General features: G+C 40.5%; 4 protein-coding genes, 1 long non-coding RNA gene and 1 other non-coding gene across 30 annotated transcripts; 3 read left to right on the forward strand and 3 right to left on the reverse strand.

The window, feature by feature from the left end:
* Positions 1-17,806: 17,806 nt before the first annotated feature.
* EIF4G3 (eukaryotic translation initiation factor 4 gamma 3) lies at positions 17,807-399,850 on the forward strand. Of its 19 annotated transcripts, XM_033227962.1 has the most exons (38): positions 17,807-18,065; positions 18,158-18,266; positions 115,824-115,899; positions 156,905-157,033; positions 203,373-203,468; positions 204,868-204,981; positions 208,515-208,547; positions 223,513-223,533; positions 224,419-224,598; positions 225,206-225,320; positions 232,814-232,911; positions 236,271-236,393; positions 256,859-256,967; positions 264,794-265,633; positions 302,599-302,687; positions 308,875-309,121; positions 313,588-313,721; positions 315,464-315,583; positions 316,366-316,476; positions 323,122-323,292; positions 330,616-330,813; positions 344,687-344,833; positions 345,251-345,487; positions 347,894-347,998; positions 349,813-349,945; positions 352,498-352,592; positions 354,616-354,709; positions 356,002-356,119; positions 357,418-357,638; positions 359,382-359,497; positions 368,791-368,963; positions 377,911-378,036; positions 379,462-379,543; positions 382,078-382,176; positions 392,256-392,402; positions 393,985-394,066; positions 396,621-396,767; positions 398,835-399,589. In XM_033227962.1, exons 1-38 carry the CDS (start codon positions 17,948-17,950, stop codon positions 399,014-399,016), a joined length of 5,535 nt encoding a protein of 1,844 aa, XP_033083853.1. In that variant the 5' UTR covers positions 17,807-17,947; the 3' UTR covers positions 399,017-399,589. The 19 variants fall into 19 exon arrangements, 18 of the variants coding, with proteins under 18 accessions (XP_033083853.1, XP_033083860.1, XP_033083866.1 ...); XM_033227974.1 differs by lacking the exons at positions 17,807-18,065; positions 18,158-18,266; positions 115,824-115,899 and adding an exon at positions 137,859-137,962; XM_033227969.1 differs by lacking the exons at positions 204,868-204,981; positions 208,515-208,547; positions 223,513-223,533.
* On the reverse strand, positions 47,295-47,676 carry LOC117093179 (cytochrome c oxidase subunit 7C, mitochondrial-like). The gene has a single exon (XM_033227978.1). The coding sequence runs from the start codon at positions 47,612-47,614 to the stop codon at positions 47,438-47,440; it is 177 nt and encodes a 58-aa protein (XP_033083869.1). The 5' UTR covers positions 47,615-47,676; the 3' UTR covers positions 47,295-47,437.
* LOC117093178 (keratin, type I cytoskeletal 18-like) lies at positions 70,990-72,387 on the forward strand. Its single transcript, XM_033227976.1, has one exon. It carries the CDS (start codon positions 71,036-71,038, stop codon positions 72,326-72,328), a length of 1,293 nt encoding a protein of 430 aa, XP_033083867.1. The 5' UTR covers positions 70,990-71,035; the 3' UTR covers positions 72,329-72,387.
* LOC117093180 lies at positions 277,375-304,510 on the reverse strand. Its single transcript, XR_004441056.1, has 6 exons — positions 304,419-304,510; positions 301,406-301,466; positions 299,185-299,263; positions 295,715-295,785; positions 279,036-279,127; positions 277,375-277,442 (listed from the first exon to the last, which is right to left on the reverse strand). It is a non-coding gene; the product is annotated as an uncharacterized LOC117093180 (long non-coding RNA).
* LOC117094033 lies at positions 368,519-368,579 on the reverse strand. The gene has a single exon (XR_004441366.1). It is a non-coding gene; the product is annotated as a U7 small nuclear RNA (small nuclear RNA).
* A 19,521-nt stretch (positions 399,851-419,371) lies between the features above and the next one.
* Positions 419,372-467,841, forward strand: HP1BP3 (heterochromatin protein 1 binding protein 3). 7 transcript variants are annotated; one of them, XM_033227980.1, is made up of 13 exons: positions 419,391-419,523; positions 426,490-426,685; positions 427,115-427,214; positions 430,556-430,709; positions 433,689-433,848; positions 436,537-436,680; positions 439,926-440,006; positions 442,336-442,490; positions 452,836-452,926; positions 460,083-460,242; positions 462,646-462,757; positions 464,603-464,716; positions 465,430-467,813. In XM_033227980.1, exons 2-13 carry the CDS (start codon positions 426,590-426,592, stop codon positions 465,722-465,724), a joined length of 1,662 nt encoding a protein of 553 aa, XP_033083871.1. In that variant the 5' UTR covers positions 419,391-419,523; positions 426,490-426,589; the 3' UTR covers positions 465,725-467,813. The 7 variants fall into 7 exon arrangements, 6 of the variants coding, with proteins under 6 accessions (XP_033083870.1, XP_033083871.1, XP_033083875.1 ...); XM_033227981.1 differs by lacking the exon at positions 419,391-419,523 and adding an exon at positions 419,611-420,070; XM_033227982.1 differs by lacking the exon at positions 419,391-419,523 and adding an exon at positions 420,058-420,205.
* Positions 467,842-469,526: the final 1,685 nt, after the last annotated feature.

The following is a 469,526-nucleotide window of genomic DNA, read 5'->3' on the forward strand; positions in this document are numbered from 1 at the left end:
GTTCAGAATCTGGTGTTTGAGTGACCTGGGTTTAAACCCAGCCCCAACTATAAACTAGTTCTATAACCTTGGTCAAGTGGATTCACTTTTTTTTTTTTTTTTTTTTTAAAAAGACTCTCTTACTCTGTCGCCCAGGCTGGAGTACAGTGGCGTGATCTCAGCTCACTGCAACCTCTGCCTCCTGGGCTGAAGCGATCCTCCTACCGTAGCCTCCCAAGTAGTTGGGACTACAGGCACATGCTACCACGCCTAGCTAATTTTTGTAGTTTTGGTAGGGACAAGGTTTCACTATTTCGCCCAGGCTGATCTCGAACTACCACCCTCAAGTGATTCTTGCCCCCTCGGCCTCCCAAAGTGCTGGGATTACAGATATGAGCCACCACGCCCAGCCTGCAGAGCTGCATTTTCCCTTTCTGTTAAATGGGAATTCTAACACATCTTTTGTGTATTTGTAAGTTGTAAATGAGATAATGTCTATTAAGTACTTAGCACAGTTGCTGGCACATAATAATTGTTCAATATATGTTTATTATTCACATAGCAATTTAAGAAATTTGGCTCACTTATTGATCACTTTTCTTTCTCTCTTTCTCTCTTTCTCTCTTTCTTTCTTTCTTTCTTTTTTTTTTTCGAGATGCAGTCTTGCTCTGTTGCCCAGGCTGGAGTGCAGTGGTGTGATCTCGGCTCACTACAAGCTCCGCCTCCCAGGTTCACGCCATTCTCCTGCCTCAGCCTCCCGAGTAGCTGGGACTACAGGCACCTGCCATCATGCCTGGCTAATTTTTTGTATTTTTAGTAGAGATGGGGTTTCACGGTGTTAGCCAGGATGGCAAGTGCTTACTTAAAGTGCTTACTTAATGGATTTCTGGGACTGGGGTTCTGCTGGCAATTCCTTTTGTAGCTTTTAGCAAGATTCCTTCCCTTTTCTGAGCCCCAGTTTCTCCAATAGAAAAATAAGGGGTTATCATCAGTCAGTGAGTGGATAAACTTTTATATATATGTATATATATACACATATATATACATACATATATATATATAATGGAATACTACTCGGCCATAAAAAAGGGAATGAATTAATGGCATTCACAGCAACCTGGTTGGGATTGGAGACTATTAGTCTAAGCGAAGTAACTCAGCAGTGGAAAACCAAACATCATATGTTCTCACTCATAAGTGGGAGTTAAGCTATGAGGATGCAAAGGCATAAAAATGACACGATGGACTTTGAGGACTCAAGGGGAAAGGAAAGGAAGGGGGTGAGGGATAAAAGACTACAAATTGGGTTCAGTGTATACTTCTCGGGCAATGGGTGCACCAAAATCTCACAAGTCACCACTAAAGAACTTACTCATGTAACCAAATGCCACCTGTTCCCTAAAAACATATGGAAATACAAAAATTAAAAAAAAAAAGAAAGAAAGGAAAAGGGCCGGGTGCAGTGGCTCACGCCCGTAATCCCAGCATTTTGGGAGGCCAAGGTGGGTGGATCATGAGGTCAAGAGATTGAGACCATCCTGGGCGACATGGTGAAACCCCATCTCTACTAAAAGTACAAAAATTAGCTGTGCATGGTGGCGTGTGCCTGTAGTCCCAGCTACTCGGGAGGCTGAGGCAGGAGAATCACTTGAACCCGGGAAGCGGAGGTTGCAGTGAGCCGAGATTGCACCATTGCATTCCAGCCCGATGACAGACCCAGACTTGTTTCAAAAAAGAAAAAGAATGGGTTAGATTAGACTGGATACTCGTAGGAGCCCTTCCAGCTCTGACATTCCAGGATGCTTCTCCTTCCTTCTCCTTTCTCCCTCCCAGTCTTCTACTTACTCATCCATTATTCATTCCTTCAGCAATTATTAACTGAATATCTACTATAATCCAGATGCAGGAAACAAAACAGACCCACATCAAAACAGGTGTAATCAACCGAAGTCAGTCCTTTGGAAGCGTATTTGTTCAAAGCCTTTATCGTCTTCTCCAGCAATCAATCCTTGCAGGTTATTTTGTGTTTAGAACAGGAAAAAAATGTGCCAAGAGTTTATTTCCATGTATCTCTGTGTGACCATGTACACACAGGAGCACACACACAGGTTTATATATAACATTTGCAGCAGTGTTGCCATGGGAACCATTTTTTGGTGTCTCTGGGCATGAGGGATGCCTGCGAGTGGAGGAGCTTTTATGGAACACCCCCCTGCATGCACTTTTGTGTGGCATGAAATCCCGCTGGGAGAGTTGCTCCAAGAGCCTTGGTTGGCCCTTTTGATCATCGCTGCCTATTTTTCTCATTGATCTTGTCAAATATGAGTGAATTTGACTGAGGGAGCTGAATGTCAAACTTGGTGACTGGCAGAGCAAGATCCTCTGGGACATTTACCAACATGGTGGTGTGGATAAGTCAGCTTGGGCTTTTTGTCTGGTGAAATCCTTGATTTGGGGATGTTTAAAGGTTTGGAGAAGACTTGGATGGAAAGACAAAAGCAGTCAGGGGGTATATTTTCAGAAACAACAGCTGCAGCAGCCGCTTTTGAACTTGGTAGGCAGTGCCAGAGCGGGGAGGGGGCAGAATGGCAGCAGGAGAGTGAGGAAGGGAGTCACTGTCCCCCAAGCATCTCCTCTGGACCTGGCCCCATCCTGAGTGCTTTGCATATGTTATTTCCTCTAATCCTCAAATCAGCTCTGTAAGATAGACATTGTTGTTCTTAGCAGGAAACTGGAATATGGAGAGGAAAAGGAACCCAGCCAGGAAGCTGCAAAGCTCAGATTCCTGCCCAGGTTGGGCTAGACTCCAGAGCCTGGGCTTTGCCCACTATTCAGTGTCACTGGACAACTTTCTGCAGCTCGGTTTTCCTTTACTTCTAGGCCAGAAATAGGGTGAGGGGTCAGGGAATGGCAGTCCAGAGATTCAAGTCCTGACAAACCAAAGTCACTGTGGCAGATCCAGCCACGGGCGGCTATGAGGATGACCAAACTGAGTGTATGCCAGGTATTACATTCACCTTAATACAGGAGCTGGCTCAAGTCTTGGTTTTGTGAGGGCTTACTGCACACAAGGCACTTTCTCACTTACTCATTACAAAGTCTTATGAGATCGATGCTATCATTATTGTTACTATAATGCAGATAAAGAGACTGGAGGCCGGGCGTGGTGGCTCACGCCTGTAATCCCAGCACTTTGGGAGGCTGAGGCAGGCAGATCACGAGGTCAGGAGATTGAGACCATCCTGGCTAACATGGTGAAACCCTGTCTCTACTAAAAATACAAAACAAATTAGCCGGGCATGGTGGCGGGTGCCTGTAGTCCCAGCTACTCGGGAGGCTGAGCAGGAGAATGGCATGAACCCAGGAGGCAGAGTTTGCAGTGAGCCAAGATTGCACCACTTCACTCCAGCCTGGGCAACAGAGCAAGACTCCGTCTCAAAAAAAAAAAGAGAGACTGAAGAAGGCCAGGTATGGTGGCTCACACTTGTAATCCCAGCACTTTGGGAGGCTGAGGTGGGAGGATCGCTTGAGCCCAGAAATTCAAGATCAGTCTGGGCAACATGACGAAACTCCTGTCTCTACCAAAATACAAAAATTAGCCAGGCATGGTGGCACGTGCCTATAGTTCCAGCTATTCAGGAGGCTAAAGTGGCAGGATCACCTGAGCTCAGGAGGTCAGGGCTGCAGTGAGCTGTGATCATGCCATTGCATTCAAGTCTGGGCAACAGAATGAGACCCTGTCAAAAAAAGAAAAAAAAAAAGACTGAAGTAGAGAGAGATTAAATGTCTTGCTCAAGGTCACACAGCTAGTGAGCTGAGATGTGAACCCATGCAAACTGGCTCAAGAGCCTGAGCTCCTAACCACTGTGCCTTTCTGGCCATGAGTGAGAGCTGGGCGTAGTTCTACGACTGAGACACATTGAATTTCCTCTCCCTAACGATCGTCAGGAAAGATGAGGAAGACTTTGTGAACCCTGAAAATCTGATATAGGTCTCAGTTAATTTAGAAAGTTTATTTTGCCAAGGTTGAGGATGCACGCCCCTGACACAGCCTCAGGAGGTCCTGATGACATGTACACCCAAGGTGGTCAGGGCACCGCTGGGTTTCATACATTTTAGGGAGGCATGAGACATCAATCAATATGTGTAAGATGTACATTGGTGATGCAGGATAACTGGAAGTGGGGAGGGGGCTTCCAGGTCATAGGTAGATATGAGACAAATGGTTGTATTCTTTTGAGTTTCTGATTAGCCTCTCCAAAGGAGGCAACCAGATATGCATTTATCTCAGTGAGCAGAGGGGTGACTTTGAATAGAATGGGAGGTAGGTTTCCCCTAAGCAGTTCTCAGCTTGATTTTTCCCTTTAGCTTAGTGATTTTGGGGCCCCAGATTTATTCTCCTTTCACAACTGGAAGGGAAAATAAAGGAGATCCTTTCCTTCCCTTCCTTCCTTCCTTCCCTCCCTCCCTCCCTCCCTTCCTGTCTCTCTCTGTTTCTTTTTCGCTCTTTTTTTTTTTTGAGTCCTGCTCTGTTGCCCAGGCTGGAGTGCAATGGAACTATACTCATTTCTTGACCATCTCCTATGTGTCCAGTGTTGTGCTAGATCTTTCTACCTCACACCTTTGCTGGAACACTGGAACTACTATAATCCCCTTCATAGAAATGAGAGAAATCAAGGCTTCCAGGGTGACTTAACTAAAGTCCAGAACTGGGATTGGAGCCAAGCTCTATTGTTTTCTAAAACCTACGCCACAGATGTAGAATAGTCCTGGGCCCTTCTTCTCCCACATTTCTCAGTTATGATGCCAAAGAGAGGGGCTCAGGTGCTCTCCTAAGAGCAGGGAAGGCCACTCTAGAAACTCCTGTACAGGACAGAACTCCAGCCTCCCCAAATAGAAGGTGTTCCCCACACCTGCCAGAGTAGGGTTATACCCAATACATCAATCAGCATCCATCCCTCCACTGTTTATGGAGCACCTCTTGTGTGCCAGGAACTGTGTTGGACATACAGCAATGAAGGTGAAGGTCACAGTCCCTGTCATTGGAGCTTACTCTCTAGCAGGGAACAGTCATAATACAAGTAATTACAAGCCTGAGAAGTGAAGGGAGCTCCGGCCTGATACCAGATATGGGCATTTTCCATGTATTTAAGGGTATGAGGGCCCTTTCCAACCCTTTGGGTTGAGAAGTTCGAAAATGTAACTTAGTGTTCTTGGCCAAAGCTGAAAGCCAGCCATGCTATGGCATGAAATGAAAGAGGTTTCTATTTTCTTTATGTTCAAAGAGCAAGTTTTGATAGTCTCCCCAAGCCATTTCCGGCTTCATAGAGGATATAAATAAGCTAATGTTTATTGAATACTTCCTATGTGCCAGGTACTAAGTTACATAAACTTTTTATTAATATAGTGCGATAGAATCACAAGAACATAATGTCTCAGCACAGAAGTAGCAGGGGGAGGGGGGCGATTAAGTCTGTCTAGCTGGGAGAAGGGAACCTAGGAAAGTTTATCTCAGATGCCACCTGAATAGGTTTTGTTTTGTTTTGCTTTTTTGAGATGGAGTCTCTATCTCCCAGGCTGAGGTGAAGTGGTGCAATCTCGGCTCACTGCAACCTCTGCCTCCTGGGTTCAGGTGATTCTCCTGCCTCAGCCTCCTAAGTCACTGGGATTACAGGCTCCTGCCACCACACCCAGCTAATTTTTTTTTTTTTTTAGACGGAGTCTTGCTCTGTCGCCCAGGCTGGAGTGCAGTGGCCGGATCTCAGCTCACTGCAAGCTCCGCCTCCCGGGTTCACGCCATTCTCCTGCCTCAGCCTCCCGAGTGGCTGGGACTACGCCCGCCACCTCGCCCGGCTAGTTTTTTTTTGTATTTTTTAGTAGAGACGGGGTTTCACCGTGTTAGCCAGGATGGTCTCGATCTGCTGACCTCGTGATCCGCCTGTCTCGGCCTCCCAAAGTGCTGGGATTACAGGCTTGAGCCACCGCGCCCGGCTGCTAATTTTTTTGTATTTTTAGTGAGACGGGGTTTCACCATGTTGGCCAGGCTGGTTTAGAACTCCTGACCTCGGGTGATCCACCCATGTTGGTCTCCCAAAGTGCTGGGATTATAGGCGTAAGCCACTGCGCCTGGTCTTAAGCTGGGTTTTAAAGGATAAATTGGAGCTTTTAGGCAAGCCAGAAGCAGGAGATACGCTAGGTGGAGGGAACAGCAAATGGAAAGCCTCAGAGACATGAAAATCCATGGCTGTTCAGGGTGCATGTCAGTGAGAGAGGGCTGGGAACTGAGGCTGCAGAGATTGGCAAGAACCAGAAGTGATGGGGCAGTAGGTGCCCAGCTGAGGAACCCGGACTCTACCTAATACCCACATACCCTGCATGAAAGATGAGAACCAAGCATCTTCTTCATCTTCTCTATTCAAGTAGAAGAAAAGGCATGCAATGAAGGTGGAAAAAACAAGGAGAGAAAGATTGCCAAATTTGGGAAACCGAAACATGTTCATCTGCAGAATTAATTCTAAATCACTGCTATTTTCACTCTCCTGCTGGTGGGAAAAGGCATAGCATAGCAACGCTTCAGTCTCTTCTAGGTGTCGGGAGTATGGGCAGGCCAGGCCAGGCTGGCAGGCTGGCTCCCACGGAGATCACTGGAGCCAGCCTGGTGCTTGACACCAGCTGTGGGCATCTGGAAATCCACCTTCCTCTTCTAGTCATTAGATAGGAGGTAAATCAGTGTCCAAGGTTTTCCCAAGGCAGCAAGCTTGGCAGGATATTTAAATGGCATCAGGTTCAACCAGGGCCAGGGGAAGGCTGCGCCACCCAGGGTAGAAGGATGTGGTTTCCAGATTCAAGATGAGAAGTGCAGGTGAGTGGGTGAAGCCCCTTGGCTTAGAGACTGCTGGAGGCCTGTTAGGCATATATTAGAGACCTTCACTGAGCCAGGTCTGGTGGAGGTGCATGTCGATTCAGCAACGGGGTAGCTTAGTGGATTTGGCGTATGTGAGGGTTGTGCTAATAAGGCCTGTCATCAGCAAGGTCTAAGGCTACCTTGCCCCCAGGTCCAGCGGCTTCCTCCTGAACATATTGGGTGATTAGCCAGAGGAAAAAACGAAGCCCCTGCCATGGCTCACCTCCTACATGTAGGCATTATTCATACACAGAGCCTGATTAAATGAGTTAAGGCATGTCAAGAGCTTTGCCTAATACCTGGTATATAATGAGTGCTCAGTCAATGTTAGTTGTTGTTTTTATCGGACAGACACACTAGTGGTTGGTTTTAGCTTGCTAGCCTACAGCCCTCACAATAACCCTTGGAAGTAGAAATTAATAGAGTTTTTAACATTTTTTGTGTGTTTGTTGAGACAGGGTCTCACTCTGTCACCTAGGCTGGCTGGAGTGCAATGGGGTAACCAGAGCTCACTGCAGCCTTGATCTCTCAGGCTCAAGCAATCCTCCCACCTCAGTTTCCTGAGTAGCTGGGACTACAGGTGCACACCACAATGCCTGGCTAATTCTTTTTTTTTTTTTTTTTTGAGACGGAGTCTCGCTCTGTCGCCCAGGCTGGAGTGCAGTGGTCGGATCTCAGCTCACTGCAAGCTCCGCCTCCCGGGTTTACGCCATTCTCCTGCCTCAGCCTCCCAAGTAGCTGGGACTACAGGCGCCCGCCATCTCGCCCGGCTAGTTTTTTGTATTTTTTAATAGAGACGGGGTTTCACCATGTTAGCCAGGATGGTCTCAATCTCCTGACCTCGTGATCCGCCCGTCTCGGCCTCCCAAAGTGCTGGGATTACAGGCTTGAGCCACCGCGCCCGGCTGACCTGGCTAATTCTTAAAATTCTTAGTAAAGATGAGTCCAGGCTGGTCTCGAACTTCTGAGCTCAAGTGATCTTCCTACCTTGGCCTCCCAAAGTGCTGGGATTAGAGGTGTGAGCCACTGTGCCTGGCCAAAGTTTGTTTTTTTGCAATTTAGTGAACTGAGGCACAGTGCCTCAAGGACACACAGATAAAAGTGGCAGAGCTGGAAAGAACTTCTACAATTAACAATAACAAGAACAAAATAAACAACCTGATTAAAAAATGGGCAAAGAGGCCTGGTGCGGTGGCTCATGCCTGTAATCCCAGCACTTTGGGAGGCTGAGGCAGTCGGATCACTTGAGGCCAGTAGTTTGAGACCAGCCTGGACAACATGGTGAAACCCCATCTCTACTAAAAATACACAAATTAGCCAGGCATGGTGGCAAGTGCCCATAATCCCAGTTACTCGGGAGGCTGAGGCAGGAGAATTGCTTGAACCGGATAGGCGGAGGTTGCAGTGAGCTGAGATTGCAGCATTGTACTCCAGCCTGAGGGACAAGAGCAAAACTCCGTCTCAAAAGAACAAAAAAAGTAAAACAAAACACAAAACAAACAGAAAATAACAAGTGTTGGTGAGGATATGGAGAAATTCGAACCCTTGTGTGTTGCCGGTAGAGATGATGTAAGATGGTACAGCTGCTATGGAGAACAGTATGGTGGTTCCTCAGAAGGTTAAATATAGAATTACCATATGATCCAGCAATCCCATTTCTAGGTATATACCCCAAAGAATTGAAAGCAGGAATCCCAAACAGATACGTGTACACCCATATTCATAGCAGCATTATTCGCAATAGCCAAAAGGTGGAAACGACTCAAATCTCCCCAGTGTTTGGATGGATAAACAAAATGTGGTATATCCACGCCATGAAATATTATTCAGCCCTAAAAAGAAATATATATATATATAAAGATACAGGAATTAGCTGGGCATGGTGGTGGGTGCTTGTGATCCCAGCTGCTTGGGAGGCTGAGGCAGGAGAATCACTTGAACCTGGGAGGTAGATGTTGCAGTGAGCTAAGATCACGCCATTGCACTCCAGCCTGGGCAACAAGAGTGAAACTCTGTGTCAAAAAATAAATTAATAAATAAAATAAAAGAGACAGGGTCTTGCTCTGTTGCCCAGGCTGGAGTGTAGTTGTGCTGTCAGTTCACTACAGCCTTGAACTCCTGGGATCAAGCGATCCTCCTGCCTCAGTTCCCTAAGTAGCTGGGCTTACAGGTGGGAGCTACTGTGCCCAGTGACTTTGACTTTTTTTTTTTTTCTGGGTTGAGATACGGTCTTGCTCCATTGCCCAGGCTGAATTGCAGTGGCACAATCGCGGCTCACGGCTGGGCTCAAGTAGCTGGGACTACAGGAATGTGCCACACACACAGGTAATCTTTTTTTTTTTTTGTAGAAGTGGGGTCTTGCTATGTTGCCTAGGCTGGTCTTGAACTCCTGGGCTTAAGCCATCCTCACACCTTGGCCTCCCAAAGCATTAGGATTACAGGTGTGAGCTACAGGATACCGACCAGGCTGATCCTACTTTTTTTTTTTTTTTTTTTGAGACAGGGTCCCGTTCTGTCACCCAGGCTGGAGTGCACGGCCACAGTCATGGCTCACTGCAGCCTTGACTTTCTGGGCTCCAGTGATCCTCCTACCTCAGTCTCCCGAGTAGCTGGGACCACAGGGGCACACCACCACTGCCTGGCTAATTTTTGTATTTTTGGTAGAGACAGGGTTTTGCCATGTTGCCCATGCTGGTCTCAAACTCCTGAGCTCAAGTGATCCACCCACCTTGGCCTCCCAAAGTGTTAGGATTACAGATGTGAGCCACTGCGCTCAGTAGGATCCTACTTCCAGATGAGAGGATAGGATCACATCATGAGAGACACCTTAGAGAAGAGTTCAGTCCTGGCTCTGCTGTTCACTTGCTTGAGAAAATCCTTTTCCAGTTCTGTGCTCTATGCCTAAACCAGGAGCCCGGGAAAGGTAATCCTTAAGGGTGTTTCCAGCCCGACCAGACTCTGTAATACTTGTTAAAAATTGTGCTAAAACACACATAGCAACACTTACCATCTTAAACATTCTATGACAATACTTTTTGCTCTCTTTTGCATCCTAGTGAACCTGAACTATCTGAGGCCACACTGGCTGCAAGCGCTGTGGTCAACTCTAGGAATTGCTGACAGCTGTAAGAAATCACACATGCTGTGGGCAATAGGACAGCTTGGCCCCAGAAGTGAGAGTTGATGTTAAATCAAAGAGGCTGAAACTTCGCCCTGAGGGGAATAGGGAAGGAAGTAAGGGTTGCTGAGCTGCCTACTGTGCCCTAGGCCCTGTTGACAGTCTCTGCAGACAAGTTCCTTTACTTCTTGTTCTCATCTGTTAGAGGCTGACTTATCTTCATTGGGCAAATGGTCCAGAGAAGTTAGGAAACTTACTAAGGGTGGTACAGCTTAGTCTATCAGGTTAGAATCCAGATCTGTCTTAAAGTCGTAAAAGGAACCACGACCCTCACACACCACCACATATCCCTGGGCCCTAAGGCATTTGGAAGGGCCAGCTGGCTCAGCTCTGTGCAGATGAGCATTTGTGGCCCATCATGAGCATACTTGCAGTACGGGGAATGGAGGTAATCATTACTTTTCCCATTGGGGTTTCTTCCTCCATGTCTATTTCAAGTGGGAGCCCCACAGTCTCTTCTTCCTTTATATTTATTTTTTAGAGACAGGGTCTTGTCTTGTAGTCCAGGCTGGAATGTAGTGGCACAACCGTAGCTTACTACAGCCTTGAACTCCTGAGCTCAAGAGATTCTCCTGCCTCAGCCTCTCAAATAGGTGGGATTATGGGCATGTACCACCATGTTTGGCTAATTATTTATTTTATTATTTACTTATTTTTGAGACAGAGTCTCATTCTGTCGCTCAGGCTGGAGTGCAGTGATGTCATCATAGCTCACTGCAGCCTCAAACTCCTAGGCTCAAGTGATTCTCCTGCCTCAGCCTTCCGAATAGATGGGACTACAGACACGTGGCATCACACTCAGGTGGTTTGTAAACTTTTTTTGTAGAGATAGCAACTCACTGGGTTGCCCAGGCTGGTCTTGAACTCCTGGTTTCAAGCGATCCTACTCCCAGGCCTCCCAAAGCATTGAGATTACAGGTGTGGGCCACAGTGCCCAGCTTCCTCCCCGCCACCTCCTTTTTTTCTCCTCTTCCTCCTCCTTTTCCTTCTCCTCCTTCATCTTGTTTTCTCCGCCTCATCTTCTTCCTCCTCCTCCTCTTCCTCCTTTTCCTTCTCCTCCTTTTTTTTTTTTTTTTTTTTGAGACGGAGTCTCGCTGTCACCAGGCTGGAGTGCAGTGGCCGGATCTCAGCTCACTGCAAGCTCCGCCTCCCGGGTTTACACCATTCTCCTGCCTTAGCCTCCTGAGTAGCTGGGACTACAGGCGACCCCCACGTCGCCCGGCTAGTTTTTTGTATTTTTTAGTAGAGACGGTAGAGACGGGGTTTCACCGTGTTAGCCAGGATGGTCTCGATCTCCTGACCTCGTGATCCGCCCGTCTCGGCCTCCCAAAGTGCTGGGATTACAGGCTTGAGCCACCGCGCCCGGCCCCTTTTTTTTTTTGAGACGGAGTCTCGCTCTGTCACCAGGCTGGAGTGCAGTGGCACGATCTCAGCTCACTGCAAGCTCTGCCTCCCAGGTTCAAGCGATTCTCCTGCCTCAGCCTCCTGAGAAGCTGGGACTACAGGTAAGCGCCACCACACCCAGCTAATTTTTGTATTTTTAGTAGAGATGGGGTTTCACCTTGTTGGCCAGGATGGTCTCAATCTCTTGACCTCGTGATCCACCCACCTCAGCCTCCCAAAGTGCTGGGATTACAGGCGTGAGTCACCACACCTAGCTATCCTTCCTTTTTAACCCCTTTGGCCTCCCATCTCTATGCCTTAATTACCTTGGGTCTAGATCTATTCTCAGCACGCCTTGGTGGACGTTTGCATATTTCTATGCAAAGTATCTAATGATACTCAAGTCTCTCTGGGCTAATACAAATGCCTTCTCTTGGCATAACATGGCTTACTTTTAAAGGCCAGTCCATCCAGGAGGAAAATGAAAGGGTCAGAGAACTCCAGCTTGCCACAACATTTTGGAAAGTTTTTTTTTTTTTTTGGGGGGGGGGGCGGTGGGTGGGCGATGAACTTTACCCTTAGGGACTGGAAAATTTAGATTACCAAGCCACTTTCTTCAAAAAGACTTTGTCGCCAGGACACAGCAAACCAAGTCTCGTGGACTTAATTAAGAAACTAAGTAGTCCTCCTGGGGCCAATCCTCAGCTCACTGAGGGAAAGAGAGCCATGATCCCACATGGTAACAAGCAGTGCACCATCACCCAGCTTTGAGGAAATGTACAAGTTTACAAGCTGAGTCTTCATCTGTCATCTAGCTCTTTTGGAATTTAGGTCTTTGACAGAGGCTGCATTGGGCTCTGGGAACAGTGGATGGCTGGTCAAAGACACAATGTCCCTCTCATGGGCTAGCAGTGCCTGCTCTAGGATACTCTTGCTTTTCTCTCTCCCTGTGCAGTGAGACTCAGTCTGGACTCTTGTGTTACTCAGAACTTCTCCAGAGTAACACCAAATCTTTAGGCAATTCATGATTATTCAGTCATTCAGCAAATTTCACATCCTATTTATTGAGTGCTAGATGTCAGAGATATTTTAAATAACTAAGTAATCTCTGGCCGGGCATGGTGGCTCATGCCTGTAATCCTAGCACTTTGGGAGGCCGAGGCGGGCAGATCCCCTGAGGTTGGGAGTTCGAGACCAGCCTGACCTACATGGAGAAACCCTGTCTCTACTAAAAATACAAAATTAGCTGGGTGTGGTGGCATATGCCTGTAATCCCAGCTACTCGGGAGGCTGAGGCAGGAGGATCACTTGAACCTGGGAGCCAGAGGTTGTGGTGAGCCAGAGATCGTGTCATTGCACTCCACCCTGGGCAACAAGAGTGAAACTCTGTCTCAAAAAAAAAAAAAAAAAAAAAAGTCAAGTAATCTCCCTGCATAAATGAAAAAAAAAAATTGCTAAAACGTATCCAAGAATTACTATTAGCCAGGGACTGAGCTAAGTGTTTTGCATTTGTTTTATTAATTTATTAATTTCTTGAGATGGAGTCTAGCTCTGTTGCCCAGGCTGGAGTGCAGTGGGGCAATCTCGGTTCACTGCAACCTCCACCTCCCGGGTTCAAGTGATTCTCCTGCCTCAGCCTCCAAAGTAGCTGGGATTACTGGCACCGCCACCACGCCCAGCTAATTTTTTTAATTTTTAGTACAGATGGGGTTTCACTGAGTTGGCCAGGCTGGTCTCAAATTCCTGACCTCGTGATCTGCCTGCCTTGGCCTCCCAAAGTGCTAGGATTACAAGTGTGAGCCACTGCGCCTGGCCACATTTGTTTTATTATTTATTATTTTTTTGAGACAGAGTTTTGCTCTTGTTGCCTAGGCTGGAGTGCAATGGTGCAATCTCGGCTCACCGCAACCTCCACCTCCCAGGTTCAAGTGATTCTCCTGCCTTAGCCTTCCCAAGTAGCTGGGATTATAGGCATGCACCAACAAGCCCGGCTAATTTTGTATTTTTAGTAGAGATGGGGTTTCTCCCTGTGGGTCAGGCTGGTCTCGAACTCCTGACCTCAGGTGATCCACCCACCTCGGCCTCCCAAAGTGCTGGGATTACAGGCGTGAGCCACTGCGCCTGGCCTATTTTATTTTTTATGATAACTCTAGGAGGTAGAACCTCTTTATTATACAGATGAGAAAACCAAGGCTTGGAGAAATTAAGTACGTTCTCCAAGATCATACAGCTAATCAATGGTAGGGCAGAGAATCAAACTCAGGTCATTTGCTTCCAGTGGCTGCACTCGTGGAGAGTGCCCTGAGAGTTTTAAGCATCCACTGCCAAGAGGATCTAGAGGAAGGGTCCCTAGTTTAGCTTGGGGAGTGAAAAAAGGCTGCCTTGAGGAGGTGATGCTTGAGCCAAACCTTCAATCAGGAATTAGCCAATTGGCTAAGGGGAGTGAGGATGTTTTAGGGATACAGGGAGTAGCAGCAGGCTGCACATGGGCCCCAGTGCAAGGAGAATGGTTTTGTTTCCAATAGACCAAGGTGGCTGCAGCTCTGAATTTGAGGTAGTGCATGGCAGATTGGAAGCAGAGCCCAGACTCTGAAAGACCTTAGATTTAGATTGGATCCTGAAGGTGATGGTAACAGGAAAGTTAACAAAACTAGCTTTTCTTGTTGACAGTACCTCTGGCCATAGTGGGTAGGTTGCTATGTTGAAGGCAATGTGGCAAATCAGACCTAGAGTCAGATGCCTTGGGTTTGAATCCCTGTATATTTACTTAAAAGTTACGAGAATTTTCACATCTTTGAATCTCAGTTTTTAAATTTGTAGAAGCAGGCAGTGGTGATTCACACCTGTAATTCCAGCACTTTGGGAGGCTGAGGTGGGCAGATTACTTGAGCCCAGGAGTTTGAGACCAGCCTGGATTACACGGTGAGACCCCTGCCTCTATTAAAAAAAAAAAATAGAAAAATTAGCCGGGCATGGTGGTGAGAACCTGTAGTCCCAACTACTCAGGAGGCTGAGGTGGGAGAATAACCTGAGCCCGGGGAAGTCAAGGCTGCACTGAACTGTGATTGTGCCACTGCACTCCAGCCTGAGACCCTATCTCAAAAATAAATAAATAGGCCAGGCATGGTGGCTCATGCCTGTAATCCCAGCACTGTGGGAGGCTGAGGTGGGCGGATCACTTGAGGTCAGGAGTTTGAGACCAGCCTGGCCAACATGGTGACACCCTATTTCTACTAAAAATACAAAAAATTAGCTGGGCGTGGTGATGCACACCTGTAATCCCAGCTACTTGGGAGGCTGAGGCTGGAGAATTGCTGGAACCCAGGAGGTGGAGGTTGCAGTGAGCCGGGATTGTACTACTGCACTCCAGCCTAGGAAACAATGAGACTCCGTCTCAAAACGACTCTCTCTCTCTATATGCTGCTTGTTATATAGATATATTAGCTGCTGTATGCAAGTGAGGAGGTCTTGACTTGAGCAGGGCCACTCTTTTGGACGAAAGAACAGAGTTCTACCTTTTTGACTTTGTTCCCTAGAAACATTCTCGATCGCCTGCAGCCAGAATCTTATCAGGGACTTTTACATTATTTTGCCCAAGGTCTATCAGTTTTAAAACAGATAATGTTCATAAAGTGCTTACTAAGACTGGCACACAGTAATCGTCTGATGCTTGCAGCTATTATTAAGTTAGAAAATGAAACTAGCTCAGAAAAGAATAACGATTAGGCAATTATCAGCCTGTTATCACTCTAGTGTAAATGAGAAGTCAAATCCTTGCCTGGGAACAGCTTTTGATTGGGATAAGGATGCCTGAGATTTCAGAAAATGAAAGGAGAATCTAGGGAACTGAAGGACCACTAGGAAATTCTTCCTGGAGCCAATCATGCCTGGAGAGGAGCAAAAAATTCCATCCTAAATAATCAGGTGTTACAAATCCAGACAGTTTAAGATGCCACAGTATGAAGTAGCTGCTGTCTTCCAGTCTGGAGACGGGGGATGAAGCATCCTTTTCAATGTCAGAAACTATGGAGTCCTAGCTAGAAAGACGCCGTAGGGGGTTGTGGTCTCCCTCTCTTTCAGATGCTCTTTTATCCCAGCAAGAGCATTTGGGGCTCCCAGGGATTGTCACAAATTAAGCATCCACTATGGGTAGAACTTTATATGAATTAAAAACAACAACAGGCCGGGTGCAGTGGCTCACGCCTGTAATCCCAGCACTTTGGGAGGCTGAGGCAGGTGGATTACCTGAGGTTGGGAGTTTGGGACCAGCCTGGCCAACATGGAGAAACCCCGTCTCCACTAAAAATACAAAATTAGCCAGGTGTGGTGGCGCGTGCCTGTAATCTCAGCTACTCGGGAGGCTGAGGCAGAAGAATTGCTTGAACATGGGAGGTGGAGGTTTCGGTGAGCAGAGATTGTGCCATTGCACTCCAGCCTGGGCAACAAGAGCGAAACTCCGTCTCAAAAAACAACAACGAAAAAGGAAGGCAGTGTGTGAAGCAGGATAGCAGGAGTCAGAACTAGACTCTAATCTTAGCTCTGCAAACCACACTGTCCATGCAACCTTGGGAAAGTCTTTTGTGCGTTTTGAGCCTCAATTTTCTCAGCTTTTCTGTTGTTGGATGGTATTGAGCCTCCCCAGTCTCAGTTTATTCATTTGTAAAATGGATACTACCTATTTCACAGGACTGCTTGAGATAACGAAGGGTACAGTGTTTAGTGCCATGTCTGGTAACTATTATATTAAAACTTGATTGCTCCACGATGCCTGTCATTGTTTTTTCTTTCCTTTCCTTTTCTTTTTTTTTTTGAGACAGAGCCTCACTCTGTTGCCCAGGCTGGAGTGCAATGGCACTCTCTTGGCTCACTGCAACCTCCTCCGCCTTCTGGGTTCAAGTGATTCTCCTGCCTCAGCCTCTGGAGTAGCTGGTGCCTGCCACTACGCCTGGCTAATTTTTGTATTTTTAGTAGAGACAAGGTTTCACCATGTTGGCAAGGCTGGTCTTGAACTCCTGACCACAAGTGATCCACCGGTCTAGGCCTCCCAAAGTGCTGGGATTACAGGCGTGAGCCACGGCGCCCAGCCCATGCCTGCCATTCTTTCCCATTCAGTGCTACTGTGCTTAGGACAAGGCCCCTGCTAAGGAGTGGAGTGTGCGGGGTTGGGGGTGGGAGGGATCTTGGCAGGTCTAGCTGGGAAGAAAATCCGTATCAACAAATGTCACCCAGCATAGGACACTGGGGAGCTGATCACTGGCTGCTGGTCAAAAGGTGCTCCAGTCCTCGGGAAGGCCTAGGTTTGAATCTATCCACAGACCTCAGTTAAGGCTGCTGATTAGATATGGCGGCTCAGATCATGTACCCAGCCAACATGGGAGGCAGCAAGGTTCATCCAAATGAAGGTGGCATTTAGATTTAGGCTCTGTCCTTTCCCAATAAGATGACCTTGGGCCAGTCACATTTCCTCTGTGTCCTCTGGAAACGGTGCTCCTCATTCACCTCTCAGAGCGTCTGAAGAGGAAGTGTCGACACAATGGGTGTGAAATGCGTGAGTTACGGGCCGGCGGGTGGCATTGGTTATGCGAAGTCCCCGCGGGGGGTCCTTATCCAACGGGTTCCATTCCGGTTAAGCGGTTCCTTACCCAGGAACCGGGGTTTCTCGCCTCGCCGCTGCCTCTCCGCCTCTGCGGGCAGGGCTCAGCGAACAGCCGACTCCGGGGCCATTACCATTGTTCTTCCAGGCTGGGCCGCAGGGGAGGACTCCCGCAAGCCAGACCTCGCCTTTGGTCTCTCCCTCCGCCCCGCACCCGCGCCGCTGTAAGCCGGAGAAGCCCCCCTCGCCGATCTTTGCCGAGGAAGCGAGTTAGCCCCTGAGCGCTCCCGAACGGCGGCCGAGGACGCACCCGAGCGTCCCCGAAGAATCCCGACCCCTAGCAGTCTCCGGAAAGAGCCGAAGAGGCTTTCCACCCTCGGCCTCCCGAGTCATTCCGAAAAAGCCCGAAGTTTTCCGAGCGGCCGTCCTGCCGGACTGCTGGAGGCGGCCACAGCGCCATGTTGGATGCTCTGCTCGTTGAGTGAAGAAAATCCGCCGGCATCGCCTAAGCCCCGCTACCGAGAAGGGCGCCGCTTCCCCCGGGGAGGGGGATAAAGATCCCCCGCCGCCGGCCCATGAGGATATTGCCGTGAAAGGTCCGGTCTCTCCGCCTCCTGCCCCCGCCGGGTCCGGCCCCCCCCCTGGGGTCGCGTTGTCACGGAGACCGGCAGCCGGTGGTGCTGGCCCGCGGGGCGGCTGCTGCTGCCGACGGCGGCGGCGGCGGCGGCGGCGGCGTCGGGCGTGTGTGACCGGCCCCGGCCCCCTCCTCCTCCTCCTCCCAGGCTCCCCCCAGCCCCCCGCTCCCGCCGCCTCCCCGGGTCTGCCCCCATCCCGCTCCCCCGCTGCCCCCGGCCCCTGCACCCCGGCGCGCCCGGTCCCGCTCTGGGGGGGTTGGTGGCTTCGCTTTGCCATGAGTTTACCGCAGAAACCGGCTCTGAAATCAGGCACAGCGACTGCAGCAGGAACCGGACCCGGCACCGGAGCGGCGGCGGCGGCGGCGGCAGCAGCGGTACCGCCTCCTCACCCGGCGGCGGCAGCAGCGGCGGCAGCGGCGGCGGCGGCGGCGGCGGCAGCGGCGGCGGCGGCGGCGGCGGCGGCAGCAGCGGTACCGCCTCCTCACCGGCGGCGGCAGCAGCGGCGGCAGCGGCGGCGGCGGCGGCGGCGGCAGCGGCGGCGGCCCCCCCTCCTCACCCGAACATCAGGGCCCTCCAGACCCAGGCGCCCCAACAGTATCCTTTTCACCTTCCTGTCGGCCCTTCGGTTCTCGTCATCGCAGCCCAGGGGGACCCCGCAGCCCAGGGGACCCTGCTGTCGGCCGCTACAGCCCAACCTGGAACCGGGCAGCGGCTCAAGCCCCTGCATCGGGCTTGGCCGGAGCTTTTGGGATGCCCCGGCAGCCGCACTGCGGGGGGACCCCGAGACCCTCAGCAGTACTGTGAAAGCTAGCTCCATTTGGCCATGCCTCTGCAGCCTCTTCCTTTTAGACCTTGGGGACCCTTCTCCCCTAAGGTGCCTTCCCCCTTTTTATTGGCCAGAATTTGCTTGGTGCCTGGGACCAACCCTGCAGGGAAGGCTTTTCTCTGGTTGTTGTGAGGATTACACCCTTCTACTCCTCACCTCCCCTCGGCTCCCCCTACAGCGGGACACGATGGGCTTCCCTAATTATTATTAGTACGTAATAAACTTTATTGGTAAATTTCTTGTTTGAAACTAATCAGCTTGTTTCCGAGGTAAGTTGGATTTTCGGTCTAAGGTGAAAATGTACAGAAAGCAGTTCCTCTGGATAGTTTTTTTTGGTAATGGGAGAGTTGTGATGTGGTTTGTGGTAGATCCAGATCTAAGGAGGAAATGTGACGCCGAACGCTTCCCTGTCTTTGACCTTTTTAAAGGAAGAGGAAGTTCACTGACATTACCCATCACCCACAAAAGTCTCACTTCTTGGAAGATTTGTGTTAGGCTGAATATTTTTAATGGGCTTTGATTTACTCTTCGTAGGCCTGATGATGTCTAGCGAGTTACCAGGGCTTCTGGAGGAAAGTCTAGTATTGAATGTTTCGACTGTAGAATTTTGGACAGCTTTGATTGAAAAGACTTGGTGATGGGGTATTTTAGTCAAAAACTAACCAGTGAAGGTAAAACGTTGAATTCATGAATTCCACGGAGATTTAGAAAGGTGTTGCGTACCTGAGAATAACATTTCATCATGCATCACCTCCTCCCTGCACCCACTGTATTTGTGTAAATCAATAATGATTGGATGTTTGATGTGGTGTTGTATTTGTGTTATCGTGTGTTTGACTTTTAGAGATTGTAGGATGTTTGCGCAAGTAAGAAGCTAACTGCTGTGAGGTCCCCAGATTGTTTCACAGTCTGTAGTTTGATTCTTGTCTGTATAGATTACTTTGAGAAGGGAAAGCAGTCTCCTTCTAGAGTCATTTCAGGTCATTGTTTGTTTTCTGCCAAGTGTCATTTTCTCTGTTCTTTAAATCTAGTTTCATGTTTTTCAATCCAGGCACCGTGGTGCAGTGTAAAGATAAATTCCTTTCCAGTGTGACGTGTGTACTGATTTCATAATGTTTTTATCCTGCGTGGTTGTGTTCAATTAGGAATTGTTCGCCGATGAGAAGGTGTAGTGATAACTTAGCGTTGCTTATGGAAAACCTGGTTAGTTTTGGTCAGTGTCTCTGGGGTTGGGGAAGGTTGGCTGGTTTGCCGACTTCAAGGCAGAGTTCATTGTTGGATCTCTTAAACCTGTCTTTGCTTACTACTTTGTGAGTTTAAATTCCTTTCTAATTTCATGTTTTACCTTGATTGCCTGTACTCGGTTAGGACTTTTAAGTTTCTGAATTGTGCCACTAAGTAAATTACTCATTACCTGCATCTTTGAGTTGTTTTGGTAATTAAACAGAAATGAAAGGAAACCTGTAGTAGGTGTCCTTGATGTACAGAGTAGTAAGGACTGCAGTGCTAAATGTGACACTGCTTGGTGAATTTGGTGGCTTTTTGGGACACGAAGAGCTGTGTTTCAAGTATGCTTTTTCTCAGTGCATTTCATCAAAGGACTTATAAAAACTCTGAGTTGGTTGCAACATTCAAGTAGTTAAAAACTGAAACAATTTTCTTTTGAATAAAAAGCAGCTGTTAAAGAGATAAATTTAAGTGTAATTTCCAGTGTAGATAATTTTAAACCAATTTTAGTTGAATGGAATACTTACTTTGGTGTGCCTTTAAGTTTTTACTTTGCCTCATGCCATTGAAGCTAAAATTAATCTTCCTCTTGATGTGTTTCACAGCTCTTATTATTTTCTGTTTGCTTTTACACACTGAAAGGTTACAATTGCTAAAAATAGAACATTTTATTGTATAAACAGTAAATGAAGTATAGGTTGTAGATTTCATCAGAACACACCAGTGGTGAAGTGTTATCAACTGGTAATGGGGTATTGATTAAAAAAGGATTGCAATAGAGCAGTTCTGTTTTTCTATCCTAAGGGAGTATGGGCATTTGTATTTGACGCAAGTGGTCACTGTTCAATAAGTTGATAACATTTAAGCATCTTGGCAGGAGTGCATAGCTGGAGTTGCACTTTTCATGGCTTGAATGGATTTCCAGACCCTCAAAGTATGTGAGTATAGTTGTGTTTGCATTGAATTAATAAGTTCAGACAGTTTTATTTATTTATTTTTTGAGACAGAGTCTCGCTGTGTCGCCCAGGCTGGAGTGCAGTGGTGTGATCTCGGCTCACTGCAACCTATGCCTGCTGGATTCAAGGGATTCTCATGCCTCAGCCTCCTGAGTAGCTGGGATTACAGGCGTGTGCCACCACGTCCAGGAAATTTTTTGTAGGGTGTGATCAGCCTCCCAAAGTGCTGGAGTTACAGGCGTGAGCCACTGCACCTGGCCAGACGGTATTTTAAATTTGTAAAAATACTAGAAAGATTTGCGTGGCACTATGTCCTTCATTTATACTTAGTGTTCAAGTGACAAATCAGAAATGAGGAGAAGTGTTACTATTAACGGATTTGAATATAAACTGAAACCCGCTTAAAAGTAGGAATCAGTATTGCATGGCAGGGCCCATAAGGCCATTTCAAGTAGTGGCCTTTGGCTTAAAAGCAGCAGATGTTGGGGGTCTGGCAGAGGGCAGGCCAGGATGGTAGAGGCTGGAAAAAGAAAAACTCTGATAGGAAAAGTGCTAAAGGAATGGAGAAATAGGCTTAGGGTTTTCATAACATAATCCAGCATGAAGTTTATAGGTTATGAAATTAGCACTTTAAAATATTTGCCTTGAGATATGCTCACCCTGACTTTCCCGTATGAGGTTCCAAGAGGTTCTGTGGAGAATCTTAACAGTGATTCTTAACCTTTTCTGGGTAACAAACAACTATGACATTTTGATGAAAGCTATATGGACCCTTTCCACAGAAAACTGTGCATACGCAGAAACTGCTGCTTACATTTTTTTGGGGGGGCGGTTCTTGGCCCCCCCTTAAAAGCCTAGCCCTTTAGATCGAAATTGCTCACCCTTCAGATAATTCAAGATAAATGAGTTTGAATTTAGGTATCCAAGTAGTTCTGACTTAAAAAGTACAACTTTGCAGTCTGTTATGAATACACAATGTTCTCTCTATATGGAAAGACTTCAGGGTGTAATTTCTCTCAGGGTTGCTGACACTTCTGGGGAGTCTAGTTACTGTTTTGGGGCAGCCAATATAGTTAAGAAAATCAGGCGGTGGGTTCTTAGTAGGAGCTAAATTTGGGAAAGACCTGTATTAACCAGAAAATACCTCATGTTCTTAGCTAGTCTGTCATACATATATGACATATATATTAAAAACCACTATTCCTGTTACTTATTTTGGTATTAGAGTTTTCCTTTTTAATTTTTATATTGATACTCAGTTTTATCTTACAGGCTGAAGCCAATAACATTTTCTGTCTTCTTTTTTGCATGTCTACCAAAGCTAAATCTGAATAATTAATAATAGTATTTATTTATTGAGTTCCTACTATCCTGGGAACCAGACATGCATGATTTTATTTAATTCCCAGGAGAACTTTAATAAGGTAGTCGGTGTTGTCCATATTTTATAGATGAGGAAACTGAAGTGCAGAGAAGTAATGTTTCCAGGGTTCTCCTAGTAAGTGGTGGTCTGTGATTCAGACTGGTATGACTGACTCCAGAGCCCGTGAATGCCTTTTTTACTGTGCTTGGCTGTTTCTCACCAAGCCTGTGTGTGGGAATGGGAGGAAGAATACTCTCCTATATTTGAGAGCCAGGGGAAGGTCCATATACAGAAATGAGGAGCAATCTAGAACACAATGATACTGTACTTTGTTTTAATTAGTTAATAGTCACATACTGCTGGACAAGTAGGTTATCTTTACCTTATTGAGCCTTAAGACATAGGCCTTTGGTTCAGTGCATGTTCCTGCTTGTTCAGAAGTTAGCAAGGCCTCAAGCAGAATACCATTATAATTAGCAATTAGAATTCTGTAGCTCATTTAGTGGCCAGCAGTCTTTCTGCTCCTAAGCCCCACCATCAAGAAAATGTCAAATATTGAGTACAGATCCTTCTATAGGAGGACAGAGGGCAACAGATACAAGACGGAGATAAGGAAGAAAGTTACTCAGATGCCTGAGTTCCAGCTCAGCTGCTGCTTCTTCCTGTCCTAGGTTTATGGGTTTCAGAGGGAAGTATTTTCTATACCTGATCTTAGCTAGAAAGTCAAGAAGTGATCAAAGTGAAGTGTTTTCTATCAAACCATGAGAGTTTAAACCAACTTAGGACTGATGCGTTGATTTTCCATGTTGGGGTTTCTGATAACATTTTAAATTTATTATTATTATTTTTTTTGAGACAAGAGTCTTGCTCTGTCACCCAGGCTGGAGTGCAGTGGTGTGATCTCAGCTCACTGCAACCTCACCTCCCAGGTTCAAGTGATTGTCCTCCCTCGGCCTCCTGAGTAGCTGGGATTACGGGTGTGTACCACCATGCCTGGCTAATTTTTGTACTTTTAGTAGAGCCTGGATTTCACCATGTTGACCAGGCTGGTCTTGAACTCCTGGCTTCAGGTAATCGGCCTGCCTCAGCCTCCCAAAGTGCTGGGATTACAGGCATTAAGCCACTGCACCCGGCCCTGATCTGGTGAAACCCGGTCTCTACTAAAAATACAAAAATTAGCCGGGTGTGGTGGCGCCTGCCTATAATTTCAGCTACTTGGGAGGCCGAGGCAGGAGAATCGCTTGAACCCGGCAGGCAGAGGTTGCAGTGAGCTGAGATTGCACCACTGCACTGCAGCCTGGGTTACAGAGTGAGACTCTGCCTCAAAAAAACAAAACAAAACAAAACGAAATCAAAGGTCTTCTAGAAAATGTTTGAAAACCACACCTTTTTTTTTTTTCGTTTTTGAGACCGAGTCTCGCTTTGTTGCCAGGCTGGGGTGTAGTGGCATGATCTTGGCTCACTGCAACCTCTGCCTCCTGGGTTCAAACAATTCCCCTACCTCAGCCTCCTGAGTAGCTGGGACTACAGGTGCACACCACCATGCCTGGCTAATTTTTTGTGTTTTAGTAGAGACAGGGTTTCACCGTGTTAGCCAGGATGATCTCTCTCTATCTCCTGACCTCGTGATCCTCCTGCCTCGGCCTCCCAAAGTGCTGGATTACAGGTGTGAGCCTCTGCGCCCGGCCAAGAACCACATCTTAAATCAGTGGAGAGGATTCCTGTAATTCCGACACTTTGGGAGGCCAAGATGGGTAGATCACGAGGTTAGGAGATCGAGACCATCCTGGCTGACACGGTGAAACCCCGTCTCTACTAAAAATACAAAAAATTAGCAGGGCATGGTGGCAGGTGCCTGTAGTCCCACCTACTTGGGAGGCTGAGGCAGGAGAATGGCGGGAGCCTGGGAGGCGGAGATTGCAGTGAGCCGAGATTGCGCTACTGCACTCTGGGCCGTGGTGACGGTGAGACTCTGTCTCAAAAACTAAAACAAAAACAAAAAATAAATAAATGGAGAGCATTGCCACATTTTGCCATTTATATTGAGGCTTCAATAGATGTGGCAAGTTTACAAATTCATTAATTCAGCACCCACTGTGTGCTGCTACACTCAGTGCTAGATGTAGGATTGAAGAGCTAAGGTAGAAATATTTGCCCTCAAAGAACTTGGTCCTTTTGGGTAGAGGTGGGTAAACAAAACGTCATGAGGCAAGTACAGTGATAATTCTGCTGTGAGGGTAGTCTGGGGAAGGAGGAGTTAAGGCTTTCTGAAAGAAGTTGACATCTCAGCTAAATTAGAAGAATGAATAAGAACCCTGGTTTACATAGCTTTCTTTTCTGCCGCCCTACTTTTCCCAATTCCGTTGCTGTTGTGTAGAGTTTTAACAAATGGATTTCAGTCATGTTTCAGGCTTTTTTTTTTCTTTTTTTGAGATGGAGTCTTGCTCTGTCGCCCAGGCTGGAGTGCAGTGGCCGGATCTCAGCTCACTGCAAGCTCCACCTCCTGGGTTTACGCCATTCTCCTGCCTCAGCCTCCCTAGTAGCTGGGACTACAGGCGCCCGCCACCTCGTCCAGCTAGTTTTTTTGTATTTTTTTTTTTAGTAGAGACGGGGTTTCACCGAGTTAGCCGGGATGGTCTCAATCTCCTGACCTCGTAATCCGCCCGTCTTGGCCTCCTGGAGTGCTGTCATTACAGGCTTGAACCACCGCACCCGGCTGCTTTTTTTTTGCTAGAGGAGATACCAGAGAAAGTGACAAACACGAGCTAAAAATTCAAAGTATTTTCTGTATCATAATCTGAGGAATTAGTGTATGAAAAGGAGCTACATATCTGATCTGATCTGTGGTTGGTCTGTTCCTGGTCTCCTTCCCACTGCATCTTATAATATCCTTGCCCTTTTGATACTAGACTTTGGCTTAGAAACAGTACTTGCTAGCCTTAAAATAGATTTACCTTGGTGTATTGAGAAGTGCACCTGATTTGGAGGCAAAAAAACCTGGATTTGAGTTTGGCTCTTTCATTGTAATAGATATCTTATCTTGGACTAACCATGCAACTGCTCCAGGCATTGGTTATCCCTTCTCTGAAATGTAGGGGCTGGACTCATTTATTCAGTGACCTTCTTGAATTATGATTGCTTATGATTGTCCTTTGAGATTTGTGTTATTCTTGCAAGTAGAGGGGAGGGATTTACAGAAACCAATTAATGGTTTCTTTGTCTGATGGTAAGTGACATGTTTCTGTGGTGGCTTATTGATATTAGAAGATACTAACATGGGGCAGAGGCAAAGCGGTTTGCTCATATAAGCTGCTTCTGGTTTTAGGCTTGTTAATGTTAGATTCAGCCGAAGAGATTGAAGCTCTCTGTAACTTTAGTGGTGAAGACTGTATAGTTAGTTGTGAGATAGTGTGAGACCATAAAATAAGGTTGCCATGGTCATTTGTTGGTTTGTTCTGGGTGATGATACAGTTAGTTCATTATGAGATACGAGGGAAAGTAAGTTCTGGAATAAACTCTTGTAGTACTGTGGTAAGACACAATCTATTTTTGCCTAAGGAATAATACTTTGAGCTAATATAATAGGAAACTAACTAGTTCCTGATTATTAGCCACACATATGACTTTAAGCAATGGATAAACTGCAGCTGAGACTTACACAGATGAAATATTGCAGGCTCCCAAGCGACTTCTGAATTCTCAAATGGCTTCCAGTTCTCTGGCTTGCTGCCAACCAAAAGGAATTTTTCAATCTCCTGTAGCTCAGCTGAAATTTGAGATAGTTAAACTATTTTAAGTGCATTTGAAATTTGTTTTTATTACTGTCTTTTTTAATTTTTTTTTAATTTTTTTTTTTTTAGGATTTTGCTCTGTCACCCAGGCTGGAGTGTCATCTTGGCTCACTGCAACCTCTGCTTCCTGGGTTCAAGTGATTCTCATGCCTCAGCCTCCTGAATAGCTGGGATTACAGGTGTGTACCACCACACCTAGCTAATTTTTGTATTTTTAGTAGAGATGGATTTCGCCATGTTGGCCAGGCTGGTCTTGAACTCCTGACTTCAAGTGATCCATCCGCCTCGACCTCCCAAAGTTCTGGGATTACAGGTGTGAGCCACTGTGCCCAGCCATGATCTTCATTAACTAGTAATTGTTTTGTACTTCTTTTTTTGAGACAGTCTCTGTCGTCCAGGCTGGAGTGCAGTAGTGCAGTCTCCGCTCACTGCATCCTCCGCTCCTGGGCTCAAGTGATTCTCCTGCCTTAGCTTCCTGAGTAGCTGGGATCACAGGTGCGTGCCATCATACCCATCTAATTTTTGTATTTTGGATACAGGTGGGGTTTCACCACGTTGGCCAGGCTGTTCTCGAACTCCTGACCTCAAGTGATCTGCCCATGTCAGCCTCCCAAAGTGCTGGGATTACAGGTGTGAGCCACTGCACCTGGCTTGTTTTGTACTTTGTTGAACCCGCTATGTGCTGCCTGACTCTTAGAAGACACTGAATTTTGTTAATAGAATGTAAACTCTATGAAGGCAGAGATTTTTGTTAGTTTTGTTCACTGTGGAATTGCTAGCATCTAGAGAGTAGCTTGACAGAGAGTAGGCAGTCTGTAAATTTATTTATTTACTTGTTTTTGAGATGGAATTTCGCTCTTGTCGCCCAGACTGGAGTGCAGTGGCACAATCTCAGCTCCCTTCAACCTCCACCTTCCGGGTTCAAGTGATTCTCCTGCTTCAGCCTCTAGAGTAGCTGGGACTACACACCACCTCTGGCTGATTTTTGTATTTTGTTTCACCCTGTTGGTCAAGATGTTCTCAATCTCCTCACCTTGTGATCCGCTTGCCTTGGCCTCTCAAAGTGCTGGGATTACAGTCGTGAGCCACAGCGCCTGGCCTGTAAATATTTGTTAAGTGAAATGTTAAGTGTGTTGGACTTTGGGAATCATTTGAAGATTAGTTTTAGGATTAATATAGATGGCATCACAACTCACTTATAGCATTTAGAGCTGCCCTCAAATTATTTTGCATTGATGTATAATTGAATTGAAAATAATTCTATAATTTTCTTTCAGATGGAATAGCATTGACCCAGTTTACAAAGCCATCTGAAGTGCCTGAGTTGTATGTGAAGTACATTATAGATACTGAGGATTAGGGTTGGTATGAAGGCCAAAGAGGAACAACATCTGTAGTTAAATATTATTATTAAAAAGTTATGATTATAAGAACAACATATAATTAAATGAGAATTTTGGAAAAATATAGAAAAGAGAAGTAAAAAATCACTCATAATTTTATTAGTAGAGATAACCACTTTTTTTTTTTTTTTGAGACGAGTCTCACTCTTGTCGCCCAGGCTGGAGTGCAGTGGCGCAATCTTGGCTCACTGCAAGCTCTGCCTCCCGGGTTCACGCCATTCTCCTGCCTCAGCCTGTAGCTGGGACTACAGGCGCCCACCACCACGCCTGGCTAATTTTGTTTTGTATTTTTAGTAGAGATGGGGTTTCACTGTGTTAGCCAGGATGGTCTCGATCTCCTGACCTCGTGATCCACCTGCCTCAGCCTCGCAAAGTGCTGGGATTACAGGTGTGAGCCACCGCGCCTGGCCTTTTTTTTTTTTTTTGTGGGGGGACAGAGTCTTGCCCTGTTGCTCAGGCTGAAGTGCAGTGGCACAATCTTGGGTCACTGCAGCCTCTGCCTCCCAGCTTCAAGCAGTTCTGCCTCAGCCTCCAGAGTAGCTGGGATTACAGGTGCGTGCCATTATATGTGGCTAATTTTTGTATTTTGGGTAGAGGTGGGGTTTCACCACGTTGGCCAGGCCGGTCTCAAACTCCTGACTTCAGGTGATCTGCCCATCTTGGCCTCCCAAGGTGCTGGGATTACAGGTGTGAGCTACCGTGCCTTGCCACTTTTTTTAAGAGGCAGGGTGGTCATGGCTCACTACAGCCTTGACCTCCTGGGCTCAAGCAATCCTCCCACCTCAGCCTCCCAAGGAGTGGGGACCAGAGGTGTGTGCCACCACGCCCAGCTAATTTTTTTGTAGAGATGGGGTTTTGCCATGTTACCCAGGCTGGTCTCAAACTCCTGGGCTCAAGCCACTTGCTCACCTTGGCCTCCCAAAGTGCTGGGATTATAGGCATGTGTCTCTGTGTCTAGCTATGATAACCACTTTTAACATTTTGGTGTATTTCTTTCCTGATTTTTTTTTTCCTGTGGATTTTGATATTAGTGGACATACGTTTTTGTAAGGTAAAGTCTGATTATGTACATAGTTTTGTATCTTGCTTAATTTGCTACCTAAGTATCTGCCATGAAAAGTACTTTTTCTGGCCAGGTGTGGTGGCTCATGCTTGTAATTCCAGTACTTTGGGAGGCTGGAGCAGGATGATCACCTGAGTCTAGGAGTTTGAGACCAGCCTGGGCAACACAGTGATACCCCATCTCTACTAAAAGTTAAAAAATAGTTTGCCAGGAGTGGCAGTGCATGCCTGTAGTCCCCGCTACTCAGGAGGCTGAGGCCAGAGGATTGCTTGAGCCCGGGAGGTCAAGGCTGTAGTGAGACCTGATTTTGTGCCATTGCACACCAGCCTGGGTGAAAGAGCAAGACTCTAAAAAAAATAAAAAGAGGTACTTTTTTTTTTTTTAATTGAGACAGAGTCTCACTCTGTCACCCAGGCTGAAGTGCAGTGGCACAATCTCAGCTCACTGCAACCTCTGCCTCCCGGGTCAAGCAGTTCTGCCTCAGCCTCCCGAGTAGCTGGGATTACAGGTGCCTTCCACCACGACCAGCTAATTTTTTGTATTTTTAGTAGAGACAGGGTTTCACCATGTTGGCCAGGCTGGTCTCAAACTCCTGACTTCAAGTGATCTGCCCACCTTGGCCTCCCAAAGTGTTGGGATTACAGGCGTGAGCCACTGCGTCCAGCCAAGAGATACTTCTTGAATGGTTTTATTCTATATCTACTTGGAATATAAGTGAACTTTTTGTTTCTTTGGAATGTTTTTCTTGGGAATATTTTTTCACCTTTGGCTCTTAGCTTAGAAGTTATGACTGCACATTACAAAGGGGAGTGTTCAAACCTTTATCAATAAGTCAAACATCTTTTGAGTTATTGTTCCTGTAATGTTTTGCGTTATTTGCAAGAGTAAAACTCAATGTAACATCACAAGTTTTTTTCCCATACAATTATTTATATTTCTTTATTATCCCTTTACGTTTATCTTTATATGTTCAGGTATTCTAAATTTTTAAAAAAGGCTGGGAGCCACAGTCCTAATTTTTTTTTTTGTGATGGAGTCTCACTCTGTCGCCCAGGCTGGATTGCAGTGTTACTGTCTCGGCTCATTGTAGCCTCCACCTCCCGGGTTCAAGCAATTCCCCTGCCTTAGCCTCCTAAGTAGCTGGGATTATAGGCACCCGGCACCACCCCTGGTTAATTTTTGTATTTTTAGTAGAGGCAGGGTTTCGCCATATTGGCCTGGCTGGTCTTGAACTCCTGACCTTGGCCTTCCAAAGTACTGGGATTACAGGCATGAGCCACCGTACCTAGCCTGTTTATGTATTGACCAGGCTGGTCTCGAACTCCTGACCTCAGGTGATCCACCCGCCTCAGCTTCCCAAAGTGCTGGGATTATAGGCGTGAGCCATTGTGTCCGGCCTTTAGTTGATTTTCAGGAAGTGTTAGTATCATAAGGAGTGATTGAAGGAAGGAGGAAAAGACCACAGGGATTCATGTGGGATAAGGGAAAGAGGATTGAAGTGTAGGAACAAACAAAATTTTGGAATAAGGAGAGAGAATTAAGTGGAAATAGAAAATGAATACAACCAGTTTTAAACCAGAATACTATTTTTACATTGAGAATGGAAAGGACTGAACCTTGAAGGGACATAAGAAAGGGTAAATGAGATTCCTGACCTTTTTTCTGGGTCCTAGTAATTACTATATGAGAAATAGAACTTAGTCGGAGAACTTCGCCAGGTGCAGTGGCTCGTGGCCTGTAATCCCAGCACTTCAGGAGCCCAAGGTGGGTAGATTGCTTGAGTTCAGGAGTTTGAGACCATCCTGGATGATGTGATAAAACCCCATCTTTACAAAAAATACAAAAATTAGCCAGGCGGAGTTGCACGTGCCTTAGTCCCAGCTACTTGGGAGGCTAAGGTGGGAGGATTGCTTGAGCCTAGGAGGTTGAGGCTGCAGTGAGCCATGATTGCACTGCTGCCCTCCAGCCTGGGTGACAGAGTGAGACCCTATCTCCAAAACCCCCCCAAAACAAACAAGAAAAAACCTTAATTAATTAAGTAATTAATTAATGTTTTTTGAGACAGTCTCGCTCTGCTGCCCGAGCTGGAGTACAGTGGTGCGATCTCCATCTCAGCTCACTGCAACTTCTGTATCCCAGGTTCAAGCGATTCTCATGCCTCGGCCTCCCGAGTAGCTGGGATTACAGGTGCATGCCACCACATTGGGCCAATTTTTGTATTTTTAGTAGAGATAGGGTTTCACCATAATTGGCCAGGCTGGCTTCAGACTCCTTACCTTAAGTGACCTGCCTGTCTCAGCTTCCCAAAGTGCTGGGATTACAGGCATGAGCCACTGTGCCCAGCTTATTCATTTTTTTGAGATGGGATCTGGCTGTGTCTTTCAGACTGGAGTGCAGTGGCACAATTACGGCTCACTGTAGCCTTGACCTGCTGGGCTCAAGCAGTCCTCCTGCCTCAGCCTCTTGTGTAGCTGGGACCACAGACACACTCCGCTATGCCTGGCTAAATTTTAAATTTTTTTTTTTTTTTTTTTTTTTTTTTAGAGATCTCAGTTTGTTCCCCAGGCTGATCTCAAACTCCTGGGCTCAAGGGATCCTCTTGCTTTGGTCTACCAAAGTGCTGGGATTACAGGTATGAGCCATTGAGCCTGGCATGGAAATATGAATTTTTAAAAGGAAAAAAAAGAGTTTAAGACTATAGTTGGGGTTTGGACAGGCAGAGGAGGGTGGATTATGATGAGTGGGTGATCAATATGAACAAAGATTTGGGATTGAAGCAAGTGTAATGTATGCTGTGTTCTAAGGATTTGGATCTGTGTGCTTGGAATGGAGGATTCTCATGGTAGAATATTCAAGATAATGGATTCAGATTCTAGAGCATTTTGAATAAGGGGAAGTTAGACTTCAGCTGTATGAAACCATTACTTTCTTTAAAAACAGCTTTATTGAGATGTAATCCACATATCATACGAGTCACCCATTTAGATTGTATAATTCAGTGGTTTTGAGTATATTCAAAACCAGTTGAGAATTGTACAACTACCATCACAATTTTAGGATATTTTTGTCACTCCCCAGAGGAATCTGTTTGACTCCCCGTTTTCCCCCAATTCTCCCTGCCCTGGGCAAGTCCAAGTCTATTTTTTACCTCTATATATCTGCCTATTTTGAACTTTTTACGTAAGTGGACGAATGTATTTTTTTTTTGGGGGATTTGTTTCTCTCAGCATAATGTTTTCAGGGTTCATCTGTGTTGTAACCATGTATTAGTACTTCATTTTTAAAATTGTTGAATAGTATTCCGTGTACCATGGACATTTGGGTTTTTTCAACTTTTTGGCCTTTGGATAATTAATAGCCAAAAAGTTGGATAAAATTTCTGGCTCTGAATGATGTTGCTGTGAACATTCATGGACTTTTTATATAGATGTTATGTTGTAATTTCTGTTGAGTATATACCTTGGGGTATAGTTGCTGGGTTATATGAGGTAACTAACTCCATGTTTAACATCTGGAGGAACTGCCAAAATGTTTTCCAAAGTGGTTGCACCATTTTATGTTCCTGTCAACAGTGTATGAGGATTTCAGTTTTTCTATATCCTTGCCAACACCTGTCTTTATCTGTCTTTTTGATTATAGGCCATCCTATTGGGTGTAAAGTGGTATCTCATTGTGGTTTTGATCTGCATTTCCCTGATGGCTAATGGAGTTGAGCGTGTTTTTGTGTGCATTTGGCCATTTGTCAGTTATGGAGAATTATCTATACAGCTCCTTTGCCCAGTTGTTAATTGGGTCATATGCCTTTTTATTGTTGAGTTGTAAGAGTTCTTTATATATTCTGAATATAAGTTGTTTAACAGATACAGGATTTGCAAGTATTTTCTCTCATTTAGTGGATTCTCTTTTCATTTTCTTGAGGTCTCTCTCTGTCACCCAGGCTGGAGTGTAATGGCACAATCAGATCTCACTGCAGCCTCGAACTCCTGAGCTCAAGGAGCCCTCCCACCTAAGCTTCCCAAGTAGCTGGGACTAACTGTGTCCGCCACTACCCCCAGCTACTTTTTGTATTTTTTGTAGAGATGGGATTTCACCATGTTGCCCAGGCTGGTCTCCAACTCCTGGGCTCTAGTGATCTGCCCATCTTGGCCTTCCACAATGCTGGGATTATAGGTGCAAGCCACCACTCCTGGCTAATTTTTTATTTTTGGTAGAGACAGAGTCTCACTGTGTTGCCCAGTTGTGTCTCAAACTCCTGAGCTCAAGTGATTCTCCTGCCTTGGCTTCCCAAAGTGTTGGAATTACAGGCATGAGCCACCCCGCCTAGCCTTGCATGTTAAGGTTATATAATCCATTAAGTGCTTGAGATTTAAGTGAGGTGTGCTATTTATAAAATAAGGGCCTATTGGATAAGTGAACTTTGACCATTTCTGTCCTTTTTTATGCCCAGAAAACAAGTGTTGCCTGCTTTTGTCGTTAAGATAAATTACTATTAGGCAGCAATAGTTTCGTAAAACATAAAGTATAAGCATTTGACTATTTTGCTGTCCTGTGAATAATTGAAATTGTGAGTTACAAATTCTTAGGTTTTTGGATTTTGCGTAGTGTTAGTTCTGTCAGGTTAAAATTGGTTGTTGATTGATATGAGGTTATACTCTCAGGCTCTTCTAATGTATATATTATTATAAAGAAACAAAATTGGGGTGGGGCACGGTGGCTCACACCTGTAATCCCAGCACTTTGGGAGGCTGAGGTGGGCGGATCACCTGAAGTCCGGAGTTCAAGACCAGCCTGGCCAATATGGAGAAACCCTGACTCTACTAAAAAAATACAAAAATTAGCCAGTTGTGGTGGCACGTGCCTGTAATCCCAGCTACTTGGGAGGCTGAGGCAGGAGAATCGCTTGAGCCCGGGAGGCGGAGGTAGGCTACGGTGAGCTGAGATCACGCCACTGTTCTCCAGCCTGGGCTACAGAGCCAGACCCTGCCTCAAAAAAACAAAACAAACAAAAAACAAAATTGGGAAATACTGCTTAATCTCTTGTCTAGCGGGATTCTTTTTGCTATTTAGGAAAATAACACATAAAAGAAGAGGTTATTTTGTTACCTTTAGGTGTAATAAAAAGTTTGTTTTGGATAAAGACTTTCCACAAAAAAACTCTTCAATTACTTGAAATTGGGAAGTGGGAATGAGTGGAGTTGCTGATTTTGTAAGATTGTATCTGCTTTAGGTTTTAAATTATTACGCATGTCTCTAGCTTAGCTCTTACTCAATATTCAAAGGAAGTGGGTCTTAATTAGTCCATGTATAATTTTAATGGCATCAAGTACCTAATAAATATTGTTGAATCTTTGAGGCTAATGTAGTCAGCTGATACTCCCAGCATTACATTGTTGATCTTTTTCAGAAATATTAGAATTTGGAAGTGGTCCAACTTCCTGGAATAAATGCTGTTTCAAAAGCAGACTACAGAGCACTTGACCTTAGCTTTTTACCTTTTATATTGTGTGACTGAGTGAGTGTATTTAAATGTGGTACATTTTAGGTAAGGCAATGAAAGCTGGATGCGGCTCCAGAATGTCACTGATTTCATTCTTGATCTTCATTAGAAAAATCATAAAGGATCCAAATATAAGTATGCATTAGCTTATTTTTCCTTTACACATAGTAGACACTTAGTAAATTTAGAAAGAAATGTCTTTGAAGGGTGCCGCCATAAACCAATGATTTTTCTAAACTGGAAAGGAGTTTGGGGATTTTTCTGGTTCAATTTTCTGCCCCCTCTCCTGCCTTTGTTCCAGAGGCTGAGGGGAGGTAAGGGAAACTTGCCTAACCATAAAGTTCATGCCATCGCAAAGTTATTTGAGGTCTTTTAACAACACTGACTAGTGACCTACTAATAGATCCTGTTTCTCCTGTAATGGTTTTGGATTGGATAGTAATTTATATGGATACCCCACCTGATAACCATTACATGGCTTAGACAATTAGGAGTCAATTTATCTATCTGTCTGTCTGTCTGTCTGTCTGTCTATTTATTGGAGATGGAGTCTTGCTGAGATGGAGTCTCGCTCTGTCCCCCAGGCTGGAGTGCAATGGTACCATCTTGGCTCACTGCAACGTCTGCCTCCCAGGTTCAAGCGATTCTCCTGCCTCAGCCTACAGAGTAGCTGGCATTATAGGTGTGTGCCACTACACCCAGCTAAGTTTTGTATATTTAGTAAAGATGAGGTTTCTCCATGTTGGCCAGGCTGGTCTCGAACTCCTCAAGTGATCCACCTGCCTCAGCCTCCCGAAGTGCTAAGATTACAGGCGTAAGCCACTGTGTCCCACCTTTTTTTTTATTGTTTAGATGGTGACTTGCTCTATCGTCCAGACTGGAGTGCCGTGGTGTGATCTCAGTTCACTGCAACCTCCACCTCCTGGGTTCAAACGTTTCTCCTGCCTCAGCCTCCAGAGTAACTGGGATTATAGGTACCTGCCACCATACTCGGCTAATTTGTATTTTTAGTAGAGACAGGGTTTCTCCATGTTGGCCAGGCTGATCTCAAACTCCTGACCTCTGGTGATCCACCTGCTTTGGATTAGTTTAGATATCATTAATTTATTATAAAAGATAGACTTGAAAATTATTTACATGATGAATGATTTCAGAACTTTAGTGGAATGGGCAGCTTCACGATGATGCCATTTCAGTAGTGATTTATTTCAGTTTACATACTTTCCAAGAGTATCACCATCTCTAAATGAATAATCCTTGTCACCTAGAGCTGCTTTGGCACCTCTAAATTCTGGAAGAACTTTATCCCCAACCTTTTTTTTTTTTTTTTTGAGATGGAGTTTCGCTCTTGTTGCCCAGGCTGGAGTACAATGGTGTGATCTTGGCTCACCGCAACCTCTGCCTCCCGGGTTCGAGCAGTTCTCCTGCCTCAGCCTCCTGAGTAGCTGGGATTACAGGCACTCGCCACCATGGCTAATTTTTTTTTTTTTTTAAGATGGAGTCTCGCTCTGTCGCCCAGGCTGGAGTGCAGTGGCCAGATCTCAGCTCACTGCAAGCTCCGCCTCCCAGGTTCACGCCATTCTCCTGCCTCAGCCTCCCGAGTAGCTGGGACTACAGGCGCCCGCCACCTCGCCTGGCTAGTTTTTTGTATTTTTTTAGTAGAGATGGGGTTTCACCGTGTTAGCCAGGATGGTCTTGATCTCCTGACCTCGTGATCCGCCTGTCTCGGCCTCCCAAAGTGCTGGGATTACAGGCTTGAGCCACTGCGCCTGGTGCCATGGCTAATTTTTGTATTCTTAGTAGAGTCGGGGTTTCACCATGTTGATTAGGCAGGTCTTGAACTCCTGACCTCAGGTGATCCACCCACCTTGGCCTCCCAGAATGCTGGGATTACACTGGCACGTGAGCCACCATGCCCGGCCTATCTTCAACTTCTTACATTGACTGGTTGAATCTCTCTCTACCCTTTCGTTCAGAGCCTGATCCAGCAGCTACTGCTGTTGCTTGCCATACTTTTCTTTGAGATTTTTCTGAAAGAATTATGCTTCCTTTGGTTACGATTTCAGTGGCACTTGTTTTCCTTTTTTTTGAGATGAAATTTTGCTCTTGTTGCCCAGGCTGGAGTGCAATGGTGCGATCTTGGCTCACTGCAACTTCCGCCTCCCGGGTTCAAGCCATTCTCAAGCCTCAGCCTTCTAAGTAGCTGGGATTACAGGCATGCGCCACCATGCCCTGCTAATTTTGTATTTTTAGTAGAGATGGGGTTTTGTCATGTTGGCCAGGCTGGTCTTAAAAACTCCTAACCTCAGGTGATGCACCCTTCTCGGCCTCCCAAAGTGCTGGGATTACAGGCATGAGTCACCAGGCCTGGCCGGCACTTGTTTTTCAACCAACGCTCAAAGAGGAAGAAACTTTTTTTTTGAGACAGAGCCTCTCTCACTTGTCCAAGCTGGAGTGCAGTGGCGCGATCTGTGCTCACTGCAGCCTCTGCCTCCCGGGTTCAAGTGATTCTGCTGCCTCAGCCTCCTAAGTAGCTGGGATTACAGGTGTGTACTACTGCTTCCGGCTAATTTTTGTATTTTTAGTAGAGATGGGGTTTCACCATGTTGGTCAGGCTGGTCACGAACTCCCGACGTCAAGTGATCCGCCCACCTTTGCCTCCCAAAGTGTTGGGATTACAGGCCTAAGAAACTTTCTAAGTGCTTTTCCTGCCATGACTGCCAGCACTACAGGTCCTGCTCTGCTCTCATACTGTGCTGGAAGGAGAGACCCCTGATGTCCTTTTTCTGTTACAGGATTCTAATTGCATTTTGTTATTTTTCTTTATTCTCTTATGGTTTGTAACTATTCGTGTGACTTTCCTTATGTTTTGTGACTTTGACACTTTTGAAGATTACTGATCCATTGTTTATAGGATATCCCTCAGTTCGGATTTGTTTGATGTTTTCTCATGAATGGTGTGAGTTTATGCATTCCTTCTCATTGCTCCATATCAGGAGATTCGTGAAGTCAGTATGATCATGATTACCTTGACTACTTGGTTAAGTTGGCATCTTGAGGATCTTTCTATTGTGGAGTTACTCTCTTTCCTTTTGTAGTTGATAAGTATCTTGTGGGAGATACTTGATGAGTTTGTAAACAATGTTAGAGTCTTCTCAAATTGTGGTTCTCAATTTTAGCAACTGGTGGAGCTTGTCTGCAAAATTTATTGCTTTTGTGGTTGCCTAACTGTGACTTTTTATTTCACTCTCTCCTACATTTATTGATTGTAATTCTATGAGGAAGAGCTTTCTTTCCTCCATTTGTTTATTTATTATTCATATCACTATGGACTCATGGGTATATGTTTTATTTATGGGTTAAAATCCAGTAACTGTCATTGTTTTGTTACTCAGATTGTTCTAGCTTTGGCCATCAGGAATTCCTTTAGGTTGATTTCTGTGTTCTTTCAAGAAGCCATCATCTTTTTTTTTGTTTGAGATGGAGTTTTGCTCTTGTTGCCCAAGCTGGAGTGCAATAGCGCAATCTCGACTCACTGCAACCTCTGCCTCCCAGGTTCAAGTGATTCTCCTGCCTCAGCCTCCTGAGTAGCTGGGATTACAGGTGCGTGTCAGTACTCCCGGCTGCTTTTTTTTTTTAATTTTTATTTTTAGTGGAGACGGGGTTTCTCCATGTTGGCCAGGCTGGTCTCGAACTCCTGACCTCAGGTGACCTGCCCACCTCAGCCTCCCAAAGTGCTGGGATTGCAGGTGTTGAGCCACTGCACCTGGCCTTTTTTTTTTTTTTTTTTTTTAATGAGACAGGGTGTTGCTGTGTTCCCCAGGCTGGAGTGAAGTGGCTTGATCACTGCTCACTGTGACCTCAACCTCCCTGGCCCAAGAGATCTCCCACCTCAGCCTCCCGAGTACCTGGGACTATAGGCATGATGGACGTGCACCACCATACCTGGCTAAATTTTTTTTTTTTTTGAGAGGAGTCTTGCTCTGTTGCCCAGGCTGGAGTGCAATGGCATGATCTCGGCTCACTGCAACCTCCGCCTCGCGGGTTCAAGCAATTCTCCTGCCTCAGCTTCCAGAGTACCTAGGATTATAGGCACCTGCCATCATGCCTGGCTAACTTTTTTTTTTTTTTTTTTTTTTTTGTTGAGACGGAGTCTTGCTCTGTCGCCCAGGCTGGAGTGCAGTGGCCGGATCTCAGCTCACTGCAAGCTCCGCCTTCCGGGTTTACGCCATTCTCCTGCCTCAGCCTCTGGAGTAGCTGGGACTACAGGCGCCCGCCACCTCGCCTGGCTAGTTTTTTGTATTTTTAGTAGAGACGGGATTTCACCGTGTTAGCCAGGATGGTCTCGATCTCCTGACCTTGTGATCCGCCCGTCTCGGCCTCCCAAAGTGCTGGGATTACAGGCTTGAGCCACCGTGCCCGGCCTAACTTTTTGTATTTTTGTAGAGATGGGGTTTCACCATGTTGCTCAGGCTGATCTTGAACTCCTGACCTCAAGAGTTCAAGATGTGAGCCACCACGCCTGGCACCTGGATAATTTTTCAATTTTTTGTAGAGATGGTTTTACTATGTTGCCCAGGCTGGTCTCAAACTCCCAACTCAGTTGATCTTCCGGCCTTGGCCTCCCGAAGTGCTAGGATTACAGGCATGAGCCACCATACCTGGCTTTTTTTTTTTTTTTTAATAATGTATTTTTAATGTATCAGCTGCCATTGGAGCCATAGTACCAAAGTGTGATCATAAAATTAAGCTTTTTCTTGCATGCTATTTTTTTTTTTTTTTGAGACGGAATCTCAGTCTGTGTCAGACCGGAGTGCAGTGTCACGATCTTGGGTCACTGCAGCCTCCACCTCCTGGGTTCAAGTGATTCTCCTGCCTCAGCCTCCCAAGCAGCTGAGATTACAAGTGTGTACCACCATGCCTGACTGATTTTTTTTGTGTTTTTAGTAGAGATGGGATTTTGCCATGTTGGCCAGGCTTGTCTCAAACTCCTGACCTCAGGTGATCTGCCCGCCTCGGCCTCCCATAGAGCTGGGATTACAGGCATGAGCCACCATGCTGGCCTTTTTTTTTTTTTTAAACCCTTGCTCTGTCTTCCAGGCTGAAGTGAAGTGGTTTGATCATAGCTCACTGCAATCTCGAACTCCTGGACTCAAGGGATCTTCCCATTTTAGCCTCCTGAGTAGCGGGGACTACAGGCACACACCACTGTGCCCAGCTAATTGTTAAAATTTTTGGAGAGATAGGGATAGGGGTCTCACTTTGTTTTCTGGTCTGATCGGAAACTCCTGGGCTTAAGCAATCCTCCTGCTTCGGCCTCCCAAAGTGTTGCGATTATAGGCCTGAGCCACTGCACCCAGCCCTTGTTATTTTCTTTTTAAGCTTTGCCATCATCTGAGTTTCCCAACAATCGTGTTCTTAATTCATGTTAATACGTTATTAGAGTTCAAAAGGATTCCTTCTTATATTGCAGATAAAAGAAGGAAGTGTGTAGAAGATTTTTTTTCTTTCTTTTTTTTTTTTTTTGCGCCTCAAATTTGAAAGGCCTTCTATCTATAGATTGTACTAGGACCTGCAGATCCAATGTCTTTACTCCTCATAGGTAACAATTTGATTTAGTGAGAAAATATAGGTATTTCTGTTTTTGAGTTTCGTTAACAGCAAATTGTTTAGATGGGATTAAAGGCCCCAAATGTACTCTAGTTATCTTTGTGGAACCCATGGATGAACACCTAAAGAGAGAGAGAGAGAGAGTGAGTGTGTGTGTGTCTATGTGTGTATGTATGTACATGTGTATACTCAAACCATTGGACTCAAACTCAGGTTTTCTACTGCCTCAGCTTCTTGAGTAGGTGGAATTACAAGTGTGTGCCACTGTGCCTGGTTTATGTTGTGTTTTAGTGGTGTTAAATCTTGAGTATCAGGTCAGAGTGATTGTTTTAGTTGGAGGAGCTAAGTTGAAATAAATATTTGGTCATCATAAGTTACAGTTCATAAGCACTTTAAAAATAACCGCTTTTCTTCAATTAACTATATATTGGCTTGGCGTGGTGGCTCACGCCTGTAATTCTAACACTTTGGGAGGCCAAGGTGGGTGGATTGCTTGAGCTCAGGAATTTGAAACCCGCCTGGGCAACATGGCAAAACCTCATCTCTACCAAAAATACAAAAGTTAGCTGGGTGTGGTGGTATGCGCCTCTGGTCCCAGCCACTTGGGAGGCTGAGGTGGGTGGATCGCTCGAGTCCAAGAGGTAAAGAGGCTGCAGTGAGTGGAGATCGTACCACTGCACTCCAGCCTGGGTGACAGAGTGAGACCTTGCCTCAAAAAAAAAAAAAAAAAAAAAAAGCTATGTATTTATCAAATAGAGAGTCCAGGCACAGAAAGGAAGTTTTCTCATGCTTTCAGTGCTTTCAGTGACATTGAAGGCTTTGGTCAGTTCTTAAGGGCACCAGTGTGAAATTAGTTCACGATAAGGACAATTGTGAGAAACCTCCACTTGGTCAAATAGCCTTTGGAAACTTACTGCTCATTATTCTTTCTGATTTTCTTGGAATATTTTGAGAGAAAAGTCATTATTCCCTTTTATTCCAGAATCATGTTAATGAGGTTGCTTAACTGCTATTCAGCTGAAGGCTCAACTGAGTGTAAAAGGACAACTGGTAGTGGTAAACTGAAGGAAAGACTAGTAGAATCTTGAGAAAGAATAAGAAAAAAGAGAAGAGAAATGTTATTGTTTTGATATTACAGATTAAGCTAACCACAGTACCTGATTCTTAGCAGGTGCACAATACTTAATCAATAATTAATGGAGCAAATATTTATTAACTAACATTGTATGTCTGTGCTGTCTGTTGAAGAATATACAAAAGAAACCTGAGGCTGGGTGTGATGGCTCACACATGTAATCCCAGCACTTTGCAAGGGTAGACAGAAGGAGCACTTGAGCCTAGGAATAGGAAGACCAACCTGGGCAACATAGGGAGACGCTGTCTCTACCAAAAAAAAAAAAAAAAAAAAAAAATTAGCCACGTGTAGTGGTGAGTCCCAGCTGTGTGGGAAGGGCTAAAGCAGGAGGGTCGCTCTAACCCAGGAGGTTGAAGCTGCAGTGAGTCGTGATCATACCACTGCACTCCAGCCTGGGTAAGAAAGAGAGCAAAATCTTCTCTTTAAAAAAAAAAAAAAGAATTTACAGTACTCTCACATGGAGGTAGGAGATCAGAAAGTCAGTGAGGATTAGAGGAATAGGAAGTAGTATTTGGGCTGACTTGAAGTTGAGGGGAAGGACATTTACAGTTGAGGGAAATGGTATGGGCAGAGTCGTCCGTGGTTAGGAAATGGTGTGTGGTGTTATTTGGGGTAGTCTGAAGACCCACTGGGCTAAAATAGAAAGCAGTGAATGTGCATCTGGCAATTTTGGAGAACCTTTGGATATCTAACTGTATAATTTATCGTTTATTTATTTTTTCTGAGAGAGGGTCTTGCTTTGTTGCCTAGGCTGGAGTGCAGTGGTATGATCATGGCTCACTGCAGCCTCAACCTCCCAGACTCATGTAATACTTCCGCCTCAACCTCCCAAATAGTAGGTACGACAAGTGGTCCCAGGTTGATATTTTGTAGAGACGTGGTTTCACTATGTTGCCTAGCCTGGTCTTGAACTCCTGGGCTCAAGCGATCCTCTGGCTCCGGCCTCCAAAGTTCTGGGATTACAGATGTGAGCGCCTGCGCCCAGCCTAATTTTTCCAAGGTTTTCCAAGGTTTTGCTGAGGTACATCCTGTCTAGAGGGAAATGGAAAGGAAAGGGTGATCATATCATGAAAGCTATCATGAAGGAAGAAAAATAGGGATTTGAATATCTTTGATGAAAGAAGACTTAAAATTGACTCCAGGGTTTTGAGACTAGAAAATGATGCTGTCAATGATGGAGTAAGAAAGATGTAGGATTTAATTGTATACATTGTTTTAAGATAGTGGTCAGATAAATTCAGTTTAGGACATGTTGGATTTGAAATGAATGAAATGTCCAATTCATTTTACAAACAAATGGAGATAACTGAAGATGTTTGGAAGTGGGGAGATGGAAGTCAGATGAGCAGAAATGGTTGGAAAAACAAATCTGTGATAATATAAGCATAATGGAGAGAGGGAAGAGAAAAGCAAAGATTATTATTAGTCTATGCAGTGTCTGGTTACTTGAGGAGGATGAGGAAGCTTACAGAAAAGAGGAAGAAGCTGCTGAGAGAAAAGAGGAGGATCAAGGCAGCACAACCTTTAAACTATCCAGAATAGATTCCCACTGAGTTTTGTTTATGTAATTGGAGGAAGTGACATTTAATCCTTGACAGCTAGTTTTTGATTGAAGACTCTTGAGTTTTTTTGTTTTTTTTTTTGAGTCGGAGTCTCGCCCAGGATGGAGTGCACAGTCTCGGCTCGCTGCAACCTCTGCCTCCCAGACTCACGCCACTTTCCTGCCTCAGCCTCCCGAGTAGCTGTAGGCACCTGCCACCATGCCCGGCCAATTCTGTGCATTTTTTTTTTTTAAGTAGAGACGGGGTTTTACCATGTTAACCATTATGGTCTCGATCTCCTGACCTTGTGATCTGCCCACCTCAGCCTCCCAAAGTGCTGGGATTAGAGGCGTGAGCCACCGCGCCCGGTCTTTTTTTTTTTTTTGGAGACAGAGTTTCGCTCTTGTTGCCCAGGCTGGAGTGCAATGGCACGATCTCAGCTCACTGCAGCCTCTGCCCTCCGGATTCAAGCGATTCTCCCATCTCAGCCTCCTGAGTAGCTGGGACTACAGGCATGCGCCACCACGCCCAGCTGATTTTTGTATTTTTAGTAGAGATGGGGTTTCACCATGTTGGCCAGGCTAGTCTCGAATTCCTGACCTCAAGTGATCCGCCTGCCTCAGCCTCTCAAAGTGCTGGGTTTACAGGCGTGAGCACCTGGCTTTTTGCGTGTTTCTTTACAAGTCTAAAATTAGTTCTTTAGGGCTTTGGTTTGGAGAGTTACGTTTAAGTTGATACTTTTGCTTATTTCCTATAATCACATTTTAGAAATAAAAACTTTTCAAAATATTTATTTATTTTTTTGAGATGGAGTCTCATTCTTTCACCCAGAGTGGAAAGTGGCACTGTCATAGTTCACTGCAAACTCCTGGGCTCAAGCTATTCTTCAGCATTAGCCTTCCAAGTGACTGAGATTAGATGTGTGAGGCACCGCACCTGGCTAAAATGTCAAAAATATGGAAACCACTTGCTATCTCCCTAATAGGCTGCTATTGGGGTTCTGGGCAGTAGTTATTGTGAAATCATTAATTTGAACCTGGAGTTTTCAATAAAAGATTTTCATATGCTAATCAGGAATTAGGCAGAGCATGATAAACTCTGTTACTATCCTTAGTTGATAAATTTTAAGCAGAAGTAAAGGAACTGTTTGAGTTAGCTTGTCTTGGCCTCATTATTGTGGGTTTTCTTTTTTTTTTTTTTTGTGAAAGAGTCTCGCACTGTTGCCCAGGCTGGAGTGCAGTGGTGCAATCTTGGCTCGCTGCACTGTCTGCCTCCTGGGTTCAAGCGATTCTCCTGCCTCAGCCTCCTGAGTAGCTTGGACTATAGGCGCATGCCACTGCCAGCTAATTTTTGTGTTTTTAGTAGAGGCGGGGTTTCACAATGTTGGCCGGGATGGTCTTGATCTCTTGACCTCATGATCCTTCCTCCTCGGCCTCCCAAAGTGCTGGGATTATAGGTGTGAACCACTGGCGCCTGGCCGATGTATAATTTCTTAGACTTTTTGATATAGTGAAAATAGCTTATGGACGATGTGTTTGTGGGCCTAAGGCATCTTGCCCACATGTTGGGAACTCCTTTGTTAGCCCAGTATTTGAACCATTGGGAGCTGGTGATTTGGCAAGCTGTTTTGTATGGAGTGTTGAACAATGCAGAGTTGGGATACTTTCTGCCTAGATTCTAAAGAGAAGCCTGTGTTCTCGTTTGTGTATTCTGACTTGATCGTTCGGTAGATGTTTGGTAGATGTTAGAGCACTGAAAGTGTGTCCTGGGCTAAGCACTGGGGAATTAGAAATAAGACATAACCTTTGTGTTCAAGAAACTTACAGTCCTAGCCTGGGCAACATAGCCAGGCTCTGTCTCAAAAAAAAAAAAAAAATTAGGCTGACATAGTAACGCCTGTGCCACTGTAGTTACAGTTACGAGAGGCTAAAATGGGAGGATGGCTTGAGGCCAGGAGTTTGAGGCTGCTGTGAGCTATGATTGCGCCACTGTACTCCAGCTTTGGTGACCCGAGTGAGACCCTATCTCTTAAAAAAAAAAAAAAAAAAATTGAAGAAACTTAAAGTTCTTGTTCAGAAGACAGATATGTAAGAAGGTAAACAGAAATCAGTAAGCAGAGGGCCTGTGAGAGCTCTGAGGAGGACCACTTAGGGGGTGAATGGGAAAAGATTGAGAGACATGAGGGAATTCAAAGGCTTCTTGGAGAAGGATACTCCTCTAAACTGAAACTAGAAGGATGAACAAACCATATGAAGGAGAGCAGTGGGATAAAGAGAATTCCAGCCAGGAATCAGTGCATGCAGAGACTCAAGACAGTGAAAAATGACTTACTCCTTATTGGTAGAGCAAGGATTTGAAGGGTAGTGGACAGATAATCAGAGGCCACAGGAAGGGCCTTATAAACCATGCTAAAAAGCTTGAAGATCACTCAGATGACAGTGAGAAGCTGTACTGAGAAGCTGACAGTGAGAAGCCGTCAGAGCTGTAGGCTAGGGAATGACTGGCCAATTTGTGTTTTAGAAGGACCCTTCTGGAAGCTTGTTAGGAGGGAGGATTGGGTTATATGTTTGTAGTGAGTAATTCAAATCCAAGATTGATATGTGAATTAAATTTTTTACTTAGGACTTTTAAATAGATTTTATATACTTTTCATAAGGATGACTTTTCAGAATACCTTTTTTTCTTCAGTTTTTCAAATAGGTATAAAAAAGCTTGTATCTAGGTAAATTCCCATGATTGTTATCCAGTCTGCATTTAATATATACATATATGTATACATATATATATATAATTTTTTGGAAACAAGGTCTTGCTCTATTGTCTAAACTAGGGTGCAGTGGTATGGTCATGGCTCACTGCAGCCTTGACCTCCTGCGCTTGAGAGATCCTCTTACCTAAGCCTCCTGAGTAGCTGAGACCACAGGTGTGTACTGCCACACTTGGCTCATTTTTTTTTTTTTTTTTTTTTTTTTTGCCAGGCAGAGTGGCTCACGCCTGTAATCCCAGCACTTGGGGAGGCCAAGGCTGGTGGATCACCTGAGGTCAGGCGTTCGAGACCAGCCTGACCAATATGGTGAAACCTCATCTCTACTAAAAATACAAAAAGTTAGCCAGTCATGGTGGTGTACACCTGTAGTCCCAACCACTTGGGAGGCTGAGACAGAAAAATTGCGTGAACCCAGAAGGCGGAGGTTGCAGTGAGCCGAGATTGCGCCACTGCACTCCAGTCTGGGCAACAGAGCTAGACAGAGATGGGGGTCCCCTTATGTTGCCCAGGCTATTCTCAAACTCTTGGGCCCAAGTAATCCTCCCGCCAGGATTACTTAAAAGTGTTAGGATTATAGGTGTGTGCTACTGTGCCTGGCCTACATATTTTATTTTAGTTTTTGAGGTGGAGTTTCACTCTGTTGCCAAGGCTGGAGTGCAGTGGCGTGATCTTGGGTCACTGCAGCCTCCGCCTCCCAGGTTCAAGCGATTCTCCTGTCTCAGCCTCCCGAGTAGCTGGGATTACAGGCATCTGCCACCAAGCCTAGGTAAGTTTTGTATTTTTAGTAGAGATGGGGTGTCTCTGTGTTGGCCAGCCTGGTCTCGAACTCTTGACCTCAAGTAATCTGCCCGCCTCAGCCTCCCTAAGTTCTGGGATTACAGGTGTGAGCCACTGTGCCCCGCTGGCCTATATATTTAAAAAATATATTTCTGTTTTCAGTTTCAGCCTTTGTTTATGGTTAGTGAGTGGTTAGTAGCAGGTTTGTACTAGATAGTTTATAAGTGAGTAAAATTGAGGCATATTGTTTTAATACTCAAATAATGAGACAATAGTGAAAGTACCTGCTCATCAAAAGGTAGGACATCTTTTATCATAGTGCTAAAGAGATATATAGATGGAGAGATACATAGACGTATAGATACATAGCATATATCTGCATCTCCTTATTAATAGTTCAGCTAGAATTTGATGAAATGTTAGGTTAAATTGGCTGCCTTTGAATGAAAAAGGAACATCTATTTGTGTTCAGGGTATAATGCTCAGATGAACCATTGGATATGAAACCAGAAAGTAGTTAGGAGGCGTTTTTCAGTTTAGTCCTTCACTGGAAACCAAAACTTTGAAAAATATATTTGGAGGGGAGGCTACTTATGACAGAATTCTTAAAGATGAACTACTTTTGACTCAGAAGTGAAACTGAGTTGAAAATACTTAAAACCAGAACAATAGATAATTTCATAGAATGTTGCAGGTTGTTTTGCCTTTCTGGCTCTCACAAAAAAGGTTAGTGATTGATATTGTATCTGCATATTTTCTATTCCTTTCTCTGTACTTCAGTTAATAGCATTTTGTGATTAAAAAAAATAATGCCCTTGACTTACTTTTTTTTGTTGTTATTGAAAGCAGTTTTTCCTGTGTCTGAGCATGTATAACATTAGTGGTCTACCTAGTTTGTTTATTGCAACTGGAGGCACATTCCTAGGCAAGAATGGTTTTTTAATGTTCAGTTATCCTATTTCCAGTAGGACATCTTCAGAAATGAGCAAATTCCATTAAAACAATAACCCTGACTTTGGTGGATAAGCACTTATACTAATTCTGCTTTGAGAAAAGAGATTGTTCACTCTACTTTAGGAACTACTAGCTAAGTCTGGTGCTGCTTAACCCTTAACTAAGAAAAATGAGGCTTGCTGACAATAGGTTGTTTTTACTGGCCTGTGAAACCTAACAGCGTGTTCAGCAATGTAAACCATAGCAGCTGTCTTTTGCTGGCTTCACTGTTGTTTGAAGTATAATGAAACTGCTTCTTGGCCAGGCTCGGTGGCTTATGCCTATAATCCCAATACTTTGGGAGGCCAAGGCGGGAGGATCACCCGAAGTCAGGAGTTCGAGACCAGCCTGGCTAACGTGGTGAAATCCAGTCTCTACTAAAAATAGAAAAATTAGTGGGGTGTGGTGGTGCATGCCTGTAATCCCAGCTACTCAGGAGGCTGAGGCAGGAGAATCACTTGAACCTGGGAGGCGGAGGTTACCCTGAGCCGAAATTGTGCCATTCATTGCACTGCAGCCTGGGTTACTCCATCTCAAAAAAAAAAAAAGAAGCTGCTTCTCACAAATGGCTATACCTGCTGACTCATCTTCTAGCCCATAAACAACCGTAGTATCCAGCATTATTGAATGCTGGGACTTGAGAATAAAGAGAACCAGAATCTTCTTTTTTTTGTTTTTTCATGTCATAAGTTTATTGACAAACATATCTAATATGCCATGAGTTAGAGTTTGATCCATTTCCAGAGGCTGTATCTCTTAAAATACTCTTCATATCTGTTAAATGGACGAACTGAAACATCCTTAGGATTTAAGCAGTTAGTGTCTTACTATAAGGAAGGGTGCAGCAAATGCAGATCCAAAGTACAAACACATCTTAACTAGTAACACCCACTTGTTTTCCACTGAAAATGGCAAATACTTCCCAGGACCCTCCTCATAGTGGCTTCTACGGACCACAGAGGTTGTGAACCTCCGGATCCTGTGGCCCAACATAGCACTGCTGGAAGCTCTGCGAAAGGCGCAGAGACGGAGGACGGATGAAATGGCGGCACTTCATAAAGACCTTGTTTTCACGACCTTGTTCCCCCGTGCTGGAGAACCAGAATCTTAGAATGTGAGAGTTAGAATGGATTATGGAAATCTTTAACTCACCTCCTTCTTAAATGGCCTCAGCTATTAAAAAGAAATGTTACTGTGGTAGCTGTCATAGTAGATAGTTAAAAGAATGATAGTGCTATTCAGAATGCCATTAGAATCTTCTAGATGAGTGAAGATGTTTGTCTGTCTAGGAGTCTTTGAGATGTAGTAACTTTTAGCTGCCCTTCAAAAATAACACATTCTGAAAGTGTCTGAAAGCTACTAGGGGCAGCACACATCCGGGCCTGCTATACACTTCAGGAGGACTGGCCGGGCGCGGTGGCTCAAGCCTGTAATCCCAGCACTTTGGGAGGCCGAGACGGGCGGATCACGAGGTCAGGAGATCGAGACCATCCTGGCTAATACGGTGAAACCCCGTCTCTACTAAAAATACAAAAACTAGCCGGGCGAGGTGGCGGGCGCCTGTAGTCCCAGCTACTCGGGAGGCTGAGGCAGGAGAATGGCGTAAACCCGGGAGGCGGAGCTTGCAGTGAGCTGAGATCTGGCCACTGCACTCCAGTCCGGGCGACAGAGCGAGACTCCGCCTCAAAAAAAAAAAAAAAAAAAAAAAAAAACACTTCAGGAGGACTGTGGGAAGAAGTAAAAATGAGGAGTGACCATTGTCCCTGAACATTTTCTAATCTAATTAGAAAATAGATTTGAGAAAGGAGGGAACTTTGGAGCATTTAGGAATCAATTTGTGATTATTTAAAAATTATTTTGGAGACAGCATATTCCTTTGTTTCCCAGGCTGGAGTGCAGTGGCTATTCACAGGTACAGTCATAGCTCACTGCAGCCTCAAACTCCTGGCCTCAAGCCATCCTTCGCCTTGGCATCTTGAGTTGCTAGGATGACAGAGTGTGTACATCGTGCTTGGCTTGAATGGATCTTTTACCTATGTATGATTTTGTAACATCATGCATTAGTTATTTGGAAGATTATATGATTATGCATCAGTTATTTTGAAGATAATTGTTCATTAAGTTATGTAAATTTTCCAAATGTTGATATATTTTTTATATGGCATAAAATCATGTTATTAATAGCTAATATCACTGTGATCTTATAAGGAAAGTGTTTTGGGAAGCTCTCTGGGTCATGGTAGTAGATACCAGCTTACTGTGACTTGTAACGGCTGGAAAGGTAATTGAAGTTGCGTTAGGAAACAGTCTGGGAGTTGAAGGGAAATGGATTTTACTTTTATAAAAAAGTTTCATGTTAAAGGCCCTGTAGGGGGCATTTTATTTTTCTGGTTGCTTTTTTTTAGTGTTAGCAAGTTTGATTCCATCTAAGGAGTACGTAACCAAAAATAGTTGGCCTTTTCAAATCTGTGAACCCAAAGATTTAAAAAAAAATGTATTTGTTTTTATTTTATTTTTTATAGAGACAGGGTCTCGCTCTGTTTCCCAGGCCGGAGTACAGTGGCATCATCTTGGCTCATTGCAACACCGACTTTCCAGGCTCAAACTATCCTTCTGCCTCAGCCTCCAGAGTAGCTGGGACTATAGGCATGTGCCACCATGCTCAGCTAACTCTTGAATTTTTTTGTAGAGATGGGATTTCACCATGTAGCGCAGGCTGTTCTCAGACTCCTAAGTTCAAGCAATTCACCTGCCTTGGCCTCCCAAAGTCTTGGGATTATAGGCTTGAGCCACCGTGCCTGGCCCGAAGAAATTTCTGTGATAGAATGTATAGTGTACTTCTGAGCTTGCCTGCTTTTTTTAGGTGCTTGGTTCTCTGTCAGTTATAGATCTGGGAGTCTTTAGAATTTCTTCTGAGCCTTTTAATCCCTCCATTCTCCAATCTGAAGCTAGACCTCAGAATTGTGTGATTAGAGTCCTGGATCAGTCTTACCTCATGGAATTGGTTTCAGTTTTTCCCTAGGGTTAGTTACTGTCTTCTTTTGTTTGAATTTAAGTCTGTTTTACTAAACTAGTATCTAGAGTGAGACAGGGGCTAGGATGAATCTCTTTCCAAGTGGAGTGGGTGATACAGTTTGATCTAGGAGTTTGTTTCTTGTGGCCCTAGGTAATGTAACAGAAACTGGACTGTTGCATTATATATATATATATATATTTTTTGAGACGGAGTCTTGCTCTGTCGCCCGGGCTGGAGTGCATTGGCCGGATCTCAGCTCACTGCAAGCTCCGCCTCCCGGGTTTACGCCATTCTCCTGCCTCAGCCTCCGGAGTAGCTGGGACTACAGGCGCCCGCCACCTCGCCCGGCTAGTTTTTTGTATTTTTAGTAGAGACAGGGTTTCACCGTGTTAACCAGGATGGTCTCGATCTCCTGACCTCGTGATCCGCCCGTCTCGGCCTCCCAAAGTGCTGGGATTACAGGCTTGAGCCACCGCGCCCGGCTGTTGCATTATATTTTGTTAGTATTCTAAGATTTTTTTTAACATGCATTCAAGGGTTACCTTGAAATTAGCCCTGTTTTTTTTTAATTTAATACAATTTGCTTTTATAGAATTATACTTTGAAAGTTGGTATTCAAATAAAGTCCTGATCTCATGTCATCTTTCAGGATAGTAAACCTTTTGAAACATGCTAAAGGCCTAGTAATATGACGTTGGGCAAATTACAGGCTATATAGGCATTGAAATACTATATAACCATTAAAAATGTTGCAGAAACATTTACTGATATAAAAAAGTGCACATTTTCTCTGGAAGTTAGTTAAAAATAGCAGTATAGTCAAATTTTATTTAAATACATTAGGAAAAGGTGCTTGATTATATAGCAGTGTTCATGTGGTTACTGGTTGCTGGTGAGATTAGGTCATTTGATTTCTTTCTGCAATAAGTAATATTTTGTTTAACCATGTTATTGATTGATTGATTGATTGATTGACGGAGTCTCACTGTGTTGCCCAGGCTGGAGTGCAGTGGTATGATTCTGGCTTACTGCCACCTCCGCCTCCCGAGTTCAAACAATTCTCATGCCTCAGCCTCCCAAGTATCTGGGATTACAGGCACGTGCCACCATGCCCAGCTAATTGTATTTTTAGTAGAGATGGGGTTTCACCATGTTAGCCAGGCTGATCTCGAACTCCCGACCTCAGGTGATCCACCCGCCTCGACCTCCCAAAGTGCTGGGATTACAGGTCTGAGCCACTGCACCCGGCCAGTTATTTTTATAATTAGCAAATTAAAGCTACTTCTATTTTGGAAAATGAAAACAAGTTAAAATTTGACTCCCCGTGAACTCTTTATTCAGCAAAGATTAAATTACATTATTTTAAGACAGTGAAGAGGAATTTAAAATGCATTTAGATTTTCAACAGAAATCAAGGGAGTTTTTGTTGTTGTTAACTATTAGTTGAGTAGAAGCTAAACTCGTTAAGCATTGTGTTCTCCATTCTGATTAATGTTGGTTTTACTATAGAATCAGTATAGTGCCGATCTCACATTGTGTTGAATTAGGTTTCCTCAAATTTTTCATGATGCTATGAAAAACGGTTTAAAGTGCTTGAGTATAGGCATCTTTTTTTTTTTAAACCTTATTTTAAATGACATGGCATATTATTGCAACATTTTTTATGATGCCTGCTTCATTGTTATTTTTGTTAAAGAGTTTCCATTTTAAAAGTCCTTTGCCATCTTGTCCTTGCTGTCCTGGCTTTCATCTGGGACTGCAGCAGGGCTGAGCCAAAAATGGCTGCTGCTGCAGCAGGGGCGGGCATAGTATAGGACTTGGCTTCTGTGGTTCCTGTGAAGATGCAGGAAGAGAAGCTTGGGGAGAATGCCCTGACTCGGGATTCTCTTAATGGTTGTGGCCACAAGAATTGGGCTTTTCTTGTGGAAGAATTTCCATACTGTAGATTCTGCTGTTTGGAGGGAATGACACTGAGTATTGGGATTTACAGCATTAGTGGGGGACCCACCCATTCTCTGCAGTAGAAGAAATCTTAGCTGATGCTGTCATTCACTGAGCAGGATTGGCTGTTTTCAGAAAGCAGCAAGGCTTACCTGTCTGTGTCAGTTGATGACAGATACATGTCCAGAATGATGGTGATTTCTAGCTTAGTGGGTGAATATACTTAAATGCAAATTATCTCTCAGGGATGGAGTGGGTGGCATATAGTAGAGGATTAGAAAGGTCTTCCCTTTCGTGCAGCTCGTGTGAGGAATACTGTTCCATATAAAAAATCTGCTTGGTATGTTAAGGTGAGAGATGGGGAGTGGTTTGAGCAGAGAATTAAAGTTGCTGTATGTGCTCTTTGGGCCACTCTCCAAGAGGAAATACACTGCCATTTGGATGGGGTGAGTTTGTGCCTGAGTTCCTGTCCTTTCTGCCTGTTACTGGAGATAGGCATGATGTAAAAACACCAGGATCTGCTGCTTAGCAACCAGTAAAATGCCGTATATCTGTAACACAGTACTTCATTCATTTCTCTTTCAGTGTGATGAAGAGAAAAGGCTTTTTTGCTTAAGAAACAGAAAAACCCCCGTTCTCTAGGAAAGCCATATGTAATCATTGTGGAAAATACAATGATTAATGATTAATGTTGGTTTTACTATAGAATCAGTATAGTGCCGATCTCACATTGTGTTGAATTAGGTTTCCTCAAATTTTTCATGATGCTATGAAAAACGGTTTAAAGTGCTTGAGTATAGGCATCTTTTTTTTTAAACCTTATTTTAAATGACATGGCATATTATTGCAACATTTTTTATGATGTTTGGAAAAGAAAAAAAGAACAACCGTTTACTCATAACTCTAACTCATTGATGTATTTTGATAAATTTTGTTGAGGGAATTTTTTGTTTATATATTATACATATTTTTGTACGCATTTATGTACATATGGGTTGGCATATATGTGTTTATATGTATACACACATTTGCATAGCTGCAAATCATACTGTAAATGTAACTTTGTATTATTTTTCCTATTTTAACATATTGATATATTAACATTTGTTTCTTTGTTTTTTTTAGAGATAGAGTCTCTGTCGCTCAGGCTGGAATACAGTGGCATGATCATAGCTCACTGTAACCTCCAGCTCCTGGGCTCAAGCTATCCTCCTGCCTCAGCTTACCCAGTCGCTGGGATTGCAGGCATGAGCCACCCTAACTGGCCAGTATAGTCACATTTCAGTAAACATTTTGAAGGCATCTTTAATGGGTTTATAATATTAGATACATGACCGTGCCACAATTTACTGAAAACACATTCCTTATTGGTGGATTTTTATTTTTATTTTTTCTTTTTTTGACATGAGGATCTTGCTATGTTTCCTAGGCTGACTTTGAACTCCTGACTATCCTCCCACCTCAGCCTCTTGAGTTGCGGGGATTACAGACATGCACCATTTACTCGATTTTTAAGTTAACAGTTTGCTATTGAAAGGAGTGCTGAGACCAGGCAGGGTGGCTCATGCCTGTAATAACCAGCAGTTTGGGAGGCCAAGGTAGGCAGATTGCTTTAGGCCTGGGAGTTCAAGACCAACCTGGGCAACATAGCAAGACCTTGTATCTATGAAATTAGAAAAAAATTAGTGAGGCCTAATGGAGTGTGCCTGTAGCCGTGGCTACTTGGGATGTGAGCTGGGAGGATTGCTTGAGCTCAGGAGTTTGAGGCTGCAGTGAGTTATGATTGTGCTATTGCACACTCCAGCTTGGGTGACAGAGTGAGACTCTTCTCTTAAAAAGAAAAGAAAAAAAGCATTACTGGAAACCATCTTTGTGCATAATGCTTTTCAGTATTTTAGATATTTCCTTAGTAAAAGTAAAAATTACTGAGTCAACAGGTGTGAACACTAGGAAAATTGATGTATATTACCAGATACGAATTTTCACTTTACCTGCAGTGTACCCTAGTGCTTGTTACATTTTTAAAATTGTTTTTATTGATACATAATACATGTACATATTTTCAGGTTCTGCTCTTTTTATCAGCATTAAATATTGCAGTCTTTCAATTTTTATTAATTTGTTAGGTGAAAATGATAGACGATTTTAGTTTGCATTTCTTTCATTACTTGTAAGGTTTATTTTTTCTCCCTTGTTTACTAGGCTTATATATATTTTTTGAGACGGAGTCTCACTCTTTCGCCCAGGTTGGAGTGCAGTGGCTGGATGTCCGCTCACTGCAAGCTCTGCCTCCTGGATTCACGCCATTCTCCTGCCTCAGCCTCCTGAGTAGCTGGGACTACAGGCGCCTACACCACGCCAGACTAATTTTGTTTTTGTGTTTTTAGTAGAGACGGGGTTTCACTGTGTTAGCCAGGATGGTCTCGATCTCCTGACCTCGTGATCTGCCCGCCTCAGCGTCCCAAAGTGCCGGGATTACAGGCGTGAGCGACCACACCGGCCATTTATTTCCTGTTTTGGAAATTATTTGTTCATATCCTAGGCTCATGTATTTTTTGAGATTTTGGTTTAGGTTCGACACTTAGCAAAGGCTGGGCGCGGTGACTCACGTCTGTAATCCCAGCACTTTGGGAGGCCTAGGAGGGTGGATCACAAGGTCAGGAGTTCGAGACCAGCCTGGCCAACATTAGTGAAACCCCATCTCTACTAAAAATACAAAAAATTAGTCATGTGTGGTGGCAGGCACCTGTAATCCCAGCTACTCAGGAGGCTGAGGCAGGAGAATTGCTTGAACCCGGGAGGCAGAGGTTGCCGTGAGCTGAGATTGCGCCACTGCACTCCAGCCTGGGCGACAGTGTGAGACTCTGTCTCAGAAAAAAAAAAAAAAAAACTTAGCAAAATAATGCATGTGTTTTATAAATAATACAAATTATATAGATTTATTTACTTATTTATTTATTTATTTATTGAGACAGAGTCTTGCTCTGTTGCCAGACTGGAGTGTAGTGGCATGATCTCAGCTCACTACAGCCTCCGCCTCCCGGGTTCAAGAGATTCTCCTGCCTCAGCCTCCTGAATAACTGGGATTACAGGTGCCTGCCACCACGCCTGGCTAATTTTTTGTATTTTTAGTAGAGACGGTGTTTCACTATGTTGGCCAGGCTGGTCTCGAACTCCTGACTTCGTGATCCATCCGCCTTGGCCTCCCAAAGTGCTGGGGGATTACAGGTGTGAGCCACTGCACCTGGCCAATTATATAGATATATACCTTCATATGATGTATTTTAAAATGGGAAAAACTCTTTTCACTTATACTTTCATGATTAAAGGTTATCACAGTTGACAGTTTGGTGTCTGTTCTTACCTTTTTGTATGCATTTACATATAAGGAGAAGAAGAAGGAGAGAGAGAAAAGCAAAGGTTTTAGAGGATGGACTGGAGCTGGGCTTTGGTTTGTGTCCTGACTGCTGGAAATGTGAAGTATCGCCTTGGTGGACTTGGAGTCCCAGCTCTCTTGATTTAGTGCTGTATGTCTTAGGAAAGCGATTTAACCTGTTTGTGCCCCAGCGTCCTTATATTTATATTTATAGAGAGTGGTAGTTACAGACTCTGGTGTCTTGAGTTCTGTGGATTAAATGAGTTAATACATTTAGAATGCTTAAAATAGTACTTGACAACCAGTGTTATATAGTAAAATAGGTATAGTAGTTGCTGTTAATATTATTATTGTATTACATTACTGAGTAACAAGAATATAAGTAGGATTATACTGCCCATGCTTAGTGTCTCCTTATTTATGTATCATATAAATCTTTGCCGTGTCAGTACATACAGACCATTGTGTAGTCTAGTTGTACTATTATTTTTTTTCCTATTTGTGGATATTAATGTAGTTTTTAATGGATATTTTGGTATTAAAGTTGTAGTGCATATCCTTGTACATATATATCTTTGTGTATATGAATTTTAGTAGAATGGAGTCCTGTAAATAGAACTGCTGAATTGAAAAGTATGTAAATAAAAGAGCAACAACTTGACAGTCACTTTTTCAATACTAAGAACTTTTCTTTCTGCTGCTTTTTTTGGGGGGTAGCAGTTGTACCTTCTTTTATGACTTTAAACAATTTTTTTGAGATAGGGTCTTGCTCTGTTGCCCAGGCTGGAGTGCAGTGGCATGATCATGGCTCACTGCAGCCTTGACCTCCCCGGCCAAAGTGATCCTCCCACCTCAGCCCTCCAGATAATTAGGACCGTAGGTGTGCGCAGCCATGCTCAGCTAATTTTGTTTATCTTTTGTAGAAATGAGGTCTCACAATGTTGAACAGGCTGGTCTTGGACCCCTGGGTTCAAGCAGTCTTCCCTCCTTGGCCTCCCATGTTTTATGACTGTTAATCATGAGTCTTTTCAAATATACTAATTTGAAATCTAATAAACCTTTTCCTATACTGTGCACCATCTCTCTCCTCTGGGAGATCTCTTTGTTCTTTACTTTGTTAATGTATGGTAATTAGTAGTTTCTATTCATAGTTATGAATGAAGGATGAGGTCTTCCAATAATTTTTGTTTGGTTGTCTGTAGGGAATTCAAATAATTTTTTTAAATGAATATATTATTTAAAAAAGTGGAAATACCTATGTTAATTCATGGTACGTTTGTATTATGGCCAGTTTTTTGTGTCTGCATACTATTTATGTTTTGTGGAGTGGAGTTTCTTATACAGAATATTTTCCAAATGTATTTTAGTTGTGATTTTGGACCTATATAATCTCTTCAAAAAAATAGATACTGTGAAGTGGAAATACTGAAATTTCTTTCTTTCTTTCTTTTTTTTTTTGAGATGCATTCTCACTTTTGCCCAGGCTGGAGTGCAGTGGCATGATCTCTGCTCACTGCAACCTCTGCCTCCTGGGCTCAAGCGATTCTCCTGCCCCAGCCTCCAGAGTAGCTGGATTACAGGCACCCGCCACCACACCTAGCTAATTTTTGTATTTTTAATAGAAATGGGTTTTTGCCATGTTGGCCAGGCTGGTCTAGAACTCCTGACCTCAGGTGATCTGCCTGAGACTGATCTGCCTCAGCCTCCCAAAGCGCTGGGGTTATAAGCGGGAGCCACTGCACCCTACCCAAATCCTGAAATTTCTGAAATAACTGTATCTTTAGGTAACTTACTAGCTTTTGAAGAGTTTAGGTTTGCCTTTTATTACAATTATTGCATTGATAGTAGTAGTATTTTATAGACTTTCTTGTGTGAAATGAAAAGCTCCTTGTGACTATTAATTTTTCTTATTCCAGTTATTGAATTACTGTTGTCACCATCTAATATGTAATTTTATTTATTTATTTTTGAGATGGAGTTTTGCTCTTGTTGCTCAGGCTGGAGTGCAATGGCATGATCTTGGTTCGCTGCAACCTCCGCCTCCCAGGTTCAAGTGATCCTCCTGCCTCAGCTTCCCTAGTAGCTGGGATTGCAGGTGCCCACCACCATGCCTGGCTAATTTTTTTGGTAATTTTAGTAGAGACTGGCCATGTTGCCAGACTGGTCTCGAACTCCTGACCTCAGGTTATCCACCTGCTTTGGCCTCCCACAGTGCTGGGATTGCAGGTGTGAGCCACCGTGCCCGGCCAATTTTAATATTTTTTAAATATCAAATTGCCTTTCTGATTTGCATATTATTAGTTATTGAAATTAACTGCTAATAACCATACGTTTGCCCTTCATTTACTGTACTTTATAAAAGTTCTTGAGACAGGGTCTTGCTCTATTGCCCAGGCAGGAATTCAGTGGTGCAGCCATGGCTCACCTCAGCTTCAACCTCCTGGGTTCAAGAGATTTTCCTGCCTCAGCCTCCTGATTAGCTAGGACTACAGGTGCACACCATTGTGCCTGGCTCATTAAAAAAATTTTTTTGTAGAGACTGGGTCTCACTATGTTGTTCAGACTGGTCTGCGATTCCTAGGCTCAAGTAATCCCAACCTCTACTCCTGAATTTTTTTTAGTTTTGGAGACAGGGTCTTACTGTGTTGCCCAGGCTGGAGTGCAGTGGCACTATCTTGGCTCACTACAGCCTCGAACTCCTGGGCTCAGTTGATCCACCTGCCTCAGCTTTCTGTGCAGCTAGAACTGCAGTCCTGTGCCCACCACAATCAGCTAATTAAAAAAAAAATTAAAAATATTTTTTGTAGCAATGAGGTCTTGCTGTGTTGCCCAGACTGGTCTCAAACATTTGGCCTCAAGTGATCCTCCTGTGGTGGCCTCCCAAAGCACTGGGATTGCAGATATGAGCCACCACATGCAGCCCATTTACTGTAATTTTTAGCCTGTGAGAATTTTGTGATATTGGCTAGATTTTGTCGTAGAGATTTGTATGTTACCAAATTTTATTCCTAATATACTGGATAACTAAATGGTTTTGGTGAGACTTTACCATTCACACTTGAATATTTATGTTTTCCTTAAGGGAAATCACAATGTATATAAGTTTTTAATTTTGTTTCAAGTGAATTCCATTTGATAAAACACGTAGCATAGCTGGGTGTGGTGGCTCAAACCTGTAATCCCACTGAGTCGGGGGCAGTGTGGAAGTATCCTTCGAGGCTACGTGTTTGAGACCAGCCTGGGAAACACAGTGAGACCCTGACACTTAAAAAAAAAAAAAAAAAGGCATCAAATAAACTGGACACTTTAAGAGATATATTCATCAGGATCATTGGATTTAGAAGATAGAGCAAAACCTGAGAGTTACACCCTAGGGTTTTGTTTTTTTTTTTAAGCTCTGGTTCTACTTGAAGTAGTCATGTGATCTTTGGCACTTCTCTTAATGTAACATCTTGGAACTTGGTTTCCTTGTCTATATGAGAGAGTTGATGATACCTTACAAGTTGTTCTGAGGATTACGTGAGCCCTCTATGCAAAATACCAAATACATTGATAGAGATATGGTTGGTACTCAAGAAATAATGGCATAATTTTTTTTTCTTGCTATGTAGGCTGGTCTCTTAACTCCTGGGCTCAAGCAGTCCTCCCACCTTGGCTTCCCAAAGTGCTAGAATTACAGGCATGAGCCACCATGCCTGGCCAGGAAACAATGCTGCTATTATTCTAGCCAGCATAAAACAAAACTCATTTCCTGGAGAATTAGACTATTTAACAAGGCACATGCTTATCAGTACGTGCTTTATTTACCTCTTCTAGTGTTCTGCTGTGTTGATATTGGTGACCAAGATCTGCATAGTTTGAAAACCCTCTATTTCAACGATGAGAAGGTAGAAACCTTATGAGAAAGAAATCTGGCCTGGTAAAATGTGTCTTAATGGGCTTTTTGAAAGATGGGACTCATTCTTTTCTTTGTCTTTTAATGGTTTATTATAATTTATTAAAATTTACTTTATGACCTGAGACAAAGCCATTTTACTATTTAGGCGCAGTTTAACATTGTTAAACCTGTCTACTACTCAGAGTGTACCAAGGTGCTTTTATTTCTCAAGAGTTCTGTTGTATTTCATCCGTAAAAATGATTGAAGCAGGGTCAGGAACCAGTGGCTCATGCCTGTAAGTCTAGCACTTTGGGAGGCCAAGGTGGGAGGATTGCTTGAGACCAGCCTAGGCAACATAGCGAGACCCCATCTCTGCCAAAAAAAAAAAAAAAAAAAAAAAGATGGGTGTGGTAGTGTCCTCCTGTAGTGTTTATAGTCCTAGCTACTCTGGAAGCTGAGGTGGGAGGTTCCCTCAAGGGGATCCCTCAAGATTGAGGCTAGAGTGAGTTATGATTGTGCCAGCACACTTTAGCCTGCACAGCAGTGAGACTTTGTCTCCAAAATAAATAAATAAATAGATTGAAGCAGATAACTGTTATTGTTATGGGAGAGATGTTATCTCCCAAAGATTACCCATAGATACTTGGAATTAATTTTTGGAGCTCTATTTGGACTATCAGAGCTCTCTTAAAACATGAAATTACTTGCAGCAAAAAAATGGAAGCCAGGGGGGAAAAACATGAAATTGCTTCATTTTGTTATTTGCTTTCTTAAAAATATTTTGGATCTGGCATAGTGTCTCATGCATATGAACCTTGAGGCCAGGAGTTCGAAACGGGCCAGGGCAACTTAGGGAGACCTCATTTCTTTTGTAAATAAATTTTTCCTTTTTTTGGAGACAGTCATGCTCTGTCACCCAGGCTGGAGTGCGGTGGCATGATCTTGGCTCATGGCAGCCTCTGCCTTCTGGGTTCAAGTGATTCTGATGCCTCAACCTCCTGAGTGGCTGGGACTACAGGCACGTACCACCACACCCAGCTAATTTAAAAAATATTTTTAGTAGAGATGGGGTTTTGCCATGTTGGCCAGCCTGGTCCTGAACTCCTGGCCTCAAGTGATTTGCCCGCCTCGGCCTCCCAAAGTGTATAAATAAAAAATTTTCAAAAATATTTTGTATATTTAATAATTGTTATAATGAAATTTATTTTGTGCTAAAGAAGAAATACATGTATCTTACTGTACATTATAGACATACATTAGTAAATGGAATTCCCTGTAGTTTCACACCTCCTTGGTTAACTGTTTGAAGTCTTTCTCCAGACTTTCTATGCCTATTACATTATTTTAAATTTTAACTAAAAAATGTTGTATACCGTTTTATAGTATTCTTTCTTAGTTATACTGTTTTATAGTTTTCTTTTTCTCTTTTCTTTCTTTCTCTTTCTCTTTCTCTCTTTCTCCTTCTTCCTTTGCTTTTTTCTCTCTTTCTCTTTCTCCCCTCCCTGCCTCTCCCCTCCCCTCCCCTTTCCTCCCCTCCCCTTCCCTCCTTTATTTTTTTCATTTCTTTTTTGACGGATTCTTAATCTGTCGCCCAGGCTTGAGTGCAGTGGTGGGAAATTGACTCACTGCAATCTCCGCCTCCTGGGTTCAAATTATTCTCCTGCGTCAACCTGCCTCAACCTCCCTAGTAGCTGGGATTACAGGCGCCTGCTACCACACCTGTCTAATTTTTGTATTTTTAGCAGAGACAGGGTTTCATCATGTTGGTCAGGCTGGTCTCGAACTCCTAACCTCAAGTGATCTGCCTGTCTCGGTCTCCCATAGTACTGGGATTACAGGCATGAGCCACCACACCTAGCCTACTTTTTCTTTTTAATGTAATTTCTATAGTAACAGTTTTATGTTTCAGTAATAGATATCTATTTCCATTTTTTGGAAATGACTAGAATTACAGATGCTGCTTAATTTATTTTTATTCAATTCTTTCTAATCTACTTGGGTTATTTCTGTTTTTCTTATGAACCATGCTACACTCAACATTTTTGTACAACTTCTTTTACTTGAATGGATATTTTTGGGGATAAATTATAGAAGTAGATCAAAATGTGTGAAGGGAAGTATGTCAGAGTATGAAGTAGGTAAAAAGGTTGTGGAAATTAGGTGTTAGCTATTATGAGTTTTAGATGGTTTGGTTCCTGGTTCCATTTAGATCTTTATTGTTTTTCTTATTTTTTGTTTGTATTTACTTTGTATTATTTTGCTTTGTAGCATGTATTCTAGTTAGCCACTTAAAAAAATCTAATTTTGGGGGAGCTAGGGTCTCACTCTGTCACTTAGGCTGGAGTGCGGTTATACGATCTCAACTCACTGCAACTTCCACCTCCCAGGCTCAAGCAATTCGCCCACCTCAGCCTCCTGAATAGCTGGGACCACAGGCACATGCCACCACACTGGCTAATTTTTGTAGTTCTGTATTTTTTTTTTTTTTTTGTAGAGTGGGGGTTTCATCACGTGCCCAGACTGGTCTCAGACTCCTGGGCTCAAGCAATACACCCACCTCGACCTCCCAAAATACTGGGATTACAGGTGTGAGCCATTATGCCTGACCATTAGCCACTTTTAGAATCCGAATACATGTTTTTTTCCCTGAGACGATGTCTAACTGAGTTGCCTAGGCTGACTTTAAATGTCCGGACTCAGTGATCCTCCCACCTCAGACTCCTGAGTAGCTTTATGTTTCAGTAATACATATCTATCTCCATTTTTTGGAAATGACTGAGATTACAGGCACGTGGAACTGTGCCAGGCTAAATTCTCTTTGTAACAAAATTAGGGAACTATGATTATCTTGAGTCCTTGGGTGGCACTGATTAGCATTTTTTTTTTTTTTTGAGACAGGGTCTTGCTCTGTTGCCCAGGCTGGATGGAGCACAGTGGCACAGTCACAGCTCACTGCAGCCTTGATTTCCCAGACTCAAGCGATTCTTCTACCTCAGCCTCTCTGGTAGCTGGGACTACAGGCCCACACCACCACGACTAAGTTATAAAAATGTTTGGTAGAGTCAGGGTCTCACTATGTTGTCCAGGCTAGTCTTGAACTCCTAGGTTCAAACTATCTTCCTGCCTTGGCTTCCCAAAGTGTTGGGACTACAGGCATGAGCCACTGTGCCTGGCCTAATTAAAAAATTTTAAAAACCTTTTTCTGTTGCCTGTACCATTTCTCTCCTACAGGGTGGAATCTGCTTTTTGTCTTTGTTTCTTCACTTTCTTTTTTTTTTTTTTTGAGGCGGAGTCTCGCTCTGTCGCCCGGACTGGAGTGCAGTGGCCAGATCTCAGCTCACTGCAAGCTCCGCCTCCCGGGTTTACGCCATTCTCCTGCCTCAGCCTCCTGAGTAGCTGGGACTACAGGCGCCCGCCACCTCGCCTGGCTCGTTTTTGTATTTTTAGTAGAGATGGGGTTTCACCGTGTTAGCCAGGATGGTCTCGATCTCCTGACCTCGTGATCCGCCCATCTCGGCCTCCCAAAGTGCTGGGATTACAGGCTTGAGCCACCGCGCCCGTCCTTGTTTCTTCACTTTCTTAATGTAAAATAGAAAACATACTGTAGTATTGTAATCACTAAGTAAGCAGGATCTTGTTTTTTTTTTCTCTTGGTAGGAAGAAAAACACAAAGTTCTTTTGAAATAAAAATCTTTTTCCATACTTTTTTTCGTGCATAGAACTACACACACACACACACACACACACAGAAAGAAATATTTTTCGGAATTAGAAATGGTAATGTTCAATTCAAACACACATGCTGTCTCACAGCTTTTCTTCTTCATTCAGTGTGTTGTAGATTCTTCTGTAACATGACACAGAAAGAGAAACAGTTTGGTGAGTAGTTAAGAACCCCAGTTGGAGTTGGTTGACACCTCTTCATTTATGTAGTATGACCTTGGGCAGACTGCATTGCTGCTTGCACCGGGGTTTTCTGTTTTGAAATACAGGAATTATAATTGTTCCTAGGATTTTTTTGAGGGTTGACATTGACTTGTGAAGTTCTTAGAACAGTTAAATAAATATAAACTGTAATGTAATGATTATAACGTTCTCATTTAAAAAATATGTATGTTATGGATTTATCACATTAATTAAGTCATTCTCAAATTGATGTGCAGAAAACTTTATTTTAGAACACCTTATTTTTCCCTTAGATGCTTTCAAAGTGATAGTTGGTTTTTATTTTAGTAACTGGTAACAAATCTTATTTTGCTCTTAATTTCTTGAGTGAAGAACTTAATTGAAGCTTCAGAGCATTTATAAAATAGGGAAGTAATTAATTGCTTTTCATTCCTAACCCTGGATATGTCTGCTTTTCTCAGGTTCTATTTTGTATAGTTTTTACAATATAGTCTTGTTTTCAAATAGTAGTCTTCATATCAGCCATTGCTGAAAACTGCTTACTTTAATTTTATGTTTTTATAACCTGCATAAATAATTTTGCCAAGGCCAGGTGTGGTAGCTCACACCTGTAATCCCAGCACTTTGGGTGGCCAAGACAGGCGGATCAAATGAGGCCGGTTCAAGACCAGTCTGGGCATATGGTGAAACCCTGTCTCTAATAAAAATACAGAAATTAGCCATGCGTGGTGGTACATTCCTGTAGTCCCAGCTATTTAGGGGGCTGAGGCAGGAGGCTCACTTGAACCCAGGAGGTTGAGGTTGCTGTGAGCTGAGATCGTGCTACTGCACTCCAGCCTGGGCAATAGAGCAAGACTCTGTCTCAAAAAAAAAAAAAAATTGCCCATGCTACTGGGACCTTCAATTTCAGTGAAAGGAAGAACATTTTATTGTTCCTATGCTGTTGTTTCTGTAGGTTATTGCCTTCTTTGCAATTAAAAAATCAGTTTCATAATGATTTTGTTACTGTGTTGGTTATCCACAAATGTCTAGAGAAATACTGTATTTTCCTGAGAAAGACACATTATGACATACTCTTATAGAGAGAAGACAGACTGAGCTAAATCTGGAGAATGTTTTTAAGAATGTGAGAAATGTTTGCTAACTTTTTAAATCACTGAGCAAAGTTAGTTAATATTTTCATTAGACTTGGGTGACCCAAGTAAGGAATCCTTTACATTTTTTTCTAATGGAAGAAAATACTATCTTAATTAGGATGATTCTAGGGATGTGGTAAGGCTAGGATAGTTGTACTCAGTGCTGGCTGTTGGAGTCAGTTTTGTAGTTTTTAAATTATATAGACCAGAGTGGGTCTGTAGTCCTAGCTACTCGGGAGGCTGAAGCAGGAGTTTGGCTTGAGGCCAGATGTTCAGGGCTATCTTTTGCGATGATCGTGGCTGTGAAGAGCCACTGCATTCTATGTTGGCAACATAGTGAAACCCATCTTAAAAAAAAATTAAATAGACCTGAATCAGATTTTGCAGCTTGAGTTTTAGATATACCATATAGTTAAGACCCCTAGCTTAGAGAATTAGGATGCTCAGTAGTGAGTTCATTTAGGTCTTATATGTAATATAAAGGATATTAAATTGGTATTTGCCTTGTTATTTGCACAGTATCTTTTTCGAAAGCTTTGAGTTACCAGCATGATGCTGATTGTTGGATTTAGAGCCTATCGTTTCTTAAGTTTTTTTTTGTTTTTTTCTGAGACAGGGTCTCACTCTGTCACCTAGGCTGGAGTGCAGTGATGAGATTGTAGCTTACTGCTGCCTCAAACTCCTGGCCTCGAGCAATTCTCCTGCCTCAGCCTCCCGATGTTCTGGGATTACAGGTGTGAACCACCACACCCAGCCTTCTTGTTAAGATTTTTGGCTTGTCATGATCCAGAAATAAGTTGATTATTTCTCAGTGGATATATTCTTTTAGTTTCTTTTCTAGAGTAATAGTATAAAGAGGGTTTGGCGCATGAGTAGAGGAAGGTGTTTTTTCCCTTTGAAGTGGATTTGTTTTGGGACCTGATAAAGTGCAAACCAAGCATGTTGTACTTGACACCTTCTTAGAACTTGGAATATTTCATTACCAGTTATCTAATTGGTCAAAGTTAGAAACTAAGCTGGGCACAGTGGCTCATGTCTGTAATCCCAGCATTTTGGGAGGCCAAGGCAGGAGGATTGCTTGAGCTCAGGAGTTTGAGACCAGCTTGGGCAACATAGTGAGAGCAAGTCTCTACAACAAATTAAAAAAAAAACAAAAACAAAAACATTAGCCTGATGTGGTGGTGCACACCTATAGCCCCAGCTACTCAGGAGGCTGAGGTATGAGTATTGCTTGAGCCCAGGAGGTCAAGGCTGCAGTGAGCTGTGATCACACCACTGCACTCTAGCCTGGATGGCAGGGTGAGACCTTGTCTGAAAAAACAAAGCAAAAAAACCCCAAATTAATGGGCAATGATAGTATTTAGATCTTTTTTCACATTAGGAAGTGAATTTTTTTTCTTTATTTTTTTGAAACAGTCTTACTCTGTTGCCCAGGCTGGAGTACAGTAGTGCGATCTTGGCTCACTGCAACCTGTGCCTCCCAGGTTCAAGCGATTCTCCTGCCTCAGCCACCCGAGTAGCTGTGATTACAGGCGTGTTGCCATCATGCCTGGCTATATTTTTAGTAGAGATGGAGTTTGGCCATGTTGACCAGGCTGACCTTGAACTCCTGACCTGAAGTGATCTGCCTGCTCAGCCTCCCAGGGTGCTGGGATTACAGGTGTGAGCCACTGCGCCCCACCGGACATCTTGATATTAAGATCATTCATATTTCCTTTGGTTTGGTCTGTGCCGAACCTTCTCAGCCATGTACAACCTCCTTGGTTTGGGGAAGGAGGGCTTAGGAATTCTCTCCTTTTTGTTTGGAGTGAACTTGAGGATTTTTTACTCTTGCTCTGTTCCACGTTTTTTTCAGGTCACTCTTGAGGGACTTGGGTCATTGTGATTCATGTACCTATTGAGTTATTTTTCATGACTTCTCTCTAGACAGTGAAGAGCCAGAGCTCTGACTTTTAGCTTTAGGGGACTGATTATATAAATATGGATGGACAGGTAATTTAAATGGATTGCATTAATACAGTTAATGGTGTTTCCAGGATGTTTTGAAATTTTCCCCTCTGTGTTTCCTATGAAAAGAGCTTAGGTTTGATGTTGTGGTCTGACTTTGATGAACCGTGTTAACTGGCCTATTTCTAGTGTAATTAATGCAAAACGAGGAGGAACAGTTTTACTCCGTATTGGTTAATTCAGAAAAGTAGAGTTGTGGTTTTAATTTGTTGAGTTAATGAGTGTCATTGTCAAACCATAAACGTGCCCAAGGTAATTAGGATTCTGAGAGTGTAGGTCTTTTCTTTGTTTGCTTTTTAAAAATATAACATTTAGATTTAGTTATGGATTACTTTAGCTAGTTATTTTTGAAGTTTCAATCTGGGATTCACATTTAACTATCTTTTTTTTTTTTTTTTTTTGAGACAGGGTCTTCTGTTGCTTAGACTGGAGTGCAGTGGCACCGTTGTAGCTCACTGCAGCCTTGACCACCAGGCTCAAGTGATCCTCCCACTTCAGCTTTCTTTTTTTTTTTTTTTTTTTTTTTTGAGACGGAGTCTGGCTCTGCCGCCCAGGCTGGAGTGCAGTGGCCAGCTCTCAGCTCACTGCAAGCTCCGCCTCCCGGGTTCACGCCATTCTCCTGTCTCAGCCTCCCGAGTAGCTGGGACTACAGGCGCCCGCCTCGTCGCCCGGCTAGTTTTTTGTAATTTTTAGTAGAGACGGGGTTTCACTGTATTAGCCAGGATGGTCTCGATCTCCTGACCTCGTGATCCGCCCGTCTCGGCCTCCCAAAGTGCTGGGATTACAGGCTTGAGCCACCGCGCCCGGCCTCCCACTTCAGCTTTCTGAGTAGCTGGGAGTACAAGTGTGCACCACCATGTCTGGCTATTATTGTTATTATTATTTTTTAATTTTGTAGAGATAAGATCTTACTATGTTGCTCAGGCTGGTCTCAAACTCCAAGGCTCAAGTGATCCTTCTGCCTCTGATTCCCAAAGTGTTGGGATTACAGGCATGAGATGAGCCACCATGCCTAGTCAACTGTACTTTGTTGAATACTTCTGAGGTACATTATGTATACATTTTAATTTTTTTCATAGATGATGGTGTCCAGTACATGGTGTGAGACCAGGTGCAGTGTCTAATGCCTGTAATGCCAGCACTTTGAAGGCTGAGGCGGGATCTCTTGAAGCCAGAGTTTGAGACCAGCCTGAGCAATGTAGGGAGACCTTGTCGCTACAAAAATTAAAATAAGTTAGCCAAGTGTGGTGGTGCACACCTGTAGCCCCAGGTAGTCAGCAGGCTGAGGCAGGAAGATCACTTTAGCCCAGGAGTTCATAGTTAAAGTGAACTATGATTGTGCCACTGCAATCTATCCTGAGCAACAGAGTGAGACCTAGTCTCCAAAAAAAAAAAAAGGAAAAACAAAACAAACAAGAACAAAGTAATGTCACATGAACCACCCATGTAATTTTAGATTTTTTAGTAGCTACATTAAAAAGTAAAAAGAAACAGGAAAAATCAATTTTAATATTTAACTCAATATATAAAAATATTAAGATATGATTATATAAAAAATTGTTAGTGAGATACTGTATTTTACATTCTTTGTACTAACCCTTTGCACTTCAGTGTATGTTTTACACTTGCAGTAATAGCACACCTTGTCTTGAACCAGCCGGATTTCAAGAGTTCAATAGCCCAGCATTCCTGGAGGCTACCTATTGAACAGTGCAGTTCTGTAATATATTAAAGCGTAAATACTGTTTTCTGGCTGCTTTCAGAAAGGATCAGAACCAGCAGATTCGAGGTGCAAGGGAAAGGATGAAGAGGCAGAGGTATATGACAGGCAATACCTATCAGTATTGTGATGATTCCTGCCGTTCCCTTCCTGGGTTAGTTACTCTACTACCAGCTATGGGTAACTTTTTCCAGGCATTTGGGCACTGTATTGTGATGTTATTATTTATCAGTTTTTCCCATTAAACCATGTAGTTAAGGCAAGGGAGTATTTTTTTTTTTTGATATGGAATCTTGCTTTGTTACCCAGGCTGGAGTGCAATGGTGTGATCTTGACTCACTGCAACCTCTGCTTCCCAGTTCAAGCAATTCTCCTGCCTCAGCCTCCTGAGTAGCTGGGATTACAGGCATCCACCACCAGGCCTGGCTAATTTTCGTATTTTTAGTAGAGATGGGATTTCACCATGTTGGTCAGGTTGGTCTCGAACTACTGACCTCATGATCCACCTGCCTTGGCCTCCCAAAGTGCTGGGATTACAGGCATGAGCCACCATGCCCAACCTGTTGTTTTCTTTTTTTTTTTCTTTGGCAAGGGAGTATGTTCGTTGTTTCTGTTTTCATAAGGGTCTGTCTATGCTAGGAATAAAGTAGATGCTATATTTATTATTAGAAGTCTTTCTAGTAAGAACAGGGAGCTCTGGCATGATTGATTATATGCCTGGGACCTGGGTATGTTACGTCTTCCATATTAGTTATATATGAATTCATTCCCAGGCTTATTCTACAGGGAAAATATGTACACCATCAGAAGTAAGACCACATATGAGGACCGTAGTGTTGTTAAATACTGACACACGGTCTCATATGTTTGCATCTTTATAGGTTAGCTTTTGTCAGTAGTAATAACTAACTTTTGATGAAAATATTCTATGTGGACTATTCATTTTTTACCTTGTTGAATTTTCTTTCTTTTTATTTTAATTTTTGAGACAGAGTTTCGCTCTTGTTGCCCAGGCTGGAGTTCAATGCCGTGATCTCGGTTCACTGCAACCTTCACCTCCCAGGTTCAAGCGATTCTCCTGCCTCAGCCTCTCCCAAGTAGCTAGCATCACAGGCATGCACCATCACACCCAGCTAATTTTGTATTTTTAGTAAAGACGGGGTTTCACCATGTTGGCCAGGCCGTTCTTGAATTCCTGACCTCAGGTGATCCACCTGCCTTGGCTTACCAAAGTGCTGGGATTACAAGCGTGAGCCACCACGCCTGGCCTACCCTGTTTAATTTTCACAATCCTGCTGTGACTGTGCAGGTGGTGTTCACCTCATTGTATAGATGATGAAAATGGGTTTTACTATCTTCTGTTACAAAAGGCATTTGCATCTCATGAACGGAATTTGTAAATTTAGTGTATGTGGTGGGACATATATCTTAGAATCTATAATAGTAACATGATGATGATGTTTTATGTGAAATTTATGTTTGTATTTAGGCAGATGTAAAGTGGTACATCTGGTTTGAAAACCTAAAACAATTATATTTTAAAATATTGCATATGTGTCTGAGATTGGTAGCTGTAAGAGAATAAAACAAAACAAAACAAAACACTGCATAGGCCGGGCGCGGTGGCTCAAGCCTGTAATCCCAGCACTTTGGGAGGCCGAGACGGGCGGATCACGAGGTCAGGAGATCGAGACCATCCTGGCTAACACGGTGAAACCCCGTCTCTACTAAAAATACAAAAAACTAGCCGGGCGAGGTGGCGGGCGCCTGTAGTCCCAGCTACTTGGGAGGCTGAGGCAGGAGAATGGCGTAAAACCCGGGAGGCGGAGCTTGCAGTGAGCTGAGATCCGGCCACTGCACTCCAGCCCGGACGAAAGAGCAAGACTCCGTCTCAAAAAAAAAAAAAACACTGCATAGTACTATATAAAAATACACTATAATATAGCAAAGCAATGCATTCCTCAGCTGGCTTCACAAACAAATATAACTAAAATCCCTTGCATGTACCCTCCTCGATCACTTGGCTTCTCTCTTTCAGCAGAGATAACTGGTATCCTGAATTTGGGATTCATTAGCCCAATGTATTTCTGTTATTTTTATTTTTGTTTTTTTTTGAGATGGAGTCTCATTCTGTTGTCCAGGCTGGAGTGCAGTGATGCGGTCTCAGCTCACTGCGACCTCTGCCTCCCAGGCTCAAGTGATTCTCATGAATCAGCGTCCCGAGTAGCTGGGACTGCAGATGTGCACCACCATGCCTGGCTAATTTTTATATTTTTAGTAGAGATGGGAGTTTCACCATGTTGGCTAGGTTGGTCTCACACTCCTTACCTCATGTGATCCTCCCGCCTCAGCCCTCCGAAGTGTTGGGATTACAGGTGTGAGCCACCGCACCTGGCCAGCCCAATGTGTTTCTATATTTGCTATATATGTATATCTGAGTTTTCTAGGTGTCTATTTTTATTTCAGCTGAAGAAGAAATCAGAATTACTAAATCTCAATTGACATGTTTGTATTTTTTCAGCCTGTAAGGTATTTTCTGAACTTAGTTCCAACATTGTATTTCTGGAGAGTTATTAAGTCTCATTATGACTGAGATACAGGAATGTAAAGTTTGAAAGAGCTAATCTTAGTATTAATACCCAATATTTTGAGCTGTTAAGATTTTAATCTTATAAAGGGCAGGAATAAGACCGTTTAAAATTATTTTGCTCAGTGAAGTAAAATTCTAATGTGAGATTTATTAAATATGGTCCGTTTTACTGTATTTAGGCGTAAGCATAGAAGCAGCAAGTGACATTGAAATCCATGGTGTAAATCTTGTAGATCTTGGCAATAAGTACAGTTCAATGACTGAGAACAGTGTGATGATGGTGACCTTTAAGCATCTGAATTCTGATGATACTTATCTATAAATGAGAATGACAGTACTTAAATTATTAGGATAATGGGGAGGACTAGAGTATATAAAGTGCCCTGAATCATCCTGGGTGCTCTCTTAGTATACCAGATATTTTTCAAACCTTAGTATTTGTGGCCTTTGAATTTAAACAGTTGCTGTTATTAGCTTCATTTGTTAGAGATAGTGTCTATGAGTGGAATATGTCAGCTAGAAGCTACTCCTTTTACATTTTCAACACTCTGAAAGGTAGGACTATGTTTCCTTCTTGATTGTTGCCTCTTCACCCTCCTGTAGGGAGCCAGTGGTACTCCAAACCAATAGCCTAGACAGCAGTCATTAAGAAAGAAGGCTTAGGCTGGGCATGGTGGCTCACACCTGTAATCCCAGCACTTTGGGAGGCCGAGGTGGGCAGATCACGAGGTCAGGAGTTTGAGACCAGCCTGGCCAATACGGTGAAACCCCATCTCTACTAAAAAAATACAAAAATTGGTAGGCAAAGCCTGAGTCCTGTCGTCTCGCCTTCCTCCCATACAGCATGAGCTTCACCACTTGCTCCACCTTCTCTACCAACTACCGGTCCCTGGGCTCTGTCCAGGCGCCCAGCTACGGCGCCCGGCCGGTCAGCAGCGCGGCCAGTGTCTGTGCAGGCGCCGGGGGCTCTGGTTCCCGGATCTCCGTGTCCCGCTCCACCAGCTTCCGGGGCGGCATGGGGTCCGGGGGCCTGGCCTCAGGGATGGCTGGGGGTCTGGCAGGAATGGGAGGCATCCAGAACGAGAAGGAGACCATGCAAAGCCTGAACGACCGCCTGGCCTCTTACCTGGACAGAGTGAGGAGCCTGGAGACCGAGAACCGGAGGCTGGAGAGCAAAATCCGGGAGCACTTGGAGAAGAAGGGACCCCAGGTCAGAGACTGGAGCCATTACTTCAAGATCATCGAGGACCTGAGGGCTCAGATCTTCGCAAATACTGTGGACAATGCCCGCATCGTTCTGCAGATTGACAATGCCCGTCTTGCTGCTGATGACTTTAGAGTCAAGTATGAGACAGAGCTGGCCATGCGCCAGTCTGTGGAGAATGAAATCCATGGGCTCCGCAAGGTCATTGATGACACCAATGTCACTCGACTGCAGCTGGAGACAGAGATCGAGGCTCTCAAGGAGGAGCTGCTCTTCATGAAGAAGAACCACGAAGAGGAAGTAAAAGGCCTACAAGCCCAGATTGCCAGCTCTGGGTTGACCGTGGAGGTAGATGCCCCCAAATCTCAGGACCTCGCCAAGATCATGGCAGACATCCGGGCCCAATATGACGAGCTGGCTCGGAAGAACCGAGAGGAGTTAGACAAGTACTGGTCTCAGCAGATTGAGGAGAGCACCACAGTGGTCACCACACAGTCCGCCGAGGTTGGAGCTGCTGAGACGACGCTCACAGAGCTGAGACGTACAGTCCAGTCCTTGGAGATCGACCTGGACTGCATGAGAAATCTGAAGGCCAGCTTGGAGAACAGCCTGAGGGAGGTGGAGGCCCGCTACGCCCTACAGATGGAGCAGCTCAATGGGATCCTGTTGCACCTGGAGTCAGAGCTGGCACAGACCCGGGCAGAGGGACAGCGACAGGCCCAGGAGTATGAGGCCCTGCTGAACATCAAGATCAAGCTGGAAGCTGAGATTGCCACCTACCGCCGCCTGCTGGAAGATGGCGAGGAATTCAATCTTGGTGATGCCTTGGACAGCAGCAACTCCATGCAAACCATCCAAAAGACCACCACCCGCCGGATAGTGGATGGCAAAGTGGTGTCTGAGACCAACGACACCAAAGTTCTGAGGCATTAAGCCAGCAAAAGCAGGGTACCCTTTGGGGAGCAGGAGGCCAATAAAAAGTTCAGAGTTCATTGGAAAAAAAAAAACAAAAATTAGCTGGGCGTGGTGGTGGGCGCCTGTAGTCCCAGCTACGCGGGAGGCTGAGACAGTAGAATTGCTGGAACCTGTGAGGCAGAGGTTGGAGTGAGCCGAGATTGTGCCGTTGCGCTCCAGCCTGGGTGACACAGCGAGACTCTGTCTCAAGAAAAAAAAAAAGAAAGAAGGCTTTGGAAGGCTTTGTGCTTGACCCCAGCCCTGTCTGTAAAGTGTAATCTTATTTAATTAAATCTGGTACATTGTCATTTTTGTTTAATAGGATATTTTTCCATTTGATACAAATTTAGTAAATATTCACAATGAAAAATTTGGGGCTGGGCGTGATGGTTCACACCTATAATCCCAGCACTTGGGGAGGCTGGGGTGGGTGGATTGCTTGAGCCCAGGAGTTCAAGACCAGCCTGGGCAACACAGTGAAATCTCCATCTCTACTAAAAATACAAAAATTAGCTGGGCTTGGTGGTGTGCACCTGTAATTTTAGATACTCAGGAGACTGAGGCAGGAGAATCTCTTGAACCTGGGAGGTGGAGGTTGCAGTGAGCCGAGATCATGCCATTGTACTCCAGCCTGGGTGACAGAGCGAGACCCCATCTCCAAAAAATAAAAAAAAATAAAATAAAAATAAAGGAAAATTTGAAAGTTTTCCTGTGAAAGCTGGGCATGGTAGCTCATGCCTGTACTTCTAGCATTTTGGGAGGCTGAGATGAGAGGATTGCTTGAGCCCAGGAGTTTGACACCAGCCTACACAACATAATGAGACCCCATCTTTACAAAAAAATACAAATATGCTTGGTGTGGTGGCATATGCCTGTGGTCCTAGCTATAATACTTGGGAGGCTGAGGTGGGAGGATCAGTTGAGCCCAAAAAATCCAGGCTCTGGTAAGCACCACTGCACTTTAGCCTGGGTGACAGAGCAAGACTCTCTTTCAAAAACAAAAGCTATGAAGAGACAAACCCTAATTTCACTATTCAGAAAGAACCTTTTTTAAATTCAGCATTTTTTCCTAGGCTTATTTAATTTTCTTTTGGTTGCTTTAACTAAAGCAACAAAATGCTTCTCCAGAGCCTTCCAAGCTATAGATTGGACAAGCAATATCAGAATTAACAGGGAGGATTGTTTTAGATGGTGTTTAGAAAAGATAAACTTTCGTTGAATGTTAAGGAAAATGTTTGAGTCTCCCAGTTTTTAAACCTCATTTCAAGGACAAATATCACTTTGACTGTGTTTATTAAGTTTGAGTAAAAATATCTAACAATATATTTACTTTGGTATGGAGAACATTATTTATATTAATGATACTGATCTTTATATTGCCTTCATTTTTGAAAAATATTTTTCCTACATAAAATTCTGTGTTGACAAGTTTTTTTCTTTTTTTTGATTATTAAAAAAAAATGGTTTTTTTGAGACAGTGTCTCACTGTTTCCCAGGCTGGAGTGCAGTAGTACAATCATGGCTTACTACCACCTTGACCTCCCAGGCTCAGATGATCCTCCCACCTCAGCCTCCCAAGTAGCTTGGACGACAGGTGCACATGACCACGCCTGGCAACGTTTTCAATTTCTTGTAGAGATGAGTTTTTCCATGTTGCCCAGGCTAGTCTCAAACTCCTTGGCTCAAGCTGTCCTCCAGCCTCAGCTGCCAAAAGTGCTGGAATTACCATGCTCGGCCACACTCTTTTAAAGTAGTGCAAATGTCATTGTTTTCTGACTTGTATTGCTTCTCACAAGGTCTGCTGTAATTCTTACCTGTTTACTTAAGTATATGTGTAATTTTTTGTTTTCTTCTTCTTGCTGCCTTGATGCTGTTTGACTTTGATGTTTCCAGGCTTGTGTGTTTGTTGAAACCCTGCTTAGGATTTTTCTAAACTTCTTGGATGTGTGGTTTGGGATTTTAAATTTTTTTCTGGAAAATTCTAGCTCATTATCTCAAGTATTTCCTTTGTTTTAGTCTCTTTTTTCTTTGAATCCAGTTATATGTATATTATACCATTTGATACTTTCCCACATTAGTGGAACCTCTTTTTCTTTCTTTCTTTCTTTTTTTTTTTTTGAGACCGAGTCTGGCTGTGTCGCCCAGGCTGGAGTGCAGTGGCCAGATCTCAGCTCACTGCAAGCTCCGCCTCCCGCGTTCACGCCATTCTCCTCCCTCAGCCTCCCAAGTAGCTGGGACTACAGGCTCCCGCCACCACGCCTGGCTAGTTTTTTGTGTTTTTTTTAGTAGAGATGGGGTTTCACCGTGTTAGCCAGGATGGTCTCCATCTCCTGACCTCGTGATCCGCCCGTCTCGGCCTCCTGAAGTGCTGGGATTACAGGCTTGAGCCACCACGCCTGGCCTCTTTTTCTTTTTCTTTTCTTTTTTTTTTGAGACGGAGTCTCGCTCTGTCACCCAGGCTGGAGTGCTGTGGCCGGATCTCAGCTCACTGCAAGCTCCGCCTCCAGGGTTCACGCCATTCTCCTGCCTCAGCCTCCCGGGTAGCTGGGACTACACGCACCGCCACCTTGCCCGGCTAGTTTTTTGTAGTTTTTAGTAGAGACGGGGTTTCACCGTGTTAGCCAGGATGGTTTCGATCTCCTGACCTCGTGATCCGCCCATCTCGGCCTCCCAAAGTGCTGGGATTACAGGCTTGAGCCACTGCGCTCGGCTGGCCTCTTTTTCTTTTTGTTTTTCTTTTCCTCCCTGTGTTGTAGTTTGGGTAATTCCTATTGATGCATCTTAATGTATCTTTAAGTTCATTGACTGTTTTTTTTTTTTTTTTGAGACAGAATCTCACTCTGTCGCCCAGGTTGGAATGTGGTGGCATGATCTTAGCTCACTGCAGTCTCCATCTCCTGGGTTCAAGTGATTCTCGTGCCTCAGCCTCCTGAGTAGCTGGGATTACAGGCGTGTGCCGCCATGCCTGGCTAATTTTTGTATTTTTAGTAGAGATGGGGTTTTGCCATGTTGACCAGCCTGGTCTTGAACTCCTGATCTCAGGTGATCCACCCACCTTGACCTCCCAAAGTGCCGGGATTATAGGCGTGAGCCACCGTGCCCGGCCCAAGTTCATTGATTGTTTCATCAGTTGGGCCCAGTCTGCTGACATGGTATTTTTTATTTCTAGCATTTGCATTTAGCTTTTGAAATTAATTTCCATCTAAAAATATTTTTTCTTTCTGAAATTACCCATCTGTTCATGTATGTTTTCTCGTTTTTCGCTTTGTCCTTTAATATTCTAATCATAATTACAGAGAAATCCCTTTCTTCATTTTTCTAGCTTCTGTGTCATCTCTGAATCTTGTTGCATTAATTGCTTTTTCCTCTTCACTACAGGTGGTTTTTTTCTATATGTGGGTCTCCTAAGTTTTGATTAAGCGTTGAACATTGTATAGAACAGTAGAGACTGAGATAAGTAGCATTTATGTTTGGAAATGGGCATGCCTCTTCTTCCTTCAGGCCTTTAGCGTGAGGTATTGGGTGCTTAGTTGAGCTAGCTAGCTCATGCCTGTAATCCCAGCATTTTGGGAGGCCGAGGCGGGTGGATCACTTGAGGTTAGGTGTTCGAGACCACCCTGGCCAACAGGGTGTCTTTTCCTGCCACCCACTTCCCTTTTTATTTTAACCTTAATGCCAGTAAATTTTAAGACAAATTTTTGGCCCAAATGCTCTGATCTATTAATACTTTTTTTTTTTTTTTTGAGACAGTCTTGCTCTGTTGCCAGGCTGGAATGCAGTGTTGTGATCTTGGCTCACTGTAACCTTCCCCTCCTGGGTTCCAGCGATTCTCGTGTCTCAGCCTCCTGAGTAGCTGGGACTACAGGTGCATGTCACCACAGCCACCTAATTTTTTGTATTTTTAGTAGAGACAGGGTTTTGCCATGTTGGCCAGGCTGGTGTTGAACTCCTGGCCTCAAGTGATCTGCTCACCTCAGCCTCCCAAAGTACTTGGATTACAGGCATGAGCCACTGCAGCTGGCCTCTGATCTACTTTAGTTTAGGTATCGAAGGCATCACTTCTTTCTTTTTTGGATGAACCATTTTTTCCACAGTGTTATGTCTTGTATTATTTAAGCCTACCACTGTCTCAGAGTCATGTGGACTAGGGCCGATTAAGAAAATTGGAGATCCTTTTGCGACCAGATAGATGTCTTACAACTTTTAAATATTTTGATAATTTACCATTAAGAGAGGATGGCAATAATAATGAAGACACAAGACGAAAAGGTTGGCCATCAAGTTGTATAGCAGTTTTCCAGAGGCTTTTACTTTTTATTGGGTTTGGCTTATATTGCCCTTTCGTTCATGTTCCAACCATGTAATTTTGCCTCAGTACATGATTTTAACTTGTCTCTAGCTTCTGTAGACATCATGATTCCTGTCTTGTTTGAATCTGAATCTGTATAGCTTGAAACAGCATTATTACTAGTATAAGTGCAATTACACATCATCCATATGTGTAATACAAACTGGCAAGACTAAGACCCCAGCTGATATGTTAAATGCATTGGAAAGGAGTTTTTCACACATTTAAATTGTGTTATTTTCTTACATGAAAGTGCTCAATATTATTGGTTTGGGCTATAATAATTGAATCACAGTTGAACTTGAATTCACCCAAACTGAAAAACATCTCGTTTGACCTGTTCTGTATTAGTGTGCTAACTGCTGAAGGTATTAAAATATTAGGTATGTGAAAGCATATTAAATAAGGAGATGTTTATTTAAAAAGCATCAAGTTTGAGTTTGCAGCTAATTTTCCAGTTTATGACATGCAGAAAAAGTAATTCTCCTTTTCTCTCACCTTGTAATTTATAAAAATCAACAGAAAAATAAGTTACATGGTTTGAATTAGTCATTTAGTTTTTTGGTTTTCCAATATATAGGAGAATAGACATTATTTGACTTCTTGCTTCTGTTTACATGATTTTGCTGTTAGTAATTGCAATTTATTCTTTGGTATAAAGGAGTTTTCATGTCTTGAAAATTGTCCATCTGAGGGTAAGCATGGTATGAATGTAATATAGTAGAAATACTATATTGAGAGCTCATCTAAACTATTTCAAATTCAAATGTGTCATTGTTTAAGCAGAGTTCTCTCTAGTCCTAGCCCAGGAAGTCGAGGCTGTAGAGAGTCATGATCATGCCACTGCACTCCAGCCTGGGTGACAGAGCAAGACCTTGTCTCAAAAAACACCCCAAAAACCATTTTACAGGTTAGGAAACTAAACTTGTTGGTCTGACTTAAGTTTATGCTTCACACTTCTTAGGAAGCTAGTAAAAAATAAAAAGGAAGGTAAAGTTCATACTCGTGCTCTTATACTGAGATGCGTATTAAGTAATGTGAGTTGAGATTCATATTCAGTGCCATAGTCTTTTTTTTAACCCCGTCAATCAACTGGGATATGCATATTTAAAACTGGTATCTTTGATCTATTAGGACATATTTACTGAAGACTGTATGTATTTGTATAATAGTATGTTAGATTTTTTTTTTTTTTGGGATGGAGTCTCACTCTGTTGTCCAGGCTGTAATGATCTCAGCTCGCTGCAGCCTTTGCCTCCTGGGTTCAAGTTATTCTCCTGCGTCCTGCTTGAGTAGCTGGGATTATAGGCATGAACCACCATGCCCGACTAAGTTTTGTATTTTTAGTAGAGACGAGGTTTCACCACATTAGCCAGGCTGGTCAGGCTTCCAAAGTGCTGGGATTACTGGCGTGAGCCACCATGCCTGGACATAAATTTTTATTTCTTGATTTTTTTTCATCAGGACATGGAGTGCTATTGCTAGTTTATGATTTGACCTAATTTTGCTTACAAAGGAGTGATTACTCAATTGGAACAGACTTAATGATGTGTAATTGAGAGGAAATGGAGGAAAAGAAGATGGACTGGATTGATAAATTGTTGTAAATTTATAGATTATGTAACTTGTCAAAAGTGACAGTATCATTTATCAAGTATGTATATTTTAATTTTCTGCATAGTGTGAAAATAAATGCTAAAAACGATCTTTGCAGATGGAATATTAGGCCACATTCTTAAGAATTTGGTATATTTATTTTCTGTTTTATAACTTTACCAACAGTCTTCATCATGTTTTCATAATTGTGAATGAGACCCATATTTTAGAAATTTTATTCTTATACCTCTAGAGCTGACATTTTAGATAATTTTAGAACAATCACAATGATTAATTTTAGAAAATTTTTAAGAGTCGTTAAATTGATAAAAGTATATGTGTAGAAAATTTCTGAAAAGATGCATAAGAAACTCGATAGTGGTTACTTTTGGAAGAAAAAGATTGGATGATGGAAGATACTTTCTACCTTACATCCTTGTATCCTAGTCCTTTCTCTTTTATAGCCTCTGTACTATGTAAATGTTTTTCTTTAACAGTAATTCAGTGATACTTAAAGTTAGAATTAATAGCACAGGCCATTTGCAGATCTACAGGTTATGGTTATATCTATAGTTTCTTTGTCCTTTTTCAAATTACATAATATTTACTTTTTGTTTGCCAAATAAAATTAACTTATATTCTTTGCGTATCTTTTTCCTTTTATTCTCACTGAAGTACCATTTTCTTTCACTAGTCAGCATGATTTCCAGAAAATATAGTGGCCCTTTGGGACTACATTATTCATTTGCAAATCATGACCCAGGAAAATTAGGTTGCAAACTGTACATGAATTTGGCATTTTATTCTCTATAGTCATTTTATAAAGGAAATTTAGCTATGTTACCTTCAATAGATTACTTTATTTCTCAAGTCTTTTTTTTTCCTTTTTTTTTTTTTTTGAGACGGAGTCTCTCGCTCTGTCACCCAGGATGGAGTGCAGTGGCCGGATCTCGGCTCACTGCAAGCTCCGCCTCCCGGGTTTACGCCATTTTCCTGCCTCAGCCTCCCCAGTAGCTGGGACTACAGGCGCCCGCCACCTTGCCAGGCTAGTTTTTTTCTTTTTTTATTTTTTAGTAGAGACGGGGTTTCACCGTGTTAGCCAGGATGGTCTCGATCTTCTGACCTCGTGATCCGCCCGTCTCGGCCTCCCAAAGTGCTGGGATTACAGGCTTGAGTCACCGTGCCCGGCATTTTTTTTCCTTTTTATTTAGTCAGACTTTCATTTTATAAGATTATCTCCCAGGACTCTTTCAAATCTCATTCTGTAAGCATTTCATACCCATTTCAACTCAAAAGATGGCATTCGGTAGTTTTTTTTTTTTTTTTTTTTGAGACGGAGTCTCGCTGTGTCTCCCAGGCTGGAGTGCAGTGGCCGGATTTTCAATTTTTTTTGTTGTTTTTTTTTGAGATGGAGTCTTGCTCTGTTACCCAGGCTGGAGTGCGGTGGCGTGATCTCGATTCACTCCTGGGTTCACGCCATTCTGCCTCAGCCTCGCGAGTAGCTGGGACTACAGGCGCCCGCCACCACACCCGGCTAATTTTTTGTATTTTAGTAGAGATGGGGTTTCACCGTGTTAGCCAGGATGGTCTCGATTTCCTGACCTCGTGATCCACCCTCCTCAGCCTCCCAAAGTGCTGGGATTACAGGTGTGAGCCACCACGGCCGGCCTAGTACTTCTTAAAGTAGTGTTACAAACAAAATTTCTTAAACTAGATAGACTTCAGAATAATCTGTAATTACTAAAATGCATTTATTTGCAATCTAATTTGTCTTACAAGCGAATTGTAATGTAGCTCTTCATAAAGTCAGCCATATACTACTTAAAATCTCAGTCATGGAGTTGGATTTTTAAAAGAAAATTTCCAGAAATGAAGATATATCAACTTCATATATATGTATTTTTTAAAGAAAATAAACATTTATTCTCTTTTTCTTTTTTTTTAAATAGAGGTTGGTTCTCAGTATGTTGTCTCTGCTGGAGTGTGGTGGCTATTCATTGGTATGATTCTGGTGCACCTATAGCGGGGAGTATAGGCATGTGCCACTGTGCCCAGCTCTCAGCATTTCTATTTCTTTTTTTTTGTTTTGAGACGTAGTCTTGCTCTGTCATGCAGGCTGGAGTGCGGCGGCGCGATCTTGCCTCACTGCAACTGTTGCCTCCCAAGTACAAGTGATTCTCCTTCCTCAGCCTCCCAAGTAGCTGGGATTATAGGCACCTGCCACCACACCCAGATGATTTTTGTATTTTTAGTAGAGATGGGGTTTCACCGTGTTGGCCAGGCTGGTCTTGAACTCCTGACCTTAGTGATCTGCCCACCTCCGCCTCCCAAAGTGTTGGGATTACAGGTGTGAACCACTGCGCTGGGCCCAACATTTCTATATCTAATCTTAATACTAGAGAATGAGTCTTTTTTTCTTTGTTTAGGACCTGAAAGGAAGTGATGTCTTAGGCTACCTGTAGCTTCGCAGATAATTACACGGTGGGTTATCAACCAAAGCTAATTAAACCATGACAGTTTCTTTCATTAATTGCATTTTAGTTGGTTCAGTTATGGCAATGAGGAAAATAGTTATGATCCACACCCTGAGGGTTTATTGTGTTCAAAGTGTTGCATACTGAAATACGGAGATGTCTGGTTATGAATGTGTATTACTTGTTCATATGTGAAGTGCTTAATGAGACAGTGAACTGTTAACTTCATAGAGAACTGCATTTGGTTATGCAGCCTTTAAAAAATGAACAAAATCATGAAATTTCTTAATAACTTTGCTAATGTCTTCTCAGAAGGAGTGGGATTATCTTTGCTGGAGTCCAAATTGTAAGCCAAAAGACTGTGTCCTCTGTGGATTTCTCAGTAAACTAGTTTGCAGGGGCCAGTGTGAAATAAAAATGCAATTCCTGGAATTTGGTTTAAGAGTAAAGTGAAATGTGGTATAAGTAGGGTAGATGAGTCCTTTTTTTGGCTGGTCTGTGTTGAACAAAGACCTAGTAGCTGCATGCTTGGAAAACTTTCCTGTGTTCATGCAGTCTTCGTCCTTATTGTAGCCAGGCAGCTGAGGAGATATCCCCTAAAGAGGCAGAACTCCCCATCCTCCCTGTTCTCCTGCTTTTAATTTTTTTTTTTTTTAACACTATATACTGGGACAGTGAAAGGCCTTCCATTGACCAGAAAGACAAAGAGTGCTTTCATACTCAGGGTTTAGCCATACCCAGTGTACAGGGCTTTTGTTAGGGCTTGCACTAGTCGTTTCTCTCTTACCTCCTTCAATCTTATTATTCATACTTTGCAGCAGCAACTGTATCATTTTGAAAATTTTACTTCCTTATTTAAAAATAAATAGTTGCAAAAGAAAAATTCAGTTTCTTGTAATGAACGATGCAAAGCAAAGCTTTTCTTGTGTTTATTTGGATAAAGAAAGTACACTGTTATAGCTGCGTGCCACACTGCAGCATTTGGTTTTGTTGAAATTACTGTGTAATTTAAAAAGTACAGTCAAAATAAATATTTTTTGTGTCACTAACTCATTGTTGGTGCTTGATACTCATTAATGAAATACAAGAATCTTTCACCAGTGTCAGGTGATTTTGAAATTACTTAATGTTTTTATGTTTTATTAGATAAGATGAAGAGGACAGTTTAGACAATTATGTGGATAATTTAAAAATGCCTTTAGCCTCAGTTCAGATTGACATATCTCCTTAAGGTAAACCTTGTTAGTATAGTCTTTGTCTTTCACCTTTCTTGTATAGAAGTTAACCATTAAGATGAAATAAAAAAGTTATTATTCAATAGATGTTACATTTGGATATGTAGGCTTTATCAGATAGAGCTGGACTATATTTTACAATTTTATTTCCAATTTGCAATAACCAAGAGTTCTCTTTCATTTTTTTATGCGTGATTAATCTTTTAATGAAATGTTTAATGCATATGGAAAATTATAAAAATAATACAACAGATGCTTGTGTGCCTGCCACCCAGCTTTGTTGTACTTGCATTTTTTTTTTTTTTTTTCTTGAGAAGGAGTCTCGCTCTGTCGCCCAGGCTGTAGTGCAGTGGTGGGATCTTGGCTCACTGCAACCTCCGCCTCCTGGGTTCAAGCGATTCTCCTACCTCAGCTTCCTGAGTAGCTGGGATTATAGGCGTCTGCCACCACGCCCAGCTAATTTTTGTATTTTTGGTAGAGACAGAGTTTCACTCTGTCAGGCTGGTCTTGAACTCCTGACCTCGTGATCCGCCCCCACCCCCCCCAGCCTCCCAAAGTGCTGGAATTACAGGCGTGAGCCGCTTGTATTTGGATTTTTAAACGAGATTTTGGAGGATTTTGTTGATCCTAATATCTGAATCTGTGTCTTATTTATGATTATTTTTTCATTTGTCTCAAATTTCCCTCCTAGACAAGTCATTTGTTAAGATAAACCTAGTGAGTGCTCTTGATTACCCTTGATGTTACATGGTTTCTGGCTGGAAAGTATCAAATAGAACTTTCAAAATTATGTTTAACAATCTCAATATTAAACAAGCTGATATACTAAATTTTTAGATGCTAATGCTTGGTTGTCACATATTCGAAGAAGGGAATATAATGTATTACACATAGTGAAAATTTATGTGTATATAAATTTTACTGTTATATATTATATAGACTGTTGTACAAATACAGGGTTGAAGTCTGAGAGAAATTCTCTGTTATTCTGTCATTAATTCAGCTGCTATTGAAGTATTGTACCTCATTTTGACCTTTATTATTAGACGATTGCTCTTAGAGGTCATAATAGTAGCAGTTGTTTGTTGTATGCCTACAATATACAAGGCACTGGGTATCCTTTAAATTGTCTGAGCACAGTGACTCACACCTATAACTGTAGCACTTTGGGAGGCTGAGGCAAGAGGATTGGTTAAGGCCAGGAGTTCTAGACCAATCTGGGTAACATGATGAGACTCCTGTCTCTGCAAAAACAAAAACAAAAACAAAAACAAAAAAATGAATTAGCTGGGCATGGTGGTCCCTACCTGTATATTCCTAGATACCTGGGAGACTGAGGCAGGAGGACTGTTTGAGCCCAGGAGTTCACGGGTGCAGTAAGCTATGATTGTGCCATTGCATTCCGCCTGGGCAACAGAGTGGGACCCTGTTTCTTTAAAAACAACAACAACAACAAATTATTCTAATGACTCATCTTATTTAACTCTATATCAGCTCTCTGAAGTAGTACATTTTTTTTTCCCTTCATTTTGCAGGTGAAGAAACAATCTTACAGACACATCTCACTTTATTTCACCTCGGTCTGTTGCACTTCACGGATTCCTTTTTGTTTGTTGGTTTCCTAACAAATTTAAGGTTTGTGGCAGCTGAATGAAGCAAAGCTTTTGGCATCATTTTTAACAGCATGTGCCCACTTCGTGTCTCTTTATAATTCTTTTTAGTGATCTTTGATCTTACTATTACAATTGTTTTGAGGTGCCATGCTCATGTAATATGGCAAACGTAATAAAAAATACTGTGTGCTGATTGTTCCACTGAAAGGCCATTCCCCTCTCTCCCCATGGGCCTTGCTCTTTTCTGAGATATGACAATATTGAAATTAGGCCAGTAACCCTGCAGTGTCCTCTAAGGGTCATGTGAAAGGAAGAGTTACATGTCTCACTTTAAATCAATAGCTAGAAATGATTAAGCTTTGCAAGGAAGGTGTTAGCCAAGTTGTGAATGCAAAGGAAAAGTTCTTGAAGGAAATTAAAAGTGCTGCTCCAGTGAACACATAAGATTATAGTAAGATTTTTTGTTGCCCTTATTTTGAATACATTTTCACCAATTGTGAAAATGTAAACTGTAATTGTAAATAAAGAAACATGTTTTTTTCCCCATAGAGATGAGGTCTCACCATGTTGCCCAGGTTGGTCTAGAACTCCTGGCCTTAAGTGATCCTCTTGCCTCAGCCTCTCAAAATGCTAGGATTACAGGCGTAAGCAAAATGACTTGCACAATTGATTTGTTGCTGGTACCTTAGCACAAATCAAGGTAGTGGTACCAAACCATGCTAATAATAACGATTGGGTTTTTCCCCAACATGCACACTCAAACAAACAAACAAAACAGCAGTTTTACTTTTCACTTAGTTTCTTTGATGAAACAGCAAAAAAAATTTTTTTATTAAGTCTTGGCCTTTGAATATACATCTTCTTAATATTCTGTGTGATAAAATGGGAAGTACACATACAGCAGTTCTGTTGCATAATTGTCCAATAGTGGTCTTAATGAATAGCATTTGTGTGAGTGAGTGGCAAGCCCAAATAGCAGCTTTTTTCAGGCATCACCATTTTGAAATGATAAACTAGTTATTTATGCTTGGATATTTTCCAGATAAATTATCAAAAATAGATGATTGTGCTTGTGATTTCAAGGAAAACTGTTGCCAATGGTAAAATTACAGCTTTGAAGGGCCAGGCACGGTGGCTCATGCCTGTAATCCCAGTACTCTGGGAGGCCAGGGTGGGTGAATCACGACGTGAGGAGATCGAGACTATCCTGGCGAACATGGTGAAACCCCATCTCTACTAAAAATACAAAGAGTAGCTGGGCATGGTGGCACGCACCTGTAGTCCCAGCTACTCGTGAGACTGAGGCAGGAGAATGGCTTGAACCCGGGAGGTGTAGGTTTCAGTGAGCCAAGATCACACCACTGCACTCCAGCCTGGCGAGAAAGTGAGACTGTCTCAAGAAAAACAAAACAAAACAAAATTACAGCTTTCAAGTGAAAATTAGAATTTTAGACACTTGTATCCACCGCCATGAACTTGACAACTTTCCAATACTTAATAGACTTTTCTGATGATATCAGTAGAGATATGAACAGATAAAATTAAAAAAAAAAATTGAGGCAGGTGTCACTGTATCACTCTGGCTGGAGTGGTGCAATCACGGTTCACTGCAGCCTCGACCTCCTGGACTCAGGTATTCTTCCCACTTCAGCCTCCCAAGTAGCTGGGAATACAGGCATGTGCCACCACATCCAGCTAATTTTTTGTATTTTTTGAAGAGTCTGGGTTTTGCCATGTTGCCCAGGATAGTCTCAAACTCTTGGTTCAAGGGATCCTCCCGCCTCAGCCTCTCAAAGTACTGGGATTGCAAGTCATGAGCCACTTTGCCTGGCCCAGATAAGATTTTTGATACTGTACAATGAAATGTGTCAAGGAAGTCCTGTATAACAGTGCACCAGTATTTTCCGGGTGACCAATGCATGATGTTACAAAATCGTGGACAGGTGAAAGATACATTTAAAATTCAGTATTGACCAATTGATTTTAGTGTAACAGCATATGAAAAGTTCATTCATTTGGTTTTAGATTAGAACTTAATCTAATTTAGATTAACACCTAAGTCCTAAAAAACTGTCACTCATTGAATTTTGGTGTAATTAAAAAAAAAATGCCCAGTATTTAGGAAAGAGTATTAAAACACTCATCCTTTTTTTCTGGTGTGAGACCAGGTTTTTTCCACAGACTTCAAAATAACATGTAACAGATTAAATGCAGAAGCACATATAAGAATTCATTCTTCTGTCTGAATCCATTTGATAGAATTAAAAAGAAAATCATTCAGCCTAAGAAAGCTTATTAAAAAAAAGAAAATAATTCAGCTGGTCTACCATTAAACCAGACGTGAAAGTGATTTGCAAAAAATGTACAGTGCGGCTGGGTGCGTTAGCTCAAGCCTGTAATCCCTACACTTTGGGAGGCCGAGACGGGCGGATCACGAGGTCAGGAGATCGAGACCATCCTGGCTAACACGGTGAAACCCCGTCTCTACTAAAAAATACAAAAACCAGCCGGGCGAGATGGCGGGCGCCTGTAGTCCCAGCTACTTGGGAGGCTGAGGCGAGAGAATGGCGTAAACCCAGGAGGCGGAGCTTGCAGTGAGCTGAGATCCGGCCACTGCACTCCAGCCTGGGCGACAGAGCGAGACTCCGTCTCAAAAAAATATATATATATAGTGCTACTCTTCTCCCTTCATTAAAAAAAAATTACATGACTTTTTTTTTGTTTTGATACAGGGTCTCATTTTGTCAGCCGGGCTGGAGTACAGTGGCGCAATCATAGCTCACTGCAGCTTCGACTCCTGGGCTCAAGCCATTCTCCTACCTCAGCCTCCTGAGTAGCTGAGACTACAGGTGCACGCCCCCATGCCCAGCTTGTATGGCTTTCCTTAAAAATTAAAAAAAACATTACTTAGGCCAGCCAAGGAGGGAAGATTACTTGAGCCTGGGACGCGGAGATTGCAATGAGCCAAGATTGTACCATTGCACTCCCCTGGGTGACAGAGCGAGACTCTGTCTCAAAAGAAGCATTACTTACGATAACATATAGTTGGCTTATTATTTTCCTAGAATAAGTTAATATGTAATTTTTTCTTAGTTTTAACTTCTAATTTGGCAAATATAGGTGGAAGTAACCTGTTTAAGCAAAAGCTGTTTATGTTGCTTGATAATTTTTAGATGTAAAAGGATTCTAAGACCGTAAAGTTTAGATACACTGAATTAGGCCACTCCCAACAATTAAAGCTGTTGTTGCTTAGACTTGATTATTTTAATGAGGCAGTTAAATAAAGAGAGCAATAAACTTTTTCTGTTGTAACTTATTTAGTTACTGTAATTATTAGGGATTATATCAAGCGTATCACATACATTATTTAATTTTCACTGCGACTATATGAAGTGTAAGGACTATTAATATTCCTGTTTACATATAGGAAAATTGGGGCTCAGAAAATAATGTGTCTCCACCACAAGTAGTAAGGGGTGGAGTCGGAATGTGGATTAGGAACTTGACACCAGAGTTCACGTTTGTAATCACATAACGTGTTTGCCATAATGGTCTGCTTTTATTTTAGATTTAATGTCATTGTTAGCAAATGTATCTAAGATGACATCTACTTAAAATATTACCATAATTCTGTGAGACATCTGCTATCATTTGTGAGGAGACTGAGGTTTGGGGAGATGAAATGACTTTCCCATTGTAGAAAGTACAGGGATCAAGATTCAAAGTAAGATCATCTTTTTTCTTTTTTTTATTTTTGAGACTGAGATTCTTGCTGTCGCCCAGGCTGGAGAGCAGTGGCGCCATCTCAGCTCACTGCAACCTGCACCTCCAGGTTTCAAGCGATTCTCCTGCCTCAGCCTCCTAAGTAGCTGGGACTGAAGGCATGCACCACCACGCCCGACTAATTTTTATTTTTGGGACAGAGTTTCACTCTTGTTGCCCAGGCTGGAGTGCAATGGCGCGATCTTGGCTCACTGCAACCTCTTCCTCTTGGGTTCAAGCGATTCTCCTCCCTCAGCCTCCTGAGTAACTAGGATTATAGGCATGTGCCACCACGCCCGGCTAATTTTGTATTTTTAGTAGAGACGGGTTTCTCTTTGTTGGTCAGGCTGGTCTTGAACTCCCGACCTTAGGTGATCCACCTGCCTTGGCCTCCCAGAGTGCTGGGATTACAGGCGTGAGCCACCGTTCCCGGCCAGTAAGACCTTTTTTTTTCTGCAAGTGAGCACTTTTCATTTTATCTGCTGTCTCCCAAGTAACATGAGTGGGTGGGGGAAAATGGAGGAGTCAGCACTTACTTCTCTACCCATTTTTTCCCCTGCCCCTTTTTCTGCATGCATCGGGTATCTCCCCTGAACATGGGTCATTTGGGTTGTTGTTACCTCTCTTAGCTGACTGATCTGTGATGACTGTAGCTGGATAGGCTGGCTAGAAGAGAGGCAGGATTTCGATTTAGTACTTTGATTTGATATTTGAGGCAATGTCTATACTCTTTTGGGAGATGCTGGTTTGGCGCTGGTGGCATGTCATTTTTTTCCAGTCTTCTCATAAGAAAATGATCCTTTCGGTCATTCAGACCAAGACTTGTTAATAATCCCTGCCTTCAAATCTTTTACCAGTACAGAAAAAAGGCAGGCAGCTTTGGGTTCAAATCAGCTTTGGAACTAATTTGCTTCTGTGTATTCTTCAACCATTCATCCTTCAAAAAGCGTATGTGTTCTAAAAATTAGCTAGGCGTGGTGGTGGGTGCCTGTAATCTTAACACTTTGGGAGGCTGAGGTGAATGGATCATCTGAGGTTAGGAGTTCGAGATCAGCCTGACCAAAATGGCAAAACCCTGTCTGTACTAAAAATACAAAAATTAGCCGGGCGTGGTGGTGCGTGCCTATAATCCCAGCTGCTTGGGAGGCTGAGGCAGGAGAATTCCTTGAAGCCGGGAGGCAGAGGTTGCAGTGAGTTTGAGATCGTGCCATTGTACTCCAGCCTGGGAGACAAGAGCAAGACTGTGTCCAAAAAAACCAAAAAAAAGTCTGTGTTCTAGCTGGAGAAAAGATGTTAACATAAGAAATAACAAGATCATTTACTGAACACCTGTTATATACTACATTTTTTATAAGGATTATATCATTTAATCCCTACAACATTCTTTGTACAACATTTCATTATTTCATACTTCCTTTTACAAATAAATAGATAACTGAGGCTAAGTGAAAGGAAGCCACATGTGATCTTTCTTTAAATTCTTTTAGAGGCCGGGCGCGGTGGCTCAAGCCTGTAATCCCAGCACTTTGGGAGGCCGAGACGGGCGGATCACGAGGTCAGGAGATCGAGACCATCCTGGCTAACACGGTGAAACCCTGTCTCTACTAAAAAATACAAAAAACTAGCCGGGCGAGGTGGCGGGCGCCTGTAGTCCCAGCCACTCGGGAGGCTGAGGCAGGAGAATGGCGTAAACCCGGGAGGCGGAGCTTGCAGTGAGCTGAGATCTGGCCACTGCACTCCAGCCTGGGCAACAAAGCGAAACTCCGTCTCAAAAATAAATAAATAAATAAATAAATTCTTTTAGAGACAGTCTTGGTCTGTCACCCAGGCTGGAATGCGGTGTCACCATCATAGGTCACTACAGCCTCAAACACCCAGGCTCAAGTGATTCTCTTGCCTCACCCTTCTGACTAGTTAGGACTACAAGTGCATACCACTACGCCCAGCTAAATTTTGTATTTTTGGTAGAGATGAGGTTTTGCCATGTTGGCCAGTCTCGTCTGGAACTCCTGACCTCAAGTGATCCACCTGCCTTGACCTCCCCAAGTGCTGGGATTATAGGCGTGAGCCACCCTGCCTGGCAGAGACTGGCATTTTGATTAATTAATTTATTTATTTTGAGATGGAGTCTTACTCTGTCGCCCAGACAGGAGTGTAGTGGCGCAATCTCGGCTCACTGCAACCTCCACCTCCTGGGTTCAAACAGTTCTCTTGCCTCAGCCTCCAGAGTAGCTGGGATTATAGGTGTGCACCACCATGCCCAGCTAATTTTCTTGTATTTTTAGTAGAGACAGGGTTTCGCCATATTGACCAGGGTGGTCTTGAACTCCTGACCTTGTGATCCACCCACCTCGGCCTCCCAAAGTGCTGGGATTACAGGGGTGAGCAACCGTACCCTGCAGAGACTGGTAGTTTTTATTTAGGGAAGGTTTCATGGTGTGGAGTATAAAAATAGGTTTAGTTGGAGGGATTCCATGTATGGTGATAATTGAATCATAGGGTCTGTACTTGGAGGTAAAAAATAACATTTGATGTTCATTGGTGACTATAATGTTGTTCATGAAGATTTGTCTGATAATATTGTGCTGTATGAATTTAAGTGGAAGAGATTCCAGTCAGGAAAGTCCAAGCAGCTACTGCAAATAGAGAGGCTATAAGAGAAGAAATAAATATCTGAGTTGGAGTGGTGGCCATGGGCTTGGGAAATGGAAGATGAGGGTGGCTTTTAGAACAATTTTACAAGAGGTATAGAGAGGAAATTGAATGAATTTGAGGGCTAAAATTGTATACTAGCAGTTAGCTTGCATATTAGTTAATAATTGGACTGTTAAGTATTAGGTAATTTTAAGAAGTATACAATTGATAAACCAACCGTATATTAATATTTTTTATTTTAGAAAATAGTCATATAATCTTTTTAATTTAGGGAAAAATGGTATTGTTTTACAGTGTTTGCAAACTTCATTAATATCTTGTGTAATAGAAGACTGGCTGAATTCTTACATGTAGCACAAAGACCAATTTTACCCAGTAGGATTTTTTTTCTTGAATTAAAAAAAAATGTAGTATAGCTCATTAATGTATTATATAACATTTTGGCTTTTGGATAGAATCATTATATTATATTATTGATCTCTGCAGAAATTGATAAGAATGTGACTGATTTGGCCCTGGAACAAAGTTGGACACTGAGTAATGGGAGAGTGGTTGGGATATTTTATACACAGTGGTGTGCTGGTGTGAGGGATGGTTGATTCTGAAGCTGCATAGGGTCAAAATTACTTTTGAAAACCTTTTTAAAGTGGTCATATCAGATATACTGTACTGTGTCTCAGTAAGTCCAGCACAGTCAGTTTTTCTTTCAGTTTATATTTCCTCCCTGTCTGAGCACAGGATAATTCACTGTTACTTAGAGGCCAGATTGTATAGCAAATTATGTACTTGACATTAGAATCACACTTAGGATCTTGAGAACTAAAGAAATTAGTTGGTTTAGATCTAAGTCTCATGCGGACTCTGGAGCTCCTTGAGTGGAATGACAGGAGTCAGCACTGTTCATATTTCTCTGCATCTCTCTTCTCCTCTACCTTTCCCATGGCATGGTTGAGTTTGTTCAAGTGTAGGAATTGTGCAGGATTGATGGGACTCTGTATCTATACAAATACATAATCCATACACATGCACGTTGTATTTTATGTATGTATATATATAATCAGAAACTAGACAACCCTATTAATTTCTGTGGCATCAATTCTAAAAGGAATGTTTCTTTAAATGTTATAGAAACAGGAGTTAAATTTGAATTAAAAGTAATATGTTACATTTGCATAGCCTCACTGTCTTGAACCTACTTCCTCCTTCCAAGTAAGTTGAGCAGTAACTATTACGGTATCAATGATATCATTTAACTATTATATCAGTGTACACACGTTATACTTTTTTTTTTTTTGAGACGGAGTCTTGCTCTGTTGCCCAGGTTGGAGTGCAGTGGCACGATTTCGGCTCGCTGCAAGTTCTGTCTCCTGGGTTTACACCTTTATCCTGCTTCAGCCTCCTGAGCAGCTGGGACTACAGGCGCCCGTCAACACGCTCGGCTAATTTTTTGTATTTTAAGTAGAGATAGGGTTTCACTGTGCTAGCCAGGATGGTCTCGATCTCCTGACCTTGTGATCCGCCCACCTCAGCCTCCCAAAGTGCTGGGATTACAGGCGTGAGCCACCGCGCCCGGCCAACTTAGTGATTTTTAAATCACATATTAAAAACACAGTATTTGTAGGTTTTTGGTAGACGATGAAAAAGTCAAACATGACAAAGGGGTGTATACATTGAAAAGTAAATCTCCTAATATTCAATTCCGTAACTCCCTTTCTTAGGGCAGCCACTGTTGTCATTTTATTTTCTTTTTTTTTGAGACAGGGTCTTGCTCTGTTGCCTAGGCTGGAGTGCAGTGGAGCGATCTTGGCTCACTATAACCTCTGCCTCCCGGGTTCAAGCGATTCTCGTTTCTCAGCCTCCTGAGTTGCTGGGATTATAGGCGTGTGCCACCACATCTTGCTAATTTTTGTATCTTTAGTAGAGATGAAGTTTTGCCTTGTTGGTCAGGCTGGTCTTAAACTCCTGGCCTCAAGTGATCCTCCTGCCTTGGCCTCCCAAAGTGCTGGGATTACAGGCATGAGCCACTGTACCAGGCTTGTTGTCAGTCTCTTATGTGCTCTTTCAGAGGTGTTTTGTGCATATACATGCATAGAGTAAAGCTTTTAAACATTTAACATTTGCAGAGCCATCAAATATATTAAATATTTCTAGGTACCAAGCAATTGTAGAAAATTTTCCCAGTCCTTAAAAAAAAGTAGTAAATTTGGCCGGGCACGGTGGCTCAAGCCTGTAATCCCAGCACTTTGGGAGGCCGAGACGGGCGGATCACAAGGTCAGGAGATAGAGACCATCCTGGCTAACACGCTGAAACCCCGTCTCTACTAAAAAATACAAAAAAAAAAACTAGCTGGGCGAGGTGGCAGGCGCCTGTAGTCCCAGCTACTCGGGAGGCTGAGGCAGGAGAATGGCGTAAACCTGGGAGGCGGCGCTTGCAGTGAGCTGAGATCTGGCCACTGCACTCCAGCCTGGGCGACAGAGCGAGACTCCGTCTCAAAAAAAAAAAAAAAAAAAAAGTAGTAAATTTTAATGGAGAACCAGGTTATAGATTTTAATCCTGATTTTATGGTTTCTATCCTGTGTAACCTAGGGCAAGCTGAATTTCAACTTTTGCCTTTATATAATTAACATTTATTAGGCTTATAATGTATTTAGAATTCTATGCAACTTTAGTGGTTTCTTTTTAATAGAGAAACCTATGTAATTTTGTTATAGGCAGTAGAGCTTGAGAATCTAGATTGCCTATTTAAGCATTTTCACAAGATATTTATGTTCAATTAGCAAAGCTAGAAAGTATCCAGCATCCTATTGGACTCAGTTATCAGCTTAGAGGGAAGCCTCTACCTTAGCCTGACTTGAACATGTAATGGTCTAAATGGGATATTTACAGTGAAAAATGACCAGAATGGGATACTGAGAGGGAGACGTGAATCAGTGGGGTAGAAGAGGAGCAGCTTTCTTGATTAAATGTTCACATTCTCGTGGCATTGTTTTATTTGAAGCATTATATAATTTTAGAATTCTTTTTTTTTTTTTTTTTTTTTTTGAGACGGAGTTTCGCTTTGTCACCCAGGCTGGAGTGCAGTGGCCGGATCTCAGCTCACTGCAGGCTCCGCCTCCCGGGTTTACGCCATTCTCTCGCCTCAGCCTCCCAAGTAGCTGGGACTACAGGCGCCCGCCATCTCGCCCGGCTAATTTTTTGTATTTTTTTAGTAGAGACGGGATTTCACCGTGTTAGCCATAGCCAGGATGGTCTCGATCTCCCTCGTGATCCGCCCGTCTCGACCTCCCAAAGTGCTGGGATTACAGGCTTGAGCCACCGCGCCAGGCCTAGAATTTTTATATACTTATCAATGCTTGGATATTTTATATACCCAAGTATATTAGAACTGATGATAAGCTTCTTCTTATTAAAGTATCACTTGATTGGCTGGGCACAGTTGGCTCATGCCTGTAATCCTAGCACTTTCGGATGCTGAGGTGGGTGGATCATCTGGGGTCAGGAGTTCGAGACCAGCCTCGGCAACATGGTGACACCTCGTCTCTACTAAAAATACAAAAATTAGCCAGGCGTGGAGGCAGACGCCTGCAATCCCAGCTACTCAGGAGGCTTAGGTAGAATTCTTGAACCCGGGAGGGGGAGGTTGCTGTGAGCCAAGATTGTGCCGTTTGCACTCCAGCCTGGGCAACGAGCAAAACTCCACCTCTAAATAAATAAATAATCACTTGATCTTTTTTGTTTTGTTTTAAGATGGAGTCTCGCTCTGTCACCGAGTCCGGAGTGCAGTGATGCAATATCGGCTCACTGCAACCTCTGCTTCCTGGGATCGAGCTATTCTCCTGCCTCAGCCTCCCGAGTAGCTGGGACAATAGGCGCGTGCCACCACGCCTGGCTAATTTTTTTGTATTTCTAGTAGAGACAGGGTTTTACCATGTTGGCCAGGCAGGTCTCGAACTCCTGACTTCAGGCAAACTGCTCGCCTCTGCCTCCCAAAGTGCTGGGATTACAGGCATGAGCCACTGCGCTCAGCCCTTTTTCTAAATATTTATGTTTCTGATTTTTACCACTCAGCATTTATTTTAAAGTCACTTTATAAGTTGGCTATCTTTGAGAAATGGCATTTGATTATTCAAAACTTTTTTTTTGGTAGACTCTTAAATTTGGACCTATGATACTGGATAAGTAGTGATTACATTGTGCTGAAATTTATGGAAAAAGGTACTTTGAGTATACCCCTTCTACATAAGAACATAGAATGTGCTGAAAAGCTTTCTATTTGAGAATATTTTTATTATAACATGCTTTCCTTTAGGTGTTTTATTTTAAATGAAATGCTGGCCGGGCGCGGTGGCTCAAGCCTGTAATCCCAGCACTTTGGGAGGCCAAGACGGGCGGATCACGAGGTCAGGAGTTCGAGATCATCCTGGCTAACACGGTGAAACCCCGTCTCTACTAAAAAATACAAAAAGCTAGCCAGGTGAGGTGGCGGGCGCCTGTAGTCCCAGCTCCTCGGGAGGCTGAGGCAGGAGAATGGCATAAACCCGGGAGGCGGAGCTTGCGATGAGCTGAGATCCGGCCACTGCACTCCAGCCTGGGCGACAGAGCGAGACTCCGTCTCCAAAAAAAAAAAATAAATAAATAAATAAATAAATAAATGAAATGCTGCTGAATGCTATAAGAAAGAAAACATCTTTGTGGGAATTCGGTATATCTAGAATGAGAAAGTAAAATATTGCCTGTGGAATTTTTATACCTCAGAAAAACCAAATAAAGTAACATTGACTCCACATGGGTATCCATCTTAAGAAATTATATTTAGAGTTTTGATAGTTTGTAGGATTTTTTTTTTCAGTAAGGGCATTTTAATTGAATTTAGGAAGTAAATTATAAATGATGTAAAAGTTTGTATTCTTCTTGTTCATATTATAACCAAAAGCTAAAGATAATGTAGTTCACTTTTGTGCTTAGTGGTCAGACATTTTATTTTGTTTATTCATTGCTGCTCACTAGGGGGCCTGCTGTCTTAGGCGGCTCTGAGTGGGATGAGACTGGCGTATAGAATGGTTTTCAACTCTTACTGGTTGTGAATTTACAAATACAGGTAGTGATGAAAAGTGTTTCCAGTGTACTTTGATATTATTAAGAATGATGACTACAGGATGAAGGAAGAGAATTATATTTTCTGAGTGGTGGTGGCTAATATTTTATCTTGCTGTTGATATTCATCAGATCATTCTTCTTTAAGGGGAAAAATAGACTTAATTAAAAAGTGTAAGTGGAGGCCTTTGAAGAAAAGTCTTGCTAATAAAAGGAGTAATGATTTTTTCCATAATTTTCCTTGATAGCTGGCATGGTGAGAACAAGTATATTCAATAAACTAGATCTTTGGAATGTGACAACTGGGTGAATTAATTTGGCTAATGACACTAGTCATTTAGATATAAGTCATTTACATGTAAGTAAGAAAAGCAGTTTTCTCTCTGACCCTTCTGTGAAAACTACTTTGAGCAGAGAACTGTTATTATTCTGTAGTATTCCCACCTTGGGAATAGCTGTTAAATCAGAATTAACAGCTTTCGTGGCAGAGAGACATTCTTTCAGGAAGTGAATAAATGCACGTAAAAGTTCACCATGCAAAGTAGCAAAAGTGGATCAATATCTTTCAGAATTTTGTCAAATGTGTAGCAGATTGCATTCTTTTTAGCTTCTGTTTTGTATGTCATGATATGTGTATATATCTGTCTATCTCACATGCTCCCAAGGACCTACTTTTCCTTGTAATATATTTTATTGTAGCTTTTCTAAGCTCTAAAGAATGAAGTTAGGAGATCCATTGGTGTTCTTAGATAATTAGGAATCTGGGAGAGATGTCTTAAAGGCGGTGTCACCTGGATAGTCCACGGAAAGGAAAACTCATGATCTTTATGGAAGAGCTATTTATAATAATGAAGTACTGCTTATGTGCTAAGCCCATCCTAAGCCTTATTTTGCTAATTCTTTCCAACAGTCTTACAGAGTATTGATGAGGAAACTGAAGTTTGGAGAGATCACATCATTTTCCCAAGATAATCTAGCTGGCAAACAAATCTAGGATTCAAATTTTCGTTTTGTCCAGCTTCAAAGTCCATGCTGTCATAGAGTGCTACTTGTTTGTTAGTACTCAGGAATGTGCAACACATTCTAAAAGCAACAGAAATTGTTCATTTTGTCCTGAAATGTATCTTGTGTTTACATTCAGTGACAGATTAAGTTTATAGCCCATGTAATTAAATTTTCATTATCTCATTTAACAAGAGCCTGAAAGTTCCTTTTCTGAACATATTTTCTTGAAAGATAAATTATCTAGGATTAGTTAAAAGTACAGTCTTAGGTGAACTACTTGTATGTGTGTTTTATGTTCTTCATAGTTTAATAGAGAAAGTCAAGTGTTTTAGCATAGATTGGATGCAGACATTAAGGAAGAAACAAAAGCATGTATTAGTTGCAATGGTTGAATAATACAGTATTTTGAAAAAATTACTCTGAGTCTGGGCACAGTGACTCACGCCTATAATTCTAGCACTTTGGGAGGCTGAGGTGGGTGGATGACTTGAGGTCAGGAGTTTGAAACCAGCCTGGCCAACATGGTGAAACCCTGTCTCTACTAAAAAATACAAAAAAAAGAGGCTGGGCGTGGTGACTCATGCCTGTTATCCCAGCACTTTGGGAGGCTGAGGTGGGTGGATCACCTGAGGTCAGGAGTTTGAGACCAGTCTGACCAATATGGTGAAACTTCATCTCTACTAAAAATACAAAAATTAGGCCAGGCGTGGTGGCTCATGCCTGTAATCGTTGCACTTTGGGAGGCCAAGGTGGGCGAATTGCCTGAGCTCAGGAGTTCAAGACCAGCCTGGGCAACATGGTGAAACCCCCTCTCTACTAAAATACAAAAAATTAGCTGCGCGTGGCGGTATGCTCCTGTAATCGCAGCTACTCAGGAGGCTGAGACAGGAGAATCACTTTAACCTGGGAGGTGGAGGTTGCAGTGAGCCGCGATTACGCCACTGTACTCCAGCCTGGGTGACAGAGCAAGACCCCGTCTCAAAAAAAAAAAAAAAAAGAAAAAGAAAAAGAAAAAGTTGCTCTGAAACCTGTGCTGAATTACAGCATTTAGGTGTTGAAATAAGGGCTCCCTGTAGAATATTGGTTAGATTTGAATATGAATTTACCTGCCTTGTCATCAAATTATCCTTCTGAGAAATTAAAAAAAATATAGAAATTATCCTTATGATTGTGCACCTTTATATTTCACTTTACTTTAAAGTTTCTACTTTAAAATTTGTTGGTCGGGCATGGTGGCTCATGCCTATAATCCTAGCACTTTGAGAGGCTGAGACAGGTGGATCACTTGAGGTCAGGAGTTTGAGACCAGCCTGGCCAACATGGCACAAAGTTTCCATCTCTACCCAAAATATAAAATTTAGCTGGGCGTGGTGGCATGCACCTGTAATCCCAGCTACTTGGGTGGCTGGAGGAGAATCGCTTGAACCTAAAAGGGGGATGTTGCAGTGAGCCAAGATCATGCCACTGCACTGCAGCCTGGATGTTGGAGTGAGATGCTATCTCAAAAAAATAAAAATAAAAAATTTATTTATTTATTTTTTAATGAAGTGTACTTTTTTTTTTCTGTTGAAATGGGCCATACACTTCATTTCAATGTTGTGTTAGTCCTCAAAAATTGGTATTAATTCCTAGAGGAACTGCAACATTCAAATGCTTCTTCTGTTCCTTGCATTAAAATTGGGAATTATGTAAATGATACTGTGGCCACCAGGAAACTCTGAACCAAATTAATGGCCCAAGTTTTGCAATATTGTGGAAATTTATAGACTGCTAGTCTTTGTCTTATTATTTACTTTCATTTAAATATTATTATTCTTGTTGTTTCTTTTATACTTATTTTAATCTTATAGAGACGAAGTCTTGCAATGTTGCCCGGGCTCGTCTGGAACGAATCCTCCTGCTTCAGCCTTCCAAAGTGTTAGGATTACAGCATGAGCCACCATGTCCAGTCCCATTTAAATATTCTATTATATATGTTTTTTGTAAGCTATCTCAGATCCATTGTGGAATAAAGCAAGACGTAAAATAGTGGAAAAATAAACATCATGACCAGGGCTGAAACAAAGTAAAGCTATAAAACCCTTGTAGTTTTTTCCTTGAGACAGTCTTGCTCAGTTGCCCAGGCTGGAGTGCGGTGCTATGATCTCAGCTCATTGCAACCTCTGTCTCCCAGGTTCAAGCGATTCTTGTGCGTCAGCCTACCGAGTAGCTGGGATTACAGACGGGCACCACCAGTTAATTTTTGTATTTTTAGTAGAGATAGCGTTTCTTCATGTTTGCCAAACTGGTCTCAGATTTCTTGCCTCATGTGATCCACCCGCCTTGGCCTCCCAAAATACTGGGATTACAGGCATTGAGCCACCACACCTGGCCCCTTGTAGATTTTTTCTTTTCTTTTCTTTTCTTTTTTTGAGACGGAGTCTTACTCTGTCGCCCAGTCTGGAGTGTACTGGCGCGATCTCAGCTCACTGCAACCTCCATCTCCCGGGTTGAAGCAATTCTCCTGTCTCAGCCTCACGAGTAGCTGGGATTACAGGCGTGTGCCACCACACTCAGCTAATTTTTGTATTTTAGTAGAGACGGGGTTTTGCCATGTTGGCCAGGCTGGTCTCGAACACCTGACCTCAGGTAATCTGCCCGCCTCGGCCTCCCAAAGTGCTGGGATTACAGGCGTCAGCCACCACACCAGGCCCCTTGTAGTTTTAAAAGATAAAACATTTATTTCTTTAACATCTTTTTGCATTTATATTAGTACTTTTATATTTAAGCCTTCATATTCAGAAATTAATAATGAAATGAAATACCTTACTAAACTTAATAGTGTCCTACACTGGAAGGATGTACTACAGTAAAATTGACAACCTGTTTTGTCAACATTCCCCTCCTTTCTCCATTGCCTAATAATCTAATGATGAGTGAAAAGACAATAGTAGAAGTAGTTATACATATTTATATGTATTACATATAAACATGTACAGTAGTTTATATGTAACATAGGGAATTGATTTCTGAATAATAGGGTTGATTGTACATCTGTTTTATATACCTAGCTTATTTTAGACCTCCCTCATGGATATTACTCAAGAGATGGTTTCTTAGCAAGTGGTCAGATTTTCTTTGTTTATTCTTTCAAAGATTGTATTTTTTCTTTGTTTGAGACAGGGCCTTGCTACGTGCAGTGGTTGGAGTGCCCAGGCTGGAGTGCAGTGGTGTGATCTCAACACTGCGTCCTCTGCCTCCCAGTCTTAAGCGATCCTCCCACTTCAATCTTCCGAGTAGCTGGGACTACAGGAGTGTGCCACTGTGCCTGGCTAATTTTTTTATTATTTTTGGAGATGGATTCTCCTTGTGTTGCCCAGGCTGGCCTTAAATTCTTGGGCTCAAGCAGTCCTCCTGCCTTGGCCTCCCAAAGTTCTGGGATTGCAAGCATGAGCCAATCTGGCCAAAAAAGAATTGTTGTAACTTGTGTGACCTGGGCATGGTGGCGTGTGTCTGTAGTCCCAGCTACTCAGGAGGCTGAAGCAGGAGAATTGCTTGAGTCGGGGCAGTTGAGGCTGCAGTGAGCCCTGATTGTACCACTTCACTCCAGCCTGGGTGACAGCATGAGATCCTGTTTCAAACAAGAAGAAAAACAGAAACCAAATAACTTGTATGAATAGCTGTAATGCTCACACTAATAGTATCACTTGTTTCATTAATAAAACTTTATACATTTGACAAACCTATTAAGATTGTAGCTATCTTGTGGAGACCCCTGCTCTGGAACCTCAGAACTCATCTGTTAGCCAGTAAAACCTGTGACTGTAAATGCTAAGCCATTTTTAAAAACTGGATAGTTTTCAGGTCGGGCGCCGGTGGCTCATTCCTGTAATCCCAGCACTTTGGGAATCTGAGGCAGGCAGATCACTTGAGGTCAGGAGTTTGAGACCAGCATGGCCAACATGTCCAGTCTGTACTAAAAATACAAAAAAATTAGCCGGACATGGTGGTACACACCTATAGTCCCACTTATTAAGGAGGCTGAGGCAGGAGAATTGCTTGAATTAAGAGGTAGAGGTTGCAGCGAGCCAAGATGGTGCCATTGCATTCCAGTCTGGGCAATAGAGTAAGACTCCATCTCAATAAGTAAATAATAATATAAAAAATTGGATAGTTTTCTAAATAACCACCATGATAGTAACATTTATTGAACTTTCCTATCTGCCAGACACTGTTAGATACTCTGAATGTATTATTTCAGTTCCAGGAGAGAGTTTGCATTTTCCCATACTTTTTTTTGTTTTGAATGCTGAAAGAAATTTTAGCAATATATTGTATAGAGTACAGTAGCCCATGTGGTGTGAAACTTGATTCTCTGGTTTCCTGTAGGGCTGGTAGGTAAGTTGCCTTTGTCCTGATGTGTCAACAATAGAGTGTAAAGTGTGAAGAGTATTTTGAATACAATAGTTCCTTCTGTGAATGGTGATGTCGTAACATCTGTTTGTTTTCCTCCAACCTCAGTTGCCACTTCTCTGCAAGTTGCTTTACTAACTCCTCCTTTGTCTTATTGTCAGGTCCTTTACTTCTTCTTTTTTTTTTTTTTCATTTTTTATTTTGGCATTAAATGCTATTTTTATGTTCATTACTTTCAAATTTGTATCTTTGGATCAGAGTTTTAGCCTGAATTGCATATTCATATATTCACTTTGTGTGTTTATATCTCCTCCTGGATTTTTCATAGGCATTTCAGAATTTATATGCTCAAAATAGAACTTTTGATTTCCTTTATACTTCTATTTCAACCTGTTCCTTTCCAGTTTTGGCAACTAGTACTGCTGTCTACTTAACTACTCAAGATAAACTATCTGTAAACAATTCTTGATTATTCCTTTCCTTCATGCCTCTTATGCAATAGCTAATCCCCTTGGTTTTACTATTTAAACTAGTCCTTTTCTCCTCATTCATTTCTGTTTTCCTACTGTCTTCTAGGCCACTACCTTTTATTTGGACAACTGCTATAATCTCTCAGCTTCTTTTCTTTCCTCTCCTACCCTTCTCCGGTTTATTTATTTATTTATTTTTTATAAACAATGAATGGTCTTTTAACAGTACTATTATGGATCTCCTCTGTTTAAATTCTCCCACTGTCACCTGTTAATCTTAAAGGAATTCATACTGCTTACCAGGCCCTACAAGCCTCTCAGTGATATAGCTCCGGCTTCAGTTTCCAAGCTCTAATTGCTACTCTCTGCATAGCTCCCTTGATCCTTAACAAAAAAAAAAAAGAGAGAGAGACAGGGTCTTGCTCTGTCACTCAGGCTGAAGTGCAGTGGCACATTCATAGCTCACTGTAACCTTGAACTCCTTGGCTCAAGCGACCCTCCTGCCTCAGCTTCCTGAGTAGCTAGGACTACAGGCACATGCCACCATGCCCACGTAATTTTTTATTTGTATTTTTGTAGAGATGAGTTCTTGCCAAGTTGCCCAGGCTGGCCTCGAACTCCTGGCTTCAACTGATCCTCCTACCATGACCTTCCAAAGTGCTGGGATTATAGGAGTGAGTCTCTGTGCCCGACCAGTCTTATCCTTGATCACAGCCCTTTCTCACCTAAAACCTGTACCCCAGATGCCTACCTTCCTGGAATGCTCTTTCCCTTTCTCTTCATAGGATGGGCTTATTTGTATTATTCAGATTTCAATTCAGAAATTACTTCTACTTTATCTGGAATACTATTGCCTTCCTCTCATGTCATTTAACAAAATTTTCTTCATACCATTTTCGCTATTTTATTTTTTATGTATTTTATTTAATCTTATAAAAACATATTTTAGGTTCAGGGGTATATATGCAGGTTTGTTTATATAGGTAAATTGCATGTCGCGGTGGGGGTTTGGTGTACAGATTTTTTTTTTTTTTAAAGACAGAGTTTCTCCCGTTGCCCAGGCTGGAGTGCAATGGTGCAATCTCCGCTCACTGCAACCTCTGCCTCCTGGGTTCAAGTGATTCTCCTGCCTCAGCCTCCTGAGTAACTGGGATGACAGGCTTGCGCCACCACCTTTGGCTAATTTTTGTAATTTTTTTTTTTTTTTTTTTTTAGTAGGGATGGGGTTTCACCATGTTGGCCAGGCTGGTCTCGAACTCCTGACCTCAGATGATCCACCTGCCTTGGCCTCCCAAAGTGCTGGGATTATAGGTGTGAGCCAACACGCCTGGCCTGTACACATTATTTTATCACCCAGGTAATAAGCATAGTACTTGGATAGGTAGTTTTTCGATCCTCACTCTCCATTCACACTTCACCCTCAGGTAGGCCCTGGTGTCTGCTGTTCCCTTCTTTGTGTTCATGTGTACTCAATTTTTAGCTCCCACTTGTGAGAACATGCAGTATTTGGTTTTCTGTTCCTTCATTAGTTGTCTTAGGATGACTTCCAGCTCCATCCATGTTCCTGCAAGGGACATCATCTCTTTTTTTTATGGGCATATAGTATTTCATGGTGTATATATACCACATTTTCTTTAGTCTACCATTGAAGGGCATTTAGGTTGGTTGTATGTCTTTGCTGTTGTGAGTAGTGCTATGACAAACATACCTGTGCATGTGTCTTTATAGTAGAACGATTTATATTCCTTTGGGTATATACCCAATAATGGGATTGCTGGGTCAGATGGTTTAAGTTCTTTGAGAAATTGCTAAACTGCTTTCCACAATGACTGAAGTAATTTACATTTCCACACTAGCAATATGTAAGTATTCCCTTTGCTCCGCAACCTAGTCAGCCTCTGTTAGTTTTTGACTTTTTAGAAATGGCCATTGTGACTGGTGTAAGGTAGTATCTCATTGTGGTTTTGATTAGCATTTCTCTAATGATAGTTACGTGGAGCATTTTTTCATATGCTTGTTGGCTATATGTATATGTCTTCTTTAGAAAAGTGTTCATGTTCTTTGCCCACTTTATAATTTTTACTATTTTAATTATCTCTTTTTTTACTGACTTATGGTCTGTTTGCTCCCAATAGAATGTAAGTGCCACAAGTTGTTTGGTTTACTACTTTGTAGCGACTAATAAAATATTTGTTGGGGATGGTTGAATGAAGAAGGATGTTACTAGTGCTTTCAAGGAAGACTTTTTTTTTTTTTTGAGACAGAGTCTCGCTCTGTCGCCCAGGCTGGAGTGCAGTGGCGCGATCTCGGCTCACTGCAAGCTCTGCCTCCTGGGTTCATGCCATTCTCTTGCCTCAACCTCCTGAGTAGCTGGGACTACAGGTGCCTGCTACCACGCCCGGCTCATGCTTTGTATTTTTTTTTTTTTAGTAGAGACGGAGTTTCACTGTGCTAACCAGGATGGTCTTGATCTCCTAACCTCATGATCCGCCCGCCTTGGCCTCCCAATAGTGCTGGGATTACAGATGTGGGCCACCAAGAAGGCTTAAACATTTGTCTTTCTAGTACCACTTTCCTGGTCATGATCATGTCATATTACTTCTAGTTTGAGGGCCAGAAAGGGGAATTAACAGATTGAATGTGATGTACCAGGCATAGTGCAGAGTATTTCATGTAGTGATTTAGTTAATACTCAGAGCAATTTATGGCTGTTTTTACTATCACCATTTTATAATTGAGGAGCTAATGCTTCGAGGTTAACTATGATTGCACAGTTTACTAAGGGATAAAGTTAGAAATGGAACCCAAGATTGTCTGACTCCAAGACACTTGCAGCATGAAATGATAAGAATTCTGTGGACAAAGTGCTATACGAACACAAAATTTTGATCACTTAAAAAGGGAGAGATGGATCTTTTTTTTTTTTTTTCTGAGACAGAGTCTCGCTGTGTCACCCAGGTTGGAGTGCAGTGGTGTGATTTTGGCTCACTGCAACCGCTGCCTCCCAGGTTCAAGCAATTCTCATGCCTCAGCCTCCCAAGTAGCTGGGACTACAGACGCACATCACCACACCCAGCTGATTTTTTTATTTTTTGTAGAGACGAGGTTTCACCATGTTAGCCAGACTGGTCTCGAACTCCTGGCCTCAGATGATCCACCCACCTTGGCCTCCCGAAGTTCTGAGATTACAGGCATGAGCCAGTGTGCCTGGCCTGGATCTTGTTTCTTCATTCATTTTTCCTCTTTCATTCTTCCACTGCTGTAAGTTTGTCCTCATAGTCACCATTTACCCATTCATCTCCAGATAAAATGAATCACACTTGATATTCTCTAGGGCATTATTTATAATTTTAATATATATATATATTTTACAGTTCTCTTAAAACAGGATTTCTAAAAGTTAAGTGATATGGAGTAGGGAGGATTTAGCATTCCTTTTTGGTTGCCTCCTTGCTGTGTAAATAGTGAACTTTTGGTGTAGGGGACTGGGTAGATGGTAATAGTCAAGAGTATGGAAGAGGGACAGGGAAAGTGAATAGAAAGCAATATAGGAGTAGAGTTGAGCTGACCATATGACCTGGGTTACTGGACTGCAATTTTCAATCTGTTACATTAAATCAAACAAATCACACCAATGCCTATCTTAAAAGCATTAAGGAGCTTTAGTTAAACATTGTGCTACGAGGAGATCCGTGTGCTTTTACAAATATTATCAATTAAAAAAAAATCCAAATATTTCCCCCTTATTATAGTAACTTTGTCAGAATTAAAGCATAATACAGTTGGTTTCAATATAAATTTTTAGTACTAGTGAAGGTGGTTGACTAGGAAAGAGAATTGAAATGGAATGTATTTGGGATCCTGTTCCTTTTACTATGGATGGATGCATCATTTTTTTTCTCTTGACATTTATCATTTTAATTTTTAAGTCATTACTTGAGGTTATAGAATAAAATGACTTAAGAATTTACTGCCATTATTACTGATTAACATTTCAGTGGACTGTTGGCATATCAGAAATTGCTTTAATTATTGATGACTATGAAGAATATCTGGAGAGGAGGAAAATTAGGAGGATGGGGTGGAAGAGATGCCAAGAGTCAAGATGGTGGGAGGGTGTCAAATCATAAAGAAATTGCTCTAATTATTAAGAACCTAGTCCTGAGTTTAAGTCATGTATACTCTGTTTCAAATAATACCATCAAGTTTTTATTAATGATGATTTTAAGAATGTCTCTTTAGCATTGTCCATTTATTAACATAGCACTATAAGTATATCAGGGATTAATTTAATTAATGTTTGGTAACTTACAGTTTTTGTTATCAAATGTATTATATAACCATAGCATTTATAATCTGAACTGTTTTATTAGGTAAAAATCAGGGTTTGCAATCTGTGGCCCACTGGCTGGCTACCTGTTTTTATAAATAATTTTTGTATTTTTAGTGGAGACAGGGTTTCACCATGATGGCCACGCTGGTCTCAAACTCCTAATCTCAGGTGATCAACCTGCCTTGGCCTCCCAAAATGGTGGGATTACAAGCATGAGCCACCATGCCCAGTCAGAAATACCTCCATTTTTAAAACTATTTCCTTTTTGGTGCTTATCTTTGTTCCTCAGATAGCTTACCATATAAAACTAGCAACATTCTTTAGTTGCATTCTAGGCCTGAGAATTCACAGCATCTTAATTGGGCTTTGGCGTGTATTTCATAAATCTTCTCAAGCTTATTCCATTTTTAATTTATAATTTATGATTTCATTTATAAGTTTTTTGTATATAACATAACTTTAGCAGATGGCCAGTCTCTCAAGTGTGATGAAAAGAAAGTTTTTTTTTTGTTACCGGTTATACTCTGAAGGTCTGGTTGTACTTTATTGTAGCCTGTGTGTGCAGAATACAAGTTATTTGATTCAAGAAAGTATTATGATACGTTCTTGGACAATATAATGATTTAATAAATACAATAATAACATAAAGGTGAAATTTGTAGCTGTTTCATCAGTTTCACTCACAGTGGTATTGATTACATTGATTTAAAGTTGGAGGAATGTCTGTTGGAATGAGTCCCTCCCTGCCTCCCTCCGTTTCTTCCTTCCTTGCTCTGTTTTTTTTTTTTGAGACCCTGTTGCCCAGGCTAGAGTGTAGTGGTGCGATCTTGGCTCACAGCAACCTCCACCTCCCGGGTTCGAGCGATTCTACCACCTCCGCCTCCTGAGTAGCTTGGAATTACTAGTGTCTGCCACCACGCCTGGCTAACTTTTGTATTTTTTGGCAGACACAGAGTTTTGCCATGTTGGCCAGGCTGATCTCGAACTCCTGACCTCAAGTGATCCGCCCGCCTCAGCCTCCCAAAGTGCTGAGTTTACTGATGTGAGCCACCGTGCCCGGCCCTATTGCATATTTTATCCTGCAGTGATTTAAATTAAGATGAAATTCTTGACCAGGCACGGTGGCTCATGCCTGTAATCCCAGCACTTTGGGAGGATGTTTTTCTTTGATAATTAACCATGATTTTTCACTTCATGAAGTTATTTTTACCGTTAAACTTTGATCTCTTTTATCTGAAAATAACGACTTATTTCTAGGCACCATAATTAAATCTCTCTTTAGGTATATTGACAGTCTTCATCCACTGATTTAGTACAAGTGTGCTTTGTCTTGGGTTTATTGGCTGTGGAGAAGGATCTTTTCTTGATATTAGTGAAGAGAGAAGTTTGTTAGGAGTAGTGTCCAAAAGCAGGCTGGGCGGGTTTCCATCTTGTGAGGTCATTAAGCAACATTTCAGGAGTGTGGATGATACTATATTGCTTTTTTCCTGTCCTTGAGAAAGGACGTAGTTTTTCGCACAAGCCCAGCTGTTTTCCTGTGTGGTGCCTGTTTAACTATTCCTGTTGCGTAACAATTCTCTTTGTGTAGGTTCGCAGGATGAGCCATACTACTTTTTTTTTTTTTTTTTTAATTTGTAAGAGATGGGGTCTCCCTGGAGAGCAGCTTGGGATAATCATAGCGCATTTCAGCCTTGAACTTCATGGACTCAAGGAATCCTTCTGCCTCAGACTCCTGAGTAGTTGGGACTATAGGCATGTGAAACTGTGCTTAGCAAGCTGTGTTTTTTTAAAGTCTATTGAACCAGATCATGAAGATGAAACATTTTGAGTTTATGACTTCTTTCTGCAATATTCTGGATTCTGGGGTGAGAGTGGTAGAACAGATAAGATGCTTGTCTCACCATGGAGTTCTAATATTTGTAAATTACATGCAATAATATTTACTTTTTTTGGTAACAGCATTATTGAGATATAATTCACACACCATAAAATTCACCCTATTAAAATGTACAAATGTACAGTTAACTGTATTAAATTATACTTAATATCCAGAGTTGTGCATCCATCACCACAGTTTGAGAATGTTGTTTATCTCAAAAGGAAACCCAGGATCCTTTAGCAGTCACCCTCCTTCCTCCCACCTCTCCCTTTAGCTTAGGCAACCACTAACCTACTTTCTGTCTCTATGGGTTTACCTATTCTGGACATTTCATAGAAGCAGAATCCCATGATACACAGTCTTTGGTGATTGGCTTCTTTCACTTACCATATGTTTTCAAGGTTTATCCGTAATGTACATGTATCAGCACTTTCTTTTTATTGCCAGATAAAATCCCATTGTATTGATATGCCACAATTTGTCCATTTAACAGTTGATGGACATTTATCTCCACTTTTTTGCTATTATATATAATGCTGATGTGAACATTCATGTACAAGTTTTACATGCACATGCTTTTTATTTTTCTGTTGAATACGTGCCTTGGAGTGAAATTACTGAACCCTATGGTGACTCTATTGCTTAATCTTTTGAGGAACTGACTATTCATTTATTTTAGATACATAGTTTATAAGTTCTGAAAAATGAATGGTTTTTGTAACCTACTACATAGAAGACACAGAAAACTTCCATTTACCCTGTTATATTCCTTTGACAATGTCCCTTTGTGGATAAACTCTGCCCCCAACCTCTAGCCCCTGGCAAGCACTGATCTGTTTTCCATTTCTACAGTTTTGTGTTAAGTAGAATATTATATAAATGGACTTACAGTCTTTTGGAGTCTAGCTTCTCCGCCACTTGCACTCCCTCAGGGACAGGGTCTCAGTCTGTTGCCCAGGCAGGAGTGCAGTGAGTCTAGCTTCTTTTACTTAAAATAATTAGCATTTGAGATTCATTCATGTCTTTGTGTCTATTAATAGTTAATTCCTTTTAAATGCCTACTAGTAATCAATTATATGGATGTGCCATAGTTTGTATATTGGCCAGTTGAAGATATTTGACTAATTTCCAGTATTTTGGGCATTACGAATGAAACTACTACAAGCATTTGTGTTCAGGGTTCTGTTTGAATTTAAGTTGTCATTTATCTTGGGTAAATACCTACGGGTGGGATTGCTGAGTCATATGGTTAGTGTATGTTTAACTTTTACAAGAAACTGCCAAACTGCTTTCCAAAGTGACTATACCATTTTGCACTCTACCAACAATATGTGAGATTTCCAAATTGCTCCTCATCCTTGTCAGCACTTAATGATGTTTCATTAAGGAAATAAAGATCCTTTTGTGCCTTTATTTGCGACGTGTATATTTTCTTTGATTAGGTGTCATCCATTTAAGACTTTTCCCCATTTGAGGCCAGGCACGGTGGGCCATGCCTATAATCCCAGCACTTTGGAAGGCTAAGGCCAGGAGCATTGCTTGAATTCAGGAGTCTGGGACCAGCTTGGGCAACATAGCGAGACTTCATCTTTACAAAAAATGAAAAAATTAGCTGGGCATGGTGGCACATACCAGTTACGGGTTGAGCTGGGAGGATTGCTTAAGCCTGGGAGATCAAGGCTGTAGTGAGCCATGATCCTGCAACTGCACTGCAGCGTGGGGCGACAGAGCAAGACCCTGTCTCTCAAAACAGCAACCACAGCAAACTTTTGCCCACTTGAAAAATATTAGGTTGGTTGTTGTCTTGTTATTGAGTGTTTAGTTTCTTTCTTCTTTCTTACTTTTTTTTTTTTTTTGGAGACAGTGCCTCACTCTGGTTGCCCAGGCTGGAGTACAGTAGCTCTATCCCGGCTCACTGCAATCTCCACCTCCTGGGGTCAGGTGATTCTCCCACCTCAGCTTCCCAAATTGTAGGGATTACAGGCTCCGACATGCCTGCCTAGTTTTTTGTGATTTTAGTAGAGATGCGGTTTTGCCATCTTGCCCAGGCTAGTCCTGAACTCCTGGATTCAAGCAATTCACCCACCACAGCCTCCCAAAGTGTTGGGATTACCAGCATGAGCCACTGTGCCCAGCCTAGTTTCTTCATGTATTCTAGATACAAATCCTTTATCTTATTTATGTAAGTTTTACAAGTATTTACCACAGTCTGTATCTTGTCTCTTTGTTCTTATAACAATGTCTTTCACAGTGGAAATGTTTTTAGTTTTGATGATGTTCAGTGTATCAGTTTTCTTCTTTTTAAAAAATATTTTGAGGCCAGGCGCGGTGGCTCAAGCCTGTAATCCCAGCACTTTGGGAGGCCGAGACGGATGTATCACGACGTCAGGAGATCGAGACCATCCTGGCTTAACACGGTGAACCCGTCTCTACTAAAAAAATACAAAAAAAACTAGCCGGGTGAGGTGGCGGGCGCCTGTAGTCCCAGCTACTCTGGAGGCTGAGGCAGGAGAATGGCGTAAACCCGGGAGGCGGAACTTGGAGTGAACCGAGATCCAGCCATTGCACTCCAGCCTAGGCGACAGAGCGAGACTCCGCCCCTCCCCCCCCAATACCCCCCCCAAAAATTAAAATAAATAAAAAATATTTTGTAGAGACAAGGCTGTGCTTGCTATGTTGCCCAAGCTGGTCTCAAACTCCTGGACTCAAGTGATCCTCCCATCTTGTCCTCCCAAAGTGCTTGGATTACAGGCATGAGCCACTGTGCCTGGTCCTATCAATTTTTAAAAAAAAATAGATCATGCTTTTGATGTATTATCTAGGAACTCTTGGCCTAATCCAAGATAACAGTTGTTTCCTCTTACTGTTTCTTCTAAAAGATTCATAGTTTTTTTTTTTTTTTTTTTTTTTGAGACGGAGTCTCGCTCTGTTGCCCAGGCTGGAGTGCAGTGGCCGGATCTCAGCTCACTGCAAGCTCTGCTTCCCGGGTTTACGCCATTCTCCTGCCTCAGCCTCCCGAGTAGCTGGGACTACAGGCGCCCACCACCTCGCCCGGCTAGTTTTTTGTATTTTTTAGTAGAGACGGGGTTTCACCATGTTAGCCAGGATGGTCTCGATCTCCTGACCTTGTGATCCGCCCGTCTCGGCCTCCCAAAGTGCTGGGATTACAGGCTTGAGCCACCGCGCCCGGCCAAAGATTCATAGTTTTATGTTTTACACTAGATGCACACATTTTGAATTAATTTTTGTACAAAGGGTGCGGTATTGGTAGAGCGTCATTGTTTTGCATATGGTTTTTCAGTTGTTCCAGCACCATTTGTTGAAAAGACTATTTCTCTACTTAATTGCCTTTGCACCTTTGTGAAAAATCGATTCACCACATTTGTGTGGGCCTTCTTAAGGGTTTTACATTCTGTTCATTGATTTGTTTGTATGTCCTTTTGCCAGTACCACACTATCTTGGTTTTCAAGTGTTAATTTTAAGGTTTGGATGTGTATCTAATGCCCCCTTCCTTTTGGTTTTTCAAAGTTAAAAACTTCAGTTTCATATAATAAAAAAACAGCCATTTTATTTTACCTGAGGTAACATATAGCAATACCTCAAATTCATGAGTTATTCCTTTCTTCCTATCTGAATTGAGAACCACGGTTTGGGATACTGAGATAGAGGATCTGTGAAGTTGAGGATGATGTGGATGACTGCTTGTCCTTTTTCCTAGGGATACATACTGAAAGTGGTTGCATTGTGTACAAGTCTGATCGTTAGCTGCATCATCTTAGCACACAGCACCTTTTTCGATGAAAAGAGTCTCACTTCTTTTACTCCAGAAAGGAAATACAAAATTGGAAAGATCGTGTATCCTTGATAGAATCTGCACACTATTTGTACAGAATAGTAAAGCCAAACTTAGAAGCATCTCCTCTGCCTATTCCATAGTCATGGTTCTTTTATCTATTTATTTTAAAAGTTTCTTTTTTATTGTGGTAAAATATACATAACACAATATTTACCATTTTAATCATTTTTCAGTGTACAGTTCTGTAGCATTAAGTAAATTCACATCGTGCAGCCATAACCACCATTTATGTTCAAGATTAATCATGATTATTTTTTAACGTAAGTTCCATCACTGAAACTTTTAGCACATTAAAGTTACATTCACTTTTTGAAATTACATATTAACAGTGCTCTAGCATTTCAGGTCAATGACAAGGCCTTAACATTTTTATAAATCTTATAGTTACACCTATAAAAGCTTTCAGCCAGTAGTATAACTTCCAGCAAACTTTGATTTTCATCATATGCGAGTAGCATTCAGTTATTCTTTAAAATATAGCTTTTAAAAGTCTGCCAAATGTATGTAGCTCACCTATTATTATCCACATCTATGTCCAGAGAAATTTGGTGAATCAGCATGTTTTATTTTGGTTATTATCAAGGCCATTTGAGTGGTTAAGATGTAGGACCCAACTGGAATTGTTAACTTCAACTTGTTTTTGTTACTGATACTTCTTCAAGGTGGGCAATTAAAAAATTGTATGAATTTGTGGGGGACAAGTGTAATTTTGTTCAATGGATATAATTGCTGTAGTGGTGAAGTCAGGGTTTTCAGTGTGTCCATCACCTGAAAAATGTATGTTGTACTCATTAAGTAATTTCTCATCATCCCCCTACTCCCTTGTGAGTCTTTGTTTTCTGACATTCCACACTCTACCTCCATGTGTATACATTATTTAAATCTCATTAGTAAGTGAGAACATGTGGTATTTGTCTTTCTGAGTTGTTTCACAAAACATAATGGCTTCCACTTCCATCTACGTTGCTGCAAAAGACATGACTTCATTTTTTTATGGTTGAATAGTATTCCATTGTGTATATATACCACATCTTCTTTATGCAGTCATCTTCTTATGGACACTTAGGTTGATTCCATATTTTTCCTATTGTGCAAGGTGGGCATTTTTGAGGAGAGAGGCTTACTTTGTTGCCTTCTGCCTGTGCTTTGTCACATGGATTGATTGTATTTGAATCTGAATTGGGCGCTAGAAAACACTGTTAAAGCATATTAGTCTGTTGTAGAACTAAAAATGTGAGGGCATTTGAAACTTGTGAGTGTATCATTCATTTTTGCATATGTATATCATTTTGTCTCACAGAAAATGTGTATTTTTATCTTGTGTAGAAATAACAGTGTAGTCAGCAGCCATTGTTGCATAGGCTCTGGCAATATTGTTTTGGTTTTTTGTTTGTATGTTTCTAAACTTATACACAGGATATGTTTCTGGGTAAACTTAAATATGAGTGGTAGGAAATCAATTAGCAATATGTGCTGACTTGTATCTGAGTTAATAGAAAATCAGAGCCAGAATAAGGGGTTTTCTGGCTAAGCTCTTTGAGACTAATGTTTCTGAATTTGTTAAAAATCTAATATAGGTCAGGTGTGGTGGCTCCCAGAAATTTGGGAGGCCGAGACGAGAGGATTGCTTGAACCCAGGAGTTTGAGACTAGCCTCGGCAACATAGGGAGACACCACCTCTACTAAAAAATTTAAAGATTAGCTGGGCGTGATGTTGCACACCTGTAGTCCCAGCTACTCTGGAGACTGAGGTGAGAAGATCACTTGATCTCAGGAGGTTGAGGCTGCAGTCAACTGTGATCAGACCACTATACTCCAAAACAAAACAAAATCTCATGTAATGGTTTCTAGTTGTGTACATTCCAGAGATACTAATTGCAAAGATTCGATGATAAAGATAGTATAGTCTTGCAATTCTAAAATCCCAAGAGCTTGGAAAACTATTCTTTTTCTTGCATTGGTAAATTTCTGGACAGAAGGGTAGAAGTTTGAATATTCATATATTTTGCTGTAGAGATATTAATGTGTTTGATTAAGGGTGCTGCCTAGATTCTGCTAGGGGTGTTAGGTGATATACATAAGCACCGTGTTTGCTTTCTAGTAGTGGAAAAATTCTTGATTTCCAATAGGGTTTTTGGACCTGAATTAACAGCCAGCATTAAATAGAGTTGAAACAGAGTTTAAAATTGGTTAGTTTTATTTCCTTAGATCTCAATGGTAAAAGGTAAGGAGAGTAAAGAAAGAATTGCCCACGTGAATGTTTGGGCTCAAGGGATCCTGCCATCACAGCTTTCTTAGTGGCTGGAACTACAGGTATGCACCACTGTGCCAGGCTCTTTTTAAAAACAGGTTATTTTTTCTTTTGTAGGGGCTATTTACAAAAGAAATCCTGGCCTTTTATATATATATATATATATATATTTATAGAGACAGGGTCTCTTGTGGTCTGGGCTGGAGCTGGTTTGTTTAAATTGGATTTTCTTAATTCTTGAAAAACATATTCGTGTAGTTCAGAAGTAATATTAAAAGACTGTAGCTATGGTCAGGTGTGGTGACTCGTGCCTGTAGTCCTAGCACTTTGGGAGGCTGAGGCGGGCGGATTGCCTGAGCTCAGGAGTTCGAGACCAGCCTGGGCAACATGGCAAAGCCCTGTCTCTACTAAAAATACAAAAAATTAGCCAGCTGTGGTAGTGCATGCCTGTAGTCCCAGCTACTTAGGAGACTGAGTCACAGGAGGCTGAGTCATGAGAATCGCTTGAACCTGGGAGGCAGAGGTTGCAATGAGCTGAGATTATGCCACTAAACTCCAGCCAGGGTGACAGAGCTAGACTCTGTCTCAAAAAATAAAAAACTAAAAAACGAAGACTATAGCTATTTCCAAAGTAACTGTATTTTAAAAAGTACATCTTTTGAGAAATTATGTTCGGCATCTTTGTGAAATAGTGTATAGTTTAGAAATTCTGCCATTATTTTAGGTATTATAGAAGTTAACTTCCTTTTTTATTGTCAGAACTATGTAGAAATAAAAAGTAAAGAAAGCATAAATTGACATTGACATATTGGCCTAAATAAGAAATAATATAGAAAAAGACCCTTTGCATTTTTTTAATCTCCTGATACTAGTTGCCTATTTTACCTATAAATCAATATTTATTTGATGACATTTGTATCCTTGATCTTCCTTTCAATGAGGAAATGATAACTTGAGTCTTTCACTTTAAGAATATTGCTTATGCTGAGCATTAGGGCAGTAGTTTTTCTTGGAGTGGAGTGGGGCAAGGTTTAGGAATGTTCAGCTGGGAATTATAAATGAACTTCAGTGTTTTGTTAGACTGAAAGACAATTTCTGTTTATTTTCACTTCTTGTTTTTACTTTGTGAAAATCCACCTTTTAAGGAGGTACTGACTATAAACAACCCCAGTGCCAGATATGATTGCCATCGATCAAGAAGGTTTATTTTGAAGAGAGTTCATCCTTCATGAAGTTTCATAAACATTTGTTCTTTAAAATGTATTGGAGCTCTCTTTTCTGCGTAAGTAGGAAACATATCATTAATACATATCATGTAACCTCCTCATCTGCAAGTGTATTTGCCTAGTTGGTATTTGTTGTAACATGTATGTAGTGAGTACTTGAATAATCAGAGTCTGTTGTGCTTCAGTAATCTTTAACCATCAAATTATATTTATTTCTGAAATTTGCCTTGTGGTATTATTCTACCAGAAAAAGAAAGTGGAGACTTTGAAATTTTTTACATTTATATTTCTACTTAGAGTCTTAATTCAGTATTGTATACCATCTATATAATCTTACTCATAGTTTTGCTTGTATTTCCTAATGATATAGATTACAGCAATTTGAAATACAGAAATATCAAGTGGATGTACTACTGTATTTCAGTCATGGATTTTAAAAAATCAGCACGTTCTGGATTATTGTATGTGCATGTTACACTGCTCAATTATTGAATTAGAATTTTAAGTAGCACCATGAAAAGCTGTTTTGCCTGTATCTTGAGCTCAGAAAGAAACATCCAGTGATTTATGCTTGGAGATACAGAGTTTGGTGAGAACTGGTAATAGCACGATGGTAGGCAGAATTAGGAAGGAAGTATGTGGTAGTGTACAAAGTTTTACATGGGTCATTTCTTTGAATTCAAATTCTGTAGAAAATATCTGGCAGTTCCTGTCTCATACTGATTTATTTAGGCTTTTTTTTTGGTAGAGAGGTGTGCTAATTGCAACTTGTTAAACTCCTGTGCTCAAGTGATCCTACCACCTTAGCCTCCCGAGTAGCTGAGACTACAGGTGCTGGCAGCCACACTCAGCTAATTTAGTAGAGACGAGGTCTTGCTGTGTTGCCCAGGCTTGTCTTGAACTCTTGGGGTTTAAGTGATTCTCTCAATTTGACCTCCAAAAGTGTTGGAATTATAGGCTTGAGCCACTGCACCCAGCCAGTTATTTTTAGTAGAAAATAAAGGTGACAATCTCATCATGGGCCTAAAGTTTGGACACTTACTATATAGTTGTGTTTGTTTTGAGATTCCATGGAATGTTTATCATGGGAAAGCTTTTGAAGAGATTGATATAGTCATTTTAGGACGTTTGAAGTATTTTATTTTTTAGTTTTAGTGGATAAGTATATAACTTACTAATTGGGTGAAAATGCTTAGGTCGTTGGTGGAAATTTGTGGTGGCAGTTGTCTCTAACTATTAAGCATCCATTTTTGAATTCTCTTATCCTTAACTCGCTCTTCTAGAATTCCTAGAGGACCTGTGCAACAGCCTCTTGAGGATCGAATCTTCACTCCCACTGTCTCAGCAGTCTACAGCACGGTGAGTGTCTGCAGCTTGTCAAATTGTGTGTGTGCTTTTGTGTGTGAATCCTTGGTATTAATTATAGTCAGTGTTTGATTGACACATGACACATTTTTGGCAAAAAGTTCAATAAAATTCTGAATAGAATGAGATGTATGTAATAGAATAAGGTGAATAGGCTCTTTCCCCATCATCTTAATCTAAGAAATGGAGTGAAACAAATACTATGTTAAGATAGAGAGACTTACCGGGCGCGGTGGCTCACGCCTGTAATCCCAGCACTTTGGGAGGCTGAGACGGGTGGATCACGAGGTCAGGAGATCGAGACCATCCTGGCTAACACGGTGAAACCCCGTCTCTACTAAAAATACAAAAAAATTAGCCAGGCACGGTGGCGGGCGCCTGTAGTCCCAGCTACTCGGGAGGCTGAGGCAGGAGAATGGCGTGAACCCGGGAGGCGGAGCTTGCAGTGAGCCCAGATCGCGCCACTGCGCTCCAGCCTGGGCGACAGAGCGAGACTCCGTCTCAAAAAAAACAAAACAAAACAACAACAACAACAAAAAGACTTATTTTTCCTTTCTGTAAATATTAACCTCTGGCCTTATTATTATTATTATTTTCATTATTTTTGAGATGGAGTTTCACTGTGTCACCCAGGCTGGAGTGCAGTGGTATGATCTTGGCTTATTGCAACCTCCGCCTCCTGGGTTCAAGCGATTCTCCCTCCTCAGCCTCCCAAGTAACTGGGACTACAGGCACGTGCCACCACACCTGGCTAATTCTTGTATTTTTAGTACAGGTGGGGTTTCACCATGGTGGCCAGGCTGGTCTCAAACTCCTGACCTCAGGTGATCCGCCCACCTTGGCCTCCCAGCTTGCTGGGATTACAGGCAGCTTTGTATTCTTTTTGCACTCTGAGTTTTATTTTCTTTTTGGATTTTTTTTCTTAAAAATTTCACCAGTTTTATGTTTTCTAAACTTTAAATTTTTAAAATTTTACTTTTTATTCTCCTTGATTACATATTTTCAAAATGCTGAAAGTTTAAAAGAGTGAACACTTTTTTTAAAAATTTGAGATGGAGTTTTGCTCTTGTTGCCCAGGCTGGAATGTAATGGTGCGATCTCGGCTCACTGCAACCTCCGCCTTCCCAGTTCAAGCGATTCTTCTGCCTCAGCCTCCAAAGTAGCTGGGATTATAGGCATGCGCCACCATGCCTTGCTAATTTTGTACTTTTAGTAGAGACAGAGTTTCACCATGTTGGTTAGGCTGGTCTTGAACTGCTGACCTCAAGTGATCCACTGCCTCAGCCCCTCAAAGTGCTGGGATTATAGGTGTGAGCCACTGTGCCCGGCTGTGAACACTGTTTTTAACAGAAGGAAATTTAATTTTTTTTTTCATTTTTAAGAGATCAGGTCTCACTCTGTCACACAGGCTGGAGTGCAGTGGCATGATTATGGATTACTGCAGCCTTGAACTCCTGGCCGCAAGTTATCCTCCTGCCTCAGCCTCCCAAGTAATTGGGACTACAGTCACATTGCTCTGTGCATGCTAATTAAAATAATTTTTTGGCTGGGCAAGATGGCTCACGCCTGTAATCCCACCACTTTAGGAGGCCAAGGTGGGTGGATCACGAGGTCAGGAGATTGAGACCATCCTGGCTAACACAGTGAAACCCCGTCTCTACTAAAAATACAAAAAATTAGCTGGGCGTGGTGGTGAGTGCCTGTAGTCCCAGCTACTTGGGAGGCTGAGGCAGGAGAATGACGTGAACCCAGCAGGCGGAGCTTGCAGTGAGCCGAGGTTGCGCCACTGCACTCCAGCCTGGGCAACAGAGCAAGAAAACATCTCAAAAAAAAAAAAATAATTATTTTTTGGCAGAGGCAGGGTCTTACGATGTTGCTCAGGCTGGTCAGACTCCCAAACTCAAGCAGTCTGCCTGCCTCCACCTCCCAAAGTGCTGGGATTATAGACATGAGCCATTATGCCCAGCCCATTTAATTTTTTATATTAGATGATTCAAATTCATAAATGAAGGGAAAATAATTATTTTGAGGATTCTTACTTGGTTGAGCAGGCTGGTTTCAGGTTCCTGGGCTCAAGTGATCCATCCACCTTGGCCTCCCAAAGTGCTGGGATTACAGGCGTGAGGCACCATGCCTAGCCATATGAAAGAAAATTTAAAAGTTAAAGGATGAAGGTAACAATATTAGAAGTAAGTTTTAGGTGTTTTACAGTGAGCCTAAGATAATTTAGGGGAATTAGGGAGTGAAACCTATCTTTTAAATATTTCGACTCAACATACCATTAGATAGAATGCCTTAAAAGGACTCACAGTCTACTGAGGGTGATAAGAAAATAAATAATTCTAATATAAAGTGATATGATAGAGAAGTGATTCATATTGTTTTGGGTTATGAATCACTTTTAGAATCTGAAAATAGTTTTAATGTTCTCTCTTTCAAGAGGAACATATATTCAGTGTTTACATGTAATTTCAGAATTTCCCAGATGTCCATCAGGCCCTTTCTTTTTTTTGAGGTGGAATCTTACTCTGTTGCCCAGGCTGGAGTGCAGTGGCTCGATCTCGGCTCACTACAACCTCCGCCTCCTGGTTCAAGTGATTCTCCTGCCTCAGCCTTCCGAGTAGCTGGGATTACAGGTGTGCATCACCGCACTTGGCTAATTTTTGTATTTTTAATAAAAATGGGGTTTCACCATATTGGCCAGGCTGGTCTCAAACTCCTGACCTCAAGTGATCCACCCACCTCCGCCTCCCAGTGTTCTGGGATTACAGGTGTGAGATACTGCGCTGTACCTCATCAGGCCATTTCTAAGCTCCAGATTAAGAACCTTTGATTAGTGACAGGAACATGTTAATTGCATGCGAAAGGAAGAGGTGACTGCATTTAGAAAGTGACACTTAAAGCAGAAGATGCAAGACTTCTGTAGGTAGAGAAGGGAAAGCAAAGCCTTCTAGGAGTGAAGATTCAGAGGCATGGTTAACGGAATGGCCAATAGTCAGTTCACTGTGACATAATATGAAGTGAAATAAAGAGTGTGTAGGTTGGTTGGGGGGCGGGGGTTTAAGCTGATCTTTGTATATTTGCAAATTAACTAAGCATGGTGGCATGTACCTGTAGTCCTAGGTACTTTAGAGGCTGAGGCAAGGGGATCACTTGAGGCCAGGAGTTCAAGGCTGCAGTGAGCTTTGATCAAACCTCTACGCTCCAGCCTGGGTGACAGAGCGAGACCCTCAAAAAAAAAAAAAAAAAAGAGTATCATGCAGGTAATGGATAGGATGATAGTTTTTCTTGGTTTGTCTGAAACAAGGCTCAGTAACACCTATTGTAGATGAATTAATTATTTCTGCAGCCCCATTCACTCTTAGAATTGACCCAGTTTCTATTATAAATTATCTGGTCACCCTAATCATTAGGAATCTTCAATTCATTGAAAAATAACATTTTGAATAACACATTGAAAAATAACCTTTGGGCCCAGGGCGGTGGCTTACTCCTGTAATCCTGGCGCTTTGGGAGGCCAAGGCGAGTGGATCACAAGGTCAGGAGATTGAGACCATTCTGGCCAACATAATGAAACCCCGTCTCTACTATTAATACAAAAATTAGCCGGGTGTGGTGGTGTGAACCTGTAGTCCCAGCTACTTGGGAGACTGAGACAGGAGAATAGCTTAAATCCGGGAGGCAGAGGTTGCAGTAAGCCGAGATCGTGCCACTGCACTCCAGCCTGGCGCCAGAGCGAGACTGTGTCTCAAAAGAAAAGAAAAGAAAGATAACCATTGGCTGATTGTGCTGTCTCCTACCTGTAATCCCAGCAGTAGGGGAGGCCGAGGCCGGAGGGTTGCTTGAACCCAGTAGTTTGATACCAGCCTGTGCAACATAATGAGACCCCATCGCAACAAAAAATAAAAAAAAACTAGCCAGGCATGGTCATGCGAGCCTGTAATTTTAGGTAGTTGGGAGACTGAGGCAGGAGAATCATTTGAGCCCAGGAGGTCGAGGCTGCAGTGCGATATCTGATTGTGCCTCTGCGTTCCAGCCTGGGCAGTAGAGCAAGACCCTGTGTCTTAAGAAAAAAAAGAAAACTTAAAATATTTTTTTCTGGCACAACCTTCCTCTAGGTCTTAGTTTTTTATGAGTTTTTAAAAAAGTACTATGCAAAAGAACAGCATCATTGTCAGAATCCCTCTTAAAATACGATGTTTTCTAATTACCTAAGTGTACTTTCACTGTTTAAATATTATTTTTGAACTAAGGTAAGTGAAAGAAAATGAAAACTTACAGTAATCCTGAGTGATTTATAGAGACAAATACTATATCCATTTTTGGGGTGTAGTTTAGTTTGTCTTTCTTGTCTGTTTTGTAGGCCCTATGCTTTATCTTGTCACTTTATCTTATATCAGCTTTTCGTATGCCATTCCTTAGATAACAGTGCTTAAATAATAAGTGGTTATATATTGTTTATTATAGACTTTAATCACTCAGCATTGAATACTTAAGCTTTTACTGTGTGTCATGCAGTGGTCTAGGTGTTCAGGATATGGTAATGGAGCAACACAGACCCTCAGCCCTCATGGATATTACATCTTTATGGGATAAGAAGACAGCAAACAAATATATATACAGTTTCCTATTGGGTTGTAATAAGTAGCTTGATGAGAATAAAGCAGGATAAAGGGGTAGAGAATGACTGGTCATTCTACCTTAACTAATTATCTCAAGCAAAGTCTCTCTGAAAAGGTGGCAGTTGAGCTGAAAGTGAAGATTTCTAGGTAAAAAAAGCATTTGTGGTAGAAGGAACAGCAGTGCAGAAGCCCAGAGATAGTAGTAAGCTCAATGTAGTCTTAGAAATGGAAGAAAGCCAGTGTGGCTGGAATGGAGAGAGGTTGGATTTGGGACATCAGATTATGTGGACTGGTTTGGTTTGGCTCTGTGTGCTTACTCAAATCTCATGTGGAATTGTAATCCCCAACATGTCAGGGGAGGGACCTGGTGGGAGGTGATTGGATCATGGGGGCGGATTTTCCCCGTGCTGTTCTTGTGATGGTGAATGAGTTCTGAGATCTGATGGTTTAAAGGTGTGGTGCTTCCCCGCTTGCTTTCTCTCTGTCTCCTGCCACCATGTAAGACATGCCTTGCTTCCTCTTCATTTTCCACCATTATTGTAAGTTTCTTGGGGACTCCCCAGCCATGTGGAACTGTGAGTCAGTTAAACCTCTTTTTTTTTTTTTTCTTTTTCTTTTTCTTTTTTTTAAATAAATTACACAGTCTCAGGTAGTTCTCTGTAGCAGTGTGAGAGTGGACTAATACATGGACATTACAGACCATAGTAAAGATTTTGGATTTTAATCTAGATATACTAGAAAGGCAGTGGAGGATTCAGAGTAGTAGATGTGAGTTTACTTTTAAAAGGTCAGTGTGGCTGCTGTGTGGGGAATAGACTGTGTGATGTGGACATGTGGTGGTGATGGAAGTGGGAGTAAGGAGAAGTAAAGTCAGTAGAATATGTTGATGTCTTGGATGTGGGATATGAGAGAAAAGAGTAAAGGAGGTGTCGTAGATCTTGGTTTGGACAACTTAGTAGTCCTGTTTGTGGAGATGAATACTTAATGAGGAACAAGTATTTTGTTGAAAAAACCTGAGTTATAAAACCTCATAAATGAGGACATATAATTCTGTACATTTATTACTTTGGAGAATAGATTATCAAAATCCTGTGAGCAACAACACACTCCCTGTCATGCAGTTTACGTGAAATATTTGAATCTAAGCTTTTGAATATATTTTTTGAGTTTGATCTAATTTGATTTTTACTATTTAAAACTATTATCATATTTGTAGTCCTTTGATCAGTTTTAAAAAATCGAGACCAGGCATGGTGGCTCACACCTGTAATCCCAGCACTTTGGGAGGCTGAGGTGGGTGGATCACTTGAGCTCAGGAGTTTGAGACCAGTCTGGGCAACATGGTGAAACCCCGTCTCTATTAGAAAAAAAAAAAAAAGTGTGTGTGTGGCTGGATGTGGTGGCTGACACCTGTAATCCTAGCACTTTGGCATGCCAGGGTAGGAGGACTGCTTGAGCCCAGGAACTTGAGTCCAGGAACTTGAGACCAGCCTGGGAGACAGAATGAAACCATCATCTGCAAAAAAAGAAAAAAAAAAAGTGTTTGTGTATATATTATATTTTATGCCTGTTCTGAAAGAAAGGATTTTAGGCAGCTAAAAGTTACCTCAAAGTATGATAGTCTCTACTTTTTATTTATTTATTTATTTGACAGAATCTCACTCTGTCGCCCAGGTCAGAGTGTACTGGCATAATTACAGCTCATCGAAGCCTTGAACTCCTGAGTTCAAATGAACCTCCTATCTCAGCTTCCTAAATAGCTGAGTAACTAGGATTGGAGGCACAAGCCACCGTACCCAGCTAATGTTTTATACTTTTTAACAGAGGCAGAGCCTTGCTGTGTTGCCCAGGCTGGTCTCAAACTCCTGGCTTCAATTGATCCTCTCTTCTCAGCCACTCAAGTGCTGGGATTATGGTGTGAGCTGCTTCATCCTGCTGGTTTCCCCTTTTTTGTTGTTTTTTGTTTGTTCTGAGGTGGAACCTTGCTCTGTCACCCAGGCTAGAGTGCAGTGATGCATTCTTGGTTCACTGAAACCTCCATCTCCGGGGTTCAAGTGATTCTCCTGCCTCATCATCCTGAGTAGCTGGTACTGCAGGCATGTGCCACCACACCTGACAGATTTTTTTTTTTTTTGAGGCGGAGTCTCGCTCTGTCGCCCGGACTGGAGTGCAGTGGCCGGATCTCAGCTCACTGCAAGCTCCGCCTCCCGGGTTTCCGCCATTCTCCTGCCTCAGCCTCCCGAGTAGCTGGGACTACAGGCGCCCGCCACCTCGCCCGGCTAGTTTTTGTATTTTTTAGTAGAGACGGGGTTTCACCGTATTAGCCAGGATGGTCTCGATCTCCTGACCTCGTGATCCGCCCGTCTCGGCCTCCCAAAGTGCTGGGATTACAGGCTTGAGCCACCGCGCCCGGCCCTGACAGATTTTTGTATTTTTTAGTAAAGAAGGAGTTTCGCCGTGTTGGCCGGTCTGGAACTCCTGACATCAAGTGATCCACCCGCCTTGGCCTCCCAATGTGCTGGGATTATGTCATGAAGTAAAAGTTAACCCTCAGTTCACCTCCTGCTGCGTTAGCATATGGTGTCCATATGTCACTTTCATTGAATTGGTTAAATTCCTTGAAAGACTTGAAAGACTCCTGACCGGTCTCAAAATTACACAAAGATTGTGCTTTTTTGTATCTGGTATGCAGGTTTTACACACTAATGTCTGCCATTTTACGTAATAGGGATTTGCTGATAATCAAAGAAGCATTAAAAGTTGGACTTGGCCGGGCATGGTGGCTCACTTCTGTCATCCCAGTACTTTGGGAGGCCAAGGTGGTGGGAGGATTGCTTGAGGTCAGGAGTTTGAGACCAGCCTGGGCAACATGGTGAGACCCTGTCTCTAGTTTTAAAAAATAAAGAAAAAAAATTGGGACTGTGCGTGGTTGGCTCACTCCTGTAATCCCAGCACTTTGAGAGGCTGAGGTGGGTAGATCACTTGAGGTCAGGAGTTTGAGACCAGCTTGGCCAACATGGTGAAACCCTGCCTCGACTAAAAATACAAAAAATGAGCTGGGCATGGTGGTGTGAGCCGGTAGTCCCAGCTACTTGGGAGGCTGAGGTGTGAGAATTGCTTGAACCCGGGAGTCAGAGGTTGTGGTGAACTGAGATTGCACCACTGCACTCCAGCTTGGGTGATAGAGCAAGACTCTGTTTAAAAAAAAAAAAAAAAAATTGGACTCATCTTCTGGAATGTGTTCATGTTACATTTAGTCTAGTTATTTTGTATTTGTTTATTTTAACCTGCTTTATGCAAATTTGCCCTGGGTACATTTATCAGGGATGAGAGGGAAGCTTATGTCATTATTCCTTATTAACCATAATTGAGTGATTGATCATATGAACAAAAAAGAATCAAGCACACACACACACACACACACATATATATATATATATATTTTTTTTTTTTTTTGAGACGGAGTCTTGCTCTGTCGCCCAGGCTGGAGTCCAGTGGCGCCATCTTGGCTTACTGCAACCTCTGCCTCCCAGGTTCAAGTGATTCTCCTGCCTCAGCCTCCCGAGTAGCCGGGACTACAGGTGCGCACCACCCATGCCCAGCTAATGTTTTGTATTTTTAGTAGAGACAGGGTTTCACTGATCAAGACCATGTTAGCCAGGATGGTCTTGATCTCCTGACTTCGTGATCCACCCACCTCAGCCTCCCAAAGTGCTGGGATTACAGGCGTGAGCCACCACGCCTGGCCCAAGCACATATTTTTAAAAGGTCTAGTAAGAGCTATGTATGTTAAATGGGGGAGGGAAAATGTCAAAACTACAGAAACATAGATTAATTTGAAATATTAATTGGTAACTTTCTTATATTGGCCTGCCTCTGCAATATAAACTGTGGACTTTTACTATGTTGTATAATTTTGTCATATATATTTTAGTTAGAGAAATTAGATTTTATGGCTGTCAGGCTAGTATTTTTAATATAATTGCAGAGATGAATTTAGTAATAGAATAATGACATTTGTAAAAGAAGGGGAAATTTATATTCTGTGCGATTGGAAGGGTTATCTTAATAACTGCTTATGAAAAATTCCTGACTGGGCACGGTGGCTCATGCCTGTAATCCCAGCATTTTGGGAGGCCAAGGCGGACAGATCGCGAAATCAGGAGCTTGAGATCAGCCTGATCAACATGGTGAAACCCTGTCTCTACTAAAAATACAAAAATTAGTCAGGCATGGTGGCTCACGCCTGTAATCCCAGCTACTCAGGAGGCTGAGGCAGGAGAATCGCTTGAACCTGGGAGGCGGAGGTTGCAGTGAGCTGAGATGGTGCCACTGCACTAGAGCCTGGGCAGCACAGCAAGACTCTGTCCCCCGCCAAAAATAACTAAATAAATAAATACGTTTGTATAAATTATTTAAAATACTTCTTAATAAATAAATTTTTTTAATTTTTTTGAGATGGGGTCCTCCCTCTTGCACAGGCTGGGGTACGGTGGCGTGATTTTAGCTGACTATGGATAATTCCTCTTCAATACCATAAAATTTGTTTTCTTCTTTCTCTCTCTCTCTCTTTTTTTTTTTGGTTGAGCCAGGGACTCTCTCTGTTGCCTAGGGTGGAGTGCAGTCACACGATCATGGCTCACTGCAGCCTTAAACTCCTGGGCTCAAGCGATCCCTCCTCCCTTAGCTTTCCAAGTAGTTAGGACTACAGGCATGCATCACCATGCCTAATTTTTTTTTTTCTTTTTCTTTTTCTTTTTCTTTTTTTTTTTTGAGATGGAGTCTTACTCTGTCACCGAGGCTGGAATCCAGTGGTACCGTGTTGGCTCACTGCAACCTTTGTCTCCTGGGTTCAACCACCACGCCTGGCTAGTTTTTATATTTTCAGCAGTGACGGGGTTTCACCATGTTGGCCAGGCTGGTCTCGAGCTCCTGATCTCAGGTGATCCACCTGCCTCGGCCTCCCAAAGTGCTGGGATTACAGGTGTGAGCCACCACACCCGGCCCATGCCTGGCTAATTTTTAAAATTTTTGTAGAGATGAGATCTTGCTGTGTTGCCCAGGCTGGTCTCTAATGTCGGGACTCAAGCAATTCTCCCGCCTCAGCCTTCTAAAGTGCTGGGATTACAGGCATGAGCCACCATGCCCAGCTATGCCATAAAATTTCATGATTTTTTTTTTTCTTTTGAGACAGGGTTTTACTGTGTCATCCAGGCTGGAGTGCAGTAGCTCAGTCATGGCTCGCTGTAGCCTCAACTTCTTAGGCTCAAGAGATCCTCTTGCCTCAGCCTCCCAAGTAATCAGGACTACAGATGCACATCATGGCTCCTGGCTAATTAAAAAACATTTTTTTCTTTTCTGTAGAGACAGGGTCTCACTATGTTGCCCAGGCTGGTCTTGAACTCCTGACTCAAGCAGTGTTTCTGCCTCAGCCTTCTAAAGTGTTGGGATTATAGATGTGAGCCACTGCTCCTGGCCTCATGATACATTTACCCATTTTATACTTTACAAAATCTTGATTCTTTTACCCTAAAGCTTTGTTTAATCTATTTAGAGAACCATGCTTTTATTTCTTTTGCCAGGTCACTGTTGAGTATTTGCCAGGTCACTGTTGAGTAGGCTAGGATTTCAGTGGAGATACCTCACCAGAGACAAAATTTAGCTTGGGTTGATCCATATTCTTTAGGCAGTGGTGTCCAGCCACATGTAAATCTGTTTGATTGTCCTATCATCTAGCACAGATGGCAAATACATCAATTAAACTAAAGATTTATTTATACTTTTTTTAGAAGAAGCATATATTTATCTTTATATCTCTGCTTTAAAAAATTGATACTTAATAATTATTTGTGGGATACATGTGCTATTTTATTTATTTATTTGATACGGAGTCTCACTGCGTTGGCCAGGTTGGAGTGTAATGGCATGATCTCAGCTTACTGCAGCCTCCACCTCCCGGGTTCAAGCTATTCTCCTGCCTCAGCCTCCATAGTTGCTGGGACTATAGGTACGCGCCACCACACCCAGCGAATTTTTGTATTTTTAGTAGAGACGGAGTTTCACCATATTGGCCAGGCTGGTCTCGAACTCCTGACCTCAAGTGATCCACCTGCTTTGGCCTCCCAAAGTGTTGGGATTACAGGCATGAACCACTGTGCCCAGCCACATGTGTCATTTTGATGCATGCAAGTAATGTGTGGTGGTCAAATCAGTGTAATTAGGATATTCATCACCTCAAATATTTTATCTTTTGTGTTAGAAACATTTGAAATCTTCTAGCTATTTTGAAATATACAATAAACGAGTGTTAACTATAGTTGCCCTAGTCTGCTAACACTAGAACTTATTCTAACTTTTATCTAACTGTATGTTTGTACTCATTAACCAACCAGTCTTCATATCTTTCACCACCCTTCCATGCTTCTCAGCCTCCAGTAACCATCATTCTACTCTGTACCTACATGAGATGAAGTTTTTGTAACTCCCACATAGGAGTGAAGGCATGGTATTTTTCTTTCTTGGCTTGGCTTATTTCACTTAACATCATTACCTCCTGTTCCATCTCTGTTGCTGCAAATGGATGTGGTTGACTGATGTTTCATTGTATATATGTGACACATTTTTATTATCCATTAATCTGTTGATGTATACTTACATTGATCCACATCTTGGCTATCGTGAATAGTGCTGCAGTAAACATGGGTGGCAGCTATCTCTTTGCACTGAATTCATTGATAAATAAATGAATGCTATAAATTCTAAATGCTATAGAATTCACTTATAATTTTAATGCACTGATTTCCTTTCTTTTGGATATATACCCAGCAGTGGGATTGGTTGGATCATATGGTAGCTCTATTTTAGTTTTTTCATGAACCTTTATACTGTTCTCCATAGTGGCCATACTAATTTATATTCCCAGCATGGTGCGAGCATTCTCCTTTCTCTGCTTTGTCAGCAGTGTCTTTTTTTTTTTTTTTTTTTGAGATGGAGTTTTCGCTGTTGTTGCCCTGGCTGGAGTGCAATGATGTGATCTCGGCTCACCACAACTTCTGCCTCCTGATTTTGAGTGATTCTCCTGCCTCAGCCTCCTGAGTAGCTGGGATTATAGGCATGTGCCACTACTGCCGGCTCATTTTGTATTTTTCGTAGAGATGGGGTTTCTCCATGTTGGTCAGGCTAGTCTCGAATTCCCGACCTCATGTGATCTGCCCACCTTGGCCTCCCAAAGTGCTGGGATTACAGGCGTGAGCCACCACGCCCTGCCCTTTTTTTTGGTATTTTTAATGATAGCCACTTTAATGGGAGGGAGATGATAGCTTATTGTGTTTCCCTGATGATCAGTGATGTTGAGCATTTTTCATATACTTGTCAGCCATTTGTATGTCTTCTTTTGAGAAATGTCTGTTTAGATCATTTGCCCCCTTTTTTTTTTCTAGGCAGGGTCTCGCTCTGTTGCCCAGGCTGGAGGACAGTGGTGCGATCCTCCTGCCTCAGCTTCCTGAGTAGTTGGGACTACAAGCATGCTGCCTCCACACCAGGCCAATTTATTTATTTATTTTTGTAGCTATGGGGTCACACTGTATTGCCCAGGATGGTCTTGAATGCCTGGGATCAAGCAGTCCTCCTATCTTGACCTCCCAGAGTGCTGGATTACAGATGTGAGCCACTGTGCCTGGCTCTGCCTGCCCATTTTTAAATTGGATTTTTTTTCCTTCTTTTCTTTTTGCTATTCAGTTTTGTTTCTTACATAGTTTAGCTATTAATCAGTTGTCAAATGGATAGTTTGCATGTATTTTCTCCCATTCTGTAGGTTGTCTCTTCACTCTGTTGACTGTTTCCTTAAATGTGTAGAAATTTTTTTTTTTTTTTTTTTTTTTTGAGACGGAGTCTTGCTCTGTCGCCCAGGCTGGAGTGCAGTGGCCGGATCTCAGCTCACTGCAAGCTCCGCCTCCCAGGTTCATGCCATTCTCCTGCCTCAGCCTCCCGAGTAGCTGGGACTACAGGCGCCTGCCACCGCGCCCGGCTAGTTTTTTGTATTTTTTTAGTAGAGACGGGGTTTCACCGTGTTAGCCAGGATGGTCTCGATCTCCTGACCTCGTGATCCGCCCGTCTCGGCCTACCAAAGTACTGGGATTACAGGCTTGAGCCACCGCGCCTGGCCCAGAAATTTTTTAGTTGGATGTAATCCCATTTCTCTATTTTTGCTTTTGTTTTCTCTTCCTAGATTTTACCCAAAAGAAATAACTTTTTTCAGACCAATGTTCTGAAGCATTTCCCTGGCGTTTTCTTTTATTCGTTTCATGGTTTCAGATCTTAACACTTAAAAATTTAATCCATTTTGGTTTGATTTTGGTATATGGTTAGAGATAGGAGCCTAGTTTCATTTCTCTGCATGTAGATATCCAGTTTTCCCAGCACTGTTGGTTGAGGAGACTGTCCTTTCTCCTGTGTATATTCTTGGCACCTTTAAAAAAATGAATTGGCTGTAAATAAATGGATTTATTTCTTTCTTCTCTGTTGTCTTCCATTGGTCTATGTTTTTAGTCCAGTACCATGCTGTTTTGGTTACTGTAGCTGTGCAGTATAGTTTGAAGTTAGGTAGTATGATGTCTCTAGTTTTTTTTTTATTTTTTATTTTTATTTTTTGAGATGGATTTTATTTTTTGCTCTCCCAGGCTGGAGAGCAGTGGCCAGATCTTGGCTTTTTTGCCTTTCTGCTCTTTTGCTTTTGCTTTTCTTTCTGCTTTTCTGATGTGTTTGTTTTTAGTCGAGTACCATACTGTTTTGGTTACTGTAGCTGTGCAGTATATTTTGAAGTTAATTAGTATGATGTCTCTAGTTTTTTTTTTATTTTTTATTTTTTATTTTTTGAGATGGATTTTATTTTTTGCTCTCCCAGGCTGGAGAGCAGTGGCCAGATCTTGGCTTTTTTGCCTTTCTGCTCTTTTGCTTTTGCTTTTCTTTCTGCTTTTCTGATGTGTTTGTTTTTAGTCGAGTACCATACTGTTTTGGTTACTGTAGCTGTGCAGTATATTTTGAAGTTAATTAGTATGATGTCTCTAGTTTATTTTTTTATTTTTTATTTTTGTTTTTTGAGATGGAGTCTTTCTCTGTCTCCCAGACTGGAGTGCAGTGGCCAGATTTTGGCTTTTTTGCTTTTCTGCTGCTTTGCTTTTGCTTTTCTTTCTGCTTTTTTGATGTAGGTGTTTATTGCAATAAACTTTCCTCTTACTGCTGCTTTTGCTGTGTCCCATAGATTTTAGTATTTTGTTTTTCTATTGTCATTTATTTCAGGAAATTTTAAAATTTTCTTCTTAATTTCTTCATTGATCCATTGTTCCTTCAGGAGGATGTTGCCTAATTTCCATGTATTTGTACAGATTTATTTCCAAAGATCTTTTTGTTACTGATTTCTAGTTTCATTGTATATTGGTTAGAAAAGATACTTGGTATGATTTTATTTCTTTTAAATTTGCTGAGACTTGTTTTGTGTCCTAAGTGGTCTATTTTGGAGAATCTGTGTGCTGATGAAGAGAATATGCATTCTGCAGCTGTTGGATGAAATGTTCTATAATGTCTGTTAGGTGTATTTCGTTTAAAATGCAGTTTAAATCCAACATTTGGTTATTGATTTTCTTTCTACATCATCTGTCCAATGCTGAGAGTGGGATATTTAAGTTGAATAATAGTTCAAGTCCCCAACTATTATTTTATTGTAGTCTATCTCACCCTTTAGATCAAATAGTACTCGCTATATATGTCTGGGTGCTCTTTTGTTGCGTGCATATGTATTTATAATTGTTATATTTTCTTGCTGAATTGATCCATTCAGCAGGTACATCATATGGTGTACCTTTTCTGTCTTTTTTACAGTTTTTGACTTAAAACCTGTTTTATCTGATATAAGTATAGCTACTCCCGCTTACTTTTGGTTTGTGTTTGTGATGAATAACTTTTTTTGTCTCTTCACTTTTAGTCTATGTGTGTCTTTTTTGTGTGTGTGTGACTTGGAGTCTCACTCTGTTGCCCAGGCTGAAGTGCAATGGCACAATCTCGGCTCACTGCAACCTCCGCCTCCTGGGTTCCAGTGATTCTCCTGCCTCAACCTCCCAAGTAGCTGGAATTACCGGCACCCACCACCATACCTGGCTAATTTTTGGATTTTTAGTAGAGATGGGGTTTCACCATGTTGGCCAGCCTGGTCTCAAACTCCTGGCCTCAGGTGATCTGCCCACCTTGGCCTTTGAAAGTGCTGGGATTACAGACATGAGCCACCATGCCCGCCCTGTGTGTATCTTTATGGGGAATTTCGTATAGGCAACATATAGTCATGTAATGTTTTTTAATCCAGCCAGTCTGTATTTTTTAACTAGGAAATTTAATTCATTTACATTCATGGTTATTATTGACAGATAAGTACTAATTCCTATCATTTTGTTAATTGTTTTCTTGTTGTTTTGTATATCCTTTGTTCCTTTTTTCCCTCTCCTTATTACTGTGGTTTGTTGGTTTTCTGTAGTGATAAGATTTTATTCTTTTTTCTTTCTTGTTTGTGTATCTGATCTGTCAGTGAGTTTTATACGTTTCCATGTCTTCATGATTGTGATTATCATCTTTTCACTTATGGTAACCACCCCTGGTGAATACTTTACTTTTTGTAGAGGCAGGGTCTTGTAGTGTTTCCCAGACTGGTCTCAAACTCCTGGGCTCAAGCGCTCCTCTCACCTTGGCCTCTCCAAGTCCTGGGGTTAAAGGCATGATTAGTTTTCTTTTTTAATACAACATTGTATAGGAAAATATTTTTCCAGGTTACTACACAGCAGTTATAATCTTCCTAATTCTGTAGGAACACAATAATTAGGAATTTTTAAAGAACTTTCTTCTTAGCTGTTTAATCTTTTTTTCCTGTTTAATGCATTTGAATTATTTGGTATGGAAAAGTGATGAAATTTTCTTGATTGTTAAGACAAAAAGGATTTGGTTGTAAGAAGATTTATATATATAAATTATTATTATTAGTTTTCTCCAGTAGCATTTATGAGTGATAACTGACCATAGTTAGAAATCTAGATTTTTGTATTTGATAAATTTAAATAAAAGATGAAAACCGTGTTTAGATATTTTCATAATGTTAGGCATTGTTATAATGTTTAGCTTAGAATTTGCCAATCATTTGGAAATACCTAGGTCAGTTGTTCTCAATTGGAGGTGAGTTTACCCCCAGGTATATTTAGTTATGTGTGGAAATGTTTTTGACTGCCACAGCTGGTGAGGGTTGAGGAGATGGACAGAGGATGCTGCTGTCATTTAGTGGGTAGAGGCCAGGTAAGTATCTAAACGTCGAAGTGCACATAACAATCTCATGATAAAGAAGTATTCTGGCCCTAATGTCAGTAGTGTCACTGTTGAGAAACTTGAACCTAGATTTTCTCAAATGTTAGGCAAAATTATTAAGATTAGTTAATATTATTAATATTTATTCATCTAGCCAGTATTTGTTCAATACTATACTATACTAGATGGTGGTAAAAAAAAAAAAAAACATGAAAGTAAAAAATAATGAAGATTGTAGTAAGTGTTTAGAAATAGAGAAACAGTATTTAAAACTGATAATTCCTGTTAAGATATGAGAGAAGGTAGAAGGATCATTTGAACCTCAGAGGTCGAGGCTGCAGTGAGCCATTATCACACCACTGCACTCCAGCCTGGACAACAAAGTGAAAACCTGTCTCCATTAAAAATTAAAAATATCGGCCGGGCGCGGTGGCTCAAGCCTGTAATCCCAGCACTTTGGGAGGCCGAGACGGGCGGATCACGAGGTCAGGAGATCGAGACCATCCTGGCTAACACGGTGAAACCCCGTCTCTACTAAAAATACAAAATCTAGCCGGGCGAGGTGGCAGGCGCCTGTAGTCCCAGCTACTCGGGAGGCTGAGGCAGGAGAATGGTGTGAACCCGGGAGGCGGAGCTTGCAGTGAGCTGAGATCCGGCCACTGCACTCCAGTCCGGGCGACAGAGCGAGACTCCGCCTCAAAAAAAAAAAAAAAAAAAAAATTAAAAATATCTCTTCCAGGAATGTTGTCTACAGGCACTCAGAATGATCCAGCATGTGACAGTACCATCGTAGGCTTCCCTGCAATATAACCTCTAACAAAACTAGGCTGTCGTGAGCCCTTGGTAATAGAATTGTTGACCTTTATACCAAGAAGTTTGGGAAAGAACTGAAATCTGCATGTGACGTTTGTCCAGGGAGACTTCGAGGGGTCCGTGCTGCGAGGCTTATAGTTCTTATGAGAAGATGGCATTTTAGGTGGCATCTGAACCATGAAATGTGTTCAGCTCTTCATGGATGAGGAGGAAGAGCGTGAACCTTCCAAATAGATACCGCAGAGCTCCAAGCCTCCTGATGATTGGAGGCTCAGAACCATGCTGTCTAGTAGAACATTTCCTTTTGAGCACTTGAAATGTGGGTAATGCAATTGAGGACCTGAATTTTAAATTTTATTTAATTTTCATTAATTTAAATGTGAATAGCTGCATGTGGTTCCTACTAAATTTGAAAATGCCCTTCTAGAGGCCGACAGAATCTAGGTCATGTAATTTTATAAGGTTTTGATTAGGTATTTGGGTTTTATCTGATGTATAGAAGGAGCTATTGAAGAGTTTCTACTAAGGGAATGACATAATATTTAAATCATGAAAATACTCATTTATTAGCAGATGAATTGGAGTTTATAGGTTACATGGGGAGCAGAATGTTAAGAGCAGCTAAGTGGCTCTGAAATCTGACCAAATGAATTCAGATCCTGGTGCTTCCACATAGCAGCTGTGTGTCTCATTGGGCAAGTTTCTCGCACCTCAGTTTCCTTCCTCGTTAGTAAAATGGAGATAATAGTAGTGCTGATCTACGAAGGTCCTTATGAAGATTAAGTGGGACAAATCCCTTTAAACCTCCTAGAGCTTGATACACAGTCATCACTCAGATATGTACTAGCAGCTGCTGCTACCATCAGTACTCTATCCTTACAACTAGGATGAAGAAACTAACTATTCATACCATTTATTTGATACGAAATCTGAACAAGCTTGATGTGGTGTTAGATAAAACGCTTATGATTTTCATTTCAATAGTGTTGCTTTTTTATTTTTTAAAAATATTAAAAGCCGGGCATGGTGGCTCACGCCTGCAATTCTAGCACTTTGGGAGGCTGAGGCAGGCGGATCATGAGGTCGGGAGATCGAGACCATCCTGGCTAACACGGTGAAATCCCGTCTCTACTAAAATACAAAAAATTAGCTGGGCGAGGTGGCAGGCACCTGTAGTCCCAGCTACAATGGAGGCTGAGGCAGGAGAATGGTGTGAACCGGGAGGTGGAGCTTGCAGTGAGCCTAGATAGCACCACTGCACTCCAGCCTGGGCGACAGTGAGACTCCATCTGAAAAAAAAAAAAAAATTAATTGTTTTTTTTTGTATAGACGTGGGGTCTATGTTGCCTATGCTGGCCTCAAACTCCTGGGCTCAAGCAATCCTTCTACCTCGGCCTCCCAAAGTGTTGGGATTACTGGCATGAGCCACTGCAACCAGCCAGTGGTGTTGCTTTTCAAACTTCAGTATTTATCATCAATACTTATTACATGTTTGTCATATTGGAATCTCCAACTTTATTACCTTAGAAAAGTAAACTCCTTTAATAAACTACTAGATATACATAATACAAAACTTAGGAAGTTAAGGGATAAAAGACTTGTAGTATAATTATCCATGTGTTAAATATATTTTCTCTTTTGACTTAACTGTTGCCATATTATTAGACCCATTGTTTTATTTTTAATAATTCCATACCAAATTGTTTGTAGAAATAATATAATTTTAATAGTGTTGCCCAGGTGTAGTTGTAGATTATTGTCACTTTATGTTTAAAAGCTATTTCTTTCTCTGTGTCTTTGACTTATTTGGGAAAATAGCATTTGGGAAATAGCTGTATGTGCTTTTCTTTTTCTTTTCCTCTTTTTTTTTTTTTTTGAGGCGGAGCCTCACTGTGTCACCTAGGCTGTAGTGTAGTGGCGTGATCTTGACTCCCCGTAACCTCTTCCTCCTGGGTTCAAGCGATTCTCCTGCCTCAGCTTCCTGAGTAGCTAGGATTACAGGCGTGCACCACCATGCCCGGCTAATTTTTGTATTTTCGGTAGAGACAGGGTGTCAACATGTTGGTCAGGCTGGTCTTGAACTCCTGACCTCATGATCCTCCTGCCTTGGCCTCCCAAAGTGTTGGGATTACAGGCTTGAGCCACCATGCCCGGCCTTGTAAGTGCTTTTCAAATGCCAGTTTTTACAGATGGTAGTAGTGGATACAGTTTTTATCTGTGATGCCTTCTGTGGAGTGCCAGGAGTGCACTAGAGGATTACATGGAGTAGATGTGTTTCTCTTTGTTTGTTTGGAGACAGGTTCTCACCCTGTTGTCCAGGCTGGAGCATGGTGGCATGATTATAGTTCACTGTAATTAACTTTGAACTCCTGGGCTCAAGCAATCTTCCTGCCTCAGCCTCTCAAGTAGCTGGGACTATAGGTGCATGCGGTCATGCCCGGCTAATTTTGTTTTGTTTCATTTTCTGTAGTGACAGGATCTCACTGTGTTGCCCAGGCTGGTCTAGAACTCCTGGCCTCAGACAATCCTCCTGCCTTAGCCTTCCAAGGTTCTGAAATTACAGGCATGAGCCATGCCACCTAGCTATCATGTTTCTTATATTAGATCAATCATTTATTTTGGCTAATAAATCAAGCTAATGTGAATTTTTAATTCATTCTTTACATCTGATATGAATTGCATTAACCAATAGTGAAAATCAGTCATTTGCAGTGAAGAACCTATTGTATGCAAGGTGTGGGGGTGGTAGTGATTGTACCTACTCTCAAGAAATGAAATGAAATAGAATAAAATGAAGTTACTAGACAGCAATAACTATCAATTAGTCCACTTTCAAGTTCTTTGGAAGTTTCTGTTTACACTTATAAAAATATTCAGTCTATTATCACTAGTTACTTAAGAATTATTATTGTGCTGTCAAGAATGTTTATGGAATGTCAGTTTACCTTTGATATTCTAAAACTGCCCTCAAGTTTTTGAGTGGTTCCAATTTATATTAATTGCCATTTCTGAAACTTAGCAAAAAGAAGGTAGTTTGTTTTTTATTTTATGTTTGCAAATACATGTTTGGCTCTTAAAATGTTAGTAGGTTCTATAGTTCTTTTCATTAAGGAGTTTTAAAAAAATTAATAGTTAAAAAGAAAGTAGTTACTACTTAATTTAGAATAAGAATGAAGCAGGTATGTTTATTGACTTGGAAAGATCTCTAATGTTTTGATAAGTGGAGAGGAAAACATGTCATTGGATATTTATTGTTGCAATTATTTTTATACATTTGTAAATGTATAGAAAGGTTTGTAATAATGTGCTTCAGAGTATTAATCATTTTGCCATGGGGAATGGAGTGGGATTTGAAGGGTGAAGTGGGCAGTACTTTTTCTATTTTTGAACAAAAATCATGTTTATACATTATTTTAGCAATTAGAGAAAGTGAGCATCAAGCTCTTTTTTTTCTCGCAATCTTAGTTGCCACTGCCTGATACGCAAATTGGTAATAATTCTATCCTGATTCAATTACTAGATGCAAATGGTTTTCCACAGTGGCCTTAAAAATTTCCCAGATTATTGAAAAATCAGATTGTATTAGCAGTAATAAGTTGTTACTTGCAGTTTTCCTTCGTGGTCTTAAATTTATTTTTCCAAAATTTTAATATAGGACAAGTTAGCTGAGTTCAAGTCTTGCATTACTTTGAAAGATCATCTTTGACTGAATTCTATTATGATTTATAAGATACCCACGATTGAGTATATTTCGTTTCCCTATTCTTCCTGTGCTCTTTTACTTTAAAAAAAAAAAAAAAAAATCTCATTCTTACCCATGATGAACTCATCCTCTTTTCTTTCGACAAACCTCACAGTCAGCGTCATCAAATATTTGTGAAATCCAGATGCTGCTGCTGCACCCCTACTACTCCCCGGTAAAAATTCCTACGAATTAGACTCAGTCTTTTTTCTGTTTTGCCTTTCTTTCTAAGTAGAGAACAGCTTTTCCTGTTGTGACAGTCTAAAAAGTGTTTGAAGTTACTTTTCTGTGTTGTCCTAAGTACAAAATAACTGAAAGATCCTCTGGCCTCTTGGACCTTGCTTTTCCAGGGGCCTAAACATTGGAGATATTGCAAAACTTTTAAGAATATTGAGATAAACTTAATTTAGAAAACATATATTGAATGAGAGCCATATGCAAGGTTTTGTGCCTGGTAATGTGAGAAAGCAGTGGTGGACACTGTGATCCTTGTCTTTAAGAGTGCTCATTTTACTGTGCAAGATAATGATACATTGTTTTAAGTACATGTGGGAATATGAGGAAGAGACATTAATGATTATGTAAATGAGAACAAAAATATGTAAATAAGTAGTAACACTTACTGGTGTAGTTTTCCTGGATTCTCATTAAGCAGAAGTACTTGGAGGAGTGAAGCAGAGTTTTAACAGAGAAAGATGGTATCTAGATGAACTCTAAGAAGCCATGAAATGTAGATGGGCAGCAAATTTGGACTGCATCTTACAAGATACTGGAATGAGTGTACACACATCAGTTAAAGCCTTTGAGGTGGAGGATTAAGGTTACAGTTACACAGTGTAATGAGCCATGAAATAGGTATAAAAATTGACCAAACCCAGGCAGAGGAGTTAACTGGTAAAAAACTCGATAGAATAGTTTATACATGTTTAGCATCCCTAATCAAAACATTCAAAATCTGGTATGTGCTAAAACCTGAGACTTTTTGTGTACCAGCATTATTAAAGGAAATGCTCAATGGAGCAGTTCAGATTTTGGATTTTCAGATTGGGGATGCTGAAGTGGTAAGTATGATGCAGGTGTTCCAAAATCTGAAATCTGAAACATTTCTGGTTCCAAATTTTTCAGATAGGGATACTCACCTGTAGAACATTTTCTTTATTACTGTAAGTAACACTTACTTGTAGCAATTACGTTTCTAAGCATTTTAAGTATTTTTTTTGGGGGGGACGGAGTCTCGCTCTGTCGCCCAGGCTGGAGTGCAGTGGCGCGATCTCCGCTCACTGCAAGCTCCGCCACCTCCCGGGTTCATGCCATTCTCCTGCCTCAGCCTCCCTAGAAGCTGGGACTACAGGCGCCCACCACCACGCCTGGCTAATTTTTTTTTGTTTTTAGTGGAGACGGGGTTTCACCGTGTTCGCCAGGATGGTCTTGATCTCCTGACCTCGTGATCCGCCCGCCTTGGCCTCCCAAAGTGCTGGGATTACAGGCGTGGGCCACCACGCCTGGCCGCATTTTAAGTATTAACTCAACCCTTATGTATGAGATAGGTATAATTACATTCCCTATTGTTAGTTGGCAAATAGACACAGAGGTGACGCATCCTGCCCAAAGTTATCCAGGTAGTGTGTGGTAGAGGTTGGATTTGAACTTTGGTGGATCTTTAACATTTATTGAGTGATTACAGTGTCCCAGACACTGTGCTAAATGTTTTACATTCATGATGTTGTTTAATACTTATGACAGCCTTTATTTACAAAAAAGGAAAATGGGACTTGGAAACATGTAATTTGAATACAGGTCTGTTTGAGTCTACAAGTTCATGTGAAGTATTCTGTTTTACTGTGTGGCAACCCCCCCCCCTTTTTTTTTTTAAAGACAAGAGTCTCACTCTGTTGCCCAGGCTAGAGTGCAGTGGTACAATCTTGGCTCACTGCAACCTCCGCCTCATAGGTTCAAGCAATACTTATGCCTCAGCCTCCTGAGTAGCTGGGATTACAGGTGCCTCATGCCCAGCTACTTTTTTGTATTTTTAGTAGAGACAAGTTTTCACCGTCTTGACCAGGCTGGTCTTGAACTCCTGACCTCAGGTGATACACCCACCTCGGCCTCCAAAAGTGCTGGGATTATAGGCATGAGCCACTGTGCCTGGCTCCTTCTTTTTGTTAAGATCACAAATAAGGTCAAAAGCAATACTCAATTTTGGGGGGATTAGGACCCTCTTGAAAATCTGATGAAAGGTATGGATCTACTTTACAGAACAATAAACATACAAACATAGGGGTTTTCTTTTTTTATTTTATTATTTATTTAGTTTTTTGAGAGACAGAGTCTCCCTCTGTCACCCAGGCTGGAGTGCAGTGATGTGAGCCACCATGTCTGGCCTCTTTTTTTATTTTTTAACTGCAGTTTTAAGAGAGTTCAATAACTCTCAGTGATAAGATTCCTTATTCTAGTTTAGACAGATTTTCTCCTTGCAGGGGTGCTGTGTTGCACTTTGACCCTGATTCCTAGGATTTGGAAATAGCTCAACTTTGACTTTATAGTGTATTAAATGGATCTTTATAAAAAGATCCATTTAATAAAATCTTATTAAGATTTTATTTACCCTTCTATTTTGAATTATTTTCTTAAAAAGCATTTTTACGGCCGGGTGCGGTGGCTCAAGCCTGTAATCCCAGCACTTTGGGAGGCCAAGACGGGTGGATCACGAGGTCAGGAGATCGAGACCATCCTGGCTAACATGGTGAAACCCCATATCTATCTACTAAAAAATACAAAAAACTAGCTGGGCGAGGTGGCGGGCACCTGTAGTCCCAGCTACTTGGGAGGCTGAGGCAGGAGAATGGTGTGAACCCAGGAGGCGGAGCTTGCAGTGAGCTGAGATCCGGCCACTGTACTCCAGCCTGGGCGACAGAGTGAGACTCCGTCTCAAAAAAAAAAAAAAAAAAAAATTTTTACATGTGGTACTTGTGTTCTGGTTATTAAAAATTTTATGTCGTTTTCTACCCATCATGGTATCTGCTTGCTGATTAATGACATTTATCAAAGTTAGGATTCCTTGTTGTTAATACGAATTTGCTCATTAAATGTTAAATCAGATACCTTGTTAAAATATTATTTAATAAAAGCTGGATGTGGTGTCTCATGCCTGTAATCCTAGCACTTTGGGAGGCTGTGGCAGGCACATCACCTGAGGTTGGGAGTTCGAGACCAGCCTGGTCTCTACTAAAAATACAAAAATTAGCCAGGCGTGGTGGTGGGCGCCTGTAATCCCAGCTGTTCGGGAGGCTAAGGCGGTGGAATCCCTTAAACCCCGGAAGCAGAGGTTGCAGTGAGCCAAGATCATGCCGTTGCAATCCAGTCTAGGTGACAAGAATGAAACTCCGTCTCGGAAAAAAAAAAAAAGAAAGAAAAATTATTTAATATATATTTATTTGATTACTTTTCTTCAAAAGAACGATTAACCTCAAAGATACAAAGGTGTGTTCTGTTGTTAAATGCCAGTTATAAATGTCTTTTGAATTTCTGGGATAAGAAAACAGTAGAAATAATAATAAAGTTCTTTAATGTTTGAAAACTATGAAAATGTGTTTCTTTGAACTGTGGGATGTTCCCTTCACAGCAATTTTCCAAAGTAATGTGTACTGTTTTTAAAAATAAATCAACTGATATGGAGCACATGTAACTAAAATGAGTCATAGGAAATTAGATTTTAATAACTAGTTGTGTGGTAAATGGAGTTTAATTATTTTAAGGAAAAAGAAACAAAGACCATTAGTATCTCCAGGCATGGATTTATTATTGCCATGAAGTTGTTGGCATGAATAGAAAGATCAGTTTTTACTGTAAACTTTGATAGGCACTGGCGCATTTAACTTCAACTTTATACAATTCCGTTTTTATCTTTTAAAAACACATCTGGCTGTCAGGGAAATTCTGTAGGCAAGAAATTGTGAAGGGTTAGAAACTGTTCTTTGTGCATTTAAACTGTCATTCTGTGGTTGCTTAAGTGCCATATAGAATGCAGAATGCTAGATTACAAAGTTGTTTAGTTTCTTTAGCTGTTACAAATCCCAAATAACTTTTGACTATGTTAATTTCTTATGGCTATAACATTTGTTTCTTTCTTTCTTTTTTTTTTTTTTTGAGACAGAGTCTTGCTCTGCCGCCCAGGCTGGAGTGCAGTGGTGCGATCTTGGTTCACTGCAACCTCTGCCTCCCGGGTTCATGACATACTCCTGCCTCAGCCTCCCGAGTAGCTGGGACTATAGACGCTCACCACCATGCCCGGCTAGTTTTTTGTATTCTTTAGTAGAGACGGGGTTTCACTGTGTTAGCCAGGATGGTCTCGATCTCCTAACCTTGTAATCTGCCTGCCTCGGCTTCCCAAAGTGCTGGGATTACAGGCATGAGCCACCGTGCCTGGCTGGCTATAACATTTCTATGTTAATTTTTTACATATCTAATGTAAAATCAGTGGTATATTGTTATTCTTTGTTCACTAATCATCTGTTTAGTAACTTTATTTTTTTTAAATGTTTTTATATTTTTTACCTTTTTTTCTTTTTTTCCCTCCAGGAGTGGACTGAGTCTGATGAGGCTGCATGGCCCCTCATCCTTCCCCCTCCCCCAATAACTTTTTTAAAAATTCAGAAAAATCAATTAGGACGAGGTGTCAAGTATGTAGTTATTTGTTATTATTAATTTTCTTTTGAGACAGAGTCTCGCTCTGTTGCCCGGTGGTATGATCATGGTTCACTGCAGCCTTGACCTCCTGGGCTCAGTTGGCACTCTCCCACTTCAGCCTCTTGAGTAGCCACAGCCTCTGGCTTTTTTTTTGTACTTTTATTAGAGACAGGGTTTTGCCATGTTTCCTAGGCTGGTCAAGTATTTGTTTTAAACTTGCTTAAAGGATTAGACTTTGAAAGACCAATTTAGAGCTTGTTCTCTTGAGAAAGACATTTATAGAAAAGAAAAGGAAAGAGGTACAGTCATGCATTCCATAATGACATTTAGGTCAGTGACAGAGTGTGACAGTGGTGCCACAAGATTTCTACCATATTTTTACTGTACCTTTTCTATATATATACAAATACCTACTGTTGTGTTACAATTACCTACAGTTTTCAGTACAGTAACATGTGCGGGTTTGTAGCCTAGGAGCAATAGGCTGTACCACATAACCTAGGTAGGTGGTAGGCTGTACCATCTAGGTTTATGTAAGTACCTTTTGTTTGCACAGCATCTAAATCACATAATAATGTGTTTCTCAGAGTGTAGGCCTGTTGTTTAACCACACATGACAGTATAATATTGAAATCTATGACTAAAGATTATTTGGCTGCATTGGGTGGGAAGCTTTCTGGAGGAAAACTCATTAACATCTGTGAAAATTGGTCAAGTATTAGGAGTCCCAATTATTTTTTAAAAGAAGCTAAGAAATGTTATAAAGTAAGTTTAACCCAGGTCATGTTTAGGGGCAGATTTTTTTTCTCGTTATTATTTGTTGGGTTAGGTTCTGTGGGAGAAAATACAATGGAAAAGAGGATTCTCTTTATATTCTTACATTTTGGCTGGAAAGACAAAATGTACTCAGAAGTTGGTGAGTAGCTGAAAGAATTAGAGGAAAGAAATTGTTCAACACTTTGTTGGAAGTGAAGAAAATAAAAATCAAACAGTAACACTGAACAAAAGCAAGGTCCTGTAATTTAGACAAAGCAGATACTGTATCATTGAGCCAATGCTCTTATGCTTCCCTGGCAGGGGTTTTTCCCCCCAGACCATAGCCTGTTCCTCTTTTTTAGAGTATCTGCTTACAAGCATTGTGCACAGTAGATACACTGCTCCCTGCCCTCAAGGTACTTACAAGCTAGTGGGAAAGCTGAAAGTGAAGTCTAGTTTAAGTGCAGTGAGATAAATGCTTATAGAAGGACAGGCAGAGAATGTCTTGCTATTCTTGTAAGTGTGGAGCAGCAGTGTGAAACCCACTTAGGGAGACAGGGTTTTAAGAAATTTATCTCATGGGAGGTGAGTTTTGGGCTGAATTTCTAAGGGTAAGTAGAAGGTATGCAGAAGAAAAAGGTTTATATGTTTAGGAGATTAGAGGAATACTAGGGAACTAAGAAAAGGTATCAGAATACTGGTTGAGTTTCGATGCCCACCTAAGATTATTAGAAAGATGGAATAACAAGTAAACTTATAGCCTCAAGTTGGAATGTTGGTAGCAGCTGAAAATCATAGCTAACTGCATGATAGCAAATGTAGATGCAGAAAAGTATACAGACTGGTTTAGAGTTTTATTGACACTTCATAAAGTATATTTGTGCATAAAACTTGGTGTTCATAATGATGAATTTATATGGCCAAGAAAAAAGTTTGGATTACATTCAATGTGGACAATGTTAAAAAGATTTCCATTTAAAACAGTTACATGAGGAAAATAAGTTTTGTAAAGAGATTAATTCCTAGTGTTCTGGAAAATCTAGTAGTGTAGTCAGTTCTTCCCTCAAGGATTTCAAGAAATTGAGGTTTTATCATAACCTAGTATAAGATGTTCCTTAGGTGCAATGTGAATGCAGGGTAAAGGAGAGAGCAGAATGAGTCTGTTAAGTCAAGAAAGTGGTTTTTACCTTTTTTGGGGGAAGAAAGCACATTTTAGGGATAAAAATGTTTATAAATGACAGTGTTCCATCATACCCAGCAATAATATAGTATAGCCATATATATGTCCAGTAATCTGTCTTCTGCTAATTTGTATTGTAATTCAGCAGATTAAAAAAAGAAAAGCAGGCATATCATGCAGGTGCTGTGAATGTTAGTACAAACCTGCCATTATTGTGTTTAGGTCAGTGGTTGTTAACTGGTGTGTTTGTTAACCATACATTTATAGGTCTCACCCCTGGAGTTACCGAATCAGCAGGTCTTGGTGAGACCTGTGAATTTGTTTTCGGAAAGTTTCTAGGTGATGCTTATGCCTCTGGTCTAGGGACCACACTTTGCAAACCACAGCTCTAGGTTTATTGTAACACCCTCACTCCCATTTGTATACATGAAAATCAAGCAGGAATCATTTCAACCCAAAACTGTTCTACACTTACTGGCTTAATATTAGGATTTTAAACCAACAGTTTAAATTTTGTAAATAATTAAACACAAAGAGCTACCACTTTAGAACACTTTTTATATACTAAGCATTATGATAAATATTATCTTAATGTGTTGAATAAATCAGCATGGTAAGACCTTACTTTTCACTTTTACAGAAGAAGAAACTAAATTTAAGTAATTTGCTTATATAGTTTCTGTGTAGTAGAGCCAGAATTCAAACTTAGGTCTCTGACACCAAAACCCATGCTCATTTTTTTCTTTTTTCTTCCCCCTGCTGCCACCACGGTTTGTTGGTTTGTTTGTTTTTTGTTTTTTTTAAGATAGGGTTTCAGTCTGTCTCCCAGGCTGGAGTACAGTAGTATGATCATAGCTTGCTGCAACTTCTGGGCTTAATCCTCCCATCCCAGCCTCCTTAGAGCTAGGACTACAAGTGCACACCACCATGCCTAATTTTTTTTTTTTTTTTTGTAGAAACAACTCTGTGCTCTTTTGTTGATGCTGTTTAGCCTACTTGGATACCTTGAATCTGTTTACCTTCTGCTTATGTTCCTTCTTTCAAGTTTGTGTTTGGAAAGTGGTAATTCATGACTCAGCTGCAGAATGGGGGTACATATGTCACACATCTTATATGATTTGGGATCTGCGTCAGAGGAACTTAATATTGTGGTTTTGGGCCGGGCACGGTGGCTCAAGCCTGTAATCCCAGCACTTTGGGAGGGCGAGACGGGCGGATCACGAGGTCAGGAGATCGAGACCATCCTGGCTAACACGGTGAAACCCCGTCTCCGCTAAAAACTACAAAAAAAAACTAGCCGGGCGAGGTGGCGGCGCCTGTAGTCCCAGCTACCCGGGAGGCTGAGGCAGGAGAATGGCGTGAACCCAGGAGGCGGAGCTTGCAGTGAGCTGAGATCTGGCCATAGCACTCCAGCCTGGGTGACAGAGGGAGACTCCGTCTCAAAAAAATTAAAAAAAAAAAAAAAAAATTGTGGTTTTGATAATACAATTGAATGTGTGCTTATTTATCGTTGAATACTAAAATCTGAGATTTGTGAATACCTTGGAATTAAAATAGAATTCACTTACCTTGGGTCAGTTAAATAACTAGTTGATTAGCAACTGACTAAAGATCAACAGGGAAATAGTAAAGCATTAGTTTTAAAAAATTAAGTTGTAAGTTGGTAAATGACTAATTCCATTGCAGTCACTGAATGTATATTAGTAATCTCCAGACTCACATACAACCTTGTCCTGGTGGAAAGCTCTGACTGTGGGTTTTGAACATAAGAAAGAGAATGTGAGTGTCTGTTAAAAGCCATCACTCCTCCTCCTCAGAAGATCAGTTGTCACGTGTTCCTGCTTCTGACCACAGGGACAGCAGTTGGTCTCTAATATAAGTATATTCCTTGAAAAAGTAAGGAGTTAATTTTTTGTGCTTATGTAGACTGTTAGTAATTTTATGTGTAGTTTTACTAAATGATTGGATTTAGTAGAATAGATAAACCTTACCACTCTTTTTTTTTTTTTTTTTAATTCAAGACAGTCATTCCTAACTGATCAAGGTTTAGCTGTTGAACTGGGAAAGGACCTTGGAATTGTAATACAGTTCTCCAGGATTCTATTAGCAGTGAAAGAAATAAAAATCTTTTTACTATCTTGGCTTCCTCCCTTTAGGCTGTAAACCAGCCCTGGCTACCTGATGTCTTCATGAGTTGATATTCTAAATAATTTTACCCTCAAATAGCCATATAATAGTAAGATTTGGTTGAGTTAGTAACAGAGAAAATATTTATACTTAAACATCTGAGTAGCCACTGGTCTGCAAGCACTGTCATAAGTATTCATTAAGTCTTATTCCTGTCCACAAGGATTGCAAGGATGCAAACAGATGTTAACAATCAGTGATCACTCACTGATTGTATCCTTGCAGTCTCTGGGTGACTGCAGGGCACAAAGGATAGCAAGAACCTCGCCATCCTCAACTACATCATTGGCTTAAGCAGGATTTTATAAGACACTCTGGATACCTCACTGCCAAGTTCCAAATAGCAGATTTTGCTCACTATAAAATTAATGTGTCTGCTAGAAAAATTGAAACACAGAGAAAAGTATGACAGGAGACTGGGCACGGTGGCTCATGCCTGTAATCCCAGCACTTTGGGAGGCTGAGGCAGGTGAATCACTTGAGGTCAGGAGTTGCAGACCAGCCTGGCCAAGGTGGCAAAACCCCATCTCTAATAAAAATACCAAAAAAAAAAAAAAAGAAAAAAAATTAGCTAGGTGTGATGGCATGCGCCTGTAATCCCGGCTACTTGGGAGGCTGAGGCAGGAGAATTGCTTGAACCCGGGAGGCAGAGGTTGCAGTGAGCCGAGGTTGCACCACTGCACTCTAGTCTGGGCAACAGAATGAGACTCCGTCACCCGCAACCGCCCGCCGCGCCCCCCCAAATGAAAAGTATGACAGGAAAAACATGATCCATGATGTTGTTAACAAAAGACTCATACCACCCATTTTAACAGGATCCTTCAAGTTGTTTTGCTGTGCACTTAAAAAGTTATCAGTGCACCACAAATTTCTGTCCTGCTTTCTTTACTTAATATTATACCATAAGCAACTTCTCATTTTTAAAACATTTTTCTAAGTATATATTGTAAGAATGTATTTACTTGTTTTCTAATGAGTTAGTATTTTTTACTCTTACAGTGTTCAAACAACCGTCACATAGTTTCTTAGCATCCATTAATTTTCTATTTTTTTTAATGCTCTCTCAACAGAATCAATATTTTTTTCAAAATACTGCCCCTGACTTTTGATCTGAACTGAACCCTTGTTGTTCTCAAGGTGTAAGTCAGATGCCACCAAACCCTTCCAGATTCTTCTCAGACCTGGTTACTTTTTTATTTTTCAGCAGTACTTTAAATACATCTCCTATTAGCTGGGTGTCGTAGCATGTGCCTGTAGTCCCAGCTACTCAGGAGGCTGAGGTGAGAGGATTGATTGAGCTTGGGAGGTGGAGGCTCCATTGAGTTGTGATTGTGCCACTGCATTCTAGCTTGGGTGACAAAGTGAGACCCTGCCTCAAAAAAATAAAACTAAAAAAATAAATATATATTCTATGATATTTATCACATAATTCATTTATGATGACAGAGTAGGTGAAATTAGGAATCATATCAAATTGGTTTGGATTACTGTATGGTATCCCTCCTATCCTTTATATTCTGTCCTAGCATCAGCAGACCCGTTATTTAAAAAAATATATATCAGCTGGGCGTGGTGGCTCATGCCTGTAATCCTAGCACTTTGGGAGGCCGAGGTGGGTGGATCATCTGAGGTCGGTAGTTCAAAGACCAGCTTGACTAACATGGTGAAACCCTGTTTCTGCTAAAAATACAAAAAATTAGCCAGGCGTGGTGGCGCGTGCCTGTAATCCCAGCTACTTGGGAGGCTGAGGCAGGAGAAATGCTTGAACCCGGGAGGCAGAGGTTGCAGTGAGCCAAGATCGCACCATTGCATTCCAGCTTGGGCAATAAGAGTAGAACTCCATCTCAAAATAATATCTATATCTATATCTATATCTACTGCTTGTGTCTTCTCTGTGGTGCTAGGTCCATGTCGATCCTGAGACTACTGACATTGGTTTGATTGTTCCTTAGTCACCTTTTGCCTGTATTTTGAAATTTTGAGATTCTGACTTTGATTTAATTTTAGTTTTGGATATTACTGATTTATTCTCTGATGATCTTGTTTTTTTTCTTTTAGAATTACAAGCAGAGGCTAGGAATAGTGGCTCATGCCTATAATCCCAGCACTTTGGGAGGCTGAGGTGGGAGGATCGCTTGAACCCAGGAGTTTGAAGCCAGCCTGGGCAACATAGTGAGGCCCTGTCTCTCCAAAAAATAAAACAAATTAGCCCAGTGTAGTGGCACACACATGTAGTTTTAACTACTTGGGAGGCTGAAACGGGAGGATTGCTTGAGCCTTGGAGTTTGAGGTTGCAGTGGGATGTGATTGCATCACTTCACTATGCTTCAGCCTGAGTGATAGAGCGAGACCCTTTGTCAGAAACAAACAAACAAAAAGCAAACAGAGAGACCGGGCGCAGTGGCTCACGCCTGTAATCTCAGCACTTTGAAAGTCTAAGGCAGATGGATCACTTGAGGTCAGGTGTTTGAGACCAGCCAAGGCAACATGATGAAACCAGACTATTAAAAATACAAAAATTAGCCAGGCATGGTGGCATGTGCCTGTAGTCTCGGCTACTTGGGAGACTGAGGCAGGAGAATTGCTTGAACCTGGGAGGTGAAGGTTGCAGTGAGCCGAGATCGCACCACTGTACTTCAGCCTGGGTGACAGAGTGATCTCTCTCTCCAAAAAAAAAAAAAAACCTAAAAAACCAAGCAGAGAAATAAACCATACTGATTACATAACGAGAGTAAGCACAACCTTGAGTATGTAACAATTGACATTGACAAAATTGATCCAAAAATAAATTTTAGCTTTGCCTTTTGCTGTCTTCCTCTCATACGTTTCCAGCTTTTTCATCTGAAATTTGCTGGTTTTGATAATTAGCTTAGATGCTATGTGGAATGTTGGTAATGAACCTACCTCTAGATTTACTTGCTTGGCCCTGACTGCTCTCCTGAGCTTAGATTCATATAGTCAACACACTATTTATTATTTCCATTTGAGTCTCTGATAGGCATCTAAAACTACTTGTGATTATCCCTTTCCCTTTTTCTATTCTGCCTCTAATCCTGTCTCACAGTAATACAAGTCGAACATCCCAATCCAAAAATATACAGTGCTTCACAGTCTGAATGTTTTGGAGTGCCAACATGATGGCTCAAGGAAAATGATCATTAGAGCATTTGGATTTTGGATTTTTGGATTAGGGCTGCTGAAGTGGTACAGTGCATACATTCAACAATTAAAGAAAACAACTGAAATACTTCTGGTACCAGGCATTTTGGATTAGGAATACTTTCCCTTCTTCCCACCTAATCTTTCAAGCCATAAACTTAAAATCCATCCCTGATATTCATAATCTATCACTTACAAGTACACTATATAACTTATTTAAGTATTATGGCTGTTAGTATTGCAGCTAGACTGTAAACTCCAGGAATGTAAGGATTTTAGTCTCTCTTACTCACTGATGTATTCCATGCACCCAGTACAATGCTTGGTATAAAGTTCTCAGTAAATATATGTTAAACGAATGAAGGAATCAATCAATCTACATTCCTTTCTGTCCCACCTGCTCAAACAAATTATCTTGTTATTACCATGTTCTAAGCCACCATCAGTTTTGGCCAAGATGATTGCAGTAGCTTTTTTTTTTTTTCCTTAAGAGACAGGATCTCGCTATGTTGACCAGGCTACAATGCAGTGGCTTTTTACAGGCATGATCATGGTGCCTTACAGCCCCGAACTGTTTGCCTTACATTCCTAAGTTGCTGTGACTACAGATGTGAGCCACTGCGGCCTGGCATGATAGCTTTTAACTAATCTCTCTGCTTCTATTCTTGTACCCTTCAGTTCTTATTCTTACAGAGCAACCAAAATGATCTTTGGAAAACATTTGATCTTTTCACACTCCTACTTAAAACTTCCTGTAGGTTCCCAATCGTGTTAGAATACAACCCTAAGTCCTTACCATGCTAACAAGGACTTAAATGTGTAGTGTTTTAAGCTGTTAAGTTTGTGACTTGTCTCTTGATTAATTCAGATAACTAATAAATTACCTAGCCACATCAGCCTATTATATTCACTGGCCCCCCTCTTTCTTCAGAGGAGGGAGTTATTCAGGGTGTGTACACCAAGTATAGGAATACTGAGAGCCGTCTTAGATTTGAGTCCACCCTGGCTGGATGCGGTGATGCATGCCTGTAATTTCAGCACTTTGGAGGGCCAAGGCGGGCGGACCCCTTGAGCCCAGAAGTTTAAGACCAGCCTGGGCAACATGGTGAAATCTTGTCTCTACAAAAAATAAAAAATTAGCCGGGAGTGGTAGTGCACGCCTGTAGTCCCAGCTACTCAGGAGGCTGAGTTGGGAGGATCACTTGATCCTGGGAGGTAGTTGGAACCTGCAGTGAGCCGAGATTGGGCCTCTATACACCTGCCTAGGCGATACAGACCGTCTCAATGAAAATACTTTGCCCTGTGATCCTCAAGGATTCACATATGGTCCACTTTCGCTAACCTTTGATACCTAGACATTTTTGGAAGTGTTTCTTTCTTATTTATTTTTTCATTTGTTCGCATTGTTATTGACCCTCCAACTTTGAAATGTTCTTTGAAGTAGAACATTTTCTTGTTTCTATTGGACAGTTAGTAAATAAGAAAAGCAACCCTCAGAATTAAACTCAGTGCTGACAAAGTCCATAGTAGAACATATATGGTGTGTGTTTGCTTGAGTTTTTAAGTATTACTTGAATCATATAAAATTACCTTTTCTTTTTTAAGGTTAAAATATACTTGAATATCTGTAAATCTGGAATTTCATGTAATTCAACTTATTACGTATAGGTAAGAGTAGAGCAAGGAGGAATACCATTTTCTTTTTCTTTCTCTTTTTTTGTTGGTGATTGGGGATTGGCAGTGATATTAACAGAATTCAAATAGTGTCAGGTATAAGTAAAACTTCCATCCTAGTATCCACTGTAGTGCTCCTTTTAGTTGAGCAGACCAGCTTTTATTTAGTTCTCAATATCTATAGATTTTGGAAAATAAATGATCTGAAGGAAGAACTAGGATGAGACAAAATATTAATGAAGGGAAAGACTTTACTTATCTATTCTGCTGCTTGAGGAGTCTAAACTATAGAAATTACCCAGGTAAGAAAAGCTTTGGGATCTTTCCAAACTACCCAGAATGGAACTTGGTTATTTCTGTGTATGAGTTGCAGCTGCTGAAATGTTTTTAGGTGACCTCGCTAAATAAACTTTATCTTGGGATTTATAAAATAAGGGATGTCACACACATAAACCATGTGCCTTTTACCTTTATATGAATCATTTGCTGCTGAAAATTTAATTTACTTGATAGGAATCCTGGAGTTTCCTGTTATTCTTTTAGTAACTCATTAATTACTATACTTTTAAAAGCAGTATGTTTTTATTCATATTATATAAAATATATACAATAAAAACATAGTACTTTCTGCATGTGTTATATTTAACAATATATCTGTATTCAGTCAATGCCTATTTGTGTAGAATCCAGTCACAAGTCTATATCTGAGTATTTATAGAAAGTTTGGCCAGGGATGGTGGCTCATACCTGTAATCCTGGCACTTTGGGAACCGGAGGTAGGAGGATCACTTGAGTTTCAGAGTTGAGACCAGCCTGGACAACACAATGAGAACTTGTCTCTACAAAAAAAGAACAAAAACAAAACACACACACACACACACAAATTACTGAGCATGGTGGCATGTGCCTGTAGTCCCAGATACTCTGTAGCCTGAAGTGGGTGGATCACTGGGAGATGGAGGCTTCAGTGAGCTGTGATCACACCCGTGCACCCCAGCCTGGGCAACACAATGAGACCCCGTCGCTTAAAAAAAAAATTAAAAAGCAAGTTTATATTTGATGATGATCATGACATACCCCTAGAGCCATGTCCACACTCTGGCTGCCTGTGTATTTAATATACCAATATATGGTTTATTTGGCATGTAGTGTGTATGGGAAATCAGGACAATTTCATGCAGAAAGCCTTATTTTTGGTTACTCTTGAAAATTTTGAAGAAGTAGCACTGCTTATCTGGAATTCCTGCATGCCAGTATCTCAGTATCTGCTGTCCCCTGGGTAGTGGCCATTCTCTGCCGTTTTTCATAGGCCCTAATCTCTGTTGTTTACATCTGGCCAGTTTTTTTTCCCATTTTGTTTCCTTCAGGGGGTATTTCCCTTGCTCTGGAGTCATGTAAGAATGATCATGTTAAGGAAACTTTGTTTTCCATATTTTATTTGTTATTTGAACATTGTGGTTTATGTATGATAGCTCTTAATTGGGCAGAATATAATCAAATCTGATAAGTTAGTGCTAGATAAATACATTTTATATCTAATGACTAATCTTAACTTGCACGATCTTTATGGTCTACCTTAAATTTTCTAAAAACTCTGTCAAGTTAATATCGGTCACCAACCACCAAATGTCGTTAATTTTATAGGAGATTATTTTTTGGTGGAAATCTTGAATGAAAATTCACTAGCTACCTGAAGTTTCCGCTGAGTCAAAATTTTAGAGCTTTTCTTTCCTGCAGCAGTATTTCTTTTTAAATTTTCTTTCTACTATGCAAAGTAACAGTGTAATACCAATGTAAGTGATATTTTATCACAGGTGTTAGTAGTTCACTTGTTTTTGTCTTTAATCTTGTTTTTGAGGTAGGTGGTATGGAAGAGGATTAAAATACACATTCATAAAAGTACATAAAACTTAAAGGTAGAGTTTAACAAATAATTTTAAAGCAAAAAAAAGTTTCAAACCAATTTAAAAAAAATTACATGGCATGTCATAATTTCCTCTCTCCCCAGAAATAATGCTATCTGCCTTTTAAAAGTCATTTTCCTGCTTCTCTTTATAGTGTTGCTAAACATGTATATACCTCTATTGACTAATATGGTCCAGTTTTGCTGGTTTTGGATATTTGGATAAATGGAGTCATACTTTATATATTGTTCTTAATCTTTTACTCAGTACCATTTATGAGGGTCATCTAAATTGTGTTATGCTGGTTTTTATTCTGTTTCTGTATAGGAAAATTTTCTGTGTATGAAAGTTTCATTGTTGATCAATTCTATTAATGAACAGTTGGGTTGTTTCCAGTTTTTGGTTATTAATACAACTATGAACGTTTTTGTTCATGTACCCTGGGGCACATTTTCATTATTTTTTCCCAGAAGTACATCTAGGAGTGGAATGGCTGGGTCATAGGTCATGACTGTTTCCAAGCTTACCAGCTAATGCCAAATTGCTTCCCAAAGTGGTTGTACCAGTTTACATTTCTACCAGAAAGAGAATGAGAATTTTGTAAGCCCCGCATTGTTACCAATGCAAAAATATATCTATAAGAAACAAAAACGTTTCTTGGGCATATTTTCTTTTAAACGCAATAAGCAGTACACACAAACATATATTGCACTACAAGAAATGGTTGATGTATTTTGCTTAGGATTAGTATTATAGAAAAGACAACCATCCGTTTAGCTTTGGAGGTAGTTAAGTAGTTCGTGTTATCAGCTGTTCTACACCTCTGCTCCCTTCCAGGCTTCATAGTTGAGACGGTAGCAATTTCTTTCAAATAATGGGAAAATGTAGTTGTTTTCTTTGCATGATAACTTCTTGCTACTACCTTTAAAGAAGATGGATTTCAACAGTATGACCTGAAATTGAACAGTTTAGCAAGAGAGAAGAAACTTTAGCTAGATAGTATAAGATTCGTTAATCATTAATTTAGGAATATTTTACAAGAGGTATTTAAATTTTAGTCTAAATTTGATTTTTATCTATGACAATTTTATTGGCCTTTGTGGCATTTCTTTGGGATAAGATTGTGCTAACTATTTCTGTTCTGTATAATTTCTAGTTAAAGATGGTATACCTTTTTTCCCTGGCAGAGACATTAAGCCCTGTAACAAATACACTAAAAGCAAATATGGAATGCCTAATGCAGTGTGACATATGTAATAGAGGATCTTATTTGAATTGAATAGAGCACAGTGAAGCTGAGAGATTTTTTATTATATGTAACAGCCTGTTTCTAGGAAGAATTTCTTAGAAATTCTAGTTCTTCTATTATTTTGATACAGACTTATTTTCTTTGACCTGCTTTTATTAGTAGACATCCCCCAATTTAGGAGGAAGTGCCCTTTTAGAATATCTGATACCAAAGGGTTACTAGTTTGGCAGAACTATATAGAGTTGCAAAGGATGCATACCATAGGCATATACCCATGAAAGTTGTTTTTCATTGGTGTTTCCTTTAAGGAAACTTTTTATGTAGCAAGAGCATACCACTTTTGGCTTTGGCACAATGATTTTTCTCTTTTTCTCAAACATTTGTGTTTTATGGGGGCAATATAATAGTTTTCTGACAAACCAGTGGATACTAATTTTATTTGTAATGATTTAATTTGTTCTTTCAGTATTCTTTAGTATATGTCAGTACCTCTTTACAGTTCTGTAGGAAACATAGCTTACAATCTTTACAACTCTGCAGATGTATTTTTCTTTACAACTCTGCAGTGTACAGGTTTATATTTTTTTATGTATTTAGTTCAGTTATGTTACTTCATTCTCCCATTAGTTGGTATTTCTACCTGTTTTTGCCATCATGTGAAATGCTGCTGGATATATCTTTAAGTTCCTAATTTTTGAGGTGAGATTTTCTTTAGGGTATGTACTCTAAAGTGAAATAATTTTGGAGTGATGGTTTTGAAGCATTTACTTGGTGACACATTGTTCTATAATCCTGGGAAGATAGTAACCGGTTTACAGTATCTTGTCTGTGTCCTGCTTCCTTAGATCCCTGCCAATAATGGGGCAAAGTTTTTTTTTTAACTTACTTTTGTTAGTTTAGTTGATAAACATATAATGTATTTTAATATTTTTTATCAATAGTATTTAAAAACTTTGCTATACTATGATTTATTGTCATGGGCAAATTTGATATTTAATTTTTATCCGAATAAATCAGAAAACTGGTCTAAGATTTTATAATAGTTAACTTCTTTGCTCTCTTTTTATTTTTACTTTATTTCACTGTACAGAATTTTTCCCATGTTAAAAATGTGTATTCATATTGAAGTTTTACTTTAGCAAAATATCAAAATAATTAATTCTAAAACATGGGAAATAATATAAATTCATAAGCTTTATTGGTAAGAAATTTACTTATAAGAACTCTTCATTTCTGATTATTAATTTTCTAAAGTAGATGTTTAAATAGCAATCCAACTTTTCTCCTTTGAAAAATTTCCTTGGTGAGGCCGGGCGTGGTGGCTCAAGCCTGTAATCCCAGCACTTTGGGAGGCCGAGACGGGCGGATCACGAGGTCAGGAGATCGAGACCATCCTGGCTAACATGGTGAAACCCCGTCTCTACTAAAAAATACAAAAAACTAGCCTGGCGAGGTGGCGGGCGCCTGTAATCCCAGCTACTCAGGGGGCTGAGGCAGAAGAATGGCGTAAACCAGGGAGGCGGAGCTTGCAGTGAGCTGAGATCAGGCCACTGCACTCCAGCCTGGGCGACAGAACAAGACTCCGTCTCAAAAAAAAAAAAAAAATTTCCTTGGTGAGATTTATATACGCTGTTACATTTCATGGTAAACTTTATGCCCTTATAAAGGTAATAGTCACTCAAAATTGGAAACAAAATTTTCCCAAGAAAAAAGATTCCCAAGAAAATCGTAATCAAAGTTATTTACAAAACAAGGATGAAACTAGTTACAATTATTTGTAGCATCATTTATGTGTCTTTTAACTCATAAGCTTTTGGTTATAGTTAGTTCTGTGTGAGTCCATTTGATTTCAGTATTGGGATCGGGTAGCTGATCCTGAAGATGTTTCTGTCTGTTTAGAGAGTTATAAGTGATTTGAAGGTTAGAGTACCAGAGACTAGATTTTCTTTAGACCTTTTGACTGAGTGAATTCCAGGCCATTTTCCTTTTTCCCTGGGCAGAGTTTTTAACTTTATGATAAAATTCAGAAGACCTATGAACTGAAAATAGAGAATATGTCTAATGATGAATTTTAGCATTTCTTTGTATTATGACTATAGGCAACAATTGCCGTTAGTTATTATATTTAATGCACCAATAAAGAACATATATTACTATGTCGGGAATTTGTTTTAATATTTTTATACCTGTATTTCAATATAGATCACTTGTTGTCATAATCCTATATATTTTATGCATTTAATAACATGATTCTGAGAAGTCTGTATTTTATGCTAGATTGGCAAAGGGTTCATGTTCCTCTCAAATTTAAGAACTATTGCTTAAGGAGAATGGCTTCTTTGATTTTAGCAGAGTACAGAACTGCCCATAATTCATGAAGGTTTGCAAAACCATCAGTGTTAGTCTGGATTAGACTATGAGAGGGAAGAGCTGGCTAGGATTGATTGGTAGACACTTCCACTAGGGGTCTGAGTAAAGTGGTTTCATATCTGTCATGGGCTGATGAGCAATTTACTGCCTGCAAAAATTGGAGAAAATAAAATTTTTGGTTACATAAAAACATGCTGATTTTTTTCAGTTGTATAAATTTATGATTATTGTATTATATTAGAAAATGTAAATAAAAAAATTAAGAAATACCTGTGATGCTTTCTGTTAAGATTTTGGTGTGTCTACTCACAGATCTTTAAAAATATTATATATACATGTTTTTAGATGTGTATGTGTATATTATATACATACATTAACAAATATGTGTATAGAAATATTCCTACACATGTGTATGTATACATATGTTTAGATGTCCTTTTTAAAAAATTTTTAATATTTAAAGAGATAGGGTCTTCCTCTGTCACCCAGGTTATAGGACAGTGGCGTCATAGCTCACTGTAATCCTTGAACTCCTGGGCCCAAGCAGTCCTTTTGCCTCAGCTTCCCAAGTAGCTATGTCTACAGGTGTATGCCACCATGCCTAGCTAATGAAAAAAATATTTTTTTAAAAATAGAGATGAAGTCTTGCTGTGTTGCACAGGCTGGTCTGAAACTTCTGTTCTTAAGCAGTCTTCTTGTGTTGGCCTCCCAAAGTGCTGGGATTACAGGAATCAGCCACAGCACCTGGCCAGATATACGTTTTTAAAGACAAAAATGAGATTATGTCGTATAAGTAACTTACCATTTTTGGAGTTTAGATTTATTGAGATGTAATTTTGTAAAATTCACCCTAGTGTATACATCCATAAGTCTTGACAAGCACGAAGACATTCAGTTCTCCCTATAAGCATGATACAGACAGTTCTGTCACCCTCAAAAATGTCCTTACTCCTCTTCTGTAGTCATCTCCTTCCTCTTTCAACCATTTATTTCTTTTCTGTTCCTTTTACAAAATGGTATCATACAGTTTGTAGTTTCAAGTATTGTTTCTTTCCTGTAGCATGTGTTTTCTTTTAAGATTTTTGCTTTTGAGATCATGCTTTAAGAATCTTTGATCAAACTGATGAGAATATTCATGTATATATTTTTAAAGAATTCTGTTTTTTTCAGTTTTGAAAAATTTAAGTGTTTGTTCAGTCAGGTGCTTATTTTAGTGTAAGTTGTGAGGCAGGAAATCCAATTAAATCAGATAGTTCAGCTGTATTTATTAAGATTGATTTACTAATATAATGTTCTTACTAAATATTGATTTCCTCACAGGTAACACAAGTAGCAAGACAGCCGGGAACCCCTACCCCATCCCCTTATTCAGCACATGAAATAAACAAGGGGCATCCAAATCTTGCGGCAACGCCCCCGGGACATGCATCGTCCCCTGGACTCTCTCAAGTAAGATAAACCTTTTTTTAAAAAATAAGAAATGTCCTTGTAAAAGCATCATTTTTGTTTTTCTAAAGAGACTCCTAAGCAGTAACATAAAACATTACCTGTATAGTAATTTCCAGTTTGTCTTTGGCATCTTTTCAGACTTAACCATTCATAAAGATGGCTACGGCCGGGCGCGGTGGCTCAAGCCTGTAATCCTAGCACTTTGGGAGGCCGAGACGGGTGGATCACGAGGTCAGGAGATCGAGATCATCCTGGCCTACACGGTGAAACCCCGTCTCTATTAAAAAATACAAAAAACTAGCCGGGCGAGGTGGTGGGCGCCTGTAGTCCCAGCTACTCGGGAGGCTGAGGCAGGAGAATGGCGTAAACCCGGGAGGCGGAGCTTGCAGTGAGCCAAGATTGCCCCACTGCACTTCAGCCTGGGCGACAGAGCGAGACTACGTCTCAAAAAAAAAAAAAAAAAAGATGGCTACTAACAAATTTCACACATTTCATTTTGGAGTCATTAAAAATTAACTGTCAGTGACATTTAGTTTTCATTTTCATTGTTTAAGAAATTAGAGTTTAATTCTAAAGTTTACTTAAACCACCCCCCCCACCCCCCACAAAGCACTGATTTGCTTTTTGATGCTTAATCTGCTACTGTCTCCACCCCATTTGGGTGAAGCATTGATGGTTATTTTCTACTTATGTGAAAACTTGGTGTCTTACCCTCTTGAGTAGCATCAGTGGGATTTTTTATTTGTTGGTTTGGTTGTTTTCTAAGTCGATTACTGTAATTTGATAGGCTTAAGTTTTTGTTGAACTGTTAAAAGAATTGTGAACCCCTTAGTGTATTTCTACTTAATGGGAACAACAGACATTCAGACACTGTTTGTTCCTATGTGTTCTTTGCACTTAAACTGTTTGTCAAGATATATTGTTTAGCTTGCACCGACCTACTGTTGCAAGCTTGTTTGGATTTCCTTGTGGTTAAGAGTTGGCTAGAGTTATACAGTCCCTTATGGAATGTGGAGTGAGTCAAGCCAATAACCTTGACCTAACTGTGTGAGATTGTCAGTATTTACATGTAAGGGCTACTCTTTTGATAATGAAAATCATTTTTATAACATTATTTGCGATTTTAGCCGCTATATTTCAGTCCTTTTAGAGCTTGAATAATAGGAGAGATCAGGAATTGCCAAACATAATGCTAAAGATGGTGATTATAAGTTAGGGGCTGATTTTACTTTTTATTCTTCATTTTTTTTAGAGACAATTTTTATTCCTTCTTTATTATTTTTTTAGAGACAGGTTCTTGCCCTGTGGCCCAGGCTGGAGTACAGTGGTGTGATCACAGCTCACTGTAACCTCTAACTCTTGGATTCAAGTGATCTTGCCTCAGTTTCCCAGTTAGCTGAGACTACAGGCTCATGCCACCATGCTCGGCTAATTTTTTTTGTTGTTGTTGTTTAAATTTTTTATAGAGATGGGGTCTTGCTATGTTGCTCAGATTGGCCTCGAACTCCTGGCCATGTGCTGATTAATTATAGTTTAGACTACAGAATGTTTGGAAAAGGAATGTACAGTTTGCCAAACCATGACTGAAATAGCCCTGTTAATGAATATATAAATAAGTTTGTCAAGAACTTAGTGCTATGCCTAAACTTGGTCTAAATTATTCCTATATAATTTTGAGTTTTAAACATTGAAAACAAAACAAAATGAGCTCCTGTTTGTTTAAATGAGGTTCTTGTATTGGGTTTCTTAGACTGAACACAGCCTCTCAACTTACTGTTAAGGTGTATTAATCTGAGTCTAATCAGGAGAGAAAAACTGTGCACTCTCAAGAACATAAGAATAGCAGATACAAAGAGCAAATGCTTACCTTAGGGCTGAGTAGAGGCTCAGATAGGGAGCCTTTCTCTTTAGGGCTGAGCCAAAGGCTGTGGTAGAAAAGCCACTGTGGTACTGTTCAGAACTTGCTGAAACTCTTTGTTCTGGAACTTGCTGGAAATTTGCCCTATGAAGTATTGGGGAAAGCTTGCTTCTCCAGCCCCCATCTCTTATAGCCAAGAGCTGATGCAGTGCACACTGGCTAAAAGGCTCCTTACAGCATGTCTATTTCCCACAGACAATTCAAAGCATTAGATCTACTGGATCAAAAGTCCCAAGTGGTAGAGCAGCTTGCACTGCCTATCCCTAATTTGCTGTAGAACCTTCATATATTGTGTTCCTTACTCAAAATTGGTAACTTCCTCGGTGACTCTGTAATCAGTTAAGGTGGCACATTCAGATGTAGTGTATATGTTGCCTCTAAAATCCAAAAAAGGCCTACCAAACCTACCTCTTATTTTTTGTGGTAGCTTTAGGTGAGAGACTGCTACCACTACCCTGGGCTAAGATCTTGACCTTGTTGGAGAGGGCATGGGGTGGCTTTCTGAATGGCAGTGGTGCCATTTCAGTGGAACTTACTGAAAATCCACCCTCAGAACTTGTCAGAATTCTGCCCTCTAGGATGCCAAGGGTAAAGCTGTTCTCAGGGAGGTTTCTTAGAAAAGCCCCTGTGCTGCGTATCTTCCTGAGGGAATACCAGGGGTAGCTCTTGGCTGCTGGGTACTGTTGTTTGCTGTGTACTGAAACAGAAATCTTGCTCTGATGAAGCTATGCCCGTGAGGGAAGCCAGTCACTAGAGAATCCATCTTTTGGAGAAGCTATCTGGGCTTCTCCAGGAACCAGGAACCAGGGAGCAAAACCCTTTCCTCCTACATATCTCTAGGACCTTCTACTGAGAAAATTTAATGTTGTGTCAGCCGAAATGTTAAAATATTTATAGAGCTCAGATCCATTTTCTCATTACAGGCAAACAAGCTGAATTTTGATATGAAAGACAAGCAGTTATAACTGGCATGTAAGGGAAATAGCTTAGTTTTCCATTTGAAATTCTTACTGTTTCAAGTTGTGGTTTGACCCAAGCAGTTGGCCCAAAGGACTTAAGTTTTCTGAAAGATAGGATGCTCACAAATGCATAGTTTGCGTTTAAGAAAAGATGGTCTCGGCCGGGCGCGGTGGCTCAAGCCTGTAATCCCAGCACTTTGGGAGGCCGAGGCGGGCGGATCACGAGGTCAGGAGATCGAGACCATCCTGGCTAACACGGTGAAACCCCGTCTCTACTAAAAAATACAAAAAACTAGCCGGGCGAGGTGGCGGGCGCCTGTAGTCCCAGCTACTCGGGAGGCTGAGGCAGGAGAATGGCGTAAACCCGGGAGGCGGAGCTTGCAGTGAGCTGAGATCCGGCCACTGCACTCCAGTCCGGGCGACAGAGCGAGACTCCGTCTCAAAAAAAAAAAAGAAAAGATGGTCTCCCAGCATCTCACTTGTTGAACCTCTCAAATGCTGTTCTATATGCCATTTTATCAGGTGCCTTTAGAAACCAGAGTACATGAATACCAGGGAGAATGGCCACTAAATATTGTGTTGCATTCTTTTGTGGTCTGTTTTGCCACCATTTTGCCTAATCTGATGAAGGAACCCAGTAAATCACACCTGGTTCACTGCTCTTTTTTCCCCTCCATCCTTTCAGACAGAGGGAAACTTCTATGGATTCATCTGTCTCCTAGCAATATGTTAACATTTGTTGATATGGTGAGGAAGTTTTTCTAAACTAGCATACCTAGAAAAATGAACAGTTCTGTGGGAAACTCAAGTTTTTTTTTAGGTTTCACAGTTGAAACAGTTTGCGGGGGCTAATGCAAAGCTTCCCTTCTGCCCTCTCTGAGGGTTGCTGAAATGACTGACGATAGACAGATTAATAGGAGAAAAAGGCATACAGATTTATCAATGTGCATGGATACATGAGTCCTGCACATATGAAACACAAAGAAGGGAGAGATGGTTGAGGCTTGAGTACCCTCTTCATAGGGAAGAGGGAAGGAAGCAGGGTGGGGAATGGGCTGTAGGGAATTTTAGAGGGGAAGTAAATGATTTTTAGGTGAAATGAATGAGTCCAAATTACAATAGTCTAAGACAAAGTTCCTCTGAGCTGCTGGGAGGTGGCAGGAAGGTGAGGAATGAGACTTCATTGTGAACAAAGGTTGTCTTACTATGAATGTTAAATCTCCTCGAGAATTTCTAAGGAGTTACCCTCAGAAGTAAAATGAAAAGTCTCTCTTGATGTGGTGATAGCTTTAGTTTCTTCTCTCTTCCATGATTAATCTTTTCTGATTATTTGATGAGCCTCCATGGGAGGGTGGTCTTAAGACAATTGTGTTTCTTTTGGAAAGACGTTTTCTTAGTCATATCTCTGTGCCCCACCAAGTTCATGGGTGGTAGTAGAAAGAAGAGCCTTCAAAATAGAGGGGAAAGGATTATAGGCTTGAAGTCAAACCATAGGTTCTAGGGCTGGCTTTGTTACTTTCTGGTTATATGATATTGGGTAAATTATATAATATCTCTGGAACTTCGTTTCTTCATCTGTTATATAGGGGGAAATTAGAATTCTACTGCCCTGTAAGAGTGTTGTTACGATTATGTAAATTCCTGCCTCAGAACAGGATTTCCTGAATTTAGTAAGTTGCATTTATTATTTGTATGCCTGCCAGACATGGTTCTCCTCAAGATTTATATATATATATGTGTGTGTGTGTATATATATGTGCATGTGTGTGTGTGTGCATGTATCCTTGCCTGCTAATTCTTTTATTTGGCCACCTGTCAAGATTTAGTGTGAAACTTAGAAGCTATCTCCAAGAGTTTGAAATGTCTTCCATGTCTTTGCCTGTTCTGATGTTCAGATAACAGTTGGATTGGTTATTTTCTGTTGGCGATGATTTGTTTTATTCTTCTATACAAAACAGGTTCGGTCAACTGAGGAGATACGATCAAAGAAACCATTCTTTAGCTACATGTCCTTTTTGATGTGACAGTCTCCCTTTCTTCTGTAAATTAAATATTTTTGTCCAAAGTAACTACCTATGTCTGTGACTCAACGTTTGACACTCAGTGAATCTGCTAAGGTCTAAGTGAAAGAAGCTAAGCCGAAGAAAAGTGAATTTCATAGCTTTGAAATATAAAAGAGGGAAAATGTAGAATATTGTTTCCAGCCTCCTCAGCAATCTCGTTACCTGCTTCTTTCTCTTTGTTAAGACAGGATTTTACACATACACAGGTGCTTCACCTCACCTGTCTATGTGCCAAGTTTTAAGGCTTAATGTGCATTTCCTTTTTTTACATGAGTTGTAGTTCTTTCTAACTTCGTCCTCTTTGGAGATTTTGTTTAATTAGTCAAAGACTTAGACTATGACATTTCAGACAGTGGTAAATTGGTGAGACGGAGTCTTTATAGGCATAGATTCTTATCAGTTTCCCAGAAATGGCAACACTTTTGAACAGTCTTGAAACCCAGCATGTCTGTACTCTGGAAAGAGTAAATAGTGTGGAATTTAAAACATGGGGAGGGGGGAGGGGGGAGGGATTGCATTGGGAGTTATACCTGATATAAATGATGAATTGATGGGTGCTGACGAGTTGATGGGTACAGCACACCAACATGGCACAAGTATACATATGTAACAAACCTGCACGTTATGCACATGTACCCTAGAACTTAAAGTATAATAAAAAAAAATTTTTTTAAAATAAAAATAAAAATAAAAGTATCCTTTGGTGGCAGATTGCAAAGTAAATCTCCCTGGAGAAGTACACGCTCTAGGGAGTCAGGAGAAAAGACTCTCTAATTTCGAGTTCCAACCCTCCTAACGCCGTTTTATAATTTAACCTGTGGAAGTTCCTATTAATGCCCAGTTTTCTTCTTTGTGCATAAGCAGCTTTTGTTAGATGAGATCAGAATTTTCTTTAAGACCTCCCTGGGTTTTGGACACTAACTTGAAAGTAGCCAGTTCTTGTTATGGAAAATTATAAAACTATTTTAGATTTAAAATTACCCAAACTTTGCCTTGTTTCATTCTTTTTTTTTTTTTTTTGAAGAGAAGTTTATTTGAATTATTTAAAATTACTTCTCAAGCAAAAACGAAAGAGACTCCTACTTATTGCTTAATTGGTGACGCATATTTGCTTTAACTTAGTTAATTTTCACAAAGTAGCCATTACAAAAAGACCAAACCGGCGCTGATTAACCAGGATCAAAATCTAGGTCTTTTCTTTTTTTCTCTTGGCATCATTGTCTAGATTTCCAGGCTTTTGGAGCTATAGTCACAGAAATTAAATGAGAAGACATGCTCAAAATGATGCCAAAGAAGTGAGGTAATAGGTGTTATCTGCCTGCTGTTTCTGGATTTCATTTGGCTCTCTGTTTTTTTCTGGGAGAGGAACTCCTTCTATAGCATATAATATATATTAATTGAGATGGTGATGGCATATGACCCACTGGCTAGATTCTTTATTGTCTCTGGAAATACTAAGCAGCGTTCTTCACTGAGGAGTATTGCTTGATCGTGATGCTTTTTGTTACACCACAGTTTTCATCATTAGTGAAGGATGAGTTTCAAATGATGAATGGTCCCAACAACCATTTTTGCTTTATCCAGCTTCTGGGAATCTTATTTTATTTACTAAGGAGAATTTCTCTGTGTTGTCTCATAATTGTTCATTGACTGACTGCTCCAGCCTTTGTAAGCTGTTTTTTTCTTTATTGTTTTTTTGTTTTTAGAGACAGGGCCTCACTCTGTCACCCAGGCTGGAGTGCAGTAGTGTGATCATAGCTCACTGCAGCCTTGACCCCCTGGACTCAAGCAGTTCTTCAGGTAGCTGGGACTATATGCACGCTTCATGGTGACTGACTAATTTTTTAATTTTTTGCAGAGATGGGACTTGCTTTGTTGCCAAGGCAGGTTTTGTTTCTAAATCTTGGCCTCATACAGTCCTCCAGCCTCAGCCTCACAAAGAAATGGGATTATAGGCTTGAGCCATGGTGCCCTTCTGAGACCCTGTCTCTACAAAAAATGTAAAAAATACTAGCCAGGTGTGATGGCACACAATCGTAGTCCCAGCTGCTTGGGAGGCTGAAGTGAGAGGATTGCTGGAGACTGGGAGGTTGAGGCTGCCGTGAGCTGGGATTACACCATTACACTCCAGCCTGGGTGGCAGAGTGAGACCCTGTCTCAAAGGAAACACAAACAAACAAAACGAATGAAGCCTGAATAGTGATTTTTCCTTACTGCATATGCTTTTTTTTTTCTTACCTTTTGTGAATAATATAAGTTCTGAGTGTGATGCATCTTTGTTAACCATGATAAAGTAGAGGAAGCTGTGAAAGTTTGCTTTAAGAAAACATCACATTTCATTGTTGAAATAGATGAGTATTGATTTAATTTAAAAAAAGCAAAATTTATAGTTTTTACACTCCTCAAGGCCCCCGCTTTGAAACACATCATATCCATTTAAGGCAGTATTTGAGGTGAGCTTACCAGGATTCTTTAGCGTATCACAAATATAAATATGAATATTTTATAGGCTTTTATAACTTACTTTTAAATTAATGACATTTGCAAAGGCATGTTATTTGTAAAGTGTTTAATGACAATATTTGTTGACACTTTTAACAAAAAGTAGGTTTTTAAGAACTTACACATATTATCAACTTAGAAAAACCAAATGGAGGATTTGTCACCAAGGGGACCAACTCAGTGCAGTCAGTACTGCAGGTGTCCAGACCCACACCAAGTCCCCATGTACCATGAATGCAACTTGTAAAGAATCATGGTAGGCCTTTCTAGTTGTTGAGATTTATTTTAATGTGATACTTGATTAGAAGAGTGTTCAGCTCTTTTGGTCATTTTTTGTTTTTATTTAAAAAATTAGTTGCAACCATATTTATAAAGTGACCTTGATCAAATTTTTTTCTAATAGGTGTTTCATCTCTCTCTCTCTCTTTCTTTCTTGCTTGTTTGCTTTCTTTCTTTCTTTCTTTCTCTCTCTCTCTCTTTCTTTTCTTTCTTCCTTCCTTCCTTTCCTTCCTTCCTTCCTTCCTTCCTTCCTTCCTTCCTTCCTTCCTTCCGTCTGTCCGTCTGTCTGTCTTTCTTTCTTTCTTTCCATCCTTCCTTCTTTTTTTTTTTTTTGCCAAGGTTTCACTCTGCCACCCAAATTGGAGTGCAGTGGTGTGTTTTCTGTTCACTGCAGTCTCCACCCAGGCTCAAGCAATCCTCTTGTCTTAGCCTCCTGAGTAGCTGGGACTAGCTGACTTTTTGTATTTTTTTGTAGAAACTGGGTTTCCCCAAGTTGTTCAGGCTGGTCTCGAAGTCCTGAGTTCAAGCAACCTGCCTGCCTTGGCCTCACAGAGTGCTAGGATTACAGGTGTGAGCCACCGTGCCTGGCCTAGGTGTTTAATCTTTTATGCAGTCCTGTAACTTACCTTGAAATGTGCCTAAAGCAGCTTTTATATGTTTGATTATACTTCTCTTTGTATTGCCTGTAGCCAAAAAAAATTTCATTTATTTTCTTTTGACATTTCTGTGGTTAGTTTTTAAATGTTGCTGCAAGAGTGATGGTTAAGTACAGTTATTTTTCAGACTTGTCACCCTAAGTTTTACATTCTGTTTGGCAAATTCGCATGGCTGGAACCCACATTTTAGAATATCTGAGTATTAATTCAGCACTATTACAGCAAGCTAAAGAATTTTGTAAGAACCAAACTGATTGTGATTTTGTAAGCATTTCTTTTCTTCTGTTTTATGTAGGCTCAGTCTTTTGTTGATGATGTTCATTTTCACTTAAATCCTGTCTGAGAAAAAAGGTTTAGGATTTTATCTTTTACATTTGAACAGCTGTTTCTTTTGGACTCATCCTGGGAGACTCTTGTTTATTTCTCTGGCTACCTCTCATTTGTTTTAAGAAGTCATGAAAAACTCTGTCAGCATTTTTCTTGCCAGTTTACCTCTTGGGAATATCAGACTTCATTTATTTCCCATAGATTTAGAGGAGAAACTCACTTTAGTGCCACTAATTTATTTTTTATCTGGCTGTGACATTCAGATTTTTAGATTTTTATGGTTCTGAAAATTGCTAATTCAGTTCAGCTACGGAGATTAGTATGTGTCAGTAAATTTAAGGATGAGAAATAGAACAGGTAAGTTTTTTTTTTTTAATTTTTTTCTTTATTATACTTTAAGTTCTAGGGTACATGTGCATAACATGTAGGTTTGTTACATATGTATGCTTGTGCCATATTGGTGTGCTGCACCCATCAACTCGTCAGCACCCATCAATTCATCATTTATATCATGTATAACTCCCAATGCAATCCCTCCCCACTCCCCCATCCCCATGATAGGCCCCGGTGTGTGATGTTCCCCTTCCCGAGTCCAAGTGATCTCATTGTTCAGTTCCCACCTATGAGTGAGAACATGCGGTGTTTGGTTTTCTGTTTTTGTGATAGTTTGCTAAGAATGATGGTTTCCAGCTGCATCCATGTCCCTACAAAGGACGCAAACTCATCCTTTTTTATGGCTGCATAGTATTCCATGGTGTATATGTGCCACATTTTCTTAATCCAGTCTGTCACAGATGGACATTTGGGTTGATTCTAAGTCTTTGCTATTGTGAATAGTGCCGCAATAAACATACGTGTGCATGTGTCTTTATAGCAGCATGATTTATAATCCTTTGGGTATATACCCAGTAGTGGGATGGCTGGGTCATATGGTACATCTAGTTCTAGATCCTTGAGGAATTGCCATACTGTTTTCCATAATGGTTGAACTAGTTTACAATCCCAGCAACAGTGTAAAAGTGTTCCTATTTCTCCACATCCTCTCCAACACCTGTTGTTTCCAGAACAGGTAAGTTTTAAGAATAATGAAGAAATTGTGCAGTTTGACTCTTCAATTTAAAGAGCTTGTGATAGTTCCGGCAAAAATGTATATGTGCTTCAGAGAGTGTTGTGGGGGAAGTGAGCAGACAGAACTCTGAGGGAAAGCTCAGCAGAGAGGTTAAGTACCATAGTAGACATAATATTGTCTTCAGTTTAGTTAGGCAAATGGATATGTATGTCTGTTCAGATTTATTGTAGCGGACGGGAGCATGCTGATTGCTGGGAGAGAAATGAGAGGACAAGCTTAATTCAGGACTGTTTTTATAAGGGATCAAATGAAAAAATTTACTTAAAAGTCACAAACTATGAAGTATAGTATACAAAGGCTAGCTATCTTTATAGAACTAAGAACTGTGAATTTCAGTGACTCAGCAATCAATGAAAAGCCAGCAACACACACAATCAACTTGTAGATGATGGTCATTTTAAATTTTCTCAATGAATAGTAAAGAGAGGTTAACTTAGTTATCTTTAAAGCAAATAGAATCAATTAAGTATAAAGAATGAATATTATAAATTGATGTTTAGAATGACTATTAGAAAATAAAAATGTTGGGCTGGATGAGGTGGCTCATGCTTGTAATCCCAGCACTTTGGGAGGCTGAGGTGGGCAGTTCGCTTGAGCTCAGGAGTTTGAGACCAGCCTGGGCACCACAGGGAAATCCCAACTCTACAAAAATTAGCCGGGTGTGGCGGCGTGGGCCTCTAGTCTCACCTGATGGGGAGGCTAAAGTGGGATCTTCACCTGAGCCCAGGAGGTCAAGGCTGCAGTGAGCCATGCTTGTGCCACTTGCACTGCAGCCTTGGCGGCAGAGTGAGACCCTGTCGCCAAAAAAAAAAAAAAAAAAAGTGTTACTTACTAAACCAACAAACTTTTTTCCTCAGCGCATGCATTTATTTACTGTTTCTTTTTTTTTTCTCTGATGTCTAGTCATGCTTATAATTAGGTAACACGAAAGACTAAGTCTGATTTCCAAATTTTTCATCAGTTGATGGACCCTTTTCTCTGTGAAGAATGATGAACTCTCAAGCTATCTGAATTCTGTCTCCCTTGTGTGTGTGGTGTGTGTGTGTGTGTGTGTGTGTATTCTCTGTGAAGTATTTTGTTTCATAGAAAACCCCTAAGTAGGTGACATATCGAAGAAACCATGTTGCCAACATTTTGTTATACTTTTCATGTAAAACGTATTTCCATTTCTCTTCACTGCCGGTGTTACTCCAGTTTCGAGTACTACACTATATTATTCAAAATTCTGTTTATTACTCCACAACTTATTACTCTTGATCACCTTGAAAATTGCCCGTCTTCTTTTATAGTTCAGTTTCAAATTTTCGCATGCCTGTTTAGTGCAGTTGTCAAAGTCTCATAGTAAGAAATAAATTACACTAAGCTATTTCAAATGGAGAGGATTTTTAATACATGAATTTGTTATACTGGTTGAGTGATTAATAAGGGGCATGCTGAGGCTGGGCATTGTGGCTCACACCTGTAATCCTAGCACTTTGGGAGCCTGAAGTGGAAGCGTAGCTTGAGCCCAGGAGTTCGAGATGAGCCTGGGCAACATAGTGAGACTTGGTCTCTGCAAAAAATAAAAATAGAAAGGAGGATGCGGAGGTAATCTAGAGATTAATAACTGCAGAAAGCAGCTGACATCCCTGAGAGAAAGTCAGGAAAGGGGAAATACAAAGTAAATGTGATAAGACATCTGGACTGTGAAACATATTCATAACTGTTAAAACTTAGTCGAATTAAATTTAAAGGAGTTTAATTGAGCAGTGAACGATTGGTGCAGGCAGCCCCCAGAATCACAGCAAATTCAGAGAGACTCCAGGGGTACCTTCTGGTCAGAACAAATTTATAGACCAAAAAAAGGGGAAAGTGTTGTAAAAAAAATATCAGAAGTGAGGTACAGAAACAGCTGAATTGGTTATGGGGTGACGTTTGCCTTGTTTGAACACTCAGCAGTCTATGATTGGTTGAAATATGGCTGCTGGGATTGGCCAAGACTCATCTGTTGTTACAGCTGCATACTCTTAAGTTAGGTTTTCAGGCTTGTCTGCCTTTTAAGCTGAGTTAGGGTTCATCCACCGGGACTCCTTCTCAGGCCATATTTAGTTCGCTTTAACATAACTGTAATAATAACACAGTTAAATTATCTCAATTCAGTGGTGACTCAAATTGGTCAAAAACCAAAATCTAGGAATTTTATGCATTTAAACTTGACACAGAAAGATTAAAAACATTCCTCAAGACTGCCTTCCCACACCTTCAGATACCTGCCATACGTCCGGGCCTCTGGAACTTTTGACTGACTGGCTTCAAGTTGGGGATCTCATGATCCCCTCTTTGGGTTTGATAAATTTGCTGGAGCAGCTCACAGATCTCAGGAAAACATGTTTACTTATTTATTATAAAGGATAACACAAAGGATACAGTTGAAGAGATGCCTAGGGTGAGGTATGGGGGAAGGGGCACAGAGCTTCTCTGCCCTTCCTTGGTGCACCACCCTCCAACAACTTCCATGTGTTTAGCTACCTAGAAGCTCACTTAACCATGTCCTAGGTTTTTTGGAGACCTCATTATATGCATGATTGGTTAAACTATTGACCATTGGTGATCAGCTTGACCTTTAGCCCGTCTTCTTCCCCTGAGGTTGGGAGTTGAACTGAAAGTCCTAACCCTCTAATCATGCCCTTGTGATGATCAACTCTAGCGATCAGTCAACATTAGCATACAAAAAGACAGACTTTGGAGATTCTGAGATTTTTAGAAGTTGTATGACAGGAATCAGGATGAAGACCAAATATATATTTCATAATATCACCGTGGTGGTGTCAGAAACTTTACATGGTGAGAGGCGAGGAGAGAGAGTGTATTTGTAAAATATTTGCATGTCGCTAACGATTATTGATATAGAACATCTTTTAAAGTGCTTACTGGCCATTTGTCTGTTTTTGGAGAAATGTCTATTCAAAGCCCTTTGCCCCTTTTTAAGTTGGGTTGCTTGTTTTGTTGTTGTTGAGTTGTAGGAGTTCTTTATATGTTCTGGATATCAATTCCTTATCAGATATGTGATTTACATATATTTTATCCTATCCTGTCAGGTGCCTTTTCACTTTGTTGATAGTGTTCTTTACAGAAAGTTTTTAATTTTTGGTTTTTTTTTGAGACAGGTCTCATTCTGTACACCAGTCTGGAGTTCAGGGGCATGGACACAACTCACTGTAGCTTCCGTCTCTGGGATACAAGGGATCCCCCCAACTTATCCTCCCAAGTATCTGGGACGACAGGCATGTGCCTGCATGCCTCGCTCACAACTTTTTAATTTTGGTGAAGTCTAGTTTATCTTCTGTTGTCTGTGCTTTTGGTGTCACATCTAAGAAAACATTGCCAAATTTGATGTTATGAAAGTTTCCCCCTGTGTTCCTTTGTTGGAATTATATACTTTTAGCTCTTACATTTAGATCTGTGATTCATTTTAAAAATTTTATTTTTCTTTGTTCTCTCAGAATGGAACTATGATTCATTTGATCTAATTTTTATGTATGGTTTAAGATAAAAGCCTGGCTTCATTTTTTTGGCATGTGGCTATCCAGTTTTTCTAGCACCATTAGTTGAAAAGACTATCCTTTACCCATTGAATAGTCTTGGCACCTTTGTCAAAAATCGTTTGACCATATATGTGAAGGTTTATTTCCGGGCTCTTTTCTTTTCATCGCTCTACATGTCTGTCTGTATGCCAGTACCATACTGACTTGATTGTTGTAGCTTTGTAGTAAGTTATAAGATCCAGGTGTGAGACCTCTAGGTTTGTCCTCTTTTTTTGAGATTGTTTTGGCTGTTTGGGGACCCTTGAGATTCCATATGAATTTTAGAATGGGCTTTTCTATTTTTCCAAAATTTGTTTTTGGTATTTTTATAGGATTCTGTGTATTTTTTTAAAAAAATGTGTGTATCATAATGGACACAACATTCTTTTTTAAGTAGGTGAAGAAAGCATCATTTCTTGAGAGTGGAATTAAGATGTAGCATTCACCCTAATAAAGAACTTAAACATAACTTTTATAGATACTCCCAAGAAGTGGGAATGTTCTAGTTAATGATTCACTTCATAGGTACTTAAAAATCTAATTTGCAGTCCTAGATTTAAGAGAAACAGAGAGAGAGAGAGAGAGAAGAAGAAAAGAAAGAAATTAGTGGAGTAGGAGGTGGTCTGAATTAGGGTTATATCAGGACCTAGAGTGAAGATTGTGTCTAGTGATCTAGTGTGACAAATGAATGAGAACTCTGGCTAGGGATGTTATAGCTGAGATGTAGAAGAAGAAACTGACAGGAAACCAAAGACTATGTAAAGGTGGGGAAATGAAGGGAAGAAATTAGTAGAGATAATCGTGGTGGCTATCAGTAGTAGGTCCAGAGAGGGTCCTAAATAAATAGCAGCCATTGAAGTGGGAATTGGAGAGCCAGCATTGCAGACATTATAGAATACCTTTGTTGGGCATTCAGTGAACCAACAGCATCTCTCTATCAGTACACTGGTGCGTTTAGCCCGCAGTCTTGGGGGAACTGGTCCTGGGATTGGAGAGAAAACTGAGTTGTCATGCTGTATAGGTAAAAGCTAAGCTCTGAATAGTATAGTTGCTTTTGAGAGAACACAAGTAGCCTGTGATCAAGCCATCCTATTGTGTGAGTCCATTATTGTCTTGTGAAGGGCAGAAAGCCATAGCATTTCAGTGTTGAACTAATTATAAAGAGTGCAGAAATGGTGATGATTTCAGCACAGTGTTTCCCTGCTCCATGTAATATCACTGCTCAGAAATGAGAAAGGGTTGGATCAGTGGTTTTCATTTCTGTCTTCCCACTTAGAATCACCTGATGCCTGGGTCCCCTTCTCCGGAGATTCTTATTTAATTGCTTGGGATGAGCCTAGGTAATGCTAATGTGCACCCAGCTTTGAGATAAAGCTGTGGAACAGTGCCTTTTCCTCCCTCTAATCCCACAGCCGATTAGGAACAGTGCCTTTTGATACATATTGCCCAAATGATACTTTATAGGCTTTGTTTGCTGAGGATGGTTTTCACTGAAAGGAGCAAGATGCCCTCATTTTCAGACCGTATACAAGCAAAGTGAATTGGGCTAGTCTTAATTTAGGGAAAAAGCTCTGGTGATTGAGAAGCCACTTCTGTTTAGTAGCTAAAACCGCCTGTTACAGCCTTTTACAGATAATATGCTTTGCATCATGGTCTGTACTCAGAAAGTTTTTACAGTATTGATTTTATATACCAATTTATTTTGGTGAGAGAACCAAATTATACCCTGACAGGTACTATGTAATTGACTCTTCTGATTCACCCAGAATGAGAGTGGGTGCTTTTTGCTTACATACAATCAGATACTCCTAGATTTATAGTATAGTGTTTTCAAACTTTTAAAAGCAGCAAAACTCTTTTCCACCATATGACTAGCAGTGCCTGATCCATAGTAAGCCCCTAAATAGTTGATGAATGAAAACTAGCTCTAAATGAAATTTTCCAGAAGTGTCACTTTTTGGCTGTTTGCAGTGTGGATGCTTTATTTGGCTCAAAAGTTTGTTTTTTTTTTTTTTCCCCAACCGGTACTGTTAATTTTGTACGATTCAGTAAAAGTTTACCAGTACAAGCTTAACTTTAAAAGAGCCAAATACTGTGTTTTACATCCTTAGAGACCTTATTCTGTGAGGGTCTGGGAATCTTATTATTCCAGCTGTTTTGTCATCGTGAATCAAATAATTAAGACTGAGTTCCTAAGCTGGAAAAGTCTTTTGTCAGGATGCCATGACAGATTTAGGTTTTTTAAACCAGTTCAGTACTATACTGAATAGAGAATTTCTTACTTTTTCTGAGTAGGTGATCTCATTGTTTAGTATGAATATTTCCAGAATGTAACTCATAAATAAGCTTTTATTTTATTATTTTTTTAGAGGTGGAGTCTCACTGTGTCTCCAGACTGGAGTACAGTGACATGATCTTAACTCACTGTAACCTCCACCTCCTGGGCTCAAGTCATCCTCCCACCTCAGCCTCTCAAGTAGCTGAGACTATAGGTGCATGCCACCACACCCAGCTACTTTTTGTATTTTTTTGTAGAGAAGGGGTTTTGCCATCTTGCCCAGGCTGGCCTTGAACTCCTGAGCTCAAGTGATCCACCTGCACAGGCTCCCAAAGTGTTGGGATTACAGGTGTGAGCCACTGCACCCAGCCCACAAATAAGCATTTATATAGAGACATGGTATGGTGGCTAGGTACAAAGAGATACCATCTCTGTGTAACTGATTTTAAATGTTAAGGTGTTTAAAGAAAGGTAATGAGAAACTGTGATTCATCCTCTTTTTTTTTGTACTAACATTATAAAGGGATCTTTGGGGTGTCAGTGTTCTGGCCAGAAACCTCTGTGGCCAGTGGCGCCTTTGCCTGAGTTCTTGTCCTGCATCCAGGAGGAATGAGGTATGTAGACAAGTGGAGGGTGTGCCAGACGAAGAAGAGCTTTACTGAGTGTTAGAACAGCTCAGAGGAGACCTGCAGTGGGCAGTTCTTCTCTGTAGGCAGGTTGTCCTGTTGAGTGTTCAGCTCTCGGCAGAGAGGAGGCCCTAGAGTGGGTGGCTCCTCTCTTCAGGCAGATTGTCCCATGATCTCTGCAGCTGTCAGTGGAGAGGAGGCCTGCAGTGGGTGGCTCCTCTGTGCCTCTGGTGGTCCTGATGTCTGTTGCTCTCAACCAGAGAGGAGGCGCTGGAGCAGGTGGCTTCTCCCTGTAGACAGGTCATTCCAGTGTCTGCAGCTCTCAGCAGAGAGGAGGCCCTACAGAGGGTAGCTCTTCTCTGCACTGGTCGTCCTGATGTCTCTACTTCCTCTGCCCTGCTCAGGTTGAGCCTGGGGCTTTTATGGGCCTTAGAGGGGAGGTATTACATGCCAGTTGGTCCATGGGCAGCCCAGAAAAGGCACTACAAGTCCCCACTCTGGTCCATGGGATGAGTAGCCCACCCCTAACCTTCACAACCTCCCTGGCAAAAGGTGGGGCCTCAGTGAGGACTCACCCCTTCTGGCCCAGGAGCCCATTTGCCTCCCACCACTGCCTATGGCCCCCAAGTCACTTGCGCCAAGGGTTGCCCACAGGCTATCGCTGAACTGCCCCCAGCCCTATCTTGGCCACCCTCCTGCAGTCTTGGACCAAGCTGGAAGGGGCCCAGCGGGTCAGTGCTGCCCTGAGCTTGTGCATACCCGACTGGGCTGCAACAGTGTCGGGTATGTCTTGGCCCCAATCCCACTTGGAGATAGGAGCAGATGCTGGGAGTGGGGAGAGGCCAGGCAGCAGAAGCAGACAGGGCTCTCACACCCTGAGCCTGTGGTGACAGGGGCTCTCCCGGACCCCTGAGAGCATCAAGAGGCCTGGGCCCACAGCCATAACCTGAGTGATGGAGCTGTGCCTGGGGAGCTCCTGCCCTGCCACCTCAGGAGGGGCGGGACTCCTGCCTGTCCCCGGCTGCAGAGTGCACAGCCCTAGCTGTGCTCCTCCTCTGTGTCTTCCCATAGCAGCGGCAGATGAGGCGCAGGTGGCATGGTGGCCCTGGCCAGTCCTGCACAAACAAACCTGATGCTCCTGGGGTGGTCCCGCAAGTCCTGGCTGCACCTTTGGCTCCCAGGACACGGCCAGAAGTGAGGTTGAGGCTGTAGCAGCCCCCAGGCCTGGAAGTGGGTCCTACCCAGCTGTGTGAGGGTGGGGGTGGCACAGTTGACTTCCTTGGGGACATGAGCACAGGGGACCTACTGCCATCACTGCTGCTCCTGCAGCCCTGTCCTCTTCCTTGCAGCCTGGGGTGCGGCTCCAGGCCCTCACCAGGCCCAGACTGGCATCCAGGGCAGGGGTGATGTGGGTGCAAGATCCTTCTGCAGCCCCAGGGCTCCCCCTTGCCTGGCTCAGCTTTGCCAGGGTGACACCTCTGGGAGCAGATCCTGGGCCCAGGCCCGGCCATCAGGAGTGCCAGGCTCAGTAGACACCCCAACATGGGGCAGATCCTGGGGACATAACCTCAGGTGGCCCCAATCTGAGCCTCTTGCTGAAGTGCAGAAACCTGGTGCCATCCCAGGGCCAGAGGCCCTATGTACCATTCACCTTGGTGTCCATACCTGAGGACCCACGACCTGCGCCTGCACCCCACCCCTACCAGGGCCATGTTAGCAGCCACTTTGGATGGCCCACCACTGCCATCACTAAGATAGTATTTCAGTTTACAGAGTATTATGTGAAATTGGTTTACTTGGCAAAATTGTCTCATACTATAGTTCTGTTTTATAGTGATAAATACTTTTAGAGTTTGGTTGATAGGATGGCATGACAAATACAGCTGTTGAATGGGTGATGAATAATATTAAAGTATACTTCAATTTGTGTAATGTTCATTAAATATAATTTTGATGTAACAGAGTAAGAATAATTGGATAGTCGTAATGAAGAATAAAACACATACTGTGACTTAAATGAATGTTTGAGTTGCTTAAAACATTCATTAAAAATTTTCCAAAAGCCACAATTAAGTAAGAGCAATGTTTGTGGTAGATAACATTTAAAATACAGCCTTTTTGATTTTCAAGTACCAATGTCCCTGGTGTTGAAAAGAGATCCCATTCAGAAATAAATAATCTCTCTACTGGAGCTCTTCTTGAAGAGGCCTCAAGTACAGCCCAACAGTTGAACTGTGATAAATTCCCAGAAAAAAATTTTCTTTTTATCTTTCAGACAGTCTCCCTCTGTCATCCAGGCTGGAGTGTGTTGTCATAATCACAGTTCTTGAATTCCTGGGCTCAAGGGGTTCTCCCATCTCAGCCTCCCTCACCTCAGCCTCCCAAGTAGTTAGTACTACAGGCACATACCAGCATACCCAGCTAATTTGTAAAAATTTTTTTATAGAGGCAGGGTCTCGGCCGGGCGCGGTGGCTCAAGCCTGTAATCCCAGTACTTTGGGAGGCCGAGACGGGCGGATCATGAGGTCAGGAGATCGAGACCATCCTGGCTAACACGGTGAAACCCCGTCTCTACTAAAAAATACAAAAAACTAGCCGGGCGTGGTGGCGGGTGCCTGTAGTCCCAGCTACTTGGGAGGCTGAGGCGAGAGAATGGTGTGAACCCGGGAGGCGGAACTTGCAGTGAGCTGAGATCCGGCCACTGCACTCCAGCCTGGGTGACAGAGCAAGACTCCGTCTCAAAAAAAAAAAAAAAAAAATAGAGGCAGGGACTCACATGTGTTGCCCAGGCTGGTCTTGAACTCACCTTAGGCTATCCTCCCTCCTTGGCCTCCTAAAGCGCTGTGATTGCAGGCATAAGCCATCATGCATGGCCTTTTTTTCTTACTGATCTAACTAAAAAGATTGATCATATAGCATTCCCCATGTTCTCTTCACCACCACCTTCAAACTAAACTGTGGAAAAGAATTTTCAGTTTGCTATAGTATAAAGGCTGCATTACAGAAAGTGAAGTATGATTTCAAAAACAGAGACATGGCTGTGAATCACAGTTCTATCACTTACTAATTGTGAGATCTTTCATAAATTGAACCTTATTCCAAGTGGAAGTCCTGCCATTTGTTCAATAGAAATAACAATGCCTGTATCATAGGATGCTAAGTAAGTGTTCCTTGCATGTCTTTTGTTGCAGTAGCATTGGTGTATTTACCTTTTTTAAATTTAATTTTTAAGTTCAGAATTCTAGAGAACGAATTCGTTATCTGCTCTGCTGTTAGGTTTTAATATCATGTTTCTGGAACTTTTTCTTAACTCTTTCATATCAGTTTATGATACTTTAATCATCATTACTGAAAATCAGATGTTACTAAATAGGGATTTATACCATGACATATTATTTCCTAATATTGTTAAAAGATTTTATTATTTTGTCTCTTACCATATTTATTATGTATGATTTATTTTTCCTGCATTGTTGTTTAAGAAATAAAAACAACAAAAACTTACATGTCAGGTAAAACTGATATGTAGAGTTGTTTAGAAATCTCAGGATAACCACTCAGAAAGTCATGGCAATTACTTTGATGTCATCTTGAAACATAGTGAGGTTACTGTGTAAAGTTTTCCAGAAATCATTCAGCAATGTTAATTGTTAAGCAAATATTAGAGCACATGAAAAGGAAAACTTCTGACTTAGTAGGCATATCTGTTACTAGTTTGAGAAGCCGTCCGTCATTGTATTATGATGGATTTGGGGGAAAGTTCAAGTGCTGAAATAGTTCATAAGGAAAACAATTCATTTCTGTTTTAATGTATCCCTGCCTTTATTTTGTGAGGTGGATTATGGCCTCTTGATCATTATTCTCTACCATATTTTTACTCCCTTTTTCCACTTCTTTTTTTTTTTTTAAAGCTATTCGTTTGTAAACTCTAGAATTGTAGGCAGAATAAATTACATGTGACGTCTGATCCATTGGTGTTGCTTTTTGTTAGTAATTCTTCATAAATAGAATTCAAGATGAAAACATTTGAAGAACATACCTGAAATAATGGTTTGGCCTCTCTGAAAAGTCTGGTTTTGCCCAGTCTTATTGTAAATCAGTATAAGACTTATTTTTTTTTAAAGGCTGAAACATTGTTTCCTAACTAAATCAAATAAAACAATAATTTTTCTTCTTCAAGGTAGGAATGAGGAAGAAGATGAAGAGAGAATGCACCATCTCTTGGCTAGATTAATTGTATTTGTTTACATTGAAGTTTGATCGCATTTATCCCAAGTCATCCATTAGAGCCATGCTGAGAATTAGATAGACTTTGATTTGTAATGTACATATTTTTAATTTATTAGATGAGCGGTGTCATGAGGAACAGTTCTGCCAAAGATTAACTAAAAATTACTGTTTTCCATCTTTCATGCCTGTCCTTTTGCTGGTTTTAATGAGAATAGAAAATTATAAGAGATCAGCTTGTCTGCAGGGAAACATCTGTGCTATAATTTCCTGTGTTAATGGATATAGTAGAAAAAGTTGGAAATGACTTAAAAAGATCAAGAAGTCTGTATAGGTTTGGTTAATAGGATTTATGTGTTTTGATTTCTCTTTAAACGTATTTTAAAGCTATTTTATTGAATACGTTTTCTTCCTCTCCATCTGAAGACAACAGATAGCAAGATTCTTTTAGAGGTCTATTCTTCATACAACTATTTGGATGCCTGATATTCGTAGAGTACATACTGTGCATTAGACGTAAATGGATTTATTTGGGAAAGGCCACCACACAAAGTTATTATTTTCCTTATGAACTGCCACTTTTATATTTAAGCCATTTGTTTCTCTTAGAAGAATATTCTAAAGTTTATGTGACTTTGTATTCTAAATTTCAGAAGAATTAGGAGCTTAGTCCTAGAATCAAGAAATTCTCCTTCTGCTATTTATTAGTTATCTGGATATACTTTTTATTTTATAGGGGTGAGATTGCTTGTAGAGTATCTCTCTGCTAACATCCTGTTACTGGACTTTTTGGCAAGTCCCTTTTGTTGTCATATTTTTTCCTTACACCCTTTCTTTGAACTCTTCCTTCATATCCTTACTCTGTGGAAATTTAGATAACACTACTTTCTGTAGAAATCCTTCCACTTCAACATTGTTAGTGTTCTTACATTCTTTATATCTTGGAAGGCTGGCTTAGCATTCTCCTGGCCCTTCACTGCTTTCTCTAGGTTGTTTGCCTGCAACCCTTGTGCCGAAAATGCATAAACAGCGTTTTTTTTTTTTTTAGCCATAATTCCTCATTTTCATGGATCCATTTTCTCTTTGTTTGAGAATTTTAGTATCTGGCTCATAATTTACTTTTCTGTTTTGCTTTCTGCCATCCACAAGGATGACTTGTAACATTTGTTGTTGTCCTGTCCAACCATTGCCTGTGGGCTCCTGGATTGTTTGTTTGTTTGTTTGTTTGTTTTGAGACAGTCTTACTCTGTTGTACAGGCTGGAGTGCAGTGGTGTGACCTTGGCTCACTGCAGCCTACGCCTCCTGGGTTCAAGTGATTCTCCTGCCTCAGCCACCCAAATAACTGGGATTACAGGCATGTGCCATCTTGCCGGCTACTTTTTGTATTTTTAGTAGAGATGGAGTTTCATCATGTTGGCCAGGCTGGTCTTGAACTCCTGACTCCAAGTGATCCGCCCACTTTGGCCTCCCAAATTGCTGGGATTACAGGCATGAGCCACCACACCTGGCTGATCCTCTTTTCCTTCCCTTCTTTACCTCCCCGTAGCAACTGTATATAGACACATATTCAGCAATCTATATGGACACAGTTTAGATCTGCCCTATGCAATGTGGTAGCTATTAGAGCCACTTGTGGCTTTTGAGCACTTGAAACACAGTTTCTGCTAACAGAGATGTTCTATAAAGTGTAAAACACAAAATTAATTTCCCCAGTTTTAAGTTTTTCTAATCTGGAGACCTAGAAAATTTTAAATTACTTGTGTGGTTTGTACTGTATTTTTTATATTTTTGTTAAGAACACAGGCCTGGACCTGGTCTCTCCTGATCTATTAGTCCATTTTCAGGCTGCTGGTAAAGATTTACTTGACACTGGGCAATTTACAAAAGAAAGAGGTTTATTGGACTTAGGTTCTGGAGGACTTAGGACTCCCACGTGTCTGGGGAGGCCTCACAATCATGGCAGAAGGCAAGGGAGAGCAAGTCACATCTTACGTGGATGGCAGCAGGCAAAAAGAGAGCTTGTGTAGGGCAAGTCCCATTTCTAAAACCATCAGATCACGTGACACCCGTTCACTATCACTAGAATAGCACGGGAAAAGACCTGCCTCCATAATTCAGTCATCTCTCACTGGGTCCTTCCCATAACACATGGGAATTATGGGAGCTACAAGATGAGATTTGGGTGGAGACACAGCCAAACCATATCAGCTGAGAATTGCTCTACCTTTGAATTCTTGAAGTCTAAAATTTCTCTGACCGGCCCAGTGGCTTACACCTGTAACTCCAGCACTTTGGGAGGTTAAGGCAAGATGATCACTTGAAGTGAGAAGTTTCAGGCCATCCTGGGCAGCAAAGCAAGACCCTGCCTCTACAAAAAAATTTTTTTAAATTAGTTGGGCATGTTGTTTTACCCCTGTAGTCTCAGCTACTTGGGAGGCTGAGGTGGGAGGATCTCCAGGAGTTCATGGCTCACTGCAGCCATGATCGTGCCACTGAGCTCCAGCCTGGCAACAAAGTGAGACCCTGTCTCAAAAATAAAAAATAAATAACATTTTTCTGACCATAGTGTTTGTTCATTTTTCCTATCCCATGCCAGTTTTGTTGTACCTATTTCACAGCCTACAAGCTTTTAATTCTTTAATCCATTTCTTTTCTCAAAATGGCAGCCCCTTTCTGCGTTCACTTTCTCTTATTTACCCTTGATCCTATCACTAACTACTATAACTTTATTTTTATAAAACCACTAGTTCTCTTTGTTTAAAATAAAAATCAAATTGTTTATTTTGTAGTGATGAGGTCTTGCTATGTTGTGCAGGCTTATCTCAAACTCCTGTCCTCAAGTGGTCCTTCTGCCTTGGCCTCCCAAAGTGCTAGGATTACAGGCGTGAGCCACTGCACCTGGCCCACTAGTTCCTTCCCCCCCCGCCCACTCAATTTCTCTCTCTTCCCAGTTCTCATCCCTGGATCTAACTCAGCAGATCTTTTCCTCTGTTCTGGCTCCCAGGATGGATGGCTCTGCTTTGGAAATTGAATTACCTGTGTTGGTGGAGTCTAATTAAAAGTTTATGATTGGGGCCAGGCAGGGTGGCTCATGCCTGTAATCCCAGCACTTTGGAAGGCTGAGGCAGTCGGATCACATGAGGCCAGGAGTTCAAGACCAGTCGAGCCAACATGGTGAAACCTTGTCTCTACTAAAAAATGCAAAACATTAGCTGAGTGTGCTTGTGTGCACCTGTAGTTTGAGCTACTCAAGAGGCTGAGGCATGAGAATTGCTTGGACATGGGAGGCGGAGGTTGCAGTGAGCCTTGATCACGACCCTGTACTCCAGAGTGAGACTCTGTTTGGACCAGGCGCGTTGGCTCAAGCCAGTAATTCAGCACGTTGGGAAGCTGAGGCTGGAGACTCACTTGATGCATCCGGGAGTGAGAGGTTATGGTGAGCTGTGATCATGAACTCCAGATTGGGCAACAGAGCAATACTTTATCTCAAACAAAAAGTTAATGATTTATTAATACAGCTGGTCTAAACTCTACTTAGGTATAACATAGCTACAACTTGGCTGCTTGATAATCTTTTTAGTAATCACGAATTGACTTTCAGTCATATCCTGCACTGTGCTTACTTCAGTATTAGGTTGGTCACCAACAACTAGACAGGCCATGCACTGTATAGCTTGTGAAGTTACATATCATGAGTAGCTCTGCTTCACCTTGTTTACTTTTGTTGCTTACTCTTTGTTGAAACACCTGTGTTTTATAATTTATTATGACGTGTTTAAGCTTATAAAAGTATATTATGATGTGTTTGGTTTGAAAAGATAATCATAACACAACCAACCACCACTCACCTTAAGTTGATTATCAATATCTTTGAAGCCACTCTGTATTCCTCCTTTATCCCAACCCCCTCTTTCTCCCTAGTGGTAACAATTTTCTTGAGTTTTGTGTAAATAGATATTTGTCTTATAATTTCACTGGTGTCTGCATTTTGAGGTTTACATTTTCAATTAGCCATCATGTGTGACCTTGGGCAACTTACTTTATTATCTCTGAACCTTTCTGAGTTTTCCCCAATTTAAAAAATTGTGTCAGAACTGTATGGTTATTCCTATTTTTTGTGAAAGTACCATACTGTTTTCCACAATGGCTGTACCTATTTTACATTCCTACCAACAGTGTATAAGAGTTCCACATTCTCCACATCCTTTACAACACTTATTATTATTTTTTTTTTTGAGATGGAGTCTTGCTCTGTTGCCCAAGTTGAAGTGCAGTGGTGCGGTCTCGGCTCACTGCAACCTCCACCTCCTGGGTGCAAGCGATTCTCCTGCCTCAGCCTCCCAAGTATCTGGGACTACAGGCCCATGCCACCATGCCCGGCTAAGTTTTTGTATTTTTAGTAGACACAGGCTTTTACTGGGTTAGCCAGGATGGTCTCAAACTCCTGACCTCGTGATCTGCCCACCTTGGCCTACCAAAGTCTGGGATTACAGGCATCAGGCACTGCGCCGGACATGGTGGCACGTGCCTGTAGTGCCAGCTACTTGGGAGGCTGAGGCAGGAGAATCACTTGAACCCGGGAGGTGGAGGTTGCAGTGAGCTGAGATCGTGCCATTGCACTCCAGCCTGGGATACAGAGCGAGACTCCATCTCAAAAAAAAAAAAAAATTTGTGTGTGTGTACACATATATATACTAGCCATCTTGGTGTGAGGAGGCGATATATCTCAATATAGTATTGATTTGTATTTCCTTAGGATTAGCATCTTTTCATGGGCTGGTTGGCCATTTGTGTATCTCTTTTTAATGGAAGCGTCTATTCATGTCCTTTGCCCATTTCTGAATCTGATTATTTCCTTATTTTTGTGATTGAGTTTTAGGAGTTCTATATATTCAGGATATTACCTTTTTTTTTTTTTTTTCCCGAGACAGTGTCTCCCTCTGTCACTATGTACCTGGGCTGATGGAATAGATCCCTGTCTGGTGTCTTGACACGTGTATCTTCACTAAGAGTTCATATTGTTGTAATGGCTCTCTTTATTAAATAAATTGGATGATATTGCTGCCCTGTTCAACATCTCCTAGGATTACCTTCATGGTAAAGTCCTTACTTGACCTGTCTTTTTAGTTTGGCCCTAATCTAATCCTCTGATGTCACCTCCTCTCACTCTACCTCATGCACTTCTATTCTCTGCCATTACTGACATGTTTATGGTTTAGCAGACATGCCGTAGTTTTTCAGGTCCTTGTGCTTCTGTTTAAAATATCCTTTGTTTTGACTACACATGATCTCCTCTGCTTTTTATGGCTGACTGCAAACTCACCATCTATTACTGTTGATCTGCCACCTTTGGAGGCTCCCTGGAAATCTTCTGCCAGGAAGAATTAATCACATTCTGCTTTGTACTTCTTGATATATTATTCACACGCCTTATGCCACTTTCTATGTCATTTTTACAGTTATTAGGTAAATTGTAAATCCTTGTGCATAGGAATCGTGTCTTCTTTCAACTTGATTTCCATGACTTAGAATTGCTAACTGCAAACAAAAAAGAAAAACTCACAAACTTGTTAGATTGCTACATCTGAAGTCAACTATGGTTTGCGAGTTTCTTTCATTCTAATGTGAGTAAAAGTTTTTGTGTGCCTAAATGTTTTTCACTGAGGGTACTACTAATTAGCATCCCCAAAGGAAAGAAAACTGAAAATGATTTTGCTTTAAAGCTTGTTATTCATAGTAAAAGAATATTTGCAATATAATTCGGGGAAGCTTTAAAGAGAAAACATAGGGGATCTGTTGGCTGTGTCAAAAAAGTACAAGCTACATGGACAGTGAGGTGATACTGTAATACTTTCACCTATAGGTCAACTGGAGAGGCTTGTTTTTTTCCAAATAGACCTGGCCTAATTGTGATGACACATGCCAACCTAATTAACCTCCTAATGTTATTTGTCTTTATTTTTGTATTGTCAGGAACTTGGTGTGTGGGTTGGGAATAATAGAACATAATAGAATGCTAGAAGATAATAAAACTATGTGATGTCTAAATTGAGCTTTAACACAAACTGGTTGGTGTTATTGAGGGAAAGTTTTCAGGAAAGTATAACTTACTAGTGGAAATAGGAAAAGCCTGATGTTGTGGTGAGGTAGAAATTTCCACCGAGTTACTGGAAACAGGAAGTAAAGGGCTAATGGTGGGTGACTCAGCTGTTTTCTGAACCTGTCTCATATGATTCAGTGTGCGTGATGTCTGTTTATTCTTGACAGAGTAAGTACTATGGGAGTCACATTACACAGCAGACATAATGTTTATTTAACCAACTCAGTGATGACCTAAAAATAACTTGTGGGGTGTTTGTACTACATTTAGCATAATAAGATAGAAAAATCATAATGGACACCCATCATTGAGAGCTTTCCCTTATAAATAACTGAATATATAGTCAGCCAGTATTTTTTCATTTCTTACATTGTTAAGGTGAAATCTTTAGTATTTAACTGAAAGGTAGCAAAAGAAGATAGCCTTTAAATTATCCATAAAATAATTCTGTACCATTTTATACTCTGGACAGATAAGCATTTTCGGTGCTTCAGCGCCATCGTTGAGGTATTTTTGTGCCAAAATTTTCATATAGGAACTTTTTTGTGAGGCTGTAGCAAATGTTGTTTTGAAATGGAAGTTTACTGTGTTTCCTGGATTTTATGTTAATATTAAATTATAGTAGCAGTAGTTTTACTTTGATTTTCTTGATTTACTCATCTTATATTGAAGGTTTGTGCCTACCATATACTGTAATTGAGTCTTAAATATGTCAGAGCCGGGTGCAGTGGTTCATGGCTGTAATCCCAGCACTTTGGGCAGCTGAGGTAAGTGGATCACCTGAGGTCAGGAGTTCCAGACCAGCCTGCCCAACGTGGTGAAACTCCGTCTCTACGAAAAATACAAAAATTAGCTAGGCATTGTGTCACATGCCTGTAGTCCCAGCTGCTTGGGAGGCTGAGGTAGGAGAATCGCTTGAACCCAGGAGGCAGAGGTTGCAGTGAGCCGAGATCGTGCCACTGCACTCCAGCCTGGGTGACAGAGTGAGACTCTGTCTCCAAATAAAGAAAAAAGAAAGAAAGAATCTTAAGTATGTCAAAGTGTGGTTATTATTATGCTGTATACCTATTATACACTTGGCTTTGAAGGAGAGAGCACTTGGAAGCCTGAGCTTACATAATAATCATAATCTGCTCATTTGTCTGAGAAATTGTGAGTTGTTATGGTTTATTCTTTTTGACATTTGAGTGTTCTTGCTCTCAGAGGTGCAGGATATGTAGCATATAAACTTTAGTCAGAGATTATTTCAAAAGGGAAAGGGAAACTAGAGTCACTAAGAAGAAATAGGCTGGGCGCAGTGGCTCATAACTATAATCCTAGCACTTTGAGAGGCTGAGGTGGGCAGATCACTTGAGGCCAGAAGTTCGAGACTAGCCTGGCCAACGTGGCAGAACACTGTGTCTACTAAAAATGCAAACATTAACTGAGGGTGGTGGTGCACACCCATAGTCCCTGGTACTCAAGAGGCTGAAGTATGAGGATGGCTTGAACCTGAGAGGAAGGTTGCAGTGAACCAAGATCTCACCACTGCACTCCAGCCTGGCTGATACAGGGAGACTGTCCAATAAAAATAAATAAATAAATAAGAAATACCAGCATTCTGTTTACAGTAATACTTAGTGTGGTGGGAATGTATGATCAATCCAATAGTCAATAGAACTACGCAGTGGTTGATGCTATATATAAAGTAGGAAATACATACCTTTTTCATAATTCATTTTAAAAGTTTCTGCATTAAGCTTGCACTGTTCTATTTCACTCCATGTTTCAATAAAAATCATAGGACTTGTTTTTTATTTACAATATTATACTGTTGTTTGAATATTTAATGGGATTTCTGTTTTAAAATGTTTTAGTTGGTATAGTTATTAGATATTTTGTATTAACCTAGAATGGAAAATTAAAGTACGTATCTTCTGATTCACTGCATGTAAATAGGACCTGACTTGGACACCATTTGAAATGTATTCCAGTAATCGCGCTGGCTATACATGGTCCCATACCTGCCCTTATCCCAACAGATGAATGGTATTCTTCTTTTATTCATTTATTCATTTATTTATTTATTTTTGAGACAGGATCTCACTCTGTTGCCCAGGCTGGAGCGCAGTCACATGATCTTGGCTCACTGCAACCTTCTCCTCCTAGGATGAAGCAGTCCTTCCACCTCACCTTGGCCAGTAGCTTGGGCCACAGGCATGCACCACCATGCCTGGGTAATTGTTAAATGTTTTTTGTAGGGACGGTGTCTCGCTGTGTTACCTAGGCTGGTCTTGAACTTCTAAGCTCAAGCAATCCTCTCACCTCGGCCTCCCAAAGTGCTAGGATTACAGATGTGATCACTGTGCCTGGCCCCACAAATTGGTCATTTCTGATGGTTGCCTGGGCCTCAAAGCCTGAGTTCAGCGTAGTGTTTTGGCACACTGCAAAGAATAAGTAAGAAAATGTTTTTAAGCGGACGCAACTATTCCACATGGGATGATGTTAGATTTGAAGAAGGAAAAAGTAGTTCCTCATTTCCTGTCAGATTGGCAGTTGCAATAGAAACAGAACCCTCATTGACATGAAGAGCCAATGTTTTCCTGTAGTAGGGGAATTATTTTCTTGTTTTATTTAATTATTTGTAGTATTTCTTGATAATGTTCATGGGGGCTTTTTTTTTTTTTTTGAGATGGAGTCTTACTTTGTCGCCAGGCTGGAGTGCAGTGGCGCAGTCTCGGCTCACTGCAAGCTCCGCCTCCTGGGTTCAAGCGATTCTTCTGCCTCAGTCTCCCGAGTTGCTGGGACTACGGGCACGTGCCACCATGCCCAGCTAATTTTTTGTATTTTCAGTAGAGACGGGGTTTCACCATGTTGGCCAGGATGGTCTCAATCTCTTGACCTTGGCCTCCCATGGCATTTTGTTTTTAAATAACTTCTCTTGCTCTATGAGATGAGAAAAAATAGGTATTCTGTTTGGGCCTTTCTTACTCTCCCTCGATAATAAAATATAAAAATTTTTGTTTTTCATTCACTGAAACATAAAAAAGGCATCATGTTTTGTGCAGACTGTTAAATGTTGATTTTAACATCTGTGTTGGATGGTTTTCTATAACTGTCTACCATTTATGAGTTTCATGTGGAATATACTGCCGTATCATGTTTTCATTGTTTAGACAGCTCTACTTTGTCAAGTATTCTTTACAATTCAACAAGAAACAAGCATTTACAAATACATGTGCAAATATGTATTCGTCTGACAACCAATTAGTGAAATTGAGTCAATGCTCGTGAAACAAACTTGTTTGATAGCAGGCTTTTGTGCTACAGTAATATTGTTTTGACTACTTTCAAAATGTTTTTATCTGGATGTGGTGACTCGTGCCTCGAGTCCCAGCTACTTGGGAGGCTGAGGCAGGGGAAAATCACTTAAACCCAGGAGTTCCAGGCTGCAGTGAGCTACAATTGTGCCACTGTACTCCACTCTGGGCAAAAGAGTGAGACCTGTTCTCTTAAAAAATTTTTTTTTCAATTGTGGTAAAATACACATAAAATTTACCATCCTTCTGAGATCATTTGTTGTAAAGGAATACCTAAATCTGGATTATTTGAAATAAAAAAGCTTTATTATGCTTATGGTTCTGTAGGCTATACAAGAAGCATGTTGCCAGACCAACACCTGCTAAAAATAAGGGCCTCAGGAAGCTTCTACTCATGGCAAAAGGTGAGGTGTGTTCAGAAATCACGTGATGAGAATGAGGTGACAGGCTCTTCTTTTTTTTTTTTTTGGAGACGGAGTCTTGCTCTGTCGCCCCGGGCTGGAGTGCAGTGGCCGGATCTCAGCTCACTGCAAGCTCCGCCTCCCGGGTTTACGCCATTCTCCTGCCTCAGCCTCCCAAGTAGCTGGGACTACAGGCGCCCACCACCTCGCCCGGCTAGTTTTTTTTTTTTTTGTATTTTTTTAGTAGAGACGGGGTTTCACTGTGTTAGCCAGGATGGTCTCCATCTCCTGACCTCGTGATCCGCCTGTCTCGGCCTCCCAAAGTGCTGGGATTACAGGCTTGAGCCACTGCGCCCGGCCTGACAGGCTCTTCTTAATAACCAGTTCTTAAGGGAACTAAGTGAGAACTCACTTCAGCAAGGATGGCAGCAACTCATTCATGAGAGATCAACTCCCTTGATCCAAACACTTCCCATTAGACTCCAGCTCCAACATTGGGGGTCACATTTCAATATGAGATTTGGAGGGGTCAGTATTCAACCATAGTACTACCTTAACCTTTTATCTATTTTATTTATTTATTATTTATTTTTTTGAGAAGGAGTCTAGCTCTCTTGCCCAGGCTGCAGTGCAGTGGCGTGATATCTGCTCACTGCAACCTTCTCCTGCCTCAACCTCCCGAGTAACTGGGATTACAGGTGCCCACCACCACGCCCAGCCAATTTTTGTATTTTTGGTGGAGACTGTGTTGGCCAGGCTGGTCTCAAACTCCTGACCTCATGATCCGCCTGCCTCGACCTCCCAAAGTGCTAGGATTACAAGCTTGAGCCACCCTGCCCAGCCCACCTTAATCATTTTTAAGTTTATAGTTTCGTGGTATTAAGACCATGTACATTTGGCTGGGCACTTTGGCCCATACCTGTAATCCCAGCACTTTGGGATGTCAATACAGGGGCATTGATTGAGCCCAGGAATTTGAGACCAGTCTGGGTGACATAGCAAGAACCTGTCTATAAAAGATTTTTTTTAAAAAATTGGGCGTGGTGGCACATACCTGTAGTCACAACTACTTGGGAGGCAGAGGTGGGAGGATCGCTTGAGCCTGGGAGATCGAGGCTGTGGTGGGCTATGATTATGCCACTGCACTCCAGCCTGGGAAACAGAGTGAGACCTTGTCTCAGTGAAAAAAAAATATGTAACGGTCAACACTGTATATCTTCATACCTCTTTTCATCTTGCAGAACTGAAACTTTTTGTCCATTAAAGATAGATCTAGTGTCCCTTATCCAGAATGCTTAGGACTAGAAGAGTTTTGGATTTCAGATTTTTCTGAATTTTGGAGTTACGTTATTTACAGGTTCAGCATTTCTAGTCTAAAAATCTCAAGTGCTTCAATGAGGTTTTAAAATTTTTTTGTTTCATGCCAGCTTTCACAAATTTACAGATTTTGGAGCATTTGGATTAAGGATACTAAACTTCTAACTCCCCATTGTCTCCTCTCCTCATCCCTTGCTAACGACAATTTTATTTTCTTTCTCTGTGATTTGCCGTAGTGTAGGTACCTCATAGAAGTGGAATCAAACAGTATTTGTTTTCTTGTGACTGGCTTATTTCACTTAGAATAATATCCTGAAAGCTCATCCATGTTGTAATGTGTGAGAATTCGCTTCTTTTTAAAGGATGAATAATACTTTTTTGTATGTGTGTGCCACATTTTGCTTGTCCATTCATCTGTCAGTGAGCACTTGGGTTACTCCCACCTTTTTAGCTATTGTGAATAATGCTGATATGAACATGGGTGTGGAAATATCTTCTTTATTTATTTATTTATTTTTAAATGAGACAAGAGTCTCGCTCTGTCACCCAGGCTGGAGTGCAGTGGCGTGATCTCGGCTCACTGCAACCTCCGCCTCCTGGGTTCAACTAATTCTCCTGTCTTAGGCCCCCGAGTAGCTAGGACTACAGGCGCACACCACCACGCCTGGCTAATTTCTATATTTTTTAGCAGAGATGGAGTTTTACCACATTGGTCACACTGGTCTTGAACTCCTGACCACCCATCTCGGTCTCCCAAAGTGCTGGGATTACAGGCATGAGCCACTGTGCCGGGCTTTTTATTGTTTTTTTTAAGACAGGGTCTCATACTGTCACCCAGGCTGGAGTGTAGTGATGCGATCATGGCCTTGACCTTCTGGGCTCAGGTGATTTTCCCACTTCAGCCTCTGGAGTAGCTGAGACTACAGGAGTACATCACCGCACCCAACTAATTATTTATTTTTGGTAGAGTTGAGTATCACAATGTTAACCAAGTTGGTCTCCAATTCCTGGGCTCAAGTAATCCTTCCACCTCCGCCTCCCAAAGTGTTGGCATTACGGGTATGAGCCACCACACCTGGCCACAAATATCTTTTTTAAGAGTCTGCCTAACTTCTTCCCTTACTGCCTTTTGTTGTGCTTAGTTGAGTTTTTGTAGTGACACATTTTGATTTTATTTTTGTTTCATTTTATGTGTAGTCTACAGAATTTGTTTGGGATGATTATCAGAGGGATTTCATGTAAAATCATGAAGTTATAAATATGTATTTTAAGGTGATAACAATTTAACATTAGTTCGCTACAAAAACTGTACTTCTTTGCACCTCAGGCCCCTCCAACTTTGTTGTTGATATCACAAATCACATCTTTATATATTGTGTATGCCCTTAGATTTTTATACTTTTGTCTAAAATCCTGTAAAAGAATAAAAACTAGACTTATGAACCAAAATTTTAATAATAGAGGCTTATATATTTGCCCGTGTATTTATCTTTGCTGGAGAACTTTATATTTTCATATAGTTTTCAGTTACTGTCTAGTTCCTTTCTTCTCAATTTGAAGAATCTTTTGTCATTTCTTATAGGGCATGTCTTATGGTAATGAACTTTCTCAGCTTATTAATTTCATTAATTTAAAATTTGGGAATGTCTTAATTCTTCCCTCATTTTTGAATGAAGGTTTTGATGGATATAGAATTCTCATGTGATAAGGTGGTTTTTTTCTTTTTTTCCTTCTTTTCACCATGTTGAATAATGTCATTCTACTACCTTCTGGTCTGCCAAGTTTCTGCTGATAATCTTATTGAGGATCCCTTGCTTGTCATGATTCAGTTTTATCTTGCTGCTCTCAGTAGTCTAAGGTTAATAGTTTTACCTTAAAAAAGAAAAATTTGTATAGACAGGGTCTTGCTATGTTCCCCAGGCTGTTCTTGATCTCCTGTCTTGATCCCTCCAAAGTGATGCAATTACATGAACCACTGTACCTAGTCTGTCTTTTACTTTTCACATTTTGAATATGTGTTTCCATGTGGGTCTCTTTGGATTTTTTCCTACATGGGGTTCATTGAGTATCTTGCTATCATATATCCATGTCTTCAAATGTGGAAAGTTTTCTCGCATTTTTTCTGAAATAATCCTTCTGTTCCTTTTCGTCTCTCTTCTTCTGTAATGTGAATATTGATTTGCTTGATGGTGTCCCATAAGTCCCTTAGGTTCAGTTATTTTTTCTTTATTCTTTCTAATTTTTGCTTCTCAGACTGGATAATTTCAAATAACTTTCCTTTAAGTTCACTAATTCTTTGTTCTGTTATTAGAGCCTGCTTTTGTACTCTTCTAGTGAATTTTTCAATTCAGTTATTTTTTCAGCTCCAGAATTTCTTTTCTTCTTCCCCTCTCTCCCCCACCCTTTTTTAAAACTATTTATATCTCTTTGTTGATATTCTCTATTTATATATCTTTTTTCTGATTTCATTTAGGTCTGTCCTCCCTCCCACCCTCTTTCTTTAGCTTATTGAGTGTATTTAGGACAGTTTAAAAGTCTTTGTCTAGAGCCTGGGCATGGTGGCTCACGCCTGTAATCCCAGCACTCTGGGAGACCGAGACAGGCAGATCACTTGAGGTCAGGAGTTCGAGACCAGCCTGGCCAACATGGCAAAACTCCGTCTCTACTAAAAGTACTAAAATTAGCCAGGTGTGGTAGTGCGCATCTGTTATCCCAGCTACTAGGGAGACTGAGGCAGGAGAATTGCTTGAACCCAGGGGACAGAGGTTGCAGTGAGCCAACATTGTGCCACTGCACTCCAGCCAGGGTGACAGTGTGAGACTCCATATCAAAAAAAAAGTGTTTGTCTGGAGCTGGAGGCCATTATAGTAAGAGAACTAGCACAGGAACTGAAAACCAAATACTGCATGTTGTCACTTACAAGTGGGAGCTAAACATTGGGTACACATGGATGCAAAGAAAGGAACAACAGACCTTGGGGCCTATTTGAGGACGGAAGGTGGGAGGAGGGTGAGAATCAAAAAATTGCCTACCAAGTACTGTGCTTATCACCTGAGTGACAAAATATCTACACACAACCCCCGTGACACACAATTTACCTATTTAACAAACCTGCGCCTGCACTCCTGAACCTATAAGAGTTAAAAAGAAATAAAAACAAATTACCTCAGGAACTTGTCTTTAACTTTTGAACTGGGCCAGACAACCACAATCACAACATCCTTGCAAACAACTGAATTTTGTCAGTGCTGCAGTTCCTGAATAGCAACAACCAATAAACCATGGACACACGTACTATGCCAGTGTCTCCACCAGTGATAATTCTTTCAGAACAACAACTTGTTTTTGTTCGTGGTTTTTTTTTTTGAGATGGAGTCTCGCTTTGTCACCCAGGCTGGAGTGCAGTGGCATGACCTTGACTCACTGCAACCTCCACCTCCCAGGTTCAAGCAATTCTCTTGCCTCAGCTCCCAAGTAGCTGGGATTACAGGCACCCACCACCATGCTCAGCTAATTTTTATATTTGTAGTAGAGACGGGGTTTCACCATGTTGGCCAGGCTGGTCTCGAACTCCGGATCTCAGATGATCCACCCACCTCAGCCTCCCAGAGTGCTGAGATTACAGGCATGAGCTACTGTGCCCACCCGATTTCTATACTTTATGATATTTGTTGAAAGTTGAGCACTTAAATAGCCAGCTCTTCTAATCTTTGTGGACTGATTCCATGTTGGGTAACATCAGGAGTATCAGCCTGGTGTGAAGGCTTAAGGTCCTGTAGACTTTTTCTGTGTTTGTATGTTCACTGGACCTATGTGGACATTTTTCCCCAGATCCCTGGGATGTATCACTGCTTTTAGATGCCTTGATGTAAGAGTGGCATCTTAGATGTACTGTCGTGTTCCTCTACCGTTTGTCTTTTGTCCCCCAGCACTGGCAGGTCGGCAGCATCTCTGTAGCTCTCAACTCAGCCGCTCTTCCCATCTGAACTTTGCATAAGGTGAAACAGAAATCAGTCCCATGAGCAGCCCCCAGACAAGCCAGAATGATGCAAACAAGTTCCACTCTTTTCCTTCTATCATGATGGAGCTTCTTAGAATTAGTTGGATTCCTCCCACCTTGACCTCAATGAGGAGGGATTGGAGCAAGGGCGACCTCTAAATACGCATACATATATACATTAAGAATTTTTTTTTCCTTGACTGCCTTAACAAATTATTGTTCTTTATTTTAATATTTAAAAAATTTTTCTATATTGTTTTGAGTGTGGCTTTTTCTTGATTGGGCATACTCAGTTGGCTGCTGCAGATTCTTAACTGCTTGAGAGAGTTTGTGTCTGGTTGAAATTATTACACAGATGAGTTGGCAGCTTCTTTCACCCTGTGACCCCTTCCCAAATTCTGCTGGCTTCCTTCCCTGAGGGCTGCTGTGAGGTGTAGTCAGGGATAGCTTTCCTGGACTCTAGCTGGAGAACGTGAGTGCCTGCAAAGCTCTTCCTGCTACTGCTTCTACTTTCATACCCCGCACTAAATCTGCTTCAGTTCTAGGTAAGGTGAAATCCTTCTGTAATCTGGATTTTCAGTTTTTTTCAGTGGGAATGTGTGGTCTGAGGCAGGATTTCCTACTGTTACACTTGGGGAACTCACGATTTCTCACCTGTCTTCTGGAATTTGCAGCGGTGTGCCACTTCTTTCAGAGGATCTGTGGATTCTTTCTGTTTTCCTGATATATTCCTGTGGGTGGTTCTTGGAGCAGAAGTCCATGGTGTGAATCTCCACGTTCTTCTGTCCGTCCAAGTGGGAGCTGCACGTTAATCCTGTCTCCCTGCTTTTTGTTGTTCTGGACGGGGAGCTTGGTCGTTCAGTCACAAAACTTTATTCTTTGTGAATCCTAGTGGCTTCTGTTCTCCAGTTCTCCAGATTCTTAACTGGTTTCTTGAGTTTTTACAAAGGTACTTTGGTCAGTATGTTGTTCACTTGGTGTTTTCATGGGGGTGATGTGGACCTGGATCGTCGTAGTCTGTTGTCTTTCTGATGTCCTGTGTTTTTGAAGCACATACACATGTTTTTGAAGCAAAAAGTGTCCTGCTTTATGAAACAGATATGCATCAATAGAATTTTTGCTGTTTCTCTTAATTCAAGCATTTTATTGCAGTGGGATTTGAAATGTGCGCTAATTATACAGATTTGGGGAGAAAAGTTCTCATGAGGTTGCAGGTGCCTCTAAGCAATGTGAATGGGGAATCATTTTAGGGTCACAATAAAATAATGTGCCATACCTGTGGAAATACGGGATGGTAAACGACTGTCCTGAAACCCTCAGGAATGAGAATGTTGGATTTTTTTTTTAAGACAAAAACTTAAGGATAGATAATGTAAATGTTTAATAATTAAATAGCAAGAGGTAAAGGAGGAAAACTTGTAGTTCTAATATCAATATAGGCCAGTGTTCTTAAACTTTTATACTTCAATATCCCTTTATACTCTTAAATAGAACTCTTTGGGGTTCTCAATACTATATGCATTATATCTAATAAAAATGTCTGCACGTACCCATGTGTATAAGCATAGTTTATCATTCTTTCAAGTAAAATGGCATTGCATGAAAAAGTGGCTAGTTTAGTTTGTAACTCTAATGGTGGTACAGGTGCTTTTTCTTAGTACTACTAATTTACCTCAGAACTGTTTTAGGTCTTCTCACTTGATCAACACGGTATACTAAAAAGGTGTGCTAAAGTTTATTAGTATATTGTTTTATTTATATAACATTCTTTAAATGACCAAATTATAGAGATGGAGGATAAATTTGTGGTTGTCAAGGGAGAGGAGTGAGGCAGGAAGGAAGATGTTTGTGGCTATTAATAGGGTAGGGTAATACCACAGATCCTTGTCAAGAAATTTTTTGTATTTTGACTGTAATGGTGGTTATATGAATTTATACATGTAACAAAATTGCATAGAACTAAATATACACACAGATGTGTGTGCATGCATCTGTAGTAAAACTCAGGAAATCTGAATAAGGTTGATGGATTGTATTGATGCGATTTTTCTGGCTGTTGTACTGTACTGTAGTTAGATAGTACCATTAGGGAAACTAGATGAAGAGAATATGGGATCTCTGTTTTATTTCTCAAATTCCATGTAAGTCTATAATTATTTCAACTTAAAAAGTGATACATTCTGTTAAAGAAGTGACATTCTTTTGTCAATTATCTGTAGAATAGAAAAATTTAAAAGTTAAAGAAGTGACATTCTTAAGAACTGGCGTTTTTTTTTCCTTTAATTTTTTTTTTTAAGTTTAATTTGTCATGAAGGCTTAGGGATGAAGAATACAGTGACTATCATTGCCTTGATTTTCACTAAGTATAAGATTTACTTAGTGAAATCTCAGAGTTCCTGAGTATATATGTAAGATTTACTAGTAGCTACATCCACCTTGCTTTTCTGTGTCATTGTTGAAAATATCAGCACAGGCCTGTAACATCTTAGTATTTATATTGTGAAAAGATTTCACCTCCCACACCTGCTTTAGTAGCATTACAGAGATGCCCAGGACACTGTGGACCACACTTTGATAATCAGTAGCTTACTGCTTTAGTCTTTATTAGCTGAGGAAAACAAGTGCTATGCTTAAGACTGCGTAGGAAATTCAGTGATAGGTCTCTGCCACTGTCTCCAGTGTTTTATATTGTGATCTTGTTCGTTGGATATTGTTGTACTTCTATAAAAGTAGAGTCGCAGGAGTTTAGAGTGATATAAAATATAGAACTCATAAAAGCAAAACATGAAAATTAAGTTTTCTATACCTGTGCTGTGCAGTATGTTAGCCATGGGCTATATGTATGGATATTTACATTCTAAGTGATTAAAATGTATATAAATACAATTTAAATGGAAATCAGTGGTTATAGAGTTAGTTTTTTGCAAGATGAAAAAGTTCTAGAGATCTGTTGTACTATGTGCATATAGTTAACAGTACTGTATATTTAGTGGTTAAGATAGTAAATTTTGTTACATGTTTTCTTTTCTTTTCTTTTCTTTTCTTTTCTTTTCTTTTCTTTTCTTTCTTTGTTTGGAGACAGTCTCCCTCTGTCACCCAGGCTAGAGTGCAGTGGCACCATCTTGGCTTACTGCAACCTTCGCCTCCTGGGTTCAAGTGGTTCTTCTGCCTCAGCCTCCTGAGTAGTTGGGACTAGAGGCGTGAACCACCATGCCCAGCTAATTTTTGTATATTAGCCAGGCTGGTCTCGAACTCCTAGACCTCATGGTCCGACTGCCGTGGCCTCCCAGAGTGCTGGGATTACAGGCATGAGCCACCACGCCTGGCCTTGTTACATGTTTTCTACCACAAAATTTAAATTGAGTAAAATTCATTTAAATAAAAATTTATTTTTTCAGTTTCGTCGGTCACATTTCAAGTGTTCAGTAGCCACATGTGGCTAATAACCATTTTAGAGAGAGTAAATATGGAACATTTATAATTATCACAGAAAGTTCTATTTGCATTGGTTGTGTTGTGTAGCGCTTAAGAAGACAATTTTTGGCTGGGTGAGGTGGCTCACGCCTGTAATCCCAGCACTTTGGGAAGCCAAGGCAGGCGGATCACAAGGTCAGGAGTTTGAGACCAGCCTGGCCAATATGGTAAAATCCCGTCTCTACTAAAAGTACAAAAATTAGCCAGGCGTGGTGGCACGCACCTATAGTCCCAGCTACTTAGGAGGCTGAGGCAGAAGAATCGCTTGAACCTGGGAGGCAGAGGTTGCAGTGAGCTGAGATCGCACCATTGCACTCCAGCCTGGCCGACAGAGCGAGACTCCATCTCAAAAAAAAAAAAAAGAAGAAGAGGAAGAGAACAGTTCTCAAGAGGTTGAAGGTACTTGGTCTAGACTTTAAGGTGCTATTTTTGTTTCTCTGGCCAGATTTAAGTGTCAAACATTTGTTAGGTGGAAGAGTTTCTCTTTCTTAATTTGTACCCTATAATATCTACTAACAAGAATCAATGGGGCTGGATGTGGTGGCTCACGCCTACAATCCCAACACTTTGGGAGGCTGAAGCAGGAGGATTGTTTGAAGCCAGGAATTCAAGACCAGACTGGGCAACATTGGCAAGACCCTATCTCCACGAAAAATTCAAAAATTAGGCATTGTGTTATGTGCCTGTAGTCTTAGCACTTGGAGGCTGAGGCAGGAAGATTGCTTGAGCCCAGGAGGCTGAGGCTGCAGTGAGCTGTGTTGGTAGCACTGTACTTTAGTCTAGGTGACAGAACGAGACCCTGTCTCCAAAGATAAAAGAAGAAAAATGAATAGACACACTTATATACGCGAAAAGAGAAAGAAGTTTATAAAGAGAAATTTTAAAGCAGAATTAAGAACTTGTATGAATTAATAGGAATAGCCTATTTTTAAAACTTGTTAGTATAGCTATGTAGTCTTATTCACATTTTAAGTCTTTACCAGCTCTAAGATGATATAGATTTCCGTCTAGCCCCTTTACAATTTCAAATTTTTCATTCCAGCATTGTAATCAATCTAGAATTTCTTTTGGTATAATGAGTTGAGGATGGTTAACCATCTTTATTCTAAATGATTATTTAGTTTTCTCAACACAATTTATTAATTTTGGTATTTTTCTACTAATTTGAAATGTTTCTAATACCTTCTGCATATATGTGGGTTTATTTCAACATTCTCTGTATTACTCATTCCATATCATTAAATGTTCTTCTGTATCTTTTTTAATGACTGCAAAGGATTATACACTGTGGCTGAGTAAGTGCTTCTTACATCTGTATTTCTTTATTGATTTAATAATAAACTTCTTAAAGATTAAAATAAGTATCCTGGGCACAGTGGCTCACGCCTATGATCCCAGCATTTTGGGAGGCTGAGCCAGGTGGATCACCTGAGGTCAGGAGTTTGGGACCAGCCTGACCAACATGGTGAAACCCCGTCTCTACTAAAAATACAAAAAAATAGCCAGGCGTGGTATGCGCCTGTAATCCCAGCTAATCGGGAGGCACAGGTAGGAGAATTGCTTGGACCCAGGAGGGGGAGGTTGCAGTGAGCTGAGATACGCCATTGCACTCCAGCCTGGGTGACAGAGTGAGACTCCATCTCAAAGAAAAAAAAAAAGATTAAAATAAGTGAAACAATCATCTATCTTAGGCCTTATTTACGCACATAGCCTACAGCACAGTGTTTTCTTTGTGCTAGATTTCTGCTAATGCTGTTGATTTAATTTTTATTATCAAAAATTATTTAGAACTCTATAAAACAGCAGACTTCCTACTGGATATTCTGGTTTGCTTTGTTTTTTGTTCGTTTGTTCGAGACAGGTTCTCACTCTGTCGCCCAGGGTGAAGTACAGTGGCACAATTACAGCTCACTGCAGCCTCAACCTCCTGTTGTCAAGCGATCCTCTGACCTTGGCCTCCCAAAGTGGGATTACAGGCATGAGCCACTGCACCCAGCTTGCGTGGCATGTTTGTATTTCATGCAGGAGAAGCTGGAGGACAGAGGTTTTCTTTATTAAATTTTTATTGTAAAATAATCCTACTGATCATTGGACAGTAAAAACATAATACAGAAGTATATAAAATAAAACCTATAAGTTGTATCCTGTATACTCTTTATAACTGTCTCTGAAGTAGTCAATTTAAAATTTGCTACATATTTCTCTAAGACGTTTATCTTCGTTGGTTGATATATGTACTATGTGCATATGTTTAGTTTTTAAAGTTAAGACAGAATCTTTTTATACTTAAAAATTCTACAATTTGCTTTTGTCACTTGATATTATTATGGACATCTTTCCATGGTGTATGTTGACTTGATTCATTTTAAAGATTATTCTATATTCTCTCAGTGACTAAGTACATAATCTCACCTTTTTTATGTATAGACATTTAGAATATTTCCGGTTTTTTTGTTTTTGAGTATTTTTTTTTTTTTTTGAGTATTTTTTTTTCTTTTAGGGAGGGCCCATTGTGAATATATTCACAGAGTGAGTTCCCTGAAGTGGAATCATAGAATCAAAAGGATAAGCATATTTAAAATGTGCTCGGTATTACCTTATAGATTTTTTTTTTTTTTTTTTTGAGATGAAGTTTTGCTTTTGTCATCTAGGTTGGATTGCAGTGGTATGATCTTGTTTCACTGCAACCTCTGCCTCCTGAGTTCAAGCGATTGTCCTGTCTCAGCCTCCCAAGTAGCTGGGATTACAGGTGCCCACCACCATACCCAGCTAATTTTTGTATTTTTAGTAGAGACAGTTTCACCATGTTGGCCAGGCTAGTCTTGAGCTCCTGACCTCAGGTGATCTGCCTGTCTCTACCTCCCAAAGTGCTGGGATTACAGGCGTGAGCCACTGCACCTGGCCCTTTATAGCTCTTTGAAAAGTTGGCAGCTTAGTTTTTTAGTCAGATTTATGTTTGTTCACATACAGCATGTACAATACTGAGTTTAATCTTTATGGCAGAATTTAGTTTAGGTGATGGCAGAATCTTAAAACGAGAAATGGCATGTCATCTCTGACTTTATATAAAGTACTTATAATAGTACCTGAAACCTAGTAAAAGCGAAATAAATGTTTTATGTTATAATTATTTTTGTTAGCTTAAGTCCATTGTACTATATTGTGAAAATAGGAAATGTAGATTTATTTTTTCGCATGTCTGTGGTTTGACAACCATCACGTCTGGAGTCTTGTTATACTTGATATGCAGTGTTAGTTTGTTTTGTCTTATAATGAATTCACCATTTCTACCTGTGGTTGACTGTCCAAATCACTGCTTTTAATATCATTAGGGATTTAAGGGTTATATAAGGACTGTTGTAATTGGCTTTTCTTCAGTAACATTATTAATTTACATCATTTGCTGGGTTTGCTGTCACTATTGCGTTCTTATCTCCCCCAATATAAAAAGTATTAAAAAAGGTTTATTGAAACATAAAATTAATAATGGAAATGAGAACAGATATCTCTAACTCATCAACTTGGACAGTATACTGGATTGCAGTGTAAATTCTGTGTGTTCACCCGTATGTCCTTGGAGAAGTAAATCTTTGTGATGACTTTGAAATTATTTGAAAAGGGAAAGTACAAACAGAAGCTCTGATTATTATTGAAATGATTATTCATTGATCTGTCTCTAGTTTTCTATGCATTTGATGTGAAACATGGTCAAAGTATGTTCCCACTGAAACTTTTGCATTATTTTTCAACAAAGCATGGTAGTAAATTAAGGAAATTATTCTAGAATAAATCATTAAATGAAGAGAAGAGATAAAAGAGTAGAGGCATCTTTTACAGTTGCACTGCTCACAGCAATGATAGGTAACAAGTCATACCATTCCTAAGAAATTTCTAAAGGCATCCACAGAGAATGGAAAAATGCTCTGAATGATCATTGAATGATCTATTGGCAAAATTTCTTTGTCATGTGCCACTGTTAAGCATTCCGTATTGCTGGTGGTATAATGGCATACATTGTGACAGAACAATAACTTCTGTATGTGGCTGCATTAGAGATTGTGCTTTCCATTTGATGAAGCTACTTGTGTACAGAGTCTGAATTAGCTCTTGGCATATGTACAAAGTAAATATGAAAAGAAGTACTTGATTATTATTTTTTAAATCTTTTTAGAGTAGAAAGCCTAAGACATAAGAAAATAATTTTTTGTTTTTTTAGTAATCATTTTCAGAGCAAGGATATAATCTGGAAAAAGGGGTATTGGGAACATTGTTGACAGAGCCCCAGCCATATGTGTGATCAGGAAGGGTGTTCTTTCTGAACAAAAGAACTTTATCTTTGACTGCCAATTCACATATTGCATTTTCATTTGGCTCTATGTTGCCTTATTTGGCTTGAGTGTTGAAAATATTGTTAAAATTTTGACTGAAGTCAAATAAGGTTGTCATGTATATTTTTAGCATGTTCAATGAAATACTATGGATTCCCTTTCTATTTCAATAGTACAGCAACTATGAGAGAACAAAGTGTTCCTCTAATTGTTTGAAGTATAGAAAGAGGTAACATTTCTTTATGTTTTTGTAAGTGATATTTTTCAATGTTATATTTAATATCTTGACATTTAGAAACTCCTGCTTCAGAATACCACCAAATTAAATTAGTGTCAAAATATATCCTAAGATCAAAGAGCCTCATTACTGAGAAATGACCTTATGAATACTTAATTTTTTTAATTTAATGAAGAATGAAATTGGTGCTCTCTTTTAAAACGATATCCAAATTCTCTAATAGAAGTTGAAGAAATAGTTTCCCTATCTCAGTGGAGCCAGAGTTAATAAGAAATTCATTCCTCATGTTTTTTTAAGTTAAAATAGTCAAACTTTCAGCCTTTCAGATTTTGAATGTGATACATACACATAAACGTTGTGTCTGAAACAGTGCTGTAAATAATCGTTGATAAGAAAACTTTGAATAAGTTTTAGGTAGTGTTTGACCCATTTATTAATTATTTGATAGACATGAGATACTTCACTGCCATATTTTTAGGTTAGTGGCTAGATTTAGTAGAACTAGAGTAGGAAAGGAAATCAATCTGATGTTGAACCTTAGTGTCAGCTACAGAGATGGCTATATTAAGGTTACCATGTTGAAAGATTGCCATATAGCCTATGTGTCTAATATGAAGCCATTAATTTTGTTTTGTATGACTCATAAAGAAAAAGAAAAAGAAATTTTGTTTTGTTTTGTTATTTGGAAGGTATGATGAATCCTGTCAAATATTTCCTTTAAAATTGATGATCCGGCTAAACATTAAATGGTCAACAGATGCTAATACTTTCCAGATATATTATTTACTTTGTTTTCTTAGATAAGATACTTCAATTTTTCAGTCCTTGGTTTCCTCATTCATAGATGTGGGATAGTGGTAAATAAAGGTGCTTTGGGAATATTTTACTTTATCTCATTTAATCTTCACAAACTACCTTGAGAGGTACGTGTGTTGTTCCTGTTTACATTCATGGGAAAGATAAATGAGTTGCCCAAACTAACAATGGTATTCAGTAGCAATTGTTAGGATTTCAGTCCAAGTCTTGTGGGTATATGTCCATTGTTCTTGGTGGCATTTCATTTTAAATACGTTACAAGCATTTTTTAAAAAACATATTGAATAGCACACAGTTTAATAGTAACAATTGGCATGGATTTGCAATGAAAAGCTTATGTTTTTATTTTCAGAAAATATATGATAAATTAGCTGTGTATATTACATTATCACTTATTCTAAGGTTTTGTATAAGGTTCTTATTGGTTATTGATTTTTATGGGATCATTTAAAAGGATTAAGGTATGTAAGTCTTGGCAAGATTACAGCAATATGTAACAGTTAACTGTGTGGACTGCTAATTGTGGCTCTGAGATGTCTTCTTCAAGGAAAGCACACCATAGCAAAAGCAAGTTTGATCATCCGTGTTTGATTTTGTTTGTGGTTTGGGCTATCCATTTCAGAACTAGATGAATTCACAGTAGGTCCTCTTTGCATTGATAATTTCAAATAATTGTACCTAGTGTTTCCTTCATCTTTTTGTGCTGCCACAATTGTGTATATGAATGTTCTGGTTGATGCTCTCAGGAGCGTCAGCAATGCTGAATAGAGAGGTAACCACCAGATTCTTACTAGGCCATGCTTTCCTTCTAACCATGATGATGAGGCATGATAAGGCAATTTACATTGGCAAATTTGAAATCATTGATGATCAGAGAGCAGGGAAAAATTGTTGTGAACCTCACAGGCAGGTTAAACAAGTGTGGAGTGGTCAGCCTGAGATATGATGTGCAACTCAAAGATCTAGAAAAAAATGGCAGAATAATCCGCTCTTATCCTGTCTGTTTTGTTTCATTGCACTGACAACCTTACCTGGCATCAGGAACCTTGAAGAGGCAAGGTGAAACACACAGGAGGGAAAGTTTTGGGATGCTTTTTCTAGCAACATAATACATACTTGTAAATAAAATGCCTTAATGCACAAAAAAAGAAAAATAATTACACCTAGATTTTGGGTTGGTGATGTCCTTTTATCAGGAGATTTATGGTAACTTAAACACTGTTGCACTAGCTGGTAAGGAAGCTCTTGCCTGTAGTTCCAGCTACTGAAGTCCAGGATGAGGCGAGAGGATCTCTTGAGCCCTGGAGTTTGAGACCAGCCTGGGCAAATACCAAGACTCCATCTCTTAAAAAAAATTAAAAAGTTGTTCGGGCACTTTGGGAAGCCAAGGCAGGAGTATTGCTTGAGGCCTGGAGTTTGAGCCCAGCTTTGGCAACAAAGTGAGACCCTGTCTCTGCAGGAAAAAAAAAAAAAAGAAAGAAAGAAAGAAAAAAATTAGTCCAGCACAGTGCTGTGTGCCTGTAGTCCCAGCTACTCCAGAGGCTGAGGTGGGAGGATCCACCTAAAACCATGAGTTTGAGGCAGCACCAAGCCATGATTGCGCCATTGCACTGTAGCCCAGGTGACAGAGCGTCACTCCAGTTCATTAATTTAAAAAAAAAAAGGAACTGCACTTGATTTTGAGTTACTGGATATTGTGATAAAGTTAAGTTGTTAAAAAGTAGAACTGTAAACCACATTAATAACCACTTCTATAAACTTTTATAAAACACCTTGGACTTGAATTGCCATGCCATCTTTTTAAAAAATATTATGTTGTTCTTGCCATTCTTTGACAGACGCCTTATCCCTCTGGACAGAATGCAGGTCCAACCACGCTGGTATACCCTCAAGCCCCTCAGACAATGAATTCACAACCTCAAACCCGTTCTCCGGTAAGTAAGCAGAAGCTTACAGCAAATTACATGCTCTACCTATGTTTGTGTGTGTAGTGGCTTGGGTTTCTTTGCCAAATATTTTTACTGGATTTTGGAAGTTTCTTCCAAAGATGATTTATTATTACGACTACTACTATTATTTGTTAGCTTTGCATTTTCAGACCTTACCTATAGCAATAATTAAATTTATTGAGAAAAAGAAGAGGTGGAGCTTTTAGCCCCCTACCCCCTTTTAATACTTTTCTATAGCATGATATTTAAGTCTGGTTGCATTCAAGTTTACTTTATTTCAGCTTATAATTTTTGTTAGTTGTACTGTTCAAAATTCAGGTAAGAGTAAAGTACAATGATTTTAGGAGTAAATTGAATTTCACTAATTAAATTCTCAAATCCCAGTGGTTTGGGGAAGCAGGACTTTTCAATCAGTGTTATTAGATCTGTTCTCACCATTTGACGGTGTGGGTATGTGCATGACATATACCAGTGAGTGTATTCATTTATTCAAATGGTAAATAAATTGTGATACAAATGTAAATGTTATCATCCTCTTTTTTCATCCTTTACGTGAATTGCAGTAAGTACTGCCAAGACTGAGAATTTACACAAGGTTCATCCTTTGTTTCACAAAAGTATACAGTGGCCTCAGCTCTCCATTCCTTAGAACATCGTTTCCTGCCCTGCATGATTAACTTTGGCTAGAAGGTGCTTCTGTAACATCTCACATTGTGTATCTCACATCCCTCTTTGTACCTCAGCTCTGTGTATTCTTCAGAATACAGGGATTTCTTTTTGTTCTCTGCCCCTGCTTTTTTGCCTGAAGTGCAGGAATACCTCATTGTATTAGCTCCTGTTCATTTCGTTTTATGCATGAATTTATAATTGTTTACATGTACCAAAGACTTACCCAAAGAACTAGGAGAGCATAGTCTGCACCAAAATGTAATCTCTTTCTTATCCTTTTTCTATTTTCCTTTTCCCTGTTGCCCTGTTCTCCAGCAGCTGTTCTTAGATCCTGGTTCTCCCCAGTGGGTGGAGGAACCATTCTAAAGAGGTGGGACTTTGGTCCTAGTTGCCTGTTTGCTTGTCTCTTTTTTTGCCGAAATGGTCAATAAGATGTCTGATACAGGTTTTGTTATGAGAGTGGTTCAGGGATGTGTACACTTTACTACTTGGGTCTGAGATCTCACCAGATGAATTTAGATAGGCCCTGGTTCTAATAATTAAACATGGAACATTATGGTAAGCTCCTATTGCAAAGAATTCTTTGGCCCTCTTTCTCTATGCCCCCACCCCTCTTTTCTGATTATCAAAAAAGAAAATGAATTAAATTTACATGGTTAGAACTGGCGCAGAACCTGACTGAAGAGCTGCATCTCTAAACCAGTTTTTTTGACAGCCCAGCAGAACAGTGCCAATACATTGCACAGACAACTGGAAGAGGAGGAAGGTTTTGGAACAGACTCCCGTTTACAGGTCCTTGGCTGGAAGAGGCTGGATAAAATACTGCATTGTAAGCAATATAACAAACTGTACTTCTTGCAGGCAGTGGTGCCTCTGGCACTTAATATTTTTGACCACATCCATTTATTGGCTGATGAACAGAAATGCATTGATTGCTTCCTCTCTGAAAGTTCAACCTAGCATGGCAGTTTCTGCCAGGCATAGTGGGGAAAAGAATAACAAATTGGGTGGGTGTTCTCTATTGGGAATTAGTCAGGAAGAATTTGGGGGTTTAGATTTTTCTTTATTTTAAACTTGAAGTGAGATATCCCTTTCAGATAAATTTGAATTTAAAAGATAAATATCAAGGCTTCTTTTTACTCCCTTTCAATTTTATAATTGAATATTAAGGAGGAAATTGTCTGTAGTTGTCAGCCATTTTTCTGTGGTCATAAACTCTTCAGATACTATTCTCTATACAGTTTTTGCCATCTGCTCTGCTAGTGACCATTACCCACCCCATTACTAAAAACCACACACATAACATTCCATTACATACCCTAAAACAAGTGCAAGACTAGCAGACTCCAGACTACTCTTGCTTCTTGTTTTAGGTTTGATTTTCTTTATTTTGTTATGGGTTTTTCGTTGTTGTTGCCGTTGTGGTTTTTTTTTTTTTTTTTTTTTTTTTTTGCTCTGGGAGGGTGAAGTTGGGGTCTGAAATTTGGCACGATTGCATTTTCTGTTTACATCCCAAGTTGTCATAGTCTAGTCTCATCCATCTCATAGCTGTCCCAACTAGTGAGGAGAGGTAAGCTGTTACATTAAGGAAGGGCCTCTTCCTGTGGCTTTGTAGAGCAGCTAAAGCTTACTCCATTCTATTTCTGCATTAATAGGCCATTGGCAATTGCACAGTTTTAGGCTTTTCTGTTCTTCCCTGGACAGCTGCCTTTGCAATCCAACTGGCTTCAAATGGCCTCCCTCCCTCCTTCAGGTTATCTTTGTGCCTGTCTTTCTACTTGATGCTTAGAATCTTAGTTAAATTCATAATATGGAAAGAAAATCTTTTTCAAAAGCAATAAAAACACTGATAAGCTATCTGTTCCATTTTCTCGTTTTATTGGAACTTTTAAACAGTGTTAGTTGTTGTTGTTGTTGTTGTTGTTGTTTTTAATAGCCTGTCTAAAGTAGTGAAGCTATTAAATACTTAATTTGGAGAGGGAGACAGTTTGGCTTTTGTAGTAACTCTAACCATTGGTTATTTTTATAATTTGTGGTATTGTGTCAAAATTATATCAGTGTTATGTTGGCCATGCTCAGTTACCAACTGTGCATAGAAGGGGTGAGTAAGTGGGTGGGTGGCATTAACATTGGATGCAAGTTCACAGAAGGCTGCTTTCCTTTATATCTACAGTCCTCACCGTCTTAAAGACCCTTCTTTAACAAAAAGGAAAGAAAAAAGAAAGAAAAATTTCTATTTTTAACATGAGCCAGCAGCGACTACAGTTTGTTCTGTTGCTTACAGCTACCCATAGGATTACGACTATTGTCATTTCAAATGAAAAACTCAATAGCCAATGGTGACTAGTGCAAAATAGACTAGGGTACTTTCCTAGGGCACTTTCTACTAACTTAAGTTGGGATTTTCTTTCTTGCTTTTGTTTTTATATATGTGTAATTTTATAAGATACTCTTCTTGTTCATAGGAAGTTCTCTTTTGACTGGAACATTCAAACTGTACAAAGTTTTAGCTTTTATTTTAGAGCCTTGAAAATGGGACATTTTCTGTGGAACAGTGATAAGACAGGTACTGCCATACTCAGGTTAATTTTGTAACATGGCCCCTCTCTTCCATTTTCTTCAAAAGTGTCAGGAAGAAATATTTCATACTCCACTCCTGACTTTCATACCACATGCCTGGTATTGCTTATTCTTGTCCATAGCAGAAGTATGATGTTTTCTTCTACTAATTGGAAAACTGAAAATATAAGACCTCAGTTTCTTTGAGGAGAAAATTTCCTGCAAGAACTGTAGCTGCCAGTTATCATCATTCTGAAAAGCTGTATTATATTGATTAGCCAAATATGATGGCTGACCTAACATAACCCAACCTTATAGGTCATTAATGTACTTTTCATTACTTGAACAACAGGTGACGTTTTAGCTTCTGAGGTGAATTCTTGACAGAGCTGTTTTCAGCTGTCTCCTACATTGTGGCCATGTGTTCTACTGTAATTTGTTGAAATGTTAAAATAGGAACTAATGGTAGTTGAAGAACTAATTCCAAATGTTTTGCAAGTCAGTATTGCACATAAGTTCAATGCTGAGCATGAGAGATTGTTTCTTAATCGTCAGTCTAATTCATCTGTAGTGTTAAGCTGACAGAAGGAAGTCTCTAGAGAGAAAATAAGACCGCTAAAGACATATATTTTAGCTCCTTAAATATATTAGATAAAAACCCTGTATATGGTTTACATTAAGCACTGCTTTCTAAATATTTTCTTTTACTATTGAAGAGGATGGTTAACATTACAATAGCTAATGTATTAGTATCCAGAATATGGCTCTACATAACCCAATATTTTTGTCTCTTCCTTTCAGTTAAAATGTATTCAAACCCAAATTTGGCCTAGTGAATTATTTGATCCTAGAGGTTTAGCAGTTAAAATTCACATAGGTGAAAAAACTTTTTCTTTTATTCTAAGTTAGTGGAAGGGTTGGAATATATATTAGCCACTTTCAAGTACTCAGTGATTTAGCTGAGGAATTACATTTCTTTGTGCTTTATTCTTAGATAACAATAGGTACATATACACAGTGCTTTGCTGTTGTCTATAGTAATTAAGAGATTTGACTTATTTACTCTTTTTCCTTCTCAAGTCTGTAAGAATACCACTTGGATTAATTGTGTTAGAGACTGATGTTCTTTACTAGCTGTTTGCCTTGACATGCCTGGTATTAAACTATACTAGTTAACTGCATTTAAACTTAAGTGTGTGTGTGTGTGTGTGTGTGTGTGTGTGTAAAGTCATAAAAAAATTTTTCTTCAACTCTAAGAAATTAAGATATTGAAACTTCCATTTCATGGATAAGATATCCCATTTAACTTAAGAAAATTTGCAATTAATCCTTTTACATTTTTTGCTTCCTGCTGGACTTTGTAATTATCTCCTGGTTAGGTCTTGTAATGTAAAAACTTTCTCATTTCCTCCAGCTGTATCAGTTACATACAGCATACTTGGTTTTCACGTTTGTCTTAATGTAACCACTTAATTTTTCAGACTTTCTTTTGCCTTATTTTAGGGTTGTTGTTTTTAAAAAAATAGTCCTATCAGAGAGTACCTTACATGCCTAACAGCATAGCCTGTTTCTCTCCCAGCTGATAAATGACAAACTATTCTGATAGTGGTGTTAACCTGTTGAATCTTAGTACCTGTCTGTCACTGTCCTGCAGCAAAGCTTTGACTGTTTTGTGTGTTGTTTTTTATTTCCCCGCTGTGGGTTTTTTTCTTTTGGCATATTGTGTGAAATTTTGGTTTTTGTTGTGGTGTTTCTGACTCTTTGTGCCTTTCCTTTTGTGTTTGTTTTCCCTCCTTTTCTCAGTTTGCAGCGGGGCCTCGACCTCCCCATCATCAGGTACTGTACCCTTGCCCCTTCACTATCACCCTTAACTAATAGGTGGGGGCTTTAGTAGCTGCTGACTCTTAGAATGCTGCCATCCCATAGAACTACTCAAATTACTCATTTCAAGAGTAGCTTTTATCTGATCTAATTCAACTTTCTTTGTCCTTCATTAATCTCACTGCATTTTGTTATTAACAAATCCGTTTGCCTCTGTTTATGCCACATTTAAAAAATGCTACAGTTTTTTTTTCTTGCCAAACAAAGATTGTTTTTAAATTTTACAATTTTGAAAAATTGAGATATTAAGTGTTTATAGATTTTGTGGATATTTGTAGTAAGTTAAATTTAACTGAATGAAGCAGGCAGCATTCTATGGGTTTTCTGTTAACATTCTGATATAACCTGTATTGATGTGTATAAAATAGCATTAGTATTTCTAAAACTACTTAAACTCAGTTACTAACTTAGATCTAGTAATAAATTGATTAAAAATAGTGTACATCCATTTGCTGGATAGAACTATTTTTATACTTAGGACACAGAGAAAATAGATACCTTAATTAATTTAAATAACTTTATCCTATTGGTTTTCTAAATGAAATAATTGTATAAATTAAAATTTCAAAAGTATGTATGTGAACACTGTCATTTAGTAGGAATCTATTTAGAGGTGGCAAGACAGAAGGACTTGCAGAGTTCTCCCTCCAACCCCCAATAGCTTTTTATGGGGTATTCTGAAACATTTTCTTCTGCTGAAAGAGCTTCGGTTTAGAGTCTGTTCATATTACAAGCTTTACTATTTAACCAGCTGGTTAGGCAAGTCTTTTTCTGCATCTTTTTTTCCTCATATGTAAAATGGAGATAAATAACTTCTGCCATAGAAATAGTGTAAGCATTTGACACAAAACAAGCAGTCAGTAAGTGGTAGCTGTCTTTAATATGATTGTTATGGAACAAAGTATGGTTGGATAAAATAAATATTACCAGTATTTGCCTGTGTTATCATATTTAGAATTCTTATTACTGAGTTAGTGGATATTGTTTAGTTGAAGGCTTCCATTGTCTTGAGTGATTTAATACCTGACTCTATTTCTCAAAATGTAGTCCATCCAATCTGGAGACTGTAAAGGCAAAGCAAATCTGAGTTATTAAAGGTACTTTGCAGGAGGATGGCTATATGAGGTGGATGGCTATTGTTTGGGTTTCATAATGAAATAAAACCTTGGGGTATTTTTTTTTTTTTAATTCAGAGATAGTATTGTAAAGTATTAATACTTTAAGATGGACTTTACCATCAGCTAGACGTAGGTTTGATTCTTCCATGTTATAACCGAGGGTTCTTGGATAAATCATTTAGTGCTCTCCACCTTAGTTTTCTCACCTATAAAATGGAGACAGTAATACCATGTTGAAACTATTATGGGCTGGGCACAGTGGCTCACACCTGTAATCCCAGCACTTTGGGAGGCCGAGGTGGGTGGCTCACGAGGTCAGGAGATCGAGACCATCGTCGCTAACACGTTGAAACCCCATCTCCACTAAAAATACGAAAAATTAGCCGGTCATGGTGGTGAGCGCCTGTAGTCCCAGCTACTCAGGAGGCTGAGGCGGGAGAATGGCATGAACCCAGGAGGTGGAGCTTGCAGTGAGCTGAGACCTCACCACTGCACTCTAGCCTGGGTGACACTGTGAGCCTCCGTCTCAAAAAAAAGAAACTATTATGAAAAGTAAATGAGATAATGAAAATAAAATGATTAGCAGGGTGTTTGGCACATAGTAACTAGGACATATGATTACTATTATGACTACTAATAATTAAAATACTAGTTTCTTGTGTAAAACAGTGTTTATAATTTTATTTAAAAATTTAGTCCAGGGCCATAGAGTCGTGGCTTAAATTTTAATCCAGGGACAAGGCAAATACTCCTAAAAGAGAGAGACGTTGGGGATCTTTGCTCAAGAAGCAGAGTGAAAAGAAACTATTTATTTGTGAAATAACTGCAAAGGAATTAGGGTGAAAATGTTTTCTGAGCTGCTTTATGTAAGGCACTTGTTAATTTCTTTGTTCACATGCTTGTGTTTTTCAAACCTTGGTTTATTTTCATAAGTCATTTCAGATAGCTTAAGGTAAACTATAAGTAGAAGGAATTAACATTACCATTGGCCACAGTTATTTTGTTGGATTTTCTACTCTGTAGATTGATGGAATGATAAGTGAATTTTGAAACAAAAACAATGTTGCTTAATAGGCCAGGTGTGGTTGCTCACGCCTGTAATCCCAACACCTTTGGGGGCCGAGGTGGGTGAATCACTTGAGGTCAGGAGTTCAAGACCAGCCTGGCCAACATGGTGAAACCCTGTCTGTACTAAAAATGCAAAAATTAGCCGGGCATGGTGGCAGGCACCTGTAATCCCAGCTATTTGGGAGGCTGATACAGGAGATCACTTGAACCTGGGAGGCAGAGGTTGCAGTGAGCCAAGATCATACCTGCACTCCAGCCTGGGTGACAGAGCGAGACTCCATCTCAAAACAAAAAAACAAACAAAAAAGATCCAGATTACTAAATAGCCTGGGCATTTCTTATTTAAGACTAGTAACTTTTTTAAAGAATGTTGATAAAAAAATTTAGGTTCTTAATGAAAATAGCACAAATTTTAAGGTTGTGTTTCTGCCACTTGTGTTCGATAATAGTGGTTCTAAAATTAGGATACTGTATTTAAGCGTTTGTAATGAGCTTTGGGAAATTCTGTTTTTTAAGAAAACTTTTTTATGAGCTTTAAGGTTATGTGGTACATTTTGTCTTTCTTTAATTCCAGCAGTTGGGGAAAATGTTCAGAAATCTCTGTGAGAAAAGATTGATTTCAGCCCACATTTTCATGTGCAGTATGACTCAGTAAAGAGTTAGCAGATTAGTCGTTTAGCTGTATGATAATGCTCATGAATTTATGGCTAGTTTTGATTATTTTAAAAATAGAAATATAGGCTGGATGCAGTATTTGATGCCTGCAAATCCCAGCACTTTGGGAGGCTGAGGCAGGTGGATCACTTGAGCCCGGGAGTTAGAGATCAGCCTCAGCAACATGGTGAAACCTCATCTCTACAAAACAAATATATAAATACAGAAATTAGTTGGGCGTGGTGGTGCATGCCTGTAGTCCCAGCTACTCTGGGAGGCTGAGGTAGGAGAATCATCTGAGCCCACGTGGTCAAGGTTGCAGTGAGGTGTGATTGTGCCACTGTACTCTAGCCTGGGTGAAAGAGTGAGACCTTGTCTCAAAAGAAAAAAAAATAGTATAAATGTTTATTATATTATTTATTTATTTATTACCAAGAAAAATAATTATTGTTTAACCATAGTTCTTGGAGGTGAGTTCCTAAGATGCAGCATAAACCCAGAGGAATGATTTTTAATTCAGAAAATTCAGGTAGCTGGCACTTTTTTCTTTGTTATCCTTTTTTTCTTGAACACCAGTTAAATTCTTTTCATCATATCACAGAGAATTGAATAAGGATGTCTGTACCCTTGCCTCAGGCAGCAACCGTAATTACCTTGAATAGAGGAGGAGAAAGACATGGGGTTGAAGTGGCATAGCTGAGCAGAGCTAACTGAACCGGCATTATGTAGGGTGTAGCATCCACAGGAGATGTGGGGTCAGTTTGGTTTGTTTCACTACGGAATAGGTATTGGCATTTGGGTGGGATAACCAGTTATCAAAACTGCCCTATATAATACAATTAATTTAGTATCCTTTGGGCTCTAAATGCCGGTAGAATTTCCCTAGTGACAATTAGAAAACAAAGCAAAACAAAACAAAAACACCACTGTACATTTCCATGGAAGTGACAGCATTTCCCATTTGAGAATTGCTTACTGAATCTGTATTTCACAGTATCTTTTCTTCAGATCTAAAGTCAGGTAGCACCTAAACCCTGAAAGATTTACAGAGGAGTTGCTCATAATGCAAAACAAGACATAGAGACTTGCATAATGAAATGCAAGCTATTGGAGGAAACAAATATTGAGTGGTATACAGAGAATATGCTTTTAAAGGGAAAGCCCTCATGTCCTGGGATATTTTGGATTTGACATGCTTAAGACTTAAAGTGGAATTGAAGGCACAAATGGTTTTTTCATCTGTGGTAGTTTGCTTTGGCCATTGAATAGATTTCTTTTTTGTCCTTTATTGCATTATTCATCAGTGGCTACCTTTCTGATCATTTTACATGCTTTCATGCTTTGATCTCAATTTATTTTTTGAAGGAATTTGTTGTTGGATGATGTTTTTAATGATTGTTGTTTCTAAACTCCAGTAGCAAATATAATAACTTTTTGTTGATGCTTAGTAAAAATTGCAAAGTATGTTCTATAGCTGTTGCAAAAAACTATATAATTATTTAGGTAGGCTTTTTGGAATTAATTGCTTGTGAAAAGAAAACGTCACCCAGTTTAGTAATCTAGAATTTAAATATTTTTTCTGTGTAAGATAGAGTTAACCTGAATTCAAGTAAACAAAAAATAACAAGATTTTAAATGGTAAACATTTTCTTTGTTCTTAATGGAATCAAGAAACTGCTTTGAGTGTATTTCTTGGAACTTCTTTTATTTAGAAGGTCCTGTAACTCCATTTGGAGGGCTAGAGCTCTTTTTGAGTCCACACAAATCAAATGCGCCATGCTGCAGTTAGGATTATTTCAGCCCTATCACCTTCCTGATATTACTATTAGTTTTTGTCTTTTGTGGAGATTCTTCAGATTATTGAGGATGTGCTATTCTTTTGGCATTTTATAACCTGAAGAGCTTTTAGAATTACAGTTTTCTTCAAAGATAAAATGAGAAATGCTAAGTCATTTTATATGCAAAACACTCTTGGCTTTAGAAATATGTCAACTATTTTTGTACTGATGCTTGAAAATCCCAAGGTAATTAGAAACTGAAAGAACAGAAAGTACACACAGAATTATAGCAAGTCACTTGGTATAATTTGGATTCTGGCTTGTGGTGTTTACTTTATGTATTTGGTCATTAAAATCTGTGTAGTTCTGGTTTAAAGTTACTTATGTTCCTGTCCTTATTTTACTTTTGGGTTTCACAATAGAGATTAAGTGTTGGTTATATACTATGACTAAGTAGTCTTTCCATTATGGGAAAGATCAGGGAAATGGTATTTTAAAGTGTTCATAGGACAAAACACTGTAGTTTTTGATATATGATTTTAGTTCACATACTTTTCACAAACGCTGAAAAATATGCTGTATTCAAAGCAGTAGGATTTAGCATAAACAAATAATGAGCTTCATAAAACCAGCATATGCTAGCAGCAGCAGCAAGAGGAGGAGTATGTGCCATCAAGAAATGTCTTACTTGGTGGCAAGCATTGAAATTGTGCATGTTTTCCTGTTGTGGTTTGGTTCTTTTTGTGAAAAAATAAACTTTTGAAAAGAACAGCTGATTTATGTAGATTTCTTTTTTGTTATGATCCCTAAAGGTTTCTTTACTGAAAGTTTGTGGTGTTATATTCCTAGACCAGATATATTTGTTTTACTATAGGCCATTTATGAGGTTTGGAAAGTAAAATAAATGAAGGCTTGGGCTTGCCTCTGGGACCAGACCTGACGCAACAGAATTAAATTAATATGAATAACAAACCATCTCAAACATCTATACAACCGTAAACCTCTTAAATTATGATCTTATGAACTATTTGTTTTTTGGAGCTTGATACAAGTGAGTGATGGGTGGCTTTATATGGTATCTCATTCACAAGGAGTTGTATAGTAGCAGCATAAATAGTGAAGAAAATATATGTTGGGAGTCAGTAAAACTGGGATTCAGTTTCAGCTTCACTGCAAATTATCTTTGGGCGTCAGGTTTCTCATCTGCAAAATGGGTAAAATATGCTCATAAAGGATATAAGATTGAGATGATTTATAATAACTGCAGGTATTTCCTATGGGGGTTGTGAGGATAAAGTACCTGCCTATCACAGTGTCTGAAATGTAGTAAGTCCTTGGTAAGTGTCAGTTTCCTTTAGCAGTGAGACTGCCTGTCTTTCCCCCTTTTCCCCAGCTATTTTTTAGCATGAATGAAGTATTTTATTATGATGCTCGTTTCCAAGACTCTCCCTTATGATCTGATAGAACACCTCCTGTTCCTGACATAAACCTCTAGGGTAGCACTGTGTAATAGAGTTTCTATGATGATGAAAATGTTCTGTACTTGTGCTTTTCACTGCTATAGCTGTACTAGCTATACATGGCTATTGAGCACTTTAAATGTGGCTAATGCAGCTAAATAACTGAATTTTTTTTTTTTTTTTTTTTGGAGACAGAGTCTCACTCTGTCACCTAGGCTGGAGTGCAGTGACACGATCTCAGCTCTCTGCAACCTCCACCTCCCAGGTTCAAGTGATTTTTGTGCCTTGGCAACCTGAGTAGCTGGAACTACAGGTGTGAGCTACCATGCCCTACTAATTTTTGTATTTTTTGTAGAGTCAGGATTTTGCCATGTTGGCCAGGCTGGTCTTGAGCTCCTGACCTCAAGCGATCCACCCACCTTAGCCTCCCAAAGTGCTGGGATTAAAGGCGTGAGCCACCGTGCTTGACCCGGAACTGAATTTTTAATATAAGTAGTCAAGTATGACTTGTGGCTACTGTATTGAACAACTCAGCTCTAGGGCTTACATATCCCGATTCTTAGTGAAACCTAAATTATATAATATTGAACACATGCAGAGAAATATAGAAAAAATTTGGAATGGAATAATCTCTGTTATAAATTATCATGGATCAACAGATTATCAAATTGACACCTGAGTCATATTCCATTATGTGGACTCTTTAAAGCTTGTCCCTTTATAACTTGCCAGCAAATCATAGCACTGTTCTTCAAGAGTACTTTAGACTTTTAAAAGATACTCACCAAGGAAATTCCTAATTGCAGATGTTAGTTTTTAATCTTCTAGTAGGCTGAACTGTATACTGCATAACACTAGAGATTTCAGAAGCATATTTTGTATTGCTTTGCAAGTTAGTAAATATAGGCATGCCTCGGAGATATTGCAGACTTGTTTTCAGACCACAACAATTAAGCAAATAACTGCAATAAAGTAAGTCACGTAAATTTTTTGGTTTCCCAGCGTATGTATGTTATGTTTCCACTATGCTGTAGTCTGCTAACTGAACAGTAGAATTATGTATAAGAAAATAATGTACATATAGTAATTAAATACTTTCTCTTTTTTTGAGACGGAATCTTGCTCAGTCGCCCAGGCTGGTGTACAATGGTGCGATCTCAGCTCATTGCAGCCTCTGCCTCCTGGGTTTAAGCAATTCTGCCTCAGCCTCTCAAGTAGCTGGGATTACAGGCCCGTGCCGCTACGCTGGCTAATTTTTGTATTTCTGGTAGAGACGGGGTTTCACCATGTTGGCCAGGCTGATCTTGAACTCCTGACCTCATGATCCGCCCACCTTGGCCTCCTAAAGTGCTAGGATTACAGATGTGTGCCACCGCACCCGGCCGGTAATTAAATACTTTCTGGCTAAAAAATGCTAATGATTATCTGAGTCTTCAGTGAGTTGTAATCTTTTTGCTGGTGAAGCATCTTCAGTGTAGGTGGGTGCTTACTGATCAGGGTAGTGGTTGCTGAGGATTCAGGTGGCTGTGGCAATTTCTTGATATAAGACAAAGTTTGCCACATTGATGGACTCTTTTTTTTTTTTTTTTTTTTAATTTATTTGTTTTTGAGATGGAGTTTTGCTGTGTCACCCAGGCTGGAGTGCAGTGGCATAATCTCTGCTCACTGCAACCTCCACCTCCTGGGTTCAAGTGATTGTCCTGCATCAGCCCCCTGAGTAGCTGGGACTATAGGCACATGCCACCATATCCGGCTAATTTTTTGTGTTTTTAGTAGAGCTGAGGTTTCACCCTATTGGCCAGACTGCTCTCAAACTCCTGACCTCAAGTAATCCGCCCATGTTGGCCTCCCAAAGTGCTGGGATTACAGGCGTAAGCTACTGCACCCAGCCAATGGACTCTTATTTTCATGAAAGATTTCTCTGCAGCATGTGATGCTGTTTAACAGCATTTTACGCAGAGTAGAACTTATTTTATCATTGGAGTCAATCTCAAACTCTGCTGCTGCTTTATCAACTAGATTTATGTAATATTCTAAATCTTTTATTGTCCTTTCAACAATGTTCACAGCTCCTTACCAGGAGTAGATTCCATCTCAGGAAATCACTTTTTTTTTGCTCCTCCATATGAAACCAGTCCTCATTTGTTCAAGTTTTATCATGAGATTGTCATGATGAAGTCAGTCACGTCTTCAAGCTCTGCTTTTTTTTTTCTTTCTTTTTTTTTTTTTGAGGTGGAGTTTCACTCTCATTGTCCAGGCTGCGGTGCAGTGGCACCTTCTCGGCTCACTGCAACCTCCACCTCCCAGGTTCAAGTGATTCTCCTGGCTCATCCTCCCAAGTAGCTGGGATTACAGGCATTCGCCACCATGCCCAGCTAATTTTTTGCATTTTTAGTAGAGATGGGGTTTCACCATATTGGGCAGGCTGGTCTCGAACTCCTGACCTCAGGTGATCCACCTGCCTCGACTTCCCAAAGTGTTGGGATTACAGGCGTGAGCCACTGCTCCCGGCCCAGGTGCTACTTCTAATTCTAGTTCTCTTGCTGTTTCCACTATATCAGCACTTACTTCTACTGAAGTCTTGAATACCTCATAGTCATCCATGAGTATTGGAATCAGCTTCTTCCAAATGCTTGTTAATGTTGATATTTTGGCCTTCTCCCATGAATCACAAATGTTTCTTCCGTTCCCTTCCCTTCCCTTCTCTTCCCTTCCCTTCCCTGCCTTGCCCTGCCCTGCCCTGCCCTGCCCTACGTCAGCCTCCTAAGTAGCTGGGACTCCAGTCGGACACCACTGCATCCAGGAATGTTATTAATGGCATCAGCAATGGTGAATCCTTTCCAGGAAGTTTTTAATGTAGTTTGCCCAGAACCATCAGAGAAATCAGTATGTATGGCAGCTGTAGCCTTACAAAATATACTTCTTAAATAATAAGACTTGAAAATCAAAACAAATCCTTGATCCATAGGCTGCAGAGTAGATGTGTTAGCAGGCATGAAAGCAACATTAATCTCTGTATACATCTCCCTCAGAGCTCTTGGGTGACTAGGTGTTTTCCCAGCAAGCAGTAATATTTTGAAAGAAATCTAAGCTCTCTACAATGGCCTTAAAATAACCAGTAACCCATGCTGCCAACAGATGTGCTATCATTCTGGCTTTGTTGTTTTATTTATAGGGCATAGTCTGAGTAGATTTAGCATATTTCTTAAGGGCCCTAGGATTTTCCGGATAGTAAATAAGTACTGGCTTCAAATTAAAGTCACCAACTATATTAGCACCTAAAAGTCGAGTCAGCCTGTTGAATCTTTGAAGCTTTGATGCTAGGCATTGACTTCTCACTAGCTATGAAAGTCCTAGTTAGAGAGAAGTCAATGCATGACATCTTGTTTCAATAGATGGCTGTTTCATCTACACTTAAAATCTTGTGTTTAGTGTAGGCACTTTCATCAGTTATCTTGGCTGGATCTTCTGGATAACTTGAAGCAGTTTCTCCATAAGCACTTGCTGCTTCACCTTGCACTTTTATGTTATGGAGACAGCTGCTTTCATTAAACCTCATGAGCTAACCTCTGCTAGCTTCAAACTTTTCTTCTGTGGCTTTCTTACCTCTCAGCCTTCATAGAATTGAAATGAGAATTAGGAGTTTGCTTTGGATTACATTTTGGCTTAAGGGAATGTTGTAGCTGGTTTGATCTTCTATCCAAACTGCTCTCACTTTCTCCATACCAGCAATAAGGCTGTTTTGCTTTCTTATCATTTGTGTGTTCACTGGAGAGTAGCACTTTAAATTTCCTCCAAGAACTTATTCTTTGCATTTACAACTTGGCTTTTGAAGTAGCTCTCTGTCTATTTCAGCTTTTAACATGCCTTCCTCACTAAGTTTAGTCATTTATAGTTTTTATTTAAAGTGAGAGATGTAGCACAAGACCACATAGAGGCCACTGTTCAGTTATTAATTTAGATATAATGGCCTAACTTCAATATTATTGTGTCTGCTGAATAGGAAGGTCTAAGGAGAGGAGAAAGATGGGAGTGGCAGGGGACAACAGACAGTAGGTGGAGCAGTTAGAACACACACAACTGTCTTAAGTTTACTATCTTCTATGGGTGCAGTTCATGGTGCTCCCAGTTACAGTGATAACATAAAAGGTCAGGGATCACACATCACCATAACAGATATAATAATAATTTAAAAATTGAAATATTGCAGAGAATTTCTGTTATATAATTTATTGGGTGTTTTTGTCTTTTTGTGCTTTTACTGAGCAAAGTCATGAAAAATGGTATTTCATAATTACCAGCACGTTCAAACACCATTTGTTAGACATTTTTGATGAGGAAGCTTTGGGTAATGATATGAATTATTGCATCTTTAGAAGGATTTTTCGAGAGGAAACATTTTTTCTTCTGGCTTCTAGAGTGTTTCTGGGAAAGTAAGCAATTGTAAGTATGCTAAATTCAGCCTCTGTTTTAAAAGTATTCTATCTTGTTGGATCTGCCCAAAATACTGCCTCAAATGAGAGTTTTCACCTTCCTCTGTCATCCTCCTGGCGTATTAATAATAAATCCTTGAAAGGTGGAAGAATTAAAACAGATTGAAATGAAGTTTAGGAGGTGAATTTTATGTGCATGCATGGCTCTCTTTTCTCTGCCTAGCTCTTTGCAGGATTTTTATCAGTTACTTGGATAAGTGACATTTATGTCAGGTTTTCTAATGATTATGTAGTTTGACATTGTCATGCAATTGGTACAATCTGAAACGATGGGTTGTTTAGCCAGATAAATTTTCAAAGTTACCAACTACAAAATCCTCTATATGAGCTTCAAAACACAGTTGTAAGAGTACACACTGAAGTGAAGAACATGGCTTATTTAGCCAGGTTATGTATAAAGAGGATTTAAATGCTTTAAATGAGTGTCAGTACCAATCAGTAGTAAAATATGGTTGACAGAAGTGCTCCTGTGGTTCTTGGTTTCATTAATGGAATTGGAGCTGGCAGGAATCAGAGAGATATATTGCCCTTTCACTCAGGAACAAATTTTTTTTAGTGAGTGCCAAGTACATTCTGGGCAGACCCCACCTCGTTACCTTTGTGTTGGAACAAGATTGAAAGAAAAGATCAAGCTGGTTTGGGAATTAGAAATCTTGGTTGGAGGAACAGGATGCTAGGAGAGGGTTATGATTGGCTTGAAACAAAAAATAGTGGTGTGAAAATTGGCAGTAATGGCCCAGGCACGGTGGCTCATGCCTTTATAATCCCAGCACTTTGGGAGGCCAAGGTGGGTGAAAATTGTCAGTAATGACAATGTTCACATGACTTAGTGGTCTGTCACTTACAGAGAAGGATTAGACTTCTTTGTGGTTTTAGGGAAGGACATGAGACAAGTGGATAGGTGATATAGGGAGAAAAATTGGGGGTCAGTAGAAGGAAGAGTTTTACAGTGTTAGAACTCCATTTAATTTTGAAAAGAAATTGTATCTTAAGTTGCTAAAGTTTCATATTCCCAGTTGTATATTGTAAAAGATATTCAGACTTTTAAGTGGATGGTGAGACTAAATGGCTCCTTCCATTCAGGAGAGTTTGACTCTTAATGGTTGTTCATCACTCAGCTGAGAAGGAAAGAAATTTGAAGGATTGCAAGCAGTTTGGGAAAGCCCATTTATGCATTACTATTAAATTTAATTATGCATTTGTAATTGAATGGTTTGGGAGGAGTACAAAAAGGAGATTTTTTTTTTTTTTTCATTTCTAGTTACTACGGCTTTTCTAGAATCCTAGTGCGCGTGTGTGTGTGTGTGTGTAAGTGATCCTGTACTTTTAAGTGGAAAACACAAGCTCCAGATGGACTGTTGTTGTAAAAAGTATTAATGCAGTGAAGTTGAGCAAAAGTAAGTCTGTAAAATGGTATGCCAAGGATATGCTTTTAGCATATGAACAAGTTGCAGTCACTTTTTGGGAGACAGAGAATTAGAGTTGTGTAGGTAGAAGAAATTTGTTTTCTTGCATGATAAGCATGTATTTTGTGAAGTAACTTGATGGAAAATTTTTCTTACCAGGAATCAGTTATGGTTGAGGGACATGCCACCCATTAGTATAGTTGGATAAAGGTCCTGCCACATCCCTTCAGCATTTGTAAGGAAAAGATTTCTGCTGGTTTATTTAAAAATATGGGGGTATTCCATTTCATGAGAGGTAGTATGTGTAACAGTTAAAAGTACATGTCTATAACCTGACTGTGTTTTAGTTACAGATGGCAGGGGGCTTTCAGTGAGTTATATAATCTCCCTGTTCCTCAGTTTTTACATGTATCTTACGACTGTTAATAATAGTACTTGCCTTCAAGGTCATTTGTGAGCATGAGTTTATATATATATGTTGACCGGGCACGGTAGCTCACACCTGCAATCCCAGCACTTTGGGAGGTCAAGGTGGGCGGATCACGAGGTCAGGAGATCGAGACCATCTTGGCTAACACGGTGAAACCCTGTCTGTACTAAAAATAAAAAAATTTAGCTGGGCGTGGTGGCGGGCGCCTATAGTCCCAGCTACTCAAGAGGTTGAGGCAGGAGATTGAACCCGGGAGGTGGCGGTTGCAGTGAGCCGAGATCACGCCACTGCACTTCAGCCTGGTGACAGAGCAAGATTCTGTCTCAAAAAAAAAAAGTATGTGTATATATATATGTGTGTGTGTGTGTGTGTGTGTGTGTGTATGTAAAATGCTTAGGTTGGTGCTTTATAAATACATTTCTCTTTAGCTTCAAATCTGAATTCTTAGTGTATAAAAATTAGTATATTGGCCGGGCGCAGTGGCTCATGCTTGTAATCCCAGCACTTTGGTGGAGGCCAGGGTGGGTGGATCAGAAGGTCAGGTATTCCAGACCAGCCTAGCCAATATGGTGAAACACCGTCTGTACTAAAAATACAAAAATTAGCCAGGCATGGTGGCGGGCACCTATAGTCCCAGCTAGTCAGGAGGCTGAGGCAGGAGAATCGTTGAACCCAGGATGTGGAGGTTGCAGTGAGCCAAGATCATGCCACTGCACTCCAGCCTAGGCGGCAGAGTAAGACTCCATCTCCAAAAAAAAAAAAAAAAAAATTATTATATCAGTATAATCACATATTTAGTGGCTTTTTGGTTCAGCTATGTATTAGTATTAGGAATATCATTAGAAACACTTTTTACTTGAAAGTCACTGAGGAAAATAGTTTCATACTGTTCAGAAACCTTGAATAAGATGTAACCTCAGTTATTCTGGACAGGCTGATTAAAAGTTTCATCAGAACAGCTGGAAAATAGGGTAAGAAAAGATTTCATATACAGACTGTTAAAATTTTTGGAAAACATTGCCCGTATCTATTTTTCTTACTCTGCATAAGTTAATGGATTAGTTTTCTTTCTCCTCTCCTTACCAACCCCGTAACACCCTATTTATTCAGGCAACATAGGAATATTTTAACATTATTTGATGATAATGTTACCATAATGATCACCTGTGTTCATTTGATATGCCCTTTATCTTGGCTGGGCTGCCCTCTACAGTTGATTTCAAAGGATCTTTCAGTATGAAGATTTTACCCTCTGCCTGTGTTATTTAGTAATGCCCAATAAGTTGAACAGATAATGAGTCTTCTCTGCTTGAGGCTTGTATCATTTTTGTGGGTCCTGATATTAGCTACATTATAAAAATACTTAAGTTTGTTCCTGAAATGGTGTTTGCAGATCACATGCATTGATGCATAATAGATTCTCTCTGCTTGGTAATTAGGAGAAATGCAGTCAAGTGTTGGGAAGTTTACTGCTTTATTGTTCCTGTTAACAGCCAACAAAAAAAATGTTGTCACCAAAACTGTGTCAGTGGAGATAACTAGAAGATAGTTCCTGTAGTTGTAGTGCAGCCCAGGTTCCTACGTTACCAACTTTGCCTCCTGTGCTTTCTTTTCATCTCCATCACCTACTCTCTGTGGCCTGTCCCTTTGGTTTCCCCCATTTATTCCATTCTCCTGCTATACTTTTCTGGCTGTTGTTTTTCTGTGACTTAATTTCTTTAGGGCCTTCTTTGCCCTGGGGTATGAAGGCTGAATGGGGATGAGCCTTGGACACTAGATCCCAGTTCTTCCTTTGGAGCACAAAATGAAGTTACTTATACCGTCTCTGGGTAGCTTGATGCCTAAGAGTAGGACAGAATAGACCAGAGTGGGCCCAAAGGTCGAAGCTTGGCTTTATTTGGACTGATAGCAACAAATATTTTGCTGCTTAATTTATTTTGGTGCAAGACCATATTTTAAGATTGTTATTATAGTCCTCCATTTTAGAGCTGTAAATGCCCTCTTATGTACCTGATTAGTTAAAAAGAGCAAGCAAGTCTTTGTCATGAAGAGTCTAATATATATTGAAAAGTTTATTTCTTAGGACTTTTACAAAAATAACAAATGACACAGATGGCGAGTAGATCATAGAGATGCTAGACAATGCCAGATAATGAAATGGGTGCTCATGAGATCCAAGAGTAGGAACCAGTAATCACACAACTGTACTTGTGCCACCAAGCAGACATTTCCTTGCACACTGCTGTAACTTGTGGCTATTAATAATAGTTGAGGATTTTTGCCACTGGATTTCAGTTAAATGTGACTTGATTCTTTGATTCTATGTGTGATTAAATTCTCAAGTGAAGAACTGTCATTTTGATTTTCTAGTCTTCTTTCTTCTCCTATTATTACTAAATAGAAAGATACTTTTGTTGAGCTGCATGCTATGTCCTGTCCCTTCCAACTGATCTGTAAGCTTTTCCATTGGCTTTCTTTCTGTTTCCTGCTGCTTTCTTGCTTCATATTTGAAGGGAGGATTCAGACCTATCCAGGTAACAAACTACTGGTTCTGCATGGCCTCTTTATAACTCAGTCTGCTTATTATTATTACATTGAGATTGATTGCTAATGAATGGATACATTCACATTGGAAATTTACTATTGGTATATTGTTTCAAGGCTTTTAAGCCTGCAGTCAAAATTATAAATAACTACAGATACTGGTTGCCATTTTGAGAAATTTGAACTCTACTCATTCTAGACCATTCTTAGGCCTGTCTAGATTGTCCACTGTTATTACAAACTATTCTAGAAGGCTCAGTTTAGTATAGGATTGTGCCACCTTTTGGAGAGGAAAAAAACTGCGTAGTTCAGCATGTGACAACCCTACAGATGGTTTAATTTAGCTTGACCCTGATGGACTGGGTAAATATTTTATGATCAAAGAGATTCCTTCTTGTTCTAAGTATTTTATAAATTACTTGAGCAGCAGTCTTTTAGGAGACTACTTTTAATTTTTAATGAGTTGATAATGAACCACTTACTCTTTATCAGAGTCAGTTCTTTTATATAATAGAGAAATATCAGCTACCCCTTTTGTTATACTTTATTATACATATATGTGTATATATACACAGTATGTGTATATACATATATGTATGCATCTATACATATGTATATATACAGTCAGGTCGGAACTATCCTACTGTTTTCAAATATGTGATGATACTGATAAGAGCTCGCCCTCGTGTGGTGTATTTTTGGAAACCCAGCAATAGGTAATTTATTATTTTTATGCATATTGTATTTGTAATTCAAGTTGACCAGATTTTTATTAGTGAAGAAAAGGAGACAGTAAAATTTATATATTCCCCTTTGTAAAAAAAAAAAAGAAAAAAAAGAAAGAAAAAAAAATTTTTTTTTTCTCCCCTTCCCAGTTTTTCCAGAGGCCTCAAATACAGCCTCCTAGAGCTACCATCCCGAACAGCAGTCCATCCATTCGTCCTGGTGCACAGACACCCACTGCAGTGTACCAGGCTAATCAGCACATCATGATGGTTAACCATCTGCCCATGCCGTACCCAGTGCCCCAGGGGCCTCAGTACTGTATACCACAGGTAAAGTATCTTTGAGGCCTAGGTGGTCCAGCAGTAGAGTGGGAATAAACCCAGATTCTCATCAGAGGGAGCTGGGAGGATGAATTATGGCATTAGTTTTTGGTGACATGTGAACTGTTTTGTTGGTTACAAATTAGCCCTTTTGTGATTTTTTCATTATGCTATGTGAAGATATTTCTGCATCTGTTTACTTAAAATTTTTTAAAATGACAGAGAAATTGTTTTTATCTACTTGCTTTCTCCCTTCCACTCACCACAACCAACTGCTCTAAAATGGGCTCAGTGATTATGCTGTTCCTGAAATCGTTTAATGTCATTGAGAAGTTATCAGCCTGAGATTATTTTACAGTGAGCTGACGTCTGCCCGTGTGCTGATATGTTGTATGGCTTTACTAAGCTGCACCTTTCTCTTCATTCTCATTGTATCTTCATGGCAAGCAAGCATTTTGAATGTGTTTGACCCAATGGCTTTACCTCATTTAAATGATTCTCTTACACAGAGAACTTTACTTTCTGTAGTAAGCTACTTTTTTCTTATTATTATTTTATTATGGTTTTTGGCCCCAGAGACCATATTATTTATATGTTCATACTTTCTCTTTTCTAGTACCGTCATAGTGGCCCTCCTTATGTTGGGCCCCCACAACAATATCCAGTTCAACCACCGGGGCCAGGTCCTTTTTATCCGGGACCAGGACCTGGGGACTTCCCCAATGCTTATGGTAAGTAGAAAAAGTCAAGACATTTCTGCCAGTTTTTTGTGTTTGATTTTGTTGCTTGGTGGGTCAGTTTATACAATGAGGTTTAGTGGTAAGAAGGATTTTTAAATAACATGCTGCTAACAGTTCTTTCTTGAAAACTACTTCTCCCCCCCCCCCGCACCCCCCCCCCCCCCCCACCACCACCAAAATGGGAGTCTCGCTATGTTAGGCTGGTCTTCAACTCCTGGATTCAAGCAGTCATCCTGCCTTAGCTTCCCAAGTAGCTGGAACTACAGGCATATGCCAGTCTGCCCAACTTTAAAAGTAGTTTCTTGGCTGGGCGCGGTAGGTCATGGCTGTAATTCCAGCACTTTGGGAGGCCAAGGTGGGCAAGGAGATTGAGACCATCCTGGCTAACACGGTGAAACCCTGTCTCTACTAAAAATACAAAAAATTAGCCGGGTGTGGTGGCAGGCACCTGTAGTCCCAGCTACTCGGGAGGCTGAGGCAGGAGAATGGCTTGAACCCAGGAGGCGGAGCTTGTAGTGAGCTGAGATCGCGCCACTGCACTCCAGCCTGGGTGACAGAGCGAGACTCTGTCTCAGAAAAAAGAAAAGTTACTTTTTAGATGGTGGCTTACAAGAAAAGTATTATAGAAATATATTTAGCTAATGACACCTTCTTTACAAGCTGATAATTCTACTGGAAAGAATCATGTTTCAGAGTTCTGACATCTTCCACCAGTTCACTGTTACCTAGATTTTTACTGGAGTTTTGCCAATGGCGTGAATATACCTTATCTTCCTTTCACAATTTCTTTTTCTCCAAACATTTCGCACCATTTTCCACCTTAAAGATTTTGTTAATGTCTTTCTTACTAGAATGCAATTTCCATGAAAGTAGAGATTTTTGTTTTGTTCACTGCTATATCCCCAGCCCCTAGAACAGTGACTGGCAGGCACTTGGAGAATATACATGCCATAACTGAATATAACTCAGTGAACCTGTGGTTCTCTGCAAAATTGTGATAAGATCTATGGCATCGGGGAGGTTTTGGGTATTAGTTCCAATGAAAATGCCTTGAAAAATTAAAAGTGTTTTTTATTTAGAGAGAGCTGGGTTGCCAAGATTATATTTGGCATATGCGCCAGTGCTGAACTAAAAATGATAAAAATTACTTACTTCATTTAACAAATTTTTACTGCATGTTACATTTCTTTTATTCCATGGAAGGTGAATAATAAGGGATAAAATTAGTAGATAGTAGAAAAATTAAGTTTTGAGATTCAGTAAGTATTGATCTGTTATATTACCAACAAAGCAAAAACGTATTAAATAATCTTAATGTAACATGGTAACTTATCCATTAACCAGTTTCCTAAAATTGGGATTGTCTCAGTTAAGATTACAGCAGAATTGATTTGATTCAAGTAGTCCAAGAAGGTTTTTCTTCAGTTTTGAGGTGAAATAGGCAAAGCATCCAAATGTTCTGCGGCTTTACTTCTTTTAGAGAAGGGAAAAGCTTTCTGTTACCTTGGTTGATATTGTCTTGGGAAACTGCTATTTCAAAGTGATATGCAGTAGTCTTCACTTATCCTCAGGGAATACATTCCAAAACCTCCAGTGGATGTCTGAAATCTGAGATAGTACGCTATATATACCATGGGTTTTTTTTTAAAGCTGATAAAAGGGCTGCTAAGAGACTAATTGGCATATAGCATTTACAGCATGGATACACTGGATAAAGGGATGATTCACATCCCTGGTGACATGAAGCAGGACAGTGCAAGATTTTATCATGCTATTCAGAATGGCTTGCAATTTAAATCTTATGAATTGTTAATTTCTTCAGGACTCTTTTGTTTTAATATTTTCAGACCATGATTGACTGCAGGTAACTGAAATTGCAGATAAGGGATTAATACTGCATTTTATATAACCTTACTAAATGTCTCAAATATGTTTATTTAACTCAGCTTTATTAAGTTGTATCATGATTATGAAATTTGATATTTTCAGAACAGTAATGTGTTACATATATGTGAGTTTAAAAGTTACACAATATATATAGATATATCACCCAATTTTCGATAGCATATTGCAGGTGCTGTTGAATATTCCTTGTGTAATCCTTGGGCTTACCTTTGTCACCATTTTTATGTAATTTTAGTGCCTTTATTCTAGGTCCTTATTCTGAAAACTTAAATCCAAGTGATAATTTTTAAGAGTAACAATGGGCCGGGTGCGGTGGCTCACGCCTGTAATCCCAGCACTTTGGGAGGCCAAGGCGGGCGAATCACAAGGTCAGGAGATCGAGACCACAGTGAAGCCCCATCTCTACTAAAAATACAAAAATTAGCCAGGCACGGTGGCAGGCGCCTGTAGTCCCAGCTACTCAGGAGGCTGAGGTAGGAGAGTGGCATGAACCCAGGAGGCGGAGGTTGCAGTGAGTCGAGATTGCGCCACTGCACTCCAGCCTGGGTGACAGAGCGAGACTCCGTCTCAAAAAAAAAGAAAAGATTGTTACTATCTACAATTTTTTTAATAGAAAATGGATTATTATTCAGCATAAATATGCTAAAATGGACAGTATCTCCCTTTAATTTCTGTGTTGCAAAGGGAATGCAATTAGTCTTCTAATTTACAAAATCATTTTTAAAGATGTCTTACTGAATTGTAACCTGCTTTTTACTTAGCGATTGTGCAAATCACTTTACTCGGAAAATGTCATCATTAAATTTCCTGCTGTAAGTCTGTGCCAGCCCTCTTTATTGCTGTTAATACTATTGTATAATATGTATAGAAACAGTAATGATGAGTTCACTGATAGGGACATAATGTGCAGATTTGAATATACAATATTATAACATTTTGGCTTTATTTCTATTAGATATATACCATTTTTATTCATTTTTATGAAAAAGCAGTATATTGAGGTATAATTGTATCTCAGATATTATTGATGTCTGTTCCCTTTCATAGATATGCTTTCTTCCCCAGTAAATTCTCATGCAGATCCAGTAGACATCAAGTGGGCAGTTTATCATCTAGATTAAAATATTAGTTTCTCTAGTTTTCTTCATATTAGAAAAACAATTTTAAAATATTTCATTATGAAAGAAAGTAAATTAATGATAAAAATTTAAATAGGCTGGGCGTAGTGGCTCGGCCTGTAATCCCAGCACTTTGGGAGGCCAAGGCAGGTGGATCACAAGGTCAGGAGTTCGAGATCAGCCTGGCCAACATGATGAAACCCCGTCTCTACTTAAAATACAAAAATTAGCTGGTTGTGGTGGCAGACACCTGTAATCCCAGCTACTCAGGAGGCTGAGGCAGAAGAATTGCTTGAACCCAGGAAGCGGAGGTTGCAGTGAGCGGAGATCATGCCACTGCACTCCAGCCTGGGTGACAGAGCGAGACTCCGTCTAAAAAAAAAAAAAAAATTAAATAATACAGAGTGCATAAAGTTGAAATAGCCAGTTTCTCTCCCTTCCCACCCTTTAAAGAAATAACTTTTAACAGTTTGATATGTATTTTTTATTTATATTTAACAAATTTTTTAAACTAAAATCGACACAGAATAGTTATAGTAGTCTAAATAATAGAACTTCCTCCTTATTTTTTTCCTCTCATACTATATTTATGGGCATCTTTCTATTTCATTATCTATAGAACTTCTCTCATTTCTTTTAAAAGCTACATAATATTCTCTTTTTGGAATGAATCATAATTTATGATACATAATTTTTTGTACTTTAGTAGAGATGGTGTTTCACCGTGTACCAAGGCTGGTCTCGAACTCCTGAGCTCAGGCATGAGCCACTGTGCCTGGCCATGTTTATTACTGTTTCTGTGGAAAATTCAAGGTTTTCAACTTTTCTTAGAAGACAGGCAGTGTGCTAATTACTTTGTGGAATACAGATATTAAGATACTCTTCCTGCCATTCAGTTTCTTATAGTAAGTCTGTTACATATTGTGCTTAGGTTTAAACAATGAGAAGAAATCTAAATATTGACTGCAGCATTGGTTTCACATCATAGACAAGTAAAATGAATTAAAAGTAGAGTAAAATAAAGTAGAAGACACACATGACTATTAAATTTATAATTTTGCCAAGAAGACCTTTAAAGAAAACTGCCATTTGCTGCCAGTATCATTTCACATTTTAACAACAAAAGTGTAGGACTGAAATCATCAAATAGGAGTAGTCCTTTATACAAATTTTAAGTTGTTAAACCTCTGTGTGTTTGTATTTCATGATTGTTACTGTATTAATTTTGCAATATGTCATTGACACTTTTTATATATACTGAGGTTTGGGAAACTGATTTAGAACTGGGATCAGTAAACTTTTTTTTCAGTAAAGGGCTAGACAGTAATAATTCAGGTTTTGCAGGCTGTGTGGTCTCTGTTGCAGCTGTTCAGCTGTGCCACTGTGATGTAAAATCAGCCATAGACAGTTGATAAACTACTGTACATGGGTGTTTTCCAATAAAACTTTATTAAAAAAATAAATAATGGTGGGCTTGATTTGGCTCTTAGACTGTAGTTGACAGATCCTTGATACAGACAAATGTACTTCATTCCGTGCATAAGAAATCTGAGGTCCAGAGATGTTAATTAACTTACCTAATTAATAAATGATATGCAAAAATGACTCACATTTCTAGTAGAATAAAAACGTTTTTAAATGTTTCTGACTAGCTTATTATAAATATTATATATTTATAATAATATACTATTATTTGGTAGGGCAGATTTTCTACTCTGCTAGAGTTCACAGTTAAGAAGACTTAATGCTTTGCTCATTGCATTTAATTCCACTATATTGAGATTATGTTGTTCTGCCATATTTATTGGATTAATGTGATATAGCAGGCTCTTCCCCAATCATGTTGGCTCAAAATTGTTTCATGAGAAGAATCTAGGTTTTTTTTTTTTTAAGAGATCACCTTTTGGATCTTATCTCACTTACCTCAAAAAATATGGTGAAGTGAGCAGATTGTGTTGCTTGCCTGGCAGCATTTAAAACCAATTTTGGTGGTCTGTTTTCTGAATTAATTTCTGAGTCAATGACATAATAAAGTAGTACATAATTGCTAATTTAAGCTGTGCTTTGAGAATAGTTTACTCATTGTTAAGAGGATGACTGAGTTTTGTTTTGTTTTTTTTTTTTTTGGTCTTTTTACATCGAACTTACTGAAACCGTAGTCATGCCCTCTGCATAGATCTTTTCCAAATCTGATTCAGCAAACCTGATTGATACCTACAGAATTCTGATACCGCAAATCATAGTGCTTCCAACAACTTTACACTTGAAAAGTGTTATGGTGGTAGTGGGGATGTTGATGGTGATAATGAAAGTGGGCCAACCTTATTTGACTGTTTGCTTAGTACCTGTGTTAACTACCCTCCCCCTCGTACATATTTTTTTGCTTCTTGTTACAGTGAATCAATTATCCGTGTTCCTATGGAAAGCCAATCTTGTATGTGTGTGCTGGATCCCGTCCTATACCCATTTAAGGCTATTACTCTAGCAATTCTTTCTATCCCACATTGACAATTTTCCCCACTTCCTCTGCTGGATTAGTGTCGTCTGTATATAGGCACACTGTTTCATTGACGTATTAAGGGAAGTTTTTTTGATTCCATATTTTTGTCCAGCTATAGCTGTATTTTTCTGCTTTTCTTTTACAGCAAAATTTTTTAAGGAAAATGTTTATACTCCTGGTGTTCATTTTCTGCCTTCTCTTTAACTATTGAACCCACTCAAATCAGGCTTCACGCTCTTCACTTCTCTGCCCAAACAACTTTTGTCAAGGTCACTGGTGATTTGTACTTTGAAAAATCTTATTTGACTTCTTCAGCACCATTTGATGTGGTTAAGCACAGCCCTCATTCCTTTTTTTTTTTTTTTGAGACGGAGTCTCGTTCTGTCACCCAGGCTGGAGTGCAGTGGCCGGATATCAGCTCACTGCAAGCTCCGCCTCCCGGGTTCATGCCATTCTCCTGCCTCAGCCTCCTGAGTAGCTGGGACTACAGGTGCCCGCCACCTCGCCTGGCTAGTTTTTTGTATTTTTTAGTAGAGACGAGGTTTCACCGTGTTAGCCAGGATGGTCTTGATCTCCTGACCTCGCGATCCACCCTTCTCGGCCTCCCGAAGTGCTGGGATTACAGACTTGAGCCACCGCGCCCGGCCGCACAGCCCTCATTCTTGAATAGTTTTCTGGATTTCAGCCACTACCTTGGTTTTCATCTCTTTGGCTGGAGTTTTCTCAATTTCTGTGACCTCTAACAGACGTGGAATGCCTCAAGATTTAACCACTGGGCTTCTTTTCTATCTGTATTCATTTCCTGAGTTACCTAGTCATGTTTAAATGTTGTTTATATTCTGTCAATTCCCAAATGGATAACTGTAACTCATACCTATCCTCTGACTCCAGATTTGTGTCACTTTCTAACCACTTGATCTGTGTTTGAAGATCTGATAAGCATCCGAAACTTGCCCTGTCTAAAACTGAACTCTTGATTTTTCTGCCCCAAATTCTATTACTTCAGTTTTCCTCATCTTAGTAAATAGTACCTCTGTTCTTTCACTTGCTCAGGCATAAAACTGAAAGAGTTTTCCTTGAGTCTTCTTTCTCTCACACCAGTATCCGATTCATCAGCATATCTATAGGCTCTACCTTCAAACCATCCAGTATTTGACCCCTTCTCCACACCTCTACTCCGAACACTTTGGCTTGATAGTAATTATAATGATAGTCTTAATTTTTGAAAGTTAAAAACAGCTCATTGTGAGTACAAGGAGTGGGGGAAGAAGATAATTTCAGGCAGATGGGCAGTATAGTCAAAGTCGAAGAGTTTGGTGTACTCAAAGGATAGGAGTTAGGAGTAGGTTATAGCTAGAACAAAGATGTGGATTCAAGAATGATAGAAAATGTAGTTTGGAACCTGGATTCTAAGTATCTGGACTTCATCTTTAGGCCATACGTTCTCAGCCTTTTTTCCACACCAGTATTAGGAAATTTGCTAATTTTATGTACCTCCGTATGGCAGTAGTTCCCCATGAGTAAGGAGAAGAATTAGATCACCCCTACTTTCCAAGATAATCAGATATATTCCCTTCTGTCCCTGTCAAAACCCATAAACAGACATACGCATACACCCTTGTGTGAGAGTCATGGTTGCATGTGGTAAGCCTCAGAATAATATTTTTTAAAAGCAACACTATAGCATGATCCATGTTTTAGAAAGATAACTGTGGTGTGGATCTGTAGGAACCAGGTATTTAGTGGTTTGTGAATGTTTGAAGACATTATATATTTTGGAAATAATTTCTTGACCACTTCAGTAACCGGAGGAGAGCTAGTGGAAAAAGATGATGAAGAATGCTGAGTGTTTTTGTTTTTACCCTTTTAAAGGGATTGTGCAGAGACACAGTGTCATTGATTGTTCTCTAGTGTTTGACAAAATACCTGAATGCCTATTTAATCTTTTTCTAACTTCTCAGGAACGCCTTTTTACCCAAGTCAGCCAGTGTATCAGTCCGCACCTATCATAGTGCCTACTCAGCAACAGCCGCCTCCAGCCAAGAGAGAGAAAAAAACTGTAAGAGATCTTTATTACTTTTTCTTATTTTAAATCTAAAATCTATTCACTTATCAGATAAGTTTACTTAGTCATTATTCATTTCAATTCACAAATTACTGTGCCTTTTAAAATTTATTTTTATTTGTTTATTCTTCCCTTATATTCACACCACTTCACCTGGAGGATTTGTATGGGCATGTAATTAGAAGTTGTTCATACCGTCGGCATAATATCATCTTTAATTATTCACTGAGCTAGGTATGCCACATGACAACATGTGCTCCACCTTTAGAACTGGGAGGGTTTCGTGGGCTAAGGTTTTACTCAGTGTGAGGAATTTAAGCTCAGTTCTCACATCTAGACTCTTCTTTAATACCAGTCTTTTTTTTTTTTTTTTTTTTTGAGATGGAGTCTCACTCTAGCCCAAGCTGGAGTGCAGTGGTGGGATCTCAGCTCAACTGCACCCTCTGCTTGAGGGTGAGCCTCGGCTCAAGCGATTCTCATGCCTCAGCCTCTTGAGTAGTTGGGACTACAGGCACAAGCCACCAGGCCTGGCTAATTTTTTGTATTTTAGTAGAGGTGGGGTTTTGCCATGTTGCCCAGGGTGATCTCGAACTCCTAAGCTTAGGCAGTCTGCCCACCGTGGGCCCCCAAAGTGCTGGGATTATAGGTGTGAACCACTGTGCCTGGCCAACACCAGTCTTAATCAGCTCAAGTATGAATTGACAGAAGAAAAAAACAGCACAAGAGAAAAAGAACTGAGATATTAAGGATAGCAAGAAAAGTCCTTCCTGTGGAATAGATATCTTTTAATAAACAAAAAACAGAGTTTAGAAAATGTATTCTAATTGTTTTTTATAATTTATAGGGACTTTGTGTCTAATGAGGCAGGCTCAAGAGAATTGGAGTGTAGTAACATAAAAGTCAAATGGCAGAAAACTTGTAGAAGAGTGGCTTGCAATTTCTTACCCAACAGAACACACAAAATGGGTGATCTTTATATTCAAGAGAGACTCCCACATTCACAGACAGGTGGGGTGACTTATAGCAATACTCTTGAATTACTGTAACTTAATAAAAATTAATGAGGTTCAGGCCCGGTGCAGTGGCTCACACCTGTAACCCTAATACTTTGGAGGCCGAGATGGGTAGATCACTTGAGGTAAGGAGTTCGAGACCAGCCTGGCCAACATGGAGAAAACCCATCTTTACTAAAAATACAAAAATTAGCCAGGTGTGGAGGCTCACGCCTGTAATTCCAGCTACTCGGGAGACTGAGGCACGAGAATCACTTGAAACTGGGAGGGGGAGGTTGCAGTGAGATCACACCCCTGCATTCCAGCCTAGGCGACAGTGTGAAACTGTATCTCAAGTAAACAAACAAGAAAATAATAATGAGGTTCAAGACTTTGGTTTAAAACTTGTTTTTATTATTAGAAACAAATTACTTGTGCTTATATCATAATGAACAGCACATGACAATGTATCATGACACTACAGTCAGGAAACTATATGCTTTGGTAATGTTGAATCAGCATGATAGAAGTTGGACTTGAAGAACACTCTCAGAATGCAGAAAAATGAATAGAAGAAATAATGAAACTAGAAGACGGTAGTTACAGATGTTTCTAAAGAAGAAAGTAGAATAAATGAATTAAAGCTATACTTAAAAGAATGTTAGAAATAGTTTTCCATACCTGAACAATAGCTGGCATTAGAAGTCTTAATTGAAGGACTCCCCTAAAAGCTTCCAGATCCAGGTAGTTCATTAGTGAATTCCTTAAAATTCTCAAGAAGTGTGGACTGCCTTGATTAAGGTATGGTGATAGTGAACAACAGTGGTCCTTTATATCTTAGCATTCTCCCAGAATACAATGCCTAGACGCAGACACTTATCTCCTTTACAGCACCAACGCCACTGACATCTGTAAGCATAGGGTAGCGTTTAAAAAAATTAAAATAAGACCATACACACTTCTGTGCTTATTGCATTTTTTTACCTACCAGCACATCTTAATGATTATTCTGTGTCAGTTCATGTAGATCTGCCTCATTCTTTTTTTTTTTGAGACAAAGTCTTGCTCTTGTCCCCCAGACTGGAGTGCAATGGTGCCATCTCATCTCACTGCAACGTCCGCCTCCCGTGTTCAAGTGATTCTCCTGCCTCAACCTCCTGAGTAGCTGGGATTATAGGTGCCTGCCACTGCACCTGGCTAATTTTTGTATTTTTATTAGAGACGGAGTTTCACCATGTTGGCCAGGCTGGTCTCAAACTCCTGACCTCAGGTCATCCGCCCACCTCGGCCTCCCAAAGTGATGGGATTACAGGTGTGAGCCCGGCCAGATCTGCCTCATTCTTTTTACTGACTGTTAAGTGTTTAATTATAAGGACCTAAGATAATTTTTATTTTTTTGAAACGGAGTCTTGCCCTGTTGCCCAGGCTGGAGTGCAGTGGCATGATCTTGGCTTACTGCAACCTCCGCCTCTCGGGTTCAAGTGATTCTCTCGCCTCAGCCTCCTGAGTAGCTGAGACTACAGGCATGTGCCACCACGTCTGGCTAATTTTTTGTATTTTCAGTAGAGACGGAGTTTCACTGTGTTAGCCAGGTTGGTCTCGATCCCCTGACCTTGTGAGCCACCGTGCCTGGCTGACGTAAGATAATTTTTGAGCTATTCTGTTCTCGATCAACCTTTTTCCAGTCTTTGCTGGAAAGGCATGATTGCAGTCAGCATTATTACATAGTATATAAGGTTGTTTTAAGGATAAATTATTCCTAACTTGTAGGGTATTTATATTTTTTATTTTGGTAAAGAACTTCAGAGAATCATTTACAGCATTTAAAACTGTATTCTAGGCCAGGTGCCGTGGTCCACGCCTGTAATCCTCGCATGGGAGGATGAGGCACAAGAATTGCTTGAACCTGGGTGGCGGAGGTTGCAGTGAGCTGACTTCACGCCACTGCATTCCAGCCTGGGTGACAGAGCGAGACTGTCTCAAAAAAAAAAAAAAAAAAAAGAACTTTTATCTATGCAGTAACTTTCATATATTAAAAGTATTTTATGAAACTTATATGGTAAATAAAATCAGTCCAACAGGTTCTTACAAAGCAAGTATAAATATTAGTAGTTTGCCTTTTTGACCTAGAAATCCAGCCAGTTAGGTTTCATTTTAGCTTGTTATTCTAATTAGTTCATGTCAGAGCTAATGGCCTACATTTATATGATGGATCTGTGATTGAAATAAAGTCAAATGTGGTGATTATCACCTTTGATATTTGACAGGTTTCCCAGTTTGCACCTTTAACTCACTCATATGCCTGTAAATTTGCTACATAGACACTCATCTGTACATATGCCATTTTATTTAACCTTATAGATAAGAATTCGGGATCCAAACCAGGGAGGTAAAGACATAACAGAGGAGATTATGTCTGGAGGTGGCAGCAGAAATCCTACTCCACCCATAGGAAGACCCACGTCCACACCTACTCCTCCTCAGGTAAGACCTAGTGAGTTGTAATGGATGGCACTATTTGTTCACTAACCTCTACTGAATTCTTCTTTCTTCTATGGCCACTTTCTGTACTTTTCATTTCCATCAGTTGTCTTGCAGCCTCGAATATCTAAATGGTATTTAAACAGACATGTTTTTTTCTCTTTGCAAATTATAATATTTTAAATTTTTATTGGTAATATATTTATGTATTGTTTTCACAATCAGCGCACAGGTGAGGTGCTGCCACTCTTCTTAATGAACTATTGCATGATACCAAAAGGAGCTGTATTCTTGTGAAAACCTCATCATTAAATGAGTATTTCATATCATGGAACCTTAGGATTTAAGTGCTGCACACTTTGTTAATGCAAACATTAAGGTTGAGAATTTAACATTTTACCAAACAGTGTTGCTTGATATGATTGCCTGTGTTGAGAGCATGTTAGGACGTATAACAGGTATACTTCTTACATTTTAGAACTACATAAATGAGCTTCTTGAGTGGAGAGTGTCTTCTTTAATTATAGTCATCTCTTGTTATCCTCAGGGGATTTGTTCAAAGAAGCCCCCTCCCCAGTACCAAAATTCATGGTTGTTCAAGTTCGTTATGTAAAATGGCATAGTACTTGCATATAAACAGTGCACCTCTTCCCATATACTTAAATAATCTCTAAATTACTTATAATATCTAATACAGTATAAGTAGTCATATTATTTTTAAATTTCTATTATGTTTTTATTTAAAAATGTTTTTTTCCTAAATATTTTTTATCCACAGTTGGTTGAATCTGTGAATGTGGAACTTATTAATAAATTGTCAGTTAGGCACCTTTTTCTTCCTGGTGAAGAATGTGGTTATCATAATCTCCTAAGATTTTACTTTCTTGTTTTTAGAAATCAAGATATTGTAGAAGGAACTGGAGTTTAGTAAACTATAATAGAGATTAGAATTCTGCAAATCTGACAAGATTTGTATTTCAAGGCTGGGCGGCGCGGTAGCTCACGCCTGTAATCCTGTAATCCCACCACTTTGGGAGGCTGAGGCGGGCCAGATCATCCGAGGTCTGGAGGTCAAGACCAGCCTGGCCAACATGGTGGAACCCCATCTGTACTAAAAAATACAAAAATTAGCTAGGCGTGGTGGCACGTGCCTATAATCCCAGCTACTCAGGAAACTGAGGCAGGAGAATTGCTTGAACCCAGGAGGCGGAGGCTATGGTGAGCCAAGGTTATGCCACTGTACTCCCCAGCCTGGGCAATAGAGAGAGACTTCGTCTTTAAAAAAACAACAAAAAACAAAAAAAACACAAAAATTTGTACTTCATTCCTATGTCACTTTAAATTTTGATAAGTGATTTAGAGACACATGGTTTTCAGATCTTAAAAATTGTCTAAAGTGAAGCCAATTGCAGGTGCAGTGGTGCATGCCGATAGTCCCAGCTATTTGGGAGGCTTAGCAGGAGGATTCCTTGATTCCAGCTTGGGGAACACAGGAAGATCCTGTCCCTGTAAAAAAATTGTCTAAAGTGAAATCCTAGTGTCTAGAAACAGATAAAAAGAAAGCTATTAAGGAGTAGGGGGCTGCTCTCTCTTTCCTGTTTTGTGCTTGGATGGTAAAGGGGTTCCTTGGAGTCCAGTTTACAAACAAGTGATACAGATGATCGTATATAAAGCATTTCAGAATGATAGACTACTGACTTAATTTTAGTAGTACAGACAAAAATAAAAAGTTCATAAAAATGTTCTTAAATATAAAAGTCACAAACAGCTGAGTTTAGAGCCCCTTGGAAATCTATGAATTTGAGAAAGCCTTAAATTTAGTCCTTTGTTGTAGTGATGTGTTTTCTCTTGGAAATGATGGTATCTAGCTGACATTTATCTCAGTCTTTCATTATCCAGATGAGTATATATGTTCATCTGGACATGTGAGTTGTAAGTTCATGTTAATAATTCTTCATCATTCCTCATTATTCCCCTAGGAACATTCCAATTTTGGAATGATTACGAAGGTCTTATATTTAGTCTCTTCCCTGGAAGTAAGCATGAGATAAGCAAAATTTCCAAATTGAAGTAATCTATATATGTGTTCTGTTAGGTGGGAATACACTATAGCAAAACTTTGGGATTAGTTGATCAGTACAGTCAAATTTTAGTCTGTATTTTCAAACATTAAAATGTTACTACTGTCAAGCCAGATAAAGGATAGACAATCCTTTGTTGATTTCTGTTTAAATTCTCAATCTGGACATATATGTGTCTTTTTGCACTTAAATGCCCTCTGGGGTGTGATTGGTTTCCTTTAACCTTCTAAGCTTGGTTCCCATCCTCTTCTGGTATCCCTCTGTGTTTAGCTACAGAAATCTTTTTGCTCTTTGTCTTTCCCCAGAGACTGTGGTTCTGAATATGAGTGTATATTTCTCTATAATCATAAAGAACATTGAATCTACACTTTGAGCAGACGAAGGCCATCAATCAATAGTTGTAATGTTGGTAGTTCTTTTTGAGAAGTGTAACATCAGTTATAACGCATAAGTTTATTAGGCGACTTGTATTTAAATCCAAATGCATGAAATTCATAGAATGAACGAATAGCTTTTTAACAGAGACATGTGTACTAGAGATATTTCATTTTCCTCTTAAGAAAAGCAGCAGCACAAGCATGATGATGGCAACGGACATTTGACCTCATTTTCTGGAACGTCATAGAAAGTGGTACGCAGAGGGCTGGATGCGGCAGCTCACGCCTATAATCCTAGCACTTTGGGAGGCTGAGGTAGGCAGATCACTTGAAGTCAGAAGTTCGAAACCACCCTAGCCAACATGGTAAAACCCTGTCTCTGCTAAAAATACAAAAAAACTAGCCAGGCGTGGTGGCAGGCACCTGTAATCCCAGCTACTCAGGAGGCTGAGGCAGGAGAATCGCTTGAACCTGGGAGGCAGAGGTTGCAGTGAGCCGAGATAGTGCCACGGCACTCCAGCCTGGACAACAGAGACTCTGTCTCAGAAAAAAAAAAAAAAATGTTGACCCAGTGTTTCAAAAGAAGCTACAAATCTTTAGTTATATGTAAAAAAGCTGCAAGTTATAAATATTGGCAACTAATTTCATTAACAGAGTAGCACTCTGCCAGTCAAAGAAAACTCACTAGATTTAACTTCAGTTTTACTAGTTTTCAATTTTGACATCAATCCAGATAAATACAGAATCATGTCTGGTTAGAAGACTACAGATGAGACAGCTGTCTGCATCAGAATTTAGGATTAAACAGTAAATACTGTAGTACTGGCCTTAGAGTACCTGCTTTGAGTTAGACATAATCGCTTATGCTGTGGATAGCCAAGCCTTTCCCTATCACCGAGGGAAGTCCCAGTCTCTGTAAAGGGAAACAGAAGACCCGTTACTAAGACCTGACTGGTGCAGAGGTGACCAAGTGGGGCAGAATTGTAGCACAGATATCAGAGACCCATTAATGGTGGTAGTACATGTAAAATAGAACAGGGAAGAGGTTTAAAACTTTGACTTGGAATCAGACATACTGGATTTCAAGTCTCGGTTCCACTGCTTAAGCAGCTTTGTAACTTTAGCCCAATTACTTTATCCCAGGGCATTACCTTCTACATTTAAAAAGTAAAACCTATCAAACAGAGAGGATTAAATGAGACAAAATACTTAAAAATTGTTTAAGTTCACTGTGTGGTGCACAATGAGTATTCAGCAAATATCTGTTATTAATACTGCAATTATTTCAGGAGGCACAGAGAATGACTGGAAGAATGTGGGAAGGCTTTACCGCAGAGACGCCATTTGATCTAACTTTCATGGGTATTCACAAAATGAAAGGGAAAGGGGTATTTAGACAGAGGAACAGCATGTGCAAAAATGGGAAATTAGATGAAGGGAGGCTATTATTATATTTCAGGTGAGAAATTAGTTGAAGGAGAGGAAGCCAGTTGGAGAGATGTTTAGCAATTAATTATTAACTAGACAAGGACTCTGAAAAGGATGACCATATAATTTACCATCTAAATTGGGGCAATTGTGGAAATGAGTGGCAATGCTATTGTTAATGCCAGCACAGCAGGCATAATCAGTACGGCACATGTAAGTGGGGATGTAAGTTTTCTCTAGATGTAAGGGAGAGAGAGAGTCAGGGATGCCTCTTCGTGTTTAAAAATACCTCTTTTGTAGTGAAACGTAATATTGAGTATACATGGGGAAGTTTAAAGAGGAGGATAATGAGTTTGATTTTGGCAAGCAGTCAAGCCGTTGTGATTTTTATCTAATTTGGTCTTGAGGTCTCTCTGTCAAGAATGGCTATAAACCAGGAGAGCCACTCTCTAAGAGAGCCCTGACCAGGTAAAAGTTACGTTTGGGTGTGTTTGTCAGGAAGACATAATGAGGAAGTGAAACCAAAATGCATGAAACAGAAAAAAATTTACTACTTCCTAATTCCAGAGAGGTTTACAGTGGTGATGGGAGGCTGATAGGGGAGCTCTGAAGACAGCAGGGAACACAGGTGGAGAGAGAGAGAAGGAAGACTTGTGGGACTGTCCTTTTATTAAGGTCCATGTCCTCCCTTAGGCTTCCTCACTGGAGTTATGGATTTGCTAGTTTGAAGAAAACACTCTCCAAGGGTGAACTTATTTGCATGAGTCTGGTGTTAACCATTAGACTGTATCATGGTCAGCAGCTATGGGATGTGTTGTGTTCTGGATCAGTGAGATGAGGAACAAACGGCCTCTTTCACAAGCAACTACCCAGGAAGGAAACATTTGAACTAGGCCAAAGGAGAAAGTGTACAACTGGGTTTCAAAAACATATGCCAGACCTAAAAGTGGATGCTGAGGGAGCAATTATATTACATTTGTGACACAAGCTATGAGCTAATTGAGGGAAACTGCATTGGGTTTCTGTGAGGAGAATGGAGAGGAGAAACAAATTTTTGCTGCTGCTGTTTTTACCCTAATAAGAAGTAGACAGAATTTGAAACTGTTCTTCATAAGTCTTAAAATTTTCTATGGGCTAACTAGTAGATATTCTCACATATTTAGGAAATACGCATATGTGTATATACATGTTCCTGTACAGAGAATCACAGTGCATAGATGGAGGTGCATGACTGGATATCATGGAGCACTAGAGCACTTGCTGCTGGTTTTCACTCTGTTACTTAGATTTATAACCTTGGGTCAGAACATTAAGTTCTTAAAACCCTTATTTTTTCATCTGTAAAATGAGGAATTATATGAAATAATCTGAGAGTTCCCTTTTAGTTCTTACCTATTAAAGTGGTAAAGAAGGAAGAATTTTGTTAGTCGCTCGGTATCAAATATCTCAGCTCTTGATGATGACAATAATGCATAAGGCATATCCCTGTATTTAGAAATATGCTAGCTATTATGCCTAATAGTCTTCATGGAAACCCTATAGGGTAAAAATACATACATGATGCCATGTCAAAATTGTCTACTTCTGAAGGAGATGAGTGGTGGATCAAAAATCACTTTTTTTTTTTTTATGTTTAAGATGGAGTCTCACTCACTTTGTCACCCGGGTTAGAGTGCAAGTGCGGTGGCACAATCTCGACTCACTGCAACCTTGGCCTCCTAAGTAGCTGGAATTACAGGCACGTGCCACCATGCCGGCTAATTTTTGTATTTTTAGTAGAGACAGGGTTTCATCATGTTGACCCAGACTGGTCTCGAATGCCTGATCTCAAGTGATCTGCTCACCTCAGCCTCCCAAAGCTCTGAGATTACAGGCATGAGCCACCGTGCCTGGCCGAAGATCACTTAATTTTTAAAAATGAATTATGTACCTTTCTTCCTTGATATACTCTTTTCCCCCCCCCGCTGCTAGAATTATTCTTGTAATGAAACACAGTTGTAACATGGGAGAGAGTCAGTCCTATGCTATGGGGCTTCGGGGTAGGAAATTATGGATTGATAGCATATCTTAGGCAAGATACAATTTCTCCTACCTTTTGGGAAAATTACTAAAGTCAGCAGGTTATTCAGTCTTTTGCTGAGCTGCTTATGAAGTTGATACCTGCAAACCTTAAATTCCATGACCATTTATTAATTACAGTTGACCCTTGAACAAAATGGGTTCATTCATATGATAATTTTTTTCAGTAAATATATTGGAAAACGTTTTGGACATTGTGGTAACTTGAAAACTCCCAGATGACATACTGCCTAAAATTATCAAAAAAAGAAAAATTTAGGTATGTCATGGATGCATAAAATATATGTAGTCTATGTTTTCATTTAGTGCCATAAAATATATGCAAATCTATTATAAAAGTTAAAGTTTATCAAAACTTAGGTACACAAATACAGATAATATATGATGCCATTCGCAATTGAGAGAAGTGTCAACAGACATAAATACGCAATCTGGACATGGTGGTGCACGCCTGTCATCCCAGCACTTTGGGAAGTCGAGGTGGGAGAGTTGTTTCAGCCCAGGAGTATGAGACCAGCCTGGGCAACATAGCAAGACCTTGTCTCTCAAAAAATAAATGAATAAATAAAAGAGGCAATATTACCTCCTAACTTCATAAAATTAACTGTAGTACATACTGTACTAATGTAATTTTATAGCCACCTCCTGTTGCTATTTTAATGAGCTTAAGTGTTGAGAGTATCTGCTTAAAATACCCTGTGACACTAATCATCTCCAGATGAGCAGTTCATCTCTCTTATAAATTGTGCCTCATAGTAAAAAGTCATCTCTCTTTGTTCTTGCATATTTTTTCATCGTGTTTAGTGCATTGCCATAAACCTTGAATAACGCCATGGGACCCATACAGAGTGCCACCAGTGATGCTGGCAGTACTTCCAAGAAGCAGAGAAAAGTGCTAACTTTACAAGAAAAATTTGAATTGCTTGGTATCTACCATAGATCGAGGTCTGCTGCTGTGGTTGACCACCATTTTAGACAGATAATTTATTTTATAAACAGATGATGTAAACTTATGGTATTGATGAATACAGTATAGTATTGTAAATGTATTTTCTCTTCCTAATGGTTTTCTTAAACACATTTTCTTCTAGCTTACATTATTGTAAGAATATAGTATATAATAAAACATACATACATACTGAGAAAAAATGTGTTTTATCGGTAAGGCTTTCAGTCAACAGTAGGCTGTTACTAGTTAAGTTTTTGGGGAGTCAAAAGTTATACACAGATTTTTAACTGTGTGGGGTCAGTTCTTCTAGCTCCTGAATTGTTCAAGGGCCAACTGTAGTTCATTCCATGGTTTAGCAGTAATAGTTTCCTAGAATTGGGTCTATAGCTTTGGTTATGATATTCATGTTATAAGTTGATATGTGCAGTAAGTAGTTACATTCCTGCATGAAGAATTTGAAGGTGATACCTAGTATATTGTAAACAAACCCAATCTTTCAAAATTTCATTTTGTCATCTCAGTCATAGGCACTGATAAATTAATGGCATTCTGTACCTTAAAGCATACGGGTGTGGTTTTGTTTTAGTGGTGACTACAATAAAAATGGTGGTTACTAAATTAAATTATGTTGTTCTTTATCTTTAATGAAATAACTTATCATTAGTAACCTCCCTTGACTTAAAAATAGTGCTTTTCAATAATATGTAAAGCCTTGTAGACTTTAAATAGGTATCTAAACTGGGGTGGGTTCTCTCAAAAGTTTTTAAATGGGACATTTGAAAAGTGTCCTATTCTGTTCATCATGATGATGAACAGAGATCCTTGCTTTGTTATGATGTTTCATAGTTTAAAATGAATTTGTAGACACTATATGGTTTGATAGAGGAAATAAGACCTAAGTTTGGTAGATCAGTAGGATGACTATAGTTTATAATAATCCATTGTACATTTTGAAATAGCTAGAAGAATTCAAATGCTCCTAGCGTAAAGAAAAGACAAATATTTATCTTCGAATTATATAAGTACGTTAAATTTTTATGTGTACTCTAAAGCTGTGTACATCTGTTATGCAGTAATAAAAATTATTATTTTTTTGAGATGGAGTACTTGCCCTGTCACCAGGCTGGAGTGCAGTTGTGCGATCTTGGCTCACTACAACCTCTGTCTCCCTGGTTCAAGTGTTTCTCCTGCCTCAGCCGCCTGAGTAGGGGGGATACAGGCATGCGCCACCACGCCCAGCTAATTTTTATATTTTTAGTAGAGAAGGGATTTCACCATGTTGGCCAGGATGGTCTCGATCTCCTGACCTCATGATCCACCCACCTCGGCCTCCCAAAGTGCTGAGATTACAGGCGTGAGCCACTGCACCCGGCCAATAAAAACTCTTTTTGAAAGAATTTGCGCACAGACCGTCAAAGGTTCCTACTTAGATTTGTAGAGCAAGGTTGTTTATTTCATCAGATCTGTCTCCAACATAGTTTTTAAAAAATGTGTCATTTTTAAATACATCTGAGATTCTCCAGCTTCAGTGCCTGTAGGAATTTCCTAAAGCAAGCAAGAAAAGAATATTTGATTTACAGCTACTTTTGAAATACTTAACCTTCTTTGAGAAGCCAGTGGAGCAAGTATGTTTTAAGTTGCTTGGGTATCCCAATAAAAATAAGCCTATGGGACACATTAGTAAAATTAAATTTTGTGTTTTTCTTTTGACCTGTTTTCTCATAATTCTTCATCAATTTATGTGAATGCCTTTGCTTTTATAGTGATTTAATTTTACCTTGAATGCTCTAAACCAGAATCCTAATTATAAAGAAAACGTGACTTAGATTTTTGTGTGTATAACAATTCCTGTTTCTACTGCCTACATTGGACATTGAGCAACGGTATTAGAACTTGTAGTCATCCGACAACTATTATAGTTGTAAGTGATCACAAAAAGTTTTTGCAAAAGATCACAAAGAAACTATCAGGCTTAGTCTTTTATTTAAAATATACTCTCAAAATTAAAATAACTTTATACAAATGATAGGTCTTCATTGGAAAAGAGTAGTAAAAGAAGGAAATCTTAATCCTAACTCTTGTTAGCGAGAATTAACCATTGTTAACTTTCGTTAGAATATCTTTTCAGGTATCTTTTTGTGCATGTGCATATATACGTATACATCTCTGTGTGTGTGTGTGTATTTGTTTTTATAATTAGAGACAGAGTCTCACTCTGTTGCCCAGGCTGGAGTGCAGTGGCATGATCATAGCTCAAACATATAATTTAATACTTATGGAAGCCATTTTATAAACTAGCATTTTTTTCAGTGATCACATAGAAATGTTTATATTTGATTATATTAAAAAGTCTATATGACATGCCTTTGTTTTAATGTACCATAGTTTATTTACATGACAGGTATTCATATTGTTTCTTGTTTGTCACTATATTAACAATGCTATGATGAACAACTTTGTTTGCTTATTTTTGGGTTACTGTGTTGTCATTTTCTACCTTCCAGAAATGTACTAGTTAATCTCTTACCCAGCAGTATAAGAGAATACTCTTTTCCCTATATAATTGCTTATCTGACAGAATAAAAAACAAGATCTTGTTTAATTTTTGTGTATTCTATGAAGTTAAGAAGTTTTTGATGTTCACCAGTTATTTGTGGGTGTATGAATTATCTGTTGTACACGTGTCTTTTGAGTGATGATTTTTGTCTGACAGATTTATAAGAGTGCTTTCCATGTTAAATAAATCCTTTGACATATGTTGAAATGTTTTTCTTGTTTGATGATTGTGTTTTAGCTTTGTTAATCATGCCTTCTGTCATATGGAATTGTTAAATTTTCTGTTTTATTTATTGTTTTCGAGACAAGGTCTTATCTGTTGCCCTGGCTGGAGTGCTGTGACACAATCACAGCTCACTGCAACCTTGACATCCTGGGCTCATTTCTTCCACCTCCTGCCTCAGCCTTCTGAGTAACTGGGACTACATGCACATGCCACCATGCCTAGCTAATGTTTTTTATTTTCAGTAAAGATGAGGTCTCGCTGTGTTGCCCAGCCTGGTCTCAAACTCCTGAATTCAAGCGATAATCCTGCCTCAGCCTCCCATATTTCTGCTACGAGACACTGCACCAGCTGAATTTTTTTTTCTTTTTTTTTTTTTTTTTTTTTTTTTTATTGAGACAGTGTCTCTGTCGCCCAGGCTGGAGTTCAGTGGCGTGATCTTGGCTCACTGCAGCCTCCGCCTCCTGGGTTCAAGCAGTTCGCCTGTCTCAGTCTCCTGAGTAGCTGGGATTACAGGTGCCTGCCACCATGCCCGGCTAATTTTTGTATTTTTAGTAGAGACAGGTTTTTGGCATGTTGGCCAGGCTGGTCTTTTTTTTTTTTTTTTTTTTTTTTTTTTTTTGAGGCGGAGTCTCGCTCTGTCGCCCGGGCTGGAGTGCAGTGGCCGGATCTCAGCTCACTGCAAGCTCCGCCTCCCGGGTTCCCGCCATTCTCCTGCCTCAGCCTCCCGAGTAGCTGGGACTACAGGCGCCCGCCATCTCGCCCGGCTAGTTTTTTGTATTTTTAGTAGAGACGGGGTTTCACTGTGTTAGCCAGGATGGTCTCGATCTCCTGACCTCGTGATCCGCCCGTCTCGGCCTCCCAAAGTGCTGGGATTACAGGCTTGAGCCACCGCGCCCGGCCCCAGGCTGGTCTTGAACTCCTGACCTCAGTTGATCTGCCCACCTCAGCCTCACAAAGTGCTGGGATTACAGGCATGAGCCACCGTGCCCAGCCAGAATTTATTTTTGATATATACACTTATATATCAAAATGCACTTAGGTTAGTTCCACATCTTTGCAATTGTGAATTGGACTGCTGTAAACATATGTTTGCAAATCTCTTTTTCATGTAATGACTTCGTTTCTTTTGTGTAGATACCCAGTAGTGGGGTTGCTGGATCAAATGGTAGATCTACTTTTAGCTCATTAAGGAATCTTTGTACTGTTTTCCATCGAGATTATGCATTCCCACCAGTTTTACATTCCCACCAGCAGTGTATGAGCATTCTCTTTTCCCCACATCCACACCAGCATCTGTTGTTTTTTGACTTTTTAATAATGGCCATTCTTGCAGCAGTAAGATGGTATCACTTTGTGGTTTTAATTTGCATTTCCATGATCATTAGTGATGTTAAGCATTCTTTCATATTGTTTGTAGGCCAATTTATGTATCTTCTTTTGAGAAATGTCTATTCGTGTCCTTTTCCCACTTTTTGATGGGATTATTATTATTATTATTATTGTTGATTTGTTTGAGTTCCTTGTAGATTTCTGGATGCCAGTCCTTCATCAGATGTGTAGTTTGCATCTCTATGGGTTGTCTTTTTACTCTATTGTTTCTTTAGCTGTGCAGAAGGTTTTTAGTTTAATTAGGTTCCATTTATTTATTTGTGTTTTTATTGCATTTGCTTTGGGGTCTTAGTCATGAATAATTTGCCTGGGCTGATGTCTAGAAGAGTTTTTGCAATGTTATCTTCTAGAATTTTTCCAGTTTCAGGTCTTATATTTAAGTCTTTGATCTATCTTCAGTTGATTTTTGTATAAGGTGAGAAATAGGGATCCAGTTTCAGTCTTTTGCATGAGGTTTGCCAGTTTTTCCAGCACTATTTATTAAATAGGGTGTCTATTCCCCAATTTGTTTTTGTATGCTTTGTTGAAGATCAGTTGGCTGTACTTTCTTGGCTTTATTTCTGGATTCTTTATCCTGTTCCATTAGTTTATGTGCCTACTTTTATACCAGTACCATGCTGTTTTGTTTACTGTAATCTTGTATAATTTGAAGTAATGTGATGCTTGCAGATTTCTCCTTTTTGCCTAGGATTGCTTTGGCTACTTGGGCCCTTTTTTGGTTCCTTATGAATTTTAGGATTGTTTTTTCTGATTCTGTGAAACATGTTGGTATTTTGATGAGAATTACATTGAATCTGTAGATTGCTTTTAGTATAGTATGGCCATTTTCACAGCATTGATTCTTCCAGTCTATGATTATGGGATGCATTTCCATTTGTTTATGTCATCTGTGATTTCTTTCAGTAGTGTTTTGTATTTCTCCTTGTAGAGATCTTTCACCTCCTTGGTTAAGTGTATTCGTAGGCATTTCATTTTATTTGTGCAGCTGTCGTGAAAGGTATTGAATTCTTGATTTAATTCTCAGCTTGGTCGTTGTTGGTGTATAGCAGTGCTGCTGATTTGTGTCCATTGATTTTGTAACCTGAGACTTTACTGAACTCCTTTATCAAATTTAGGAGTCTTTTGAAGGAGTCTCTAGGGTTTTCTTTTTTTTTTTTTTTTTTTTTTTTTTGAGGCGGAGTCTCGCTTTGTCGCCCAGGCTGGATCTTGGCTCACTGCAAGCTCCGCCTCCTGGATTCACACCATTCTCCTGCTTCAGCCTCCGAGTAGCTGGGACTACAGGCGCCCACCACCACGCCCTATTAATTTTTTGTATTTTTAGTAGAGACGGGATTTCACCGTGTTAGCCGGGATGGTCTCGATCTCCTGACCTCGTGATCCACCTGCCTCGGCCTCCCAAAGTGCTGGGATTACAGGCGTGAACCACCGCGCCCGGCAGAGTTTTCTAGGTATACAATTATATCATCTGCCAACAGCGATAGTTTGACTTCCTCTTTTCCAATTTGGGTGCCCTTTATTTCTTTCTCTTACTTAATTGCTCTAGCTGGGACATCCAAAACTATGTTGAATAGAGGTGGTGAAAGTAGGCATCCCTGTCTTGTTCCTGTTGTCAGGGAGAATGCTTTCAACTTTTTCTCATTCAGTATGATATTGGCTGTGGGTCTATCATATATGGATTTTACTATTTTGAGGTAAGTCCCTTTTATACCCACTTAGTTGAGGATTTTATCATAAAGGGATGCTGGATTTTGTTGAATGCTTTTTCAGCATCTGTTGAGATGGTCATATGGTTTTTGTTTATAATTCTTTTTATGTGATGTATCACATTTATTGACTTACATATGTTAAACCATCCCTGCATCCTTGAAATAAAACCCACTTGATCATGATAAATTATCTTTTTGATGTGCTGTTTCATTTGGTTAGCTAGTATTTTGTTGACAATTTTTACATCTGTGTTCATCACGGAAATTGGTCTGTAGTTTTTGTTTTTTTATGTGTTCTTTCCTGGCTTAGGTATCAGGGTGATACTGCCTTCATAGAGTGATTTAGGGAGGATTCTCTCTTTCCCAATCACTTGGAATAGTTTCAGTAGGATTGGTATCAATTCTTCTTTGAATGTCTGGTAGAATTTAGCCATGAATCCATCTGGTCCCAGGCTTTTTTTGTGTGTTGCAAATTTAAAAATTACTGATTCAATCTTGCTGCTTGTCATTGGTCTGTTCAGGGTTTCTCTTTCCTCCTGATTTAATGTAGGAGGGTGGTATGTTTCCAGGAATTTATCCATTTCCTTTAGATTTTATAGTTTGTATGCATAAAGTTGTTCATAGTAGTCTCAAGTGAGCTTTTTTATTTCTCTGGTGTCTGTTGTAGTGTCTCCAGTTTCATTTCTAATTGAGCTTATTGGGATCTTCTCTCTTTTCTTGGTTAATCTAGTGAATGGGCTATTTTTTCAAAGAACCAATGTTTTATTTCATTGATCTTTTGAAATGCTTTTTTTGTTTGAATTTCATTTAGTTTTGCTGCAATTTTTGTTTTTCTTTTCTTTTTTTTTTTGAGACAGTCTTGTTTAGTGTGTGCTTGTGCTTGTTTTTCTAATTCCTTGAGGTACACACACATTAGGTTGTCAGTTTGTGCTCTTTCAGACTTTTTGATGTAGGCATTTAGTGCTGCAAACTTTGCTCTTGGCGCTTCTTTTGCTGTACTCCAGAGGTTTTGATAACTTGTGTCATTATTATCATTTGATTGAGATAATTTTTCGGTCTTGATTTCATTATTAACCCAGATATCATTTAGAAACAGATTATTTAATTTCCATATATTTGTGTAGTTTTGAGGGTTCCTTTTGCCTCCAAGAACTTTAAAAATCATTTTCTTAAGCCCTCTTAAGTCTGCCGTCAAGCTTTTATTTTGAGTGTCCGGGTTTCCTCTCATCATTTCTGACCTTGGCAACCTTTCATTGCTTTCAAGGAGCCCATATTCATAGAATTTTTGAAGTGTATATGGGGATTATGGGGACTACAAGATGAGATTTGAGTGGGGACACAGTCAAACCATATTAGTATAGGAATAATTAGTATAGAAAGAACTGATCTATGTGGCTGATGACTGTTGTAGTCCTTATATCCTGTAATTCCTGCCTTAGAGTTCAGTGGAATTATTGTTACCATTATATTATTGCTATGGTCATTATTTATTTTTTTTATTGCCTTTGTATTAAAGGAGGTGCTTGTTATGTCATGCCATATATTATTATGAGAACACTTCAGAACTTCAGGTTAGATACCCAATTTTTGACTTGATCTCTGTACTCAGGTATTTCACAAGCACTTCAACCTCAAAACTGGAGTTCATGGTTTTCCTCTAACCAAACCCATGACTTCCAAAACCTTATGTCTCCTCCAGTGTTCCCTTTCTCAGACTGGCCCCTATCTCAGAAACCAGAAACCTAATGTTTTTCTTTTTACCCCTCTCTCCTCATAGATCCCCTCTCTACTATGTCTCATCAGTTACCTAATCAAGCCCAGTCAGTTTAAGTAAAATTCAGTCACTGACCCCCATTATTACCACCAAAATTATTGCCCTTGGACTACTGAAGTAACTTTGAAAACTGTTTTCTTGTGACTGCTGTTTCCTTGCTCTAGTTCATTCTCCATGCAGTGGTCAGAATTATCTTTATAAAATATCAGCCAGGTGTGATGGCTCATGCCTGTAATCTCCACATTTTAGGAGGCTGAGGTGGGAGGATTACTTGAGCCCAGGAGTTCAAGACCAGCCCAGGCAAAATACTGGGACCCCAACTCTACAAAAAATAGAAAAAAAATCGCTGGCCATGTTGGTACACACCTGTGGTCCTAGCTGCTTTGGAGGCTGAGGGGAGAGGAACACTTGAACTCAAGAGGTCGAGGCTGTAGTGAGCTGTGATTGCGCCACTGCACTCCAGCCAGGGTGACAGAGTGAGATCCTGTCTCAAAAAAAAAAAAGAAAAGAAAAAATACCTACAAAATAAAACACAAATCTGATTATATCACATTGCTGCTTAAAACCTGGCCCTGGCTTCCTATTGCTATGGGGATAAAGACCAAAACCCTTGGTCTGGCCTGTAAGGCCCATCTGCCTGACTCCTGCCTGCCTCATTTCACACCAGATTCCCCTGTTTTTTCTGCATCCCTCTTACCTTTTACATAAGGTAGGTGATCACGGAATACTTTTCCTTTTAGAGCCCTTCATACATGTGTTCTCTCTGCATGAGATGCATCTACCTGCCCTTCTTCCTACATGCCAACATTCACACTGATTTTTTGAAACTCAGCCTGAATGTTACTTACTCAGAATATCTTCCTCACACACATCACAAAGTCAGAACCCCAGATTATGGGTCATCTTTGTACTCTTACTTCCCCAGTAGAGCATTTGTACCTATGGTAATTAAATGATTAATTTTGTGGTTTATGCTGTATGTTTTCTTTGATAGAATGTAAGCTCCGTGAACCCAGGAATTTTCTCTTAGCCATGAGTAGGTTCATAGTGTTTTGTGCAAGTTAAACATCAGGAGGAAATACGCACATATTGACACACACATTTCTAATGAGAGAATGGGAGAAATTCCTCCTTAAGAAAGAAGCATGCTTTGGTACTTTTTCCTGGCATTGTTAAATATACTATTGTTTTGCTGCTGCTTTTTTTTTTTTTTTTTTTTTTTTTTTGAGGCAGAGTCTCACTCTGTTGCCCAGGCTGGAGTGCAGTGGCGCGATCTCGGCTCATTGCATCCTCCATCCCCTGAGTTCAAACAATTCTTCTGCCTCAGCCTCCCGAGTAGCTGGGATTATAAGTGCCTGCCACCGCGTCCAGCTAATTTTTGTGTTTTTAGTAGAGACGGGGTTTCACCATCTTGGCCAGACTGGTCTTGAAATCTTAACCTCATGATCCACCCGCCTCAGCCTCCCAAAGTGCTGGAATTACAGGCATGAGCCACCGTGCCTGGTCTTTGTTTTGCTTCTTAACCTTCATAGTGTTTCTCAGTGAAGGCTATACTTGTTTATCCACATATTTTATATATGTTAAATACATGAGGTATTTATACAGGATTATTACTTTTTTTTTTTTTGAGACGGAGTCTCGCTCTGTCACCCAGGCTGGAGTGCAGTGGCCGGATCTCAGCTCACTGCAAGCTCCGCCTTCCGGGTTTACGCCATTCTCCTGCCTCAGCCTCCCCAGTAGCTGGGACTACAGGCGCCCGCCACCTCGCCCAGCTAGTTTTTTTGTATTTTTTAGTAGAGACGGGGTTTCACCTTGTTAGCCAGGATGGTCTCGATCTCCTGACCTCATGATCCGCCCGTCTCGGCCTCCCAAAGTGCTGGGATTACAGGCTTGAGCCACCGCGCCCGACCTATACAGGATTATTTTAAAGTCATTGAATGGGATTCTTATGATAACAGTAAATCAACTTTTTGCTTATATTTATGTAACTGTTTGAAGTCTCTGGCTTTCTCTAAATGAATTATAATAGAGCTCAGCGAATATTTTCTGTAGTGTGCCAGATAGTAAATATTTTAGACTTTGCAACCATATTGTCTCTTTTAGCACTCTTCAATTCTGCCATTGTGGCACAAAAGGAGGTATAGATAATATATAAATGGATGGGTGTGTCTCTTCCAATAACATGTTATTTATGGGCACTAAAATTTGAATTTTGCATAATTTTCATGTGTCAAGAAATACTGTTTGTCTCTTGCTTCCCCTGCCAACATTTGAAATTGTAGAAACTTACCTTGTGGGCAGTATAAAATCAGGTATATGGCCCCAGGGGCATAGTTGTTGACCCTTGTCTATACCACCTCTGTAAGTATTCTGTCATTTATGTGATTAAAATAGAAGACAAAATAAGGTGACCCCCTTTCTGGGCAAAACAATGTTCCTGTGTAAAGAAAAATGAATTTCAAATTGTACAAAGAAATATTTAAGAACAATTTTAGATTCTATTGCCCGTTTACTTACTAGGTAAACATTACGTTTTTAAAAAACGAATTCCTCCAGTATGTGGGCCTAAGCTTACCATGATCTTTTGAGGTCAGGACTTTAAATTTAGTATATAAATCTTTGAGTAGATTCTAAAGGAGAATTTATAAAGAATTTTTCTCAAACACTATCAGGAATCGAATATCTTACCCTCCCTTTAAACTCTTTTCATTCCAGTTTATAAGAGAAACATTTTATTTTTTTCCTTGTACCAATCAGAACCTTGATTTTGAAAAGTTTCATGGGGAATTTTACCATTTACATTAATTATAAGCTGTTGCAAAGAGTTGCTAAATGACCCTGACCTTTTAACTCTGACTTCCTTAGCATCTTTATTGAGTTGTTTTATATTTTGATAGCAATTGTCTTTCCAGAATGATTTTATAAGTTTTCATTCCCACCAATAGTGAATGTGACTAAAATGCAGTGGCTTTGAAATTCCTTAAATATATTCTTAATAATCTAGCTTAGTTTCTTTATATGTATCAAAATGCATACAGCATTGGATGTGATGTTTTATGTCACCAGTACTTGGTATGTTTCCTGATTGTTCTGACTTACTGATTAGTAAAATAGTTCATGATTATTTGAGCTTTGGGAAGATAAGAAACTCCTTTGTAACAGACGGTTTTTTTTTTGGAGACGGAGCCTTGCTCTTGTCACCCAGGCTGGAGTGCAGTGACACAATCTTGGCTCACTGCAACCTCCACCTCCCGAGTTGAAGCAATTCTCCTGCCTCACTTCCCGAGTAGCTGGAATTACAGGCACCTGCCACCACTCCCGGCTAATTTTTGTATTTTTGGTAGAGATGGGATTTCATCATGTTGGCCAGGCTGGTCTCGAACTCCTGACCTCAGGTGATCTGCCTGCCTTGGCCTCCCAGAGTGCTGGGATTACAGGCATGAGCCACAGTGCCTGCCCTGGTTGAGTTACTTCTTTAGGAGAGAAGAGATGAAATTAGTGGTTAAAATACAATTTGAGAAGATTATCCTAAATTAAAACTAATTCTGAACAAGATTAAAGTATTGAATTCTGGCTGGGCGCAGTGGCTTACGCCTGTATTCCCAGCACTTTGGGATGCCAAGGCAGGCGGATCACGTGGTCAGGAGATAAAGACCACCCTGGCCAACATAGTGAAGTCCTGTCTGTACTAAAATACAAAAAACTAGTTGGGTGTGGTGGCACACACCTGTAGCCCCAGCTACTCAGGAGGCTGAGGCAAGGAAACCACTTGAACCTGGGAGGCGGAGGTTTCAGTGACCCGAGGTTGTGCCACTGCTCTCCTGCCTGGTGACAGAGCAAGACTCCGTCTCAAAAAAAAAAAAAAAGTATTGAATTACATATTAATATGTTATGATTTTATTAGTACTGCTGGAGGCTTATAAAATGATAAAGTTGAAGGAGACTGTAGGATCTTTAGTTCTACATTTCACAGCTGTGAAAACTGAGAAGTACTTTCCCAGCATTTTATGGATATATACTTATGTACTGGATACTTGGATTTCGAATTGTAACTTAAACATATTATCTCATTCCTTTCTTACGACTCTTTATACATAGATTCTTTTTAGGACTTTGTTAATTTTAAAATGTCCATCTTTTATATGATTAAAGGTATTTTAGATGGAAAAATCATTGACTCTAGTAGCCTTTTACTGTCTTAAACATCTTACTTTTTCTGTGAATGTCATTTTGTGACCTACTTTTAGCACTTACCTGCCCCCCCCCCTTTTATTTGGTTATTAATTTCCCAGGCAATTGGAGTAGTTAACATTTTTTTCCTTTCAGGTAAATGATACAATTTATAAATCTTTCTTTCCTGAGAAATGTGGATAACTGCTTAATGAATGCTAAATAACATGGAGTGTTTCCTTTGTTCCAGATCTGTTTTCAACCTGTAGAACTGAAAAATCGGTATTTTTATTTTTAGCTATGAACCTTTCTATTGAATTTCAGTAGTGAATTTTTTTTTCCCACTGAAACTACGGATCCAGAGTAATTACAGCAGTGCTATTTTCTTTATTTGTCCCTGTGAAAACAGTAACTTTCCATTTTTTTATATAGAAATATAATTTTAGTAGTCTTCATTTAGAAGTAATTGTGGAATATGAACATTTTCACGGTTTAATGAATAGGTGAACAGATAGTATTTTCCCTATTTCTGTCTATCATTCTGTACAATCCTTATATACTCAAATATAAATTTCATGTTGTACATTCTGAAAAGCATTGTTACTTAAATGATATCTATCATCCTAAATTGTATGTGTCCATTTCATTTTATATTCCCATTTTAAGTGACACTTACTGAGTTGAAAATATTTTTTATCAACTCTCACTTTTTAAGTGTCTCTATTTGACCACACTTACCTACATCTTAATCTCCCCATCCCTACTCCTCAGAAGAAAAAGAAAAATAGAATTGTACAGGGAGCTCTACTTTGATAGCACTGATATAATTTGTTGTAGGATATTATAGATACCAAAAATACTGACCTTAGATCTCCGAGGAGAGACACTGCTTTGTTTTGTTGCTTGTGTAACCCTCAAATCCTGAATGAATACCTGCCTGGAATGTGATGTAGAATGAGTGTTCATGTCCTCTCTTGTGTAATTCTGTTCCCTCTAAGTTGAGCAATCGCTGTGATTTTTCTCAACCTACCCTGCTTGGATTTTGATGGGCATTTTTCATTCTAATACAGTGCCTGAGTGAAAATGAGAGTTTCCTCATGTCTCTGAAAAACCCGGTATTTTACTCAAGATTTCTGATTCTGAAAATACCATACTTGACCCAGAACCTATAGACATTTTATGGTGAAATTACTTTATTATATACTTTCAAAGTATTTCACCTGTATGATTACATGGAAGAGTAGCAGGAATCATTTTTCAGTATTGTTTTCTTGAATCTGTAACTGGTTTTCAGTCTCATTACATTTTCTGTTTGTACTGGTTTGCTAGGTAATTTATACATGAAGTTGACCAAATCAGTTTTGGTCTTTGGGAGAATGTTAAATTCCCTTTCAGATGTGACATCTATTGTTAGGTTGACAAGTCGGCTTGTCCTTAGAAAGAATACTGGGGAATAAATTGTACTAATGATTGTTGTGCTGTCTTCTCTTGCTGTGGTTAATAGTAATCATTTCTTTTCCTTCCCCTTTTTCTGCTGCCTCTTTCTTTATCTTCCCTGTCTTCCCATGTACTTTTGAATTTATTAAATTGAACTATGTATTTTTTCCTTGCTTTCCTTTTTTAATTTTGTGATCTCCCATGCTCTCCTGTCTTCCCTACTTGCTTGGGTTCCATGTTGCTAGTTTTTATGTTCGCACGCTCATTATCACCCTTTTTTGTACTTCAAATCCCAGCAGCTGCCCAGCCAGGTCCCTGAGCACAGCCCTGTGGTTTATGGGACTGTGGAGAGCGCTCATCTTGCTGCCAGCACCCCTGTCACTGCAGCTAGCGACCAGAAGCAAGGTTTGTGTATGACTGTTTTCCTCCCTCTTATCTTCAGTCTCTTTTTTATTAATTTCATTGCCCTCAGCATTCAGGAGTAAGAGTACAGCATCCAAGGATTATTTAGACACCCATCTTTAAACAAAGCTTTGAGGCAGAAAATTAAAGTATTCTGCCTCTAGGAAACTAAAGTAGGGATGATTAGTAAAATTTTTTCATACATTTGTTTAATCTCTCACTGTTAGTATCTGTATATAGGTAAAAGGTTAGCTGCCTTAAACCACCCTTTAAAACAAGGTGGGAGGTGGAGGGAGAAATCATAGCATATATTACGTTACAAGAACAGTACAGTTTAGCTTATATATTCAGCATGTCCCTTGGTATCTTGCTATTTTAAAAAAGAAAAAAAGATAAAGCGTTTCTTCTTACAAGACTGGGCTTCTATAGCCACAGTTGGAGATGGATCCAAGTTCAAATCCCGGCTCTATCATGCACTAGTTATTTGGTCTGTTGAGCCACTGACTGTGTGTGTCTCAGTTTCTTCACTTGTAGAATGGAATAAAGACCTACGTGCTTGACAGGATTACTGTGGGAACATGCCTATCACATGAAAAGTGCTTAGTAAATTATAGCCATTAATGCTATATTAAGGAATAGTACACTAAGGTCTCTGCTCCTATTGAACTTGAACATGAAGGTGCCAAATGTTTGTTGAAATAAATACTGTGCCTTTGGGAGTGTAATAGAAAATGTAAGGGAAATCTCGTACCAGAAAGTGGGATATCATAGTCTTTCTTCCCTGCCTAGTTGGATTTTAACTTGACTTTTGCTAAAATTGAGAGATAATTCTAAACACAGTTCGGGAAGCAAGTAACTTTGACCCTGCTTTATGTTTCAGATTTCTAAAAATGATTGGATATCATATATGGAAGCCATTTACCTTGTAACTTTCTTGAATTATTCATTCCTGCAAACCATTTGATTATTCTATAGTTCTGTGGTTAGTATATAGATTTTCTAAAAAATATTGTCTTTTTTTTTTCTTTTTTGAGACAGAGTCTTGCTCTGTTGCCCAGGCTGGAGTGCAGTGGTGCAGTCTTGACTCATTGCAACCTCCTCCTCCTGGGCTCAAGCTATTCTCCTGCCTCAGCTTCCCAAGTAGCTGGGATTACAGGCATGCCACCACCACGTGCAGCTAATTTTTGTATTTTTAGTAGAGGCGGGGTTTCACCATGTTGGCCAGGCTGGTCTTGAATTCCTGACCTCAAGTGATCCGCCTGCCTCAGCCTCCCAAAGTGCTGGGATTACAGGCCTGAGCCACCATGCCCATACTAAAAATTATCCTTCAAAAAATATTTAGGAGTAGCCCATAAAATCGACATATTTAATATTAAAGGTTTTTGGGTAGACTGCAGGTTAATCACATTTATAAACTTTCTGGAAGATGTACTTCTAATGTATGATTTCAATGATTTTTACATCAAACAAAGATTATGATAATGTGTTTTTAATATAGAAATTTCATTTTCCCCCTGAGTATTGAGAAGCCTGATACTCTTGAACAGACAGGTCCTATATTGTATTTATTATGTAAGATAGTTTTAAACCAAAAGATAGTCAGTGGTCCCTAATCTGGCATGCTTCAAAAAATTACACTGCCAAGAACTTCTTTCAGCAACGTTTTTGGAGAACTCCTGCATGCTTCAAGCGAATTTTTTAAATAGTAAAACCATTTACCTTGCAAAATTACAAGTTGTAGAGACCAAATGTGGAAGTCCACTCGCTACCTTCAATGATAAAGTAGTTTTGAGTCAAAGTTCAGAATGTTTTTAATCTTAGTGGAGAATAATTCTCAGAGTATTTCCCTTCAAAACTTGATTGCGCTTTTGCAAGTATGTAATCTTTTTACTGGTTAGAATTACGCTAAGCATACTGAATACTTCCCATGCAAAGAGGCCTTAAAATTTATCCTCTGTGCAGACTTTCTCTGTAGCTGTGCCAGGATTTTTTAAAAGTTTATCACATACTTTGATGATGATAGTTCTGTCCTTCCTGAAGACAGTATTATTGCATCTGTCATTATTTTGTGAAAAAAATGTTAAAATTTTTAGATTATGAGATGCCTGCATTTTGTCATATTTAGGCCCAGATTTCCAGACAAGGAATGCAGACTTGATTTCCTCTCAGGTTTTTGTTTTTGTTTTGCTTAGTGGAAATTTGAGTAACAACATCAACATATCAAACTAGTGTATAATATAGGCTTAATTGGAAAGTATTCAGGTTACCTTGATGAAAAGAAAAACTTGTAGTATTTTAAGTGCATTTCAGAGGTTATAAGTAACTCTCTGAGATTACTATTATCTTCCTTTTAGTACCAGCTATTCACCAGAAAACTAACTCTCTCTGTTTCTCTCTCTTTCCCTTTCTCTGTCCCTTTCACTCTTTCTTTCTCTCTTTTTTCTTCCTCCCTCCCTCCCTCCCTCCCTCCCTCCCTCCCTCCCTTCCTTCCTTCCTTCCTTCCTTTCTTGCCTTCACTTTCTTTCTTTCTTTCTTTCTTTCCTTCCTTCCTTCTTCCTTCCTTCCTTCTTTCTTTCTTTCTTTCTTTCTTTCTTCTTTCTTTCTTTCTCTTGCTCTCTCACTCTTGTTCTTTCATCTCTCTCTCTCTTTCTTTTTTCTTTCTTGACTGGTCAAACAGTAGCTTTTCTAATTTCATCTATTAGCCTGCTGATATCTAAAATATTACTCTTTTCATAGTTTTTTTTTTTTAATTAAATTTATATAACGTTGGAAAGGGCTTACTATTTTTTTTAGAGAAAATTTTTTTTTTTTTCTTTACACTGAGGATTTTTTTTTTCTTTTTTCTTCTATTTTGAGACAGGGTTTCGTTCTGTCACCCAGGATGGAGTGCAGGGACATGATCATGGCTCACTGCAGCCTCCATCTCCCAGGCTCAAGCAGTCCTCTCACTTCAGCCTCCTGAGTAGCTGGAACTACAGGCGTGAACCACCATGCCCAGCTAGTTTTTGTATTTGTAGAGGCGAGATTTTTCCATGTTGTGTAGGCTGGTCTCAAACTCCTGAGTTCAAGTGACCTGTCTGCTATGGCCTCCCAAGGTGCTAGGATTACAGATGGGAGCCACCTCGGCCAGCCAAAGAGTTTTTCAAAATTTCCTTCTTAAATATAGATTCCTTTTGAAATTATCATATAAAAGCTGACTTTTTTCAAAGATTGTTATGTTACTCCCAGAGTCTCTACATTTTGTAGTCAGATTACTTTTTTCTTTCTCAATAGAAATGTCATTACTGAGAGTTTGTACACAGTTACAGAATCTCCTGTTAACTCTAAAGTCTCCCTCCTGCTTGATTGACTTAAGTACTTCTGTTTCCATAAGCCTCCCCTTTCCTCCACAATGTTGGAAGAATGTGGGCTTTGAAATCATTCTCAGGCTTGAGCACTTGCTACTTACATGACCTTGGGCCTATGACTGATCTCTAAAACCCTCAGTTTCCTTATCTGTAAAACAGGCAAATAATAATTTCTACCCCAGTGGTGGCTGTGAGAGTTACAAGGGACAATGTACGGTATTTGACCCAGTTCCTGGCACATAGTAAGGGCTTAACAGATGTTAGCTGCCATTATTAAGCTTCTGGTTTACAGAGTTTTTGACATGAAACAGCTAGAATATTTACACGAAGGCCAAGGTTCCAGACAAATCTACCATTTTACCTTTGTTTGACACCTTATGAAGACATAGAGAATACTTCACATTGGTTTGTAGAGAGAACAACTGTTGAATTAATTAAAATTTTTGCTTGGTATTGATAGTACACAGCTGAAATGATTGCTGTTTACTGAGTGAGAAAGAGAATTAAATCCATTGTATTGAGGACATGATATGGATAATTAAACGAGTTAGTTGGTGCCTTAGTCTTAATCTTAGTGCCTGTTGAAAGCACCTAGTGTGTTCAGTGAATGGTATTCTGTTTGTAATTCAACCATTCATAGCAGTGTTGTTCATTTGGGACTCTGCTGGCATTTAGACCTATTCTTTGTCAAGTGAGACTGTACCTCAAATTGCAGGATGCTCAGTATTCCTCTCTCTGCCTGTTAAATGACAATAGCATTTCAGTCATTGAGAGACTTGTGACAACCAAAAGATACCCTTGTCTTGGTCATTGATTCCACCACCATATGAGAATGAAAGGGAGCAATTTTATTCTTCTTATAAATTTGACACTCATTATGGAAACTACAGATAAGCAAAATGAGAAAGTATGTGTCTGATTACTCAGGGCCATTATTAATAAACTGATTTTCACCTATGCACATACGTTAGTACTAAGTATTTTTTTAAGTTACCAAATTGGGTTCTACATACAGTTTTGTACCCTGCCTAAAAAAAATAAAATAAACATTCTTGCCAGATGCGGTAGCTCATGCCTGTAATCTGAGCACTTTGGGAGGACAAGGCAGGAGGATTGCTTGAGCTCAGGAGTTCAAGACCAGCTGAGTAATATAGCAAGACCCCGTCTTTACAAAAAATAAAAATATTAGCCAGGTATGGTGGCTTGTACGTGTGGTCTCAGATACTTGGGAGGCTGAGGTAGGAGGATTGCTTGAGCCTGGAGGTTGCAGTGAACTGAGATCACACCACAGCACTCCAGCCTAGGCAGCAGAGCAAGACTGTCTCGAAACAGAACAAAACATATATTTTATTACAAACAACTTTCCATATCACTAAATACTCTTTTAAAAACCTGTTTTAAATATTGCATAGTATGCCATTATATGCCCAGACCATCATTTCTTTAATAAAATCTCTATTGTTGAACATTTCATTGATTTCCTTTTTTCTCCTTTTTTCTTGTATTATAATATAAATAGTGTTGCCTTAAATATTCTAGATATCTATCTTTGCTACCCCTTTCATGATTATTAGAAAAATTCTTAAAGTTGGAATTCCTACAAATTCTGAAAGATGGCCAAACTCTTTATAGTAGAAGTCTTTAGAGGGATAAAATAAGTGTTTTGTTTTGTTTTTTTAATTTAGCTCTACTGTGTTTTCAGCTTTCTGTATGAAAGCTTTAATTCGTGGGTTAAAGGACTTTTAGAATGAAGAACTCATAATTTTTTTGTTTTGTTTTGTTTGAGATAGAGTCTCCCTCTACTGTATCACCCAGACTGAAGTACAGTGGTGTGATGACAGCTCACTGCAGCCTCAACCTCACGGGCTCAGGTGGTCTTCTTACCTTGGCCTCCTGAGTACCTGGGACCATGAATACATACCACCATGCCCAGCTTGTAGAAATGAGGTCTTATAGTTCGAGACCTCCTGGGCTCAAGTGATCTTCCCCCTTGGCCTCCCAAAGTGCTGGGATTTACAGGCATGAGCTCACCGTGCCTGGCCTAATTTTTTCAATACTAGATTTTTTTGAAGAGTGTATAGAAGTTTATCAGTTGTAGGTCTACTTTTGTTTGATTTTTTACTATCAGAAATTGTTTCCCAACATTAATAATTGAATTGACATACTCTTTTTAGATATTTAATGTGAGAATCTCTCTCTCTCTCCCCCATCCCTCCCTCTCTCCCCCCTTCCCTTCCCCTCCCCCTTTCCCTCTCCCTCTCTCCCACTCCCATTCTCCCCTTCCCCCCACTTTTCCTTTCCCTTTTTCATTTTGAGACAGCATCTTGCTCTATTGCCCAGGTTGGAGTGCAGTGGCATGATCACAGCTTACTGCAGCCTCATCCTCCTGGGCTCAAATGATCCTTCCATCTTGGCCTCCCGAGTAGCTGGGTCTACAGGTCTGCGCCACCTCACCTGGCTAATCTTTTTATTTTTTGTAGACACAAGGTCTTGCTATGTTGCCGAGGCTTATCGCAAATTCCTAGGCTCAAGAGATCCTCCCGTCTCAGCCTCCTAAAGTGCTAAGATTACAGACATGAGCCATCACACCCTGCCCTATTTTGAAATTTACTGCATCTAGGTTTCAGTCAGTGGTCATAAAGGGTGTTATTCTGATAAGCTTTCACAGTGGCATTATGTAATCTGGGTGACTTATTTAGCAGTTACTCCAGTGAGGTGGAAATTATTTTCATCAAAGATATTTTGATAAATACATGTTTGTATTTATGTATTATGTATGGCGTGTTCCATCTAGAATGAACACACACATGCATGCGTGCACACACACACGCACACAAAATAAACACGTTTTCCTGAAATACTTTTGTCTGTTGCCCTGTCAACTTAGTCTGAGGGATTTGGCAGTGAGAGCTTATTGATTCTATCTCATCACTACAGTAACTAAGAAAAGTCCAATTTTAGAAGCACTAGCTTCTGTGCCTATAAATAAAAGTATAGTTTAAGGCTAATAACTATCATTACAGTGAATGAATTAATAATATCTTAATGATAGTATTTACTACCTGTTTATCTGACAAACAGTCATAATTCACATAATTGCAATTTATTATAAAGACTCACTTTCATTGATGCATAAAAAAATTCTGTTGGAAAAAGTAAAGTCTCATTTTAGGTTGTCTTAGTAGTGCTTGAATCTTTTGTTGTCATTTGATAAACATACTCATGAGTATATGTTTTTCCATGGAGCCTGTTTATTGTGCTAAGGAAGCACAAGGCTGGAAGCCAGTGTAAATCTCCTTTGGTTTCCTCCACTCAGGGATGAATCACGTATCAATTTACCTGGAATTTATTAATAAAAATGTGGAAATTATTGTTAATTATTGTTCCTTGTATTTTTCTGGTACCCTCATGATGATGACCAGTTTCTTTCTCTCTCTGTCTCCTTCTCTCTATATATACACAGATGCATTTTTGTATATCAAACTATTTCATACTGTGATATACTAGTACTTTCATACTATATGTATATTAAGTTTTCTTTTTCATTGGATTTATTTGTGTATTAACTTTGTTTTCGCCTTAATTGTTTTACATGTCAAGACACAAGATAAATTTTGTTATTTTTATTTTGTCTAGAGATGGGGTCTCGTTCGGTCACCCAGGCTGGAGTGCAGTGATGCATTTGTAGCTCACTGCAGCCTCAATCTCCTGGGCTCAAGTGATCCTCCCACCTCAGCCTTTTGAGTAGTTGGGATTACAGGCATGTGCCACCAAGCCCAGCAATTTCCATTTTTATACCTTACATTATTTCTGGTTATATACTTCCGTTGAGAATTGAAGGGTAAATTAATTTATAAACTGATTTTTGTCAGTTACTGAGAATAGTTTGATTTCACTGATAATAAATTTTATTAAATAAAATGTGATGCTTTATCTTGAATTTTTATACAAGTCATGCTTTTTAAAATAAAAATCACCTCCCCAAATACAAAAATATATGGAATAAAAAATAACATCAGTCCCTTTATAATAATTTAATTTTTAATTGTTTGCCCTTGTACTGTTCTGCCACTATAATATATCTCTGGAAAAAAAGTTTTTAGGGAACAAGAGATGGTAGGAATTAAGGTTTTCCTACCTTAAAGAAAAGCCTCACTCCAAAACCAAGAATGGTTTAGCCTCAGTTTTGATGAACTTTTCAGTTGTATTCTTGATATAATTATTTGGTGAATAGATTCCTTCTCTTACTCCAAAACAGACTTTATGTATTGGATACCAAATAAATAGTAGGTTTAAGTAAAAAAAAAAAAAGAAAGAAAGAAAAAAAGAGACAATGTTTTTGGCACACCAGAATAAGTCTAATATATTGGTCTCTATTCTGCTGCCTGTAATTTAGGGTAAGAGATTGAAAGAATTGGCCCAAGGCAATATATAGTCTCTGATCCAAGAATTATTCTTAAAACTTATTTTTTTCTTCCCCAGAGGAGAAGCCAAAACCAGATCCAGTGTTAAAGTCTCCTTCCCCAGTCCTTAGGCTAGTCCTCAGTGGAGAGAAGAAAGAACAAGAAGGCCAGACATCTGAAACTACTGCAATAGTATCCATAGCAGAGCTTCCTCTGCCTCCATCACCTACCACTGTTTCTTCTATTGCTCGAAGTACAGTTGCTTCCCCCACCTCTTCTGCTCTCAGTAGCCAACCAATATTCACCACTGCTATAGATGACAGATGTGAACTCTCATCCTCAAGAGAAGACACAGTTCCTGTACCCAGCCTCACATCTTGCACAGAAACATCAGACCCTTTACCAACAAATGAAAATGATGGTGATATATGCAAGAAACCCTGTAGTGTAGCACCTAATGATATTCCACTGATTTCTAGTACTACCCTAATTAATGAAATAAATGGAGTTAGTGAAAAATTACCAGCCACGGAGAGCACTGTGGAAATAGTAAAACAGGAAGTATTGCCATTGACTCTTGAATTGGAGATTCTCGAAAATCCCCCAGAAGAAATGAAACTGGAGTGTATCCCAACTCCCATCACCCCTTCCACAGTTCCTTCCTTTCCTCCAACTCCTCCAACTCCTCCAGCTTCTCCTCCTCCCACTCCAGTCATTGTTCCTGCTGCCGCCACTACTGTTAGTTCTCCGAGTGCTGCCATCACAGTCCAGAGAGTCCTAGAGGAGGAGGAGAGTATAAGAACTTGCCTTAGTGAAGATGCAAAAGAGATTCAAAACAAAATAGAGGTAGAAGCAGATGGGCAAACAGAAGAGATTTTGGATTCTCAAAACTTAAATTCAAGAAGGAGCCCTGTCCCAGGTAAGCCATTCTGCCATTAATCTCATGCTTGCTGAACATGAAGAAGAGGCAGTGTTTGAGTTATTTTTTAATTGGCTACTTTCCTTGACTTCCAGAAACATCGAATGAATGCTGAAATTCCTAGTCTGGTTTCTTCAGTGGTGTGTTTGTGTTTTAGTACAACCTGCAAAAGAGTTACTCCATTGTCTAAAAATGCAAATGAGAATTTCCAAATATACAAAATGCCTCCAAGGTATATGTCATGAAACATGTTGGGTTTTATTGTTGTTGTTGCTATTGCCTCATTCATATGAATCAGTTTCTCAATGCTTAATTTTGCTGCTTTAGGGCTAGAAAACAAAACCAGGATGGTCTATAGTCCCTAATTCTGTCTTCCTAGAATTTTAAAACCCAGTCAATCCTAAACTTAAAGGAACTCCTCTATGCATGACCTCTTTTTAAATCTTGGATGTAGGAAGATAGCAATCAGAACATCAAAGGTTTATAACTATTTTTGAAAATATAATGCTCTTGTTGATTCACTTGCAGGTAAGCTTAATGTTCTCTCACTTTGCCTTTTGAGACAGTTTTATTTTTTGTGTACAGTTTTACCTGGTCAGTAATATCCTTGGAGTTATTATAGTCTTCCCAGTTCAAATTATTTATTTTTAAAGTAGCATCACCTGGGACCTTAGGAACTAACCATTGGGTTATTGTAAGTTTAATCAAAAGTTATCTGAGGCTTATCAGCTATTCTAAGTTAGCCCTTAGGAATATTGAAGTTTTGGCTTTGAACAATTCAGCACAGCCTATCTTCTTCAACATTGTCCTTTGCTATATAATTTCCTTTCTTTATGCCTGTCAGATTAAGTAATGCATATGTAAATTGGGCTTTTTGATAAATGAGTGCTCCTCCAGCAGTTGATTCTTGACATGCAGTGAGTAGGTTTTGGTCACCAGCATCCTCAGTATTTTGTCTATTTTGAGGTGTGTAATAAGGAAATTTGACAAACCCAAAAACTGATCCCTACTTTTTAGATGTGGCTTTTCTGCCCAGCTCAGTTCTTGAGACAATTTCCTCATCAGTGTCTGTAAGAGGTGTCTAGCCTCTTGGAACTGTAGAACATCTTGTAGGACACCATGAGCCACAGCAGAAAAGAAAACAATGCAAGGCAATTGGAACAGTGAGAAATTTGTCATAAGTCTTTGTAAATTACCTGTTTCTTCAACTGTCTGTCTTCCATTGACATCAGCATTCATAGTGCCATCACAAACAGTGGACCTTCTTCCTTGGTGGAGAGATTACCTTAGACCTTGTTTTGTCAGTTAGAAAAACAACCTTGGGGCCGGGTGTAGCAGATCACGCCTGTAATCCCTGCACTTTGGGAGGCCGAGGTGGGTGGATTGCCTGAGCTCAGGAGTTCGAGACCAGTCTGGGCAACACGGTGGAACCCCGTCTCCACTGAAATACAAAAAAAAAGCCAGACATGGTGGTGTGGGCCTGTATTCCCAGCTACTTGGGAGGCTGAGGCAGGAGAATTGCTTGAATCTGGGAGGCAGAGGTTGCAGTGAGCTGAGATCGTGCCACCGCACTCCAGCCTGGGCAACGGATGGAGACTCCACCTCAAAAAAAAGAAAACAACCTTGGTTTTGGTGTGGCTATAGGTCAATGCCCTCCAAAGAACACCTGTTTGTTGGAGAACAGTAATTTGTTTGACACTTCATTGTTCATTTTCATTTGCAGTGATATGATAGTTACAAAAGTGAGAGAAACTAATGAACAAAAATGTTTTTAAAATGTAAAAACAAAGAAAAACAAAACAGTCATAGGAAATATAAGTTGAAAATACAAACCATACCTCAGAATTGAAGTAAGTGTAAAGTGAAAAGACCATGCATCAAAATCATACTTCACTCATTTCTGACATTTATGCTTTTTTAAAAATCAGTTTGCCACTTAGATGGCCTGATATTGCAAGACAGTGCCCAGGGATGGATGGGCAAACAGACTTTTGGTTTAAATAATGTTCATACCATGGTACATTTGTTTGAAATGCAGATCCTCTCAATATTAGTATTGTGATCACCAGCACCTTAATCAAAGAGTATAGATTCTTCAGTGGTAATCCAGAGTGCACTTAGAAAATAAAGAACTGTTGTTTTCATGACTTGGAGTGACATAGAGGTTTGTGATGTTGGAAGGTAAAGTTTCTTGGCATTTTTCTAATCTCATGATTTTTTAACCTATGTGTTTAAGGGAACTATAAGTTTTATAATTTCCTTTTACATCTTAATAGTCTTAATAGTCTTCGAAATCCAACAGTAAATGAGCTTCAAGAACCCCTGCAACTCTAGCTTTTTTTTTTTTTTTTTTAAGATGGAATCTCGCTCTGTCACCCAGGCTGGAGTGCAGTGGCGCCATCTCGGCTCACTGCAGCCTCCAGCTTCCAGGTTCAAGCAGTTGTGCCTCAGCTTCCTGAGTAGCTGGGATTACAGGCGTACACCACCATGCCTGGCTAATTTTTGTATTTTTAGTAGAGATGGGGTTTCACCATGTTGGTCAGGCTGGTCTCAAACTACTGACCTTGTGATCAGCCCGCCTCAGCCTCCCAAAGTGCTGGGATTACAGGCATGAACCACCGTGCCCGGCCAGCAGTTTTTAAATTATAAAGCCTCAGAAGCATTTCTGACCCATCCATTTCTGTCTCAATATTTTTTAATGGTTTTGTCACAGAAGTTAACAATGAAAATTAAAATTACCTCCAGTCTTTAAGTATATCCACCTGACGTAGTCATATGCTTAATGACTGCAATTTATTTGTACTTATTCACTTAATATTCACTTATTATACCTTGTTTACTTTGAGAAGTTAATAAATCATAACAGCTGTTTACTTTGAGAAGTTAATAAATCATAACACCACAACAGTCTGGTTTGCATATGAGTCTTTTGGTGGTGACTTTTGAGAATAGTTTTTACTTGTCTCTGCTTGAGGACGAAACACCTCAAAGCTGGCTTCGGAAACCTGATACGTAAATAACATTTATATCAGTTGGTATAGAGATAGTCGGTTAAAGCAGGAAAGTCATAACATAAGGGATATGGTATCTTTTAGTTCTGCTGCAAAACATTTTCTTGTAACTATTCTAGATCATATTTCTGAATGAATAAAAATGCATCAGTTGAGGCCAGGCGTGGTGGCTCACGCCTGTAATCCCATCACTTTGGGAGGCCAAGGAGGGTGGATCACCTGAGGTCAGGAGTTCAGGACCAGCCTGGCCAAAATGGTGAAACCCCATCTCTACTAAAAATACAAAAATTACCCTGGTGTGCTGGTGTGCCTATAATCCCAGCTACTCTGGAGGCTGAGGTGGGACAGACGGAAGCTGCAGTGATATGAGATTGCACCACTTCACTCCAGCCTAGGCAACTGAGCAAGACCCCGTCTAAAAAAAGCATCAGTTGTTTTCGGACTGAAGAACAAGCTCTGTAAAATTAGAATTTGGTGTATATATATCTTCAGTGTACTCTGAAAAGCCTCAGCTATTGGCCACACTTTTAATATCTCCGTCACTTCAATAATTAAATGCATAAAACTGGATATTACTTGGATGATTTATTAAAGTCTTGGGAATTTTTATTGTTTATTCTGTGTATCTGGTGGGGGGGAAAAGGAGTGTTTTGAACTTGTGGGAAAGCATTCCCCATTAATCATCTAGGAGTTCGTTTTCTACAATTTTAGGAATGTATGTGATGTATAGTATGTAACATTAATTTTCCCACTTTTTAAAAGAATCATGACTTTTTTATTTTATTATTTTTATCTATATCAGATATAAAACCATTATTTGAATTTTCTTAGGCAGAGGGAGATTTCTAATTTTTCTGTTTATTTTTTTTTTTTTGGCTCTTGCTCATAGTACATTTTTAATGTATATTTTGTAAGTTTGTTTTATGAACTTACCCAGATAAATTTTCCTGGATGTAGATTGATGGCAAGTTATTCTAAAACAAGTTTGTGTTTACTTTATCTGCTGCATGTCTTGGGGAAAGCATTTGCTGGAACTAAATCTAGGTTTAATGTTTGTTGGAACTAAATCTGGATTTAATGTCCTAGAGGTACAATTCTATCCCAAAGTCTAAGGACAGCCATGCCCTATGGCATGGATACTAATTTTCAGTGTAGCAGCAATCTTCTCTCCATCCAGTTGAAACAACATGCTTTCTCATCGTCACTGTGTTGGTTCAGTGGTTTATTCCCTCTCTCTTTTTTAAGCTATATTTTCACTGAGCATGTCACCCATTTAGGAGTCTCAGAGCTTTATGTGAGTATCTCAGTTCCAAGTTCCCACTTTGCAGGGATCCAAGATCTCTCTTTTCTTACGGGTGTTAAAGATACAAATTCCTTGGTTATAGAGACTGGCACACCCTCCTATACCCCTAGGAATGTAAGGATGACATCATCCACTGACCTCATATTCTCGTAAGGGCAGCTAAGGATGTAGGAGGGTTTCCAGATTCTATAGGACATAAGATGGTAAGTTTAGTTCTCAAGTGGAGATACAACTGTATGTTTTGGTAATGTTAACAAAATACTGATCTGTGTAGCCAATCAAGTTGCCGCTTTCTCTTTTAGTTTAGACTTACTGAACTGTAAAGGGAGCATACTTCAGTGCAATGAAAATATTTTAATAACAGCGCTTGCTTTTTTCTCAACTATGAGAGTATTCAGAGTACTTTCAAAGAAATAAACATAGCAAACATAAAACCAGAGATATAAAAGTCTATCAGTTTTCCTAGATTAAACTGAAAATGACTAATCTTTTAAATAATAACATTTATTCTAATCTTTGCTCTACTTACATATTCTAAAACATATTTGAAATATCTCTGGAAGATTTAGTTGCTGGGGCCAAAAGTAGATCACCAATGGTTTGAGTGTCCCATTGGCCTAAACACTATACTACTGTGCATCCTTATAATTTAGCTTCTACAGAAACGTGTTCTGGAAACATGGGAACAGGACTCTTACACATTCCTGGTTCTTTGTCATCTACCAAAACCAGCAGAGTGATCCTTAAAGCAAGGACCCTTGGCTTCAGTTTTCAGAGGCTTGAGTCTGAGTGATCCTTAGGGATAAATAAAGGTTTTCTCCACCTTGTTGGTAAACTATTTCCAACAAAGCTGCCTAAAAGGTATGTTTCTGCCATCCCATTCCTATTTTCTTTTTGCCGCCCCCCCCCCCCCCCCAAGTAAACTCTTAGGCATTCCTTGGAAGATACTGATGCTGGTCAAATTCTTTCATATACTGCAGAATAAGCCCAGACACCTGTTAGTCGAGCCTCCTAGCAAGTCCCTTACGTAGTTCCTCCTTGCCTTTCTATGTGAGATAGATCTCTCCGTTTTTTACAGTAGTTCATGTCTTTCAACATGAGCCCTAAAGTCTCAGTCGTTGGATATTAACGTGTTCTACATCTTCCTGAGTAGATATACTTTGTTCAAAATGTAACTCCCTTTCCCCCACACTTAGTAACTAATCCTCCTCCACCACAAAGGACTGTTGTACTGACCTGCTTCCAGCGAGGGTAATTCAGCCAGCCTAGAGATGTGCTCCCTCAGTCTGAAGAAAACCTCTTCAGGAAAACCTAGTTTTACTGTTAAGTTTTCCCTTTCTCTAATATCCATCATTACCTTGCACACAGTTGCCTCATTGCCTTGGAAAAGATAACTTTCCATGTTCCTAACACAAGGAAGATAAACACTTGAGGTGATGGATACCCCAATAACCCTGATTTGGTCATTATACATTATGTGCTTTTATCAAAATATCACATGTACCCCACAAATATGTATGACTATTATGTATCCTTAAAAATTTAGAATTAAAAAATAAAAGCACAAGTATGCCAAAATAAGGAAGATAAGTTTAGTAAGACTTTATTAAGAAAAAAGATAATTTTCCCTACTCATGCATAAAAATGCCCAAAATACATTGCCTTCAATATATTTTTGTCATTTTCTATTACTGTATTAAAATACTTGGTAATTTAGTCGCAATCATAATAAAAATAATTGTACATTTTTCTGTTTCCAAAGGCCTTCCCGGACATTTCAAACATTATTCTTGTGATTTGAACAGTTATTCCTGGGATATAGTTATTTCTGTTTTGCTGGTGACAAAAATAAGACTCAGAATGGTAAATCAGCTTTCTCAGGCTCACAGGAGAATTACCACCCCTTCCTTTATGGCATGTTTCTATTAATCTTTCAGATATGGTGTGTCAATACAAAGTTACCTCAGGATTTGACAGTTACACTTTATGCTTGTGACCTAGGTTCAAAGTGAAACGTGAAAGCCCACCTGTTTCAACTAAAGTAGTTACTGAAGGCCCACTATGTGTCAGTCATTGTTCCATGCACTTGAGATTTATGAATGAGTAATATAAAGATCCCAGCCCTAGTGATGTATTAGTTTTAAGTGCCATAAAAATAATAAAACAGGGTGAGGAATGCCAACGGGCAACAGGTTGTAGTATTTAAGTAATATGATCAGAGTCATAGGCCTCAGTAGGAGGTAAGATTTGAGCAAAGAAGAGGAGGATTATTTGAGCTACCCTCTACAAAATTTGTGATTTTCCTGTTTTTCCTTTTGAAAAACATACCTATGAAAACCCTTGAATGAGTACTATAACCTCTACTTTGTCTATTAAACTCCAGTAGGTAGAGCACTACTGGAGAAGATCACACCACTGTTAAGTGCTGTGAGTGCAACTACAAATTCCCACTGTCCATCCCAACCATTATTTTTATGATTTTTCTGTTGAAAATCCTGTACTCTGCCCAGCGCTGTTCACCTGCAGCACATGACCTCGTCTCCTTCTTCGTTGAGAACATTGAGGACACTGGGTATGCCTTTTTAAAACTTTCTGCCCCCTTACAAACCTGGCTGTGTTGAAACCTTCATCAAGCTCTCTTAGCTGTCTCTTACAGTCTCGTATGTGTTCACTGCCTCTCTACCACCTTCTTATTGTGTGTAAACGTGCTGATGTGTCTCTCATGCCAGAGACACTCTCTGAATCCCACATATCCATTTAGCTGCCACTTAAATGGTATCATTTTCTTCTGTCCCAAACTGTTTAAGAATAGTCTACCATTTCTTCTACTATTCTTTTCACTATTCAACTAACATATAGTTTGATTTATGCTCCTAATATGCCAGTTGAATCTTCCTCAGCAGGTTCATCAGTAGACATAAGTTTATCTTCCTAGTCTTTTTGCCTCATTTTACCACTATTGGTCTCTCTCTCTCTCTCTGTCTCTCTCTCTCTCTCTCTTTTAAGTTAGGTTGAGTGTCATTTATATGCAGTAAAATTCACCCTTGTTAGCTAGCATTCATTTCTGTGAGTTTTGACTAGCACAGAAAGCCATGTAATCACAACAGTCAAAATATAAAACAGTTCCATCAGCTGGGTGTAGTGGCTCATGCCTGTAATCCCCACATTTTGGGAGGCCAAAGTAGGATTTCCAAATTTTTATCTCTGTCCCAACTCCTCCTCTAAACTTCAATCTTAAATTTCCAGTTATCTGACAAATATCTCCACTTGGAAATCTCAAAGTATCTCAAATTCAGTGTATCCAATACTAAACCAGTCCCCTATTCCTCTAAGCCTATTCTTTCATCTCAGGTTATAGCACTGGCTTTAATTAAACTAAAACCCTGAAGCCACTATTGACGAATCTCCCTTTTGAATCCCCTTTTCTCCCTTCCAGTAATTTCACAAGGTACCCTGTGTTGTTTTTGTTTTTGTTTTTGTTTTTCCCAAAATGGAGTCTCGCTCTGTTGCCCAGGCTGGAGTGCAGTGGTGCGATCTCAGCTCACTACAGCCTTCCGCCTCCCAGATTCAAACGATTCTCCTCCCTCAGCCCCGAGTAGCTGGAATTACAGGTGCGCGCCAACGTGCCCGGCTAATTTTTGTATTTTTAGTACAGATGGGGTTTCACCATGTTGTTCAGGCTGATCTCAAACTCCTGACCTTGTGATCTGCCCGCCTCGGCCTCCCAAAGTGCTGGGATTACAGGTGTGAGCCACCACTCCCAGCTCATGGAACTGTTTTATATTCCGACTCTGTTTTATACACCAGAACTGTGTTATACACCGGCTCCCAGTCGGTTCCCTGGTTTTATCTAATGTATTTGTGGCATTTGTTTCCTCCTCTCTGTTTCCTTCTTCCCCAACCTTATCCCTGCACTTATGTGTAGATGCTTGTCATTTCCTTGGCCCCAGTTTTGCCCCCGCTTGAAATTGTTCTCCACCAAGTGGCCGAAATCATCTTTTCAAAATATAGATCTAGCTTTGTCACTCTTCTTTCACATCTTTTTAAGCCCTTCAGGATGCTGTGAAAGATTGGGGGAAATATCCTGCGAGATAAACTCTAAGCTTCTCAAGTTTTACGACAAGGTCTTCTGGTATCCATGTCCTCTCATTCCTCTGCATCGTCAGCTACAGTAATCCACTAGTGTTCTAGAAGCCTGGAGATTATTTCAAAGGTGCCATATAGTAGGAGTCTTCTGACTATACAGGCATACCTCATTTTATTGCACTTCTCTTTGTTGTGCTTTCACTGATACTGTTTTTTTACCAATTGAAGGTTTGTGGCAACTCTGTGTTGAGCAAACCTGTTAATGCCATTTTCCAACAGCATGTGCTCACTTCCTGTCTCTGTCACATTTTGGTAATTCTCACAGTATTTCAGACCTTTCATTATTATATGTGTTATAGTGATCTGTGATCACTGATCTTTGATGTTACTATTGTAATTGTTTTAGGGCACCAATAACCATGTAAGACGGCAGACTTGATCGAGAAATATGTATGTTCTGACTGCTCTACCAACCGGCAGTTCTTCCATCTCTCTCCCTCTCCTTAGGCCTTCTTCTCTCCTGAGATACAACAATATTGAAATTAGGGTATTAATAACCCTGCAGTGACTTCTAAGTGTTCAAGTGAAAGGAAGAGTCATACATCTCCCACTTGAAATTAAAAGCTAGAAATGATTAAGCTTGGTGAGGAACATATATGGATAGCTGAGATAGACTGAAAGCTAGGCCCCTTGAGACAGTCAAGTTGTGAATGCAAAGGAAAAGTTCTTGAAGGAAGTTTAAAGCGCTACTCCAGTGATCACACACATGACACAAAAGCAAAAGAGCCGCTCTGCTGACATGGAGAAAGTCGCAGTGGTCTGGATACATAAAACCAGCCACAACATTCTCTTAAGTCAAAGCCTCAGCCAAAACAGTACACTAAGTCTCTTCAATTCTGTGAAGACTGAGTGAGGTGAGGGAGCTCCAGAAGAAAAGTTTGAAGCTAGCAGAGCTTAGCTCATGAGATTGAGAACAGATGTCCTCATAACATAAAAGTGCAAGGCGGAAGCAGCAAGTGGTGATAGAGGAGCCACGGGAAGTTTTCCAGATGGTCTAGCTATAAGATAATTGATGATAGTGGCCACACTAAATTACACATTTTCAATATTTGTTGAAAATCAACAGATACTGATATTGTAGATGAAACTGCCGTATGTTAGAAGAAGATACCATTTACCTACTTTCTTTTTTGAGACGGAGTCTCTATCGCCAGGCTGGAGTGCAGTGGTGCCTCCTGCACTGCAACCTCCGCCTCCTGGGTTCAAGTGATTCTCCTGCCTCAGCCTCCTGAGTAGCTGGGACTACAGGTATGCACCACCACACCCAGCTAATTTTTGTATTTTTAGTAGAGACAGGGTTTCACCATGTTGGCCAGGATGGTCTCAATCTCTTGACCTCATGATCTGCCCACCTTGGCCTCCCAAAGTGCTGGGATTACAGGCATCAGCCACAATGCCTGGCCCCATCCAGCACTTTTACGGTAAAAGAGGAGAAGAGGAGAAGTCAACAGCTAGCATTAAAGCTACAAAAGACAGGCTGACTTGTTAAAGAGGAGAAGAGGAGAAGTCAACAGCTGGCGTTAAAGCTACAAAAGACAGGCTGATGACTTGTTAGGGGCTTATACAGCCAGTGACTTCAATTTTAAGCCAGTGCTCATTTACCATATGGAAAGTCCTAAGGCCCTTAAGAATTCTGCTAAATCTATTCTTCCTGTGCTCTATAAATGGAGCCACAAAGCCTAGATGATGACACATCTGTTTGCAGCATGGCTTACTGACTCTTACAAGCCTGCTGAATATTTCTGCACATTGGTAACACACCTAGTAACCTGAGATCAAGGAGTAATTTTGACTTTGAAGCCTTATTATTTAATAAGTACATTTTGTATGGCTATAGCTGCCATAGATAGTGATTCCTGTGATGGATCTGGGCAAACTAAATTAAAAACCTCCTGGAAATCTGATTTGTTTGTGACATGTGTTCCCTCCTCTTCATTTCCTCCTTCTGCCTTATTTAGCCCTCACTTATGTGTGGATGCTTGTCATTTCCCTAGCTCCGGTTTTGCTCCTACTTCAAATTTGTTCTCCACGAAATAGCCAAATTAATTTCAGCATTCTAGATGCCGTTAAAAACATCTGTGGGTGCAGTGGAGCACGCCTGTAGTCCCAGCTACTCAAGAGGCTGAGGTGGGATGATCGTTTGACCTAAGAACTTCAAAGTTAGTCTGCACAAAAAAGGAGACACCTCAGCAAAATTCCTGTCTCTTAAAAAAAAAAATAAATAAATTGTGATTCATGGGATGAGGAGGTTAATATATCAACATTAATAAGCATTTGGAAGAAGTTGATTGTAACCTTCATGGATAACTTTGAGGGGCTCAAAACTTCAGTAGAAGAAGTGCAGATGTAATGGAAGTAGCAAGATAACTAGAATCAGAAGTGGAGCCTGGCTAGGCATGGTGCCATGCATCTATAATCTCAGCATTTGGGAGGCTGAGGCAGGAGGATTGCTTGAGGCCAGGAGCTTGAGACTAGCCTGGGCAACATAGTGAGACCCCAACTCTAGGAAAACAAAAACATAGAGCTAAAGCCTGAAAATGTGACTCAGTTACTGCAATTCCATGACAAACCTTGAATGGATAAGGAGTTGCTTCTTAATGAGTAAGCAAAGAAAATGGTTTATTGAGTTGGAATCTGTTCTTGGTGAGGATACTGTGAACATTGTAGGCATGACAACAAAAGATTTAGAATATTACATAAACTTAGTTGATAAAACAGTGGAAGGGTATGAGAGGAAGGGGTAAAATGCTATCAAATAGTATCACATGATACAGAGGAATCATTCATGAAAGGAGCGGTCAAGTGTTGCAGCAAACTTCATTGATGTCTTATTGTAAGAAATTGCCACAGCCGCTCTCATGCCTCAGCAACCACTATCCTGCTGAGGCAGCAGCCATCATCAAGGTAAGACCCTCCACCAACAAAAAGATTACACCTTACTGAGGACTGAGATGATCATTAGTATTTTTTAGCAATAAAGTATTATTTAATTCAGGTATATGCATTATTTTTAGACATAATGCTATTGCACACTTAATAAACTACCATTTAGTAGAAACATTGCTTTTATATGCACTGGGAAACCAAAAATGTGTGACTCGCTTTATTGCAATGTTAACTTCATTGCCATGGTCTGGAAACAAACCCACAATATCTTCAAAGTGCGCCTATACTTACATAGGCATAGGATCTGAATGTAATTTTTCATGTATTTGATTAAACACTGGCAGTAAAATTTAGTGGTGAGATCAAAGCAACGGAACCAAACACTCCTGAGGCTTACCCTTTTTCCTTGTCTGTCTCTGTGACCTTGCATGAGTTTCCTCACCTCTTTGAGTCTGTTTCTCATCTAGAAAATGAAGATATAGTATTTACCTTATAGAATTGTAGTAAAGATAAAATGGTGATGTATGTAAAGTACTTAGCACAATATCTGACACATATTAAGCACTCTGAATATTAAATAATATTGATACTTCTATTTTCAGCTTGTATTAAGAGCCCAAATGTTCCCTTTGAACTCTACTAATACACAGAAGAGTTGGATATCATGATCTTTGCCTTGAGGAATTTATCTTCCAAAGAAAGGAAGCTCAAGAAATTGAATACCTTCTGAAACGTTTTTAATAAAATCTGGGACATAAGATGGTGGAAAATCCCTTAGGATAGGCCGTTTGCATGTATAATGTTGATTAAAAGTTTTTGTACCCATTATGTCATTTATCTTCACAGTAGATACATCTCAAGGTGACCTCTGCTGTGATTGGTAAAGGAGAAGGCCTGCTTAGAACAGTGAAGGAAAATCTGCAATTGAGTTGAGGATGGTAATACCATCATTAACTTCCTGCTTTGGCAGGAGTGGAAAATTAGGAAGAAAGACAGAGAAAATTCAGAAGAATGGGGGAAAAAATGAATAGGGCAGTCATAAAGTGGTAACAACCCGAATCAGTTTATCAACTGATGTATGAATAAACAAAATGTGATATATACATACCATGGAATATTGGACCATGATAAGGAATGAAATTCACATGGTATACAATGGATGAATCTTAAAAACATTATGCTAAGTGAAAAAAGTCACAAAAGACCACATTTTATATGATTCCATTTGTATGAAATGTCTGGAATAGGCAAATCCATAGAAGCAGAAAATAAATTAGTGCTCGCCAGGGGTTGGGGAGAGAAGAAAGTGGGGAGGCAGTGCTAATGCATACCAAGCTTCTTTCTGGGGTGATGAAAATATTCTAAAGTTAGATAGCAGTAATGGTCACACAACTGTGGATATACCACAAACCATTAAATTATATAGTTTTAAAAGGTTAATTTTATGACACGTAAATTACATGTCAACAAATACTGTATAAAGAAAAAGAGGGGCCTGATGTGGTGGCTCACATCTGTAATCCCAGCACTTTGGGAGGCTGAGGTGGGCCGATCACGAGGTCAGGAGATGGAGACCATCCTGGCCAACATGGTGAAACCCGTCTCTACTAAAAATACAAAATTTTAACCAGGCGTCGTGGTGCACACCTGTAGTCCCAGCTACTCAGGAGGCTGAGGCAGGAGAGTCTTTTGAACCCGGAAGGTGGAGGTTGCAGTGAGCCAAGATCACACCACTGCACTCCAGCCTGGACAACAGAGTGAGACTCTGTCTCACAAAAAAGAAAACTGAGTATGATATGGTGGTGCCACCAGAATCTGTATAAGGATTTGCTTAGGGAAGTTATAGCTTAAAAATTGAGGAATTAAATTTCAACCAGAACACCACAATTGATAGTATCAGAGATACAGGAGTATTTCTGTATAGCCAAAAATTATTTCCTCTTTTGACACATGTTATGCTATTGTTGTATAAATTTATTTATTATATAGTGTATACATAAAAACTGTATTATAGTTTTTATTCTGTTTTATTACTTTACTGCTAGTTACATTTTACCTCAGTTTGAGAGGGTGTTCTCAGCTCTGTATTGAATGTTCCACCTGTAGAGTTCAAGACCAGCCTGGGCAACATACGGAGACCTCTCGTCCCTATAAAAAAAAGTAAAAAATTAGCCAAGCATGGTGTTGTGTGCCTGTAGTCCCAGCTACTCTGGAGAATGAGGTGAGAGGATGGCTTGAGCCTCTGCACTGAGCCATGTTCACACTACTGCACTCCAGCCTGGGCGACAGAGTAAGACCTTGTCAAAAAACAAAAAAACACCTGTAGCAATCATTCTAGAGGCATTGCTTGATGTCACAAATATGAAATACCCAGTTGGGCCCGGAAAGCAGAGCTGTTCCCGGTGATCAGAACTTAAGGGATCTGTGTTTTAGAAGTAGTGATTCTGCTTTTTCTTTGTAACTTGGTCCCTTATGTTTTTGGCCCAATTCAGCCATCCTCTGTAAGTCTTCCTTCAACTCTTCTACCTGAGACTCTTCTGTATCTGTCTCTTCTTTCCACCTGTCAAACCATTCATTTTATTCACCCATCTGTTCAATCACCATTTCTTTTCACTCCATTTCACAGAGTGTCATTATCTTACACCTCAGCTATTACAACTCTGCTTTCAGACTTCTGTGGAAAAGTGTTTAAAGTGCACATTTTCCAGAAAATTCTTTCAGAGAAAGTATTGCTGCTGGATGCCAAATATCTGTCTAAGACCTGTAGAAATAGTCGTTTCGAGGATACAAGATCCAGGCTCCCAGATGAGCCTTGAAACTATCGTTATTTCATCCTAGCTTTGCTTTAATACTATTTTTTAATCTTTTTGCCAATCTCCCACACCTATTTGATGAGTGTTAATTCCTGCATTGTTTCCTTGATGCTGTCTTCAACCTAGACCACATTAAGGAACCTGCTCAATTCAATTAGCTGGGTGTGGTGCCAGTTACCTATAATCCCGGCTGCTAAGGAGGCTGAGGCAGGAGAATTGCTTGAACCTAGGAGGCGGAGGTTGCAGTGAGCCCAGATTGCGCCACTGCACTCCAGCCTGGGCAACAGAGTGAGACTCCACCTCGAGGAAAAAAAAAAATGTATTTTTTTTCAATTTTTCAATATGACTCTATTCACAAGGTTTTCTATTCTGATAATTCCTTGAACTCTTAAACATATAAATATAATTATGTCAATTTAAAATACTCATAGTACTTTATGCATATTGATATGTATACATTTTACCTCTCCAACTTCTTTTACATCTCCAGAATTAGTAAAGCTTTTATTTTTCTAATCCCCTGAGAGCTTTTATTAAATGTTTATTTACTCATTTCAGCAAATGTATAGATTTGTGTTGATGTTTTTGTTGGGTTTTTGTTTTGTCTTGTTTTTTAGAATATCTGATAGTAACAAATCAGGTATATTTAAAATCACCACCCTGGTAAGAAAAATTTGTAGTTGTTTTTTTTTTTTCCTTTTCTTTTCTTTTCTTTTTTTTTTTTTTTTTTTTTTTTTGAGACAGAGTCTCGCTCTGTCGCCCAGGCTGGAGTGTTGTGGCCGGATCTCAGCTCACTGCAAGCTCCGCCTCCCGGGTTTACGCCATTCTCCTGCCTCAGCCTCCCGAGTAGCTGGGACTACAGGCGCCCGCCACCTCGCCCGGCTAGATTTTTGTATTTTTTAGTAGAGACGGGGTTTCACCATGTTAGCCGGGATGATCTCGATCTCCTGACCTCGTGATCCGCCCGTCTCGGCCTCCCAAAGTGCTGGGATTACAGGCTTGAGCCACCGCGCCCGGCCTTCCTTTTCTTTTCTTTGAGACAGGGTCTTGCTCTGTCACCCAGGCTAGAGTGCAGTGGCATAAACATGGCTCACTGCGGAGTTGACCTCCTGGTCTCAAGCAATCTTCCCACCTCAGCCACCTGAGTAGCTGGAACTACAGGTGCATGCCACCACACCAAGCTAACTTTTTGTAGAGACATAGTTTCGCCATATTGCCCAGCTGGTCTTGAACTCCTGGCCTCCAGCAGTCCTCCTGCCTTGGCCTTCCAAAGTGCGGGGGTTACAGGCATGAGCTACCATGCCTGGCCTGTTGATTTTAATAATAGTAGCTATCACTGATTAAATGCTTGCTATTTATCAGACACTGTGGTAAATTCTTTAACCCTCACAACAACTCTATTATCCTTACTTTACAGAAGAGGAGAATGAGGCATGGAGGAGATGATACTTGCTGAAGGTTATATAGTTAATAATTGGTGGAATCAGAATTCAAATTTCAACTCTACAGTTTATACTCATAGCCACATCTTTGTAATATTGCCTCTCAAATTAAGCTATATATTCTGTAAACAAATCTTAGACTTCAGCACTCAAAAGTTAAAATCATTTAAAATAGTTCTTACTAAAGTAAGATATTTTTATATAAGAGATGAATATAATATTTACGTAAAGCTACAGCTGGATAAACAGGTAGATGATAGCAAGGGATACAAAGTCAGATGTGCTCACCCTGAGTAATTAGTAAGGGACAGCAAAAAGCACAGAATGTATCTTTCCCAATTCATTAGTTAATACCTCTCTCCAAGTTTCTGCCAATTCCAGAATTCGTGCATGTAACCTAGGCATCACCCTAATACAAGTGCAGTGTTTAAGAAATAAAAATAGGCTGGCTACTGTGGCTCACACGTATAATCCCAGCACTTTGCAAGGCTGAGGTGAGAAGATCACTTGAGGCCCAGAGTTCGTGACCAGCCTGGGCAACAGAGAGACCCTTTCTCTACAAAAAGTTTAAAAATTAGCCAGGCCTGGTGGCGTATGCCTGTAGTTGGAGGTACTCAGGAATCTGGGACAGAAAGATTGCTTGAGCCCGGTAGTTCGAGGTTGCAGTGAACTATGATGGTGTCACCGCACTCCAACTTGGGCAGCATAGCAACACCCTGTTGCTAAGATGTATAGAAATAAAATTAGAAGTCATTATGTATGTGATAGCGTTCAGTATTCAATGAGATGATCAATAACATCCAAAAACTTTTAGGGCTTTTGTAACATAATACCATCGTTAATAGTTCTCTTTCATTCAACAGGTATTTATTGAGTCCCAGACTGTCATAATTTATTTTAGTTTTTGACATAATTCAAATAAGATTTGAGTGACATTTGAAATATTTAAATCAGTATACCTGATCATGTAGGGAAAACCTCCCTTTGACATCATATTATACATTGATGTTCCATAAATTGTATCAGTCATGAATAACCCCTAAAACATGGCTTTTCTGTGTATCTTACAAATGAGTTTTACTCTAATTTTAAAGCCATACCAAGGTGTAAAACAATACTTAGAGTATAAATAAAGGAGAAACCTGTATGTACATTCACATGTATAATGCACGCATATATGTGCTTGCATATACACCAATATTTTCTGAGGATAAGTAGGAAATACTTAATAATGATTTTCTAGGAGCAAGATGGGAAAGAGAAGACTTTTTCAGTTTTTCCTCGTTTGTTGTGAAATTTTTTTGTTCATATGAATTACTTTTGTCATAATTGAAGCCAGAAGCAAGTTTAATTATAAATTTTGCAGTTATATGTATCTTTAGGTCTCATTCAAATAATAATTTTCGGTTGGGTGAGGTGGTTCACGCCTGTAATCCCAGCACTTTGGGAGGCCAAGGTGGGCGGATGGATCACCTGAGGTCAGGAGTTGAGATCAGCCTGGCCAACATGGTGAAACCCCATCTCTATTAAAAACATAGAAGTTAGCCAAGTGTGGTAGTGCATGTAGTCCCAGCTATGCCAGAGACTGAGGCAGGAGAATTGCTTGAACCAAGGAGGCTGAGGTAGCAGTGAGCCGAGATTGTGTCACTGCATGCACTCCAGCCTAGGTGACAAGAGTGAGATTCCATCTCAGAAACAAAAACAAAAACAAATAATTCTCTCATGATGATTTATCTGATATATGTGAAACACAGATTGTCAAATTTCAAAAGGCATCTACCAGTCTGTTTTGAATGATTTCTAATATTCCTCAAGATTTGCAATACCTTACTTCTTATTAATATCAATTATTATTCTTCAGTAATATAAATGCAGAGAATGGAAATGTTTCTTAAGAATTTATTTGTTGTGTTAATTTCTGATACCACTTGTATCGTTATGTTTTCATTAGAGCGCAGAAAAATTCCAGTTTTTTGGAGATAAGATTTAGTAGTATTCAATTCAACAAACATATCAACAGATAAAGTTGGAATAAATAGACATTGGCAGTTCTTTCTTTAAATTTCAATAACAGACTCTAGATCTTCTCTAAAATGTTACGTTAAAATGAGTTATAAATTAGAATACCCTTTTGACTGCCTATTCTCCATATTTTGGGACACATTAGAGAAGAATATTCAAACCGGGAACTGTCATGGAAAACCAAGAAATACGAATGACTTAACCATAAGTTTTTATGATGTGCCAAAAGAGATGTTATAAATCCATGCTTCACTATTTTTGGTACAAAATCCAGAATTAAATTGGTTAATAGATTGATTTCATTTGTTCTGGCAATGCTAATTTATACCTACCATGTGACAGGCCCTTTTCTGACCTCTAGCACCACAGAGATGAATGAGGCAAAGTCCCTTTCCACTGAGAACTTGATAATTTTATAGAGAGACAGATATATAAATATTGGGATGGGTAAGGTGAAGAGAGAAGGGAGTAAGTGATGGTCCCTGTTAGAGTGTATTTTTTATTACTCATAGTAGCTCCCACATATTAAGGTTAGAGCAAATTTCTCTGCGGTTTGCAGTCTGGTAAAGTAGATTCACTTACGGTCAGATGGAAAGTATATTTTTTTTCCATCTAGGTTTACATATTCACGGCAGTTAGCTGTAGCATTTTATTTGGAGATGAAAAGTGTTGAGTAGATGGAACGATAACTATGTGTGTTATAGTCTCTTTCCTAATTAAACTACATATTTGTGCTATAGCGATTGACTTTTTTGCATCTGTACTAGGTTTACCTTGAATTAAATTGCAGTCTTTTTTGATGATGGTAGAAGTGGTTCAAAAGTGTCTTACTGAAATGCAAAAGTGCCTAAGGCTGCAAACAGAGCAGTAAAAACAGAGGCCTCAAAAATACGCCAGTGGTCTCATTGGAGTCATCTTTGTTCTCAGTGTCGACAATTGCTGCTTAATGGACTGTCCTCCACTGAACTTTTTGGAACAAACCTTCTACTTAGCGTCATTTTGCCATTTTATTTTCCTAATGACATACTGTGCTGTTGGGACAGTAAACTGCACATCCTATTCTGCTACAAAAGCAAAAGACAACTTTAACCAAGATAATAATGAAGCTGGAATTCAGGCGAGAAAGTGCAGGATAAGGCAGACTTGAGAGGCAGAGTATTGAGTTGGGAAGGATTTGGAAGTTAGATCTGTGTTTCAGTTCTAGCTCCAGCCTTTACTCTCTGTAAAGGGGAAACTTTTTTTTTTTTTTTTTTTGAGATGGAGTCTCGCTCTGTCACCCAGGCTGGAGTGCAGTGGACGGATCTCGGCTCACTGCAAGCTCCGCCTCCCGGGTTCACGCCATTCTCCTGCCTCAGCCTCCCAAGTAGCTGGGACTACAGGCGCCCGCCACCTCGCCCGGCTAGTTTTTTGTATTTTTTAGTAGAGACGGGGTTTCACCGTGTTAGCCAGGATGGTCTCGATCTCCTGACCTGGTGATCCGCTCGTCTCGGCCTCCCAAAGTACTGGGATTACAGGCTTGAGCCACCGCGCCCGGCCGAGGGGAAACTTAATCATCTCTCTGTTCTTCAGTTTCCTCATCTCTGAAATGGGAATACTGTAATACTACCTGCTTAACACAAAGAGATTTAACCAGTATTGTTGTTCTAGAGAGACATTAACCGTGAGTTTAATTTTGACTGCAGGTCATTTATTCATTAACAGATTTGCCAGGCATTGTATTGGTTGCTGGGTAGATTGAAGAGACCAATAAAATACAATCTTTATCCTCAAAGAACTCAAACCCTAATAATTATTCTTAGCTTGTATCCAAGTCTTTGATTGTGTAGAGTAGCAAGGGTGTACACTAAGTGGGTTGGTAAAAATGTTAAAAATGCAGAGCAGTAAATGGGCCTGATGTTGACCAAAAGGTAAAAGCCAAATTTCTAACTTTGCTATGTGTCAGAAACCAGAGAAGCACATGTTCTTAAAGAGGTAGACCTTGAAGGCTGGGCATGGTGGCTCATGCCTGTAATCCCAGCACTTTGGGAGGCCAAGGTGGGCAGATCACCTGAGGTTGGGAGTTTGAGACCAGCCCTACCAACATGGAGAAACCCCATCTCTACTAAAAATACAAAATCAACCGGGCATGGTGGCGCATGCCTGTAATCCCAGCTACTCGGGAGGCTGAGGGAGGAGAATCGCATGAACCTGGGAGGCAGAGGTTGTGGTGAGCCGAGATCATGCCATTGCACTCCAGCCTGGGCAACAAGAGCAAGACTCTGTCTCAAAAAAAAAAAAAAGGTAGACCTTGAAGCTGGTACTAGATTCATTCCCATGCAAGTGAATTTACATCAGAATTTTTGGATTTAAGTGGCACTTTGATAAGTATTTGAGATATCAAAAAACTAGAGTTCAGTCAAGTGAAATTGATATTTGAAATAAGATAGAGGTCTTCAGATTCTAAGAAGTATGTTCGATATGGAAATAGGAAAAGCAGGACTTGGAGACTGATACGAATATAGGCCTAAAAGAACTTTTCAAAAAGAGTTTGTATCAGACAATACCAATCCCAAATGCCGCAAAAATATTTGAGTGTAATGGTGAATTAAAAGGATGTTGAATTTGTGATAATTTTGTCATTTACTACTCTGAGAGAAATTCCATCACCTAAGTAGATATAAGCACCAAAGATTTGAAGAAAGAATAGTGAAATCAAGAAAACAAAGATACAGGAATGTCCATGGCAGGGCAGAAGCCTGGGGATGTCAAAATACACACTGGACCTGCTGAAGCGTGATGAGAAAAGCAGAAGCAGATACACATTTTCTTCTGTTTTCCATGCCACTTTGGAACAGAGCCCAAACACTGGCTAAGCTGGAGCTTTTAGACTGCATACTTTAGTAAGCATTATCTCCTCACCTGGCAATATCAGAAGCTGGAGCATAATGACAAAAAATTGAATTCAACAGTATTCTTCCAGTTTAGCATATATGGCTATGGAATCCCCAGCTCATATCTTGGTATAATTTGATGGTGTAGTATCTAGTCCCTGGTACAGATGTCTCACATTGCAATCCTGTGACATCATCCATGACCTGAAAATCATGGTTTGGAATCCAACAGCTGTTCTTTCGGAATGGTCAAGGACTGAGGTCAGTTTATATAATGAGGCACACTGTTAGTTAAGCTGATACACCACTTCAACACTGAGTTCAGATTAATGGTTTCTATTGAGCCACTTCTTTTCTCTGCCTAACCTTGCATCAATAGCATAATTACCGTAGTTACTTTAGTTTTATAATATCTTAATATTACAAGCCGACTGCCTTTCAATTCTACATCAAAATTGTGTTGGCTTTTCTTGGTTTTTACTTTTTCATTTACCAATAACAACATATGGAATTGTTCTCTGCACAAAATAGGTATTTGGTCAATGGAAAAATTAGATTTTTTTTCATTATGAATATGGTATATTTAGGGTTTCATATGCATTAAGAATTATACATGGTTACATCACATAATTCGTTCTTAGCATTTTCAAACACACCCAAATATAATTTACACATGATTTTTATAAACACTTATATAAAATAATTATTCCTGTTCAAATGAGTTATGTTGTTTGGAGGAGCAACAGAGAGGCAGACTGTTACTAAAATACATTTTAGCAGAAAAGGTTTTGAAAATAATATTGAGACTTTAGCTTTCTCTATATATGGATGGTTCCTGCATTTACTGTCAGGAAACCTGGACAACTGCCATTCTGAAACAGTATTTCTAGAGGGTGACCAAAAAGAATTGGTGTAAAAATCCCAAAGGCCTAGGACTGAAGTTAATAGGGAAAAAAAACCCAAGCTCTCGGTGGAAGTTTTGGTCAGAATAGGAGATGAAACAGAGTACAGTGAGAATCAGGTAGCTTCTGATCAGTAAGAAAGTCTACCATATATGTTATTGGAATTTTTAAGCCTCTTTCTCTTAGAATTCTCTCAGTTCCTATTACACGGTAGATTAATTGAAGAAAGTTATTCCAACTTCCTGTTCTTGGCAGTAGGAATCACCTTTCTCGCTTAAAAGCAGAGAACAAGCCTAATATATTCTACTATTCTATTCTCTCTTCTATCCAATCACCAGTCATAATGTGATAATTTTCAGTTTTAATTGTTGCCCTTTCTACTTACTTTTCTGCCATAATGATGCCTTATTAATAGGCTATCTCATATCTTCACTAATAAAAAATAAGAATGTGAATAAAATATTATAAAGTTTGCTTGAAAATTTACAGGAATTTGTCTACTTGAAATATGTGACTTAAAACATAAATTGCCTATTTTAAAAACTTAGTTGAATGTCACTATAAATTTTATTTGTACAATAAAGTAATTTATCTCGACCGGGCACAGTGACTCACGCCTGTAATCCCAGCACTTTGGGAGGTCGAGGCTGGCAGATCACCTGAGATTGGGAGTTTGAGACCAGCCTGACCAAAATGAAGAAATCTCATCTCTACTAAAAATACAAAATTAGCTGGGTGTGGTGGTGTGTGCCTGTAATCCCAGCTACTTGGGAGGCTGAGGCAAGAGAATTGCTTGAACCCGGGAGGTGGAGGTTGCAGTGAGCCAAGATTGCGCCATTCCACTCCAGCCTGGGCAACAAGACCAAAACTCCGTCTTACAAAAAAAAAAAAAATATCCAGAGGGCTAACTGAAGTCATCACAAGAGAAAATAACATTCTGACTTCGGTGTCTTTAGAAGGATAGCCTACATCCTTACAATAGGAAATAACATTCTGATTTTCTTCCTTATAAAAGGATCTTTAAAAAATATTATTGCTTAGTGATTCTCAAAATTCATAGCTAGAGTAAAATAGCAGCATACTGCTGAGGAGAAGTATGCCAGATCATAGGCTTTGTAGATGCTGTGTCTCCCTTCTAATTTACTTTATGATATGTATTAAAGGCAAGAGAAAAAAGACTTTCCCTTGCCTTAATTTCAGATTAGTTAAAATGGATTTTTTTTTTATTTTTTTTCTTTTGGTGTTGTTTTCAAAGTCAGCATATACTGGTTAGAGAAAATTCAATATAAAGTGATGATAATTTTTAAAAAATTGGGTCAGGCTTGGTGGCTTACACCTGTAGTCCCAGCACTACGGGAGGCCAAGTTGGGTGGATTGTTTGAGCCCAGGAGTTCAAGACCAGCTTGAACAATATAATGAAATCCTGTCTCTACAAAAAATATAAAAATTAGCCAGGTGTGGTGGCATGCACCTGTACTTCAGCTACACGGGAGGCTGAGGTGGGAGGATCACCTGAACCAGGGGGGTTGAAGCTGCAGTTGAGCCATGATTGAGCCACTGTTCTTCAGCCTGGGCGACAAAGTGAGACCCTGTCTAAAGGAATAAATAAATGTTGGGTTTTGTCTTGGCAGAAAGGAAATCAAAAGACCATATGTATAAGGTTAACCTATCTGTAGGAAAATACCTGTGGGTTAAAAAGAAAACAAAGTATCTAATAGAAGATTAGATAAAGGATGAAAATAGGAAATTCACAGAAAAGAAAGAGCAAATAACCAAAAACAAAAAAAGGAAAAAATGCTTAACCTTGTTAGTGAGTGTAGAAATAGCACGTTTAAGCTATTAGTTTGCCAAATATAAAGTACTTGTGAGAATAGAGAAAATCCAAGACGCATTTCTTTGTGAGAGGAGTATGAGTAACCTTTGTGGAACTAAATCTGACAATATCTGTATTTGGAAATAACTAGTATAGGCTGGGTGCAGTGGCTCACACCTATAATTTCAGCTACTCAGGAGGCTGAGGCAGAGGAATACTTGAGCCCAGAAGTTCAAGACCAGCCTGGGCAACATAGTGAGAAACTGCCTTTAAAAAAAAAAAAAAAAAAAAAAAGTACTAGTAGGATATATTTAAAAGTTTTCATGGTAAGAAAAACAGCAAAAACGTAAGATTTTTCAAAAGAAATGTTGCATACTGGTGTTTGCATAGTGACTAGACGCTAGGAGGGATTTTCTTTTTTTTTTTCTTTTTTTTTTTTATTATACTTTAAGTTCTAGGGTACATGTGCATAACGTGCAGGTTTGTTACATATGTATACTTATGCCATGTTGGTGTGCTGCACCCATCAACTCGTCAGCACCCATCAATTCATCATGTATATCATGTATAACTCCCCAATGCAATCCCTCCCTCCTCCCCCCTCCCCATGATAGGGATTTTCTTAAGTGAAAATAAAGCATGTTGAAGAATAACTCATATAGTTATGACCCCATTTTTCTGTTTAAAATAAACTTGTGGCTAGGTGCTGTGGCTCATGCCTGTAATTCCAGCACTTGGGGAGGCTAAGACGGAAGGATTGCTTGTACCCAGGAGTTCAAGACCAACCTAGGCAACATAGGGAGACCCATCTCTACAAAAAAATAAAAATTAGCAAAGTGCTGGCGCGTGACTGTGGTCCCAGCTACTCAAGAGGCCGAAGCAGGAGAACTGCTTGAACCTGGCAATTCAAGAGTATACAGAGCCGTGACTGCGCCAGTGCACTCCAGCCTGAGCCACAGAGAGAGACCCTGTCTAAAAAATAAAATAAATAATAAAATAAACTTGTATATGGGATTTGTGATTATTTGTATGAGCCATGATGGTGTAGAAGACTATACATCAGATACAAAGTGCTGAGGCAAGGTTCACCTCAGGCAAGTAGAAATGGCTAGTTGGGAGAGAGGGATATTACCTTTGTTTCCATGGACACATTTGTCATTAAAAAAAAGTAAAAGATAAAAGCAGCAGAAATGAGGAGGAAGAAAAACCCCCTTGGAATCCTACTACTTAGATGTACAGATTATATATTTACCTTTGTAAATGGAAAAATAGCTGTATATATAATTTTAAAGCCTTGTAAAAACAGTATGTCATAGAAACGTTTTTATGCCAGTAAACATACATTATCATATTTTGATAAGTGTGTAATAGATACATGGATATGCTAATGTGTTGGGTACTTCAGAAACCACCCAGGACACTTTAATATTTCTGTTGAGGTATAATTGACATAAGGTTAATGTACACAAAATATTTGATCACTTTTAACAGGAACATACTCTATATAAATGGTAACTATAATCATATTTATCACCCAAAAATTTTTTATGCCTGTTTTGTAAATCCCTCCCTCCTGCACTACTACCCTCATTTCATCGCCAGGCAAGCACAAGTTTTTTGTCACTACAGATTAGTTTGCGTTTTAGAAATCTTATGTAAATGAAAGCATGAACTCTTTTTTTGTCTGGCTTCTTTCTGAGATAGGGTCTCCCTCTGTCACCTAGGTTGGAGTGCAGTAGCACGATCACAGCCCACTGCAGCCTTGACTCCCCAGGTTCAATGCATCCTCCTGCCTCAGCCGCCCAAGTAGCTAGGGCAACAGGTGTGCACTACAATGTCTGGCTAATTTTTTGTTGTTTGTTTATTTTTGTTGTTGTTTTTGTTTATAGAGACAGTTTCACCATGTTGCCCAGGCTGATCTCAAACTCTGAGCTTAAGCAATCCACCTGCCTCAGCCTCCCAAAGTGATGGGGTTAAAGGCATGAGCCACCATGCCCAGGCTGACTGGCTTCTTTCATTCAGCATGTTTATATATGTTGTATTTTTTTTTTTTTTTGAGACGGAGTCTCGCTCTGTCACCCAGGCTGGAGTGCAGTGGCGCGATCTCGGCTCACTGCAAGCTCCACCTCCCGGGTTCACGCCATTCTCCTGCCTCAGCCTCCAAAGTAGCTGGGACTACAGGCGCCTGCCGCCTCGCCCGGCTAATTTTTTGTATTTTTAGTAGAGACGGGATTTCACCATGTTAGCCAGGATGGTCTCAAGCTCCTGACCTCGTGATCTGCCCGCCTCAGCCTCCCAAAGTGCTGGAATTACAGGCGTGAGCCACTGTGCCCGGCCTATATGTTGTATTTTTAAAGAAATGCCGAGTATGGATTTGCCACAATTTGTCTGTTTGTTAACCTATTGATAGACATTTTGGCTGTTTCCAGTTTGGGGCTATTACAAATAATGTTGCTGTGAGCACGTAGGTACAAGTCTTTGTATGGACATAAGCTGTCATTTTTCTTGGGTAAATATGTATAGATGAAATGGCTGGGTTATATATAGCTGTATATTAATTTTTAGGAAATTGTAAGTCATTTTCCAAAGTATATTTGCCATTTTATATTCCCACCAGTAATGTCTGAAAATTTCAGGCTATCTTGTTTCTGCTAAATCTCCTTTGTACCACTTTTGTGAGTATGTTGTGCATACATATTGAGAGTCGATTGAATGGATTCTCTATTTTTTTCTATTTATCCGGTTGTCTTTATGCTCATACCACACAGTCGTGATAGAGAAGCTTTGTAATGAGTCTTAAAATCCAAGTATTAAGCCCTCCAACTACATTCTTCTTTTTCAAAGTTGTTTTGGCCATTCTAGGTCCTTTGTTTTTCTAGATTCATTTTATAATCAGGTTTTCTATATTTTTTCTGCAAAAAAACGACAGTTGAAATTTGATTTGCATTGACACTGTAGACAGAATTGACATCTTGCAATATTGAGTATTCTGACCCATGAACATGGTCATGGTTTTTTTTTTGTTTTTTTTTTTTTTGAGACAGAGTCTCCCTCTTATCACTCAGGCTGGAGTGCAATGGGACAATCTCAGCTCACTGCAGCCTCTGCCTCCTGGGATCACGCCATTCTCGTGCCTCTCCCAAGTAGCTGGGACTACAGGCACCCGCCACCACACCCAGCTGATTTTTTGTATTTTTAGTAGAGATGGGGTTTCACTGTGTTAGCCAGGATGGTCTCGATCTCCTGACCTCGTGATCCGCCTGCCTCGGCCTCCCAAAGGCATATTTTAAAGTATTCTTTAATTCTCTCAATAATTGGAGTTTCTAGTGTATAGGTTTTTTGTATCTTTTGTCAAATTTATATCTTTAGATGCTCTTGTACATGGTATTTTTTTATTTCAATTTTTGTTATTAGTATATGGAAATACAATATATGATAGATTTTTGTATGTCAGTTTCATGTCTTGCAACCTCGCTGAGTAAACTTGCTAGTCTTGTTAGCTTTTTCATGGCGATCGCTTTGGATTTTTTTATATGGATAATCATCTTATTTGAACAAAGACAAATCTACTTCATTTCCATCTGGATGCACCCTTTATTTCTTTTTCTTGACTTACTGCACTAGCTGGGACCTTCAATACAATGTTGAATACAAGTGGTAAAAGTAAACATTTTCTCAGGGAGAAATCATTCAATCTTTTACCATTAAGTATGATGTTAACTGTCAGTTTTTTATTATCTAGATGAGGAACTTCTTTTTTATTCCTAGACTGCTGAGAAATTATTTTAGTCAAGAATATAGATTGGATTTTATCAATGACTTTTCCTGCATTTGTTAGTAAATCATATGGTTTTCTTTTTTGCTTATTAATTGCTTGTTTGAAAATATGTGACATTTGAATATTAAACCAACCTGTTTTCCTGGGATAAAATTTGGCCATCACATTTTTTTCTTTTTCTGTATTGTTGAATTTTACTTGCTAAAATTTTATTTAGTGTTTTTTTGTTTTCGGGGGTGGGGCGTTTGTGTTTAAATTTATAAGGGATGTTCGCCTTTAGTTTTCTGGTGATTGTCATGTTTGGGTATCTTGGTAACGACGCAGACTTCAAATGATGAGTTAATGAGTTTTCTCCTTCAGTATTCTGAGAAAGTTGGTGTAAAATTGATATTGTTTCTTCCTCAAGTATTTGCAAAGAATGCAAACAGTCTCTAACAGATAAAAAAGACAAGGGAATAGATTCTTCCACAGAGCCTCCAGAGGAGTCACAGACCTGATGATGCCTTGATTTTTGGCCCAGTGACACCATGAAAAAAATATGACCCATAATAAGGAGAAAACAAATCAATTGAAACTCATTACTGACATACTTAGAATTAGCAGAAAAATCATTAAAGGGTTATTAGATACAGTTGCTATAACTGTATTTCACGTATTCAAAAAGTAGTGATAAGGAATCGACATAACTGGAAAACCCAGAATTGGTAGAACCAGTAAACAGAAAGCTAGGAAGGATCTAGGAGATTGAATAGCACAGTCAGCCAACTTGATTTAATTGACTAACCATTCGAACAGTCGATACACATTCTTTTCAAATACAAATTGAACATTTACCGAGATAGACCACATTGTGTTTCCAAAACTGAGGCTTAATAACTTTAAAAGGATTCAAGTTGGAAATCAATGAGAAAAATATCTCTGGAAAATCCCCCATATGTTTAGAAACTAACACACTTTTAAATAACGCAGAGGTCAAAGAAGAAATCGGAAATGAAATTATAAAATATTGTGAACCCGAAGGAAAATGAAAACCCACCCAACATATCAAATTTTGTGGGTGTTTCTTATGTTCATTTTCTATTGCTGTTGTAACAAAGCACCACAAACACAGTGGCTTAAAACAGTACATACTGTCTTACAGTTTTGGATGTCAGAAGTCCAAAATGGGTTTCATTTGGGCCAAAAATCAAGGTATCATCAGGTCTGTGACTCCTCTGGAGGCTCTGTGGAAGAATCTATTCCCTTGTCTTTTTTATCTGTTAGAGACTGCTTACATTCTTTGGCTGTGTCCCCTTCCTCCATCTTCAAAGCCAACAGCATAGCATCTTCAAATCTCTTTCTCTGTTTCTCCTACCTCCCTCTTGCTTATAATGAGCCTTTTGATTACATTGGATCCACTGGGTTAATCCAGGATAATAGTCTCTTCATCACAAGATCCTTTAATATCACGTTTGTAAAGTCCATTTTGCCAGGTAAGGTTATGTATTCACAAGGTTAAAAGCATTAAGTCATTGGCATCTTTGGTTTGGTCCATTGTTCTGCCTACCACACTGCTAAAGCAGTACACAGATGGAAATTTACATCACTTAACCACAACTATTAGAAAAGAAAAAAAAAAGGCCAGGCACAGTGGCTCACGCCTGTAATCCCAACACTTTGGGAGGCCGAGGCAGGCAGATCATGAGGTCAGGAGATCAAGACCATCCTGGCTAACACAGTGAAACCCCATCTCTACTAAAAATACAAAAAAATTAGCCAGGCATGGTGACGTGCGCCTGTAGTCCCAGCTGCTGGGGAGGCTGAGGCAGGAGCATGGCGTGAACCCGGGAGGCGGAGCGTGCAGTGAGCCGAGATGGCGCCACTGCACTCCAACCTGGGTGACAGAGCAAGACTCTTTCAAAAAAAAAAAAAAAATCTAATTATTGACCTCAGCTTTCACCTTAAGAAATTATTAAAAGAAGAACAAACCCAGAAAAAGTAAAAGAAAGGAAATAATACAGATAGGAAATAAATGAAACAGATAACAAGAAAACAGTAGGGAAAAAATTTATAAAACCAAAAGGTGGTTATTGAGGATATAAATAAAATTACTAAACCTAGATTTGACTTTTACTTTGATATTTAACGTTAAAGCTAGAAGTAAAAACATTTAAATTGTGTTATAGATATCTGGCTTCATTGTTTTTAGAGACGGGTTCTTGCTATGTCACACAGGCTAGGGTACAGTAATACGATCATATAACCTTCAACCCGTGGGCTCAAGCTGTCCTCCTGCCCCAGCCTCCTAAGTAGCTAGGACTATAGACACATGCCACCACACCCAGCTAATTTAAAAATTTTTTTCATAAGAGATGGTGTCTCACTGTGTTGCTCAGGCTAATTTTGGAACTCCTGGCCTCAAGCAGTTCACCCACCTTGTTCTCCCCACGTGAAGTGGCTGTGTTTGATAGAATTTAAGTCTAGTTTCCTCATGTTATTATATTGTTTTGTTTCCATTGGTAGGACCTCACCAAACCAACTCATGTAATTCAAGCCCTTTGTGAAGCAGTGATAGAGTAGAGAGATTTTGTCATACAATGGGAAGCCTAATTACCAAGTCAACATACATTTCAAATAACAACCTCTGAAAAAATGCCGGAAAAACACTAGACCTAACTCTCAAGTTTTTCTTTTGGTTGACATCTCTCAGTGACCCATCATTCTTAAATATTTCATCACCATTGTTATTCTTTTCAGGTCATTACATCTTCATTGTAAAATTTATCCTTCTCTCACCTGGGTTTCTTCTTTTTTTTTTTTTTTTTTTTTTGAGAGCGGAGTCTCGCTGTGTCGCCCAGGCTGGAGTGCAGTGGCGCGATCTTGGCTCACTGCAAGCTCCGCCTCCCGGGTTCCCGCCATTCTCCCGCCTCAGCCTCCGAGTAGCTGGGACTACAGGCGCCCGCTACCGCGCCCGGCTAGTTTTTTTTTGTATTTTTAGTAGAGACGGGGTTTCACCGTGTTAGCCAGGAGGGTCTCGATCTCCTGACCTCGTGATCCACCCGCCTCGGCCTCCCAAAGTGCTGGGATTACAGGCTTGAGCCACCGCGCCCGGCCACCTGGGTTTCTTCTTTGTGCCACTTTAGTTTCTTATATGAATCATCACATTTTCCTAGATTTCTATGAAGATCTGTGAAAGGAATAAAGGTGGTGATTTGGCACAGAATATGATTCACAGCCTAAAGGTACTCCAGAGGGAAAAAGTTCTTGCATATTGTGTAATCAGAATGATTTAGTGCCAACCTGTAGATCTCAAAACTTGGAAAAAAGTAAAAGTTGTCAAAATATATCAAGAATGCATGAGAAGGGATTAAAACCAGGTGACAAGGCTGGGAACTCTCACTGGAAGTTCCATTATTAGAACATTCGACTCTGTTTATGCACAACTCTGTGACAATGCACTGGGGTTGTTCCCTGAGCATTAGTGAAGTGTCTATCCTTGGAAAGTCTTCATACTGTCAATTTTCTGTCACTTCAATCTAAGAGACCCAGACTCTGGACACATAAATTTCAAACCTGGAACTAGGGAGTTTATGTTGTATTCCAAAAGCATGTGGAGCTAGAAGGGAGACTTTTTTGTAATTCAGTCTCTTACCTGGCCATTATGTGGTCACAAGATCTTCAGCTAATCTGCACAATTCAGGCCAACCCAGAAAATTATCTCCACAAATGTAGAAAATAAAACAGCCTTATTAATTTTTTTTAAATTTTATCTTGAGACCAAGTCTCACTCTTTCACCCAGGCTAGAGTGCAGTGGTGTGATCACAGCTCACTGCAGCTTCAATCTCCCAGGCTCGGGCAATCCTCTTGCCTCAGCCTCCTGAGTAGCTTGTACCACAGGTGCACAGCACTATACCTGGCTAATTTTTTGTATCTTGTAGAGATGAGATCTCCCTATGTTGCCCAGGCTAGTCTTGAACTCCTAGACAATGCTCCCATCTTGACCTCATGGTGGCATGAGCCACCATACTTGGCCTTATTTTTTTAGAGACAGAGTCTCACTCTGTCACCAAGGCTGGAGTGCAGCCTTTTTATAAGAGACAGAGTCTAGCTATCTATATCTATATTTATATTTATATAAGAGGTAGAGGAAGCATTTGCAATTAACTACAAGTGTTCTTTAGCTTAAGATCTAAGAAAAGGGAGAGAGAAAGGAAAATAAAGATCTCTTTATTATACCAAGGAAATAGAAAAAAATGTTAAACTCTTGCAACTTACTTGGATGACTAGCTGATTAATAAATTAGTAAAGAGAAGCAATATTAAGTTTACCTAAAAATTGCTGTCAGATTTATATTGTGGCGTAGCTAATAGTAGGATAGGATACCCTGGGATTAAAGATTTACCTGTCTTATGTAGTTAGCGCTTTTACGTTATTTTGGTTTTGTTTTGTTTTGTTTTGTTTTTGAGGCAAGATCTCACTCTGTTACCCAGGCTAGAGTACAGTGGCACGATCATGGCTCACTGCACCTCCAACTCCTGGGCTCAAGTGATCCTCCTACTTTAGCCTCCTGAGAAGCCGGAATGACAAGCGTGTACCCCGTGCCTGGCTAATTTTTAAATTTTTTGTAGAGGTCTCACTTAGGCTCGTCTTGATCTCCTGACCTCAAACAGTCTTCCCTCCTCAACCTCCCAGAGTGCTGGGATTACAGGCATGAGCCACCACTCTCAACCTCTTTTACATTCTTTTAACCTCTGTGGAATGATGCTGTTTTTGGTTTTTCGTTTTTTGGGGTATAAAATGAGTACTCTCTATGAACTCCATGAGTTCTCCAGATGAAAATCATACACAAAATTGTAATGTGCCCAGTAAAATTAGCTGTTTTTAAAATGTGTTCCAATAGTATTTTTATAAAGAGCAATCTGTCCTAAAATCTATAACAAGACTAAAGTGGGTTAGTCATACAGGATAAAACAGGATTTGAAATAGTGAATGAAACTTAACTTTAAAAGTTTTACTTTTTTTATTTCTTCCAATTTTAAATTATCATTACAAGCATTGAAGAACAAAGAGAAACCACTTATTATTCAAGTATGTAGCCTGCATGTTAGCATTAAACTTTTCTTTGTTTCCTTCCAGTTTTTACATAAATATTTTACATGATTATAAATGAAGTGTAGGTATAATTTTATATTTTTTTACCCTTTTCTGTTTTTTAACCTTAACCTACTCTCTAAAAATTCCATTTAATTTCATTAGCCTGAATCCAAATCCTTGCTACTAGAAGTGGCTCATAAAAATCTGTGCTGTGATTTGACTCTTGACAGTAGATGTAAAAGTTGACCAGTTTAATTTTATCCTTATGTGGATTTTCTGAAGACTAATCATGAAGGTTTTTTTTTTCTTTTTGTTTTTTTTGAGTGGGAGTCTCACACTGTCACCCGGGCTGGAGTGCAATGGCATAATTTTGGCTCACTGCAACCTCCACCTCCCAGGTTCAAGCGATTCTCCTGCCTCAGCCTCCCAAGTAGCTGGGATTACGGGGGACCTGCCACCACACCTGGCTAATGTTTTGTATTTTTAGTAGAGATGGGGTTTCACTATGTTGTCCTGGCTGGTCTTCAACTCCTGACCTTGTGATCTGCCCACCTTGGCCTCCCAAAGTGCTGGGATTCCAGACCTGAGCCACCATGCCAGGCCAAGAAGGTTTTTTTAGTTCCTGTTTACTTTTGAATAAAATGTCTTAATTTTTAGAATCATGTACATTTAGCTCTTTTACAGTTCTTCACTGCCTATTTATCTTTTTAGAATCTTTGTAAATTTTAGTCATCTCCCTCTTAGTTGATTGCTTTCAAATTATCCTACTACATAGCAGTAATTATGAGCTTTTAGCTGCTTAATTAGAATTTAGCAGATTGGGCTGAGTGTGGCAGTGGCTCACTCCTATAATCCCAGCACTTTGGGAGCCAAGGCAGGAGGATCACTTGAACCCAGGAGTTCAAGACCAGCCTGGGCAACATAGTAAGAGACCATGTCTACAAAAAATTTTAAAAATTAGCTGGGCATGGTTGCATGTACCTGCGGTCCCAGCTACTGGGGAGGCTGAAGTGGGAGAATCACTGGGGCCCAGGAGTTTGAAGCTACAGTGAGCCAAGTTCACGCCACTGTACTCCAGCCTGGACAACAAAGGAAGACCATGTCTCCAAAAAAAAAATAGCAGATTGAATATATAAGAATTTTAACAGTTAATTTGGGTTAGGACAGTCCCAAAGATCAAACTATAAAGGTTAAATTCTTGTTTGAAGTTTAGTGGGGGAAAAAACAAAAACAAAAAACAGTATAAAACTAAATAGGCATGTGCCTATAATAATGCTTTTTAAATCTCGGAAAAAATATAACCCAGGTTTACAATTTCTCAAAGATAACACGTAGGTGTTTTTTTGTTTTTTTTTTTTTTTCAGCTTTATATCTGTCTATATTTTATAAGTGTTCTTCAATGGGTATACCTTTTTGTGATTAGAATAAATAATCTAGATAAAGGGAGATTATACCAGTGATAGCAGTAACATTTGTCATTCTTGTACTTACTGTGTAACATTTCCAAGTCAGGATTTTAGACTAAAAACCATGACTTAACTATTAGCAGTTTCTTTAAGAGCTGGTATTTCTGCAAAGAAAAAGAAAGAGTGCATGTTCTAGATCATGTGTTTACACAGAATAGTTCCTCAGAATGCATTATATCCCTGTCTTGTAACTACTCTTGACTCTGCTATTCCGGTAAGACCTACAATTGTACATAAATGTTTTTCTCCATAATCTTTTTTTTTTTATTATTATTATTTTAAATGGAGTCTTGCTCGATCGCCCAGGCTGAAATGCAGTGGCTTGATATCTGCTCACTGCAACCTCCACCTCCAGGTTCAAGCGATTCTCCTGCCTCAGCCTCCTGAGTAGCTGGGATTACAGGCGCATGCCACCATGCCCGGCTACTTTGTATTTTTAGTAGAGACAGGGGTTCACCATGTTGGCCAGGCTGGTCTCGAACTCTTGACTTCAAGTGATCTGCCTGCCTTGGCCTCCCAAAGTGCTGGGATTACAGGCGTGAGCCACTGCACCTGGCCTCCATATTCTAACTACCTCAGACTTCAGGGAAAACTATTTTTAAAAACACATGGAGTTATATAAAAACCACTAAGTTTATGAAACTTTTACATTCGCCCTTGCCCTCCATCTCCAAGTCCAGTGTTTATCTCTTAGGTTGTACAGGGATAGTTGTTAGATCTTAATTTGCAGGAGTAACAATTTGACTCCAGTTAAACCCACATAAAAAGTAAATGAAAAACTAAGAGACTCTTCCATTTATGGGGATGACTTGTGATACACCTTACAGACACCAGAAAAATGTTACTGTAATGTGCATTCTTTTTGAAATCTTAAGACATCTTAACACATCAAAAATTGTTTCCCTCCAATTAGCTGTAGGAACGGTAAACTGTAGCACAGTTTTAAAACTTCCTTAGAGAGAAGACAAAGAAAGAATCTCCCTAAAACCCAATGATTAAACGTGTCTGTTGCTCTAATATTTTTCTGAATTTGTCCATTAGACATTTTACAAAATAGCTCTGAAGAAAAACATTTTGTTCCAATATCATAAAAATTTGCAAAAATCTTGAAATTAGATGTGTCTGTAAGACTTTAGTTCTTAGGTGAAGGAGTCCAGGTAATTATGAATCCTATGCAGAGACTGTCGCTTGTCCTGTCATGCTTTAATACAAGACAAGGCGGAAACAATCTACGTCTTTGCCTTGGGAAGGTCAATAATATTGCCTTTGCCTAGAACTGCTATTATTTGTTCAGTCAACAAATTCGAGTGCCCTCCCTATGCAATGAACTAGAAAGTAAAGAACAAATCTGAGACAGTATCTTAAATTTAATTCCCCCATTCTAGTTTAATCAGTGTTAATTATCATGTAAATCTATGTCACTCTCTTTCTCTCTTCCCTCTCCCTTTTTCTTCCTGACTGCTTCCCTTCTACTCCCTTTTCTCCCTGTTCATTCTCAGCACACCCAAATTTTACTGCACCTTTCTATTAGTAATTGTAGGAGAGGGGATATATGCCCCAACCTCACTGGGCATTAGGGGGGTGTGTGTGTGTGTGTGTGTGTGTGTGTGTGTGTGCGTGTGCGCGTGTGTCTGTTCAGTTTTTTTGAAGAACTAAGTGTCTCCTTAAGAATACTGTGCTCTTTCTGTCCCTCTTTTTCTGAATTATTATTTTAAATCAAGACTTTAAATAGCCACTTAAACAAGATGGGTAACAATTCTCACTGCCTTGGCAGCTGTTTTTTTTCCAAGTATGTTAAATGTGTTGTATTACTCAAGGAAGAAATATTTTGTTTCATGTTTTGGGGTTGAGTATATTTGATATATTTGTGGAAAGAAAAGTTTATCTTTGTTTTTTGTTGTTTAGAGGAAGTTCTTTTTGAGCTTATGTTTGAGCCTCAAAAATCCTCCAAAAAAAAGTTCTTCCTCTTTTCCATGAATGAGATTTAGAGCTAAATTCATACATATGCAAAACAAAATAAAATTATAGATTCTCTGAACTCTGTAACTCCTAAAAAGATTCAGGAAGCAGAGTTGAAAATCACAAGAATTTTGGAGGCAGCACATTAAACAGACTGGTTATATCAAATCAGAAGATCCACAAAAAATGCAAAGAGACAACTACCGAATATATGTATTCAGTAGAAGGCTGTGAGACAATAGCAAATTTAAACCCACCCATGGTTTCCATCCTTTGAAAAAATTTACCTTGAGTAGGACACAAAGGAAGAATATATCAGCTTGTCTATTTGTGTTTCCTTAATGGTTCCTGAGGGGAAGAAAAAAGAATAATTGGTATGAGATGTGTATAACGAAGATATGCAGAGTACTTTTTAAGATGGTACAGTAATTTTGAGGAAAAATATTAAATGTCTCCTTTTTCTTGTTCCCCCAAAAAGTGTGTGTGCACATTTTACTGTGGTACCAAAAAAGATGAGACTATCCCAGAGTCTCAGTGAATTATCTTATATTTCTGTAGTGAATCAGATTAGATGATACCCTTTAGCTTTGTGTTTATTTGCTTTTGGTAATGTTCCCTATTAAGTGGCCTTTCTTGAACTCTTCTCCCTGTTCATCCTCCTATAGTACCTCACTCCTGTCTATTGATTCATAAGTTGCCTTCTGTAGAAGCAGTTTAATATTATCAGCTTACTATCTGATCGTTAAAATGTCTTTCACTTATACACCCATGATTCTGTGGAATTTGTAAGCCAGATGAATTTTTTAAAGTCCTTTGTAAACTTTATCCTTTAATCTAGAATTTCTGAAACAATGGAATAGTTCAGTAAAAATTATTTTCTTAGTTTTCACTCTAGCAATATGAAAGGCTAGGCAAACAGTATTGATCTGAGATGAAAACAGAATGTTTTAGAAATGCTGCCTATCTAATGAAACCTTAATTGAAGTATCCTTTTGTTGTCTGGAAAACTTAAAAATAACAGAATCCTGTGCGTTTTATGCTTTATTGTTTGAAGTAACTTCAGATATCTAGTCTCACTCTTATACTTTATAGCTGAATAATGTAGGGGCCTGAGACCTGTGACTTGCTTAAGTTTGCATACTTGATTAATAGAAGTAGACCCAAGTCTAGAATTGGATCACAAGTCAGTTTTCTTATGTGCATACTCATCACATGTTGAATTACATGCTGGGGTATTTCTAACCATGAAATGGGAAGAACGCAGGCCACTAGTTAGAAAGCTATGAGTTTGTACCCACAGCACTTGACGTTGCAATCTCTGGGCTACTACACAGTTGTTCACTTGATCAGCCAACTATGTATTTGGTATAGGTGAAGTTCTCTTTTATCCTGCTGAATTTGAATATAGGTATCACTTAGACCTAATATTTCTCAGAATGACTTGGCAGTGGCAAGTAATGGGCCTGATCTTGTATTTCAGCTCAAATAGCTATAACTGTACCAAAGACATGGAAGAAACCAAAAGATCGGACCCGAACCACTGAAGAGATGTTAGAGGCAGAATTGGAGGTAAGCAAATCTCTTAAGTTCATATTGAGAGCAGTGGTGCCATTTCATAGACAGGTGTGTGTTTATACCTATTTCTTGCAATAGTTTTCCAAGTAAAACTTAATATATCAAGCTCAGAGACTAATTGTTTTAAGTCCATTTTATATTAGAATTTTAAAAAGATTTTGGCCGGGCGCGGTGGCTCAAGCCTGTAATCCCAGCGCTTTGGGAGGCCGAGATGGGCGGATCACGAGGTCAGGAGATCGAGACCATCCTGGCTGACACAGTGAAACCCCGTCTCTACTAAAAAAAAAACTAGCCGGGCGAAGTGGCAGGTGCCTGTAGTCCCAGCTACTTGGGAGGCTGAGGCAGGAGAATGGCGTGAACCCGGGAGGCGGAGCATGCAGTGAGCCGAGATCGCGCCACTGCACTCCAGCCTGGGCGACAGAGCGAGACTCCGTCTCAAAAAAAAATAAAAAAATAAAAAATAAAAAAAGAATTTTAAAAAGATTTTTAGTATCATGTTTGATTTCATTGAATTCTTATTTTTCTTTCGAAATACCTCTTTTAAAATAACAAACTTAGCCAGGCACAGTGGCTCACAGCTGTAATCCCAGCACTTTGTGAGGTGAAGGCAGGATGATCACCTGAACCCAGGAGTCTGAGACCGGCCTGGGCAACATAGGGAGACCCTGACTGTACAAAAATGTTTTTAAAAAATTAGCTAGATGGCCGGGCGCGGTGGCTCAAGCCTGTAATCCCAGCACTTTGGGAGGCTGAGGCGGGTGGATCACGAGGTCAGGAGATCAAGACCATTCTGGCTAACATGGTGAAACCCCGTCTCTACTAAAAATACAAAAAATTAGCCGGACGTGGTGGCGGGCGCCTGTAGTCCCAGCTATTCGGAGGCTGAGGCGGGAGAATGGCATGAACCCAGGAGGCGGAGCTTGCAGTGAGATGAGATCCGGCCACTGCACTCCAGCCTGGGCGACACAGCGAGACTCCGTCTCAAAAAAAAAAAAAAAATTAGCTAGACATGGTGGTGCATACCTGTGGTCCCAGCTACTCGGGAGGCTCAGGTGGGAGGATTGGTTGAGCCCTGGAGGTTGAGGCTGCAGTGAGATGTGATCATGCCACTGCACTCCAGCCTGGGCAACAGAGCTAAATATTATCTCAAATAAATAAATAAAATGACAATTTTTGGTTAACTCTTCTCTTCCCCCAACTAGAAATTTTCTTTGTATTAACGTGATAGAAAGATAATCTGGTAAACAAAAATGGAGAGTTTTTAAAAATGCCATTAGTAATGGTGGTAGAATTCATCTAGTACATTATAGAGAAATTCATTTTGAATCTGTCATCTGTTAACTGCATCCCAGAAACATAACTTTTCTTCATATGGTTTGTCTGTCTTAAAATAAGCCATGCCAGATTTTGCTTTAGATTAAAACATACCAAGTCCAAGAGATGAATGTGAGGAAGAAACAAGGGCAAATCAGTCCTAAGGATTACTCCAACAATTTCTTTGTCTGTAATCTCAACATCCTTAGCATTATGTATTGAAGCTTATAAATGAAGAGCAATATAAATCTGTATGTAGCTTTTTCCCTTTTTTGACTATTCTTTTAGCTAGTTTTTAAAAATAATTTTACTCAAGGTTTAACATGATAATATTAAAATGTAAAAATTTTCTTAAGATAACTTTGAGCGTGTTTACTTCATTCGGCTTTTCTAGCAAGTTATAATTCTTACCTTCTTTGGGCATCTAACAGTACCCCTTGGTTACTTTCCCTGTGCTGTCATTGCTGTTACATGATGCTGTGTTGATGTCACTGTTAGTCTCATAGCAACCAATAAAATGTTGATGGGTGTGATTTCATTGAGGTTATTAGGGTGTAAAAACTGGCAGTAAGATATAGAGGTGGCAATAGTCATTGCACTCCTTTTGCAGCTGAACAAGAAAATGTTGCTCCTACAGAGAATGAAATACCTTCCAGAGGCATGGGAATCACATACAATCCTGCTATGGCTGTTAAGAGCTTCATTCACTTACTTTGTTTTAGATTCAGCTGGTTTTTTGTTATTTTTCTTATGTTATACTTCATGTTGGATTTCTAAGCATTATTGAATATTAGATAGGCCGCTCCTCCCATGCCTTCAAATATTCATCCTAATCTTCAGCTTGAGGTTCAGCAAACTTTTTGTGTAAAGGTCCAGATAGTAAATATTTTATGCTGTCACAATTCCTCAGATCTGCCACTGTAGCTTAAAAGCAGCCATCAACAATGTGTAAATGAAAGAAGCATGGTTGTATCTTCACAAAACTTTATTGATAGACCTTGAAATCTGAATTTGTATGCCAGGAAATATTTTTCCAGATTTTTTCACATATTACAAATACAAAAATCATCCTTACCTTGTATGCTGTGCAAAAGCAGGCGGTGAGCCCGAATTGGCCCTTGGGCCGGAGTTGGTCGTAAAGCTTCTTTAGCTTGTTACTCTTCAAACACAAGAACTGTTTTGACTTATTTTGAACCAATCACTTTTTCTTAACTTTATACGTTAAGACAAGGCTGGGCGCAGGGGCTCATGCCTGTAATTCTAGCACTTTGGTAGGCTGAGGCAGGAGGATCACTTGAGGCCAGGATTTCGAGACCAGCCTGGCCAACATGACGAAACCCCATCTCTACTAAAAATTTAAAAAAATTATCTGGCCGTGGTGGTGCTCACCTGTAATCCCAGCTACTCAGGAGGCTGAGACAGGAGAACCACTTGAACCCAGAAGGCGGAAGTTGCAGTGAGCCAAGATTGTGCCAGTGCACTCCAGCCTGGGCAACAGAGCGAGGCTGTCTCAAAAAAATAAAATAACCTAAAAAAATTTTAAAAACGAAAGCAAGACAAAAAATATTTGTTTTTTTATACACTGCCTTCTTTCAGAAATTCTTTTTTCTGTCTTTCCTAAAACTGAGCTTTCTTTGGCATAGTGTAGTAAATACTGGATGCCATTGTGTTCATTTCCACTAATCAAGCTCCCCCTTTCTTAGATTTATTTTCTCAGCTTTTAAAATAGTTTGTTTCTGGTATCAGCTTATTTGGGTTACATATTAGGTTGTTACATTATTAAAGATATTTATCAAAATTATAGCTTAGAGGCTGGGCGTGGTGGCTCACGCCTGTAATCCTAGCACTTTGGGAGGCTGAGGTGGGCAGATCACGAGGTCAGGAGTTTGAGACTAGCCTGACCAACATGGTGAAACCCTGTCTCTACTAAAAATACAAAAATTAGCCAGGCGTGGTAGTGCATGCCTGTAATCCCAGCTACTCTGGAGGCTGAGGCAGGAGAATCACTTGAACCTGGGAGGTGGAGATTGCAGTGAGCCGAGATCGTACCACTGACTCCAGCCTGGATGACAGAGCGAGACTCCGTCTCAAAAAAAAAAAAAAATTATAGCCTAGAAAAGTGAGGATGAAGGATGATTTCATGTTAAAATTGCTGGGCAAAGTATCTTAAAATACGTTTTAAAATTTTAGAGCATTTCATCAATTATTATATACATAGTTGCCAGTCTGATTTTCTAACACTTTTAAAAAACTCATTGCATTAAGCAGAGACTTCTGTCAAGTGAATTCTTAACAGGTTCCTATAAAAGGTTTACCTTTGAGGCCGGGCGCGGTGGCTCAAGCCTGTAATCCCAGCACTTTGGGAGGCCGAGACGGGTGGATCACGAGGTCAGGAGATCGAGACCATCCTGGCTAACACGGTGAAACCCCGTCTCTACTAAAAAAATACAAAAAACTAGCTGGGCGAGGTGGCGGGCGTCTGTAGTCCCAGCTACTCCAGAGGCTGAGGCCGGAGAATGGCTTAAACCCGGGAGGCGGAGCTTGCAGTGAGCTGAGATCCGGCCACTGCACTCCAGCCCGGGCGACAAAGCGAGACTCCGTTTCAAAAAAAAAAAAAAAAAAAAAAAAGGTTTACCTTTGGCTGTCCAGCCAATGGAGTGATGTTTTTTTTAAATCTGGTTTTCTGCGTAAACAATTTAGGAACTATTAGACGCTTACAGACTAGTTGACTAGGATTTTATCCTGCTAAAAACAAAACAAAAAACCCATAATATTTAATTAAGCTATTTTTGTTATTCTCTTCAAATACCCGTCATAGTAATACACCTGAGATAATTCAGTGATTCCATGTTCTCTGAATTATGGTTTGTTATTCATAGAACTTGTTTCTTTATACTTCCTTTTCCAGTTAGAAATTAAATTTCTGAGTAATGTAGCCTCCATTTCTATGTGATAGATGGTTGTTGATTGTAGATAGGGAGAAGAGGATGTGCTGTATTCTCTAAAAAAAACTTTTTCACATTTTATAAGATCTGAAATAAGAATTCTGTATCATTGTATAATTTGGTTATGTTGCTCTTTAATAAGTTAAATACCATTTACGTACTCATATCCCAGATTTATTAAATGTCTTCTTGATGACCTCTACTTAATTATGAGATGGTATTATAAGATTATTATAATTAGACTATACTAGAGTCTAAAATTTTTAAAAATGAGGCTGCTGATTCATGTTTCAAATTTCGTAGATCTGGTTTTTTCAGTGTTTAAATGATACCAACTTTCTGCCATGCTTTATAAAATAAATTGTTTTCTAGGCCGGGCGCGGTGGCTCACGCCTGTAATCCCAGCACTTTGGGAGGCCGAGGTGAGCGGATCACAAGGTCAGGAGATCAAGACCACAGTGAAACCCCATCTCTACTAAAAATACAAAAAAATTAGCCAGGCGTGGTGGCAGGTGCCTGTAGTCCCAGCTACTCAGGAGGCTGAGGCTGGAGAATAGGGTGAACCCAGGAGGCGGAGCTGGCAGTGAGCCATACTGCGCCACTGTACTCCAGCCTGGGGGACAGAGGGACACTCCGTCTCAAAAAATAAATTAATTAATTAAAAATAAAATAAAATAAATTGTTTCCAAACTTATTTTTTTGGAATTTTATGTCTGTCTTTTGAGGGTTTTTATGTACTATCTCTTTCCATGGATTAGTCGGGGGAATAGGGGTGGGGTAGGGTTTGTGCATATTTGCACGAACTTTTTATTTCCATTATTAGAAACAGAGTCTAAAAACTGTTTCTATTAATAACATTAAACAATTTATTGGCTTTTCAACCATGATCTGTTATATGGCAAAATAAAATTTACTAATATTATATCTGTTTTAATACTATCTAACAAAGAAGTATTTGTCACTCAAAAATTGTTTTAAACATAATTTCGTAGATTATTTAGGGTGAACTACTTTCTGCTGTATATGACACTACTTTACAGTATCCTCTCCTGAACCAGCTCCAGTTCTTGGCTCTTCTCCTCGTGTGAATTTATCAATTAGAACACCTCTGAGTGCCTGTTTCAGAGGATTGTTTTCAGAGTGCTTACCCTTCATGAAAAAGGAGTTCATGGAGAACTTTGCCTCAAGGAGTTTTGAAGATTCATGAGGCCTTTACAAAACCATTTTTGTTTGATATCTGACACTAAGATGGTCAAAAATAATCTAAGGAATAACTTTAGTTCTTTTTTGTCTTCTGAAAATAGGTGTGATACTCCAGAACCCAGATTTCTCTTTTTTTGGGGGGGGTGGGGGGCGGGTATACAAGATTTTTCTGTATGGTCACAGCGTCAGAGAAGTCTAAGAACAAATAACAAAATAGATTTTAACTAGCAAGTGGCTTTTCTGTAAAATGAGATATGATCAGCTTTATAAGACTTAGATGCTTTGAGCACTTCTCCAAACTCTTAATTTCACAGCCAGAGGACAGTATAAAAAATACCCTCCAGTGTTTCTTTTATATTTGTGGAGCTTTAATGGCAAGGGTAGTGAAGTGCTTGTTTTAGATTTCTGACTAGGACTCTTTCATGTTCGTAAAGTTCCATGGATTAACAGTTCTTTCCATTCTAACCTTTGGTACATTTGGATATTATTAGTCTCATGTTAAAGCATTTCAGCAGCCGTTTGAATTGTCTTCCTTTTCCTAGGTGCTGAAATGAGAAAAGTATTTTTTTAAAACTCACCATTCTAATACAACATGCTGAACACAGACATTCTTATCTTGAGTGACATGTTTTCCTTTGCTTTTTGAAGGGGGTTGATGTAGGTTTTTGTGTATATTTACACCCATGAAAAAAATGTAACCTCTTTGTTCATTTATTTAGCCTAAAGCCGAAGAGGAACTTTCAGTTGACAAAGTACTTGAATCTGAACAAGATAAAATGAGCCAGGGGTTTCATCCTGAAAGAGACCCCTCTGACTTAAAAAAAGTGAAAGCTGTAGAAGAAAATGGAGAAGAGGCTGAGCCAGTACGTAATGGTGCTGAGAGTGTTTCTGAGGGTGAAGGAATAGATGCTAATTCAGGCTCCACCGATAGTTCTGGTGATGGGGTCACATTTCCATTTAAACCAGGTAAGTTTATACTTGCCTTCCTATTTACCTCTTTTCCCTCTACTGCAACCTTAGGGAAATGTTGCCTTTTGATAGAGAGATACTGGATGGAAGAAAGAGGTTTATCACAATATAATATTTACAGGACAGATCATCAAGCCTAAGTTAGTGACTAGCAAATCCAGAGAGTTTTGTATTGATGGAAATGATACCCGACACTGGTATTCCCCTTTTACTGGCATTGGAAGAGCATCTGGAAAAGGGAATCAGTTCCAGGCTAGTGGGTGCAGTTTGATTTTAAAAATTATTGTAGGCCGGGCGTGGTGGCTCAGGCCTGTAATCCCAGCACTTTGGGAGGCCGAGGCGGGCGGATCACGAGGTCAGGAGATCGAGACCACCCTGGCGAACACGGTGAAACCCCGTCTCTACTAAAAATACAAAAAATTAGCTGGGCGTGGTGGCGGCGCCTGTAGTCCCAGCTACTCGGGAGGCTGAGGCAGGAGAATGGCGGAAACCCGGGAGGCGGAGCTTGCAGTGAGCTGAGATCCGGCCACTGCACTCCAGCCTGGGTAGCAGAGGGAGACTCCGCCTCAAAAAAAAAAAAAAAAATTATTGTATTTGTTTTAATTGAAAGGGATATAGAGATATTACCACATTCCTTGAGATAGCGTTAGTCATCTTTCATAAGACTTGAACTCTGTTGACAGAAATCACTCTGTAGAACTGAACTCTGAAACAAGATATTGAGTACCTGCAATATGGGAGGTCCCCTGCGGTAAATCTGTATGATAAACAAGTAAATAAGGAATATATCTGATAAACATATGGTAAACAAATACAAACCCTGGAGGATTGATCTTAAGACACCATCAAATGCATTAAACCTATGACGTAATACTATATGAACCGTGACTGACTTTGAGATATATGGAGAGATTTGGTGTGGATCTGTGAGGAAAGATGGTTCCTTTGATAGAAAGTTTGGGCTGGGTATGGTGGCTTACACCTGTAATCCCAGCACTTAGGGAGGCCAAGGCGGGCGGATCACCTGAGATTGGGAGTTCAAGACCAGCCTGACCAACATGGAGAAATCCCGTCTCTACTAAAAATACAAAATTAGCTGGGCATGGTGGCACATGGCTGTAATTTCAGCTACTTGGGAAGCTGAGGCAGGAGAACCGCTTGAACCCAGGAGGCAGAGGTTGCAGTGAGCCGAGATTGTACCATTGCACTCCAGCCTGGGCAACAAGAGCGAAACTCCATCTCAAAAACAAAAAACAAAAGTTTGGAGTAGGTGAAAAGTTTTCCTTAGTCTGCCACATCTAAACTAAGTTTTGCAGGAGGTAGGGTTCAAATGTAAAATACCAGAACTCAAAGATAACCTAGATAGGTGTTTTTCAAACCGTTGGGTTTAATACTATTTAATAGATTGTGAAATTTATAGGTCACAACCAACATTTTAAAAAAGGATAAAGTAAAAAAAATGTCAGTCTATTACATGCAGTGAGAATAAGTATCAGTTTGGAAACTTTGTAGTTATGTATGCGTTTATGATTCTCCTGGGTCATGAGGTCATTATGTCTTACTGTGAGTTGTAGTCAGAGATGTTTGAAAAACAATGACTATTACTTATCACTTTATTTTATATTATTTTTAAATTCTTTTATTTATTTTTTATTTTTTACAGAGGGAGGGTCTCTCTCTGTTGGCCAGGCTGCTTTCAAACTTCTATGCTCAAGCAGTCCTCCTGCCTCGGCCTCCCAAAGTGCTGCCACGCCAAGCCCTTACCACTTTGATATACTGATCTTTCACTACCAGTAAACTCCTGTTAATCGGCTTTATGAAATTGTAAATTTATGCTATTGTAAAAGTTTTTTTAAAAAAACCCTAGGACTCAGTGTACTGAATTGCTTTTGTCAACTTAGGCTTGTATACTGTGTTGAAAAATAAAGAAAAAGATCTAGGCTTGTACCGGGTCACAGAGTACTTGTAGCCATTGCCAGTGTGTCTTAAGAAAATGGAAACACTATTGCTATTTTTAGACTATGTAAATTATATTTTTATATTACTTTATTTTGTTTTAACATTTTGTATATTGCATAATTTATGTTAGTTATATTTCATATTATATTTTAATTCTTTTCATCCATCTGTTTTACAGTATAGGCCCTGACTATAATTGACCAACTACCTTTTGCTCTTGTAATATTTAACAGCAGTAATTGGAAAAAAGACAGTAGTAATTGGAACAAAAACAGTTTGAAATTTAAATCCCAATAAGCTGTCTACTTTTTAATAAATATAATAGGTAATAAAGATAGGTAGAAAACATCTGGATATTCTCCAAGACCATCAGCGGGTCTGTAACCTACACATTAGGAGCCTTTAATATAAAGAGGGTCCAATCTGCTATCAGGAAGTAATCTGGAGTCTGATTTTGAAGAGTTTTATTAATTAAAATAAGAAAACTGTGATTTTTTTTTAGATGAAATTACAGGCAAGGAAGAAAACTTAGTATCTAACTGCTTAGACATATCATTATCTTAAATAAGTTGTTTCTGTGTTTTGTGTCTTCTTGCTTTTTTTTTTCTCTCTAAAATAACATTTCCAAGTGAACAACCAAACTATCCGTTTTCATGAAGCCAAGGGTTTTATCAGGTTTCTTATTTCTTAGTTATTTAAGGGCTTGGTAGTTTATTTAGTGAGGATTATTATATGTCCCTGGCCAAAGGTTGCTTAATGTGTATATGAAGTGATTCTTACTTGCTTTAGATTATTTTACTACTCAAAGGTATTTAGAAGGGATGAAAGAACAAGTGATGGTTTAAAATCTTCACATAATATTTCCTGACTGTATTTCATCGTTCCCTTCTATTTTGTGTTTGTTCATGAAGAGATAAATACTGAAAAGTGTTTTGTACTCTTAGGGGATGTAAGTCATGCATCATTTAATGACGGTGATTTATTCTGAGAAATGCATCATTAGGCAATTTCTTCTTTGTGCAAACAAAAGAGTATTTACACAAACCTAGATGTTCTAGCCTACTACACAGCTAGGCTGTATAGTATAGCCTGCTGCTCTTAGACTGCAAACTTGTACAGCATGTTACTATACTGAATAGTAGGCAGTTGTAACATAATGGTAAGTATTTGTATATCTAAATATAACTAAACATAGATAAGGTATAGTAAAAATACTATATAAAAGTTTTAAAATGTTACACTGTATAGGGCACTTACCATGAATGGAGATTGCAGGACTTGAAGTTATTCTGGGTGAGTGGTGAGTGAACGTAAAGACCCTAGGACATTACTGTACGCTGGTGTAGATTTTAAAAACATTAGGGCACACTACATTTATTTTAAAATTTGTACTTTCTCTAATAATGAATTAATCTTAGCTTATTGTAACCTTTTTACTTGATAAACTTTTAAATTTTTTTAACTTTTTTACTTTTGTAATAATGTTTAGCTTAAAACACACTGTACAACTATGCAAAAATATTTCTCTTTCTTTTTTATTTTTCTTCTTTTTTTTTTTTCTTTTTTTTTTGAGATGGAATCTCCCACTCTGTTACCCAGGCTGGAGTGCAGTGGTGCAATCATAGCTCACTGCAGCCTCAGCCTCCTGGACTCAAGTAATCTTCCCACCTCAGCCACCTGATAGCTGGGACTGCAGTTGCATGTCACCACGCCCAGCTAATTTAAAAAGAGGTTTTTTTCTAGAGATTAGGTCTTACTACATTGCCCAGGCTAGTCTCAAACTCTTGGCCCCCAAAGTACTGGGATTATAGGTGTGAACCACCATCCCTGGCCTTGTTTCTTTATGTCCTTATTCTATAGGCTTTTTTCTATTTTTAAAATTATTTATCTTTTTACTTGTTAAGAATTTTTGTTAAAAACTAAGACACAAACACACACATTAGCCTAGGCCTGTACACGGTCAAGATCATCAACATCACTGTCTTCTACCTCCAGATCTTGTCCCACTGGAAGGTCTTCTGGGGCAATAATATGCATAGAGCTGTCATCTTCTAGAATAACAGTGCCTTCCTCTGGAATATTTCCTGAAGGACTTGCCTGAGGCTGTTTTACAGTTAACCTTTTTTTAATAAGTAGAAGGAATATACTCTAGTGATTAAAAAGTATAGTGTAGTAGATACGTAAGCCAGTAGCATAGTTATTTCTTATTACTGTGAAGTATTATGTGTTACACTTGATTGTATGTGCTATACTTTTAAATGACTGGCAGCACAGTAAGTTTGTTTATACTACCATTAACACATACATGTGAATAATGCATTGTGCTGCCATATTAAGATAGTTACAGTGTCATTAGGCAATAGGAACCTTTCAGCTTCATTATAGCCTTATGGGACCACCGTTGTATATGCAGTTTGCTGTTGATGGAAATGTTGTTTTGCAATGCATGACATATATAATATAATGCCCTACAAACAGTTGTCTGCCTGTATTCCTCTTTCTAGAATCCTGGAAGCCTACTGATACTGAAGGTAAGAAGCAGTATGACAGGGAGTTTCTGCTGGACTTCCAGTTCATGCCAGCCTGTATACAAAAACCAGAGGGCCTGCCTCCTATCAGTGATGTGGTTCTTGACAAGGTAAGCTGCATACTCAGAGAAAACTAGTTCTTTTTGGTGCGAACTGATTTTAACTGTAAGTGCAAATATGTGAAGTATGAGCAGTTTTTAGTAATTGTTAGACCAAATGATATAAAAATATGTTTAAGAATTTGTTTCCCTAAACACTGTTGGATTTGGAGTTTCTTATAGGTTACAGTCATTTTGGGATTTGGCCCATATTGGACTGGTGTTTTTTTAATATTTATTAATTGATTTATCTGCTTATTATGGCTGTTTTTTGGTGATATAAAAATTTTGTGTTTGTTGGGGGAAACATACGGCTAAATTGATACAGAGGTCTTTCCTCATTGTTCTAAAAGTTCATTATGGAATTCTGTCGGCATTGAGGACAGGTCAGAAATCTAGGAAGGTATTTGGTAGATCAAACATAAGTGAGAGTCAACATGATTCAAATAGTGTTTATCTCAAAATTTCCCTGATAGATACCTCCAGTGATTGAATTCCCCAATCTTGTGCAAACAGGCATCCTTCCTCTTTGCATCTGATCTTAATGGTGCACACAGCAAATTAGTATAGTCAATATTTGTTTACTAAATTAAAAGGAGTAAAGTCAGATCTACTAAAGTAATTTCATGGAAATCAAAGATAAACCAGAACTGATGACTAAGCTTGACGTATTCTTGTTTTGTAGAGGAACAAAAATGTAAAATGTAGAGATTAACTATCTTACGGAATCATATCTACCTCTTAACCGATTTAGGCCTAGTGTTTCATTATTGGAATGCTAAGCTTGTGGGAGTTATTTTTATCCTACTGCTCAAGGTCATAACCAAGATCTGATTTTTCACACAAAAAAATTTGCAGCCTCCAGCATAAATGGGTTAATAACGATGTCCAGCAGCTGCTTATCCAGAACTCATTTATATTATTTTACTTTCTTATAGCAACAGGTCTTCTTACTTCTATTAGTGGTATCTAAGTCTTCTCTCCTAGATACTTATGTGAGGGCAGCTGAATGATTGATTAATGGTGCTAATTTGAGGCTACTTCAGTACCTCCGAAGTCAAGTGTTATATCCACCAAGTTAGATTATCCTCTTAGAAGATATTCCTGCCTGTCCTGCTGCCTTATCTGTTTATGACTTTGGACACTAATTAGTTGATTTCTCACTGGTCTGCTTAACTTTGTGTTGTCCATAGTCACGTTACATACTTATTCAAAGTCAGATATCTCAGATTAACAAGGCAGACAGTGAAATTTTAAATGAATCATCACCCATGAAACATACCTCCTTTAAGACTTACTGTCCACTCATAATACATTCTTTACTAACCATAAGTCTACAGCATCAAAACTAAAATGAGCAGTAGCAGGATTCCTATAGGCAAGTGCTCTATGTCCTGGTGAATATTTTTTTTTATTTCTAAAATTTGATGCTAGCGTAGAGGATCTCAGAATGTCTTGTGCCTTTCAATTGGTCCTCAGTATCTAGTGAGCCAATCTACTGATTATGTATAGCCCCTACTTGGAAATTTAAGGCCTACATCATTCTCAGGGTGTCGGAAAACCATTGTTTTAGCCTAATGGCTCTAAGGATAGCCCAGGAGAACCTGCCATGGATGAGGTTGGGCTTCTGTTGGTTCCAAAGCTGATGCTTACCGTTTCAGCTGATGTAACCTTTCAGTCAAACTTTTTGTTATCTTTTGTGGCAGGGAATGCTCTGGAACATGTATTAAGCTTTCTTTTGCTTCTTCATGCAGATTAACCAACCCAAATTGCCAATGCGAACTCTGGATCCTCGGATTTTGCCTCGAGGACCAGACTTTACACCAGCCTTTGCTGATTTTGGAAGGCAGACACCTGGTGGAAGAGGCGTGCCTGTAAGTGCAAGTTCCCTACAACTCACTTAGTTAGACACTGGCACAGACTCCATGAAATCCTACCTCACGGCAAGACAGCAGCTTTTATTCGTTGATTCTAGTCAAGAAGAAGAAGAGGCAAAGACTATCCTTTCCATACTCATATTAAAGCAAATAAAGAATACACTTGAGTTGTTTTTACTTGACAGAAGCTAGTCTGCATTAATTTGGTCTTGATTTTTTTTTTCCCCTATTTTTTCAATTGAGGTGACCTGCAAATAGGTTTAAAAATAGTGCCAACCACGGCCGGGGATGGTGGCTCAGGCCTGTAATGCTAGCACTTTGTGGGGTCAAGGCAGGAGGATCACCTGAGGTCAGGAGTTCAGGACCAGCCTGGCAACCAAGAGAGACCCTGTCTCTACCACAAAAAAAAAGAAAAGAAAAGAAAAAAAATAGGCCAGGCATGCTGGCACATGCTTATAGTCCTAGTCCTGGCTACTCGGGAGACTGAGGTGGAAGGATTACTTGACCCCAGGAGGTCCAGGCTACAGTGAGCCGTGATCATGCAGCTGTACTCCAGTCTGGATGACAAAACAAGAACAGGAGGTCCAGGCTGCAGTGAGCCATGATCATGCCACTGCACTCCAGTCTGGGCAACAAAGCAAGACTCTGTCTCTGAAAAAATATAGAGAGAGAGAGCGCCAAACTTGATAAGATCCCTGTTTTGTTTTGAGGTGTCCTGATATACTGGAGATCTCTGATGGCGTTCAGCTAGTGATCATGTCTTGTCTTTGTTTCTACAGATTTGCAAAGTGCAGAGCAGGCATGGATTGCCAATTCTGGAACAGAGCAAAGCCCCAACTTGCCCTCCACTGGCGATGTCACACCCACCCATGAAGAGCCTGCCTCTAGGGGTGCGCTGAACACTTTGTTTTTTGTAATAATAGTCTCTGGTGTTACAATATTTTCTGTTACGCTCTTTTTATTTACTATTGATTGTTAAGTCAAAATTTGAACAAATGACAAGTACAAAAGAGTACAGTATTGGTAAACTGCAGATTGCTGTTACACCCCCAGTGGCAGGCTCTTCAGCGGTGGAAGTGGCATCACCAGTGGACTTAGGCTGGGGCACTGCACTGTGCAAGATTCGGCAGGCTCTGCCTACTCCATGCTTTGTAGAATTCAGAAAGCATGGGGAAAGTTGCCAACGATGTTGAATACCTCTTTTCCCCAAGTTAGAATGGCATAGAGAGCAATAAATCTAACATTCTGGAGAAGCTTGGGGTTTGATGTACATTTGCAGATCACCCTGTTACTTCATTTTATGTAAGGTGACACTTCTTGTTTCCCCATCACCTTTTTATTTCTGAAATGGCAACTTTTGAAACCTGCTTTGAAATAAGACTACATTGTCTGACAACAAATGTCACTTTGTAAATATTTAAATTATTTGATTATTTTCCTGCAACCAAACAGTGATAGAATATACTTGAAAGCCTACAGTGTGTTGTAGGCTTTGTAAAAACTACTGAAAACCACCTGAATTTGAAGCATACTGTTTATTGAGCCATTACCGTCAACTGTTTATTGAGCCATTACCGTCACCATTTTAGAGACCTGTGTATGTGAGATATTCTGTTTCTCACACATTTATCTATTTTCAGGAAATACTAAATTAAAATTTTTTTAAATCTTGAGTTACCTCACTAACACATCTTAGAAAGCAGCTTTCTAGAAACCATTTTATACCTTTTTTTCAATATTATTTCCCTTTTTGATGTTGAAATTTTTATTTGTATTATTGTTCATTTTGGTCTTCGTTTATATCTTTGTTTTGCCAAATACTTGAAATAATGTTGATGCTGTTTTGAATATTCTGTGGATAATAGCTTCTGTAGTTATTATCATATTGCCCAGTTTTGTTGATAGGTGGCTCGCAAAATGTATAAATCCTCTTCCAATGGATGTTGTCGCTTTTCACTACCAGCTTGCTAGTCATTGTTTGCTAATAACTAGTTATAACAAAAAGGAAATATTGTGAGTTTCGAATAAGTGACGTCTCTTTTAAATTATTGAAAACAGAAAATAATTTGTAAAAGTAACTTTATCACAGTGTATACCACTCCTCTGTATACCTACATATGTGAGATCAGTGAGTTATTCTGGTACGTTCAAAGTAATGTGACTAGAAGTGAGACATTATCTAGAATTTGTAGTAGCTCCAAAAATATCAACTTTAATTGTTTAATTTACTTTTATTAAGCAGTTTTGTTCTATGTCAGAAGCTAGTTTTTAAGTGAAATTTTGATCTCTCAGGGTAATGTTGATATGTTAAGCCTTAACGCAAGTTATTCTTCCAGCCTGTCTCCTAGATAACAGACATTCTCCACTTAATTTGCCCAGCTTACCTTGGTATATTGATATAGATACAGATGGGAATGTCATAGGACATAAATATCAACATATAAAGAAACAAAAATGACTGGGCACGGTGGCTTATGCCTGTAATCCCAGCACTTTGGGAGGCCAAAGCGGGTAGATCGCTTGAGTCCAGGAGTTCAAGACCAGCCTGGACAACATGGTGAAATCCTGTCCCTACAAAAAATACAAAAATTTGCCGGGTATGACGGCACTCACCTGTAGTACCAGGTACTTGAGAGACTGAGGTGGGAGGATTGCCTGAGCCTGGGAAGCAGAAGTTGGAGACAGAGGCTGCAGTGAGCCAAGATCGCACCACTGCACTCCAGCCTGGGCAACAGAGTGGGGCTCTGTCTCAAAAAAACAGTAACAAAAATAATGCTATTTGGAGAAAAGCAACAGCCCTACTCCCCTACTCTTTGCAGTTTCTGATTCCATACTTCAAATAACTTTTTCCAGTTCTCCAAATTATCTTATAATTAATTATCACCTAATAATATTAAAATCTATGAGGTATGCCCCATTATTGTCTTAATTAGCCATGACTTCTAATACAAACTTTTCTGCAACAGGCTAGGTACGCTGACTCATGCCTGTAATCCCAACACTTTGGTAGGCTGAGGTGGGCAGATCACATGATGCCAGGAGTTTGAGCCCAGCCTGGCCAACATGGCGAAGCCCTGTGTCTACTAAAAATACAAAAATTAGCCAGGCATGGTGGTACATGTCTGTAATCCCAGCTACTCAGAAGGCTGAGGCACAAGAATCGCTTGAACCCAGGAGACAGAGGCTGTAGTGAGTCAAGATCACGCCACTGCACTCCAGCCTGGGTGACAGAGCAAGACTGTCTAAAAAAAAAAAAACAAAAAAAAAACCACAAAAACTTTGCTGCAACAGACTTGCTGTAAAATATTTTTAATGCATGCTAATGATTTTAAAATGTCATATGCAGCTACGTAGTTTTCAAACCTAAGTGTCTTTCACTGGATAGTAAAGTGCATATCTGTTGGAAATTACCATGAAATAGCATGTCGTTAGTTATTTTTAAAATAAAATTACAGGCGGGGCGGCGGTGGTTCACGCCTGTAATCCCAGCACTTTGGGAGGCTGAGGTGGGTGGATCACGAGGCCAGGAGATCGATACCATCCTGGCTAACACGGTGAAACCCCATCTCCACTAAAAATACGAAAAATTAGCCAGGTGTGGTGGTGGGCGCCTGTAGTCCCAGCTACTCGGGAAGCTGAGGCAGGAGAATGGTGTGAACCTGGGAGGCGGAGCTGGCGGTGAGCCAAGATCATGCCACTGAACTCCCTCCTGGGCAACAGAGCAAGACTCCATCTCAAAAAATAAAAAATTTTAAAAAATAAAATAAAATTACTCGTCAGTGGTCTTTGTAGTCTTTTTGTGAACATCACAGAAAGCACTCCAAAAAAAGAGGAGCATTGGACCTAGACAAGTAATTTGCCATTTATAGTTATTTTAACTAACTTTTGAGATAAACTGATCAGTCATAAAAATTCTAGGAGCAAAGAAAAATCCTAGGAGTAAAATCTTTCTTTAAAGGAACACTTGATTGTCTTCCTTCTTTAAAAATGTAAGTGCATATTGATTCTATTTTCTTTGATTATCCAGGTAAGCAGTGGAATTTAAGGTTACGGTCTCCGAATAAGATAGGAATGATGTATATTAAATTGCAAAACAGAGATGGGTATAATTTCTTAATACATTTTTGAAAACTGACAGTGGGTAAAAAATTCAAACTTTAACATCACCTGAAAAAAGAAAATGGCTCACTAATCAACCCTAGATTTTGACATTTTTAGTTTTGACATTGTGGACCTTGAGCACATTGTATCTTTTTTTTTTTTTTTTTTTGAGACAGAGTCTCGCTCTGTCGCCCAGGCTGGAGTGCAGTGGCCGGATCTCAGCTCACTGCAAGCTCCGCCTCCCAGGTTCCCGCCATTCTCCTACCTCAGCCTCCCAAGTAGCTGGGACTACAGGTGCCTGCCACTTCGCCCGGCTAATTTTTTTGTATTTTTTTTTTTAGTAGAGACGAGGTTTCACCGTGTTAGCCCGGATGGTCTCGATCTCCTGACCTTGTGATCCGCCCGTCTCGGCCTCCCAAAGTGCTGGGATTACAGGCTTGAGCCACCGCGCCCGGCCTGACCACATTATGTCTTAAAGTTCCTTAAAGTACTGTCTTTCAAAGAAAGAAACCAGATGTCATTTCTTTTTGTGTAGCCCATAACTCTTAGCACAGGATCCTAGATTTTTTGTGTGTTTAGTATATAAATCATTCATCATATGTTGCTACTTCTGAAGGATACCATAAATTTGATTATCTGTATTAAGTTTTTCACACACAAAAAGGGACATGAAATGTTTACGTTTATATATCACTTTTTTAAAAGTTCCTTTTGATCCTTTGGTATTGACGATAACATAGCTTTTAGGGTCCTTTTACATGGTTTATATCCTATAATCACAACGTTTTTAGGTAGGGCTGGCATTGTATACGTGAAAAAACTTAACAAAACTAAGAGACTTGCCTACAGTAACTTTGCTCATACATAGCAGATTTGTACTCTCTAGAGTCTGATTCTTTTGTCTCCTAAGTTCACTACACCACAGTTTTCCAGGCATTGCTATTCCAAACAGTGAATTCATCCTCAGAGTGTAAATATGGGCGCATTAGAGATTGATTAATTGAACATACTAAGAATTTGTCAGTATAGTAGATGTATTAGGGACTCAAAATACCTAGATAAATATTTGAGAACAGTGTCTTTATCTTTGTTATAACCAGAGATACAATGATAATTTTAAAATTTTTCATGGGTGTTTTCACCTGGGTTGTAATTTTAACTATTTTATCCTGAACTAACAGTTTATCAGTTAGCTTTTCAAAGGTTTTTTTCCTTTGAAGCATTATTGTTACTTTCTCACATCTCTGTGTTGCTCATTTGAGACTCACACATATTTGTCTTGGAGCGGGTAAAGAGGTGTGGAATAAATCATATTGCCATTTTCCAGATTCAAATCTCAAGGCATATTTATTCATTGGTGTTTGCAGTAGGGTTTGGAAATGGGCATTTTCTGACTTTGTCTCCTAATGTGCATCTATGGCTCTTACTTAATTTTGACATAATTTCCTTTCATTACATCCAGAAACATTTGTTCTTGGCAGTGTTTATGTACAAATGCATGGATTAAATTAAATATCTTGTGATATAATTGTTTACCTGAGTTTTAGCCAGCCGTTTAATAAGTTATTAATCCACATAAGTCAACAGTAGAATATAACCTGAATTATAAAAATCAGGCATTACTTGATTGCTACATTTTTCTAACAGAATTGTTTTATTTGGGCTACTATATTAAAGTTTCAGTTACAATTTATGTTCTTATAGTAGTACTGTCTGGTTTAACAACTGTTCCCTGTTGGCATTTTTCCAATCTGATGATCTTTATTTCCTTTCAGTTATACCATGTGTCTCATACCTCTGGGTTTATCTGACCTGTTTTTTTTGTTTGTTTGTTTTTTTGTTTTTGATGTTTATCAAATAGTCTGAGATATCATCAGTACTGTATCCTTAGCTGGGTGCATTTGACAAGATTGGTGTGAAATTTTGCAGAAACTCTTAACTTTTGATCCTGATGCATTCTTGATAACTACCATTTCTAATTGGGGCAGGTGGTGAAGCATAAAGGAATAATTCCGAGAATGATTGATGTGTAAAGGTGTTTGAGCTTAGCAGCTTAGGCCCCAGACTGTGTATCTCCTAGAAACTGCCTTTTTATATAATGAATGACGTTAAAGTCTGTACTTCTTTCTCTGAAGTGTTTTATGAATTCAAAAGGGCAGCATTGGGGCCTTAAGTGAGAAATGATTCTCTTCTATATGTGCTTTGTATGAAGTTTTTATTCTCTCTTGAAATCTAATGGCTAGCCCTTCAGTACAACTCAGAAAGAAAAAAAAAAATCTGGTGGCAATATTTGCTCAGCACTAAAAGAATGATATATCAGAAAAAGTAAAGGTTGTCAGCATGCAGCAGGTCTGCTTGAAGGTAGCAGAGCTTAGTATCAACCCAAATGTTTAACCTGAAAAATTATTTCCAAGCATTTAAGATAGTAATTGTTATGAATATTTTGATACACAAAATGCAACTTGTAACTTACTCTGTTATCTGTACTTAGTGTGCTGGCAGTATAACATGGCAACATACATTGGTTTTAACACAAGAGTATAGTAGGAATCCAGCAGGAACAGAGCTGACAAATAAAAGGAAGACATTTTTTTTTCAGGGAGTAATTTAGTTTGACTCTTATTGATGATATATAATGGGTTTATTTTAGTATTTCTGACCCAGCATATCAAGTGGAATCTTTTATGATCTACAGTAAGGCTTAGTGTTGATGTTATATTTGCGTTTTACCCTGGGATTGTAGAAACCCAGTTTTAGCAGATTTGTAACTGTGATGATAACTGCCTTTGAATTTATTATTATTATTATTTTTATTTTTTTTTTTTTTTTGAGATGGAGTCTCGCTCTGTCCCCCGGGCTGGAGTTCAGTGGCCGGATCTCAGCTCACTGCAAGCTCTGCCTCCCAGGTTTATGCCATTCTCCTGCCTCAGCCTCCCGAGTAGCTGGGACTACAGGCGCCTGCCAACTCACCCGGCTAGATTTCTGTATTTTTTAGTAGAGACAGGGTTTCACCGTGTTAGCCCGGATGGTCTCAATCTCCTGACCTCGTGATCCACCCGTCTCGGCCTCCCAAAGTGTTGGGATTACAGGCTTGAGCCACCGCACCCGGCCCCGAATTTTTGTAATTATTGAAGGGATCAGTCCACAGTTATACAACTAATAAAAGATAAAGCTTCAGTTAGAAGTAGTCTTTCTCATTAGAAGTAACAGCTTTGTCAAACATCTTGTTCAAAAAGGCCTCTTGTTCAAAAATTGTAGTGGTGGAGAGTATTACATTGATGGTCTTCTGAGGTTATTTTTTTTACCCCGCAAAAAGATTGCATCCAGCTTGAGTGTCTAGCATTGCTTGGTGTGGTCATCAGGCTTGACTTGAACAGCACAGCAAAGACAATAAATTGTAAGTACTCTGTATAGCTGTAATATTCTTGTCCTAGTTGTTGAATGTTGGACCACGAAGATCTCAACCTGGCCAAAGAAGAGAACCCAGAAAGATCATCACAGTTTCTGTAAAAGAAGATGTACACCTAAAAAAGGCAGAAAATGCCTGGAAGCCCAGCCAAAAACGAGACAGCCAAGCTGATGATCCCGAAAACATTAAAACCCAGGTGAGAACAAAAGCATATCCTGACATTGTTTTGAAATTATGTTGATTTTGTTTAAACTTATTTTGCTTTGCTAATGTTTGTAATCAGTTTAAGACTTTTTATAATGTTTTCCTATTAAAAGAATTATTCTAAAAGCCATTATGGATGCCAGGCAACCTACTGTTTTCTCTTGAAATTGCTTTTTGTGTGTTTTTTCAGAATAGTTTCCAGGTCTACAGGTTTCATATGTCATAGACTTATGTAATTCAGGCTTAAGTTAATATTTGCTTTTCTTTAAAATGCATTTTTAGATTCTCAGTGATTGAGTCTCTTTATCCTAATTATTACATTGCTTTATGTTCCTTGTCAGGCCTTCATTGCCAATAAACTAGAATTTAGAAACTCATCTTGTTTTGAAGGCTTTAGGAATAAAATTTAATTCTTTGAATCTTTTTGTGCATATCCTGCCCTCAGAATTGTGAAGATAAATTGAATGGATTTATTTTATTGACACAAAATTAATTTTTATGTGTCAGATTATATAAAGCCTTTATTCATCTTTTGCTTTATACACAATGTCAATTCCTATCCCCAGGTTACCTCTGCGACTTCAGATGTTTTTGCTTCTAGGCGCCAAAACTGGAGTCTCTTAAAATTCACACTTGTACCAGAGCTAAGCATCACAGATCACGTACTAACTTTTGAGCATCTTGATTCCTTATATATCTTTTCTCTCACCATGAACGGCTAAGCGTAGCAGTTCACAGTTCCAGGTCTGGAGGCAGAGTCCTGACTCTGTTAGGCTAGTTCTTAATCTCAACTGTAAAGTGAAGTTACAAACATTGAGTGCCTCATAGGGCCAGTGTTAAGATTGAATGAAATAATATAAACCATTTGGCATGGTTCCTGGAGCTTAGTTAAGTGCTCAGTATGATGATGTCCCTGAGAGCAGACATGGGCCTTAGATATCGTTCTGATTCAGTTCCATCACGTAACCTCAGAGAACAGGGGATCCCCAACCCCTAGTACCAGTTGGTGGCCTGTTGGTAACTGGGCCACACAGCAGGAGGTGAGTGGTGGCAAAAGAGCATTACCACCTGAGCTCCACCTCCTGTCAGATCAGTGGCAGCCCTAGATTCTCGTAGGAGTGGAACCCTTTTGTGAACTGTACATGCAAGCGATCTAGGTTGCACGCTCCTTATGAGAATCTAACTAATACCTGATGATCTGAGGTAGAATAATTTTATCTCAAAAACCACGTTCCTCTTCCCCCCTCAACCCCACCCCCAACCCTGGTCTATGGAAAAATTGCCTTCCACAAAACCAGTTCCTAGTGCCAAAAGGTTGGGGACCACTGTTCGAGAGAGTAAATTCTCAGTAAATAATTGTTCAGTAAATAAGCGAACCCACAGAGTAGTTAATACAAAACAGAGATGAAGATGAAGCAATCCGTCAACTAGCTGTGCTGTCAAACTGTAATTGGCGGCTTGCTTTTGTTTATCTCTGTAGTGATTATCCTCAAACATTTGCCACAGGGTTCCTAAGGACATTCTTCTTCACATTGCTGAGATCAAGTCCCTACATTTCTCTCCATTTCAACATATCTCAACCTTTTTTGGAGGGAAAAAAAAAAAAAGCCTTCTTTGTCCCTCTCTCCAATCTCCCTGAGAAATGCTTAATGATAATGGGCCTAAATGGCCTGTATGAAGATAGTTAAAACTTCCTACTGGATCTTCATCATTGACAATGAAGATGTATTTAAGGCACTTGGATTAATGCCTTACTTTATTAAATTCTTACTGTACCTATAATGAGGAAATAGATGTTACCCTTTTTTTTTCATATGAGGAAACTAAAGCTTCAAAAGTTGTCAAGCGTCATGAAAGAATAGTCCAGTAATCTGCTTGTTTATTCTGTAACAGTTTTCTCCATTATTAAGTCTTATTTCAGAAACGGAATAATTATCTTGATATGAGGTAGCATTAATTAATAGGTTTTCTTTAGTAAGTAGATAAAAGAAATCCAATGGAGAATTATTAAAATTCCTTTACAGAAGTACAACCTTCTTTTTCTTGACACTTTCTTTTAAATATGAACTTGATTTGTTGCCTTACCTTACGTTCCTACTACTATATTAAATCATTTAAATCAGCATTATGAACGACCACTGTTGATGACCTTATTCTCATCTTCTTGAAGCATTTCTAGGAAATCATTGCCTCAGGACATGTCTGGGCTTCTACCCCTAGGATTCCCTGCATTCTCTTTCTTCTTTCTCCTCTGTTACATTTCTACTGAGGCTGCCTGAGTCATCTACCTGAAACACTGATTTTTGTCTTTCCATTTGAGTTTTTTTTTTTTTTTTTTTTTTTTTTTTTTTTTTTTTGAGACGGAGTCTCGCTCTATCGCCCAGGCTGGAGTGCAGTGGCCGGATCTCAGCTCACTGCAAGCTCCGCCTCCCGGGTTTACGCCATTCTCCTGACTCAGCCTCCTGAGTAGCTGGGACTACAGGCGCCCGCCACCTCGCCCGGCTAGTTTTTTGTATTTTTTAGTAGAGACCGGGTTTTGCGGTGTTAGCCAGGATGGTCTCGATCTCCTGACCTCGTGATCCGCCCACCTCGGCCTCCCAAAGTGCTGGGATTACAGGCTTGAGCCACCGCGCCCGGCCTCCATTTGAGCTTTTTAACCTAGCGTTCAATATGTCATTTTTCACTCACAACCAGAGAAAACTAGTCTTCTGATATTTCCAGCTTGTTCTCTCAATTAGCAGGCTAGAAAATCCTCATTAACAATTCCTTCCTAAAGTGTTTTCTCCTTCATAAAATATCTACTTTATTTTTTTTTCCTTCCCTTTAGCCAGCTCTTTCTGTCCTTTATTATCTGGCCCAATTATCATTTCCTTCTTTTTTTTCTTTCTTTCTTTTTTTTTCTTTTAAGATGGAGTCTCTCTCTCGCTCTGTCACCCAGCCTGGAGTGCAATGGTGCGATCCTGGCTCATTGCAGCCTCTGCCTCCCGGGTTCAAATGATTCTCCTGCCTCAGCCTCTCAAGTAGTTGGTATTACAGGCACGTGCTTCCACGCCTGGCTAACTTTTTGTATTTTTAGTGGAGACCAGGTTTCACCATGTTAGCCAGGATGGTTTCTGTCACCTGAACTGGTGATCTGCCCACCTCGACCTCCAAAAGTGTGGGATTACAGGCGTGAGCCACCACCCCTGGCCCTCATTTCCTTCTAAAGGCATTCCTTGACTAATCCAGTGCCTCTGACCTCATGTACCTAAACTACTCCCCTTTCTGGTCTCTAATCAACCCTAGTACTTGCTTTATCACTTCGTTTTTAAATGTATTGTCCCTGCAACTAGATTTTGATTCTGTGGAAGGCAATAACTGTGCTTTGTGCTTCATTTGTAACTAACACAAAATTTAGTGGACATCAACTGGATATTTCGTTACAGTGAAATGATTTTTTTTTTTTTTTTTGAGACAGTGTTTCACTCTGTCACCAAGGCTGAAGTGCAGTGGCACTATCACAGCTCACTGCAGCCTTGATCTGCTGGGCTCAAGCGATCCTCCCTCCTCAGCCTCTCAAGTATCTGGGACTACAGGCATGTGCCACCATGCCTGGCTAATTTTTTTGTAGAGACCAGGTCTCATTCTGTTGCCCAGGCTGGTCTTAAACTCCTGGGTTCAAGCAATCCTCCCGCCTTAGCCTCTCAATTCCTGGGATTCCATGTATGAGCTACCATCTCAGGCTTTTTTTTTTTTTTTGAAAGAGGGTCTTAATCTATTGCCCAGGCTGGAGTGCAGTAGCACAATGGTGTCTCGCTGAAGCTTCAACCTCCTAGGCTCCCACCTCAGCCTCCCAAGTAGCTGAGACTATAGGCATACCACCATACCTGGCTAATTTGTTACTTTTTTTTTTTTTTTTTTTTTTTTTTTGAGACAGAGTCTCGCTGCGTCGCCCAGACTGGAGTACAGTGATGCGATCTCAGCTCACTGCAACCTCCGCCTCCTGGGTTCAAATGATTCTCCTGCCTTAGCCTCCCAAGTAGCTGGGACTACAGGCATACCCCACCACGCCCGGCTAATTTTTTTGTATTTTTAGTAGAGACAGGGTTTCATACGTTGACCAGGCTAGTCTGGAACTCCTGGCCTCAAGTGATCCGCCTTCCTTCGCCTCCCAAAGTGCTGGGATTACAGGTGTGAGCCATTGCGCCTGGCCTAAAAATTTTTTAGAGGCAGTGTTGCCCAAACTGGTCTTGAACTCTTGGCCTCCTGCAATCCTCCTGCCTTGGCCTCCCAAAGTATTGAGATTACAGGCATGAACTCCTGTAGCTTAGCTAATAAATGATTTTGTGTGTGTCTGTGTGTGTGTGTGTGTGTAATTTTTTTTTTTTGGAGACAGAGTCTCCCTTTGTTACCCATGCTGGAGTGCAGAGGCATGATCCCAGCTCAATGAAGCCTTGAACTCCCAGGCTCAAGCGATCCTCCTGCCTCAGCCCCACAAGTAGCTAGAACTACAGGTGCTTACTACACACCCAACTCATTTTTGTATTTTTTGTAGCGATGGGGTTTCGCCATGTTGCCCAGGCTGGTCTCGGAACTCCTGAGCTCAAGCAATCTGCCTTCCAAAGAGCTGGGATTATAGGCATGAGCCACTGCACCCAGCCTCTTTTCATTCTTTCAGCAGTGTCTTTCACAGAGCAGTTGTTTTTATTTTTATTTTTATTTATTTATTTATTTATTTTTTTGAGACATAGCCCCACTTTGTTGCCCAGACTGGAGTGCAGTGGCACAATCACAGCTCACTGTAACCTCAGCCTCCCCTGGCTCAGGCAGTCCTCCCATGTAAACCTCCCAGGTAGCTGGGACTACTGGTGCGTGCCACGGTACTCAGCTGATTTTTGTATTTTTTGTAGGAACAGGGTTTTGCCATGTTGCCCAGGCTGGTCTCAAACTCCTGGGCTCGAACGGTCCACCCACCCCTGCCTGTTAAAATACTAGGATTATAGGCATGAACCACCGTACCCAGCTTGTTTCTAATTTTGATAATACTGAATTAACCTTTTCATTCATGATTGTGCTTTTGCTGTCATATCTAAGAAATATTTGCATAAACCCAAGAAAACGTTTTTCTACTGTGTTGTCTTCTAGAAGTTTATAGTTTTAGGTTTCACATTTAGTTTTGTGATCCAATTTTTGCTGAGTTTTGTACAAGGTACAAGATAATAGGTCAGGGTTCTTTTTCTCCCTTCTTGTGGATGTCCAGCTGTTACAGCACCATTTGTTGAAAAGATTGTCCTTTCTCCATTGAAATGTTTTGGCATCTTTGTTGAAAATCAATTCATCATATATGTGTGCATCTATTTCTAGACTCTACATTTTTCATCAAGCTATGTCTGTCCTCTGGCCAACACCACTCTGTCTTTATATAGAAAGTTTTGAAATCTGGTTGTGTGAATTCAATTCTCCAACTTTTTTTTTTCTTCAAAATTCTTTAGACTCTTCTAGGGTTTTGTGTGTGTGTGTGTGTGTGTGTCTTTTCATATAAATTGTAGAATCAGCTCCTTGTTTTCTACCCAAAACAAAAAAACAAAAGGCCCTATTAGGATTTGGATTATGATATAGCTGTAGATCACTTTGGGCAAAACTGACATCTTGACAATAATGAATCTTTTAATACATCAACATGATATATATCTTCATTTATTTAAGCCCTCTTCGATTTCCTTCATCAGTGATTTATAGTTTTCGTATTTTTTTCCATCTTTTTTTTTTTTTTTTTGAGACAGAGTCTCTCTCTGTTGCCCAAGCTGCAGTACAGAGATGCGATCTCAGCTCACTGCAGCCGCTGCCTCCCAGGTTCGAGTGCTTCTTCTGCCTCAGCCTCCAGAGTAGCTGGGATTAGAGGCATGCACTACCACACCCAGCTAATTTTTCTGTTTTTAGTAGAGATGGCATTTTGCCATGTTGGCCAGGCTGGTCTTGAACCTCTGGCCTCAAGTGATCCACCCACCTTGGTCTCCCAAGTTGGGATTAAAGGTGTGAGCCACCACTGCTGACCTTTTGTTAGTTTTTTGGCTAAACATTTTATAGATTTTGGTGCTGCTGTAAATGGTACTTTAAAAAAATAATTTCTGGTTATTTATTGCTAATATATAGAAAAACAGTTGATGTTTGCATTTTGACATTGTATCCTACAATTGCTAGACTGACTTATTCTGGTCTTTTTGTAGATTCCTTATGATTATGTAGACAATTTTATCTTCTCTGCATAGAGTTTTATTTCTTCCTTTACAATCTACATACCTTTTATTGCTTTTTCTTTGCTTTATTGCATTGATTAGGACCTCTGTTATGATGTTGAATGGGAATGGTGAGAAGAAACATTTTTTGCATTATTCTCAATCTTAGGGGCAAAAATCATTTTGCCTTTCACCATTAAGTGGAGTTGTATATCTCCTTTTACTAGTCTAGGAAGATCTTCAATTCCTTTTTTTTTTTTTTTAATAGAGATTTTATAACATTATTTTAAAAGACTCGTGCCTAGTATTTCATACCATTATTCATATTGTACCATAATTTAGACAAATTTCTATTTTTTTACATCAAAGTTATTTTCTGTAATGGGTTATTATGATGGAAATCAGTGTGGCTAAAATATTTTTTCGTATCTCTAAATATAAATACATTTCTAAAAGTATAATTACCGATTCAAAGGTTACATACACAATCTTTTTTTTTTTTTTTTTGAGATGGAGTCTCGTTCTGTCACCCAGGCTGGAGTGCAGTGGCGCGATCTCGGCTCACTGCAAGCTCCGCCTCCCGGGTTTACGCCATTCTCCTGCCTCAGCCTCCTGAGTAGCTGGGACTACAGGCGCCCGCCATCTCGCCCGGCTAATTTTTTGTATTTTTTTAGTAGAGACGGGGTTTCACCGTGTTAGCCAGGATGGTCTCGATCTCCTGACCTCGTGATCCACCCGTCTCGGCCTCCCAAAGTGCTGGGATTACAGGCTTGAGCCACCGCGCCCGGCCTACATACACAATCTTAAAGCTTTTGATACACATTGTCAAATTGCCCTTAGAAATGTTAACAGATAATGCTCCCACCAGCTAAGTGTGTATATACCTATTTCTAGAATTCTCCTCAGTAGTGAAAAGAAGGTAATTTTTGACTATTTGTTAAAATAGATTAATTATTTCTGTGACTAGTTCACAGTCCTTGTTAATAATTTGAGAAGTTGAACTTATACATTATTTTAAAAATTAATCATTACAGAAAGTACTATATTGTCACAGTTACTGTAAGTTACTCTAATGCTCTTCTTTTTTGTGGCCCTTCTAGGAGCTTTTTAGAAAAGTTCGAAGTATCTTAAATAAATTGACACCACAGATGTTCAATCAACTGATGAAGCAAGTGTCAGGACTTACTGTTGATACAGAGGAGCGGCTGAAAGGAGTTATTGACCTGGTCTTTGAGAAGGCTATTGATGAACCCAGTTTCTCTGTGGCTTACGCAAACATGTGTCGATGTTTAGTAACGGTAAGAAGAGAGGAAGGAGTAAAACCAGAAATCTTCAAGAGGTATATTCTCCCCTCACTACACATTCTTCCCAGAAGTGTTATTGGGGCAACATAAAGGGGAGAATATATTTTTAGTATTTATTGATACATCCTCATTATATAAAGACAATCTTGCTTTATTAAAATGTATACTCCCCTCTGGAGGGGATATGAAGTCTGTACTGAAATGGACATGAGATGGGCCCATTCAACATAAGAAAGATTGAGTCAGGTTTGAATTAGTAATGTAAAATTATCGTCATGGGCAACAAATTTTTCCTGTGTGTCTCTTATGGAAAGCAAGCAAATGCGTGCTTTCACATTTAATTAAGTTTGAAATTTAAAAACACGTTGATTCTAATTCTAATCTCTGTGAAAATGAAAGGATAGTTGTTCTGTAGTCAAAAAGATTTCAAAGCTGATAATTTCATGTCATAGAAACTGTTAGGTTTCTCTCTGTTTACATTGTCTGAAGCCATTTAATCTCCATAGCCTGTCAAATCTAGGGCAAGACAGAGAGGGAGACCAAAGAGCTTCTGATTAGTGTTCATTGTCCTCTATCCCACAATCATAAACTGCCATGTATCATCTGTGTTTTCTCTTCCTGTTGTTACCAAGGTACTTGTGTCAGAAATGTCTGTCCTTTAACATTTGGATTTTTTCTTAATTATTACAACTCGTTGTCGTGCCTTGCTGCTTAGAAACAAGCTATGAAAATGCAAAATTCTTTCATTCTACCAATAGTTTTGACTACCTATGTCAAAGGTAGGTAAGTCTTTTGGGGTTTGGAAAAGTCACATCTTCTGTCTTAAAGGAACTCAAAATCCATTTTGAAAATAAGTATTTCCAAGAAAAAAAATACTTAAAAGGTATTTTGTGATGTAGCAGTATCTTAATGCCTGAATGGATGGTTAGACTGAAAAATAAGTTGGAAGCAAAAGAAAACAGTTTGTTGGTGGGAGAGTCACAAAACTTTTACAAAGCAAATAGAGTTTGAGTTGGACCTGAGATAATGGGGAATACACATTTGGAGAAGAAAGAACGTATTCTAAGCAGGCTCAATTCTGAAGCAGTAAGTGTGGCTTTGGAGTCACAGCTCTAGGTTTAAAATTTAAACTTTAAAATGAAATTCCAGGCCGGGCACGGTGGCTTATGCCTGTAAGCTCAGCACTTTGGGAGGCTGAGACAGGCTGATCACCTGAGGTCAGGAGTTTGAGACCAGCCTGGGCAACCTGGCGAAACTTCATCTCTACTAAAAATACAAAAATTAGTTGGGTGTGGTAACATAAATTAGCCGGGCATGATAGCATGTGCCTGTAATCCCAGCTACTTGGGAGGCTGAGGCAGGAGAATCACTTGAACTCAGGAGGGAGGCTGAGGTTGCTATGAGCGGAGATTGCACCACTACATTCCAGCCTGGGTGACAAGAGTGAGACTCTGTCTCAAAATAAAATAAAATTAAGATAAGATAAAAAAGTTCCTACTCTGCCACTTCCTAACTTTATGACCTTAGAATAATTACCAATGTCTTTCAGCCCCTGTTTTTAATCCATAAAATGAGATTAATTCATACCATTTACAATATTATAAGGATAAAATTAATTAAAATGAATGAGATTACAAAATTTCTAGCTCAGTGTTTGGCCTGTAGTAAACCCTAAATAAACTGAAACTATATTGGACCTTTTAGGTCCACTTTGTGAAGGTTTTGAATGTTCGCTATAGAATGAGGATGATTATTATTATAATAAAAATAATCTATTCAGCACCCACTAAGTTGAAATATGGGTAGAGGCTTTATATATACATATTATTTTTAATGGTTATTCTAACCCTGAAAGGTCAGTGTTATTAGCCCCACTTTATTGAACCAAAAACTGAGCTTAAAAAGGAAAAATAACTTGCTCGGGGTGATATAAGTAGTAAGTGGCATTGCTAGAATCCAAATCAGGGGTTATTTAACTCAATCACTTGCCATAGTGTCTCCTGATGTGCCATAGCTATATGGAAGCAAACTAATTTTCCATTTCTGGGCTCTCATTTTCGTTGTGGTAGCCATGGCATCCTGTGGTCACTCATTAAAATTAGGACTGGATCCCAGATCCTCTGGATCACACTTCAGTGCCCTTTCCCAGTTTTGAATTTTATCAGATAGGCAGTTAAGTGGTGTTTAGGCAGTTTAGTGGAGGAGTGATGTTGATGAAAATGGCTTTTGAAATGATCTGGCAATAAGTACAAATTGGATTGGAATAGGAAGAAATATAGACAAGCTACCCACTTATGAGACTTTTGAAAACTTTATTGGATTGTTTATTTATTTTGCTTGAGACAAGGTCTTTTGCTCTGTTGCCCAGGCTGGAGTCCAGTAGCGTGATCATAGCTCACTGCAGCTTCCAACTTCTGGGCTCAAGCAGTCCTCCTGCTTGACTGTAGGCACACACCACCACCAGGCCTGGCTATTTTTTTTATTTTTAGTAGAGATGAGGTCTCACTATTTGCCCAGATTGGTCTCAAAAACTCCTAGGCTCAAGTGCTCCTCCTGCCTTGGCCTGCCAAAGTGCAGGGATTACAGGCAGGAGCAATCTCCTGGCCTTCTGGATTATTTTAAATTATAAGATAACAACCTATTTGAACAAGTCAAATGGTATAGTTAATACAGTTATTACTGTCTGCTTGCAGCCCCAGGCAGTTAATCTTCCTTCCCTATCAGATAGTCAGTGTGAATGGTTTTGATGTAATCATCTGTACTTTTCTTCATATTTATAAAATGATATGAAAATATGAGTGTATGTATAAAGAGGTTATTTTTGGTTTTGCTTTAATTGAATTATATAAATTATTTTCAGTTTGCCTTTTTTTTTAACTTAATAAATGTTTTGGGCAGCCCTCTAGGTCATTACAGATATATTTTACTCATAGTTTTATATAAATTGCATAATATTTCATAATATGCATATACCATAACTTATTCAACCATCTCTTTCTCTCTCCTTCCCCTCCCTCCTTCTGCCGCCTCTACCTCTCTCTCTCTCTCTCTCGTGTTCTTTTATCCTTGTATTCTGGAGTTTGCCTCCCTTCTTTTTTTTTTTTTTTTTTTTTTTTTAACACAAGCTCACTCTGTATCCCGGGCTGGATTACAGTGGCATGATCACAGCTCACCACAACTTCAAATTCCTGGGTCCAAGCAATCCTCCCATCTCTGTCCCCCAAGTAGCTGGAACTACAGGCACATGCTCAGCTAATTTTTGTATTTTTTTATAAATGTAGTGTTTCGGGGTTTCACCATGTTGTAGGCTGATCTGGAACTCCTGAGCTCAAGTGATCCGCTTGCCTCAGCCTCCCAAAGTGTTGGGACCATAGATGTGAGCCACCATGCCTGGCCTCTTTCTTCTTTTCCTTCCCCTTCCCTTTCCTTTTTGTCTTGCTCTGTCACCCAGGTTAGAGTGCAGTGGCAGGATCTGGGCTTCCTGCCTTCTCAACCTTCTGAGCTCATGTGATCCTCCCACCTCAGCCTCCTGAGAGCTGGTACCATAAGCACGAACCACCGTGTCCAGTTAATCTTTAATTTTTTTATAGAGACAGAATCTCAATATGTTGCCCAGACTGGTCTTAAACTCCTGGGCTCAAGCAATCCTCCTGCGTCCTTACCAAAGTCCTGGGATTATAAGCGTTAGCCACTGCACCTGACTTTTATTTCTTTAGTGTATGTTTTTAATCTTTGAAACTTTTTTATTGAAATATGACTAATATATGTGCTCTCTGGGTTGAAATTCTTCATTTGTTGCATTTGCCAAATTTAATGATGTAAATGCTATCCTCAGGACTCTTTATAATCTACTGATAGTTTGACAAGACTCACAAAATTACTGTTAAACAGTTGTCTGTCATAAACCAATATGAACCAGCTTCAGCACACCAATGCAGCATGCTTACAGAAAGGTATACAGATCATTACTGTACAGCTCAATGTATATCAGCAACACCTTAGACCCTTTTCAATACTCTACTCTTTTTTAAAGGCAGCTAGGACTAGGTCCAGTGGCTCACGCCTGTAATGTCAACACTTTGGAAAGCTGAGGCAGGAGGATTGCTTGAGCCCAGGAGTTTGAGGCCAGACTGGGCAATACGAGACTCTGTCTCTACAAATAAAAAATTAAAAAATTATCCAGGCATGATGGGCACACACCTGTAATCCCAGCTACTAGGGAGGCTCCGGAGGGAGGATCCCTTGAGCTCAGGAGGTCAAGACTGCAGTGGACCATGATAGTACCATGGTACTTACTCCAGCCTGGTGACAGAGTGAGATCCAGTCTCAGGGAAAGCAAAAAAGGTAACCACTGTCCTGACTTCTAACACTATAGTTGATTACATTTGAGGGATTGAGAGACTGAAATAAAATAGTAACAGTGAGCGTAGAATCATAGGATCCTACTACACACATCAAACATTATAGGATTATTAAATATCTAAATTTGAAAAACTAACCTTTTATAAGAAAATCGAGGAGGCTATTTTCATGAACTTTGAGTAGGGAAAGATTTCTTTAGCAAGATTCAAAACATGAAGGATAAAGATATAAGACTTGACTGTTAAAATTTATAATCTTTGGTGCAGCAAAAGATACTGTAGATAAATACAAAGATAAAACCACAACCTAGGAGTATGTTTGGAGTGCATTAACTGACAGAATATTAGAATCCAGAATTAAGGAGGAAAAAGAAGCCAATCAGTAAGGAAAAAAAACAGCCCAATAAAAATATGGGCAGTTCATAGAAATGAAAATCCATTGGTTGATAAACTTTAGAAAAGATAATCAATGGCGGCACTTCTCAAAATAAGACATTTACGCAGCTAACAAACATGGAAAAAAGCTCAGCATCACTGATCATCGGAGAAATGCAAATCAAAACCACAATGAGATAACATCTCATGCCAGTCAGAATGGTGATTATTAAAAAGGAAACAACAGATGCTAGCAAGGCTATGGAGAAACAGGAATGCTTTTACACTGTTGGTGGGAGTATAAATTAGTTCAACAGTATGATGATTCCTCAAGGATCTAGAACCAGAAATACCATTTGACCCAACAATCCCATTACTAGGTGTTTAACCAAAGGAATATAAATCATTCTACTATAAAGACACATGCACACGTGTGTTTATTGCAGCACTATTTACAATAGCAAAGACATGGAACCAACCCAAATGCCCATCAGTGATAGACTGGATAAAGAAAATGTGGTACATATACACCATGGAATACTATGGAGCCAGAAAAAGGAATGAGATCATGTCTTTTTCAGGGACATGGATGAATCTGGAAGCCATCATCCCCAGCAAAGTAACACAGGAACAGAAAACCAAGCACTGCATCTTCTCACTCATAAGTGGGAGTTTCACGTTTTTTGCTTTCACATGGATACAGAGAGGAGAACAACACACACCAGGGCCTGTTAGGGGTGGGAGTTGAGGGGAGGGAACTTAGAGGACGGGTCAGTAGGTGCAGCAAACCACCATGGCACATGTATGCCTATGTAACAAACCTGGACAACCTGCACATGTATCTCATGGTTTTTTTTTTTTTTTTCCAAGGAAAAAAAAAGACATTCAGTGTTATTCATTATTAGGGAAGTGATAAACTAAGAAAAGATAAACTATAGTTCTATAAAATTCACCCCCACTAGATTGAAAAAAAAATCCCATTTTAAATGCTTTTAAAGATGAATACAACCATTTATGAGGGCAATTGGGCAATAATGTTAAAGATGTTCATGTACTGTGCAATAACACCAAATTGCTACATTTACCAGATATTTACATACATGTGAAGCAACAAGAACTCTCACATACTGGTAATGGTAATGTGAATTGCAACAGCCACTTTGGAAATTGTTTAGCATTATATACTAAAGCTGAAGTTTTTCTACCATAACTAGCATTTCAATTCTTAGGTATATACACACCAATAAACGTACATATCTCATATGCTAGGAAATATGTACAAAAATGTTGTAGCATTTTTTATACAGAAAAAAAGTGAATAAATGCCTGTTAATAGTAGAATGGATAAATTGTAGCATGTTGATACAAGGACAGTGAATCTGAAGTACAACTACATGGACATGGATTCTCACAACAGTAAGTTTGAGTAAAAGAAGGCAGACCCAAAAAGATACTATATGATTTATTTATTTAATGTTCAAAAATGAAACAAAAACTAACTTGGGTGTTTGGGGATACCTGTCTGTAGTGTTAGGGGTTGCATGTTTTCTTTGTAAAACAAAAGCAAGAAAGTTATTATAAAAGTCTAGAAGGCTTTTGTATAACTTTGGAGACAGAGAGGGGGTTGTGGATGTGCTTTGGAAGGTAATTTAAGAGGAGCTTCTGAGAAGCTTTCAGTGTTCTGTATCTTGACCTGGTACCATACCTGGTAGTGTTTATGGAGTTTGCTTTTTCATAATTAATTGAGCTGAACCTTAAAAAGTTTTCAAAACAAAAACAAGCAATAGAGTGAAAAGCTTAAAAGCCACTACAGGCTTTTAAGTTTTACTGTGATATTTAGTTTCTTAAAATCTGAAAAAGTGGCCAGCTGTGGTGGCTCGTGCCTATAATCCTAGTTTGGGAGGCTGAGGTGGAAGGATCACGTGAGCCTAGGAGTTGGAGACCAACCTGGGCAACATAGTGAGACCATGTCACTACAAAAAAATAGAAAAAAATTAGGCAGATGCTGAGGTGGGAGGATCACTTGAGCCCAAGAGGTCAAGGCTGCAGTGAGCTGTGATTGGGCCCCTGCACTCCAGCCTGGGTGACCAGAGTGAGACCCTGTCTCAAAAAAATAAAATAAAATAAAGTAAAAAAGGTGGGTGTGGTGGCATGCACCTGTAGTCCAAGCTACTCCAAAGACTGAGGCAAGAGGATCACTTGAGCCCAGGAGTTTAAGGGTGCAGTGAGCTATGATGGCACTATTGCACTCTAGCCTGGGTGACAGAGCAAGACCCTGTTTCTAATATTTGTGTACACACACAGACACACACTCAACTGATTTTTTTTTTCTAAGTAAAAGATCTAAAACAAGTATGGCAAAATGTTAAGATTTGACACATTTGGGCAATGGATACCTGAGTGTGTGCTATTTTATTTTGTGCTGTTAGAAAAGAAATGAATTAGCTGAGCATGGTGGCGCATGCCTGTCACCCCAGCTACCTGGGAGACTGAGGCACAAGAATCACTTGAACCCAGGAGGTGGAGGTTGCAGTAAACCAAGATTGCACCACTGCACTCCAGGCTGGGTGACAGAGCAAGACCCTGTCTCAAAAAAAAAAAAAAGAAAAGAAATGGAGTCTACTGAATTGCTTTTTCAAGATGACATGTGCACGGACCAGTGTTGCCCAAAAGTGCAATGCCCAAAATTGAGCTGTTAGTATATGTTTCAGCAATGCTGGCATAAGCAGATTTGTGTCCTTCAAGCCCCTGTTTACTATGCTAGTGTTTCTTGTGAAATCAGACAGGAAAGATCTACTGTATACATCATTTTCCAAACCTCTAGACCACAGGCATTTAAAAAAATTCCCTTCAGGTAATTATTAGCTTGAAAAATAATAACTACCAACAGAATCAAAGAAACTGAAGACCGTGAATAAAAATTTAAACTAGTATCTGGGAGTCTGGTCTCAACCAGGGACATTCCCTCCCACCCCCACCTCAGGACATTTGACAGTGTCTGGAGGCCTTCTTGGTTATTGGTATGGCATCTTAGTGGGTATGGAGTGAGGATGCTGCTAAGCTTTCTATAGTGTGCAGGAGAGCCCTTCACAAGAAATAATTATCCTACCCCAAATGTCAGTAGTGTTGAGGTTTAAAAACCCTGGCCTAGACTGTTGAGATTGTAAGATTTAGAAGAATATGTGTTCTCATTGTTTAGAGCAGTTGTTAAGCCATTTTTCTCTTTCCATGTCGTTCACATTGATTGCACACCTCCATTTAAAACCTCTTTTGTAACTTTGCAGTGGTTAGGTGAATCCTAGAGTATAAAATTATTTTGTTTGTGAATTTTTTCATGAAGTCTTAAAGGGTAGCCCTTTAAGAAAGATTTCTTTAGATTTATAGAGGAAATTGATGTAATGGATTCAGCTTTCCCTCGTTGCTCTGTAATACCATATACACACACATATGTACATATCCATCCATATATGCAGCTGCCCGTGTCCACCAAGCTCTACTAAGGCACACCATACAAGGCTTGAGGGAATCATAAGAGATGGTCAACTCCGCCTCTGGAGTATTTTGCTGCTTCTGCTAGTTCAACTAGAAATGACTGAAGAGGTCTGTGAGACTTCCTTCATGAATAATAAAGCATTTAACTAGAATTTAGCACTTCTTTAGGAGGAGAACATCTGAATTAAGTGGCAGATGGAGAAGAGTAGACAAGAAAAGTGTTGTCCTGTATCTAAATCTGTACTTAAGTACAATTTTAAATTGGATTATTGAAACTTTAAATTGCTCTGCTTTTGTCTTAATTATAATTGAAATGAGAATCCTCATCTCAGAACCCCTCTAGAATATAAACTCCACGAGAAGGGACTTTTTCTGTTTTGTTCACTGCTGAATTCCCAGTGCCTAGAATGATTTTTGGCAGGTAATAGTTGTGAATGAGTAGGTAAATGCCTGAATGAAAGAATAACCAACTTGAAAGAGTTTCTTTTATGCCCTGAGACTGTAGTTTTGTTACGTTTTATCTGTGCTGTGGGAGACATGCATACTTCAGCTACAAAGAGTGGCACTGAAGGCAGATTTTTAAGCATTCTGTGTACTGTTATTCCAGGTACAGAGCTTGTAGTATTGCCACTTTAAGTGTTTAAAAGCAAAACATGAGGAGAATGACAGGACCGAGAATAGGAAGAGACACTGAGAGAAAAAGAGAGGCAGTTAAATCTCATAAATAAAGCCTGGAATTGCAGACATGGCAAGTCGGCCGTGGGCAACAGCGAGTGGCTGGTCAACTGGAGGAGGAGGGACTTGTAACTGTCCTGATGGAAGATTTTATAATGTGTTGAAGAAAAAAATGATCAGAGATGACTTATACTTTCATAACTGAGCACTCCCTTTTGAATCATGTGCTTATCCTAAAACTATACCTCTTCAGGTATATCTAACAGATCCATTTTGATAGATGTGTTCATAGTATGCAGAGTATTATGTACAGTTTTGGCAGGTTAAATTGCCTAAGGTCATAATATAACCACTGATAGAAAACAGTATGTCACCATGGGCCTGAGAGTTATGTTGGTTTATTAAACAATGTTTTAAAATTGCTGTATTGCTATTTACTTCACATTTAAGAGCAAACTGTCCTTGGCCAGGAGTAGTGGCACATGCCTATAATCCCAGCTACTCAAGAGACAGTAGGAGGATCACTTGAGCCCCAGAGTTGGAGACCAGCCTTGGCAACATAGGGAGACACTGTCTCCAAAAAAAAATTTTTTTTAAGAGTAAACTATCCTCTAGAAACCAGAGTTTTAGAGTTAGCATAGAGGTGTCACTTGCTTACATTATACTATTCATTACAAATACTTTACTTCATACTAGCACATGATTTGGGGGCAAAATTACTACTGGGCCATGGATTACCATTAACATCTGTATGTTCTGAGACAGCATTGAAAATCCTGAACATGCTGAGCCAAGGCCAGGACTTATTCCATTTTCATTTCTGTTTGATTACCATAATTACCACACTGCTGAGAGCCCTTGATGATTCTCTACAATTTGATCCTTTTGCTGATAAGCATGTCCACCCTCAATACTAACAAATATGTCAGCAGTATAGGCCCTGTTGCTTGAAGAAAATTACTACCTGATGCAGACAACATTCATATCTAAGATTGCTGAGTGACCTGTGTGTGGATGGGTCTCATTACACCGATGCCACATTGTTAGTTTACTACTGTGTAAAAATAAGGTAGGTGCTTTCTAGTGAATTCAGCTTATCAAGCAGCCTTACTAAAACATTCTCACCGACTCCTTTGCTCCCTGAGAAAAAGAAATCCGTCCCAAACAACCCATTTAAACACACACATTTTAGTGTTGATCATGGACTGTTAAGTGAAAATTGTAGTTGTCTAAATAGATCCTTTTCTCACTGTCACATACTACCTTTCATTCTTGCTATTATCCATGATGATATTTGCATGCATCTGCCTTGTCCACTGTTGTGTCTCTGAAAAATCATAGTTTGAAGCCTTCTTACTGTAATTGTATTAGGAGGTGTAGGAGGTGGGTGGGGGGCGGTAACTAGGTTTAGTTGAGGTCATGAGGGTGGAGCCCACACAATGGGATTAGTGGCCTTAGAAGAGGAAACACCTGAGCTGTTTCTCTCCCTGTCATGTAAGGATACAGTGAGAAGTCAGCCATTTAAGAGCCAGGAAGAGGGTCCTCACCAAGAACTTAATCTGCCGGAACCTTGATTTTGGACTTCTCAGCTTTCACAACTGTGAGAAATAAACTTCCATTGTTTAAGCCACCCTGTCTGTGGTATTTTGTTACAGCAGCCCAAGCAGATTAAGATATCCACTCTTCATGTTCTGTTCCAACTAACCAATCTCAGTGGGTCTCCTGACCACCCAGTGTCCAGCAGACAAGTTCTCACTTACAGCCCTAGCAAATTTACCATCTCCTAAGGACAAAAAAAAAAGAAAGAAAATCACCATGAATCACTATTCTCAGAGGATATGTTCTCACTGGCCCCTTTCCATATTTCCACAGCCCTGTCAACCATCCCCAGAGGATGTTAAGGTCATGTTCCAAAACAAGTCTTCAAGGAGCTGTGTAGCTAGGTATTCATTCAGAGATACATTTTTGTAAATCTGTAGTCATTCTGCTTGTTATTCAGTTTTAATACTTCCATGTGAATATATCTGAAAAGTTTATGCATGATTACGTGTTCTTTATGCCCCTATTCATGTGAAATTCCTCTTGACCATCATTTTGGGATAGCAGACTTTTGTTTCTCTTGCATTTTGTGATTTCCTCTTTATTGCTTAGTAAGCTAACTTTGCTTTATCCTTTCTTTGATAGCTATGTTATTACAATATAGGTTACTCTTAATGTTTAATCATAGGCCTGTCAAATGGAGCTTCAAGTGTTAACTATAGCTATACTAGTTGTTTATTGGGCCCTTACTGTGTGTCAGCCACTATTTGTTTTTCCTTAAATACCTCATTTGATCCTCCCAATAACACCTCCTAAGAGATAGGTATAATACCTCACCCCATTTTTGAAATAGAGGTTTGGTAAAACTGAGTAACTTGGCCAAAGTCACATGGCAGAGCTGGGATTGTGACTATGTCCAGAGCTCCCTTTTCAACAGCTGTTTTATCATGTTCCTTAATCTATAATCATTTTGGAATATCTCATTCTGCAGGTGTAAGGACTGAGGTTCAATGAGGTAACTTGCTCAAATTCACATAGTAGATTAAATGAAAGAGCTGGGGCCGGGCGCGGTGGCTCAAGCCTGTAATCCCAGCACTTTGGGAGGCCAAGACGGGCGGATCACGAGGTCAGGAGATCGAGACCATCCTGGCTAACACGGTGAAACCCCGTCTCTACTAAAAAAATACAAAAATCTAGCCGGGTGAGGTGGCGGGCGCCTGTAGTCCCAGCTACTCCAGAGGCTGAGGCAGGAGAACGGCATAAACCCTGGAGGCGGAGCTTGCAGTGAGCTGAGATCTGGCCACTGCACTCCAGCCCGGGCAACAGAGCCAGACTCCGTCTCAAAAAAAAAAAAAAAAAAAAGAAAGAGCTGGGATTCCGTTTCTGATTTTGTGACTCAGATTCCAGCACTCCTTCGATTTCAGTTACAGCTTACTTTTCTGTGGCTTATTAAAGTGCTTCCATGCTGAATGCTCAAGCTGCCCTCTCAGTTGGACGTAGAGACTGTGCCTCCCTTGTTTTAGATGATGAAACTGAAACTTGGATTAAAAGAATTGCCTTTGTTTACATAGCAAGTAAGCAAAACTTTTGATCCTTAACCCAGCTCTTTTAAAATAGTCTTCCCTACGCCTCTCACCATATGGCAGTGCTTAGATTTTCATATTGTTTGTTGTCCTCATTTCTCCCAGTTTCTACACAGTAAATCTGTAATGTAGGAAACATCTCTTTAGAGATGATAGATTGTGGGCTGGACTATTATTTTCTTATCAGTCAGTTATACACTTAATGTCAGTACTGATGATGGAGGCAAATATGCCAAGATGCTGGCTAGGATTTTGTGGCTGGTTTAACTTATGTTCCTATAAAGCAGTAAATTGGATATAACTGCTGATTTTTAGAACCTTTAGTTCTAAAATGGAATGCCATGTTGGTGCTGTATTGTATGCCAGCCTGTTTTTGGATATACTTCTTGGTTCTCTTTTGTATTTCTTAGTCCGTTATTGTGTATTCTGGGTCTTATATAAGAGAAGGTAGAATCAACTTTTGGCTTTTGCTTTGGAAAACTCTTGCTTTCATGTAGCATTTCTTTTCTTGAAGGCTGACTTGTGTGACTTTAGAGTAGGCCTGACTGCGAAATGATCTATAGTTGCTTGCATTTATGTAGCCTAAATTTGGAGTTAAGGATACAGTAGCCTTTTCTCTGGTTGTCTAAAAAATTATCTGAAGATGTTCCCCTCTTCCTAAGATAATGTTTCCTGCTGAAAGGAAATATGCAATGTAACACGTGGTTGATTATAACTGGACCTGTTAAATGATCTTTCATACATGATAGGGAATACATTGGAGAGTGTGCCATCAGTTCTAGTACAGATATTCTATAGCATCATCATCCTCAGTTCTCAGTAAGTTTTTCTAGCCATCCAGCCTTGATCAGCAGCTTACCAAGTTCATTCTGGTTGATAACATTAATTATTTTGTGAGTATGAATGCAGTGTACCCTATTTTCACAAAGATCTTCCATTATACCTAGGGCAAAGACCATGCATACATTCCAGAACTTTGGAAGCCACTTTGTGATCCCAGAAAAACCGTTGTATTGTATAATGAAATAGCTGTTCAAAATGGTGCTCAGAGGGATGTCATCTGTACATTAGAATATTTTAGTAGAATCCCCGCTGCAGTCTACTGTCTTTATATTCTAAATATGTTCATGAGAATGTCTCTGTGTTTGCTTACAAGTAACCTTGAGCTATTACGACTATTAGAAAACAATTATTGTTGGATTTGGATGAAAACCTTGTAAGGATGTTGCTTCCAAACTTTTGGAGAACTAGTATATTCTCATGGCACTTAAGCAATAAGCAATAAACATACTAAATTTATAGTCAAGGTAAGTACTAACGTTATGACATTCCCCAATGGAAAGATACATCAAAAATCTGCCAGTATCCCAACTTCTGCATAAATGCAATAAGGATCTCACCTACAACAGTTTTGCGATAGCCAGCAAATTCTCCCTTGTCTTATGTCATTTCTGTGTGTCCTATTAAACCAAAATACTTACTACAATGGTACTTCTTTAAAAAAGAAGTAATAACTCTACAGTCTTTTTTTTTTTTTTTTTTTAAATAAGGTCTAGATAAGTTCAGGGTTATAGTTGCAATGATATGACAAGGATTTCCATGTCAGCTAGAAGCATGGCTAAAAAAAGAGTACATTTATATGAGAGGAATGTGTGTCTTTTCTAAATAAAATTTAAAACATGTTACTGTTGAATCATGAAATGCCTGAAGCTATATTGTTTGCCTCTTATAGAATGCTTGCCTGTGGTTCAGTCAGCATATTTCATACAATAAAGCAAACAGATATTTGTAATGTCTTTACATAATCTTGTTGCTTTTCTTTATTTTCCTGTCTGGATGTAGCTGAAAGTACCCATGGCAGACAAGCCTGGTAACACAGTGAATTTCCGGAAGCTGCTATTGAACCGTTGCCAGAAGGAGTTTGAAAAAGATAAAGCAGATGATGATGTCTTTGAGAAGAAGCAGAAAGAACTTGAGGCTGCCAGTGCTGTAAGTATTTTCATAGAAAGACAGTGCTTGTACACTTTGAGCACTGTAAAGCAGAAATTTCAGGAAGCTGGATACAGCATCTCCCTGCTACCTTAAGAGGGACCTATTGCCTTTTTTTTTCATGTCGAAACAACATATTAATGTTTAGGGGAATGCTTTGTTCCTTTTAGTGTCTAATATAGGGGACAGCTCAATTTTCCATGCCAGCGATTCAATCTAAGCCTGAGTCAGGTCACTGAATTCCAAAAATCTGAAGTGGATGGGTATAGTTCAGTTTTCTGAGGAGTAGATTCACACTTGCTGTTAGATTCTCACGGGGCATCTGACCCCTAGAAAGAGTAAAGACTATGAATCTCAGTGTTTATTGTGCAGTACACTTTCATCATCAAGATGCTATTATTCCTCCTTATACAACAGCCAGAGGAGAGGACCAGGCTTCATGATGAACTGGAAGAAGCCAAGGACAAAGCCCGGCGGAGATCCATTGGCAACATCAAGTTTATTGGAGAACTCTTTAAACTCAAAATGCTGACTGAAGCCATCATGCACGACTGTGTGGTGAAGCTGCTAAAGAACCATGATGAAGAATCCTTGGAGTGCCTGTGCCGCCTGCTCACCACCATTGGCAAAGACTTGGACTTTGAAAAAGCAAAGGTAAAAATCTAGAAGCTCAGAAACCTTCACAGAGGCTCCTTGTCAGTTGCAAAAGAACTTAGACTGCAAACAAAATAGTTCTATCTTGTCCCAAAGGTCTAGGCTGTTTATTTTTCTTCTTTTGCCCATCTCATTGTCAGTGTTCAACCATTGTGCTCCTTACATTTCCATTAGAGTCAGAGGTGAGGAGGGTCCCAAATTGTGTAAAAGCCAGTTTGTAGATTCTTCAGATTATTTGTCTCATATTCTTTTTTCTTCTTCTGTAACCATTTGACAATTTGGGAACAGAAATACGAAAAGGAAAACTACTATGGCCTAAGGGTAATGCAGAAATGAAGACCCAGCAGTAGCTTCTAAAGTTTATACTCTAATTGATGACACAGCTATCTAACCATAATATAAGAAATCATTAAAAATACTGTAATAATATGTGCTGTTTAAGGGTTATAGAAATTAGAAATGCTTCAAATAAATAATGTCAGAAATGCTCCATAACATCTAATTCAGCTAGGATTATGCTTAGCTGTGACAGAAAACCCAGTGGTTTATACAGGATTGAGGTTTATTTCTTATTTATGTAAACAAAGTTCAGAGGTCTTTTCAGCTTAACATTCTGTGACTCCTAAAGTGTAACCCTTGTCCTAATCATTCTCACCAGAGAAGGTAGGGAAAGGGGCAAAAGACACAACCACCTGTCTCTGTCTCTCTCTCTCTCTTTCTCTCTCTCTCTCACTTTTTTTTTTAAGTAACAGGGTCGGCCGGGCACGGTGGCTCACGCTTGTAATCCCAGCACTTTGGGAGGCTGAGGCGGGCAAATCCTGAGGTCGGGAGTTCGTGACCAGCCTGACCAACATAGAGAAACCCCGTCTCTACTAAAAATACAAAATTAGCCAGGCGTGGTGGCGCATGCACGTAATCCCAGCTCCTCGGGAGGCTGAGACAGGAGAATTGCCTGAACCTGGGAGGTGGAGGTTCCAGTGAGCCATCGCACTCCAGCCTGGACAACAGGAGCGAAACTCCCTCTCAAAAAAAAAAAGTAACAGGGTCTTGCCCTGTCACCCAATTTTTTTTCCTTTTTTTTTTTTTACTTTTTGTAGAGATGAGGGGTCTCACTTAGTTGCCCAGGCTGATCTTAAACTCCTGGCTTCAAGCAATCCTCTTGCCTTGGCCTCCCTAACTGCTAGGATTACAGGTATGAGTCACTATGCCTAGCCCCTGGGGTCTCTTTAGGAAGGCCATAGGAAGCTATAGCATAACATTTCCATTTATATTAGTGCCTGTAATTAATCACATGACCAAAGCCAGCTGCCAGGAGCCTAGAAAAATGTAGTCTTTATTTTAGGTGGTCATATGAACAACTAAAAATTCTACCACATGGCCAGGCAGAGTGACTCATAATCCTAATACTTTGGGAGGCTGAGGCAGAAGGATTGCTTGAGCTCAGCCGTTTAAGACCAGCCTGGGTAACATAGTGAGATTTCATATCTCAAAAAAATCATACACACAGAAAAATTTAGCTAAGTGTAGTGGCGTATGCCTGTGGTCCCAGCTACTTGGGAAGCTGAGGCAGAAGGATGACTTAAGCCCAGAAGATTGAGGCTGCAGTGAGCCATAATTGACCCACTGCACTCACAACTGGGTGACAGAACAAGACCCTGTCTAAAAAAAATAAAAATAAAAATTCTACCACATTATATTTTCGCTATAAATTGATATTCCTAGACCATTTTAAAAACTACATGGGCTGGACGCAGTGACTAATGCCTGAAATTCCAGCACTTTGAGAGGCCAAGGCTGGAGGATCACTTGAGCCCAGGAGTTCAAGACCAGCCTCAGCAACATAATGAGACCCCATCTCTACAAAAACTTAAAAGATTAGCCAGGCATGGTGGCATGTTCCTGTAGTCCCAGCTACTCTAGAGGCTGAGGTGGGATCGGTTGAGCCTGCGAGGTCTAAGCTGCAGTGAGCTGTGATTGTGACACTGCACTCCATCCTGGGCAACAGAGTGAGACCCCATCTCTAAGAAAATAAATAGATAACTACATAAATAAATAACTGTAACATGGGAAAATTATATATATATGTGTGTGTATATATATATATGTGTGTGTGTATATATATATACATATATATATATTTTTTTTTTTTTGAGACGGAGTCTCACTCTGTCTCCCGGGCTGGAGTGCAGTGGCCGGATCTCAGCTCACTGCAAGCTCCGCCTCCCGGGTTCACGCCATTCTCCTGCCTCAGCTTCCCGAGTAGCTGGGACTACAGGCGCCCGCCACCTCGCCCGGCTAGTTTTTTGTATTTTTTAGTAGAGACGGGGTTTCACCGTGTTAGCCAGGATGGGGAAAATTATAGTTAAGTTTCTCAGACAGGAGTACTAATGATTTTGTCTCTTGCAGCCACGTATGGACCAGTACTTTAATCAGATGGAGAAAATTGTGAAAGAAAGAAAAACCTCATCTAGGATTCGGTTCATGCTTCAAGATGTAATAGACCTAAGGCTGGTGAGTGGGAAAAAAAAATAATACGCTTACTGGTCCAGTCTCTTTAAAGGAATTGGACTGGGGAAGGATGTCCTGTTGTTTACATGTGTAAAGTCAGTGCTTTTGCTTCAGGACTTTCAGAACTTGAATTGGCAAACTTTCAGTGGGAGAGTTCTGAGGAAGGACAGAAGTCCTATTGCCAGTTACGTGCTGCTTCTCCTTACTCCGATTATCAAACCATATTTTGTTTTTGCTTTGTTTTTTAGTTTGTTTGTTTGTTTGTTTTGTTTTTTTTGAGACAGAGTCTCACTCTGTCACCCAGACTGGAGTGCAGTGGCTCAGTTTCAGCTCACTGCAACCTCCGCCTCCCAGGTTCAGGTGATTCTACTGCCTCAGCCTCCCAAGTAGTTGGAATTACCGGCACATGTCCCCACACCTGGGCAATTTTTGTAATTTTAGTAGAGATGGGGTTTCATGCTGTTGGCCAGGCTGGTCTGGAACTCCTGACCTCAAGCCTCCCAAAGTGCTGGGATTACAGGAGTGAGCCTCTGTGCCCAGCCACTTGCAATTTTGTAATCAGCCATTCTGAATTCAAACTCCATTCAAATTTAAATTCAATTAAATTTAGTCTTTGTAAGCTAAATAATCAGCAAGTCTCATCTCTACATTAAATACATTTAACTCTCTGAGCCTTACATTTTTAATCTCTAAAATGAGGATGTTGCCTGCCTTATAGATTTGTTGTAAAGAGTCAGTGGAATAATTATGTAAGGTGCCCAGCTCAGATATTGGTGTTTTCTTCTCTTTCGTTTTTCTTGTGACCCTGCTATTCTGCTGCTGTTTTTGTTTCGTTTTGTTTTTTTTTTTCTCATTTATCTTACCAGGTGCTGTTTTTGTTACTACTACTTTTCTCAGTTTAACTCCTACAGGGAGTTACTCTTTTGTAAGTTTCACTCCGACAGGGAATATACTACATCACTAGAGAAAGTGAACAAAGCCCTACCTCTTATTTCTCCTCCACCCAGGCCAGATAGCATTGATGATGATTCTTGATCTTGCTGAGACTAGATGTGATCTTACGATCCTTCATATTACGAAAACCACCACTAGTTGATCAGAATTTGCATTCTGATTTAAACCTGTTTCCCATTCTTGCCTCTAGCTAATATAAATAAATATAAAAAATGTCTCCACCCATGTTATCAGCCACTTCTACGTATATCAGATTTTGGGACTGTTGCTAGGGAGAGAAGGGAGAAGTATAATTATAAAGTGACAACTTATTTTGTCCTTAATACAGGGGATAATCAAAGGGCAGAGTGGTGTGGACCTTTGTGTAGAATATCAGAACCATGATATTGGAGAAAGAAAAGCAGGAGTCATCCTTGACTTAGAAACCCATGGAGTGTGGTATGATCTGAGTAGTAATCCCACAGATTAAGGCAAGGCCAAGAAATCCTCGTCATTTTTACTTTTCTCTCCTCCTTTCAAATGTACAAAATACTGATACAGATAAAATCTGTTTAGTCCACAGAGAAATATATGCCATGCTTAAAAATATAATAATAAATTTGGGCCGTCTTTCATCCTGTTCTTTGTATCCATTGGCTATTGGAATATGTAGTATACAGTTGGTCAGGTTTGATTGAGAAGATTTTAATTCTTTAGCTCTAATCCTAAACTGCTCATAGTGTCATCTATAAGATACATGAGAAACTACCATAATACAGCTTTTGTAGGTATTTTGTACTTTTCCAGTAGTAAAAATTACAAATTTTTAAATTTTAAAAAATTTTCAGTTATCTGGCAGATAACCTTATTTTCTACTTTTATAGTGCAATTGGGTATCTCGAAGAGCAGATCAAGGGCCTAAAACTATCGAACAGATTCACAAAGAAGCTAAAATAGAAGAACAAGAAGAGCAAAGAAAGGTCCAGCAGCTCATGACCAAAGAGAAGAGAAGACCAGGTGAGGCCAGAATCCACCAGGGTTTAGAGAACTTGAAAGTTTCACGAATACATATTAAGAATTATCTATTTTTAGGTGTAAAATGAGATCAGAAAGAATAGCCCAAAGAATAGAGTGGTGATTGTTAGGTGAAGCAGTTTCACCTGAAGAGTAAAGTTATTGAGTAAAAGTAGAGAATGCAGGAACAAAGCATGATTTCTTTCACTACTTAAAAGCCAGTAAGCAGTAAGACTTTATTGAGCATCTTCTATATATTCAGAATTGGTGAGACTAGAAAAAGAAGTGGAAAATGTAGTTACTTCCCTCTCAAAGTGTACAGTTTATCTGGTAAGGTAAAACTTTTGACAAGCAAAAGAGGAACATTTGTTAAGCAAATAGAAGATAGTATCAATTATGAAATGTATTTTCCATTAAGTGTTAAAATTTAGAGGAAAAGAAGAGAGACAGAAAGCTGAAAGAAAACTTTATTTAAGAAAGGGGCACTTTGTAGCAGGCCGGGCACGGTGGCTCATGCCTGTAATCCCAGCACTTTGGGAGGCTGAGGTTGGTGGATCATTTGTGGTCAGGAGTTTGAGACCAGCCTGACCAACATGGTGAAACCCTATCTCTACTAAAAAATTTGCTAGACATAGTGGTGTGTGCCTGTAGTCCCAGATACTCAGGAGGCTGAGGCAGGAGAATCACTTGAACCCAGGAGTTGGAGGTTGCAGTGAGCCGCAATTGCACCACTGCACTCCAGCCTGGTGAACAGAGTGAGACTACATCTCAAAAAATAAATAAATAAATAAAAAGAAAGAGACATGCAAAAAAAGTGAAAGATGAAATAGAAGGCATTTTAAACCTGGGACAATAGTCCATTTACTAAGTTTAGGAACACTGGAAAAGAAAACCTTTTTCAGAGGGAAATGATAATTTTCTGGCTGATAGTAAATACTTCGTAACCATTAGTTATTGTCACAGACACAGTAGAGCTTATAGTGAAATTGTTAGGAGAGATGAATTCTGCAGAGAAGAAAATTTAGTTTCAAGTTTCTTGAGATACCACACTTACCTTCCTCACTCTAGTACCTACTGCAGTGCCTTTTCGGTAATAACTTTTATTTATCATTGAACCGGATTCAGAGGGAAAAGGAGTAGATATCAAAGCCTAATTCATGGAGGATATTCACATACGACTAAAGGAAGAAAAGAACTCTTGGAAAAGTGACAGATAAGAGCAAGTGGAGAGAAAGGACTAAGATACAAGTGTCATAGAAACAAGGAAGAAGCAAGTCTGTTTATGATCAGTAATATCAGATAGCACAGAGAAAATCAAGAAGTGTGTTAGGACCAGAAAAGCTTTTGGATAGACAGGTGATCTTTCAATTTATTAATTCATTCAGCAAGTATTTATTGTCTGTCACTTAAAAAGGCACACAAAGTCCTTTCCATCATGTGGCTTACATCTTATGGTAGAAGGGAGAGAGGAGACAATAAATAATAAATACTTAAATAAAATATATCATTTGTCAAATAAATTTGTAGAAAAAGCAAGGAGAAGGGACTAGGGAGTGCAAATCTTGGCGAGTAGGGTGCAGTTTTAAATAGGAAATTGGGGAAACTATAAAAGTTGGTATTGTTTGAGCAAAGACCTGAAGCAAGTGAGGGTGTTAAATCGTGTGGAAAGGTGGGGAAAGAGACTTTTAGGCAAAGGGAGTAGTAAGTACAAAGACCCTGAAGCAGCATTTTCAAGGAACAGCAAGGGGGCCAGTGCAGCTGAACCTAAGAAGGGCCTGACGGGGAGAGTGGTAGAAGATGGGGACTGAGAGGCAACAGGAGCCAGATTATTTAGAGGCCATTTGTAAGGGATCTTCTCTTTTTCTCTGAATGAGATAGAAAGATATCAGAAGTGTTTTGAACAAAAATGTGGCAGAATCTTGTACTTTACTAGGATCACACTGGCTGCCATGATGAGCACAGCTGAAGGTAGAAGCAGGAAGGCCAAAACAGGTCTCTACAGTAATCTAGGAAAGGGGTGTTGGTGGCTTAAACAAAACTGCTAATGTTGTTAGTAGATTCTGAATGTATTGTATAGGTTTAACTGACAAGGTTTACTGACAAAAATTGGATATGAAGTGTGAAACAGGAGTCAAGGTTTTCCGCCTGAGCAGCTGAAATGTTGGAGAAGCAGGTTTGGGAAATAATCAAAGCATACTTCTGTCATTTGACCCCATTAAATACAATATACTTTACAATAAATAATTTCCATCTGACTTCTCCCAAAGTGTTCTAGTCATTAATTCTGTGAATACTGGATTTGGCCCTGCCTTCTCCAGCACCAGATATTCATTTGTGTCAGTTGTTTGTTTGTAGGTCGGTAATGTTTCATGGGTGAGCCAAAATAAGCCGTGCTTCTGCATATATTTTCCTGCCGTGGGATTAAAGATACTGTCATCAATGCTTTAACAGCTTCTGTTGTCTTTCTTCTTGGTTTTGATGAAAATATTGCTCACTCTTTCAGTGTCCAACTGACTTGAGACAGATGAGAGACTGACACTCTGTTCTCCTTGCAGGTGTCCAGAGAGTGGATGAAGGTGGGTGGAACACTGTACAAGGGGCCAAGAACAGTCGGGTACTGGACCCCTCAAAATTCCTAAAAATCACTAAGGTGAGTCTGACATTTAAAGTACAGTTGACACTCTCGTTTGATGCCTTTGATATTAAACACACACACACACACACACACACACAATTTACAATAGTTGCAAAATGCGAGTCTCAAAAGTACTTATGTATGTAAAACAGCAATATTGCAAATCCATGGGGTGGTTATTTTTTAATGCATTTTTCTTCAAATTGCTATTGATCAATGTATTCTACATACTCATTTCTGCTTCTATAAGGGTTTACTAAAGAGGGAGAGACTAGATTACTTCTTAGACATAAGATGCTTAATATACGAGAGGTAATAAAGATATTTTAGAAGCCTAAGTCAATTGCAGGCTTTTACACAATGTATCCATAGCTCTGGGGAAAAAAGCAATCACCTATTTAAACCTTACCATGAAAGATTTGCCTTATCCAAGGCGTAAAGGAAACCACAGAGGGCCTACTAGAAATAATTCTGTAGTAAGGATTTAATAGACTCTGCTTTCCTCTCTTTTGAGAGTCTGTGGGCAGTAAGAGGAAAAAACTCTCTAGCAGGTATTTTCAGCAGTAAAAGTTGATCATGTAAGTAGAATGAAGAACTTCGGAGAATGTAGAGAAAGCAGTATTAAATATGGTAAGAGTGGAAACTTCTAAAGTCCAGTGGGTTTTCCAAATCATTTGCAAGTCTAGTGTGATCCTTATACTTTCCATAGTTCTGAAAATTGGCACCCTGCTAGCAAAATACTGAAGACAATCAAAACTAATGTGAAAATACTACATGAAAGAAGATAACTGACAAGAAGTATTAAGAAAAATCTTTAAGAAAATTGGAATGAAATGGGCTATGTCATTTGCACCTCACAGTTTTGTCGAAGCTTTGCTTCATGAGAGAAAATTCTCCCTCTGGATATCTCTTAATAATGTAATTAGCTAAGATCCTTTTCTCCAAGATTCTGGCACTTTCTTCTAGTTGTTTATATCTCAGAGCAAGAATTCCATTGCTGAATACAGTTTGAGTCTTACCCGTCTCCATTTCCATCTAGAAACAGTTTTAACCAAAAGTTTATGTTTAAAGAAGTCCTCCAGCATTTTGAAAAATGTGTCAGTATTTAATAACAACATTTGTATTTTTAAATATTATGCTTTCTGTGCTTGGATACTATAAAAACAATGCTGGTATCAAATCTCCAACATTACTACTTTAATATTTTTAAGTATGTAAATTGTTAATAAACTTTGTGTATTCAGATAGTTATACTGGAGGTACTATACATGAGTATCCTAGAACAAAACCATTAAACATATTTATTGTTAATTGGGAGAGGTTTGTGTGAAAGCACATTATATAGCATAGCAACATATTATGAGCTGTCAGAACATAGAAATATCTTTTTTACAAAGAGCTACATTACAGCTTTTATGTTATATTTATTTTATAATAACATAATGCATACAGCGTAATCTTATTTCACTTGTAGTAAAGGTGTGCTTGGAAGATTAAACATGAGATATCAGGCACCTTAACTTCCTGCGCTCACTGCCTAACATTCCAATGTCTGTCTTCTTATTCTTTGTTGAATACTCACATCCCACTGCCTGTCTCTAGCCCCAACATGAAATTTTTGTGTCTGTTGATCTGTGTTCTGACAGTCATGTAAAGACACTAATGAATTATAATTTTGTGGTATTTGTATTTTTTTCTTTTTAAAAGTAATGGGTAGTGTACAAGAAAAGAAGAATGATTAGAAGCTGCTTATTACAGTTAGCAAATTCATAAACCATCTTAAATAGGAGGACCTGGATGCATTCTCTAGACCAAACAGTATTTTATGGAAACTGGAATCCAAGGAAGTGCTTCAGGGGCCACATGGATCCCAGTTTAATGAGAACAGCTCCAATTTCTGTTTCTATTAAATTGGCATTCCAAACAAATTTTTTGTTGCTAAAATTAGTTCTACTTCACTGAAGAAGAAAAAAAATAAAAGAAAAACTATTCTTCTAGAATGTTTCCTATAACTGACTTGTGGTCCCTTATGTTACAGCCTACAATTGATGAAAAAATTCAGCTGGTACCTAAAGCACAGCTAGGCAGCTGGGGAAAAGGCAGCAGTGGTGGAGCAAAGGCAAGCGAGACTGGTAAGTGTGCAGTGTCCCTCCTCAAACCTGGCTGTGGCTTGTTAGCATTCGCCTCACAGCACATTCCCATAGTCATCGAATGATGGTTTTAGGGAAAGATGTGTAGACTAATCATGCCTAAAATTGTATTGGTGGCCCTTTCCTTTCAACATAGAGCCTTTCTCAGGATCCTTAAATAATTTTAAGCATTTTAAAAACAAATTTCAGTTCATTCATTTAGGCTAATTAAGACCTTTGTTTATTGATTTATTTTTATTTTATGTATTTATTTTTTTGAGATTGGATCCCACTATGTCACCCAGGCTGGAGTGTAGTAGCATGATCACAGCTCACCACAGCCTCAACCACCTAGGTTCAAGCAATCTTCCTGCCTCTGTCTCCTGAGTAGCTGGGACTACCGGCACACGCCATCACACCTGACTGATTTTTTTTTTTTTTTTTTTTTTTTGTAGAGATGGAGTCTCACTGTGTTGTCTAGGCTAGTCTTGCACTCCTGGGCTCCAGTGATCCTCCCACCTTGGCCTCCTGAGTGCTGGGATTACAGTTGTGAGCCACACTCAGCCGCTAAGACCTTAATTTTTTAGGTTCCTTTTTGTAGTTGTTGACAAATTTAATATAGCTAGAGAAACTACTGGGACCTCAAATTAAAAGGGAAACTCATTATGTTGAGGAAAGAATCTTAATATGCAAGTGCATTTACTGTAATTTTAGGGAGTTATAAAAGAATAAAGAAATATTGTTCAAAATCTTTTTTGAAAATCAGATTTTGAGAGATTTGACCTGAAGACCAAAGATGTTTGGATCATCACGAACACATCCTATTAACTGAGGAAGCCCAATGGAAAGAACAAAAAAATTCAATGTTAACCTACTTCCCATATGTCCCTTCTACTAAGTAATTTCAGCCTTTTTTCTTTAAATTTTAAAAAATGTCATTATTTAGTAAAACCCACTTGCGTATTTGTACACACATGAGATTGAAGCATTTGTGTTGGTTAGCTTTGTTAAAGTTTTGTTCTGTTTTTGCTCACCTTCTTCATCTATTTGCCACTCCCACCCGTTTACTGTATTCTTAAAGGAACAAATGGTTGTAATAAATTAAACTCTCTGTTACATGCAAATTCCTTGTAACACTTTGCTTCTCAGAATATGGTAGAGGGACCAGAAGATTGGCATCACCTAAGCTTGTTAGGAATGCCTGGTCTCAGGCCTCACCCAGGGATGCAGATGACTGATTATTTGCGTTTTAGTCATGTAATTTGTATTTTTTTCTAAATCCTTGACATGTGTAGATGCCTTACGGTCAAGTGCTTCCAGTTTAAACAGATTCTCTGCCCTGCAACCTCCAGCACCCTCAGGGTCCACGCCATCCACGTCTGTAGAGTTTGATTCCCGAAGGACCTTAACTAGGTGAGAACCCTGCTTTTTATGTCTACCCAAGGCCAGCCTGCTTGCCAGTATATGTGGCAAGATAGGAACAAGGATTCTGATAGTAATCCTTATAGATGCATTCCTTTTATTCCTAAAGTGGATTTCCTTCTTTAATCTTCACACACACTATAATTTCTAAGATAGGAACATAATTGGGTGGTGGATTTGGGATGGGATAGGAGGGAAGGGATTCCTTTTTTTTTTTCTTTTTTTGAGACGGGGTCTTGCTCTGTCTCCCAGGCTGGAGTGCAGTGGCATGATTTTGGCTCACTGCAAGCTCCACCTCCTGGGTTCGCGCCATTCTCCCGCCTCGGCCTCCCGAGTAGCTGGGACTTCAGGTACCCACCACCACGCCCGGGTAATTTTTTGTACTTTCAGTAGAGACAGGGTTTCACCGTGTTAGCCAGGATGATCTTGATCTCCTGACCTTGTGATCCGCCCTCCTCGGCCTCCCAAAGTGCTGGGACTACAGGAGTGAGCCACTGTGCCTGGCTGGGAGGGAAGGGATTCTTAAGAAAGCTAGGCCCTGGCCGGGCGCGGTGGCTCAAGCCTGTAATCCCAGCACTTTGGGAGGCCGAGACGGGTGGATCACGAGGTCAGGAGATCGAGACCATCCTGGTCTACACGGTGAAACCCCGTCTCTACTAAAAAATACAAAAACCTAGCCGGGCGAGGTGGCGGGCGCCTGTAGTCCCAGCTACTTGGGAGGCTGAGGCAGGAGAATGGCGTAAACCCGGGAGGCGGAGCTTGCAGTGAGCCGAGATCGCGCCACTGCACTCCAGCCTGGGCGACAGAGCGAGACTCCGTCTCAAAAAAAAAAAAAAAAAAAAGAAATCTAGGCCCGGGCCGGACACAGTTAAAATTAGCCAAATCTGGCTAATTTTTGTATTTTTAGTAGAGACACGGTTTCACCATGTTGACGAGGCTAGTCTTGAACTCCTGACCTCAAGTGATCTGCCCTGCTCGGCCTCCCAAAGTGCTGGGATTACAGGTGTGAGCCACCATGCTTGGCCACCACTGACATTTTAAAGTATTAAGTAGTATCCCTTCAGAGAAAAAAGTTAAAACATCTTAATAAATAGTCCCTTTAAAGTACTCTTTTACTTGTTTGTTGAATAAGCGGACTTTGAAATATAATTGGTGCCTCACACATCTAATGTTATCTGTGAAAAATTATTCTGCATACTTTCAGAAAGTCTTAGTGTTATTTTATAATTTGCATATGCAGGGGACATGGGCTTGTCTTTCCTTTGAAAAGTGTTGTTTTGTCTTTTAAGTCGTGGAAGTATGGGCAGGGAGAAGAACGATAAGCCCCTTCCATCTGCAACAGCTCGGCCAAATACTTTCATGAGGGGTGGCAGCAGTAAAGACCTGCTAGACAATCAGTCTCAAGAAGAGCAGCGGAGAGAGATGCTGGAGACCGTGAAGCAGCTCACAGGGGCTGTGGATGTGGAGAGGAACAGCACTGAGGCTGAGCGAAGTAAAACAAGGGAGTCAGGTGAGAGACTTGGCTTAAACAGATGCAGATTCTGATTTGGGTTTTAAATTTGGAAGGAAAAATAAAAAGGAGACTACCTGAGTAGATTTTAGAATCAATACATAATAGCAACGCATACCAGCATCTGAAGAGTTAAAGGGCATTTCATAGTTTTATAACAGTTCTCATTCCCTAGGTATGCCTTAGCTCGACAGTTTGTAAATTTTCTCCATTCTTTGTTAAATGTTATGGTGAGGAGGTCCTCCTGCTGTATTTTAAGCAATCTGAATTTCTTACAAGTCTCTGTAACATCCCACACTTTACGTTGCTGTTAGATTGTGTATGCTGTGTAGAGCCCCTCAAATGTGTGAAAATTCTCATTATTGAGCCACTGCAAGACAAACCAAAGAGAAGGTATTAGGTTATCTTTAGTCGCCTTCATCTTCCTTGGTAACCTATTGTTTTTGTATGCATTTAGCATGTATATACTTAGAGGACTTGCTCAGATAATGCTCTAAAACTTGCCTCATGTATTTAACCTGTGTTTCAGTTTCCTTATCTGTTAAATGGGGATAAGTTGTACCTACCTTTTCAGGATATTATGAAAATTAAATAAGAAGTTAATACATGTAAATACTTAGAACATTACCTGATAAATACAAGGTTTTCAAAAAGTATTAAATGTTGTGATGACAAATATAGCAATGGAAAACAGTTTAAATTGAAGATTATTTTCAGCGTCTTTTAAATATTTATCATGAAGTTATTCCAGTTGTTTTTAGTATTTATATAGCTTTCTAATTTGTTTCACTATTTAAATTGTTTCTCTTAACTGTAGTCCCTAAATGGATCTCAGAGACAAATTAAAGTGTCTTCTCCCACTTGGTGTTACTTTAGATAATACAGCTTTAGGGACGTGTGACTTTTTTTAATCTGTGGTAGATACTTTTGAAATATAACAAGCTAGGATAGTAAAATATCTTGTGTGTAGTGAATAACGTAGCACAGCTGCTCTATGTGTTTTTATCGTCTGATTCATTTGTGCATTTACCAGATGCACAGTAAGTGTGAGGCACTTGATCCCTGTTCTCGGCCTTCAGTCTGCTGAGTCAGAAAGACCTTTTTTAGTAATTCCACAAAAGACACAAACTGAGAAAGGTGCTATGAAGAAAGGAATTTAGTTCTAAGAGAATACTTAGAACTATCTGGTACCAAGGAGCTATGTAGAATTAGGGCAAGGGGAGGTTTCCTTCATCTGAAGGACCCATGGGAATGAAACAGGTTTGTAGACAGGGATGGGTGTGAAGCAGAGGGAAAGAGCACTCCAGACAGGATTACTATGAGCAGAGCTGTAGTAGGAATAGCCACGGTTTGTTCAAGCAGCAGTGTGGCTCAAGCTTAGTGGCAAGCAGGGCCCTGACCTGTGCAGGATTGTGAAGACCTTGTGAACTCTTCATCTTCGAAGCAATGGGGAGCAAGCATAATACAGAAAGGAACAAAAAAGCTTTAATTAGGAAAATGTATCATGTTCCTAAATCTTGTTCATTGTTATTGTAGATTATAAAGTTAGTTAGTGCAAATCTATTCTAAAACAAAAGGTTTCTATATTCTGTTTAAATGTCTTGTATCTATTGTCTTGTAGCTATTAAATGCCTTTACTGTAAAAATAATGTAAAGTACGTAATATTGTCAACCATAATCTCACTATTTTAATAGTAATTTTTATTATTTTTACTTTTTCTTTTTTGGGGGCCTCTCTAATAGCAAAACCAGAAATTTCAGCAGTGTCAGCTCCTGACAAGGCTGCATTATCAGAAGAGGAAATGGAGAGGAAGTCCAAATCTATCATTGATGAATTTCTACACATTAATGATTTTAAGGTAAATGAGATTAAAAAAAAAAAAAAAGTCCTTTGACAGTATATAATACTTGGTTCTGGTCTAAATCAGGTGTCATTATGAACTGATAATACTTAGGTTGAGTAGGCCGGGCGCGGTGGCTCAAGCCTGTAATCCCAGCACTTTGGGAGGCCGAGACAGGCGGATCACGAGGTCAGGAGATCAAGACCATCCTGGCTAACACAGTGAAACCCCGTCTCTACTAAAAAGTACAAAAATCTAGCCGGGCGAGGTGGCGGACACCTGTAGTCCCAGCTACTTGGGAGGCTGAGGCGGGAGAATGGCGTAAACCCGGGAGGCAGAGCTTGCAGTGAGCTGAGATCCAGCCACTGCACTCCAGCCTGGGCGACAGAGCGAGACTCCGTCTCAAAAAAAAAAACTTAGGTTGAGTAATCCAAGTCCTACACAATTCACTTTGCTTAACGCTGATGCATTTCTGCCAAGTACACTCTTTTAATTGTATACTATAATTTACAACATAGAGTGGTGGGCAGAGAGAATAAGTACCAATCCTTCCCCACTAAAGGAAAACCAAATTGACTTCGATATTAAGGAGCAAAAACAACACATTATCATTATGAAGCATTTCTGGCACCCTGTATATCGCTGTCATGGTCTTTTTTTTTTTCTTTGAGACAGAGTCTTGCTCTGTTGCCCAGGCTGGAGTGCAGTGGCACAATCTCGGCTCACTGCAACCTCCACCTCCCAAGTTCAAGCAATTCTCCTACCTCACCCTCCTAAGTAGTTGGGACTGCAGGTGCCTGTAACCATGCCCAGCTAATTTTTGTAGTTTTGGAAGAGGCGGGGTTTCACCATTTTGGCCAGGCTAGTCTCAAACTCCTGACCTCAAATGATCCACCTATCTCGGGCTCCCAAAGTGGTGGGATTACAGGCCTGAGCCACCACACCCGGCCTGTCATGGTCTTTATAATCATTCTATCATCATTCTCATGTTAATCTTGAAATATGGCTGGCTTTACTTTTTCTTTTTTCATAAAACTGAGGCATAAAGAAACAAGCAACATGCCAGGTCAGACAGCCTAAGCCAGAGATTTCAAGACAGGGCCTTGAATTTGCCCTTCTTTAACCCTACATGAGCCCTACAGTCTAGTGGCAGAGACAAACCATAAACAGATAACTCCACTAGCAGTTACTTAACTGTAGTTACGATAAATGCTGGTAGACATATAGGTCTTAGGACAAATCCATTAGTGGGATCTAATTAAGTGATGTGAGGTCAGGAAAAGCTAGTCTGTTGAAACAGTCTTTGTTAAAGTACTTGCCAGATATATTAACTACTTTTGCTGCTTTGGCACTGTATTATTAAAAATTCTTTCGGCTGGGCATGGTGGCTCACCCCTGTAATCCCAGCACTTTGGGAGGCCGAGGCGGGTGGATCACGAGGTCAGGAGATCGAGACTATCCTGGCTAACACAGTGAAACCCCGTCTCTACTAAAAAAAAAAAAAAGCAAAAAAAATTAGCCGCGAGTGGCAGTGGGCGCCTGTAGTCCCAGCTACTTGGGAGGCTGAGGCAAGAGAATGGTGTGAACCCGGGAGGCAGAGCTTGCAGTGAGCCGAGATTGCACCGCTGCACTCCAGCCTGGGCGACTGAGCGAGACTCCGTCTCAAAAAAAAAAAAAAATTCAAGATTACTTGTTTTCTTGGCCAGGTGCAGTGGCTCATGCCTGTAATCCCAGCACCTTGGGAGGCTGAGGCAGGAGGATCACTTAAGCTCAGGAGTTTGAGACCAGCCTGGGCAAGATGATAAAGCCCCGTCTCAACAAAAACAACAATTAGCCGGGTGTGGTGGCATGCATCTGTAGTCCCAGCTACTCAGGAAGCTGAGATGGGAGGATCAGTTAAAGCCCAGGAGGCAGAGGTTGCAGTGAGCCGAGATCATCCCACTGCATTCTATCCTGGGTGACAGAGTGAGATGCTGTCTCAAAAAAAAAAAAGAAAATATTACTTGTTTTCTTGACAATGTAATCATCATCTGCTTTCTATACACAGAAATCACCTTGGTTATCTATAGTTCAATCTTCTAAAGCCTTCAAGCCTCTGAAATTGTTCAAAATTCAGAAGAAGTAGAAGGAAGTTTTTGATGATGAGTAAGTGAGGTGGAGATGAGTGCTTTGCAGAAACTGTTGGAAATGTACCAAAGTAAATAAACATTAACTGGAAATAGCCAAAGAATAAACCTGATGTACTGTGATTCATCAGTTAGCTTCCTGGAAAATTAGGGGTATTCTTATAAATTGGCAGCATAGCTTTTTTCTTGCATGGAAGTAGGGAAATGTGAATGAATAGCAAAATATTAGAATGGCCAAGAAAGATGAAATGCCAAGACAGTAAGGAAGACAACAGTGGGGACTGGCTTCAGATGTAATTTGAAGGATGTACAAAGTCGATGACTAACCCTTTGAAAGGAGAAAAATATGATCCTGTGATGAACTGGAGGTATAGGGAGAAAAAGACCTTAGTAACACCTAAAGAGTACAATAAGAGGACTCTTTGGAGAATCAGGAGCCCTGGGCCAGGCTTGCAATACAGAAGGGGCAGAATTGTTATATCTTTAGAATTTCACTGTGCAGTGTACAATCAACTGTACCTGCAATATGGTAAAAAAAACAAAAACAAAAACAAAAACCAGATATTAACATTGGGCATTTACTGAGGACTTACTCTGTATTGGGTGCTGTTGTACATATTTGGTATGTATTAGTTGGTATCATCCTCGTAACATTCTCCTGAAGTTGATGTTATTATCATACCCATTTTTACAGATAAGGAAACTGAGATGCAAAGATGTAAAGCAGCTTGTTCAAAATATTACTGCTAGTAAGTGGCAGATTCAAGATTGAAAGCTAAGTTTCTAGCTTCAGAGGAGAAAATGCTTTATCTCATACCTTTAGGGTATTAGTGTGTCAGGCTAAAGACTTAAAGAGCTGATCTTAAAAGTTTTTTTTCCAAATATCTTCCTAGTAGTTGCTATTGTTTTTAACAGTAATTCAAATTAATATTTATTGAGGATTTATTTTGTGCCTGGCACTGTGCCAAGTTCTTATATATATATTTTATTTACATTCCTTGCAGTAACCCTAAAAACTTAAGCCCAGGAGATTAACTTAAACTCCTAAACTCTACAGTAGTAAGTGGCAGAGCCAGGGTTCAAGCATACCTCTATCTGACTCCACCGTGCATGTTTTTAGCCTCTATGCTATATATTTATTGAATACCTAAAGTGTGCCAGCCACATTTTAGGGGTTATGACTGGGTATACCATATTTGTAGTGAACAAGAAAATCTGCTTCTATGGAGCTTACATTCCAGTGGGGAGATCCAGACAAATCTGGCCCTAAAGATGGGTAGTAAATTGATAAATAAACAGTAGCTACCAAAAAAACGCTTTCAGTGCCAAAAACTAAAATTATGTGATGTGATGGAGTCAGGGAAGACGGAAGTATCATTTCAACTGGAAGCTCAAAGACAAGAAGAAGCAAACCATGAGAAAATCAGATGGAAGGGCAAGGTTATGAACTGCTGTGACACTATGAGTATCATGATATAGCTGGAAGTATTACCCTTGAAAACCAGCGCAAGACAAGAATGCCCTCTCTCACCACTCCTTTTCAACACAGTACTGGCCAGGGTAATCAGGCTAGAGAAAGAAATAAAACATATTCAGATAGGAAGAGAGGAAGTCAAACTCTCCCTGTTTGCAGATGACATGAACCCGTATCTAGAAAACCCCATCATCTCAGCCCAAAAGCTTACTAAGCTGATAAGCAACTTCAGCAAAGTCTTAGGATACAAAATCAGTGTGCAAAAATCACTAGCATTCCTAAACACCAACAACAGTCAAGCTGAAAGCCAAATCTCCAGTGAACTCCCATTCACAATTGCCACAAAAACAATAAAATACCTAGGAATATAGCTAACAAGGGAAGTGAAGGATCTCTACAAGGAGAACTACAAACCACTATTCAAAGAAATCAGAGATGACACAAACAGATGGAAAAACGTCCCATGCTCGTGGGTAGGAAGAATCACTATCATAAAAATGGCTATACTGCCTAAAGCAATATATAGATTCGGTGCTATTCCCATTAAACTACCTTTGACATTCTACACAGAACTAGAAAAAACTATTTAAAAATTCATATGGAACCAAAAAAAGGAGCCCAAATAGCCAAGACAGTCGTAAGCAAAAAGAACAAACTGGAGGCATCACACTGCCCTGCTTCAAACCATGTATGTGTGTGTGTGTGTGTGTGTGTGTGTGTGTATATATATATATATATTTTTTTTTTTTTTTTTTTTTTTTTGAGTGGAAGTCTTACACTGTTGCCCAGACTGGAGTGCAGTGGCACGATCTCGGCTCACTGCAAGCTCTGCCTCCTGGGTTCACGCCATTCTTCTGCCTCAGCCTCCCAAGTAGCTGGGACTACAGGCACCTGCCACCACGCCTGGCTAATTTTTTGTACTTTTAGTAGAGACGGGGTTTCAGCGTGTTAACCAGGATGGTCTTGATCTCCTGACCTCGTGATCCGCCCTCCTCGGCCTCCCAAAGTTCTGGAATTACAGGCATGAGCTACCGCACCGAGCCTACTTCAAATTATATTACAGGGCTACGGTAACCAAAACAATGTGGTATGGTACAACAACAGACACACAGACCAGTGGAACCGAATAGAGAACCCAGAAATAAGACTACACACCTTCAATTATCTTGTCTACAACAAACCTGACAAAAACAAGCAATGGGGAAAGGATTCCCTTTTTAATAAATGGTGTTGGGATACCTGGCTGGTCATATGCGGAAAATTGAAACTGGACCCTTTCCTTATACCATATACAAAAATCAACTAGAGATGGATTAAAATGTAAAACTCAAAACTGTGAAGAAGAAAACTTACACAATACCATTCAGGACATAGGCACAGGCAAAGATTTCATGATGAAGATGCCAAAAGCAATTGCAATGAAAACAAAAATTTACAAACGGGATCTAATCAAATGACAGAGCTTCTGCACAGCAAAAGAAACTATCAATCAACAGAGTAAACAGACAACTTACAGAATAGGAGAAAATGTTTGCAATGCATACATCCGACAAAGGTGTTTTTTTGTTGTTGTTTTTTTCTTTTGCTCTCTTTTTTTTTTATGGAGACAGAGTTTTGCTCTTGTCACCCACGCTGGAGTGCCGTGGTGCAATCTCAGCTCACCGCAACCTCCACCTCCCGGGTTCAAGCGATTCTCCTACCTCAGCCTCCCGAGTAACTGGGATTACAGGCGCCCGCCACCACCCCCAGCTAATTTTTTTGTATTTTTAATAGAGATGGGGTTTCGCCATGTTGACCAGGCTGGTCTCAAACTCCTAACCTCAGGTGATCCGCCTCCCAAAGTACTGGGATTATAGGCATAAGCCACTGCGCCTGGCCCCGACAAAGGTCTTATGTGCAGCATCTATGAGGAGCTTAAACAAAGTTACAAGAAATTAAAAAAACACACTAAAAAGTAGACAGAGGACATAAACAGACAATACTCAAAGGAAGACATACATGTGGCCAACAATCACAAGAAAAAAAAGCTCAGCATCACTGATTATTAGAGAAATGCAAATCAAAACCACAATGACATACCATCTGATACCAGTCAGAATGGCTCTTATTAAAAAATCAAAAAATAATAGATGTTGGCAAGGTTGTGGAGAAAAAGGAACACTTCTATACTATTGGAGTATAAATTAGTTCAATCATTGTGGAAGACAGTGTGGCTACTCCTGAGAGACCTATAGACAGAAATAACATTTGACCCAGCAATCCCATTACTGGGTATATACCCAAAGGAATATAAATTGTTCTCTTATAAAGACACATGCACATGTGTGTTCATTGTAGCGCTGTTCACAATAGCAAAAACATGCAATCAACCTAAATACCCATCAACAATAGACTGGATTTAAAAAATGTGGTACATAGACACCATGAAATATTATACAGCCATACAAAGACCAAGATCATGTTCTTTGCAGGGACATGGATTTTGCTGGAGGCCATTATCCTTAGCAAACTAATGCAGGAACAGAAAAGCAAATACCTGATGTTCTCACTTGTAAGTGGAAACTAAATGATGAGAACACATGGACACGTAGAGGGGAACAGTGCACCCTGGGGCCTACTGGAGGACAAAAGGTGGAAGGAGAGAGAGAGGATCAGGAAAAATAACTAGTGGATACTAGGCTTAGTATCTGGGTGATGAAATAATCCATACAGCAAACCCCCATGACACACATTTACCTATGTAGCAAACCTGTACATCCTGCACATGTACCCCTGAACTTTTTAAAGTTTAAAGTTTAAAAAATGTATATCATGATATAGCTAATTGACCCTTTATGCAAACACAGTGAATGAATTCCCATTAGAAGACATTTAATCACTTCCGTGTAGTGAGGATTGATATTTATTTATTTATTTATTTATTTGTTATTTATTTATTTATTTTTGGAGACAGAGTCTTGCCCTGTCGCCCAGGCTGGAGTGCTGTGGGGCGATTGCAGCTCACTGCAAGCTCCGCCTCCCAGTTCCAAGCAATTCTGCCTCAGCCTCCCGAGTGGCTGGGATTACAGGCGTGTGCCACTATACATGGCTAATTTTTGTATTTTTGGTAGACACGGGATTTTGCCTTCTTGGCCAGCCTGGTCTCTAACTGCTGACCTCAAATGATCTGCCCACCTTGGCCTCCGAAAGTGCTGAGATTACAGGTGTGAGTCACCACGCCTAGCTTGAGGATTGAATATTTGCATTCATTTACAGGTCCTTTGGAAAAGGCGTAGCAATGATGTTGATTGGCTTAAAATGAGGTTTAAAAACCCACAAGGGGCCAGGTACGGTGGCTCACCCCTGTAATCCCAGCACTTTCGGAGGCTAAGGCTAGCGGATTGCTTGAGCCAGGAATTTAAGACCAGCCTGGGCAAGATATCCATCTCTACCAAAAAAAAATTTAAAATTAGCTGGGCATGGTGGCACACCTGTGGTCCTAGCTACTTGGGAGGCTGAAGCAGGAGGATTGCCTGAGCCTGGGAACTTGAAGCAGCAGTGAGCTATAATCATGCCACTACACTCTAGCCTGGGTAGCTAAGTGAGACCTTATATTGTTTAAAAAAAAAAAAAAAAAGGCCGGGTGTGGTGGCTTACACCTGTAATCCCAGTACTTTGGGAGACCGAGGCGGGCGGATCACGAGGTCAGGAGATCGAGACCATCCTGGCTCAAACGGTGAAACCCCGTCTCTACTAAAAATACAAAAAAATTAGCGGGGCGTGGTGGCGGGCGCCTATAGTCCCAGCTTCTAGGGAGGCTGAGACAGGAGAATGGTGTAAAGCCGGGAGGTGGCGGAGCTTGCAGTGAGCGGAGATCGCGCCGCTGCACTCCAGCCTGGGCGACAGAGCGAGACTCCGTCTCAAAAAAAAAAAAAAAAAAAAAAGTGAAAGACCCACAAGGATGAAGAGACCAAGGAATAGACAGAAGCAACATTCTGGAAGTTGGAATAAGAAGGATGAGTGGTAATTTATTTAACAAACTAAGACTGTGTGTGAGTTACAGATGTGGCCAGAAACAAAAGGGAATTAGTTGGTTAAAAGCGTATATAAGAAATCTTTTACAGCCGGGCGCGGTGGCTCACGCCTATAATCCCAGCATTTTGGGAGGCTGAGGCAGGCGATTACCTGAGGTCAGGAGTTTGAAACCTGCCTGACCAACATGGGAAAACATCGTCTCTACTAAAAATACAAAATTAGCCAGGCATGGTGGTACATGCCTGTAATCCCAGCTACTTGGGAGACTGAGGCAGGAGAATCTCTTGAACCTGGGAGGCAGAGGTTTCAGTGAGCCAAGATTGCATCATTGCACTCCAGCCTGGGCGACAAGAGTGAAACTCCGTCTCAAAAGAAAAAAGAAACCATTTTACATGATAATTGTCTTGAATGTTTCAAAAATGGCAATGTCATGAAAAGACAAGAAAGAGAAAGGACCGTTTTAGATTAAAGGAATATGAACAACATCATAACATGTAAAGTCGAATTCTCGACTGGACTCAGCAACAACAAAAAGCTGTATTAGACATGTAGAGACAGTTGTGGAAATTTGAATATGTATGATATATCAAATATTTTTATTTACATCATTAATAGTAAATTTCTTGGACATTCAGAAAGAAAGAAAACAACAATTGATGAATCTAAATCAAAGTGAAGATATGTAGTTGTATATTGTATGACTTTAATTTTTCTGTAGGCTTGAAATTTTGTTAGATAAAAAGTTAATGTGAGGGAGGTATTAAATAAAGGAGCAAGGAGGAAAAAGCAGCAGTGGTGAGACACCTAGATGAGCTTCCTCCCTTCTGCATCAGGTCACCACCCTTCCTATCTACATCCTCCCCCTTGGAAGAGCTACTTTGCTTCAAAGATTGAACGAAAAGGTTTTGAATTCAGGGCACCAGACTAATTTCCAGTAGCTGAGAGCAGAGAGGAGTTACACTGCTTTATTGGTGTATCAGCAACTCTGGCTGACCGGCTTTCACCCTCCAGACCAAAGATACTGACTTGGCTGGATTACTCTATAGTAAACACCAGTTAACAAGCACAAATTAAGAAGCATACCACAAAAACTTACTAAAAGAATTTTAATGCTTAACCTAACTATATCACTTCAATTTAATTTTCATATGAAGACCTTTTTCATTGAAGATTGGGCAAATATTAACCTACATAGACACAGTAACCTCTGTTGACACATTAAGGCTTTTGAATCACAACATTAAATATCTATTTCATAATATACCATTTTCAATTTTTTAAATAAATGATCATAAAATAAGTAAATATTATGTAGAAAAATACATTTGACTCTGGCCCTTTGAGTGATGTTTAATAAAATTGTTAAACTAAACATGTTAACTTTGTAAAGATGCATCATTTTTTAAAAAATTTTTATTTATAAAAACAGTTCTCTGGTAAAAACTGGAAAATCTACTAGACAAATTTGAAAAGAGCTATAATGCTCTTTTTTTGTATGACTTTAATATTGCCCATATCAGCCTGCAATTTACTGAGCTATATATTGTGTTAAACAAATAGAAACTTAAATATGGAAACTGTTCTGTTCATGGAGCTTTCTCCTGATTCTGTTATAAGTAAAAGAGTTTAAAGTTATCTTAACATTCTGGTAACACTATCCAGATTTTGGAGTAAGCCTTTCTTTGCTGTTGGAACAGGAAGCCGTGCAGTGTGTGGAAGAGCTGAATGCCCAGGGCCTGCTACATGTTTTTGTAAGAGTGGGAGTGGAGTCTACCCTGGAAAGGAGCCAGATCACCAGGGATCACATGGGCCAACTACTCTATCAGCTGGTACAATCAGAAAAACTCAGCAAACAGGACTTTTTCAAAGGGTCGGTATCCTCTTCAAGAGTGGTATTCAGTTACTAGGCTCTTGGGTATCAGTTAATTTTTAAAGTACTTACCTCTTTAAGTATTTAGTTTTTTCCATAGACGAAAATTGTATCCACTGTAATATGTTGATATGATGCAATTAATATATTGATATATGTTGGTTGATGTGATGGCATTTTATAGATTGTGCTAGGGCATAAAGGTTATCTTTTGGTTTTCTGAATATTTTTGTTAGATCTCTATCATGATGTAAGTAAGGTAGCAGAGACCCCTTAGCCTCAGGGAAACTCTGAGGCCTTTAGCAGCCCATTTACATGTGATCCCCAAATGTTCTTTGAGGAAAAAACCTTTTCTTTTTGAGAACAATTCTAAAAAATTGTCTTAAATTTAAAAACCTTATTCTTCCAATAAACCATGGTTATTGTGGCTAGGAAGCACTTGTCTGCCCACTCTAGCCTCATGGAGAAAGATATGTAACTCCATGTTCTTAATGATTTAGTCTATTTCAGTTTGGTTTCATTATGATTCTTGTCAATGGACGGTTGGATGAGGTCTGCCTGTCATTGGTGGTGAATCCTCATTTGATCAGGTTTTGGTATATTTGTTATATACCATCATCACAAGTGCATGGATCAGGTTCCTTTTGGTTCAACCACAAAATTTCACCCAGGCATAGGTTGTATAACTAATGTTTAAAGTGAAAATTGCATTGGTAAAAAATTTTGTTTTAGGAGCCATGTTGTATCAAATATAAACACAGAGTCACACCCAGCACTGACAGATGCCCACTCTCTAAGGGAATAGCAACTAGGAGCTCCTAAGGTCTGGACATTGGATATGCATCTACCATCTCATCCTCACCTGGACATATGCTTATTGAATCAAATGGCAGTAAGAATTCTGCACTACTTGTAATTTTCCTCTTTCTTTTTTTTTTTGCCAAGCTTATAGTCTCATAAATTAAATGCACATATGATTAAATGCCACTGTATATTTTTCTGTAGTCATTTCACATATGGCCATCCTTTTAGAATAAGGTAACCATTAAATGTCATTATTGGCCGGGTGCAGTGGCTCACACCTGTAATCCCAGCACTTCGGGAGGCTGCGGCGGGTGGATCACTTGAGATCAGGAGTCTGAAACCAGCCATGGCCAACATGGCCAACATCTACTAAAAATACAAAAATTAGCCCAATGTAGTGGCGTGAACCTGCAGTCCCAGCTACTTGTGAGCCTGAGACATAAGAATTGCTTGAACCTGGGAGGCAGAGGTTGCAGTGAGCGAAGATTGCACCACTGCACTCCGCCTGGCTTAGTCTCAAAAAAACAGAAAAGTCATTGTTGAATTTATTCATTTGATTTTGCAGGCAATGATCACGTTGTCTTCTAGGTCCTCGAAAATTTATACTTGCCCCTAGGATCATTAAAAAGTTTTCTTGCCAGGCGTGGTGACTCACGCCTGTAATCCCAGTATTTTGGGAGGCCGAGGTGGGCGGATCACGAGGTCAGGAGTTCAAGACCAGCCTGACCAACATGGTGAAACCCCGTCTCTACTAAAACTATGAAAATTAGGCTGGGCACCGTGGCTCCCACCTGTAATCCCAGCACTTTGGTAGGCTGAGGTGGGTGGATCACGAGGTCAGGAGATCAAAACCATCCTAGCTAACGTGGTGAAACCCTGTCTCTACTAAAAATAAAAAAAATTAGCCAGACATGGTGGCACGAATCCCAGCTACCCAGAGACTGAAGGAAGAGAATCACTTGAACCAGGGAGGCAGAGGTTGCAGTGAGCTGAAATTGTGCCACTGTACTCCATTCTGGGCGACAGAGTGAGACTCCCTCTCAAAAAAGTTTTATTTCAGGCTGGGCATAGTGACTCACACCTGTAATCCTAGCACTTTGGAAGGCTGAGGCAGAGAGATCGCTTGAGCCCAGGAGTTTGAGACCAGCCTGGGCAACATGGTGAAACTCCATTTATACTAAAAATACAAAAATTAGCTGGGCATCTACTTGGGAGGCTGAGGCAGAAGGATTGCACCTGGGAGGTCCAGGCTGCAGTGAGCCATGATCACACCACTGCACGCCAGCCTAGGTAACAGAATGAGACCCTGTATGGAAAAAAAAAAAAAGTTTTCTTTCAGCAATAAGCTAGATTGCTCTGAATTCAGTGAATGACTAGATTAAGTCCATTTGAACCAGTTAGTAAGAAATTTTGGCAAAAGTTGCTGTGGTTATTGGTTTTTAAGGCCAGGATGGTTTCCCAGTTTTAAAAGAGAAGCTTCCAATTCAGTCCAGTAACTAGCCAGTGCAAATGGTAAGAGCAAATGAAGGTATGTGCACCCTCAAAGTCAGATTGAATATGGTCCCCCCAGCAGACTTGAAACTATAATTTCCTAGAAGTAATACTGTTGGAGTGACAAGGATATCCATTTATAAATAGTTACTTATTACCCAGGTATTATGATATATTCCTCAGAAAATTCTGGAAATGATAATGGTAAATTATTGTTTACTATTTTCTGTCTCTTCAAACTATACTCAGAAGTTGACTCATATCTATAAAGATCGCCGGAAGCATAGTCTAGCATTATTGGCTATAATTGAACTTGTGAGATACTAGCTTAGTCTCTAGGATATCTCAGACATTTGCATTTCTCCCTTTGTGGGATCCCCTGAAGAAAGAATATCATAACCAGACATGGTGGCTACACTTTTGTTGTTGGTAGTAGAATTGCTGTTGCTGGCAATAACTCGCACACTACTACCTTTTATTTAGACATATGTCTAAGGTTAACACTTCTGTGTCTCAGCAATTACTTCATGTTTCACCATACCTGCTTCCTTCTGCAACTAGAGGCAGTGCAGTGTCTCCAGGCCTAACTTTTGATGCTTAGACCTAACCAGTCTTGGACCTTAGACCAAGACATGTAAAAGTTGTACTATTTTATTCTGAATGGAGAGGCCTGACCATTTAGTGCCCCCTTTTTCTAAGAGGGAAATGGTAGGGATTGCTTCATGTCAGTGTCCGCCAGGAGCCTCCTTGCAAGTAGATGAGAATTTCACAATCCCTTCTAAAACCTGAGTTAGAAATGGTTCATACTGTCTAGGGAGACCATTTCATTGCAGCCATGGAGATACCCTGTCTTTTGCTTCTATTTCCTAACCTACAAAGATAGTGCTGTCCTGCCATAATACTGTGGAAGAGCCTCTGAGATCAGCTGCTTTGGGTACTGCTACTGCTTAGATGTCAACTTCTGAACAGTTGGGGAAGCAGTTTCTGCCTAGCTCGCCAAGCCAGTGATAACCCTGGGAAGGTTAGAAAGCAGAAAGGCAGCCAGGCGCGGTGGCTCACGCCTGTAATCCCAGCACTTTGGGAGTCCGAAGCAGGCGGATCACGAGGTCAGGAGATTGAGACCATCCTGGCCAACATGGTGAAACCCCATCTCTACTGAAAATACAAAAATTAGCTGGGCATGGTGGTGCATGCCTGTAATCCCAGCTACTCGGGAGGCTGAGGCAGGAGAATTGTGTGAACCAGGGAGTCAGAGGTTGCAGTGAGCTGAGATTGCACCAGTGCACTCCATCCTGGCAACAGAGTGAGACTCCATCTCAAAAAAAAAAAAAGGCAGAAAGCCTCCAGGTATACTGATCCCTAGTGAGCTAGTTACTAATCTGCCATTTCTCCCTATAGTTCTCTTTAGAGTATGCACTGCTGCAAAGTAGTAAAATAGACAAAAATTTCAAATAGGCTTTATGAATATAGCTTTTAGGTCCTTTGGAATTTTCCTTACAAGATGTTATGTCAACTGTGAGCATAATAGTTGCTGTATGTAAAACGTACCTCCACAAAGATAACATCAAGCCATTCTCCTGATATTTTCAGGACTTGAATCTAAATACTTTATGACACAAGTTAGGTCGGTAGGTAGATAGGTAGAAGCATTATTGTATAGGTACATGCACTTCAAACTGTGTGTTGATAGTCTTTTTATATCATGATTTCAGAAAACTTTTTAAAAACTGTAATAAATATAGTTGAGTGCAGTTTGCTGTTAGTCACAGAATTGGAATGACTTTGAAAGTGTAATAAACAAATGAAGACCAAGGTTGTAAAAATTAGAGTGGACAACAGACACAAAATATGTACCCTAGAGGAAGATTGATACATTAATATTTCATTTTGGGAGATGTTTGTTAGAGAGGAAATTCTTATCTCTTCCTTGACTACTTTTCTGGAACTTTTATTACTGCTTACAGCAATTCTACATTGGTAAAAGACCCTACATAGGCTGGACATGGTGACTTGCACCTGTAATCTTCAGCTACCAGGGAGGCTAAAGTGGGAGGATAGCTTGAGGCCAGGAGTTCAAGACCAGTCTGGGCAACATAGCAAGACCCCATCTCTAAAAAAAAATTAACAAATAAAGTAGCTGTGCATGGTGGCACGTGCCAATAATTACAGCTACTTGGGAGGCTGAGGCAGGAAGATTGCTTGAGCCCAGGAGTTCAAGGCTGTAATGAACTATGGGAGCATCACTGCACCCCAGCCTGGGCAACAGAGTGAGATCCTATCTTTAAAAACAAAAAAACACTTTGGGAGGCCATAGTGGGCAAGTTGCTTGAGCCTAGGAGTTTCAGACTAGCCTGGGCAACATGGTGAAACCCCATCCCTACCAAAAAATACCAAAACTATCTGGGCATGGTGATGGGTGCCTATAGCTGCAGCTACTCAAGAAGCTGAGGTGGGAGGATTGCCATACTGACCTTGTAAAATGACTTGGAAAGTATTTTCTCCACTTCGATTTCTTGGAAGAGTTTGAAAAGAATTTGTTCTTCTTCAAGTGTTTGGTAGAATTCAGCAGTGAAGCCATCTAGTCCTGGGCCTTTTTTTTTTTTTTCCTTTCTGAGATAGGGTCTTGCTGTGTCACCCAGGTTGGAGTGCAGTGGCTTCATCGTGGCTCACTGCAACCTCAGCCTCCTGGGTTCGAGTGATCCTCCCACCTCATCCTGTCAAGTAGCTGGGACAGTAGGTGCATGCCACTATGCTCAGCTCATTTTTTATTTTTTGTAGAGATGGTGTCTCAGTATGTTGCCCAGGCTGGTCTTGCACTCCTAGGCTCAAATGATCCTTCCACCTTGGCCTCTCAAAGTGCTGGGATTACAGGTTTAAGGCAGTGCACCTGGCCGTGATTCAGTCTTGATTTGTTGAATGTATCTATGAGTTTATCTGTTTTTTTCTAGATTATCCATATTATTGTTCATAGTAGTTTCTTAATGATCCTTTGTATTTCTGTGGTATCAGTTGTAATACCTCCTCTTTCATTCCTTATTTTGAGTCTTCTCTCTTTTCTCCTAGTCTAGATAAGGGTTTCTTGATTTTCTTCATTATTCCAAAAAAAAAAAAAAACCCTGAGTATCATTGATTTTTTTTTTCTTTCATTTTTTAAGTGTCTATTTCATTTATTTCTGTTTGCATGTTTGTTATTTCCTTCCCTGTGCTAACTTTGGGCTTAGTTTGTTGTTCTTTTTCTAGTTCCTTGATGTGTAATGGTATATTGTTTGAGATCTTTTTTCTTTTTTGATATGCATACTCATTTTTCCCTCTTAAGAGTACTTTTGCTGCATTCTATAAGTTTTGGTATGTTAATGTTTCCATTTTCATTTGTCTCACGATATTTTTTAAAATTCCTTTGTAATTTTTTCTGTGACCTATTGGTTGTGTAGGAGAATGTTGTTTGACATTCACATGTTTGGATATTTTCCAAGATTTCCCCTGTTACTGATGTCAAGTTTCATTGCATTGTGATCCAAAAAGATACTTGATATGACTTCAGTCCTCTTAAATTTGTTAAATCTTGTTTTGTGGTCTAACATATGATCTATTGGGGAGAATGTTTTATTTGCACTTTAGAAGAATATGTATTCTGCTGCTGTTTAATGGAATGTTCTGTATATTTTTGTTTGGTTTAAAGTATAATTCAAGGCCAATGTTTCCTTACTGATTTTCTGTTCATGAGTTGTTCATTGTTTAAAGAAGGGTACTGAGGTCCGCTACTCTTGCTGTACTGTAGTCTCTCTTTCCCTTCAGATAATTAACTGCCTTATGTTTTTAGGTACTCCCATGTGAGGTGCATATGTATTTATAATTGTGATATCCTCTTAGTGAATTGATTCCTTTATCATTACATAATGACCTTTGTCTCTTCTTATAGTTTTTGACTGAATGTCCTTTTTGTCTTGTGTAAGTATAGCTACCCCTGCCCTCTTTTGGTTTCTGTTTTCATGAAATATCTTTTTTCTTCTCTTCCTTTTCAGTCTATGAATGTCCTTACTAGTAAAATGAGTCTCTTACAGATAGCATATGGTTGGATCTCATTTTTCATTTATTTATTTTTTAAGTTTTGAGAGTCACACTCTCTCACCCAGGCTGGAGTGTAGTGGCGCAATCAAGGCTCACTGCAACCTCTTCTTTCTGGGCTCAAGCAATCCTCCTGGGTAGCTGAGACCACAGCCATGTATCATGATGCCTTGCTAATTTTTTTTATTTTTTTATAGAGACAGATTCTCCCTACATTGCCCAGGCTGGTCTCCCAACAACTAGGCTCAAGTGATCCTCCTGCCTTGGCCCCTTCAAGTGTTGGGATTACAGGCATGAGCCATTGCACCTGGCCAGATCTTATTTTTTAATCTATTTAGCCACTCCGTCTTTTGATTGGAAAATTTAATCCATTTACATTTGACATAATTATTTATAGATAAGGACTTGCTACTGCCATTTTGTAATTTGTTTTCTGGTTATTTTGACAATACCACTTTCAATTGTGGTAACATTATTTTGCTTTTTTAAAAGATTTCATCAGAACTTTACTGCATTAAAATTTTAAAATATTTTTCTTTTAATCGTGTATCCCTTTCTACAATTAAAATTTTAGACAAAAACTCAGTATATAAAATGAAGTGGAGCTTTTGTAGTTGAAATGGGTGGAGGGATATCTGCAGTCTCATCTATGTAGACCCTACCAAAGTTCAGTCCAGTGGCTGTGGTTTTTTCCCTGCAGCCAAAGAACAGCCTGATAGTCCAATGACTGTGATGGTCACTACATGCCAAGAGGCCAGGGTATGATGTAGCTCTGTTTCATTTTTTCAGCTTTTAGAAAATACATGTGGTGCAAAGCATTATTATAGGCTATGTAGTAGTGCAAAGACGTAAAGACAGTTATTACCTAGGTGCTTCCGCACACTTAGGATTTTTCTTTTAGAATCATGCAACAGGATTTAGGAACTGTAAACCTGAAAAAACAATAAGCTTCTTACAGGCTTGTTCTCTGGAAATCCTATGTTCAGCTAAAAAAGGTTTTTGTTAGCAGTATAGCTTTGACCACTGATTGTATTCTGCGGACTGTCCCATGATAAACTGACTGATCAAGGAGTAAAAAACCAAGGCAAGAATATGGGTATATTTTATTTGTAGTGAGGTAAAATATATGAGATAAAAATAGCAGCAGATATACTGCTGAAAGACCAGCATGGCTACAGTTGTCTCTTGGGCCCATTGAACAGCTTCATTTATGCTGCTAGCCCACGGAGCAGGAGCTGACAGGGTCAGGTGGTTAACCTAGAAATCCTGGAGTCCAGCTAGATTATATTCCATCAGGGGTACATTAACTGAACCCAAAGTATGCACATAATGAGAGAACCTGCAATTATTTGACATCTATTTGCCATAGCACAGACACTGTCCTCGGCATCAAATAATTGCAAGCTGTGAGGTCAGAAAGCTGGAATTAAGGATTCATGAAGCCCAGAGTTAGGTAATATGGCTGAGCTGCAAACTGTTTTGAAATGGCAGCTTCAGAATGGTGACCCTCCCTATGGTAGTAGCTCTTTTTAAGTGAAAAGTTTTACTGAGATGTAGGCCTCTGAAAAAAGGGTGGCGTACTTTGGCTAGAACCTGGAACTGCAGTGGAAAAGCACACATTTTACAATTGTAGAGATCTGAAAGGGCATGCATACAATTACCACCTGCTCGTAGCCCTTCAATTCATTCCTCCCTTTCCTTATGACTTGCAGTTATGTGTATGTCTCCTGTAGTTAAATTCATTTGCTTTTGTACTTTTTAATATATTGTATATGGAAATAATTAACAAAGTCTTGAGTTGTTTGTTTCTACTTCCAAATGAATAGCTGTGATTTTTAGCCTACATTAGACTGCTGGTATTTTATATTTGATTTTCATAAGTTTTACATTTAATTCCCATTTGCTTGACATTGAGAAATAGTTATAATTCATAGGACAAAAGTCTGAAACCATTAGCTTTTCTGTAAAGATAGAACAGTTTGTAAATGTAATAATGATGGTAATGTTAGTAATGTTGTCAGACTCTTTTATATCCATCCAGTTTTTTTACCCATTGTAAGGTTCCTCAAGGACACAGATTTTTGTCTTTTCTTTGTGTCAGCTCTGTGTTACAGTAAGTGTTTAGTCAGTGCTTTTGATTGACTCAGAGGACGTGATATTCAACTGTGGTGAATTCTTTATAGTACGGGATTAAATGGATAGTTTTTCCCCTAGAACTTCACAGGACTGTCCTCCTTTTCATCATTTAAGGCTTTCAAATGTCACCTTTATATGGAGGTGTTTTCTGACCTCCTTCTGGTACCATAGTTCATGTTCTTCAGAGTATTAGCTCTATCTGTAAATATGCTTTTGTCTGTTCTAGTCTTTTTCCCCACGCTGACATAATCTCTTTGAGAATGGTAATGTGTTTACCAGTCACTTTGTGGCTAGACTGTACCTAACATAGCAGGTGATTAATATGTATTTGTTGATTGATTTTTTTAGCAGGTGATTAATATGTATTTGTTGATTGATTTTTTTATCTTTTTATTTAATCTTAACTTTTGAATTACATTTGCATGTTATTTTTACTCCCATTCCTTTTCAGTTTTTCAGAAACTTTGGAACTGGCAGATGACATGGCCATTGATATTCCCCATATTTGGTTGTACCTTGCTGAACTGGTGACCCCCATGTTAAAAGAAGGCGGAATCTCCATGAGAGAGCTTACCATGTAAGTTATACTTGTTTCTCTTGATATATGTCAGATAGAACTGACACATAACTCACCTGCTGGCTCTCTAGCATAGTACTATCCATCCCATGGTTGCTTTTGGAGACTCTTGAATGCAGCCTGTGACTCTTAAAGACTTCTGATTTCGGTGTAAAAATGTTACATTATGCTAGGTCTACACCTGAAATATGTTGGGGATATGATAGCCCTGTGGTCTGTCGAGGGTAGTTGTGATAACAGATTGGCTCCAGAATTGTGTAACTTGAAGATGACTGCTTCTGGAAGCTTAATGTTAATCTGGCTTTTGTGTCTATCATTGCACTAGTGCTGTAAGTAGTTATATTTTCCCACTGTAGCTTGTCAGACTGCGGTACCCCATAGTATATGCTCATGGTTATAATAAAAGAAACAGATCTCAAGTATTCCTAGGTTTGGATGTGAGTGGGGAATGGATGCTACGTTATATAGACCAGTGGTTCCCAAACTCTGTTCTTTGAAACACTAATGTTTCCACAACAGTTGTTTATATAGTCAGACTTTGCACACTGCCATGTCCCTTTTCGAGATTAACAAAACATATTTAGCATATTAAAGTTTATGAGAGTCCTATAGTAAAGCAATAAATAAAAAGTAGTTAGCTTTGTTTAATTCAGCATTGCATCACTTAAAGTATAGATATCCTATGGAACACAGTTTGGGAAATACTGATTTAGACTATTAAAAAATTGGCCCCTTCTCTGTTTCATCCATAATTTCATCTATAAAGAAAAGCTTCCCTTCTTAAAAATACTTCACATACGGCCAGGCATGGTGGCTCACGCCTGTAATCCCAGCACTTTGGGAGGCCGAGGCGGGCGGATCACGAGGTCAGGAGATCAAAACAATCCTGGCCAACATGGTGAAACCCCATCTCTATTAAAATGCAAAAATTAGCCGGGCGTGGTGTTGCGTGCTTGTAATCCCAGCTACTCGGGAGGCTGAGGCAGGAGAATCGCTTGAACCAGGGAATTGGAGATTGCGGTGAGTCGAGATTGCACCAGTGCACTCCAACCTGGCGACAGAGCAAGACTCTGCCTCAAAAAAAAAAAAAAAAATGTTGTGGAAGCATCACAGCTCCCTGTTACCTAAGGTGCTTCTCGTTTTAGCTTGAAGCAGAACTTACATAAACAAATAGATTACCGAGTCTGAGCTTTGTGTTGCTTCTATCACTGAAGTGGTTAAAGAAAAAGGTAAAAACCAAGAGCTTGCATGTTCCTTTTCAGGAACTTCTCCTGAAAATGACTTAGAGCATGTCCTGGAGCTTTGGCTTGCCCAGTATTGTTTAGGTTGCACAGTGTCTGGCTTTTTGTCACACATTGTTTGCCTCTTGTTCTAGAAGAAAGGATTTCTTCAGAGGTACTTATTCACTGCTCCTATCTTTTACAGAGAATTTAGCAAACCTTTACTTCCTGTTGGAAGAGCTGGGGTCTTACTTTCTGAAATATTGCACCTACTATGCAAACAAATGGTGAGTGTTAAACTGAGTGTCAGCCTCAACAGCATTATTAGGAAGGGCAGTGCAGTGATCTTGATCTTGGGTTATCTGTGAATAGCTTAGGTCTCAAGGTGCAAGGAATTCTATTTCCTTTTATTCTTTGAAAAAAGTGAGGTTTCTGCTTCAACCCAGTTTCTTTCTGAGGTGCATTTGTCCTTTTGTTTACTAATATCGTGGGGAAGACTTATCAAATCTTGACTAGATTTGGTATAATTCTAAAGAATCTCAAGACACGTTTTATTTGTGGTTGGTGATTTTTTCTTCCCTTGAAACAAAATGGGTATATCATTTATATGTTTTAATAGATTTCAACGAAAAGCTCCATAGAGCTGGAGGCTGTCAGTCTATAAAGTCTGTGGCAGGCTGTCAGTCTATAAAGTGGGAACAGATAAATCTAAATCATTGATTTCAAAAGAGTATGAAAGTGCTCTGTTAAAGTCTAAGAGGTTTGGGGAAGTGTTGTGGCATCACAAAGGGAATTAAATGTCTAGGATGAGAGGAATGAGAGATATCAAAACAAAATAGAACTCAGAAATGAAGATTCTGGAGTGATTTCTGACTTACGCCTGACCCAAAGATATTGGATGATAGATTTTAACGTTTAAAGCCAGTGTTTCATTCCTCCCTCTGATACAGAAGTCCTTCTGTATCCCATTTGTGTGGTAGTTATTCATAAAGAGATGCACTAAATATCCTGGTCTCTAGTTCTGTTGATTATTTGTTAATACTACTCTTTGCTTAATGGCACTAAAATGTTTACTGAACCCTAGTTTTTATGTCCAAAATTTCTTCCTCTCTGACCTACTTGATTTTAGTCCTTATTTAAAACTCACATTCTGGCCAGGCACAGTGGTTCACGCCTGTGATCCCAGCACTTTGGGAGGCCGAGGTGGGCAGATCACGAGGTTAAGAGATCGAGACCATCCTGGCCAACATGGTGAAACCCCGTCTCTACTAAAAATACAAAAAGTAGCTGGGCGTGGTGGCATGCACACCAGTAATCCTAGCTACTCAGGAGGCTGAGGCAGGAGAATCGCTTGAACCTGGGAGGTGGAGGTTGCAGTTAGCTAAGATCATGCCACTGCACTTCAATCTGGCAACAGAGCAAGACTCCATCTCAAAAAAAACAAAACAAAAACTCACATTCTGGCCGGCACGGTGGCTCACGCCTATAATCCCAGCACCTTGGGAGGCCGAGGCGGGTGGATCACTTGAGGTCAGCCTGGCCAACATGGCGAAATCCCATCTCTACTAAAAATACAAAAATTAGCCAGACGTGGTGGCAGGCACCTGTAATCCCAGCTGCTTGGGAGGCTGAGGCAGGAGAATCGCTTGAATCTGGGAGGCAGAGGTTGGAGTGAGCCAAGATTGTGCCGCTGCATTTCAACCTGAGCTACAGAAAGAGACTCTCTCAAAAATTAATAATAATAACTAAAAATAAAACTCACATTCTTACTAACTTTTATGTGTAGAAACAGCACAACCCTACTTCTAAATAAAACTAAATTCTCATATAAAGCTTTGGAGCTAGATTCCTGAGTTCAAATTCTGGTTCCACCATATTTTCAGCTGTGCCTTGGACAAGTTACTCTATGAAGTAATTAATACATGCCTCTCAGATGACAGCCACAGCCTCAGACCTGGCACTTTCCTTTTCACTGTGACTTTCTCCAGCTAGAGGACTTGTACCTCTTCACGTTTTTCTACCTGACAACAGCTCTTCTTTATTGTCTCTCTTGGGCTCAACCTTGTGCTTCTTGCCCTTGAAACACTTCTCATTCCTGGTTCAGGAGCAACAGCTGCCTTAAGCCTCCTTGTATCAGGCAGCATCGCTGTGATCTGTTACGAAGAGGGATTCTAGTGAGGCTTCTTGAATGGCTTTAATAGCAGATACATACAGAGCTATCTAGGAAAAGACACAATGTGGAATTTATAAACTCTATGTATTGGACTTTTTTTGATGTTTATATTTATAAATCCCAAATAACCAGCTTGTAGCTCCCCAGATTAGTCACCTCATAAATAAAGTATTTAACCTTAAGCAGCTGTACTTCAGTGATCCACCATTATATTTATATGCATTCAGATATCTTAGTTTGAAAGTCCCAAGTCTTAAGAGATTAACCTTTTATCAGCGAGGAAAAGTTTGTTTTTGAGACGGGTCTTGCTGTGTGTTGCCTGGGCTAGACTCATACTCCTGGGTGAAAGCTGTTTTCCCACCTCAGCCTCCCGAGTAAAAGCTAGGACTACAGTGTGCGCCACCATGCCCCACAGGGCCACCATGCCCCACGGGACCACCATGCCCCACGGGACCACCATGCCCCACGGGGCCACCATGCCCCTCGGGACCACCATGCCCCACAGGGCCACCATGCCCCACAGGAAAAGGTTTGATTTTTCAGCTTTTTGGGTTTTGCACTCTGACTTCAGGCAAATCTTTTTTTTTTTTCTTTTCTATTTCTTCTTCCACTGTGAAAGTAAATGGATTGAATTTATCTCTATTTTAGAGCCATAAGAAAGTGGGAGCCTTATGGAGGGAGGCTGACCTCAGCTGGAAGGACTTTTTACCAGAAGGAGAAGATGTACATAATTTTCTTTTGGAGCAGGTAAGAACAAGGCTTATGTTTTGCTGTTTGATAGTTGATCTGTTTCATAGAGGAAATGAAGGTAATTTCCTTCGTATTCCAGTCATTAAAATTACATCAAAATAGGAATTTTGGTAAAGATGTCGTTTTAAGTTCATGCTTTTAAAGCCACTCAGCAACTGTGTGGTCATCAGATGATTGATGTTTAAAAAAAGAAAATGTAAAAGACTTAGCAATCTGTAGAAAAACAAGCTCCAGGAAGCAGAAATGAAGTTGACAAGTAAGGCAGGGTGACAGGGCCAAAGCTGTCTCCTGATTTCTGGGTCTGATGGCAGGCAGAAGCAGCCAGAAGTTATTCTGTGGGGAATGGAGATTGTTATTATCCTTATAAGGTGGAAGATTAGAGACAAGCTTTTAACTTGAAACTGCACAGGTAAATAAGTGCAAGGAAGGAGACACAGTCTTATAGCCAGGGTATAAGACCCAGGGTATAAGTCTTATACCCTTATACTTAGCTATCCCGCCTACTGACTTGGTAACTAAATCCAGAAACCTACAAAACAGAAGACCCATGGTCAGTATAATCTGGTCCTACAGGAGGATTTGTAGGCTGTTAGATTGAGGTAACCGTAAAACAAGTTAGATCAAGAAAAGTAACAGAAAGAAAACAAAACTCTCTCAAAACATTACTGAAAATCAAAATCCTAAAACTCATGAGGAAAACTAAAGCTAAGACAGCCAACAAAATCAGGAATAAGGAGAAGAAAAAATCATCGTAGATAAAAAGAACAAGAATGCAATCTGAAAATGACTTTAAAACAAGTATATTGTTCTGGATAAAGACATTATATTAGGTTGCTATGGACATTAGCTTTCTTTTTGGTTGCAGTCTAGAACACTGAAGAGCTTTCTTGCCATAGCAGTAAGAACCTGCATGAAGCATAACTTCTGATGTGTTGCTGGACTCAGAAGAGGTGGAAGTAATTTCCTTCAAAAGGACAAAAAGAATTAATGAGGGGGAAAAACCAGAGATGAAACCTGAACTATGAATAGTAATTACATGTGAAAGGCATCTTGCCCAAAGGACACATAGCCCAATGGGAAGATACTATTACAAATGCTGTCAGATGTCATGGAAAAAGTTGACTTAGTCCCAGTTCAGTATTACCTGGACTCCCAGAAGAAGCAAATCAAAATGCTCTTTGGAGAAACATCCTCAACTTAGGTCCCCTTATTTTCTACAAACACAAGTTATCTAAATATATGAGTTGACACTTGGTATTCATGTAGCATACAATTAAAGAAGTAAAGATAAAAGTAAACAGACAATAAGTAGTAGATTTAGATCCCATGGACTTGAGGTAATGGAATTATCATTTAGAATATAAAACAATACCATATTAAAGAGAAGAAATCACAAAAATGAGCAAACAAGAGACTAGTCAAAATGGTTAAAGAGATTTGGAAAAAAAAAAAAAAAAAAAAAGGTTGGGTGCAGTGGCTCATGCCTATAGTCCTAGCACTTTGGGAGGCCGAGGCAAGAGAATCTCTTGAAGCCAGGAGTTAGAGATCAGCCTGGACAACATAGTGAGACCTGTCTCTACTAAAAAAAAATTAGCTGGGCCGGGCGCAGTGGCTCATGCCTGTAATCCCAGCACTTTGGGAGGCCGAGACAGGCAGATCATGAGGTCAGGAGATCGAGACCATCCTGGCTAACACGGTGAAATCCCGTCTCTACTAAAATACAGAAAAAAAAATTAGCCGGGCGTGGTGGTGGGTGCCTGTAGTCCCAGCTACTCAGGAGGCTGAGGCAGGAGAATGGCGTGAACCCGGGAGGCAGAGCTTGCAGTGAGCCGAGATTGCTCCATTACACTCCAGCCTGGGCAACAGAGCGAGACTCCGTCTCAAAAAAAAAAAAAAAAAAAAATTACCTGGGTGTATTGGTGCACCTGTAGTCCTAAGCTACTCGAGAGACTGAGGTAGAAGGATCACTAGAACCTGTGAGTTTAAGGCTGCAGTGAGATACGATCACACCACTGCACTCCAACCTGAGAGACAAAGCAAGAGCCTGTCAAAAAAACAAAAAACAAACAAATAAACAAAAGTCACACACACATACACCAAAATCTGTAGGTAGCTATCTAAGATATGTTGCTACGTTAGGAGATTTGGAGGAAAGAATGAGAAACCATTTAAACTATCTTAATTGGAGTCCCAGAAGGAAAATTAGCCTGAACGGAGAAGAGGCAATATTTGAAGAGACAGTGGCTGAGACTTCTAGAAGTGATAAAATATACAAATCTATAATGAAAGTCCATATATGCCATACAGGATAATTATATTTTAGTGAAACTGCATAATACCAAAGACAAATACAAAAGTGAAACTGCATAATACCAAAGACAAATACAAAACTGCATAATAGTGAAACTGCATAATACCAAAGACAAATACAAAAGATTTTAAAGAAACTGGAAAGAAGCAGCACATTACCTACCTGCCTCCCCCTCAAAAAAAAAAAAAAAAAAAAACAAACAAATAAACAAAAGTCACACACACATACACCAAAATCTGTAGGTAGCTATCTAAGATATGTTGCTACGTTAGGAGATTTGGAGGAAAGAATGAGAAACCATTTAAACTATCTTAATTGGAGTCCCAGAAGGAAAATTAGCCTGAACGGAGAAGAGGCAATATTTGAAGAGACAGTGGCTGAGACTTCTAGAAGTGATAAAATATACAAATCTATAATGAAAGTCCATATATGCCATACAGGATAATTATATTTTAGTGAAACTGCATAATACCAAAGACAAATACAAAAGTGAAACTGCATAATACCAAAGACAAATACAAAACTGCATAATAGTGAAACTGCATAATACCAAAGACAAATACAAAAGATTTTAAAGAAACTGGAAAGAAGCAGCACATTACCTACCTGCCTCCCCCTCAAAAAAAAAAAAATACACAAAAAAATAGACTTTGCAATAGGAACCATGAAAGCCAGAAGATGGTAGAATAATCTCACAGTGCTGAGAAACGAACAGTAAATGTAGAATTGCCTGTGCAGCTAAACTAACCTTTAAGAATTAGGGCAATGCATACTAAGAAACTTAACAACATACTTCTAAATACACATGGGTCAAAGAAGCAATGAAAAAGGATAGTAAAAAACATTTTTAACTGAATGAAAATGAAAACATAACATTTCATTGATATTTAGAAAAGAAGAAAGGTCAATAACCTCAGCTTCAGCCTTAAGAAATTAGAAAAATAAGGCCGGACACAACGGCTCATGCCTATAATCCCAACACTTTGGGAGGCCAAGGCAGGAGGATTGCTTGAGCCCAGGAGCTTCAGAGACCAGCCCAGGCAACACAGCAAGACCCTATCACCAAAAAAAACAAAACAAAAACAAAAAAATGAAAGAAACAAAGATGTTAGAACAATAAGAGCAAATGAAGCTCCAAGTAAATAGAATAAAGGAAATAATAAACATTGTATCAGAAACCAATGAAATAGAAGACTTTTTAGAGAAAAACCAGTGAAATCAAAAGCTGGTTCTCCGGGAGGCGGAAGTTACAATGAGCTGAGATTGTGCCGTTGCACTCCAGCCTGGACAAAAGGGCGAGACTCCACCTTGGAAAAAAAAAAAAAAAAGCCTGTACTTTGAGAAGATAAAAGTGATAAACCTCTAGCAAGATTGATCAGGAAAATAATTTTAAAAAGAAGGTACATATTGCTGATATCTGGAATGAAAGCAGTAATATCAACACAGATTCTGTACATAAAAGTGGGTGAGGAAATTTTATGAATAATCTTTATGTCAATAAATACATCAGCCAGGCATGGTGGCTCATGCCTGTAATTCCAGCAGTTTGAGAGGCCAAGGCAGGCAAATTGCTTGAGCCTAGGAGTTCAAGATCAACCTGGGCAAGATGGTAAAATCCCATCTCTACAAAAAAATGCAAAAATAAGCCAGGTGTGGTGGTACATGCCTGTAATCATAGCTACTCAAGAGGCTGAGGTGGGAGGATTGCTTGAGCCCGGGAGGTCAAGGCTACAGTGAGCTGTAATCCTGTCACTACACTCCAGCCTAGACAGCAGAGTGAGACCCTGTCTTCAAAAAGAAGTAACTCTAGTTGAATACATCGATGTAGTTGAACTAGTTGAAATGAACACATTTTTCTTCTTTTTTTTTTTTTTTTTTTGAGACAGAGTTTCGCTCTTGTTGCCCAGGCTGGAGTGCAGTGGCATGATCTTGGCTCACCGTAACCTCAGGAGAACCTAAGTGATTCTCCTGCCTCAGCCTCCCAAGTAGCTGGGATTACAAGCATGTGCCACCACGCCTGGCTAATTTTGTATTTTTTGTAGAGATGAGGTTTCTCCATGTTGGTCAGGCTGGTGTCGAACTCCTGACCTCAGGTAATCCGCCTGCCTCGGCCTCCCAAAGTGCTGGGATTATAGGCGTGAGCTGCTGCACTCAGCCACAAATTTCTTAAAAGATACAGACTACTAGAGCTGTCTCAAGAGATGGATAGGCCGGGCGCGGTGGCTCAAGCCTGTAATCCCAGCACTTTGGGAGGCCGAGACGGGCGGATCACGAGGTCAGGAGATCGAGACCATCCTGGCTAATACGGTGAAACCCTGTCTCTACTTAAAAATACAAAAAACTAGCCGGGCGACGAGGCGGGCGCCTGTAGTCCCAGCTACTCGGGAGGCTGAGGCAGGAGAATGGTGTAAACCCGGGAGGCGGAGCTTGCAGTGAGCTGAGATCCGGCCACTGCACTCCAGCCTGGGTGGCAGAGCAAGACTCCGTCTCAAAAAAAAAAAGAGATGGATAACCTGCATATCTATTAAAGAAATTGAATTCATAGTTAAAATGTTCCCACAAAACAAGTCCAGGCTTAAATGATTTCACTGGTAAACTCTACCAAACATTTAAAGCGGAAATAATACCCATTTAACAAAAGAATTCTACAACTATTCAGAATATTGAAGAGGAGCGGGTACTTCTCTAAGGCCAGCATTAGTCTAATACCAAAACCAAAGACATTTCAAAAATCTATAGAGCAATATGTCTCATGAGCATTGAGAAATTGAACAATGAGATCACTTGGACTCTGGAGGGGGAACATCACACACCGGGGCCTATTATCGGGGGGCGGGGGGATGGCATTGGGAGTTAGACCTGATATTTACATCTACAAGGTAATTTGTATTTACATTTACAATGACGAGTTGGTGGGTGCAGCACACCAACATGGCACAGGTATACATATGTAACAAACCTGCACGTTGTGCACATGTACCCTAGAACTTAAAGTATAATAAAAAAAAATTTGAGAAAAAATTCCCAATACAATTTTAGAAAATCAAATCCAACAATATATAATAAGAGTAATACATTATAATAAGGTAGGATTGGCTGGGCATGGTGGCTCATGCCTGTAATCCCAGCACTTTGGGAGGCCGACGTGGGCAGATCACGAGGTCAGGAGTTCGAGACCAGCCTGGCCAACATGGTGAAACTCTGTCTCTACTAAAAATACAAAAATTAGCCAGGTGTGATAGCACGTGCCTGTAATCCCAGCTACTCGGGAGGCTGAGGCAGGAGAATTGCTTGAACCCAGGAGGCAGAAGTTGCAGTGAGCTAAAATCACATTACTGCACTCCAGCTCTGGGTGACAGAGGAAGACTCCGTATCAGGAAAAATACTACTACTACTACTACTACTAATAATAATAATGTAGGATTTATCCCAGAAATGTAAGGTGGGTTTAATACTTGAAAATTGATGTATACATAATAGGGAAGATGGTGAAGTATACATAATAGGGAAGATGGTGAAGTATACATAATAGGGAAGATGGTGAAGTATACATAATAGGGAAGTATACGTAATAGGGAAGGTGGTGAAGCTCCAGGATTCAGTCCCTCCACTGACACAACTATTGAACTGGCAAGATCTGTTAAAGTCAACTGTTTTGGAACTGTGGAGCCTGGTTAAATACATGCATTATCAACACCAGGGAAATGCATGATGAAGAGTCTGATACATTTCAGTGAATTTAGGAATTTTGCATAGAACCTACCAGCACCCAGCCCTGTGGCAGACCGCTAGGAAACTGGCATCACACCATTTCTGGTGCAGCTTGCTGGTGCCAGGTTGAATAATAAGGACTTCATTTTCCAAGGATTGGGGTTGTGTCTTTTAATCTGCCTGGCAGTTGACTGAGAGGCCAGTGCTGGGACTGGCTGTTATTTCAACCCTTTCCGACTAAAGTAGCTTTTAGGGCTGTGACTATCAAAGTATTTCAGCAGTAGTGTTATGGGATCTCTGGGGTGTGGATTTTTTTGGCCAGAAACCTCTGTGACCATGGCACCTTTGCCTGAGTTCTTGTCCTGTGTCCAGGAAGAATGAGGTATGCAAACAAGTGAAGGGTGAAGAAGAGATTTAGTTAGTATTAGAACAGCTCAGAGGAGTGGGTAGTGGATCACGAGGTCAGGAGTTCGAGACCAGCCTGGCCAACATGGTGAAACCCCGTCTCTAATTAAAATACAAAAATTAGCTGGATGTGGTAGCACGCACCTGTGATCCCACGTGCCTGTAATCTGCCATCATGGCTCTGGAGAGGATAACTCCTCTCCACAGGCAAGTCATTTGGACATTTCTGCACGTCTCTGAAGCTCTCAGTGGAGAGGGAAGCTCTCTGCTTGCAGGTCATCTCTGTAGCTCTCAGCAGAGAAGGCACTCTTCTCTGCAGCTGGTCCTCCCATCGTCTCTCTGCCCTCTTTGTCCTCTGGCCATCTTCTGCCCTGCTCTGGCTAAGCCCAGGGCTTTTATACCTCAGAGGGGAGGAAATGCATGGTGATTGGTCCATAGGCAGCCATGGTTGGGCCTGGAAGAGGCACCATGATGCCCCACTCCAGTCTGCTGGACTGGCACCCCAGCCCCCAGCCTTCAGGTCCTCCCTGGCCTGAGGGTGGGGCCTTACTGGGGACCCTGCCCCCTTCTACCCAGGACTCTGTCTACCTCCTGCTGCCATTCATGGCCCTGGGGCTTGGTCCCAACCCCACTCCAAGATCGGAAAGCAGACACCCCTGAGCCTGCAGGGACAGGGGATCCTTCCTGGGACACCTGAGGGTACAGACTGCAGAGATGCCCGGGTCCTGCATGCCTGGGAGGGCAGCCACAGCTGCACCCCAGAGCTCCCACGCCACCAACTCAGAAGACGCAGGGCTCCCCCTTGTCCCGTCTCCTGCCTGCTTTGTGGAACAGGAGGCACAGGTCTGCAGCCGTGGGTCACGCAGCTGCGACAGCACCTAGGAGGGGAGATCCTGCCTGTTCCCTGATCCCCCAGGAACACAGAGAGGCTTGGATCCATAGCTGCAGTTTGGGTGACTCTAGGAGGGCAGGGCTCCTGCCTGTTCCATAGAGCAGGAGGCCTGGGTCTACAGCTGCGGATTGGGTGGCTGCAGTAGCACAGGCAGCTCCCATCCCAACTCAGAAGGGACAGGGCTCCCACCAGCTCCATGCAGTGTATAGCACCAGCTGCGCCTCCCTGCTGCAGCCAGCGTAATGGCAGCAGCCACTGCCATCAATAGTATCTCTGTCTGTCTGTCTGTCTCTCTTTCTCCCCTCTCTCTCTCTCCTCTCCTCTCCCCTCTCTCCTCTTTCCTCCTTCTCTACTCCCTCTCCCTCACTCCTCTTTTTCTTTAAATTTCACTTTTATTTTAAGGTCGGGGTGCATTTGCAGGTTTGTTATATAGGTAAACTTGTGTCATGGGGGTTTGTTGTACAGATTATTTTGTCATCCGGGTATTAGCCTAGTACCTATTATTTTTCCTGATCTTCTCCCTCCTCCCAACCTCTGCCCTCTGATAGGTTCGTGTGTGTTGTTCCACTCTATGTGTCCATGTGTTGTCACCATTTAGCTCCCACCTATGAGTGAGAACACGCAGTATTTGATTTTTTGTTCTTGCATTTGTTCTCGCACCCCTTAGTTCTTGCATCCTTAGTTGGCTAAGGATCACTTGGCCTGGGAGGTCAAGGCTACAGTGAGCCATGATAGTACCACTGCACTGTAACCTGGGCAAAAGAGCAAGACCCTGTCTAAATAAATAAATAAATATGAGACTTCAGTTTAAAAGAAAAAAAAAAGCAATTAGAGGTCAAGGCTGCAGTGAGCCATGCTAGTGCCATTGCACTGTAACTTGGGCGAAAGAGGAAGACTCTGTCTAGATAAATAAATATTTTTTTTCTTTCAGTTTAAAAGAAAAAAAGGCAAAATAATATATACATAATAAAATGAATATATAAAAGTGTTTAGAGTATAGTTTGAAAAATGAGGTTGAAAAAAACTTTTGGCCTGTATCTTGACTTTCGGTTTGCTTAAAGAGCTTATGGCCTTCATGTTGTGCTTTTTTGCGTATATTGGAGCATCATGGATTGGATGTGTAGTTAACCAATACTGAATCAGAAAAATTGTTTGTAATATTGAGCCACGTTTCTAAAACCTTATGGAGCTGGGTGCAGTGGTACACACTGTAGTCTCAGCTGCTCGGGAGGCTGAGGCAGGAGGATCTTTGAGTCCCAGAGTTCAAGTCCAACCTGGCAACATAGTAAGACCCCAAGTCAAAAATAAATAAATAATAAAACCTTATTGGGAAGTATCATTTAGAGATGCTACATAAGTGGTAGAAATGGAACAATCAGATGACAGAATTCAAGACAGTGGTTTTCCCTTTGTGGATTGGGGATAGGGTACAGGACTATACCAGAGTATTCAAGGGTATTAGAGAAAACCTAATGTGAGTAATCCTTAATATATTCATCTTTATGGTTTTTGTATAAAGAAGCCACATGAAGCAAGGCATACCAACATACCTCATTTCTTTAGTCCCTTGAAAATTATGAATAATTTTGATTATAGATTATTTTTTCTTTTTGAGACAGGATCTCGCCCTATTGCCAGGCTGCAGTGCAGTGGCATAGTGACAGCTCACTGCAGCCTCAACCTCCCATGCTCAAGCAGTCCTCCCATCTCAGCCTCCTGAATAGCTGGGACCACAGGCCCACGCCACAACACCTGGCTAATTTTGGTATTTGTTTTGGTAGAGACGGGGTTTTGCCATGTTGCCCAGGCTGGTCTCAAACTCCTGGACTCATACACTCCTCCTGCCTTGGCCTCCCAAAGTGCTGGGATTAATGGCATGAGCCACTGCACCCAGACTGATTATAGATTTTTTAAAACTACGTATCTACGTGCTAAACACTTATAGCATCATTTCTCACACCTATATTCAAAATGGCCATAACTTAACAAAGCCAAAACTATCGAGTTTTGATACCAATACTAATATTAAACCATAGGTTTAATATTAACCTAATATTAACCTATCAAGTTTGCTGAGTAGCAATACTAATATTAAACCATAGGTTGCAGAAAGGGAGTGAAACTTTAGCCTTTTCTAGGGCTCCTATCCTGCCTTAAAGAGCTACGTTGCAGCTAAGGGGAAGATTGAAGCTCAAGGGGAAGATTGGTTATTTGCATGTAACCATAGCCTAGAGATAATTATAGGGGGTTTATTTCCTTCCTTTTTAAGATACACAGTATGAGAAGTTGAAAAATATTCAGAAGGATAGTGGACTACAGTCTTTCAAAACTATAATACAAACAGGTTGGGCGTGGTGAGTCATGCCTGTAATCCCAGTACTTTGGGAGGCCAAGGAGGGCGGATTGCTTGAGCTCAGGAGCTCGAGACCAGCCTGGGAAACATGGCGAGACCCCTTCTCTACTAAAAATACAAAAAAATAGCCAAGTGTGGTGGTGCAGGTCTGGAGTCCCGGCTATTCAGGAGGCTGAGGTGGGAGGATTGCTTGAGCCCGTGACGTGAAAGTTGCAGTGAGCCAAACTCCAGCCTGGGTGACAGAGCAAGACCCTATCTCAGAAAAGAAACAACTACAAACATAAAATAGCCTCTGCTGATCATTCTGATTCCGTGTAAAAGAGAAGACATAACCCATGACTTTGTTCTTCTCTCAGGATGATAACATAGAATTATATTAATATGTTCCTCCTTTTATGTTTCAGAAGTTGGACTTCATAGAGTCTGACAGTCCCTGTTCCTCTGAAGCACTTTCAAAGAAAGAATTGTCTGCCGAAGAGCTATATAAGCGACTCGAGAAACTCATTATTGAGGACAAAGCGAATGATGAACAGATCTTTGATTGGGTAGAGGTATAAAGACTATGTCACCTTCCCTGATATCTCTGCAGGAAAGATTCTTGTGGGATCCCCTTAATTCGCTTACCTATCTGTTCACTTCATGAGTTTTTAACCTTAATGATACTAGTTTTTAAATGCTTTTGTTTTGCCATCCTTAGAAAAGAGTAATATTTTTCTCACCACTTAAAGGGGTTAAGTAATGCTTGAGATTAACTTTAATTCACATTAAAATTCAGATGAAAAAGCAGTATTGGCACATGTAAAAATAGTTACATGCTTCTGAGTAAGTAGTCATTAAAATACACTGCAGTCGTGGCGTCGTTCTTTCATAGATTGAGTAGATTATCTTAATATGGATTATTTATTGGTGAATAAAATATGTTTTTAAGTGGTTGTACTTCCAAATGTACAAGTACTTAACACGGTGTAATTGAATGAGTAGAGGATAGGCAGTGGGGGGGACCCTGAAAAGTAAATACTGCTCATTCAAATATTTGCATATAGAACTGGCAATAGCCAAATTATTTTTCAATGAATCGGACTTTTAATTTTAGCAAGAATGTGCAAAAATGTGACTCATGTGGTCCGGCATGATGGCTCATGCCTGTAATCCCAGCACTTTGAGAGGCCAAGGTGGGCAGATCACAAGGTCAGGAGTTTGAGACTAGCCTGGCCAGCATAGTGAAACATCTCTACTAAAAGTACTAAAAAATTAGCTGGGCATGGTGGCAGGCGCCTGTAGTCCCAGCTACTCGGGAAGCTGAGGCAGGAGAATCGCTTGAACCTGGGAGGCAGAGGTTACAGTGAGGTGAGATCGCACCACTGCACTCCAGCCTGCGTGACAGTGTGAGACACTGTCTCAAAAAAAAAAAAAAAAAAGTGACTCATCTATTGTTCTTACTGCCAGATTGGTCCTGATTTTCAGGAGGATAATTTCTCTGGTGTGCAAGGATATCTTTTTTTGTTTTTCGGTTTTTTTTGAGATGGAGTTTTGCTCTTGTCGCCCAGTCTGAAGTACAGTGGTACAATCTTGGCTCACTGCAGCCTCCACCTCCCAGGTTCAAACGATTCTCCTGCCTCAGCCTCTGCCTGCCACCATGCCTGGCTGATTTTTGTGTTTTTAGTAGAGACAACGGTTTCATCATATTGGCCAGGCTGGTCTCAAACTCCTGACCTCAGGTGATCCGCCCTCTTCAGCCTCCCAAAGCGCTGGGATTACAGGCATGAGCCACTGCAATGGGCCTGTATTTTGTTTTCTCGAGACTAGGTCTTGCTCTGTCACCCATGCTGTAGTACAGTGGTGCAGTCATAGCTTACTGCAGCCTCAAACTCTTGGGGTCAAGCAGTCCTCCCACCTTAGTCTCCCAGGTAGCTGGGAACACAGGCACAGGCATGTGCCACAATACCCAGCCTTTTTTTTTTTTTTTTTTTTTGTAGAGATAGGGTCTCACTATATTGCCCAGACTGGTCTCAACTCCTAGCCTCAAGTGATCCTCCTGTCTCGGCCTCCCAAAGTGTTGGGATTACAGGCATGAGCCTCTGTGCCTGGCTGAGCAAGGTTATCTTTAATTGTTTTATTTCTTTTTGACTTCAGGCTAATCTAGACGAAAGCCAGATGAGTTCACCTACATTCCTTAGAGCTTTAATGACTGCTGTTTGTAAAGCAGCTATTATAGGTAAGTAACATTTCTGAAGGCAGCTCATAACATCTGAAATCCCCATTATGTCAACTACTAAGTATACAGTTTGATTTTACATTGTTTTCAAAACTTGACCTATGTAGCTCACTTTTCTGTGCGCTGTCCTTTCTGTCTGTGATGCGTGGTTGTCTCAAGTGTGGAGACAAATAGCTGTTCCGCTACAGAGAACCCAGATCTAACCAGCCACCACATGCCTTGCATGCTCCTTGGGTGGTTTTTTACTACGTTGTGTGTAGCTTTTTCTTCATCTTTTCACCTCTAACATTCAGGGCTGCTGCTTCCTTCCAATCATGAATTACAATGAATGGGTTGAATATTCTTAATCTAATTATCAGTATAGGGTTATTCTCATCAAAAAAGTCATTTTATGTAAGTACATATACGAAGAAAAAAATACCAAGAGTTTGTCCTGTTCTTCATTGACTTTATTTTATATGATAAGACACTTTTATTGGTTTATAAATTGTTAATATTGATAGGATTAGGATCAGTAGAAATCCTAAATATTCCAAGCTGTATACAATATTTAACATTATTCCATGAAGACATCTCTTCAGTTTCAAATAGAAATTCATACTTCTGTCACTGGAGTGAGAAAAAACAATTCATCAGCACAAAAGGTGTCTCAGAATTTCAAGTCTGTCTGTATTATTTTTGAAGATAGCTTCCTGCCACTTAATAGAGCTTCAGAATTGTAACTTAAGATTTGCAATGAATTTATTTTCAATGTTCTTTAATGAGATAAATAACAAAGCTAAGTAGAAAGTCTTCATGAAATTCTTAAAAATCATTTTCAGTATCCATAGAACCATCATAAGACTTTCATGTTTTAAAATTTGAGTTGGGAAGTCCAAAAGCTGTTGGTTTTTGTTTTCTTGAGATGGTGGGGGTCACTGTGTTGCCCAGGCTGGACCTGAACTCCTGGGCTTAAGGGATCCTATCGCCTCAGCCTCTTGAGTAGCTAGAATTACAGGCCTGAGCCATGAGGCCCAGCACAAAATCTGCTTTTAAAAACAAAATTGTGTCTTAGTGATAACTTACAGATAATATAAGCCCTTATGTGTCTTCACACTGAGGATGCTTTTCATTTCTCAGCCCCTTTTTATGATTCCTTTCCCTCAAAAGGCCTGGATTAGGTTTGCTATCTGCCACTGCCACAGTTCATTTTTATCCTAGTAATAACAAAATGGTTCCAATTATTTTACCCTTCTGAAAAGATTTGTATTAAGTGTCGCTTTAATTTCCTTTTCTAATGTTGCTTTTTTTAAGTACTCACTTGAAATTCCTACTCTATGTTTCAGTTATTTTTGATTGACAAATTATGATTATATATGTTTATGGGGTACAATGTGATGTTTTGATATATGTGTCCAATGTGGAATGATTGAATCAAATTAATTAACATACCTATCACCTCACCTTTTTTTTTTTTTTTTTTTTTTGAGACGGAGTCTCGCTCTGTCGCTCAGGCTGGAGTGCAGTGGCCGGATCTCAGTTCACTGCAAGCTCCGCATCCTGGGTTTATGCCATTCTCCTGGCTCAGCCTCCCCAGTAGCTGGGATTACAGGTGCCCGCCACCTCGCCCGGCTAGTTTTTTGTATTTTTTAGTAGAGACGGGGTTTCACAGTGTTAGCCAGGATGGTCTCGATCTCCTGACCTCGTGATCCGCCCGTCTTGGCCTCCCAAAGTGCTGGGATTACAGGCTTGAGCCACTGCACCCGGCCCACCTCACCTTTTTTTATAAGACATTTGATTAATTTTGTTTTTGTAGTTTGTCATAAAACCACTGTCACCGTTTCATTATAATTAAAGATAATTGGGTATGCTACTCCTGAGGGAAACCAGCATTCAAAATGCATCCCCCTCCATGTTTTTTATTATTTGTGAGAGAATGTCTCATTAATAATTTCAGAGCATTTTGGATTTCAAAATATTTGCCTTAGACCTTCTTGCCTCTTCTCTTGTAGAGCCATATGGGTCCTTTGTACTCAGAAAATTGAAAATGAGCCAAGTGCAGTGGCTCATGCCTGTAATCCTACCATTTTGGGAGGCCAAGGCAGAAGGATTGCTTGAACCTAGGAGTTCAAGACCAGCTTGGGCAATATAGTGATACCTTGTCTCTATTATTTAAAAAACTAAAAATTAAGAAGAAGAAGAAGAGGCCAGGAGTGGTGGCTCATGCCTGTAATCCAAGCAGTTTGGGAGGCTGAGGCAGGTGGATTGCCTGAGGTCAGGAGTTCGAGACAAGCCTGACCAACATTGTGAAACCCCATCTCTGCTAAAAATACACAAAAAGATCAGTCAGGCATGGTGGCAAGCGCCTGTAGTCCCAGCAACTTGGGAGGCTGAGACAGGATAATCGCTTGAACCTGGGAGACAGAGGTTGCAGTGAGCTGAGATCATGCCACTGCACTCCAGCCTGGGCGATAGAGTGAGACTCTGTCTCACAAGAAAAAAGAAAGAAAGAAAATTAAAGATAATTCTATGTTAACTCCTTAAATGTAATTCCTAGTTCTTCTATCATCTTTAGCCGACTCTTCTACCTTCAGAGTGGACACTGCTGTTATCAAGCAGAGAGTGCCGATCTTACTCAAGTACCTAGACTCAGATACAGAGAAGGAACTGCAAGCACTTTATGCACTACAAGCATCGATAGTAAAACTCGATCAACCTGCCAGTAAGTTTATCTCATGTTACAGTTAATCCAACCAATGAGTGAGATTTATCCAAGCCAGGACTTAGAGATGATTTAGGGTTTGAACATTGGACAATAAAAGAATCACTAATAACAAAAACTCATATAACTAACTTTAATAAATCTGAATTTGGCCAGGTGCAGTGGCTTGCGCCTGTAATCCCAGCACTTTGGGAGGCCATGGTGGGCAGATCACTTGAGGTCGAGTGTTCAAGACCAGCCTGGCCATCATGGTGAAACCCCATCCCTACTAAAAATACAGAAATTGGCCAGGCACAGTGGCTCACGACTGTAATCCCAGCACTTTAGGAGGCTGAGGCGGATGGATCATGAGGTCAGGAGATTGAGACCATCCTGGCTAACATGGTGAAACCCTATCTCTACTAAAAATAGAAAACATTAGCTTGGTGTGGTGGCATACGTCTGTAATGCCAGCTACTTGGTAGGCTGAAGCAGGAGAATCGCTTGAACACAGGAGGCGGAGGTTACAGTGATCCAAGATCACGCCACTGCACTCCAGCCTGGCGACAGAGCGAGACTCTGTCTCAAAAAAAAAATACAAAAATACAAAAATGGGCTAGGTGGCGTGTGCCTGTAGTCCCAGCTACTCAGGAATCTGAGGCAAGAGAATTACTTGAACCTGGGAGGCGGAGTTTGCAGTGAGCCAAGATTGTGTCACTGCACTCCAGCCTGGGCAACAGAGCAAGACTCCATCCAAAAAAAAAAAAGAATTTGTTATATGCTCGTATGAAAAAATCACAACAAGAAAACTATTTAGATTAGGTTATTTCATCCCCATTCCAGGGCAGGCCTAACAAAACTTTCTACAATGATGGAAGTATATTCATACCATTGAGTATGGTAACCATGAGCCACATGTGGCAATTCTATACTTAAATGTGTCTGTTGTGACTTAGGAACTGAATTATTGACTTTAAATTTAAATAGCCATGTTTGGCTAGTAGCTTCCATATTGGACATCACAGGTCTAGGGCATGAAGATGGTTGATGATGTTGAGGATGATACTCTAGAATCTTTAGACACCCAACAAAGACCCTAAGTATAGTTCATTTACCATGGTATATTTACTAAGGAGTTTCAGAATAGTTTTTAGTTAAGTGTTGTGATTAATTCTTGGCTAATGAAACAAAGTAACCTGTACACTTAAGTCTTAGTGATACTTAGTGTTAACTAATGATTTTTATTACATCTCGAAAATTCAGTTGGAATTTGTTAAAAGTGGGCAGTACATAGCTATGAAAGATAGCACTCAAGTAGTTCTTTGGTACTTCCTTAGTTTTGCTTTTGTAAAATTCCTTCTTCCCTAGTCCTGCTGAATCGCTCTGGGAGATAAAGGAAAAGATCAAAGCAAATTATCCTTATAGTGTAATTGAAGAGACAATCTACCGTGAATCAGATAATTTGATAATATTAGCTTGACTAATATAATTACAAAGATAAATCTTTAAAAAAAGGCTGAGGCATGTGGATCACCTGAGGTCAGGAGTTTGAGACCAGCCTGGCCAACATGGTGAAACCCTGTCTCTACTTAAAATACAAAAATTAGCTGATCGTGGTGGCGGGTGCCTGTAATACCAGGTACTTGGGAGGCTGAGGCAGGAAAATTGCTTAAATCCAGGCAGGTGCCTGTAATCCCAGGTACTTGGGAGGCTGAGGCAGGAAAGTTGCTTAAACCCACGAGGTGGAGGTTGCAGTGAGCCAAGATCACACCACTGCACTCCAGCCTGGGGACAGAACAAGATTGTCTCTCAAAAAAAAAAACAAAAACAAAAAAGAAAGGAAGTTCAAATTGAACAAAATAATAGGAATAAAAAATAATTTAGACTGCTTCAATATTTTTTTCCTCTTCTTTGAACAAGGTGTTGGGCTGTTTATACTGTCAAGAGCAAGTATGGTGAATTGTCATTATTGCTTTTTTCTGGGGGAATTAATGCACATTTATTCAGTCATTCATTAGTTTGAAATACATTCTTTTCCTCATAACTACAGTGTCCCAAAGCTTATAGTTTATTTTCACCTCCTTGCAGATTTGCTGCGAATGTTTTTTGATTGCCTGTATGATGAGGAGGTGATCTCTGAGGATGCCTTCTACAAATGGGAGAGCAGCAAGGACCCTGCAGAGCAGAATGGGAAGGGCGTGGCCCTGAAATCTGTCACGGCATTCTTCACGTGGCTGCGGGAAGCAGAAGAGGAGTCTGAGGATAACTAAAACTTCAAATACACAAAACGAAACAAAAGAAACAATTTAAGTATTTTTTTAAAAAGTTTCACGTCTTCGCCAATCACAGTGCAGCAAGGCCAATTCTCGCAGAAACCCCCACGTGTGCACGAGTGGGAGGGGGAAAGAGAAAAAAAGGTGATCATGGAGGAAAAAGGTACTGGAAAAAAGTAGACTTCAAACCTTAGGGCGGGAGCACTAAAACCAAAATACATGTATTATTTATAGAAAATATTTTCTGTTTTAATCTTTTCTTTTTAAACAAGGACTAAAAAAAAATGTTTAGCAAAAAAAAAAAAAGTTGAGAACTTTTAATTTATTTTAAGGACTGCAAATGCCAGTGTAATTTTTTAATTTGCAGTTTCTGTAAACAACTTGTATAATAGAAAAGCAGAGAAATAAATTTCCCTCCCCTTCAAGATGCACCTCATGTTTGTTTTAAGGTATAGCATTTAGTCCAGATTTGAGAAAGTTTGGGGTGAACAAGGTAAGAAAGATTTTTTTTTTTTTTGGCATCAAATCTTTCTGCCTGCCTCTCAGCTTGCTTCAGAAAATTTAAAAAATCACAATAGTAATCAAAACATACATAACATTGAAACAGAAGGAAATGCTGTGGACCACAGAACTCCAAGAATTGTTTTAAACAAAAAAGTGCTACCCTGAGAAAAGTACTCTTAATACTCTTGAAATCTTTAGAGCAACTTTAAGGCTTGTAAATACATAGAACAAATATTTAAAAAAACAAAAAGAAATTGACTCAATACTATTTCTTTTCACTTTGAAAATATAAAGAACAAAATAAAGACAAACATTGCAAGTTTAAAAGAAAGTAAAGTGACTTCTCCTTTGGACAGCTGCTGCACGTGTGCCCATTCCTGGGGGTGCTGTCTGGCTATTTATTGTCTAATTCAAATCACTCCTGAGGTGAGAGAGAGAAAACGAGAGAGAGTGAGAGTGTGTGTGTGTGCGTGTGTGCGCACGTATGTGCATGCACATGTATGTATGTATACGTCTCTGCTCGCTGAAAAGGCAAGCTACTTTGTGGGTAAGGAGGGCACTCGTGCTTGGGTGGGAATGCCCCACTGGGAGTCCAGTGAAACTTATTGCCAACACTAACTAGAAATTCATTCAGGACAGTAAACCTCAGGGCAGTCCTTTAGATAACTACGTTTTCCACTGTATGTATCAGGACTCAGGACAATAATTCACTTTGAGACTGCCACTACCACTGATTTTAAAATCTTCCATCAATTGCCTGCAATGCTTAAGAAACCCAAAGATGTCCTCTAAAGAATGAATAAAACCAAAAGCTATGTTATGCTTTTACAAAAGTGGGGGTGGGATTTTTATGAAAGTAGGGGTGGGGTTTAAAATCAAACCAATACCATGTATGAAAATCACATTGTCTGCCAACTCCAACCTCATTCAAGGCATTCTGGTGAGTATAAAGCTAACTGTGGGCCTCTGCTTTGGCCTCTGCTTCTCCTACAGATATTGGAGTGCTGTGCTTTCTAATTTTCCCACCCTTTCATGGAGTCGCAGTCTCTACAGATGGTTTTCCATTTCAGTTGTTTGTGGGCCATCAGTGTATTTATGAAGAAAGCCAGACTACTCCCAGATAAGTAGTCTTTGTGTTTTGTATCTGGATAACAAGAGATTTCTGCTGGCTTCTGTCTCTGAAGAAATATCCACATTAAGAGACTTGGCAAGACTTGTGAAACACAAGAACAAAATTTTCTATAGCAATAAAATGTTTTTCTGAAGTGTAGCTGAACACAAGACAAGATCCCACTACATAAGCCCACAGAGGCCATTTTTCAGTGGTGCAATGCTGTATGCCAGTGGTCCCCAATGCACAACCTAGATCCCTCGCATGTGCAGTTCACAACGGGGGTCATGCTCCTATGAGAGTCTAATGCCCCCGTTGATGTGACAGGAGGCGGAGCTCAGGTGGAAATGCTCACTCACCACTCACCTGTGCAGCCCAGTTCCTAACAGGTCACAGACCAGTACGTGCCGTTGGCCCAGGGGTTGGGGACCCCTGCTGTATGCTGCTTTTGTTTTGTTTTGAGACAGGGTCTTGCTGAGTAAACAAACTCCAGAATCCAAGTGCAGAGGATTATGATCAAGGACTCTTTTCTGAGTGATGGAAGTTTTTAGAAGGTATTGACAGCACTCACGGGTTGAGGGAGGGGGGTTTGGCGGAATACAGGGTGGTAACTGCCTCTTGAGAATCAGTAGCTGTTTTTTGCAGGGGTCTGACCAGGGAGGGATTTCAGGTAGTAGAGATGGCCTAGTTACTAGTATTTTACATATTAACAAGTGTAAGGAATGGAGGAGAGAGAAAAATATGTTTGAAAGAACAATTAAAGGGTTGAAAAATATCTTAAGACATAAACATCTCTAGTACAATGACAGAAACAGTGTTGGAAATCTCACCTATAACATGAAGTGTGCTCAAGAGACTACAAAGTAAGCTTTGAGTATCTTGTTGCTGCGCACACGGAATGTGTGCTAGGATTGGAAGTTACCTAATGACAGAATATGAGCAAAGTAAAATAACTGACCCTACTAATATCAACTGAACTGCTAAACACTGTCAAGATTATTACCCTCTCTAGTCTTTTTACTGGAAAATAGGGTTTGGCAATTTTTGTTTTAATATAATAGGTGACATTGCCAACATTGATATGCTGGCACTCCCTCAAGCTGTAGCAAAAGGCCTCCCAAAATGCTGGGATACAGGCGTGAGCCACCGCACCTGGCCCAATGCCTCTTTTAGTGCATTTATTAGGGTGCTTATACCTATTTTCTAACCAGTTAACTTATGGCTAGTCAGTAAATGAACATTTTGTCATTTACAACAAAGGAAAATGATACTAATTTTCAAAGTGAACTTATTTTGGGCTCTTGCATAGGCCAATAAGCCAGCCCATAAATGCATCATGAACTTGTTTTGTTCAACCAATATTTAGCTCAATATCTACTGTGCACTAAGTGGAGATAGGACGACAGTGACCAAAGTAGTCTCTGCTTTCATGGATCTCATATTCTTCATGAAAACAGAAAGCTAGAGGTTATTAACATGCTGCATCAGCATCATATCCCACTAAGAAGTGTCTGCTCCTTATTACTCTGGCAGATCTTTTTTTTTCTTTATATTTCAAAATTCATTCTAGGCTGTTTGCAACACTTAAATCCAAAGAGAGCTTTAAAACCACTCTCCAAACAAGTTTTAGGAGTTTTTGACATAACTATCTTTTTGTTTCAAATGGCTCCTTTTAAGTTAATAGAATTCTAAGTTGGTGGGGGGAAGATCCTAGGCTACTATATCTGATTCTGTTTTCATCACTCAAGTTTTATTCTTTAAAAAAAAAGGTAGAGGAATACAGTTTTTCAATTTCAACTATGTCATTAGCATGTACTTCCATATTCTCCATTTTGTAGGGAGTAACATTTTACATTACTTTTTGTTTGCTTTTTCTTTTCTTGAGACAGAGTCTTGATCTGTCACCCAGACAGGAGTGCAATGGTGTGATCTTGGCTCACTGCAGCCTCTGCCTCCCGTGTTCAAGTGATTCTCCTGCCTCAGCCTCCCGAGTAGTTGGGATTACAGGCTCAGGCCAGGTAGGGAGAGATATGCTACATGCCCACTGGCATAAAATATTACATATGTCCCTCAAAAAGAAAAATGATAATCTGTTAGTTTGGGGACTTAAAAAAAAAACCTGACATCACTGTGTATTACCAAATCATGAGATGATTTATACATTAAGCTACAGAGAATCATATGCCAAATGTTATTCAGTTAAAGTTTTATTTTGAAATAATTTTAGATTTACAGAAAAGTTGCAGATTTTACCCCTCACCCAGTTCCCTTTATAATAGCATCTTATATTACCATGGGACATTTGTCAAAACTAAGAAACCTGCCTTGGTATGTTGCTTGTAACTAAACCTAAGACTATTTAGATTTTCACCTATGTCCCTTTTCTGGTCCAAGATGCAATCCAGTATACTACATTGTATCTAAGTAATCATCTCCTTAGTGTCCTCTGAACTTTGACAGTTTTTTGGTCTTTTTCATGACCTTGACAATTTTGAGGAGTAATAATGGGACATTTTGTAGAATGTCTGTCAATTTGTATTTGTCTGGTGTTTTTCTCATGATTAAAGTGGGGTTATGTATTTTGGATAAAAATAACTATATATTTTAATCCCAGCTCTTTGGGGAATCCAAGGCAGGAGGATTACATGAAGCTAGGAGTTTGAGACCAGCCTGGGCAATATAGGGAGACCACCCCCATCTCTACAAAAACACTTAAAAGTTAGCCAGGCATGCACCCGTAGTCCCAGCTGCTCAGGAAGCTAAGGCAGGAGAATCACTTGAGCCCAGGAGATCAAGGCTGCAGTGAGCTATGATCATGCCATGGCATTTCAGCTTGGGCAGTAGAATGAGACCCTGTCTCTAAAAAATGACACAAATACCATATAAATGAAGCTCTCTTCTCATCTATCAGCAGGTACAAGATACTCACTTAACTTTACTTAGTTAAGTTGGTGTTTGCCAGGTTTCTCCACTCTATAGTTAACTTTTCTTTCCCCCCTTTCTTACTCTAGTCTGTTTGAAAGCCAGTCACTAAATCCAGCCCACACTTGGGAAGAGAGGTGGGAGTAGGAGAGAATTAAGCTTCACTTCCTTTCTAGAGTGGGAAGCGTCTACTTAAATTATTTGGAATTTTCCCACAAGGAAGATGTCTCTCTTCTCCATTTGTTTATTTAGTCACTCATATGTATTTATATGTATGTATAAATGTACACACATGGCTATGTATATATCAGTGTGGGCTCATGTATATTTCACACTTTGAATTATAACCCAATAGTCCATGATTTTATTGTTCAGATTATTCCAGCTTTAGCCATTAGGGGCTCTTTCAAGTTGGCTTGTGTGTCCCTTGACATTCCCTGATAGTTTTGCTTTTTAGAGCATGTACTTTCTGACATCACATGATGCCACAGACATACCTTATATTTTCCCTGCCTCAGTCCTGGAATCAGCCATTTCTACAAGAATCCCTGGTTTCTTTTAGGAGGATCGGATTTAGAAACCAAGATTTTACTCCCTGGGTTTGCATGTTGCTATTGGGGCATCTCAGCCTCTAAGTCTGCCAACATTTTAAACTTCATTTTCTTGCCAGGTGAGTAAGCTGCTTTCACATGGAGCACTATGACCTTTAGAAAACATAGTTCTGGGCTGGGCACGGTAGCTCACCTCTGTAATCCCAGTACTTTGGGAGGCCACGATGGGCGGATCACGAGGTCAATAGATTGAGACCATCCTGGCCAACATGCTGAAACACCGTCTCTACTAAAAATACAAAAGTTAGCTGTGTGTGGTGGCACATGCCTGTAATCCCAGCGAGTTGGGAGGCTGAGGCAGGAGAATCATTTGAACCAAGGAGTTGAAGGTTTCAGTGAGCCGAGATCACACCACAGCACTCCAGCCTGACGACAGCGAGACTCTGTCTCAAAAAAAAAAAAAAGAAAACATAGTTCTGGTGTGTGTGTGTGTGTATATATTATTCTGGGCCAAACACAGTGGCTCACGCCTGTAATCCTAGCACTTTGGGAGGCCAAGGTGGGTAGATCACTTGTCAGGAGTTTGAGACAAGCTTGTCCAACATGGTGAAACCCCATCTCTACTAAAAACATACAAAATTAGCCGGGTGTGGTGGCGGGCACCTATAGTCCCAGATACTCGGGAGGCTGATGCAGGAGAACTGCTTGACCCTGGGAGGCAGAGGTTGCAGTGAGCCAAGATCCTGCCATTGCACTCCAGCTTGGGTAACAGAGCAAGACTGTCTAAAAATAATAATAATAAAATAAAATACTTTGGTACCCAAAAGACTCAAGCCTATAGATATCTCATTCATTTTCTGCTCATCTTACATAAGAAAAAAATAGAAGGCCAGCCACTGGGGCTCATACCTGTAATCCCAGTACTTTTGGAGGCCATGGTGGGCAGATCACTTGAGGCCGGGAGTTCAAGACCAGCCTGGCCAACATGGCAAGACTCTGTCTCTACTAAAAAAAATACAAAAATTAGCTGGGCGTGGTGGCACATGCCTGTAATTCCAGCTACTCAGAAGGTTGAGGCACAAGACTTGAACCTGGGAGGCGGAGGTTGCAGTGAACCAAGATAGGGCTACTGCACTCCAGCCTGGGTGACAGAGTGACACTCTATCTCAAATAAATAAATAAATATTGAACTGTTTCTTTCCCCATTATCATGATTTGTTTTAATTTCCCTTAGCTGGTAACATTTAGAGTCTCCTAAGGTACGAATACAGAGCAGTGTTAAAACGTTAACTCGGTTAAATAATAATGGAAATTGTGAAATAATGAAAAGTTGACTGATGATAAAAGCACTGCATATCAAAACTTGAGATAAACCTAAAGTAAGCCCAAGAGTTTGAGGTTACAGTGAGCTTTGATTGTGCCACTGCACTCCAGCCTGGGTGACAAGAGTTGAGATCCTGTCTCTTAAAGCAAAAAAGCTGAGTAATAACTTTTAGGTAAATGTAAAACCTTTAAATACATCTATTTAGAAACCATACAAGTTTAAAGTAGATGAGTTAGGGTATCAGAAGAACCAGTGGGGGGTGGGGAGATGCCACCTAAGTGAATATCAAGAGTTCACTCTTTCTGTAGGAAGAAGTTGTGTGCTGTAGTGGAAGGAGGTATAGACTAGAATTGGGAGATCTGTGTTCTAATGCTAACACTGCTGTTCACTGAATATTTGACCACCCGCTTGGTATGGGCCTTCCTGTCTTCTCTAGAAAGGGTTCACTCTTGCCAACCATATGAGCACCTCCTGAATCACCTTAAATACTGCCTACCAAGCTTAACGAAGATACAAGGTTTTGGTAATAATAGGATATTACCAACTTTTCAATGAAATAAAAATATCAAGAATTTCTGAAATTTCAAATCCCCATGAGTTGAACTTGTACTATCAGTATTCCTTTTCAATCCTTCTGTCATATTTACCTCTTGTTGGTAAATACATGTCCTCTGACCTGAAGTCCTAGGAAACTATCTTTGCCAAATTTCAAAAAGCCACCCTGCCATAGCTTCTTCATACAGTGTAGAATAAATAGTGCTCAACATTGGCTGCATGTTAGAAGTACCTGGAGAACTTTTTAAAATACCAATCCTGGAGCCCCACCTCAGACTCATTATTTCAGAATCTCTGGGGACGAGACCTGGGCATCTCTTTCTCTCTCTCTCTTTTTTTTTATTTAAATTCCCTGGGTGATCATAATATGACCCAGGGTTGAGACGACATTGGAATGGTGAAAATAACCTGATTCAGCTAACAATATAGAGAATAATTTCTATTTTCGGGTATTTCAGAAATCTATTTTAACTGCAATGTGTTGGACAAACAAATGGACTTACATATGGCACATATTTGAAAACACAGTGTTAGGAGAGCATGTAATGGGGACCCTGTATGCACTAGAGGATTAGGGAATGCTGCCCTTCGGAGGAGAATTTTAAACAAAAATCTGAAGAATCAAATAGTTACGGGGTCTGTGCAAGTAGAGGAGGCCTTGTGTGCAAAGTCCATGGTTGCGTGGCGCATGGTGTATTTGGGAATGAAGAAAGGGTGACGGTATGGCAAGAGTTCATTCTCACATGCAAAAGTCGAATCTGAACGTGCCCAGTGACAAATTAATCCAGACAAACTTTTTCTGGACAAATAGAGGGAAAGAACCTTTTTTTTTTCTTTTTGAGACAGAGTCTCGCTCTATCACCCAGGCTGGAGTGCAGTGGCACAATTTCAGCTCACTGCAACCTCCACCTCCCAGGTTCAAGTGATTCTCCTGCCTCAGCCTCCCAAGTAGCTGGGACTACAGGCGTGCACCACCACGCCTGGCTAATTTTTGTTTTTTTTTTTTTTTTTTTTTTTTTTTTGAGACGGAGTCTCGCTCTGTCGCCCAGGCTGGAGTGCAGTGGCCGGATCTCAGCTCACTGCAAGCTCCGCCTCCCAGGTTTATGCCATTCTCCTGCCTCAGCCTCCCGAGTAGCTGGGACTACAGGTGGCTGCCACCTCGCCCGGCTAGTTTTTTTTTTTTTTTTTTTTTTGTATTTTTTAGTAGAGACGGGGTTTCACCTTGTTAGCCAGGATGGTCTCGATCTCCTGACCTTATGATCCGCCTGTCTCGGCCTCCCAAAGTGCTGGGATTACAGGCTTGAGCCACCGCGCCCGGCAGTTTTGTATTTTTAGTAGAGACGGGGTTTCCCCATTTGATGAGGCTAGTCTCGAACTCCTGACCTCAGGTGATCCACCCGCCTCGGCCTCCCAAAGTACTGGGATTACAGGCATGAGCTACCGCGCCCGGTCATGGAAAGAACTTTTGAAAGTTGCCCTATACTTTCACTTAGCAGAATTCACTAAAGATGAACTTTAGTTGGTTTTTCAATAGTTACTCAGCAAAAGGAATAACAATGCTTTCAGCCTTTTCCAATTCACAATTAGCCACACAGCATGTTGGAATAACTGTAGGCTCTTTGGAGTAATTAGTTATATCTAACCTCAGGGTGAGTGAAAGTATGGGCCTTGGACTAGCAGCATCAGCATCACCTGTGAGCTTATTAGAATGCAAATTCACAGGCCCCAGCTTACTAAAACAGAATCTGAAGAGATGGAAGGATCCCAAGAAATCACTATTAAGCTCTTCAGATGATTCTTAGGCACACTGAAGTTTAAGAACCACTGCCTAGGAGTATTTCACATCTCTGCCAGAGTATAATCCTCTTCAAAAAGCTAACACAAAACAAGTTACATGCTGCTTTTAGAACCTTTAGGCTTGTACTTTCGCATCTACAATACAGAAACCCTTCCTGTAGCACAGTATCAGTGAAATGATACATGTTAAAACTAATTTCCATAGTAAACGAATAGTAAATTAATTTCCTAGGCAACGCAGGATGGCATCTAATTGGTCTTCATACTAGGCTTTTGACATGTAAGGTGGTACTGCTTCCTTTTACCAGGTAGGGAACTGGGTACCACAGAAGTCCTGTACCTAGCAAGTGTCAGAAGCAAGACTGGCACTTGTTTTCTCGGAGGCGCTATTGTCTGAAAAATAACTCTCACCACCAAGAGCTTTCTTTTGGGGAAAATGATATAGTGGATATAGTTTGGAGTATTGGCATTGGAAAAATAGGGGCATTAGTATAGCCCTGCCGGGGTTGCTGAAACCTCGGTTTCCTCTTATGTATGTATGTATGTATTTATTTTTGAAACAGGGTCTCATTCTGTCGCCCAGGCTGGAGCTTAGTGCTGTGATCTCAGCTGATTGCAACCTCTGTCTCCTGGGCTCAAGGGAGCCTCCAGAGTAGCTGGGACTGTGGCTAATTTTTGTATTTTTTTGTAGAGATGGGTTTTCACCATGTTACCCAGGCTGGTCTCAAACACCTGAGCTCAAGTCATCAACCCACCTTAGCCTCCCAATGTGCTGGGGTTGCAGGCATGAGTTACTGCACCTGGCCAGTTGCCTCATCTATAAAACAAAAGTAACATCCACTTCATGGGGTTGTCTTGAGGAATTAAAGGAGATCGGATAAAGCGCCCAGCATTCTGCCTGAAATACCTAGGGCCCTACCGGTCTGTGTCCAATGTTCTTTTTCTGCCACACTCTACTACCTTAGTCATAATCAGTTAGATACAGTTAGGCTACACCATCTTCAGAACTGTAGGAGATTATGGTTTACCTATCCATATTTCTTTTTTATTTATTTTTTCTTTTGAGACAGAGTCTCACTCTGTCACCCAGGCTGGAGTGTAGTGGCACGATGTTGGCTGAATGCAACCTCCGCTTCCACAGTTAAAGCGATTCTCCTGCCTCAGCCTCCCAAGCAGCTGGGACTACAAGCATGCACCACCATGCCTGGCTAATTTTTTTGTATTTTCAGTAGAGATGGGATTTCATCATGTTTGCCAGGCTGGTCTCGAACTCCTGACCTCAGGTGATCTGCCTGCCTCAGCCTCCCAAAGTGCTGGGATTACAGGCGTGAGCCACCATGCCCGGCCCACATTTCTATTGATCAAATTTTTAAATTTGTTTTACTTTCCCTAGAAAATACTATGTAGTCTTAACTGTCTATCCCTACTGCTAACAGACCTGGGAATAGAGGCTTTTAGCTCCCACTTTTCCAGGGATTCAATAGAACATTGCAAAATCCTGGGGGATTTTTTGTTTTTGTTTTTTGTTTTTTAACACAAGGATCAATGCTTAGTGTCCTTTTCAAGTTGTTTATTGCCCTACCTAGAAAGAAAATGACTATTTTCCAACAGAATCATAATGAACTCCCAAAAATACCCAGGTAGTTATAAATGCATGTTCTGTCACATCCAGCTCTGGCTTTGTTCCTAATTTAGGGGATGCCAACTACTTTGGGCAAAGAGACAGCTATATCAAACAAGCCTGCTGGCTGCTTAGAATGCATTCCAGGCTGGGCGCGGTGGCTCATGCCTATAATCCCAGCACTTTGAGAGGCCAAGGCAGACGGATCATGAGGTCAGGAGATCAAGACCATCCTGGCTAACACAGTGAAATCCTGTCTCTACTAAAAATACAAAAAATTAGGCACGGTGGCACGCACCTGTAGTCCCAGCTACTCGGGAGGCTGGGGCAGGAGAACTGCTTGAACCTGGGAGGTGGAGGTTGCAGTGAGCTGAGATTCTGGGCGACAGAGTGAGACTCCATCAAATAAATAAATAAATAAATAAATAAATAAATAAATAAATAAATAAATAAATAAATAAATTCTGGCTTTTTCTTATTGTTATAGACTCAACCAGCAGAGTGTAAAACAGACATAAAGATTAGGATAAATTGCCGGGCGCGGTGGCTCAAGCCTGTAATCCCAGCACTTTGGGAGGCCGAGACAGGCGGATCACGAGGTCAGGAGATTGAGACCATCCTGGCTAACACAGTGAAACCCCGTCTCTACTAAAAAATACAAAAAACTAGCCGGGTGAGGTGGCGGGCGCCTGTAGTCCCAGCTACTCGGGAGGCTGAGGCAGGAGAATGGCGTAAACCCGGGAGGCGGAGCTTGCAGTGAGCTGAGATCCGGCCACTGCACTCCAGCCCGGGAGACAGAGCAAGACTCCGTCTCAAAAAAAAAAGATTAGGATAAATTTGAATATAATCGTGGGGTTTTTTTCTTGCTCAAAATGTTTTTATCTTTTGAGAAGAGCAGGAATATCACCAATGAAATGTCAGTTTTTAAAGCTGAACAACCCTGGGTCTTGATATATGTGGTTCTTAAGAATTATGCTACTAATTCCAAAGTTTGGATGGTTGAAACTTTTACAGCCTTGTGCAAGTATATTAAGAAAACTCAGCCAGCAGGATGCGCTGGCTAACGCCAGTAATCCCAACACTTTGGGAGACTGAGGTAGGCGGATCATGAGGTTAAGAGATTGAGACCATCCTGGCCAATGTAGTGAAACCCCGTCTCTACTAAAAGTACAAAAATTAGCCGGGTGTGGTGGCATGCGCCTATAGTCCCAGCTACTCAAGAGGCTGAGGCAGGAGAATCCCTTGAACCCGGGAGGCAGAGGTTGCAGTGAGCTGAGATCTCGCCACTGCATTCCAGCCTGGTGAGAGAGCGAGACTCATCTAAAAAAAAACGAAACAAAACAAAACTCAGAGCCAGTATGTATTGGTTTTTTTAAAGTTTGCATTTTCTCATCGCTATGCAGTTGCGTTCTGATTTATAAAATGAAATGATCCTTTTCATCACCATCTTTTTGAAACTCTTCATCTATTTTTTAAATAAATGGATCCAATTTCATGATTCTAATTTTTAAAAGTCCATCTTATTCCCAACCATAGATTTTGACTCATGTTTTCCTTTAATCTACTGGGGTTTTTTTGTTGTTGTTTTTGTGGTTTTTTTGGTTTTTTGTTTTTTGAGATGGAGTCTCACTCTGTCGCCCAGGCTGGAGTGCAGTGGCGCAATCTCGGCTCACTGCAAACTCCACTTCTCTGGTTCACGCCATTCTCCTGCCTTAGCCTCCTGAGTCGCTGGGACTACAGGCGTCCGCCATCACGCCCGGCTCATTATTTATTTTTATTTTTATTTTTTAGTAGAGACGTGGCTTCATCGTGTTAGCCAGGATGGTCTCAATCTCCTGACCTCGTGCTCCGCCAGCCTCGGCCTCCCAAAGTGCTGGGATTACAGGCGTGAGCCACCGTGCCTGGCCTGTTTTTTTGCTTCTTTGAAACAGAGTCTTGCTCTGTCATCCAGGCTGGAGTGCAGTGGCACGATCTCTGCTCTCTGCAACCTCCGCCTCCCAGGTTCAAGCGATTATCCTGCCTCAGCCTCCCGAGTAGCCAGGACTACAGGCATGCACCACCATGCCTAATTTTTTATTTATTTATTTATTTTGGAGATGGAGTCTCCCTCTGTCACCCAGGCTGGAGTGTGGTGGCACGACCTTGGCTCACTGCAACTTCCGCCTCCTGGGTTCAGGAGGCTAATTTTTAAATTTTTAGTAGAGACGAGGTTTCACCGTGTTGGCCAGGCTGGTCTTGGACTCTTGACCTCAGGTGATCCGCCCGCCTCAGCCTCCCAAAGTGCTGGGATTACAGGTGGGAGCCACTGAGCCCGGCCAATTTTTGTATTCTTAGTAGAGACGGGGTTTCAACATGTTGGCCAGGCTGGTCCCCAACTCCTAACATCAGGTGATCCACCCACCTCTGCCTCCCAAAGTGCTACGATTACAGGCGTCAGCCACCGCGCCCAGCCCAAATTACTGGGTTTTATTGAAAAGAAAAATATTCTCTTTACACTTAAACTTTCTCAGACTACTCCATATCCACAAAACAAATGTCCTAGGGTAGCCAACTTGGTTTGCTGAGACTTTTCTGGTTTAAAAACTGAAAATCTGGCCGGTCGTGGTGGCTCACGCATGTAATCCCAGCACTTTGGGAGGCCAAGGCGGGTGGATCACAAGGTCAGGAGTTCAGGACCAGCCTGGCCAACATGGTGAAACCCTGTCTCTACTAAAAATACAAAAATTAGCCAGGCACGGTGGCGTGTGCCTCTAGTCCCAGCTACTCAGGAGGCTGAGGCAGGAGAATTGCTTGAACCCAGGAGGTGGAGGTTGCAGTGAGCCAAGACCATGCCAGTGCACTCCAGCCTGGGTGACAGGGCAAGACTCCATCTCAAGGAAAAAAAAAAAAAACTGAAAGTCCAACCCCCACCCCTACAAACTGCCCCCCACCCTCAAAGGATAAACTGGGACAGTTGATCACCCTGGATGTCACTGAACTGACACTAATTTCTGGCCACCCTCAGAGGCCTGGTTGCCCTGCAAAGAAGGGAATCCTCCTGCAAAGATTTGCCTGTAAAGCCACAAAGCAGGAGTAACAGGGGAGAAACAGTGCTGTTAGTACATTTACTTCACATGACACTGTCAAAACAAAACTGGATATATTCTGCTTTTAGTAAATCTGGCAAGTGTCTCTTCAGTCTAAAAAGCAGCTGGTTTGCCTCTGGCATTGAAAGTGGGAAAAGACCTATCAACACAAATCCCAGAACCTGACATGAATACAGGCTTGGAAGCAAGTTCCCTGAAGTTTCCCTGAAGATGGCGGGACTAAGTACTTTACTCACCTTGGTTTTAGATTCTATCCCTATGGAAAGACTCTTGTAATAACATTCTCAAATGTTTCTGTTCCCTTGCGTGCTGAATTGTAACTCTACTCAGTATGTCAGATGCTACAAACTCAAGGATAACTGTTACTTAAAACCTTTATCCTCAAAATGATAGGAAACTTTTGGCACACTTTTCAGACTCCCTCAGGTAAGAGCTGTAGGTAGAACTGTTGACTCCCACTGAGCGCTGGGCGGAGGCTGCTGACACCTATAGGATAGAGTTTCTCTAACTGTGAATGGCAGAATTAACTTTTAAAAATGCAGTCGGCGTTTTAAAAAATAGAACATACAAATACACCTTAAGGTAAATGTTATTTAGTAAAACATTTTGGCTTTTATAACAGTAGTACCCCCGTATTCGCGGTTTCACTTTTCGAGGTTTCAGGGACCCCACAGTCAAAATTCTTTGGCAGAGACCTAGAGTTTCACCACGTTGCCCAGGCTGGTCTTGACTCCTAGGCTCAAGCAATCTGCCCGCCTCAGCTTCCCAAACTGCTGGGATTACAGGCATGAGCCACCGCACCTGACCACAGTTCAAAAATGTTTTGAGAGAACCACATCCACATAACTTTTTTAACAGTACATTGTTGTAATTATTCTATTATTTATTGTTGTTAATCTTAACCACCTAATTTATAAAGAAACTTTCTTACATGTATTTAGGAATAGGAAAGAACATAGTATGCATAAGCTTTTGTACCATCCATAGTTTCAGGCATCTACTGGGGTTCTTGGAACGTATCCCCCATGGGCAAGAAGCGATTACTGTTGGGACAACATGTGTTTCAGAATTCTTCAGTTTAAGAAAATGTTTCAAAGTTGGATGACTGCTGGGCTAAGTGGAGTTCAAACTATTGTCACCAGTGAATAAAGAAAAGTGCAGCAATGGCAAGGGAGGATCCAAGGGTGTTCCTGCCTCTAAACCAACCTCCTGACCCTCAAGTAACACTACAAACAGGAAGAGGAAATCACTGGGAGTGGGAGAATCATATTAAATGTTTTTATCAGCCTCCATTTCTTGTTAAGCAGCATAAATTGTTCCTTCTCTTACCATCCCTTTCCACGCTGCAGCTAAGTTAGGGGCTGTTTCCGGTCCTTCTGGCTGGAAACCACAAAAGTCCAGTAACCTTCAACCCTGCCAAGACCATACATTCTGATGAGATCCAAGCCCTGGCCTGTTTTTTTTTTTGTTGTTGTTACTTCTGTGTGAAATTGCAATTCCTCAGACATGACTCATGGAAAGAATAAAGATCAGCTGGGCTAGGAACAGAACCCTCCTCTTCCCACCAGCCAATCAAGAATTATTCTTCAAGTGTTGGCCAGGCACAGTGGCTCACAGCTATAATTGCAGCCAATTACAGCTAGGAATATAGGAGGCCGAGACTGGAGGGTCACTGGAGCCCAGTTCCAGACTAGCCTGGGCAATATAGTGAGACTATACAAAATAAAAAAAAAAACTTAACTGGGCATGGTGGTGGGTGCCTGTAATCCCAACTGCTCAGGAGGCTGAGGCAGGAGGATTACCTGAGCCCAGGAATTCGATGCTGTGATTGTGCTACTGCACTCCTGTCTGGGCGACAGAACAAGACCCTGTCTCCGTAATAAATGTTTTAAAATTATTTGACAGTTAACAGCTCTTCTAGAATTTGTCTTCTGATTTTTACCAGAAAACCCCCATGGGGGGAATAATTCTTCAAACCTCTCCTTGTTAACACAAGGTGGAATGTAAGTTAAAAAAATAGGTAGATATATCTTTTGATGCTCAGCCCAGTGACTGTGATGTCATCGCTCTGGTCTGGAATATTCCTTGAATCTGAATCTGCAGTTGCTTTGTCTGGGCACAGTGGCTCCTGCCTGTAATCCCCGCATTTTAGGAGGCCAGGCAGGTGGATCACCTGAGGTGAAGAGTTCAAGACCAGCCTGGCCAACATGGTGAAACCTCATCTCTACTAAAAATACAAAAATTAAGGCAGGGCGCAGTGGCTCAAGCCTGTAATCCTAGAACTTTGGGAGGCCGAGACGGGTGGATCATGAGGTCAGGAGATCGAGACCATCCTGGCTAACCCGGTGAAACCCCGTCTCTACTAAAAAATACAACTAGCCGGGCGAGGTGGCGGGTGCCTGTCGTCCCAGCCACTCGGGAGGCTGAGGCGGGAGAATGGCGTAAACCAGGGAGGCGGAGCTTGCAGTGAGCTGAGATCCGGCCACTGCACTCCAGCCTGGGCGACAGAGCAAGACTCCGTCTCAAAAGAAAAAAAAAAAATACAAAAATTAGCCAGGCTTGGTGGTGCGCGCCTGTAATCCCAGCTACTTGGAAGGTTGAGGCATAAGAATCACTTGAACCCAGGAGGTGGAGGTTGCAGTGAGCCGAGATCCCACCAGTGCACTCCAGCCTGGGAAACAGAGCGAGACTCTGTCTCAAAAATACGTGCATACATACATACATACATAAAATAAATGTGAGGAATAGGAAAAAAACAAAAACAAAAAGCAACCAATCTATTACCTTCACAACAGGCTGTGAAGTCTGCAAAGCTAGTCTCCTGCTAAAGTTTCAACAGGGACTTGGCTTCTGAAAAAGTGGGTGTTGAAAATTAGATTGCGAGGACTTCTTAACACTTGCACTCCTAGTTCACAAACCACTATGTTTTCTCATCTTTCTGGGACTCCCTAGGCAAGGACTCCCTGAGAATGGATAGCCTTGGGCAAAACTGTGAAGTCATCACAGACGGCCCCTCATTTACTCCTTTCTCTCCCCAGAAGTTCCTACCCTAGTCAGACCTCCAGGGTTCTTATCTTCTGATCCATCTGGAAAGAGGTTTAAAGTAGGAATTCTCAATTATCACTTTAAAAGTGCTACAGAAGAATGGCTGGGAGAGGTGATTTGCCTATAGTCACAGCTGCTTGGGAGACTGAGGCAGAAGAACTGCTTGAGCCCAGGAGTTTGAGTCCAGTCTGGGCAGTATAGCAAGACCCCATCTCTAAAAAAAGTTTTTTAGGTGCTGTAGAAGAAAGTGAAGATTAAACCAAAGGAATGAATCTCTGAGTGGTAGAACTTCAGGGACTTTGATGAGTGTGAGAGGTCTCTGAGTGAGAGGGTCTTCCCAGTGCCTGGAAGCTCAGTCTTTGATGGCAGCCTTCTGTAATACACCCCATAAGAACTGACCTGCTCTTCTAAACTTGTCAAGGTGGGTCTTTCCACCAATGCAGTTTGTTTACGTTTTAGTAAATGGTACAAAAATCATCATGTAATTGTTGGCTGGGTGCAGTGGCTCACGCCTGTAATCCCAGCACTTTGGGAGGCTGAGCAGGCAGATCACCTGAGGTCAGGAGTTCAAGGCCAGCTTGGCCAACATGGTGAAATCCCATCGCTACTAAAAATACAAAAATTAGCCAGTCATGGTGGTGCACGTCTGTAATCCCAGCTACTTAGAAGGCTGAGGCATAAGAATCACTTGAAACCAGGAGGTGGAGGTTGCAGTGAGCCAAGATCCCGCCAGTGCACTCCAGCCTGGGTGACAGAGAGAGACTCCATCTCAAAACAAAACAACACCTGTTACATAACACACTTCAATGATCTGTGACTAGTATAGCTTAAAGAAAGCCAAGTGAAATAAACTATAAAACTATACCCTTATGGAATCTTTTGATTCAGAGGCAGGTACATACAAAAATCAAAACTGGCCAGATACTAAATATTACATTGAGCAAAGGTAAAGTGCTTTAACTAATAGACATGTACAATAAAAATTTCAGATCCCTAAGTAGACAACATTCAGCTTCAGTCTTCAGTAAGTGGTAGCCTCAATGCCTGCCTCTGTGTGTGTGTGTGTGTGTGTGTGTGTGTATGTGTGTGTGTGTATGTGTGTGTGTGCACGCGCACTCTCGTGGAAAAAATTTGTTTCAGGACTTTTCCTTCTTTGGTGTTCATGTCGTGAACAACAAAGTAAGATTGATTTTTTGTTGTTGTTGTTGTTTCTGAGACAGAGTCTTGCTCTGTCGCCCAGGCTGGAGTGCAACAGCACGATCTCTGCTCACTGCAGCCTCCGCCTCCCAGGCTCAGGGGATTCTCCCCCCTCAGCCTCCTGAGTAGCTGGGATTACAGGCCCCCACCATCATGCCCGGCTAATTTTTGTATTTTTGTAGAGACAGTGTTTCATCATATTGGCCAGGATGGCCTTGAACTCCTGACCTCAGGTGATTCACCTGCCTCTGCCTCCCAAAGTGCTGGGATTACAGGTGTGAGCCACTACGCCCAGCCTTGATTTTTTTTTTTTTTTAGACAGGGACTTGCTCTGTTGGACAGGCTGGAGTGCAGTGGCGCAATCTTGGCTCACTGCAACCTCTGCCTCCTGGGTTCAAGGGGTTCTCCTGCCTCAGCCTCCCGAGTGGCTGGGATTGCAGGCAAGTGCCACACGCCCGGCTAATTTCTGTATTTTTAGTAGGGACAGAGTTTCACCATGTTGGCCAGGCTGGTCTTGAACTCCTGACCTAGGCCTCCCAAAGTGCTGGGATTACAGGCATGAGCCACGACACTCCAGCTTGATTGATTTTTGGAACACCTTGTTGCCCACGCTAAAGTGCAGTGTCACCACCACGGCTCACTACAGCCTCGACCATCTGTGCTTAAGTGATCTTCCCATCTCAGCCTCCCATGTCGGTGACCACAGGTGTCACCACACCCAGCTAATTTTTTTTATATATATACAGAGTCTCGCTTGGTCACCCAGGCTGGAGTGCAGTGGCGCAATCTTGGCTCACTGCAACCTCCTTCTCCTGGGTTCAAGTGATTGATTCTTCTTCCTCAGCCTCCTGCGAGTAGCTGGGACTACAGCCTCGTGCCACCATGCCCGGCTAATTTTTTGTATTTTCAGTAGATACAGGCTTTCACCGTGTTAGGATGGTCTGGACCTCCTGACCTCATGATCTGTCTGCCTCGGCCTCCCAAAGTGCTGGGATTACAGGCTTGAGCCACCATTCCCAGCCTAATATTTTTATCATGTATAGAAATGGGGTTTCTCCATGTTGCTCCAGGGTGGTCTTAAACCTCCTGGGCTAAAAAGATCCTCCTTTTGGAAACCTAGACCCCCCAAAGTGCTGGGATTACAGGCATGAGCCACCGTGCCCCACCAAGATTTTTTTGAGACAGGGTCTTGCTCTCTCAGGCTGGAGTGCAGTGGTGATCATAGCTCACTGTTGCCTCAAACTCCTCGGCTTCAGCGATCCTCCTGCCTCAGCCTCCCAAGTAGCTGGGACTAAAACCCTTTGCCACCATTCCTGGCTTATTTATTTATTCAGAGATGGGGTCTAATTATGTTTCCCTGGTTGGCCTCGAACTCCTGGCCCCAAGCCTCATGCAATCCTCCCACCTAGGCCTCCCAAAGTGCAGGGATTACAGGCATAAACCACCATTCTCGGCCTAAGTTTATTTTTTTAGCAAAAATCTGTGGAGGAGGAAACATCTCCCAGTTTGCTGTCATCTGAGTCTGCTTCTTACATGAGATGGGGTTAAATACATTTTAGGGTAAAAGAAGAATGGTAGGATATTTTAAACGTACGAATACATAAAAATGGAACAGAGTCTTTGAAAAGGGAGACAACAGAAACGTTAACAACAAAGGGAGTGAGCAGAACGAAGAATGGCATAAAAGACCAAAACCCCTTCTGAACAGCTGGAATATGACACCAGAGTACTAAAGACTGGTAATGCCATCAGGATATGATTATTCATTATGATTATTCACTCACCTCGTAAAAAAATTTTTATGGTGGCTGTGAAATTTGAGCTGATAGAGTGGGGTGGCTGTGGCAGGGAAAGCTGGTGAGACAAATCATGCTAATGGCAAGGCCAGGTGAGTGCTTAAATGGTGTGGTAAGTCTTTATAAACCTTGGCACATACGTTTAAGTACTGTAAGCTTGGGGCAATTCTACTGGTATTTCCCTACATTTATTACCCAGTCCCTCCCCTGTCCCCCAACAGCTGCAACTTTAAAAACAATCTTTCCAAACTAGCTTTGAAGAGCTGCACTTTTCCTTCGTATGTACGTTGCTTAAGTACGCTGATAGCAACGTAATATGACAATTCAAAGGGAATCCCCCGTCTTCTAATCTCAGGGTTTTCTTCTGGGGAACTCTCCCTGCATGTGCGGATTAGGGAGCTCGGAAAGGCCGTTTCAACTTTTCAGTTCTGAGTCCCGAGTCACTACTCTGCCCTGTACTGTCTGGAGACTGAACGGGAGCTAATGCGAGGCAGTGAATTCTCCGCTCTCTAGTTTTCCAATTCTACGGTCTTCAAAAAAAGGTTGTCTGCTCTTGAGCCGCGCCTAAACTGAGAAGCGGGAAAGGCGAGCCCCGCTAAAGGCGGACGGGTGGCCGAAGCGGAAACCCAGTTAAGAGCAGGGACTGCTCTGGAGAGCACAGAAAGCGAAGGTTAGCGGGGGAAAGCAGCGCCCCTCCGAGGAAACTGACACCGCCCCGCCACGCCAAGCCAATGGGTGCCACCAAGCAGCGCCGGGAACGCGCGCCGACGCCCCGCGCTCCGCCGGCGTCCGACCGTCCCCGCGCGCCCCCTCGTACCCCACGCGCGGGGGGCGGGGCCGGCGGGGGCGCGCGCGGGGCCGCGGGCAGGGGGGCGGGGCGGCAGAGCTCGGCGGCTGGGACTGGAGGACAGCGGCGGCGTAGGCGACTAGCGGCGGCGGGAGCGGCGCCGAGAGGCCGTGTGGGACGCGGGCGCCAGGACCGGCCGAACGCAGAGGTAACGCAGGACGGAACAGGCGGCCGGGGAGTGGGCGCGGGCTCGCTGAGCCCCAAAGGCGAGTGGCGGAGGCCGCTCGCCCGGGGCGCCGACGCCGCTCCCGGAGAGGAGGGGGCGGGGCGCCCGGGTCCCCGGAGGTGGCGCCTTTTGTCTGCCTGCCCCGACCGCTCCGCCCCCTCCCTTCCCTTCCCCTGCGACCTAGCCCCCTGCCCTTCTGGCGGACTCCTCCTCAGGGGCCCTCTGGCGCGCGCGCTCCCGCCCTTGTTTTGTTTGGACTTGGGGGAGGAGGGGGAGCTCTTCCCTGGCCGTGCGACCCTGCGTCCCAGCGCGCCTGCGTCGGGGCGTCCTCCGCCTGCCCCGATTGGCTGAGGGCTGCGCATGCTCCGAGGCCCGCCGCGGTCCGGCGTCCGCCCGCGCCCTCCCCTCACCCCACTCTCTCAGCGGTTTTCGGAGCCGGTTCGAAAGATGCCGGCGGCGGTGACTGGCTGCGGCGGGCCCGCCCCCCGGGTTCTCCGCCCCCGCCGCCGCCATTACGGAGCTCCCAGTGGTGAGTGTGCGGAGCGCTGGGGCTCGCGTTCCGCCGCTGCTTCTGTCGCCGGGGCAGGCGCCGCGGTGTCCCTGCCGAGCGTGAGCCCCGAACTGTCACCGCGCCGAGCCCCAGCCTCATCCGTCGGTGTCCGCGGTCCGAGCTTTCGCCGCCTCGCTGGCGGCCCGCGCTCTCCCCCGCCGTGCGCGTTCGCCGCTGTGGCCTGTAGCTGCCTCGCCTCGCCGCTTTGTCTCCGCTGCTCTTGCCGTCCTTCCCGCGGCCCTCTGCGGGCGGGGCTGTTGGCTGTCGCTTTGCTGCTCCGCGACGGCGGCCTTGAGTCTCGCTCCCCCGGTGGGAAACAGAACTGGTTACTGGCCACCTTAGGCGGTGGGGTTTGAATGAGAGCAGTGCCTCGGTAGGTCGTCAGAAAGTTACAGTCGCCCATCTGAGCGTTTGTAAGAGATGGAGGCAGGAGTGGTGAGGTGAGAGCCCCAGATCTGAGGATTGGTACTGAATTGACAGCTGTGATCGGGGACAGCCACTTAACCTGTTTGAGAAAGAATTCTCTCCCGTACGGAGACCGAACCGGGTGAACTGTGCTGCCGCCTCCGCTTGCACGTTCTCTTGTGTTATTGCGCTTCCTGACTTTGCATTGCATCGGAAGTGAGAATCCAATTTGAAATAACGTCTAAAAATCGCCTGGAGCTTTTTGAGCACACTGTCTTGTCTTAGAGTGAAATTAGACGTGACTAGTCATTTTTGAAAGATGCTTTAATTTTGTTTAACCTGGCATAGGCAAAAAACTTACTAGCTTTTAAGTTTTTCATTGCTCTTCTCAAAAGTTTAGTGTGATTTGTTTCAAAATAGAAGTAACATTTTAAAGTTTGCTGGGTTGGTTGGTTGGTTTTGGCTTTGTTTTTAAGCTTACTTGGAAGATGGTAGGGCTGGAAGTTAGTGGAGAAAGTATGCTGAACTCTCCATATCCAGATGAAAGTTTTAACTCCTTAACCGAGTTAGATTGTGATTTTGTTGAGATGAGACACTGTAGTGTGCTTAGCATCTATGCCCGAGAAGACACCGAGTATATGCTTGCTTACATAATTTAAATTTGAAAATGAAGAACAAATGGTGCCAGCAATCAAATTACAGGTATTCTTTTTGTGACATGAGTCGTTAAATCTGAGTATAACGAATGACTTTAGGTTGGGAACAATGTGAGGTGTTCAGTGCATCACTAATAACATGTATTACATATGTTTTATGGTAAAATGTGAAATTATAGTACTTTCCCTAAAATGCATATTATCAAGGGTGTCAGTAAACTGAAATACGTTGTTAAACTCCTCGCTTTTCTGCCGCTTTCTCTTAATGTAGATGGAATAAATTAAAACTGAAATTTGGGCTTTTTATTTCTACAATCCTTTTTTTTTATTGCTTGCATTCAAATAATTTAAAGCCGGGCATGGTGGCTCACACCTGTAATCCTAACACTTTGGGAGGCCAAAGAGGAGGATCTCTTGAGTCCAGGAGTTAGAGACCAGCTTGGGCAACATAGGGAGACCCTGTCTCTACAGAAAAAGGAAAACTGTCGGGTTGTCGTGGCGCATACCTGTAGTCCCAGCTACTCAGGTGGCTGAGGTGGGAGGAGATCGCTTGAGCCCAGGAGGTCGAGGCTACAGTAGATCCCTGGTCATGCCACTGCACTCCAGCCTGAGACCCTGTCTCAACCGATTTAATTTAAGTATTTCCCTTGACAAAAACCAAATCTTTGTAGTTGTTCAAACACTAAACAAACTGATACTTATAAGAGGACCAGGTAAACCACAGGTAAACTCAGACTGTTTTTGGCACACGTAAGAACCAAGATGAAAAACATGAATAGGTCGGACGCGGTGGCTCACGCCTGTAATGCCAGCACTTTGGGAGGCGGAGGCGGGCGGATAGCGAGGCCAGGAGATCGAGACCATGCTGGCTAACACGGTGAAACCCCGTCTCTACTAAAATTAGCTGGGCGTGATGGCGGACCTGGACGCCTATACTCCCAGCTACTCAGGAGGCTGAGGCAGGAGAACGGCGTGAACCGGGAGGCGGGGTTTGCGGTGAGCCAAGATCGCGCCACTACACTCCAGCCTGGGCAACAGAGTGAGATTCCGTCTCAAAAAAAAAGAAAGAGAAAGAAAACACAAATAAGTTTCATTTGTTCATCCTTCAGTTTAACAAATATTAATTGAGCATCTATTCTGTGCCTGGTATGTTCTTAGGCATCAGGTATGCAGCAAGTGAATCAGATCAGATTCCTGCCAGGAACAGGTGTGGCAGCCTAAAAATCTGATCATTCAGAAGTGCAATAGTAAAAAAGTTTAGTTAATAGTTACAGTGGGTCAAATGCAGTGGCTTACACCTGTAACCCCAACATGTTGAGAGGCTGAGGCAGGTGGATTGCTTGAGCCCAGGAGTTTGTGATCAGCCTGGGCAACATGGCAAAACCCTGTCTTTACAAAAAAGAAAAATTATCTAGGCATGGCGATGCATGCCTGTAGTCCCAGCTACTAGCGAGACTAAGCTGGGAGAATTGCTTGAGCCTGGGAGGTTGAGGCTGCAGTGAGCTGTGATACTGCAACCTGGGCATCAGAGTGAGACCCTGTCTCAAAACAAACAAACAAAAAACATAGGTACAGTGATGTTAGCAGTGTAAATGAACCTTGCATATACTTAGCTCTGTAGTGAACAGTGATTTTATTAAATAGCCAATTAACCCAACTATTCTAAAGCAAGTACTACAGGTTGAAGCTTTGAAGTTATATGACTTTGACTTTTATTAAGGAAATGCAGAGCTGAAGCTAACATTTTTTTTTTTTTTTTAGACGGAGTCTCACTCTGTCACCCAGGCTGGAGTGCAGTGGCGTAATCTCAGCTCACTGCAACTTCCACCTCCCCGGTTCAAGTGATTCTCCTGCCTCAGCCTCGCATAGTAGCTGGGACTAACCCAATATTCTGAAGAAAGTACTGCAGATTGAAGCTTCAAAGTTCTACAACTTTTGCTTTTACTAAGGAAATGCGGAGATGAGGCTAACATTTCTATTTTGTTTTTGTTTTTGTTTTTTGAGATGGAGTGTTGCTCTGTCACCCAGGCTGGAGTGCAGTGGCATGATCTCAGCTCACTGCAACCTCCTCCAGGTTCAAGTGATTCTCCTCCCTCAGCCTCCGGAGTAGCTGGGACTACAGGCGTGCGCCACTGCGACTGGCTAACTTTTGTATTTTTAGTAGAGATGGGGTTTCACCATGTTGGCCAGGCTGATTTCGAACTCCTGACCTCAGGTGACCCAGTCTCAGCCTACCAAAGTGCTGGGATTACAGGCATGAGCCGCTGTACCCGGCCCTAACGTCTCTTAATATTTATCCCAAATAACTGGGTTTTAAGTGATCTTCAGACATAATGAATATAGTATTAAGTATTACATTCTTGAACTTGAGTACATACTTGAACCTCCGCCTCCCAGGTTCAAGTGATTCTTCTGCCTCAGCCTCCTGAGTAGCTGGGACTACAGGCGCACACCACCACACCTGGCTAATTTTTGTATTTTTAGTAGAGACGGGGTTTCACCATACTGGCCAGGCTGGTCTTGAACTCCTGACCTTGTGATCCATCAGCCTCGGCCTCCCAAAGTGCTGGGATTACAGGTGTGAGCCACCATGCCTGGCCCTTTTGTGTGTGTATGTGTTTTTTTTTTTTAATAATAATAATAATTATTATTATTTTTGAGGCAGGCTGTGCTCTGTCAGCTAGGCTTGGAATGCAGTGGCTCAATCTCAGGTTACTGCATCCTAAACCTTCTGGGCTCAAGCAATCCTCCCAATCTCAGCTTCCCAAGTAGCTGGGACTGTAGGCACATACCACCATTCCCATTTGTAATTTATTTTTTAGAGGCAAGGTCTATATTGCCCAGGCTGGTCTTGAACTCCTGGGCTCTAGTGATCCTCCTACCTTAGCCTTCCAAAGTGCTGGGGTTACAGGTGTGAGCCACCACACCTGGCCTGTTTTTTTTTTTGTTTTTGTTTTGAGACAGAGTCTCGCTCTGTCCCCCAGGCTGGAGTGCAGTGGCCGGATCTCAGCTCACTGCAAGCTCCGCCTCCTGGGTTTTACGCCATTCTCCTGCCTCAGCCGCCCGAGTAGCTGGGACTACAGGCACCCGCCACCTCGCCTGGCTAGTTTTTTTGTATTTTTTAGTAGAGACGGGGTTTCACCATGTTAGCCAGGATGGTCTCGATCTCCTGACCTCGTGATCCGCCCGTCTCGGCCTCCCAAAGTGCTGGGATTACAGGCTTGAGCCACCGCGCCCGGCCCACCTGGCCTGTTTTTAAATTTTAATTTGTGGGGCCGGGCGCGGTGGCTCAAGCCTGTAATCCCAGCACTTTGGGAGGCCGAGACGGGCGGATCACGAAGTCAGGAGATCGAGACCATCCTGGCTAACATGGTGAAACCCCGTCTCTACTAAAAAAATACAAAAAAAAAAAAAAAAACTAGCCAGGCGAGGTAGCGGGCGCCTGTAGTCCCAGCTACTTGGGAGGCTGAGGCAGAAGAATGGCGTAAACCCGGGAGGCGGAGCTTGCAGTGAGCTGAGATCCGGCCACTGCACTCCAGCCCGGGCGACAGAGCGAGACTCCGTCTCAAAAAATTAAAAAAAAAAATTTTAATTTGTTTACTTTTGGTAAAGACGAAGTCTAATGTTGCCCAGGCTAGTTTTGAATTTCTAGCCTCAAGGGATCCTCCCACCTCTGCCTCCTAAAGTGCTGGAGTTGCAGGCATGAGCTACTGTGCCAAATGAGAAAATATTTTTTTAAAGATTCCTATGAACGGATGCTCCTGAAGGTTGTTGACTTCACTGTAGCATTTTCAGCCTAGCTAGTGTTATCGTGGATTAAGAAAGACGAATTCATTAGCAATATAACTTTACTAAGGATAATCTGATTGTGATACTGTTTTATTTCCGTATCATGTTTGCATGTAAAAATACCAGCAGATTTGCGTAAGGCTTTTTATGATTAAGAAAAATAGGCCGGGCATGGTGTCTCACCCCTGCAATCCCAGCACTTTGGGAGGCTGAGGTGGGCAGATCATCTGAGGTCAGGAGTTTGAGACCAGCCTGACCAACATGTTGAAACCCCATCTCTACTAAAAACACAAAATTAGCTGGGCATGGTGGCGCATGCCTGTAATCCCAGCTACTCAGGAAGGTGAGGCAGGAGAATCTCTTGAACCAAGGAGGCAGAGGTTGCAGTGAGCCAAGATGGTGCCACTGCACTCCAGCCTGGGCAACAGAGCAAGACTCCGTCTCAAAAAAAGAAAAAAAAATTTTAATATTAATATTCTAGTTCACTATGTATGAGTGTGTACACTGCACTGAATTCTTTCAGCTGACTGAAAGATTTGCTTGCAGCTGACTGACAGTTGACAAGTCTGGTATTGCTCTTGGTGTTCCCATAAAGATATTTTCCCTATAAATGTGAATGCATCCTCTGTGTTTCAATTTTCTGGATTTATCCTAGTTACTGTAGGTGGGACTGTTACTTGCCAAGTTGAAAGCTCTTAAATTCTTAGACAAGGTTAGAGCTTAACGTAGAAGTTGAATGACTGTCATTCCCCCACTCATTGTTAATAGTTAATTAGCACAGAGATCTAAACACTTAAGTAGTCTTTTTTTAATAGAGGAATTTTTGTATAAAATGTCATTGAGTCTTAGATGAGATTTTTGGGGAAGAGGGGTTGTTAGTGATCAGGTAAACTTGGGTGACTGCATGGGTTTTTGATCTTTGAATATTTAATTATATTCTTCTGTACTAGTTTTCCTTACATTAAAAATATGATAGTCTTAGAAGCATACGTTTATTCTCCTAGGTGATGGTCTAAATTTGCTTCTATGGGTCTGGAAGTTATTAGAATGTCGGGTTATTCAGCAGTATTTTTGCCCTTGTGTTTTCCCTTAATAGAGAAAAAAAAAGTACTTTTCTAATAGAGATAGAGTTTAAGATTACAGTTAATTTTCCTACCCTTTCGAGAACAGTGACAACAAAAGCCTTCTCTTTGTAAACTGATCTTTGACTAACATTTGACTGACTGTTCCTCAGTCTCTCTATTCTGTCCTCCTCAGTTCCTGATGGTGGCAGGAGGGGATGGGGCTAGGTTTCTTATGAGCTGCCTTGCCCTTGTCTTTGTTCATGCGGAAGGTGCAACAGCTGCTGTGGCTTATGCATTCGTCTTAGTTGCTGCTTTATGTAGTCTATATTTTAGTAGTTTTATCTTTCCGAGTAACCAAATCATCTGTCACTTAACTATACATTTTATAGTTATATTTTTTCCCTTTGGATGTGTATTAAATTTAGAAGTTTTAGTTTAGTTTTGTTTCTGTTAATCTTCACACCAGGTCTTTTCTGTGCTTTAGGTTGATTCTTCACCACACTGAAACCATTAGGAAAAGTCCTTGTGGTTAACAGCAGAGGCTTCAGAGTGTAACCTGTACTCGGGCCTAGAAATTATTTAAAATGGCGACTGATACGTCTCAAGGTGAACTCGTCCATCCTAAGGCACTCCCACTTATAGTAGGAGCTCAGCTGATCCACGCGGACAAGTTAGGTGAGGTAGGGGCTGACACATTCTTGAAGCTCACTCTTGGATCAATCCCTGACTTCAGGCCCTGCTGGGTCCTCCTTCTTGGTACACGCTCCTTCCCTTATTTTGAGGAGTCTAGGTTGTGAATTTGAAACAAAATCAGATTCTTTTCATCTTCCCTTTCCCCTCAAATTCCTGAGAAAACCTCCAACCTTCTAAATTTATAGCAAATCAACTATAATTATGTGTTTCCATTTGAAATTCAAGCTAAAATAACATACTTTAAAAAGTGTATCTTAAAAATCATATTTCACACTTGTTAAAAGTAATTTGCATCAGATCCTGGAGTCGACTTGAAGAATTCTCCTACATCTTCTGACACCCAGTTAGGCCCTTTGAGAAAGAGATAAAACAGAATTTTTTAATGCTTCTTTGATTATGGCCATCTCTTTTCTTAGAAGGTAGAAGATAGCACCATGCCGATTCGTCGAACTGTGAATTCTACCCGGGAAACTCCTCCCAAAAGCAAGCTTGCTGAAGGGGAGGAAGAAAAGCCAGGTAAAGTAAAATGGTGACACAACCTAAAACATCAAAAGTTATACTGCAATTTGGAGTGTCCCATAAATTCCTTTGAACTTAATTATTCTTTTTTCGTGGCTAAGTGTTTTGGGGAAACATTTAGAGAGAGAATCAGTAGCTATTGGTATGTCATTGTCAGACCATGAGGGCAAAGTAAGATTTCATCTTCTCTGTAAAGATTTCTGGAAGGTGAAAATGATATGTTGGAATTAAAAACAGAAAAATGGTTGGGGATGACAGGAATGGCCAAAGAGTAGCATTCTGGACATAAAGTGTCATGGGGATGAATGCAGTGTGGGAGAATGGAAAACGTGGGCCTTTAGGGTAGATGTGGAAAGTTATCCAGAAATCATCTGGAGGCCTTAAGAGAAGCAAATGGTGATCTGTTGATCTGTAACAGGTATCGCTAGAGAAAAGATTGGCCAGTCAGTGGTGGGAGCATAACAAATGGAAAGAAACATAGACCCATCAATATGGAGTACTGGTGCTCCTTTATGGCATCTGTAACCATCTCTTCTCCTTTTCCTGTCTTTTTCTTCTCATGATCTTTTTGGTTTTTTTTTCCTTGTCTTTTCCCTTTTTTCTTTTCTCTCTTGCCTTTTATCTCAAGTTTTTCAGGGATGAGCACACTGTGCTGCCTCTGTTGTGGCTGTTAGAATCAATTATTTGCTGACTAGCATGTATTAGGAATAGAGGGCCGGGCACAGTGGCTCACGCCTGTAATCCCAGCACTTTGGGGAGACCAAGGCGGGTAGATCACCTGAGGTCAGGAGTTTGAGACCAGCCTGGCCATCATGGTGAAACCCTGTCTCTACTAAAATTACAAACATTATCTGGGCATGGTGGTGCATGCCTGTAACCTCTGCTACTCAGGAGGCTGAGGCACAAGAATTGCTTGAGCCCAGGAGGCAGAGATTGCAGTGAGCTGAGATCACGCCATTGTATTCCAGCCTGGGCAACAAGGGAAACTGTCTCCAAAAAAAAAAAAGAATAGAAAATACGTGCATCCTTGTTTCCCGTATCCCTTGGTGCATCAGGACAGACATCAATAATGAGTCAATATACTCTTTTTTTCTGGCTAAGCCTGGATTTTTTTCTCTGAATCCTTTGATGAATGCTATAAGCAATTTGGGCACCCTAGCCTAAGGCAGTTAAGAAACATGAGAGGCCGGGCGCGGTGGCTCAAGCCTGTAATCCCAGCACTTTGGGAGGCCGAGACGGGCGGATCACGAGGTCAGGAGATCGAGACCATTCTGGCTAACATGGTGAAACCCCGTCTCTACTAAAAATACAAAAAATTAGCTGGGTGAGGTGGCGGGCGCCTGTAGTCCCAGCTACTCGGGAGGCTGAGGCAGGAGAATGGCCTAAACCCGGGAGGCGGAGCTTGCAGTGAGCTGAGATCCGGCCACAGCACTCCAGCCTGGGCGACAGAGCGAGACTCCGTCTCAAAAAAAAAAAAAAAAAAAAGAAACATGAGAATCCGAATATTTGAAAAAGTAAATGAGTGCTGGTAAGTTGAAGATAGGTTATCTTGTCCAGCACTGGGATAAGCCACTTGGTGGTCCATCTTAATCCATGTTTTAACAGCCAGCTGAAGCCACTAAATCACTAATAACATCAATTTTCAGAATACGTGCCAGAGGGTTCAGATGTAAAGTATTAGCAAAGTCAACCAAGAGTTTATGAAGAAACAGTGTCACTTCACAAGTTGTATGTTTGTTTAGTCTTCTCTCTATCCCATTTTGTACATAGTATTTTGTACATAGAAATTAGACTTCACTCATTTTAAATTTTATAAACTCGACATTTTACCCAGAAACAGACAGTAGGTCAGTGAGTTGGAAACAGTCTTATACAAACTACATATTCAATATCGGTTGAGTGACTGAACTTTATTAAGCCATAACTCTTGAGCACTTACTCTTGAGAAGAGAAAATAATGTAAAATTAAATTTGTAAGTCTTATTACAGTAAAACCCGTGAATGATTCTTAGCTTTTCATCTTTTTTAGAATAAGACAAAGTATAAATAAACATGACTAACTAATAGTAAATTCTTGCCCATGCAGCCGTTTAGGTCAAGTTGTTGGCGTGAGGGGAAGTAAAAGATATATCATGATGAAAAATACATTTTATTTTGAAAAACCTAAATGCAGTTACTGTCTTTATCCCCAGATACCATTGTTATAGTGAAGTTCTGTCCATAATACTTTGTGATCCTAAGCATATGGAAAACAATTTTAGAAGCAGAGAAGGCCAAAGGAAGATGGAAATCACTCGCTTAGTATAAGTGTTAGAATTGTACTTACGCAATTTGGTTTTAAGAAAGAAGTGGCATTTTAAAATTCTCTTTATGTGAAGGCCACAAAGAAGTCCTTGTCATTATTGCAATAAGTAGTTCACATAATTTAAACGATCAAATTCTTCAGGCATATACTTTGGTTTGAAGTATATGCTTGCCACTGGAGTCCTCTTTTTTTTTTTTTTTTGAGATGGAGTCTCGCTCTGTCGCCCAGGCTGGAGTGCAGTGGCGCGATCTTGGCTCACTGCAAGCTCTGCCTCCCCGGTTCATGCCATTCTCTTGCCTCAGCCTCCTGAGTAGCTGGGACTACAGGCACCCGCCACAGCGCCTGGCTAATTTTTTGTATTTTTAGTAGAGACGGGGTTTCACCGTGGTCTCAATCTCCTGACCTTGTGATCCGCCCGCCTCGGCCTCCCTGGAATCCTTTTTCTTTTGTGTGTGTGTGTGTCATTTTTTTTTGTTTGTTTTTTGTTGTTGTTTTTGTTTGTTTTTGGAGTTCTCTGAAGTCCCTGCATAACCAGTGCCTGGGGTTCTGTGTTTTGTAGTAGCTGCTCAGAGACATGCTGTGAAGGAAAGGCACAAATAACGGCAGACTTCCATGTTCCCCTCTCATATTTCTACTGTTGCTTCAGTCATCCTCTTGAAGAATACTTGAGTTTTTTATTACGTACTCTCTGAGGTTTGACTGTTGAATTATCAAATGGCTAATTTCTTAATTATAAGTTTCATGAATATTGCAAAGTAGAATAATTAAATGATTTGGGATGAAATGAGTTTTCCTTTCTATGTAATTTCCTGGTCTATCTGTTTTTCTAATAATAGATAACCACCTGACCAGGCAACTTGGGTGACATAAAGAATGTAGGAAAACTGCATTAGTGGTCATTTGTTTTCATTCTAGAATTCATTTGTTAATTGGAGACTTTGGCTGGTCCGTTTAATAAGATAAACTTTTACCCTTTTATTGACTCAGATTGGAATACATCTGCTTACGCAATTCTGCTCACCCGATTTTTCAGAACCAGACATAAGTTCAGAGGAATCTGTCTCCACTGTAGAAGAACAAGAGAATGAAACTCCACCTGCTACTTCGAGTGAGGCAGAGCAGCCAAAGGGGGAACCTGAGAATGAAGAGAAAGAAGAAAATAAATCTTCTGAGGAAACCAAAAAGGAGTAAGGAGTTGTGTCTTCTTGCTATTTGTATTTGAAGAATGTGTAAAAGGACTTTAGATCAGATTGTTTTAAAGTGTTACAACATTGGCTTATGCTAGGTATTTGCTATTTGGATTTAATTTTTAGAATTACCATTTGAAATAGGTTTATTATATAGTTGTATGACCTGTTAGAGTATGCTGTAGTTAGCAGAACACAATGGTTTGAATGATCCAAAAGTCTGTCATTGACTTTGGAATATGTTTTTGAGCTTTCAATTTATTGTGGGAGTATCTGATATTTTAAGCATTGGCAAGACTTCAATAAGAAATGAAACATAATTATAAAAATCTGACCTAGAAGACACTTAGACACTTCACTATTTTATTCCCACCTCTGTGTCAGGAGTGGGTTGCTTTTGTGTGCTTATGTTAGAAGGCATTAGTCTGTATCAAGCCATTGTTAGTGTGACCTAAAAGTCTATATATGTTTGAAGAAGTATTCAGTTGGAGAATTGACTTTGAGAATCTGAAAGTAAAATTTGCTGTTGATATGTATCTATATAAGGTGATGGCAGTTACTTTTTAATTTTTAATTTTTTTTTTTTTTTGCAGGAGAGCTGGTAGTATTCATTCTACTCTTTTCATAATTGGTCAGTTAGAAATTACTTTTAAATAGAGTCATGCGTTGCTTAACAATGAGTATGCATTCTGAGAGATGCATCTTTAGGCGATTTCATCATCATGCCAACATCATAAAGCATACTTACACAAACTTACATGGTACAGCCTACTACATAACTAGGCTTTATGGGATAGTCTGTTGCTCCTAGGCTGCAAACCTGTACAGCATGCTACTGTACTATATACTATAGGCAGTTATAACACAGTGGTAAGTATTTGTGTATTTAAACATAGAAAAGGTACAGTAAAAATATGATATAAAAGATTAAAAAATGGTATACCTTTGTAGGACACCTGCCATGAAATGACCTTAAAAGATTGGAAGTTGTTTGGGTGAGTGAGTGTAAGTGAATGCAGAGGCCTAGGACATTACTGTGTGCAACTGTAGACTCTGTAAACACTGTATGCTTAGGCTACACTAAATTTATAAGCTTTTTTCTATTTTTAAAAGTTTTTATTTTTTAAAACTTTACTAAAAACAAAGACAAAAGCCAGATTCAGTGGTGTACACCTGTAGCCTTAGCTACCTTAGCTACTTAGGAAGCTGAGGTGGGGGGATTGCTTGAGTCCTGAAATTTGAGTCTAGATTGGGCAACATTGGGAGACCTCATATCTATAAAAAAAAAACAAAACTAAGACACACACACACACCTTAACCTAGGCCTGCACAGGGTCAGGGTCATCAGTATCACCGTCTTCCACCTCCAGATCTTCCACTGGAAGGTTTTCAGGGGCAGCAACACACGTGGAGCTGTCATTTCCTATGATAACAGTGCTGTCTTTTGGAATACCTTCTGAAGGACCTGCTTGAGGCTGTTTCACAGTTAACTTTTTTTTAAGGTAGAAAGCATATATACTCTAATGATAAAAAGTATAGTATACTAAACACATAAACTAGTAACATAGCTGTTTATTATCAAGTATTATGTATAATTGTAATGTGCTTTTTTTGGCGGGGGGGAGACAGAGTCTCGCTCTGTCACCCAGGCTAGAGTGCAGTGGCGCAATCTCGGCTCATTGCAACCTCCACCTCCCAGGTTCACACGATTCTTCTGCCTCAACCTCCTGAGTGGCTGGGACCACAGGCATGTGCCACCATAGCCAGCTAATTTTTGTATTTTTAGGAGAGACAGAGGTTTCACCATGTTGGCCAGAATGGTCTCGATCTCTTGACCTTGTGATCTGCCCACCTTGGCCTCCCAAAGTGCTGGGATTACAGGCATGAGCCAGTGTGCTGTATTTTTCTATGATTGGCAGCACAGTAGGTTTGTTTACACCAGTGTCTCCACAAACAAGTGAGTAACTTGTTGCACTGTGATATTACCACCACTATCATGTTAACCAGGTAATAGGAGGTTTTCAGTTCCATTATAATCTTACGGGACGACCATCGTATATGTGGTCTGTTGACCAAAATATTGTTATGCAGCACATGACCATAAAAGAATAACTTAGTAATAACTCTACCTTCTAGCTGTAATATTCAGGGTATTCTTTATCTGAGTTTCATAAGTATAGCTAAGGTCTGTGGAATTTATAGCGACTGTCTGTGTGTGTGTGCGTGTGTGTGTGTGTGTCTGTGTGTGTGTGTGTTTAATAGAGATGGTATTTCACTATGTTGGCTAGGTTGGGCTTGAATTCCTGGCCTCAAGCAGTCCTCCAACCTTAGCCTCCCAAATTGCTGGGATTACAGGCATGAGCCACTGCACCCAGCCTACCCTCTGTTGTTAAATATTCTAATGCATCTATTAGGTACACAGAGCACTATTATATACTCAGAGTAAAATTTATTTAATTCTTTAAATCTTACAAAATTGCTTTGATAAACATACTCTTACAATTCTTGCGACACCTTGGGAAGTAGTTGGTTTTATATTATTGTTTTATAGCTGAGGAGAAAGACTCACATCATATACTGAGATCATATAGCTAGCTAGTAAATGTTTGAGTGAAAATGCAGACAAAGGTTTTCTGACTTAAGAGCTTGAGTTTTTTCCACTATACCATATTGCATCTGTTGTAGTTGCTAACTATTATGCATTTTAAAATTCTCTTTTCTCTTATGTACTGAGCCAGTGCTAATTTATGTGACTCCTCTCTTCTGCACCTAAGAGAAAAATACCTTTTAAATTCATTTATGGTACCCAGTTTTTAAAGAAAGACTTGTTTGTAAAATTTTGCTTATGGTACATGTCACCTTAGCCTGTGAATAAATTAAAGCATTAATTTTTATCCCTCCCTGGTCTTTTCCTCCTTCTGACTTTATACGTCTTTCTAGAGAGTTTATTTTCTATAATAACAATTCTTTGTTTTAAAGTGAGAAAGATCAGTCTAAAGAAAAGGAGAAGAAAGTGAAAAAAACAATTCCTTCCTGGGCTACCCTTTCTGCCAGCCAGCTAGCCAGGGCCCAGAAACAAACACCGATGGCTTCTTCCCCACGCCCCAAGATGGATGCAATCTTAACTGAGGCCATTAAGGCAAGTTTTTATTTCAAGCAATTCATCCTAGATTTATTATGTTCATTTTTTTCTTATTTGAAAATGGCATATTTCTGTCTAGACATAAATATTGCTCTGCTTCCTAAAGGAGTTTTAAAGAGAGGAAAGTCATTATGAATTCATGTTTTTCTATTATAATCACATTTGGTGAACACTTAATTTTTTAAAAAAATACACATTTGCTATAGCAAATGTTTTTAACTTTAGAATTTTTAAATTCAGTTTATCGATTAAGTACAGTTTTTATTTGAAGGCTGAAAATGTTAATTCATTGAACAAACATTTAAGGACTACCTTCCCTCTGTTGGGCGCCCCTGCTAGTGGTATAAAATTAACTAAGGCTAGCAAAGTCCTTGCCCTTATTAATCTAATTGTGACTCAGTAACTGAAAAATATTGAGAATTTTTGTTTAAAAAATATTTCTAGGTTCATTTGTAAAGCTAAGTGTCTGATCTTGGTAGTGGATATCTTTCACACCTGAACCCTGTTATAAACACTGCTTTATCACCTAGACATTCCAAAATGCTTACAAAAGTTACCGTCTTTACATAGATTGATGATTTGGTATAATCCATTGACTTTCGTTAGATGTGGTTTTTCTATTTTAATTTTTAAAGGTTATCTTTTAATCTGACATTGCCTTTATTGTATAAGTCTCTTCATTTAATTTTGCCTTGTTTAGTTCATATGATCAGATGATAAGAGGAGTTCGAACAGACCCATCTTTCAGGGACCCTGTTGTTAGGATCTGAGGCAGGACTGGGGAGACAGGGATACAGATGATTTTAACCAGAAAAGGAGGGATGTGGATAAAAAGGAGCAGCCTGGTTGTCATTCTGAGAATGCGAGAAGATAGCACTAACATATAAACTGGAAAACGGGTTTGCCTTCAGACTTGTCCCTTTACTCCTTCAAGACTTCTTATGCTCTCACCTCATTAAGAAAACTTTATTGCTCTAGATCACCTCACTGTAGTGAAATCTCTGTTCTTTGTATAGCCTTTCTTCAAGGATTTCACTTGATGACCACTCAGCCTGCGTTTGAAGGAGCAGCATGATAGTGAGGATGGAAAAAGGACTAAAACTTGAAAATAGTGAAATAAAAAATTAAAACGATATCAATTTGGCTTAAAGAATGGTTTGAATATAATTGTGCATATTTATGCAGCTGATTGATTTTATATAGATAATGTGTATTCCATGCAGTATGACAAATTATTGCAGACCATGGATACCATTTTCTGTATCACACAGGAATCATGGTATCTACCACCATCTCACTGTCAGATTGGTGGAGCAAAAGATTATTTGTTTCAGCATTTGTGTTCTTTTCTGGTTGATTTTATTTGCTTTGTGTTTTCTTGTAAGATCAGGAGTAAACCTCAGTAGGTCATTAATAGTTCAGAGACATAGACTTGAATTACATGACTCATATTAATACAGCTTGTTTCGTGTTGTACAATCTTTTCTGGACCATCTACTTGTGAGTTATTTTTCTTTGTTGTCAAAATGTATAAAAGCATTCAATGGCCGGGCGCGGTGGCTCAAGCCTGTAATCTCAGCACTTTGGGAGGCCGAGGTGGGCGGATCACGAGGTCAGGAGATCGAGACCATCCTGGCTAACACGGTGAAACCCCGTCTCTACTAAAAACTACAAAAAACTAGCCGGGCGAGGTGGCGGGCGCCTGTAGTCCCAGCTACTCCGGAGGCTGAGGCGGGAGAATGGCGTGAACCCGGGAGACAGAGCTTGCAGTGAGCTGAGATCTGGCCATTGCACTCCAGCCTGGGCGGCAGAGCAAAAAAAAAAAACATTCAATGAAGTTCTTACTCAGTGAGAATGAATAAGTGCTACATTCATTTAATAGACACCATGGCAGTACAAAATTGATGGACTGGCCCATTAGATAAATGACAGATGCTACTTCTGTGTGCTTCAAAATTTAAAGCATTTGATTTCAAGTCAGTGACCAGTTGGAAAACAAAACTTTAAGCATTTGAAAAAATTAAGTATTTGCTGCCTTTGTGACACAGTGAGCTGCTTCATTCTTCCAGGTGCATTAGTCAAATGTAGTATAAGTAAAATAGGATGGAAATAGAAGAGGGCACATTAAATTCAAATAGAACACCTTCACTATTACCCAAAATTCTCCTTCAGGACTTTGCCATGTGTAAACCCAGGTTTATGCCATTTGTTTAGACTATCTTTGATTCTTCTCTCTGCTGACATTCATACCGAGCCTTCAGGAAAACGTCCTGGCGTGCTCATGCCTTAAGCTCATGCCTTACAGTGGGCCAGATCTGTGATCCTGTAAGTGATAGGTTTGTTCTGCTTTTCTCATTTTGATGCCAAAGATCCATCTTCTAAATATAGAATGGAATTAAAATGGAAAGAGGTTCTTCGTTATACATAGAATGTTGTTCATGTTCAGTATGGTCTTTTAAGCTGTTTTGAACAATTTAAAATTGTAGTAGAAATATTTAGTAATTCTGTTATTTCTCTGCAGCCATTATGAACTGAAGTCTTCTGAAGTTCATTCTTCCCTACCATTTTTGTCATCCATTATCAAGTTCATTTCCAAAATAATTTATTTTGAAAGTATATGTCAGGCTCTGTATCTAATAAAAAAACAACTGGTTTATTGTATATGGTTTGATAAATCTTTTCTAGGCATGCTTCCAGAAGAGTGGTGCATCAGTGGTTGCTATTCGAAAATACATCATCCATAAGTATCCTTCTCTGGAGCTGGAGAGAAGGGGTTATCTCCTTAAACAAGCACTGAAAAGAGAATTAAATAGAGGCGTCATCAAACAGGTATTACACAATTGTTAGCAGTAAGATCATTTCACTGTGTATTAGCTTTAAGTCTACAGTTAGTAACATTTAGGCTTTTTGTGTCTTTTTTGTTAAAAAATAAGTTGCATAATGATGAAATTCCTTAAGTTTAACCTAGTTGAATTATCTGAGGCTAGGTTTCGAAAACATTGGTGCCATTTAAACTTTTTTCTAGTTTGCTTTGTTCTTAATTGGATTTTTCTTTGGGGGATGCTTGTGCTTGAAATCATGTAGCACTGAACATGAAAAAGGTAAGGAATCCTACTACTGAAACAGCAAAAATGAGACTAGGCATGGTGGCCTACACCTGTAGTCCCAGCACTTTGGGAGGCTGAGTTGGGAGGATCACTTGAGCCCAGGAGTTCGAGACCAGCCTGGGCAACATAGCAAGACCCCTTCTCGAGAAAAAATACAAAATTAGCAGGATTTGGTGGCATGTGCCACTAGTCCCAGCTACTCTGAAGGCAGAGGCAGGAGGACCACTTGAGCCTGGGAGGTTGAGGCTATCGTGAGCTATGATCTCACCACTCCAGCCTCGGTGAAAGTGAGACCCTGTCTGAAAAAAAAGGAATAACAAAAATGATAATTGCCCTTGTCTTAGGTTTGTTTCCATTCAAGCCTAACTTACATGATAGACTTGTTAGTGTTAATTTTTGGCTTCATAAATGTGCTCACTTTAACTGATTAGTATCTAAACTATTAAAGCCTATTAGGAGTATCAGAGAAGCCTGAGTGAAATATGACTAGCACTAGAACCAGTGTTGATTTCAGACATAAGTCTACTTTACCTTGCATAGTGCATGGAGGCTTAGAACCATAGAAATCTAAAGCTAGAATAAACTTTATAATATGTTACCCTCTTCAGAGGTCCAGAGTGATGAAATAACTACTAACGTCTTAATTTTAAAAATCTAGTTCACCACATTCTTAGAGTCTGGTTACGCTTTTTCTATACCCACTGCCTGTTTGATCAGAATAGAATTCTGTGCCACTCAGGCATTTAAACTCTGCTTAGGGACTTTGAACTAGTACTTAATTTCATAGATATGTCTTGTCTTCTATGTGCCAGTTGCCTGAAGGTCTGTTACTGAATAAAACAGATTGCTGCTGTGTGGAGCTGAGAGTCTAGCTTTCTCAAAATGTAAAACTGATGTTTAACTGGCCTTTAAAATTATCACTGATGGCCAGGCACAGTGGCTCATGCCTGTAAGCCGAGGTGGGAGGGTTGCTTCAGGCCAGCAGTTTGAGACCATCCTGGGCAACATAGCAAGGTGAGACCCTGTCTCTACAAAAAAATTATTTCTTTATTCTATTTTATTTTACTTTTTGAGACAGAATCTCACTCTGGCCCAGGCTGGAGTGCAGAGGTGCAGTCTTGGCTTACTGCACTCTCTACCTGCTGGACTCCAGCAGTCCTCCCACCTCCGCCTTCTGAGTACCTGGGACTATAGGTGTGCACCACCACACCCAGATAATTTTTGTATTCTTTGTAGAGACAAGGTTTTGCCATGTTGCCCAGGCTGGTCTCAAGCTCCTGGGCCCAAGTGATTCACCCACCTCAGTCTCCCAAAGTGCTGGGATTACAGACCTGAGCCACTATGCCCAGCCTTTACAAAAAATTTAAAAGTTAGCCAAATGTAGGGGTGCATGCCTGTACTCCCAACTCAGGAGGCTGAGGCAGGAGGATTGCTTGAATTGAGGCTGCAGTGAGCTATGATTGTGCCACTGCACTCCAGCATGGGTGACAAAGTGAGACCCTGTCTCTAAAATAAAAGAGAATGATCATTGACTAAAAGGTTTTAACCTAGTTAATATGATTATTAGAGCCAAGGACCTCTTGTGTAACATAGTATGTGTCAGCAAAGCTTATGCGATGGCTTCATGTTTTAGTTTATGACCTGCTGTAGCCTACATAGCCTGACCACCCTTGGCTGACGCCTAAACAACTCTTAGTAGGCTAAAAGCATTCCAGCTTGATTGCTCATTGATAGCAGTGTAGGTAAAACTAAGCTGTGGAAGACTTTAGTTATTGTGAATCAACTTTTTTTTTGAGATGGAGTCTCGTTCTGTTACACAGTGGCACAATCTCAGCTCACTGCACGATCTCAGCTCATTGCACCCTCTGCTTCCCATGTTCAAGCAATTCTCCTGCCTTAGCCTCCTGAGTAGCTGGGTTTACAGGCACCGGCCACCACACCCAACTAATTTTTGTATTTTTAGTGGAGACAGGATTTCACCAAGTTGGCCAGGCTGGTCTCAAATTCTTGACCTCAAGTGATCTGTCCACCTTGGCCTCCCAAAGTGCTGGGATTATAGGAATGAACCACTGTGCCTGGCCTATTGTGAATCATCTTTAAAATTTTATGAAAGTGCTTTGTGAACTGGAAATATGTGGTAAAACTTAGCATTGTGTGCAGTGGCTAAAAATTGTTTGTTTTTTTTTTTTGAGATGGAGTCTCGCTCTGTCGCCCAAGCTGTAGTGCAGTGGCGTGATCTCGGCTCACTGCAAGCTCTGCCTCCCAGGTTCACACTATTCTCCTGCCTCAGCCTCCTGAGTAGCTGGGACTACAGGTGCCCGCCACCACATCCGGCTAATTTTTTGTATTTTTAGTAGAGATGGGATTTCACTGTGTTAGCCAGGATGGCCTCATTCTCCTGACCTCGTGATCCACCCACCTTGGCCTCCCAAAGTGCTATGATTACAGTCATGAGCCACTGTGCCCAGCCAAAAAATTGTTAGATAACCCTTCCCATAAGGAATAATGTATCGTTGGTAAACTATGGGAAGTTATGTGGCCTGAGATTAATTAGGGTCTAAACTTTTTCCAAGGAGCTTTTAAGATAGTGAGGGCTTTTCTTATTTTCCCTAAGAGATTATGTCCCTTCCTTCTGTGGGACATTTTTGTTGTGATTTTTTATTTCGTTTTGAAAGTTTTTAATAGACTGTTTAACCTAGTATCACAGTAGCATTCTCAAAATTTTGTAGATGAGAAAACAAAAGCTCAGAGGGTTAACTGGGTTGTACAGTATTACTCAACATCAGCTAGATGGTACATAAAGGACCTTTCATCTGAAGTCTTTTGACTTTTCATTGACTGTTGTTGTTTTTCCTCCGAAGAAGTAAACACCACTTTACATTAGCTCTTGCATTACCATGCTCTGTAATTTCCTTAGCCTAATGTAAAGTTATGAATACTAGAATAACAAAAATTAATTTACTTTAGGTTAAAGGAAAAGGTGCTTCTGGAAGTTTTGTTGTGGTTCAGAAATCAAGAAAAACACCTCAGAAATCCAGAAACAGAAAGGTAAGACAATGTATACCACAGTTTGAGTGCTGTGGAGCTGTTACTGCTATCAAAAATAGCAACATCCCTTGAGTGTTTGCTGTGTGCCTGGCAGTATGCAAAGTTCAGCCTTTCTGCTAAAGTCTAGGGAAGTTATAAATAATTTGTTCATCTAGTGAGTAGAATAGCCAGGATGCAGATTGAAGCAGTCCAACCTGGTTAAGCCTATGCTCTTAAGTGCCTTACATTAAATTATGGGCAGCTATATGAATTATACTGCTTTTTGTTTTGAGATGGAGTCTTGCTCTGTTGCCCATGCTAGAGTGCAGTGGCGTGATCTCAGCTAGCTGCAACCTCCACCTCCTGGGTTCAAGCAATTCTCCTGCCTCAGCCTCCTGAGTAGCTGGGATTACAGGCACTTGCCACAATGCCCGGCTAATTTTTTTTTTTTTTTTTAGTAGAGATGGAGTTTCACCATGTTGGCCAGGCTGGTCTTGAACTCCTGACCTCAAGTGATCTGCCCACCCAAAGTGCTGGGATTACAGGGTGAGCCACCGCGCCCGGCTGAATTATACTGCTTTTTGTGAAGTATCTTTTAAACTAGAGAAGATACAAGAGTTTTTTTGTTTTTGTTTTTTTTAAGATAGAGTCTTGCTCTATTGCCCGGGCTGGAGTGCAGTGGCACGATCTTGGCTTGCTGCAACCTCCGCCTCCAGGATTTAAGTGATTCTCCTACCTCAGCCTCCCCAGTAGCTGGGACTACTACAGGCATGTGCCACCATGCCCAGCTAATATTTGTATTTTTAGTAGAGACGGAGTTTCACTACGTTGGCCAGGCTGGCCTCCAACTCCTGACCTCAGCTGATCTGCCTGCCTCGGCCTCCCAGCATGCTGGGATTATAGACATGAGCCACTGTGTCCAGCCTAAAAGTACATTTTTACTGAATACTATACCCAAAAATTACCCAGATCTAATATTTCTTCCGGTTTTTGTGAATACTAATCATCTTCTTCCCAACACGTGTAATTTCATTTGTGTAAAGTATTTCTGCAATAATAAAGTGAAATGTCTTGTACTCATTTATATCAGAAATTGAAATAATGTTTTTCTAAACTTTTTTTTTTTTTTTTTTTTACGACTCTGAAGCTTTTTATCCTTTTTTCATAGAGTTTTCAAACACTTTCAAAATGAACTTTATGCATTACTTTCTGGTGCTGCACTTCATAAATTAGGACCTTGGCTGGGCGCGGTGGCTCAAGCCTGTAATCCCAGCACTTTGGGAGGCTGAGACGGGTGGATCACGAGGTCAGGAGATCGAGACCATCCTGGCTAACACGGTGAAACCCCGTCTCTACAAAAACTACAAAAAACTAGCCGGGCGAGGTGGCGGGCGCCTGTAGTCCCAGCTACTCCGGAGGCTGAGGCGGGAGAATGGCGTGAACGCGGGAGGCGGAGCTTGCAGTGAGCTGAGATCCGGCCACTGCACTCCAGCCTGGGTGACAGAGCAAGACTCCGTCTCAAAAAAAAATAAAAAATAAAAAAAATAAATTAGGACCTTTAAAGTCTACACTCCTTTTTACTTTTATGTGTTTTTTGAGATGGAGTTTTGCTCTTGTTGCTCAGGCTGGAGTGCGATGGCACAATCTCGGCTCTCTGCAACCTCCGCCTCCCGGGTTCAAGTGGTTCTCCTGCTTCAGCCTCCCGAGTAAATGAGATTGCAGGTGCATGCCACCAGTCCTGGCTAATTGTGTATTTTTATTAGAGACAGGGTTTTACTACGTTGGTCAGCCTGGTCTCGAACTTGTGACCTCAGGTAATCAGCCCAGCTCAGCACCCCAAAGTGCTGGGATTACAGGCATGAGCCACCACGTCCGGCTGCTTTTCTTGTTTTGTTGTTTTTTTTTTTTGAGACGGAGTCTCACTTGTCACCCAGGCTGGAGTGTGGTGGCTCTGTCTTGCATCACTGCAATCTCCACCTCCTGGATTCAAGCAATTCTTGTGCCTCAGCCTCCTGAGTAGCTGGGATTACAGGCACTCGCCACAATGCCCGGCTAATTTTTTTTTTTTTTTTTAGTAGAGATGGAGTTTCACCATGTTGGCCAGCCTGGTCTTGAACTCCTGACCTCAAGTGATCTGCCCACCTTGGCCTCCCAAAGTGCTGGGATTACAGGTGTGAGCCACCACACCCAGCTTTTATATGTATTTTTAATGCTCTCAGTGGAAAATTTTATATCAAACAAGTTGCCACAAAATTGACAAATTTGATCATCAACTGAGGAAAACCCTTGAGTTGTATGTAGAAGCATTTACATTCTATAATGATCATAATTTTTGATAATTACTTTTCAGAATAGGAGTTCTGCAGTGGATCCAGAACCACAAGTAAAATTGGAGGATGTCCTCCCACTGGCCTTTACTCGCCTTTGTGAACCTAAAGAAGCTTCCTACAGTCTCATCAGGAAATATGTGTCTCAGTATTATCCTAAGCTTAGAGTGGACATCAGGTATGAGCCATTGGCCTGGCCTTTAAAACATGATGTGTTACTTCCTTTAGCTGCCTTTTCATGGGAAAGGAGATAGATTAAATACTGAGGAGGGATTACTTTTAGCTAAGAATAAACCTTTTTTGTTGGTCTTACTTTTTTTGCCCCATTATGTGTTTCTCTTCATATCTCCATGTATAGGTTTTTGTTTGTTTGTTTGTTTGTTTGGAGACAGGTTTGCTCTTGTCATCCGGGCTGGAGTGCAGTGGCACCGTCTCGGCTCACTGCAGCCTCTGCCTCCCAGATTCAAGGGATTCTCCTGCCTCCGCCTTCCGGGTTCAAGCGATTCTCCTGCCTCTGCTTCCCATGTAGCTGGGACTACAGGCGTCCGCCACCATACCCAGCTAATTTTTGTATTTTTAGTAGAGTGAAGGTTTCATCATGTCGGCGAGGCTGGTCTCGAACTTTTGAACTCAAGTGATCCACCTGCCTCGGCCTCCCAGATTGCTAGGATTACACGTGTGAGTCACTGTGGCCGGCCTTTTATTTTATTTTTTTTTGAGATGAAGTCTCGCTCTTGTTGTCCAGGCTAGAGCGCAGTAGCACAATCTCAGCTCACTGCAACCTCTACTTCCCTGGTTCAAGCGATTCTCCTGCCACAGCCTCCCAAGTAGCTGGAATTACAGGCACCAGTTACCATTCTTGGCCTACTTTTGTTTTTTTTGTGTGTGTTTTGTTTTGTTTTGTTTTCAAACCCAAATCTTATGTTTCTTTGTAAGAGCCTGGTAGAGTAACTCTTTCAATGTTGTTAGCTGTTAAGATATTTAATATTGAACTCTGTGTGTTCTCAGATATTAAATATCTTAACAGCTGACAACATTAAAAGTGTTACTCTACCAGGTTTAAAAAAAAAAAAAAAAAACTAGCCTGGGTGTGGGAGCGGGTACGTGCAATCCCAGCTACTCAGGAGGCTGAGGCAGAAGAATTGCTTGAACCCAGGAGGTGGAGTATGCAGTAAGCCGAGATTGCACCATTGTACTGCAGCCTGGGCACCAAGAGTGAAACTCTGTCTCAAAAAAAAAAAAAAAACACATAAAAGTAAAAAGGAGTGTAGATTTTAAAGGTCCTAATTTATTCTTAGCCTTTAATAACTAAAGAATAAGTACAGCACCAGAAAGAAATGCATAAAGTTCATTTTGAAAGTGTTTGAAAAGTCTATAATAAAAGGATAAACAGCTTCAGAGTTGTAAGAAAAAAAAAAGTGAAGAAAATACTATTTCAATTTCTGATATAAATAAGTACAAGACATTTCATTTTATTGTAGAAATACTTTACACAAATGAAATCGTACGTGTTGGGGAGAAGAATGTTAGTATTTAAAAACCGGAAGAAAAATTGCATCTGGGTATAGTTTTTGGGTCTGGTATTGGGTTAAAATGTACTTTTAGGCTGGGCACGGTGGCTCACGCCTATAATCCTAGCACTCCAGCCTGGGTGACAGAGTGGGACTCTGTCTCAAAAAACATTATAGATATATGATACATACATACATATACATCAAGTATATATTTTTTGAGAATTCAGACTTCAGTAACACCTTTACACAGAAATAGCAGAATGTTTTCATCATTTAAACATGCAGCTTAAAATTCTGAGATAATTTTGTTAGTAATTCGTATGTAAAATTTGCCACTTAACGTCTTGACAGATCATTTAGATTGTCACATTTGCTCAGTTGTAGATTCATGCAGATATATCAATTTGTTTAAATTTGTAATTCACAGACTCTGAGAGTGTTTGTGTGAGATGACTTCTAGAATGTTATGTTTAATCTAGATTTCTGTCTACAGAAGACTACTATATTCAGTGCACAATGTCCTGATACAGTTTAGTACCAGTATTTACTTGCATTACTGAGGCATACATTTAGAATTGCTGAGGTTTCAGTCCAGAAGCCACATTTTCAGAAAATCAGTAGTGGTCATCAGAGTGCCAAATTAAAGAGCTAGTGAAATAGTGCAAAAGAAAAGGGAATCATTGAAGCCGAAAGTTCTAAATTAATGAATTAATGTGCTGATATTTTCATGCTTCTTACATGCTGAGTGTAGTGGTAGTAGGCAGACACAATTGTGGATCAAAAATGCATTGTATGATGCTTTTTTTTTTTTTTTTTGAGACGGAGTCTCGTTCTGTCGCCCAGGCTGGAGTGCAGTGGACGGATCTCAGCTCACTGCAAGCTCCGCCTCCCGGGTTTACGCCATTCTCTCGCCTCAGCCTCCCGAGTAGCTGGGACTACAGGCACCCGCCATCACGCCCGGCTAATTTTTTGTATTTTTTTAGTAGAGACGGAGTTTCACTGTATTAGCCAGGATGGTCTCTATCTCCTGACCTCGTGATCCACCCGTCTCGGCCTCCCAAAGTGCTGGGATTACAGGCTTGAGCCACCGCGCCCGGCCTGTATGATGCATTTTTTTTTTTTTTTTTTTTTTGAGACGGAGTCTTGCTCTGTCGCCCAGGCTGGAGTACAGTGGCCGGATCTCAGCTCACTGCAAGCTCCGCCTCCCGGGTTGACGCCATTCTCCTGCCTCAGCCTCTCGAGTAGCTGGGACTACAGGCGCCCGCCACCTCGCCCGGCTAGGTTTTGTATTTTTAGTAGAGACGGGGTTTCACCGTGTTAGCCAGGATGGTCTCGATCTCCTGACCTCGTGATCCGCCCGTCTCGGCCTCCCAAAGTGCTGGGATTACAGGCTTGAGCCACCGCGCCCGGCCTTCACTGTTCTTTAATAAAGAATAAAGTTTATTTGGCTCGTGGTAACTGCAGGCTGTACAAGAAGCATAGTGCAGCCATCTGCTTCTAGTGGGGGCTTCAGGAAACTTACAATCATGGTGGAAGGAGGAGCTATCGTATCACATGGCAAGAAAGGGAGCAAGAGAGGAGGGAAAGGTGCCACACTCTTAACCAGATCTCACACTCTTAAAACAACCAGTTGTTTTAAACAACCCGCTCATTACGACCAGGAAGGCACGAAGCCGTTCATGAGGGATCCATCCCTGTAACTCAAACACCTCCCACTACGCCCCACCTGCAACACTGGGGCTCACATTTCACTTTTATCTCCCTGTGAGACCTCTGAGAGAGGTCTCAGTCAATTTAGAAAGTTTATTTTGCCAAGATTAAGGTTGTGCCCGTGGCACAGCCTCAGGAGGTCCTGAAAACTTGTGCCCAAGGTGGTCTGGGCACAACTTGGTTTTACACATTTTAGGGAGACATGAGACAGTAATATACGTAAGGTGTACATTGGTTTATTCTGGAAAGGTGGGACAACTCAAATCAGGGAGGGGGCCTTCCAGGTCATAGGTAAATAAAAGACAGTTTTATTTTTGAGTTTCTGATTACCTTTTCAAAGGAGACAGTCAGATATGCATTTATCTCAGTGAGTAGATGAATGACTTGGAGTTCTGTCCTTTGTCTGCAAGGATTTTCCTTTGTGGACAAATTGTAAGGGAGACATGTAGCTTTTTTATCTTAGTGGCTATCTTTTTTTTTTTAGGAATAGAATGGGAGGCAAATTTGCCTTTAGCAGTTCCCAGCTTGACTTTTCCCTTTGGTTCCTGATTTGGGGATCCCAAGCCTTATTTTCCTTTCACACCCTTTATTCTCTGCCTTTTGGTGAGTGGAGACCGTATCCTCCCCCATTTTTTTTCTTGTGGTTCTACTCTACTGACGTAAGGTGGTGTGTTGCTACCAGTGTGCCTTTGCTCCCCTTCTTTTGAAACATACTGTCATGACCTTATGCTGAAACAAAATTTACCTGATAATAGATGGGTTGTCAACCCAAAGGTGCTAATGAGCCTGAAGACCTTTTCTCGTGGCCTTTTTAATGGTAATTTTTTCCATTGAAACTTTTTTCTTTTATGTGAAACCATATTGATTTTCTCTAATTCTTGATTATAATGGAGTCCTGTCATATACACATTTAACTTGAAAATTCAGCCATTCTTGCTTGGCCAAACAAAAGAGGAAGAAAAATACAGTTTCACCAAAGTGTAGGTTGTCTGTACTTGGTATCTACAATGTCTTGTCTTCCACTTTCCCCACTTTAGTCAGACTTGATCCCCACCACTTTACCTGAATATTTTCTGTCAGTCTCACTTCGCAGATTTCAGTGGTCAATTCATAGTCCTTACCAACTGCCCTGTCAGTGGCATTTCACACAGTTGATGACTCCTACCTGCTTGAAACATTTTCTTTACTTGCCTTCCAGGACACCACACCTTTGTACCCCTCCTTTCTCAATCTTCTAAGGATTTCTGTTTTACCTCTTAATATAAAGGTGCCCTCAGGGTTATACCTTAAGCCTCTCATCTTTTATGTGCACATTTGCTTGGTGATTCCTTTCACTTGCAAAGCTTTAAATACCAGCTATAAACTATTAATTCACAAATTTATGAATTTAGCCCATACCTCCCTTCTAACTTCAGATTCATGTATACAGATGCCTGTTCAACATCACCACTTGGATATCTGATTTAAATGTTGAAAACTGAACTCTTGGCCGGGCGCGGTGGCTCACGCCAGTAATCCCAGCACTTTGGGAGGCTGAGGCGGGCGGATCACGAGGTCAGGAGATTGAGACCATCCTGGCTAACACAGTGAAACGCCGTCTCTACTAAAAATGCGAAAAATTAGCCGGGCGTGGTGGCAGGCGCCTGTAATCCCAGCTACTCGGGAGGCTGAGGCAGGAGAATGGCATGAACCCGGGAGGCGGAGCTTGCAGTGAGCCGAGATGGCACCACTGCACTCCAACCTGGGCGACTGAGCGAGACACTGTCAAAAAAAAAAAAAAAGAAAAAAAAAAGAAAACTGAACTCTTGATCCCCACTCTGCGCCCGCTCCCCCCCAAAATCCCTGCATTTCCCACATTTTCTTCATTTCAGTTCATGACAGTATTATCTTTCCACTTGCTGAAACCAAAAACCCTGGCTTTGTGCTGGTCTCTTCTCTTTGTTACACACCTTTATCTAATCTATAAGCAGTTATTTTGCTCTGTCTTTAAAATATATCAGTAAACAGGCTGGGTGCTGTGGCTCATGCCTGCAATCCCAGCACTTTGGGAGGCAGGTGGATCACATGAGGTCAGGAGTTCGAGACCAACCAGGCCAACATGGTGAAACCCTGTCTCTACTAAAAATACAAAAAATTAGCCAGGCATGGTGGCATGCGCCTGTAGTTCCAGCTACTCAGGAGGCCGAGGCAAGAGAATCACTTAAACCTGGGAGGCAGAGTCTGCAGTGAGCCAAGATCACGCCACTGTATTCCAGCCTGGGTGACAGAGTGAGGCTCCATCTCAAAGTAAAATATAAAATATAAAATAAAATAACTAAAATAGAATAAAATAAAATAGTAAACATACTACTTACTCATCACCTGCATCACTACCATTCTCTTCCAGGCCACCATCATCTCTCACCTGTATTAGAGCAATAACTTCCTAACTGCTTTTTTCATGCTCCCTTTCAGTATGTTCTTACCATCATAGTGAGAGTGAGACTTTTTGAAAAATGTGATTTCTATCACTTTAAAATTTATTTATGTATTTATTTATTTATTTGAGAAGAAATCTTGTTCTGTTTCCCTGGCTGGAGTGCAGTGGTGTGATCTCGGCTCACTGCAACCTCCACCCACTGGGTTCAAGCGACTCTCCTCTCTCAGCCTCCCGAGTAGCTGGGATTACAGGCTGTGCCACCATACCCGGGTAATTTCTGTATTTTTAGTAGATTTGGAGTTTCACCATGTTGGCCAGGCTGGTCTCAAATTCCTGGCCTCCAGTGATCTGCCCGCCTTGGCCTCCCAAAGGATTACAGACGTGAGCCACTGCGCCCAGCCTGTCACTTTTTTTTGTTGTTTTTTTCAAGCTAGGGTCTTGCTCTGTTGCCCAGACTGGAGTATAGTGGCAAGATCGCGACTCGTGGCAACCTCAAAACTCCTAGGCTCAAACAGTCCTCCCACTGCAGCCTCCCAAGTAGCTGGGACTGCAGGAATGTGTCACCACATGCAGCTAATAGTTTTTAAGTTTTTTATAGAGACAATCTCCCTACATTGCCCAGACTGGTCTTTAACTCCTGGCCTCAAGTGATCCTCCTGCTTTGGCCACCCAGGTGTTGGGATTACAGGTGTGAACCACTGTGCCCAGTGTCATGTCGCCTTTCTACTCAAACATTCATGTCTTCCCAACCCCCTCACAGGTAAAAAATCAGTCTTTAGGGTTGAGTGTGGTGGCCCATGCCTGTAATCCCAGCACTTTGGGAGTCTGAGGTGGGTGGATCACGAGGTCAAGAGTTCGAGACCATCCTGGCCAACATGGTGAAACCTCATCTCTACAAAGCATACAAAAATTAGCCGGGCGTGGTGGTGGCACATGCCTGTAATCCCAGCTACTCAGGAGGCTGAGGCAGGAGAATTGTTTGAACCCGGGAGGCAGAGGTTGCAGGGTTGCAGTGAGCCAAGATTGCACCACTGCACTCCAGCCTGGGCGACAGAGCAAGACTCTGTCTCGGGGAAAACAAACACAAACAAAAAAAAAATCAATCTTTAAAAGTGCCTTTAAATACAAGGCACTACATTCCCTTGTATCTCTGACCTAAACTACTACTCTTCACTCCCTCACTGGTCTCACAGCCTTTCTGTTGCATTCCCTTTACCTGAATGGCTATTTTCCCCATAAGCCACTTTGCCAGTTCCTTTACTTCCTTAAGTTTTTAGTCTAATATCATCACCAAAGATCTGCCTTGACTATTTTTATTATTGTTGTTACTTTGTCATATAAACAAGAGAAATGTATTTCTCACAGTTGTGCAGACTCAAAGTCTGAGATCTGGGTGCCAGCATGGCTGGGTTCTGTGAGGGCCTCTTCTGGGTTGCAGATTGCCTTCTTCTCATTGTATCTTCGTATGAAAGAAGGAGCCCTTAATACTTTCTTAAATGTTTTATCTTGGAAATTTTCAAACATGTACAAAGAAACATAGAGAACTTTAACCATCGTACTTAAATCGTTCTCTTTTTATTTTTTATTTTTGTTGAGATAGGGTTTTGCTCTTGTTTCCCAGGCTGGAGTGCAGTGAGTGGTATGATCTTGGCTCACTGCAACCTCCACCTCCCGAGTTCAAGCGATTCTCCTGCCTCATCCGTCTCCCAAGTAGCTGGGATTATAGGCATACGCCACCACACCCAGCTAATTTTGTATTTTTAGTACAGATGAGGTTTCTCCATGTTGGTCAGCCTGGTGTCGAACTCCCGACCTCAGGTGATGTGCCTGCCTCAGCCTCCCAAAGTGCTGGGATTCCAGGCGTGAGCCACCTCACCCGGCCACTTAAATCATTCTTAACAAAATTAATAATTTATTATTATCTAGTACCCAGTCCATGTTCAGGTGTCCCTAGTTGTCTCCAGAATGATATTTTACAGTTGTTTTTCCTAACATGGCCCACACGTTGTATTTGGTTGATAATGACCAACCAAAACCTCTCTGCCAGTCAGGTGCTGCGGTTCACACATGTAATCCCTGCACTTTGGGAGGCCAAAGCAGGAGGATTGCTTGAACCTACAAGTTCAAGACCAGGCTGGGCAACATAGTGGAACTCCCCCGTACAAAAAAAATAACAAAAATTAGCTGGTGTAGTGGCATGTGCCTATAGTACCAACTACTCGGGAGGCTGAGGCGGCAGAAGGGTTGCTTGAGCCTGGGAGATCGAGGCTGCAGTGAGCCGTGATCATACCACTGCGCTTCAACCTGAGTGACACAGTGAGATCCTCTCTCAAAAAAAAAAAAATTGGCTGGGTGCGGTGGCTCACGCCTGTAATCCCAGCACTTTGGGAGGCCGAGGCAGGCAGATCATGAGGTCAGGAGATTGAGACAATCCTGGCTAACATGGTGAAACCCCGTCTCTATTAAAAGTACAAAAAATTAGCTGGGCGTGGTGACAGGCACCGGTAGTCCCAGCTACTCGGAAGGCTGAGGCAGGAGAATCACTTCAACCTGGGGGGCGGAGGTTGCCGTGAGCCAAGATCTCGCCGCTGCACTCCAGCCTGGGTGATGAGCAAGACTCCATCTCAAAAAAAAAGAAAAAACAAAAATGTTTAACTCAATAGAGTTTGAGTTTCTTAGTCTGTGCTAAGCACTTAGAATAGTCCTTGGCACCTAGTAAATGTTCAACTAATGTTATTCTTCTTAGTCTCAGTTCCAACTTCTCATAGTATGACCATCACAGAATGCTAAACAGGATTCTAATATTTAAAGACATCATGTTTTTTTTGTTTTGTTTTGTTTTTTATTTTTTTTGAGACAGAGTCTTGCTCCGCTGTCCAGGCTAGATTGCAATGGCACAGTCTCAACTCACTGCAGCCTCCACCTCCCTGGTTCAAATGATTCTCCTGCTTCAGCCTCCTAAGTAGCTGGGACTACAATTGCCTGACACCACGCCTGGCTAATTTTTTTAATATTTTTGGTGGAGCCACGGTTTCACTGTGTTGGTCAGGCTGGTCTCGAACTCCTGACATCGTGATCTGCCAGCCTTGGCCTCCCAGAGTGTTGGGATTACAAGCATGAGCCACCGTGCCCGGCCAAGACATTGGTTTTTTATATAACATGCAAATTACCTTCTTAATTTGATAACAGTGATGTTTTTGCAACCCTAGAAGAACTGGACATGCTGGGTACACAGAGACTCTGAGTTGGCCTTGAAGAAGGTGTCTTTCGAAATTTTCTAGGTCTGTCATATGGCATTAGAAGTGAAATGTTGGCCGGGCGCGGTGGCTCAAGCCTGTAATCCCAGCACTTTGGGAGGCCGAGACGGGCGGATCACGAGGTCAGGAGATCGAGACCATCCTGGCTAATACGGTGAAACCCCGTCTCTACTAAAAATACAAAAACTAGCCGGGTGAGGTGGCGGGCGCCTGTAGTCCCAGCTACTCGGGAGGCTGAGGCAGGAGAATGGCGTAAACCCGGGAGGCGGAGCTTGCAGTGAGCTGAGATCCGGCCACTGCACTCCAGTCCGGGCGACAGAGCGAGACTCCGCCTCAAAAAAAAAAAAAAGAAGTGAAATGTTAAAATCTAATCTTCAGCCAGGCCTGGTGCCTCATGCCTGTAATCCCAGCATTTTGGGAGGCCTTAGTGAGAGGATTGCTCGAGGCCAGGAGTTGAAGACCAGCCTGGGAAACATAGTGAGACTCCATCTCTACCAAAACAGCAACAACGACAACAAAAAATCAATTTAGCCAAGCATAGTGGCACACACTATACACCCAGCTAGTCCCAGCTACTTGGGAGCCCAAGGCAGGTGGATTTGTGTGAGCCTAGGAGATCGAGGCTGCAGCTCGCCATGGTTTGCCACTGCACTACATCCTGGGCAACAGAGCGAGACTCTGTATCCAAAAAAAAAAAAATCCTCATGTAAGATGTAACTCATACTCTGTTTTTGGCGTTTCTCTATTTACATCAAAAAGTGAGCACAGCCCAAGATGCAGTATTATACCCTATACTTTTCTCTAAACATACTAATTTATTTGGAGACCTCTTAGATTCTTAATTTTCAACTCTTAGTTATTTAAAGAGTTCTCTTGATTTTCTTAATTTTGTGTATGCATTTCTGACAGGCTGGTGTTCACAGTTGGCCTCAGAGAATTCCAGAGTTGAATGAGACTTTTAAAATATCCATCCTTTGCTTGATTACTCAGTTTGATCATGGTTGTGGTCCAGTAGCAACCAGTGGTGGGTGGGTTTTTGGAGTGTCTTGGCAATTTAGAAATTGGTTCTATATGGTATGAGATTATGTATGTATAGATAATGACTTAGCTTCTTTACTTTAAAGAAAAGAGTACCTCTTGTTAAAGATGCCAGCAATTTGTTACTACTTTTTTTCATTTTAACAAACCTAATACCTATAATAGTAATCGGAGGCTGGGCATGGTGGCTCCCGCCTGTAATCCCAGCACTTTCGGAGACCAAAGTGGGCAGATCACCTGAGGTCAAGAGTTCGAGATCAGCCTGACCAACATGGGGAAACCCCGTCTCTACTAAAAATACAAAATTAGCTGGGCGTGGTGGCGCATGCCTGTTATCCCCCAACTACTCGGGAGGCTGAGGCAGGAGAATTGCTGAACCCGGGAAGTGGAGGTTGCAGTGAGCCAAGATCGTGCCATTGCACTCCAGCCTGGGCAACAAGAGTAAAGCTCCATCTCAAAAAAAGTAATGATAATAATAGTAATCAGAACTCTTGATCTGGGAATAACCCTGTATCTCTTTCTTTACATTTTTCTTTCATTAATGTATTTATCACTGTTTTTTTGTTTGTTTGTTTTTCTTTGCAGGCCTCAGCTGTTGAAGAACGCTCTGCAGAGAGCAGTAGAGAGAGGCCAGTTAGAACAGATAACTGGCAAAGGTGCTTCAGGGACATTCCAGGTTAGAAATCAGAGGCCTGGTTGTGGAGAAGTGCTTTTTAAAGTTTTTGGTTTCAGGACCTCCTCATACTGTAAAAATTTATTGAGGAACCTCAAATAATTTTTGTTTATGTGGGTTGTATCTGTCAGCATTTACTATGTTAGAAACTAACACTGAGGTCTGGGTGTCGTGGCTCACACCTGTAATCCCAGCACTTTGGGAGGCTGAGGCAGGTGGATCCAACCTGCGGTTGGAAGTTCGAGACCAGCCTGGTGAAACCCCGTTGTCTCTACTAAAAATACAAAAATGAACTGGGCGTGGTGGCACGTGCCTGTAGTCCCAGCTACTTGGAAGGCTGAGGCAGGAGAATCACTTGAATGCGGGAGGTGGAGGTTGCATTGAGCCGAGATTGCACCACTGTGCTCTAGCCTAGGTGACAGAGTGAGATTCCATCTCAAAAAAAAAGAAAGAAAATTAACTGAGGAAAAATTTAAATATGTATTGATTTACTTTAAAATAATAGTAGAAAACCCATTATATGTTAACATAAATTACATATTTTTTAGTGAAAAATAACTGTCCTTCCCCTTCACCTCCCAGCCCTTTTTTTGAGACAGCGTTTCGCTCTATTTCCCGGGCTGGAGTGCAGTAGCACAATCACAGCTCACTGTAGCCTCTATCTCCCAGGTTCAAGCGATCCTCCAGCGTCAGCCTCCCAAAGTGCTGGGATTGTAGGTGTGAACCTATAATCTGTCTTCCCCAATTTTTTTTTTAATGAGAAGTCATCAGGCACTGTTTACATTTTTGCAAATGTCTTTAACGTGTAGCATAACAGAAGACAGCTAGTATCTGTTCCAGTTTATTTCGGGTTACTTATTTGAAGAAAATCTAACCTCACACAGAAATACAGTTAGAAAATGATGGAATATTTTAAGATAACTTTCAGATAGTTGTAGAAATTATTATTTCATACTATACCAAAACTCAACAAATTGTTATTTTTTAACAGCTTTATTGAGGTCGATTTACATACCATATACAATTTAATTTATATAATTACAGTTTATAACCCAGTGATTTTTAATAACTTTATAGAGTTGTACAGCTGTTACAGTCCAATTTTTGGATATTTCTGTCACCCAAAAAAGATCCCTTGTAACCATTTGCAGTCACTCCCTATTCCAAAAGCAACCTCAGGCAACCTCAAATCTGTTCTCTGTCTGCAGATGTGCGTTTTCTTCTGGTTTCATGTGGATAGAATCATGTACTATGTGATCTTCTGTGTCTGGCTTCTTTTACCTTGATGTTTTTGAATTTTATCCTCGTTGCAGCATGTACCAGTACTTTCATTCTTTTTTATTGTCCAATAGTATTTCATTCTGTGGATGTCACATTTTGTTTATCCATTCATGAAATGATGATGGACATTTGGATTATTTCTGCTTTTCAGCTAATTAAGAATAATACTGCCTATGAACATTTATGTTCAAGTCTGTGTGTGGATATGTTTTCAGGACTTGCTGGGCCATATGGTAAATTTATATTCTAAGAAACTGGCAGTGTTTATAAGGGCTCAAGTCATTTTGTTTTGTTTTGTTTTGAGATAGGGTCTCACTCTGTCACCCAGGCTAGAGTGCAGTGGTGTGATCTCAGCTCACTGCAACCTCTACCTCCCTAGCTCAATTGATCCTCCCATCTTAGCCTCCCTAGTATCTGGGATTATAGGAGCGCACCACCATGCCTGATTAATTTTTCTGTTTTTTATAGAAATGGGGTTTCACCATGTTGCCCAGGCTGCTCTTGAACTTCTGGGTTCAGTGAAGTAGTCTGCCTGCCTCAGCTTCCCGAGGTGTTGGAATTACAGGTGTGACCCACCGCACCTGACCAGGGCTCAGTTTTCTCCATATCCTCTTGAACATTTGTTACTCTTTTTTATTATAGCCATACTAGTGGATGTAGGGTATCTCATTGTAGTTTTGGTTGGCATTTCCCTAATAGTTACTGATGTTGAGCATCTCTTGTGCTTAAGGCCATTTGTTTATTTTCTGTAGTGAAATGTGTATTCCGATCTTTTGCCCATTTTTAAAATGGAGTTATTTGCTATAAGAATTCATTTCTCTAGATATAAAGTCCCATCAAGTTTTTTCTCCTGTGACTTTCTCAGTAGTATCTTTTGAAGTGTTTAATTTTTGATGAAGTCCTATTTATCATTTTTAAAAATTGCTTTTGCAGTTTTATGGTTATCTAAGAAACATTGCCTAAGTAAAGGTAATGAAAATTTACTCCTATGTTTTGGAGTTTTATAGTTTTGGCTTTTAAATTTAGGTCTGTGATCTATATTGTTTTGTTTATAGTGTGAGGTAAGGGTATAATTTATCTTTTTGCATGTGGGTATCTGATCATCCCAGCACCTTTTATTGAAAAGACTGTCCCTTCCCTATTGAATTGCCTTAGCATCTTATGAAAATCAGTTGGCCATAAATACAAGGGTTTATTTCTGGATTCTGAGTTCTCTTTTGTTGTTCTATATGTGTATCCTTCATGCCAGTACTCCACTGTCTTATTGGCTGTAGCTTTAGAGTGAATTTTGAAATTTGGAATTATAAGCCCTCTAACTTTTTCAGGAATGTTTTGACTATGCTGGGTCTTGTACAGTTCCACACAAATTGTCCATTTCTGCCAAAAAAACAAACAGCTGGAGTTTTAGTAGGAATTGCATTGAACCTATAGATCAATTTGGGGAGACTCACTATCTTTACAGTGTTGAGTTTTCCAATCCATGACACACAAGGTCTCTTTATTTAATTTCTCTCAGTAGTCTTTTGTAGTTTTCGGTATACGAGTCTTGAATTTTTTTTGTTAAATTTATTGCCAATTATTTTATTCTTTTTCCATGCTGTCATGAATGGTGGAAGTGTTTTCTAATTTTCGTTTTCAGGTTGTTAATGCTAACCTATAGAAATACAATTGATTTATCCATTGCTTTTGTGTCCTTCACCGTTGCTAAACTCACCAGTTGTAGTAGTTTCTTTGTGAATTCCATACAGTTTTCTATATACAAGAAACATTTTACTTGTTTCTTTCCAGTCTGTATGTCTTTTACTTCTTCTGATTGCCTGATTGCTCTAGAATAACCTCCATTACAGTGTTGAATAGAAGTAGTAACAGCAGACATCTTTGCCTTGTTCCACATCCTGGAGAGAAAACATTCAGTCTTTCACAAGTTAGCTGTAGGTTTTTCATAGATGCCTATTGTCAGGTTGAGCAAGTTCCCTTCTATGCTACTAGTTTCCTGGGAGTTTTTTTTTTTATCATGAATGGCTGTTGGATTTGTCAAGTGCTTTTTCAGTGTCTGTTAAGATGATTGTGTGGTTTGTGTCCTTTGTTCATATGATCTGTTAACATTATTTGTTTTGTGATAAATTCTTTAAAGTTTAGTTGCCATGTGGAACCTGAAACCATAATCAGTGAATTTCTTGGACTATGTTACCTTAAAATTTGTTGAACTTTGAATAGATATTTTAATCCAACATAATTTTGTAGCACAATACATTGGTCATTTGAAAAACAGTGGCTCGCAGTTATGTAGATTTTCCAAATGTTGGCATTTCATTATATACGATAACAAAAATCACAGTCATTGGTATCGGCCAATGATCTTATAAGAACAGTATTTAAGTATTGGGAAAATAACAAACTCACAGTGATAGACACAAGTTTTTCAGAATTTAAATTTTCTCTTGAAAGTTTGCATTTTATCATTGGCAACAAATACTATTGTTTTTTGACATGGCCGGCTCTAGTTCATTTTCAAGATACTGTCTACCTCATAACCAGTAGGTTAGCTGTCAGTTATTTCTTCAAGTAAAAAAAGTATTCCAGGCCAGGCGCAGTGGCTCACACCTGTAATCCCAGCACTTTGGGAGGCTGAGGCCGGCAAATCACGAGGTCAGGAGATCGAGACCATCCTGGCTAACACGGTGAAACCCAGTCTCTAATAAAAATACAAAAAATTAGCTGGGCATGGTGGCACACGCCTGCAATCCCAGCTACTAGGCTGAGGCAGGAGAATCGCTTGAACCCGGGAGGCGGAGGTTGCAGTGAGCCGAGATCACACCACTGTACTCCCTCCAGGCTGGGTGACAGAATGAGACTCTGTCTCAAAAAAAAAAAAAGAAGAAGAAGAAAGTGTTCGAAGAAAAGTGCAGCTAATTCAGCTCATAACTCTCACAGTTACACAAGTGCTTTTCCTGGATACCATCATGTCTGCATATGTAGCAGATACAGATTATGTGTTCTTCCTGTTTCATCCCATAAAATATTCTAAAGACACATATTCAGAAGTTGAGATAGTTTTTAGAACTTTATCAAGGGCATTCTAAGTGAATTGGTACTCTTTTTTAAAACCATAAGTACATAGCAGTAAAGAAGACAATAACCACATTTTTGTGCCTCTGCCTTTATCTGTGGTAAGCTGACAGCAGTTTTATCACCATTGCTTCTGCACTATCAGTGCAAATGTCAAAATAGTGAAAAGGCCAGGTGTGGTGACTCACACCTGTAATCCTAGCACTTTGGGATGCTGAGGCGGGTGGTTTACTTGGTCAGGAGTTCAAGGCCAGCCTGGCCAACATGGTGAAACCTCGTCTCTACTAAAAATACAAAAATTAGCTAGGTGTGGTGGCGGGTGCCTGTAGTCCCAGCTACTCAGGAGATAGATGCGGGAGAATCTCTTGAATCCGGGAAGCGGCGGTTGCAGTGAGCCCAGACCACGTCATTGCACTCCAGTCTGGACAACAGGGTGAAACTCTGTCTCAAAAAAAAAAAAAAAGACAGTGAAAAAGTAAATCACATCTTAAGTTTTTGTTTGTTTGTTTTTTGAGATGGAGTCTTGCTGCAGTGAGTACAGTGACTTGATCTCGGCTCACTATAACCTCCACCTCCCAGGTTCAAGCGATTCTCCTGCCCCAGCCTCCCAAGTAGCTGGGATTACAGGCATGTACCACCACACCCGGCTAATTTTTGTATTTTTGGTAGAGACAGGGTTTCACCATGTTGACCAGGCTGGTCTTGAGCTCCTGACCTCAGGTGATCCACCCGTCTCAGCCTCCCAAAGTGCTGGGATTACAGGCGTGAGCCACCACGTCTGGCCTATCTTAGTTTTATTGTACAAATAGTTTTGATCTTGCAGATCCTCTGAAAGGGTCTCAGGAACCCAGACGGTTGTAACCAGACCATTCTTTAAGAACCGCTAACCAGTTTTGTAGAGCATTTCTGGTTTTCTCCTTTTCCCTTTTTGCGTATTATTGCTAACCTTTGTTCCCACACCTTTCATTTTCAAAGTATGCTATGTAATTTTCTTTTGTATGATACTATTTTTTTTTTTAGTTTATTTATTTATTTATTTTTAGAGACAGAGTCTTGGTCTGTCACTCAAACTGGAGTATAGTGATGTAATCATAGCTCACTGTAGCCTCAACTTCCTGGGCTTAAGCCATCCTCCTGCCTCAGCCTTTCATGTAGGTAGGACTACAGGCACGCCACCATTCATAGCTAGTTTTTAAATTTTTAGTAGACAGAGGGTCTTGCCATGTTGCCCAGTTTGGTCTTGAACTCTTGGCCTCAAGCAGTCCTCCCCCATTAGCCTCCCAAAGTACTGGGATTACTGTGCTGATAACCTAAATATTTATCAAAATTTTTCATTGCTATTTTCCTCATAGGATTAAAAGGGCTATTTATTATTTTTTATAACTACAGCTGACCCTTGAACAACATAGGGGTTAAAGGTGCAGATCCCCCATGCATTAAAAAAATTTCATACATAACTTTAGATTCCCAGCAAACTTGACTCTTAATAGCCTACTGTTGACCGGAAGCCTTACAAACAGTTAATACACATTTTGTGTGTTGTATGTATGATATAATGTACTCTTACAATAAAGTAAGCTAGAGAAAAGAAAACGTTATTGAGAAAATCATAAGAAAGAGGAAATATGGCCGGCCACAGTGGCTCACACCTGTAATCCCAGCATTTCGGGAGGCCGAGGCAGGCAGATTTCCTAAGGTCTGGAGTTCGAGACCAGCTTGGCCAACATGGTGAAACCATGTCTCTACTAAAAATAGAAAAATGAGCCAGGCCTGGTGGTGGACGCCTATAATCCCAGCTACTTGGGAAGTTGAGGCAGGATAATTGCTTGAACCCAGGAGACAGAGGTTGCAGTGAGCCGAGACCACGCCATTGCAATCCAGCCTGGACGGCAGAGCAAGACTCCATCTCAAAAAAAAAAAAAAAAAAAAAAAAAAGAATTTACTCTTCATTAAGTGGAAGTGGATGATCGTAAATGTCTTTATCCTTGTCATCTTCGAGTTGAGTAGGCTGAGGAGGACAAGGAGGTATTGGTCTTGCTGTCTTAGGGTGACAGGCAGAGGCAGAAGAAAATCCACGTATAAGTGGACCAGCACAGATAAAATTGTGTTGTGTTCAAGGGTCAGATGTACTTCATTTTTCAGATTCAGAAAAGTGAAATATTCTCAAATAAAATAATAATAATTTATTTATTTATTTATTTTTAGACAGAATCGTGCTCTGTCGCTGAGGCTGGAGTTCACTGGCATGATTTCGGCACACTGCAACCTCCGCCTCTTGGGTTCAAGTGATTCTCTTGCCTCAGCCTCCCAAATAGCTGGGACCACAGGCATTTGCCACCAAACCTGGCTATTATTATTATTTTGTATTTTTAGTAGAAACAGGTTTTCACCATGTTGGCCAGGCTGGTCTCGAACTCCTGGCCTTGAGTGATCTGCCTGCCTGTTCCTCCCAAAGTGCTGGGACTATATGTGTGAGCACCCAGCCAAACGAATCTTAATTTTTAGGGACCTAACTGGTCAACCTGCTTATTGGGGTACAGTTGTCGGTATCTTTGGGTTAGGTTGGCTATCATTTTAGGGTGGATGGAGGGTAGATGGAAGAAGAAAATATCCATAGGAGGGTTGGGACTTCTCAGTTAGATTGAATACCTGTTGAATGGGAAGAGAAAGTCCCTGAGCTGACAATTTATTGTAAAACATATCTGTGCTAATGCAGGAACTCCGACCCACCTGGTGCAGAGGAGTCTTGTCTTGACCTGCTTTGGGAGAGTGTTGTCTTGATGCTTTTCTCTTCCTCCTTGGAAAACAGCTGAAGAAATCAGGGGAGAAACCCCTGCTTGGTGGAAGCCTGATGGAATATGCAATCTTGTCTGCCATTGCTGCCATGAATGAGCCGAAGACCTGCTCTACCACTGCTCTGAAGAAGTATGTCCTAGAGAATCACCCAGGAACCAATTCTAACTATCAAAGTAAGACTCAGTTGTGTATATTTAACTGGGATTAGGAGAATTTTCTTTTGAAAACACCATAGAGGTCCGGGTGTTGTGACTCATAGCTGTAATCCCAGCACTTTAGGAGGCGGATCATGAGGTAGGGAGTTCGAGACCAGTCTGGCCAACATAGTGAAAATCCATCTCTACTTAAAATACAAAAAAATTAGCAGGGTGTAGTGGTTGTGCGCCTGTAGTCCCAGCTACTCGGGAGGCTGAGGCAGGAGAAATGCATGAAGCCAGGAAGCAGAGGTTGCAGTGAGCTGAGATCACACCATTGCATTCCAGTCCGGGCGACAGTTGCAAGACTGTGTCTCAAAACAAAAAATAAAGAAGAAAAAAACATAGAGATCATGCTATTAATGTCAAAGTATTAACTACTGACGGTGAAAACCAAGAGGGAACAGCCTCACAAATTTAATATTTACAAAAAGAAAAACAAATAATCAAAACTGAATTCTTAATTTAAAGCATATGCTTGTAAGAAGTTGATTTTACTTTACTGTAAATTTTATCTTATTTTATTTTATTTTTATTTATTTATTTTTTGAGACGGAGTCTTGCTCTGTTGCCCGGGCTGGAGTGCAGTGGCCGGATCTCAGCTCACTGCAAGCTCCGCCTCCTGGGTTGACGCCATTCTCCTGCCTCAGCCTCCCGAGTAGCTGGGACTACAGGCGCCCGCCACCTCGCCCGGCTAGTTTTTTGTATTTTTTAGTAGAGACGAGGTTTCACCGTATTAGCCAGGATGGTCTTGATCTCCTGACCTCGTGATCCGCCCGTCTCGGCCTCCCAAAGTGCTGGGATTACAGGCTTGAGCCACCGCGCCCGGCCGTAAATTTTATTTTTTTAACTGATTTTATTTTTCTGATATTTATTGTAATTCAGATAAATGTCTGGGTTCAAAACAACTCTAAATTATAGTATATTTTTTCCTACTTCTGTATGTTCACCAAAAACATCTAATTTTACTTTGAAACAAAGCCAGGATTTTAGAATACTTACTACTTACATTATTAACCTAAGCCCCATGACAGAAAATACTTTATTTCAGTAAAGTATATTTACTCTAGGAGGTGGTGATTTGAGATGAGACACCCTGCCTTATCAGCATTATCAGGTATGGATTGGTGAGACTGGGTGACTTCTCAATGAACTATTAGAAGAGACACAATGTTGTAGGGTGAGGGATTTGGAAATTAAGTAACCAAAGAAGACAGTCCAGAATATATTATTGTAAATTAAAAGGTAATTTTGAAGTCTTTTTTTTTTAGACGGAGTCTCTCTTGCCCAGGCTGGGGAACGTAGTGGTGCGATTTCCGCTCACTACATATTTCGCCTCTCCTGGGTTCACGCCATTCTCCTTCCTCCACCTCCTGAGAAGCTGGGACTACAGGCATCTTCCAACACACCCAGCTAATTTTTGTTTGTTTGTTTTTGTTTTGTTTGTGTTTTTTTTGGTAGAGACAGGGTTTCACCGTGTTAGCCAGGATGATCTCAATCTCCTTACCTCATGATCTGCCCACCTTGGCCTCCCAAAGTGCTAGGATTACAGGCATGAGCCACCACGCCCGGCCTATTTCATGATTTTCTGTTTGCCAAATGTTTTAAGAGAAGATGAATTTGGTTAACAAGCCTTTCAGTTTCATTGATATTTGCAGCTGTTTTTTGGATACTGAATCACCATAAAATATATTTTGGATATGTCTCTGTAAGGAAGATGAGAATGAAGGACTTCAGGAACCATGATACTGTTTTGTTACTGTTTACTGATTTATGAATAATTCGTTCTGTTCCTCTTCATAAGATATTCTCCTAGATGATTATCAATACCTATAGGTAGATATTCAAATGAATGGAAATAAATATTTAATTTTAGGTCTGCTGTTTATGTCCTACCTTAGAGCAAGTCACTTAACTACTTTGAGCTCAAGTCACTTAACCACTCTGGGGTTTTTTCTTTTCTGTGAAATAAGGTATTTGACTCAATGGTCTCTAATGTCTCTTTTCATTATAACTCTTGCCAGGTATGGTGGCTCATACCTGGAGTCCCAGCAGTTTGGGAGGCCAAGGTGGGAGTATTGCTTGAGCCCAGGAGTTTGAGACCAGCCTGGGCAACATAGTGAGACTTTGTCTCTATATTTTGCAAAATTTTTAAGTATATGTATATGTATGTATGTATATAATTTAACTCTTGCCAAACTTATAGGCATTAAATAAATGTTTAATGAATTAAATACCTTTGAACACATAGGATTCGCTTAGTGTATGTCAATTACTGTATGTGACAGGATATTAAATTGATGGGCATCTGTTTGTGGTTGAGGGGTTGAGGAAATTATCTAAATAACTAGATAACTTTCATTTCTGAATTTTTTTATTTAGTGCATTTGCTGAAAAAAACTCTGCAGAAATGCGAAAAGAATGGGTGGATGGAACAGATCTCTGGGAAAGGGTTCAGTGGCACATTCCAGCTCTGTTTTCCCTATTATCCCAGGTAAGCACTTAGCCTATAATAGATCACTGTAAATTTATAATCTGATTCTAAGTTACACGTTTAGTTTAATTTATTTTACACTCATTACTGTTTTAGTGAACTGGAAATACAGTCATCCTTTGTTATGTGTGTGTTACAGAACTGCCCTCATACCCAAATGCGCATGTACCCAGCCCTGTGGAATCCATGTGTCTGAAAAGTCTGTCCTCCTTGTATGCAGGCTTTGCATCCTGCGAATGTTATATTTCTGATCTGTGTCTGGTTGAAAAAAAAGTCCACATATAAAGTGGACTCATGCGTTTCAAACCTGTGTTGTTCAAAGGTCAACTGTATTTGAAAATAAAGATGACTTAAGGCAGTATTATTTTGGAGTAAAAGGTTTTTGTTTAAAAATAGGGATTTTAGCCAGGCATCAGATTATTTGAGATCCTTGGATGGTCACTTTGATATTCATTCCGTCTTTATCAAGTAAATGATAATGACAGATTCTTAGAGGATTACGAATGAGTTTTTGTTTTTGTTTTTTGAGACAGGGTCTCACTCTGTCGCCTAGGCTGGAGCAGTGGTATAATCTTAGCTCACTGCATCCTCCGCCTCCTGGGCTCAAGTGATCTTCCCACCTCAGTCTCCCACGTAGCTGGGACTACAGATGCGTGCTACCACACCCGGCTAATTTTTGTGTTTTTGTAGAGATGGGATCTCGCCATGTTATCCAGGCTGGCCTTGAACTCCTGGGCTCAGGCAGTCCTCCCGTCTCAGCCTCCCAAAGTGATGGGATTATATGTATAAGTTTTAATTATCCAATACCAAGTGGGGAGAACATTGACTGTTTCCAAGAATCTTAACTCTGCCTTCATACTGTAGAGACAGGGACACTTTTACTTGAAAATTTGTCTCTTGCAAATACCTTATTTATTCTTTGAAACAAAAAAATGTATTGAGCACCTCCTGTGGTCCAAGCATTGTTTCGTGCACCGGTGTTAAAGCCTTTTGATTTCCAGTAAAGTACATAACATATACCACTAAGACCCTGTTTTAGCAAGACTGTTGTGTAACTTCCTTATATTTTTCTGTACAAACATAAGTGTTACTTGGCTGAATACATATTATATGAGTTTTTCAAACATTAAATTAAATTCCCAAAGTCACACATACAAAATGTTACATTCTGCCAGGTGTGGTGGGATGCACTCGTAGTCCTAGCTACTTGGGAAGGTGAGGTGGGAGGATCCCTTGAGCCTAGGAATTTGATTCCAGCCTGGGCAACATAGCAAGACTTTGTGTCTGAAAAAAACAAGAAACACACACACATATATGTATGTATATATGTTATCATTTAAGGACATGTTAATCAGAGGAATCAAGGTTTATACCACCAAGGACAAAAAGAGTTTAGGAGATCCTTGCTGAATTTCTCTAAAGCTTTGAAGAGATTTAGGCCTTTGAGGTCTTCTGTTAAGACTTGGAGGTCTTTTGCCAGTATTTATTATGAGGCTGAAGTGTGTATTCCGTGCAGACAGTTCATTGCTATGTACTTATTGGCTAATACAGTGCCAGACTCATATTAGGAATTTACATAGTTGTTTACTAAGTAAATGATTATGAGTTAATTTTATTAAATAGTGGGTATAGAATTAGGTATGGTGCAGGACTTTTATAGATTTGGCATAACTTTATATGTATGTTCAAAATATGGTAAATTGTAACTTGATACATGTAACCTAACTTGACATTTTTGGGAAGGGTGGGAAGAAGTGGGAAATGTCCAGGTAAGAGCATCTAGGTTCACATTATTTTTCTTGTCTTATATGGGACTTGTGTTTTAATCTAATTTTCCCCCCATAGCCCAGGAGTTCTATTTCCGAAGAAAGAGCCAGACGATTCTAGAGATGAGGATGAGGATGAAGATGAGTCATCAGAAGAAGACTCTGAGGATGAAGAGCCACCACCTAAGAGAAGGTGAAAACCCCTTGTGGGGAGGACACTAAATACCTCAGAGCTGAAAAATAGTACTGTAGGAGGGGCTGAAGCTAAAAAGTGTTTCAGAAACTCAGGATCCCTCTCAAGTTCTTTATATAAATTTGGATTGATCTTCTCTCTTGAAAATCAAGGGCTCCAAACTTTTAGGGCAAGCCTATGTGTATCCATAGTTTAGTTATTCAGAGAAAAATAATTCCACTTTTCCCTAGGAAAAACATCATGAAATTATGTCTAGACTTCATGAATTGGTTGAATTTTATTTTAGTAAAATCTCTAGTAAAAAATTGTCACATTCTTATTCTTTTTTTTTTTTTTTTTTTTTTTGAGACGGAGTCTGGCTCTGTCGCCCAGGCTGGAGTGCAGTGGCCGGATCTCAGCTCACTGCAAGCTCCGCCTCCCGGGTTCACGCCATTCTCCTGCCTCAGCCTCCAGAGTAGCTGGGACTACAGGCGCCTGCCACCTCGCCCAGCTAGTTTTTTGTATTTTTTAGTAGAGACGCGGTTTCACCGTGTTCGCCAGGATGGTCTCGATCTCCTGACCTCGTGATCTGCCCGTCTCGGCCTCCCAGAGTGCTGGGATTACAGGCTTGAGCCACCGCGCCCGGCCTGCCATTTCTCTTTAGAAAGCATCTGGTTGTCCCAAGAAAACAAATCTCTTAAGAAGTGATGGTCTTTGCTCTTTGGTTCTCACAGGTTGCAGAAGAAAACCCCAGCCAAGTCCCCAGGGAAGGCCACGTCTGTGAAACAGAGAGGGTCCAAACCTACACCTAAAGTCTCAGCTGCCCAGCGGGGGAAAGCTAGGCCCTTGCCCAAGAAAGCCCCTCCTAAGGCCAAAACTCCTGCCAAGAAAGCCAGACCCTCACCCACAGTCATCAAGAAACCTAGTGGTGGCTCCTCAAAGAAGCCTGCAACCAGTGCAAGAAAGGAAGTAAAATTGCCGGGCAAGGGTAAATCCACCATGAAGAAGTCTTTCAGAGTGAAAAAGTAAATTTTATAGGAAAAAAGGGTATCATGATGAAATTCAAAATCTTATTTTCTAAGGTCAGTGTGCATTTGTTTAGTTTTGATGCTTTTCAAATTACATTATTTTCCTCCCCTATGAACATTGTGGGGAGGGACTATAAATAAACCAGTGTAGGCATTTGCTAGCTTTAGGTGCTTTTCTTGGTGCCTGCCCTTTTCCTTGTTCATTTTAATTTCTGCAATAATCCTGGACTTTCCTCAACTATGTAATCTACACTTGTCTTTTTTGCCCCCTCCCCAACCCCTATTGTTTTTATGGTCAGCTTTGCCTTTTTTTTTCCTTCCAATTTTATCTGAACAGTTGCAAAGAATTTTATATTTGTAGAAAGCATCAAGAACGGTATGTCAGTCAGGTCCTGGAAGTAAAATGGAGGCGAAATATAGCACTGACTGAATTGTAAAGCCTCCTGCCTGGAAACTTCAGTTGTAGCTGTAATAATTAATCTTATTTATAAAAGCCACTCCACTAACCTTTTCTCTCCAACTATAAACACAGAGACAGCTTTGGGAATAAGCCAAAAACAGTGTGATCTCATTAGATTTTGAAGATACATGACTTCTTGGGGTTAGTTTTCATACTGATCAATTTCCATGTATTTTTCACTGGCCCAAAGTATTGCATTCCCTTAACAGCAAGCACAAGTTCTCTATATCACTTGTTTTTGTTGTTGTTGTTGTTGTTGTTATTGTTGATTTTGAGATGGAGTCTTGCTCACGTGCCCTGGAGTGCAGTGGCACAATCTTGGCTCACTGCAACCTCCACCTCCTGGGTTCAAGCAATTCTCCTGCTTCAGCCTCCCAAGTAGCTGGGATTACAGGTGTGCACCACCACGCCTGGCAATTTATTTGTGTTTTTAGTAGAAATTGGGTTTCGCCGTGTTGGTCAGGCTGGTCTCGAACTCCTGACCTCAGGTGATCCACCTCCCAAAGTGCTGGGATTACAGGAGTGAGCCACCATGCCCGGCCTATCCCACTTGGTTTTTGACTGAAGGGGAAGTATAGAAATATGTTGATTTGTGATTTCTGGTGTCACCTGTGTTACCAAAAACCAAAACAAATCTTTTTTTTTTTTTTTTTTTTTTTTTTGAGACAGAGTCTCGCTCTGTCGCCCTGGCTGGAATGCAGTGGCATTATCTTGGCTTACTGCAACCTCCGCCTCCCAGATTCAAGCAGTTCTCCTGCCTCAGCCTCCCGAATTGGGACTACAGGCACGTGCCACCACGCCCAGCTAATTTTTTGTATTTTTAGTAGAGATGGGGTTTTACCATGTTAGCCAGGATGGTCTCGATCACCTGACCTCGTGATCCGCCCACCTCAGCCTCCCACAATCCTGGGACTACAGATGTGAGCCACTGCTCCCAGCCCAAATCTTCTTGATCATATGTTTAAATATATTTTTTAATATTGGGAGCATGAGTTGTCACTTCTTGTTTGCCTTTTTTATAAGGAAATGTTGGAGAGTTACATCATTGCTAATGTAGAAATGTTAAGTGGAAAAATACACAGTTTGGTAAAATAGATTCCACATTTATTTGTGGGTTTTTTCCCCTCCTTTCTTTCCACAGCACTTTTGATATCAAGCAAGTGGCTTCCTTTTTGAGATATTAAAAAAAAAAAGGAAGAAAAGTAAATGAAGCCCAACTACCTAACTCTTTCTTATTTGTATTTGTTTTAGTATTGTGAAGTTGTGTTAAATAGTACTAGCTAGAAATACCAATTTCTGGTTATCATTTCTCTTCCCTGTGGCACTTGACATTTTAATTGTCTTAAACTTTTTGAAGTACATCTTCTGGCCCCTTGAGTACTGCCAGAGGCAAAAGATGTTTGTTTCTTACTCATTCCACTTTTGTCTCCTGGGATCCCTTCTGTAGCCTAAAGTATGGCTGGGAAATGGACTTGAGAAGATTGGCTTGAATTAGATCATGATCATGTGTGATCCCATCATGAGTTCATTGGAATTTGTGTTGCATGTAAGGCAATCTTTCCTGTTGTAAATCTTCCTTTTTTTATGTACATATATTTTGAAAAATATGAATAAACATGAAATTTTAAAAGCTGCTGAAACCGTAGCTTATATTTAAAGGTTTTGAGTATAGTATGTCTTCAGAAGTAGGTAAGTGCTAAGTGTCGCCCTCACTTCAAGTCTTTTCTCCTCGAAATGAATACCATCATTCTCCTTTTTAAATACAAGCTCCAGTTCATGTGCTTTGGAATTCTTATAGAGGGTAAATGATGTTTCCAGATACATTGAATGCTAATTACTTATGAATCAAAGGTTTAAAAAATCATTTTGTATTTTATTAAGGACTGCTTTCAAGATCATAGAGTACAATCTTGCATGTTCAATAAATGTTCAATGTTCAGATAAGTCCTTGGACTAGAAAAAATTAACAGTACTGCAGAAGATAACAGATAAACCCTAGACATCAAATTCTAGAAAGTAATTGTAGTAATTTCTCTTGTGCTCTCTAGCAACAATGATTCTTAATAGTATGGATGTTAGGTACCTGTGCTCAGAATTCTATACTCTTCTGGAATCAAAAGTTGGGAGATTTTGGTTGGTTTCTTTGCTTTATGATACTGCTTTTTAAAAGACTGAGGAATCACCTGGTGGCTGTATTGCACATCAGGCACTTAAGCACAGACTGAGAAGTTGAGAACATTTAAAGTTTCTTCCAACTCTGACATTCTGTTAACTATAAGGACAGTTTGTTTCAACATGATGTAAAGGGAAAAGACAGGAGGGTCATTGCACTCTTCCACGAACATCCACAACCGTCAAAGACACACACCTTACTTACATTGAGATAAAAGAATGTTTGATTTTTCCCTTCCAGGCATTCCAAAGGAGCAGAGCACATTTATAATTTTTATTTCTCTGTTCAGAAAGGGGAACAAACCCCAGAGGTAATCCCAGAAATCTCTAGCATGGATCAATAGCTTCAGTACTCTGTTGGTGGCTTAGTGACCTCATTTACAGTGTTTCATACACTCTGAAACTACCTACAAGCTACCTTTGATAAATGAGTCTCAGAAAGTGCTGGGAGAGAGGTTGTTGGCTTTTTTTTTTTTTTTGAGACGCGTCTCGCTTTGTCGCCCAGGCTGGGGTGCAGTGGCATGATCTCGGCTCACTGCAAGCTCCGCCTCCTGGGTTCACGCCAGTCTCCTGCCTCGGCCTCCGAGTAGCTGGGACTACAGGTGCCTGCCACCGCGCTCGGCTAATTTTTGTATTTTTAGTAGAGACGGGGTTTCACCGTGTTAGCCAGGATGGTCTCCATCTCCTGACCTCGTGATCCACCTCGGCCTCCCAAAGTGCTGGGATTACAGGCGTGAGCCACCGCGCCCAGCCAATTGTTGGCTTCTTAACCTACAAAATGAGGAAGAAAAGACACCATTGCTGAGAAATGTGGAGACCTTTCCTTAGCACTGACACAAGCATTCATTGCAGATGGATTCTAACCATCCACATGGACTTAATTAAAGGAAACCTGATCCTGTATGAATCTTAGGAAACAGGTGTATGTTTTAATCATGTCTTTTGGGTATAATTAACAGGAAAATGACATGAAAACAAAATGAAACAATATGCTAATACCTTTTGACATTTGTTTTTTCTTCATTCCTGTTTTTCCAAATTTTGTTAGCCCTTGTCAAGATTTGCTAACCAATTCTTTTTTTTTTTTTTTTTTTTTTTGAGACGGAGTCTCGCTCTGTCGCCCAAGCTGGAGTGCAATGGCCGGATCTCAGCTCACTGCAAGCTCCGCCTC

This window comes from Trachypithecus francoisi, unplaced genomic scaffold (genome assembly GCF_009764315.1).
Source record: "Trachypithecus francoisi isolate TF-2019V2 unplaced genomic scaffold, Tfra_2.0 Lachesis_group12, whole genome shotgun sequence".
In the NCBI taxonomy this organism is placed as follows: domain Eukaryota; kingdom Metazoa; phylum Chordata; class Mammalia; order Primates; family Cercopithecidae; genus Trachypithecus; species Trachypithecus francoisi.

What these genes read in the sequence shown, in the direction of transcription:
- EIF4G3 (XM_033227962.1), top strand. Translation starts at nt 17,948, where the DNA reads ATGAGTTTACCGCAGAAACCGGCTCTGAAATCAGGCACAGCGACTGCA. An exon ending in CAGACCCAGGCGCCCCAACA is followed by an intron (nt 18,267 to 115,823) that starts GTATCCTTTTCA and finishes TCGCTCTTCTAG; the next exon opens with AATTCCTAGAGGACCTGTGC. An exon ending in TGTTAGAGGCAGAATTGGAG is followed by an intron (nt 302,688 to 308,874) that starts GTAAGCAAATCT and finishes TCATTTATTTAG; the next exon opens with CCTAAAGCCGAAGAGGAACT.
- LOC117093179 (XM_033227978.1), bottom strand. Translation starts at nt 47,614, where the DNA reads ATGTTGGGCCACAGGATCCGGAGGTTCACAACCTCTGTGGTCCGTAGA.
- LOC117093178 (XM_033227976.1), top strand. Translation starts at nt 71,036, where the DNA reads ATGAGCTTCACCACTTGCTCCACCTTCTCTACCAACTACCGGTCCCTG.
- HP1BP3 (XM_033227980.1), top strand. Translation starts at nt 426,590, where the DNA reads ATGGCGACTGATACGTCTCAAGGTGAACTCGTCCATCCTAAGGCACTC. An exon ending in AGGGGAGGAAGAAAAGCCAG is followed by an intron (nt 427,215 to 430,555) that starts GTAAAGTAAAAT and finishes CCGATTTTTCAG; the next exon opens with AACCAGACATAAGTTCAGAG. An exon ending in TGTTTTCCCTATTATCCCAG is followed by an intron (nt 462,758 to 464,602) that starts GTAAGCACTTAG and finishes TTCCCCCCATAG; the next exon opens with CCCAGGAGTTCTATTTCCGA.